Source organism: Stylophora pistillata, chromosome 4 (assembly GCF_964205215.1).
Source record: "Stylophora pistillata chromosome 4, jaStyPist1.2, whole genome shotgun sequence".
Taxonomy (NCBI): Eukaryota; Metazoa; Cnidaria; class Anthozoa; order Scleractinia; family Pocilloporidae; genus Stylophora; species Stylophora pistillata.
In genome coordinates, this window is record NC_142522.1 from 14,035,730 (window position 1) to 14,505,729 (window position 470,000).

General features: G+C 38.9%; 19 protein-coding genes, 2 long non-coding RNA genes, 1 other non-coding gene and 10 pseudogenes across 37 annotated transcripts; 16 read left to right on the top strand and 16 right to left on the bottom strand.

Moving 5' to 3' along the window:
* Nucleotides 1–931: 931 nt before the first annotated feature.
* On the bottom strand, nucleotides 932–8,604 carry LOC148732549 (uncharacterized). 2 transcript variants are annotated; one of them, XM_088756944.1, is made up of 6 exons: nucleotides 8,590–8,604; nucleotides 8,288–8,386; nucleotides 2,886–2,916; nucleotides 2,440–2,569; nucleotides 1,787–2,182; nucleotides 932–1,519 (listed from the first exon to the last, which is right to left on the bottom strand). In XM_088756944.1, the coding sequence occupies exons 2-6, from the start codon at nucleotides 8,313–8,315 to the stop codon at nucleotides 1,160–1,162; spliced, it is 945 nt and encodes a 314-aa protein (XP_088613070.1). In that variant the 5' UTR covers nucleotides 8,316–8,386; nucleotides 8,590–8,604; the 3' UTR covers nucleotides 932–1,159. The 2 variants fall into 2 exon arrangements, with proteins under 2 accessions (XP_088613070.1, XP_088613071.1); XM_088756945.1 differs by lacking the exons at nucleotides 2,886–2,916; nucleotides 8,590–8,604 and having other exon boundaries at nucleotides 8,288–8,365.
* Nucleotides 8,605–8,749: 145 nt separating this feature from the next.
* On the top strand, nucleotides 8,750–23,458 carry LOC111332418 (ATP-binding cassette sub-family C member 5). The gene is made up of 22 exons (XR_015999994.1): nucleotides 8,750–9,469; nucleotides 11,031–11,343; nucleotides 11,647–11,721; nucleotides 12,162–12,327; nucleotides 12,718–12,786; nucleotides 13,666–13,770; nucleotides 14,102–14,164; nucleotides 14,397–14,481; nucleotides 14,760–14,912; nucleotides 16,039–16,137; nucleotides 16,260–16,320; nucleotides 16,713–16,867; nucleotides 17,016–17,094; nucleotides 17,570–17,629; nucleotides 18,662–18,727; nucleotides 18,930–19,002; nucleotides 19,511–19,588; nucleotides 20,296–20,421; nucleotides 20,893–20,982; nucleotides 21,159–21,510; nucleotides 21,853–21,936; nucleotides 23,017–23,458. It is a non-coding gene; the product is annotated as an ATP-binding cassette sub-family C member 5 (transcript).
* A 2,934-nt stretch (nucleotides 23,459–26,392) lies between these two features.
* Nucleotides 26,393–39,910, bottom strand: LOC111338440 (tolloid-like protein 1). Its single transcript, XM_022944940.2, has 9 exons — nucleotides 39,663–39,910; nucleotides 34,870–34,937; nucleotides 32,775–32,948; nucleotides 31,815–32,009; nucleotides 29,807–29,998; nucleotides 29,496–29,693; nucleotides 28,805–29,014; nucleotides 27,904–28,020; nucleotides 26,393–27,251 (listed from the first exon to the last, which is right to left on the bottom strand). The coding sequence occupies exons 2-9, from the start codon at nucleotides 34,925–34,927 to the stop codon at nucleotides 27,028–27,030; spliced, it is 1,368 nt and encodes a 455-aa protein (XP_022800675.2). The 5' UTR covers nucleotides 34,928–34,937; nucleotides 39,663–39,910; the 3' UTR covers nucleotides 26,393–27,027.
* A 2,178-nt stretch (nucleotides 39,911–42,088) lies between these two features.
* LOC148732550 (vitrin-like) lies at nucleotides 42,089–47,946 on the bottom strand. The gene is made up of 6 exons (XM_088758929.1): nucleotides 47,843–47,946; nucleotides 47,414–47,491; nucleotides 44,474–45,040; nucleotides 43,465–43,674; nucleotides 43,170–43,289; nucleotides 42,089–42,510 (listed from the first exon to the last, which is right to left on the bottom strand). The coding sequence occupies exons 2-6, from the start codon at nucleotides 47,481–47,483 to the stop codon at nucleotides 42,293–42,295; spliced, it is 1,185 nt and encodes a 394-aa protein (XP_088615055.1). The 5' UTR covers nucleotides 47,484–47,491; nucleotides 47,843–47,946; the 3' UTR covers nucleotides 42,089–42,292.
* LOC148732551 (uncharacterized) lies at nucleotides 45,149–47,407 on the top strand. Its single transcript, XM_088756156.1, is given in 3 exon segments — nucleotides 45,149–45,213; nucleotides 45,497–46,125; nucleotides 46,128–47,407. Coding segments are annotated over 3 exon segments (1,260 nt in total). The 3' UTR covers nucleotides 46,694–47,407.
* Nucleotides 47,947–52,883: 4,937 nt separating the features above from the next.
* LOC111338447 (vitrin) lies at nucleotides 52,884–57,075 on the bottom strand. The gene is made up of 6 exons (XM_022944949.2): nucleotides 56,959–57,075; nucleotides 56,506–56,583; nucleotides 55,265–55,834; nucleotides 54,256–54,465; nucleotides 53,961–54,080; nucleotides 52,884–53,317 (listed from the first exon to the last, which is right to left on the bottom strand). Exons 2-6 carry the CDS (start codon nucleotides 56,573–56,575, stop codon nucleotides 53,100–53,102), a joined length of 1,188 nt encoding a protein of 395 aa, XP_022800684.2. The 5' UTR covers nucleotides 56,576–56,583; nucleotides 56,959–57,075; the 3' UTR covers nucleotides 52,884–53,099.
* A 6,046-nt stretch (nucleotides 57,076–63,121) lies between these two features.
* On the bottom strand, nucleotides 63,122–84,743 carry LOC111338446 (uncharacterized). Its single transcript, XM_088757782.1, has 11 exons — nucleotides 84,564–84,743; nucleotides 76,723–76,848; nucleotides 76,154–76,195; nucleotides 74,628–74,735; nucleotides 72,818–72,838; nucleotides 71,971–72,231; nucleotides 69,647–69,790; nucleotides 66,834–66,957; nucleotides 65,498–65,627; nucleotides 64,170–64,244; nucleotides 63,122–63,198 (listed from the first exon to the last, which is right to left on the bottom strand). Exons 1-11 carry the CDS (start codon nucleotides 84,565–84,567, stop codon nucleotides 63,196–63,198), a joined length of 1,038 nt encoding a protein of 345 aa, XP_088613908.1. The 5' UTR covers nucleotides 84,568–84,743; the 3' UTR covers nucleotides 63,122–63,195.
* Nucleotides 84,744–85,717: 974 nt separating this feature from the next.
* LOC148732552 (polycystin family receptor for egg jelly-like) lies at nucleotides 85,718–113,905 on the bottom strand. The gene is made up of 24 exons (XM_088757857.1): nucleotides 113,437–113,905; nucleotides 107,656–107,799; nucleotides 106,980–107,234; nucleotides 106,251–106,538; nucleotides 105,418–105,714; nucleotides 104,322–104,618; nucleotides 102,750–103,046; nucleotides 98,258–98,554; nucleotides 97,751–98,047; nucleotides 97,111–97,410; nucleotides 96,711–97,010; nucleotides 96,302–96,436; nucleotides 95,748–96,194; nucleotides 95,013–95,307; nucleotides 93,863–94,457; nucleotides 93,216–93,413; nucleotides 92,854–92,979; nucleotides 92,398–92,688; nucleotides 91,789–92,028; nucleotides 90,681–91,382; nucleotides 90,316–90,552; nucleotides 88,847–90,217; nucleotides 88,039–88,204; nucleotides 85,718–87,466 (listed from the first exon to the last, which is right to left on the bottom strand). The coding sequence occupies exons 1-24, from the start codon at nucleotides 113,903–113,905 to the stop codon at nucleotides 85,893–85,895; spliced, it is 9,618 nt and encodes a 3,205-aa protein (XP_088613983.1). The 3' UTR covers nucleotides 85,718–85,892.
* Nucleotides 113,906–114,044: 139 nt separating this feature from the next.
* On the top strand, nucleotides 114,045–116,160 carry LOC111337655 (uncharacterized; annotated as a pseudogene).
* A 13,569-nt stretch (nucleotides 116,161–129,729) lies between these two features.
* On the top strand, nucleotides 129,730–132,268 carry LOC148732553 (uncharacterized; annotated as a pseudogene).
* A 115-nt stretch (nucleotides 132,269–132,383) lies between these two features.
* On the top strand, nucleotides 132,384–133,070 carry LOC148732554 (uncharacterized). The gene has a single exon (XM_088757858.1). The coding sequence runs from the start codon at nucleotides 132,384–132,386 to the stop codon at nucleotides 133,068–133,070; it is 687 nt and encodes a 228-aa protein (XP_088613984.1).
* A 2,247-nt stretch (nucleotides 133,071–135,317) lies between these two features.
* LOC148732555 (uncharacterized) lies at nucleotides 135,318–137,328 on the top strand (annotated as a pseudogene). The gene has a single exon (XR_016000721.1). The product of XR_016000721.1 is annotated as an uncharacterized LOC148732555 (transcript).
* A 4,577-nt stretch (nucleotides 137,329–141,905) lies between these two features.
* Nucleotides 141,906–167,775, top strand: LOC111338434 (polycystin-1-like protein 2). Its single transcript, XM_088758944.1, has 15 exons — nucleotides 141,906–142,020; nucleotides 142,818–143,114; nucleotides 144,451–144,585; nucleotides 147,868–148,308; nucleotides 148,515–148,761; nucleotides 158,019–158,619; nucleotides 158,766–158,978; nucleotides 159,545–159,670; nucleotides 159,777–160,070; nucleotides 160,490–160,729; nucleotides 161,282–161,965; nucleotides 162,154–162,390; nucleotides 163,427–164,758; nucleotides 165,113–165,278; nucleotides 165,756–167,775. The coding sequence occupies exons 1-15, from the start codon at nucleotides 141,954–141,956 to the stop codon at nucleotides 167,270–167,272; spliced, it is 6,597 nt and encodes a 2,198-aa protein (XP_088615070.1). The 5' UTR covers nucleotides 141,906–141,953; the 3' UTR covers nucleotides 167,273–167,775.
* Nucleotides 167,776–171,509: 3,734 nt separating this feature from the next.
* LOC111338442 (uncharacterized) lies at nucleotides 171,510–177,445 on the bottom strand. 2 transcript variants are annotated; one of them, XM_088757649.1, is made up of 9 exons: nucleotides 177,176–177,445; nucleotides 176,840–176,923; nucleotides 174,957–175,037; nucleotides 174,535–174,618; nucleotides 174,021–174,128; nucleotides 173,001–173,556; nucleotides 172,505–172,542; nucleotides 172,296–172,357; nucleotides 171,510–172,175 (listed from the first exon to the last, which is right to left on the bottom strand). In XM_088757649.1, exons 4-6 carry the CDS (start codon nucleotides 174,596–174,598, stop codon nucleotides 173,405–173,407), a joined length of 324 nt encoding a protein of 107 aa, XP_088613775.1. In that variant the 5' UTR covers nucleotides 174,599–174,618; nucleotides 174,957–175,037; nucleotides 176,840–176,923; nucleotides 177,176–177,445; the 3' UTR covers nucleotides 171,510–172,175; nucleotides 172,296–172,357; nucleotides 172,505–172,542; nucleotides 173,001–173,404. The 2 variants fall into 2 exon arrangements, with proteins under 2 accessions (XP_088613775.1, XP_088613776.1); XM_088757650.1 differs by having other exon boundaries at nucleotides 173,001–173,054; nucleotides 177,176–177,430.
* A 10,342-nt stretch (nucleotides 177,446–187,787) lies between these two features.
* LOC148732556 (uncharacterized) lies at nucleotides 187,788–196,027 on the top strand. 8 transcript variants are annotated; one of them, XM_088758561.1, is made up of 14 exons: nucleotides 187,788–188,070; nucleotides 188,506–188,800; nucleotides 189,424–189,536; nucleotides 191,194–191,350; nucleotides 191,584–191,804; nucleotides 192,095–192,144; nucleotides 192,379–192,460; nucleotides 192,762–192,935; nucleotides 193,271–193,416; nucleotides 194,411–194,519; nucleotides 194,793–194,882; nucleotides 194,977–195,149; nucleotides 195,644–195,735; nucleotides 195,982–196,027. In XM_088758561.1, the coding sequence occupies exons 5-12, from the start codon at nucleotides 191,706–191,708 to the stop codon at nucleotides 195,085–195,087; spliced, it is 861 nt and encodes a 286-aa protein (XP_088614687.1). In that variant the 5' UTR covers nucleotides 187,788–188,070; nucleotides 188,506–188,800; nucleotides 189,424–189,536; nucleotides 191,194–191,350; nucleotides 191,584–191,705; the 3' UTR covers nucleotides 195,088–195,149; nucleotides 195,644–195,735; nucleotides 195,982–196,027. The 8 variants fall into 8 exon arrangements, with proteins under 8 accessions (XP_088614687.1, XP_088614686.1, XP_088614685.1 ...); XM_088758560.1 differs by lacking the exons at nucleotides 187,788–188,070; nucleotides 188,506–188,800; nucleotides 191,194–191,350 and adding an exon at nucleotides 190,993–191,157 and having other exon boundaries at nucleotides 189,346–189,536; XM_088758559.1 differs by lacking the exons at nucleotides 187,788–188,070; nucleotides 188,506–188,800 and having other exon boundaries at nucleotides 189,346–189,536.
* A 1,366-nt stretch (nucleotides 196,028–197,393) lies between these two features.
* On the top strand, nucleotides 197,394–198,782 carry LOC148732557 (uncharacterized). Its single transcript, XM_088758567.1, has 2 exons — nucleotides 197,394–197,581; nucleotides 197,797–198,782. Exons 1-2 carry the CDS (start codon nucleotides 197,563–197,565, stop codon nucleotides 198,426–198,428), a joined length of 651 nt encoding a protein of 216 aa, XP_088614693.1. The 5' UTR covers nucleotides 197,394–197,562; the 3' UTR covers nucleotides 198,429–198,782.
* Nucleotides 198,783–204,434: 5,652 nt separating this feature from the next.
* LOC148732558 (general transcription factor II-I repeat domain-containing protein 1-like) lies at nucleotides 204,435–208,705 on the bottom strand. The gene is made up of 3 exons (XM_088758484.1): nucleotides 208,139–208,705; nucleotides 207,584–207,643; nucleotides 204,435–206,217 (listed from the first exon to the last, which is right to left on the bottom strand). The coding sequence occupies exons 1-3, from the start codon at nucleotides 208,164–208,166 to the stop codon at nucleotides 205,796–205,798; spliced, it is 510 nt and encodes a 169-aa protein (XP_088614610.1). The 5' UTR covers nucleotides 208,167–208,705; the 3' UTR covers nucleotides 204,435–205,795.
* Nucleotides 208,706–212,347: 3,642 nt separating this feature from the next.
* On the top strand, nucleotides 212,348–216,357 carry LOC111334896 (uncharacterized). 2 transcript variants are annotated; one of them, XM_088758978.1, is made up of 6 exons: nucleotides 212,348–212,477; nucleotides 213,072–213,259; nucleotides 213,511–213,562; nucleotides 213,784–213,861; nucleotides 214,298–214,764; nucleotides 215,168–216,357. In XM_088758978.1, exons 1-6 carry the CDS (start codon nucleotides 212,469–212,471, stop codon nucleotides 216,183–216,185), a joined length of 1,812 nt encoding a protein of 603 aa, XP_088615104.1. In that variant the 5' UTR covers nucleotides 212,348–212,468; the 3' UTR covers nucleotides 216,186–216,357. The 2 variants fall into 2 exon arrangements, with proteins under 2 accessions (XP_088615104.1, XP_088615103.1); XM_088758977.1 differs by lacking the exon at nucleotides 212,348–212,477 and having other exon boundaries at nucleotides 212,970–213,259.
* A 1,245-nt stretch (nucleotides 216,358–217,602) lies between these two features.
* On the bottom strand, nucleotides 217,603–218,858 carry LOC148732559 (uncharacterized; annotated as a pseudogene).
* Nucleotides 218,859–225,007: 6,149 nt separating this feature from the next.
* LOC111321952 (polycystin-1-like protein 2) lies at nucleotides 225,008–246,380 on the top strand (annotated as a pseudogene). The gene is made up of 14 exons (XR_016000342.1): nucleotides 225,008–225,071; nucleotides 231,684–232,124; nucleotides 232,320–232,566; nucleotides 232,865–233,339; nucleotides 233,486–233,695; nucleotides 233,993–234,118; nucleotides 234,217–234,537; nucleotides 234,914–235,153; nucleotides 235,910–236,593; nucleotides 236,806–237,042; nucleotides 240,385–240,916; nucleotides 242,195–242,982; nucleotides 243,707–243,872; nucleotides 244,354–246,380. The product of XR_016000342.1 is annotated as a polycystin-1-like protein 2 (transcript).
* Nucleotides 246,381–248,202: 1,822 nt separating this feature from the next.
* LOC148732560 (uncharacterized) lies at nucleotides 248,203–300,800 on the bottom strand (annotated as a pseudogene). Its single transcript, XR_016000343.1, has 27 exons — nucleotides 299,530–300,800; nucleotides 298,664–298,960; nucleotides 296,508–296,657; nucleotides 293,896–294,132; nucleotides 292,985–293,281; nucleotides 291,090–291,386; nucleotides 289,600–289,689; nucleotides 288,690–288,986; nucleotides 286,569–286,865; nucleotides 284,717–285,013; nucleotides 281,312–281,608; nucleotides 280,298–280,356; nucleotides 279,467–279,704; nucleotides 278,690–278,991; nucleotides 278,269–278,566; nucleotides 277,883–278,017; nucleotides 277,332–277,778; nucleotides 276,728–277,022; nucleotides 254,751–255,340; nucleotides 254,149–254,351; nucleotides 253,090–253,215; nucleotides 252,614–252,904; nucleotides 251,260–251,499; nucleotides 250,261–250,959; nucleotides 249,897–250,133; nucleotides 248,382–249,755; nucleotides 248,203–248,274 (listed from the first exon to the last, which is right to left on the bottom strand). The product of XR_016000343.1 is annotated as an uncharacterized LOC148732560 (transcript).
* LOC148732561 (uncharacterized) lies at nucleotides 257,639–264,021 on the top strand. The gene is made up of 5 exons (XM_088758983.1): nucleotides 257,639–257,790; nucleotides 259,567–259,762; nucleotides 260,204–260,348; nucleotides 261,300–261,359; nucleotides 261,813–264,021. The coding sequence occupies exon 5, from the start codon at nucleotides 261,938–261,940 to the stop codon at nucleotides 262,736–262,738; it is 801 nt and encodes a 266-aa protein (XP_088615109.1). The 5' UTR covers nucleotides 257,639–257,790; nucleotides 259,567–259,762; nucleotides 260,204–260,348; nucleotides 261,300–261,359; nucleotides 261,813–261,937; the 3' UTR covers nucleotides 262,739–264,021.
* LOC111344414 (uncharacterized) lies at nucleotides 266,367–276,145 on the bottom strand (annotated as a pseudogene). Its single transcript, XR_016000744.1, has 14 exons — nucleotides 275,879–276,145; nucleotides 275,130–275,350; nucleotides 274,624–274,673; nucleotides 273,960–274,041; nucleotides 272,941–273,114; nucleotides 272,303–272,448; nucleotides 271,115–271,226; nucleotides 270,887–270,970; nucleotides 270,420–270,620; nucleotides 270,188–270,277; nucleotides 269,185–269,256; nucleotides 268,743–268,872; nucleotides 268,318–268,505; nucleotides 266,367–267,553 (listed from the first exon to the last, which is right to left on the bottom strand). The product of XR_016000744.1 is annotated as an uncharacterized LOC111344414 (transcript).
* Nucleotides 300,801–308,155: 7,355 nt separating the features above from the next.
* On the bottom strand, nucleotides 308,156–316,363 carry LOC148732562 (uncharacterized). The gene is made up of 11 exons (XR_016000241.1): nucleotides 315,913–316,363; nucleotides 315,391–315,429; nucleotides 314,557–314,642; nucleotides 311,549–311,629; nucleotides 311,380–311,421; nucleotides 311,076–311,141; nucleotides 310,855–310,902; nucleotides 310,660–310,763; nucleotides 309,480–309,563; nucleotides 308,939–309,046; nucleotides 308,156–308,690 (listed from the first exon to the last, which is right to left on the bottom strand). It is a non-coding gene; the product is annotated as an uncharacterized LOC148732562 (long non-coding RNA).
* Nucleotides 316,364–334,331: 17,968 nt separating this feature from the next.
* On the bottom strand, nucleotides 334,332–375,463 carry LOC148732563 (uncharacterized). The gene is made up of 33 exons (XM_088757860.1): nucleotides 375,198–375,463; nucleotides 374,486–374,560; nucleotides 372,958–373,032; nucleotides 371,328–371,470; nucleotides 369,101–369,709; nucleotides 365,833–365,982; nucleotides 365,211–365,465; nucleotides 364,546–364,833; nucleotides 364,157–364,453; nucleotides 363,091–363,387; nucleotides 356,349–356,645; nucleotides 355,819–356,115; nucleotides 353,986–354,282; nucleotides 352,976–353,088; nucleotides 351,103–351,286; nucleotides 349,750–350,046; nucleotides 348,535–348,831; nucleotides 347,946–348,242; nucleotides 347,175–347,477; nucleotides 346,756–347,055; nucleotides 345,795–345,929; nucleotides 345,244–345,690; nucleotides 344,638–344,932; nucleotides 343,473–344,067; nucleotides 342,878–343,075; nucleotides 341,837–341,962; nucleotides 341,361–341,651; nucleotides 340,233–340,472; nucleotides 339,226–339,927; nucleotides 338,862–339,098; nucleotides 337,348–338,721; nucleotides 336,272–336,437; nucleotides 334,332–335,908 (listed from the first exon to the last, which is right to left on the bottom strand). The coding sequence occupies exons 1-33, from the start codon at nucleotides 375,461–375,463 to the stop codon at nucleotides 334,332–334,334; spliced, it is 11,520 nt and encodes a 3,839-aa protein (XP_088613986.1).
* A 7,238-nt stretch (nucleotides 375,464–382,701) lies between these two features.
* LOC148732564 (uncharacterized) lies at nucleotides 382,702–384,820 on the top strand. Its single transcript, XM_088757861.1, has 2 exons — nucleotides 382,702–382,915; nucleotides 384,514–384,820. Exons 1-2 carry the CDS (start codon nucleotides 382,783–382,785, stop codon nucleotides 384,684–384,686), a joined length of 306 nt encoding a protein of 101 aa, XP_088613987.1. The 5' UTR covers nucleotides 382,702–382,782; the 3' UTR covers nucleotides 384,687–384,820.
* Nucleotides 384,821–386,949: 2,129 nt separating this feature from the next.
* LOC148732565 (uncharacterized) lies at nucleotides 386,950–390,188 on the top strand. The gene is made up of 2 exons (XR_016000851.1): nucleotides 386,950–387,810; nucleotides 389,437–390,188. It is a non-coding gene; the product is annotated as an uncharacterized LOC148732565 (long non-coding RNA).
* An 11,170-nt stretch (nucleotides 390,189–401,358) lies between these two features.
* On the top strand, nucleotides 401,359–428,251 carry LOC111344310 (polycystin-1-like protein 2). Its single transcript, XM_022951535.2, has 12 exons — nucleotides 401,359–401,866; nucleotides 412,812–413,058; nucleotides 413,887–414,487; nucleotides 414,642–414,854; nucleotides 415,483–415,608; nucleotides 415,724–416,041; nucleotides 419,748–419,984; nucleotides 420,594–421,277; nucleotides 422,062–422,298; nucleotides 423,034–424,383; nucleotides 425,131–425,296; nucleotides 425,783–428,251. The coding sequence occupies exons 1-12, from the start codon at nucleotides 401,359–401,361 to the stop codon at nucleotides 427,288–427,290; spliced, it is 6,195 nt and encodes a 2,064-aa protein (XP_022807270.2). The 3' UTR covers nucleotides 427,291–428,251.
* Nucleotides 428,252–448,590: 20,339 nt separating this feature from the next.
* Nucleotides 448,591–450,374, bottom strand: LOC148732566 (uncharacterized; annotated as a pseudogene).
* Nucleotides 450,375–462,900: 12,526 nt separating this feature from the next.
* On the top strand, nucleotides 462,901–464,894 carry LOC148732567 (uncharacterized). The gene is made up of 4 exons (XM_088757862.1): nucleotides 462,901–463,337; nucleotides 463,658–463,904; nucleotides 464,051–464,277; nucleotides 464,880–464,894. Exons 1-4 carry the CDS (start codon nucleotides 462,984–462,986, stop codon nucleotides 464,892–464,894), a joined length of 843 nt encoding a protein of 280 aa, XP_088613988.1. The 5' UTR covers nucleotides 462,901–462,983.
* LOC111344311 (uncharacterized) lies at nucleotides 464,872–467,587 on the bottom strand (annotated as a pseudogene). The gene is made up of 6 exons (XR_016000344.1): nucleotides 467,576–467,587; nucleotides 465,972–466,344; nucleotides 465,915–465,927; nucleotides 465,721–465,827; nucleotides 465,133–465,266; nucleotides 464,872–465,041 (listed from the first exon to the last, which is right to left on the bottom strand). The product of XR_016000344.1 is annotated as an uncharacterized LOC111344311 (transcript).
* Nucleotides 467,588–468,443: 856 nt separating this feature from the next.
* LOC111319755 (TNF receptor-associated factor 6-like) overlaps nucleotides 468,444–470,000 on the bottom strand; it is a 3,768-nt pseudogene continuing 2,211 nt past the window's right edge.

Sequence of the window (470,000 nt, forward strand, 5' to 3'; positions counted from 1 at the left end):
CGATTTTAGCCAAGGCAGAGACATTTTAGTGTCACCATAAAAAATATACTGGCAAGGAATTTCCGTATCCGCCCCCTCTGTTTACTCGCTTTCCCCTTACATCAGTCTTTCCTGAAGCTGTAAATGTTGGATATCTTGATGTTGGTTACAATTATGATTTGTTATTTTTGAAAATCACTGAGGTGCATTCCTAGTACTGCAGTATACAGTACTGTAATACTGTTCAGTTATCGTCTTAGCGTAGGATTGTATAGGGCGCAATTAAAAACAAAAGTTTCATATAATACCGCGGTATTTTTTTGTATACTAATATTTATTGTTAGCTGGGCAAGGCCCCGTAAGCGGCCATCTATCCCCTACACCCCTAGTGGCCGCTTACGAGAACCATTCTCGTAAGCGGCCAGCTCCAGTTACGGACATTTTTATCCCGTCCCGAGGGTGTCCGCTTACGAGAGCTTCGACTGTAGTACGATGCAGCATGTGTTTGTTTCTACAGCCGTTTGCACGTTTAAGGAAAGACGATAGAGTTATCCTTTCGGTCAAACAAGAGGACTATTATTGGATGATGAGCATATGATTTCCAAACAAACGAATCTTTCAAAATCATCCTGATTTTCCTATTCTTTAAAGGTGATGAGAGAGGTCTGATAATTTGTTTTAAAGGAATAATTCGATATCCACGATATTATAACAAGTGTAGAACGAGTAAAGACTACGGTTCCATGTCGGAGAAGCAACAGCTTAACGTACTCTTCCTGAAAGGATCAGCCGTGCGTGCTTCGGATTCGAAGCTTAACGTTGTCGATATACACAGAACCGAAAACTCTTCTGAATATTTCGGAAAAATTCCGTCAGGAAATTAGTTCTTGGCAGGACTCGCTCGAAAAAATGTCTTTTAAAATACGAAACACTCACCAAACACTCCTGGACATTTCATAAAAACCTTCATTTTATTTTCAAGTTGTTATGACAGCATCCCTACATACCTCAGAGGTGCAACCTTAAAATGCCTAGTTTCACACCTTTGCGTTAATTTATCTCGACTGTTGAATCTAAGGTTTCTTATCATTCTATTTCTCCTATTTTGCTGTTAGATATTGAGCGATCAAAAGCGCGTTATCTTAATTTTCCCACAATGCAGCCATGGTTATTTAAGACATTATGCCTGTGGGGGTGGTACTTCTTCCACGTAGATTCGAGACACTGAGTTCCAGCCTGTGTCTGCGTCAGAAGATCCGTAACCTTTACAATTACCGACCCAGAATCCCACGCGCACGACACCTTTGTGGAGTTTCTCGCACACACCTTCAATATGACGGGGACGGTGTAAATTCTTCTTGCCCCCATTTCCATATACCATGTAGACTATGCCATCAATTGCAGCAGGAGCTGAGCACTCTACACCGTTGAAGGTGAAATACCATCGTCTGCAGCAATTATGGCAGTTGTAGAGACGCAGGGTGCCACTCCAGAAAACGCGCAGAGCTGTTTTGGTCGACTTTTTGGCGAAAAGGCATTCCTGGAGAAAGAAATGATTACCAAATGTGAGCGATACGAATTCAAAATACTCCTGATGAAAACAAGTCTTAAATCAAGTGCAGTCAACGGATCCTTTGGTTAGTTTTGGTTTATCTCCACAGTTTCGACCTTCTACAACGAAAAAATTACTTTGGCTTATAGCATGACTCAAATTTCTTTCAGTCAAAATTAACAGGAAACGTTTATTGAAAGCAATAATGTCAAATACGGTTTTGTAGAATTACAATTAATGAAAAGAAAAAAAAACCTTTATCAAACCAGTGTCTTTTCCATCGTTCAGATTTTTGAAAACGCACTGTTTCCAATGACCTCCCGGAGCTCCAGGAGGTCCGCGGAGGCCTGGGGTTCCTTTACTTCCTTTATCCCCTACGTCACCTTTGATTCCTCGTGGACCCTGTCGTCCTGTGAACCCTTGAGGTCCCATTTTCCCTGGGGGTCCCCGTTGCCCTGGGAGGCCTTGGTTTCCCGGCTTTCCTGCGTCGCCCTTGTCTCCTTGTGGTCCCGTAGAACCTCGAGGACCGGGTGCTCCTGCGATGCCCGTGGGTCCCGCGGGTCCTGGACTCCCGGGAATACCTGGTATCCCTGGAGCGCCAAAGGGAGCACCATAAGCACAGGGTCCATAAGGTGGATATGGGTGAGTGCCCTGTACATGCGTAAAGAAAAAAAACACAAGCGATAAGATTTGTTTCATACGCTGTCAGAAATATGACTTCTTTCCTTGTGCACATTCATTACGACAAATTCATTTTTCTAAGAATGAAGTGTTCGCTCATGAAATCATTGTTCTGTATCATTTTTTCCAGTGAGTTTCTCCTTTTCTGTTCTATTTTGGAATGACACTGACTGAGACGAAATGATGATAATGACAATGTTTGGACATATTTGAAAAAATAAACTTACCATGTTACAATTGGATTTGCCACCGCTGCTGTTGTTTTTTGCTGCATAGCAAAAGGCAATCAGGGGTAAAATCTGCCAAAATATCTTAATGTTGGGCGACATGTTCACACCAGCTCGTATGTTGTTTATCCTTTAGCAGCAAAGGACGTGAAATTAAAAGAAAGCACATTAAATGCGGAAGGGCTGCAAGAGTTAGTATTCTCAGTTTGTTTCTGGTGTTATCAGTGTCACAAAAAGTGACAAAATACAACTGTTCTCTCGTTCTGGTATTTTAAAAAGGCTCTTAGGAGTTGTAAGCAGTTGAAAGCGATTCTCTGAAGAACAACGGACTGACTGATAAGCGGAGAGAAAAGGTGGAAAGAAAAATTGTTTGTTTATACACACCACAATTAACAAGAACAGCTCAATTATTCGCTTAGGGAACGCTTTGTGAAGAGAGCTCTTACCTTGTTCTTGCGGCTATCAACAGAAGTAAAACTATGACAAAAGAATCAACAATATCACTTGAAACTGTGCGCTGAATTAGAGAAATAGAGAACTTTCCTCGTTCCTTAAAATATAAGATCAGCGGAGAGAGCTCGAATGGCTTGTAGCAGACGAAAATATATTACACCTATTCTTAGCGATGCATTTTATAAGGCCATTGTCAAGTTGACGGTCGTAAAAACATGTTTACAACACGACTAACTGTCGTATGCATAGAATAAGACATGAAATCTGATTGGTTAGATCAACATCAATTCCACCAACCAGACAACACCTTAAATTTCGAGTTTTAACGCATTATCGTGTAACAGTGTGCCGCGAAGAAAAATTTGCTACGCGCTGGGATTTGAGCGGATTTTTTGAGGAAAATCATATTTAATATTGTACTTTTGGTTAAAAATGATAAGATTTACTGTTGTCGACTCTTTACAAAGATGGGTTGTGGAATACTTTTCTTTTTTAATTTCATTATCAGTATCATGATTTCTTGACTTTGGGCGCTCCCTAGAAAAAACTCAATATATTCAATGGTCTTATTTTGAAGCCAATAAATTCTTCTAAAATTTTGTCGGATATCTCTTCAGATCGTTTTTAGGCCAAAAGGTTTTCCGAAAATGTTTGCAAAACACTTCTTGTAGTTTGCGATATGAATAATTGGTCTTGAAATGCCCTTGAAATGCCCTGCGGCAGGTGTAAAATTAAAGTGGAGTCATTTGGAACATACTTTTATGTAAAGGAATTTTATAGAGATAATCATAACACAATTCCTTTCAGAAATTATGCGATCAAAGATGCGTGTAAGCATTACTACTGGTACAAGAAAAACGTTAAGTTTATTGAGGAATATGATCTTACGTAACGTTTCAGTTACATTCTCTCGTTTGGCGTTATTTTTTTAATTTTTCAATCTACTTTTCCTGACTTTTGAAAGTGATTTACAATCGATTAAAGTCGAGAAAAGGGCTGCTAACCCGATCCTCCATAAGTCATAATTCAGTTGTCAGTGATAACTCGTTTTTTTCTCAGACGGTCAGTGTTTTCCTTCCCTTCAGTTGTTTGAGGGCGTTCTCGTCAAAACAAGATCTCGAAACAGTAAATTAATTATGCAGACGTAACGGACGTTAATCATCGCAAAACAAAAAATACGAAACAAAGTTAACTAAGAGGGTTTTCTCTTAATTCTTGGTTAGCGATAAAGTGTTGGAATTGCTGACCTCTGTCAAAGCTTAAATTATTGAGGCGGATGAAAAAGTCATGAATTCCATAACCTCGACTGATGTAACTCTGAATAGAGAATCTATTATTCTGTCCTTTGTAGAATTTCATACCTTGAAATTAAATTATTATTATGCGCAGTTTGTGATATGATAGTTTGTATTTGTTTTCTTCTGGCTGTTTTCATTGATTAGACAAATTCTGTTCTCGTTTGTGCCTGCCTTTACTGTCTTGATTCTAGAAACTTAGAAACATTCATCACGGTGTAATTCAATTACAATTGAAGTCTCTTTAATTACTAACTAGTTAAAAAAGAGTTTTTGTTCATTTGCGACTATAAAAACTAGCAAATGATAGGAACAGAATTAAAGTTAAAGATTATCGAGGCGAAGTAAAAAATGATATGAATGCAGCAACCTTTAGACTGAAATTATCCTGAGTACATAATCTATTATTCTTTCGGTTGTGGAATTTGTTACCGGATTAAAAGTCATTTTTATGACGTCCATTTAGTAATATATCAGTTTGTATCTGTTTTACGCTGGCTGTTTCATCTTACTGTTAAAACAACTTCTATTCTCACTTGTACCTGCCTTCATGTCTTGATTTTAAAAACTTAGAAACTGACATTCATCAGTGTATTTTGATTATAATTGAAGTTATAGTAAAAAATTTTTCTTTGGAAATAGAAATCTTTCTTAGCATAGATTACTTGTTTATCCTAACTTCATTTGCACAAAAGCGAACTAAATATATCTTATTTGACGCTTTGTTGTGCAGTATCGTTGAGTATTTTTGTTGCGTTCCCAGCACGCCAGACACTGGGTGTCGGTAGCGTAACTGTGTTCGCCAGGTCAACCACAGTGAAGTACAGGACGGACAACAGACTCTTACGCACGTTTATTGGACTAAAATCATTTAAACAGGCTAGCCGACTTGTTACAACACTTGCGGTAAAAACTTTGTACAGCAACGTGACAATTTTTACGAGTTGCGCCGGGTAAAAATACTCAGCGATACTACACAACAAAACGTCTAATGAGAGATTTATTATCCAACACGCCAAATTGTTATTTCATTGCGAGCGAATTTCGCGGATATTTCTGGAGTACAAATATCGCGTGATATTTGTACTCGTCTCGCGCGTTAGTTGTACCCCACGAAGCACATTTGGATAATAATTCCTGTTATCTGACTAAGGGTCACTTCCATATGTTCGTGAAATCAAAGTCACGTTCGTTTTATTAATATGGTTCAATTTACCACACTGCTCTGAAGTTTGAACAAATAGTTAACATTCCACAGTTTTTTTCAGCTACGAAGTAAGGTTTCTGTCTGTCGATCAGGATCAAATTAAGAGTAACAAAAGATAACTAGGAGTATTTCACTATGCTAATTATCATGCATGTTGGCATCGTTTACAATTCCTTTTTTGCCTGAGACCAAATTTTAGGAAGCTTGTGGGACAAAACCGAGAAGCGTGTGTTGTTTTTTGAATTTCCTACCATTAAAATTTAATTGTGTACCCAGGTTTTAATATAACAGTTTCTAATTTATTTTCGCTGGTTGTTTTCATTGTCAAAACACCTTCTGTTCTCACTTGTACCGTCCTTCTTGATTCTAAAAACTTAGAAATATTCATCAGGGTAACTAAAAATTTAGTATGTTTTTTTTTTGTTCTCCACCGTGAAAACTAGGAAGTGATAGGATCAGAATATACGTTAGTTTTAAATCAGTGAAAATGAAAATCTCTCGCAGTATAGTGTACTTGTTTATCCTGACTTTTTTTGAAAAGAGAATTTATTCTTGTTATATGTCAAAAGGTCACTACCACATGTTTATAGAATGGAGTAGACTCGAACATTAAGTTCGTCGTATTGACACAGCGTTCTTTTTTTAACATCATTAGTCTTCAGCTATTTTCATTACCTATGAAATAAAGGTTCAGTTTATCACGCCATAAAGAGATAACTAAATGAGTATTTTACTATGCAAACTGTTTGACTGAAGTGGTTTCGCTCGAACGGAAACAGCTGATTAAGCTGCTGTTAAATTGGGAAAACACTCAAACGGAACTGTGTTAGAAAAGTCTCCACTGATTTATCAAGTCTAGAGTCTTCCATAGGGCTGAAGTATTAGTGACTTAAGAAGTGAGCAGAAAGCCCAGAGGACGCCATTATCTATGACCCCAAGTGTTTGTGCAAACCGTTGCAACGCCAAGAAAACGTAATCGACCTAATATGATCCAAGTTCCCTTTTCAATCTGCTGAATATCAACTGAGGCCCAATAACCTGGCTTGAGAATTAAAAGTCAACTAAACCATTTTACAACCGAGGCACGATCACGAGACTAAGATACTCGCGACTAAAGAAAAAAGTTCATCTCCACCTGTGAAATTCTGTTGACTGATTCCGTAATGTTGGCCATAACGCAGCCTTGTTATTAATCCAGTCCCTCGGGTTGGCGTTTCAAAGATCTCGAACTCGTCATAAGCAGAGGTGGTGAACACAATTCACTAGGTTGTAGCGAACACAAAGTGTTTCTCGTTATATAAAGGCTTTAACTTCAGCCTTACCGCATAAGAAATTATACTTTATTCAGCTTCTGCTGTTCAATAAATATTTCTGTTCAAAATAAAGCTTAAAAACTTGTCCTGACCCAAAATGAGTACTGCTATGGAAGATCTATGCACCTGAGTCGCCTGAGAGCAAATTGGAGAAGAACGAGAGCGAACATCGAATTAAGCATTGATAAAAATGGGAGAAGGGTTGAGAAAAAAGCCATCTAGTTCATAACCCTCCCTGAAATATATATTTTTTAGCTTGCGATAGCTCGTTTGTTTGCTCACTGACTGTGTGTCGCTCCGACATTTCTCATCTTGTCAAAGGAATTCTTCGTCACAATAAGTTTACGGAGTTCACTTGTAATAAATTCCAAAAGCCCAACAATTTTAATGAATCTCGTTGGATTCAACGGTGAGCTGTGTGTGTTTTTTTAACCGATCCGTTGTCCAAAGAAGTTTATCACGTTTATTGATCGCTAGCTGTATAAATCAGTTTGCTCTTTTCACCCCGCTTGCCTATCAACAAGAGTTTTTGGGTGTTAGCAAGGTGTCTCTAAGAACTGATTTAGAAGTCATGAATTCAGTTCGTGTTAACAAGACTTTGTCCGTTTGTTGGTATAGAAAACAATGTTAAATGATTGGATCAGATAAGCTACTGAGAAATTTTCACTGGCTGGTAAACTGATGAAAAAATTGGTTCAGGCGAATCAATTTCGAAAGCGAATTGATTCCTGTTAACAAACTGTCAAACTGAAGCTAATTGACCTAATTTGAATGTGTCGTCGTCAACTGTCCAAGTAAATTACACCAGTAAACAAAAAGAGAATTCTTTCTTCTTGGTATTATGCAAGGCTCATGATCTGACAAACAATTTTTTTCAATCATTTTAGTTCAACGAAAATATAAAAAAAGGATGTTTAAACGAATCCAGTGAAATAAATGCGAAACATGGACTTTGACGAATTCTTTTCTTTTGTTTTAGCCGGATCAGGAAAACAACAAGGGAGAAATTTAGTCATTTTGCTTAGCTATGTAGTCAAATTTGATAAACATTTCAATAATTTTCGTGGTTTTGGTGATGGAAGAAACTGTAATATACGCTTCAACACAGAACCATATACAGATATGAATTAAAGCAGAGAGGCCTTTAACGACAGAATCAAAGCCCTCGATCGAAGTGGTTACCAAGTGGGAAAGAATTGGCAAAGTCGCCCTCGATGAGACAAGAAAGCGATCAAGTAAATGCATAGAAATTACTCAAACGTCTTGAAATATAGTTCTGAAGCGAATAGTTGTTTGGATTTGTACGGATTTCCCCAAACTGACCAAACTACTTGTTTGAAAATATTTTGCTTTCTGGGTGCGCGGATTTCACCATTGCGTCAATGAAGAACATGTAGAGATCGGCCATAAAAAAATCAGTTTGAACTCATAGAAACCGTGAGCAGTTTCCTCAAAGGAATTTTAAAACCAGTTCATCAAAAATCAGGACAAGCAAGATCAGAGATAAGTTTTTTTTCTTAACGACAAAATTGTGCATAATCAAAACATGCATCCGGCATTATGGAGAAAAATTCTCTTACCTGCAAATAACGTGCAGTTGGATTTCATACTTTGATACGTCCCCCGGCACTCATCGTCGTAATGCGCCCGCCAAACCGTAGTCAGTAATGTTTACCATTCTTATAAGTGAAAAGAATCGTCGTTTATATTTCAGTTAGTGTTCAAGCAATACCAGAGTAGTGTTAAAGTTCATTTTATCGAGTAAATTGAACGCTGAACGATTGAGAATACCAAAACCGGTAAAATCCTCCAAAACGATTAACACTTCTGAGACAAATTGTTTTTTCATAATATTTTCATAAGCCCAAGTTCTTGTTCTTACCAGTTCACTTATTGTGTTGTTGTTCATCGCTTTATGTTGGTCGAAACTGACATATCTGCCACAAAGGTAAGAGCGAGATGGGTTTGTGATTAATGAATTTTCCAATTCATGAACCTTTGGTCTATCAAAGGATATTAGCTCGATTTGAGAAAAATTGGAAAAATTTGAATTTCGTCTAGTATGACCATGCCCTCAGAAAGGAAACACAAAATTGTTGTTTTCCAAATTTACAGTTATTCAATGAATTAAATGAACTTCTCAACTGAGTTACGTCTCAAATTACTGATAAGGATCCGCCTTTTGACCCAAAAAGTCACCCCTAGTTCCCTTATTACAATTTTCTCGACAGGAAACCACCCCTTTATTTATGCGCGAAACGGTTTCCGCCCGACCTTTCTATTCCGTCCGCCCGGTTCCATCATGTTCATCACCGTTCCATTCCGTTCCAGAATTTAATCAGCCACATGCCTGGGGCCGGGGACGAGCACGTTACGTCAAAAATGCCCGCGAAGCATAAAGGTTCGATCGATGGACCAGCAAATGTTCAGTTAGTATGAGACATTTGGACGATGATTTATGAGTGATCTCTGGGAACCAGTAGCATGGCTTCTGAGGAAACTAATGACTCATATCTTTGCAAAGATCTAGGACAAAGTCCCTCGAACACACACTTACCTGAAGAACCTATGGTGCCCTCGGTTCAATTTACCAACGACACTGCGAAACAAAACAAACCGGTTGAGTTGATCAGCATTGAACCCGTTGTTTATGGCGGAACTAGCGAAGGAAATCAGAGCGGAAATGACCCCGATGAAGAACGCTGTAGGAAAACAGGGCTTTCCAAGTATAATTGGAAACATTTCTTGCCCTTCGCTCGCAGGTAATAATACGTCCTAACCCTAAACAACTGAAGAACAGTATATCCTTATCACTTCGATGTATTAGGGATCAATTGACGGTTGACTGAATATCTTTTCATTTTCGTTTGTGTATATGTTTGTGTTGATATTGTCGATATCGATGTCCCTCGTATGACTACTGTTACACCATGTATAATGTTTTCTACCTTTAAGGGAGTGAATGGTGTAAATATCTACAGTAGATTTATACTTTTGAACAATACTAAAATTCATCGCAACTGATTCACAAAGAACCCATTTTTTTCGATCAAAAGGCAACCCACGATACAAAAAAAAAACAAAAAAAAACCGTCATTGGAATTATCTACACTTTGTCGTAATGTTCGCGTGACAAGTTCAAAAGATTTACATTTATTGTACTTATTTCATAGTGGGAGGTCTTGTCTAGTTATTAGAAAACTATACTCCTTTAATCGTAAGTTCAAAGTAGAGGCCACATTTGGAAAGCAGAGAGCATAGTTTTTCCCATTTTAAGTCAGTCAGGCTTGCAAATATTTTTATTCTGTTGAAGCATATAGCATGATAATATTACCACTAGTTACCAGCCCCTAAAACTCTTTTCATGTTTAAATTTACTATTATGGCCAAAGTTGTGCTGGTATTTTGTACCTGGTACTGGCTACTAAACCTGGCAAAAATGACATGTACATCAAAAGCAAAACCCTGATGTTATGGATTAACCTTTTAAACCCTGAGTGACCGGCATGTAATTTCTCCTTGCTGTAATACAGCAGAATCATTCATTAAGACCATGAGAATAATGGAAATGATTACAAGCCTAACAAGCTTTGATTGTTGAACAAAATATCCTCGTCAGTACCAAAGGAAGTGTATTGAGAAAAGTATGGTGAATATGCATGCTGATGTAAGGGTGTAATTCGGGTTAACCTTGTGATGTCACATCATGAAAGCTGCTTCCTTAATAAGCTCTTAATGGGGAATAGCTGAATTTGCTGGTTATTATTATGACAACAAAAATTACTGGTTGGAACCAGAATGACTGGAAGAGCTAAGAATAATTGAAAGTTGACCTGATGTTATTGTGTATATACCCTGCATTGGAAAACCACTTCACCTGTTGGGCTGAAATTGAAGAAGAACATTGCTTACGATGAACAAAAGATGTAAGGTGTAGTAACTTCTTAAATGGACATCACAATTTTTTTAACAACATGCATATGTAAAGGGCTCACTGTGTAAGCTGTGTGAATGATTGAAATTAAGTCCAGTTTATTCCCCTGTAGTTTAAATGCTTTTCACCTTAACATCAGTATGCATATTCTCCATACTGCTCTCTATACATTTCCTATGGTGCTGACAAGGAGAATTTGTTTAACAATCAAGAGCTTCTTTAGTTACTGATCATTTGCTTTATTCTCATGACCTTAATGTGTGATTCAGGGGTGATATTGTATGGAGAAATTAGATTCTTAAAAGTCAAAGGGTTAAAAACAAAGTTGGTAGAGAGAAGGCTGAACATTGATGTTAAACAGTATTTGATTGATCTTGTTTTTGTTTCAGGGATCCTTCTAAACCAGCAATTGATGAAGCAGGCCTTTTGTCATAGATGTTCTTGACATGGGCCACTCCAGTTATTCGCAGAGGATTCAAGGGATCTTTACAGTTGGACAATTTTGATAAAATCTCCCCATATGAACATGAATCTGCAGAAGTTAAATTTAAGCAGGGGATGAGGTTGTGGGATGAAGAAGTCAAACAAAGGGGACTTAATAATGCTAGTATGGTCAGAGTTGTTGGAAAAGGAGTGAAAACAAGGATCTTTTTTGGCATTTTCTTTCTAATTTTCTCCCAACTTATCGGCTTCCTTGGCCCAGTAAGTAAAACTGCTTTAATTTATTTTATGAATACTTTGAAGGGTATTAGAAATTAATAGCTTTTCTGGTGTATGTACACTATTTACAGTTTCTAATGTAGTTTAATTAAATGAGGACTCTCACATATCTGCCTCCAGTTGTGTATATAAAGAACCTTGTAACTGAATTTAATTGTAGTTCCCCAAAAATGTTGATATCCTTTTTTTTTTGCTTGCCCTAGATTCAAATAATTCTTATGCTTTTGAAAATGGTTTACATTTTGTTAAAATAGAATTCTAACCCCTTAAAATTATATTCTGTAGGCCATCTTTGTGCGTAAAATTCTGGAATATATAGAAGAAAAATATTCATCATCAAAACTTTAAGGAATTGGTTGGGTAGGTTATAAGACCAGTCTGACTTTTTCTTTTTCTTCTTGTGGATGAAAATGGACATACAAGCCTGAAATTAGACTGTTCTAAAATAGCCATCATGGAGCTGAGCACTCCAAAATAGAATTACTTGAATGCATGGTGTCCAGTGACATATAGTTCTTATAATTATTATTGTTTTGTTGTACTTAGATCATTAAGAATAGTCTGGATTTCAATTTTAATTTTTTTTTGTTTGGAATATTTGCTAACAGTGCAAAAAAGGAAAAAAGGAAAAAGTTTAAAATTAAGACTTAAGTAAACTCTTTAACTTAATTAGAATAGAAAGCTGTCCATAGCGATTGTAAGGTGATCACCCCACACAAATGTTTTAGCAGACTATAAACTAGACAGTTTTAACATTTTTTGTTGTTTTTATATCAATGAGTTGTGTTGTCTACATGCAGGTTATTGGGCTCCTATTGGCAGAGGTAGGAAGGAGTGTATTCTGACTTGTCAATGTCATTTTTCACAAATACTCGCACTGGAACCAGAGCCAGGGCTATGATTCTAACAATGGTTTACAACAAGGTGTCAAAACTGAGGAACGTAGGAGACAGGTCCATTGGAGAGGTATGAGGAAAAATATTGTCTCATTAATTTTACAACCACAGTCCTATTTTTTATCGTTATTTTTCTACAAACAAGTGAAAAGAAACATTCCTACCCTGTGAATCTTAAAATGACTTCTTCAGTCTTTCCATCGTTGTTTCTTTTTACTGGAATAAAAAGATTTTGTTAATGAGAATCAATATCAGAAAAGACTTTTCTTAATTCCACAAATTTGCACAGGAGTAAAGACATGATCTGAGGAATTCTTAAGAAATATTAGTTGGTTTGCTTATTAGCTTAAAATCACTCTACCATCTCTCTGTTGCAAATCACAACAATTGCATTTCAACCATAAGCATGTTTAAAAAAGTGTAGGATTATTTATTCATATAACTCCTTCTTGTTATATAGTTTGTGAACTTGTGTGCGTCTGATGCAGACAGAATCCATCAAGGTGTAACCTTATGCAGCTTTGTTTTTGCATGGTGAGAATGTATATTGTTTAATTTGGATATGACTGCTTTATCATTTAATGCCATCATGATAGGTCATTGTTTTACACAAACTGTAAAAATAATATTTCGAACTTTGAGTTGCTACTTTTTTGTGTGCCATTTATATAAGGGCTGGGTTGAATTTTCACAACAGCATTCTTTATGCTTGGTAACTCCTGGGGGAGAGTTATTCGAAGCTGGGCTAAGATAACCCAGGGTTAGTGTGAAATCTGATTTAAGATATTAAAGCTTAAAATAAAAATCCAGTACAATTAGTTTTGCCTGCAATTTGATGATTGGATAGTCTCAAAAGAATAGGGACAATTATGTTAAAAAGGCTCTTGAATAGAGAAATAAAGAAACCTGGGTTAGTGCTAATCAACCTTTGAACAATTGGGCCTTGGAGTTAAAGTTTGGGTCATGAAAGTCATAAAAATTACTGAAAGCATTATCTATCATAACAAATATTTATAGTTTGACTCTTAACAATTATTTTCATTGATTATGATCCATGTAATCAGTGCTGCTGTTGTTGATATTGTATGAAACATGCTGACTTAGTAGATCCAAGCTTTAAGCTGAGTCACTGTGCCCTGTCCTTGGTAAGGATACCTTACTCTGGCAATATCTCTCCACTCATGAGTACAAATGGGTGTGTGTCAGAGAACGGTCAGGATGAAATGCCAAGGTGGAAGTGGGAAGGGGGGGGAAACCTTTGGAATCCCACCCTTTGAGGAATTGTAATACTTCCAGTTGCTCCTTTGATACTTGAATCAGAATAATATGCCTGACAATGAGCTTTCAAGCTTGTAAGCTGACTAAAATTTACAGCTGTAACAAGACACTTTTGGTTTTAAATTTTTCAGGTTTTCCAGTCCTTATCACTTGTACAATCATCTACACAGTTATTTACATTGGGCCATCAGCTTTGATAGGATGTGGTATATTTCTTCTATTTTTTCCTGTCCAGGTAAAATAAAAAAAATATCAAACAATTAATACACCGAATGCAAATATGGCGTCCAATTTGAATTTGCAATTGTTCTGGACAGACTAGCCTCTCACACATGTAATAATCCTTTTGTGTTTCCACATCAAGACGAGGCTAGTCAGTCCAGAACAATGGCAATTCAAATTGGACGCCATATTTGCATTTGGTGTATGGTGCAGTATGAAATAATATAGGTGTCCCCTATGTCTTTGACTCCCCTCATTAGACTGCAAGTGGTTGCATAAAAAAAAAAAACTTTTTCGGTAAGAAATACAAAATGTCACATGTATATGTTAATTTTACTTTTCAGGCTGTTATGGGTAAACTTCAGGGAAAATTTCGCATCAAAGTAGTGAAAGTATCAGATCAGAGGGTAAGTGCAAAATTCTATATTTCATCAAATGTCAGTCATCTGATTTAAAGTGATAGTGAATATAAAATTACTTTAAGCATGAACCTGTCCTGCATTAATTTTATCCCTGAGGAAGAGAGCAATTTACATAGCCTTTTTGCGCTACTGCCAACTTACTGCACATTTTCTTTGTCTCTAAGTTTGACTATTCAGAAGTGGTTTAACTATGTTTTTTTTTTGTATTCATCTTTAGGTCGGAATGATGAATGAAATGTTGAATTGTATCAAACTTATCAAGATGTATGCTTGGGAGAAGTCATTTGCTAAAGCAATAAGTGGTATACGTATGTGGACATTTTTTAAATAGCTGGTCATCCTCAATAACTTAACCTACAGGTACACCTGTACCTTCATGTCAGATATGTCAGATCAAAAAGCATTTAAACAAACCTTACTCAATTAAACAGTAATGCAACTCAATTAATGATAAAAGTGAAAATTACATTAAAACGGTTGATGCCACTGTACAGACCCTGTACAATACTGTGCAATAATGTACATGTGGTCGAAGAATTTAAAAAATCCTCAATTTTCTTTTTATTCTTTGTGTTTCTAGGTATTCGTAATAAAGAAAGAGAGCACCTCATGAAGGGTGCTTTTCTTCAAGGATTAAACATCGCCATGGCATTGATTGTCCCAACTATTGCCACTGCATGTAGCAACATTCAGTGTACATGTTGCTACTGGCAAGAATCTCACTACTTCACAAGTAATTAATAAGTATTTAATTATTAATCTTCACGATTGACTTATTTAATCTCACTACTTCACAAGTGTTGGTTTTCTTGCTTACATGGGTTTGTTAAGGTTCCAAGCAAGTGCTCTATATTGCATTTGTGTGACACCAATAAGACATCAAGATTAAAAAAAAATTGTATTTGGCCAACAGCCTCCTATTATCACTGAACAGGCTTAGTAACAAAGGATTAGACTTTTTGATAATAGTGAATTACAAAACGCATTCGCACCTTTCATTATTTGCACTATGTAAGATGAAGGAATGACGAGTTTGTTGACGCCCTTGCTGAAGAAACTACCGGAAAAAATTTTTCTTTAAAAAGGGTTACTTAGAAGTGCAATGTAAGAAATATCTATCGGGGAGAAAAATAAGTAGACCCATTTCATCTTCTGGGGCAGCCAATCAGAACACAGGAAGGGTTTTATCTTTCTTGCTTAAGGAGCCCATCGCCTGAGAGACAGTGCTTTCCTTACAGTACCTTCCCAATTGCTGGGCTGTTTTTGCTGCCGTTATTTAAAAGTATAGCTTCCACTATAATATGTCAAAATGAGTGGCGGTTAGTATGAGGGAATTATTTTTCGCTTTTACCACAGCATAGATTTTATTGATACTACGATAACGTGCATTTCTCCAGGCATTCACAGTGACAACACTCTTCAATATTATGGTATTTTCTTTGGCTATTTTACCATTTGGGATAAGATCTCTGGCTGAAGGGAGGATTGCACTGAAAAGACTTCAGATATGCATCATAGTGTTGTAAATGTAATCCAATGTTATCAAAGGGCGCATTGGAAGTAATCTTTTGTAAGCGCACTCAGATAATCTAGTATGATCTATTTTATTTACATCGAACTGGAAGGTTTTTATTGAGTGAACATGAAAATACCAGCATGCTCATTGTTTAATCCCAAAAATGTAACGCTGTCATGGAAATTTAGAGAGCGAAATAAACCCCGATTAAGTTAAACGCACAATCAACAAGGCAAAGTTAACTGTTTTTATGTTCTTGTCCTTCTGATGAGTGTAAGAAATCACATCACCATTCCAGTCATTACGTAACAAATGCTTACTCGTTGTTTGATTAAATTTATAGAGTTTGATGATAATGGAAGAACTTCAGCCTTTTGTTGAAAGACCAACCGACCCTCAAGTATCTCTGTCAATAACCGGAGCTACCTTTGCCTGGGACAAGGTACCGTTTGACTGATGTGAAAAGAAGTGTTTGGGATTTAAGAAAAGACGTCTTAAATAGGGTCTTGTAGAGGACTCCATTACCCAAAGAAATCTTTGTCAAATGCGTGTTTGTGGATATAGGTGCATGCTAATGGGGTTAAGGAACAGAACGGAGAAGGTGCTGAAAAAACCGGTCAGGATGGTAAGTTGACATAACATTTCCGTCTGCACAAAATTTGCTGGTTCTTTAGCCCATATTTCTGAATTTGAAAATTTTCTGAGCCTAAGAGAGGAATTTGGAACCGAAATAAATTGCAGAAAATGGTATTTTCAAGTTCATTCAATAAAAAGAAGCATAGGGATTAGAAACTCAGTCCATTAAAGGAATGCACCTTAGAAGAGACAGTTACATTGATTTTGCTGTCATTTCCTATGTTCCGTTAAGGAAATCAAATATGGTAACGGTTATCACTGATGTCTGCATTGCCTGTTCCAGTTCGAGCAAAGTACTTTGTGTTTTTCGAAACTCTGGTCTTGGAGAACCCTTTTTTAAGTTTGAAAATTGACTTCTTGAAATTGGTGCATAATTTACAGAAAACGCAGGTTTGAAGCTTCTTGAAGAAGGGCGTAGCAATGATGCAAAGAAAGTGACTACACGGGGTGGACCCCGTGGGCGTTGTCCTGGTCCTGTTGAAGTGCAGACCACATTAGAGCCAGCGTTGTTTGACATCGATCTCACTGTCAATAAGGTATCTTTGTGTATCCGACGTTCTATTATTTCAGTATCTTGATAACCTCTTTCACGGGATTCGTTTTACGAAGTTTTAATTACCGACTCGTCGGGCTTATTTTGCGTTTTTTTTTTAGCCATTTTTCGCTTATGTTTATTTTTTGCAGAAAACATTGATTGGTATTTGCGGAAGCGTGGGAAGTGGTAAAAGCTCCCTTTTACCTTTTACAAGCTCTCCTTGGCCAGGTTAGTCTTGCCAGTAGCCGAAAAAGATGACAAGAAAATCTTTCACTGTCTGCTTCATTCGTTGAATTGCTACTTTGACTTAAGCGTTAGTCCACCACTCCTCTCTGTTTAAAATTGACTTTCACGGCAAACGAGATCGAGCCCCGAAAAAGGAAGCACTTCCTTCTCCATGGTTAATCATTCATCTACTTGCAGAAAAATGTAGTCACAGATTGCGAGGGAATACTCAAAGGGTATTTTTTATTTTCCCTTTATGAGCTTCGTAAAACAGATATCGACGTCGAACCAAATTACTTACCCAAACCCGAGGGTGTCTCTTAACACATAAGACCTGATGGGGTTTTTCGATCATTGAATGGAAGGGGTCCTTGTCTTAACTGCTGTAGTGCATGAAATAAAGTTGTACTAATTCATTGCACCGCTTAGTTATCACATAGTCCAAGATGCATGGATCTAATGCATGTTGCTTTTTCAGATGAGGATTCAGAAGGGGAATGTAACCATTGGTGGATCCGTTGCATACGTCGCTTAACAGGTTAGTACCGTCTGACTGTGCCTCCTGTACAGGTTAGTACCATGTGACTGTACCTACTGTACAGAAGAGTACCAAGTGACTGTATGTACTCTACACTGAGAAGAGTACCATGTGACTGTACCTTCTGAACAGGTTAGTACCGTCTGACTGTGCCTCCTGTACAGGTTAGTACCATGTGACTGTACCTACTGTACAGAAGAGTACCAAGTGACTGTATGTACTCTACACTGAGAAGAGTACCATGTGACTGTACCTTCTGAACAGGTTAGTACCGTCTGACTGTACCTCCTGTACAGGTTAGTACCATGTGACTGTACCTACTGTACAGAAGAGTACCAAGTGACTGTATGTACTCTACACTGAGAAGAGTACCATGTGACTGTACCTTCTGAACAGGTTAGTACCGTCTGACTGTACCTCCTGTACAGGTTAGTACCATGTGACTGTACCTACTGTACAGAAGAGTACCAAGTGACTGTATGTACTCTACACTGAGAAGAGTACCATGTGACTGTACCTTCTGAACAGGTTAGTACCGTCTGACTGTACCTCCTGTACAGGTTAGTACCATGTGACTGTACCTACTGTACAGAAGAGTACCAAGTGACTGTATGTACTCTACACTGAGAAGAGTACCATGTGACTGTACCTTCTGAACAGGTTAGTACCGTCTGACTGTACATCCAATACAGAACAGTGCCGTTTGACCTCCAGCCTTTACATTAACGTGAAGGTTGGCGGGTAAAAACAATAAACCTGTCCATCTAATATCTCAATCTACTTCTACGGTACTTTCTAGTCATCTCGTAACTTAATTCGGTCTTATAGCTCCTGCGATGGTCCAGTCCACAATCAGTTTAGTGCATCGTGAGTAACGTGACTAGATTTTTGTATAAAACTTTCATAATTTGTGAAACACTCACAGGGGAATATCGTAAACATGTGTGATCTTTCACGATATGTTATATTCTAGAGTTGACTCGCTTCTTATCCGAGGTATTGCACCTAACATGCTCACTGCTTGCGTTACAGGCGTGGATCATGAATGCCACAGTGAAGGAGAACACTTTGTTGGGGTAAACCTTATAATGATGCAAGGTTAGTGAACCGACTTGATATCGCGTTCTTACAAGCCACAAAGACAAACTTATTAGTGGTATATGATATTTGGTTACTTTTTTTTTCTCTTTTTTTTTCCAGCTTTCAGTAAAAAGTAATTCAAGTGACCGCCAACTGACTTCGTTTTATGAATGTTCTGCGATGATGACGATTTTATTTTTATTTCACGTTTTTCTTTCAGATATAAAACGGCCCGTTTTGCCTGTAGTTTGGAGCAGGACCTTAAAATATTACCCAATGGTGATGAAACGGAGGTAAAAATTACCTTCTTCCCTTTTTTTTTAATGTTTCGGTAATATTTTTTTAACAGGTGATAAAGTTTTACGACCGCTGCCTCAAAGGCTTTTCTGGCTTTTCTGAAAAGCGTAGGCTCCAGTTTGTTGGACGTCGAAAGGAAGAGATTTTTAGTTTGGGATATGGATACTTAACCCAAAGAGATAGATAAAGTGACGAGTAGTAGCTCAATTGACAGCACAATTGCGAAAGTGATCATGATCCGTTGTAAATGATGTTTATTTCGCTTTGTGATTAGTCTTTAAGCCTCTTGTTACCCCTCAACCAACCAGACGCAAGATTTGAACGGTTCCCGGCGTTTTCCCACGCCTTAAACCGCTTCGCTTTTGTTTCCTTTGAGTTGGAATTACCTCGTTTAGACATTTCCCTTTGATTAGTTTTGTTGTTGTGATAACCTTTGGTTTTGATCTTTGACACTCAAACAAATTTCACTCGTCTGTGATGATTTTCCACTGTTTCATGCTGTAGATCGGGGAACGCGGAATTAACCTGAGTGGAGGCCAGAAGTAGAGAATCAGTTTAGCAAGAGCCCTATACTATGACATGGTGAGCTGTTCATTCTGTTTTGAAAAGTGAAACCTTGTATAGTTTTCGTCATCCAATTACACTCCGTAGAGTACAAATAACGCCCAAGACGAGTACAAATATCCCCGGGGGGGAGGGGACTCCCATATGAAACAGACGGGGATGCTCGTCGGAAATTTTGAATTTAACCCCTAAAGGAGACCATCTGGGCGTGGCTCGAGCTTTTTGTGACCCCTAAAGGAGACCCTCTGGGCGTGGCTCAAGCTTTTTGTGACCCCTAAGGGAGACCAATCTGGGCGTGGCTTAAGCAAATTTTGACCCCTAAAAGAGACCTCATTAATCGGATTATAATTCTCTCTACTATTTGTAGATATCTTTGATTTACAATCACAGAGGTAATACGGTAAACAAAACAGGTCAAAAAGAAAATTTGACTTCTGTTTCTCTTCGCATAATTCTGTGTTTCTTCGCGGAACCCTAAACGAGACCTTGGCGGCTTAATATATTGGCGCTTTGCCCGGAACAACCTAATTAGGCCTTTCTGGCCTCGTTCTCCAGTACAAAATTCAAAAGAATACATTATCTCAAGCGAGGCCAGAAAGGCTAATTTAAATTTAAACAAAAGAATATTAATCCGGCAGCCATTTATGAAAGTGGTCAATACTACACAACAAAACGTCCAGTAAGCTATATTTATTTATGGTTGTGACTTATTTGTGTCCATGCAGGATATATATTTGTTGGATGATCCACTGAGTGCAGTTGATGTGCATGTTGGAAAGCACATTTTTAAGCACTGTATCAAAGGAGCCCTTTGGAATAAAACCATTCTTTTTGCAACACATCAGCTACAGGTACTCTAGGCTGTCACTTTGCAGTGTTGTCATATGTGGCAAAGCAGGTCACGGGATTGTCATATGTGGTTTTCCAGAACTGGGGAGGAATGGAAAATTGGTTGGAAATTTTCAACTGCTTTATTTCAGAGTAAAATTCTTATCAGTAAGTCGAATCTCACATAAAATGTGTTAGAGTCAAAATTGAGTTAATCCATAAAATATTCAAGTAAGGTATACATTGCATCGCTCTCTCTATGTGTTCAAAGTGCGTGGGCAGAAAAAGAAACGATTTTCTTGAAATAAGTCTTGAATTTTGCTCGCAAGAACGACTGAGAGCCCTGGACTGAAACACAGAAAGAATGTTTAGATAAAGATTTTGACTTATATGCCTGTGGGGAACTTTCTGTGAAAAGGTTGGCATTTGTTAGCCTCAGTTAGTTCTGTTATCGTGTTACGATATTAACTACATGTTTTATTCTTTGTTTGCAGTACTTGAGCCATTGCGATGTCGTGTTATACATGAAAAATGGCAAGATTGCTGAAAGAGGGTCCTATGAGGAACTTATACGCAACAATGGGGTAACAGCTCTTCTGCTCGCACACAAATACTAAGCAGTTTTCAAATTCAGTAGTGCTTTTTGGTGATTATAGTTTTTAAGTGTGTCCATTAAAGTTACAAATAAGTTACTCGTGGTAACAGTTGACTAAAAACAATAATCTTAACGTAGGTACTGTTTTTCTTCTTCTTTTTAAAGGAATTTGCCACTTTGATTCGCCTGCTCATTAAAGAAGTCGAAGAAGAGCTTGAAGACGAAGAGGACGCATTTCTTCCCATTCCTGATGCGCAACGAAAAGCAGATAGTCCAACCACGCCATTATCACCAGATGACATCTGCAAACTTGTTGAACGAACACTCTCAGTAGGTCAAAGACACACTTCTACTCGGGACAGTTTTACCGATGGCAACTTTGAACCCTTCAAACTGAACAATCGAGTTAGCAAACGTTCCCGTGGCAGTGCCAAACGGCGAAGCTCGAAGAAGAGTGGACTGGAGGCTGAGGCAGTTGTTAGGAGAGAGGAGGAGGAAAAGGCGAGACGTGAGCAAGGTAACCGGTTGCTTGTGGTAGCATTAGATAAAGATAAAATCACGAGTTTCGAAATGAATGATCGCCTTGCATGGCTTTTCACTCAGTGCACGGTTTTATGGTCGTCGAAAATAGACTGTCCAATTTAGTTTTTGTACTGCGATGGGTTCTCTTTAGTGTTTTCGCTGCATTTTTTGCATGATGCCTCTCTCTGTGCAGGTAAGCAAATAGAAGTATGAAACGGCCACGCAGAGAGCATTAGCCCGTGAAATGGGAATTGATTGGGATTCCAACATTTTCATAGTCTCAATTTTTCTGTGCTACGATAGTGACAATTGTTAAACATTTTTCCTTCTTTCACAGCTGGCAAACTTATTCAACAAGAAGATCGAGCTGAAGGAGCAGTGACATTTCAAACTTACAAAACCTACATGAAGTCTGCCGGAGGTTGGTTAATTCAGTGAGGCCCGCTGTGTTACTGCCAAACTATTTACAGAAAAATGTACATCTCCTTTTGTTTCCTCTATTAGTAAAATGTAAAAGGACTACACCTTGTCCAATTTGGAAATAATTGGATGAAAAAAATTCTTAGGACAGCCAAAACTGGATTAGGCCGCAGTCCGAGTCCAGTTTTTGTCATTTGTAATCTGGCATTGCTTATTCAAGCTATTATTCTTTAATGCTTTAAAACTGTCCAATTAAGGGTTAATTTGGATAGTGTGAACTATCCAAATTCATCCTTAATGAAAGAACAATAGTAATGCTGACAATTTCGGATTAACAACCAGCTAAACAATTAACAATGCAAACTTAAATTTCATGTAGAAGCGGATGAGCAAATTGTCATTGTAAACTAAATATCATATTCCCATGCTGATGAGAGGAGTTTTTCCTCACTGAACATTGCAATGCTGTAGTTGCCTGTAGTAACTCTACAACAAACTTAGGCTGTTGATGTGCACGGTAATAATATAAACTAGCTCTAGAGCAAAGGCTGATAGTTTCTGAAGAAACTGTTTGGGGCTGCGTCGGTGGGGGTAACGAAATAATTTCAATATATCAACAAAGTTGAAATGGTAAATTGGCCACCGTTACAATTATAAAAGCTGACGTTTCGAGCGTTAACCCTTCGTCGGAGCGAAGGGCTAACGCTCGAAACGTCAGCTTTTATAATCGTAACGGTGGCCAATTTACCATTAAACTTTATATATTGAAATTAGATCTAGAGCAGATTATTCAAACCAACAGAAGTAACAATGATATCACGACGGATTTCCAGATTTATCTTTATGACAAAGGTTAATCTTACCTCTTCTTCCTCGCATTTTGTTTTGTAACTTGTATTTGTATGTCGCTCTTCGAGTTGTCTTAGGCATCAGCGAAATGAGCTGTTAAGGAATTGGCCGAAATTGTCCCAATTGCAATTGTATCTGTGTTGAGTAATACTCTAATAAGAATTATAGTTTATTCAGGTGATTACGGAAGCTGAAGCTAGGGATAATAGACACTTTTGTGTTCATTTTGTAGTTTATTTTATATTTCTGTTCTTGATGTTATTTGTGACGGCTTGTCTCGGTGGACAGTTGTTTATTGATACGTGGCTTGGAATCTGGCTAAATGCAGCAGCTGAACAGGTTAGTTAGATGCCTCAGGCTGCTTATTACCTCCGAAAGCCTGAAAAGTGGGATTCTTCAATTGATTGTCGAAGGTAATCTGGGATATTATTAGACTCTTTTCCCTGCGGAGACCGATCTTAACCAATGGGAAACAAGCGTTTGTTTTCCCCCTTTTACCTCACTGAAGCTTTCAAAACCCACTAAATATTCTTTAAAAGTGCTCTTCTGGAAAAGCATGTCTCAATCTTACAGTAAGAAAAAAATTCGTCAAGCACTGACAGTGTACGAGGTCTACCTTGACCTACTTCATACTGGTGATTTTCATCTATAATAAAGTATTTTTTTCAAACTGGGCTTGCCCCTCAGATTTGATGCTTAAGACGGAAAAAGGTTCTTGCATAACCCAATTTCTACGGACCCTGACCACTTGCAGATCCTACCCTACAGTGTATTTAACCCAATTTGTAACAATCCCTTAGCAGTCGACGTATTCTTGTAAGGGGAAAAGCACTGAGCTCGCTAGGACAACTGAACTGGTTTGCAAACCTTCTGTGCCACCTAAAATGCATCTGATGGCAGAGTATTTTTCTTTAAAATCAACAGGAATTGTTTCCTCTATCAAGTCCTTGCTCTTCCAAATTGGAAGTTCAAACAACAACTTGTCGATCCAAGAAATAAAATCTTTGAAACTTTCGACTTACATATCTTAAGAATATAAGCTAAGTGCTCTTCTGGAAAAGCATATCTCAATCTTACAGTAAGAAAAAAATTCATCAAGCACTGACAGTGTACGAGGTCTTCCTTGACCTACTTCATACTGGTGATTTTCATCTATAATAATCATTAATAACTTCTGATCTCCAGTACTTCTTGTTCTTACATCTATTAAATGTAAAGGTGAAAAAAAGTGTACAAATACATTCCAGGACGTAATACCAGTATAAAACCGCATAAATCTGTCTTTCTCGCGAAAGTTTTCAACAGAAAAACAAACGTGTCCGATTTATCCTCATTCATATCGCCAGCATTTGCATGCTTTTGCCTTTCGTTTTCGTTCCGTTGCAATCTTTCACGAATTTCTATTAACTGAGCTGTTTCTGCTTGAAGATCAGTTTGTTGTTTCTCGATAACAACTCGTTTCCTCTCGCCTTGATGACAAGTTTTCCTTCGTCGCTTCTTCTTTGGTACTTCCAACGATTGACTTTTACGTTTGAAAAACAGACGGAACGGAATCTCCTATCAAGACGGTCTCCTTTCTTTTTCCATCCTCGCTAATCGTATAATCATCCTAGTGAGCAGACACGAGCGTTATCTATTTTAAAACTGTTTCCCTCGTCTCTGTGAAGTTTGCAAATCCAGCGATCTTTGTGCTCTTATTTCTTAGGAAAACAATGAAATTGCAAGTTCTTATTATTCTTGAAGCTACTAAGACAAAATGCTACACAGCAGTTATGTGGCATGTTCGTTTGCTTCCCGCGAAACAGTAGATATCTTCAGGTAATTCAGCTGCTGTAAGCGGCCTATACGCGCAGTTTCCAGTTCTTTCTCCATCGGACTTAGTTATGATATAACTTCTGGTTGAAATGAATTGATAAGTTTGAATTTGTTTAAGTAAATCATGTTCCATTAAAATCAATCTTAAATTTAAAGATTCGAGTCCATCCAAAACAGGAAATAATATTTTACAAAACCACATGTCATTAGTAGGATTTTACAGCAATTTAATCTTGCAAATTGGATAAATCAGGGTTTGATTCAAGAGGGCCACAGCTCAAGGTAGAGTGTACTTTTACATATAATGACTGATTTCGCATAAACCAAGTGCTTACCTCTTAGAACCTGCATCATATAACTGCTTCCACTCGAAAAACTGATGTGCGCGTTAGTAACAGTATACTCGATAAATAAATGATATGAAAATTGTTGCATAGACCAAGCTTTTGTGCGTCGATCAATTCAAAGCTTAAACATCCACCTCTTTCCCCCCCCCCCTCCCCCCGGGCATTTGACGCAGTCGTGTATATTTACTATTAAATTTAAGACATATTCCTCTTTCAACTTTAACGGTGTGCTAAAAAAAAAAGGTGGTGTTCAAAGAATCCATTTCACACCCTTGTATACTTTTGTATGCCCCAAGCAAAAGGTGTGACCTGACTAGTGCATCAAATTTCGCCTTGCTCATTGGCAACAGGGCGCTCAAAGTAATTTTTGTATACCCTAATCATATGTTTTTTGATGAAATTCTCTGATATTTCGATTAGACTTGATTCAGAGTGACCGAAGTTGGGAAAATATTACTTTCCTTTGGCATTTTATATCCGTACCCAGTAAAGCAAGAACGGGTGACGCCTTGCTTATTCGGTATTTGCCAAATTATTTCTCTTACAGCTGTGGTCGAATATCATTGGCAGTTTTGATCGCTAACCTCTTCCATCTTTCAGTTTTCATTTATTTTTACTGCGGTTTCCAATGTGATCCTCAAATGAAGTGCGTAAAATGGTAGAGACGAACTTAATAGTTGGCAGGTTGGCAAGTTGAAAAGTGACTCGAGGAAGTTTCACTTGTACAAACCTTACATGTACATGAGACTTGAAGCAAACCATGACGGCGGCGGCAACGAGAACTTGGAAAAACAATAGATCTAATTGGCAGAACAATAGCCCAGCACGTGCGTTTTAAAACTTTGTACATTCCTTAGCCGTCCTTTGCAAAACAACAACGTGAAATCACCAAAATTTGCGTCGTCTGCGAAGCGAAACCGCGGCGGCAAATTATTTTAATTATTTTAAAAGCACACATAACCCACAATTCCCCTATTCGCTCCGACGAAGGGCTAACGCTCGAAACGTCAGCTTTTATAATCGTAACGGTGGCCAATTTACCATTTCAACTTTGTTGATATATTCAAATTATTTTAATTTACATTTGGAACTCAACGCTATTTTTATGCGTTATGTTGAGTTTGAGGTCTGGCGCCCTATGAGACGGTAAACACATGCAGCCATTTTCGAAATTCTAACTAAAAGTAGAAACTCATTTTTTAATCAACGTCTTTCGTGGCGTTGCCGTCCTGACTGCTTAAAGTCCCTAGTAATGCAATGCAGACGCACTGGAAGCGAATTCATCTGATGACTAAGGGGCAGTCTGGAAACCCTGTAACGCTCAGGGGAGTCCACTGTTGAGAGGAATTGGGCTTACAGAGACTTGCCTTCTTTGTATGAGGCTATACCCCCTGACCTCCCCCCCCCTCCCCTCCTCAAGAGATTTACATTATCTGAAACTCAATCAATAGTTTGACAAGCTATGGTCTCTCTTTTGAACAGAAGCAATAGTCTTACTACAGCTTTTTTTTGGACAATTCTTAAGTAGTATAAGCATATTAACAGCGCAATATTACATTTAAAAGAGCTAAAGAGTTACACTTCAAGAATTCAATGATTCTCCGGGGGAGACCTGTTCAGGGATCAATCTCTATTATCGCTTGGAGGCGTCTGAGGATTTTGGTGGGATCACATGGTTTTCAGGGGGGGGGGTAGAGGAGGAATCAGTCGTCTCTAACAGAATTTAAAGGGGGGTTATGGGAAATTGACTTCCAATGGGAGGGGAGGGGGTGGGGGTCGATTATAAGAATGCTACAGAGCCTTAGGGGGACATCAGGTAAATTTTATCGTGACAACCAAAATCCTCCACCAGCCTCTCCCCCCAAGCAAAGATAATGACCGGTCCCTGAAGGCGTTTAAACGTTCGTAGTAAAACCATTCCCCGAATAAAATTCAAAGATGGTAAACTTATTTTTTCTGATTATGAGATAGTGCACGCCTTTTAGGCTTTATCAAGATATTTAATAAACGCGTGGTTATATTCGATAAAGAAAATGAAATAAACAAATCCTCATTTGCTCCTTAAGCCAGCATGTTCAGTCTTATTTCTCAGATGAGCATTGTCTCATAGAACTTCTGCCCACTATCGAATAGTCGGGCTTTCCTACCCAGGCGTTTGTGAGAGGCTCGTATCCATCGACTGTGAAATTCCGGATGCAGCCAATGAAGTTAGGTTCTAGGTTCAGACTTGTTGGAGCTCCCAGGAAATATGCTGTTGAGTTTGGTATATCAAGACGACTGTAACCTCCTGGAGTTTGCCCGGAGACTAAATTGACAAAATAGAAAAGGTTTTGTTGTTAAACAACGCGGAATTCCCATTTAAGGAAAATATCCTGAAATTCATTTTCTAAAGTTTCAAAGAGAGGATTAACCTCATTCGTTCCAACTAAGAAGTGAACTGTGCGGCTTTCTTCAGCCGCAAAGGGGCAACAAGCTATTTATAGTTTTATATCTATTTATATGTGCGGCCTCAAGAAAGGAAAACTTATCTGTCCAAGAACATTCCTTTATCTAAACAACAACCTTGGGTTCCACGTTTTTAAATGACTCTGGAAACTTCAAGTTCCTTGAAGGTGTTCCTAATCACTGCATATACTTTTTCCGTTCTTCGATTGAATGACGTAAAATCACTGTGGCCAATCATGAGAAAGGAAAATACCTTTAAGAGCCAATGAAAACCCAGGGTAAAAACAACCAAAAAGCGCGAAAAAATGCAGGTGAGCAAGTTGTGATTAGTTTAAGTTTTGAGTCTAATTGGTTGAGAGGGTGGCACAAGCAACTTTCTGGACCAATGAGCGAAGTAAAGCAAAACCAATCCCATCTTGGATTGCCTTTGACACTCGATTGAAAATTGCTGTAACTTTTATCTCTCAACCTGACCTAACTATTAGAAGCAGTGAGAAAAGAAGTCTACTTACGAGTTGCTCGGCCGTCGTCAATGTTGATGGAAAGAGATTGATCAACGCGGGTCAAATGGACCATGTGCCAGTTGTTGTCGTTTAGTCTCAGGTTCGTTGCCTCCATCTTTCGCGTTCCTGTGAAACAATTTTGCCTAACAAATCAGCTTCGATCACATACGAAACGTTTGCTGTACTAGCAGAGCAAAAGTTGAATTAGGGAGAAAAGGGAATAAGAACTGAAAAGAAAAAAGATTCCTGTCGTGGGTAAACAAGGATATTTTACTTTCTCAGTAAACAAAAAACATAGAGTCATTCTGTTTAGATGAAATGATCATGAACCGTATTTATAATTGATCCCTTTACTCGCTTGCAAAAGGTGTTGAGGGTCAAGTTACATTTATCTGCACAAACTGTGTGTATTAAAAGCCATAATTGGCCTTATGACCTGGGCTGTGATGTAAATTTGCCACCGTAAAAATTCTCTTAAGCTGATGATTCGACTCCACCTTTCACTCTGACAATGTGCTACAGTATCGCTCAAAACGTCGACTTTAGAAACTCCTCATAAAGGCCAATTTACTCAGTTTATAAAAACCAAATTATCTTGTCCAACCCCCCACCGAAGCAGCTTCAAAGTTTCTTTAGAAACTCGATCATAAACCGTTTATTAACAGCCATCGCCAGTTTCAAACTGGTAGCTACGTAGAAAAAATGCAAAAAAAAAAGCATCTACAGGTGAAAGTTATAAAACAAAATTGGCTGTAACCCTTTGAGGCGGACTAGCGATATCACCCCTGGATCACACTGAGGTCACAAGTATAAAGGAAATGATCACCAAAGAGGCTCTGTATTGTTAAATTCTCCTTGTCAGCATCTCAGGAAATGTATAGAAAACAGTACAGAGAATATGCATACTGACCTGTGCCCAGCTCAATGTGGTACATAAAAACATTGCTATCTTTGTAACCAATGTAAATGTAATCCTTGTGGAGGCCTTTGGCGTACATAATCATTCCGCTAGACTGAGAACTTTTAAACTCAAAGCGGATGTCATCATGCTTTCTGTCGTTTCTTGGTTTGAAGTTGGCAATGGTTGTGTAGCCTAATCCAGAGGTACACACACAGCGACCTGTTCAGTGAACACAAATTTAGGGACCAGTCATTTTCATCGCCTTGTAGGGATGGGGTCGGGGGATGAGGGGGGACCACATGGGTTTCAGAGAGGGTTAGCAATGACTGAGAGGGTACTGTAGGTAATTGAGATTTTTTTATTCCATTCATCCCTCTCCCATCTTTTCTTTTCTCCTTTAGGAGCCTGGCTACTCAGGCTGCGGTTTTCTGATAAAGTTAATTGTTAATATTGCATTGGGGTATCAGGTAATTTTATTGCGACACAACCAAAAAATTCTTCTCCTCCTTCCCTCCCCCCTCCTCCCCCCATTCCTGCCGATATATGCTTAACTTGTAGGATACATTTACTTCACCGCAGATAGCGAGAAGCGAGAAGTCACATGCGCAAAAGCCCGCCTGCGAGTGTGCTTGCCAAGGCCATGCTACGCAGGTTAGATTGCAGCTGAACCCTTCCAGTAATACACATTTAGGCATGTAACCTTCTTCAAGACGAGTGATGTTATACTCCAACTGGAATCCTGCAGATGTTCTTGTGCTATCAGTGGTGAAAGCAAACTTGACCTTTCTTCCTTTCTTTTCTATCAAAGGAGGGAGCCGTTCTGCACTCCCCCCGCACTGTGTGTCACTGTCGCTCTCATCACTTACCACGAACTTGTCAAAATCGCACGTCGGAGAATCTACGGAGCAAAGCGATAATATCTGAGAAACTTGCCAAGTTTCATTCGCACGCAAAATATTTTGTGGCAAGGTGTTTTTTACATTATGATAGCGAAGCAAGTATCGGTCTTACATTGCAAAGAAAACTTCTGGAACCAGACAACAGTCTTGTAGTTATCAGGTACGTCCAAAGTTAATGTGCAGCTCTGGTCGTTTGGGTAGAAGTTCGGAGAGTTTGGCGAATAAAGCGCTCCTTTCATTGTTTCTGGCGAGTCAGGAGTGATCTTTATTTCTCTTGTTGGACAAATGTCAAAGCCGTTTGGTGCTGAGAAACACAATGAAGGAAAAATGTTATGCAGTCACAAACTTTGGAATTAATAGAGTAGTATTCAATTGAGTATCGAAAGCGATCCTGGATTGCTTTGGTTTTGCTTTACGCTGTTTGATGATTGGTCGAAAATACTCGTGCCACCATTTCAACCAATCAAATGCCAAAAGACTACTACGAACAGTTAGTCACTCGCGTTTTGCCGCGCTTCAAGCAGGTTTTGCCTGTTTTGACTAATTGCACTAAGGGGTTCTCCAGCTCCATTTTTTTTCGATCCTTTCTATAGTCTCGATATTCTAAGAAAGAACAGTTTTCAGCTGAGCGTCGAAAAAGCAAAACCAAAGGAATCGCAGCCACCAGTCAGCCTTACATCTCACTGGAGAATTCGGCATAAGCGCAGCTCTGTCATAAGCTTAGCGAAAAAGATCTTGGTGAGTGTTATCAAATCTAACAAATTCCAAAGAAATTTCAGAGTACGACTTAAGATAAAAGTAATAATTAGCTCACAAACCGCCTTTTTAGGCTAACGTTTTCTGACAATCGTGGTCCTCATAAAACATACCATACCGTAAGACACCGTAGTGCACCGCAGGGTGCCGTCTCATGCAGTACATATAGTTTACGTCATAGAAAGTGCGGCGCACGAGTTTTATTCACGAGTTGTTTGTGTCAAAAACCCGAACGAGTGAAATACGAGAGAGTGAGGGCTTTAATTTTGACACAAACAACGAGTGAATAAAACCCCTTACAAAGCACTTTCTATGTCGTGAGCTGTTTATTGCTCATAACACGAGAATTTTCATTAAAATAATTTTCTGAATGCAAATTAGAAACAACTCACTGACAATGTAAATTTAATGGCAACGGAAAATATCGCAGTACATGTGTATCAGGGGACTAAGGGCTGAACGGAAAACTGCACTTACAAAATTTTTTTTTTCTAATCTAATTACGATATCAATAAAGCAATTCAAGCAAAGGCCAAACTTAGCGAACGCTTTTAAATTGAGAATACGAGCATGGAGCAGTTGCAATAATTTTGCGATTACGAGTAAGCGAGCGCCCGTGTAGTTCTTTCGAGCAATTCGATTGGTTATACACGTGAAAGAGCTGTACGCCATTCTGATTGGCTGTATAGCAGGGGGCTTTTTTCACATGTGAAAACAAAGCGTAAAAATTTCTACAAATGAGCTTTACGGAATAAAATTCTCGTGTTATTTGTAATAAAGTATGGTATCGTACCATGCCGTAACACATAGTTCCGTAGCGCGCCTTACTAGTCCATTCCTCAGTGTACCTTACTGTTATGAACCGTGCCATAACGTACCGCACCACACCGTAAAGATACATACCCCCATCATACCGAACCGTACCATACCATACATTACTATAACAGCTTCACCATAACCTGTTTGGCAGCTTACGCCCGGAAATTTGGTCAATCAAGAAAATGTTCCTTCATCACCGATCTTCTAAGCTAAAAAATTTAATCTTGAATGCTAAGGAAGTGAAACGTTACCGGCTCTGGCGAATGGCAGATGCTCATTTTGAGCATGTTTCGCAAAGATTACCGGCCACTTCGCCAACAACTGACGGCAAGTTGACCAAAGATGTCGGCGAATTGACTTGTCGGCGAAGTGACCGGTTACTTCTCCACTACAAAGTGGCAGGGGAACCGCAACAGCAGGTAGGCAAGTTACCGCGGGCCCCGTAATACCCACCCATCCAATCCCAGGGGAGAAAATCCACCACGCCACCCTTGCAAAGCAAAAGAAAGGCTGAAAACGGATAGAAAATGATACATTTTACTTACCGAGTTGTATCCCACCTTCGACGGAGGTGAATGAAATGTTGAAACCTCTCATTTCAATGCTACTGTCCGATTCAAAGCCGATGGAAATCTTATTTCCTGTCGATGTATGCTCCGAAGGAGTTCTTCTGCCGCAGTATCTAGTGGTTCTTGGGCCATCGATGATGAGCACAGCGTCATAGTTACACTCGTTTGGATCTGCAAAAAAGCTCGTATATCACTTGCAGTTTAAAGCTGCTCTCACACACACAAAATAAAATGTTTATTCTCAGGAGCTTCTACCAAGAGTTATTAAAGGAGAGCAGCTTGCCTGAAAGCGACGCAAAGGCAAATGGATTGTCCATGCCGTCGGCTACGGTATTAATTGAAGTGAAAAATGTTACATCTAAAGTTTCTTGGGGAAATTGAGCCACGCTTTTAGCTCTACGTTCTTGATTAATGATACCGGGATGATAATAAATGGAAATTACGAAGTTTTCTTTGTTTGTTTGTAAAGATTTGTACGTTTTGTACAGGTGGGAGAACAATAGGACCCTTAATCCCCTACTAGGTTCCCCCACCTAAACCCAACACACCCATCCCACCCCAGGGAAGGACATCCATTGCACAGTAATCTCGTGCGTGGGAAATTAACGTCTCCTACCCCTAACCCTGCAGGAGACGGGACCTCCATTTATTAGCCCCTATCTGAGAAGACTAGAATATCTAACCATTTCTTGATGTTATAGAAAGGTAGCATATTCTTCTCACTTGTTTTAAGACCTTGAGTGTTGGTCCGGCCGGGGCTCCAACCCTCGACCTCCCGCACAACAGTCCAGCGCTCTATCCACTGAGCTAACCGGAAGGCGGTTGTAGCTAACCGGGAGGCGGTTACGAACGTTAGAGAATTTAGCACAACATGATACTTATAAGACTCTTAGCAAATAAAGAAAATGAAAAAAATTCAGTTCATAATGAACTTACCATTTTCGTCTTCTTCAACTTCAAAATATTCAAACTTTAGTTTGATTTTAACATTGTTTCCTCCATCAATGGTCAAAGAACAGTTTGAATCAGAAGGGTAAGCGTTTGGAAAATTCGGTGAAGTGACTTCTCCTTGCCTGGCCTGTATCTCACGAGTAGGACAAACAGAAATACCTAGGAGCAATCATCGTAATTTGTAAACAGTTCCTTCTAACCATGTTAGAGGTTTGTGACTTACACAACGAGGTTAATAAGATTTTTGTTTTATCTCTGGGTTCAAATAGAGGGGAGACAATTTCAATTCTACCATTTTTTTTTTTTTAATTTTACGGGTTGAACAGTGAAATACGGCTCGCCGAATTGACCAATCTAAGCGCGCAACGTACTGACCGATACCTATATCCCTGATCCCACACACGCGCAGGTAGTCTGCTGCACAGCCGTTCTTAGAGTCGTCACGCAAAGTGGGGAGGAGCGTTGCGTGACGACCCTAAGAACGGTTGTGTAGCAGACTAACGCGCGGGTGGTTCAATTTTAAATTCATATACGGTACGTTTTTTGTACATTCGATTCCGCTGAAAAACAACAGAAAAGAGCCTGATATTAAATCCAAACATTTGCAAATACAGGTCGGAAAAAATAGTTCGTTGATGATTTAATAATAATATTATTATTATAACTCGTGGTTCAATTTGAGGTCGTTTTGTTGCTAAATACCCTCCAGTAAGTGGTCGGAAACAGTAAAAGACGTGGAAGCACGATAAACAAAGTACCCCAAGTCATTCTGCACTTCTATTAGCAGACTGAATTTTTCCAGAATAAAAATAATTTTAACAAAAGTAGTTAGCGCTCTTTCCTGCTTCACCAGCACTAGTTAGTTCGTTTTCTTGAAGCTGCCTTGATCAAATTTCATCTTTGACTTATACTGACTTGTATTACTTTTTTGCCACTATTTATGACCCTTGTTTATCTCGTAAAAGGCTAATTAAAAAGTTCAATGACGCTCAGCAGTTTTCTTGTCCTCCGATCTTTCCGCTGAAAAAACTCACATGATGTACGAAGGCATGGAGCTTGATTTCCTCTCGATTTTGCCCAATCGTCCTTAATTACCGTTGTTTTACTCCTCTTTGTACTTTACACTGCATACTATTTTAGAACGTTTCATCATTTTATATCGCTTAATCATTCTAGAACGTTTCACCATTTTAGAACACTACATCATTTAGAACGTTCCTCAAAAAAAAAACCCTTCAGATTTATCACGTGTTCTGAATTTCAAAAATACATTTCAAGCTCAACTTGGCCTGAGACGATAGCAGAGCCATCAACGAGAGACTGCATTCAAGACCGTTACGTGGCAGGGTAATGTTTTTGTCAAAAGCCAACATAGAAACCATGAAGTTCATTAATAAGGATTGAAGAGTTATAGAACTGAAATCCACAATGAAAAACGTTTATCCATAATTCAATCGGACGATTTTCAAGAGTGAAAAGGAGCAAAACCGATTATAACTGCCGACCACTCAAAGGGATTAGTAAGTTACAATACAGAGGTTTGGAATAAAGACACCAATTCGACTCTTTAGTCCATAATTGCGTCAATAACTACCACTCGGGAATTCTAGAATTCACTTATGGTTTACATTTTACAATTAACAGTTCATTTTAACGGTTTCCGGGAATGGTATATGGCGCTCGACTAAAAAATATACCTTGTCTCATTTCAAATTTTCATTAATTCCATATTGTCTTTTTAAATGAAAAACAGATTTGACATTTCTATAAATCCCTTCAGAAAGTTGAGAGGTAAGGGGGAGGGAAGCATATGAACAAAAAAACGAGCTTACAAGTTTAAAGTGAAACTCTTGTTTTGTGGGAGAGTTCTCAAACTGATTTCAGTTCGATGAGTAAACCTGCAGAAGGCGTATAATTGATAGCGTGGAAGAGCTATCAGAGAAATATGAATTCGTAGCAGAAGCAGAACAGGCAGAAGATTTTGTACGCATTGCTTAGAGCGTTCTTTACTGAGCTCATTCCAGTGGCGTTGAGTTTTCCGAGTTCGCTGTTTACGCAGACTAGTTTTCTACTCACTCACCCATAATTTGGTACACCAACGCAACAAGTGAAAGACACAGAAGTATCTTATTCTTCATGGTTTTTTGCCTGAAATCAGAACAAAAGCAGCGTATTTTAACGTTCAAGTGTGTTGGATGCCCACAATTATGCTCTCCTTAAAACTCCCAAACACAAGTGGTTAGAACTCAACTAGATGGTATAATTTAATTTTCAAGGGGCGTTAAGATCAATATCTGCCAAAACTTCAGTCACGAGGCAATATTGGCTTTCACGACAGACGGTGTTAAATTGCTGTAACTGATATTGTCGCTGGTATTTAAAGACGTACGGCGAAACGAAGCAACATTTGATCATCTTAGGAAAATAACATTACCTCTATCAACTATTTTCACCACCAAAAGACAAACGTGTCACGGTCATTGTCAACGGAGCTTTTTTCTCACACTCACATTATCGAGAAGTATTATTTTCTGTAGAGATACTGTACTAGAAATTTTTGCGAGTATATCGTGATACGATGTTTTTACCACGGATATTGACCGTATGACTTTCTGTTTAACTAAGTCAATTAAATTGTCTGAGTTTCGCATTAAGATAATATTTCAATGACAATTGTTATTTCAGCCAGCTCGATCAGATCCAAAAAAATTAATAGCAACAAAATGATCCCAACTAGCCGAGTATAACCATTTCAGCCTTTCGAAACTACTACAATTAACTTTGATGATTTCGCTGCAGTCTTATATCTCACGGGAGAACTTAACATAAGCTTAGCTCAATATCTAGTTCTTCTATCTAATGTTTGCAGGGATGATGAGAATTTTGGGTTAGATAAATCCATGTTTTGATGTTTCTTCTGCCCACCACTCAACCGTGCTAAAGTGTGATGTATCGATCTCGTGAAAGGTACTGACTGTTTACCCATCAACCCAGAGGCATCACACGGGTCCCCTAACCGTAGATATTCATTTACATTGTTAACAGTTTGTTTAACCATGGGTAAAAGCGACAAAAGAAGCACAGATGATAATGATTTGAGTCATGTATGTTTTTCTTTGGGCCTCTCGCAGAGAAATGGTCATGAGTGAAAATAACTCACACGGGGACCGTCAAATTAATTAAAAGCTTTCGTGTTGGGCTGTATTTACTTTGATTCTTGTCGGGATGAAACAAATCACACTCAAACCAGGACAGAACAACTTAAGGGAGGAGGCAAAGTAAGCTATTCTCCTTCATTTTATAGAAGGGCATGACGCCAAATGTTAGTTCTTTGCATCTGTTATTGAATCCAGGTGTCCGTCTATTTCAGTGAGGATGCATTAGACCTCCAATAGCATTCAGGCTTCGAGGAAAATTAAAAATTAGCTAATTAGTTTAAGCTAGCATAAGGAGAAGGTTTACCGATAGTTTCTTAAGCAAAGAAGAGAAGCTAATAGAAACGTGCAATAATTAAAACCAAACACGAAACTGCTAATTTCAGGAAGCAATTTTGCTGATCCATAGCATGGTTGAACGATAAAAATAGCTTTAAGCTATCCATCTTTGACAGAGGAAAAGAATGAAAGAGAGAAAGAAAGAATAACGGGAAAAAAAACACTTCTCAGTCTCGAGACATAACTGAAAATCTGTGAAACTTGATTTGAACGAACGAATTGAACGAATTGTTCAATCAACGGGATTCATCAAAGAGTGTTCCTACTTTTTGGCGCTCAAAGAATGGTGGCACTCCACAACCGAGAAGGCTAAAAATGAAATAATAACAGTGCGGCCTTACCTTAAACTTATTAAATACGGTAAGGACGTTTTGTTTGTTAAACAAAAAGTAACATGTTGTGAAATAATGACAGTCTTTCAGCCTTGATACATTTATTGTTTAATTACTACCCTGCTGTGCTGGTTTCCACCCCGTCCCCCTTCTCCTCCCCACCTCCCCCCCATCCTGAGGAAACACGTTGGAATTTCTCCATCAGTTCTTACGGCTGAATTTCAGCCTTGAAGAAAAATAAAAAACTGTAAATCGCACCTATTTTACCACCCAGAAGATGGCCTGGAACAGGAACTGAGGTCGAGGACCTTCGTCACTGCACTGTACGCCGGTAAGCACATAAACCGAATTTCGGAAAACATTGAGTCTTAAACCAAAGAAAGCCCTGTACAATATACAAAGGGCATCAAATCACCCCCACCTTCCTCTCCCATGGTGCAAGAGTCAACTATGCGACTGGCTCCTCATAGTCTCCTAAACAAGAAAGAATTTCCTGTTCTTCCATTCAGACACAGCAGGCGCGGGAAAAAAAAGGCGTTATTTAAACTTTCGGCGGAAGAGTAAAATAATAAGCTCCATTCTGTAAAGGATACCGAACTATTAATGTTTTCACGGGGTGCAATAGAAATACATGGGATTATGTTTAAGTCGCTTCCAACATAACTGGAGCTTTTTGGGCAAATGTGATGCTGAAACAGTTGAGAGTTACGAGAAGTTTTTTGATTTTGAGACTTCACCAAAGGAAGACGAATTGAAATTAGCTAAGTCCATCTCATGCTACAAAGTGAATTACAAATCGAATAAAGCTTCGTCATTTCTGTTGATATTCCAAACACCATTTGTTTTTAATCTTCGTACAAAAAGCCGAACAGGATATCAACTTACAAGTGCACCTTCACTCATACGATCAAATTTGTTACACAACCACATCATTACAAAATACGAAATGTACCCCCGACTTACTTTCTGTACGTGGATTTCTCACACTAGCTCTCGCTAAACATTATTTTGATTTCCTGACATTCCTTTAATTGCCACTGTAACTAAACTTGGAAGAGCCTTTGTCTCTAGCGTTAAAATGTTTCTCCCATTTTTGATTCTAAAGAGCATTTGTGGCTATAGTCCCCAGTACAACTAGAAGCGCGGGTACAATTTCAATTTATGTCCGAAGAAAGTAATTTTCTTTTGGATTTTCCGCCATTTTTTTTTTTTTTTTCGCGTTAGTTGTGCGACTTTTGGTATAAAATCAAACCAGTTGTAAAATGGACATCATGTTTTTAAGTTTGTTTAAAGGAGATGCTTGATTGAAAGTTTTTCAGTATCATAGTCTCACTCGTTTCTGCACGTAGATGTCGTAAAAAAAAACAACAACCACAACAAAAGCAAAGGAAAAAAAACAATACTCCTGCTGCAACATAGATTCATGATGTCGTTAAGAGTAACACTTAAAATAATAAAGAAACATGAATTCAGAGACTGACCAGTGGAAATGAAGGGCGAAAAATGTGCCGCAAGCCAGGTGAGAGAACAGTTCTTTCCTTCGCCTGGATGGACCTAAAACAAACTCCAGGTTTGACAACAATCGGCTCGATTTAATTGCAGAATGCGTATGAGCTGACAGTAAATTCATACTAAATTTCACAATACGTAAGCCGGAAATGACGCATGTAACTCGGAGAAAGAGATATCGAATCAAGTGTCACGCCATCTAACCTCAGTGTGTTTGTAAAAGTCCGACAACTCAGTACCAACTATATTACTTGTCATTGCCAAGAACTAAAATGGGACCAGTCATTGCTAGGCCCCAAAGGCAATAAAAGAGTGCAATGAAATCTGAAATGAAACCAAACTTTGTACAATGTTCTAATGCAGAAAGCTATGCTCTGAAGCAGCTAACTGTGCGCATGTCCCTAGCTATCAACTAAGATGTTGCGTTCTTGATAACACTAAAACAATATTTTTACACTGACCGGCTCAACTTTAAGTTCTTCACCACGGCGACACAACGACGCGAGAAAGTTATAAAATTTGAAATTCACCCTGAGGCCAAAACAATGCAACTTTAGCGTATTGTTAGGAAACAAGATAAGCAAATGGTCTCTTTGAATGCCATAATACTAACCTTTAAGCATAGTTATTAGGAAATTACAAAGTTATTTAAAATCGAACCCAGCTTGGGGGTTCGCGGGCAACTTGCACAGTACGAGAGCACCGCCGAGATTTATGGACTTACGTAATTAGAAAAACTCCAATGCAATCAAACATCGTTTGTACTAGCTGTAAATAAATCTTTACCTCAGGGTTCATTTAGTGTCATTTATATTCAAATTTGCTGTTATTGGTACTATGATTACACCAGACGCCATGCGGGTAAGTTGAAAACAACGCATTAATGAAAAAGTTGAAACTAGTATTTCGGGTGCCCGTTCGCAAAGCAACAAATCCAGTCATGAAACCTGCTGATTACTAAATATCAAGTTTACGGCAAGAGTACCCGGTATAACCCCATACATTAATTATGCATTCAGACTAGTAGACTTTGTTTTTAAAGTTTTGTCGTGAAAGACAACGAAGTGAAATGCATAATTAATGTATGGGGTTATATGGTACTCTTTCCCAAGTTTACTGTATGGTGAGCACTTCGCGCTGAAACGTTTTGAAACATTTTACGACACAACTGCACTGTGAATAAATTCTACCTGGTTGAAGGATAGCTATGCTATGCTATGCTAACATGCTTCTCTTAAAAATTTATTTGTCCTGAAAAGGCAACGACGAACTAGTTCGGTATCCAGAAACATCTGTGAGACAATACAGGATATTTTTAAACGACACAAGTTTGTTTATTCAGCTCGAAATGAGAGCACAAAAATATTCAACTATATCTTCCATAGTCGGATACCACAAGATACGCAAGAAACGTAGACTTACAACGAATTCGAACATTACAATATTACAACTTACGAGGATTATAACTCAATTGGAGGCAGAGAGTACAAAACAATAGCGATTTTACTAAAACACTGGTGAGAATAGCTACGTACTACCTTCTATCCTGCCTCACCACGGATTTTCCAAGCGTCTGAAGGCTTAATCGTCTTGTTGTATGAGCCACTAATTAAACACTTTCTTTTACAGCCGTGGTCGGGCACTATTAAACAACTGACGGAAACTACAACTTTCAGTCTAAGGTGAAGTTTCTCGAGTGGAAGGGCGTTATGAAACTTACCGGAAAGCGAGGTCAAGACTCGAGCACCGGAAAAGCCTCACTGAGATTAAATGTTTTGTTATGTAAATCACAAATTTTTATGGTCTCGTGTTTTTGTTTTGAATCATTTTAACCTTATCACAGACTTTGAATAACATAGAGATGTACATGTAGTTAGAAAAGCAATTTGTTTGCAGATTTGGCCAGGTTCAGCCAATCTTCATATTGTTTTTTCCTCAGGAAGTAATCAATTCTAATCATATCCTAGATTACGTTGCATTTAATAAAGTATACCTTTCGTAAGGGGAAGAGCAAATGTTGTATAGGAGCAAAACTGAGTTGAACTCCAGGTAATGCGTACGCTGGCTGAGCTGGTTTTGCAGGACTTTAAGATTGCGCTGAACACTGAGGACTGCTAACTAAAGAGAAGTTCGGGAAACTTGATCAGATGACTAAAAGTGGCTTAATGTAAAAAAAACCTTTGATGATCAGAAGTTGTATTTTTTTTGCGCAAGCTGAATAAACGTAATCAGTAGCCTGTGACCCTGAAAGGATCAGTTAAAAGAACTACGCAAACACTGTGCACTCGCTTCGCCACTTTGGTGAAACGTTCTCAACGTTCTTCATACCTTCTTCTTTCATCGACGAGAATTTCGGTCAGAACACAAAACTACAAATTTTTGCTATTTAGAGAAGGAGGGAAGGTAAAAATTTCGAAAACATTCCATTCCTCCCTGCTTTCCTGCTTTATTATGGCAATAGTTTGATTTTTTCGCACATACTCTACATATGCCTTCAACTCTGGCCATTTTCCCACGAGGTAGGACAGCTCTCGATCACCCGGCTCTTGCATTGAATTGCACTAGGTACCAGTCACAATTGAGAAACTAATTCTTTGATCAAGAAAAACAAACAAAACCACTCAGAAAAGGCAATTTTAATCTATCATCCCCCAAAACTTATTTGACATGAGTTCTTAGCTGTCAATGGAGGAATATTAATTTCTGGTTGGAATATCAGTGAAATATAAGCTAAAATACATTCAGTGAAAACGCAAATAACAAATCAAAATAACCGAACAGCCATGACTGGGATCGAAAAACATGCTTTTGATAATTAAGGAATGTAACCAACAATTTTTTTCACTGTAGGATGGATATCAACTTTCAATATCTTTTCTAATTCTGCTCGTCTGAGTTCTTCTCTCCTTTCAATATTTATGTTTTTGTTATATTTTTAATCACCGAACTAAATGCGTTTGACTTAATTAGCTACCACGCCCTCAGTAATGGGATTGCAATTTGATTCCTCAGCAGGAGGTAGTTAGGATCCCATGGGGGACAAAAAATAAACGAACTGTACAAATGATTTATTTAGCGTTCCAAAACTCAATAAAAGCTATCTAGTTTTTTTGAGGATGTTCTTCAAACTTGACTCCCATCTCTTAGTTGCTAAATTCAAGGATCTGGTGAAGAATAAAATAAAAATAAAATACAAAAATAAAACGAAACACAACGGGACAAACTAAAACAAAAAAAAAAAGAGAAATAAAAATAATGAAAAAAGTCCTGAACATGAACAATGAGGGGGCTGACATAAATCGAATGTTTCATATTTGCTGGGTAAATTTGTCTATGCGTCTATTCCTTGAATATTCCTTGACACTTATGGAAAAATCAATTATCTTATTGCAAAGTAAATTTAAATCTTTTACAAAAGACGATCCTCGCTGTTTTACTTTTGATGAGTTTATCAGTCTAAGAATGCTGACTCGAGGCTACTGTTCTCAGACCAGAAAGAAAATCGACATGAGTAATAAATCAAAGACTACAGTCTTCATATATCAGTTCACTTGAAAAAAATAGTTGAGGACGATATGCGAATCACAAACACCTTAATTGAAATATTATCATGAGATGTTCTACGCTGTGCTATACTAGGGAGGCGCGGGGGGTGGGGGTGGGGGTGGGGGGAGGGGAATCTCCGAGGCTTCTTTACCTTGACCCAGTGAGAAAAAAAGATTAAAAAAAAGATTTAAAAATAATTGAGTACCACTCATGCAAACCAGGTACCGCCAACTTCATACCTTGATCACGACTCAAGACTCGAAAGCCTTCTTGTTCTTTGCATTTCATCGTTTTTGTTTCCTTAGGCTTGACTACTCGCAGCAAAAAAAAAAAAAAAAGGCCAATGCTAAGCCTATTTAATCAGCTGATTTAGCTCATTCCTGTAATCTTGCTTACGTTAAATACACCGGTCAACTCATAGCATAGATAGCAGCTTTTATTATTTTTCCCTCTTTGCACAAAATCATGCACAGTTACGAGCAAATTTCCTGCTGAATCAGTTGTCTTTCGGCTGCACTTACACTTACAATTACATATTTTCAGTTTTAAAATTAATTTCTCTTTGGCAGTTCCTACAACCTCGTTCCCAGCGCCCTGGGAACGAACTTAGCAGTTCCCAGTCTTACTCTTCGTCACTTTCGGTGCATTGCTTCATTTCATTCTTGTTTGTAACCGAGTATTCGCTTTCTACTCTGATGGCATTTGCAATTATGGCTTCTTCATCAACCCTGAAATCCCGAATGCAGCCGGTAAAATTGGGCAGATTCGGCGAGCCCAAGAAATAACCCTCTGATTTAGATATGTCGAGACGGTCGAAGTCTCCGGGAACTTCTCCCATCGCTAAAAAAAAAAGAAACAAAAACAAATGAGGTGAAAATTTGTTTTGTATCGACCTATTTACAGTGGGTTTGGTCTTATTACGTGGAAATCGATTGATTAATCATTCAATCAAGCTATCCTCCATCCCTGATACCGAGTCTCGTGTAGAAAACGTATGACAAAATTCGAAAGATCCCAAAATGAAAAACTAATTCAAATAGATGAAATTTAAATTTGAAATATATTATTACATTATTACCATCTGCCCTAAATGCTGCGATACGACGACGACCTAGGGACTCAAATGTATTCATGAACAATTTAAAAATATGACACGAACACAATGATTGACTGCTTTGCAGATCAAAGGTAGAAATACCGTGACAAACATGATTTTTCCCTAACAGTTGTCTAATCTTATTTTCTTCGCTAATGAAGAAGTATATTCAAAGAGTCTGAGTAAATCATAGCAACTGATTTCTGCATGGATAGTAATATTAAAAAAATATTGATTTGTGAAGACTTTTCGAATCTATGCATTAGTAACAAATAAGAGAGAAGTGTCAAACGAAGCTAACGCTCAATATTAACTTTAAGTTTTTGTACCAGCTGACTTGTTCGCTTCTGAGTCTTGAATTGATTATAGACTTAATTTGCAACATGTGCTAAATCTCCTATACCTTGTGGTCTACGTGCATTGCCGATGGTTATGTTAAACAAACGTCCAACTCGCAGTAGTCGAAATGCGTGCCATTTGTTGTCGTCCAGTTTCACGCCTTTTGTCATTATTTGTCTCTCTCCTGGAAACAAATTACAGTGATTGAGTCAACCAGTTTTTGAAATTGAGTGCTGCTATGTCTATTTACAAACCTCTTCAAATCAATAAATTTTGTGATTATTTCCCTTTCCGAGTTCCTGTAAGGAAGATGTGTTGAAAGTGGATCGATTACTTCTTGTCTCAAAAAATCACCTCACCTTTTCCTAAGTCCACTCGGTACACCAACTCGTCGCCATGATCATATCCCACGTAAATATGGTCGCTATAGTTACCCTGAACGAACATAATTGTTCCCAACGGCTTGGAGCTTTTGAATTCAAAGTGAATGTCGTCTTGTGCGCGGACCTTTTTATCCTCGTAGTTTTTGACGGTAATATATGATGAACCGCTAAAGCAACCACAGTTACCTATGGGGAAGGTCAAACAAGAATGCAATATTTCTAGTAAAAGGGGAAAGCATTTTTATTTTTCGCATCAATGATCTCTTCTCTACTCTGGGTTTTCCACAGCCGCTTTTCTTCCCGGATCAGACTTTTGTTTTAGGACTGAAAATTTCGAATGAATTTCGGAGGTACAGCCAGGAAAAATCATTCTGCGTACAGACACATGTACTCACTCGTACAATTTTGTGGTCAATATACCAAAATAACTTAATCCAGAGATCTGACCGTTTATTTGAAATGTTTCCTTAATAGCATAAAAATAAATTAAAAGACAAGAAACATTCGCGACGTTGCTGCATCAGACAAATTTTAACATAAAGTGAATGCACGGAGTGGTCAGGGTTTCACATATCTTGACAGTCATTTTTCCAGCGTAGCATGTTAAACGGATCGATGGTGCATTTAACAATTAAATGATTTAGAATGCTCAGAACGATAAGTTATTGAGGTGTCTCGAATTTCGCCTGCTCCAGGCTACAGGATCATTTAAATTGCAGGAAAATACGAAATATTTAAATTCGTTTTCGTTCAAATATTTGGAGAGTGTTCTGGCTTTGAAAGTTTGTTTGTGACACTATCAAACACTCCATTTTAAAATGCGTACAATTTCCCATCATGCAACAACCGCTGAGAATTATATTTCGCTGTTGAATGTTGTATTTGTGCTTGGTGCATATTTGTCGAACAGTGGTCTGATTTTATGAGAAAAGTCTCACTGATTGATGACTTGTAAATAAAAAGAGTTAAGATATGAAGGACTTACTCTCCTCACAGGCAATGCTGATTGTGTTCAGAAGTTTCTCTTGTAGGTCTTCATAGTCCTTAGTTATTACCAGATTGTCCTTACTCTTAGTTATCTTCTCCAGTTCATTTTTTCCCACGTCGTCGCCAATACCAACGGCAATCGTAATAACATTTTCGGCGTGTAAAGGCTTAGCTGCTTTTTCCAGGTCTGTGGGCGGATTCTGTTTCCCGTCAGTTAAAAGGATTGCAACCTTCTTTCTTCCGCCTTTTTCCAGCTTAGAAAAAAGCTGATTTGCTAATATCAGGGCTTTGTCGATTCGTGTTTGTCTTCCCCGCTGGTGTTTCAGTTCGTCCACTTTTTCCTGGAATTTTTCTAGGGTTGGGGCGTCACCAAACTTTATCGTGGCTTTAGCATCCCAACTGAATAGTATCACTGCTGCGCGACTTTTTTCTGGCGCAACTCCGAATTCAGCCGCTGACTTCTTGACAAATTCCTTTATTGATTTATTGAAATTACGAAAATTAATGCTGCTCGAGGAATCCACTATGAACACGACATCTGCTTCACTGGTGCATATGCGTTGTTCTGAAAGAGGAAGCTAGTTATGATAAGAACTATTGCTTGATCATGCTTGTTATTATTTTGAAGAGTTGTAGAGTCCTGTTAGTTTCGCCCTCAGTCCAATATAATAAAATGTATGAACAGTTCATCGAGAATATCTTGTCAGCTGACTTTGCTGGTAGAATTCCTGAATCTTTGTGATAGTAATATTCATTCCTAAGACATCTTCTAGCTGATAATTTCTACAAAAACATGTTAATGCGATTATCTTGGGCTGAGAAAATACTCCTATATGAACCAATCAGGTCACTTTGACGAGTCATCATAGTAAAGAATGTCCTCCATCTCAAGCTACATGTAACCAGCATTGGAACGATTTAACCGGAAATGGAAAGATTTGAAACTATTCTTCGTTACTAAAGGATTTTAAAATAATAATAATAATAATAATAATAATAATAATAATAACAATAATAAGAGACTGGATAGAGAGTCAAGGAAGATCATGGTGGAGAATGGTGGGAAACACCCACTTGGAACCAGAGACCTACTCTATCTCCCAAGGAGAGCCGGAGGTAAGGGACTTTTAAAGTCGATCGAAGCGGAGTACAAGCTCACTAAGGTCAAGGTGGCAGTGAGGTTATATAACAACTCAGATCCGACAATTGAACTGGTGAGACAGTTTGAGGAGAAGGCACAAAGGACTGGTCGGCACTCCTTGATAGGAGATGCACAGAGATTTGCCAAAGAACTTGCGGTGAAGCCAGAGCTCAGGTGCCCGGATCCTTCAGGTACTACGGAGCAGGGTGAGGTAATAGTGGGCCGAGATATCGGAGTGTGGGCAAAGAAAGCAGTACAGAGTAAGCGCTCTGAGGATACTAAAGAAAAGAAGTGGCAGGGAAAGCCGATGACGGCGCGTTGGGAAGACGAAGATCTTGACAGTGAGTGCTTTTCCTGGATGACAGAATGGCGGGCGGCACCGACGCAAACGATAGCCGGGATAATGGAGCTATACGAGCAGCTACTTCCAACTAAGCTGTATTACTTAAGGAAAACTAAGACAACCGATGACCCCGATATGAGATGCAGGATGTGTTGAAAGGCCCAGGAGCCCATGTGTTGTCAGGGTGTAGTGCTCGGGCAAAAAAAAAGTATTTGGCGAGACACAACGCAGCATGCGCACTCAAAATACTCTTTTTTGAGTTGCTGAAAAACTACCAACTAGTCGAAGTGGTACCCCCTTGGTACTCTCCAACACAGCCAAAGCCCTTTCATGAGAACGAACAAGCGGCAGTGTATTGGGATGTCCCGGTTTATGCGGATTACACAGAAGTGCACGCGAACCGAATAGACGCGAGGATTGTGGACAAGGAAAATCAGATCGTCACCCTCTTAGAGATGAGTTCCCCCTGGTTGGAGAATAGAGAACAGAAAGAGAAGGAGAAAACTCTCAAGTACGCCCCACTGCGTTTGGAGTTGAAGCAGCAATACCCGGAGTACAATATCAACCAAGTGAACGTTATAATCGATGTTTTGGGGGGCTACTCCAATGAGCTGTACAGTAGTGTTAGCGATTTGCTAGGAGCAGAACGAAGTAGAGGATGCCTGAGAAGGATGCAGAAGTCCGTGCTGAGTTGCAGCTTAAACATAGCGAGATCTTTTAAGTTCTTGAGCTGAACAATATACTCGCACCATTAGGAACTTTTAGGGTTTGATTTATCTATATATTTAACGACTTTCTTTTAACTATTTATAGAATTTGAAGTTGACATTTTAAATAGTAAATTTTCTGTAAATTTATGCACAGAACTAGCTACGGTTCGCTGCCTAGCTTTAATGGTTTTTTTTTTTTTTTTTTAATATGGCATCCAGATGTGTATAACTGCCATAATGATAATAATAAAAAAAAAAAGCAAAAGAGAGCTACTGCGGGTTTTCATTCCCACTGCACGTTTTACAGTCTTCGTATAAACCAAGAATTTACAGTTTAGATAAAAAGGCTGAAGTGCACTCCAGAGAGAGGTAGCTGAGATAGTCAGAGCAGTAGTATTACCGGTGATATCTTATGAGGGCTCCCACCTTACAATAAGGCATGCAAAAGTGAACTTTTCCACCATGAACATGATTCCACTACCTACCCCCCACCCCAACTCCCTTAGTTATCGGGATTTACGAGGGCATTGTTATCTTTCCTGATCAAGTGAGCAGGCATATCAAAACCACTTCCACACAGAGCCACAATTGAGGAAACGAAAGTCCAAAAAGTCCAAGGAGTTGCGGTTTTACTCTCCCAATTATAATTTCTAACAGGTTTATCGGGGTTAAGTTTTAATTTTATCTTAAAACAACCATATAATTGATGTAAGCCAGTTCACTATGCAACGTCTTCAGTGTTACCTTCTTCGAAGCTTTTCTGCACCAAAGCTGACAGCGATAGAAATAAAACAATCCAGGTCGTTAAAACCATATTCAGGTCTGGAAAAAAATTTAAAAGAAAAAAATTAATGAAAGAGATATAGATGGATTTGGCAGTCGTTTAAAGAGATTCAGAAGGTTACCCAAAATACTATTACTTTCATGACTTTAGAAAATTACTGGTACTGTAACTTATATCAACTCTTTCGACGGAAACCAATTGTTCCACAGTAAACTCTAACTCTCTCATGTTCTACAAACTTCCTGTGTGCATTAAAAAATCTCCGTATTCTACGAAATTGTCGGCATGAACAAATTCTTAAATGTTTAATATTTTTCACAGGATGAAAGGTAGCCCTCAGCAGATAGCGCTGGTATAAATTTTCAGACGAAGTTTTACTATTTTCTTACCGTTTGTCTTCCTCTCTAGTCTGATTGTTATCTCAACCTTTGAATTAATTTTGTTTGTAGGGTGCCTTTCTTTTAAACACTTTGTACTTAGGGTAATAACACGCTAATGGTTTTACTCAAACTTCCGTACTTTTTGCGCTCAGCAGGTGCCAATGGATGTAGGCCATTGGATAAATTTGCTGATCATAAAGATAAATTGGTCGAAAACACGGGAAAAAAAATAACGTGTTGTCAACAGTTATAACGGTTACCACTAGTCAGTAGTAAAACGAAGTTTTTGAGGCCACCACGCTGGTTCCCAAGACACCTTCATCTCATTTCTACTGTTTTTCGTTAATGAAAAAATATCCATCCGTACCAAGTTCACATGCAGACACCTGTTGCTAAGATACTTCTGATACCAAATTTCTTCCACAGTTAGCTCAAATAATTCATCAAGGCCATTTCGCAAGCTTAGTTTCATATCATGCTTTCAATCGCTGTTTGGCTAATATATGGTCTTTTTGACAGGGTATAGAAACCTTAAAGCGCCTTTTTTTGTGGCTCGGCTATGGCTAGAAAAATGTGTGCCTTTAACACAAAACTAACTTGCAAATATTTTTTGACATTCCTGTCTTTGCTGTTGGAAAGCCGAAATTTTGATCTAAACGGGAGTGAAAATTAGACAACTGCATGTCTTCAGTCCCGTTGTGTGAGTCCACTGATACATATCAGTGATGCGATTAAAAACGACGCCCAGCAATTATGCAAGTGAGCCATAATTTACGACTAATTCACAATGGTGATCAGGTGCAAATTCAAACAAAACAAGCACGACTACTGAAAGGAAAAGAGGTATAAACTTGGATGACCAACTCGTGGAATCTAATAAAAAGTTCATAACATATCATTTGTGGCAAGACTGACGAAAGGGCCAATTCTGAAGAGTTTTAGGAAATAAGAAAGAATCGAACTTTATAACCAAGGAAAAAAGTAACAGTTGGAGCAGATGTTCGGATAAATTGATGTTATATGAAAGTGATGGTACATATTGGGCGGCGAGGCTTGTTGTTTTCTTAAAACTATGGCAATTATGGGAGGCTTAAGTGGTAACTTGTGCTAGTTTGCCTAAGCTAATATTTTCTTTTTTGCAAGGTTGGCACAGAGTGTTGAATTCTTGGCAAGTTTGGAAATGTGCAATCTGGTGTATAAGCTAAGTCCTTAAAAATGGAAGAAGAATAAAGCATTGGAGTGGTTTAATGAGAAAAATTAATGCTTGATTATCGTGTGAGTTTCGCTCAGCAGATATCTGGGCGAGAAAACTGAAATTCCGTCCATCTTTGGAGCTAGACGTTTTATCCTCGAAAATCGCCGATCTGCTTGGGCCAAACTAGTTCAATCAAGACGTGGAGCCTGGAGAAACTTTAAAAAGAGTATTTAACAAAGAATGTGCAAAACTCTCATTCTTGAGATCCAAATGAGTTTCACTGATCATGTCCTTATCAGATTCAAGAGGAAATTATAAAATTTGGTTTTCTTACGCATTCAAATACGAAAAATTTACTACGAGTCCTACGGACAACTTAAAGTGAGAATAAAAATACCTATGACAAACACCTTAGTTGAAATATGACTATGAGATATTCTGTGCTCTGCTACGGAGGTGCAGGGGGGGGGGGGGTCTCCGCGGCTTCTTTACCTTGACCCAGTGAAAAAAAAGAAGACTTTTTTTTAAAAAAAAAGAAAAAAGATTTAAAAATAATTCAGTACCACTCATGCAAACCAGGTTCCGCCAACTTCATACTTTGTTCAAGACTCGAAAACCTTCTTGTTCCAAGCAACCAATTTGCATTTCATCGACTTGTTTCCTTAGGCTTGACTAAAGGGGGATCAGTCGGGTATCCCATTAGCCCTCGCGCGTTATTATCGATGAGAAGGTGTCACATTGCATCGAATTCGAGTGCACACACTAGAAAGTCGACTGAATTTTAAACGGCTGTTTGTCCTTATTCAGGAGCACGGAAGGTAATTTGAATTTTATCAATTATTGATTTTATTTATTCTTGTAACAGTTAAGTTGACTTTAGTAGTTTAGTACTTGAACTTGCTCTTCTCTAAATGGAAAAAAAAAACGCCTTTGTTATGAGTGGTATGGACGACTGAGTGGCTTTGTTTATGCGCTTTACTCTAACGCTTGATCGATATTTGCCTGTTGTGCTATTATTGGTGGGTACTTAAGCATTTTATTCCGCCTGGTGGTGCCTGAATAATGGCACTTTTCAATATTAGCGAAGGTCCCCTTAAGTCCCCAAATTTTGTAGGAATATGTGGCCGTTGAAAATTGTTTAAATTGGCGCCAAAATTTTGACGTCTTTCCTCGACTGGTGCATAGCCCGGCCCGCTTTTGATCGATAAATAGCCTTTGCTACCTGTATTGAATGCCCCTTTTAGTACATCTGTGTAAAGGTTTGCACCCGAATTAAGGTTAGTATCTTGTGATGAAGTGTTTTCTTTATTTCTTTTGGTAACTCGAGTCGCTTGCCACTCGGTCTTCAGAAGACTGGCTTTTCACGGCGATTTTTCCTTTCGTCGGGTAGCAACTGCAATATTACAATTTGAGACTTGTAAGTCTAGCCAGGGCATTTCTGGGATGTTGTTATCTCCTTCATATTCATCATACGGTCGAATATCCGAAGCGGCAAGAGACCGATTTTCGACGCAATCGAAGTCGAAGATTATAATCACTGAACGTCTTCGATCTTCGCTTTCAGCCTCTAGCTGTTTGGGTAAATAGAGAGAATATCACATTGAGAAGCCTGGAAGTCTCGGACAACAAGCAAAATTGAAAAGTTTGATGTAAGTCTGACTATCCAAATCCAAGCAGTTGACATAAATTAGTGGCGAACGCGAGAGCACTTCGCTGTTGATCTCAACTACCTCTATCTCGACTGAGTGATTACGTGACTAGAGCGAATTGATAAAATAGTTCGAAGTGTGGAATTGTGGGATACCTAACTAATCCTTCTTTGGCTTGAATAGTCGCTGGAAAGAAAAAAAACGGCGAGGCTAAGCCAATATCATCAGCTCATTTCGCTTATTCCTGTAGTCTTGCCTATGTTGAATCAATCAATCAATCAATCCTTTATTTAAACACGTGACACCTAGGAGTACAGAAGTTCTCGTTAAAACATGTACGTGTATGTACAATTAGAAATAAAACATAATTTCTGTAAGAATACAAATAATAAGTAGATCTATTAAATAACTAAAAACAGGATCGAAGATCATGGACAAGAGCTATCAATAAAAAGTTACAATATTAACAATATTAACAATAACGATATTTACAATCACTACCACTAAGCCATGTGGGCTTTAAGAGAACGCTTGAATGAAACAATATCTTGAGATTCTCTGAGTCTAGGGGGTAGCGCATTCCAAAGTTTACTAGCTAAAAATGAAAAAGACCGATATAAAAACTCAAGATTAAAAGGAGGTAAATCTAGCCTTGTACTGAGCCCGCGTAAACTATACGGTACATTTCTAAAATGAAAAAAATCACTTATATAAGGAGCCCCCTTATCATACAAGCACTTATATAACATAACTAACGATTGGAATTGCCTACGATTCTCCAAAGACTTAATGTCGGCCAACTTGAGGAGGAAGTCGTATGACACAGACTTCGAGAAGCCTAATATAGTTCTTAATATAAAGTAATTAGTTGTCTCTATTTTAGTAGTCTCCGCGTTACCTACTCCCAGTAAAAGGGGACTGCAGTACTCAAGATGAGGGAGAACATAGGCCTTATATAAACGAACTAACACGTCCTTTGAAATAAACTTACGTATTCTCCGCAAAGCCGAAGCCTTTGCGCATCCCTTATTCAGCTGTTGCTTTATGTGCGCTTTAAATGTTAATTTGCTATCTAGGACCACCCCATGGCCAAGGATTTTGAGTGTGTCCTTTGTATGGACATTAGAATCATTAAGATGGAAATCATACTGGTATGAAGACGGGCCAACAGCGATAGCTTGCGTTTTGGCGGCATTAATCTGTAAAAAATTAATTGAAAACCATCTCGATAGAACGCTCAGATCAGAGTTAATTATATACTGCAATACTGTTGGTGAGACATCAGAGGCGTAATGAGTAGTGTCGTCAGCGTATAGCCTCAAGGACGTATTAGTAATAAAATAATTAAGATCATTAACATACAAATTAAATAAGAGTGGACCCAACAGGGAACCCTGTGGTACACCAGTTTTAACGGTTCTCCACGAAGAATATACACCATCAAGTTTGACTCTCTGTCTCCGTCCAGTAAGGTAAGCGGTCATAGTTTCCAGCGCATCATGCGTAAAACCATATGCCTTTAATTTAACTAGGAGAAGCGGGTGACAAACAGAGTCAAAAGCTTTACTTAAGTCGATAGCCACCGCTGCAACAGCTTCTCTTCTGTCAAGACAGGCTCTCCAATCTTCAGTCGATTTCAATAAGGCAGTGCAACACGAGTGACCCTTGAGAAAGCCAGACAGGTTCGGTGAGAGTCGCCAATGAAAGGCTTCATAGATTTGATCGAACAATACCTTCTCATATAATTTCGATAAGGAAGTCAGAACAGAAACTGGACGATAGCAGGTCTTATCCGTCATACTTTCCTTCTTGAAAACAGGAACAACGTCACTGCTTTTCCAAACTATTGGCCATTGACGATTGGTAATAAAATAATCGATTAAACGGGTAACCGGCTCGGCAATAACAGGTGAGGATAAGCGAAGTAGCCTCTGAGATATCTTATCGCAACCAACAGCCTTGCGAGGGTCAAGAGTATCCAAAATTTTCCTTATGTAGCCAACATCAACTGGGACGAGGTCAAAAACATCATCACAAGTTTTCTCAGCAATGACTTTAACACTAGGATGATCAACAAACTCAACCATTTCCTTACTGTCACCATCACTCCTGTACACCTCGCAAAAGTAGTTGTTGAACATTTCAGCCACCATTAATGAATCGGTAATTACACGCTCATTCTCAATCAGAATACACCAGTCAACTCTTAGCATAGATTAGCAGCTTTTATTATTTTTCCTTCTTTGCACAAAATCATGCACAGTTACGAGCAAATTTCCTGCTGAATCAGTTGTCTTTGGGCTGCACTTACAAATACACTTACAGTTACCTATTCTCAGTTTACTTTAAAATTAATTATTTTTTGGCAGTGCCCACAAACTCGTTCCCAGCGCCCTGGGAATGAGGTTAGCAGTTCCCGGTCTTACTCTTGGTCACTTTCGGTGCATTGCTTCATTTCATTCTTGTTTGTAACCGAGTATTCGCTTTCTCCTCCGATGGCATTGGCAATTATGGCTTCTTCGTCAACCCTGAAATCTCGAATGCAGCCGGTAAAATTGTGCAGATTCAGCGAGCCCAAGAAATAACCCTTTGATTTAGTTATGTCGAGACGTTCGAAGTCTCCGGGAACTTCTCCCATCGCTAAAAAAAAGAAACAGACAAATGAGGTGAAAATTTGTTTTATATCGACCTATTTACAATGGGTTTGGTACGATAAACTGTCTTTTTACGTGGAAATCACTTGCTTAATCATTCAATCAAGTTATCCTCCATCCCTGATACTGAGTCTTATGCTGAATACGCATGACAAAAATCGAAAGATCACAAAATGAAAAACCAATTCAAATAGGTTAAGATTAAATTTGAAATGTATTATTACATTATTACCATCTTCCCTAAATGCTGAGTTACGATGATCAATGTATTCATGAACAATTTAAAAATATGACACGAACACAATGACTGACTGCTTTGCGGATCAAAGATAGAAATATTGACATGATTTTTCCCTAACAGTTTTCTAATCTATTTGCTTCTCTAATGAAGAAATATATTAAAGAGTCTGAGTAAATCGTAGCAATTGATATATGCATGGATAGTAATATAAACAATGTTGATTCGTGAAGACTTCTCGAATCTATGCATTAGTAACAAATAACAAAGAAGTGTCAAACGGAGCTAACACTTAATATCAACTTAAAGCTTTAGTACTAATTGGCTTGTTAGCTTCTGAGTCTTAAATTGATTATAGACTTCGCAACATGAGATAAATCTCCTACTATACCTTGTGGTCGATGTGCATTGTCGATGGTTATGGTAAACGAACGTCCAACTCGCATTAGTCGAAATGTGTGCCATTTGTTGTCGTCCAGTTTCACGCCTTTTGCCATTATTTGTCTCTCTCCTGGAAACAAATTACAGTGATTGAGTCAACCAGTTTTTGAAATTGAGTGCTGCTATATCTATTTACAAACCTCTTCAAATCAATAATTTTTGTGGTTATCTCCCTTTCTGAGTTTTTGTAAGGAAGATGTGTTGATAGTGGATCGATTACTTCTTGTCTCACAAAATCACCTCACCTTTTCCTAAGTCCACTCGGTACACCAACCGGTCGCCATGATCATATCCCACGTAAATATGGTCGCTATAGTTACCCTGAACGAACATAATTGTTCCCGACGGCTTGGAGCTTTTGAATTCAAAGTGAATGTCGTCTTGTGCGCGGGCCTTTTTATCCTCGTAGTTTTTTACGGTAATATATGATGAACCGCTAAAGCAACCACAGTTACCTATGGTGAAGGTCAAACAAGAATGCAATATTTTTAGTAAAAGTGGGAAGCATTTTTATTTTTCACATCAATGATCTCTTCTCTACTCTGAGTTTTCCACAGCCACTTTTCTTTCCCGATCAGACTTTTGTTTAAGGACTGAAAATTTCGAATGAATTTCGGAGGTACAGCAAGGCAAAATCATTCTGCGTACAGACATATGTACTCACTCGTACAATTTTGTGGTCAATATACCAAAATAACTTAATCCAGAGATCTGACCGTTTATTTGAAATGTTTCCTTAATAGCATAAAAATAAATTAAAAGACAAGAAACATTCGCGACGTTGCCGCATCAGACAAATTTTAACATAAAGTGAATGCACGGAGTGGTCAGGGTTTCACAAATCTTGACAGTCATTTTTCCCGCGTAGTATGTTAAACGGATCGATGGTGCATTTAACAATTAAATGATTTAGAATGCTCAGAACGATAAGTTATTGAGGTGTCTCGAATTTCGCCTGCTCCAGGCTACAGGATCGTTTAAATTGCAGGAAAATACGAAATATTTAAATTCGTTTTCGTTCAAATTTTTGGAGAGTGTTCTGGCTTTGAAAGTTTGTTTGTGACACTAACAAACACTCCATTTTAAAATGCGTACAATTTCCCATCATGCAACAACCGCTGAGAATTACATTTCGTTGTTGAATGTTGTATTTGTGCTTGGTGCATATTTGTCGAACAGTGGTCTGATTTTATGAGAAAAGTCTCACTGATTGATGACTTGTAATTAAAAAGAGTTAAGATATGAACGACTTACTCTCCTCACAGGCAATGCTGATTATGTTCAGAAGTTTCTCTTGTAGGTCCTTATAGTCCTTATTTATTACCACATTGTCCTTACTCTTAGTTATCTTCTTCAGCTCATCATATTTTCTCAAGGCGTCGCCAATACCAACGGCAATCGTAATAACATTTTTGGCGTGTAAAGGCTTAGCTGCTTTTTCCAGGTCTGCGAGCGGATTCTGTTTCCCGTCAGTTAAAAGGATTGCAACCTTCTTTCTTCCGTCTTTTTCCAGCTTAGAAAAAAGCTGATTTGCTAATATCAGGGCTTTGTCGATTCGTGTTCGTCTTCCCCGCTGGTGTTTCAGTTTGTCCACTTTTTCCTGGAATTTTTCTAGGGTTGGGGCGTCACCAAACTTTATCGTGGCTTCAGCATCCGCACTGAATAGTATCACTGCTGCGCGACTTTTTTCTGGTGCAACTCCGAATTCAGCCGCTGACTTCTTGACAAATTCCTTTATTGATTTATTGAAATTACGAAAATTAATGCTGCTCGAGGAATCCACCATGAACACGACATCTACTTCACTGGTGCATATGCGTTGTTCTGAAAGAGGAAGCTAGATATAATAAGAACCATTGCTCGGTCATGCTTGTTATTATTTTGAAGAGTTGTACAGTCCTGTCAGTTTCGCCCTCAGTCTAACATAATAAAATGTATGAACTTTCATCAAGAATATCTTGTCATCTGACTTTGCTCATAGAATTCCTGATTGTTTGTGATAGTAATGTTCATTCCTAAGACACCTTCTAGCTGAGAATTTCTACAAAAACCTGTGAATGCGATTATCTTAGGCTGAGAAAATAATCCTATATGAACCAATCAGGTCACACTTTGACGAGTTATCATAGTAAGCAATGTTCTCCATCTCGAGCTACATTTAACCGGAAATGGAAAGATTTGAAGCCATTCTTTGTGACTAAAGGACTTTAAAATAATAATAATAATAATAATAATAAAACAAGCAAGCAACAAACAAAGAGAGGTATTGCGGGTTTTCATCCCCACTGCACGTTTTATAGTCTCGGTATTAACAAGGAACTTACATTTTAGATAAAAATGCTGACGTGCACTCTAGAAAGAGGTCGGGATTACACCACAATTGAGGAAACGAAAAAATCCAAGGAGTTAGGGTTTTACTTTCCTGATTATAATTTCTCACAGGTTTATCGGGGTTAAGTTTTAATTTTATCTTAAAAAAACGTCTTCGGTGTTACCTTCTTCGAAGCTTTTCTGCACCACAGCTGACAGCGATAGAAATAGAACAATCCAGTTCGTCAAAGCCATATTCAAGTCTGCAAAAAAATTTAAAAGACAAAAATTAATGATAGAGACATAGATCGATTTGGCACTCGTAAAAGATATTCGGAAGGTTATCGTTTATTTTCTATGATTTAGAAAATTATAGCCATGAATTCCATCGAGTAGAAATTACTGGCACTGTAACTTTTATCAGCTCTTTCGCCGGAAAGCAATTGTGCCAGGGGAAACTCTGAGTTGAACTCTCTCTTGTTCCCCACCCTTTTGTATGCATTAAAAAATCTCCGTATTCTACGAAACTTTTGGCATGAACAAATTCTTAAATGTTAATATTTTTCACAGGATGAAAGGTAGCCTTCAGCAGATAGCACTGGTATGAATTTTGAGACGAAGTTTTCCTATTTCCTTACCGTAAGTCTTCCTCTATCGTCTGGTTGTTACCTCAACGTTTGAATTTTGTTTGTAGGGTGCCTTTCTTTTAAACACTTTGCACTTCGGGAAATAATACACAAATGGTTCTACTCATTTTCATATCTTTTGCGCTCAGCAGGTCCCAGTGGATGTAGGCCATTGGATAATTATGCTGATCATAAAGATATATTGGTCGAAAACACAGAGAAAAATAACGTGTTGTCAAAAGTTAATAACGGTTACCACTTTTTGGTTGTAAAAGGAAGTTTTTGAGGCCACCAGGCTGGTTCCCAAGACACTTTCATCTCGTTTATATTGCTTTTGTTAATGAAAAAATATCCATCCGTACCAAGTTCACATGCAGACACCTGTTGCTAAGATACCACTGATACTAAATTTCTTCCACAGTCGGCCCAAACCATTCATCAAGGCCATTTCGAAAGCTTAGTGTCACATCATGCTTTTAATCGCTGTTTGGCTAATATATGGTCTTTTTGACAGAGTATGAAAACCTTAAAGCGCCTTTTTTGGGGCTCGGCCATGGCTAGAAAACTGTATGCCTTTATCACGAAACTGACTTGTAAGTGTTTTTTGTTTTTTGCTGTCGGAATGCCGAAATGTTTCTCTAAACAGGAGTGAAAATTAGGCAATTGCGTGTCTTCAGTCCCGTTGTGTGAGTCCACTCAGTGGCACATATCAGTGACACGATTAAAAACGTCGCCCAACAATTATGAAAGTGAGCCATCATTTACGACTAATTCACGATAGTGATCAGATGCAAACTCAAGCAAAAAAATCACGACTACTGAAAGGAGAAGGGGTGTAAAATTGGATAGCCAACTCGTGGAATCTGATCAAAAGTCAATAACATATCATTGGTGACGAGACTGTGACGAAAGGGCCAATTCTGAAGAGTTTTAGGAAATAAGAAAGAATCGAAATTTATAACCAAGAAAAAAAATAACAGTTGGAGCAGATGTTCGGATAAATTGATGTTATATGAATTGATGGTACATATTGGACGGCGAGGCTTGTTGTTTTCATTAAAACTATGTCAACAAGGGAACAACGATAGTGTCGCTTAAGTGGTAACTTGTGTTAGTTTGCCTAGGCTCATATTTATTTTCCGCAAAGTTGGCACAGAGTCGAATTCTTGGAAATTTTGGAAATGTGCAATCTGCCTTGTTGATACTTTTAATCTTGTGCATGTTAAAAATTGTTATCAAAAGTCATCGATTATCGCTTGATTGTCCGTCAAGATAATGCCTAAATTTCTCGAAATTTAGGACGGTGCTTTCTTTTAAGATCTTGTTTTACCCGGCCAATGACCGTGCAAATAAAAAGATCTCATCAAAAGTTATCAAAATAATGAAAAAACAAAGCATTATTCTGTTTTGACCGAATATACCATGCTGAATTTTATTCTTGTCCCTGACTCAAACTTCTTACAAATTCAATAAGCTCATAATTGCCTGCTCCAACGAAAAACGTAGTCTACAGTTGTATTTCATGTGCTGTATGAAACAAGTCTCGCGATGACACCTTTAAACTTTAAACTTTAATGATAAATACTCCCAAAAAAGGTTTTTCAGTACCTATTTGCAAATATGAATGCTAACTATATCTGACAAACTATTGTTAAATTCTAAATTCTAACTGTCATTCGATCATTCATTCATGGCAAGTTATGGAATTTCTGGCGTTTGAGTGCCAACGAATAAGCCGGAAATTAAATATTTTTGCGACACGAGAGCGACAGGACAAGGGCCTGGGCCCTTGAGTATAGATGCATTATGGGTATAGTGATACGAGTATTAAAGCTTGTGATTGCACGTGGGCAATCAGGCTAGGCCGACACCTTCTCAGCCATTGCTAAGTTTATTTATTTATTTTTTTTGTAAGTATGCATATAGCCTGGTAGGAAGGTTACGTGAGCTTGGGCCTGGTTCCTACCCAGATTTCCTGTCTCTTTTTCCCTACGGGGTTTTTTATGGCAGGTTCTTTCTGGCCGCCGTTCTAACCACGATGTTTGCTAGTGGTTGCTAAGCTCTCGGTATGTCTTTTTGTCGTGTGCTTTGGTAACGATTACCGAGAATGCAACGGTTTTCTATATGTGTTTCTTCATTATTGTACGCTGGTGCTCGGCCGAAACATGCAAAATAAACCTAATGGTTCACTATATTAGTGTCTGTTGAGTAGTGTAGCTGAAATTCAGGACTTTCTTTAAGGCCTTTACAGATGTAACGTTTCTTAGGTCTTCGTCTAACATGTTCCACAGAGATACTGCTCTATAGGCAAAGGACCTTTGGCCAGTAGCTGATCTGAATAATGGAATGTCAATCTTCTCATTATTACGAGTTATGCGATTATGTACAGAAGATCGTTTTTTAAACTTAGCACATAGATATACAGGAGCTAAATTGTTGACACACTTATAAGCTATAACAGCGTCTCTGAATTTGAGTATTTTGTCAACTGGAAGCCAGTTGACTTCATCCTGTAATGGCGTTACATGGTCAAATTTCCAAGCGCCGCAGATGATTTTGCAGGCAAAATTCTGGATGAGTTGCAGCTTTTGTATGTTCTTAGATGAGGTATTAGACCACACGGACAAACAGTAGAACATTTTGCTAAGGACAAGAGATGTAATAATTAAAACTAAAGTCTCTATATCGAAACAGTATTTCACGCGGTTGATCTGAACCAGTTCAGTCAAGCATGAAGAGACTAGGTGGGAGATATGAGTGTCATAGGTCAGATGTGAATCTATGTATACTCCTAAATCTCTTGCCGATTCGACGGTCGTGAGAGTCCTTCCAATAAATGAAACAGTAAAATTAACTGAATGTTTACTTATGATTCGCTTAGTGCCGATCAACATGAACTTCGTTTTTCCAGGGTTTATTAACAAATCATTTGCGCAACACCAGCTGGCAACATTACGCAAATCATCTTCGAGCTTGAACTTAGCGTCAATGACATCGGCTACGGGAAAAGATAGCAAAACTTTAGAGTCATCGACGTATGACTCGAGCTGGCAGAATTGAGTAGCGTTTGGCAGATCATTTAAATAAATAGAGAAGAGGAGCGGCGAAAGAATCGCTCCCTGGGGGACTCCGTGTGTGATTGGTAATGGATCTGATAACACAGAATCTATACGCACTGATTGGATCCGTTTGGATCCGATTGGACCTTCTTTTGTTTCTTGGTCTTCTGCAATGAGTGGCTATATTTCGGAATAAAATTGATTGAACTCGCAAAGCTGCCATCCTACTCGTCTTGAAACTCTATGAGTAACCTTAACTTCGGCCCTCCTGCGCTGTGGTCTAAACCAGCGCGGCTGCGACCATTATGTGTATATGTATGTGCAAATAGTATACGCCGTAAAAGATGCAATCTCACCTTTTTCTTTCAGTTCAAACTTTCACAGCTTGTTAGGTCAAAACGTTGTTCACGAATCCAAAGTATTCTGGGCTCCTGCTTAATCCCTGGGGGGATTAAGAGATTATGAGAGCTCTCACATCAAGTCCCTCAGATAAAACCCTAACATTTTCTTGAGAATTTTAATTGCACTAACAACAATTTTTTACTTGTAGAATGCGATGGATTTCAATCTTGCTTGGCACAAAATATGTACCAAGTTGAAGCAACCAGAGCCCCAAGGGAGGGGTGACTTTATTTCATTCCTTGCCATCTTCATTGGTGAAGAATTAAAAGCATCATTTTCATCGAAGCTTGTCGTTGTTGTCATTTCCCGGACATTGTAATTTACAAATATAATTAGAGGCTCCTCCACAAACGTCCTCAAAGTCTTTGGGCGAACCACCAAGCCAAGTCTGCATAGGACATGATCATTAAATTCTGATCATATTTTTTATCCTGGGTCAGTATAAGGCAATTGGACAAATCAACTCAGGCTAGGATGGCTGCCAAGTGACTCATTGTGAGACAAAGAAAGAATAACTAGGTCGTTGTGTTAAAACTACCCTTTCGAGGACAGAGCAATTTTTTAACAACTTTCCTCCCTTGTTTAAACAAATACATGATTTTTGAGAACATTGTATACTACTTTTACGATGTTGTTTCCTGTAGGTTCTTAAAACGTCTTGGTGATCAATACATTTAGTATACCATCGTTTGATATTATTTCAGCGCCACTGATGTTTTTAGCCAGCTGGTCTTCAAAGTTGGCCGAGTATACCACCATGCACTAAACTCAGATGTCTTTTATCCGTTTGATGATTAAATGAGTTGTTTATTTTTTTCTTCCTTTGATCAATAGCGTGGTAAAACAATCACTGAATGTCTCAGAGTAACAAAATTACGCTGGTTCAAGTCGCTGTCTAATAATGCTAAATATCATTGCTTTTTTAACAATTATCGGGAAATTTCTATGTCCTTAGGCTTCTGTGCATTTTACACATGCAGACTTGAAGATCACTTCTTTGATAGCTGTCCCTACTTCTTTTCTTTATGATGTTGGCTGTGCAATATTTATCTTTGAATTCAATATCCTGCACGATCTAAAGGCTTAAATGTAAAAATATAAAAACATAAAGGAGAACATAGAAGGATCATTTGCTCTCGTAAAATCATTATTCTAAAAATTTCTTATCCAAACTATGGAGCCAGAAAAGTCTTTAAAATATCTTCTGAAAATTGATATAATTGGTCCCCGACATCTGAGTATTCCAATAGTGTTAGCGTTTTAATCAAGCAAAACCTGGTGGATAAACCTATCGATTTTTCACGAGTGGTCATTTTATTTATCATGATCCATTAATGCAAATTGTTCTTCCGTAACTGTAAGCAGAAGAGAAATTTTTAGGTCGTCAAATTTGAAAGAATAAATGGAAAAGAAACGTTTTGTCAGATAGATACAGTTCGACACTAAGGTTTCAGAGCCCGCTGTAATGTCCGCAATCGCGATAACAGAAAGCAACGGACACGAGCGAGGTCCCGATGAGTTGAGAACGGAATCTGTTAGAAGAAAAGGCTGAAGGTGTCTCGAAACACGTTTGAATTTAGTTTGAGTGAAATTTAAGGCCTCGCCTAGGTATCCATTCGCATCAAGCCAATCCTTTTACTTATTTTCAGACGCTCCTCTTCTGTTACTTTTCCTTACACACAGAGACGTATCATGCATCCCAGACGATCTGTCTTTCGTAATGCGTCCTGTCAAAACGCATCACGAAGACTTGTTCATCTCGATGCACTATGCGTCTTGTTGCTCGTCAACTGCGAATGTTTGCCGAAGTTCGCGCAGACGGATAATGCGTCTTTCATTTAAAAACTGCCAATGGTGCATCTGGTGTTTCTTTATGCATTTAGGAGCAGAAAAGAACATCGAGAACGTTCCCTTCCCCACACGGATCACCGCAAGTAATTTTGATGGTTGATAGTTATCAGGGAGATAACTTTTACAATAAATTTAACCAATGCTTATTTTATAATTTCTATATGAACTACTGAATTATATTCATTACTTGACTGACAAAGACATTGATCCTTAGTCAATCGTTACTGAAAATCATCATCGAAAAACGGTGACATGCATGGAAAACCACGAGCCGTTCTTTCTTACAGCAACATTCTAAAGTAGCTTGAATAATTCATTGCAGGTGTATTTTCGAATATTTTTGTCATATAAAGTGCATCAAAGTAAATCAAATACTTAGTTTTCTGCACGCGCTCGGGAACATCGATTGAGGCCAGCGTTTGAAAGCGACGTAGCATACTCGCACAGTCAGAAGTTTTTGTTAGAATTGGACATTTGAATGTTAATGGAATTAATTCTAATTTCATTGAAAAAGAAAGATGTTTTGCAGTAAGTAGAAACGTTGCCAATTCAGAGGCGAATTGGTAAAGATACGATAACTGAACAAAAAGGGGGTAAGTTCTTAAAGAAACTGTGGTGCTGCGTCGGGGAGAGGTTTTCACAAGATAATTTTGTTTTATTACTGAGTTGAAAATGAAAATTGGCCACTGTAAAGAGCTTTTAAAGCTGACGTTTCGGGCGTTAGCCCTTTCGCCAGTGTTAATCGAGGAACTGTGGGAATTCGCTCTAATGAAGGGCTAACGCTTGAAACGTCAATTTAGGATATTAAGTACTGGGAATGAAAGCAGTACTCGTGTCCGACTGTATAAGAAACTCACAATTACTCATTTGTACAGTACTTTATTTTTATTCACCAATCTTAAAAGTACTTCTTGCTTGTAGTTTTCTGACGCTATGATTACTGAAAAAAATGGAGAACAAGAAAAGGATTAGTACAGAGTAAGGGGGTGGATCAATGTTAATAATTCCATGAGCAATTTGGTTGTGGTGCACTATAGTTCAGAAAATAAAAACGATAACGACAACAGCGACATCCATTTAAATCCCCATCCAAGTTGTACGATAGAACCCATACGAATCATCAGAGCATAAGCATCGTGGGTTATTTACAAGCCCCTTTGATTCAGCAAATGCCTGGAACTAGTAAAAAGTGTGCACACATCTTTCCTCCTATAGTTCTTCAAATATTTTACGCGCCATTTCTTCCAAGCGACTCTGATTTGACTCGTATTGAAGTTGGTTCAATCATAAAAAAAAGAGTGGTGGTGGGTTCAGTCACCTTTCAAGATATGTGAATTCAGCTGGCTTTAAGTGCGTATGCAAAAAATTAAATGGCGACACCGGGCAGCTTTTGTCTGAGGATATGTATGTGAATGTGCGTATACTTAATTGACCACTCCCCAAATGGGGCTTTTTAGGCCTAATACGAACAAATTGGAAGAAAGGTTGTGAATACACAATATTGTTTAAAAGCCCCTACTGGCTGGAGGCAGATCGCCTGACTTTATAAGAAAGCACAGCCAAGGAATTGAACAGGGGACAACCATGAACAAATCTAGGAAGAAGTAGTGTGGAGGACTTGAACCCAGGATCACCAGATTACAAGTCCAGCGCCCTTACCACTCGGCCTCCAATGAAGATATAGCATTCACTGAGATTCAAACGTTGACATATTAGGGGAGAACTCGATAGTGAAGACCCATCCTTTTGGCAGTTGACCCAAAAGCACTTTACGTTAGATATCGCAAAACAGGGCACAACAAAAGAGTACAGCTATGATTCCAAGCAGGACCCTTCATGTAACCCTTGTCAAGACTTACGAACCAAAATTCCACTTATATATCTCATTAATCTACCGAAGCGAGCTCTTACCGTGCATCCATTTTCAGTAAAACTGATATCATCAATGGCAACAACACCGCCAGAGGTGGTTGCCTCGAACATCAGCTGATAGGTAAAAGAATAAAGAGTAAGTAGGTTGGTTTGTTATAGATGAGCTGGTAAATAGGCGGGAATTAGCGAAGTCAGTAAGTCGCTAGGTGGGTAATGGAAGTTGAAGTAAATAGCGTTATTTGTACGACCCAATATTTCTACAGGTAATAACGTAACTTTGAGTGCAATTTGGTGTAAATAAGCACGAGTAAATTTTTTTAAACCTTCTTAAAGCTTGATTAAACTTTATCCTCTCAATGAAAGATAAGGTGCGTAATTACGTAGAAAGGAATGAAGTAAAAGGGTCGGTAAGTAAGTGCATTTGTAGGTTAGTAGATTGTTGGATTGGTAAGTAGGTACGGCGAGTGGCAAAAGAAGTTGGTACCCCTCCCCCTTAGTAGGTGGTCGACAACCCTCCACTCAACACAATAAACAGAAATCTTGCAATTAATCTCTGAGTTATTTTAAAGTTTCCCCTTTCCCTTCCAAACAAGTTTACACGAAATTAGGCAATTAGTGATGATTTTGAGGCAACACTGGAGAGCTTATGAAACGACCACGGTGACACTGTGAACAACGTCGGTTAAAAAATGAACTTTCATTTTACCGATCGAAGAGTCTCGCGATACTTTAAAGTCATTTGGTTTGTTTTTCACAGTCAAAGGTATCTCGAAACTCAATATGGAGCAAAGCATTTGATTAAAAATAGAAACTTCAAAAATTAGCCGTCGTCGTTCACGCTCTCCAGACGACGCAAAGTTTGGCCATTTCGGCACTTTGCCGTTTTGCAGAGGACGCAAAGAAATTCTCAAAGATTTATAATACACGTGCCATTGTTCTACTCATTAAACCTTTTTTTCGTGATGTTCCCGTTGCCGTCGTGGTTTTCTTAAACTCCCTACTGCATTGGGGGAGAGGAAGAGATAAATGGGAGTTATAAGAAAAAAATCAAAAAGTAGTAGAGCCTGCCAGAACTTTTGTCAGTCATTGTAGGTGGGTTGGAATGAAGGCAGTTGGTTACATAAGGTACGTGATAAAGGATAGGGCAGGTTGCTAAGCTGATGGTAGGTAAGGCGGTGGTAGGTTAGTAAGCTTAGTTAGAATAGTAAAAATGGCAGTTTTTGTTCTCTGTCCCTCAGCAAGTGTATTCTGATACATAGTGACATGGGTCAGAATGACGAGGCTGCCCATAATGTTTGGACTTTGTTCAAGATATTAATGATAGAGAGATGGAAAGTTCAATTGGTACTCGTCGCCATGCGACTTACTTGTCGTTTTACGCTGACTTTCACACTCCATTTCATGCAATTCCACTGGCCTCGATTCCCACTTGCACTGCCTATGGGTTGTCGGTTTGAACCCTTTTTATTCTCGATTTCATATAACTTTAGTGTGCCTCTGTGGTGGAAAATACAAGAAACACTGACTAAAAACCAATATGTAACTACCAAAGTGCCCAAAATGGGGAAAATATCAAAATAAAAAATATTAATAAAAATCTTCTGTTTTCAAGACGCACATAATTAAACCAACCTCCTGTGCTCATTTTCTCTTTTGAGATCAATATAGTGTTATGGTTATTTATATTTCTGCGTGCGTGCGTGTGTGTGTGCGTGTGTGTGTGTGTGTGTGTGTGTGTGTGCGTGCGTGCGTTTGCGTGTGTGTGTGTATGTAATGAGTGTGTATAATGAGTGTGTATGTGTGAAAGTGGTGTAGAATAGCGTATTGTAAAATGCTAATGTGAGATTATTTTTAAAATATAGAGAAAAAGAAAAAAAATAAGAACCACTGAAAAAATAATAATAATAATAATAATAATAATAATAATATATGTAGCTGCCGCAAGTAGGTTAGTAGGTTTGTTAATCAGTAACTAAGAGCGTGGAATGGAAAATAGACTGGAAGCCGAGAGGACACGAACGATGGACTAAAACAGGAGGGGAGTTAGTAAGGTCTGAAGGTTACATGTATGATGGTATGAAAGTCGGTAGATGGATAGGCAGCTACTTGGGTAGACAAGTTTTTTTTTTACCACGATTGGCAATAATTTCACAATCTGATCAGCCTATTTGCCGTTGTCGATATGAGCACAGACAACACTGCTCACGTCAACATGTCACGCATCGTGTCACGCATCGTGTCACGCACTGAAAGAAGCGTTTTATTTTACGTCGATATTGTGGTAATTTTTTGTGGACTCAGGAGGTGTACACAACATTTTCACCACTATGATGACGAATATCATTGTCGATAAGAGTACAGACCACGCTAAACCACTGTCGATTTGTTAAACCAACAGGTAGGTTATAAGAAGATATGTAAGTCAGTAACTCGGTGATAGGCAGTTAGAGGGGAGGCAGGGAGGTAGGGAGGTAGGAGAGGATGATAGCAAGGTTCAGGGGGCGGAAGGATAGAACTCCTACCCTGAGTGTACATTCTAGGGATGGCATTCTTCCGGGGGGGGGGGTCGTAAGGATATAACTTCGGATGGTAGGTGAACCTGTCAGCTACCATCATGAACATTGTCGTAAGCGTTATTTTCAAGCTTTTGAGCATTTCGCTTTGCAAAAATTAAATGAAACTAAGCTCTTAGTCTCGACTTACCCAGTCATGTAATAGTTAAACCTGATACACATCGTGCCGTAATCTGCGTTGTGATCGCCGAGGACCAACTCCAACGGGATCAGAAGTTGTGCCTTACCATTACCCTCAGTCACAAGAAATTTTCCTGAAAGGCCAAAAACATTTACAGTGTTGATACAAGTTGTTAACCTTGATTATAAAAGTTTCTGATCATCTCATTTTAAATCCACTTTCTCATCTTCATTTTAATTGTTTCAAGTCTTATCTTGACGGAGAAGAATTAATGCGACAAACTGTAAAAACTTCCAGTGTAAATTTGAGGTTCTTCGTTGCAAGGGTGTCGTAAACGGTTCAGCTACTGCCAATGTTGTGACCGTTAATGTTACTGCCGTTCTCGTTGCCAGTGTTAATCAGTAATATGAAATATGCGTGGGTTGCACAATAAAATGAAACGACCGAGAGGCGACAATCTAATTTTATAGATGCCTTTTACTGACTGAGTTCGAGGTCGTACTGTGAGTTACAGACCGAGTTTTTCTGCTCGGATTATGGCCCAAGCGCGAAGCCTCTCCGAGCGGAGAAAGTGGGGTTCAGTAACTAACATTGCAGACCAAGAAAACGAGATCACGTATGATTCACGATCCTTCGCAGTAGATAGCAATAGCGAAAATCGGACCCGAAAAAAATCAGGCCTGTACGGGATTCGAACCACTGACCTCTGCGATACTAGTGCAGCGCTCTACCAATTGAGCTAACAAGCCAACTGGGAGCAGGCCGTTAAGTTGATTCGTAATAGCCCCGTGATGATAAATCAGATACAATGAATATGTGAAGTTCATATATTTTGAACTGCTGTATTAAATACGTATGATTCACGATCCGTCGCAGTGGATAGCGCTATTTATGCAATAGCGAAAATCGGACCTGAAAAAAATCAGGCCTGTACGGTAGAGCGCTGCACTAGTATCGCAGAGGTCAGTGGTTCGAATCCCGTACAGCCCTTTTTTCTTTTTCAGGTCCGATTTTCGCTATTGCATAAATAGCGCTATCTACTGCGAAAGATCGTGAATCATACGTATTTAATACCGCAGTTCAAAATATATGAACTTCATATATTCATTGTATCCAAAACGAGATCAGTAAGATATTTATCATATCTCTGGGGAAAAATTTCAGTCCTAACAAATTTTGAATTTAGCGGGTTTAAAGTGAAAGACGGCCCGTTAAACTGGTCAATCGTAGCGTACTTACTAACAGCGGGATATCATGATACGGATGATGTTTGCAGGATTAGATGAATCGGAGGTCCTGTTACCATTTGTGACCCTCCGCGGGAAAACAGGGAATAAGGTGAACGCACGGACACGTTAAAATGACACACCAAACGATAGGCAGTGAATCAAATGACACCCCGGCTTCGGAGCGGCGTGTTGCATGCGCACGCCTAAAATTACAGTCCTAAACGTAAACACGAACGTTGTCGTTTTATCGGCCATGAAGTTGACTTTAGTCCCAGTGTTTACGCGGTCAAACACGAAACTTTCGAAGGAATGCCGCATTTGTCTCTAAATTTATCTGAGTCATACTTTTATATCAACGCTGATCGCAGAAAACGTTTCAATTAATTTATATGCTTCTATCTGACCCAAATGTATTGCATTTGCCAGCTCTCCCTCCGAAAATAAAGCTTGTTTTAATTAGTCAATAGCATGCCATGGTGTCCTTTGCAACGCCTGATACAGGTTGCAAGTTAAGCACTAGCTTGTAATTTGTAAACTTTCTTTTTAGATTTCGCAGGGAATTAAACAATCCGTTTAAATTAGATAAATAAATTAAAAATTTAAGAGTTAAATATGTTCGACTTTATTTTATATTTGATTTTGGTCGCTTTAACTGACTGCAAGTAAGCGTTCTTACAACTTGCAACTCCAGTATGGCAGGTACGGTCTATATACAAATCTAAGAAACCATCTTTTTGTCGTTAAGGCATGATTTTCAGTTAGCTCTGTGCCATGCCTTTATGTGTTTTGCCGTGTTAAAACTTCGTCTAAATCGGTTGTTATCAGTAAGACACGCGTGCCACAGCGCACGCGCGTCTTTTCGCACCTGTGTCCTATATCACGTTGAGTGTGACATCTAGCACACCAGTTGAGACTTAAACATACTGCACAAAAGCTGCTCTGCCAGTCTTTGTTTTGCGTATTAAATATGCACGTATCCATGAGATTGGTGACACGCTTAGCGAGCCGAGTCATCGCACGCACACCCGTGCCATCACCTCATTCCCTGTTTTACTGTGGAAGGTCATATTTATTAAAAAAAAAAAAAAAGCCGGAAACAATATGCTCGTATCCATGAGATTGGTGACACGCTTAGCGAGCCGAGTCATCGCACGCACACCCGTGCCATCCCCTTATTCCCTGTTTTACTGTGGAAGGTCATATTTATTTTAAAAAAAGCCGGAAACAATATGAGAAACACGATAAAGACGTTGCGGGTTTTCTAGGTAAAAGTTTCAATAATACAGCAGCAAAACTAGTGACAAAATGACTGATAAAATGTTCGAGAGAAGTCCTGGTTACATTTTGCGTGTAAATAGCTCGTCCAAAAGGTGATTATATTGAGGTTTGCAGCTTCTTGAGCCAGGTTTTATTGAAAAGTGGAATTCCCTGAAGCGTTCACTGATTCAGCGACCACAAATGGTCGAAAGAAAATAACTCATGAGCTAAAACTTATAAACTAAACCGTTGAAAATGATAGCTCTTTTAGCATTTTGATGAACACGCCTGAAAAAACAAATTTGTCACGAGATCATCTTCCTGTTAACTACTTACCACTCCCCCCGGCTCCAGAGCTAGGTCCACCAGAGCTGCTGCTTTTGATGACAAAGTCAATTTCGTCGTCAAACGGAACATTATGCCAGTCACACATACCGTTATCAAAGGTACAGCTTTTCACTTTATTACTGGCATTGCTCACTGCGAAAGAAGACAGAAGGAGATTGTGTCTCTGATACTGAGATAACTAGCTCAACAGTATCAGCTGGGAGTGCACCAAGTTTACGAGATGATTTTATTACTGGGGAGGGGAGGGTTAGAAAGGGAGTTTACGAAACGATTTTATTACTGGGGATGGGGAGGGTTAGAAAGGGAGGGGAACGGAAGGAACGTAGGCGGTCAAGCAAATACAAAATGTAATAAAGAATGGTTTGAGTTATTTTCTCATCCGATCGTTCAGTTAAGTATTCTGAAAAGAAAAACTTTTATAAGCAAAAGACCTTCATCCAGGCTGTAATTTAAAAATGTTGATAACAAAGCTTGAAAGCACCTGTTTTGTTTTGGCTCGTTTTGTTTAGTTCGTTTGAAAGTTTGTTTTGTTTTTTTTTTTTTGTATTTTCCAAGCAAATTCAGTCAGAGAAAAGTTGTGCCCCCCCTGCACCATCGTGCGAGAAAAGTTCAGCTGAGCTGGTAAAGTTTGGTAATTGTTGAGTGAAGTTTTATTTTTATTAAAGGTTGATTGATTTGCAGCAAGCAGTTGGCAGATGATGAGAATAGGAGTGATCGTATCCTTATCGGATTCAAAAGAAAATTATAGGATTTGGTTTTCTTGCGCATTCATGTCCGAAAACTTTACTACGGGTTCCACGGACAACTTAACATGAGAAAAAAAATCTATGATAAAGCGTATAATTAAGCCGATGGAAACGTAGTAAAAAGTCTTTTTTCTTCACAGGTGATGCAAATAATTTATCTTAAAAACGATAAAAAAAAAATCTGAAAGCAGACAGAAGGGATTAAGTTTTTGCTGTTAGCCCTTTAGCATGCACATCATGTTTTAAGCATTTCCACCTTAACTCCAGAGTCCATATTCCCCTTACTGTTTTCCAAACATTTCCATTGGTACTGACAAGGAGAAATTGTTTAACAATCAAGATCTTCTTCAGTTAGGGATAATTTCACATTGCACCGACGCTTTATGAGCTGCATTGGCTGCGGTTTTCTTTACGTATTGACTATAAGATTTTACTTTTGACTTTCAAATGTATTTTTGGCCTAGCGCCAACTCATCTTAGTGATATTATTAGTATAAAATCGAATTCATTATACAATCTTAGGTCTACTGGTAGGCTCTTATTAGACCATTCCAAGGGAAAGATGCTTACAACATTGGGAGCAAGATCATTCTCAGCAGCAGTTCCGAAACTCTGGAATGGCCTACCTATGGAGCTTCGTCAAGTAACATCACTTAACAGTTTGAAATCTGGACTTAAAACCTATCTTTTTAAGAAGCATTTTTATAGTTTGTAACTTAGTTCATTTTAACAACAAACATATGAAACATATGTGTGAACTGCGGTTATGAGACGTATATGAGAACGATTCTTCGCAGTAAAGCACTATTTGAGCAATAGTGAAAATCAGACCTGAAAAAAATTTCAGGCCTGTACGGGATTCGAACCACTGACCTCTGCGATACTAGTGCAGCGCTCTACCAATTGAGCTAACAAGCCAACTGGGAGCAGGCCATCAAATTAATTCGATATAAACCCGTAGATGATAAATCAAACAACAACAAACATATGAAACATATGTGTGAACTGCGGTTATGAGACGTATATGAGAACGATTCTTCGCAGTAAAGCACTATTTGAGCAATAGTGAAAATCAGACCTGAAAAAAATTTCAGGCCTGTACGGGATTCGAACCACTGACCTCTGCGATACTAGTGCAGCGCTCTACCAATTGAGCTAACAAGCCTTTAATTTGATGGCCTTCTCCCAGTTGGTTAGTTCATTTTATTCTCACAGTAATGTATTTTTGCTTTCTCTTAAACGTATGATTGTAAAGTGCTATTGATCAGCACATGTAAATACGCGCTATATAAATTGGTAAATTATTTATTTAAATCATTTAGGGATCATTTCAGTTATTCTCGTGACCATAATGTTAGATTCAGCAGGGATTCAGTGGATTCAGGATGTTGGTCATGCCTAGAGGTCGAAAGGTCAACCTCTGGGTAACTCCCACCAGCTATACTTTAACAAATCAAGCGTTTTAGCAGCACACATCATAACTTGGAATAAAACAGGAAAAGCGGAAACAAATTCTAATAAAGGAACTGCGTTTGGGAGACCGGTAATGAAGATTTTTATACAAACCACTACAAAAGGAACCGCCTCCTCCTCCGCCACCACCTCCGCCACCACCTCCGCCGCCGCCACCGCCGCCTCCTCCTCCTCCGCCTCCTCCGCCCCCTCCTCCGCCTCCTCCGCCCCCTCCTCCTCCTCCTCCGCCGCCTCCTCCGCAAAAGCCACAGGTCTTTCCACAGTTATTCTTCATGTAAATATGATACTGGCTTGATGGATCACAAAATCCCCTGTTCTTCCAATTTGTACAATGTCTACTTTTGTCCTGACAAGCTTTTGAAAGAAATTCTCAAAATCAGAAACTGCATATCTTAAAGCACGACCTTTGAGCATGCAGGAATAGCCCCAGACAATTACAAGAGTTAACAGCTCCTTAATAACAGTCAAGTACCTCTCTTGTTAAAATCACTTGCCAGGGTGAAAAGGCCGAACAGTTAAGATATCGTACTTCACAGTACGCCTTACTGCACAAATGTAGAAAGAGCAATTCAAAACCTTTAAGCAAAACATTCTAAATTTTGAAATACTATTGGAAAAAAATTTATGTAAACGAAATGTGATGTTGAGTTTAAAAAGTACGTTAAGGGATGAATATGGGTCCATGGGAATCAGCGGACATATAGAAGTTTTCTATTGCGCTGTTTTTTTCTTTGAGATAAAATTTTGTTTGTCCAGGAAAGCTGCACTGTCTAGCTCTCTGACTGATCAACATACTTGAAAAATATAGCACTGTTTCATTTTTACATGGCTTGGTTCTGGAATATTTTTATGAGCACTTTGAATCTAGTTACTGCTAACTAGTCTTTGATTCAAGACGAGTAAGAAACAAAGGTTATGCTAAAAAGTAAGATCCACTTACGTGGGGGGTCAGTCGGGCCACCTGTTCAAGTAAAAGAATGGAAGTATGTTCAAATGAGTATAATAATCCTTTACAACCTAACATCAGTATGCATATTCTCCATACTGTTCTCTGTACATTTCCTGTGGTGCTGACAAGGAGAATTTGTTTAACAATCTGGAGCTTCTTAAATTGGTGATCATTTCCTTTATACTCCCGACTTTCACATTTGACTCAGGGTGATAGTGTGAGGGGGAACTAGGCGCCAGTCTCTCTTGAGACTTTAAAAACACGAAGGCGCGCTATATAAGGAAGTCTTCCCTGGGAAGACCTAGGCTCATTTGTCACTCACCGTTGACGTGTGCGGGTCAAATTTATTTGCTGGTAGACGAACAAAAGGAGCTAATGAGATATCTATTGTTTACTTCCACCAGCATGGTGGCATGAGGTAACGTGCGAACCACCTACTTCGATCTCAAAATTACCGCCACAAATAAAGACAGTTTCCATTGGAGAAAGGAAATACAAATCTCAAAAATTCTTGTATTGTGATGAAGACATAAAACAATTTTGAGGAATGCGCCCGCTGTTCACTGCTTTGGGGTAACTGTAGTTCAAGCTGACTTGACTCTAAGAGTTCTACGTCACACGACGGTTGATTGACAAATGGTCTAGTGGGACCTGAGACTCCTTTTATAGCGCGCCATCGTGTTTAAAGGATTAACAGACCTCAATTAAAAGGGTATAGGGGATTGAAGAAAAAAATCATAATATTTGGTTTGACTACTTGTGGGATCAAAACTTTAACTAGGTAATTTGAAAGCTTGATTCAACGTTGACTGACATTTAAAATTAAAAAGTCTGGGAAGACCTCTCCTATTTATGCTTTTTCGAGATTCTAAAATTTCAGCGTTACAACCACCGCGTAAACATGAGGAAGAAAAACTGAAACAAAATTCTTAGATAGACAGTTCATTTCAGAAATTATTTCAGTAAAACAGCTAAAATGCTAAATGAAAGTGCAAACATTCCTTTTTCACAACAACTAACACTCACGAGAGAAGTTAATAGAAGTTGGTAAAAGATAAACCACTAACTGGCAGTACATATATCTTATTAACCAAGCGCGAGGGCCGTACTGGGAGAATATCGGCCCGAGGTCTTGACAGTACGGACCGAGCGCAGCGAGGTCCGTACAAAAAAGACCGAGGGACAATATTCTTCCAGTACGGCCCCAAGCAAGCTTGGTTAATAAGAGATTTATTATACGACTGAAGTTCAGAGGGACACAAGTGCAGTATCATTCGGGACCATTCGGGACAGTGCCCGGTCCAATACTTAGAGAATATCGGACCGGCAACAGAGCATTTTGATTGGTTGATTTTAGTTATTGGCCCTCTGACTGCCCGAGTCGTGTAATAAACTGTAGAAGTGACTGTTTATAGAGCCTCTCTGAACTCTTTCAGTCGGTATATGCGCTTTAGTAATTGTATTACAAAAATCATAAACCTTCACGTGGTGCTGAGTTGTCGTTTGGCATTTGGTGTCCTAATACAATGTCATGCGATGTACATGACCGCACTCATGGGCGACTTGACTTACCTCGAGAGCGAGGTCACTCGACTTGGGAATGAGGTGACTTCGTGTAACATGACCTACCTTCGGAAAACGATTCGCGCAGCGTCAAGACATTTTTTTCACCAATTAAAAATTGATTCGTCCGACGGATTACTCGAGGAAAGAGGGAGTGCTCGTAGTTTAGAGATACTTTTGAATCATTTATCACGATAACTATGTTTGGAATCATTTATCACGATAACTATGTACTCACTACAATATCCACATTTTCTTGGACAGTTCTTTTTCATGTAATCTTTATAGGTTTGACAGTAATTGTCTGGCCATTGAGAGCAGTAGTTAAGTAGGTCCTTGCATCCACCTAATGGATAGAAAGCAGGTTTTTTCCTTCTTTACAAAAAAAACTAATATCACTTACAAATAAGGCGGAGAGAGCGCAGAAATAATATCTTCTTCTTTATCTTTAAGCAGAAAGTAGAATACGTATGTGAATCGTCTGAGGAGCAGAGGCATATTGTATTTAATCACAAAAGCGATGAAACGCAGTTAGTGACACTGTATGTGCCATCGCAAAATACTGAAAACGTCGAGTAAGACCGTTTTCAAAAGTGCCTTATTCAAACCGAAAAGATGGAGGTGATTGAAAAAGAAAATTTACCACAATCGTATTTCCGTAAGGGAATTACTAAGTGTACACAGCTACTTTCATTTTACATGAGTTTAAGTCTTGTTGAAGGCCAGAAATGTTTTCAGGGTCTTTTCAACCACGATACATATATTATATAAACCGATATAATTTCAGGGAGGGAATTTTTTACTTTTTCTTTTTTAATCGCAATGCGAAGTACATCGCGATAATTAAAATTTTCTATATTCTCGCGTAATCTTTTGTTTATACTCGGAACATAGAAGAAATATGGCTTCGCAGCTTAGTGTAAATAACATTCAACGGTTCGAATTTCGTTAACCCTCGAATATTAACTTCCAGAATCGTGTTAGTGACTCTCCCCTCTATGGTTTTTCTAGTAAATCAAGAAAAATAATTTGGTATTGTATCAAGATAACGACCACTAGCTGACAAGTTTGAAATTTCTGGGAGAAGTTACCAGTCACTTATGGGTATTAAGGCGTTATAGAATATTTTCAGGGCCTCCTCGTTCAATTTCAGATTGAAATGTTCTACAAAAAAAATGGAAAAAGGAAAAAGAAAGCCGGGAACTGAAAGGAAAAATTAACACTAAATGCAAACAAGTTTCACAGAATTAAAATGCGTTTCATAATAACCTTTCAAAGAAACAAAAATATAAGGTGCGACCTTGGAGAATAACACTGGGTGAAAAAAAGTCCATTACTATGAAATGAGGCTGCAGTAAGAAGTTCCAAGGAGGGATTTAAGCCGTTTTTAGCTTTCTACCTAGGGAAGTTATACACTAAGATCGGTGGATACTTTCGTGAAATATGGTTGTACATAGTTAGAATTAGTTCCTTTTAAATATTTCATTGTCGATCAAGATCCCCTCGTTTTTATGTATTCAGCTGCAATGGCTCTGCTGAATGCACCCAAAATTAGACAATTTTTCACATTGAATTTGATAATAAATTGTAATATTTGAGATCTTTTCTTTTCACTTTGTTTAAAGTTAAAAGCAAAATGTGTAGGAGAATACTAACTGGTAAAACCCATATTGTTGTAGTTTGGGTTTAAGAATCTAATTTTCGGGAAAGGATCAAAATAGTGGATAGCTCTATGAAGAGAGGAAAGCCGGATAAAATTCTTACTTTGTCTCTTTTTCCTGGTCTTTACTTCTTCTTCTTCTGGAGCTGTTTCATAAAGGACAAGTATGAGGAAAAATTTGGTGTGTTAGATTAATAAGACAGAGTAACAGCATAACACATTTCTTGCGTTTCGTCAAGTAATTAAATATTTCGAAACCTTCGGTTTCAAGTTTAGTGTCTAATGGTGAGTTGTTTTTGTATCAGATCAAGCTTGGGTTTCAAAGCTTTTCCGGCTCTCAATGGAGATCAAATGAATAAAAAGCTAACATAAAAATAAAAACAGCGTATTTGAGATATCCCAGAAAGGAAAAATCTTTTTCCCTTTCATGAACTGATTGGTTTCATTCTCTCAACTTCTTACCAAATTCAGTTGCGGACTCAGCAACTTTTCTGATACAAAGTTTGAGCTTGCAAGAAAAGTACTCATATTTCAAAACATTAATTGCTCTCTAGTCAGTGTGTGACTGATACAGGTTTACAAGTGTAGAGTTCCCTCGTTCATTCGGTTTATTTGCAAACTGTTTGAAGAGATCCGACGGCGTCATTTTTAGGTACAAAAATCTTCATCTTACCCACAGGTCCGTCGAGGTCCAATTCTTCAGGGTGTTCTCCCTCGGGCAGCGAAAGAGTAAATTCTGCTATAAGTGCCCAAGCACACAGAACAGCAAGCAAGCGAATTGTCATTCTGCCAGCCAAGACTGAAAAAAAAAATTAATGTTTGAAGTCAATGCAGAACAAGCTTGCTTTTCAGAAGACCAAAAACCGCCAGTCGCATGTATGTTTACGCCACCTGCATGACGCAAGAGATCGAGCCATTCACTGCAGTTTCCAAAAGAAAATGAAACGACTCTTAATGGATTTCCATGTTTGTTGAAGAAGAGAAAGTTTTTTCAGCGTTAGTTTTGTTTACAGTTATTCCAACAAGCCTCTAAAAGTCTTTTTGTACAACAGTGACAGTATGTTATAGCGTAATTGTTCACCTGTAAGAAACAATTATGGATTGTGAAGAAAAATTCGCGCAAATCGATTTTGGTGTATTGAAGATGTTTGCTTTACAAGCAGATTTTCTTCTCCAATGATTTCGGGGAAAAGATTCGTCCTCTTTTTGATTGAGCCTTTGGGCCGGGAAAATTATACCCTCTGATCTTAAATACAATTCATATGTTTCAAGAAAATTAAAAAAAGAGACTTACTTCTTAATGTACACCTGCGAAGAACTGGAAGAAAACAAGCAATGTTGTCCGCGAAAACGTTATACGCATGAGGTTGATTTATAATACGTTTAGATTTTTTTAGAAGTTATTTTCTAACAATTGCCTTCACCTTCTAACGACATTTGCATAATTTCACTCTCAAGCAATTCAAGATAGACAATTGCACAACTTTGGTGGTTATTTCTCTGGGGCAACTATACAAATACAGCTTGGCCTTGTATGTATGTCCCCTGGCAGCTAATGATTATGCCAACAAACCCAATCAATAGTCTGTCATAGTAGTCGCGCTCGTGTTTTAAAATTCACTTGAGGCAAGGAAACCCGTATGGAATCTTTTCTATTTTCTGTTTTGGCAAAAATAATGTCTGTTAAAACAACCGCTGAACACAAAGAGTCTTCGATAGAACACCGTAAATTACCCGTTTAAAACTAGGCTTGCATAAAGTCGCATAGGGGTCTTCACGTGGGTCTATTTCTCAAGGGGCCCTGTGTTAGAGAGGTTTCTAATTTTAGAAAAGTGCAAACAAGCTGCTGACTAAACGTTCTCTAATTGATCGCAATACAAAACTACCAAACTATCGCTAATGAAGTATTTTTCTCTCCATGATACTTGATCATGCAATAAAAACCAATCAGTCTGTTCTCTACTTTCTCCGACTCCGGTTCCGGAAATAGGATTTTAAGATGGCAACAATAAGAGAGGAGTTAGGGATGAGGGTGAAAACTTGTAAAATAATAGAGTTTTCATCGCTGGTGTTTATCTACATGGATCTTTAACTGAGAGATACTTTTTTTCTGCCTAGGGCTGATGGACTGGGATTTCACGATCTCTAAACAATTAGTCATTGCCACTTTAAAGCGCTCCTTACAGTGTCCTCCCTTCTAACCCTTCGAAAATAAGAAAATTAATTTTTACTGAGGCATCTTAGCAGGCCGGAATCTTTAATCCTCGGACCAACGGTCCGGAATGTTTACTACGCGCCATTCGCGGTAAAGCGAAAAAAATAAACCCAGAAGAAAGCAATTCATGAACAAGTTATCTAGCGGTCTTGGTCGATCCCATCGGAGACCCAGGGGCTGTGAGTCGATTTCAAGTTAGGGCAGAAGAGCCCCTGGGGACATTGTCTTACAAGACTAGTTCCTAAAGGTCGCAATCGTTCTGGCATCTGATTGGTGCCAGAAAATCTTTGTGTTTTTCTGCCCAATCAGAGTAAAGTATGCTTTCTAGTTCTTTCGAGTGTTTCAACACGGACATCTACAAGAAGCTTAGTTGCACGTTATGTTTGTTTGGGTCGTACGACGAAGTTTTGCTCGAGGTGAAAAGTTTCAGTCTCAGCACACAATGTAAGAGAAATCGATCAGATTGTCCGAAAAAATCTCACCGGAAATTATACTGAATACTTTCGCAGGTATCACAAGAGAACGTGTTTAAAAGTTTGCGAGGTTCGTATAAAACATGATGGTTGCAGGCGTTGATATGTCGCTTTAAATGTTAAACGAGATGTAAGCTTAAATCTTTCCAGATTTTTTGTTTAATTTGCTGTGACTTAAACTTTGTCAATCCCGTGAAGTTATTTCGTCGCACGGGCCACGCAGGTATGTCGAGCAACTGGCGCTTACGCTTACGTAGCTTTCTGTGCGCGCCAAATTCTAATCTTCGCTTTGAAGTAAGGCCTTTCACAATATGGCCAAGGTTGCAGAGAACGTTAAGTTCGTGGACGACCTCCAGCAAGCGCTTAGAAAAAGCTTAGCTGTGTTTCCGGTTAGCTGATGAAAATCTGAACAAAAACCTATTATCGAGAACACCGTGGGAGGGAGAGATGTTTTCGGACAGTTACCGAAGGGGTTTGGCAAGAGCTTAATCTTTCAACTGCTGCCTACAGTGTTCAAATTCTTGATCTCGAAAGGCCACGGATTCTCTTCTAGTGCCTTGGTCATTGTCATTTCACCTATTTTGTCGATTGTTGAAGACCAAGTTAAATACCTTTGATCATTGGGAATCGATGCTGCTGTCATTGGGGAAAACAAAACCAAACCAAAGACCAAGAAATATTGGATGGAAAGGGAGGGTTTGCGTTATTGTAAATGTCAGCTTAGTACAGGGTCATCTACCTACATCTAATAAACAAAAGTTTCCACGCTTAGCTTTTTTTTTTTTTTTTTCAAGCTAAGATTAGATTAGATTTTGGAGCGAACAGAAAGCTGCGTAACCGCCAGTTGCTCGACATACCTGCGTGGCCCGTGCGACGAAATAACTTCACGGGATCGGCGAAGTTTCAGTTACAGCAAATTACACAAAAAATCTAGAAATATTTATGCTTACATCTCCTAACGTTTAAAGCGACATATCAATGACTGCAGCCATAATGTTTTACACGAACCTCGCAAACTTTTAAACACGTTCTCTTGTGATACCTGCGAAAGTATACAGTATAATTTCCGGTAAGATTTTCGCGGACAATCTGATCGATTTCTCTTACATTGTGCCCTGTGTCTGAAACTTTTCACCTCGAGCAAAGCTTCGTCGCACGGCCCAAAGAAACATGGCGAGCAACAGAGCTTCTTGTATATATATGTCCGTGTTAAAACAGACGAAAGGACTCTAAAGCACACTTCACTCTGACTGGGCAGAAAAACACAAAGATTTTCTGACACCAATCAGATGCCATACATACATACACTTTATTTGGTAAAGCAGATTAAATTAAGGCAGCTAAAAATAGCTGATGTGGACCTGCTGTTATCACAACAATTTACAATCACAATATAAAAATTAATAAATAGATAAAACCGCATGAATTCCATAGATAAGATGAGTGATACAAATGAAATTTGAAATTAGGAAGAAATTGAGAAACAAAACATTTATCATAAAATTTTAGTAATATATAAAAGTTTGGAGATCCTTGTTGTTATTTGTGCATGTTCTTTTCACAAAAGAGACTTTCTGTTGTGCTATTTGTTGTTAGATGTTCTCAGAGCCCTTTTAAAAGTCCCAATGTTCTCACATTCACGAGCTGCTTTATCCAAACAGTTCCAAACAACAGGACCTCTAAATAAAGCACTCTCTCTACCTAAATCCAATTTCTTTCTAGTATTACCATCAGCTTTCATCGGCGTCGTGACTCCGTGATTTGAACGTGTGAGGAAAGTCTACTTAACATATTTTTCGCTTTGAACATCTCAACAGCCAATTTACACTTGTATGTATGTCCAAGGTTTTGCCAGCGTACATACTGTGGTACATCACAATCCACAATGTTCTTTGGTACCTTATGAATTGTTTTAGCAGCTTTTATATGCAATCCTTCAATTTGAACAAATGTAGCAGGAGAGCAGCTTTCCAATACTGATATGAAGAAGGTAACTTGCGGGATAATGGTCTTAAAGTATATTTCCCCCAGTACCTTGGATGGGAGCTGTCGCATTCTTTTCAATATACTGATCTGGTGTCCATACAATTTGGATACTTTGTTCACTTGTTGTTTCCACAGCATTTTGTTATCAATAACCACACCCTGGCATTTTGTGGTGCTGATTGTGGTACCACACTTGACAGGAGGCAAGGGCCCAAACAGACTATGCTTCTGCAAAATCATCACTTCCGATTTACCTTTATTTAAGGTCAAGTTATTTGAATCACACCAACCACAGATCTCAGCAAACAGCAAATTCAATTTTCCAACAAAATCGTCAGTACTGTCTCCGATTATAAAGGCTGCTGTATCATCAGCATATAGATGTAATTTACCTTGAGAAATTGATTCCGAAAAGTCATTGACATAAATGGAAAAGAATCTGGGACCAACAAGAGAGCCTTGAGGGACTCCATATTTAACCTCGAGTAAATCAACCTCGTTCCCAGGTTCTCTCATCTTCCCGCCCCCTGGAGCGAGCGAGGAGAGACCCTGGTTTAGGCTGGTCACGTGTTTAGAGAGCAAAAAATTCCTTAGGGACGAGTCGTTTGATTGCTCGATTTTTGCCTCATATCCTTTGTCATCTTCAAATCGACGCTATCGTTATTCAGGTCGCCACGTTTTATAGCAGCCTTCTAAGTCGCTATTTCTCGGAGTTGGTATTGTAACCTTAATTTAAAACCCAAACAAGTCCAGTGTTTAGAAACGATATATTCGGGTAGAGATGTTGTGGCCGTTTTTGATACCGCCGGGATACGGTAATTCTTTGATTTTTCATCTTAACTCTTCACTCTTCTCCGAGAAGTTAAACAGTCAACGACCTGTACCTTCCTTGTGATTTTTTCCAGTTGTTTATGTTGTTTCGCCTTTGAATACCTTTATTAAAGATCAAATAAGAACGAGCACCGGCAGCCGTAGGTTTTTTTGTGACGAAATTGAACACTGGCACGTCAAATTATGTAAATAAAGGAAAGCGAACAGTTACGTGCAATCGCGTGCGCATATTTTTCCTCTTCTGTAGGAAATAGGCACTAGAAAAAGAGAGATCGGTTAGACGAGCAAAAAAAAAAATCTGTACGAATTTTCCTAGTCATGGACAACATCTTCGCAAACATATCTGACAGCGGCTGAGTCAATCGAAGGTAGCTCATTCTGAAAGAAATTTGTCACCTTTCGTAAAAATACTCGCAACTCAGAAGCGGCAAAGAAGTATCTGGGACCGTCGAGACGTAACGAAAAACAAATCTGGCTAAACACTATCGCAGATACAGTTGTTTACCTCTTTTCCAGCCAAAGACTGCATTTGTGTTGGTGCTTTTACGAAATTTAGACCGCGACGGCTTCTCTCAGATTCGCTTGCATCATAGCCAGGGTGCGCGACACAGATTGTGATATTTCTGTACATCGCTTTACCGTTTCGATAAAACTTTGACTTTCACTGATCACCGTTTTGAAAGAAATAACATTTTTCAAGCGTTTTTTCAAGGCCTACATAATAGATGTGGAGAAAATTTTTCTTGTCTCAACGGCCGGCCATAAATGTCCTCGGCGGCGGCGAGCCATGCGCGATTTCCTTTCGCTTAGATGTTCTTCGAGCAAGATAAGTCTCCAACTGATTTACAAAGCCCGCAACAATTGATGTTTACCGTAGTGGAAGATTTACTGATCTGTTTGGGCGTCTGCTGAATATTCTCAGTCGACATTCGGTTCGAAGCGCTTCACGTGTAGTTTGTTTTGATTGCCAATAAGCTACGCTCGCCAGTGGACTAAGTGGAGAGAAAATCCCACTTATCTGCCCCTCCCTCAAACCGCGAATTTGACATCTCCTAAAATCCGGGAGACACGTGACCAACCTAAACCAGGGTCTCTCCTCGCTCGCTCCAGGGCGCAGGAAGATGAGAGACCCTGGGAACGAGGTTGCAAGTAAATTCGATTTGATACCATTTATTTCAACAACTTTGATGGCGATTTGTTAAGTAGCTTAGTAACCACTGCGACCGTTTATAACTAGTCTTGTAAGACAATGTCCTCAGGGGCTCTTCTGCCCTAACTTGAAATCGACTCACAGCCTCTGGGTCTCCGAGGATGGGTCGATCCTTAAAGAAAACACTGTGCCCTAAGTTTTGAGTACGGCGCTCGGCCCACAATCTTTTTTCATAATGAATAAAGGCTGATAGTTTCGAAAGAAACTGTTTGGGGCTGCGTCGGTGGGAGTAACGAAATAATTTGGATATATCAACAAAGTTGAAATGGTAAATTAGCGACCGTAATGATTACAAAAGCTGACGTTTCCAGCGGTAGCCCTTCGCTCCGACGAAGGGCTAACGCTCGAAACGTCAGCTTTTGTAATCATAACGGTGGCTAATTTACCATTTCAACTTTGTTGATATATCCAAACTTTTTCATAATGACTTCCCGCTCAGTAAATCACATACTTATCAAAGTGTATCGAGCCAACATGATCATGTCTCTTTAGAAATTCGTGTTTATCTCTAGATTTCTCTGCATAATAAGATTCCGCAGATTGTTCATCGATGATATCCACAAAGGAACTCATTTATCTTATTTTTCTACTTCGATTCTAAGGAAACATTTTGCTGTAAGTTCCACGCTGCTAAGATGATGGTAATAAACAGTCACTCTCCTCAGTAGTAAATCCACGGTGAGGGTGTACGAGTCCGCGGCTGCCCCTTCCCATCACATTTGTGTGTGTGTGTTTTTTTTTAACCACTTGTTAGACTCCAAAGTTCTTTCAATACCAAGATCGCATTCTACTACTCAACATGAAATATTTAAGATTGAATTGCCTTAAAACATTTATTAGTCTGAATAAAAGTTTCAAATATTCCTGGATCCTAATCTGTTATTGAAGTCTAATGCAGGGGTCGAATGCAACCAACAACTCATTCAATTTTTTTTCTTTTTGACACCTTCAATAATTTTCTCAACCAAATAATCTAGTACTTGTGGTTGTTATAGGTTGTTTATGTAGTTTTTTGTTTTTTGGAGTAGTTTTGACTGTTCTAATAAATTAACGATCAAAATCACAGTAACAACAGCCTCTTCTAAGAGCTCTCGAGTTCAACAATTGATCCTACTTTGCTGTAGTAGAAGGAGCGAAAAAGACGGAAGTGTTCCTAACGAACAGCGCCATAAATTCGAAGGTCGATGTTCTTGGAGTAACCTGATATTTAATGACAACGGTGGCCAAGAGCAGTATGAGAAGACAGACGCGTCCTCCTGAAACTTGTGACTGTAAAGAGAGTTGTGTGACTGTCACACAACAGCATGTCGCGGCTTACTAATGTCACCACAGTTTTTATCTTCAGAGAACACGTGTTTTTAATTTTGAAGAATATATTTAACCTCCTCATCGACTGTTATGCAGATCAAGTCTTAAGTGATTGTATTACGGTTGTTTGGTCCAAATTTAAAAAAATGTGACAGTTACATGTTACAGAAGGAAAACTCCATTATGAGACCTAGAATGCCAGACGCCTGGACCTCAGCAATTGATCCTTCGATCAACGAACGGAAATGCGTATGTATCAAGATTTCTAGATTCTACTCTACATTCTAGGCTGAGATTTACCGATATTCATAATTCATGATCAAATAAAGGTACATTTAGTTGGGAATATGTGAAATTTTATACACAACCAACTTATACAGAGTGTTCTGATTTGCGTGCAGGTATCCCTCAAAAGTATTTACCACTAATTTGGTTATCAGTCAGTCACCGAAAAAAGATGAATAACATGACCACATAATCGGTTAACTTACCCATTGATCCTTTTCCTTGTTAGTAAAGAGCCAAGTTCTGAAGTTAAAAATAAGTGCTGAGGTTTCTCCTGCTCTTGTTTGATTTTTGCTTTATGATTAGCACGCTTTTGATAACGGTTGAAATTACTTGTGAACGTCTCGGCAGAAACTCATAGCCACTCTGAATTTGACACGACTTGGATACGATCCAGTTACATGGGAGTACTGAGGAAAGGCGGATATGAACAAAAGATGTCTCTTGACAGTTCTTTCATCAACTCACTTTTTAATAAACATTGAACTTAAACTTGTATCAATATACCAACAACGAAAACATGAAAATAGATTCTAATTAGAAATCATTCCGAACGTGTAACACTTCAAGGCCCCAGAAATATTAATGATTGTTTTTGGCACAAGTCTTAAAAAAACTTTTAAGACCCCTCACTGGGATAAAGGATTGAATTTAGGTAATGGCAAGAGATTATAAACTAAGAGAACGTATCCCACATACATACCTCTGTTTCAATGATAACTCATTTAATTCTAATTTTAGTGTGCGTTCCTGCGGTGCGACTACCTTGAGAACAACATCTGGGTTGAAATTATGAAGTGTAATGTTTGGCGGCCTACGGTTCAGTTGTGTTCATTGTGCTGGCAAGATGACACTTTTTGGTCCCGATGATGAAAACATAAGCTCAGAAAAAGTTTCCTCTGAGCTCTACCATACCCTAGAAAATTGAATATCTTCAAAGGGGTTTGAATGGTCTAACCGGAAGATCTTGCAATGGTTGATTCAGGTAAGTTACCTCACAGATTATCGATTAAAAGGCAATAACGATTTCAAGTGCCACACAATACAGTCTATAATCTCTTGGTAATGGCTAATGAACAAAATTGGGACCTCAGGGCTGATCAGAGTCACACTAAACCAAAGCGAAAAAAGAAAAAAGGGCTAAATTACTAAATTCGATTGATTGCGAGCAAACAACCTTATCACGCAATTATTTTCGACGAATGTCAGTCACAAAATACATGAACTCCTGGCGTAAAGAAAACCAAATTTGCTTTAAACGATCATGACTCAAGGGAATGATCAATAGGGCGCTGAAAATGTCGGGCTGTCGTAAACGTGCAAACTAATACTACGTCAAGAGATTAAGAACACACAGTCATTTCTCACGCAATCTCATTTACTTGGATCGTGCTTCACAACACTGGTTCCAAATAGCTCGTTGTCCTAAAGTCAATTACAGTTAAACGCATCACATAACTCACTGTTTCACACTTTTCGTGTATCAAACCATATCACATTCTTGTCACATGCTTATTCATTCTTTGGTTCTCCGGTTAAGGAGCTCGACTCTTCATTTTCCTCGCTTGTGCAACTCCTTCTGATTGGGTACCAGCCCTCCTCTCCTCAGGCACATTCCTTCCACGCGCACAAGCATCTACCCAGAGGTTCAGCAATTCAATGTCCTCAATGTCTTCAATAAACTCGTCAGTATAGAGGTCATTGAGCTTTAGACTCATCACGGTGATGCACTTTTCTAACTCTTTTGAAGAAGCATCCTGAGACTTACATTCGGGTCTTTTGCTGCTACCGATGTCATTGTTGTTGTTATCCAGTTCAACCGCATTGTTTTCGTCTTCCCAGTGCACCCTTTTCTTCCTTTTGTTGCCTAGTCTCTTAGGAGATAGTTTCCTGTCTCTTATGCAGTGCAGTGTCTCCTTGATTTTCCTTATCATAAATTTCCCGAGGTTAAATCTTCCCTTGAAGAACTGTATGGCGGTTTTATGCTCATGAATAAGAATGGCGATGAAGATGTTAAGCCATATCACTTGCAGACACATATTGAAAACGATGAAGAAAAGAGGACCAATGACATCATGACAATCTTGGAGATGTGCAGCCCTATTACCTACTACTACCTGACCGAGAAGAGACTGGAAAGCACTTAAGAGTGAGGAATACTCCTCTAGCTCCCTTCCAAATTGAATGAATCCGAAATGAGCGAAGGCGAATGCAAAGACATAAAATCCTACTGAGCAGTTCACGAGTCCCAGGAAAGACGCCTTCATTACTTCAGACAAACGTTTCACATGACTATTAAATCTAAACAAATACAACAACTTCAAAGTGTTGAAAAACATTAATAAAGCCAAGAATGCTGTCTCCATATCATCGAGTAATACTGCCTTGTCAAAGCTTATAAACTGGAAGACATTTTCATGGAGTTTGGACGATATTACAGAAAGCTCTATTCCTTTGAAAATATGAGAGACTGCAAAGGAAATGGCTGTCAAGATTTGAGCTAGTTCAATCCAGTTCAGAAATCGGCGGAAGTAGTGTTTCGGTTGTTGAATCATCTCTTTGGTTTCTTTAAAGACGAAGTAAACAATAAACAAAATAAACAATATCTGACAAACAAGATGAGCAGCACTATAACCAGCTCCAGTGTTGTACACGTGAAGGGGGTGAATCACGTGATCAGAAGCCACATAACCAGATGGTGAGAACTCCACTGTGATCCGGACTGCACTAAACAGACTGACGCGAGAGTTGAAAACTGTAAATTCGATCAATACAGCGCTTGTATACTTGTCAAACCAGTTCAACCTGTTAAGATCAGAGATGACTTTTGTGGCAGAATTTCTGTCGTAGCCCAGTTCGGCTAAGTAACCACCCTGACTATAAAGAGGATAAAGTTTTCCCCAAAAAGGAAGGCTTTTGGTTTGTTCTGCTGTAGAATAACGCCAGGGCTTGGGGCAGACCTTGTTCAATGTCTCAGCTGAGATATTCTGTGACAAAAGTGGACGCCATCTTGGCTGATATAACTGCGTTTTATCTTCAGCCTCTAGTGAGTATGGCCCAATGCATGATTTGAATAGAAATTTCGTTTCCTTGACGACTTGACATGATTCTGAAAGGTGAAAGTTGGAAGAGTGAAACTTAAAACGGTGCACAGAATTTTTAACCTGCAAAATAAAACTTAGGCTGATAAAGCTACTCAGCCATCTGTTGAAAAAAAGTAAAACTCAGTCAGAACTATGTTCGATAGGTAATTTGGTTTATCAACTAAGTTGAGAATGTAAATCGGCAATTGCAAAGAGTTTTTAAAGTCTTACGTTTCGAGCGTTAGCCCTTAGTGAGAATCTTTCGTTCTGGCGAAGGGCTAACGCACGAAACATCAGCTGTAGAAACTCTATACAGTTATACAGTTATCTATACATACAGTCATACAGTTATTTATGCATTATCAACTCAGTAGATAAACCAAATCCTTTTTGTATAACTCCTCCCCCCACCGACACAACACCACACTTTCTTTAGAAAATTACCCCTTTCATTCACTTATGTTTTGCATTTTTTTCACTTTCTCTTTGAATAGAAATAAATTGATCTAAATGGCTTGATCATTGATACTAACGAAATCAAATCTTTGTTCATGTTTCCTGCCTGTCATATCTGTTGAATAGATGTTTGTATTCGCACCTTTTTTCACCCTTAGCTGTCTGAGGCGGGGCATCCCAACAAGAACTGCATCACCGTCTCCAGTGAACATCGTAGAATTTGAAAATGCCAAGTCCTTCACATCTTGATAAATTCCTTGTAATAAAACTTCTTCTAGCCACTGCCACATGGTCTCGTGAGACGAGATCTAAGAGGGCAATGCGGTGTAAAAGAAAATCAAAATTTAGATAACTGAAAATTAAAGGAAAAGTAATCAAGAGTACATATCAGTTATTAGAAACTCGCAACCCTTCCCAGTGGTCAGGAAATAAATACTGCTTAATGGGAGGGATACAATTTTTACTGTAATCACCATGTAATTAATAATGGTAATTGAACTGAGTGGAGTGCAATTTGGGCTGAAATCATATGCGTGATTTGAAATCACAAGTATGATTTCAGACCAAAATTGCACGACACGAGGTTCAATTATCACTTTATTACATCCATTTTGAAATCGCCCAAATACAGGACTTGGCAATTAATGCAGTACTGAGCCGGTTTTTAAATAAAAAGAGGAACCAGAAATGCTGTTACATTTTATTTTGTATGCAAAACAGAAAGACTTTGACGTCATTTGTCAAAATCTCAGTCAAGCGTAAAATGATGTGATTTAGAGCAAAAAATGGTGCGATTCGTGAATAAATCGCACCAATTAGAGCCAATCAGATTACAGGGACCACCAGTAATGGATATAATTTTACTAAATCCATTTCAAAATGGATGTAATAAAAAATTTAAGCATGCTTCGAACAGCACAATATTGGAATGAAAGGAGCATTTCACATACCTTATTCACCTCTCCAAATGTGTGTTCCAGTGATAATTTCAAAGAATGACTGTACTGACTCCGGCCTCCATAACACATGATCATCAGTATCCAAAGGTATAGGGAATAACAGACAATCGTCTGTATAGCCTTGTACATACGCAGCTCTCGCATTCGATAGAGCCTTGCACGGCGCAATTCTTTCCTGCTCAGGGGCTCTGGTAAGGCAATATTTTTCTCGTTTTCATCTTTCTTTTGGCTGTCAGCAGAGGTAACTTCATCAAAATGCGCGATTGTCCTGGGAGTTTGGTCAAGTTCACCAGCATCTGAATGATAAAAGAATGACAAAAATAAAGCCACAACGACAATCCTTACAGGTTCGGAAACAAATATGTCCACGAACAAGGACATGAAGATGGAGATGAGCCATTCTTCGCTTGTTTCTTTGCCCCATTGTAAACTATAAAGGATAATAAAAGTTGCTGATGCAGCTGAAGAGATGAAACACAAGAACCAGGCGAGGTAAACAAAGAAATACGGTAGGGTCATACTAAGACCTTTTCCGTACCGAAATTGCTCAGTAACCTTGTGGATGCTGAACCTTCCCGCGATCTTGTATCTTTGTTGACGCTGCTCTGGTGTTTCGGTGGTTGCCACATGACTGAAGATTCCTACTATTAAGAAGTTTACGGGCAAAACTACAACGATGCTCTCCAATGCAATAATAAATTGTCGCAGATTTAAGACCAAAGGTCCCAAACTAAGCGTGCGCTTTTGCTGAACCTGTCCGGGGAGAAACTGATAAAACATGGCGCTGGCTAACATTGTGGTAAACAGAAGCGACGTGCAACAAGACAAACGCTGCACGCGAGTGAAGTGTCTACTTGGTGGTCTGGTTGCGACCGAAAACCACAGATGCCCTTCACCGAGTTTTTCAGCCAATCTATTCTGCAAGTATTCCCAGAAATTTTTTCGCCTACCAGAAATCGAATCAGCAGCAAACGTGCGATCTATTAATCCATCGGCCTTCTCAACAGCCAACCACTTGTGACAGATAAAAATTTTAAGCTCCTGACTGGACGAATCATAAATCTTGATTGTATTTAGGTACCAAGAGGGGTTTTCACCAGAGTTGTCATGCCACACGCGCACTCTCCGTAAATGGCCAACATTATCCGGAATCGAGAGGGTGAAAGACGTTAAGCTTCCTCTTGCAAATGGAATGAACGAACCACTCTTTAAATGATAAGGCCGACTAGATCCCTGCTGGCCCTCAAGCACTAGATAAACATTAGCACTGGTACCAGAATCAAACCAAATGCCTGTGGATATTTCAATCTCGTATCGACAACACCAGGGCCCTAAAGATCCCAAAAATGGTTTATCGCCGATCTGCAATGAACGACAAAGTAGACGGGAGACAAAATCAACAGAAAACATTCGTAGAAAAACGTCATCATCTTCTCCTTCGGAATCAAACTGATACCTACCTTTAAAGCATCTTTCTGGTCAGCCTTGCGAACCCATAGTATAAATATTAGGTAAATTCCGAACACACAGCTCACTGTTATTATGACAGCAACGTTTCCAGTCTCTGGATTGCGTTGTAATTCAATGAACACTTTGTCAAAATTGAAGGGGTTTGGTGCCACAAACATTTCACCTCCAAATGCAGTCAAATGGTTGCAATGACAGTGAATCATGTCCATGGTTGTTGTTTCAGCCACCTATTAATCATACACGTCATCGTCAATAAAGACAACACTAAATTGCACATATGAAATTACGTCTGCTCTTGATTTACCAAAAGTGAACGGTTAGATTACATTAACGCTGATAAACAATACTCACTAACCTTACATCCATCATTTGTCCATTTAGACATTGCAGTATTCCAGTAGAGACAGGCAGCTGGTAGCACTTGTATGGTGTAATTTTCATTCCCTCCACGGAATTGAGGATCATTGGGGGACTGCCCTGTGCTAGTTACGTCTGCTGCAGGGGACTCTTTATATTGCACACACGTGCGTTTTGAGCGTCCTTGCCCTGAGCACCGCCTCTTCCTAGCAGAACTCTTTGACTTGACTTGTATTCCAATGAAGTAAATTCCCGTCTTTTTAATAACCTTGCTGTTTACGAACACCTTGTATGGATCACTAGAGCAGTTCACGTAACTGGATGACAGCTGAGCGCAAGATGAGAAGTTAGGGACGGTGTCGTTAATGTCACTGTTATTATAAGAGGGTCGCTTCCCAAACTTAAAAGTCACAAAAAATTCTGTTTTGTTATTTTCAGGACGAATCTTCAGTATCAGTGCCATCCCTAAATTGGTGACGTTTATCCTGTGAAACACAGTGTTACGAGCACCAACGGAGTATGATTGGGAAGTGCCAATTAAGTTGTGATCATTACGCAGTTTGATAATCATCGGCGTTGTAAGTTCTGACATATTCAGATGATACCCAGAGCTGTTCTTCAGCTCAAGGCTGGAAATTCCACTCGTCAGTCTTCCTGCCGAAGGGTGCCATGAGTAAGATACAAAACTCGTGCTCATAATCTGAAATGCAAACGCAATTATAAATTTTAGCCACACTAATCTATCTTCTCCGCCTAAAGTAGACTTCCTTCGATCTTCTCTTGGTAGATGAGACCAGATCAGACACTTTCATGCTTAGAATTAATTGGAAATGGTTGTGAATTAGGGAAAATAGGGCCTGAATAGGCATTCATTTTTACTATAATACTCCAATGAAATAAGAACGTACAGGTAATCATTGTGCTTATTATGTTAATCAAGGAATATAATAAAGAACCGGCTTTTCGTTGATTTTTCCTAAACAAAATCGACCATTACTCCAGTTTGTGCTTGACATTAATTCATAGTCCGTTAAATGCGAAGCAGGCCAAGAAACTGACTGACTGCGACATTCAGCAAACCCGCTAAAGGAAAGTCATTTTTATACCTGGCTATCCACAAACCGTGTACCATTGCCAAACAGGTTTGAATCAGAAGGAAGCGTGAAGCTGTTGCCTTGGTTGGACAAAACAGACCCTGAAATCAAGTTAGGTTCCTCACGGAAAAGGAGCAGAGACACGGAATGGGATGAAAGCTCTGTTGGCATCTCTCCGACTAGGGTTCGGGACAAGATCGTTCTTCCGACATTGTCCAGCGACTTTAAAAGGTCGAGAGCTCGTGTTTTTGACTGCAAAGTAAAATAATGAATCTTAGAGGAAGCTAGACGAAGTTTAGCCTATGCCTGAGGCCAGGTTGGCTAACAAGACTAATTTTCATGAATACCCAAAAAGGAATGTAGTTACAATTTAGGGAGTTATTGAACCTACGGGGTAGCTCTCACTTAACGAATGAGCTTGTGTGTGGACAAAGTTCCACTTATGCTTGTTATGAGCTGATTGCAAAGAACGAGCATATTACTTCAAGATAGCCTTAATCGCTTAACCCCTAAACCCTGGAAAAAAGCGATTGATGACTTTTCCACTTTTTTTAACCCCAGCGGGACCTCGTTGCTCCGAAATATAAAGTGCAAACCATGGTAAGCGTCACACTACTGTACCTCATTCTTCGCTTGTAGCAGCTCGGCTGAAGAGTCTCGCTTTGATCTTGGTTGGACAGCAGGGTCTAGAGAACGAAGGTTTCTTCGTTGGCGGTATAAATTTTCCGAATCTAGTTGATGAGTGTGAAGTGCATCGTACTCTCTAGCACCGTAAGAAGACACCTTGAGCATGCTACCTAGACCAGCGGCAAGACTTCTCGCACCATCCAAAAGCGCCTCGTAACTTTTCCCTGCCAAAGACTCTTCCTTCAAAACTTTAGTCATCGACTGAAGGGCATCTACCGCTGTTATCTGAAAGTTTATCATCATATCAGCGTTCGTTCAGTTGTCACAAAGTATCATACAAGAGAAAACATAAATTGGACTTTATAGGGAAAGATTGACTACAAAGCTCATTAGCCTGTTCCCTAAAACTGGGAAGATTTACAACAATTTCAGCGTTATCAGAAAATTTACCTGTGCTTCCACGGTAACTTCGTTAACAACAGAAACGGCCTCGGCTATAACATTTGATGTCTGCTGTATTCTCTCCACAGTCTCCACTTGAACAGCCGACAATTGTTTTACAATGCTGGATTTCACCTGTAAAAATGACTTTCATGAATGACGCTATTATAAAGAACGGCTTTTCATTCAATTCAATTCATTCAATGACAATAAAAAAAGAAAGGCTTGTCATGATCAGCATTTCACAATTCTGCATAATGATTCTAAATTTTCATTTATTTTTTTTTTGCTCATCTAAACAGAAAATCTCCTCCCGAACAGTGAGTGAGTATTTGGTGTGGTTTGTCTCTTCAAAAAGACTGTGTACTCACTGTCTTTCGCTTTTCTTTGAGCTGATCCTGAGGAATTTTTTCATCAACATCAACTGCCACAATGGCCGCTTTGGCCAGTTGAACAGCCTGTGACACGTCCCCTGACTGAATTAAGTTATTTAACTGACTCTGGTTTCCAGTTGTCAATCGAACAGCGCGGTCCACCAGCTTTTCCGCGTCTATCTGAAGCTGTAGCACCTGGTATTCGATAAGAAGCAAAGCAAAAGAGAATCATAGAATCATCAAAAGAAGTGGGTAGAATTGCACGTTTTTGATGAATTGTGTTTGTATTTTGATGGGAATGGCTGGAAATTACTCGATCATGTACTTTAAGGGATCGCGCACGAAGCCCGCACCACCGCTGTTTCAGAGATGGGCAGGGGCAGTGTCCGCCATGGCGTTTTCCCAAAAAGTGCATCTGTCACAATCTCCCCAACGAAGATGGTGGCCACATATTTCGCAAAAAGATACTGAGCATTGGTCAGCATTTACTCGTAAAACTCAACTACTACTGCAAGACATCATGTTCGTAAAATCGATACGCTATTCTCACCGTCCATCGATAAAACTAAGTAAAGCTTCAAGCTTTCCTTTCTTCAGACTAAAGCGGCTCTAAATAGGCTTTTCTAAATGCTCTCGTTTTATACCTGAACAGGAGTCCTCACTTCAGTAAAGGCTCCGAACATGTCAGCCACTCGTACACGAAAGTCGATTGTAAAGTTGTTTATCTTTATTCCAGCGAGAAGCTTTGTCCTCTTACTGCTTTTCATTCCTTTGTATACAACGTTAGTAAAATCATCATCGGTGAAATAAACGAACGAATACTGTAAGAGACCATCTGGATCCTCCCAGCCACTGCACGCAAAAGTAAAGGTGGTCTCCAGTGTTTTTCCAGACGAAGGAGTAACGTCGCATTTTCCCTCAGTAAGGGAGCCGTAAGTGGCGAACTTGTACTCTGAGTAACCAGGATGTCCTTCGCGCCGTTTAGCAGTCAGCACGAATTTGTAAATCTTATTGGGTTTTAGCACTCCCAGTTTTGTGACGATTCTCGGTGAGGTCAATCGTGTACGGATTTTTTCTTGTAAATCGCTGACCTGAATCCATTTAGACTTATTCGCTGCATCTACCTCGAAGAGAGTCCAATGATAAGAAAGGCCCCTTACGCAGTCAGCCTTCTCACAAAGTAGTTCAAGCGCTAAACGACGAGAAGGATTCACTCTAAAGTCACAGTTATCTTCACACCTAAGACACAAAACAACAAAAACGAATAAAAATACCTTGTAATTTTGAAACCTTTTTCTAAAAGCAATCGTCGCCGTCAATCAACTTTGGAATACGTATGTGCTTTTAACACACTGTCCATGATTTCGGGCCACCATGTTTTTCTGTCTTTGCGGTCAATTCAAGTCTTCATTTGAGTGGGATAAAACACACTCTTCTGCGGGCAGGAAAAGGCATCAGTTACACTCGTTAAATCTAACGCGTTACAATTGCTAGCAAACATTTCCTGTCAAAAAAATGCAGAACACTTTTAAAAGGTTGTGATCATTTTTTGACATTTCTTTTTCACAGGAACAATAGATTTCTTCCACGCAACAACAATTCGAGTTTTATGTACCTGCAGCTCAGACAGTGTCAAAAACGAGTTCCGTCCCTCCCGTGTCTAATTTGTAAATTGCTAATATTATATTAATGTTCATTTTTCTGTAAAAGTATACAAAATCTCAAGGCCACCGTAAATAATCGAAAAATAAGATTTTGTTACTCTCCTGTCTTTTTTGTATTCTATCATCGTACCTTATCTCTACCTCTGGAGGATCACTTGGAGAAATAATCACTTCCTGTGTGAAATACGCTCTTTTCGGATGCTTGTCGACCACAACCGTGATGAAATACGAACTGTTCTCTGTCATATAACCACTTTCGATCCTAACAATGGAATCGTTACCGCCTATTTTCCCCGCTCCAGTTCCGTAACATCCTCCACGGTCGGAACTGGCTTCTGAAGGACTAGGCAGGGCCACAGGCATTTCAAGTAAATCATCAGAAAATTTCTGTGAAGTATCTCTGCATACCCATGTAAATCGAAGACCTAAAACAAAACGTAACGGAGAAGGGTCAAGTCAGTTCGCATTAATCTTCAACCAAATCTCTTGTTCGATGAGATGGGATTGGTCGCAGAGTGCGCAGACGTCTATGGGTCTGTTTGTAGAGTCTTGGTTGCCTGAGACAGCTCTCCCCTAGGTTACTCTCTCTTTCACTTTTCGATTAATGCTTTGGAAAATTCCGTTTGATGGCAAAGAATAAACAGCATCAAACTAGCAAATGGAATCGAGAGAGAAGGACTCGACGGAGAAAAAGAAGGAAATTTATGCCCGATCATCGACTACAAATTGCTTATTGACAAAACAATGTTCTGCACTATCATCTGTGGGGGCTGAATTAATTATGAGCGTGAAGTTTAAACCGGATAAGAAGGCTACTGCCTCGGTCGAGCCTTAGTCCTCGGTCAGAGAAAAGTGGTCAACTTACCATGAGGAGGCTGAAAGGCATCGGGGTCACGTGACAAGGAAGCATTGAACACCAAAGTTTTATTAAAACCCCTTTCCACTTTCGTTCCTCCAGCTATGTGCGCAACTAATGGACTTTCAACTACCCGGATGTAGCCCTCACTGAACCCAAACACTTGCGTTCCCGCCATTATAACGGTCAGCCGCACCAGGTAGATACCCACTCGTAGCTTGCTTCGTTTTATGAGAAATTCCGAAGATCCACTGTATCTTGAAAGAGCCGGTTCTTTACGTGATTTCCAATGCAGATCGTACACTTCCCAGTTAAATATTGTCTCGTACGAAAGCTCACAATCAAGACTGACTTCTGAAGAAATAACAAGCTCATTGGCCTGACGCACAGTCAAGAAGGAAGTTACATTTGCTGACAAACTTGGAAGTTTTACAGTCGGACTTCGACATGAACGCCCTGAGGATTAAACATTGAAAAATCTAAGATTCTAGCGCTTTAAAGAAACAATAACCTCGGCGATGCTGAATTCAGAATCGGAAGTTGTTAGTACAGCGTGTCCTTACCAGCAACATACGTATCGCAGAATCTTCCGACAAACTGTTTTTGGCAGATGCAAGGCTTGCTCGCATTAATGTAGGATTCAGACGTCAGTATACATGTCCCTCCATTTGAGCAAAAGACTTCTTTACATGGGTCAACTAAAAAAATTAAAGAATGCTGAAGATTAGGATGGTGGAAGGAAACAAAACTATAGATATATTAAATAAGATAAATATGTCAATCAATGAATTCATAAACAAAGGGGCGCTAACTTCATCTGTCTTATATGAGAAAGCCTCCCAACCCCTCTGGCTTTTATCACTACTCCTCCCCTCAGCATATCAATATGAGTCGACTGGAAACAACCATGCTTTTGAAAGTTTAGACCATTGAGCGAGAGTTGATCTTTGGTCTTAATAAAGCTTTACTTACACATTTTTGTTCTCACTTCGATTGACCAGGAGAAATTTCCAGAACCAACACTTGTGAAAGCAGCCACTCGGATTGAGTACAAAGTGTCAAAGTCCAATCCAGAGAGAACAGCAGTATTCTCGGAATAAATTGATTCATCAGCCACGGACACAGAATTCCCGGAATCTTTTACACCGTATACTAGCCTGTATCCTTTGATCACACCATTCTCATATCCCTCAGGGACTGGTTTCCATTCCACGACGATGAACCAAGAGTCGCTACAAATCAAACTTAAATTCCTCGGCGGTGCACTGGGCACTAGAGAAATTGATGTAATGCAAGTGGATGTTACCAATGATTTTCCTAGATCTGCACAGATATATCTATTTTTTGCTTTGTGATATGAAATTAAACTCACCGCTTTCCAGAGTTCTTGCTATCACAGCTTCACTTTTCGGTCCCTCCCCTGCCTCATTCACCGCCGAAACACGAATGACGTACAGCGTGTAAACATGAAGGTCAGTAATGTTGTACTCGACTGGATTAAACGCAAAATATGAAGCGACGTAGTTATTCGGCTGAGTAGCCAGACTAACATAAATCTTGTGCATGTGGATCTTTCCATGGCGGTATTCTGGAGGAACAGCGGTCCAGGAAACATGCAAACTTTTAGAACTCTCTGCAGTCACCAAGACTTGACTAGGTGTGACAGAGGGAACTGGAAAATAGAAGCAGATACTGCTGCGGACCTTCTTTCAAGTTCACTTTCATACACGACAATAAAAGAGAATAGGCTGAGAAATGTAAAAAAACTTGAGGAAGCAGTAGAAAAATAAAAGATAATTGCTACGAAGCTATATTCAGGAGCAATTTACATACAAGTTTCTTTCCTTTCTCCAACGTGTAATGTCTTATGTGCGAGTGTACAAAATAAGGTAAATTAGGAGCTGACACCAAAAAATATGGTAAGAAAGCACCGACTGAGAGTCTCCCGATTACCAATCGATCACTGATCTCTGCATCATCTTTGGACGATTGTTTAATATAAACCTTCTTACCTTCTGCGCCTGTTCGTCCTTTTGCCGTGTTTGCAGGTCCTATTCCTCCAGAGCTCACCGCTGATACATTAATGATATACATGGTATAAACAGTCTGGTTGGTCAGTGTTGTGATATTTGTCGTGTAGTTCACACTCAGAGAAATAATGTCATTCTCTGAATCAATTGGGTAGTAAGTGATTTTGTAACCAATTGGTTTTCCTTGAAAATCTTCCTTTAGCAAGTGACGCCATTTTACTACCAGACTTGTTGGACTGTAGTTGTAGGCGATGACTGGGTAAGGACCTCTAAAGGGGACTGGGAGAGATTGAAAATTCAAATTCACGGTCTCAAAACTTTAAACAGTCTAAAGTAGATTCTCTCACTCTTATAGACTAGAAACGGAGTTATCTTAAATATTAGTAAACTCGAAACCCTAGATGTTTATAGATATCAGACCTTTCCCTTACTCATTCTTTTTTTCAAATAAAAAAACACCTAATTGAAGTATCATCGACGCTAAAATACCTTCTGCGTCTGTTCGGGCCTTTACCATGTTTGCAGGTCCTATTCCTCCAGAGCTCACTGCTGACACATTAATGACATACATGGTGTAAACAGTCAGGTTGGTCAACGTTTGTGTATTCGTTGTGCAGTTTAAGCTTACTACAGTAAGCTCACTCTCCAGATTAAGCGGGTAAAAACCTATATTGTAACCAATGGGTTGTCCTTGAAATTGCTTTTCCGCCAAGTGACTCCATTTTACAATTAGACTTGTAGAGCTGGAGTTTTGTGCAGTTACTATATCAGGAGCTCTGGATGGGGCTAAACGAAAAAGCAATAAGATTGGAAATTTATTTTAGCCCTTAGAAAATGTTTACAAAAGCCAAATCCTAACTGGCTATCTATGTTCTATACGGATATATCGTTAGGCGATGTACAGCACTCCCGTTCATGGATATATACACATAGGTAAATATCCTCTGATTGACATAAAATGTTGCGTATGTTAGCATGTTTTTAACAAGATATATCGCGTATGATGCACGATCCTCGCAGTAGATAGCGCTATTTATGCAATAGCGAAAATCAGACCTGAAAATAATATCAGGCCTGTACGGGATTCGAACCACTGACCTCTGCGATACTAGTGCAGCGCTCTACCAATTGAGCTAACAAGCCAACTGGGAGCAGGCCGTTAAGTTGATTCGTAATAAACCCGTGAAAGTGGTAAATCAGATACAATGAATATATGAAGTTCATATATTTTGATCTGCGGTAATAGATACGTATGATGCACGATCCTCGCAGTAGATAGCGCTATTTATGCAATAGCGAAAATCAGACCTGAAAATAATATCAGGCCTGTACGGGATTCGAACCACTAACCTCTGCGATACTAGTGCAGCGCTCTACCAATTGAGCTAACAAGGCAACTGGGAGCAGGCCGTTAAGTTGATTCGTAATAAACCCGTGAAAGTGGTAAATCAGATACAATGAATATATGAAGTTCATATATATTGAACTGCGGTATTAGATACGTATGATGGACGATCCTTATTGTTTACGAATCAACTTAACGGCCTGCTCCCAGTTGGCTTGTTAGCTCAGTTGGTAGAGCGCTGCACTAGTATCGCAGAGGTCAGTGGTTCGAATCCCGTACAGGCCTGATATTTTTTTTCAGGTCTGATTTTCGCTATTGCATAAATAGCGCTATCATCTGCGAGGATCGTGCATCATACGTATCTAATACCGCAGTTCAAAATATATGAACTTCATATATTCATTGTATCTGATTTACCACTTTCACGGGTTTATTACGAATAACTTAACGGCCTGCTCCCAGTTGGCTTGTTAGCTCAATTGGTAGAGCGCTGCACTAGTATCGCAGAGGTCAGTGGTTCGAATCCCGTACAGGCCTGATATTTTTTTCAGGTCTGATTTTCGCTATTGCATAAATAGCGCTATCTACTGCGAGGATCGTGCATCATACGTATCTAATACCGCAGTTCAAAGTATATGAACTTCATATATTCATTGTATCTGAAGATATATCACGTTGGCCGAAACAAGGAAATCATTTGAAAAAGGAGGAGATCGCCTTAAGGGTTCCCGAGAGGTATGAAATTGTCAAACAACGCCCGTACGTAGTACATTCGCTGAAAAGAACCTTTTTAAAATCCACTCTAATCTCTACTAATCATAGCTATCCTCTTTCCTTAGAGCGAGAAACTAGCCTTGGTTTCCAGATAGAGTTCATTTTGAGACAGGCGACCCAAAACACTTTGCTTTCTTCTAGAAGAAGAATTTAAGCCACAAACTCTCAAATCTAAAGCCATTTGCAAAAACTCCTTACCTTCTGCGTTTGTTTTGGTCTTCACTGTTTTTGCCGGTCCTGTTCCCCCAGAACTCATCGCGGATACGTTTATAATGTACATGGTATAAACAGTCAGGTTGGTCAGTGTTGTAGTATTTGTCGTATAGTTTACAAACATAGACTTCAGGTCACTCTCCAAATCATTTGAATGATGAGTAATTAGGTAACCGATGGGTTCTCCTTGGAAATCCTCTTCTGGCAGGTGGCTCCATTTTATTACCAAATTTGTGGAACTGGCGTTGCGAGCGATTACCAATGCAGGAGCTCGAAAAGGAGCTAAAAGAGAAAAAAGACCCCAGTTTTCACAAAGTAATCTAAAAATGCAAGTCGATGGTAGATGCCCTCAACCTATATAAGACTAAAAAAGATAAGTTACATACAGACCGTATGACAAAGAAAATAATTTGAAACATGATTATTTGATAATCATACGTTTAAAGCAATTTCGAGACTTGCGTACCACCCGCCTTTGTTTGAGCCTTTGTTATGTTTGCAGGTCCTAGCCCACCAGACCTTACCGCTGACACGTAAATAACGTACATGGTCAAGGGAGTCAGGCTGGTCAGTTTTTCGTTATTCGTTGCATGGTTCACTCTCAGAAAATTTATATCAGTCTCTAAGTTGACTGGGTAATATATAATATCATAGCCGATGGGTTGTCCTCGAAAATATTTGTCTTGAAGGTGACTCCATTTTATTACTAGCGTCGTTGAACTACGGTTCAAGGTTGTTATCAGGTCTCATTGGGCAGAATGCCTATTGTTCTCGCGACATTTACTTGCAGTGGCGAAAATGTTATAGATTCGTAAAATATGCGGCGAAGCGTAAACAGGGAGGCTCTCATTGGTCGAAGATCACGTGCGCTTTCCTCCTAAGGGATTACTGCCTTAGCTAAATGACTTGTCAAGGTGGAGCTAAGAAACAAAGGCCTCGTAACTTATTGTTTCATCCATTGTTTCTGATATCACGCTTAAAGTGCGCGTCTTTCAAGCTGGCTATTTCAAGCGTTGTATTTTTAAAAGTCAATTGCGTTTGATTTTTACCAGAAGCCATAACACTTTCATCTCTTGCTACAACTTAGTCAACAAACATTTCGCTTCATATCAAGCCTACGACAGTTTGATCAACAGCGGGTGTTTCTATTATTTCTCCCTTAGGATTCGACTGTCTCATCGAAAAACTACTTGTATCATAAATTAAGGACGAAATGAAGTCTTTGAATCACTCTAACACAAGTTTTTTTCGAATCGACAGAAGGAAAAGAAACGAACGAAGTAGAGTATAGGAACAAATGCGCTATTTTAAAACACAAGCCGATCATTATTTATCGGTATTTATTCCCGAGTCGGTATCCAAGTTGTGATACTTTTATCTGTGACAGCTCAAACTGTCTTAGGCCTTCCGGATACTTCCCTCAATCTCCAAATACCTTCGCTATTTATTTGTAAATCGAACGTTTGATTAACAACGTCAACGTAGGGCGGCATTAACATCTGATGGATCGGGGTTTCAAAGAGCTCTGAAAAGAGCTCCCGATTGCATACAGTTTGCTCAGCGATCGGAGGTTCAGCGAGCTCTGAAAAGAGCTCCCGATCGTATACAAATTGCTGAGCGATCGGGGATTCAGTGAGCTCTGAAAATAACTCCCGATCGCATACAGATTGCCGGGCTATCGAGGATTGAGTAAGCTCTGAAAACAGCTACCGATCGCACACAGATTGCTAGTCGACTTACGCCATCATGACTAAGTTTAAATGAAGGTTTGACAGCCAATGCACATAGCAGTTTTAAAATTCGCGGCAGCTGTGAATAATTTTGTAAGCGAATGAGTTTCGCTTACAAATTACATTGTTTAGTCTGACAGATGTATTGTTATTCATGGCTGGGCTAAAGACAATGGCTAGCTCGCTAAAAAAGCGCCATTTTTGAACGCAATTTCGACTACAACTTTTCAAACTGAAATGGATAAAGGTTCCCATCGGCCAATTTTCAAACTTAAAACGGATTCTGTGAGAGTAAAGATTAATCTATTATTTTCCGCGCGTTAATTGTTCAAGGCTAGTAAGGGTTTTCAGAAAATCGCTCTGGAAAATGACTTCCATACTAAAAATGCCCGAATTTGGTGTTTTTTCAAGTTCAAAAGGATAACACTTCTACTTCGTAAAAATCGTTCATTTTAGGTGAAAATTGTAGATACATCTTTAATCTTCAAAAACACGTGCGTTGATTTGGAAGCAAAAACTTCCAATACTCAGAAAATTGAGTTTTACGAAGCCCAGTTGGCCAGTTTTGGCCCATTCTTCTCTTATTAAGGGCTCTTCTAAGCGAGGTCGCCTTAAAAATTGGTTATGAATAATTCATTATGTCCACCCATTCTGTCCCATGTGGGGCTCGTGGAGGAGCTAAAAGGGAGATTTAAAAGAATTGTAATTCAACTTGATCGCAAACATCTTCACAAGTGAGTTTCACAGTCGTTGCATTTAAAATTTCCCCCACAGACAAATTTTTAGATTAATCTAAAAAAATAAATTACATGGATAGAAATATTAAAAAAGTTCTTCGCTGCTCAGCCACGCACTTGAATCAAAGCAATCAAAATGGGATCAGTCTACTCCACTTATCCCACAGAGATTTCACACCTACCTTCGGCGCCTGTTCGTCCGTGTTTTATTCTTCCAGGTCCTATTCCTCCAGAGCTCACCGCTGACACATTAATGGTATACGTGGTATAAACAGTCAGGTTAATCAATGTCGTGGTATTTCTTGTGTAGTTTATACTCACAGCTTTACGTTCACCCTTGGCATCAGCTGGATAGTAAACGATTTGGTAACCAATGGGTTCACCCTGAAAATGTTTCTCTTGCAGGTGACTCCATTTTACTACCAGACTTGTGGAACTAGAGTTAGAGACGGTTACTAAGTCAGGAGCACGGAATGGGGCTAGGAAAAAAGAAGTATTTAGATGACAAGTGGGGTCTTTTAGACATTAAGAATATACATGCACAGTTATAATATTTGGCGCTGTAAATTCCGAATTAACAACAATCCAATGTTTCTTAGATCGATGTTATAAGCGCAAGTATACATCCGACCACATTAATGTTTATGAATTGTTAGTTCAACAGGACACACGTATCTTCAAGAATGTTTTTAATAATACAATACACCCTTTAAGAGCTATAATGCCAAAAAAGAAATCAACCAAGTACAATCTGAGGAAAGAGACAAGTCACCTTCCTAAAATAAACACTGATAGGTTCAAAAACACGTTCGTTAATCGCTTAATTTTTAAACATAATCTAGTCTTATAATTTTTATCTTGATTTTCTCTGTAATTTATATATATACCTTCTTTTAATGTTGTAACATAGGATATGTGATTATTTATCTTATGACTTAATAAAGATTCAATTCAATTCAATTCAATTCAATTCAATGATATTTCTCACATGTCACCAGATTCATGGCGTAATTACCCTTTGAAAATAGCATTGTAACTTTTTTCTAGCTGAGCTTTGACTTAAGACTCCATATTCCATGTGGTAAATCAGAGAACTGACCGCAATCATGATAATAATTTAATAGCGACCATCTCTGTCGACATTCCGAATTACGACACAGTGCCTACCAGCCTACCGAATGTAACCTTACTCGATGAAACTCAGCACGAAAAATTCTCGAAAGTGGTACACAGAATCAGAAAAATAAAAACAAGCGATAGAAGCAAAAGGACGTATCCATGTTCGCGACTTCAAATAATCAAGGTAGGCCTGTCTTTCTACCTGAAGGAAAAAGTATATTTTGGTCATTGATACCAAAGTACAACTACACCACCATCGGCATTTGTTCGAGCGTTTTCTGTTATTGGTACGTCCCGTTCCTTCACTGCTCACCGCTGACACATTATTTACTTAACAATTGTATGAATAGTCAGAGTGCTAAGTGTCGTCGTGCTTGTCGTGTGGTTTACTCTCGCAACATTCTTAGCTTATTCTAGATCAACTGCGTGGTAAATAATATTGTAACCAATAGGTTTTCCTTGTAAATGTTCCTTTCGTAGGTAGAGTGTGATAATGACCTACGGGTGAATTCTTAATTTTGTTCTTTCTCTACCTAACGTGCATGGCTCAGGCAAACAAAACTTAAAATGGTCTCAGCCAGCTCCAGGAGTTTTTTTAGAGCTAAGTAATACTGTCAAAAAACACATGCACACACCTGTTGCATCTGTACGTGCCTCTGCTGTGTTTGCAGGTCCTGTTCCTCCAGAGCTCACTGCTGACACATTAATGACATACATGGTATAGACAGTCAGGTTGGTCAGTGTTGTGAAATTGGTCGTGTAGTTCACATTCAAAACACTGCGTTCACTCTCTGCATCAGCTTGGTAGTAAACGATATTGTAACCAGTGCGTTGTCCTTGGAAGTATTTCTCTTGCAAGTTTCTCCACTTTACTACCAGACTCGTAGAACTAGAATTGTGTGCGACTACCAACTCAGGGGCTTCGGATGGAGCTAAACGAAAATGAAATAATAAGATTAGAAAGATAATTGGAATCTTATAAAAATGGTCGCAAACAACAAATATAAACTCTCATATTGATAAAAGTGTTGGAAGACCCAATTTACCGAAAGATTTGTCATAATTCTAAATGGCAAAGTTTGGTAAAGACAAATTATGGATGAAAGAAATATTGTGCCTGTTCGAGCTTCCGCTGTGTTCGCCGGTCCTATTCCTCCAGAGAATAGCGCTTGCACATTTTTGAAGTACGTGGTATAAACAGCCAGGTTGGTCAACGCTGCTGTATTTGTTGAGTAGTTGAAATTCATGATTTTAAAATCACAATTTGCGTCAGCTGGTTAACTTCGCAGACTTGTGCTGGTACGTAATATTGTAGACGATTCCTAAGAGATAGCATGACCAGATTGTAAACAATGTTTGACGATTGCGGATTTCTTAGGGTGTTTTTTGTTCGACCGCTGTTTGTGTACTTTAGAAAGAGTACTGAATTTCCGTTTGGTCCCCAATGTAGTGTTTGTCGCCATCTTTGCACGGAATGGAATAGATTACACTGCGCGCTTGATCTTTTTGGACGGGATATTTTGGCCTAGGAAATAAGCTGCTAATGGTCTGGCATGGCCTGAAGGCGTCTTGATTTCTTACCCAAATTCAGCTGATTTGTACCCAGTTCGAGTAGGGTGGGAAATTTTCCTGCTCTTTACAAGTCATTGGATTGGAAAATATGATTAGAACAACTAGCTGCTTGCAACCAAGGTATTAGAAAGAGTTATTCTTTTTCGACGTATATGTTACCTTCTGCTTTTGTTCGGGCCCTAGCTGTGTTTGCAGGTCCTTTCCCTCCAGGGCTCACTGCTGACACATTAATAACATACATGGTGTAAGCAGTTAGGTTTGAAAGTATGGTATTATTCCACGTGAAATTTACATTCACAAAATTAATATCTTCCTCTGAATAAGCTGGGAAGTAACTGATAACATAACCAATGGGTAGTCCTCGAGAATGTTCCTCCAGAAGGTGACTCCATTTTACTGACAGACTGGTTGAGCTTGCCGGCTGTGCGATTACGATCTCAGGAGCTCGAGATGGAGCTGAAAGAAGCACAGTAGGTTTAGACAAACTTTCTTCTTCAAGAATCCTTTCCAGTATTTTGATTTGTAAGGAGAGATGAAACCTTACTCAATTGATAATTAGAGTTACAAACGAGGTCTGACTCACCCTTGATGACCCCTACTAGGCTCAAAGGTTGTAGACTCAACACGAGGCAAAGGTTATGAATAACTCAAAAAAAAAAATACAGAGCAAAGGAATATAAGTTTTTCAGTGAACGTTTAGTTTGCATTACGCTATGAAGTGCACAATAGCAAGACAACGTAGTCTGGCTTCTTTTGAGTAAAACCATTATGCAAAGTCACAATTCATGGTTTAAGCGAAGAAGTGATATTCTTTTAATTAGTACAAATACAGGATCCTCGGAAATCTCATAAGCAAATCGTTTTTCTCTGCCTCCATATAACTAAAAAATTTATGTAATGTCAATGATATGATGTTTCTTTCGTTCACCTTTTTTTATGAAGAATTTTTTTTTTGACTCAGTGTGAGACTTACTGTAAATGTTATTCGGTACCTGGCTCTCGCTTAGTGGTTATGATGATACTTGCTGAATTTTCTGCAGGATTCTCTCCATCCGATAAGCCATGAACTGGTGCTACACTTATGATGTACCTAGTGTTGCTAGAGAGACCTTCGACAAGAGCAGAGATCCTGTTCCAAGGAAGGGTGTCATTAAGAGGGATATTTTGAACAAGAACTCTGTAACCGACGATAAAGTTTTCTGGGACTGGATTCCAATCCACACGGACACTTCTTTGAGTTACGTTACTTGCTCTGAGTCCAGTTGGTCTGGAAACAAATACTGAAGCAAACAGGAAAACATGTTAAATTTTAGAAAACCGTAAGCTTTTTTTCTTTCCATTCTTATTTTTTTTCGTGCGTAGATCTTTTGGTATCCTGGAAGACATATCTGATAGGAATTGAATTTAATCAAAAAATGTCTTAAGGTGAAAATGACATGCAACTAATGAAGCCAATGATTTCTTTGATCCCGATAATATTTTGTATGTTTTATCACATTAAAACAAACACACAAGAAAACGTGAATGAAAGAGATTAAACAACTAACAGCGATTGAGAGTTGATTGGTGGGCGAGGGAACAGATGAATGAACGTGTGGATGAATGGGTGGACAATTGAGTAAGTGGAGAAGTTGAATATCTGATGAAAATAAATTCTACATATCATAATGAATATGCGCAGAGGTTTATTTGCATAATTTAAGGAACAAGGGCTTTCTTACCGGTGAAACGATAAACATCAGACACGCTCTGTCCTCCACGACCTCCACGACATCCTCTCGTAGAAATAGGTTGAGGTAACAGAGAGTGCAGATACTTTTCAGCAAGGCATGCACTACCATTACGCACAGCAAAATATTTAAGACCATGAGACCATGCTAAAGAGCCACAGCTCCCGACAGTTTCCAACGGAGGTTCCTGGTGTTTCAGTATCCGACTATTCTCCACATAGAAGCAGCCTATTCTTTCATGAAACACTTGTAAGAGGGAAAGGATATGAAAAATTTTGAGACTATCAGTAAATAATCCTCCCAAGGTAAATATAAATGACACTGACTCTGACCACTTCAGAAGTTCTAGACTGCGACTAGCTCTCAAAAAATAATGCAGAAGTGGCACACGACTTAAAAAGGAATGTCCACTGAAATGTTTTATTCTCATAAACAGCAACCGCAGTCCCATGCTTTCAAGCCCGAGTCTGCCAAAGACCCTTAGTTACTAGATAGGGAGGTTTGCAAACCTTCCGTTAACTTCTACCTTGTTTCAAAATGTTGCAATCGAGGGACCGCCTCAAAAGAAAACAGGTGAAATATTTGAGTAAAAGCGTATTTAAAGTATTCAGTCGGACTGAACACGTTTTGAAAGATAATTATCAGGTTGCGCATAATGTGCACTCACCAAGATGAGGCTTGAGAAAGCATTTGATTCTGCTATGAACTGCACTATTATCATAACAACAGTCCCGTGCCAGACACTGCTCTTCTGTGATGTTATGCCATCCACATTCAATTCTGTAAGGCACGCTTTTTGAATCACAGCTACCTAGGATGCATATAATAAAAGTTATTTATCATATAAACCGCGGTGTAGTAAAAGGATTTCCAGCCTTGGGAAAAGCCGTAACAACACATTTAAAAACATACGATAATTTTTCACGTGTGTTTGATACCGCCAATCAGCTTCTGACACGTTGCCCGCCTTTTGCGCCACCCTGTCATGCTTTTGAACGAATGGCAGAGCCTTCACCATTCTCAATTCAAGGTCGTTGGCAGAAATTTTCTGCTAAAACGCTAAAACATTCGTATCGCTTTCAGACAGTGACGTTCAAAATTTCCTAAAAGAGGAAGGGAATCAAAGCACGAAAAAAAAAAACCGCAGTTACGTACTCAGTGGCTTTGGTAATGAAAACTCGAAAGCTTACTCGTTCACTGCGCTCACTCGTGAGCTATCGAATTGAATGCTCGAGGAGAAACTCCATAACTAACCGCACCTATGTACTATTATCTATCACTTACAGGATTGAAGTTAACAGTGTTTGATTTATTTTTTATTTTTTCTTGGTCAGTCGAGAGTGGCTCTGTTATTTTCCTACTGTGGTAGATATAATACAGTCAAATAAAATACGAATAGGCATAATCATTACCAACTGCTCGAAGTAAAGTACAAATAACGCGCGATATTATGCGGTTATATGGACAGTTGGTTATTTTGTACAGTAAAAACACTTGTTTGACAGGTTAGCTTAGTACACCTGCGTGAGTTTTTTTCAGAAGAGGGAAAAAATTGACGACATTTTCGCAACGTATGGAACAGAAATAACTTATTATATGTTTTGACGTGTTCTTTTACTGAGTATATTCACTAGTTGTCTGACAGCAATAATGTCATTGCCAAAAATTTGACAACATGGCGGAGGTGGTTCTCGTGTTACAAGCAAAATGGCGCCGAAACAGTATAAGAAAATGTATGGGAAAAGATTGTTTTTTTCAAAATAGCTTTGTAAGAATGAGATATTCTTTCGCTGCGTACTTGGAAATTCAGCCTGCATCGGTTTAAGTTTCCATCGCTACGAAAAAGAAATCCTCAAGTCAAGCCTACCTTTTCCCAAGGTATAAGAGTAAACTCATAATTCTGACTCCATTTTCCCATACAAACTCTTAAAATCTTCTTCGACTAGGTGTTACAATTCTTTTGTCGTGGGAACAACCTTGTGAAGATTCGCAACAGCTTAGTTCGACATGCATTCTGCAGAAGTTTGCTAACTAAATCGCTCGTAAACGGTCAAATATGTTGGCCCACGAATTTTCCTCGAGCTGGGAAATTCTTCATATTTTCACAGAGCTCAAAAGCCAAATACGCCATTTTTAAATACCCCAAATTTAGGAAGGAAGAACACGAAAGATACAAGTCCCAGTAACTGCAAAATTTGGCCGCCATTTTCCATTTTCCCTGTTTTGACGTTTCCTTTGGCTTTCTGGGATAGAAAGGTACCAGGCCTTTCTCTCGTGGGGTTTTACGAAAATAGAAAGTTACGTGTTCACTTCACTTCCACCGCCGCCATATTGAATTGTCTGTAATACGATATATCGCTGACATTTCGTAACGGGCTCGAAATGTCCCCGATTTCTGGTGACGTTTTCATCAAATGAAAAAGGGGCATCAAATTTCGTGATTCACGCGTTCTCAACTTCATTTCATTTTTCAAAATGTCTTCACTTTTGACGACTGCACAAAAGGTATTCTGAGGAATTGATAAAATTCTAGCCAGGATTCAGATGAAGATGATAGCTTCATTCTCTACTCCATATGCGAAATCACCGCAAATTAACGTCACTTCACAACGGAAGATACAAAATAGAACGTACCAGTAAGACCACCTAAATGTTTTTGTATTTGTCTATACGTATCCTGTATATGTTTTTTTTATTGCTTGTTGATCATTTCAGCATCTGTAATTTGAATTTTCCGCTGTTGGTTTAAATTTTTCGAGTTTAAATTTCGCGAGGATTTTTTTTTTCAGGGGACTATAATTTAGCGACAGATTTTTCGAGTTTTAACGGTTGTGGATGGTGTGAATCATGGGCTGAGCATTAATCAGCATTTACGGGCTCCTGCATAAGCAAGTGGTGAGTACGCACTGGTTCTATGGAAACTAAGGTGTCGAGGCATCGTTTGACTGAAGGTCGCATGACGCTGCTTACGCTATTCAAGTCGCGGGTCTTTCTTGAATTTTGATTTTGAACCCTTTATTAACAAATATTCACTCTCTGCCAATTGCAAACTTCGCGGAACACTGTATAATTGAATTTTTGTTTGTTTTTCTTAAATCAGGATTTTTTTGCATGAAATCTTACTTTTGGGTATGTGTGATCTCAATTTCAATTAGTAAATTTAAAGTGCCCATAATGTCAAAAAACGTTTTTCGCTCATCTAATTCTACATTTCACCAAATGAACTTCGGTGAAAAAAATTTTCGATTTAGATAAAACGCATTTTTTTTTACAAATTTTTACAAAGTTCAAATTTCTATTTTCTTGCGGTCGACCCCTGCCGCTGATCACAAGAGTAACGTGCTCAAAATGACCACGTGACTGATGTCTGTGACTTAGGTTCAGTGACCTTAAGTTTAAAACCAACGTTGTCACAAAGAGCGACAACGCAACTTTCGGGCATTTTAAACTAAATGGAGATCACTCTGAAGCAAATTCCCACTTGTTTTCAAGTTAGATAAGTCACAACCCAAAATCACGTGTTCCTGAACCTGCGTCACGACTCACTTTAAACCGAGGAAGACTGGTACGAATGGTGGACCAAAATGGCGGTAAATTTGAATGTCTTTAAAAAATTATAAAAAATTGTGTTTAATCCAAATCGAAAATTTTTTTAGCAGTTCATTTGGTGAAATTTAGAATTAGATGAGCGAAAAACATTTTTTACATTATGGGCACTTTAAGGTAACAATGATATTATTTAACATTAATTTCACGTAACTATGTGTTAAGGGCTTCTGTTGATTTTAGGTTACTTTATAATTTCAAGTACCTAAAAGGACTACCCTGAGTCTTGATCGAATAAAGATGTTTGCTATGTTCTATTGATCATAGAATGTTCACTGGGGACCATAACAGATTAACCGTTCTTTGGTATTGAGGGCTCTCTTGCCAAGTGGGCAACTGTTTGCGACAATCTCAAATGATTTTATTGAAGATAATGTTTCACGTGCCGGGTCTGCAAAAGTTTGTCACCTGAACACCAAAACAGAAGTTAATTCTGAGCGGCTGTGATCTTCAAGGTCTCGATGGAGTGATGAATTTTATGACTAACGATTAATATTTTGGCTGTTTTACGGCTAACAGTTATCTGCAAGCAGAGGTCCCTTCATCCTCGGAGACCCAGGGGCTGAGTCGATTTCAAGTTAGGGCATGAAGAGCCCCTGGGGACACTGTCTTACAAGACTAGTTCCAAACGGTCGCAGTCGTTCTGCCATCTGATTGGTGCCAGAAAATCTTTGTGTTTTTCTGCCCAATCAGAGTGAAGTGTGCTTTAGAGTCCTTTCGTGTGTTTTAACACGGACATATACTAGTAGCTCAGTGGCTCGCTATGTTTGTTTGGACCTTGCGACGGAGATTTGCTTGAGGTGAAAAGTTTCAGTCTCAGCACACAATGTAAGAGAAATCGATCATGTCCGCGAAAATCTTACCGGAAACTATACTGATTACTTTCGCAGGTATCACTAGAGAACGTGTTTTAAAGTTTGCGAGGTTTGTATACAACACGATGGTTGCAGTCATTGATATGTCGCTTTAAACGTTAAACGAGCTTTAAGCTTAAATCTTTCTAGATTTTTTGCATAATTTGCTGTGACTGAAACTTTGCCAATCCCGGGAAGTTATTTCGTCGCACGGGACACGCAGGTATGTGGAGCAACTGGCACTTGCGCAACTTTCCGAACTGTGCGTGCCAAAATCTAATCCCATCTTCGCTTGAAAAAAAAAGAAAAGCTAAGCGTGGAAACTTTTTCTTATTAGATGTGGGTAGATGACCCTGTACTACTAAGCTGACATTTGCAATAAAGCAAACCCGCCCTTTCCATCCAATATTTCTTGGTCTTTGGTTTTGTTTTTCCCATTTGAAAACAGCATCGGATCGATTCCCAATGATCAAAGGTATTTAACTTGGTCTTCAACAATCGACAGAAGAGGTGAAATGACAATGACCAAGGGACAAGAAGAGAATCCGTGGCCTTCCTAGCTCAAGAATTTCAACACTCTGGGCAGCAGTTGAAAGATTTAACTCTTTCCGAACCCCTTCGGTAACTGCCCGAAAACATCTCTCCTTCCCACGATGTTCTCGTTGATAAGTTTTTGTTCAGATTTTAATTAGCTAACCGGAAACACAGCTAAGCTTTCTCTTAGCACTTGCTGGAGGTCGTCCACGAACTTAACGTTCTCTGCAACCTTGGCCGTATTGTGAACTACTTTACTACTAAGATTAGATTTTGGCGCGCACAGAAAGCAAAAAGCTACGTAGGCGAAAGCGCCAGTTGCTCCACATACCTGCGTGGCCCGTGCGACGAAATAACTTCACGGGATTGGCAAAGTTTCAGTCACAGCAAATTATGCAAAAAATCTAGAAAGATTTAAGCTTAAAGCTCGTTTAACGTTTAAAGTGACATATCAAATTATGACTGCAACCATCGTGTGGTATACAAACCTCGCAAACTTTAAAACACGTTCTCTAGTGATACCTGCGAAAGTATTCATTATAATTTCCGGTAAGATTTTCGCGGACAATCTGATCGATTTCTCTTACATTGTGTGCTGAGACTGAAACTTTTCCCCTCAAGCAAATCTCCGTCGCAAGGTCCAAACAAGCATAGCGAGCAACTGAGCTACTAGTATATGTCCGTGTTAAAACACACGAAAGGACTCTAAAGTACACTTCACTCTGATTGGGCAGAAAAACACAAAGATTTTCTGGCACCAATCAGATGGCAGAACGACTGCGACCGTTTGGAACTAGTCTTGTAAGACAATGTCCCCAGGGGCTCTTCCGCCCTAACTTGAAATCGACCCACAACCCCTGGGTCTCCGAGGATGAGGTCCCTTCGATCTTCCTAGGAATGTCGGGAAGAGTAGGAGGCCTCCGCTAAAGTTTTTCCCCTTCCTGACATTTCTAAGATCGAAGGGACCTCTGCTCGCAGGACATGCTAACAGCTCATTCATTCCGTTACTGTAAAGAAAATTGTTAAAAGTTTCTATTATTAAAACACCTGAGTGACAGGTCGTTAACTTGTAAAGTTAATTCCGGGAATAAAATAAATACATAAACAAATTAAATACGGTGTGATAAGAATATAAATAGACACATATAGCAAAGTACTACACTAGTGAAGTATAATGTATAAGAAACTGTCTATGTTTTGATAGGGAAAACTTTTACCGTCAACGTTTTACGGCTTATGGTTAAAAATAATTGGTATCCCTAACGATTAAATATTTTGCCGTTTTTCCGGTAACGGTTCGGCCCATTGGGTTTTTACTTTGACAAGTGAGTGCGTGCTTCTATCTGAAGATGATTAATTGCAATATCATAACGACACTAGAAGTATTTCCTGTAGCCTTAAACGAGTTTTTGTGGCAGAAGAACTAGAAATAGTCGCTCATTAAAGAATTTTACCTTCCAAAACCTCCTTAGCTTTTAATTTCGTCTTCGCGGAATCCATGGTGTTCAAGTCATCTACATTGCAAGTTTTTCCATACCACCAAGCTCCTCTATTTAACCATGCACACGCCATCAAGATCTTGTCATTATCGCGATCCCACGTGGAGAAAGCGGAGTTGTTAGAGTCGGCGAGGATGTTTCCCAAACCCTTCCGGTATTTTCCAAGTCTAAGAGTATAACCAGTAGAAGGACTCAGCACCCGGAAATTGTCATACTCGGCATACACATCAATATCGCCCGGGAGTGCAATTCTCAGAACATAATTCCCTACCAACGTTACAGCATGGATATTTATGTTTCCAAGCCAATACCCAAGGCCGGGTTTCCCAAAACCAATCTCGTAGGAAACCCAGTTTCTATAAAAGTTAAAGGCAGAATGGTCTCGCTGTTGAATGAGGATCCATCCACCACCAGGTCTGTCCATCTCACACCACACCCGAATGTAGTTCTGGCTCTTAGGCAGTGGGGCGACATCAGGTTTGTGTAAATTGTAAAAACCTGTCGAGTGTCTTCCATGAGAGTAAAGTCTCACGCAGCTTTTAGCTGAGTAAAAAATTACACACATGCATGATGAAATAAGTATGACTGGTTTCATAAGAACAATTGAAAGAGGACTTAGGAAAATTCCTCTCACGAAGGGGATTTAAAAAAGTCTATTCCACTTTCTGGCCCCAGGTGTATAAAGTGCGGATAACGCTATCCAACGGATAAATTGCCATCCAGCGGAGAAACAATAGCAAAAGGTACTCCACTATCCACCGGATAGAGATTTTTACAGTGGATAGCGTTATCCAACCTTCGAAAATCCGGGGCTTGGTCTTTAGTTGTGGTTGCACATCATCATGGTGAATACCTTTGTAATGAACTATTATAATTTAGGCATTCAAAATAGTGAACAGTCGTGTGGATCACACACATTGTCAGCAAATCTTGACCACATGACCTTAAATCGTGAGAAAACAATGATACAAGAAAACTTAAAATCTGTTGCATAGATATGATTTAGACTTCATTCGCCTTTAACGACAAGATTTCGCAAAAAAAGTTAAAAGGATTTCTACAATCATGAAACATCGTTGAGCATTGTTTGTTTTCGACTAGGCATTATATATTTCATTTAGCTCCTAGACAATATTCCTCATAGTAAGGAATCAATTTCTGGGCGATGAAAATCTGACTAACCGCATTCAAAATCCTCAGGATATAGTGTGCTTACTTCAACTCCCCTCAGATGAGGTGGATGTGCACACGTGCCAGTCACCACGGCTGTCCAAAGAGACGGAGTAATTCCACAGTCACACTCCAGAGGGTTATTGTCCAATAAACTGTGGAGATCGTGTTGTTCTCAAGTAAATCGGCAGAACGAAATACTATGCTATGAATGGAACCATTCATAGAGCACATAATATATACAAAAAATCGAAGGCCAAACCCTGTCCACTTCATTTATACTTTTGATTAAAAAAGACCCTCCATATGCCTAGAAAGCCAATGCCCTGGGCGTTTCCTCACTAGCCCTGTCATGGAAAAAAAATTAATATCAAAAGCTGGTGTTCTTTTAAAAAAGGGGAACTGAAGCCTAAAATTGGTATTTTTTTTTTTTTTTTTTGCATTCATCTCTCCTTAGCTTTAGAGGAGCAAGATAAAGTGTCGATATTCATTTTCGTTCTGTTCGTGTCTTTTGCGAGAAAATTCGATTTGAAGTTGCCTTTTTCCCGCTTTTACGGCTGTAAGACCGTCGGCTCAAAATGATTAGCAGTGGTCGTTTATTACGTCAGCGGTGGGGAACCAACTTGAGAAGGCCTCATATCAAAGTACAAAGCTAAGAGAATTTCGCCCTTCATTTCGCAAATATGAGTGGTGTGCAGCCTTGTATGATCCTGGTGAAGAAGCAGTCGGCTCAGACGAGGAAATGGAGGCAGAAGCTCCGACCCATTTTTTTCGAGGATTGGAAACGTAGAATGGTGTCAGTCTTTGGGGCGATCATTGCATAGCTATGCGCACGGCCGACGAATGTTTTTGTTGTCGAGAACTCGAGGAGTTGAATCAGAAGTTTGATGAATCAGGTATGCTTCCGATTGAATATTAATTTTTTCGTATTGAAACGTAAGTAGTGTTCACTGTATGTACTGTGTAGATCGGTTGAGCTTCTCTTGTTTCCTTCATTTTCACGATTTCAGTGAAACAACTCAGTAAGTCATTACCGTATGTACCATGTTACTCGGTATAGCTTCCCTTGTTTACTTCATTTTCATTAGTTCAGTTTAACAACTTTGAAAGTAAGACTTACTCCCGTGGCTTATCACATTTTGTATTTCCTCTGCCAACAGGAACTGAGCACTCCAAACTCAGGATTGTTTGGCTGCATACTGATGTGTTGCGAACGGCACTCATCGGTATTCACAACGCACGCTATAATCCTATCCCGGACCCCATCGAGAACAGGTTAGTTTTAATTATTTTCTTTTACAAAAGTCTTTCATCCCTATATTATTTACCAACGCTTAGTAGTAACCACTTATACCTTCGTTTTTCCGTCGATGTTTTCGTTTCTTTCCTTTTTATCCATGTGTGTTTTCCTTTCTTTTATAGAACGTGGCGCCTGACATGGGTCCACGGTGTCTTGGGGCAGAAAAATAGGAGACTGATTCCAGCGTGCGTTGTGAAAGCCATACGTAACGCATTTCCTGATGCGAGTGGCTAATATTCAGACTTTAAGCTTGCAGAGCTAGATTTAAATTGAGGTAAACAATCCTGAATTTAAAATGATTAAATTGTGAGATCGAAATGCCTTCTCAATCCTAATAAGTTCTTGACAACAAAAACATTCACTAGCCCTCTCGTAAATACACCATTTTGTGTTTCCAATTCTCGAAGAAATTTTTCTTTTTTTTCAGCCGCCGTAGAACAAGGCCAAAATACCACTTAGAACTATTTTTTAGAGGTGAAGTTAAGCCCAAAGACTGAAAAAAACGTTTGAACATTGATATTTGAACCATAAGCTACAATTTAAAAATGTTTCAATTTTAGGCTTCAGTTCCCCTTCAAAAAAATCTTTTCAGAAAAATTAGCTTTGCTTTTAAATAGCCTTCAAAAATCTTATCAGGCAACGAAACCCCAATATAATATTTCGACTCTCGGCGCGCACCATTTGCTACGCACCATTTGTTATAATATTCCCTTTCTCTCGATCCAATGCATTTCGGTTCGAAAAATTGATTTCTTTCAAACTTGGCCGTAAATATTTATAGTTATAGCGGTATCGGCTATATAAGTTTCAAACTAAATTGTGATTTTCGAGTAAAAAAAAAACATTAAAAAAGAATAACTTATGTGCTTGGTTCTCATTTTAGATTGATCTAAATATGTCAAGCAAAAAAGATTCCTCAAGCCAGAATTTTATGAAAAGGCAAGCTTACAAATTTGTGTCATTTTGATGATCGGTGCTGTTCAAAATGGGCCTTTGAGAGTTGTCGGAGTGATTTTTGCTTTGCAGTAATTTAATTTGTGGAAAAAATAAGAGTCATCATCAAGTCAAACTTACACTTTAGATAGCCGCCCGAGGATACGTTCCACCTGAGCACTGCCTGGGGTAGTGATAAGATTGTCTCGAAGATCCCTGGATTGAGAAGAATCCAATTTTCATTAGAAACTATCACTGAAGTCGATATGAAATTATTGAAAACATCTGGTACGTCTCGTGAATAAGCAATTAAACATATCGGTTTAAGATGAGAAATATCGCCAATTCATATTGTTTGAAAATTTCGCAAAGAGAGTCTCCCAGTTTACAGTAGGAGAGCTTGACCATTTACTTTTGAGGACGATGCAAATGCATCACACGCAAATGCATCACACGCAAATGAATTAATTAGGGATAAGTACAACTGTCCAGTTTGGAAGGATATTTCCTTAGGGAGACCACAAAAACTGTGGCGCGAAAAATTGTGTTTTAAAACCAATATTAAGTTACCAAAAGGACGCAAAGACAGCAGAGTGACAATAACTCTCAATAAAGAAACAACAACTTTGAGTTTAAATTTACAAGACATGTTTCGACATTCTCATGTCATCTTTAGTTGCAAATGAGCATTTAACTGTTGTACATTTGAATTTAAAGTAAGGTACGTTACAAACTACTTGTCAGGGCTTACGTTACATTTGAATGTTAAAAACGCGAAAGATGTAAATAGCGCGCGCTTGACTAGATCAAAAAATAAACAGGTAAATAAAAAAAAGGAAATGTAATAATAATAAAAATAAATTAAAAGACCAAGGAACAACATAATTAAAAGGAAAGAGACAATTCTAGATGTTTCAATTGCTGATTAAGGATAGGTTTTTCCCACTTACTATGCAATGCCTCTTTGATCTTAATTTGGTAATTTGAAGCGGCAGAATCCAAGATCGTGAAACATTCAGTATCACAAGAGTCAAGACAGGCCCTTGATGATTGCAGGTGCTTGTAAATATGCGAAGTTTTGTCCGACAAGAGGTGCACACGAACTCGTGTACAAATGTGGCGAGTGGTCTCACCAATATAACTGACATTACAGCCAGCACATGAAAATTTATATATGACACGCGAATGTAGACCTAGCGGTACTGAATCTTTCACACTGAACATGTTTCTGAGTTTAAACGTACTAACATAATATCTAAATCAGCTCTACAATAACGTTTGAGTAGTTGTCTTAACTTAGTCTGAGCGATGTTCGAAAACCGACCAACATAGGAAAATTTATAATAGTGCGCAGAAGGTTTACAGGAGTTAGAAGTGGCGTTCTGCCCAGTAGGAGGATTCTTTTTCTTCGCTAGATACCTGTAAATGATCTTGTCTATGACCCAAGATGGAAAACAATTTTTCCGTAGCAAGAAAATAAGTTTCTTGACATCCAGATGAAAACAAACCCAGGAATTATTGATCTTGTATGCTCTGTCAATCAACGTTCTGACTAAACCTAATTTGTAAATCAAAGGGGCGAGGCTGAAATAATTAGTAAGAAGGCCAGTAAACGTCTTCTTGCGATATACACTAGTGACGATGGATGTATGATTGTTGTCTAACAATGTGTCTAGAAACGATAATTTCTTATCAATTTCCTTTTCCATTGAGAAACGAATACTAGGATGCCTGGCGTTGATATAATCAAAGAACACGAGCGCTTCCTCCTCGCTATTGAACAAACAAAAGGTGTCATCAACATAGCGTCTGTAGAACAGAACTTCAGAGAATGAATAGTTATCTGGCCAGTTTTTTTCATGATGTCCCATAAAGAGGTTTGCAAGTACTGGAGCAAGTGGGGACCCCATGGTAACCCCATCTATTTGATCATAAAACACACCCTTAAACAAGAAACCAGTCTCAGCTGTTGCGAAGGTAAAAAGCGTTTTTAGGTCAGCGGCGTTTATCTTATGTTCCCTATGTTGGTCGGTTTTCGAACATCGCTCAGACTAAGTTAAGACAACTACTCAAACGTTATTGTAGAGCTGATTTAGATATTAAGTTAGTCTTCAGTACGTTTAAACTCAGAAACATGTTCAGTGTGAAAGATTCAGTACCGCTAGGTCTACGTTCGCGTGTCATATATACTTCATGTGCTGGCTGTAATGTCAGTCATATTGGTGAGACCACTCGCCACATTTGTACACGAGTTCGTGTGCACCTCTTGTCGGACCAAACTTCGCATATTTACAAGCACCTGCAATCATCAAGGGCCTGTCTTGACTCTTGTGATACTGAATGTTTCACGATCTTAGATTCTGCCGCCTCAAAATACCAAATTAAGATCAAAGAGGCATTGCATAGTAAGTGGGAAAAACCTATCCTTAATCAGCAATTGAAACATCTAAAATTGTCCCTTTCCTTTTAATTATGTTGTTCCTTGGTCTTTTAATTCATTTTTATTATTATTACATTTCCTTTTTTTTTTTATTTATCTATTTATTTTTTGATCTAGTCAAGCGCGCGCTATTTACATCTTTCGCGTTTTTAACATTCAAATGTAACGTAAGCCCTGACACGTAGTTTGTAACGTACCTTACTTTAAATTCAAATGTACAACAGTTAAATGCTCATTTGCAACTGAAGATGACATGAGAATGTCGAAACATGTCTTGTAAATTTAAAGTCAATATTAAGTTACTGTCAATTTTTAATCTACATCGTTGGATTTCTGATGTACGCAAGATTTAAGACCATATAGTAAGGAAGAAATGTACACGCATTTTAATTATTTGTTTTTGCCTATGATATATTGGAGGACAGACGCATAAATGACATCAACATTAACAGTATTTCATCCTGTGGCGTGTTTTAAACAAATTAGCAATTATACTTACAAAACTCTCAGATCTTTAAAGTTAATGAGGACTATCAGAGATAGCAGGTTGGATATCCCATTGTTCCTTAAAACTCTGTTAAATCAAAGATAGCAAAGACAGATGGGAAAAATCGTAACTCCGAGGAGAAAAGGACGAGAAATATGAAACGGCTCTAGCAATGGGATGATTGAAAATGGGATGATTGAACTGTCAGATGCTTTCACGGAAACTTTTGATGGAACAACTACCGACACAATCGATGTGATCATACAGCCAATCTATCATTACGCTTACATGCATTCGTTTTTCGTTTTCTTTTTTCAACTGGAAACCTTATGCGATGATACAAATTTTGCTTTCTCTTATTTCGTTTTCCTTGCATTTCATCTTCTATTCTTTTGGCCTTAAGTCTTCGAAACTTCGTACGGTCTTATCTGAACATCGTACAGATCACATAAGTAAGGCGTGCGTGAAATAAGAAAACAGCATAAAAGAAACCATTTAAGTGTTCTTGATGAGCAAAAAAAAATTCTGGAGTGGGGGGGTGGGGGGTGCGACGAGGTCTGGCACCGAGAAACGATGATCACACAAATTACAAAGCGGTAAATTTACGGGCTTGTCAGCGGGAATCCTAAACCCTCTGGAAAGCATCCGCCCCGTTGTTGACGAATGCACGTGACCCAAAGTTGGAATTACGATCGTCGCCTGACTACAAAACAAGTAAAAAAAACATCCCATTACTCTGATCACGTGCTTGGTTTTAAAATAGTAACTCGATTATACTCTGCCACTCAGCTGAGTTACCTAAACACGAAATCACGCTAACCTGAAAGTGGAGCTAAACCGCTCCAGAACAACTGAATATGGTACCCACAGTACGTTTTGAGCAGATCTAGTAGATGCGTCTTCATGGAAATGCGATCAGTAAAATTCCAGCCTTTATGGTGTGAATTGTGATTTGACGATTTATATCGTCACCGGACAACTGTATTTATCAGTCAGAAAAGCATTTTACAGTCATTATTTCAAATATAGTTCTTTGTTTCTGCTTGAAGAAGAACAACAAGAAAATCCTTGAAAATCCTTTATTAACTAATTCAGTTTTGCGAGTGTCAAGATGCAAAGGCCAACCTTAATCTCGCGGCAGAAATCAGCCGAGCCGACTACCATAAACTTAAAAACACGAAGGTGCGCTATATAGGGAAGTCTTCCCTGGGAAGACCTAGGCTCATTTGTCACTCACCATTGACGTGTGCGGGTCAATTTTAAATGCCGGTAGACGAACAAAAGGAGCTGATGAGATATCTATTGTTTACTTCCACCAGCGTGGTGGCATGAGGTAACGTGCGAACCACCTACTTCGATCTCAAATTTACCGCCACAAATAAAGACAGTTTCCATTGGAGAAAGGAATAAAATCTCAAAAATTCTTGTATTGTGATGAAGACATAAAACAATTTTGAGGAATGCGCCCGCTGTTCACTGCTTTGAGCTGTAGCTCAAGCTGACTTGACTCTAAGAGTTCTACATCACAGACGGTTGATTGACAAATGGTCCAGTGGGACCTAAGGCTCCTTTTATAGCGCGCTTTCGTGTTTAAAAAACCTTGTCGGCAGGCTTTGAAGAACGAGGCGGAAAACAAAAGGATGCATTGTGATTCAATGAGATGTAAGTAAGTGGCCCCGTATTCTGTAGTTTTGCCTTCGATTTTCCAAAGTTAGGAGCGATGTTTCTCCTTGTAAACACGCAGTGCTTTTTTGCAATGGAGCTATTCGCTGTGAGGACATCGACATCGTTTCGATTTGTTCAAGAGAATTTACATGTATTAAAAGTAGCTCCCCCTCCCCTCTCTCTGCTTGTTTGGCTTCAAAGTTCGTTGCTGAAAATCATGTATCGAAAAGCGAAAAGAAATAAAAGATCGTACGGATCGTTTCTGCGTATTTTCGACTTGTTCTAAAGTGCCGTGGCATATTTAGCGTTCCATTGCCTTAATATATTAAAATAACGAAGTAGTGGAATAAGAGATATAGTTGTTTACGTTTATTCCAACAAATTTACGGAGTCGAAATATGCACATGGAAGGTAAACTACTTACAGGTGCGTTGTTGTTTGTGGAAGTTCTGATGCAATTTCATCAAGTTTGTCGCCTACGGAGGTGCACTTCACTTTCACATGATACTTTTCAAACAGACATGAACAGTTCCCTGCTTCTGAGCACAAAACTTCGGACTCAAAGCGGCTTCCAACTCCTCCTCCTCCATCACTAGCGTCGCGATTAAAACTCTCCTGCAGTCGCAGTTGCACTGCAGCTGACATCAAGGAAATAACAAAAGTCAACAAGGCTAACGTATGAATGTCACAGAACATCATTTGCCGTCATTTACCGTTCGATATTTATTTATGGAGGGGTCGAAAACGCATTACTTTCTTCTGGACTCCACAGAAACTAAATCCAACGTCGGGGACTACCAACTAACTGGTCTTCATCTGTTTATGAATATTCACAACCCTTTTTCAGAGATGAACTGAAGCATTTGCTAATCAGTCAGAAACAGAAAGACAGCTCATTAGATCATTATGTTCAGGGTGATATCTTTAATACCTCAGGTTTCGAGCCCGCATGACGATTCCAGCTCAATGGCAGTATTTTGAAATGCAAATGCAATGCAAAACGACAGGAGTCCAGGCTCTGACAGACTCTGGGGAAAATATACCTCAAACTTCGTCTTGAGAAATCTAAATTGGGTCATTTCCCAACAGCGTGATCTGTGACTTCAATCTCCAGCAAAAAGGCAATTTGCCCCAATCGGTCTAACTGAGATCATGCGCTCTCCTTCGTCTGTGATAGAATGAATTAATTCGTCTAACTCGTTTTCATATGCTGATGAGACACAGATATTTTAATGACATGTTTGGGCATGCAGTAGTGATTCATGTTGGAATGTACGGGACTTCAAAGGCCAAGAATATTCTGTGAAAGCAAAAGATCATGGACGTGCATGAATAATTGTAAATAAATGAATAAATGAAAGATTCAGTGTTATAAATAGCTCTCATCAGCAATTAGTCATAAACTCATTACCATGTAACGAACGGGTTATGCGAATTCACTCTAACGGATCGTAAAATTTTTTGTAAGTATGACAATTCCAGGGTATGAATAATAACTCGTTAGCTCTTTCGTCCTTCTTCTTGTCTTCTAGAAATAAGATTCCTTCTGGGAAGGCCGTAGGCACTATGTTATGGTGTCGTGTAAGTCCGTAAACTCGTAACATCTCTCGTGACTCGTCCTGTTCAGTTCCGACACTAGGGACCTTAAGCAACCACGACGGCAACGGCAACGAGGACGTGCAAGAACAAGAGATCTAATTGGCAGAACAATAGCTCAGCACGTGCGTTTTGAAACTTTGTACATTTCTTAGCCGTCCTATGCAAAACAACAACGTGAAATCGCCAAAATTTGCGTCGTCTGCGAACCGAAACCGCGACGGCAAATTAATTTAATTTCCATTTGGAACTCAACGCTACTTCTATACGTCATGTAGAAGTTGAGCTGTGGCGTCCTATGAGACAGTAAGCTCATGGAGCCATTTTTGAAATTCTGACTAAGAGTAAAAATTCATTTTTTAGTCGAAGTCTTCCTTGGCGTTGCCTTCCTGACTGCTTAAGGTCCCTAATGGCCACCGTTGAACGAATCTGATCGGGTTTCTTGAGATTGATTTTGTTTTTTTCGGGTTCAGTTTTTTTTTTGTTCGGAGCCTCGCTTCCGCATTTCGCCATTGTAATCGATACGAACGTCAGAGCTACGTCATCAAACGTTCGCACAAGTGCGTTTACTCTGAACATGTCTAACATATCCTTTGCAGAAGAGTTTAAATTGAAACAAAAAAGAAAAAAAGGGAAAAGAAAAGAAAAGAAAAAGACCAAAAAGGGGTCCAAACCTTTTACCTTCGGACTCGAGAGGAATGTGAGTATTTTCATAGCACCAAGTACGCAGAACGTACGAAGTGGTGAAGTTTTCTATTAAAATAAATTTGATGAACATCTAGTAATGTACCAATTCTCTTAATTTCCGGCCCTGTCCCCGGCCTGTCAATTGACTAAAATCTGCTCTAACCAATTCCTCCTTTTGTTACAAGTTTAGCACCGACAAGGGCTGTTTACTGACTCGTCTTGCATGTAACACCACATTGCTTTTTACTGCAAAGCTCTACAACTGCCTTTTACTTTTACAGTGGAACCCCTCAAAAGCGGACGCCCTTGGGACCGGAGGAAATGTCCGGTTTAGAGGGGTGTCCGGTGTACTAAGGTTTTACCCCTATGCAACATAATGTACTGTCTGACTGTAAGTACCAGTACATGGTACACAAGCACTAATAAAGCACATCAGTAAAGGAACTAACAGCATGGATCATAAGGAAGCTTTTCAACGTCATTTTATTTCATCTACAGAAAAATTCAGTGTTACACACAGGGCACTATGATCGCTGCTTTTAATTCATTTGTACTTCTTTCTTCTTTAAAATATGACCTACAGTTAATTTACCGATCCCAAATTTACTGCTTAGAGCCTTTAGTGTTGGTTATGGCACTGATTCCATTTTCACTTGTCTCTCAAACATAGTGATGTTTGCTCCTTCGTATGTTTTCGCAAATGATTCCACCCGCAACATGACAGTCTCTTAACCTGACCCCTATTGTTGTCCTTCATTGTCGACTTAAAATTTTTGCTTCAGTACCGATAGAAGAATGAGTAATTAGCCGATGCGTGTTTCTCACTTCTGATTGGGATTTCACAGCTGCATGATTACGATTTTAATTTCAATCACGTTTAAAAACGTGTGATTTGATATTGGCGGCAGGCTTAAAAATTTCACATCCGGTTTAACGAGGTCAATTTCTATGTCAGCATGTGATTACGGACGGAAAAATGCATCCGGTTTCCGGAAGTGAGGGGTTCCGGTTCATTTAAGTTAAAAATAGGGAAATGTATGACAGAGATTTTGGGGCCGAAAAAAAAGGTCCGGTATAGAGAGGATTCCGGTTTAATGAGGGTCCGGTTTAGAGGGGTTCCTCTGCAGTGCATAAGCGGGCGGTATATATTATAAAGATCCTGCAATCAAATTTTCTCCAGGAGCAGGCAGTCCCATCCCGCCCACTTACAGCGCGCGGCCCGTTGCTTGATGATTTGCAGAGTATACCACTTGCTTCGTTGTAATTTTTCATAAATCAGTAATTTAAAGCAAAGACTTCGGTCACATCCTTTAACCGATAAATAACTTAACTCTTTCCTCTCTCACTCATATCACTTTGGTTGCTTTCCGAAAATTGGTTTCGAGATTAATTTTGTGATAGATAATGAATGAGTTATAGCGTCGTCTAAAAATCGTTCGAAATTTAATAAGAGGGTCTCAAAGGGGTTTAACCGTCAGGCGTCAAAGGGTTTAAATTTTAAGCGTCGACTGTCAAAAAAGCAGCTTAGTACTAACCGTGAGACCCTTTACAGGTCTTTTGGATCTCGATGTTTTTCTCATTTCCACAGCTTACCACGAACAGTTAAAGATCTTAGAGGATCTTTAAACTGGTAAACCAATCTCCAGGTTTTCATTTACATATTCACGTTGTGGCAATGTTCACTGTTTTGCGCCTGAACTGACAGTTTGAAAACATTTCGATATATGATTTTAATGGTTAATATTCAGCAGCTTATCATGGGCAATAACTTGTTCTGGCCAGTGGTCATGATCACGCCACTCAGTTATTCGAGTCGTTCGAACAAGTCACTAGGGAAAAATATACATTATTTCGAGCCTCATGAAAACCGTCATGAGCTTCTATCGTAAGGGAGAAGAAGCTTTCGAGCGATGCAAGACAAGAATTTCTGTTAGGGTAAATAATTGGCAGTCTTCAGCAAAACATCCTTGATTTTTTAGGGATCCATGACTTGTTCACCAAATTTGGGCTTAGCTCATAAGAACCCAAGCTCTACCAACTTGTAAAATTAACAAACCTCTATACCGTTTCACATTTTAAGCATGAAACTTTCGGCGTCTTACAATAGGCATAAACTTTGGTAACAACTCGAAGGTGTAGGCGGGCAATTATATTATTCACCCTTGCTCCCACTACCAGGTGCCCCAGTCTATTAAGCATTTCCGACCCAGTCTGTCCATTTTATAACACTTCTGCCTTCTGAGATAACTTCTAAAGAAAGGGAATTGTCATGAAAGCGTGGATAGAGAGCAAGACTAGTAAGACAGAGGACTGTCAGAGCAGTGATCACAAAGGACAAGACAGGTACACTCCCCAAGCTATTTACGCACAGCCCAACCCTCTAGCAGTGTGGGGAAAGTTTTTTTGTCATGAGGACTGTGAGGGAGACGATGAAGCTCTTAATTCTATGGCTGCAAGAGATTTGCTTTGTCCAATTATAACCTTTGTTAGCAACACGGGTATACCACGACTCCCCTACCAGCGTTGGACTTGTAGCAACACAATTTGATGACTACGAAAGCGACTCGGAAAGTGTATTAGTGGAAAATGAAGATGAAGATAGAAGGGAATTCCCCACAATGGACATTCTGTTCCAAGATCTGGACGGCAAGTTAAAGCCTCAGCAAAAATTATCTTTGAATATACCTGGCTGCTCCTTGCCACATTGTTCAAGAAGCACAAATTAAAGCCTCAGCAAAAATTCATCGTTGAATTTACCTCGCTGCTCCTTGCCACATTGTTCAAGAAGCGTTTAAGAGTACTCTTGAACCCTAAAACGTGGAATTGTCTACCCATCTGCCCATCCTTATGAATCAGATCAGATGGAGTCTCTACATCGGCCATAGGGTGGTTTTTGAACTTGCTTGTGTGGAATTAACAGGAAAAAGAAAGTAAATAGAGTTGACTTCGCAGTTTTGGCCATGTCATCAGGATTGGTGACAACAGCTCAGAGAAGGCACTAATATAGAGGAAAACGTCAACGAACTGCCGCGATATAAAGGCGCTCTCTATTATGGTGTTAATGATAGCCCAGTGAGACTCTCTAGCAATCCTCCACAAAAAGTTAGGTGTTGAAACGGTTTCAGTTGGTCGAATACCATGTTGGAAGTAGCTAGTACAGATTAATGCATGAGTTTATGTTGGAGAAATGGCCCACTTTTGTCATTCTTTTACTCTGGGTAAGTTAAGTGCATAAAATTTAGCTTCAGTTTAGTTTAGTTGACCTTTGATAACGTTATTTATACTGCTCAAGGTAGAAGTGAGTGGCAAGAATGCATTTGTGATAATTGTGTCAATTCGTCAAATTGTTCAGGAGTTGCTCCTTCGGCAAATAGCCGCTCCCTGTACTTGTTACAATTATTTTCAACCTCTTCTGTATTTTTTTGCAGCAGTTCTGTTAACGTTTTCACTCCCTCGACTAGTTTTGGAAGCTTTTCCCACTCATCCTCCATGACTGGTGAGGGTCTTTTGAATACTTTACCTTTTATTTTACAACAAAGGAGTACTTTAGGTTTTATGTGATTCAATATCTATTATACCCTGGTGATAATACACAGTATCAACCCTTTTATCAAATTTTTCATCATGAAATACAAGACAGAAATTTTGTTAAAACAGATAGCTGTTTTAGTAAGAAAATGGAAGAGTATACATTGTCATATTCCTACACCAGTATTGTCTACATGTAGGAATTACCCATGCCAGCATAGGGGCTAGACAGGTGCATGACTATTTTCACATGGAGTTTCTATGTATATAGGAGCCATTTCCCACCTCACAATAACAATAATTAAATTCATAGTCCATTGCAGGGTTACCTCCCCCCTGCCAACCAGTACCCATATTTACACCTGGAAAAGGTGAGGCACTTTGAGCTTACAGTATCTTGCCCAAGAACAAAATGCAATGCTCCAACACCAGACACCAAAACTGGACTAATGTCTAGTCCAGTGCACTAACCATTCAGCCACCATGCCCCCTCCTCTGACTCTTATGATTAAAGTGGGATGAATAGGGTCAATTGGGATTAGGGTGGAACCCTTTTAACATTGTGTAACCAATAGTGACTTAAGGCAACTTAAGGCGACTTTAGCCTTAAAAGGCAACTTAAGGTCCCAGAGTAGGCCTAAATCCTTATTCTATTTGAAGCCGTGCGTCTCAGTTACAATTCACTGGAATTTCATATTATTCCTGAATGGTCTATAGCTGTGGAGAGGTATTTTGCCCTCCAATGCGGTCAAAGTCTGCACGAAGTCTCCGAACATAAAGCGTCTCTTGAAGATTCCCCATTATATCTATCAAGGTCTCAGCTAAATCTTTCAAAGAAGTTACTCGATCAGGCCTTGATCCTCAGTTCCAGGGATGATCTTATTTGGTGGAATGACGGGCATCCGTGTAAAATATCTTTGTAGTATTAAAAAACTGAATCTATCATTTAGAGTTAAATCAGTAGTGTGCAACACTTTAATAATATATGTCTTCCACTCCCCCGCAGTGTCTGTGTGTCAAAAAATAGAATAAACACCGCATCACCGCAAGAAATACTATCAACACACCGACACCGCGACAATGGCGTAGCTCCGCTTTCTGCATTTAAAACCACATGCAACCCACAATTCCTCCGTTCGCTCTGACGAAGGGCTAACGCTCGAAAAGTCAGCTTTTTTATTGGTTACGGTGGCCAATTTACTATTTCAACTTAGTTGATATAACCAATGTTTGTTAAAGATTAACTTAAATGTTTTGCTTATTCTTTTCGAAAATTAACCACGGGTTATCAAAATTTAGTTTTCAAAAGGGTTAAAGGATAAACTGCAATACTAGAAATGGTTTATTTTACCGAACACCGTCGATTTAAAATTACAAACATCGTACATCGTAAGGTTTGAGATCATCGTAACATCGCAATGCGAGTTGTTCTTCACTGCAATACTACATTAAAAGAGGGTCAACACCGCAACATCGCAAACCCCTATGTCCTGTTATGTATGGCCTTTTGTTTGGTGACAAATATATCTTATATGGCGGTAAAACTCGATAAGATTTAAATATTGAAGTGCTGCGGCTCGTCGTCTTCTTTGTACACGGCGAGAAATCGAATTTCATAGAAAAACCTCCTGATCGCTATTGGAATAGAAACTCTTTGATATTCTTGAGTGACAAGCATGTTCATGCCTTTATTTACGCGCCAAAATCTATAGTGGGAATAACATTTGAGTCTTGAATATTTTTAACGGAGACACAGGTGACACCGCTTGGTGTGACCTTTTGGCCTAAGTAATTTTAAACCCAAGATTAATTTAGCTCAGGTGTATTCGGGTAAATAATTTTCTGTGAACGGCTAAATTTTTTGTTGCACTTTCTCACGCAAAACATTTAGCATTCATTTGATAGTTTTTCCAAGTTTAAGCACATTCTGTAAATATTAACGAGGACCCCACGAAAGATTTTATTCAAGCTGAGGCAACAAAACTAAATTCGGTTGAATGAAAATTGTGTACCACGCTGGTAAACAAAATAGGTGGACGGTGTTTGACTTTGTGTACACGGCTCGATGTTGTTGTCTTTCGATTTTGCTGCTTTTGTTGTGGTGCGGTATAGTAATGTTAAAAAGAATCAGAAGTTAAGTTCTCATAATCGAAATAAATCTCACTAGTTAATATCCCATAACTGACCTTTATTTCGCTGAAAAACCTCCGGAAAATATTACAACTGTTTTCTAGGCTTGTTTACTCTAAATTTTTCGTACAGGATTATCAGATCATACTCGTAGTCAATCCAATGCTGGCCCCAAAAATCGCGTTTCCTCAGTCCAAATTAAAGTATTCTTCAGTGGTACTTTATAGTTTTTGCTTTTTGTTCCGGTTTCTGCGAGCCACCAGATAAAGAATCCCATGTGATTACAAACACACTGGTCGACAGGAAGAGCATATGGCCGAAGCCGCATTAAAGCAAGCCAAGACAGATCGACGGACGGCCAAATCAGCCTTCACAAGATTAAAAAAGGCGTTGGATCATCTAGTGGAAAATCATATACCTCCAGATGAGGTAAGACAATCTTTAGCTAAGTTTCATGGAGCATATGAAAGTTTAGTGGAAAAACACGACGAGTATACAAAGTTTATAGAAAACAATGAAGAATACCAAATGGAAGAGCAGTGGCTGGACGAATGCCAGGAAATCTTGATGAGAATAGAAGTAGATGCGAAAATGTTTATTAATTGTACAGAGAAATCAAATCCGGAGTATACAGACGGGAATGGGACTTCAACTAGTGGAAAAGAGGTTTCGAGCACCGGGGTGCATGAAAATGATGGAATTTCAAATATGCAATCGATAAACCGAGCCCTTCCTGTGGTCAACGCCGTTGACTCTAAAATAAGTGCTAGCTCCGCAAGTGGTGTTACTGCACTGCGGCTTGAACGATTGATACCTTTTATTCGACTTACTGAACCTTTAACTACTAGTGGAGCCGGCTTACCAACTCAAAGATTGTAAAATACGATAGGAAAATAATAAAAACTGTCTTACAATCTAGGTAGAAAACTCGAGGCCTCGTAGCCACAGTGAAGAGACCAAAGACCACGCATGCGCACAATTAACAAAGGAAACCAGGGGAAGTGACACACGAACCGCAAGGCGGAAACAAGTGGTCTAGCAGATGTAATTAACAGTGCCCCGACTGCTAATGACGTGCAAAATCAGGCATTAAACAATGTTGAATCAGTAGTTCAAACCACCGGAACACCATTTGTTGTCAATACAGTGAAGTCCGATTACGCCGCCTGTACTTTCAAGCTCTAAAAACCAAAGCTGCCTACTTTTTCCGGAAATGTACGAGATTATGCAATCTTCCGTTTCGGCTTCAAACACGTGATTGAGGCCAATTATTCACCTAGAGATGCAGTCACGCTGATAAGCCGTTAGAGCTCATAAAGGGAATTGGAACCAATTACGTTGTCGCTTGGGAGTACTTAGACTCCATTTATGGGGATCCGCGATTCGAGTCAGACACTATCACACAAGATATTATCCAATTTAAAGCACTACATAAGGGGAAGATGTGCGTTTTTGTAACGTGGTACATCTCGTGAAGCGATGTTACAACTCATTATAGGAAGTTGGCCTGCCGAGTGATACGGATAATAGCCATATGTTGTCCAGCAGAAGACATGTGCCGACGATCGAAAAGTCTGGACCAGAGATCTTGAGAAGGAAAAGAAACCCGCCACACTACACGCGTTGATGACCTGAATGACTGTAGAAATGAAGTCGAGAATGCGCGCCACAGCCCCGATCAGAGTTGGTACACACAACAAGCGTATCAGCCACCTAAGAGCTAATGGCGACGACAATGATCAGCTACCCTGGTACAAATGTTGGTTGTGCAAAACCTCAACACACTGGCCCGACCAGTGTCAGAAATTTGTAGCCCTCAGCATCGATGAACACATCAAGACCGCCAAAGCTAACCACGTGTGTTTTGGCTGTCTGAAAAGGGCTGGAAGGGACCACAGAATGGATAATTGCAGCCGAGGCCGACGGTGTACAAAGCAGAGAATGGGACTCAGTGTCCACACAACCATCGTCAGTTACTTCACAGGACCATTGCCATCAAAATTGGCGTCGCTATGGCAACCAATACTAAGAAAGCTATCCTACCAGTCCTCTCTGCGAATACTGTCGGCGCAAATGGTCTCTTCAAACGTGGAAATGTCCTACTAGAATCAGGCGTGCTGAATACGACAGGAAACTGCGGAGACTCTTGGTTTAAACGGGAAGGATGCATCTATAACCATCATTAATTAAAGTTGGCGGAGAGGAAGAAACGATAAAGACGAAAGTGTACAAAGTTAAACTAACTTCAATTGATAATGATAAGAGATTCATGGTAAAGGCAATCAGCATTCCTACTATCAGCGAAGAGATCACCGCAGTCAAGACTTCGCACATACCGGAGCTTCTGGGTCTACAGAATACGAAATTTCGCCGTGGCCAAGGACAGGTTGACCTTCTTATCGGTATTGAACACATACATTTCCATGCTGGTGAGACAAGACACGTTGATCATCTGCTATCCCGTAATTCCCCACTCGGATGGGTAGTGTTTGGAGGAGAGCTAGAAGAAACCTCTGATGTGACACGTAAATTACACGTAAAGTTTGCCTTCCCAGTAGACTTGTCTCACTTCTGGGAGACGGAAGCTATGGGTATGGAGATAAAGCCTTGTATCTGCGATGCGGACAAGTTGATGCAAACTGAACGAGAGGAATCTGAACTGATAGAAAAGTCATGCATGAAGGTCAACAATCAGTGGATGATCCTATAACCGTGGAGAAAGGATCCCAATCTGCTCACGAAAACTGTCGGAGGAAGAAGAGAAGGCGTACCAAGGCCCTGTCCACTACATTCCACACCATGCAGTGCTACGGCCAGACGAAAAGAGCACGCCAGTCCGAGACGTTTTTAATTTGTCCTCTGTGTATCAAGGACACACACTTAATGATTATTGAAAGAAAGGCCCTGATCTCCTAAATGGCATATTTGGAGTTGTTTTGAGATTCTGAGAGAAAAGAGTTACAGTAATGGGAGACATTTCCAAAATGTACCACAGGATACTAATTCCCGAGCGAGATCAGCATGTCCACCGGTTTTTGTGGAGAAACCTGGAAACTAACAGAGCTCCCGTCGTGTATGTCGAAACAGTTCTCACTTTTGGGGACAAGCCTGCACCCGCCATGGCGCAAATAGCATTGCGAAAAACTGCTCAAGACAACAAGACCGATCACCCAGAAGCAGCTGAAGTACTTACAAACGATACGTACATGGATGACAACTGCGATTCAGCGGACACTGCTCAAGAAGCTCGGAAATTAATGGAAGACATAGACGAGGTCTTCAAGACTGGAGGGTTTAACGTCAAGGGTTGGATCTCCAACAAGAAGCTTGCAGAGAAAGATAATAATGAGATAGAGAAAGGAATGAACGTATTTCAAGGAGGAGAGGAGAAGGTCCTAGGAACCTCGTGGAATTTCAAGACAGATAAGTTCTTCTTCAGAGTAAAGGCAGATATCCTGAAGTTAGTAGATAGACCGAGTCATGTACCAGTAAAGATGACGAAGGGGATGATCCTAAGTCAAGTTGCTCGGATCTACGAACCCATTGGTTTCGCTGCCACGTTTATAATCAAAGAGAAAATCGGTATGCAACAGCTGTGGCAACTGGGACTGGATTGGGACGAGGAGCTACCGCCTGCAGTTCAGGACAACTGAATTTCACTGATTTCACTGTTTCAAGAGATGAAAGTGCTGGAAAACGTGTCCTTCGAGAGAACTTTATGCGCCGAAAATTCCGTGGATCCATCAGTGTTGTTTGCCTTCGCCGCAGACGCATTGTAGGACGTATTTGGAGTATGTGCTTACCTGCGTCATAGACAGGATAACGACACCTATACAGTAAATTCATAGCAGCAAAGTCAAGAGTAGTACCTTTGAAGCCGCCCACCATCCCACGCTTAGAGCTACAGGTAGTCGTCCTAGCAGGTCGCCTAGCAAAAGTCATTCAAAAGGTGTCTAGTGTTCAGTTTGGAGATGCAAAGTTCTTCACTGACAGCACAATCATCTTGGCCTGGATCCAAAGCCCGTCTCGCAATTTCAAGCTGTTCGTGTCCTCAAGGGCTGGGAAATTCAGAGTAACTCAGATCCAAGTCAGCGGATGCATATCCCAAGTGAAGACAACGTGGCTGACGACCTGTTACGAGGGATCCATGTGAATGCACTAAATGAAAGGTGGATGAACGGCCCAGCGTTTCTACGTCCACAAGAAAGCTTGTGGCCAAACCGGATGACTTCCCTACCCACTCCGGATAAAGACATGGAGCGTCGCCAGATTGTCGCAACGGTCTCAACTGTGAAAGGCAAAGATATAATTGATCCGTCCACCTTCTCCACTTGCACTCGCTCTATGATTGGTCGTTAGCAAATGAATTATATTTTCAGCCTAAAAAGTGCAGTAATCTACGTATATCGAGAGAGCGCATGAGCCCCATCGTAGCTATATATTAAATGGTATAGATTTGGAGGTTATCTCAACTGAAAAAGATTTGGGGATTATAATTGCAAAGGACACCTCCTAGAAAGAATACTTACTTATGATAGTTGCTAAAGCAAATAGGCTTCTAGGTTTTCTTAAAGGAAATTGCGCAGGGTTGGTTGGTGAGGGCCCACTTTTGCGGCTTTACTGCTCCTTAGTGCGTTCCCATTTTTGTTATTGTTCTTAGCTATGGGCACCTTAGTCTAGTATTAGTGATTTACTCTTAATAGAAAGGGTACAGAGAAGAGCCACAAATTTTATTGTTAGAAATAGTACCCTATCCTATAAGGGTCGTCTTGTTAGGCTCAAACTATTACCACTTAACTATTGGTTTGAGTATTTAGATCTCATATTCTTGTTTAAATGTCTTCATGGACATATAGATCTAACCCGACCGATCGATAATTATTTTTCACCTGTTACCAGTCAGACTCGCCCAGGATGCTCAGCTTTTACCCTTAAACTAAATATGAGCAAAACATCTACTTTTCGAGACTTTTATTTAATTACAATTATCCCCTTGTGGAACGATATTCCAGTTGATGCTAGGCAGTCAGACTCCCTTGGCTCTTTTAAGCGCAAGCTTAAGGAGTTTTAATTTAACAGACTCTTAAATGTCTTTGATGGCGAAAATTATCGCACTTTTAATATTATTAGTCCTAAATGTCGTCGGATAAATATCCACTCGGTCTGTAGCTGTTAGTTTCTAGTTATTGTCTTCTTTTTGTGTACATTTAGGAGATAGAGGGGATGGGATGCTAAGTTTTTGAGAGTTGTGTTGGTATTTAAACCTAGTAGGGGACTCATGTCCTATTGTTTATATACCACTACTTTGTACAAATCCTTAAATAAATAAATAAATAAATAAATAAATTCGCGTAACAGCAAGAATACGCAGGCTAGCAAGCAAGCACAGAAAATCCTGCACAGTCGGCTAGAGAAAGGTGAATTCAAGTCTCTCAGTCCCTCCATAGATAACAATGGAATAATCAAAGTTGGGGGCACAATCGACGAAGCCATAGTGTCCTACGAAGGGAAACATCCCGTACTCCTTCCCAACGAACACAGAACATCCCTGCTGATAACAAGCAGCATGCACATGTATGGGCACACTGGAGTAGCGACCACAACAGCAAAGACAAGGAGGAAATACTTGATTCTCAAGGCGAACAGGCTGAGTAAGTTTGTGAAGTCCAAATGTGTATTTTGTCGAAAAATGGCACACAAGGCAGAGACGCAGCGGATGGCAGATTTCCCTTTAATTCGCCTATTAACACAAACCCCACCCTGCAGAGGGGTATAATCCATGAAGATAAGAACTACGCCTTTATCGAGGCGGAGAATATTTCGTTTAAGGTGGTATGATACCTTAAAAAAGGCAAAAATTTCGAAGTTTTATCTAAAAATTTTTATTGCTGGAAAAGGTCCGTATTTCACTTGGTATTAACGCCACAGTTTAATTTTTTATGAAAATGTTATTTGTTGTCCAGTATTTACTCATTTTTGAGACCAGGTCTTTGGTTGCCAGGGGCAACAGGTTTGTTTTTATCTTGTTTACAGTGAAGAAACAATCCCCCAATAGTTGTTTTCGCCCGGAAAACGATCGTTGCGTGACAAGGGACTCTCTGTTACCCCGTACATAACAACGATTAGCCCATCGTAGTTGATGAGCCTGCGAAACACGAAAAATTGTCGTTGCGAAATTCACAACAATACTAGTGGCGTGGCGTTTTGAGTTTTTTATCCTGTTTCTCGTTCTTTTTTCACGTTAACAACCATGCCTCCGAAGCATCGTGCAATAAGGCGTCCTAAAAGGAAGTTTTCGGGAAATCAATTCACGAAACCTTCGAAAGAAAATGCCAAGAGGACGAAAGAAGCGAAAGAAGAAGCACATGGTTCGAACACCCTCGGTCAACATACTAAGAAGTCTGTGTCTTCGGAAAAGCTTTTGCTTAAGTCCGATGCCATGGAATCAAAACCTGGCAAAGTTGAAGAACCTTACGAAGAGGAGGCAACATTAACGGGCTTCAGGTTTGTCGACATGGAGCTACTCGGCATGGCATTTTCTGCCATGAGGTGTACTGATTGTGGAGAATTCAGCATCGTGCTTTCGGAAAACCACTTAGAAAGTAAGGGATGTGCTTCGAGTCTTCGAGTCTTTTGCGAGAGTTGTGGCTGGAAACATGAGTTTTAGACATCTAAAAAGCAGACTTTAAGTTTTGAGGCGAATAGGCGTTTAGTGTATTCCATGAGATCGATAGGAAGAGGGCACAGTGGAGCGAAGAAATTTTGCTCATTAATGAATATGTCACCGCCTCCAACAGCAAGGGCATATCAAAAAAATGCAAGAACGATTGCTAAACATGTGAAAGTTATTGCTAAGGATGGTATGTCCAGTTTTAAACATTCTCCTGGTTTGCCTGATGCTGTGATTGCAAAAGTCAAACCTGTATACCAAAGATTAAGTGAAGATTCTTTGTTAGAAAAATGCCTCCATGGAAAAACCCAAAACCAGAATGAAGCTGTAAATGGAATGGTGTGGGAGCGCATTCCCAAGGAAGTTTTCGTGGGAGCTGACTTGCTGGAATTTGGCTTGTTTGATGCCATAAGCCACTTCAATATTGGAGCAAGGACTGTTCTACTGCTTCTAAAAGCACTCAAAATTTCCCCAGGAAAATACACAGAAGAGGGGTGTAGGCACCTTGACATGGATCGAATTCGTGGTGCTGAGTACAAACACAGCGAGGAAAGGAAAAAGAGGAGAAAGGTCCTAAGGGGACAAAGAAAGAAGAAAGAAGACAAGAACCAACAAGCAGAGGGTGTTACTTATGCTGCTGGAGCATTTTAAGACACTTCCTTTGCTCAGAGATTGAACAGAGGGTTTTCAAACCCAAATACAACTTTTAAATGCATTTTTCCATCAAACTGCATTTTGATAGAACTCCGAGTAGCTCAACATGTTCAGTTCAAAAACTATTTAAGATAATTTCATGAAATTTTCCACAGAAAATCTTGAATGGTGTTTCTGTGCAGTAAACCTAAAACAAAGTACAAAGGTAAATTGATGATTCAATGGCAGGCAAATTTTTTTCCAGAAGGGGCCCATTATTTGTTTATGTGAAAGTTTTTCATTATTTGACATGGTTATAATCATGTTGTATAAAATGCTTTAGGTTCATTGCACAGATCCATCTATGCATAAGACATCCTGAAAATTTCAGAGCCATGGGATTTTTTGTTATAGAGTTATTGTTGTTGGCGTGATGCCTGTAAAATGAGGGTTTGGTGGGCGTGGTCCTGTTGCTATAGTAACAGATGGTGTCAACAACAGTGCCAAACAATTTCTCTCAGTGAGTGTTATCACTGGAGGGACTAATAAAAATGTTTCAAATAATGTAAAAAATTTCCCTTTTTGAAGGTATCATACCACCTTAAAATGGATAAGAATCATGTGATTTAGAACACTGATTGACATTTAAGCTTTCTGCTTTACATCACATTTCAGTCAGTAAATCAATTTCAAAAGGAAAGGTCTAGTGTAAGTTGCTAACCCGAAACAAACCTTTAAGCTAACCTGTAACCAACGGCCCACCACTCAAGTAAGTAAAATATGATTGTTAAGGATACTCAAACGATTCATTCAGCCTAAGTGGAATTTGATTTATCTGTTACGAATTACTTTAGTTACGGATGTGGTTACGTTGTTGTCTATTTTCTATTGGTTTGTAATCAGATATTTTAGCGTCCCCACGCGCGTTTAAAAGCTTCGTTTAGCGTCGCCTTGTCCATTCTATATGTTCGACTCGCCGTTTTTGGTTCCTAACTTTTGGCACAAGGGGGACCGATATGTGAGTAATTTTGCTTGTTTCCTCTTTTGATTAGCTTTCTTGTTTTGGGTGGAAGCACGCTAACGTACAGAGTCGTACAATAGTACAATTTACTGTTTTTAATCTAAAAGGGTCGAATCAAGGAATGAGACGCTAAGCTAGGAATGCCCACTTTGTTAATCTTATGGTCGATTAAAATCTCGAGGTATTTTTATGTATAAAGGCTGATAGTTTCGAAAGAAACTGTTTGGGGCTGCGTCGGTGGGAGTAACGAAATAATTTGGATATATCAACAAAGTTGAAATGGTAAATTGGCCACCGTAATGATTACAAAAGCTGACGTTTCGAGCGTTAGCTCTTCGTCGGAGCGAATAGAGGAATTGTGGGTTGTGTGTGCTTTTAAAGGCAGAAAATGGAGCTACGTTATTGGTGGGTGCATGGCAACGACAAAAACATGAATAAATTAGTGGAATGAAAAGCGTTCATTGATCCCTGTGGGATTTAGATGAGCTTTTGTTCAAGATTTTTACGGCTTTCCGTGCCACCTAAGTGCAAGGAGAGACCGCAGATTGCCATATGTTGCTTAGAATGATTAGGTAAATTAGGTAAATTTATGTAGATTAGTATGATTTCGTGAATTCCCGTTGATTATTGTTAATTTTGATCGCGTTATCGACGGAGGCAGGTTAATTGCATGCTCAAAACGTTTTTTGATCATGAGTTACGCAACGTTTTAAGTAAATTGCATTGTTATTTCAGTTTACGATCGGGATTGTCTATCGTCTATCGTCTATCGTGGTTCGTTAATCATTTATCACCATTAAAAATCACCGTTAACCGTCAACCTTGGTTTTTCGTGGTTATTGTTACTTGAAGCACACGATCGACCTGTAAGATAGTCCCGTTGCATAAACACGCCATAGCGACACCCCTCGACTTCGATCTCGTTTGTCGCACGCGTCACAATGATTGTCAAATTATATTTTTGAGCTATTTTGGAGTCAAATCATTGTATGAGAATTTAACTATACATAGATACAAACGATCTCGTATTGTCCTTTTCCCAGATCGAATAATTGCAATATCTCCTCAATAAACAACAATCAAATTATACGATTTGTGGTGGATCAGTTCGTCGGCATTACTTTCTACGCGGAACACCTTTATCTTGCGTATTACAATTTTTGCGGATAAATATCCTTGCATGTTTTCGCACCAAATGGAGGCTTGTATTTATATATATTGCAATTTGGACATGAATATTTAATTTAGATATAGATACTGCAACTCGACGTATAAATACCACTTTTCAACATTTTGTTCCCATTTGTTAAAGTGCCCCTGAGATCAAAATTTTCGTACATCATTTTTTTCCATTTTTGTGTTCAGTGTGTCTCCTTCACCTGCTCTGCCAAATTTCAGTTTAGACCGAGCACCAGAAATATCCTTTTTCGGGCCGTTAAATTCACGATTTCGCGTCCGCCATTATTTGATCATGTTCCGGAAGTTGATCGCAGGACTCAGAGGAAGTGACGTCAAAGACTCAACGCGAAAATCTCACATGGCAAAATGTCAAGCAAACATAGCAGAGTTCTTTACTCTATTGTTACAAAAACTAAACAAAAATGACTGGGCATCGATGCGTAATTCAAAGCTGAAGTAATCGTGTAGACCAGGCTGCAGGTATTTCTCAGCATCGGAGCCTTGCAAAAAGATCAGAGCGGGAAAAACGGATGCGATTTGTGCGACCTCGCCGAGTAAACTTCAATCCTACAGAAATAGTTGTGGTCTACTCCGAACACTTCTCGGAGGACTGTTTCGAGAGATCTGTATACTGTGAAGGATCTAGGCGAGGAATTCTGTCGGGTTCAGTGCCTACCGTTCAAGAAGAGAAGGGACAAGAAAAACCGTCCTCAGTGCGATCTCGACGCCGGAAAGCGAAGTCTGCGAACCTCCACGGATTTTGTCACCTTTACATATGAGCTGATCAATATCCACCTTTAACAACTCTCTGGCAGAGTACCTTACACAAAGGAAAGTACTCGGTTAACATTGTAAGTAAGAATGATAAAATAGCCGAATTGAGGATTGAGATTTCTGACCTTAAAGAGCTCACTTTTATACAAAGGGATGAAACATATAATTGTGTGCTCTGATTCTAAAAAAAGTTGGCTTTAATATCAGCGAAAGCAGAACAAACAGCTTAAGACAGAGCGTAAAAACACTTTAAAATGTAGGCTTGCAGCCAAAAAACCGAGAAAATGAAAACTTCTTTAAAAACCTGTCAAACTATCAACCATCTGACAGCCAAGTCAGCGTACTATCAAAGGGTCTCAAATTCATCCCAACGCCCGTGACAAACGAATTTAAAATCAGGCCAACTTTTGCGAGATTTATTCGCAAGACAAATGCGCCTCCGTTACACCTTTCACGGACAAAACAAAGAACCACTTCATATCACACTGAATGTCACCGGTTCAGTCTTCTATTGCCCTTCAGAGCTACTTGGAAAATCGTCATAAGGCTACTTGCAGACTGCATCTATAAGCCAAAAATACTTTGTAACGCAATGAGGTCACAGCTCTAAAAGAGTTGAAACAAACTCTGCTTTAAACCTCACCGAAGCGACTCAACAATAGTCATCATGAATAAGATAGAAAAAACAAAAGAGGCCAAAGTGCAACTCAACAACAGAGTTCACTTCAAACCTTTCAAAGCACCGATAGTAAAAAACACATAGGAAAGAGTTAATGAGATATTGACCAAATGTATCGGGGAAAACGCATTGATGGGTTAGAAATGGCTTTCACAAACTCCCAATATCCGCCTTCGGATACACAATTAGCCATTGCCGAAAACTAATTTTACTAATCACCTGATCATTTCTTACAAGAAAGGCCGGAAAATCCCTTACGACAAGCAAAAATACAGTTCGAAGGCGATAAAGCGACTGCGACCACAAAAGCCACATGGGGAGTCCGTGCCGTTCTGTGTTTATCTTTATTCGCATGGCAAAAATTCATCGTTTGTCGGCGCAAAACTATCCACAGAAGCTTCAGATGATTTCTGGGACAATTCATCGTCTGGAAAAGTCGACATTTCCCGACTGACAACGAAACAGTTCTCAAAAAAGTAATATGTTTGATTCTCTGTGCAGCGAGCAAAGAGAGTTGTGACAAAGCAAAGCATAAGTTTGTTGAGCCTTTGACGTCATGATTACGTTTTTGCGGGCTCCGCTGCCATGTTTTCAGCAATTTTTGGACGACTTTGAAGTGGTAAAAATTGGTCATCGAAGGTTTGTTTTGAGTTTTTAATGGCAAAAAGGGTCTTAACTTGACCCAATTCAACATTCTGCGAACAATTTAGGCCGAAATAAAATGGTCAATTTTCGTCCCAGGGGCATTTTAACGAGAGCAACGAACGCTTGTGACATCCATTACTCGGTCCCAGGTGATGACGGAAAAAGCTTGTATCAGGAGAGATCGGGAGGGCTCTGGGGAAGAGAGATCATTTCGCGCCTTATGCCTTATCCCGCCTTTCCTGTCAAGCGGCTGTCAAGCGGCTGTCAAGTTGATTTAAGACTTGAAAAAGACGGGAAAATGCGTGTCTGTTTTGTTTCAGGATTTTTTGATAGATTGACGTTTTCAGGTATCAATAATTATTTATTCAACTTTTAAGGCAAATGTTATGACGTCCCCTTAATAACGCAAATGTATGCTGTATGCATTTTTAGAACCGGCGCGGATGTTAGAAGCCGAGGTGATCCTTTACTGATGATGTCCTTAGTCGTCAAAAATTTGTAAATTATCCAGTCCCAACAATTTGATCATTGTAAAGAGACAAACTTAACTTAGCGACGTGATAATGTTGAGCGTCTATGATGACTTGTTTATCAATGACTGTACTAACAGCGAAGTAAAACAAGCAAACTGTCATTTCTAATGCATTTTCATTATTCTTACAGATTCTTTAACATGAGTTGCAGCCATTGCAATAAAAAATTTCGCTTAAGTAACTGAGCATAACATCTCGTCCGTCAAGTTTGTGGTTAGAATTTTACAAGTACTTACAGTTGATGTAGTTATAGGACTTGCAAAAGTTCTTTCTCAATCCCCTCCATAATTGAAAGATCTAGCAAACCTCAGCCTTGCGAATCCAGCTAGCTTAGTTCTTTATGTACTTTTCAGGTCGTGATGCATTTTTCTAGACGAGTGTAAACAAATAAAAATTCAGATCATGGAGATGTCACTAAGTAGACTTGTCTTCATTGTGTTCATAAGGCTAGCCACAATGACCAGAGAAGGTAAGAACATCATGATTTGCAACCAAAGATGCCATGATTAGTATGCATTGAGGAATATAATTATATTTGCATAAAAGAATCTTCAGACCTCTCATTATTTGTAAGTTTGATTTTTAAATTTAGATGTTGTAAGGTGTCCAATATTGGTCTCAAAGTCTCACCTCATTCAAAGTTCTCAAAAATCAGTACTTTGTTCATATGTTGCAGTGAATGCATTTTCTCCAAACTGTTCTTTATACATATCCCATGGTACTGATGGGGAGAATAATTGTTTTGCAATCAGAACTTTAGTTGGTTATCTTTTCCTTTATTCTCATAAGTAAACTATTGTCTGATTCAGTGGTGACATCATAAGGAGAAGTAAGATGCAAGTCACTCCAAGGGGTAGAAGGGTTAGAGAATATTAGTAACAACTGGAGCACGGCTTTTGAATTTCGAGCCCTCTGAATGGCTGAATAGAGGCAGGTAATGAGCATGTAACATAGCTCTGAGTGCATAACCTAGCTGTAACAAATGGTCAATGTATTCGTCAGCCAAGTGAAGAATAATGACATTTCTGTGAGCAAACCGAAGAGCAATGATGGAAAAAAAATTGTTGTGCTGAGAGTTTACAAGTAAAGAAGTAACAGAACTATGATGGATTAAGAAAATTTCCAACACAAAAACAGGCAATTTTAAGTGCATTTGAAATTTAAAATTTTAATTTGATTTCATTGAATTGATTTTAGATATATGTAAGTTCATTTATTTTTTTTACTAATTCTGATAATTATTTCTCTCATTATTATATATACCAGCCCCTACAGGCCTGAATGTGGTTAAAAGAAGCTTCACATCAATTGTTGTCCGGTGGAGCCCTATTTCTGATAGTGATAGACCTGACTCTCTATTGGGATACAAGATAAGATATGCAAAGTCAGACAGTGATGATTATGCTTTTATTGAAGTTAAGTCAGATATAACTGAAGGCTTGATTAGCAACCTTGCCGAGAACACTGAATACCAAATTTGTGTGGCTGGTTTGTTTGATGAAGGAGTTAAACTTACAGGATCGTATTCAGACAAAGTAGTTGCCAAGACAAAAGAAAAATCAGGTAAGTTTGTAATAATCAGAAATGATGTTTGTGTTGGAAATTCATAGTTTTCTATTAGCTAAGTGCAATAGCTTAAGCACTTGGGAATAGCTAAAGCACAAGGGGAGATTCGAGAGTTAAAGCTTGGGCTAAGGCTGAAGTCACACAGTCCTACAGGCAAAACCATTTCACAAAGAAAATCTAAAAATAATTGCTCCAGAATTTTGTGACAGAAAGAAATAATGGTAGTAGGTGATTTTTCAAACTACATCTTTTGGGGATACACTAGAGTTATAATAATAACTTCACACTGGTCAAGAAGTCTATAATACCTGATGGCTGGTGTAGCTGGTCTCCTTTGAACAAGGTAAAAGAGTTGCTGGAAAAGTGTGGCCTTGGAACAAACTGCCAAACATGACAGCTAAGACTACAGCTTAAGTTGTGGCCAGTGGTTCCCAAGGAAGTATGGTCATGCTGGGTTTGTCAGGCTTTCACATTATAAGCTTGATTTTCATGGCACTTCTGGCCAAAATCCCAGATAGCCACCTTGGTGGTCACACTCTGCAAGCCTGGCCAAGTTCTTTTAATTAATTATGCTCCTAATGAGTAGGTTTTTGGTGGCCATAAAGTTAAATTAATCCCCATAAAATTTGATAAATCCAAAAATTTGCTAGCCAGCATATTATGTAAGTCGTTGAAACTTACTTGCTCTGATGGAGTCCTAATTTTTCTATTTATGGTGTCATTTACCTATGATAAAGTGCCAAAGCCTATGAATGATATTGGGCAGAGCCTAATGAAACTGACCTGCTATCAACTTTGGTTGCCACAGGTCAGAAAAAAAAATAAAATTCTTTAAGATCAGTGAATTTCAATTTGAGTCAAGGAAAAGTCACATCTTTGAAAGAAGTCAGGGAAAATTGAAATTGTAAGTCAATACAAAGCCCATCATTTTGTCTTGATGAGGGATGGTGAGACTTTCCCTTTTTGTGTTGATGCTCTAAGTCTCTTTGTGTTTGTTACAATGAAAGTGAAATTTAAAGTTGGTTTATAAATGAAATCATACATTTTTTTCTTCCATTTCATTGTTTTTTAGCATTTTAAATTCTTTGGTATATTTCATAGACATGAAATGTGTTGAATTGTAAGATTTTAGTTTGATGAAATTAAAGAAGAAGCTGCAGATTTTGGGTTTCCGTGGGAAGGGGAGTAATTGGAGTTACATACTTAGCCTCACTTCTATTCAAAGGCGCTTAGTACATAAACATAAGTGAGCTATTATAGTGTGTTATTAATTATATTGGTATATGAAAGAGATTGGTTCGTTGATAGGTTCTCTCATGCTGTTGTCTTACAGGGAATCCTTGTGAATTTAATCCATGTCTAAATGGGGGATCATGTGCAATCAAGGCACACAACCAGTCTTTCAGTTCATTTCTCTGTCAATGTGCTGTTAATTTCACTGGCAAAACTTGTGCTGTCTACATGAGTGGTATGTTAAGTACAAAATAAAATTTCCATGTTATTTCTATATGAAGGAAACACTCCAATCAGACATTCTTAATCCAGCCAACCTATAGTCAGTTTCGCATACAATACCGGTCAGTGTAAAACGCAGACTGCGGAATGCAGACTGCAGACTGGGGGTAAAATGAAGACTGAAGGTAAAATGCAGACTGTGGACTGCAGACCAGGGGTAAAATGCAGACTGCAGACCAGGCTTAAAATGCAGACTGAGGGTAAAATAAAATATTAATAATAAAAACAAGACTTGGAAGTGTTTCTATACCCGTACCCGTAATTTTTTTTTAAAAATCCTGAAGACTCAAACCAAAAGGCATTTATTTGCCTTAGTCAAACATATTATCAACCTCAAGTTCTTGAACTCCCCATTTTGTTGAACCAAGTTTCCCAAAAGCGCCTAAATGCTTTCGCGAATAGGTCTGGGACCGAGTAACTCTTTCAGCGTTCAAATTCTTCATATGGCCTTGGAATTGTTTGGAAGACAAGGCAAGAAAACACGACAGCACAACAACAAGACAAGGTAAACTTGTAGGTATCGAGCATAGTTTGTGAAAGACATTAACACAAATTATCGAAAATTACCATGAGATCGTCGTCCTCGTTTACCGACATTTTATGGTGCCATGCCATGTGACTTGGGGATGACGTGACTTTTATACTGCGTGAAGCGGCCTTTGTGTGTTTCGTGAGTCCTGACGTGACAATATTTCACTGGTACGAACACTCTTTATTATTTTCATCCTTAAGACTCGTTTTTTTTATTATTAATATTTTACCCTCAGTCTGCGTTTTACCCTGGTATGCAGTCTACAGTCTGCATTTTACCCTCAGTCTGCATTTTACCCTCAGTCTGCATTTTACCCCCGGTCTGCAGTCCGCAGTCTGCGTTTTACACTGACCACATACAATATAGGGGTCAAATGACTTGATTTTTACACTTTTATATTATTTAAAACAGTGTGGTTCTTCTATGCTTTCTAAGAGCTATTTCAACTGGTTGGGGCCCTGTTTAGGTCATTTGTTTTGTTTAGTTTGTGTGTGTGTGTGTGTGTGTGTGTGTGTGTGTGTGTGTGTGTGTGTGTGTGTGTGTGTGTGTGTGTGTGTGTGTGTGTGTGTGTGAAACATATGAATAAAGGGTTAAGTTTCTAAAGAAACTGTGGTGCTGCATTGGTGGGGTAGCAACTAGGTAATTTGGCTATCATATGATCAACTAAGTTGAAATTGTAAATTGGCCACTGTAAAGAGTTAGAAAGCTGACATTTCAAGCATTAGCCCTTCGTTAGAGCAAGTGAAGGAATTGTGGGTTGTGTGTGGGTTTATATGCATATAAGGAATTGTGGGTTGTATGTGGGTTTATATGCATATAAACCCACACACAACCCACAATTCTGTCCTTTTGCTCTGATGAGGTGCAAATGCTCAAAACGTCAGCTTTTTTATAACTCTTTACATTGACCAATTTACAATTTCAGCTTTGTGTGTAAAACACTTTACTCTGGAATTGCTTGATCCTTCCATCCAATTGTGTGTTATTTTAAAAGTATGGATACAAGCAAATTGCCAGGAAACCTGACAAATTAAAATACAGGAGACTGCTTATAAATTGGCACTGGCCTATCCAGAAGGCCAATACTAGCAGTATACTTTAGGTGGATTGATGTCAAGGAATGATAACTCCAGGAAATCATTTTTAAAGTATAATATTACTTGTTCCACTCTTTGTAAACAAACACTCTTATGTAATCTTCTTTACCATCAGTTGAATCACTTATGATTTCCCAATAGTTTTCATAAGTTTTATTCATTAATTCTTAATAAGTTCCTGATTTACTTTAATAAACATATGTACTTTATAGCCATCAGGGCACTCAATCCCCATGAAGTATTCATGAGCTAAATGAGAAATTGAGCCAGACCATAAATATGAATTAATGGCTACTATACAATTACTTTAATTAGTACTTGTGTGGATATTTTTGTTGAATGCTTAATGAGCACTGCTTTTGTCTCAGTAAATTGGCAAAATTAGCAAAATTGGCAAAGGAAGATCCTGCTGCAAAAAAGGTAAAGCTGGAGAAACAGCTGAAAAGCAAAACTGCGAATCAACAGACTGCTTAATAAGTAATTCCTTTATCGCTGAAATGAGTTCCCTCGGGTAGCCATGATTTCATTCAGACGATTCGCAGTAATAAAGACGATTCGCATCAAGGCCACCGGGTATGCTTACTGAAACGAAACTTCGTTTTTAATTTTATGTACGACAAATGTAGATTTGATTGCAAATTATTTGTTTGTAATTTGGATGCCAACGTGGAGAGGAGTGCCAGGACTGTTTTTTTTTCCTGATGAAATGGTTACCATATCTCTCTTCTTGTTCTCTTGCTGCAAACATTCCCCCAGCGGGATCACCCATTTAAGAGATTATAACACCCTCCTGATTTTTTAACTTTTATTTGAAAATACTTTTTCCAAAATGAGTCCGACGCTTTTTGAGATTTTAAAATTTTTCCTTTTGTAAACTTAGGTAAAATATGTCTAACTTCCATCTAGTCCAATAACAGAAAAAACGATTTTTTCGGCCTTTGAAAGTGAGAAGTAACCTTAAATTAGCACCTAGTTTCAAAGGGGCAAATTCTGACTAAAGGAATGCAATTCTTATCAAAATGGTGTACTACAAAGAATGCTGCTTTCTCTCTTAAGAGGAATGAAAATAAGTTTCGCTAAGCTCTCTCGTTATTTCAGTTTTTGGAGATTTTGACATTTGGTTAAATATGTATTAATTGCTTGGTTAATGAAGTATAATCCTATTTGGTGTGAGGTATTCTAGTAAAGAACGCAATTGTTAAGTGTACGCTCTTTAACAGACATGTGCAAGAGTGCCAAACCAGAAGATTCATATTACATGTAATGATTAACTAGATTATAAGTAATTTATACGATTACATGACAACAATGAAGGCAAGATTAAAGTAAATTGCTGAGATGGACTAATGCCTGTGATGAGACTACAAAAAAAAAAAAAAAAACAGCTTTCAGCTGCCATACATTATTTTTATTTCTTGTTCATGAGAATATGATGTTATAAAAAAAAAAGTCTATATCCTTCATAGTGAAAAGCTTTTCTTTTTAAATTACCTTTTAAGTAGATAATGTTACAACATATTTGTAATGGGAAGTTTTATTCCACTAACCTAGATATTCCTCCCCCACCCACAACATTTCCACTGTCTTTTTCCTTTTTTTTAATCAGATGTTCCATGTTACAGCCCACAAGTAAGCTTGCTTAATGTCTCACCAAATGCACCACCAGACCTGAGCATTAATAGATCAAGACTCTTTGTAACCCAGTCTGAGGTAAAGTTGAATTGTGAGTTGTCCCACAGAACAATATTCCTCTGGCACGTTTATCAGCTGGGTGAAGAAGATACACCATTACTTTCAAGGAATAGCTCCTCAGAATTGCTGATCACACCACACTTGTTGCCAATTGGCGTTTATTTGGTTCAACTCACAGTCAGCATGATAGGAACACCAGTGTTTGGGGTCAGTCAGGGTTATTTCAAGGTGGTGAGTAGCCCTTTAGTTGCATCTATTGCTGGAGGAAGCAAGGTGGCCAGAGGACTAAACAAAACGTTGGTTTTTGATGCATCCCTGTCATTTGATCCTGATGAGGAGAATCGAAAATTTTCAGGTTGGTATAAGCCAGCTAGTACATGTCTTCATACAAATTTTGTGAGTGATGAAAACGAAAATTAAGTTGGGGCTCAGCGTAATTCCTGTGAGCCCTTTTTAGAAGTTGCACTTTTAAGGACGGTTAGAAGTAACAGAAATACTGACCATTACTTTTGGCATGATTTAACCGATACCTTATACCACATGTATGTTGTGCTATTCTAGGCCTCAATTTTACATGGCTGTGTGGAGTAGAGTCACCGTTGAATCTTAATCACTCAGATGAAGCAGGATGTTACTATAGGGCTATTGGTAATGAATATTTTCAACAAGAACTCAGAGTGAACAACAGTCTTATGGCAGAAAATACTTCATACTTTATAACAGTAAAGGTTACAAAGGATGATAGGCAAGCTGAGTTCACTCAGGAAGTGTTTATCGTTCCTGGTGATCCACCAGAAGTGCAAATCAGGTATGTGAATTTAAGAGACTAGGCGCTTGAACTTTACCTCTACTCTACCCTCTTTACAATTTTTGACAGACTTGTACTTCATTTGTACAACTTTTAATACATTAGGGATTATTTCCATAAGCAGGTTATGAATTACCGTTAAAGGTGCAGGAATTAGGCCTTAACTGTTTTAATTGTGACATGCATCACCTTGCGAACAGAATTGTGGCCTGGAATCTCCTTAGGAACGGCCGAAAATGGTTGAGCTCATCTTTTCTTGGAACCGTTCAGCAAATACCTGGAATTGGAAGGATACTTTATGTTATTCCGTTTTATGTTTACGAAAGAGTAAAGTGAGTCCCCTTGAAAAATAGCAAAGAAAAAAAAAACAACAAGAATTGGGTGCCTATGGTATTACATTAAAAACAAACAGAATGTCAGAAGATTGTCGTTCGATAGCGAGAGGAGTATAGGTTTTCGGACTTCCTTTTTGAAAAGCGACCATGACAAAAAGCCTGTGGCTCTTCGCATACTTTGAATGGTTCGGTAAGGTTGTCTGACTGCAAAAATGGAGTAAGACTTAAAATGATGAGCTGACACCATTCTTAAGAGGCCTCTTGGGAGAACGAGTTCATCTTAGAAAGGGATGGCCCATTTAAATTAAATCAGGAGGATAAACAAAAAGTATGATTTTCTTTTGATTTCCATGGGGAAGGCTTTTGCTGTTTCGATGCGAGGAGAAATCTGCGGTTTCTCTGAGCTTCCATTAAAATCAAGAGATTCCGAAGCTTTCTGCTGTTGTCTGACTGGGGAGATCACAAGTTATCACCAAGTTTCCTTTGTTTTAATAATAATAATGGTCTTTATTAAAAGCAATAATGCATCAACCGTGTCATTATTTAGAAAGAATGAAATATAAAACAGATTAAGATAGAAAATACAACTAACTATTAATGGCAGACAATGCTAAAAAGACATCTATTTACAAAAGTGGATTTAAAACCTTTTGTTTGCGTTTTGGTTTGTCATGAAAAACTGATACTCGCCTTGGCCTGTTGCATGTATTCAGACAAAGAAAATCATTTTGCTTAAAAATTTTTGGTCGTTTTATATCAAAACAGGGAGCTCCAGGTAGCTTAGACTCGCGCAGAGGTTGCAACTTGTGCAAAGTAGGAACGCAATATGTACATAGTCGCAAATGTAGTTTGAAAACCATCCTACAACTGGAAATAAGACAGAAGAAAAGGTTATCCGAAAAGTGCATCATAAATCCACGATATAGATAATGAAGATGCAGGAGAGACGATAACTGTTGTAAACGTCATATGTCGTCATCATTACAAAGATATCTTCAGTAGAATAAGCCATCGAGCAAAGATGAAAAATAATTGAGGGAGAATTAACAAAGGATCAAAATTAATGCAAGTCTGTATGTCTGGTTGGCCTAACTTTTCTTGCCTCTTTCTGCTATTCCTTGAGGTTGCCATTTCTTTCCTTTTTGCTTCTGGTTCCATGTCATACTTTTGTTTTCTTTTATCAAAAATTTTACTTTTTTCTTCATGGTCCATTGTTTTGTACTTTTGTTGACGTTTTGAGAGAATTTGCTCTTTGTCATGTACATCCATTGATCAATACTTTTCAGCATTATTTGTAAGAATTTCTCTTTTTCTGGATGGGTCTATGGACCTGTGTTTTTCTGAATAACTTGAGAGAAGGTTTTCTTTCATGTACTCTATTTGAGACCGTGCCCGGCAGTACGTTCAAGAGTCTACAAATTGAGCGATTTTGTGGGCCTATTTATTTAATAGCTTCGCCGACCGGCAGGGACACCGCAACAGCTTGCGCCAATTACTGCGGGCCCAATAAGCCCACCCATCCCACCCCGGGGGAGGACATCCATCACCCAGTAATCTCGTGCGTGGGAAATTAACGTCTCCTGCCCCTAACAAAAAGGTAGCAAATTCTTCTGAATTATTTTAAGACCCCGAGTGTTGGTCCGGCCGGGGCTCGAACCCTCGACCTCCCGCACAACAGTCCAGCGCTCTATCCATTAGGCTTACCGGGTCCATCAGCTCGGAAAATTTGTCCACTAAATTATTTTAGAACTACAAGGGAAATCTAAACTGACATTAAAAGAATTATTCTCAATGGGTTTATTTGAGGTGTTCGGTACTCTTTCCTGCCAATTTGTAAGAGAGCTGCTCTAACGTACTGACCCTTACTGTCACGCCACAGTTCATTAACGGCAGTAACTAACATATTAAATCGAATTTTAAGCGTAGGTGTGGGCCGTTAAAAAAAGGAAATATTATGAAAAAAATTTAAAAGAAATTTAAAAGGATAATAAATGCAAGGAATAAAACGTGTGAAGTCTCCTTACCTTTTTTTCCGTAGCCGCTTTGTTGCCAACAGTCGTTTCAACACTGTTTTTGTCACTTTCTTTGTAACGCGTGCGGTGGCACCAGTCAACCGTATAATAGGAAAAATTATGAAAAAATTAAGAAAAACTTGAAAAGGATAATAAAAGCAAGGTATGTATCGTAAGAAGTCTCCTTACCTTTTTTCCGTAGCTGCTTTGTCGTTTACGGTCCATTTAACGTTGTTTTGGCGACTTTCTTTGTAACGCGTGTGTTGCTACTGGTCAACATAAGTATAAAAAAACTCAAGGCTGGAAACTTGTTCGGGACCGAACACCAACCGTCGTCACTCGAAGGGCGATAAATTCCACAAAAGTCGACCGATCTCCCTAAAATTTCCACCCGCGAGAGCGCTTAGCTATTACCTACCCGTTCCAGCGGCAAAATTTTCCAAATTCCGCTGCATCGATCCTAGAGCCGCTCCGTTTTACCACCCATTCTGGCTAAGTCGCTTGTAGGTACGCGTAATCCTTTTGCCCTTACGGGATTCAAATATCGAAGTGCATCGGGTCGAATTACACCCACGACTCCCCAGATGGTGTTGTTTGACAATAGGGTAAACAAAACAACCTTCCTAGCGATTCCCTGGAGAGTCTTTTATTTGGTCAGATGCGCTGTGATATTTGAATCACGCTCTCGCGGGTGGAAATTTGAGGGAGATCCGTCGACTTTAGTGGAATTTATCGCCCTTCGAGTGACGACGGTTGGTGTTTGGAACCGGTTGAAGTTTCCAGCCCTGAGTTTTCTTAATACTCAGTTGACAGGTAGCATCACACGCTTTACAAAGAAAGTCGCCAAAACTACGTTAAAAGGACCCTAAACGACAAAACAGCTACGGAAAAAAGGTAAGGAGACTTCTAACGATATATTCCTCGCTTTTATCATCCTTTTCAATTTATTCTTAATTTTTTTTTAAATTTTTTTTATTATACGGTTGACTGGTGACACCGCACGCGTTACAAAGAAAGTCGCCAAAACAGCGTTAAAACGACCGTTGGAAACAAAGCGGCTACGGAAAAAAGGTAAGGAGATTTTACACGTTTTATTCCTCGTTTTTATTATTCTTTAAGTTTTTTCTTAATTTTTTTTATAATATTTCCTTTTTTTAACGGCCCACACCAGGCTGTGTGCGCACTCGGATTGCATTGCATTGTGGTAGCGTTATTTTTAATATGGCGGTAAAAACGGTAGAAATGGGTAGAGTTTGAATGAATATTCCTTAAAAGTTAGGCCGTTTCGTTTTCCTTTCACTATAGGTAAATATAATTTGATATATTCCAACGTGTAAAAGTATTGTTCGTGCGCATTTGTCACGTATTATATCGTTCTCAAGGACAAACGCAAGCACTGTATTTTAGCGTATAATTTGAGACCGGTTTTCGAGAAGGTCAAATTCGTTGTATGACGTAGTTTGAAGCCTTTCAAAGATTTGCATGGCCACTTTGATCCTTCTTCAACAGCTCTGACCAAACGTACTCAAACGCGCTCCAACGGTACAAATTGTTTATGCATTTTAAGTGATAGTGTTTAAGACCCTTTTGCGGAGCGAAAAGGCCCATTGTTGTGTTTAGTGTGTTGCGTTACATAGCGCAAGGACATTTATCATTCGTATCGTAAATCTACTTTCCTAAGTGAAGGAAAGTTAAATAATTGCGAGTGTTGTGTGGTAAATCTTCTATCTTGATCATTGAATGAAGGACAGGTTAATTAGAGCAATGAAAAGAGTCACTTGATCCATGAACACCTCTACCTTGTGTGAGACGACACGCCGGAAAGCCGGAAAGCAAAAGGCAGTCGACTGTTGAAAGGTGTTGAGAGGCCTATGCGTCTCCTACCAATCGCTAGCACTTTTAAATCTTCTACCCTCAAAGTTAAGCTCTTATCAGGATATCTATTGATGACTTTCCTTTGCGATGTGATAATAAGAGTCAGTTTTGAGGTGTCATGATTCTCAATGTCCGTTTTCACACTAGAGGACGGACAAATCGTCTGGACGGACAAATCGTCTTAGACGAACAAATCGTCTGATGTGAAAATGGGACGAACAAATTTTTCGACGAACAAATCGTCTGATATTTGGCCGTCTGGAAAGACGATATTTTGAAGACGATTTGTCCGTCGAGACGAACAAGTCGACGACATTACGACTTAAATTCATATCAGACGGTGAAATTTTCGATTTTCTCGCTGCGAGGAAATGGGACTAGCAACAGAGCGAGGTTTTATGGGAAATTTCAACATGGCGGCAGCCATTTTGCTTTACAACACGACCTAGTGTAAGTTCTCTTTGCGCTCACAAGACGGACAACTTTTCGGCACATGGCCTTCTCGAATCAAATTCGACGAACAAGTGCGAGACGATTTGTCCGTCCAGACGATTTGTCCGTCCTCTAGTGTGAAAACGGCCAAATGTTACAAAAGGCAATAATTTCTTCTGTGCGCGCGCTGTTTTCTTCGTTTCAGAGTATACTTCTCTCCTAAAGTAATAACTCCAGAGATACGTTCAAGGTCTGTCTCTCTAATATGCGTTTGCATGTCAAGGGTTAATTCACTGCTGAATATCTCGCGTCTAGGAATATAATTGCTGACTTTGAAATTATTCATCCCGCCATCTGTTGTTGCCATTTGTGTCGAGATTCTTAGGCAGATTGCAGTTTCGAATCTTACTTTTAAAATAACGTCAGTTGCCTCCTAAGAACGAATTCGTCACGGAGGAATGACAGGAGTCGCGCAGGTCCGTCAAACGTTTAACTTTCGAAGGAATGGCAACAATCCACGTATATTCACGCCGTATCTCGCTGCCACCAGAGATGTTCACTCCAACGCGTCAAGATGCAAATAACTCAATTTTTGTTTTACAACCATGATGCAGCGCAATCAGATTGCGTACACCGCCTGGGCCCACACATACGCTTAAAATTCGATCTTAATATGTTAGTTATTGCCGTTGATGAACTTTAGACCCCAAAATCACACACAGTACGCTTGGGCCGCCTGTGGTGTCGACGACCGAGCGATATTGTAGTATGGAAATGCTCGGAGAATTTTTCCACCAAATTTTGTGAAAATTTATGACTGCCGGGCATTTAGTCTAATTTGAAACAATGCCCGGCTGCTGTGCATTTAGTCACAGCGTATGATTTTTCTAAGGTTTTGTTTGCAACGACTAAAAATAGCATTTAAGGTTGTGAACATCCTCGGAGACCCAGGCGCTGTGGGTCGATTTCCAGTTATGGTACGAAGAGCCCCTGGGGACATTGTCTTACAAGACTAGTTCCAAACGGTCGCAGTCGTTCTGCCATCTGATTGGTGCCAGAAAATCTTTGTGTTTTTCTGCCCAATCAGAGTGAAGTGTACTTTAGAGTCCTTTCGTGTGTTTTAACACGGACATAGACTAATAGCTCAATTGCTCGCTATGTTTGTTTGGGCCGTGCGACGGACATTTGCTTGAGGTGAAAAGTTTCAGTCTCAGCACACAATGTAAGAGAAATCGATCAGATTGTCCGCGAAAATCTTACCGGAAATTATACTGAATACTTTCCCAGGTACCACTAGAGAACGTGTTTTAAAGTTTGTGAGGTTTGTATACAACACGATGGTTGCAGTCATTGATATGTCGCTTTAAACGTTAAACGAGATTTAAGCTTAAATCTTTCTAGATTTTTTGCATAATTTGTTGTGACTGAAACTTTGCCAATCCCGTGAAGTTACTTCGTCGCACAGGCCACGCAGGTATGTCGAGCAACTGGCGCTTTCGCCTACGCAGCTTTCTGCTTTCTATGCGCGCCAAAATCTAATCTTCGCTTTGTAGTAAAGTCGTTCACAATACGGCTTAAGTTCGTGGACGACCTCCAGCAAGCGCTTAGAGAAAGCTTAGCTGTGTTTCCGGTTAGCTAATTAAAATCTGAACAAAAACTTATTCACGAGAACATCGTTGGAGGGAGAGGTTTTTTCGGGCAGTTACCGAAGGGGTTTGGAAAGAGTTTAATCTTTCAACTGCTGCCTAGAGTGTTGAAATTCTTGAGCTAGGAAGGCCACGGATTCTCTTCTAGTCTCTTGGTCATTGTCACTTCACCTCTTCTGTCGATTGTTGAAGACCAAGTTAAATACGTTTGATCATTGGGAATCGATCCGATGCTGCTTTCAATGGGAAAAACAAAACCAAAGACCAAGAAATCATGGATGGAAAGGGCGGGTTTGCTTTATTGCAAATGTCAGCTTAATAGTACAGGGTCATCTAGATAGATAGATAGTTTATTATCAAAAACCTTGCAGCCACAGGCTGAATTACGTTTGATTTACAATAAAATATATACTACAAAAAATACATGGCTAAGAAGAACTAATTAAAAAGACAAAAATATATAATTAAGAGAAAAACAATATTACATCATTGCTTTATGGACATAGTGATGGATAAAACTATTTCGAGTACGAATGGTGTGGAGGCGCCGTGTAGTAAAAGAGTGCTGACTCCTTAAATTGACTTCGCACTCATTCTTGGGAGGTAGTAAGCTATAGAGCTTGTGCGAGGGATTAGACAGGATGGAATTAAAAAGCTTATCACATAAGAACTCGCGGCGGTTGTGTAAGGGAACTAGACCAGTCAAAAGAAGCGCCTCATTGTACGAACAATCTGGATAGATAATACGTAAAGCTCGCCTTTGACATCTCTCAAGATCTACTGAAAGGTATTGCGGGAGGCTATGATGATAAACAGGGCATGCATATTCAGTGACAGGCCTAATACAAGTCAAATAGAAGAGCAAAAGTTCCTCCGACTTGACCTGTGCACGCTTAAGCTGACGCAAAAAATACAGGCGCTTGTTTACTTTCTTTACAACTTCGGATACGTGATTATTCCACGTGAGATCGCAAGATATCTGCAAACCTAAGATCTTTGCTTGCTCTACACACTCTAAGTCCTGATCATTAACCTTAATTGGATCAAAGTTCTTTCTAGAGTGACTGAATGTTATGCGCAGTTCCTTGCACTTGGTTTCATTTAATTGGAACTTGTCAGCAGAAGCTTGCGTCGCGAGTTCGTCAACCGCTTGTTGGACTTTGCTGACCTCAGACTTCATGACTGTTTCAGAAATAGTGGAGTCATCGACATATTTCCACATGTCTGTACCCGGGATGATGAGGTCGTTTATCATAATAGTAAATAACCAGGGGCCAAGTTTTGTGCCCTGTGGGACCCCTGATGGGATGGCCCCCCACTCCGAGTAACAGTCCTGACTAAGTTTAACACGCTGTCGGCGACAGGACAGAAATCTACCCAAATCTAATAAGCAAAAGTTTCCACGCTTTGCTTTTCTTTTTTTTCAAGCGAAGATGAGATTAGATTTTGGCACGCACAGAAAGTTGCGCAAGTATCAGTTGCTCGACATGCTTGCCTGGCCCGTGCGACGAAATAACTTCACGGGATTGGCAAAGTTTCAGTCACAGCAAATTATGCAAAAAATCTAGAAAAGATTTAAGCTTAAATCTCGTTTAACGTTTAAAGCGACATATCAATGACTGCAACCATCGTGTTGTTTACAAACCTCGCAAACTTTAAAACACGTTCTCTAGTGATACCTGGGAAAGTATTCAGTATAATTTCCGGTAAGATTTTCGCGGACAATCTGATCGATTTCTCTTACATTGTGTGCTGAGACTGAAACTTTTCACCTCAAGCGAATGTCCGTCGCACGGCCCAAACAAACATAGCGAGCAACTGAGCTACTAGTATTTGTCCGTGTTACAACACACGAAAGGACTCCAAAGCACACTTCACTTTGATTGGGCAGAAAAACACAAAGATTTTCTGGCACCAATCAGATGGCAGAATGACTACGACCGTTTGGGACTAGTCTTGTAAGAGAATGTCCTCAGGGGCTCTTCATGCCCTAACTTGAAATCGACCCACAGCCCCTAGGTCTCCGAGGATAGGTTGTGAATAGAGTACGCAAACTGTTTTACTGGCATCAATATCATAAAAACTAGCGAGACCTTGGTTTGTCTTACGTCATTTGCGAATCGAATCAAAAGCGATACAAATAATATATCTGTGTAAGCCACGGGGATTCCTCAGCGACATTCCATAGATGTGAACCAACCTTTTCAATACTAGCAAATATACCACCTCTGAACAAAACAAAAGTACGATGGAGCACCAGAATTTCCCTTTGAAGCATCCTCGAAATTTGTTGACATGATGCATGCCAACGACTTGCCTGTATTGTTGTAAACTATTCCCTATTTTCACTTTGTAGTTATTAGAAATGCTAGGATTTGCTTATTAGTGAGGGTTCAGTTTTGGTTAGGGTAATTTCAGTTTCGCTCAAGATAAATCTTGAGCCGAAGTAGAAAATCAACATCGTGCAAGATATATCCTTGCATAAATTAGCATAACAAATGTGACACCAAAACGAAAAAACCAGGGAGAATTTACGACTCATGCGCTTAGTGCGCATGAGTAATGAAATTGTAGGGAAAATTATAAATGAGAAAAATTGTAGATGGCGGAGCAGTCTTCTGTTTCTTTGGTGCCAGAAAGGAGAAGGCAATGTTGCATGAAGAGAAACTCAGCTTTGAAAAAAAGGAGGAGGAACACATCGCTAAATACATTGATATGATATGTAATGTTACACTCTGTTGTAGCAGTTGTGATATTTTAGAGTCACCTGTGTATAATTTGTGATATATTTTCACCTTTGCAAAAGAAACATTGAAAAAGGAAAAAGTTGTCAAAGTAGGGGGGCGGTCATTACTATGGGTTCAACTGTGAATCTCATTGTAGTCAAAGTGCAGAATTTGGTTTTGATAAGAGAAGAAGTTAATCTGTTTTAACTACGTTACCTAAATGACCTACAGGTGTGTTGAAAACTGCGCTTCCAAGCTGAACCCATCTGGTAGAATGGCTTTACAAGGCATGTGTACAGGTGCCTCATGTCATGGTAACCTCATCTTCAAGTGGACAGTTTTAAAAGACTTAATTAACTCTTCAAACAGTTCTCAATGGGCTGAGGTTTCACAAATAAAAGAGTTGATTAGTACTCGAGTTTCATCAAAATCTCTTGTTACTAGGCCTGGAGTGCTGACACCCGATGCCAGGTATAAGTTCATATTGACTGCACAACGACCAGGTGGATACCGTGTGTATTCCGAGTACCACGTCACCTCAAACAGCCTGCCTGTTGGAGGAGTATGCAACGTGAGCCAAACATTAGGAGTCACTCTAATAACAGAGTTTACATTTGCTTGTAGTAATTGGCAGGATCCAGACCTTCAGTTGCAGTATGAATTTATTTACCTTACAAGTAACAATCTTCTTAACGTGGCGTACAAAGGAGTAAAAACTAGTTTAACAACCAAACTTCCTGCTGGAGAAAGAAAAAATAACTTTACTATAGACTTTCGAGTGCGAGTGGCTGATATTATGGGGGCATACACTGAAGTAAGAATTCCTGTGCAGGTATGAAATGGTAACAGCAAAGAAACAGCGTTTCTCATTAATCGCCTGCTTTTTCCATGATTTTCATTTCAATCTACATTGTTTATCTTCGCAAGATGTAGCCCATGTAGAGTGTTTATAGACTGCTTTCTTCCTTTTAATTGTAGGTTTTAGAACCCAACATTGAACAAACAAACCTCCTAGACATTGTCAAACACCTCACAACTGGAGATGAGAGTGAACTGAATAATCTGATTCAGTCGGGTGACGTGTCACGTGCTCTGCTATTAACAGCGGCGGCCATTTCAGCCATTCATGTCATTGCAGATGAGAAATTGACGGAAAGTGAAGCTCGTGGTTTGGCAGAGAGACGGAGCACGGTAAGGATTTTTTGTGATGAAACTCTTCCAGTCCAGTCCAGAGATATCGCCTGAAAACACCCTTGAATTGTCTCTGACAAGAAGCCCAACCATTAAAGTTTTAGTTGTTTTTGGAGTCTCGCCAGCTGGGTTGGGTTTGCTGCGAACAATCCTACACTCACACATTAGCTCTCTCCACAGATATCATTGGTTTTTGAGCCTAGTGTAATGCAATTGACCATGCTTAAATGCATCTTATGAGGTATTATAGTGTGCTCACAGTAACGATGGATGCAAAGCGATGGCTAAAAGGGGGTCAAACCTATACCAAATTTCAAGGTTATCCGTCTTAGCTCGATGTTTCAAACTTGCAATTTGACAAATGAAATAAATGCTTCTGCGAATCTCGCACCGCTTTCTGGGAAGAGGCAGTTGTCTTTTAAGTTCTCTCATTTTATTTCATTTAACCAATTTTGACACTTCCGTTAGAACGTATTACACATACTAAAAACTGTAGATTCGATTTGATTCTTTTCAGTATGTTTTGAGCACTTCAGTTCACCTCTTCTCCTTTTTAATTGTTATAGATGAAATCTAACATCATAGCACAGTTATCAGCTATCCCGGTAGAAACTATCGTCAGAGTTCAGCAGGTTTCAAATGTGATCGCCTCCGCCAGTTCGGTCATTGACGAAGTTACCGTGGAAGCACAGGTAGCTAAGTAACCAAGGAATGCTTTTTTTATTACACAAGGACCACTTTTGTAGCTAAAATCAGAGACAAATCGTTTAGTGCTCTGGTCCTTTGAACTTCTTTCAGGAAGATGCAACGAATGCGCTTGAAAAGATGACCTCAGTGTTGAAGGCGGAGAGTGCAGCTGGGGAAAGTTACGACTCGCTTTATGATGGCGCAAAAAGTCTAGTGAATGGTCTCGGTGGCGTGCTAAGGGTAGCAGCATGTGGAGCAAGAGTATATAATTTACAATCACAGGGGAGTCTCAGAATCAAAGCCAGCTTTGTAGATGAGTATGAATCACTCTCACGTAAGAGAACTTCTTTGCGATATTTGTGGACCAGAAGGACCGAAAGAGACGCTAATGGTGCGCAGTTACAGGTGAAGAACTGTTTTGAAATACAAGTTCAAAACTTAACTAACAATAGATCAGAAAAATGAATATAATTAAAAGTGATATTAGGGATTGAGAGGGATATTTGACGGGTTATAAATCCGAAGCCCAACTTCATTGTTTTCCACAACAGACGGGACTTCCTTAAACCGGACCATTTTTCTTCTTTTCCAAACATAGTGCTAATCATTAGCATTATTTTGCCTTGTATGTCTTTGCTTAACTGTCCGCATTTTTTTTCAATTTTTCTTTTTCGGCTAAGGGAGTCTTATAAAATAAAATTGAATTACCTCTAAAGGTAGTGCTCCAATCTTGATCGCTCTAATTTCTTGCTAACTCTCTAGCAATTAGACCGGCATTTTAAGTTACCAAAGAAATTTAGAAAGCCGTTAAAATTTTGTTTCAGGCTCGAATCCATGTTGAAAGTATACTCCATTCTTTGAAGGATGTCGGAAGCACGATCTTGTCCCGCACTCTCGTTGGCGAAGAGCCGAAACAACTTCCAGCCCAGGCCATGTCTCTGTTAGTGTTCCGAGAAGAGCCCAATTTGCTCACTGGGACTGTTCTGTCAAACAAAGGAAACAGTTTTCAGCTTACCTCATTACCCTTCCAGTTAGACAATGATACCCATTTTTTAGATAGCCAGGTAGGTATAAGAACTATCAGAGTGCACAGAACACAACCTTATTTTGAATATTTCACCGTTATTTATGTTGTAGAACGCGCTGTTATACCTCCTAACAAAAGTGTGGCAGTTTGACTTGCGAGGAGATTGTCCATATAGTCGTGTCTTGTTGTACGAATCTACCTCGATGTCACCGCTGAGTGATCATGGTGATAATGGCGAAAGGGCAGTAAACTCAGTATTGGACAGATTCATCAAAACATGCAATTTCTTTCTGCGCTCCAAGCTCCACTCTTTTCAGAGTCGCCATTCGGTGACGTATAAAATCATAATCCGGCCGCCAGAAAGTGACGTCACTTTGCGCAAGATTGCACGACTTTGTTAACCGCTTAACAAACCACTTGTCATTTGAGAAAGCAGAAATTCCATTTGCGAACTCTAAAAACGTAATACTCGGGCAACTACGGCGAAAGAGGTCATGAATGAGCACAACATTTTTTGTGACTTGCTTCGAACCAACTGTTTGATTCTCGTGGAAAATGTACCTTTATATTCTTTTCTCTATGTCTACAGATGGTAACAGCAGACTTTACACTTTTTTCTTGGGACCCCACAGGAGCAAGAGTGACGACTGCTGTTTCCAGCCTTGAACTAAGGAACAGTTCTGGGCATCCTTTGAATGCGACAAAACTGAATGCACTTGTTACCATTAAACTTCAGAACCTCCAGGTCTTCATAAACACATCTCAGTCTCATTACATTGGAGCCAACAGAACCATTTTCTATAAGATAAATGTTTCCCAATTAGGAATGGCTTTGATGCTCAAGATTCGTCCGGAAAGCAACAAGACAGAGTTTGTGGTAACTTTTAAGTATGGAAGGCAGCCGTCTCTGAGTAGTAGCGACTTTAATGTTACAATACCTGACCTTTCATCTTGCGATGAGATGCCAGATGGGTACCTCAACTGCTCACGTGATCCGTATATGTTGTTTGTGAACCAGGAATTTTTCCAGAACAATGGTCTTGGATACTACTTTGTTGGACTAAAAGCCGTGTCACGAGTTTCTGCGATCTCTCGAGTTCGGCGTTGCTCAAAGCAGTCATGTGTGCGATACAAGGAACCGCCCACTGATGGTGCAAGTTACAGCGTACCCCACTACCGTGAAAGTGATGAAAATTACACAATTCAGGTAATGCCGGCTGCCTGCCTGTTCTGGAACGCAGAAATATCCCAGTGGACATCAGAGGGATGCAGGGTGAGATGAGACAAGTTATGGTGACCATAGTTGTAAACTGTGTAAAACGCGTTTTTGAATTGTTTATACTGTCTTTATGTAGTTTTGTATTTTTTTAGTCTCATCTTAACTACAGAGCTTGAAACCTACAATTACGCTCTATTACTTGCCCATTTATCTTGTGGTTGGTGTAAACCATTTACTCCCAGGTAACCGAGATGACGACTCAAGATTATGTTCATTGCTCTTGTAACCACTTGAGCGCTTTTGGAGGTCAGTTACTAGTGGCACCCACTCCCATTGATTTTGATATAGTTTTCACGGAATTGGCTCGTCTACCTGATAGTGGAAACACGGCTGTTATAGTAACTATTAGCTGTGCGTTTGGACTTTATCTGTTGCTGTTGATGTGGGCTCGAAAGAATGACAAACGCGATCTTATGAAGGTGAGAACTTAGAGCCCAATCGTTATCAATGTACGCCAGGACAAACAGAAAAACTGATTGCTCGTAAACTCATGCTCGGCGGGCTACAAGTGACTGACAGAAGGCTGCTAATTGATCTCATTAAGTTTAAGTTATGAAAATAAGCCAAGTGTTGTCGCAAGGAAATCATCCACGAGGAAAGTCTGTTTTTTCTTTTTCAAGGTTTGAACTATATAATTTTTACATTTTCCGAATGGACTTCGAAGGAAAAGAGAAGAAAGAAAAATATAGAAAAACAGTTTTAATTCAAATTCAGAAGCAAAAGATCTAGCCCCAGTTGTTCAAAGGGTGGATAACACTATCTACTGGATAAATCACTATCCAGTGGATAGTACAGTATGTTTCAGTTGTTAACAGTTATCCGCTTGATAAATTACTACCGAGTGGATAGTGCAGTACGTTTCAGTTGTTAACAGTTATCCGCTTGATAAATCACCATCCAGTGGATAGTATAGTACGTTTCAGTTGTTAACAGTTATCCGCTTGATAAATTACTATGCAGTGGATAGTGCAGTACGTTTCAGTTGTTAACAGTTATCCGCTGGATAAATTACTATGCAGTGGATAGTGCAGTACGTTTCAGTTGTTAACAGTTATCCGCTGGATAGTGATTTATCCGTTGGGTAGCGTTATCCGCTCTCTGAAAAACTGAGCCCAGGCGGAGAATGGGAAGAGACCAATAAAATTGTGCGACAGACGAAAGCTGAAGATGACTTCGCTCGTGGAACACAGTTCGAATTAAATGGAACGCTGCAGAAATTCTACACCAGGCTGTGATTCATTTATAGTTGACTTCAGCTGTGTAAAAAGAAGGCTAAGAGAGAAAAAAAATTGTGAAGTCAAGTGGAAGCTTATGATGGAGGTGTATATGGCGTGCTTTTCCCTCTTTGTGTCTGTAGCAAATAAGCAGCATTCTCTCTTATTTCCCTTCTCTCACAGTTATGGTTGTGTACAGTTTGAGCATAATTTAACTAGTTTTCCTTTTTTATCCCTCCAGGTAGGTAAGAGTGCAGTCGTAGGAGTTCCTTCACCTTTGTCTTATTTCGTCGAGATTCAAGTATCTACGGGCATTTGGCGTAATTCGGGCACAACTGCTAACGTTTTTATCACACTAGAGGGAGAGTTAGGTGGCAGCCGACCATTCCATTTAAAGCACGACTCTTGCATCTCTTTCTCAAGAGGGAGTATTATCTCCTTTATTCTTTCGATTCCTGACGACATTGGCCCCATAAAAACTGTCCGCGTATGGCATGACAACTCAGGCACCAGTCCATCGTGGTTTTTGAACCACATCAAGGTCTTCGATCTCTTTACTAAGAAGCAGTGGAACTTTATGTGTTTTGCGTGGCTGGCTGTTGACAAAGGTGAAGGATTGATAGACCGCACCCTTCACTCTACTTCCACGACCGCTAAAGGAATTGACTTTGCGGTTTATGTTCTGAATAGAATTGCGGAAGAATTCAGTGACTCACATGTTTGGTTTTCTGTAGCAGCCAGACCACCAAGGTATCGCTTTACTCGCGTCCAACGTTTATCTTGCTGTCTGGCACTCTTGCTAACCTCAATGTTAGCAAGTGCTATGTTTTACCAGCATGGAACAGTGGTGGGCGACACTCAAGGATCTCTCAGGATGGGTCGTTTTGATGTGAACCTCAAAGAATTCATCGTTGGAGTACAGAGCCTTATAGTAATTTTTCCTACCTATGTTTTGACCGTAGGACTTTTCGTCCATACTCGATCGGTGGATGAGAATAAACAAATGGCTCTCAAAGCTAACGCAGAAAGGAAATCTTTTTCTTTTCCACACCGGTTTGTTTTCGTTCCTTGGCTCCTATGTTTTCTCCTCTCGGCCTGTGCGGCAGCTTTTGTCGTCTTCTATAGTCTACAGTGGGGTGCAGATACAAGTGAGCAGTGGCTGGCTTCGGTTTCAACGTCAATTTTTATAGACATATTTTTAATCGAACCTGTTCAAATCATCGTTGTTGCCTTCATATTGCCCCCTATATTCAAAGAAGGAACTGACAAATTTACGTGGATGACTCGCCCAGCCGACCCAAAGGTTGAACTCGACGATATTAAAGTTGGTGGGCTAAGCAATGATGAGGCTGACAACGAAGAAGTTGAAATACCAAAGCCTTTAAGTAAGAAACAGTTACGTCGTGCAAGGAAGACTCGGCTAAGAGAGATATATATATACTCAGCCTTTCGGAATTTAGGGTCTTACATGCTTTACTTATTGATTCTTATGATTGTTTGCTACGGTGGCCGTAGTAAGCATGGGTACCTGATGACATCATCCATGAAGAATACGTTTGGAGAGCTAAACATGGTATGTGAATTGCTCAGTGGTCATTCTTGGATAATCTTATGGTCTTACAGCCGCCTGCTCTGAAACGAGAGTATAAATATGACGCCTTAATGAAAGCAGTCATGTGGGGGTTACAGTTTTTTTTTTTTTTCATGTAGGAAAGTAGAGAAGAAGGAGAATTGCTTTTGTATCGCCTTTAATTTGCCGTGTTACTGTAATCTGATACATCACAGTCAACGACTGTATTACTATTAAGTGCATTTCATTTTTAATGGTATTTTTATTTATATATTCATAATATCTATGTATTTTGGTCTGTATGTTTTTTATTTACATTTTTATACATTCTTTTATTTGCCCCCCCGAATCATGTAGATATCGAATCACTTCAACACATGGGACTGGGCACGTGACGTTTTGGTACCAGGGCTTTTTGAGGATGGGAAAAAAGTCATTCTGAATAGTTCCAGTCCTTACATTGGAGATGGCGACGCTGTCCTCGTTGGGATGCCTCGTCTGAGGCAGCTACGAGTTAAAGAAGGTATTTTCAAGAAAGTTTTTCAATGTAGATCAAACCAAAATGCTGCTTGTGTTAATTGCGTCCACTTCACCGATTTAAAGGTCAGCTGCAAATGTTGCGTTAATAGTTCAGGAAGGAAATCTCAATTTTAAGTTTGTGAAGACACTTGTCTAAACCAACCTGTAAAAGCAGTTCACATGAAAGGATGGACTATTGGCACAATCGTGGTTGCAGGGACTAGTCGAAGACTTATCCCCTCGAGTTAGCCTATTCTAAGGTTTATGAGTTTGATTTTATTAGTTACAAAATAAAGAAAAAGACAAAAAATGCTCTTCATAGAAGTTGCGCAAAACCCATTCAACAATATTCACTCACTTTCTTTGTGGCGAAAAAGATAATTTCCTTTATAACGATAATCACATTTATTTATGACGCGGTTCAAGCACGCTATGTCAATTCTCACAGTGATTAAACAACTGAATGCTCTTTTGCACTTAGGTCCTTGTGATGTCGGCATAGAGGAATTGGCCACCTATTTCAATTCATGTGTGGTTTCATATACATTCAGTAGCGAGGAAAAAACAAGCTTCCATGAAACAAGATGGCGTCTATTTTCCTCGTCCAAGAATGAGTCCTTCATTAGTCTTCATCAGGTCTGTCCAAGTGCTTGGCATTATTCGTCAGCCCAAGAAACATCAAGCCTTCCATTGTGGGGTAGACTTCATCTGTCTAACTTTTATGGAGAAGGAGGCTACCTGGCTGAGTTGGGCTACGACAAAACAACTGCATTGAATGTCATCTCCGAACTAAACCTGTTTAATTGGACTGACAGGTTTACCAGTGCATTAATTTTGGAGTTCGCAGTTTTTAACTCTCAAGTGAACTTGTTCAGCGTGATTTGGATCCTTACTGAGTTTTCACCAAGTGGTCTCGTGGTCTCTAATCACGTTATTCATACCTTGCACATATATGACATTGGAGGGGGCTACAGTGCTGTTACCGTTACTTGTCAATTGTTACTGGTGGCATATATTATATACTTTGTTGTCAAGGAAACGAGAAAGGTCATAGCAGGTTTTCGAATGTATTTCTCTCAGTTTCTAAACTGGGTTGAAGTTACACAAACTTTTGCAGTCATTGGCTTTGTTATTTCTCACATTATGAAAGAAACACAGCTCTTTGCTACCACAGCAAAACTCAGAGAAAATACTTTTCAGTTTATCAGTTTCGATAGAGTTGTTCTTCTGCAAGACCTGGAAACGGTATTAATATCGTTACTGATATTCTTGAACACTTTGAAGTTGCTCTATTTGCTCAAATTGAATTCCCACGTGAGGCATTTATTTCATGTGATGAAAGGATCTGCTCGGGAACTCGCTCACTGCTCGGTTGCATTCGCTGCCTTCACGTTTGGATGTATCCATGTAGGATACCTTCTGTTTGGAAGCGAACTTTACTCCTTCTCTTCGCCTTTCAACATTCTGCAGTCTCTTCTAGTCGAAGGAGTCGTTGGTGGCAGAGTCGACTATTTTAACGATTGTTGCACAATCATTGGCCCCGTATACGTTACGGCGATAAAAATGGCAGTGAATCTCATATGCATCAATCTTTTCATTTCTATTCTTGTTTATAACTATGGCCGCATCAGGGAACTCTCCAAAGGGAAATTTGATGTTGGACATTTCATGGTGGTGAAAGTGAAAGAACTATTGGGTTGCGTGGGCAATCGTCCGAGAGCGAGCGAAGGCGTTTCTGGGCATGATACACCGAGCACGGAGATCGAGGAGGATATTCTTCCTGAGGCAGCTGAGATATTGGCGAGTTTGGATCGGATTAATCATCTTTTAAATGTTCAATACGCCGAAGAATTTTGTGAAGATCTTGAACTATTTTCTTTGTGGTTTGATCTTCATATGCAAGCCAAGAAATCCAAGGATTTGCGAGAAAATCGGGTCGATGCAAAAGACAATTTTGAGGCTGCTGTAGAAGAAGATTCGGTAGATGCACTAGAATGAAATATGATCTCCTTGTGCAAGATGGGCGATTGATGAATAACTTGCCTTAAAAACTTATCATCGGAAACTACTGATTCGATTTAATTTGATTTTGATCGCTTTCAGAGGTAAAAAGAAAAACTGTACACATGAAGGAGGCATCATTGTCACGTTAACTTTGGAGCAATTTTAGTCATTGTCCTCCCAAGACATTCATTTAGGACTGCTTTTTAAATTGTACGCAGTTATTAGATTTTACTTCGCCATTTCGTTAATGGCTTCTTTAGCAGCTTTAGGGTTTTACTATGTTTTAATATTTGCTATTGCGAGAACTTCAATTATAACTTCTTTGGACCTTCATCAACTACACCTACCAGGCCTTAAAACTTACACGGCTTCGGTGATTAACATTGAGTCAGTTGATTCTTTAAGTTACAGCATTCTCAAGTCATTTTGATGTGGTTCTTCTTTTTAACATTCTTCCGAAGTAGATTATTCCATTCACCAAATAAACTGCAATTGGTGCATAATGTAGTAGGTTTTGTACATTTATCCACTGGACAGTGATTAATCCAGTAGTTCCTTATATTCCGACTCGTTTCTTAGGGCAGACCGAATTCCGTCTCTGTCGAAATTGTAACCCATGAAACCTGGGTTTGCTGGCTGACTGCTTTCATGGAAGCTCATTATTTCACGTTAATAATTTGAAGAGAAGTAGGCGAATCGAATGCCTATCACGAGTCACTATTATGAAGGTTCGGTTGGGCCACGTTAGGTTCCCACATCATTTCAGGGCATGAAATCAAATTTTCATAGACCTTACACAATTCATCATACTGCACTTGCGCACGCCATGGCATGGTGGTCGTGTTTTCTCGTAGCGCTTCCCGCAATCCCCGGTTCAAATGTTAAGCTTTTCAAAAGTTGAACCGATAACTTGCATTTCACTTCAAGATACATGAGAAGTATGGCGCGTGTATCAGCTAGATACGGCCATTTCAACTCGTATAGCACGTACTTGGTTTAGGGCGTTCAGTCTCGCTCCATTGCAAATTATTTTAGAGTGTGACAGGTTGACTCAAGCAGTATTATTTGTACTTTAATCGACAACGGAAAAATGGCTAATCAGACTGCGATATTACCGCCAATTGTGGTAAAATAGTTATCATATGACCCGTCCGGCCCGGCTGGTGCAATCGCATAGAAAACCATAGTGAAAGCTGACGTGGTAGGGTGGGATGGGTTGACGTGAGCCTCTACGGAATAGGTCGTCCGGCCCTAGTGCACTTTTAAAGCTTTGTTGGAAAAAAAATCCTATTTCTATCGCCAACATAGAGTCGCGGGGAAACAAACCTCGAGTGCTTTTAAATTTTGTGAACGGCAGCCGTTCAAAGAGACCAGACAAAGAGCAACATGAATTCCATAAATCATATTTATTTGTGTAATAAGTAACTAACAGTTTCTCTCTGTTCCGTGCCCCTTCCTCTTCCTTTTGTCCTTCCTCGACCATCTGCGTGAATAAAGAAATGTTCGCGCTTTACGCAACCTACAAAACGCGTTAAAGCGCAAGAGGCAAAGATACATTACGGCATCGAGGTACACAAAGTCGCTTTGACCTGTTGGAGACGTTTTTCTCCGATCCTATTGAATGCAGAGAACTGCAATGGTTTGCCTGATCACAAACCGTATTTGTCCCACGGCATACCGAGTTTCTTTGCTGTGAATCAATGCACGAAGTGATAATGGGTTTGATGAAACTATGGTCATGTGATTGTACTAATCATATGACACGTCCAGCCCCGCTCGCGCAATCCCATAGAAAATCATAGTGAAAGCTGACGTGTGTGGGACCGGACGGATTGATGTGAGCCGGTTCGGAGAAAGCCCTGGTACCCCAACGTAACTTTGCAGCAAAAACTCAAAAGGAAAATAAATAGAAAACAGAATTGAGAAATAGTCGCGTTTTTCAAGCAAGTGCGAGTTTCTTGTTCTTACTTGAATAAATAAAGGAAAAGATTTTAATTGAAGATTTTTTTTGTTCTCTTGTAGCTGCATGTGCCTGTCTATCGCGTCCTATTGAGGTTAAAATTTTCAACACTTAGTGGTCATATGATAAAATGTTTGACTGAGTGGGAGGGATGGAAGGTAGATATTTTGCCCTCGTTCATGAAAGAACATCATGACCTCGAGCCAAATATCTTCGCGTTCGGCCCTCTCATTCAGTCAAGAAGTTCGTTTTATAATTCATCTGGCAGCGCCCGTGGGTAAGATAAAGCGACTACTGTGTTCTAATTGGCTACCCTGTGCAATCGAACAGATTGTTCTCCATGTACGAAACTTTTTGGATTTCTGACCTCATAACCGCAAAATCTGTAATTGTGAATTTGAAATTTCTTATTTGCGAAACGGAAATCTGTAATTTACATAAAACTCTATGGCCATTGGCCGAAAGGAAGAATCAGTCAGTTCACTACAAGTGTGGATTGCATATGCAACCTAGCAAATAATAGCAACTAGTGAAAGTGAAAATGAAAATCTCCGTGGTGTACTTTGCAAAACAATAATTTGCCTTTTACTCGTTGTTTGTGATTCTATCGAAAATGAGATGGATTCTCTTAGGAACTTGTGAACAGAACCAAGACAACCTAATGTGTGTGCGGGTGGAGTATCATCTCCCTTCAAACTTATGGAACCCCTAATTTTAGACTATAACGAGCGGTAGGGTACTCACTATAAGAATTAGTCTCTACAGCAGCTGCGCAATCAATCTGATTTGACATATATTACCTACGAATAACTATCTTAGACTGTATCAGACTCTCCATTTCGGCGAAGTCTGTCCCTCAAACAATTTAGCAAGAACAAAAAATGTTATGTTAGCGCGCAACGCCCCCGCGCAGAACTCTGAGAGTGAAATGCACGAGGGCTGACATCAATGATATCTTTTCTTTTTTTTTTTTTTGACTTGTACGAAAACGATGACCAGTTTGTAAAAAGTCTATCTCAACGAAATGGTAAATCACGATTCCCAGTTTCATCAGCCGGCATTCCACAGTATTTAGGACTCTTCAAGGGGTGGATTTAAAAAAGGCTGACTTAACGTACGAAGGGGACCTTGGGGAACATCAGAGACACATATGAGTTAAAGCTTAGAATGAAAATTATCTGAATTCATGGTGAAACATCCTTTGTTGAAATTATTTTCAACGACTGTCAACCAGGAAAGACCCCTGAATGTAACACCCCTGAATGTAAGACCCCTGAATGTAAGACCCCTGACTGTAAGAACCCCGGAATATATAACCCCTGAATGTAAGACCCCCAAGTGTTAGAACTCCTGAATGTAAGACCCCCAAGTGTTAGAACCCCTGAATGTAAGACCCCTGAATGTAAGACCCCTGACTGTAAGAACCCCTGAACGTAAGACCCCTGACTGTAAGAACCCCGGAATGTAAGACCCCCAAGTGTTAGAACCCCTGAATGTAAGACCCCCGAATGTAAGAACCCCTAAGTGTAAGACCCCGAGTGTAAGAACCCCTGAATATAAGAACCCCTGAATGTAAGAACCCCTGAGTGTAAGATCCCCAAGTGTAAGAACCCCTGAATGTAAGAACCCCTGAGTGTAAGATCCCTGAATGTAAGACCCCCTGAATGTAAGAACCCCTGAGTGTAAGACCCCTGAATGTAAGACCCCTGAGTGTTAGACCCCCGAGTGTAAGAACCTCTGAATGAAAGACCTCCGAGTGTAAGAACCCCTGAGTGTAGGAACCCCTGAGTGTAAGACCCCTGAATGTAAGACCCCTGAATGTAAGACCCCTAATTGTAAGACCCCTGATCAATTGTAAGAACTCCAAAGTGTAAGACCCCTGGATGTAAGAACCCCCAATTGTGAGACCCCTTAGTGTAAGAACCTTGTAGGACCCCTGAATGTAGGACCCTTAAATGTAAGAATATCCCTGTAAGATCCCTTGAGTGTAAGGTACATATTTACAACCCCTAAATGTAAGTCACAAATTTACAACCCCTGAATGGAAGGCACAAATTACTGATAATAATCCTAAATTTAAAACCCATAACTTTAAGGTATTGATTTAAACCCCCTGGATGTAAGGTATGGGTTAAAACCCCCCAACGTAAACCACAAATTTACAACTCTTTTTAAGGTACAGATCAAAACCCCAAGATTTAAAGCAAGGATTGAAGACCCCTTAAAATATGATACACATTTAGGACCAGTAGTTCAACACAATCCTTTGAGTGGTTTCAAACTTTCCATGCGTTTGTTGAGAGGTTAACATTATGATTTACAACAGTTTAAAATGCATATGAAAATGATGTATCTTCAAATTCATTGTTTGTAACATATTGAAAAGCACAAAAACCCTTTTGGGATCATAATTATTGTCAGTAGCAAACTTGCTAATTCTCACAGTCTATCAAGCAAAAGGCAAAGAGATTGGAAAAAACCTAGTAAGTAATTATGATAACTTAAAAAGGTCAGTGTAAATAAGTTTCCAAAGTTTCTTCAAAATTTATTAACAAATTATTGTTCAATGAGAGATACTGAATACACTTATATTTGCCTAAATCTGGACCTTATTCACTTTGATTCTATTTGTATTGACAGCATTAAAATACATGCAAATAGACAAACTACTGACAATAGATTTAAGAACTTTTTTTGAAGAAAAAACAACATCAAGGAGGGAAAATGAAGTTTAACTTGAATAAAACCTATCTAAAACTTGTATAACAACTTAAATTGTTGTATTGCTTAAAAAATATGAATTACAATATGGGTATTGAAATCAATCCATAATAACTTATTAAGAACAAATCATTAAAAATGAAATAGAAATGAAAATGTATTAAGATGAACAATTGAGATGTTACTAAAACAATACAAATAATTTTTCTTGAAAGTCTGCAGAAAAAAGAAAATATGTTTTAATCAAAAAAAATTCTTCAAAAGATGTTCAATCATTTTTCCTTCATGTTTTAAAATTGGAACTACGCTTCATTTCAAACCACTGATTATACTTACAATTCTATTGTCTTTATCACAGTCACTCTCATTATTATGGGGATATTTATAGAATTAGATTCCTACAAAATATAAAAAAATCACATTTTACTCATTCGTGTTTTCATCACCTATGTCTTCTAAGTTGTTTTCCAAATGAAAGGTTTACTATTCACTGACAAAAGACTTGCAGTGGATCATTTTTCAAATACATTATAAAAAGTAATTACCTCTTCACAAAACCTTCCATAAGCCTTCTCTTGCTGACCTAAACAAGAATGATTAATGGCAGTGTTACTCACATTAAAGAACATTCACATAATTATTTCCCAAGACTTCTTAAGGGAATAATTTCTCCAGTGTTCAAAGAGCTGCAAAGGAACCATCATAATTATCATTTCAACCCTAAAAATGTCACCTTGCTTTGCTGATATTACCCTGCAGTGCTGCACATGCAGTTCAAATGCACAGTACAATGAGGAAATTGGCATTTGATCAACACTTAGAAACTCATGGAAGGACAAATTCACTGTACAGGTGAATTTGCTGGATTTTGTCCACATATTAGAATTGTTAAGGAACATCAATTGTTGAGCATGTCAATTGCAGGCAAAGATATTTCAAGGATTCTAAAAGCCACAACCGGATCAATCAAAGCCCAATTTCACACTTTGGCCAGTTAAGCCATAGTTTTGGCAGTTTCAAGGAAGTACAGACAATCCTTACCTCATCAGAGTCCACCACAGTTTCATCCAAACTTTCCCCTTCACCAAGATCAGCCTGCCATATGAGTAAAATACATTGAATTAGTTTAATTTAGTAGACAATTAACATGGGGCATAAAAGTGATAATTTCCCAATTTCCTGTTTTACTGTAATAGCAGTATATACAGCCACATATCACTCTAGTGCAAAAACAGATGCCTTTAGTGACACTAATAATTTTATACATATAATATACTGGTGTATGTATTTCTGTTGATGTGGATTTTTGGAAGGACTTCTTTTCAGATACTATCTGGTTTATTTATTGTTAATAAATTCAATTGCCAGAGCATTATTTTGCAGTCTTGAGGTCTGTAGGCCTCAGGGAATGAATTGAGAATACATGGAAATAGACATGCCAAGATTTAGAAAATCATTTGGAAGTAATATATGTTAATGTACCATGTTGATGTTCTGCTCATGTAAGGGTAAAAAATCTTTAAAAATATACAACAAAGTAGCTTAAACTTCCTCTTTCCTCTGTTTGTGATTTGCTTTTGGCCCTGTCTAAAGCCTCCTGAAATATTTAATGGCATTCATAAAATGTAATTCAAAGCACCACTTTATAAAAATACATTTCAAATAAAGCCAATGATTGTATTTCCAGTTTCTTCAATCTTGTTTGTATATTAATTTTTATTTTCTACAAAAAGAAAAAAATTACATCATGATTTCTTTTCAGTAGCTGTTTACATCAATAAAGTTACATTTGTTTCCTATAGTTCATATTGCTTATCTTTGCGGTGTATGAGTGCTTTATCCAGAAAGCCAATGATGGTATTTTTAGTTTCCTCATTATTGTTTGTCTGTTTTAATTTTTCCCACAGTGTAAGACCCCTGGATGTAAGAACCTTCTAAGAATCCTGAATGTAGGACCCCTCAATGTAAGAATACCCCTGTAAGATCCCTTGGGTGTAAGGTACAGATACCTTTGACAGGATACAATGTGAGCGACAAATTGGATGCTCAGATGCCACTGACCTGCTATCATATTTCCAACTATCATCCTGTTGGAAGTTAACGTGGGGTGCATCACCATGATCTCCACATCATCACTTGATTGTTGAGATTGTTGATGTTTCCCACAAGCTATGCAAATAAGACAGTCAATTCATTACATTACTGAGGAAATGATAGTGTCTCTGTTGGATGGTTCTATTCCAAACATATTACTTTTGCATGCATTTTTGTTGAACAGTTAATTTGTGTTTGTTTCCTAACTTTTATTTTCCAAGACAATCTTGCGTTTGACAATGAGCTATGGGAAAATCTGTTTGAGGTTACATGCCTTAATCACTTATTGAGAGCTGACTTTTGTTGTCCAATAAACTGCTGTTTCATGGTAAAAGTGGGAAAAAATGGAAAATGATTTCCTTGGGATACAGCTTGATAATCATGTGGGTCACCAGGAGAACCACCAGTGTCTCAACAGCTAATAATAATAATAATAATAATGTTCGGTAACAGAGGTTGGTAATCAAGCCTACATACTTACCACTGTTATCAAAATTGCTGCCTTGAAGGGAGGCACACTGGTTGATAGCAGGTTCCCAACACATCTGATATATCCCACAAAGCTCTGAAATGAACCAGTAGTGTGTACTATATTCATTGAAGTGATGGATACAATACTATAAGACTTGTAAATCTCAGCTATTATTGAAACATGTTTAACTAAAATCACTTATCCCTAATGAAATGAAATGCAAAACATGACTACTGTATCTTTCTTTGCTCTGATTGTTATGAATTTCACCTCAGTATTTGTTTAATCTATGTCAATCCTGCATGTAATTTATTGCAAAAATTTATAGGAGGTGTACCTTAAGGTACATAATGTACCTTAAGGTACAGTAATGCTAACCTACACTTCAGTTCTCCAGAAAGAAAAAGTGTGGAAAATATACCTACATGTACCTGCTACAATGGCTACTTGATGTACTATTGGTGATGAAGCAAAGATAGGTCCACCCAGTTCATCATTGCTTGTGTTTTCATCTGGAGTAAAAAAAATAGGCAGTTTTAAGACTGGATATGGCTACTACTACTGTATCCCACATCTTTTTGAGTACCCAATAATTAAATGGTAACAAATAGTCATAATAATAATAATGATTAAAATAATGATAATAAAAGTAAGAGGAATAACAACTTATAGTGGCTAGCTCAAGAACCTCACCATTCCTCTATCCATCTATCCTCTCGGCTCCAATAATGTTGAAACTAGGCTTCTTTTCAGTTCAATTTTAACACTGCCTGTTCATTTGCATATATGTGACCAGGCTCACAATTGTGCATGACATTGCAATAATTTTATTTTTTGTTATAATTTTAGAATTACATCTTCAGAAACTACAATTGTGCATGACATTGCAATAATTTTATTTTTTGTTATAATTTTAGAATTACATCTTCAGAAACTATTTCCTATGATAATCAAATTATCATACACACAGGATTTGCATCATAAATAATTTCCTTTAGAGTGATCACACCTAACTTCCAAAATTTTAGAGAATTTTCTGCTATTGTTCGATTCCTTATAAAAGAAGTACAGTTACTTAGTTTAACTCAGTAGTTCAGAGTGTCAAGACCAGCACTTACAAGCTCAGAACCTCTTGGTCACAAATAAAGTAACTCCAGTACATGTAACCTCAAGTTAGTAACCTATTTTACTGAGGATTTGATATGTCACATTTGACCTATTATTGTATGTCTTACAGTTTGAGTTCAAGAATAATATGGTTCATGTGTACTTATCTCAATCCAATTGTTTAGTCTTTGCTTGAATCCTCTGAAATTATTTGTGATGTTTATCATCTTGGGTGGTGTCACCCCAAGAATTGAAAAAAACATATATCTTCAGATCTACTGGACACAATTTGTTGATTGAAACAGTACAAAACTTTCTCTTCAAAGAAAGAAAAATTTTCATCTAAGTTTTCATAATATACCAATTACACCTTTTAAGACATTTCTGGAAAGTAAAGCTTTGTTTTTTCACAATGACTGTAAGATGTTTATAGTCTTCTGCAATATTCTGGGAAAGAATTCCATAGAACCCCATGCATTAATTATGCATTCTATTTCATAAAGACTAAATATAAAGGTTTCCTTGCAACACTCTATGCATAATTAATGTATGGGGTTCTATGGAACTCTCGCCATACCAGTAATATTTGGAAAGAGCCATAATTTATTCTGAAACAAACAATAAGTAGCTCTAAGAAACATTGTGATCATGCACTGATTCCAAGTAACATTCAAAGTGTTCCAAAGAAATCACCACCAAGCCTTAAATAACCACAAATGAACCAAACCAAACAAAAGCCAAAAGCAGGGATTATATCGGGTTAAAACTCAGTAGACTTTGTTGTGAGCTAAGAGGTCCTTCGAATTCTATTGTCACTCTCACTCACTCACCATTTCTTGATGTTATAGAAAGGTAGCATATTATTCTCAATTATTTTAAGACCTTGAGTGTTGGTCCAGTTGGGGCTCGAACCCTCGACCTCTCGCACAACAGTCCAGCATTCTATCCATTGAGCTAACTGGGAGGCAGTTGAACTAACCGGGAGGTGGTTAGTTCAACTGTAAAAATTATTTGAAATCAAATAATATATGGATGGGTATTTTAGGGTCCACCTTAAATTAAATATTAACAAGTTTTTCCGAGTTTACGTACTCTCATCTAAACACCAGTTGACATGTTCGCGTTGCAGCCCCATTTATTGGTACCAAATAAGTTTCATTTCTAACTATCCTATAAGCTATGAACCATAAAGCACAATCCAATGTACCTTCTATTGGAGGGTCGACCCCCACGTCATTGGTGCCTCTCACTACCCCAGTTCCAACAGTTCCAGTTCGTGATGTTGATTGCCCTGTTGTATCAAGCATTAAACAAAAGTACGATTGGGTTAAAACAAATTGATTCTCTTGGAATGTATTCTAGGTTACTTAAGATCATCTTTTCACAGAAACTGCAATTACTAATGATAACATCACAGTCAATTAAGCTAAGAACGTGTGTCAATCACATCATAACCAAGGAGGCAAGGAATGTTCTCCCATTACGGGAAAATGGCGGGTGCTCGATCATCTAAGAAAAACCTTTAATATGCTTAAATACAGACCTTCCAACCCTCATGGTTTGACCATGAGACTCATGGTTTGGGATGCCAACTCACGATGTCACAGTTTTGCCTCTTAATCTCATGGTGAAACAGAAAGCCTTACAAATGTCAAACAATACTGGAAGGTATAATGTAATATCCAGAAATCTGTGCTCATAACAGCTGAATTAATTTAACAAAACTAATCTGTGAGGGAAATGCTGGTTAGGGTTGGCCTCAGTCTCCAGCCGTGGGTGTCTCAGTGCGCCCGTGATCCTCCCCACCACCAGAGGATCGTGGGCGCACCGAAACACCCACGGCTGGAGACTGAGCCTAAGTGCCAGTCCCAACAGCCAATCTCCACTGAGCCTAAGTGCCAGTCCCAAGTGCCAGTCTCCAGGTTTGAGGTCCTCATCTCCAGGTTTTTCTGGGCTTTATTTTTCAAAACCTCCAGATTTAGATGTAATGCAGGTTGGAAGGTCTGTAAATAATTATGATATTGAACTTTTCGTTAATAAACGCCTGCGGCACCATCTTGATCTTGATCTTGATTCGTGTTATCTAAAAAAGAGAGATAACGACGTATATGTGCACGATCCTTCGCAGTAAAGCACTATTTGAGCAATAGTGAAAATCAGACCTGAAAAAAATTTTCAGGCCTGTACGGGATTCAGGCCTGAAAAAAATTTTTTCAGGTCGGATTTTCACTATTGCTCAAATAGTGCTTTACTGCGAAGGATCGTGCACATATACGTTTCATAACCGCAGTTCATACATATGTTTCATAGAGATAACGACGTTAGTAAGTTAAATTAAAAGACACTGAATGATGTACTTGAGCCGAGCGCAGATTCAACACAACATGAATCACTTAAGATCATCTTTTCATAGAACTGCAATTACTAATGATAACATCACAGTCAATTGAGCTAGGAATGAATTTCAATCACGTCCTTGGCAAGGAGCTGGCAAGGAAAGTTCTGCAATTATCGGTAAATGGCGAGTGCTCGATCCAGGGCTCGAAACTAACTTTTCAACGTACTAGCCAAGTGGCTGGTGACATCTTAAATGCTACGACAATGTCAGTTCGTTTACTAGCCAAACTGACTGGTGGAAACCGAAAACCACTTGCCAAAACTGAATCTCTATTAGTCTGTGGCTTAAGTGGGCTACCGTTGTCGAGCCCTGTCGATCGTCTACGAAAACCCCTTAATGCTTAAATATGATATTGATCTTTTCATTAATAATTACCTTCTTCGCAATCTTGATTTTGATTCGTGCTATCTGAAAAAGAGAGAACGACGACGTTATTCAGTTAATTTAAAAGACACTTACTGATGTAGTTGAGCTGTGTGCAGATTCAGCCCAACACGAGTCATAATTTAAACAAAATACTCATTGAATGAGACAGATATTTGTAACCATAATTCTACTAGACTTTGTTGTTCTTCAGTTCTGTGAACAAATGAATCTTTCCGAATACGCTGTAAAAATGCATTTTCTACGTCGGTTGTAAGTGAAAGATCTCTTCAGCACTTGTACCGTGCACCAGTGCGGTGAGTCAAGACTCGATTTCAACTCGGGCCAATACCCCCGCCACGTGCGCATCGTCGCTCCCGTGGAGCTCGCGTGTCATCCTCTCACGGGTTGAAGGACAGCAACGTGTTCTTCATCCAAATTTCAGCATACTTTTCAAAATCATGTCTGAACACTTGGTTCGAATTTTCCAGTAATAATCATTGTAGGGTTATCGAGGCTGCTGTTGCGGCTTGGACATGTCTTGTACGATTATGCAAATTTTTTTTCCCATATTCCTACCCATGCCATAACGTGCAAAGTGAAACTTTAAATTACCATAATTTGGTTTCGTTGGCATATAACTACCTTCTAAATCTCTTAGAAGGAACTTTATGACACGTGGGAAAGGGAAGATCTAACACCTACAGAGTTAAGCACAAGTCCTTCCTCAAATTATCAGGAAAATGTATTGAAAATAAGTTTGTTGGCACCACAAAACCGCTTCAATATTTTGATCCGCCATCTGTCCTAGTGGAAATTGTTGAATCTTCTCAGAGCGCTCTTAAGACTTCGATGCCACATGCAGGTACTGTCAAATGAAAGCATTACGGTTTTTGGACCTCCTCGACACGGTTAAAAAGTTTTGGAAACAGTTCTTACAATTGCATGCCGACGTACTCCAGGCAGCGTCGATCTCACTGTATCATGTGAGAATTCGAGGTTTCTCTTCTAAAGACGTCCTTAAGTCTGGCGAGGGGCCGGGCTTTCTGTTATCACTCTGGCCGCACTCGTTAGTTTTTACACACAGGAAAATAAGTGGAGCGGTTCAGAAAAGGTCCCAGACACATGATTTCGCTTGGTGCGATCCTAATAAAGCGTTTAATAAAGAGATAAGAACACTGAGAATTGTGCTGGACTAATTGTGTGGTGCGCTTCCGATATTTCGGCACCAGAGCTCGGAGAACTCCTTGAGTCTCCGTTTGCCCACCCCCAGTCCTCCCTCATTTTCCCCCGATCGATAAGATTCCATTGCTGATTTCTTATTAAGAATCAAATACCGCTCCAGCAGCAAATATCTTTCCGAAGTTGACGTTTCTTTCTCTTCTAGCTCCACGGCAAGGTCCTGAGAATGTCATTTGGCTACATTGAAGTTCCACGAGTCTGACAGTGGGATGGAGTCATCTGCCAGAGAAGCTTTTTCGTGGACAACCCATTGGTTACAGTATCTTTTATCATCCTCTTGACTCGGAGAGAGATATTAATGTTGTGAGTGTAAACAATACAGAAAAAAATACCACAATACTCACAAGCCTGACTGTTTCTACCATTTATGTTATTAATGTATCAGCAGTAAGCTCTGGAGGAATAGGACCTGCAAACACAGTAAAGGCTCAAACAGACGCAGAAGGTAGGATGTCCCTAAAATAGCCAAAGCTGTATAAATGCAGCATGAAAAACTAAAACAAAATGGGAGTGGAGACTGAACATTTTCTTTATAAGAATATAAGCCCGCGAATGTGCACGGAAGCAGATACTTATAAGTAACCACGGTTCTCAGAATGATCTACGTATATTCTGTTTTATTACTATGGAATGCTCGAGTGCTGAAATCCTTTGGATATATCAACAAAGTTGAAATGGTAAATTGGGGTAACGAAATAATTTGGATATAACAACAAAGTTGTTATATATATACGAAATAATTTGGATATAACAGCAAAGTTGATATATCAACTTTGTTGATATATCCAAATTATTTCGTTACCCCCACCGACGCAGCCCCAAACAGTTTCTTTAGAAGCTATCAGCCTTTATGCTTAAATCATTGCTTTACAAATCATGGTGAAAATAAAAACGTTTCAATAAGGCAACTTTACATCGTCCGTTCATTGAGTAAAATTCGTCACTTAGCTAACTCTATCGTGAACGGTATTTGGCGTTACGAGAAGATAACGCGGGCACAAAATTTCCGGGTAATTAGGTATTCCACCAGTCCCCTTAAGTGAGGGTACTAAGGTATAATCGTCTTAAGACATTTCATGACGGCAGTTATAATCTTTCCAATCTTTCGCCTTCTATTCTAGCTCCATCAAGAGGTCCTGATCTGCCCACAAATCCAGTTCTAGGACTATTCCAGTAGAATGGAGTCACTTGTCAGAGGAACATTTTCAAGGACAACCCATTGGTTATAATATCAGTTATTACACAGTTTATTTAGAGAATGATGTTAATGTTCTGAGTGTAATCTACGCCGCGAACACCACAACATTAACAGACTTGTCAGTTTATACCATGTATATCATAAACGTGTCAGCGGTAAGCACTGGTAGAATAGGACCTGCAATTACAGCAAAGGCCCGAACAGGCGCAGAAGGTACATGAGACTTTTTTTCTTTTCTTCACAGCGGCTACCTTAACTACAAATTCCTCTCCCCTAATGAAAAAAGCAAGACCAAGCTTGTCTTTATGTGCCCCAAACTTTTCTTCATCATGCCTTTGTCCCAAACAGACAACAAATGAAGAACACCTTTATTTGTTGGGAATAAAAGGGCACCGCAATTAGCGAGGGTAGTACTTAAATATACTTATGGAGCTTCAGAGTCAGCGATTACCTCTCTAATCTCCTATTTTCAGCTCCTCTACGAGCTCCAGCCCTGTTAATGGCCTACAAAGCAAGTTCCACGAGTCTAGTGGTGATATGGAGTCATCTGCCAAAGGAAGATTTTAAAGTAGAGCCCACCGGTTACAATATCATTAACTACTCAGCTAATGTAGAGTGTTATATCAATGCTTTGACAGTGAATTACACGACAAATACCGCAGCACTGACCAACCTGACTGCCTATACCATTTATATCACCAATGTGTCGGCGATAAGCTCTGGAGGAATAGGACCTGCAAACAAAGCAAAGGCCCAAACAGACGCAAAAGGTAAGAAGTTTAACAATATCTCCTGTTGAAGAAAAACTGAGTTGAACCTCAGTTTGAAAAAGAAAGCATTAAATAAAACCAGAGTATGATGCTGGGGCTTTCTGACCGTCTTTTTTGTTTTTTTTTTTCAACACTAGATTTACCATTTATATTCATGTCGCATATGCATTACTTTATACTCCACCAGCTCCATCTTTTGGTCCTAAGTTGATAGCGACGTACAACACCAGCTCCACAAGTCCAACAGTAAAATGGAGGTATCTACCAAAGAGAATTTTCAAGGAGAACCCACTGGTTACCTAATCGTTTACTATCCAGCTGATGCAGAGGGTAACCTTATCGCTCTTCATATAAACTACACAACAAATACACCAACACTGATCACCCTGACTGTTTATACAGTGTATGTCATTAATGTGTCAGCGGTGGGCTCTGGAGGAATAGGACCTGCTAACACAGTGAAGGCCCGCACAGAAGCAGAAGGTAGCGTAGAATCGATGATATTTTTCAGGAAACAAAACTTGTCGTCTCATTTAAAAATTGACTCAGAATAGTGACAATGCAAAACGTTGTGGAAGGAAATTAGCCTCTTGAGGCTCTTGTTTAGTGATGATTTAAATTCAAATCTTTTGGAGTGCGATCATACAATACATCTAACATTTCCAGGTATTTCAAGACAAATTTCACGTTCGTCTTCGAGCTTTTAATTTAACTATTTTTTATCATTCATCTCAGCTCCTCTTGGGGTTTCTAACTTGTTCGTCGCCTTCAACTGCAGTTCCAGGAGTCTTGCAGTAAAATGGAATTACCTGCCAGCGAACTATTTTCAAGGGAAACCCATTGGCTACAAAATCACATACCTCCCAGTTGAATCAAAGAATGGTATTCATTCTTTTATTAAATGACACTGACCAAACTGATTGTTTATACCATGTAGGTCGTTAATGTATCAGCGGTGAGCTCTGGAGGAATAGGACCAGCAAACACAGTCAAAGCCCGAACAGACGCAGAAGGTTGGTTGTTTGAAAGGGGATATCCATTTAATACACGAGAAACAAAAAGAGGAACAATAACATGTGTGTCATACTGGAGATATTATGTATGTTGGGCTTTTGGATTGCTCCTCATTTGTATAAGTGAGCCTTTGTTGGTAATCCTTTCTATCCAAACCTTGTACAAAAGATCAGTAATCGACTGATTATCTGAAGATACTCAGTCGGTGCTTTCCTAACATTTTTTTGTGTGTGTGTCAGCTCCTGATTGGTAGAACACTCGCTCATTGACTTAGGAAAGGCAAAAATAGTACGCAACAGGTTCCTACTGAAACACCAAACTAAGATTTCTTTTCCTTTCTGCTGCATCCTCAATTTTGCGCAAAGCGTTTTCGATTGAAATCACTGCTGTTATGTCTGCAACTGAACTTGGAAAAATAGTAGTAGCAGTAGGTTATTCTATTTTCTAGTTCCCTCTGCTGCACCTGGTCAAGTCTTGGTGACTGCGAAGAGTTCCACAAGTTTGCATGTTTCTTGGCTTGCTTTACCTCAAGAACATTGCCATGGAAAGATCCAAATGTACAAGATTTATATCACCCTGGCTACTCAGTCGAGCAACTACATCAATACATATTTTGCGTTTAATCCGGTCGCACACAACTTAAGTGACCTTCGTGTTTACTCACTGTACGTTATTCGCGTTTCGGCGATGAATGAAGCAGGAGAGGGACCGAAAAGTAAATCTGTTACAGCAAGAACGTTCGAAGGCGGTGAGCTTATTTCATATGACTGGGAAATACATTTTTTTTAGATCTGTTGGTTCATTATTAACTGTCAGATGTATTGTGACTATTTTTCTAGTGCCCAGTGCACCTCCGATGAAGCTAAGTTTGGTTCATACCGACTATTGGTCCATCGTCGTGAAATGGAAACCAGTCCCCAAGGGCTATGAGAATGGTGTGATCAAAGGATATAGGCTGGCTTATAGCGTAAAGGATTCCGGGCATTCTGTGTCCGTGGCTTATGAATCAATCTACTCCGAGAATACCGCTGTTCTTTCTGGATTGGAATTTGACACGTTATACTCAATCCGGATGGCTGCATTCACAAGTGTTGGTTCTGGAAATTTCTCGGAGCCTATCGAAGTGAGAACAAAAATGTGTAAGTTGAGCTTCATCGCTTCCTTTAACAAGACCGAAATTTAAGTTCGGATCACATGGTCCTTAAATTTAAAAAAGCGGGATTGTTTTCGTGTGGACATGTGTAGGTATGCTGAAGGGAGGACTGGTGATAAAAGCCAGAAGGGTTAAGTGGCTTGCCTATAGGTGATATGAAGCTAACTCACTTCTGTTTACACATTCATTGATTGGCCTATATATATTTCATCACGTATATCTATCGTTTTTTCTTATCATCCATTTTTCTATCAAACGTTATCTTGTTTGTAGTTGACCCATATGAAGATCTTTTCTGCTTAAATGGAGGGACATGTATACTGACGCCTGAATCCTACATTCATGCGAGTAGGCCTTGCGTCTGCCAAACACTGTTTTTCGGAAGATTGTGTGATACTTATCTTGCTGGTAAGAACGAGAAAACAACTTTCAAACTCTGGATTCAGTATGACAGTGAAACGAACTCAACCGGGGCCACCCAGCATTTTTTAGCCAAACACAAGACAAGTTTAGAACAAAAAAAATGGAAGTTCGTTCATCAGCGGACCAATCACAATAAGGGTCAAATTTAACTGTTCGTTTGACTGGATCAGATGTGAAGGTATGCGAAAGCTTATAGTTTTTTTAGAGCAAAAAAAATTAAATATTTTTCATTTCTATTACGGTAAGGGTGAATAAATATTTACCACATGGCGGCCGGTAATTTCGAAGACTAAACTGACGAAAGGTAAATTTACCAAATTGCGGCCGACTCACTTTACATAACATATTTTCCGAAACACGGCCTGGAATGCGAATTTTGAACACGAAATGGGCTCGATCAACGTAAATAAATTCATCAAATTACGGCCGGCTAAACCTATAAAATACATTTTCCTATTGACTGCCTGGAATGGAATGACGAAGGCGAAACGGACTCAATTTAAGTATATTTACTCAATTATGGCCGGGAATTTTCAAAATGAAACCGGCTCAACATAAGTATATTTTAGATACAATGAAATATATAAAGTTCATATATTTTGGACTGCGTTAGTAGATACGTATGATGCACGATCCTCGCAGTAGATAGCGCTATTTAAGCAATAGCGAAAATCAGACCTGAAAAAAATCAGGCCTGTACGGGATTGGCTTGTTGGCTTGTTAGCTCAATTGGTAGAGCGCTTCACTTATCGCAGAGGTCAGTGGTTCGAATCCCGTACAGGCCTGATTTTTTTCAGGTCTGATTTTCGCTATTGCTTAAATAGCGCTATCTACTGCGAGGATCGTGCATCATACGTATAAGTATATTTTCAAAATATTATTAAAAAAAACGGCCGTATCTACTATTTTACAGGGAATTTTAGTGACCAATCACAAGGACAAAGAAAATTTCAAATTTATTTTTTGCATGTATTATCGGCGGTTTATTCCGTGAGTGCGTTGTAGTTTGAAAGTCGGGAAGTGTTTCAAACATCTACTGATTTGAGGTAAAACCGTTTCGTCTTCAAAATTTCACGCCGCGTCAATTCGGCAAATACATTTGTATTGTGTCCGTTTGGTCTTCAAAATTCCGAGCCGCATTATTTGGTAAATTTTATAACAAGAGTTCTCAGAACAGCTCTAATACTCTTAACCACAACCAAGAAGGATCCTCGCCGACCACCGTCACTCTTGGCGATTCTATTATCAGAAGCATACAAGGGTGGCAATTAGGGAAAGAAGTCGGACATAGGGTTGTTGTAAAGTCCTTCGCGGGAGCTACAACAAGTGATATGTCACACTATGTGAAACCAACACTGGACAAGAAGCCGGACCAGATGATTCTACATGTTTGTACTAACGACCTTGGAAAACTATCCCCAAGCGAAATCACCGATGACATCGTTGACTTAGCGAGGGAAATTGAAAGCTCCACGGACGCCCAAGTAATAATATCGCAGCTAGTCACAAGATCGGACTTCTCAGATAGCGACGATGTTGATGCAGTCAACAAAAGGCTTCGAAAATTCTGCAATCAGCGACAGTGGCACTTCATACACCACGATAACATTCCCTCAACGGACTTAAATAGAGGAGGACTTCATCTTGGTGAGACAGGTATTGCCAAAATGTATAACAACTTCGCGAATAAATTAGATGAATGTAGTTGACCTCAGTACTCGCCGTCCGTTTAATTCAGAGCGTAATCGCGACCTTGGAAATCTAATCGTTTCTCACGAATTTCTCCCGTCTAAACGAGGCTTTAAATTGGCCGCGCTAAATATCAATAGTCTTTCTGCGCACATTGACGAACTAAGAATTTTGCTTTCCGACAGACCTATCGATATCCTAGCCATAAATGAAACTAAATTGGATGACACAATAAGCGATAATGAAATTCATATTTCTGGCTATGAATCTATTCGCAGCGATCGCTCTACCGACAAGGGGGTGTTTGTTTTTTTTTTTATTCGTTCTGAAATCAATTATTCTGTTCGCTATGATCTAAGATGTGAACACATAGAAAGTCTGACTGTCGAAATCAAGAAGCCCAGATCAAGGTCTTTTGCCGTTATGACCTCGTATAGACCCCCCGATTCTTCAGTTGACTTAAACAATTATCACCCAACACCCAATTTCTATCGCCCCTATAGTAGCTAAGGTGTTTGAGCGTATCATTTACGACCAGATTTACGGTTATCTCACTGAAAACAATTTGATTTCCAGCCAGCAATCTGGTTTTCGTTCGCTCCATTCGACGGTTACTGCCTTGTTGGAGGCCACAAACAATTGGGCCTTCAACATTGATAAAGGCAGTATAAATGCAGTTTCTCTCGACCTAAAAAAGGCTTTCGATACCGTTGACCATACAATTCTTATGTCCAAATTATTCGAATATGGTAACCGCGGTATCGCTTATGAATGGTTTAGGTCATACCTAGATAATCGCAATCAACAATGTTTCGTAAATGGCTCGCTCTCAACTAGTCAAGTTCTCACTTGTGGAATTCCACAAGGAACAATTCTAGGACATTTGCTTTTTGTTTTATACATAAATGATCTTCCTAACTGCCTGTCTAATTCAGTTGCACGTATGTGTGCCGACGATACTAACCTGACCTTTGCCAGTAACAACATAAGAAAATGATAAATGATGTTATGAATCATAACCCATCCAATGTTAATACATGGCTTACTGCAACCAAATTGACTCTAAATTCATCTAAAACTGAATTCATGTTAATTGGATCGCGGCAAAGGATAGGTACTTACGATACTTCCCCTAAACTAATCATAGGTGGTGACATAATTAAACAAGTTAGCTCGGTTAAATCTCTGGGTGTGCATATAGACGACAACCTTTCATGGAATATGCACATTGAAAAAATAGCCAAGAAAATTGCATCGGGCATTGGAGAAATTAAACGTTGTAGGCCTTTTGTTAACCGATCTACGCTGGAGTCCGTTTTCAATGCCTTAGTTCAACCGTACTTTAATTACTGCAGCGAGGTCTGGGGGCATTGTAACAAAGGTCTTTCGAATAATTAGTTTATCCAGCATTATTCGTTACTTACGTACGGTGAGGCTGTTCAGTCCTCAAAATTACCGGCCGCTATTATGTAAATAATTATTCGCTTTTACCGTAAACGAAATGAACAACATATTTATTTCACCGAAAAAAAACTAGAAGCTTTCGCGTGTCTTCACATCGACTCCAGTCAAACGAGCAGTTTAATTTGACCGCTGGTGAACGAACTCCCATTCTTTTGTTCCGTACTTGTCTTGTAATTGGCTAAAAAACGTTGGGTGGTCTCGGTTGAGTTCGTTTCACTGTAAGAGTACTGTTTCCTCGAGTGCTAAAATACTCAGCTTTTCGATCTTTGTTCCTTAGAGGGTTCATGTCCAAGTCCGACCGTAGAGCTGCCTACCTTGTCACCAAATATAACGTCCTCCCTAACTGTGCGTCGGGACAATGAGCTTGTTATTTCTTCAGAAGTCAATCTTGATTGTGAGCTTTAGTACGAAACAATATTCAACTGAGAAGTGTGCGAACTACATTCGCAATCGCGGAAAAATCCAGTTCTTCCAAGATATGGCGGATTTTCAGAATTTCTCATTAAACGTGGAAAGTTACCAGTAGGGATCTACCTGGTGCGACTGACTGTTAAAATGGCGGGAACGCATGTATTCGGTTTCAGTGAGGGCTACATCCGCATCATTGAAAGTCCATTAGTTGCAAACATGTCCGGAGGAACAAAGATGGAAAGAGGATTTAATAAAACCTTGGTGCTCAATGCTTCCTTGTCACGTGACCCTGATTCCCTCCTTCCTCCTCATAGTAAGTTTACTACCTTCCTCTTGCTCTTCTTACGAACCAAAGCTGAACGCACCTTCTTTTCTTTTTATTTTTAACTAATTTCAAATTCAGATGATAACGAAAATATTTTACCAAAAGACGATTCATAGTCCACGATCATACACATCTTTCCTTCTTTCTTTTTCGACTCTTCTTTCTCTCATTTCATAATTTTTTACATTCTCTGGTGGGAACTTTTCTTGCCTGATACAGGTCATTTTTGGCCATCAAAGGGAACTTTTGGTTAGTTCAGCTTCGATAACTTGAGTGGAGGGTTGTCTCGGGTGGCCGAAGCCATTTAAATAGGTCTCTAGACGTCTTCTCGCACTACGACCTTTCCCATCTTAACGTACTCAAAATTTATTTGATGATCAATGCTAAATGGTTTGACCCTTCTACGCTGTATTATATGTTTAGGTCTTCGATTTACATGGATATGCAGAGATTTTTCACAGAGATTCTCCGACGATCTACTTGAAATACCCGTGGCCCTGCCAAAACCTTCAGCAGCCAGTCTCAAGCTTGGAGGTTGTTAAGGGCCTGGAGTGGGTAACATAGGCGGCAACGATTCCATGATTAGGATTGACATTGGTTATATGAAAGAGAACAGTTCGTATTTCATAACAGTTGTAGCCGAGAAGCATCCGAGAACAGCGTATTTCACACAAGAAGTCGTTATTGTTCCAGTTGATCCCCCAGAAGTCGAGATAAGGTACGAAGATAGAATATGTAAAAAAGAGGAAGTAACAAAGTATCATTTTTCAATAATTTAAAGAGCTCTGCGTCAAAAGAATATAAATTTTGTTAAATATGGGCTAAAAAATGAACATAACTGCGGTTATTAAAATTTGTGAATAATTAAGTAACAGGAATCACCGAGATCATTTTTTGAGCTACAGGTACATAAAGTTCAAAGGATGGTGCGTCGAAGATTATCGATTATTCCCTTAGTACACTTGTCTGCCAAAAAACGAGTACACTTTTTGGAGAAATGATGTGACAGCACATGCGGAATTGGCATGTGTAAAATGAACATGGATAACCAAGGGCTTCCCTCTTGTGCCGCAAAGAATGTTTTTCTCCGGCTCAAATGAAGACTTAAATTCACGGTAAAGACAGATATAACATGCCGACCCGAAATTATGGACAGTATATGAAAACCTCTATGTGTTTTAAAGTGGATTTACGGCAACGAAAATATTTGGAAAATATTCAAAATTATCAGGTAAATGATACAAGATATAATTTTGTACAACATAAGAAGACAGTTGTTTGATTCTTGTGTGGAGGAATGCTGTTTTCCGACCGACACAACATGTGTTTACTGCCTCCAAGAACCAGCAACACTGCGATGTCAATATTGTGGCCCCAAGCAGTACTTCTGCCTTGAATGTGCTAATATTTTACACAGTGTGAGGAACCATTTTCATGTTTTGGAAAAATGGAAGGTGAGTTTCGAAATGTAATAAGTGGATTGAGTTTGTTGGTTCTCTACTCTGCTCCGAGAGGTTTTCTCCGGGTACTCCAGTTTTCCCCTCTCCTCAAAAGCCATCATCATTTGAATTAATTTAATTTAGAGTTTATTTGCATTTACACACGACCCCACAAGCTGTTCAGCTTTAAACATTATCGTGTCTAAATAAAGGTGTTATTATAGTAAACGAACTGGATGATCTTTTTTCCGGGTTGTTTCCTGAGGGAGCGAGTCATAGCCCGTGACCAGGGGTCCTTTAGGATTTTCTCTTCACTCTAGGTATCCAACACCTTCCCAAAATCCTTGCTGTTCCCAGTAACGTAGTCTTCTGAAGTAACGGAATACTAATTTTGACGTTCAATTTTCCCAACCACTTGTCCAAGTTTTTTGTTACACTTCCCAATGATCCTACAACAATTGGTACCACCTGCACAGTTCTCATGTTCTACATTCTTGCAATTTCCCTTTTAATTATTATTATTATTATTATTATTACTATTATTATTTGTATGTTCTCAAATATTCAAAATGGGGGACAATCGAACTGCTGTGTGACCAACTTTTGTTTGACATTATTATTCTAGCCCCTTTTTTGTAAGCTGATCTATTGCATAAAGTAGTTACGAAAGAACAAAAGTTTTAATTTTCATCCAAATAAAAATTATACGAATATAAACCTGGTGTAATTATCAAGCAAGATCTGCTGCAAAGAAAAACTTATATCTTCCAAAAGCAAAAATTCATTATCAAATTCATAGGTACAAAAATATGGAACTCAGTAGAGAAACTATTACAAACTGTTTCTTCGCTTAAAATGTTTAAAGCTTGTATCAAGGAAAAAATCCTGGATTTTAATTATGTTTTTTTCAACTATCAGAGATTAGCTATAATTGTGTCGTTTTTGTGTCTGTGTTGTTTCTGTGTTGTGCGAGTATGCTAATGTCATGTTAGCGAAATACTCCTTTCATATTCTTTTTGTACCTTTAATTAATAAATAGATAAGGGTCCTAACACCTCATTAGCTCTTTTAGTTATTAGTTAGGGCCTCTACCTGAATGTAATTATTTAATTGTAATCAATTCTTTGTAAATATGTACTTATGACTCATTCAAGGTAGAAATAAAAATGTTGTTGTTGTTGTGTAACATAGAGTATATTGTCAATTCAGCTGTCATGCTGTCTGTAGTGCAATGAATCAAAATATTCATTGTACCCCTTTTCATGAAGTTCTTATCAACCGAGCGGGAGGTCTGTGTAGGAGAATCTTGACAGAGATCACCAGTACAGACCGAATACAGTGAGGTCTGTACCAGTGACCAAGGTCAAGATTCTCCCATACAGACTGACCTAGCTCGGTTAATAAGATGTTTATTACATGGCTGTGTCTTATATGCCATTTTTTTTATATACTTTTTACCTCTTTTTCCTAGACTGGTCTAGATGCTGGTGTAGATGGGAAAATCTAGACCGCTTTCAACATTGATGTCAGCCAATTGATCAAATTTGTGAATTATTTTGGTAGTTCCCAGTCTTCGTGAGACACAGCCATATAATAATTACTATTTATTAATATATTGCTGGTGTCTCTACTAAAAGTAAGTAATGTTATTGTATATTTTAATTAATTTCAGGAGGGGATGTCCACCCCTTATATGGTCAACGGATTACCATTAGCTTTCCAATGCAACTGTGTATCTGCTGAAGCAAGAGACATTGTGTGTATTGATGAGCACGCTATGAGAATGTTTAGCTTTGCACATAATAATCTGTAATTGAAGAAACGAAAAGGTACTTTATTAACTAAAGATAATGTAGTCATGTACTCTTGTCCTGGTCTGCTGATTAGTATAGATATATGCAACACTGTTGACGACCATGTCATCTTCTTATATGTTGCATTCCATAGATTAAGCAGCACATTATTTTTTTTGATTATAAAAGAATCTTTTTGGAATTCATTTTGAAATAAATAACATCCCTTTCAAGTTTTCATTCAGTTATCATTTTATTTTTAATTGTAGGCAATCCGTATTAAAAAAAAGTTTGGTTTTGTAACTGCTATCACCCAACCACAACACTAATAAAGAACAACTTGTGGCCAGCATCTCCTGATAAACCTGCCACAGCCTTCACATTTTATTTAATGGATCTGATGGAAACAGTGTTCTTGCTCTGCAAAGTTTCCCTCAGAGAATTTTGTGAAGCCGTTGAACTGTTAAGGCCCTCGTTACAACCAAGAATGGTAAGAGCAGTAAATGCACTGCCTAATTATCCAGTAGTTTTTCATGTTGATGAAACCTTTCATCATGTGCATTATGATCCCACGAATACATGCACATTGCATGTTGTACATTATTTTAATCACTCCCTAGCTAGAAGATGAGGAAATTCCTGCCAAAGAAAAGATATTTCTTAAAGAAACAACATAATGGCTTTTTATCAAGTGTAATTTATTTTCTCAAATTATAGCTAATATACATGGATGAATAAATTTTGAACTCATTGAAATTTTAAACTTTTTTGTTATCACAGGTTTTTTCAATATATCAACTCCTAAATCAAGCATCTTTTGAAGAGTACAGGTAATTAATTGCATACTAATTTTTATTATGAAATATGGTACCATGTAGTCATGACTGCCAATATTTTTTTATCATATACCCATATAGCCATAGTCATGGCTACCCATTACTACATGGGTAGTCATAGCTAGCCCTATTATACACGACTAGCATGATACCCCAACGTAGTATACATGGCTATCAATATTATTTTCCTATCGTTATGAACATATAATCTTGTACATGTACATGTAGGTACTTCAAGTATCAAATTAAGAAAATGACTCAGTGCTTCCCAGACCTCTGGAATGGTACAGTTTGTCCGCTTTGTCCAAAGGTATTTAATAAATAATCTTCCTTTATTCACAATATTTTACATGTACATTTGATTGCAGAGACCTTGAATTGTACGCTCTATACATATACCTAATTTATTCAGTATATTTAATGATATTCAAAACAGAAAACTCCCTTTACAGATTAGGAAGCAGTGTTTAAAGTGCTTTTGATTTAATTATTTAAATGTATAAAAGGTATATGTTGCAGGTAATTTTTTTTCTAAGGTAAATTTAATTTTTCCCAAGGTACAATTTTTTAACCTGGGTAATTTTGCACCACAATATTTTTTTGACTTGCAGGAAAGTGGAATTTTGATAGAGAGCATGGATGCATGCTTTGGTCTTTCCAGGAAGAAATGCCAGGGACTGAAATCAATAGGAGTTCCAAAGGATGGACAGCTGATGTTTGTAGACCAAGATGATGATGACAATTTTGTAAATGGCTACTGTGAACGTGCTTCTGAGGTTTCAAAGGTTTGTTAATGAAGAAAAATCAAGCCACATCACATTGGAAACAGTAGCCTAAAAATGTCCTGTGCAAATGTCTTAATTTTACTGGTAGCTATTCCTTCCTTTCCAATAACAAGGAGCTATCTGATTACCTCATTGTGATGGTCAGTGATAATTATTTGGGAGCCTTCTCTCACCACACCAGTCGCACATACAAATTTACAAACTTATGTAGACACAAATGCCAAGCCATGCCAAATATTAATTATTGATTTTTTTTTTTGGTTGGTTGTTGGCAATATATTTCTATACTCCAGTATACGTGTAGAAGCACTTTAAAACCCAATTAATTTTTTTAGGACTGCAGCTCATTTCATGCTGGTGAACTTGCAAGCTCCATTAGATCAAAAGGAAAGAATAAACTTTTTGATGAGAAAGGAGTCTTCGGTCGTGTCTGCAGACATGACTTCCCCAAAGGATTTCATAGCATCAAACATGGTGAAAGGTGCATTTCAGTAATTAATAATTATTATGTAATAGCAATGGACAAATGCATTGGCTATCTAGCTGTTATCCTTGAAGCTGTTGTCATTACTCTTATTATCTCAATCTCTTTTTAAAAATCAATAATTATTTATTGATGAAAGTACTTGCGAAGAGTTAGATGTTCCTTTTGAAGTTGTAATAAATTTATATTTATGGCAGAGTTTAGTTTATTGTGCTTGTGTTCTCACTTATTTCTTTTTAGAGTATTTATAACATAGCGCACGTGCTTGCTCTGTGTAAGTCTTATTGAGCTGCTATGAACAAATGTCCCACTGATGCATGGCTGGTGACATCAAATGCCTTGCAACAATTTGTTTTTCTTGCAGGGGACTTCAGCATTTTTCATTAAAAACCGGAAAAACTTTGGTAAAAAACTAGACATGGCAACAAGTGAACAAGCCGATGAAGATCTACCTACCTTTTTTTTGAGAAAGAAGCCAGAGAAAGGGGAAGACAATCAATGCTGATTTCATCTCGTTCCTCAACTCTAGCTTCATTTCCACGTATGAATGCACCTGTCAGTTTTTGACCAATCCAAGACGAGATCATTGAAGCATAGCGAAGTACTTTCCCAAAACAAAATAAATCACACATTGAGGCATAGGAGAGGGAATTTCTTCCCTTTATTCATAAACTACAGCATGGAAAATGTTATAAAACAATTGGTTCATGTGTCAGCTGTGTATTCATGGAGAAGTTGAGCACTTGGGAAGTTTGGAGAGCACTCAAAAAGTTAGAGTTGCTCGAGGCTGTGCCTCAAGCAACTCTTATACATCTTTCGTACTCTCCAAACTTCCCACACAGTCAAATCTCCATGAATGCATGCTGACACATGAACCAATTGTTAAATGTAAACCACAACATATAAACACCAGTATTGAAAAGGTGTGGCCACCTTCATTTTTTCCACTTTTTCTTCTTTTTTGATCTTTGGATCTTTTGTTTAATTTCAGGATTGGTTATCCACTTTATGAGGTTAAGCGCTTTCTTGATGAGAACAATAAAAGTCTAAAGTTTGTCATGCTCTATGACATTGCATGCATATTGTCTTCACATATGAAGGTAAACTTATTTTTTGTTGTTCTTATTGTTGTTTTCTACTACTAAATTTAATAGTTATAGCTATTGGAGTGTTTCTTAAGTTCTTTATATCACTTCATTCAGTTTATATTGAAATTATATGTAAAGGCTTTTTGGGTGAAGTGTCCAAAGGCAGCTATAACTTCTGTGTTTGTAATTACAATATACTAGATAATATAATGTGCGGTTAGATCACAAACTTTTAAATTTTATGCTTGTGAATATCAACAATAATAACAATAATCTCTGTTTTAGAAAAATGCACAAGAATTACTGTTCAACCCAACCCAGTTGACCTTGGGTATACCAATTTTTCACTGTTACGGTCACAGAGCTTCATGTCAGGTAACAAAGCATTCTTAATTTTAATTAATGGTAATAATAATAACTTAATTGTTATTGCTATGTATCAAATTAAAATTAACTCTTAATTCTTCAGATCAAGTGTTCACCAAGATGTGTTGATGGAATTGGTCTCACAGATGGTGAGGGTACTGAGAGGCTTTGGGCTTTCCTATTCGAGGATAACAAAGGAAATGGCAGCAGATAAAAGAATTGATGTCCTTACTGATGGTTTTTTGCACTGCGGAGATCAACTCTGTGAAAAGTTAGGTAAAGCTTGTTTAATCTATAAATGGTCCTTTTTGAGGGTATTTAGTGCTACTTCAATATAACAAATAAAAAGAAGTCAACCTGTAAATGTTATGTGTTCACTTCTTCCTACAGTTTAGTTCAAAACAGCATTAAATGCCCATATGTAACAATGTTTCATTGATTTTTTTTTTTAACAAGAGGTTTCATGCACAACAACCTCGTATCTTTCTTCATACTTTTTAAAAGATGTGTATTTTGTTAAAATGAATGATGTATTTTTAGATAGTGTCCATCCCTTGATTTATAATTTTAATGGACACTATCCAAAAATAAATCATTTGTGGTAACAAAATACACATCTTTTTTCGGAGAGTATGTTTTTGTTATAACTTTATTTTTAGTGTTTAAGTTCCCCTTTGTGAAATAGTATTGTTTCATAATTCATTTGATAGTTAAGATTTATCTTTCAATATGTTTATTACAATTTTTGGAATGTTTTCAATTTTCCACAGGACCTTCATTGAAAAGAAAGTTTTAAGACGAAGTAAAGAAATTCTCCAAAACTCAACTGTAAAAATTGATTCCCTGTGCAAGTCTTTGTCAGGCATCTATAATATAGCAAAGTGATATTTATTAATTACACACTTTTTGTTATAAAATACAACCTAGTGTTGCTATAATTGCACCATAGTCATGTACCCCATCTGCAGGTATAGCTAAAATTCAAGTGTGCACAATATTTTTTAAATTAAGTGGTTATACATATGAAAAATCTCTTAGTATATTAAATATTCAGACTTTTTCTTGCTGCACAGGATGAAATTAATCCATTGACCTTCTTACACAACAGAACCTGTGACAGAGCAAGATATTGAGATGTGGATTGAGGCAGAAGTGTCAACTGAAAGCAGTGATGAAGGTATTGGAGTTAATCTGTTTTTTCCAGTATGGTGAAATGTTCACTTTGGAGCTCTCACTCAAATCTGTAGATTTGAGTAGATAGCAAAAAGTAGGGAGCAGCATCTCAACAGAAGAACCCAGCTTCTCACGACTGATATGGACATTTCATTCTTTTAACAATCTTTTAAATGTTTTATCATGTGATGTAACTGTGGCCATTAATTGTAACCATTTGATCTCAAATTGGCATGTGTTTTGAAATGGGTTTTTTACTAACATTTAGATTGCTTGTGTTAAATAGGTACAGTCATTACTACATAGATCTGAATAGTAGTAACTAAATATACTGTATGTTAGTGCATCAAATCATCGTGGAATTATTGCATATATAATAATTTACTAATTTAAAAGTTATTTTATTTTCTATAGAGCTGGAATGGGATGAGAAGTAAGTTGAAAGCGTTAGCACTGCAAACGATCTTAAGTAAGTTACAAGGAATTTTGATGATGATAATGATTGTTATTATTTTTATGATTATTATTATATTTTCCAATATTATATTTCAATTATTAACTTTAATAAATATAAAGTTAGTCATTCTCCCCAACTGCCCTTATTTAATACATCACATACATTTTGGCAGTCAAATATGGCACATTTATACCAGAGCCCACAAATGAAATTCAAATCATTCAAGTTACGCATTGGATGATCAAGGATAATATATACAGTACTAAACTCAAACAAATGACTGAAGTTGATTGGTGCATGGCATGTTTGAGTTTCCATGGAAGGCCTAACAATCAGTAATAATTATCTACTATTCAGGGAAGTGATCACTGCAATAAAATTATGTTGTAGCTGATTAGTGCTGTGTTACAAGTACTTATGATACAGTATAAACAATGATAAAACTTGACATAATTATTTCTAGGTTTAAATTGCAGTCCAATTCTGAGATTACTGCTCAGGAAGTTGAATCAATAAAGAAACAGTTACAGAGGTTTGTACTGTAAATCTCACAAATAAATCTCTAAAATTCATTCATCCACTACACCTTTGTGTAACAAAAAATGTTTATAGGTAAGAAATAAGTGTGAATCAAAATCAAAACAGTAAAATGCAAAAACATTTGACACTGATGTATAAACAAATTATTATTTAATATTAGATTCATTAAATTCTTCAACTGCATACTCATGTGTATAGTATTTAATCCCTTTATGGTTCTTCTAAGGAATCAAATTTTGTGTCAAGGAAAAGTATCTTAAAAAGTAATTGCATGCTTGCTTCAGTATTTTTAACTCAGTGCCAGTTGTGATATTTCTTTCTGATATCCTTGTTTGAAATATATTATTTAGGCTTGAGAAGTTGCAAACATCTATTGAGAGGCAACAAGGAATTCAAAGGAAGTGGACTGTGGCAAGTTCTTTGTACAAAGAAGTTCTTGCTCGCCTCAAGCTTAAACAAGGGTGTCAGTTACTCAAAAAACTACACCACCTAGCAGCGGAACGGATTTTTGTTCGGTAAATGAAGAAAAAGTATGCAGGTAAATGATAGGTTCTTGATATGACATGATAATGGTGATAAACACTCTGAAGACCAGCTTTATGTGTCTGTCTTAGAGAGGTGCACAGAATGATTAAAACAGAGGCTCAGGAAGTGTCTGGCTTATGTGGGTGTGGGCTTGGATAGGTTCCAGTGTAATCAGAATATTTATTTAATTGATATTTATTTACCTTATTTTGTAATCTGTCTTTGCAGATGGACAAGCTATTGCTAAAAAGCTGAACAAAGAACTTACCAAGATAACAGCCAGTGTCAAACTTCTCATACCCCAACTGAAAGCTTTGAGAACAGCCCAATTTGGTGATCTGTCAGATGATGAAGTTTTTGTTATAGTGAAAGATCCGCAATCAACCATTTACAGTTCAGTCAACGTGGATCCTCAACGTAACACCCTAGCCCATTCTACAAAAATACAAATCATAAATGTGTTTTTGTTGAAAAAAAGGGCCAACGAAGAAATCATTCTTCTTAAAGCAGAGGTTGAAAGGTTTCAGACCTTTCTTTCTGAGGAAGTACAGACAGTTGATTCTTGGATCGATAAGGCTTCCACTCAAAATAATCCAAGTCACAAGAACCTTCTTCTAGTGAAGAGAGCATCCTTAATCCAAGAACTGGCAAGCCTGCAAAGACTTTGGAAGGAAGAAGTCTTGTTTGAAACAGATTATGAAGAATTGCTGAAAAGAATTTTGGATGGAAGTGGAGAATCAACTCCGTCTTTACTTGAAGATGAAGCTGCAAATGATAATGATAATGTTGATGATGTCAGTAGTGTTAGGGATGAAACTGAAGCTGATGAGAACGAACAAACAGACAATCTAGATCAATGATGGTGCATTTTCATTGTAAAAATTGTTGTTATGATAATAATAAGAAGCCATTTGGTGACGATGCATAGTCGATACCTCATAAAAGAGAATATTTTATAACTGTAATTACTAACTCACATGAATATTATAACATGACTTAAGTGAAACATTTGGGCCAATACAATTGCAGCAGGTTCTATTGCATTACAATTCGATTGTAATGCAATAGAACCTCTTGTTCAGAGAACCTAGATTTTTTTCAAGTCAGCTTGAACAGGTTCCTATATAAATAGTGCTTGACTGAAAATCAGGCTCGCTTGGTTCTTAAATAGGTTTCTTAATTCTCGCTAATAAAAAGTGTACTTGTATAAATGATTTGTTTTTCTGCTTTTTCTGAACCTTTTTCTATCTCTTTCCTAATGTTCGCAAGGGTGGATACAGGAAGGGGGAACGGGGTGACTTGTCCCTCCCTCTTCCACATGAATTACAAAAGGAATCACTCACAAACCCATCACCACACTACGTCAGTTACTAACCAACGTTAAAGACAAAGACGAACCGAGGAACAGACAGGGAATGATTCATAAGATCAATTGTTCCGACTGCCAAGCCTCCTACATCGGTGAGACTGGCAGAAACTGCACAACAAGACTGACTGAACACAGACGGGCGACGAGGAAAGGTGATGTCAGCAATCACATTGCTGAACACCATCGACTTACCAACCACAACATTGACTGGGACTCTGCGCAATGCCTAACCTACAGCACTGACTAGTTTCAACGACTGACTCTGGAAAGCTGGTTTACTAACTTAGAACAGACTCCCCTAAACAGATGTCAACAACTACCCGCTCCATACAAACGACTCATTCACGACATAAACATCACAAACGACCGAAAAAGAATGACCTAACTTTACCGACAGGTCGAAACAGACCAATCACGACCGACTTACGTCACTTGAGTCTTACAGCCAATAACATCAAGGGAAAACCAACCGATCATTTCACACGAACTGGAATAAGAACATTCTACTGACAACAATCATTCACTTGACTCTGATGATGACTTCCGCACAGGTTGTCGAAACGTCAGTCACTACCACCGACAACAGCCCTTCTCAGGACTACACTCAATCAATCAATCAAAGTTTATTGTCTAACGTGAGGCATGGTTGCCCAATTGCCCGAGCCAGAGGCTCATGTATAAAACGGTAGACTATAAATTAACTATAATTAAAGGTATATTATTAGAAGTACTTAAAACTTTATAGGTAAAAATATATAAGTTTAGAGTAAGAGTGATAATTGTAAAATTGTAGGTGAGTAATATTGATAGTTAAAAGAGTCTAAACGTCATGTTTGATAAAAGATATTGCAGTAGATGAGTATGAATAAGAATGACAGTGTATGTGTATGTACAATAAAAGTCAACTACATGTATTACATTTACAGATTGGTCCTAGAGTGCTAAAATCGAAATTCTTAAGTTAACTAAAGACATCGCTAAGTTCAGATGCTGTTTTAATTTCTCTAGGTAAACTGTTCCAAAGGTGACTAGCTTTATATGTAAAGGAATTATGATACGATCTATTATTATACCCTGGTTGCACTAGATTTACACCTTTATTCCTTAAACTATATCTAGATTCCCGCAATTGAAAAAAGTTTTTAATATATTCCGGACCGTTCCATTTCATACATTTAAAAAGTAAAACCAAGGAAATATAAAATCGCCTATGTTCTAGAGTTTTCATGTTGCATTTAGCTAAGATTGTATTGTAATCAACATTATTGCCGAGATTAAGCAAAGTTTTGACTCAAGTTTAGAGCTCAGTGTTTTATTTATTCCAAGCAATAGCGGACTACAGTACTCCAGATGAGGAAGTATGTAAACCTTATAGAGTGATAGGGAGACATCTACAGGCATAAGTTTTTTGAGTCTCCTAAGGGCGCCAATCTTGGCATAGACCTTTTTTATGACACTCTGAATGTGATCAGCAAATGTTAACTTGTCGTCAATTGATTGTAACCCCAAGGATTTTGAGTGAGTTAGATAACTCGACTCTAGAGTCACCAATGATAAATTGAGGGTCGTAAGCAATATCTCCAATCATCATAGCTTGGGACTTTATGTTGTTGACCATAAGATAATTACGAGAAAGCCAAGACAGGAGGATGTCAATATCATGGTTAAGGGAAATTTCCAAGAAAGTGATATCGTGATGAGATCGATAAGTTGTCGTATCATTGGCATATAGACGCAAGGAAGCGATCTGGCCAGCAAAGTTTAAGTCATTCATATATATATTAAAAAATAAGGGACCGAGAAGACTACCTTGAGGCACACCACATTGAACGGGAAGCCAATCAGAGAATTTGCAATTAAATTTAACTCTTTGCTGTCGCTCGGTTAAGTATGACTGGACGAATCTGAGAGCATCATCATTCAGACCATAAGCACGCAACTTGGCTAGGAGTAGACTGTGACACACAGAATCAAAAGCGTTGGAAAGGTCAATGGCAATGGTTCCAGTGACTTTCTTAGAATCCAGGGCTAGTCTCCAGTCGTCAACCATTTTTAGAAGAGCAGTGCAACATGAGTGCCCACTTAAGAATCCAGACATATTGAGAGAGAAGTGGGTCTTGAAAGCATCATAGAGCTGATCATAAATAACTTTCTCAAGAATCTTGGGAAGGGACGACAAGATACTGATTGGTCTGTAGTTTTCCACAAGAGAGGTATCATCCTTTTTATAGACTGGAGTAACATTACTTAATTTCCATTCCTGTGGCCACGTTGAGTTAGCAAGGCTGTATTTAAGGAGCTTAGTCAAAGGCCCTTTGATTGTTGACGCAGATAGCTTAAGAATCATGGGAGTGATATTGTCAGGTCCACAAGACTTGTTTGTTTTCAGGCCAATAAGCAATTTACCAATGTATTCCGTACTGACAGGTTGAAATGAAAAACCAAGATTGAAATTGCGCGACGAGATTGAAGTCAGACTTGGATGATGTTCGAAATCTTCAATAGACTTAGTCAAAACAGTTCGATCAAGAACAGGTGAAGAGAAGTGTTTATTGAAAAGATTTGATGGATCACTAACAACTGCACCTCTAACCATTAAGCATGTGCCATCGCTGTTATCTTGTCCAGAAGACGGTCGAAGAGGCTTTACCCGCTTCCAAAAATCTCTTGGAGTTGTTGCGTTAGCTGAAGAGTCCAAGAAGAACCGTTTAATAGATGTTCGCTTAAGTTTGGTAACTAAGTTCCTTTGTACTCTATAACTTTCCCAAGTTTCATCATTCCGACTAAGGCGGTATTTGCGGTATAGTTTGTTTCTCAGTTGAATTGTTCTTTTTATTTGGACATTGATCCACGGAAGTTGGTTTGCGTGAACCCTTTTTTTCACAATAGGCGCATGTTTGTCTATTATGTCTTTGTAGAGCTTTGACCAGGGATTCCAGACATCGTTAATATCGTTATAAACAGGGGCACTGTCCCATGGAGCAGTAGATAAATCACAACAGAAAGAGGCTTCATTAAATTTCTTCATACTTCTGGATTCAATCGTTTGCACTTTCGATTTCGGTAGGCGTGGTTTTCTCACAATGTATACAAGATCGTGATCACTTATTCCAAGTTTCAACGTGCCACTCTTTGTCCATCGCTCAGGTCGATTAACTAGGATCACATTAATTAGGGTTTCACTTGTGTTAGTAGCCCTTGTTGGTTCAGTTATTGTATTTGAGAGACAATAGCGATCGCAGAAATCAGCCAAAGGATTATTCGTATTATGCAAATTCCCATCAACATAGGCCATCATATCGATATTGAAATCTCCAACAAATACAATTTCATTCCTGATTTTTAGCATGTTTTCTGCAGCACTAGAACAGCCAGAGATAAAGTCAGTTACTTTACACTTACTTGGAGAGCGATAACAGGCACATACGAAAAACCATGTATTTGTATTCCCCTTTACATTGAGGCAAATAGATTCTACACCAATTGGTTCAAGCTTGAGTTGTCTTCTCGCAGTAAAAGAATTGTGAATGTAAACTAATAGACCACCGGCACCCCTTTTTCTATCATTCCTGATGACACGGTAATGTGAGTTGGATAATAACTTTGTAGAACCAGACTTGTAAATCTTCGTTTCAGAGATAAAGAGAATGTCAAAACGGCATTCGTTTAGTAGATCCAAAATCTCATCTATTTTGCCGGACGATCAGACTACACCTTCACATGTTACCCCCGGGTTCGAGCCATCTACTGCAATAGGAATAACAATGCATATCCCAAAAGAATGAGTGCTTTTGGTCTCAATTAAAGAAAAGTCCCCCTATTTTGATTTTTTTCTGCACCGCTACAGGTTCTACTCCTAAGAACCTTTCCGGATGAGCACACAGCTTTATATCCCTGTAGGATCGATGTTGGATAGCGTTAATGATTTAGTATATGTATAGCCTGAGTATGAATGGAAACTGAGACCCTGAGTATGAATGAAAACTGAGACCCTGAGTATGAATGAAAACTGAGACCCTGAGTATGAATGGAAACTGAGACCCTGAGTATGAATGGAAACTGAGACCCTGAGTATGAATGGAAACTGAGACCCTGAGTATGAATGGAAACTGAGACCCTGAGTATGAATGGAAACTGAGACCCTGAGTATGAATGGAAACTGAGACCCTGAGTATGAATGGAAACTGAGACCCTGAGTATGAATGGAAACTGAGACCCTGAGTATGAATGGAAACTGAGACAAAGTCGGAAATAAAGTTGAATAGGATACCCTTCGCGAACCTTGAAAAAGCATACCGTGTTCAGTGGATCATCCCATACAGTCATATATGTCTTGAAAGTTACTTCTGCTGATAAGAAAGGTTGCTTCTGATTTGAAATAGCTAGATCAGAGGTGCATCCATCGCCACTTGGAAAATGAAAATACGCAACTATTTGTAAAATGCGGTACTCGCGTGCGATGTCTAATACTAGGGACTTTAAACAAACCACGACGGCTACGGCAACGAGAACGTGGAAAAACAATAGATCTAATTGGCAGAACAATAGCCCAGTACGTGCGTTTTAAAACTTTGTACATTTCTTAGACGTCCTTTTGGAAAACAACAACGTGAAATCACCAAAATTTGCGTCGTCTGCGAAGCGAAATCGCGGCGGAAAATTATTTTGATTTACATTTGGAACTCAACGCTACTTGTATGCGTTATGTTGAGTTTGAGGTTTGGCGCCCTATGAGACGGTAAACACATGCAGCCATTTTCGAAATTTTAACTAAAAGTAGAGACTCAGTTTTTAATCGACGTCTTCCTGGGTGTTGCCGTCCTGACTGCTTAAAGTCCCTACTGGGAGCTTTTCTACGGGTAATGTGTGTTAATATTAACATTGATTTTACTGTATACGTTTTAACATGATCAGCATGGGAAAATCACCTGTTCACGTTCTGGTGATATACGGTCCTGATCGATATGACTATGTTAGCATGTTTTGACAAAGTTATTACACGAAGATCGATAACAAAATTAGCACACCGAAAACAAAATTAGCACACATACAAAATCAGCACGTTAACACGAGAAAATAATTTGGAGCGAATTTCATCAACATATTTAAACCAAAAACAGTCTTTCAATATTTTTTGCTCTGTTAGCTATATTTTTTTGCCAACAAATTAAGAGCTTTCGGAGGAATTGTGCAACGCTCGTACTTATGTCACGGGACTTGCGTTCAGTCAACACTGTTACATGAGCTTTACTGACCAAATAGCGCAAATGATACGATATGTCCTTAAAACAATCTTTTTATTAGGGCATCATTTTTATTCTGTCTACACCATTTAATATTAAAGAATAAGCAATGAAAGACATATTTTTGACTTTTAAAATATCACTAACAAAATTGACACACACATACAAAGAAAATTAGCCCAACTCAGTGATCTCAGGGTTGTTTCAGGTTGTGTCATATTAATCAAGACATACCAAATTGATAATATACGTAATGCGATATTGCACTTTTTAATGTCGATAGCCGAAAGGTTATAAATGTTTGAAATCAGCCTGCATCAAGCGTACAATCTGTCGCGTAATATCTAGTCCGGGCGCAAGTATTATGCACGGGACTCATGATATCTATTACGTACATTTAGAGCTTTAGGGTGCGAATGAAAATTGCACAGTCACCTTAGATGTGTCAGGATTTGTTAAAGAAATTATAACAATAATAATAATACAAGACTTTGATAGCGCTCATGTTAGAGTTCATAGCGCTGTACAGCTATATGGATAAAAAATAAGATAAAGACAACTCAGTAAAACAACTTACTAAAAGTATTAAGCAATAACCTAATGGATAGAGCGCTGGTCGGTTGTGCAGAAGGTCGAGGGTTCGAGCCCCAGCCGGACCAACACTCAGGGTCTTAAAATAATTGAGAAGAATATGCTACCTTTCTATAACATCAAGAAATGGTTAGATATTCTAGTCTTCTCGCATAGGGACGAATAAATGGAGGTCCCGTCTCCTGCAGGGTTAGGGGCAGGAGACGTTAATTTCCCACGCACGAGGTTACTATGTGATGGATGTCCTCCCCTGGGGTGGGATGGGTGGTTAACAGGACCCCCGTTCATACCAGTGTTTACTACACTGAAGGGGCTATCCTGTATAAATATAGATGTCTAATCTATATAACTGAAGGATCTGCCTCCATAAGTCTTAAGCTTGAAACAAGGAACTTGTAACAGTTTCTCATCGGACGAACGCAGAGCTCTAGGTGGTTTATATTGTACTAAAAAATCAGATATGTGATGAGGTGCTAAAGCTTTCAGTGCCTTATAGGTAAAAACTTATATTTCAAAGATTATACGTTGCTTTACAGGTAGCCAGTGAAGCTCTTTAAGGACTGGCGCAATTCGGTCATATTTTCGAGTGTCCGGACCAACACTCAAGGCCGGACCAACACTCAAGGTCTTAAAATAATTGAGAAGAATATGCTGCCTTTCTATAACATCAAGAAATGGTTTAAATATTCTAGTCTTCTCGGATAGGGACGAATAAATGGAGGTCCCGTCTCCTGCAGGGTTAGGGGTAGGAGACGTTAATTTCCCACGCACGAGATTACTGTGTGATGGATGTGCTCCCCTGGGGTGGGATGGGTGGGTGTTGTCTTGCGATTATATGAGCCTCTGGCTCGGGCAATATGGGCAACCATGCCCCACGCAAAGACATTAAACTTGATTACAGGAAGTGCAGGAGACGAGACGCACTGCAGCATTTTGTACCCGCGGAACCTTATCTAATAAGTATTGTAGCAATTCACCCAACAAAGAATTGCGATCGTCCAGCTTAGATGTAATAAAAGCATGGCTAACGTTTCAGCATCTTTCTGTGAGTAAGACATTTCTTGATTTTAGATAAATTGCGTATGTGAAAGAGAGCTACTTTAGAGATATTTTGAACTTGATGCTCGTGATTCATAACATCGTTAAACATTACTCCTATGTTTCTAGCTGACTCAGTTAAAACTACCCTGACACCAGCAATTTTGATGTCACATATTGGTGGTCGTGGGATGGGCTCTTGTTCAATTGGAGTCTCAACAGCATCATCACTATTTCCTTGCAATGGGGCTGGTTTGAAGATGATGCTTTCTTTAGCCTCAAGAATTCTTCTCATTTGCATCCCGCCATACATGAAAGGCTTCGGAAAAGGCAAATCTTCAGGAAGTCCCTCAACCTCAAAACCACCCTTGAGGTATGGCACTCTTGAAGGTTTTCCAACCATTTGACCTAAATGTAATGAGAAAACTAAGTCAGCATATAATAATTATGTGTGCATATGGATTTCATCATACAGGTGTTATTTTTGATGATTAAAATACATTCTTCATGATCTTTTAATGGTAGCTAACATACATCATATTCATGATTCATACATGCACTTACAAACTCTCAAGATAATTTTAACCTAAAAACAAGCTTCTGTATATAATAATTCTGTTTCTATTGTCAATAGTCTATCAAAGAAAATATATCGGTAAGCAAATAAAAGTTGAAGTTTAAATTCGAATTGATTACTACCAGTATTTGTGAACCTGTTCTTTTTTGCAATTTTAGCACTAAGATTTCGGAGAATGTAATAGTTTTCTAGGGCTGTTGAGACTTCCCAAAACTCGCCTATTTTAATGAAAATATTGTCTGGTGTATCCTTTATTTTAGATTTTTTTGTGATATATTTAGCATAGCTCCATAAATACCCCTAATAACAATAATCTAAAGGCTTTCAATTGGCTGTACCAGTAAAAGCAACTATAGAATGATTAAGAAACCTTTATCACTGAGAAGAGAAAGTTTTATATAACGTTGGAGGACCTCCAATAATTATTCATTATGGCTTGCCCTTATAGGAAAATAGCAATATGACATCACTGACATTTTTGAGTAATTATGATATTAATGATAATGTAAAAGCTAATATAAACATTCTCAAACCATGACAAGATTGAGTATATTGGTGGTATTTAATGATGTTGGTCCCAAGACCCAAACAACAATATCTTTTATAACATCTATGAATAATAATATAGCCTTTATGATAATTAACTCGTGGGGTATACTCCATGTGGACTTGGGTTCGGGTATTCAGCCAGAACCCCGAAATGGTCAACCTGAAAATCTTAAATTCATATATCGTATTTATGACAAATAAAAAGGGTGATTGCTAAATAACTGCCAGAATACAAATATTTTTACAATTTAACAATTGTAGGGTGGACGCCACATATAATTCTTTTGGTAAAGGTTGAGATTTAAAAGTGCTTAATTAGTATATAAAGCTATACTCTGAATGTGACAGAAAAAAATTGGAAATGGATTTGAATAGTCAATACCCTGTTATTTGACACAGAGCTTGAAACCATTGCAACTTTTTGGATTCCAGCACAAACCATTTCATTAATAATTATTAGTTAATTACCTGGGAGTGTGTACTCTCATATATTTGCTATGATAGCCAATATATGGGATTACACACTCCCAGAGAATTAACTAATAATTATTAATGAAAAATTGTGTGCTAGAATCCAAAAAGTTGTAATCACAAAAACGTGCATGGAATCACACAAATGCATGCATACGATAATCATTGCAATCTTACTGTATTTTTGGTTGAATAATGCTGTTATGTCTTTATATGTAACATCTTTATTGTCTGCACCTGCAAATAAATAAACATAATTTAGATGTTACTAACTACTCCGAGGGGGTATTCCAACTTGTTTAGGGAATATGGGTGTTCCACAGGATCCTGATACTATTACCCTTGTGACAAATAAAAATATTTTTTGATAATAACCTATCAGATTCGAAAGAGTTTAATTCTTGGGTGGTGGTCAATATCATTGAGGATAGTTGGTTATTTAGCATTGTAATGGTATACGAATACCCTGAATTACTTGACAGGAACTGTAGACAAAGTTGGAAATGGAGTTCAAAAGGATATCCTATTTATGACACAAAGCTTAAGCTTGAAAAACTCTACCCTGTTCAGCAGATCATTCCCTTATTCCGGAAGTCAGTATATGGGACAACCCCCGACATCTTACACTTTACTCATGAAACTTTATTACATGTGACCTACATGGAGGTGTTAGATTTTGCAGAACTCAAACAATAGTGCAGAAATACTGCAAAAAATTAGTGAAAAGCTTACCACCAAAATGGCTTTTGAATTTAAACATCAACTCGGGATTCCTTGACAAAAAGTCTTGACCTGCAGGGGATCCAAAACCAAACAACTGTCCATCAGGATCTTTTTGTAGTACCGCAGTGCAACAGCCATATCCATCATGAATGTTTACCTATAGGAGAAAGTTCAACAGTTTCAAATGAACAGGCCAATATTTTTTCAGCATTATGAAATAATGATGGAGTTAACAAGAAGCTTATTTAAGCTGACAGGAGAGAATTTAACAACTCAATGATTAAGGATTTAATTCTGCGACTATTTTATTCTTTTTTCCTTCTTTCTTCCTCTTCTCCAACTTTCTATACTTCAATCTTTGTTTTTAACCGTATTCATATGGATTTTTTTCTCTTTGTTCGTTTTTTTAAGCAAAATTTATATGCTCAATTACTTACAGGATCTATTGATGTGGGAATTTGAAGATTTAACTTTTCACATTTGCCCCGACCCGTGTTGTTGAAGGATTTTGAGAACTGATTGAAATAAGTCAATGGAATCAATGTGGAATATAATATTATGATTCTCGTCAAACGCCGAGGAATTGAATATAATATAATATGTCTCACCAGCTTAATTCTTTGATCTCTTATCTTTTTGACGGTCTTTTCAATATCTTCGGGATTCAACTCGCCCGCTATATTCTGCGAACTCTTATATAAATTTCTTTCTTCAGCAGTGAGTTTCGCCCACTCTTTGGCAGCAAACGAATGTCTTTCTACCATAGAAAGGTTTCGAAACTGATCTAAAATTTAAATACAAAGTGTGCATGAGCGTTTAGTTTAATTACTCTCTTGTTTAGCTCTAAACTATTATCCAATTTCTAAAGAACGACAAAAACCCTACTCGATCAGGCATAGCTTGGATTAATTTCACTTTGAAAAGAAACATTAAGTTCAAAACGGGTGTTTAACTTCTGTGTTGTTTGTTCGTAATATTATATATGGCGTAGAAGAATATTTCATAAACTTTTAGCTTTGTTGAACAGCTCCTTACAAAAGTTATTGTATGACGTGGGAGCTCGTATGTAGGGGATGCTTTTTACGCTCTTTTGCTGACAGTACGGTATCTTGATCACTCGAAGTCGAACTTGCCGCTGCTTTTCTCCTCTTTCGTTCGCTTCCAATCCAATTCTAAATATTCAATAACAAATAAAGAACTAATAGTAAATCGAATCGGTTTTTATCGAATTCAAAAGTGTATAACTAATTTATTTAATAGTAAAAGCGCTTAGAAGATTTCACTACGGTGCGTGACATTCGCGGCAACCACCAGTAAAAGGGTCCGAAACACACGCCTTACCAGCGAGATGACAGAAAAGGATCCAAGCAACATTCCATATTTACGCTACTATCTAACATAAATATATGGAATCTATAAAAGCATTTTAACCAATGCAAGTCTTACCTTTTTAGTTTCCTTAGCCACTTTAGCTTCTGCACTGGCCTGTTCAATGAGATCGATGTGGGCTTGACCCTTTCCAGTCATGCCTTGGTCAAAATACCGAGACAAAATGGATCTTTGAACATCAGTTAACAGATTATTTTTCCTTGATGAAGCCATGATGAAACGATTGGCACAATACTTAAGTCATGATTGACTATGATCTTACGGAGCCCTATAAGGGACACATCTTTTTTATTTTAGTGCCACTTTTAGTGCCACTTTTACTGCCAATTTTAGTGCCACTTTTACTGCCACTTTTAGTGCCACTTTTACTGCCACTTTTAGTGCCACTTTTAGTGCCACGTTTAGTGCCACGTTTAGTGCCACGTTTAGTGCCACGTTTAGTGCCACTTTTAGTGCCACTTTTAGTGCCACTTTTAGTGCCACTTTTACTGCCACTTTTACTGCCACTTTTACTGCCACTTTTAGTGCCACTTTTACTGCCACTTTTACTGCCACTTTTACTGCCACTTTTAGTGCCACTTTTACTGCCACTTTTACTGCCACTTTTACTGCCACTTTTACTGCCACTTTTACTGCCACTTTTACTGCCACTTTTACTGCCACTTTTACTGCCACTTTTACTGCCACTTTAACTGCCACTTTTAGTGCCACTTTTAGTGCCACTTTTTGTGCCTGGGAACGAGGTTGAATTAGCGAAGGCTCGTTTTGTTTTTGGAACAACATGGCGGAGAGAGCGGAAGCGTGGGAAACATGTAGCGATCTTTTGAAGGTAAGCTCGTGAATATTCTTAATATCGTATGGTATCTTCATAAATATTCAAGTTCTAAGAGTCGGCTGAGCGGAGTGGAATGAGTTAATTGTTCTGCATTTCTGAATCACGTAGCTGTTTGTTTCTGTCAACACTCGTGGTCATTGTGCGAACTGTACTTGTTGCGTTGCAGTAAGGATCAAATAAGCTGACCAAACCATGCGAATGAAAATAAAATCAGCCCGTCTTGAAATGTATCAGGCGTCCCGCTTTCATTGTTGTATAAATTAATGTTGTCCTCACTTCCTTAACAAACATTTTGTGTATAATATAAGCAACTGCTGGTTTTGTGCCGTGCCATATCAGTCAAATCTTGGGGCGTCCATCCCCCACAGGCAAACCACTTGGCATTTGAATAAAAAAAAAAATAGAAGAAAATGGTCAATAATATTATTAAGCCCGACTTTGTTGCCAGTTTACAAGTTACCCTTATTTTTTAACAATGGCTTGATTTTTTTCCGGCAGGTATGATTACTGTAATTTTTGGGGGCTTCCATTCCATTATGTATAATCCAAACATAGTTTACAGATTTCTTCATTTTTCTACAGGTTTGTAATTTCTTACAAACACGAGGAGTGACGCAGGAGATTATTGAAAGTTTTAGATATGAAAAGGGGAATTATGCTTTGTCTGTGGGTACAAGAAGGATAGTTGTAACCGCAATAACAAATTGGCCACAATTTTCATGCTTCTAGGTTGTAGAGCAACCAGAATTCCGTTGGCAGGGTATGGGAACAACAGCAAAACTAGTTGGAGCTGCTAGATAATTGTTTCAGGTGGGAATATATCCCTTGCCTTTTCTGCATTGGGCTATAAGATATTCTTACTAGGTATTTAATGCTATTAATGCCCACAAAGAGAAATAGAATGGGCTATATATCACTGGAATGACTCTCTTCCTATATCATATATTAATAGCTTTTTAAGTCATGAATGCGTGCTTGATAGTGCCTGCTCACCAGCACAATTATTACCTTGTTTGCTTGCTTTCCTGCTGATGTTAAAATAAATTATGCTTTCAGAAATACAAAAATATTGTAGTAGAATTGACCATTTAAGTTCAGTAATTCCTGTTCACTGTTGTAATCAATGGTAAACAATTGAGTAATGTCTCCCTAATGAAATGGTAATAAAAATATTTTAAAGGTGGAAAGAAGACATTTAAAGGATACCATAGGTGTGTATACATAAATTTAGAATAGTAAATAACTATTTTCAATTAAAATGTCATTAGTATTGAAGGTAAGTAACAAATAGTAAACCTCGGTCAATAATAATTTATTTAACCATCAAGTCACATTTTCAGATGGATGTGGAAGCCATAATGCAAGCAAAGGACAATGAGTTGGTGTTTCTTGGACTTGACAAGAAAGGAGACATTCTGAGCTTGAAAAATTTTGTACAGAAATTGTCCAAAGAGTCCTCAAATGACAAGAAAAGATCTAAAAAATGTCACTGTTACATGAAGTTCTGGAAAATGGTAAACAGAAAAAAAGCCTTAAACAGCAAAAAGATGGGAAAGTTCTACCAAAGATGCGAAAGGTGCAACTAGGATGGCTGCATTTTGATGCCGAGAAGCAGAGTTTTGTTTCTGTGAGAATGGCCAAGGGAGGTGGTACACGAGAGGTTGAAATTAAGCTAAATGCAGACAAAGACGACATCATTGGCATTGCCAAATCCATATTTTTCACCGATGGTAACAGTAACTTTGGGCCTGAACAGCTGATGACATTTGGACTGGCCAGTTTCCAGCACAAAGACATTTCAACAATAAAACTTTCTGGTGTTCATTTGGCATTTACACTGCAGCGTTATGTCGAGAAATGCAAGATGTGTAGAGTCAGGCTGTACTTGAATTCAAAGATCAACATTTTAGATGATGTGTCCCTTCTAAAACCAGCAGATCACATTAAACCAGCATCTACCAGTAAACTTAAGAGAGAAAGGAATCTGGCTTGAATGATGATGAGACCAAGTCACGGACACTGACAAAATTAGAGGAACGGCGGAAAATCATTTCTGAGTAAGATGCTGCCTATGAAGAGTCATTGGCTACTGACAAGGCTAAAAGGGAAAAGTTGATGAAAGAGGTAAAATTATGGTCTGTTAAACAATAGTATTCAGAGTGGCCTTCTGCTCATATCCAGAGACAACCTAGTATGTAATAATCATGGTATAGCTCTCCAGGAGCTACAATAACAACATTGACTCTCCATCCAATTTGTGTGACATTTCTTCAATGTTTTAACTGAATTTTCAACCAGGTGGTTTATTAAAACAAAGAAATGGGTTTGTTGTAAAAAATAACTCATTGTATCTAAACCTGGAAAAAGGCTTGTTCATCATATCATTCTGTATTTCATTACTTTTTGTTCTTAAACTATGGTTTTCCACAAGGAGGATTGCTTAACTGTTGTACTGTGTTGATTTAGGTACAAGATGTACAGTGACAAAACAAGTTGCAGCAAGCCAGGCTCTTGAGGATACCTCAGGAGCCAAAGGAGAGTGAAGAAAGTATATCAGTTGCAATTAAAGTTCGCCATGTATCTCTGGGTATTGTGAAGTGCAATTTTCGTGAATCCGATTGCATGGCTTGTGTTTATGACTGGGTGGGCTCCTTGAGTATTATTCCTGAACACTTCCAGCTATTAGACTACGCAGGAAGAATGTTGTTACCTTCACAGGCAGTAAAGCAAGCAAAAAACACTACACTGTACATGAGTGAGGCTATGTCAACACCACGTCTTGAAGATGAAGAAGTAACCTTCTTTGGGTTTGGAATCAATGAATGGGAGCCTCTTGATGATTCTATTTACTTTATGCATCCCATAAGTGAAACTATCCCTGAGCAACTTCTGGATGGCGATGAGAGGTAATATGTTATGTCATTTTCAGTGTCTTATGTAAACTTAATTGACAAGAAATTTGACAATCTTATGTTTGCCTCACTGAGTAAAGGTTAAACACAATCCAGCACTCTAACCAATTGAGCTAACCGGGGGGGGGGGGGGAGGGGGAGGGCAGTCACTTAAGTATGTTATTTATAACCCTTCTTGTGACTCAGATCTGAATCTTTTCTCAAACTTGTTTGTTTTGCTAAGTACATGCATGTTTATCTTTCAGTGTCATTGGTGGACATGAACAAGAATCCCACGTTCAGCAACAGCTAACCAAGGTTTGTTACTTTTGCTGTGTTTTGACAATATATTAGACTTAGTTACAATACAGATATAAACCTTAACAAAAAACTGACAAATGCATAGCACACAAGTTTTCTTTGTTTACACGACTGCCTGTTGTTTTGCCACATTTATGCAGATCTGAACTGCAGCAATCATTAGACAAGTGCTGAGGGTAATTGCCTTGAAGGTAACTAAAGAACATTTGTTTTTGCAGACTAAAGGAAGAAAGAGGACAGCTGATGGAGGATGCCTTTTTCGCCAACATTACCTGCCATTATTGGCAAGGCAACAGGTTAAATAAAGCCCAAAAATTAAGCTGTTAGTGATGCGTATGCATTCTAATCTATATATCTAGATATCTATATAGTTAGTTATAAAATTTGCGTTTCCTTGGAAATTCATTTCCCATTCAAAAAATTGACGAAAAATTTGTGACAGAACATTGCTTAAAAGCATTCAATGACGTAAAAACCTAATTTTCAATAGGTGATGAAAATAATTACAAAAATTACAATTTAAACAAAACGTTTCACAAGTATGGAGTCTGTTTAGACATTCAAATTAGGAATGTCAATCACAGTCAAGATTAGAGGGACTAAGAACATATCATATGCCAATGTGTCTGGTTGTCTGTCACCATAAAATGGGCAAAATTTTTGTGGTTCATTATCCCATCACAGGACAACAATTTTCTTTTTAAACAAAGCAGTTTATTTCTTTCTGTCCAGAGCCCAGTGTTCTTTGGAAATATTGGCAGGGAAAATGAACAAGAAATGTCTGACAACAGAGAAAGCAGGGGAAGTGGAAGCAGAGACAGTAGTGGAAGCGGCAGCGGAAGCCATGGCGGAAGCAGTGGTGGAAGCAGTGGCAACGGTGGGAGCAGTGGTGGAAATAGTGGCAGGGGGAGCAACGGCGAAAGCAGTGGCGGAAGTGGTGGTAACGAAAGCAACGGCAGAAGCAGTGGCGGAGGCAGTGGCAGAAGTAGTGGCAGCGGAAGCAACGGTGGGAGCAGTGGTGGAAGTAGTGGCAGTGGAAGTAACGGCGGGAGCAGTGGTGGAAGTAGTGGCAGCGGAAGCAACGGTGAAATCAGTGGCGGAAGTGCTGGTAACGAAAACAACAGCGGAAGCAGTGGTGATAGCAGCAGTGGTGATAGTAGCAGTGGAAGTAGAGTAGCTGATGTCACTAAAAGGCTGAGGTACAAATTCAATTTTTAAAATCTCATGCCTTTACTTAGTATACCATAAAGCACTACCACAATCATAGGGAAATTAGGTTATTCAGCAGAAAGGTGTATCATACTTTACTACCAGTGAATATTCTTACAGGTTTAACCTATTCTGTTTTGGGAAGGGGGGATAGTCCTTGGGTAGTGCTTGCTAAATCAAATGCACCTGACTCGTCCAATTCCCAATAAACAGAATATGCAATTTTTCATTTTATTTTTTTTTCTAGAATAACCTGTTATTAATGGGTTTTCTCATTTCTTAATTTTTCTTTGTAAACTTATTTCGTGTACCATGTCTTGTTCCTTGTTATAGAAGATAAACGATGAACCTCTCAGATTTAGTGATACCTAAGGTCTTTAACTTTATCACCAGAACTTTAAGGGTGAAGCGATCGCTTGTCCTTCAAGACCTTCTCACAGAATTCCTTGATGGCGATATTATGACTTGCAAACTGAGGGTCATTATGGTAGACGGACACGGGAAAGACGAAAGAGGGGAAGACTTGAAAGGAATTTACCGAGACGCCCTATCAAGTTTTTGGCAAGAATTCTATGTTTCCTGTACGCTCGGAGAAAGGGGGAGGGTTCCTTCCATAAGGCACGATTTTCAGAGCGACACCTGGACTGCCATTGCACGCATTATTGTCAAGGGTTACGAAGATCTGGGGTATTTTCCAGTGATGCTAAGCAAAGCATTTGTGATCAGTACTATGCTTGGTGAAAAGGCAGTTTCTGATCACATTCTCCTTCACTCATTCAAACAGTACCTTTCCAAAAGTGAAGAACAAGTTGTGTGCGAGGCATTGGGTAGACCCGTGGAGGAATGGGATAGTGACGACAAAGATGATGAAGACCTTCTTCAACTGCTGGATCGCTTTGGATGCAGAAGTCTTCCAACCAAAGAGAACATTAAGAGTCTGATCCTAGAAGTAGCTCATAAGGAAATCATTCAAAAGGCACAATATGTGGCTGATTGCTGGCATTACATTTTTAGAGGGTCCCTGGCAGAGGGTAAATTATCAACTCTAGAGGGAGTATGTAGTGTTTACCAGTCGTTAGAGCCAACTACAAAGAAAGTGCTTGGCATGCTTTGTGCTTTACCGGGCACTAATGCAGAGCGCTCGGCGTTAGATTACTTGAAACGCATCATAAGAGGATTAGAGATCTCACAACTTAAGTCCTTCTTAATGTTTACAACTGGAGCAGATGCCATTTGTGTTTCATGTATTAATGTTGATTTTACAAAACTAGAGGGATTGGGAAGGCGCCCAATCGCTCACACATGTGGTTGCGTTCTTGAATTGCCTTCCACTTATGGTACTTACGAAGAATTCCGCGCAGAGTTTACAAATGTTTTGGCCAAAGAAAAGTGGCAAAATGATATTATGTAATGATTTTGGTGTTACACGTAGCTTGCTTTGTACTGCGTCTTCTTAACTTGCACATGTTTAATGTTTTGTTATTTTCCTTAGCGAACCTTGACATTAGAAAACCGAGACAGTCATCTGTCAGGTTGCATTGTTAACTGACGAAAGTACAATAAAATTTATCGTGTTCAAATTGGATATATTTATCTGCCATGGAAAGAAGATATACAAACATTTACCTCCATGGGGTTGGATGTGCCACGGCCCGCTCTTGAAAGCGTCATCTGTAGATCTCAGTGAGACTCCACAGGTAACATAGCCCTGAATTTTAATTATCCAGGCCCCGATTGTTCAAAGAGCGGATAACTCTATCCAGTAGATGATTCGCCAACCAGCGGATGATGTGTAGAAGTTGTAATGCATTTTGTCAGCTGGACGGCGACTTACCCGTTCTTTGAACAACTAGGACCTGACCGCTCTAAAAACGACAATGATCTTAGCAATTGGTTCGAATTCTAAGGAAACATTGCTCAGACGAGCTATGCGAGCAGACCCACAACGCCGAATGCTTTGCCAACTTGTTCTAATATAATAAGTCATTCCCCCCAACGCCCAAATTCTTTACAAGAGAGGTGAGAGGAGAGCGCAAAATAGGCACGCATGGAGGGTATCGCCGCGGGGAGGTGGGATAGTCGTCAATCCTTCAGCAATTCGCGAGAAGACAGATTACGCGCGAACTGAGAAACTCGGTTAATGTTATGCTTGTGGTCAGCGGCATTACTTGTAATCGCCCTAATTGTCACTGGGTCGGTAGCGTTTAAAGTCAGGGAGTTTCTTAAATTGTCATGAGATAAAGTCGAATTTCCCATCAATAATTTAATGGGAAATTCGACTTTATCTCATAACAATGTATCCTTTAATCTAAGAGCCATTTCTTCTTTCTAAAATTATTTGTAGTCTTGGATTCTTTTCTTTTATTCAACACATTGTAGGTAGTCAAAAACAGACTGAATTCTTTTTCTTAGGTTTTTTTATGTCTGACATGGTTAACCCAACGTAAGGTATGTGGTTGACCACGAATATCATCTAACGGCTTGAATCCATACGTTTAGACCAAAAATAAGAAAAATTAAGAGGAACTCGTCAGCTTGATTCAGTCGACTTCTGTAATTGAAAGTAAAAGTAATTTTAACCAACCAAAGTGCAGCGTCTAAGAATGTTCCGCAAGTGGAACACTCAAGTAACTTATTACGTAACTCCCCTAAGTTTCGAGTTATCTTAAGAACATTGCGCAATATGCCAATGCCTAAGCGCTTTCGATAACGTTCTGTGCCATTCTGTCAGACGCGGAGTCAATAACAACACTGAGAAAAGATGGATAGTTTGACTTCTTTCCATTACTTGACAGCTCATTACGTTTTCGCGCTAAAGTGTGTTATCACTATAAGTCATCAATAAGGTCCAAGAGAGCAAAGTATAATTGGCAAGCCTCGTCGATGGTAGTAGGCGTGTCTAGTCGCTCGTCTTCCATTATCATTTCTTCCAGATCCTTGAAGGCAGGACAACATCCTTTTGCTTGTGGTCGCGTTGCGCAAATATCCTCTGCAATTTCAATTTCGTCTACATCGATCGGGGTAGAATAACCTTGCGCACCTTTCAGCTCCGGAAGAAAGTAAAGAATATCTGGCTTTCCAGAAGGAGATTCCAGATTGGTAGATGGTCTAATTCTATGAACATTCCACTCCAGGACAACTCTGTGTAGCTCTTCTTGCATCAAATCCATAAAACAGAATTTCAAGCATTCTCGATGTATAACGTTGTCATCATTGTAAAAACCAGAATCTCTTAAATTCTTAAAATACTCTATCCACCAGTCTGCGCATCCCTGTCTCAAACGTCCCCACCATACTTCTATTCTTTGATTTCAGGTCGATTTTCCGTAAATAAAACTCTTTTCTCCGGAAAAATCATCCTCAGAGGACCTACGAAAGAATCGTTGAATAGCTGCCACGTTCACATTCTCAGTTCCCCTGTCTCCCCGAATAATGCGTGCAGTAGCTCCTAACTGCCTAACACAGTCAAGATAAAACTGAGCTACTATTTTGGGGTCGTTATTTGAAGATGCTACCTCAAGCCATAAGATTCTTCTACTGAAACCATCTATGGCATCGTGGACACAGAAACCAAAAGGTTTCAATTTGTCATAACCGTCAATATGCCATAAATAGTTTGGCCTTTAGATCAGCAGACCCTTCTTCGAAGTCTATGCCTTGATCGGTGTTCCACTCCATCAGGGTCAAAGACCTTCAATACCTGCCGAACAACTTCTCTCGTAGTAACCAGTCCGTGATGATTTACGAGTCTCTGGTGCATTGCTCTGTACCCAAGAAGACTACCGCTTCCCCTTAATTCCCCTTGTACTACCTCTACTATTTCATCTAGGTCGCTTTTAAAGCGACGTCTTCTACAACCCAGCCTCCTTAGAATCCTTTTCAAATGTCTCAGACTAATACATAAACCATGCACAATTGCAAGGAACAAAACAATTTCTTGAGCAGCAAATCCAAGGTTAAAGTATGTTTCAATTAGTTCGTCTCGAGCGAGAGCGTTACCTCTGGTTGCAGGCAAATAATTCGGTAGCACGGCCCTTGACGTGGTGCAAATAATTGCTATAAGGAATATTGAACAAACCTTCATAGCGACAGTGACTGTCGAACATGTAGGGGAGGATAAAACCAGGACTGCTCGAGGAAGACGTTGGCGTAAAAGACATGAGTGTGGCGCCTGCAATTTGTACCACGCTGACAGTGAAAATCGCACTTAAAACAAAACCGTACTAAATGTAGCACCAAAAGTGGCAAAAAAAGTGGCACTAAAAGTGGCAGTAAAAGTGGCACTAAAAGTGGCAGTAAAAAAGGCAGTAAAAGTGGCACTAAAAGTGGCACAAAAAGTGGCACTAAAAGTGGCACTAAAAGTGGCACTAAAATAAAAAAGATGTGTGTCCCTTATAGGGCTCCGTATGATCTAGATTAGCTATGGTCACGATCAAACGCTGGATAAAGGATATGCGATTTCTTGAGGACGATCAGCTCTTGTTGACATGGTAACAGAACGACCGAAATGAAATCTGGGAATGTTTGACAACGAGAATGCTAAGAATGTATTTTGAAGTGGGCTGAGCCCAGCAAGGGAAATTTCTTTCTCTGGGTTGGGGTGAGCCCATTTCCTCCGAGTGAACCGTACTCAGAGTACAAGTTCGCCACTCACGGCTCCCCTACTGAGGGAAAATGCGACGTTACTCCTTTGTCTGGAAAAACACTAGATTAGAGCACTAACCAATTTCATAAAAATCAAATGGAAAGTTATTTTAAGAAGACATTTACAAAGAGCTGAAAAACCATTTTATTTAAAATTGGGTTTCAAGATCAATTTCGCAGATATTATCCGCAAGTTAGCAAACTTGCACCCGATAAGGAGTGCGCAAGAATGGACACCGAAAATCATCTGATTCTTGATCATAGTATTTGTACACTCATCAATTTTTTTTTAAAGAAAAACTTGATAACTCACAGATAAAATTGTCTTTGGGGTGAAATGCTGATCATAACAATCATCATAACTTAATCTTTACGTCATCACGTCAGGTGAAATCCAGCATTGTAGAACAATTGTCGGCTGTACAAGTGGAGACTGTGGAGAGAATACAGCAGACATCAAATGTTATAGCCGAGGCCGTCTCGGTTGTTAATGAAGTTATCATGGAGGCACAGGTAAATTTTCCAATGTACCTATTTTTCTTATAAGTCTCCTTCGTTTTAGGCGAAAGGCCAATAAGCTTTGTGGTCAAACATTTCTGATCAACTCGCCATTCGACGTAAGGAGAGTATAGTCCAATTTGTGTTTTCTCCTTGAATGATATTTTGTGACGCCTAAATGAACGTTACAATGGTGAAGATTTTTCAGATAGCAGACGCAGATGCCTACCCTGGTCCCAGAGGATCTCTTCTCTCCACCGGATACGAATACGATTGCCTACGAATACAGCTTCTTCGTCCCTTTCAGCACTATCATTAGTCGTGGAAATAATCTTTCTTTTCAGTTTTGGGGTTGCGAACTCGTTCAAATGTTTTCGTCGCACATCTCTTGCGTCACGTCAATTCTCCGACATCTATGTTTACTTCTTGGTATTTATTCCTGAACTCTTGTAATTCTTCGGATTGACTGAGTGCCTTTTCATGCTTTAGGACAGCCCGGTAGCACATTTTACGGAGCACTTGTGAGATCTTGGAATTGTTTTCAACTTTGGCGTTCACAACAAGCCTAAAGCGGCGCAGAAAATCTCGATTCTTCTGGGTGAAAATATTCAATTGAGAATAGCCATTTATCTTGACGTTTTCGTTGCAAAATCGGCAATAGCCGTTTGCCCGAGGGAAGTAGATTTTAATCGGGGTTTTTGTTGGAGTTCGTACTACATGCGAGCTTGTCATTTGGCACGTGTAGCAATTATTTTGACAGATATTGTAAATACGGCCACGAAACAAAACATATTCCCCACCCCCACTCCAGATACAAGTAAAAACACTACACCTACCCCCAGAGGTATTTTAATACTTTATTCTGATTGGTTGTCGGAAAGGGGCGTGATTGATGGCTGTCACCCGAAGTTTGATGGCATGAAATTGAGATTCTCAACGGTCCTGACCAGAGGTTCTCTCCGCTCGCTGCTTTACAGCTCTTCGGTCGGCACTTCGCGCCGAGTTCTCGTACTCCGGTAGAGAGAAGAGAACCTTTGGGACCAGGGTAGCAGATGCCCTTCAGTCGATGATTAAAGTATTGAAAGAGGAATCGTCCTATTGAGGTTGAAATTTTCAACACTTAGTGGTCATGTGATAAAATGTTTGACTGAGTGGGAGGGATGGAAGGTAGATATTTTGCCCTCGTTCACGAAAGAACATCATGACCTCGAGCCAAATATCTTCCCGTTCGGCCCTCCCATTCAGTCAAGAAGTTCGTTTTATAATTCAGCTGGCAGCGCACGTGGGTAAGTTAAAGCAAATACTATGTTCTAATTGGCTACACTGTGTAATCGAACAGATTGTTCTTCATGTAACGTGGTGAGATAAGTGGTCGCTCGAGCAGAAGCTCCCAACTTCTGCATATACCCTTATATAAAACTAGATCTGGACAAAGGACTTTATTTTATCGTACAGTAAGTCTATGGAACAGTTTAGATAATACCCTCAAACTCTGTAATTCTTCTCGTGACTTTAAAGTGGCTCGTACTAGTTTCCTCGCGCGGGGAACAGATAACTCTTGCGTCACGCGCAAGAGAAACGTGCGACCGGAAGCGCGAGATTAAAAGGCGAAAATTTATAACAAAGATGGCGGCACGAGGACCATTTTCTACTCGTTTTGTGAGAAGTTCACCAGCGTGTGTATTTGATGTGATCAGCAGCCGCTGTGAATGCAGGAGATAGAAACTAAGATGCAGAAGACGATTTTCGGAGAAGTAAAGGTTGCTTCACTTCACATCTGAAAGAAATATTCAACCGATATGAAATCTTGCGATGGCGAAAAAAGAAGACCTCAAGTGAAGGATAATCTACCTGAAGTGGAAGAAGACTTTGAAACTTCAAGGAAAATAATATGATATAGCCAGAAGTCGTGTGTAGGATTTTTAAGATGAGCCCGGGAGGCTGTCTTTGACAGCTGTTTAATGATTTTCTTAGCAGTAACGTCTGTAAACATCATAGGCGCGCGCGCGAGCACACGCAATTATCAGCGGTAGCTGTAACAGATCATGATCAAATGTCGATCTTACAGAATCCAGATTTTTAAATGCGCGAGAACGCGCGTGGAAATTGCTAAACTCACGAAAGCTATTGCATGAAAACAAGTCCGGTGACCCCTTCTTTTTATTGTTCCAATAACGTCGAAAGGAATCAGAAAAAAAACTAGAAATTCTACGGAAGGAAATTTGCGGTGTCTGAAAATTGCCTTTTTTCTAGATTTTCTGAAATTCCGCTCAGTAGAATTTTTTAAAAATCTCTGTGCTTTTTCCTTTTCAAGTGCAAAAAGCAATCACTGAAAAAAATCATGGGGTCACCTGGTTGGTTTTCGAATTATTTAAGCCACAAGCTAAAAAATGCGTCTGAATAGGCCTATGAAAGCGTTGCCATGGAAACTGCTAGTGACGAAATGACACCTATTTTTGGATAACCAATAATTATATAATTCAACCCCGTAAAAGTGTTCAACTGGCCTTGGTCAGTCTTTCTTTTGTATTCTTTCAAAGTTACAAATCATCAAAAAGATGAAAACCAGTACGAGCCACCTTAAGCGTAAACTTAGAGCCAAATTACTTGCTGCTTTCCTTTCTCATCGTTCTTAGTTGTAACTTTGGCGAAAACTTATTAACATTTTAGCTTCCTTAATTTTTCTATTATACTTTTCAGTAATGTAATTTTGTAATTTTTAGATCATTGTCACCGAAAAATCCTCTTTAAGGAATGTCAATAAAGTTTTTATTGTATTGTATCATGTACGAAACTTTTTGGGTTCCTGACCTCATAACCGCAAAATTTGTAATTGCGAATTGGAAATTTCTTATTCGCGAAACGGAAATCTGTAATTTACATAAAACTCCATGGCCACTAGCCGAAAGGACGAATCGGTCAGTTCACTACAAGTGTGGATTGCATATGCAACTTAGTAAATAATAGCAACTAGTGAAAGTGAAAATGAAATCTCCGTGGTGTACTTTGGAAAACTATAATTTGCCTTTTACTCGTTGTTTGTGATCCTATCGAAAATGAGATGGATTCTCTTTAGAAACTTGTGAACAGAACCAAGACAACCTAATGTGTGTGCGGGTGGAGTATCATCTCCCTTCAAACTTATGGAACCCCTAATTTTAGACGATAACGAACGGCAGGGTACTCACTATAAGAATTAGTCTCTAAAGCAGCTGCGCAATCAATCTGTTTTGACATATATTATCAACGAATCACTATCTTAGACTGTATCAGACTCTCCATTTCGGCGAAGTCTCTCCCTCAAACAATTTAGCGAGAACAAAAAAAATTATGAAGTTCATATATTTTGAACTGCGGTTATATTCATCGTAGCTGATTTATCATCACGGGTTTATTACGAATCAACTTAACGGCCTGCTCCCAGTTGGCTTGTTAACTCAATAGGTAGAGCGCTGCACTAGTATCGCAGAGGTCAGTGGTTCGAATCCCGTACAGGCCTGATTTTTTTCGGGTCTGATTTTCGCTATTGCATAAATAGCGCTCTCTACTGCGAGGATCGTGCATCATACGTAAAAAAAATTATGTTAGCGCGCAGCGCCGCAGGCAGAACTCTGAGAATGAAATGCACGAAGGCTGACATCAATGATTTCTTTTCTTTTTTTTTTTTTGACTCGTACGAAAAAGATGACCAGTTTGTAAACTAAAAGTATATCTCAACGAAGTGGTAAATCACGATTTCCAGTTTCATCCGCCAGCATTCCACAGTAAGTAAGTAAGTAAAGTAAGGGTAATGTCAGTAAGTAAGTAAGGGTTTTTGGTTGCAAGAGTAGTTAAATGGCAAGGTTGGCAAGTAACACTTTTTTTACATAATTATGACAACATTTTGTCTTCATAACAATTTAAAACAGGAGTTGTGTATAATTGTGCTCATGTAATCTCTTGACATGCAATCTGGCATCAATAACAATAAAATATTTCTGATCATTATCTATAACTACACTCAATAGAGTACAAATAATGCCCAAGAAATGCACAAATAATTCTCTAGCGAACTGAATTCCCAGTTTTCTGGGAATTCCTAGGAATTTTCAAAAATTCCCAACTATGCAAATCAGCTCAGATATGAAAAGCTTGGAATTACTGGGAATTTCTGGGAAAGGAAGGTTCCAGTTTTGTGAGGACTTGGAATTCCTAGAAATTCTCAAACATTTTCAACTCTTCAAACAAGCTCTGATTTGAAAAGCTTGGAATTAATTACTGGGAATTTCTGGGAAAGGAAGGTTCCAGTTTTGCAAGGACTTGGAATTCCTAGGAATTCTCAAACATTTTCAACTCTGCAAACTTAGCTCTGATTTGAAAAGCTTGGAGTCACTGGGAATTTCTGGGAAAGGAAGGTTCCAGTTTTGTGAGGACTTGGAATTCTTAGGAATTCCTAGGAATTCTCAGCTATACAAATCACCTTTAAGTTAAGAAGGGTGGAATTCTTGGGAATTTCTGGGAATTGAATTTGAGGCAAAATAAATAACCCTGAGATCCAAATAATTCAGAGAAATTCTCAATACCTTGAATGTGAAGGTTTTAAGACATTAGGAGTAATTTTAGAGGCTTAAAACTGGTTCAATAAAAGATATGCTAAACAAAATATACCAGGACTGAGATGTATATACACCTGTACCTGACTTGTTTATCGTGAAATTTATTATTTAAACTAAGTTTTAGTAAATCTCAATACAAATATGCATTTTTCCATAAAGCAGCAGTCAGTTACATTAACTACAAATTGTCAATTTAAATCCAATGTACTCATATCACAGATTTGCTTTCTAACCTCAAAGGCCTCGTGGATTCCAGTCATAAAAGGTTTTCTTGTCATGCAAAATGTCTTATGTCCAGAGATGCGCCAAAATCATAATACATAAACATAATCATAAGCATGGGTCAACACTTCGGAATGAGCACATTCATTTGTAGGCAAGAATTCTAACGTACTATAATCGCTCCCTTCTCTTGTGCAAATGTTTCTTCATTATGAGACGCACTTGAATCTGTTGGCACCGCTGCTAGCTCAGTAGAAGTGAAACAGGAATCGAGATGGCTGTGTTGGAACGTGTCGCTGAACGCTTGTTACGGTCCAACTTCGTTGATTTGGGTACTGGTACACAGGGATCATCTAGGTAGCTCTTATACTTCTTAAGGTGGTATCCATCTGTCATAATAATGAGGGTAAAACACGTTTGTAATCACATTTAAAACTGTGATTGCCTTCTGGTTGTTTCTCAACTTTGCCGTGAACACAACTCAAGTCAGGGTTTCGAGTCTTTGTTTCCTCGACAGCTTCCGGCCACAAATCTTGCATTTGTAGTACATTCAATTCTTCTCGATTATATGTTTACGTAGAGTGAATTCACATCATTATTTAGAACATCTTCTGAACATGGATCCAAGGTAAAACCATCGTCAACATCGTCGATCAGCTCAGTCAATTCTCTTAAGACTGCAATCAGGTACGCCAGCGGATTCTATTTACAAGCCAATGGCAATTCCCAAAATATCCACGTGATCATACCGGTGATCGGAAACAAAGAAAATTCTCTTTGGCGTTCATCTTTGAGGCTAGGTTTTCTCTAGAGGAGAGTTTTCCGGATTCGTAAATGTTTCCGGATTCATCAATTTTGGAGTATTGGGATTCGTGGGCGTTTACACTGAAAGGATGTTCGGATTCCTGACCGTTTACACACGACGACAACTCCGGTTTTTTTTTTTTCAGATTTTCTCTCAACTAGGGACTTAAGATCTTCACAAAGTTTCATAAAGGTAGGGTGGGACATTCTAAAATTTTCTCTCCACTCGCTAGCTACCGTGACATTTCCCATCATATTGTCCCACCAGGCACTTGTTCGACCTGGCCTAACCCAAAACCGTCTCGGTCTTCGATCCTGCCATCTACGTCGTCGGCGATTAAGTGTGGCAGACGTTAAACTTCCTTGCAATAATAATTTCCTTGTCATCAGAAATACTGTGGTACACATGATAAAATTTATCGCCTGAACCTGCAACAAGATGAGGCAACCGCTCAGACCGCCAGCAATATTAGCACCAGATTCTCCGTTTTGGTTTCACCGCAAACTCAAAAGATTGCAGGCGGAAATAATATCCGGATTCGAGAAAAAAAGCGGTTACACGACAAAACTTTCCGGATTCAAAAGTTATCGGATTCAAAGTTCCCACTTTAATTCCGGATTCAAAATCTCCGGAGAAACGACCAAACCGGGGAGTTTTTATTTCGGATTCGTCCACTTTCGTGTAAACGGCAACATTAATCCGGTACTAAAACGTTTCGGATTCATCATGAATCCGGAACAATTTCCTCTAGTGTAAACCTTGTCTGAATGTACTTTTCATCCATAGATCGCTCATGCGTTAAGTTATTTCTTTTCTCGACTGTTTTGCTTAATATGACATCTCTAAAGATGGGTTTTACCGTTGTTTAATGGGAAAATGAGAATAGCATGAGTGCTGTAAAGGAAAAGCAAGTCGTTGGCGCTGTGAAGTTAAAAGAAGGGACAACGTACAACCATCGATTGGCCGGCACAAGGGTCGAGTGGCCATTTAATTATCAAGCTACAGGTTCTGAAAGTTTGCGGTGAGTAAATTCTACAGATTCTGAAAGTTTTGCGATATTTGGTACATGATCAAACCTGAGAATCAAATCGGTCACTTGCATGCCACAGTTTTTTAAGCTTACGCTTTACAATGAAATAAATCTATCAGTAGGCTAAAGGTTTCAGGATTAGTTTAGTCACGTTTGGAATTTGGCAACTGAAGCCGCAAGCCCAGCAGAAAAAGACAAACAGCTGCTTAGTCTGCAGTTTGGAATAACTTAATTCGTTGCAATTAATTATTACAGTTACAACAAGAATTTAATTTTATAAATCAATTATTTGACTGTAATAAGGCCCTAATTCACTCCCAAGAGTGTTCAGTCAAAATTTAGAAGAAATCTCTCAATTTCAACTTGCATAATCAACAAAAACAAACAACATAGCATGAAGATGCTACTTGACAGCTTACATTTGAATTTTAACACATGAATTCTATCCAAAGAAGTTTAACAAGCACATTAAATTAAGTCAAAGCTTGACTCAGGGAGGAAAGGATAAAATGTTATTTGTATCGATCATCATCACAATTAAATTAAATGATTCCTTTCAAGACTTTTTTGACTGATACTATTTTTTTGCAATAAACATAACCCAAGTTATTGCATTTCATGAAAAAGAATCAACAGATTTTATTCACAATTTGTGTCAAACCAAATTTACTGATTCACTAGGACTATTTTAAATGAATAGCTGTAATTGAGGATAATAATACAAGGTTTTCAAGAAAAGAAGAAGAAATTTCATCCTAATATTACTGCATGTTGATGTTAATATACAACAGCAAATATTTAACATGTAAACCTGAGTTAGCATGTAAATAAATTTCATTGACTACTTGAATTTATAATTGGGAGTTAATGCATATATTTACCAGTATTTGATATTAGTTGCCTTGAAGTATTCCTAAAATTCCCAGTAATTCTTAAACATTCCTAGAAATTCCTAAAAGTTCCTTGGAATTTCCAGCAAGTTTTTAGATTCACAGTATTTCAGGGAAGTCATTGTGGTGCTCTGAGTTGGAATTCCTAAGAATTCCCAGAAATTCCCAGGAATTCCTAGGAATGTTACTTTTTATGAAATCTAGTTGGATTAATTATGAAATTACATGTACCTTATATGGTGAACTGCAGTCGCTTTGTCATTTAACACATTTTGTCAAAAAAGTATATTTTTTAAAAAGATGTGGTACCAGATCAATTTAATTTACACTCTTCAAAAGAGCTTTCAACCAATTGCAGAAGATTGTGAGTGTCAACATGAAACATCCAATGCACACATTTGGTAGCCAGTCCAGCATAGCAGCTGGTACCTACAGAGGAGCTAATTGGACCTGTAGATTTGAACTTAATACCAAAAAGCTTTGGCACTCTGGCAAGCAGAATGACATTTCTTAATTCAATTTGTTTTAAGAATTTCCTTGGCAACATTAATAATTACCAGAAATGCAATTATGTGTTGCATTTCATTTGTCTCCAAAAGAGTGCGTTAGTTAAATCTGAAAGATGCAGGAAGTACATGAAAAGGAATTGCCTCATTTTAAAACAAGCTTTCAATCTGATTCAATTCAAGAAACATCAAGTATGTGAATGCAACAAAGTAGCCATTGAATACCAGGGTACCAATTAGGAGACCTTCTTAAGCTCTCAAGAAATTGTGGAAATAAAATGGAATTGTTTGGCAATGCTGCAGAAATGTTAAATGTGTCTAACTGTGTTATAATGTTTCAATAAAACATAAGCACATATCTTTATTACATACATCTAGGTTATTATGCTCCTGATCAAAGTTATGTGTAGATTTTTTTAATATCTTAATCAGACAGGACAGCTCATGCATGAGTGTATAGTACATACACATTAAGATATCATTTAACATGAAATTATTGCCATGGTGGCAATCATGTTACCCATGATCTAGATTATTACATCTGTGATGTAATAAGTCAATAAACTTATTACATCACTGATAAACTTATTACTGACTGAAGAGCCGCAACAGCAGTGAAACGCATAGCGTAAAAGCAAAGAAAAAGAGGACTGTGTACATCTAAAAGACTGTAATGTTTGTGTTTGTGTTTTCCTAACTTAGCCCACTCTACTTTGGGCACTGCACCATTATATATATATATATTTGGGCACTGTACTACTATATATATAGTAGTACAGTGCCCAAAGTAGAGTGGGATATCAATTTATGGTGAATAATAGGAAAACACAAACGGTACACTTTGGTCTCTACAAGCCTGTTTTGTGATTATACTCACTCTTCAGGGGATTTTAACGACAAAAATATTCATAACATCTTTTATATACAGTTACTATAAAATTTGCATAATAGGCATGGTAGTAAATTGAAATTTAAACGCTTTGTTCAGTTGTTACACAGTAACACTTTGTTTCTGAGCTGGCATGAGGACACTTGAAGTTCGTTGCATTAATGTTAGGTGATAAAAATTCAGGTTGGCAGATAAGTAATTTTTCTTTGAGACAGAGGTTGCACCACTTTATTTCATGGCATCTGCTTTCAACAGGCTTATCCTCTAATAGTGCAATTTAAAGAACAGAACTACTTCCTTGAATTTTATTTTTGCCATTCTAATAATTACAGGTTCAGCTATTTTACTCATGCATCAGTACTGTGATTGAGAAATATCAATCTGTTAATGATCTGAGATAATGGTTACAAAAACAAAATTCTAATTTCCCACTGTTGTTTTTAAAATCAAAATTCTGATCACGGAGGGTCGTGGGTTCAAGTCCCATCTGGGGCTCGGGTTTTTCTATTAAATTTTGATTAAACCATGCAAAAGCTGTAATTAACTTAGTTAACAACATGACTAACAATCTAATGAGAAACTGCCCCCTTCAACCTGCTGTAAAGCTTCTGTTTATTGTTACTAAGAATTTGGTGTGTAAATCAGGAAGACAAATACATCCTTTCCGAGAATTAGGTTGATCATCATGATACCATAGTTTTTCAGCCATGGTTGACTTTGATGGTCACCATGGTGCCTGGTCATTGTTCACTCACAGTCAACCATACTTTACCCAAAAACATTCATTATCAAAAGCATTTACATCTGATAACATGTATACCGTATATATATAAAGGGTAATGTGTTTGAGAAAAGTAAGATTGGTTCATGTTTTATGTAATTTGACCACTGGTAATTAAGTTTCATCAAAATAATTAACCACTATTCGCCATAACAGAGCTGGCTTTAAAAAGTGGTGGTGAATATAATTACACTGTACCATCATTAGCCACAAAGTAGGGGAATATCCACTGCTAGCCATCAAAAATGAGATTATAATAATTATAGTAATGATATTGCATAAAAAGTTGATTTTAACTCATTTATTCCTTCAACAAATACAATATTTTCAGGCACAGACCTCTCCCCAGTTGCTTAGAGGCGAGTAGCAAAATGTTATTTGGAGTGTAAGTAGTCAATTAGGGCATCCCTTCAACGCTATTCACTGCTTTTGTATATACTATTAAACTGCTCACGGTGGAATACCGTGCAAATTAGCCATGTCCAGTATGTATACACTTATGGCACTTATAAATTCTGAGTCAGAAAAAAGATCAAATTCTGAGTGACTGAATTGCAAAAAAAAGATCATAATTTTCATTGATTTGACGATGCATTGGGAACCTTTATTTTGTCGAAAAGAATGCATCAACAATCACATTTTCCCAACCATGCCAGACCATGATGTAACAATTTAACCTGTCACGCAGGTGCGACAGGTTATTGAAATGCTCTATACTAAGTTCTTCTCACTCTTTAATGTCTGCGCACATGAGCTTGTAGCAATTTACTGCCCATTTCATATTGCTTGATGAACGCAACAATGACACTACTATAAGTTTGAGATAAACTGTGCACTCATAATTATTACGAGACGTTTCAGTTCCTCGTTAATCTTACATTTACCAGTTGCGTCGCGTTTCGTTATGCATTGGCATAGTTTGCACAAGGCAGCAGTATATGTTGCACGCGGGAGCATGTTATGAACTAACCATTTGTTGCCAGTAACTGATTTATGCACATAACTATCTAATGCAGCCCAGATCTAGAGTATGTATTCTTATATAGACGATACCCATGCAGATAATGAAAACCGTGTCATCTACCCCAGCCGCGATAATTTACCTTAATATTTCGTGTGAGCGAAATACTTATCTGGAAATTTGAGCTGTTCTCATATCGTCCTTTTATTTCTCTTTAACGAGTATACTCGCAAATTCTTTAGAGAGTGGTGACCAGAACACATCTGATTCAGAAGTATAGTAATTAGATACATGAACATTACCGTAGACGTAAGGCGCTTGGTAACCACGCTATACCAAACTATGGTTGCGCGGGCTTTGAACAAGATGATGACGCTGTTATACTACTGTTGACTGGATTTAGAACTTAGAGTGTTGTATCCTTACACTACAAACATAGCTTTACATAGAGACAAACATGCATGCATACATACATACATACCTGCATACATGCATGCATACATTTCACTGGGTCTCCCTTAACAGGGCTTTTCAGACACAACTAACTATACAGTATTTATACTCATTATTTCCAGTCGTAATGAAAACAAACGGCCTTGACATCCATTGATTAAATATACTTTTATGCTAATACTGTAAGAGATATAGCTGGGAATTGATTGGAAAATTGGGGTAAGCAGACAACTAATAGCTTTGTCTCGTCGGGGTTGATTAGAAAGGAATTCCTGGAGCGCCAATTACCAATATGCATTAAGTCATTAGTCAGAGTTGAGATAGCATAAGGTGAATCGGTCACTTCAAACTTAAACTTGCAGATAGTAGTGATTAACATACATTTTGGCCCTGCTACTACTTAAGTCTGGAACAACTCCTGCCAATTTCCATGCAGCCGGAAATATACTTTGCTGGAAACAACTTAAGTTCACAGCCTACCCTAAAAGCATCAATTGCAAATTTCCTTTATGGCAGAAGCCGTTTATTAGTTGTCTTGAAAAGTCGCCGCCGAGTTTTGTGGGTGGTAAGCCTTTAAAACCCGTAAAATCATAGGGATCTGAGAAACTTGACAATCATTCTTTTTTCTTTATCAGATATCCCATGTCAGAGTCCAGATGTGAGCTTACCAAATGTATCACCAAATGCTCCTGCAGACTTAAGTATTCACAGATCAAGACAGTTTACGATTCAATCTCAAGTCAAACTGAATTGTGAACTAACTGACAAAACATTGTTTCTTTGGCATGTTTATCAACTGGTTGAAGAATATATACCATTTCTTTCAAGAACTAGCCCCTCAGAATTTCAGATTAAACCACACTTGTTGCCAGTTGGTGAGTTTATGGTTCGACTCAATGTCAGCCTGACAGGAACAGCAGTGTTTGGGGTCAGTCAGGGTTATTTCAAGGTGGTGAGTAGCCCTCTAGTTGCATCTATTGCTGGAGGAAGCAAGGTAGCCAGTGGACCAAACAGAACATTGATTTTTGATGCATCTTTGTCATACGATCCCGATGTGGAGAATCGACAATATTCAGGTTGGTAGGAAAAAAAAAAAAAACAAGTTTCATATCTGTATACAAAAATTTGAAGAGTGATAAAAAAAAAAAAAAAATCAGAGATATGGCCCAGCAAAATTTACGCGAGGCTGGCTGACTGATGACTGACTAAGCAGTCAAACTGATTGCTATGGACAAAAATTTCTCATGCCTTGCTCTTTTGTGCGATTTTAGGCCTCAACTTTACGTGGCTCTGCAGAGGGGAGTCACCACGGAATCTTAATAATTCAGATGAAGCAGGATGTTGCTATAGGGCTGGTGATAAAGAATCCGTTGGACATGAACTTAGAGTGAACAACAGTCTTATGGCAGAAAACACTTCATACTTCATAACAGTACAGGTTACGAAGGATCATAGGCAAGCTGAGTATACTCAGGAAGTGTTTATTGTTCCCGGTGATCCACCGGAAGTGCAAATCAGGTAGTTGAAACTTAAGAAACCAGGTGCTTGAACTTCACCTTCAATTAATCATCTTCACTGAACTGACTTAAATCAGACATTCATAAAATGATATAGGGTTGGTGAGTGTTGTGTACATCTGTGTGAGAGAACGTCTGCTGTTATTGTAGGCGATGTTATCAGAATTTCTCCCGCTTACTGAAATAAACTTGCGACACAGGAAAAACTGGTCAGGAAGGAGGGTGTTCATTCGTAGATCGAATTATTGTCAAAGTGTTAAATAAATCTGTTCCAACTGCATTACTTAACTGACCCACAGGTGTGCTGAAAACTGCGACGCCAAACTGAACCCATTTCTGGAAGAATGGCCTTTACTAGGCGTCTGTACATGTTCCTCGTGCCATGGTCACCTAATCTTTACGTGGTCAGTTTTAAACGACTTGAATAACTCTTCGAACATTTCTCATTGGGCTGAGATTTCACAACTACAAGAGTTGATACGTACTCGATTTTCATCAAAATCTCTCGTCATTAGGCCTGGAGTGCTGACACCCGATACCAGGTATAAGTTTATATTGACTGCACAACGACCAGGTGGATACCGCGGGTATTCAGAGTATGAATTTATTTACCTCAGTGATAACGATCTTCTCAATGTGGCATACAAAGGAGCAAAAACTAGTTTGACAACTGAACTTCCTGCTGGAGAAAGGAAAAATAACTTTACCATCGATTTTCGAGTGCGAGTGGCTGACAATTTGGGGGCATACACTGAAGTGCGAACTCCAGTGCAGGTAATGGAGTAGTAACGGCGAAGAACAATGTTGCATATGAACCGCATACTTTTTCCATGATTTTCATTTGAGTCAGCACTGTTTATCATAGTAAGATGTAGCCCATGCAGGGTGTCTATACACTGTTCTCGTCATTTTAATTGTAGGTTTTAGAGCCCAGCATTGAACAAGCAAACCTTGACATTGTCAAAAACCTAACAACTGGAGGTGAGAGTGAACTGAGTTATCTGATACAGTCAGGTGACGTGTCACGCGCCGTACAGCTAACGGCGGCAGCCATTTCAGTCATTCGTGTCATTGCGTCTGAGAAATCGACGGGAATACAGGCCCAGGATTTGGCAGAGAGACGGATTACGGTAAAGATTTGTAGTGATGAAACACTTCGAGTGAAAAACCTCTTGAAATGTTACCAGAGTCGTGATTAAGTCGGGTTGGATTTATTGTGACCAACACCACATGCAGTTTTTCTCACCACTAGTACAACTTGGAAGTATCCCATAGTCTGATGGGATTCAGATTTTAAGGCTAGTTTGATTCAACTGACTTGTGCGTAGCTTTTACCTTACCGAGGCAAAGTGTCTCTTCATGGCCATGCTGATTCTTTTCAGTACGTTTTGAGCAGCTCAGTTCACCTTTTTTTTAAATTGTTATAGATGATATCGAACATCATAGAAAAGTTATCAGCTATTCCGACGGAGACTGTCATCAGCGTTCAGCAAGTGTCAAATGTGATTGCCTCCGCCAGTTCAGTTATTGACGAAGTTACCGTCGAAGCACAGGTGATTCAGTAACCAGACTTTGTTAGACTAGGACCACTTTATTAGGTAAAGTCATAGAGAAATATTGTTTTATTCTTGTCCTTAAACCTTTTTTTCAGAAAGATGCAACGAATGCGCTTAGAAAGATGACTTCAGTGTTAAAGGCGGAGAGTGCAGCCGGGGAAGGATACGACTCGCTTTATGATGGCGCAAAAAGTCTTGTGAATTGTCTCGGTAGCATGCTTAAGGTAGCAGCACGTGGAGCTAGAGTATATGAGTCGCAACCACAGGGAAAGTTCCAAATCAAAGCCGGCTTCGTAGATGAATATAAACGACTCTCGGGCAAGAGGCGTGGGGTAACATTCAGGTCGAGAACTTCTTCTTTGCGGAGTTCATTGGCCAGAAGGACGAAAAGAGACGCTAATAAAGCGCAGCTACAAGTGAGAACCGTTCAGAAATACGCGGTTAAAAACCTAACTGAACAGTAGATTAGAAAAATGAATACGGTTAAGAGTGAGAGAATTGTGACTCGTTCTAAATGCGTGGCCCCAACTCCACTGGTTTACACAATGAAAGGAGTTCTTTAAGCCAGAAACCTTTTTGCTTCTATTCCTAATAGAGTAATAGTCTTAAGAAATCAAAACGAATTATCTTTTAAAGAAAAACTCAAACCTTGATTGCCATCGAGTGATTTCTTAGTAGCTTTGCAGCAATCAGGTCGGCACCTCACACTGTCACATTACAAAATTAAACAGTCATCGAAATTCCTAACTACTGGTGACAGTGACTACTGTTTAATGGATATTTTTCTTTTAGGCTCGAATCCATGTTGAAAGTTTACTCCATTCTTTAAAGTATGTCGGAAGCACGATGTTATCCCGAACTCTCGTTGGCGAGGAGCCGAAAGAACTTCCAGCCCAGGCCATGTCTCTGTTAGTGTTTCGAGAGGAGCCTATGTTGCTCACTGGGATTGTTCTGTCAAACAAAGGAAACAGTTTTCAGCTTACTTCATTACCCATCCAGTTAGACAATGATGCCCACTTTGTAGATAGCCAGGTAGGTATAAGAACTATTAAATTTCAGAGAGCAAAAATTCGGTGTAAATATTTGTCCGCTATTTATGACGTAGAAAGTGCTATTACACCTCTTAGAAAGAGTCTAAGCTAGCGAGGGGATTGTTCATATGGTAGTGTTCTGTTGTATGAAGTTATCTCGTCGCGTCTAATCAGTTGCAGTATTTGGTAGATTCATCAAAGCATGTATTTTCTTTCAGCGCTTCAAACTCCACTTTTTTTCAGAGTCGCCATTCGGCGACCTAAAATCATAATTTGGTCGTCATAAAAATTACGACACTGCGCAAGATTTCATGACTCAGTTAACCACTAAACTCACCCCTTGTTTATTGAGAAAGCAGTATGACTGGTATTTTCTCGGCAAACTCTTAGATTCAGTTTTTTAAACAAAGTTCAGCCGTTGTTTCAAGTTAAGAAAACCGCGTCCTAAACAATCCTCAATTTAGCTGGATTTTTTATCTGAACATTTATTTTTGTGAGCAGTGTCAAGAAGGCCGAAAGCTAACAGTGGAAGGACATTTGTTCGTAAAATCGACTCTCTTATAGAGAATGCTTGAGGCCAACTGAAACCGTGGTTTGGGTTAGACCTCGTGTAAATAACTGGCCATCAAAGCTTAATACTTGGGAAACTACGAAAAAGGAGGTCATCATTAAAAGAACACGACATTTTTTGCTCTGAACCAACTGTGACGATGACCGTTTAAAATGCACCCTTGTATTCTTTTATCTATGTTTACAGGTGATAACTGCAGACTTTACACCGTTCTCTTGGGACCCGACAGGGGCAAGAGTGACAACTACTGTTTCAAGCCTTGAACTTTGGAATAGCTCTGGGCATCTCTTCAATACGACAGAACTGATCGCACCGATTACTATAAGACTTCAGAGCCATCAGGACCTCACAAACGCTACTCAATCTCATTACGTTGGAGCCTACAGAACTGTTTTCTGCAAGATAAATGTCACTCAGTTAGGGATGGTTTTGATGCTAAAGATTCGTCCGGAAAGCAACAAGACAGAGTTTCTGGTGACTGTTAAGTATGGAGAGCGGCCGTCTCTGAGTAAAAGTGACTTTAATATAACAACACCTGACTTTTCCTCTTGCGATAGCATGCCATATGGGTATCCCAATTGCTCACGCGATCCGTATATAGTGTTTATGAACCAGGAATTTTTCCAGAAGAAAGGTCTTGGATACTACTTCGTCGGACTAACAGCTGTGTCACGAGTTTCTGCGCTCTCTCGTAGTAGGCGCTGCTCAAAGTGATCCTGTGTACAGTACAAGGAACCGCCGACTAAAGGTGCAAGTTACAACGTACCTGACTACCATGAAGTTGATGAAAACTACACCATTCAGGTGATCCCGGCTTCCTGCCTGTTCTGGAACGCAGAAATATTCCAGTGGACATCAGAGGGATGCAGGGTGAGATAAAACATGTTAGGATAACCCAATTGTAAACTGACAAAAATAAACGGCGTTACAACGAGTATAACAGTTTTTTTGTATGGCATATCACGTCTTTATGTAATTTTGTATTTTTTTAGTCTAACCTTAACTACAGAACTTAAAACATACTATCGTGCTCTGTTACTTGCCCACTGGTCTTGTGGTTGATGTAAACTATTTACTTACAGGTAACTGAGAAGACAACTCAAGATTCTGTTATTTGTTCTTGTAACCACTTGAGTGCTTTTGGAGGTCAGTTACTTGTGGCGCCTACTCCCATCGATTTTGATAAAGCTTTCACAGAATTGGCTCGTCAACCAGATAGTGGAAACACGGCTGTTATGATAGCCATTAGCTGTGTGTTTGGACTTTATCTGGTGCTGTTGGTATGAGCTCGAAAGAATGACAAACGTGATCTAATGAAGGTTAGCACACAACGTCTAATCAGTATTAATGTGAGGAACAAGAACCGGCCTTTCGTAAATTCGCACTCAGCGGGCTACAAACGAGTGACAGAAGGCTACTAAAACCTTATTAGCTATACTGTTAGTTGATTCTTGCTTATTCATCTTATTAACTTTAAAGGCCCATTTTCATCCGAGATCCTTTGCAGTCGTTTGTTTTTTGTTTTGAAATCGCGCTATTGTTAAATGGCGAACTCTGATAGTCATTCACAAACACTGTTAAAAAGAAAAACAAAGATTTGGTGAAGAACACAGTAAACAAATTTGCAGCTAAATATTTGAGACTGAAAAATCATAATCGAACTTCTGTGTATAAAACTTGTACAAAGCTTACTTGATGTTGAAGGAAATTGTTCGGCTTCAACACTAAATAAAATATAAACAAATAACCAGTACTGGCGAAAACTGATTTACTTTACGCATTTAAATTATAGAATAATGACTTGTACAAATGAGATCGCTTACATACATATCTCAGGATCTCAAGTAAAAATCAGTCAAATAATTATTCTCACCTCGAAGAAATCTCCCCGGAGTCTCTAGTTCCATCGTAAGAACAATGCAATAACATTTCTGCAAAAGCACTGTCTGTAGTGTTACCGAAACCCATGGTTGTTTTCCTTGCCCTCCTTAAATCATACAAAGACTCTCGAAGTCGAATAACCTTTGCCGAGCCGGGCGGACTCGGCCTTCCTCTAGACTGCTTCTTCAGCGGCATTAATTTTTCAAATGACGTTTTTCACTGTCATACATGTACATGTAAGAATTAAAACTATTTACTGATATGGATACTACGATAGTTTGTTGTTCGCACATGATTCAAGATGGAACTTTGAAAGCCTTAATTAGTAAGATGGAAGAAGATATCAAAGCGATTCCGCAACTACGAGGAAAATAGCGTATTTTTCATATATGAAAAATGATCCGGGCGCGCAAGGCATCTCGGATGGAAATGGGCCTTTAAGTAATGAGAGTAAGCTTAGTGTTATCAAGGGAAAATCATTCACCAGCTTAAGTTATTTCTTTTTTTTTTCATCACGCAGATTACCTATTTTTCTCGAGAAATTTAATTACTTGCAGTAGCAAAAAGTTATATATCTGAATATTGGCAGCGAAGCATACACTAGTTGGTTTTTATATCAAAGTTCACACAGCAACCAGGTGGACAATCAGACATGGTTTGATGCTACTCTGGTTCAAAGATTTAATTAATGTAACCAGGGAAGTTTCGACACTCCTGTCTAGTGCCTTCATCAGTGGTGATCTGATAGTTGCAACAGGAGGCCCTTATGCACACTAATTAGCTGCCCTTTTTCCTGACGAGGTGTAAATAGGCGTCAGGTAGTAAGCCGCCATCACGATTTAAAGGAGCGTGGGCGGAGTTGATATTGCTAAGCTTCCAAACAAAGGCGCAGGTGGTAGCGGCAATTAGTGGTGATAATTTTAGAATTATCCCACCCAATTACATGGTTAGTTAGGCATGTGTGCTTCGACAAAGCTGAATTTTCTTTTTTGCAAAAGAAGATCGCTTTCTGATACTCTTTCAAACGTGTACCAAAGCGTGTCCGATATACTCGTGATCGTTGCATGGAATAGAGTAAATAGCGTCGGTTCGTTCTTTCGAAAGAGGATCCTTAGGTTTGGCAAAAATATGCCCCAAAGTCTGAAAAGGTTTTTTAGAGTAACTTTAATTGTGGCTATTCAAAATTCTCTTGATGGGCTCCGTAACGCCCTGGATGTGAAGAAGAGTAGCAAAACCAGTTGCTGGTTCCTTCTCGTCAGGGATGTTATTAGTTGTAACTGATTTCTGGCAGTCACTGAGAAATGTTTTGGTATAGCCAGTTACTTTTAGGACATCGGAAACATATTTTCTCCCCTCAAGCTTCGGATAAGTGAAGACGGAAGGCAGTCAGCCTCCTGAGTAAAGTTTTAGCTATTAGATTTTGTACCCCCTTTTTGTTCCCCACAGGGAATATTGCCCTTGCTCATTAACTAGTCAGGGTGGAATTAAAATAAAAAGACCCCGTACGAGTTATTGTTTGTCCTATTGTTTCGTTTTACCACACATCCATCCGCGAGTTTTAAAAGCTTGTTCTTCAAAATGCTTACGCTTACGAAACGGCGCCGTTTGCGCCTGGATTTCTGCCAAAGATAATTGGATGCCAATATCTTGTTGAAAATCGTAAACTCAATACATTGCAACATCCTACATTATTGCAAACCTACTACATGTTCCCAACGGCGATTTTTCCTCGCTAAAGATCTGATTGTCCAAAGGGTTCAGTCGCTCGATTTCTTAGAGCGTTTAGCCCTTATAAACCTACCGTCTACAAAAGGTTTATTGATATTATTTCTGTTTATGGAACATGTGGGTGAAAGCGAGATCTAAAGTTTTGTTTTCGCTAACAACTTTTACACAACTATTAACCCATACTCTTACTGTTACATGAGTCATTATCTTTTTCATTAAAGTTAAGGCGAGTGAAACATCAGTAAAATGTACGCTCTTTGGTTCCCGTTCTGGTTCTCATTGTTTACGTAAAAAATCCTTGGGTTTTCCAAAGTTCGGTTGATGCGTGAGAAATAGCAATTGCTCTGTTTAGCCAAACGAGACACCATTTTGAATTCTGGATCGCGCCCCTTTAGTTCCTCTGAAACTTATTAGCCGTTGTTCTTAGATCGCGCTCTTTCGATTTTTCTTGGGAATAAAGCCAGCTTCATTCGTGGAATACCACTAATACAGATTGCTTGTCTAAGATTGTGTTTCGCGTGGACAAGAGTCGTTTGAACCAGCTGATGCACCAAGGTCAGTTTCAAGACTCACAACAAATTGGAGAGGTTTTCTTGAATAGACCATTGTTGAGCTTTGACAGCCAATGTTATTCAAGCTTGGGCTGAAAACACTGACTTTTCATTCGCCAAATTGACGTCGAACAAAAAGAGAAGTTGTGAAAGATTAGAGCAGTCTCAACTCAAATTCAGAAGCAAAAGATCAGGTGGAAAAGGATGAGAGACCGAGAAAAAAATTGCGCGACGAACAAACGCTGACAGATTACTTCGGTTGTGGGACACTGATTGAATAAAATAAGTGGAATACTGAGGAAATTCCATGCCATGCGGTGATTCATTGAAAGTTATGATAAGTTTACCTTGAGAAACTTCAAATTTCTCTCTGAAGTCAAGTGGATATTGATGATGGAGTTGCATTTTGCGTATTTGTACCCTCTTTCCCCTCTATAAAAGTTACCGTTTGTATTCACTTTGAGCATAGTTTAACAAGTTTTCCCTTTTTTCTTCCTTCAGGTGGGCGAGAGTGCACTCGTAGGAGTTCCTTCACCTTTGTCTTACTTTGTCGAGATTCAAGTATCTACGGGCATTTGGCGCAACTCGGGAACTACTGCTAACGTTTTTATTGTACTAGAGGGAGAGTTAGGTGCCAGTCGACCGTTCCATTTAAAGCACGACACTTGCATCTCTTTCGCAAGAGGGAGTACTATTTCCTTTATTCTTTCAATTCCTGACGGCACTGGCCCCATAAAAACTATCCGCGTATGGCATGACAACTCAGGCGCCAATTCATCGTGGTTTTTGAATGACATCAAGGTCTTCGATCTACTTACTAAGAAGCAATGGAACTTTATGTGTTTTGCGTGGCTGGCTGTCGACAAAGGTGAAGGATTGATAGACCGCACCCTTCATTGTACTTTCGCGACCGATAAAGGAATTGACTTTGCAGTTTATGTTCAGAATAGAATTGCTGAAGAATTCAGTGACTCACATGTTTGGTTTTCTGTAGCAGCCAGACCACCAAGGTACCGCTTTACTCGCGTCCAACCACAGACAGCCCAAGCTCACTACTAGAAAAGCGGACGTGACTCTTACCGTGTTGGGCAACGTTATATATTCATAAAGGTTTGTATGGGATGGTATCGGTTTGCCTTAAAAGAGAGAAAAAAATGTCTTGTTTTGAAATAAAATGGGCTTACCTTATTGCCTTGTTGTTTTCTTTGTTGATTCCTAGCGTCTCAGGCCATTTTGAAGCGTTTTCGGCGAGTTAGCGCTATGTTGGTGTTCAACTGCTAAAAGAAAGACAAGGCCGGAAACCTATTTTAGAAGTGTCCGTCGCCCGAAGCGAATAATTCCGCCAAAAAATATTACCACCAGTCCCGATTCCTCCAGAAAATCAAAGCAGAGGTGCTGCAGTTCCATTTCCATTCACTCGATTCCGAATTTCTCCCACAGATCTTTCACAAGCGATGCTTTTATCTCCAGATCGATCGGCTTTCCAATTTCGAATTTGGCTAGTTGAAACATTTGTGGGCCCGTTCGCCGATCGCACAGTATGTTGGGTAACAAAAATAAGCCCGGCGAGGGTAGCCAGCGGCCTGCAGTCGACAAAAAAAACCAGTTAGCTCCCCTGGTCCCCTCGAGAGGTTTCGTCAAGACCGCATTGTTCTGATCACACATTTCCATTCGATGTTGATTGGTCGATCAAAACAATGCGGTCTTGACAAAGCCTCTCGAGGGTTTTTAACTGGTTTTTTTGTCGACTGCCGGCCGCTGGCTACCCTCGCCGGGCTTATTTTTGTTACCCAACATACTGTGCGATCGGCGAACGGGCCCGCAAATGTTTCAACTAGCCAAATTCGAAATTGGAAAGCCGATCGATCTGGAGATAAAAGCATCGCTTGTGAAAAGATCTGTGGGAGGAATTGGGAATCGAGTGAATGGAAATGGAACTGCAACATCTCTGCTTTGATTTTATGGAGGAATCGAGACTGGTGGTAATATTTTTTGGCGGAATTATTTGTTTCGGGCGACGGACACTTCTAAAATAGGTTTCCGGCCTTGTCTTTCTTTTAGCAGTTGAACACCAACATAGCGCTAACTCGCCGAAAACGCTTCAAAATGGCCTGAGACGCTAGGAATCAACAAAGAAAACAACAAGGCAATAAGGTAAGCCCATTTTATTTCAAAACAAGACATTTTTTCTCTCTTTTAAGGCAAACCGATAACATCCAATACAAACCTTTATAAATATAAAACGTTGCGCAACATGGTAAGAGTCACGTCCGCTTTTCTAGCAGTGAGCTTGGGCTGCCTGTGGTCCAAGGTTTATCTTGCTGTCTGGCGCTCTTGCTAACCTCGATGTTGGCAAGTGCTATGTTTTACCAGCACGGAGCAGTGGTGGGCGACACTCAAGGATCTCTCAGGATGGGTCGTTTTGATGAATTCATCATTGGAGTACAAAGCCTTGTAGTTATTTTTCCTACCTATGTTTTGACCGTAGAACTTTTTGCCCATACTCGATCGGCGAACGAGAATAAACAAATGGCTCTCAAAGCTAGCGCAGAAAGGAAATCTTTTTCTTTTCCACATTAGTTTGTTGTCGTTCCTTGGCTCCTATGTTTTCTCCTCTCGACCTGTGCAGCAGCTTTTGTTATCTTCTATAGTCTACAGTGGGGTGCAGATACAAGTGAGCAGTGGCTGGCTTCGGTTGCAACGTCAATTTTTATAGACATATCTTTAATAGAACCTGTTCAAATCATCGTTGTTGCCTTCATGCTACCTCATATATTCAAAGAAGGAACTGACAAATTTACGTGGATGACTCGCCCTGCCGACCCAGAGGTTGTTCTCGAAGATATTAAAGTTGGCGGGCTAAGCAATGATGAGGCTGGCAACGAAGAAGTTGAAATACCAAAGCCTTTAAGCAAGAAACAGTTACGTCGTGCAAGGAAAACTCGACTAAGAGAGATATGTGTATATTCAGCTTTTCGGAATTTAGGGTCTTACATGCTTTACTTATTGATTCTTATGATTGTTTGCTACGGTGGCCGTAGCAAGCACGGGTACTTGATGACATCATCCACGAAGAATATGTTTGGAGAGCTAAACATGGTAGGGGAATTGTTCATTGGTCGTTCTTGAATAATCTTATGGTCTTACAGCCGCCTGCTCTGAAACGAGAGTGCCTTAACTGAAAGCAGTCATGTTGGGGTTACAGTTTCGTTTTTTTTTTTTTTTGTCATGTAGAAAGTACGGAAAAAGGAGAATTGCTTTTATACAGCCTTTAATTTGCCTTGTTACTGTAACTTGATACATCAAAGTCAATGACTGTATTATTATTATTAAGTGCATTTCATATTTAATGTTATTTTTATTCATAAGTAATTGGTATTACAACATAACCAAAGCAAAGCGCGCGCTCTGATTGGTCAATTTAGCGTCCCCCATTTTCCCATGGGTGTACGCTGCTGACGTGAGCAAATGCAAAGACTATTTTTCCGCGCGCGCTTGTTTTTTCTGGTCACGTAAGATTTGTTAAATAAAAGGGAGCTCTTTAGCTACAATGTATCAATGTTATGTTATAAAACAAATGGTAAACACCACAGCGTACACTATTGGGTTATGGATGCACTTGGGAGGTTTGCTAAGCACTCAAGAAGCTAGAGTCGCTCTCGGCTATCGCCTCGAGCGATTCTTACGCTTCTTTCGTGCTTAGCAACCTCCCGCGTGCATCCATAACCCAATAGTGTACGCTGTGGTGTTTACCATTTGTTAATTTATGTTTTTTATTTACATTTTTTATATATTCTTTTTTTTGCCCCGCCGAATCATGTAGATATCGAATCACTTTAACACGTGGGACTGGGCACGTGACGTTTTGGTACCAGGGCTTTTTGAGGATAGGAAAAAAGTCATTCTGAATAGTTCCAGTCCTTACATTGGAGATGGCGACGCTGTCCTCGTTGGGATGCCTCGTCTGAGGCAGCTACGAGTTAAAGAAGGTATTTTTAAGAAAGTTTTTCAATGTAGATCAAACCAAAATGCTGCTTGTGTTAATTGCGTCCACTTGACCGATTTAAAATATTGCAAATATTGCGTTAATAGTTCAGGAAGCAAATCCCAATTTTAAGTTTTGTGAAAACACTTGTCTAAACCAACCTGTAAAAGCAGTTCACATGAAAGGATGGACTATTGGTACAATCGGGGTTGCAGGGACTAGTCGAAGACTTATCCCTTCGAGTTAGCCTATTCTAAGGTTTATGAGTTTGATTTGATTAATTACAAAATGAAGAAAAAGACAAAAAAATGCTATTCATAGAAGTTGCGCCAAACCCATTCGACAATATTCACTCACTTTCTTTGTGGCGAAAAAGATCATTTCCTTTATAACAATAATCACATTTATTTATCATGCGGTTCAAGCACGCTATGTCCATTCTCACAGTGACTAAGCAACTGAATGCTCTTTGTTTTTGCACTTAGGTCCTTGTGATGTCGGCATAGAGGAATTGGCCACCCATTTCAATTCATGTGTGGTTTCATATACATTCAGTAACGAGGAAAAAACAAGCTTCCATGAAACAAGATGGCGTCTATTTTCCTCGTCCAAGAATGAGTCCTTCATTAGTCTTCATCAGGTCTGTCCAAGTGCTTGGCATTGTTCGTCAGCCGAAGAAACATCAAGTCTTCCATTATGGGGTAGACTTCATCTGTCTAACTTTTATGGAGAAGGAGGCTACCTGGCTGAGTTGGGCTACGACAAAACAACTGCACTGAACGTCATCTCCGAACGAAACCTGTTTCATTGGACTGACAGGTTTACCAGTGCATTAATTTTGGAGTTCGCGGTTTTTAACTCTCAAGTGAACTTGTTCAGCGTGATTTGGCTCCTTACTGAGTTTTCACCAAGTGGTCTCGTGGTCTCTAATCACGTTATTCATACCTTGCACATATTTGACATTGGAGGGGGCTACAGTGCTGTTACCGTTACTTGTCAATTGTTACTGGTAGCATATATTATATACTTTGTTGTCAAGGAAACGAGAAATGTCATAGCAGGTTTTCGAATGTATTTCTCTCAGTTTCTAAACTGGGTTGAAGTTACACAAACTTTTGCAGTCATTGGCTTTCTTATTTCTCACATTATGAAAGAAACACAGCTCTTTGCTACCACAGCAAAACTCAGAGAAAATACTTTTCAGTTTATCAGTTTCGATAGAGGTGTTCTTCTGCAAGACCTGGAAACGGTATTAATATCGTTACTGATATTCTTGAACACTTTGAAGTTGCTCTATTTGCTCAAATTGAATTCCCACGTGAGGCATTTATTTTATGTGATGAAAGGATCTGCTCAGGAACTCGCTCATTGCTCGGTTGCATTCGCTGTCTTCACGTTTGGATGTATCCATGTAGGATATCTTCTGTTTGGAAGCGAACTTTACTCATTCTCTTCGCCTTTCAACATTCTGCAGTCTCTTCTAGTCGAAGGAGTCGTCGGTGGCAGAGTCGACTATTTTAACGATTGTTGCGCAATCATTGGCCCCGTGTACGTTACGGCGATAAAAATGGCAGTGAATCTCATATGCATTAATCTTTTAATCTCTATTCTTGTTTATAACCATGGCCGCATCAGGGAACTCTCCAAAGGGAAATTTGATGTTGGACATTTCATGGTGGTGAAAGTGAAGGAACTACTGGGTTGCGTGGGCAATCGTCCGAGAGCGAGCGAAGGCATTTCTGGGCATGATACACCGAGCACGGAGATCGAGGAGGATATTCTTCCTGAGGCAGCTGAGATATTGGCGAGTTTGGATCGGATTAATCATCTTTGAAATGTTCAATACGCCGAAGAATTTTGTGAAGATCTTGAGCTATTTTCTTTGTGGTTTGATCTTCATATGCAAGCCAAGAAATCCAAAGATTTGCAAGAAAATCGGGTCGATGCACAAGACAATTTTGAGGCTGCTGTAGAAGAAGATTTGTTGGATGTACAAGAATAAAATATGATCTCCTTGTGCAAGATGGGCGGTTGATAAATGACTTGCCTAAAAATACTGATCATCGAAAACTACTGACTCGATTTAGTTTGACTTTGATCGCTTTCAGAGGTAAAAAGAAAAACTGTACGTATAAAGGGGGCATCATTGTCACGTCAACTTTGGAGCAATTTTAGTTATTGTCCTCCCAAGACTTTCATTAAGGACTGCTTTAAATTGTACGCAGTTGTTAGATTTTACTTTGCCATTTCGTTAATGGCTTCTTTAGCAGCTTTAGGCTTTTACTGTGGTTTAATATTTGCTATTGCAAGAACTTCAATTACAACTTCTTTGGACCTTCATCAATTAGACCTACCAGGCCTTAGAAACTTACACGGCTTAGGTGATTAACATTGAGTCAGTTGATTCTTTAATTTACTTATAGCATTTTCAAGTCATTTTGATGTGGTTATTCTTTTTAACATTCTTCCGAGGTGGACTATTCCATTCAAATAAACTGCAACTGGTGCACAATGTAGTAGGTTTTGTACACTTGTCCACTGTACAGTGATTAATCCAGTAGTTCCTTATGTTCCGACTCGTTCCTTAGGGAAGACCGAATTCCTTTTCTGTCTAAATCGTAACCCATCTAATCTGGGTTTGTTGGCTGATTGCTTTCATGGGGACCCATTATTTCCCGTTAATAATTAGAAGAGAAGTAGACGAATCGAATGCTTATCATAACTCCAAAAGGTAATCACTATTATGAATGTTCGGTTGAGCCATGTTAGGTCCTGGGCATAAAGTAAAATTTTCATAGACTGTACACAGTTCATCCTACTGCATGCGCACTCCATGGCATGGTGGTCGTGTTTGCTCGCAGCGCTTACCGCAGTCCCCGGTTCAAACGTTAAGCTTTTCATAAGTTGAACCAATAGCTTGCATTTCACTTCAAGGTACATGAAAAGTATGGTGACTGTATCAGCTAAAAACGGCCATTTTAATTCATATAGCACGTACTTGGTTGAAGGCGTTAACTCTCGCTCCATTGCAAATTCTTTTAGTGCGTGACACGACGTGAGCACCGTTATTTGTACTCTAATGGACAACGGAAAAATGGCTAATCAAGGGCGCTTTCCATTCGACCAAAAATTCCGGAAATTCTGGGTGGGGGAGTGAATGGAACAGACAATTCCCGGAACTTTGGGTGTACCTTGCGAGGTTGGCCTAAAATTCCGGAAAATCGGAATGACCGGAAAATTCCTTTCCATTCGAACATTCCTGCTTGGGCCCAGTTTCTCCGAGCCCGCAATCGAATTAAACATGGCGGAAGCTTGCCATGCCTCAGTGCTCGTCGTGTTTTTATGGGGCAGATGACTTAAATACATTATTGCACCATTGTTGCACCAGAGTGGCCACAGCAAACTTTGGTAAGAAGTGCGACAGTACATATAAGCTACGTGTGACTCGATTTAAATTCCTACGCATGTAACAGCTAGCTACACTGAACAACGTTATATCGTCGTCCTCGCCTAATACATCGCTTGACTCAACTTCAGAGTCGTCAAGCAACTCCAAAGCAAGTAAAAGAGACAAAGAATAAAGGCTGATAGTTTCTAAAGAAACTGTTTGGGGCTGCGTCGGTGGGGGTGACGAAATAATTTGAATATATCAACAAAGTTGAAATGGTAAATTGGCCACCGTTACGATTATAAAAGCTGATATTTCGAGCGTTAGCCCTTCGTCGGAGCGAATAGGGGAATTGTGGGTTGTATGTGCTTTTAAAGGCAGAAAAAGGAGCTACGTGATTGGTGGGAACATGGCAAGGTGTTTTGCGTGTTTTTCTCGTTGCCATGTTCCCACCAATCACGAAGCTCCTTTTTCTGCCTTTAAAAGCACACACAACCCACAATTCCCCTATTCGCTCTGACGAAGGGCTAACGCTCGAAACGAAACGTCAGCTTTTATAATCGTAACGGTGGCCAATTTACCATTTCAACTTTGTTGATATATTAAAGGAGACAAAGAGTCCGCCATACTTTTCCCCGTTGTTTATTTCGTATTTTCGCGCGAAACTTGAAACATGTTGGCCTGGGACGACTTGGTCCAACCAACCGGAAAATACTGTTCCATTCGTCACATGATATACCCGAATTTCAAACCGGAGGTTTTGGTCGAATGGAAAACGCCCCAAATTTCGACATTGATAATAATAATAATTATAATAACTTTCATTTATATAGCGCCCATATCTTAAATTCATGGCGCTTTACAACACCGTACAGGGGACTTTACCAGGCTGCTAAACAGTGTACAATCAAATCGAGTTTTGAACATATAAAATACCCGGATATAATTAAAATATACCCGCATGTGTCACGGCAATCTGCGCGATACTCACTTCCTTCCTTATTGTCGCCCAAGGATACTATAAGTTTTAAGAGATTCAATAATCAACACATTTCACGTTTAATTAAAGATGTGAGCATGCTTGCTTGTAGTACAATATATGGATGAAAGGAGCCGTAAACATACCTCATTCACCTCTCCGAATGTTTGCTCCAGCGATAATTTCAAAGAATAACTGTACTGACTCCGGCCTCCATAACACGTGATCATCAGTATACAGAGGTATAGAAAATAACAGAATATATTCTGTATAGCCTTGTACATACGCATTTCTCGTATCCGAAAGATCCTTGCACGGCGTAATTCTTTTTTGCTCAGGGGCTTCGGTAAGGTAATAAATTCTTCGTTATTATATTCCTTTTGGCCGTCAGCGAAGGTAACTTCATCAACATGTGCGACTGTCCTTGGTGTTTGAGCAAGTTCATCAACATCCGACTGACGAAAGTACGACAAAAATAAAGCGACGACAACGACCTTTACCGGCTCAGAAACAAATATTTCCACAAACAAAGAAATAAAAATGGAGATGAGCCATTCCTCGCTTGTTTCTTTACCCCATTGTAAACTATAAAGGATAATAAATATTGCTGATGCAGCTGAAGAGATGAAACACAGGAACCAGGCCAGGTAAACAAAGCAATACGGTAGGGTCATGCGAAGACCTTTACGGTATCGAGATTTCTCAGTGACCTTGTGGATGCTTAACCTTTCTGTGACGTTGTATCTTCGTTGGCGTTTCCCAGATATGTCGACATTGGTTGTGACGTGGCTGAAGATTCCTACTATTAACAAATTTATGGGGAGAACTATGAAAATGCTCTCCAATGCAATAATCAGTTGTCGCAGATTTAGGATCAAAGGTCCCAACCTTAGCGTGCTCTGTTGCTTAACCTGCCCAGGAACAAACTGATAAAACATGGCACAGGCTAACATTGTGGTCAACAGAAGCGACAGGCAGCAAGACAAACGCTGCACGCGAGTGAAGCGTCTACTTGGTGGTCTGGTTGCGACTGAAAACCACAAATGCCCTTCGCTGAGTTTTTCGGCCAATTTATTCTGCAAGGATTCCCAGAAATTTTTTCGCCTCCCAGAAATTGAATCAGCAGTAAACGTGCGATCTATTAATCCATCGGCCTTCTCAACAGCCAACCACTTGTTACAGAAAAATGTCTTAAGCTCCTGACTGAGTGAATCATAAATCTTGATTGTGTTTAGGTACCAAGAAGGGCTTTCACCAGAGTTGTCATGCCACACGCGCACTCTCCGTAAATGGCCAACATTATCCGGAATTGAGAGGGTGAAATACGTCAAGCTTCCTCTTGCAAATGGAATGAACGAACCACCCTTTAAATGATAAGGACGACTGGATCCCAGCTCACCCTCCAGCACTAGATACACGTTAGCACTGGGACCAGAATCAAACCAAATGCCTGTCGATATTTCAATTTCGTATCGACAACAACAGGGCGACAAAGATCCCAAAAATGGTTTATCGCCAATCTCCAGTGAACAACAACGTGAACGTATATTTGATGTTCGGAGACACGCTCTTGTTTAAAGGAAGACAAAATCAGAACAAAAACATTTTAAGATGTAGAATAGGGTTTTTATCTACTCATTGAGAAATAAACTGAAACCTACCTTCAAAGTATCTCTCTGATCAGCTCTCCGAACCCACAGTATAAGCATTAAGTAAAGTCCGAACACAAAGCTCACTGTTATTATGACAGCTACGTTTCCAGTCTCTGGAATGCGATGTAATTCCGTATATACTCTGTCAAAATCGATGGGGTTTGGTGCCACAAACACTTCACCTCCAAATGCAGTCAAATGGTTGCAGTGGCAGTGAATCATGTCCAGAGTTGTTGTTTCAGCCACCTATTAATGATGCAGCCATTGTCAATTACTAAAAACACCAATTTTTTTACATTAACTTACGTCTGCACTAAATTTACTAAAGTGAGCACTTAAATTAAATTGACGCTGATAAACAATGCTCACTAACCTTACATCCATCATTTGTCCATTTAGACATTGCAGTATTCCAGTAGAGACAGGCAGCTGGTAGCACTTGTATGGTGTAATTTTCATTCCCTTCACGGAATCGAGGATCATTGGGGGACTGCCCTGTGCTAGTTTCGTCTGCTGCAGGGGACTCTTTATATTGCACACACCTGCGTTTTGAGCGTCCTTGCACTGAGCACCGTCTCTTCCTAGCAGAACTCTTTGACTTTACTTGTAATCCAATGAAATAAATGCCTGTCTTATGAATGACTATACTGTCTACGAGTACCCGGTATGGATCACATGAGCAGTTGACATAACCAGACGATTTCTGAGTGCAAGATGAGAAGTTAGGGACCGTGACATTTATGTCGCTGTTATTAGCGGAGGGTCGCTCCCCAAACTTAAGACTCAAAAAAATCTGTTTTGTTGTTATCTGGACGAACCTTCAGCATCATAGCCATCCCTAAATGGGCGACATTTATCTTGTGAAACACAGTGTTACGAACACCAACGGAGTATGATTGAGAAATGTTATTCAAATTGTAACCATTGCGCAGTTTGATGGTGATCGGCGTTGTCAGATCTGTCACATTTAAGTGATGCCCTGAGCTGTTCTTCAGTTCAAGGCTGGAAACTCCACTTGTCAATCTTGCCGCTGAAGGTGCCAAGAGTAGGATACAAAACTCGTTGTGATCACCTGAAATTCAATGAAATTGTGTAATGTGGCGCTCCTAATTTATCTTTTCCGCCTAGTGTAAACTGCCAACCCAGACACCTTTGATCCTCTAAAGGCCGGGTTTTTTTAATTCATAGTTAACACTATAGTTCGCATATTGTTAAAAAAATATGTGCACTATAATGTTAACAATAAACTTAAAAAAATCGGCTTTTTTGATTGATTGTCAGTACAAAATGCAGTTAACCCATTAACCCGTCGAGAATAAGGCAGGCGAAGAAGCTGACTGACGTGAAAAGACAGAAGGCGTCTTTTTCATACCTGACTGTCCACAAACAGTGTACCATTGTCAAATAGCTTTGAGTCTGAAGGGAGAGCAAATCCGTAGCCTTGATTGGACAATACAGAGCCTGGGAACAAGTAGGGTTCCTCTCGGAAAACAAGCAGAGACACAGACTGAGATGAAAGCTCCTTTGGCTTCTCTCCGACCAGGGTTCGAGACAAAATTGTTTTTCCAACATTGTCCAGTGACTGCGAAAGGCTTAGAGCTCACCCTCTTGACTGTAAAGTAAAGTAAAAGCCGCTGACTGAAGTTAAGTTTGCCACTAATTTTAAATTTTATATACATATTTAAAATGCTGATACAATTCAGGGAAGTGATTGAAGATACTTTAATATGTTTACTTCAGTTTTCGTAATACTACTTATAATTTACGCGGTAACTACATTCTGAAACTCCCTGTTGCTAAGACTACTTCTTATGGCCTTCGCTCTTTTTCTTATCATGCCGTTAAGCTATGGAATTCACTACCGGACAATGTTCGAACTTTGAACCTTAATGACCTTAAAAAAGCATTAGCTAGCCTTAAATTAATGCCATTTTAGAACATATTATAATTGAATTCATATTAGATACAATGGATATATGAAGTTCATATATTTTGAACTACGGTATTAAATACGTATGATGCACGATCCTTCCCAGTAGATAGCGCTAAAAATGCAATAGCGAAAATCAGACCTGAAAAAAATTAGGCCTGTACGGGATTCGAACCACTGACGAATCAACTTAACGGCCTGCTCCCAGATGGCTTGTTACCTCAATTGGTAGAGCGCTGCACTAGTATCGCAGAGGTCAATGGTTCGAATCCCGTACAGGCTTGATTTTTTTCAGGTCTGATTTTCCCTATTGCATAAATAGCACTATCTACTTCGAAGGATCGTGCATCATATGAATTCATATTGTATTTTTAAATATTCAGTAAGTCTTTTTATTTCATTTCAGCCGTTATTTATAAATACTGCACAGGATTGTATTTTATAATGTCCTTGTATATTATATTATGTCGATTTCTTTTGTTGTTATTTTGTTATTTTTCTCTCAGAAAAATTAGTTTTACAAGCTACTCTTAAATTCTAGAAAAAATAAAGTTTATGTATGTATGTATGTATGTATGTATGTATGTATGTATGTATGTACGGGGTAACTCTCAAAAAATTACAACTTCACTTTATGAATAGACCGGTCAGGAGATAAAGTTCCACTAAAGCTAGTTACAAGCTGATTACAGGGAGCGAGCGACCATTTCTTTTTTTGTGGCCCAGCAGAAGCTCCCTGCTCCTAAAGATGTAGAGCAAACCAATCCCGCCCATGGTAAACGTTACACCACAATACTTCATTCTTTGCTTGTAGCAGCTCTGCTGCAGCGTCTCGCCTTGATCTTGGTTTTACAGCAGGGTCTAGAGAACGAACACTTTTTTGTTGGCGGTCTATAGTGGCCGAATCCACCTGGTGGGTGTTCCTTATCTCGTATTCTCTGGCCCCGTGAGAAGACACCTTGAGCATGCCACCAAGACCAGCAGCAAGACTTCTTGCACCGTACAAAAGCGCCTCGTAACAATTCCCTGCTGAGGACTCTTCTTTCAAAACTTTTGTCATCGACTGAAGGGCGTCTGCTGCTGCTCTCTGAAAGTTCGCCACAATATTGCTGTTCATATGCGTATCACAAACTATCATTGAAGGGGGACTCTGCCTTCTCCAAATCAAAATTGAGCTCTGAGAGTTGATCGGAAAAGTTTTATTCCAAGGTTTATAGCCTTTTCCTCAAATTAGTCATGTTTCTGGAAAAATAAGTGCATATGAAAAATTACCTGTGCTTCCACGGTAACTTCGTCAACAACCGTGACAGCCTCGGCTATAACACTAGATGTCTGCTGTATTCTCTCCACTGTCTCCACTTGTACAGCCGACAATTATTTTACAATGCTGGATTTTACCTGTAAAAAGTGACATTCATGAATGATGTTATCGTGGAAGGCTACTCACGATTGTCATGATGCATTTCACTCCAGAGAAAATTTTTCTACAGGTCATTGAGGTTATTTTAGAAAGAGGAATAATAATTATACACTTAATGTGATCCAAAATCAGACCCTTTATATATGTTCATTGTTGTGCTTTCTTTATCGCGTGAATTTTGCCAACTAAATAAGTAAATAATAAATAATTTAGTGATGGACATTCCACTGGGTGGCTCTTCTTGTCCACTGTTTTGAGATCGAGTTGAAATTTAGAATGTTGGTTTTTGCGGAGGGAGGAAAACCGGAGCAACCCGCGGAGCAAGAGGGGTTTTCAAGAAAATTGATTAAAAACTGCAAATTGGTAAGTTTTAGTATAGTGTTAAAGAAAAATTTAGAAATAAAACATGTAAAAATATATGATGTTGTCATCTAGAAAGGTTAATCTTCATCAGCATTTGACCCCAGACACAATTTTTCCAGGGATATGATCGAGAAATTTTTAATCCAGAATCAGACCCTCTCTAGTGTTTATTATTAAGCAGTCCTAATCTGGTGCAAGTTTTCCAACTTGTGGATAATCGATATTTGTGATTTTTATCTTGACGTCCACTTTTGATTAAAATTGTGTCACAATTGTTTGTAAATATTTAACCAGATTTCCGTTTCAGTTTAATAAACTGCTCGCGAATACCCATTTGCTCTCCTAATTAATTCAAAACTGCTAAGAACTAAGTAACTTTTTCCTCTGTGTTTAAGACAATTTGAGATTTAAATTACGTAAAAACATAGCACCTTTAATCAACGTATTAATGCCACCCCTGCTCATCTAAAACGGAAAACCTCTCCCGAGCAGTGGGGAGAGTGTGGGCTTTGGTTTTGTTTGTCTCTTTAAAAGAACTGTGCACTCACCGCTTTTCTCTTTTCTATGAGCTGATCCTGAGGAATTCTCTCATCAAAATCAACCGCCACAATGGCTGCTTTGGCCAGCTGAACAGCCTGTGACACATCACCTGACTGAAGTAATTTATTCAACTGACTCTGGTTTCCAATTGTCGACCGAACTAAACAGCGCGGTCCACCAGCTTTTCCGCGCTTAACTGAAGCGGTAGCACCTGGTATTACATGAGATAGTACAAAGTAATGAAGAGAGTCATTTCAATAAAAGAATCCTTCAAAAGGAATGGGCAGAAGCTGCACGTTTTTAAGCGAATTTTGTTTGTTTTTGAGAGAACAGGCTGGAAATTATTGCATCGCGTCACGTACGAAGCCGGCATTACAACCGTTTCAGAACAGGAGCCAGTCCGTAGGGACAACCATGTCTGTTTACATCAAAAGTGCGTTTGTCTTCCCAGCCGTGAAAAAAAATATACCACTACTGTTAGACATCATTTTCGTAAAATAGACGTACGATTTTCGCCGTTCATGAATAAAGCAATAAAAATCTTCAAACTTTTCTTCTGTCAAACTAGAGGGACTCTGGATGAAATTGTGTAAATGCTTTCGTTTCATACCTGAACAGGAGTTATCACTTCAGTAAAGGCTACGAACATGAGAGCCACTCGTACACGAAAGTCGATGGTAAAGTTTTTTATTTTATGTCCAACGGGAAGCTTCGTCTTCTTACTGCTTTCCATCCCTTTGTATAGAACGGTGGGAAAACCATCTCCGGTAAAATAAATGAACGAATACGGCAAGGGAAGATCTGGATCCTCCCAGCCATTGCATGCAAAAGTAAAGGTGGTCTCAAGTGTTCTTCCAGACAAAGGGGTCACGTCTCATCTTCCCTCTGAAGGGGTGCCACGAGTAGCGAACTTATACTCTGAGTAACCAGGATGTCCTCCGCGCCGTTTAGCAGTCAGGACGAATCTGTACATCTTATTGGGTTGCAGTACTCCAGGGTTTGTGACGATTCTCGGCAAAATCAGTCGTGTTCGAATTTTGTAAATCACTGACCTGAATCCATTCGGGATCCTTCGCAGCACCGGCCTCAAAGAGAGTCCATCGATAAGAAAAGCCCCATACACAATCGGCATTCACGCAGAGTTGTTCAAGTGCTAAACGACGTGAAGGATTTACTCGTAAGTCACAGTTATCTTCACATCTAGGATGCAAAACACAAAAATTTGATAAAATACAACAAAAAGGACACAAAAATGTTTCCCCTATAATTACTTTATCTTTCTTCTTGAGAGCCTTCGTTAGCGTCGATCTACCTTAGAAAAATAATATGGACATTTCCAGCGCGTGGTCTATAATTTGGGCTTATATTTCTATCTTTGCAGTCGGTTCAAGTCCTGAGCGCCCCCAAAAAAAAACACTCTTCACCAGGAAAGGAAAGCCCTCTGTTACCCGAGCTAATAGCTTATCAATATTACTTAAGCCGGCTCACCACCCGCGTCACATTTTCTCATAGGGTAACACCCGGTATTTCTCAATTGAGAATGTGGGTAGTACCCAAGTGATATGATCTTCTTGACCGTCTGAGCCGTCTGATGCCGCTTATTTGAAGCATTGTCTGGAGCAGCCAATGAAATCGCTTTATGGAATAATCCCCGTTCGCCTGCGAGTAACAAATTCCACAACGTGCCGTCTGGTAAGCCTTCAGCGAGATAGTGGTTGTTCTTCGTGAGGAAATACAATGGCGAAACTTACTCGTATCTCAGATGAACAGAGAGGTATTTTAGAGCGGTTTTTTGAAGGAGGGATGGTTGGAACGGGAACCATGTACAAGGAGATGGTTTTAAAAGCGTCAACGGACACTGGTTTGGCGAAGGCACAAGTCGAGGTAAGCTTATTAAATCATTTGGTTAACCTCAGCTGTAGCTTTATACCAGGTTGTGCCTCATTTTATCTCAATAATTCCACAAATCAAACAAAAGTAGCAATTCGTATAGATCGTAGATGCATTTATATGTCAATAATAGCCTAACGCTTAAAGTTAATTGGATGTTATTTAGATCGTGATGAGGCACAGTTTCTATACTATCAGACAGTTAACTCTGCTTTAATTACTCAAGCTCAAGATCATTCACGTTCATCATACACGTGTATTTACATTTCAAGGTAATCCATCGATTTCCGAAATTTAAGGTTTTTATTTGAAAACATTATAAACATAAGAAGACCATATGCAAAGACAACATCCAATAAATTAACGCGGAAGTTTTATTGAAATCTGATGACTACGTTGACCGTCACCGAAATTATGCACCAATTAATTAAAATTTAGATAGCTCTGAAACACGATTTGACTTTTACTTTCTGCGTTATCCGCGTTGCCATTCTTGTATCATAATAATATTTTTAACTGATACCATAATTAAATTTGGCAACAGCTGGTATTGTTTGTAAAATATTTTTCGTCTTTTCCAATAAACTTGCGCGTCACTTCCCCTGCCTCGATTAGGCTCTTCTATATGCGGGTGGAAGCCAACATGAAATTATAATTTGTAATTAATGAATAGAGTTTTTTTTATTTGTTTTGTTTTGTTTGTTTGACTACAGCTGTACGAATTTAAGATAGTTGTATTATTATTTTTAGTGTTTTTATTATGCAAACCCACAAGCTCATTTTGTCAAAGCAAGGTTTGGTTAATCCTAGGTTAGGATGAAGTAGAGGGTGTCAGTTGTAGGTCTAATAATAATAATAATAATAATAATAATAATAATAATAATAATAATAATAATAATAATAATGATAAAGGAGTTTCAATAAAAGGCGGTTACTGGCGGTCTACCGCTGCCTGTAGGACCTCTTACTGCCGTCTGTTTGGATTTCATTGGTGAAAATAAAGAGTGATTTTAGTGGTCACTGCCATCTATTAAACCTTCAGACTGGCCGCTTATAAGTATTGTTATTGAAACCCCTGATAATAACACCTTTATTTAGACACAATAGTGTTTAGAGCTGAACAGCCTGTGGGGTCGTGTATAAATCCAAATAAACTGTAAATGAGGTAAATTCAAATCATTATGGTTTTTGAGGAGAGGGGAAAACCGGAGTACCCAGAGAAAAACCTCTCAGAACAGAGTAGAGAACCAACTAACTCAATCCACTTATAATGCAGGGTCCGGGAATCATACCCGGAACACATTGGTGGAAGGCGAGCGCTCTCACCACTATGCCAACCCTGCTCCCTCTGTCTGTTGTCTAAAGGATATTAAATACTATATTCAAGCATGTACGAATACTGTAACTAGTGGCACGGCATTATTGCAGTATTTCTCAATAGTTCTGATGCATACCTCCTCTTTCTTCTCTCCTCTTCCTTTTTCCTCATGATAACACTTTTATGGTCTTTGATCAAAATTAAATTAAAAATAGTTTATGCATGTTTATTCAGCTGTCATCAGTGGATAATTATTACTAATTTTAGCAGAATGAGTAATATAACAATTACACTGAATGATTTTTGCAGAAGTAGATCGGGAATCAGAAAAGAAAAAGGCCACAAGTATCATCTTCTTCTGCAGATGTCACATTAAAAAGAATCAAAGGTGTCAAAGGACCAAATTCTTACAATTTATTTTGTGCTGAATTCTTTAAAACAGGTACTTGTATTAGATGGAAAATATATTTGATTTACACATACTCAGTCATTTTCTTACAACGCTGATATTAGGGACTTTAAGCAAACCACGACAGTTAGGGCAACAAGAACGTGGAAAAACAATAGATCTAATTGGCAGAACAATAGTCCAGCACGTGCGTTTTAAAACTTTGTACCTTTCTTAGCCATCCTTTGCAAAACAACAACGTGAAATCACCAAAATCTACGTCGTCTGCGAAGCGAAACCGCGGCGGCAAATTAATTTACATTTGGAACTCAATGCTACTTTTATGCGTTATGTCGAGTTTGAGGTCTGGCGCCCTATGAGACGGTAAACACATGCAGCCATTTTCGAAATTCTAACTAAAAGTAGAGACTAATTTTTTAATTGATGTCTTCCGTGGCGTTGCCGTCCTGACTGCTTAAAGTCCCTGTTGTAATTTTTCATTTCACTCCTCTTTTATCCATACTTACTACATTGTATAGGTGCAGTCAGTTGTGGCTTAATGTAAGTTATAAGTAGGAATTAGCATTAAATACAGCTGTAGGTATGGCCCTGGGTTCAAATACTTTTTAAAGCAGGGATATAGACGATATTGTTAAAAGACTGAAATTGACAGTTCACAGACACGTTTATAATAATCCATTACTACAGATTTTTAAGACCCTAGAAAGTTTTCCAGCCTGGAAAATCAAGTGCACAGCTGCCTATTTCCCCCTGGCTTCCAGCTATTATCTACATTCCTTGTCAAACCTGAGTTTTTGGTTTCACATTTGTTTTTATGTACACTATACTCACATGTAAATCGATAGCAACACTGCAAGGATCACAAATTTCTCAAATTTATTCAAAGTTTACTGTTTCATGTAATGGTTATGAGTTCTTGTAAATGCACAATGTTTGTGCGGGAGGTCAAGGGTTCGAGCCCCAGCTGGACCAACACTCAGGGGCTTAAAATAGTTGAGAAAAATATGCTACCTTTCTATAACATAAAGAAATGTTTAGATATTCTAGTTTTCTCGGATAGGGACAATGAAATGGAGGTCCTGTCTCCTGCAGGGTTAGGGGCAGGATACGTTAATTTCCCATGCACGAGAATACTGTGTGATGGATGTCCTCCCTTGGGGTGGGATGGGTGGTAAACAGGACCCCCATTGATACCAGTGTTTACAACACTGAAGGGGCTATCCTGTATGTCTACTCTACTCTCTTCCAGATAGGAGGGGGTCTTAGGACAAATACATGTATACATACATACCAATACAAGTTGATCCAACACTGCCTGACAAATGACTAAAACCTGTATAATGGGTTGTAAGTAATGTCAGTTGCATACAACCCATTATGTTGTATAATGCTTAATGTCATGATTAAGTATTGTTACTGCTTGACATCATAGCTATTAATATTAGGGACAATGATTTTGATTTGTGTTATTGTAGCCTGTAAAAATAATTTTTTTCTCACTCAGACATTCTTTTCAGAACTGCTCTAGCTTACATGAAGTTTTGGAAAGGAATCAGGCCTTTCATTGATACCTTGACATTTTTCAAGTGGACAAACGTAGGCTTTGTTGCAGATTACAATACAATATAGTTATTTTGAATCATCAATGTGTTGATAGCTCATTGTTGGGAAATGACTGATATCTTTAATTTAGTAATCAGTAAGTGTTATGTGGCTGTAAGGTGGTCTTGACTGACATCACTGCATGTGATTAGTGCACTTGGTTATATATTTTTCATGAATCATATATGTTCTTTTACTGAATTGCAGATGAATGTAAAGGTCTTACCTACCAACAGAAGAATAAGAAAGCATCTGAAAAGTGGAGAGAAAGAAGTGACATTGGAAAAAAAAGTTTGTGGATTCTGCAAAAGTTTATAAAGAATTAAATGTCAAAGTATCAGAACTCACGGAGGAGCAGAAAAGAAAACTAATTGATAGACACAGAAAGAAACTCTTGGAAGAGGTACTATTAATACAGCTGTGTATGTTCACCCTGATAGCGTTAAGTTGCCAACATTCAAAAAACATTAATAATACTAACAGTAATTATGAATTATTCATATCGAGCATTTCCTTAGGGGATTTAAAAGAAGTGTTTTCGGGTTAGACCTATAACTTAATAATCAAGAATGAAGATAATATAACCTTTTTACGTATGATGCACGATCCTCGTAGTAGATAGCGCTATTTATGCAATAGCGAAAATCAGACCTGAAAAAAAATTTTTTTTAATTTTTTTTTTTTATTTTTTTCAGGTCTGATTTTTGCTATTGCATAAATAGTGCTATCTACTGCAAGGATCGTGCATCATACGTATCTAATACCGCAGTTCAAAATATATGAACTTCATATATTCATTGTATCTCATAACCTTTTTAATTGCCTTATTTTATTGCATATATAGATCCTGGTTCTTGAAGATTTGGGTTGTCAGACATCCACATTATATCTGGATATCAGTGGTGAGGTGTACAACCTTGGATCTAGGGCTGGAACAGCATTTCTTGCAACTAATCAAGAGATAAGCATAAAATTTGGAGAATATTTTGGTAAGAAAGACAATATTTGCTTTCAAACAATGAAGTTTTATGTGACAAGTTCATCATAATTATTTACTTTGAGTGAGGTTAAGAATATGGAATCGAGTGTACTGTTTTGCATTTTAAACCAAAAATGGCATCTGCAGCCAATATCCTATTTGTGGATTGTGGCCAGATAATAGATGATAGATTCTTAATCAACCCTTGATCAACCCTTTTCCTCCCCAGTCCTGCCTCTCTCTTGTTTTATGGTGTACATTGTGTATATTTTCTAGTGTTTGATTGCCCTCGCCTTAGCAGGCAATACATTAAGATTTTAATAAAGCAATTACCCTAAATGAGTTACCCTTGCAAACAGAGCACTGCAGATATTTCATTCACTGATTAAGGTTTTCTATTTAGTGGGAAAACTGGAACATCAAAAAAACATTCTTTTTGTGGGTGTTGGTGGACCTCGTGAAGTGCCTATTAATGGAAGCTAAGAGCTATGAAAAATGAACGGCACAATTTGGCACTTTGTTTCAAGGAAGGGAGCATGTCTTCAAGAGCTGCATCAAAGATGATGTTAATAAGTAAGATCAAGATGCAGACACTGCTGTGATCTTAGCAAACAGGATAATGTCTTGATTGAGTCACCTATATAACAATTTTGCTATCTACCTTAGAGTCTGAGACAAGGAATTTCAGTGAGGGGTTGCATCTCATGGGACTACAGTACAAAATCCTATTTGACAGGGACTCGTTTTGATACCAAGAATAATTTATTTTCAAGTACTCCAGAGTTTTTAAACATTAATGTTGTAGGTGTTGTAACTTTTTCAACATTAAGGTACATGTATGTAAGTTGAACCACATACAGGTGTATGGGCCATTAATAGAATCCTCATGTGAAACTTACATGTAGCTGCCATTCATATCTTGTTTACATATTAAGTCTTTTGTTTACTTTCTGTTTTATAGGTGCAAATAATCAGCAATTTACTATTGCTCATGTGCAAGACCTTTTCAACAAGAAATACAGTAAGCATTTAAAAAACTGCAGAAGTTGTCATTAAACAACTACGTTTTGTATGTAACTAATGTTTTGAGTTACAATCTTATGGAATGTACTAAAGGAATGTAAATTTTAGTTTAATGCATGTATGAGTTATTTCAGAAATAGAATTTTTCGGGTTTAGTTAAGAAACAGAATTAATTACAGTGTGATGCTGCTTTCCATGGCCACCCAACAAACATTTTTGCAAGTTAGCCACTGATCAAGGTACGCAAATTTCATTGACAGATATGCCTCCGTAGAAAGTTTCAACATGGAACAACCAAATGGAGGCATGCCTGTGAATCAAATTCACACACCCTGATTGGCTAGCTTGTAAAAATGTTTGTTGGTGGCCACAGCAAGGCACGTTGCACTTTAAAACTACAACTCAACTCTTAGACATTTTATGACCTACACCAAGTTATGATTATTTTTAGGTGATGCTTGTGGTAAACCTAGCAAAGTTCCATATTTGAAAGGTGGATTCGAGGTCCATGGTCTCTCAGAAGGTATTCCCTTCAAGAAGCGATACAACTATGGGCGGATTCAGCTCAAAGAGATAATGCTGCGTGCAGACAACATTCATTTTACCATTACATCCACTTTAGCATGTACATCTACTTCAGGGTCTACATCTACTTTAGCATCTACATCTACTCCAACACCTACATCCATTTCAGCATCTACATCCACTTCAGCACCTACAGTTACTTCAGCATCCATGTCTACATGTACATCTACCAGTACTTCAACATCTACATCTACTCCATCAATAATCACCAGCAGTGCACCTGCAACATGCTCTGTTGATATCGACTATTCCAGTGCAGCTGGCATTCAACATGTTTTGACAAAAATATGTGGCATAGAAGCTGCAAAACATGCACTGGGAGGGGGAAAGATTGAAGAAGAGGAAGTGTTGGTAGTAGATTTGTGCCTTTCAGCTACAGAAAGGCTGACCCTGTATGCTTTCTGTACCAACCTCTTTACACTAGATGCCTGGTTATCTGTTGGTGTGAACATGAAGCATTCTGATGAGGCAACAAGCTTGGTCTTACCCATCTACAAAACAGCTGATGAGCAATTCTGGCTTTTTCACACCATCTCAAAGCCAACAAGAACTGTGAAATCAGTCAGCACCACTAAGATCAGAGGTCACTGGCTTGATCTTAGGTGTGATGGCTCTTATGATGCTTTAAATAATGATCAAGTACTGGGAAAGAACATTATCCACACTGCCCATGGCCCTCTTTACTTTGAGTGTTGTGCAAATTTGGATTCTGGGGAGCCATTTTGTTTACCAGGGGCCATTCGCTCTGTTATTTTAGTTACACTTAGTCAACAAGGATTGTGTACTGTGTAAAAAGGGCTCAATTAAGGACCAAAACAGTCACAGTAATTACTTCCTTGAAGACATAGCTTTTGCTGGAATGTTATGAATAATTTGTTGTTTTTCTACTGAGGCCAACTCAAAACCAAAATTCAATACTAATTTTTTACTTAGATATGCAAACATTTGTAAGTAGCGAGCAGAATTGTCATGAGTGAAAGTTGTCTAAAGTTCCATCATCTGCCTTAGTTGAGCTCTGAAGGAAGTCTTAGGGTAATAATTTACTGTAAGTAAATTTAAGGTATTTTTTGCAGTCACAAATTTGATAAATTAAAATTAATTAAATTAATTTGCTGAACATTTCACTGATAAATTAAATTTAAAAACCCTCCATCTGGTTCGAAATCAGGCCAGATTGCTGTATCGAAGTTAGGTCAATTTCATTCCATAGATGTATAACCAAAATGCGTCTATTCATTCGGATCATACCGCATTAGACCAATGAATGGAAATGAAATCATCAATCAATTTAGCTACATTACAATAAAATGTTAAATAGTATAATCTAAGTGAAGAGAATGACCCAATATTAACTCTAGAACCAAAGTGATAATAATTAGCCTAAGAGAATACACTCTTGATTGAAATGCCAAGACCAAGAGTATTATGCTCGAGCCAGAAAGTATTTTTGTTAATGAAAGTCATCTAACCCTTTAAGCATACTTTTGAATGTTAACTTTATAGTTCATTTCAAGGAATTGCTTTTTCTTTTGCTTTTATTTGCTTTTTCTTTAAATGCCTTAAAGGTTATATTGATTTTAATGTTTTGTCATGTGTAATATTTAAGACGTCTAAATATAACATCAGAAATAGTGAAGCTACGCTGTGGGAAAGGCCTTTTTGGAACTGATGTTTTTAAGTTTTCTTTTTTTAATCGTATTGTAGACCTGTGGAATTGTCTTCCACTACACATTAGAATGATTGAATCTTTCTCATCATATAAGAACAGTATTAATGAATTTTATCAAAACATATTTCATGGAAATAAGGATAGATTTTTATAATTAATTAATAATTATTGTCATGTTAATTATACTATTTGAGCTACTATATTATACGTAAAATTTTTTTTCTTTTCATTGAGGCAGTTTATTTTTATGAGGAATCTGCGAATTCTGTATAAACTGACCTAATTATTCAGATCTTGTGAATTTTTTATTTTTTTCAATAATCATTAATTTATCTTTAATTTGTATATTATGTTAAGACCTGTATAATTAAAATTGAGTATATTAAAAAATGAAATTAAATTGTTACTGCGGACGTGTCACATATAGGATTAAACCAACACAACATTTATCGAAATAACGAAAAACAGGGTCGAGTTCAGAAGTTTCCAGTCATTATCCATACATTCTGCACTAACACACCGGTTAAGGACCCCAACTTCAGATATCTAGAAACTAACAACAAAAACTGGGGTCGATTTCGGGAGTTGCCAGTGATTACCCTTACACCCCGCACCAACACTCTGGTTTAGTGACCCTAATTTTCAGATATGTAGAAAATAGCAACAAAAAACGGGGTCGGTTTCGCGAGTTTCCTGAGAGATAACCTATACACTCCGATTTAATGCTCCGGACCGAATTTTCAGATATTTCAGTTGAAAATAACAACAGAAAACAGGGTCGATTTCGGGAGTTTCCAGTGATTACTCATACACCTCGCACTAAAACACCGGTTAATGACCTCCATTTTCAGATATCAAGAAAATAGCAACAAAAAGGGGGTCGATTTAAGGAGTTTCCAGTCATTATCCATACACTCCGCACCAACACACCGGCTAAGTACCCCAACTTCAGATATCTAGAAACTAACAACAAAAAACGGGGTCGATTTCGGGAGTTGCCAGTGATTAACCATACACCCCGCACTAACACACTGGTTTAGTGACCCCAATTTTCAGATATCTAGAAAATAGCGACAAAAGACGGAGTCGATTTCGCGAGTTTCCTGAGTGATAACCTATACACTCCGCTTTAATGCTCCGGACCCAATTTTCAGATATTTCAGTAGAAAATAACAACAGAAAACAGGGTCGACTTCGGGAGTTTCCAGTGATTACCCATGCACCTCGCACTAAAACACCGGTTAATGACCTCAATTTTCAGATATCTAGAAAATAACAAAAAACGGGGTCGATCCCGGGAGTTACTAGTGATTACACATACACCCTGCACTAATACACTGTTTAATAACCCCAATTTTCAGATATTTACAAAATAACAATATAAAACGGGGTCGATTTCGCCGCGCCTCGCCCTATCACACCGGTTCATGAGCTTGCAATGCTTAATTTTAACATGGAGACTTCTGTTACTTACAGTTTGTATAGATTTGAAATAACAACAAAAAACGGGGTTCATCTCTCACGTTTCTGGTGACTAGCGATACACCCCACACAACTGACATCGCTTAATAACTCCGCTTAATAACCCCGAATTACCCCGCTTAATAACCCCGCTTAATAATCGCTTAATAACATCGCTTGATAACCCCGAATTTTCAGATAGGACTAAAAATTATGACTTCGCTAGTTTTCAGCGCTTATCTCAACAGAGGGTCTGAATGGGGGGGGGGGGTCCACTTGTCGGTTAATATTCAGTCACGTATATGTGCACGATCCTTCGCAGTAAAGCACTATTTTAAGCAATAGTGAAAATCAGACCTGAAAAAAATTCAGGCCTGTACGGGATTCGAACCACTGACCTCTGCGATACTAGTGCAGCGCTCTACCAATTGAGCTAACAAGCCAACTGGGAGCAGGCCATCAAATTAATTCGACATAAACCCGTAGATGATAAATCAAACAACAAACATATGAAATACATATATATGAACTGCGGTTATGAAACGTATATGTGCACGATCCTTCGCAGTAAAGCACTATTTTAAGCAATAGTGAAAATCAGACCTGAAAAAAATTCAGGCCTCCCAGTTGGCTTGTTAGCTCAATTGGTAGAGCGCTGCACTAGTATCGCAGAGGTCAGTGGTTCGCATCCCGTACAGGCCTGAATTTTTTTCAGGTCTGATTTTCACTATTGCTTAAAATAGTGCTTTACTGCGAAGGATCGTGCACATATACGTTTCATAACCGCAGTTCATATATATGTATTTCATATGTTTGTTGTTTAATATTCAGTCACTTAGTCGGTAGTATTTTTCGCCCTTTGTCGCTAGTCGGTTAAGCAGCACGACGGGTTGACCGGTCCAGTTTGTAACTTCTTGGATAATGTGGACTAAAATGTGCAAAAAGGGCCTGTTTTAAGTACTCGATTTTCAAACACTTGGAAAATGATTGAAAGTGATAACCTATATACCCTGCATTAGGAGATGGTTTAACACCGATTTTTAAATCTTTGGAAAACTATCGTCAGGGACTCGATTTTGTTTGTTCAACTACAGAAACTGGGTCATTAGGCCACTTGGGTAGAAAGGGACTACCCGCAGGTCAAAAAGAACGTTGTCCTAGCTTCTTGAACCATTATAGGCAGAAGGGTCACTTATCGGTATCTAATCTACTTGGGCTATCCAGGCAAGTTCGATATCTTAAAAAGTTTGAGGGTTCTCAGTGTTGATTCTGTAGAGTCCAGGCAGATAGTTTGATGTTTGGAATTACAGCTTTATTGTAATTACAGCTAGTAATACTCTAGGGCTGTGAATTTATAAATTAGTATCAAACCGCAAATGGACAAAAGAATGTTACACGCATATTCGCAAATGTATATGAACTACTGATAGTAACTGTTTTTCTTGAATGTATAACATTTTTTGAATTACACTGATTTATTGAAATAGTACAAGGTTGTGATGTACTTTGCAAAACTATTCTCACTAAAAAGTAACTGAAAAATATGCATAACTTTGGAAGCGCGGTGGCCTCATGGTTAGTGCGCTCGCCGCTCCGGATTGAGTGGTCCGGGTTCGATCCCTGGCCGGGGACATTGTGTTGTTTTCTTGGCGAGACACTACTCTCACAGTGCCTCTCTTCACCCAGGTTAATAAATGGGTACCAGCGAATTTAATACTGGGGCAACCCTGCGATGGACTTGCATCCCCATCCAAGGAGGAGTAGAAATGCTCTTAGACATTTCTTGCTACAGAAACCGGAGTTGAGCGCCTGCCTCAATGAGCCACTTGGCTTGAATCAGGCTTTACTTAATGCATAACTTTGAAACGGTCATTATTACTTTAATTATTGGTCAAAGTCCTCATCATTCCACCCCCTTATAGGTGTGCTGACTCTCTAAGTCCTCAAAGAGACTAAAGTCATAAAGATTTTCAACGTCGATTGGTGTTTCTATTTCAACTTCACTGAAATGTAAGTAGGTTTCCTCAGGCTCTTCAAAAGTAGGAAAAGTAACCGAGTCTCCACACATACATCTCAGTAACTTTAGGTTCTTTTTTTAGACATCAACTTTCTGTTGAAGGAGTGACCGCAAACCTCCATTCACATTTTTCCCATCCGAGTAAGAAGTGATGACATTTATTTGCTCAGCAATAAACGTGAAAAATCGAAGAATTTCTTCTTTCACCAGGGTCTGTTCCTCCTTACATCTGTCTTCCAAAGACATCAAGTGTACCAACTTTTTCTTTATATCAGCTTGCACATTGTTGGTATCATTTGAAAATGAAGTTCACAGTATAGGTCACCGCCTGGATCTTTAATGTCCTCAAACGTAACTACCTCATCTCCCATCAGTCTATTCAACGTGGCAAGGCCTTGATTCATTGAATTGACCACTTTGTCAATCTGATTGGCCAATTTTATCGCAATGGCTTGGCCATCTGAAATGAAAGACGTAATTAATAACCTGAAAGTTCTTGTATTTCAAAACGCAATCTTGGAAGCCACCACATTTAGAATAATCTAATACATTTTGTATATCCCCTGATCTCTTAAGTCGTGCTTTGCAATGAAGTTGAAAGACGACAATCAATACTTGGCACTCTACTAAGTCTTTAGTTCATGCAAAGGAATCTACTGTTAACCTACACAACTTGACAACTCTGTCTGTTCATGCAAATCAATGAAAATGGAAAGCGTTGTGGAGGTCGTAATTACAGTTGGGTTGGAGGAATTCTTCGTTTTCTGTGTTATAAATATCTAAGTCAGATACAATGAAATATATGAAGTTCATATATTTTGAACTGCGGTATTAGATACGTATGATGCACGATCCTCGCAGTAGATAGCGCTATTTAAGCAATAGCGAAAATCAGACCTGAAAAAAATCAGGCCTGTACGGGACTCGAACCACTGACCTCTGCGATACTAGTGCAGCGCTCTACTACCACTGACCTCTGCGATACTAGAGGGCTGCACTAGTATCGCAGAGGTCAGTGGTTCGAGTCCCGTACAGGCCTGATTTTTTTCAGGTCTGATTTTCGCTATTGCTTAAATAGCGCTATCTACTGCGAGGATCGTGCATCATACGTAAATATCTAAGTACTCAAACACTCAACTCTCTTGTCAGAGAATGATATCCTGACCTGGTGAAACTAGCTCAATGAAGTTTGAGACTGCATCTTACATAAAAAAAAGTAAAGACCTGCATATTTTGCTTTTAACTCCAAGAGAAAAATTCTTTCTGATGCCATCTTGTTTAATCTCATTACTTCAATGTCCCGCTTCTTTTTACTCAATCGCTGCTGTGTAGTTCGAAAGGTAGCATCATTTTCTTGCCAGCGTAGTCTGATGCCATGCTTTTTCCCCAACCCCAAAAGGGTCTTCTCATTCCTAAAAAAAAAAACGGTGCACAGACTCAGTGCAATATTAGAAAGTTCAGCATGCAAACAACTTAACATAGGTTGTTAAATAAAACAACCAGCTGTTGAGGTAGGCCAGTTCTTGGAACCTTCCAGTCTACTCTGATGTGTTAACATATTTGTTTTTACTCCATAAACAGCTGTGGGCAGTTTTATGAACCACTTTCTAGTCTTTCCTTTGTTAAAGCTACACAAAAACTGAAAATACCTTGACATTTTTCTCTCCAGCATGTCTACTTGGGAAGGTTTCTTGTTCTTTAGCATATGCAATCTGGGAATTAGTTTAGAAGCAGTCACCAATAGCTCAACATAGGTTTCATCCCACTAAAGAGACAAATCTAGAACAAATATTTACAATGTACTAGTAAATACTAACATCCTAGAGACGGATGCTATTCTACAGCAACAATTTACTATTAATGGCACCAACATTTAATACTAGTACTTACAGCGTACACGTAAATGAAGTCAAATCCTGTTCAGTTCACAAGCTTAAGGGCCTTAGAATCACAAGATTATGCTGTTCGAGGATGACACTTCACGTTCTCGTTTCACTGATAAGGTCACTGGGAGTTCAGTGCCTGATCCTAACAACCCTTACATTCATTTGTACTTTTGCAATTGACAACCTTATTTACAGTATAACATACCTTTTTCTCTTGGGACTATCTCTGACATTTCATTGTCCATCCACTGCCTTACTGTGTCCAAGTCACACCCATCTGAAAAATAAATACCAAAACACTGCTCACAAAATGCGGTTACTTTATTGCATTCAGATGCATTCAAGTTGGCACTCTAATAGATTCAACGAGAGTAATGTGGCCCCTATTGTCTATATGTACATGCAGTAATCCACTATAATGTGGACACAATTATTTTTTCTTGTGGAGAATATCTCCCTATGTTTGATTCCAATTGCTTATGCACTTTAACTTTTTGAAGTAATATGAAACTGATAGATCTGTAAAGTAATTGTGGATTTAATTTTCACTTTCAATCTCCTGAAGACAGAAAACTTAATTTTGTCAAAATTAACATTAACAATCAGAAAATCATATTATATTCTAATCACACTGAAACGATTATAAAATATTTTGTAACTAATCTAAATAATCACAAAACACAGAATAGGAGCGGGCATCTCGTTTATTGATGCAGCAAGCGTAAAGCGTTACAAAAACAGCATTATAGTTTTACAAAATCAGAGAAAATTACAACAGTAAATAAGATAAAAAAACTAGGGTTGAAAGAGATGCCTCGAATGGCTCTTGCATAACTTAACAAACCTTAAATAGTGTACTAGCCCCTTGAGACACATTACAAGCACACTTAAAACACTTCAGCAGTATTAAATTTATGCAACCTAATATATCTACTCTTGTGAATCTAACAAAACGTTACAAAATATGTTTTCAAATTGTAATGTGTACTCCAAGAAAGTCAGCAGCTTAATAGTCAATTTCTAACTTCATCAGTTGACTCTCTTTTGACAGCATGTTACTAGCATTTAAAGTGCTCTGTTATCGTTTAATAATAGTTTAGTTTCTTTTTGGTTTCAATTGAAGAAAATGTTATTTTCATGGGCCACACTGGCAAAGCAATCACCATTAGCATACATTGAGCCTGGGCAAAAAAAAATGTACCATATACCTGGTAATGCAATAATAAGTTTTCTAATTTCCTCACCAACTGTAGACAGCAAAGTTGATGCCTTCTTTAGTCTTGCTATCATAGTTGGAACTGCAAGAAAAATTATTTTACAATTTGGGACAGTGGAAATGGGTATTATTAAAATAAAAACTAAGTAGGAGAAGAAAATTTACACACAGTCACGTTATCGACAAGAGAGAAATAATCTTGAGAAGGAATTTGTTATTCATACCAAATCTGTAAAACAAGTGTTCACCATAATGCAATGAAGTATCTAAGTGAGAACATCAACTCTTTTATCGACAGACATTTCTTTAGTGATGATAGAGAACTGACACAGGTAAGACCAAAATCTTTCAACACCTTCACCATCTGTCAATCCAATATTGGGTGTTCGCCTTGGACTAAACTGGACCCAGAGTTAACCATAAATCTATCAATAATAAGCAAATGTGGGGTTGCTTAACTGACAATGACTACTGAACTAAAATAATTATGTACATGTACAGTGTATTATCATTATTATCATTATTATGCATTACTGTAGTTGTTTTGACTCTTAAAAATACTCTGGTAGTTTTTAAATACAAGGACGAAGTATGGCAAAAGTTAGAGAGAATTTCTTAATCACGCAATTCACAAAATAACATCAAGGAAACCATATCACCCACTTCCCGAACCATCTTAATTTGGAGTTACCTGACAAGAGGCTTTGTGTCCGTAACAATGAAATATTGGTATGGCAAGGCTTACACCAGATAACAACTCCTCTTGGGCACTATTCTAAAAAGATAGAAATAGTACAAGAATAGCTTGGGGCGTATTTGTCATGCATTCAGACTGGCATGAACAAGAAGTGGATAGGGGTAAGGGGGTGTAACATTGTTAAATGAAAAAAAAACAAAAACATCTCCACATGGTACTGACCTTCAAGTGACTTGACAATATGCATGCAATGTCATACAAAAGAACAAACTTCAGGGAATCTGTTGTGATATTTTCCCTCAGCTTCTTAAGCTCATAAACAGAGTATGATATCCTAGGAAAAAAGAAAAAATTGATTGCCATATAGTAAATTCAAGAGCCTATTTAAAGTGTGATACACCTGGAGGAATTAATAGTCTTGTGTTATGTAAGGTTATTTAGGTAAAAAAATTGATAAAAAGCCAAAAGTAACATAATGGTGCAAAAGTGTTGAACATCGCCACAATACACTTCAAATCAGTAATAACATATACATATATGTTTTAATAGGGGAAGGAGAAATTGAGAATTCCACCCAGATGAAGTTCTACCAATACTGCTTTTTCCAGTTATTCCCTTTCAGAATTTACTCATCAGATGACATGAAGGAAGCATTATACGAAAAATAATAGGAAATTAATCACTGCCTGCCATGTATACAGTCAAGCACATTGTAATTTCAGCATATTACTTAAATCTTCAATTATAACATTTGCATAAGTTCTTTTACATCTAAACCTATGAAATAAATTGTATAAATGTGAGCCTGTTCCACATGGTTTTATTATTATATATGAAGTTCATTTTTTTTTTTTGAAGTTCATTTATTTGTTTAAGCAAGTTGATTAATTGGCAGCTGTAATAGCTGATGTGGACCTGCTGTCCTAACCCACCCATCCCACCCCAGGGGAGGACATCCATCACACAGTAATCTCGTGTGTGGGAAATTAACGTCTCCTGCCCCAACCCTGCAGGAGACGGGACCTCCATTTATTCGTCCCTATCCGAGAAGACAAGAATATCTAACCATTTCTTGATGTTATAGAAAGGTAGCAAATTCTTCTCAATTATTTTAAGACCTTGAGTGTTGGTCCGGCCGGGGCTTGAACCCTCGACCTCCCGCACTACAGTCCAGCGCTCTATCCATTGAGCTAACCGGGAGGCGGCAGTATACATTTCACATTCTAAATTATTTTCAAACTCTGGAAAAATTCTATTTTTTGCTGAATAATCCTAGCATGAAAAAATCAACAAGCATAAATTCATGTTCATTTCATATGGATTTTGTGACCCAAATGCTGAAAGTTTGGAAAAATATCAGCACATTTTAAATGCACCAAAACCTTACAAAAATATGAATTCACCTCTCACCTTTCACCATGTTTAATGTTTAACAAGCTCTTTGGGAAATCATGCCTGCAGACTCTACCAAATACACCTTTCTCTTCAAAAAGTCGATTCCTCTCTTTACTTCTAAGGGCAGGGAGGACTTCACCTGCATGGAATCTATTACAATCCTTGGATATATCACATAAATTATGTATCAATGTTATTATACCCAATATCTGTTTTAATAACATGTGCAGATCACTACCACCTACATTTGACACAATTGGCATAATGATACCTATAAATGGGAGTTCTTACCAAAGATAAAAATCTAAAATAATAACAGTTATCTGATTATTAACAATAATTTATGCTCTGAGCCACTTTAACAATCATACTATTAAGGCATTGATCTCAACTGAAAGTTTTTAGATACTATTTCATTAAAGCAGTAATCTTTCTATACATGTATGGTTTGGTTGAAATGAGGCCTTGTGCAAATTCTCGACTAGAGGCACTCTCCTCTCTGTACTCTAGCAGATGTTTTTCACTTTGAATTATTTTATTTAACTGTAGAAGCCTTTCCAGTCAATCCAGACTAGTAGGATTATGTCAAAGAATTCCCATACTGACTCCCTAAGACATGAAGAGCACTCTAGAGGACAAATTCCAAAATATACCTGATCCAAATATTTTTGTCCACAGTGTGGGTAATAGTCAACAAAATAATCTACATCATCCTGGTCACTAAACAGTAGATCCCCATGTCTTGATGAAATTGTATTTCCACCTTTTGCTTTCTTTCTTGCCAGACCAAAGCAGGCATCAATACTTTCAATGAGCACACCATTTTTCTGGGGTAAGATGAAAAAAGGTAACAATTAGATTTTTTTAATCACATTCTCTGAATATCTTCTGAATAAAATTGTCCTCTACTGGATGTGCTTCAGGGATACAACAACTCCTCACTCTCACTCATGTCCCAGTGTGCCACATGGCACATGGGGCTTCAGTATTTAAGGGCTCTCCACTGCTGGCAAACCTGTGCCTTAATTCGTCTAGCTCACAGAAACACCAAGAAATATAGAATATAGTTTTATATCTGACCACTTGCAGCCCAGAGGCTGAATTACGGGTGCATTGTAAGGTTGAGAACAGACGTCAGCATATCAGGCGCCTCTGGCAGCCACTTCAGTCTATCGATCTCACCTTCACACCCATCCCATCCCAGGGGAGGACATTCATCAACAGTATTCTTGTGTGTGGGAAATTAATGTCTCCTACCCCAACCCTGCAGGAGACGGGACCTCCATTTATTCGTCCCTATCCGAGAAGACTAGAATATCTAACCATTTCTTGATGTTATAGAAAGGTGGCAAATTCTTCTCAATTATTTTAAGACCTTGAATTACCTTTTCCTAACTGCAGGGTTAATAGTAAAGTCAATTTTATAATTAGCTGAAACACAAAATATTACTATGAAATCATCTCAAAACACTCAATAATGACAACTACCCCCACTAAATTTCAAAGAGATTGCATAAAGTGAATTACCATCAGCCCCGTTATCATGACAGTCACTGTACAATGCTTTTACAGTCAAATGGAACTTGGCATTAACTGTTGCCTAATGAGAAACAGCATGAAGGAGGCTGGCAGACCACTAATAATAACAAAATAATTATGTAGAACAACTTACTTTGGGACACAAGGGGCAGTCAGCACCATTGAAGAGTTCTGGCACAAAGGAGTCCAAGTACCTTAGCTTGTACTTGAAATGTCTATATCACATGTCACAAGATAACATTAATTTAGGTTGCTACGATGTATAATATAAATTATAAGTATATTTTAAAAGAAATATACCTAATATATTGCTACCATTAAATTAATAACTGTATGAGAAAATTGAATTACTCCACATGAAAACTGACAAAACTGACCAAAACGAGAACTAGCCAAGCAAATCATATATTTATACTGATGCTTATTGGTTTCTTTAACATGAAGTAAGTAGGAGCTTCACTACCACCTACAGTACCCTGGATAAGATGCTAGTACCTCACACTGGGTACTGATTTTCAGATGTTACCAAACGGCTGCCAGTACCCGTTTATACAGCTAAGTGAGGAATTACACAATGTGGATTAAGGCTTCTTGTCTATAGAAAGGAAACAAAGCAATGACAGAGTACAGGCTCAAACCAACAGTCTTTGACTCAAGAGCCCACTAGTAGCTCTCTAACCACTAGGATACTCTGCCTTTGCATCTCATCATCAATTCCTTTCCCCCATATAGGGCATGGCCAAGTTAGTCACCCACTGATATAATTAAATATCAGTTTAAAAATGCATTCCACTAACCTGTACTCTTCAAAGCAACCAGAGTTTAATATGGCATACAATGAACGAATCTGCAAAACAATAAATTATTTTAATTGAGCACGTAGCCATTATTGAAATAGCCACTGCAGCTAGTAAACCTTGTCTGCTTGCCAGGTCACCTTTTTAGGCAAGCTAGAACAGATCTACCAAGATCATCACCACAACTTGATGGCCTTGGCATTTGCAGGGTTTTAAATAGCTTAAATGGGAAAACTAACAGTCCAGAAGATTTCTAAAATGGACAGTGTAACTGGAAATTAAAATATTAGGGTTCATAGCTTTTAAATTCAACACTCGCTAAGATTTGAAGGCCAGCACTCCAAACATTTCGATGCACTGAACCACTGCCCCCTTCTCCAGAATGTAACTGAACAATTCTCAATATTATGTTAAAAAAAATAATGCATTTATACTAGAAAATCTATAAGTATATTAAAAAACACTGATCTCATAAAGAACACCACTGCAATGATAAAACTACTTACAGAATTAGGCTGCAAAGGTGGTGTCATTTCCAAAATCAATTCTGAAAACTCCTTTATAGACACCTGACTGTGCAAGAATAACTTTTCAGCAAGGTCCATTCATTTAAAATGGAAGCCCACAGACGGTCTCTCAGGTGAACCTGGCCAGAACTGACTACGCACCAAAGTAACCGCATGGCTTTCGCAGTCACAGAAGGCGACTTCCTTCAGGTGCTGGTTACCTATATGTAGAAACAAAATAGCAAAGGATGTACATGTATACAATAACACATTGAAGTTAAAATTGTAAATCATTGAAGATAGTACAGAACCAACACTGTGCAAAAATATTTTGTCTTCAAAACCTCTGACAATTGCAAACATTTTGAAACCTTGCTTAACTTTGCTTTCGAAAGCCAACATTGTGCAAGCTTTGACTGTGTCCAACTTACCGAAGGCATCTACTAGTTTGAACCATTTGAGGATTCTTGAAGAACAAGAATGACCGGATTCAATTACACATGATTAGGAAACAATGGAATGAATCTGTTATCCTTTAAAGAAACTGAAACAGGACAGTCAGTTGATAGATTTGTCCTTGTTTTCTAAATACATGTAATACTGCGAACGTGTCATCAATGCAAAACTTTGCTAATAGAGATTACAAAACAGCGCGTTAATCCAACAGCTTATTGAAGTTTGACTGCTGTATTTCCATATATTAATTATACATACAATTGTAATATATGCAAGCAGTGGTTGATAAATACCTTCCATTGCTCCAGAACGTGGAATTGATTTCTTTCCGCGTGCAGATTGTGGGCACAGGTTAAACAAAAAAATTGCCTCGGGCCGCAGTACGGACATCGCACAGTCGCCTCTCGTTCACATACGGCACAAATGTATTTCTCCGGGAGAGTTTCTTCCCCCACTGCTGTTGTGAACAGTTTATCTCGTATTTTCTCCCAGTTAGCTACGGAGCTGTAGTTTCTTCAATGAGCTTCAGAATATTGAGCCCTATCAGGTGAAAATACGGGAATTCAAACACAAACTCAAACACAACTGGGAACCAGTTGTGTTTGAGCTGACCGTCAACGGAGTATGAATAACAGTCTTCCCAGTTCTCCCGAAGAAAATCGCTTTCACAGAAACAGGTTTGAACTTCTTCATAACTCACGAAATTAAACAACGGTGTGAACTTTAAAATGACCGTCAACGCAAATGGCGAAACTCTGTGCAGCGGTTAACCACATCAGACGGCCCAGACGATCATTTCACTTGGGTACTACCCACATTCTCAATTGAGAAATACCGGGTGTTATCCTATGAGAGAATGTGACACGGGTGGGCTCACACATGCTGTGGAAAATATGCTAACTTATTCCCCAAAGAGTTGGGATAATGTTTTGACAAATACGGCTACTATTAATTTAAACTTATGCACCTACCGAGTTAGGAGACTTCCTTTTCATATTTGAATAGAATAGAAACTCCTACATGTTAAAAGTTCATGTTACTGCAAAGTAAGGGAAAAATATATTCGGTAGCTGCAGGGCTCACTTAAATATATAAGAATCAAATTTATCTTATTATCGTTTTTAAGTAATGCATCACCATACCTTATTTCGACTACCGGAGGATCATCCGCAGTAATAACCACTTCCTGTGTGAAATACGCTCTTCTCGGATGCTTCTCGACTACAACTGTTATGAAATACGAACTCTGCTCTGTCATATAGCCACTTTCGATCTCAACAATGGAATCACTGCCACCTTTATTACCCGCTCCGGTCCCATAACATCCTCCACGATCTGGATTGGCTGCTGAAGGTCTTGGCAGGACCAAGGGAATTTAAAGTAGATCATCAGATAATTTCTGTGAAGAATCTCTGCATATCCAGGTGAAACGAAGACCTAAAAGTAAAGGGAGGCGCAAAATATGACAGGCATCAGACTAGAAACGTTACCTCAGAAAAAGAAAAAATTCGGAAATGAGACTGAGAGAAAGGGGAAGATTCAACAACGACAGGGGAGAACAATTGCGTCAAATCGTGGACTACGATTCTTCTATCAGTGAATATTCGCTATCAAGTAAGCAAGCTCAGTAAGTGGTCAGCGTGAAGTTTAGAATGGATAAGATGGCCGACACAGTAGATTAATAAGATCAAATATATTCAGCCTTACTTCGTAGTCAGAGCAAACTAGTGATCTTGAACAACTTACTGCGAGAAGCATTGAAGGAATCAAGGTCACGTGACAAGGATGCATTGAACACCAAGGTTTTATTGAATCCTCTTTGCACTTTCGTTCCGCCGGCTATGTGCGCAACTAATGGACTTTCAATGACCCGGATGTAGCCTCCACGAAAACCAAACACTTGCGTTCCCACCATTTTAACTTTCAGCCGCACCAGGTAGATACCCACTCGTAGCTTGCCTCGTTTTATCAGAAATTCCGAAGTTCCGCCATATTTTAAAAGAACTGGATGCTCACGAGATTGCGAACGCAGATCGTACACTTTCCAGTTGAATACTGTCTCGTACGAAAGTTCACAATCAAGACTAACTTCTGAAGAAATTACAAGCTGATTGGTTCGATGCACAGTTAGGGCGGAGGTCACATTTGGTGACAAACTTGGTAGCTTTACGATAGGGCTTCGACATAAACGTTCTAAGGAAAAAATGTTGAGAATTCTAATGATTCTCTCGCTATGGAGAAACAATACTTTCGAAAATGCTGAAATCAGAATGTGAAAGTTGTTACTCTGTCCTTACCGGCAAGATAAGTATCGCAGAATCTTCCGACAAACAGTTCTTTGCATATGCAAGGCTTGGTTGCATTGGTGTAGGATTTGGGCGTCAGTATACATGTCCCTCCATTTGAACACAATATGTTTTCACATGGGTCAACTACAAAATTAAAGAACGTTGATCGTTGGAAATGAGGATGGTGGCTGAGACCAAATATATACAGGATGAATCAATCAAGGAATATATAAACAAAGGTGAGCGAGCTAGCTTCATCTGTCGTATGAGAAAGCCACCCAAACCCTTGGCGTTTATTACCCCTTCTTCAATATATCAAGGCCTTTGAAATTTTAGACCATGTGGTCGAACTGGAGTTTTAGGGTTGCTAAAGGAAGTGATGGAGCTCCACTTACACATTTTTGTTCTCAATTCGATTGATCTCGAGAAATATCCAGAACCAACTCTCGTGAAAGCAGCCACTCGTACAAAGTGTCAAGGTCCAATCCGGAGAGTACGGCAATATTATCGGAATAAATTGATTCATCAGCCACGGACATGGAATTCCCGGAATCCTTTGGACTATAAACCAGCCTGTATATCCTTTGATCACACCATTCTCATATCCCTCAGGGACTGGTTTCCATTCCACGACCGTGATGGACCAAGAGTCGCTAGGAACCAAACTTAAATTCATTGGGGGAGCACAGGGCACTAGAGAAATGGATACAATAATAATAATGATATAATAATAATAATAACGCAAGATGCGAGTTACTGATGAACCAACAGATTTATTAAAATGAATCTCTTTGCTACTGATAGGAATAAACTCACCGCCTTCTAGGGTTCTTGTTGTAACAGCTTTACTTTCGGTCCCTCGCCTGCCTCATTCACCGCCGAAACACGAACGACATACAGCGTGTAAACACAAAGGTTACTAATGTTGTATTCGACTGGATTAAACGCGAAATATAAATTGATGTAACTGCTCGGCTGAGTGGCCAGACTGATATAAATCTTGTGCATGCACATCTTTCCGTGGCGATATTCTTGAGCGGGTACAGCAGTCCAGGAAACATACAAGCTTGTGGAACTCTTCGCAGTATCCAAAACTTGACCAGGTGCAACAGAGGGAACTGGAAAATAGAGAAAAATACTACTAGTAATTTTGTTCCCAATTTACCGACGGACACAGCGACGGTGAAATCGGCAAAAAAACGTCTTATGATACTTATAAGCAACCTGTTAAATAAATGTTTCTCTTGCTGAGATCTTTTAGAAACTGCAGAACCAGGTGATTTGCTAAGAAGAAATTAATAGCTGAGACAACCTGAAGCATCAGCCGAGAACCTTAGGATTACCCTTCCGTTATTGATCTTTGTGTCTATTTTCGAAACTATCTATCTCTACGAGGATTTGGGTAAGGTTTCAAAAAAGTTCGCTTAGGTTTCTTCAAAGTGCCCGTAAGTGCGTTTCAAAGCATAAAGGGATGTACAATCAGATACATATCAGATATATATCATCTTCTGTATGACACGGATGTAATCAACGCGTTCAATTTCTTTTGTTATTGCTCACTTTTCTGGGGTCCTTACCAATCAACCATCTCACCTTCTGCGGCTGTTCGGGCCTTTACTGTGTTTCCAATTCCTATTCCTCCAGAGCTCACCGCTGACACATTGATGACATACATGGTGTAAACAGTCAGGTTGGTCAGTGTTGTGGTATTTGTCGTGAATTTCACAGTCACAAAATTAATATCACTCTCCACTTCAGCGGGATAGTAAATGATAGCGTAACCAATTGGCATTCCTTGAAAATAGTGCTCTGGCAGATGACGCCATTTTACCTCAAGACTCGTTGTACTGCGGTTTTAGGCGACTACAGAGTAAGGAGCCCTTAAAGCAGCTGAGATAAGGAGTGAAGAAAGTGAGGTTACGACCAAACCAAAAAAACAAAGATGAATTTCAAATTTGCCTGAATACACCTGGAACCTTTAATATGCTATATGCTCATAGCTCAAAAGTATTTAAAAGGTACCTTAACACTTACAGTTCACAAAAACGGAAATAGTCTTAATCGTCACTAAACAAAGACCCAAGAGGTTCTTGATATGCGGGAATTTACGCGCAAAATTCTCTTTAGTATTGTATATAGTATATTTATTCTACAAGAGAACATAAGTTTTATCGCTTCTTAAGTACCTTCTGCGTCTGTTCGAGCCCTCGCTGAATTTTCTGATCCTATTCCTCGAGAGGTCACTGCTGACACGTAAATGATATACATGGAATAAATTGTCAAGTTGTTCAATGTTGTTGTATTTGTTCTGTAGTTAACTCTCACATAATTAAGATCCTTCTCTAATTCAACTGTATGAAACGTGATCTTGTAACCAATAGGTTTTCCTTGAAACAGCTTTTCCGGCAGGTGACTCCAATTGACTATAAGACTTGTGGACCTGGAGTTATATGCAGTTACCAGGTCAGAAGCTCTGGATGGAGCTTAAAAAAAAAGAAACATTAATGAAGAAACATATGTATTTCATATGTTTGTTGATTAATAAGTTTCGTGGGGATATGTATTGAATGACAACTTATGTTACTGAGGATCTGGGACGATGTCTTCTTAATTATTGATGCAAAATTTGGCATATTTTTCATAGGCACATTGAAAACGCACTGACTGGAAATTACAGAAAGCATTCGAAAATTTCCTCTGCAAAACAAAAAGAACGCATCTAAGTTTTCATCGGAGTTCTCCACAAGTCTATGTAAACATTGTACAATACAACGTCTACTTGTAATTCAGAAACGAAATTCATAGCACGCGAAAAAGCCCCAGAAGATTGAATTCCACCGTTTTTAATTGATGAAAGAAGTTTAACCATAGGTGCAAGTTTACGAACTTCTATTTTCATCTTTCCAGAAAGTTTTTCCTTTTTTAGGGGTTAAATGGAACTAAGAAAATGCTGTTCTTTAATTTTCCTACCGCCTGCATCTGTTTGGACATTTGTTGTGTTTGCAGGTCCTACTCCTCCAGAGCTCACCGCTGACACATTAGTGGCATACATGGTGTAAACATACAGGTTGGTCAATGTTGTGGTATTCGTCTCGTAACTTGCTCTCGCACAATTGATGTTTGACATTGGACTAACAGAATGATAGCTAATTTTGTAACCAATTGGTTTCCTTGAAATTCTTTCCTTAGCAGATGACTCCACTTTACTATAAGACTTATGGAACTTGATTTGTGAGCAGTAACCAAGCCAGGAGCTCGAATAGGGGTTGAAAGAGGAAAACATTGACGTCAGATAGATTAATCGTTGCTGAACTTCAATTTTCGAGCATCAAAAACACATTTCCTTTTTACAATACTTATAAGGGAAAAGTTTCCCTCTATCCATTTCATTTGCCTTTTGTTAGTAATAAATAAATCAAGAAAGGGAGGATTCGGTACCTTTTACATCTGTTCGAGCCTTTACTGTGTTAGCAGGTCCTACTCCTCCTGAGCTCACCGCTGACACATTAATGACATACATGGTGTAAACAGTCAGGTCGGTCAGTGTTGTGGTATTTGTTGTGTGATTCACACTCACAAAATTGATATCACTGTCCACTTCAGCAGGGTAGTAAACAATATTGTAGCCAATGAGTTGACCACGAAAGTCTTCCCCTGGTAGGCGGGTCCACTTAACCAACAAACTTGTAGAACTGGAGTTGTGTGCGGTTATGTAGACAGGAGCCCGGAGAGGAGCTAAACCAAATATTTTTTCTCTTAGATTTAAACCACGTTAAGAGTAAGTAAATATATAAACACCCGTTTTTAAAAACATTGCTTTTAAAAAATATATAGTATAAATGAAGTATAAATACCTTTTTCTTTCCCATTAAAAGGTGTTAACAGAATAAATGATAGGATAAAAGGAAGTACAATAGCTGCTGTCAAAATTTCCAAATATTATGGTTCACCTTCGCACAATAGTAAAAAAATTACTTTTCCTTTGATATAAAATATACATGCATAGCCTATCACCTTTTTGATGAGAAAAGAATAGTTATATATATATATTTATTAAAAACTGGATCATTGGATAATGCAATTCAAGACTTTTTATTGGCTTAGCCATTATGGTATATCAGCCAATATACCATAATCTACAAATATGGTAAGCGTACGCATCAGCTTAAAATCAAAAGGGAGCTAAAAAATCCGGTTTCTTCTCACAAAATAATAATTTCTTGGGGGCGTTTTTAATAAAACAATTATTCCACTCGCGCTTGTTGGATATGAGATGATTATAGCCAACGAGGCGCTACGCGCCTCGTTGGCTATCTATCATCTCATATCCAATGCGCGCGAGTGGAATAATTGTTAAATATATTTAATGTACACACCTTTTTGAAAACGGGTGTATGTATTAATTTTTCCTATAACTTAGAGTTATCAAGACTACCTCGATCTATTTTTAAGGAGAAGGATTTATTTGTGTTACTTGAAAGATATTTGAGGAAAATCTCTTATTAGGAAGTTACCATACCTCCTGCTTCTGTTCGAGCTTTTCTTGTGCTCGCAGGTCCTATCCCTCCAGAGCTCACCGCTGACACAACAATGACGTACCTTGTATAAACAGCCAAGTTGGTCAGTATTGTGGTATTCGTTGTATAGTTTACACGCACCAAATTGAAAATGAACACTGCACTCAGAGTTGAGTGGTAGTTAATTTCGTAACCAACTGGTTCTCCTTGAAAGTTTTTCCTTTGCAGATGAGTCCACTTTACTAAGAGACTCGTGGGACTAGTACTGTGGGCGGCTACCAAGCCAGGGGCACGAAGACGGGCTGAAAAAAAAAAAAAACAGACCCAAGATCATTGTTGACGAAATTCACGCCATGTAAATTCACAACATGCCGACTGACGGGTGGCTCCTGATATTTTCATTCTAGAAGATTTTAAACTAAATCTTAGCAATTATCGAAGGCAGAGGAATACGTCCATTTTAATTCATGCTTAGTAGCAAAAATTACTCCTTCCATTAATGACAAAAAGGCCTTACAGTTGTCACTTGACAAATCCTGATAGAAATTGTTTGGTCAGGAAATTTAGGTACCTCTTGCATCTGTTCGAACCCTTGCTATCTTCGCAGGTCCCATTCCTCCAGAGCTTATCGCTGACACTTGAATGACATACATGGTATAGACAGTCAGGTTCGTCAGTCTTGTGGTATTTTTTTGTGTAGTTTACACGCATAACTTTTATGTCATTCTCTGACTCCTCTGAGTAATAAGTGATTCTGTAACCAATGGGCTGTCCTTGAAAATCCCTCTCCAGCAAGCGACTCCATTTAACAACAAGAATAGTGGAGCCGGAGATGTATCCGGTTACCAAGTGGGGAGCTTTGAATGGAGCTGAGAAAATAACAAAGAGATTGGAAAGATTATCAGCGACTTAACACACTTTTCCCAGACAAGTGAAAGGAAACACCATGACTAAAGCAATTTAGTGGAAGATAGGTGGTTAGACGGAGAAAAAACAAGTCAGCAAGAATATAACGGGATGTGGCTTCCTTTTTCATATAAGCCTTCATGTACCTATTTCAAAATAAAATGTTTTTTTTTTCCTTCTGGAAAAGGTTGTCTTCGGTTGCTGTAGCGCGATAATATAGCTAAAACTTTTTGGAAGGCATCCTTACCTTTTCCATCTGCTGGGAAAACCGAGAAAATTATATAATCGATTGATATACGTCGACACATCTAAAACATTAACATCAGCAGTAAACCAAAGTGAAACCTAGGTATACGTTATCAAAATAAATTGTCACAAAGAAAAAATTTCCATTAAGTGACAGAAGTAATTCTGTGTTTATCTAAGAGTTTTTTTTAAGAACAATGACATCATGTTTCATCCGTTTTGGTAACAAAGTTTTCACAGTCGAAAGTAAGTAAGCCCTTTTTTTTTCTTCTTAAGATGGAGGCATGTGTTTTCCAATATATACGCTTTTTACGACCAAGATGTGATAAAAAAAGAAGAGCAAACGAAGCGTAAATTGAAATTAACGTCGGACCTCCCCCCTCCCCCAAACATATGAAAAATTTTTCTTTCAAACGGCTATCGTCAGCAAAGAAACCAAGTTCTCGTCGGGTCGAAATGAGAACTCAATAGCAATGTCATCCCTTTTGTCGTTGAAAGAAGGGATTTAGTGCGCGTTAAGGTAATTAGCGGCTTAATCTTCCCCGCAGCTTTTCAATTCTTTAGAGATATCAAAAAGCTATTAACGATGTTATAAACTTTCGTACCCGCAGCTTTTCAATTCTTTAGAGATATCAAAAAGCTATTAACGATGTTATAAACTTTCGTACCCCTTGCATCTGTTCGGGCCTTCACAGTGTATGCAGGTCCTATTCCTCCGGAACTCAATGCTGACACATTAACGACATACACAGTATAAACTGTCAAGTTGGCCAGTACTGTCGTATTGTTGGTGTAGCTTACGCTCACGTAACTTGTTTTTAACTTTAAATCAAGTGGATAATATTTAATCTTGTAGCCAATAACTTCTCCTTGAAAATCTCCTTTCGAAATGTCACTCCATTTGACTGTCAGACCCATGGAACCCAAGCTGTGGGCGTTTACAAAGCCAGGAGCACGAACAGGTGCTGAAGACGATTAAAAATTGACATTAAATTGTATTTTTCAAAGTCACAAATCATAACAAGTAGACTTATTAACTAGGAACAAAAAAGACATTTTTTCGTTCATGGCTCGGAATAATCTTTGTTCCTTTGGTCTACTGCTGAGATGCAGTGTTTATTTTTCTTATTAAGAAAAGTATAATTTAGAGTTTATTGATGAGGAACTAAAATACCTTCTGCGTTTGTTCGAGCCGTTGCTGTCTTCGCAGGTCCTATTCCTCCAGAGCTCACCGCTGACACATTCATGACGTACATGGTATAAGCAGTCAGGTTGGTCAGTGTTGTGGCATTCCTCGTGACGTTTTCCCAAACAGCATTTTTATCATAATTCAAATCAACTGTGTGGTAACTTATAATGTAACCAATGGGTTCTCCTTGAAAATGTTTCTCTGGCAGGTGACTCCATCGTACTTCTAAACTTGAAGAGCTTACATTCTGTGCATCTACCGAGTCAGGGGCTCTAGACGGAGCTATAAATAAGAATAAGATTAAGAGGAACTTCATAGTTTTAAAATTTTTTTCAACAGAAACACTCTAAACTGAGGGAAGCCTCGTGGTCAGTGCGCTCGACTCCGAGTGGTCCGGGGTCCGGAGCCCCGGCCAGGGACAATGTGTTACCATGATCTGACGGAATCAGTCGAATGTCTATTAATCTTCCTGAAAACGTTGTCATTTCCACCACATTTTCATAACTAAAAGGTGCCAAAGTAAAGCCGTAACGGTATTTGAACCATTTAAAAAGCTTACCTGAGACCTTAATCCGAAAAAAAGGTAAAAAAAAAATCAAAGGGGAGCAAACCACTCAGATGTTTTCTCAGACCCCTACAAAAATGGGGTTAGCTCAAAAAATTTTAATGAGTCTTCCCTATGGAAAAGTGTTGTGTTGCTTAATGTTGCATTATCAAACGCCTGACCCAAGTTTGAAGACACCCATACCTTCCGCATCTGTTCGAGCGTTTGCTGTTTTTACAGGTCCAACTCCTCCTGAACTCAACGCTGACACATCGATGATCTACATGCTGTTGGTCAGCAGAGTGGTATTTGTAGTGTTGTTAACGCGAAGATTAATATTACTCTCTTCTTCAGCAGAGTAGTAAATAATATTGCAACCAATTGGATAACCTCAAAAATCCACTGCAGTAACAAACTCGTAGAACTGGAATTGTGAGCGATCAACAAGGCGGGAGCCCGGACAGGAACTAAACGAGATATTATCACCACTAGATTTTTAGCACATATTGTAAAAGACCGTTAATTTTTTTTCTATTTTTTCCATGGCTCGGTGCAATTAAAGTGCACCTAAACCCAAAATTTTTTTTTCGCTTAACGAATCAAGCTTATTTTTTGGAGTATTTCTGTGCAAAAATTTTTTAATTTGCTCAAATCTTTAATTTTCTATGCCCAGTCAAAATACGGAAAATCGGCCGCCATCTTGCCCCACGACCGAGTTTAAAGAAGAATGGCTCTAGCGGGTAATGTGACGTCAAATCGAGAACACCAAAGTCTGCATCTCACACATTTTCACTTGTTTGGGAAGATTTTCGTCGATATTGTCCGAAATATGCCGACTAGGTGTGTTGTATGAAGAATGTATGAAGCGCGATACCCTCTTGCAAATTTCGCACGTTGCTACATCCTTCTACAACACACTTAGTCGACATATTTTCGGACAATTATCGACTACAACCTTCCCAAACAAGTGAAAATGTGTGAAATGCAGACTTTCGTGTTCTCGATTTGACGTCACATTGTCCACTAGAGCCATTCCTCTTTAAACTCGGTCGTGGGGCAAGATGGCGGCCGATTTTCCGTATTTTGACTGGGCATAGAAAATTGAAGATTTGAGCAAATAAAAAAATTTTTGCGCAGAAATACTCAAAAAAATAAGCTTACTTCGTTAAGCGAAAAAAATTTTTTGGGTGTAGGTGCACTTTAAGACTCCCTCGACCTTACCTCATGGAGAAAGAGTTATATGCATTTATTAAGAAATCGCAGTGAAATTCAATGATAGGGAAACTGCGTTACCTGCTGCTCCTGTTCGAGCCTTCGCTGTGTTTGCAGGTCCTATTCCTCCGGAGCTCACCGCTGAAACATTAACGACATACATAGCATAGATAGTCCCATTGGTCAGCATGGTGGTGTTTGTCGTGTAGTTTACACTCATAGAATTACGTCCACCCTCTGCATCAGCCGGGTAGTAAACGACTTGGTATCCAATGGGTTGTCGTAGAAAATGTTTTTTTGGCAGGTGACTCCATTTTACTAACAGACTTGTGGAGCTAGAACTGTAGGCGGTTATCAATTCAGGAGCATAGGATGGAGCTTGAAAAAAAAAAAATAGTGACATTGAAAAGACAATCGGAGACTTTAGATTGTAAAGATTTACACCGGCAGTAATTGGGCGGCAGGATGCCCTTTCCTTTCGGATTTCCGCCAAAATTTAAAGAGGATAAGTCATTGCCACTGTAAATGTTTATCAGGTGTATGATGCAATTCCTCTTTATACAAATAGGAATTACTTCAACCATAATGGTGGCCATCTCTGTCAACACTCGGAATGACGACATAGTGTCTCTCAGTCTACCAGACTTAATCTTATTTTCGAATAATTAGCTGAAGTGATAAACAAAATGAAGAATGGAAACAAGCGAAACCTCAAGAGCTTTTATAATAATAATAATAATAATATAAAAGATTTATACCGCGCCAGTATCCTACTGTTCAAAGGCGCCTACAAAAACTTTAACATTAACACTTAAGACAGCTAATATTAATTATAAAAGGCTTTTCTAAAAAGAAAATTTTTTAATCTACTTTTAAAAACAGACACAGACTGAGCATTTCTAATTTCACATGGCAAAGCATTGCATAACGATGGTGCTGCTACAGAGAAGGATCTTGCGCCATATGTTTTCAAGTTATAGGATGGAGAAACCAGAAGGTGCTTGGATGATGAGCGTAGTTGACGCGATGGGGTGTAAGATGTAAGCAAATCACAAATGTACGATGGTGCCAAGTTGTTAAGTGCCTTGTAGGTTATAAGTAAAATCTTAAAAATAATACGTTGATTAACGGGAAGCCAATGAAGATTAAAAAGAACAGGCGTAATGTGATCATGCTTTTTTGTAAGTGTGACGAGGCGCGCCGCGGCATTCTGGACGTGTTGTAGCTTTTTATAGTGCAGGCTGGTAGGCCATACAAAAGGGAATTACAGTAATCCAGCTTGGAAGGTACAAACATATGAACCAGCAATTCAGTAGTGGTCGCTGAAAGATATTTCCTTATATAGCTAATATTTCGCAAATGATAAAATGAAGATTTGCAAATGTCAGTAATATGATCATTAAAGCAAAAATGGCTATCAAACATAGTGCCGATATTCCTCGCCTTTTGCACGGAATGAATAGTCTCACCAGCAACTGAAATTTCGTGAAGGAGTGGTCTTGGAAGATGTTTAGCGGAGATCACCAATAATTCAGTTTTGTCTTTATTTAATTTAAGGCGATTAACCATCGTCCAATGATAAATTCCATCCACACAGCTCTCGATGCTAGAAACTGCTAGATCTCTATCACCCAGTACGGTTGGTTGGAAAGACAAGTAAAGCTGTGAGTCGTCAGCATAAAAGTGATAGCTCAGGTTGAATTTCTTTACGATATCTGAAAGCGGCGAAGTATAGAGCAAATACAAAATGGGTCCCAAGACAGATCCTTGTGGCACTCCACACTTAAGGTCATGTTTCGTAGAAGTACCACCATCGACGGAGACATATTGCGTGCGATTCGATAAATAAGATTGCAACCATAATAGAGGCTTTCCAGCTATCCCAAACCGTACACATAAACGAGATAGGAGGATGGTATGATCGACTGTATCGAAGGCAGCGGAAAGGTCTAAAAACAGTAAAATTACGATTCGACGACTATCAATAGCAGAAAGAAAATCATTGTGAACACGAATAAGTGCAGTTTCAGTACTGTGATATTGCTTGTACGCCGACTGGAATGTCTCATTTAACTCATATTTGAGAGAAGTGTCAGTATAATGTCATGTTTGCGACTTTATATAATCGACAAGGCCTCATTTTTCTATTTGGTGGAAAAAATATTTTTTCGGTTCTTGACATAAAGTGTAAAACTACAACACCTTCGGCATCTGTTCGAGCTTTTGCCATGTTTGCAGGTCCCCTTCCTCTACTGCTCACCGCTGACACATTAATTACGTACATGGTGTAAATAGCCAGGCTGCTAAGTGTCGTGGTATTTGTCGTGTGGTTCACTTGCACAAAATGAATTCCTCCTTCTACATCCATTGATTGATGCGTGATATTGTAACCAATCGGTTCCCCTTGAAAATGTTCAAATGATAGGTGACTCCATTTAATTAAGAGGCTCGTGGAACTGGAATTGTGGGCTGTTACCAAGTCAGGAGCTTGTAAGGGAGCTAAAATAAAGAACATTACAGCCACTGAGTCACCGATATTAACTTTAGGGTTGAAAGGAAATGCTGGATGCCAATACCCCATGAAAAGTTTAACGCAAAAACAAATTAAAGCCGATCCAAGAAAAAGACTCAAAATGTTGAAACACTTCTCAGGCCGTCTCAGGCTGTAATGTAAAGTAAAGTAAAGTAAAGCTTTTATTAAATCCATATGGCAGCCATCTAAGGCTGAATTGTATGAATTCACAAATTCCATTACTACAAAGCTTATAATATGAAAAAGTGATGAAACCTACAAAATTAAGCTTAGAATACTAATTTATAAAAATTCGTAAAAATTCATACTACGAAAACTGCTAACGCCTGCACATAGATGGCAGAAATGTGCTAGAAAAACGCTTGGTGCGCATGACAGGATTGGCAAAGTGGCGTTGTCTTCTAAAATTATAATGACAATATAAAATTATGATGACAATATAATTTTACTGTACGCGTTTTCTCTCTGTCTCCGCACGTTCACAGGTTAGTGTTACCAAAATCTTTCTTATTTAAAGGAAGAAAGTTACACAAGGTATCCATATTTACTGGGGCATCCATGAACAAATTCAATTTTTACCTTCTGCACCTGTTCGGGTCATTGCTGTATCTGCAGGTCCTTTTCCTCCAGAGCTTACCGCTGACACACTGATGACATACATTGTAAAGACTGTCAGGTTGGAGAGTTTTGTGCTATTTACAGTGTAGTGCACAGTAGCAAACTTTAAACTACACTTTGAATCAACAGAGTAATAACTTATAATATAACCGATCGGTTTTCATGGGAAATGTTCTCCTGGTAGTTGACTCCATTTTACTATCAGACTTGTGGAGCTTCTGTTGAACGCAGATATGAATTCAGGATGTAAATAGGGAGCTGGATGAGTAAAGATAATGTGACATAAGAGGTAATTAAAGTTAGCACGTTTCTAAACCTCTGACGAAGGATCAACACGCGAAGAGTCACTATACAAACTCTTTACGCGGGCTAATTTACATTATCAACTCAGTTGATAAAGCCAGATCTGACGTTAAAAATATTTAACTAGAAAACAAGCCATAATAATTAAAGTCATGTAAAATCCTTATATGTGTTTGTACACATGCTAAACTTGTAATTCGAATACTATTATGATTTTAGGGAAATGACGATCATCTTGGAAGAAAATAGAACAAATTGTTAAGTTTTTTCAGTCACTAGGATCCGTGTACAAGGTGATGTTCGTGCCTTTCGTAAAAAGAAATTGTTGCAACTCATTTCCCTTCTTCAGGGGAAGTTTCATACAAAACATTTCAATGGCTTTTCCCGGATTAAAACATGTTTTAACTAATGTTCAAAAATCAGCGAAGCCTTGGCAAATTTGGGATGACGTGTTATTACATCAACAAATTCTAAACAATTAGTGGATGAGGTTTTTGTGATATCCGGAATAATCAAGGTCGAGGTAAGTGTTATCAGCCGAAGCCGAAGGCTGAGGCTGATAACATTAACCGAGACCTTGATTATACGGATATCACAAAAACCTCATCCAATAATTGTTTTATTATACATTGTTTTAAAGAAAATAACGCCAAACGCATTATCGCAGCGAACACAGTTTAATTTGGAACACTTAAAATTGTACAACTGTGTGGTAAACAAATTTTCACTTGGGCTAATTCCTTTTTGTCGTGTGGTTCCGGGAAATTTTTTTCTTTAAGGTATTCGTTGGGTCGATGAAGCGAATCGAGAAGCCATTCTTACTTCGCTGTTCGTGAACTTGACATTGCTCCACCAGAAATCATGCATTGCGCGCGCAACCTACAGACTATTCACTAATCTGTAGGCACAGATTAGTGAATAATCTGTAGGTTGCGCTGTTTCCCAGAATTAACTGTAGGCGTTTAGCCAATGAGAAGACAGATGGTGACTACAATGTATAATAATATCATTTAATGGATTCTGATTAAAAACATATGAAGCCACGTTTCCCTTCATCTTAGTAGGAGTTTATTCCTGTGCACACTTCTACGTTATGCTGTGCTTTGTTGTCCTAATTTTCCTCTTCGGCACAGAAGATCCATCCCTACCTGCTGCGTCTGTTCGAGCCTGAACTATGTTTGCAGGTCCAATTCCACCGGAGCTCACCGCTGATACATTAATAACATACAGGGTGTAAAAAACAAGGTTGGTCAATGTTGTGCAATTTGTAGTGAAGTTTACTCTCACAAAATTAACATCGCCTTCTAAATCGACTAAGTAATAAGTAATGTTATAACCAATGGGTTGTCCTTGAAAATCCTCCTCTGACAGGTGACTCCATACTACTATCACAGCTGTGGAGCTGGAACTGTAGGCAAATACTTTGCCAGGAGCGCGGAAAGGGGCTAAAAGAGAAAATGTTGACATTCAGAAGTTTATCACTTCCTAACCTCTTCGCCATCGCAAACAAAAACAGCGGAGCTGACCAGGAGTCATGACAGGATGGAAAATGCGTGCACTGTAAGTACCCTCTCGTTGTCCCATAGAAAGTCTTAGAAAACTTTTATAAGGCTTTGTATGGGACAACGGGAGAATACTTACAGTGCACGCATTTTCCATCCTGTCATGGTTTATGCCCCAACTTCATTGCAATTTTTAATACAAGCGTATAACTCACAGGTGACAAAGGTAAAACAAATATGCAATTCTTTAGAAATAAAAGGACTCCTATGCTCCTTTTTATGGAGACTAGCTTATCTTTCTATTATTAGAGAAATCATTTCGGAAATGCCTTGTACCTTCTGCGTTTTTTCGGGCCTTTACTGTGTTTTCAGGTCCTATTCCTCCCGAGTTAACCGCTGACACATTGATGACATACAAGGTATAAACAGTCAAGTTAGTCAGTGTTGTGGTATTCAAAGACACGTCCACTCTTACAGAGTCGGTATAATTCCTCTCTTCATTAGCAACAAATTCAAAATCTAAACTTTTAAGCCAATTAAACCTGGGTTAGGGTTAGGGTTAGGTCAGAAAAAACTGCATTTTAAATCTAAAAGAGGAAAATAGTGTATTTTTTGACGATTTAAGGCAACTGAATATAAACCCTCTTACGCACTTAATTAAAAGCGGGCTGTCCTTTCCACGAGTAATTGTTGAACAGCGCACTTCTCTCTCTCTCTCTTAGGCAAAGTCCAGAAGAAGAATCCGCGATAACTTGAACTACGTCTTCATGACACTGGCTATTTTACATGCTATTCCACATGGTAATGAAAGATGTCGTGACACCCACTATGAGCTTACACCCATGAATAAAATAGAAATTACAGATTTTGACTAAACCAAAATTGGAAAGAAGCCCCAAGTGTAGTTCATTCAATTCATTTTTAACCAATCGTTTTCCTTCTTTCCCAGCCTTCCACGGCTCGGGCGTTCGTTGTCACGACTTCGTTACTTAACTCTTAACAAAGCACACGGGCTTTACATGCTTTATGTAGCATGAAGCACCTTTACTAATAAGGGCGCTGAAATACCATCTCTGCTGAATTGTTTGCGAAACTATATCTGATAAAGTTGGTTAAGGTTATGTCGTGGGCGACAGAGATAAGCCTGATAAGGTGTGTGGTGTATGCCTCTTTTTTAAAAGAAATGTTATGGCAACATTTTTTTTTCTTAGCTTTTGGGTAAAGAATGTCTTATTCTCCGTACAAATTAATGGTAGCAGAAGCTTAACTATTTTAGGGCTTCCCTTCGTCGACACAGTGTCACCAAACTAACAATAAACGTATACCCGTTATCTAAGTCTTAGTCGCTCAGTTTACTAAAAATAAAAGCAATGATCAAAATTTAAACTGATATTGGTAGAATGATAAAATCAATCCAAACCCCAAAAGTGTTCAAGCCAGGTAGAGCTTCAATGACATGTAAGTGACATGATCAGACAAGGTCCTTTCCGGTAACTGACGCAGCATAGTAAAAGCTTACTTAATTCTAAGGACAACTCTACCTGCTGCGTCTGTTCGAGCCTTTGCTGTGTTTTCTGGTCCTATTCCACCGGAACTTACTGCTGACACATTAATGACATACATGGTATAAACAGTCAGGTTCGTCAGCGTTGTGTTATTTGCGGTGAAGTTCACATTCTCAGATTTACGTCCACACTCTGCATTGACAGGATGATAAACGATCTTGTAACCAATGGGCTCTCCTCGAAAATGTTCCTTTGGTAGGTAATTCCATTTAACTATCAGGCTCGAGGAACTAGAGCTGTGTGCAGCTAACAAATCAGGGGTTTTGGATGGAACTAAACAAAAACAAAAAGACATATGCTGAAAGATAATGAGTCGCAGGTCCTTTAGCACTTGTACTGAGCGACTGAATTTTGCGATTTCAAAATGAATGTAATTGAATGGTAATTAAATTTCGTGTCGTGAAATTTTGGTCTGAAATCATTTGTGGTTTCAAATCGTACTCGTGCTAAGCGCTCGTTCATTTAGAAAACACGCTATGATTTCAGGCACTCCACTCAGTTCCGTTACCATACTAAATGTAAAAGGTATAGGTTTATCATAACGTAAAAACAAGGCAATAGACCACTTTCATAAATGGCTACCGGATTAATATTCTTTTGTTTAAATTTAAATTAGCCCTCCTGGTCTCGCTTGAGATAATGTATTCTTTTGAATTTTGTACTGGAGAACGAGGCCAGAAGGGCTAATTTAAATTTAAACAAAAGAATATTAATCCGGCAGCTATTTATGAAAGTGGTCTATGTCCTGTAAATTTGCGGTGTTTGGGCTGTATGGTGTCTGCCCCTTCAATAAGAAACCACTACGATCATAAATTTTTCTTGTCGGGCCAACATTCTATCGTTAACAGGCATGTCGATCTGGGAGTCATGAAGGATATGCCTTGTACCTGCTGCTTTCGTTCGGGATTTTACTGTATTTGCGGGTCCCATTCCTCTAGAGCTAACCGCTGACACATTAATGATATACATGGTATAAACAGTCAGTTTGGTCAGTGTCGTGGTATTTATCGTGATGTTCACACTTGCAAAGTTATTATCGCCATCCAAGTCAGCTTTGTAATAGGTGATAATGTACTCAATAGGTTTTCCTTCAAAATGCCTTCCTTCCACATGACTCCATTCTGCTATCAAACGAGTAGAGCTTGTATCATGTGCAGTTATAAACTTTGGAGCAAAGGCTTGGGCTGAAGGGGGGGGGGGGGGGAAATAATGTTGCAAGCAAAAAATACAAATTGAAAACATTTTAAATCCAAAAAGCTTAGATGAAAATGACCTCTGACTCAGTTTAGGTAACTGAATATAATCCTCCTTGTGTGTTTAGGAGTGTACCCTCCTTCCCACACGCACTTAGTTCTGATTGTTTTCGTTTTTTCCAGCCACAGCCTATTGAGAATATGTCGATATCTTCATGTGTTGATGAAAATTCGTTCTTTTTTACAAAAAATCAGCCAATTGTTCTTTTACAAATGCAGAAAATCAGCTTTATTTTTGAGGCACCGTTCCTCTTTCAGTGGTTTCTCGATTAATTTCCAGTGTACTCAGCCAGTTGCGCATGGCTTATCATGTCATGCTTATTAAAGCTAAGAAAATTTTGCCTCAAAACTTCCATACCTTCTGCGCCTGTTCGAGCCTCCGCTGTGTTTGCAGGTCCTACTCCTCCAGAGCTAACCGCTGACACGTTAATGATATACATGGCGTAAACAGTCAGGTTGGTCAGTGTTGCGGTATTTGTTGAGAAGTTTACATTCACATATTTCCGTTCTCCCTCTGAATCAGCCAGGTAGTAAACAATGTTGTAACCAACGGGTTCAGAGGTTCATGGTTCGGAGACTAAAACCTGCCAAAATTGTTCCCGTGTTCAAAGATGGAGATGAAACTGATCCCTGTAACTATCGTACTATATCGCTCCTCTCGATATTTAACAGAATTTTTGAAAAGATTATGAGCAATCGACTGAGAGTATTTTTGAACAAGCATGACATATTTTACAAGTCACAATACGGTTTTTGTAAGCGATGTTCCACTGAGCATGCGATCCTCGATATAGTCAGCAAAATCCAGGCTAACATGGATCTGGGTATGTTCTCATGTGGAATTTTTATTGATTTGCAAAAAGCATTCGACACGGTTGACCACTCGATCCTGTTACATAAACTCAATCACTATGGAATTCGCGGAGTTGTAAATGACTGGTTTTCATCGTACTTGTCTGGAAGGGTCCAAACCACACAAATAGGACCCTACATATCCCAAAAAGAAAAAACCATGTTTGGGGTCCCACAGGGCTCTGTGTTAGGGCCATTGCTGTTTCATTATTTATATCAATGACATTTACAAAGTTTGAGATAAATTAGCATTTTATTTATTCGCTGACGATACAAATCTGCTATTTGCCGACAGAAACCTTAAATTTCTTGCAACAGTGGTGAATGTGGAACTAATGAATGTTTATGATTGGCTAGCCTCAAATAAACTCTCTTTAAATATTAAGAAAACCAATTTTGTCATCTTCCATCCCAGCCAGAAGCGACTTAAGTACAAAGTAAATCTAAAAATATATGATAATAAAAGAAAATATTTCATTGACCTGGAGCGTAAAGACTATGTGAAATGTTTAGGTGTACTTATTGACAGTAACCTTACCTGGAAACACCATATCAGTCATATTGCATCAAAAAGAAGTAAGGGCATTGGTATAATTTGTAGACTGAGGCACCTTATACCATATTCGACATTACTAAATATATATAGATCACTCATTTATCCTTATTTATCTTATGGACTTGTAGCTTGGGGCCAAGCAGCTAAGTCTCTTACGGAAAAAATATTGATACTCCAGAAAAGGGTTGTGCGATTAATGAACTTTGCCAACTATAATTCACACGCCATTCCTTATTTTATATCGGCTAATATTATGCCAATTAATATGCTTTACGTTAAACTCTCTTCTCTCTTAATGCATGATGTCCATAACAATTTAACCCCTCCTAATCTTTCTGGTTTGTTCACTCTTTCCCACCAAATACACAATCATAATACCCAATCTTCATCTACCGGTAACTATTACATAAACTTTTCTAGGCTAAATCAACATAAAAACTCATTCTCAAGGATTGGTTGTTTCCCAGGAAACTTAAGGAATCTTCCAAAACATTTCCAAGAAAAAGATAACAGCAATATTATTTCAAAATCTTCAAGTTCAGTATAGTTATGTTGACGTAGAACGAATAATCAATGATGTGTCGAAAGTTAAATCCAGTTAATAGTAGTGTATAACTTATGTATTCTTATATTTATTGTCATGTGCTTCTGTTTCTGTATTTTTATCTCATACTGTCATTTCTGCTTTACTGATTTAATATTTAATTTCTGTTTCTTGTATATTTATTGAATATTCTGTTGAGCCGAAATTTATTTAAGATGTTTCAGCGTCCACACACTGCCCGCCGAGACCAGCTCTGCTATTTGTGGGTAGTACGTCATTAGGTTGTGTCATGTCATGTCTGATTACAATAAAGTTGAAGTTGAAGTTGAAGTTGAAGTTCACCCCGAAAATGTTCCTCTGGCAGGTTTCTCCATTTTACTCTCAGACTTGTGGCCATGGAACTATAATTGTATGCGGTTACCAAGTCAGGAGCTCGAGATAGAGCTAAAATGAGCAATAAGATTTAAAAACATTGTCACAATCGTTCAAAAATGTTTGGAGAACGTCAAATCCTAATTCTTATTTCTGTTTTAGGAAGTTATATGATTCTCGTACTTCCGAATCATCTGTCAGCAGGGACCTAAGAAATATATACTTTTTCAGTCACCTTTTCAGTAACACGGAGACCAAAGAATGTATTAATTTGGAATTCGAACATTGGCCCCATTATGTGGCCCTACAGGGGCCCTAAAGCGAATTAGGCACCTGATCCCAGCATCAACCTTACATCTCATCTACCAAGCTTTAGTAAAACCTCACTTTGATTACTGTGACATTGTTTGGGGTAGCTGTGGGAAAACGCTACGAGACAAACTGCAGAAATTGCAGAATAGAGCAGCCCGTGTGTTGACATTCTCTAACTATGATGCTGATGCAACTGAGCTACTCGAGTTTTTAGGGTGGAAAAATCTTGCACGCCAGCAGGAAATCCATAAAGCCACCATGATGTTTAGATGTCTGCACGGGCTAGCTCCAAGGTATCTATATTCAAAGTTTACGTGGCGTGACTCTGCTTATGACCTCAGGGACTCTGAAAATAAGCTTAATGTTCCACTACCGCGCACTAATTATTACAGAAAAAGCTTTAGCTACAATGGCGCCTCATTATGGAACAGTTTACCACGCGATATAAGGAACACAGAGTCTCTGGGGTTATTTAAACGTAAGATCAATGACATTTTTAAAGTCTAACGCACGGCATTCACGGAAAACAGCTTTAGTGTTATAGTATGTAGTTTTAATTTTAAATATCTTAGCGTATGTGATATGTATTTTTATAGGCTGATGAATTGTTCGTGTCTAAATAAAGATTACAATACAATACAATACAAACTTGATTTTTTTTCCCTTGGGTATTGATTTCGGTAACCTCGAACGCGTATCAGATTAGTTCGGTTTTAGTAGGTCCCGAAAAGGCGAGGCCTTCTAAATGAAAGCCCAGACGCGTCTCCAGAGGAATGGACCAATGATGCACTTAATAAGAATGAGCGGTGGAGCTCTTGAGCGTACTATTTTTTCCTATGTGTGAATGCCTGAGGCACGCATTTGAAGTCATTAAGTTTTCGGGTTTTTTTCTTATTATTTTTTTTCGAAAAATTTTCAAGTTTGATTTGTAATTACTACAATAGAGCACTTTGAGAGCTAACAGAAGTGGGCCAAAGGCTAAATATTAATCATCAATCAGAGATTTAGAACGTCGTCAAAGTTCAAAGTCGTAAGTTGGCAAATCATCAATCGTTTATTGCAGCGGGTAAAGCGTGATTACAAGTATTGCATTCCAAATCATTCTGAGAAGCATGTGGACAATTTATCACCGAAATGTATATACAAAATCACAAAATTCCGAATTAAGATGAGTATCCGTCCTGCAAATATTTTTAATGATCAAAACTAAAAAAGTCAAATTCGGAATGCACTTTTTAAACCATGTAAAAAAATAAAAATAAGAATAAAAGAGAGAAAACTTGTGGAACTACCAGGTGACCTGAAATCGACAGAGGCACGCGTCGTAACAAATGCACTAATCCTTTAACCTCCCAAATTCGGCGCTGGTTGTTTTGTGGTTGAGGAATGCAACAGTAAATTTGAGATTTAAAGCTGTGGCTTTTTGTGAAAATTTCCATCAAAGGGCCATGCAATGTTTATCCTAGTTTGGATACAGACCCAAACGGATCACGAGAGGCTTCCCTATGCAAAGAAAATTCCGCATGGTTTACGAGCCCATGATCTTGACCACAATGATCTTACAAGTCTCGTCATCCGCCAATGAAAAATGTCAAAAAATCAAAACATTCAAATAGACTGAATTATCAGGAGAGTGACCTGATTCGTTCATGCTTCTTGCATGGAACGCTCAGGCTAACCAGGAAACTTTTATACTTCATTCTTCCCTTACAGAAAACTATTTTGGTGAGTGGAAATGTTTAGGCAGTTAACACGGTGTTCCTTACCTGCAGCCTCTGTTCGGGCCTTTACTGTTGTTGCAGGTCCAATTCCTCCAGAGCTTACTGCTGACACATTAATAACAAATATGGTGAATGCGGTTAGGTTTGCAAGCGTAGTACAATTGAACGCAAAGTTCACACTCACAAAACTGACATCACTCTCTCAATCGACTGGAAAATAAGTGACATTGTAACCAATGGGTTTTCCTCGCAAAAATTCCTCCGACAGGTGACTCCACTTTATCATTAGACTCGTAGAACTTGATTGCTGCGCGTATACAAAGTCAGGAGCTCGAGACGGAGCTGAAAGATAAACAATTGCTTAAGATGAACTGTTTTATCTTTTTTTCAGAAGTCTGACTTCTATCAAAAAGTATAACAAATAGATATACAATTAGATAGTCTACGATAAAGTAATGACAATTATGTTATTACATTATGCAATAACTCTACTTCCCATGTCATTCTTTGGAGCAGAAACCTTTCACGAGTATATTGGAGGGTTGTAAAAGACGTCTGTATCGCTTAGGTGACCCTGTGATAAGCCCAAAGAAAAAAGGGACAACACTAAGCAAAGGTTACAAACAGCCAAAATACATCACAGACCAGTTAAAATTTTTTCAATATGCCGTCACTAAACTACGCAATAGATTTAACTAAATTATAAAATGACACTCTTAAACACTCTGCTACCAGAAGGGGAGTGGCTCACTAGATAGGACTAATAAATAAAGGTAGCAAAAGCTTCGGAGACGGAAAAACTTAGCCAGGCAAAAACGAAAACCTACGACGAAGAAAGACAATTATTGCCTGTATCGTATGCAGGAATTTTGATTCTGTGGAAGAATTATAAACCCATCAAATTTGTATACCTTGCACCCGCTCGGTGGTTACGATGATGGTGGCTGTACTTCTTGTATGAAGCACTTTACTTGTTAAGCGATGAACTGGAAAAACACCTCTGATGTACTCAGTACTGCTACGGAGACCTGAGACATGAACATGGCTATTGTTCCAGAGAAGGGTCTTATTGCGAAGAACATTTTGCACAAGTACTCTGTAACCGAGAATAAAAAGCTCTGGAACTGGATTCCAATCCACCCGGACACTTAAATGCTTTAGGTGACTAGCTCTTAGTCCTGTTGGCTTGGAAAAAAACATGCACTGGAGCAGAAAAAAAAATTTCATTAATTTCTTGTCATCTGTATCTATGGTCTACAATGTTACACTAAAATAACAAAAAAATTACAGACGGGAAAGAAAGAGATCGACAAGCTAGTAGATGAAGCAGCGTGGCGTATGATACATACATACGTTCATACATACATACGTTAGTTGACCACTCCCCATGGGGGCTTTTCAGGGCCAATTCCCACCCATCCCACCCCAAGGGAGGACATCCACAACCCAGTATTCTCGTGCGTGGGAAATTAACGTCTCTTACCCCTAACCCTGCAGGAGACGGGGCCTACGGTTTATTCGTCCTTATCCGAGAAGACTAGAATATCTATCCATTTCTTGATTATAGAAATGATGAACGTGTCGATGCACAGAATAGGTGAGACATTCGTGAAATGATAATTGATGGATAGATATAAAGACTGATCAATATATTCATATTGCAAAAGTAGAAGGCTTTTAAAATTTCTTACTTGTAAGGCGATAAACGTCAGACATCGGTGGCGGATCCAGGGGGAGGGTCCGGGGGGTTCGGACCCCCCCTATCTGACCTGACGCTTACAACTTTGAGACTGAAATTCTTACATCCGCAGGATCGTATATCACTTTTTAACTGGCTGATTTATTGAATTAATGAATCCAAGTAAACGGTAAGCGGCCAAGGAATTATAACGTGCAACCGCGATTGGTGGGAGGGGGTGTGGGGGGTGTGGGGGAGAAGTAATTTTCCTAAAAAGAGTCCAACAGTCCTTTCTGAATCAAAGTTTGGACTCCCACTATCAAAAATTCCTGGATCCGCCCCTGGACACGTTTTGTCCTCCTCGACCTCCACGGCATCCTTTGGCAACTGCTGGTTGAGCTAACATGGAGGGTAAAAGCTCGCCACCAGGGCACTCACTGTCATTACGCACAGCAAAAAAAGTAATACCATGTGACCACGCTACAGAGCTGCAGGCCAGAAAAAGTTCTGATGGGGGGTCTTGGTGTCCCGCTATCTGCTTACTCTGAAGATGGAAGCAGCCAATACGCTCAAAAAACACTTACAGGAGATGAAGGATAATAAAGGTATTTAAGATATACTCTACATAATCCTCACAGGTTAAAAGTAAATAATACACAATCTACATTCGTCCACCATTATTCAAAGCTTCCTTGCTATAATGATTGCCAATCAAGTTATAATACCGAAGAACTTCTCAACTTTGACGAATGTCTTTACCAATATTTTCATTTTTCTAAAATAAGCATCGAAAATCCCTTATTCCTTAAGCCTGGGGCATTACACTTTTTGAATAAGTCTTAACTTGAGTTTCAGTTATCAAATATTGAGATATGTAGACTTCCCGTCGATTTTCAGGCAGCATCTAAATCATGATATATGACTATTCTATGCAAGATTGTAAATTCGAGTCAACAGAATGCAGAAATTTTATAGTATTTCGCGTGAATACGTTTGAAAATAATCTGCATGCGAGAACCTTGAGAGAGAAAAAACTTCGCCAAATAGTGGTTTTCATTACCGTGCAAAATAAAATGACTTACATCATTGACTTACGTGGCGCGCCTGTTCTCCAGAAGCTTCTGAGAAGTCTTCCAATTTTTGTGTGTTTCTGGAGCTCGGTTTATAGAACCAATGGAGATCTTTCGCAACAGAGAAAGTGTCTTTTATAGTTTCCTGGATGACTTCCGTAAGAAAAGGGTTGACTCGTACACTTCGTGGGGACGAATTAATCCAGTTCATAAACACTGAGGGGACGTTTGTTCACTATTTTACAGATAAGATCTCATGAATCGTTTAAAGCCTTAATATATTGAGTGCCAGCTGGTTTTTCGGACTTAGACGAACTGAAGTCAGTGTTACCTCCGACCGCCAAAATGGTAAAAACTTGAATCACGTGACATTGCCACGCTTTATGATCCTAACTTAATCAAAATTGAACGCTAAGAAATTTACAAGAAACGTTCAAGGGTTCGAGATACAATACCTCCGAGATAAACGTCTAAGTGTGTTCGAGGTCGTGAAGTTGAGCACATTTTTTTCAAGAGTTTTGTTTTAATGGAACCTAGCAAAGCAAGAGATTGAAGACAGCTTTTTTTTCAACGTCCTGAACTCAATTTCTCGCTCTAAGTGAAGGTAGTACTTTCTGTTTCATCAGCATTATACTTTTTCTAGGCCATTAACTGGTTACTTCAAAGGCAAAATTTGGTGACACTTTAGGGGCCCTGAGTGTAAGAACCCCTGATGATGTAAGACCCCTGAATGTAAGACCCCTGAGTGTAAGAACCCCTGAATGTAAGACCCCTAAGTGTAAGAACCCCTGAATGTAAGACCCCTGATTTTAATACCCCTGAATATAAGAACCCCTGATGATGTAAGACCCCTGAATGTAAGAACCTCTGATGATGTAAGACCCCTGAATGTAAGACCCCTGAGTGTAAGAACCCCTGAGTGTAAGACCCCTGAGTGTAAGACCCCTGAGTGTAAGACCCCTGAATGTAAGACCCCTGAGTGTAAGAACCCTGAGTGTAAGACTCCTGAGTGCAAGAACACTGAATGTAAGGCCCCTGAGTGTAAGACCCCTGAATGTAAGACCCCTGAGTGTAAGACCCCTGAGTGCAAGAACCCTGAATGTAAGACCCCTGATTGTTAGACCCGAGTGTAAGACCCGTGAGTGTAAGACCCGTGAGTGTAAGACCCGTGAGTGTAAGACCCCTGAGTGTAAGACCCGTGAGTGTAAGACCCCTGAGTGTAAGACCCCTGAGTGTAAGAACCCCTGAATGTAAGACCCCTGATTTTAATGCCCCTGAATATAAGAACCCCTAATGATGTAAGACCCCTGAATGTAAGAACCCCTGATGATGTAAGACCCCTGAGTGTAAGACCCCTGCGTGTAAGACCACTGAATGTAAGACCCCTGAGTGTAAGACTCCTGAGTGCAAGAACACTGAATGTAAGGCCCCTGAGTGCAAGAACCCTGAATGTAAGACCCCCGAGTGTAAGACCCCTGAGTGTAAGGCCCCTGAGTGCAAGAACCCTGAATGTAAGACCCCTGAGTGCAAGAACCCTGAATGTAAGACCCCTGAGTGTAAGACCCCCAAGTGTAAGAACCCCTGAATGTAAGACCCCTGAGTGCAAGAACCCCTGAATGTAAGACCCCTGAGTGCAAGAACCCCTGAATGTAAGACCCCTGAGTGCAAGAACCCCTGAATGTAAGACCCCTGAGTGCAGGAACCCCTGAATGTAAGACCCCTGAGTGCAAGAACCCTGAATTTAAGACCCCTGAGTGTAAGACCCCCAAGTGTAAGAACCCCTGAATGTAAGACCCCTGAGTGCAAGAACCCCTAAATGTAAGACCCCTGAGTGCAAGAACCCCTGAATGTAAGACCCGGCCTGAGTGTAAGAACCCCTGAATGTAAGACCCCTAAGTGTAAGAACCCCTGAATGTAAGACCCCTGATTTTAATACCCCTGAATATAAGAACCCCTGATGATGTAAGACCCCTGAATGTAAGAACCTCTGATGATGTAAGACCCCTGAATGTAAGACCCCTGAGTGTAAGAACCCCTGAGTGTAAGACCCCTGAGTGTAAGACCCCTGAGTGTAAGACCCCTGAATGTAAGACCCCTGAGTGTAAGAACCCTGAGTGTAAGACTCCTGAGTGCAAGAACACTGAATGTAAGGCCCCTGAGTGTAAGACCCCTGAATGTAAGACCCCTGAGTGTAAGACCCCTGAGTGCAAGAACCCTGAATGTAAGACCCCTGATTGTTAGACCCGAGTGTAAGACCCGTGAGTGTAAGACCCCTGAGTGTAAGACCCGTGAAAGACCCCTGAGTGTAAGAACCCCTGAATGTAAGACCCCTGATTTTAATGCCCCTGAATATAAGAACCCCTAATGATGTAAGACCCCTGAATGTAAGAACCCCTGATGATGTAAGACCCCTGAGTGTAAGACCCCTGAGTGTAAGACCCCTGAATGTAAGACCCCTGAGTGTAAGACTCCTGAGTGCAAGAACACTGAATGTAAGGCCCCTGAGTGCAAGAACCCTGAATGTAAGACCCCTGAGTGTAAGACCCGTGAGTGTAAGACCCCTGAGTGTAAGACCCCTGAGTGTAAGGCCCCTGAGTGCAAGAACCCTGAATGTAAGACCCCTGAGTGTAAGACCCCTGAGTGCAAGAACCCTGAATGTAAGACCCCTGAGTGTAAGACCCCCAAGTGTAAGAACCCCTGAATGTAAGACCCCTGAGTGCAAGAACCCCTGAATGTAAGACCCCTGAGTGCAAGAACCCCTGAATGTAAGACCCCTGAGTGCAAGAACCCCTGAATGTAAGACCCCTGAGTGCAGGAACCCCTGAATGTAAGACCCCTGAGTGCAAGAACCCTGAATTTAAGACCCCTGAGTGTAAGACCCCCAAGTGTAAGAACCCCTGAATGTAAGACCCCTGAGTGCAAGAACCCCTAAATGTAAGACCCCTGAGTGCAAGAACCCCTGAATGTAAGACCCGGCCTGAGTGTAAGACACCTGAATGTAAGACCCCCAAGTGTAAGAACCCCTGAATGTAAGACCCCTGAATATAAGACCCCCAAATATAAGAACCCCTGAATGTAAGACCCCCAAATGTACGTAAGACCCCTGAATGTAAGACCCCTGAATGTAAGAACCCCTGAATGTGAGACCCTGATTGTAAGAACCCTGAATGTAAGACCCCTAGTTGTAAGACCCCTGATTGTAAGAACCCTGAGTGTAAGAACCCCAAAGTGTAAGACCCCTGATTGTAAGAACCCCAAAGTGTAAGACCCCTGGATGTAAGAACCCCCAACTGTGAGACCCCTTAGTGTAAGAACCTTGTAAGACCCCTGAATGTAGGACCCCTAAATGTAAGAATATCCCTGTAAGATCCTTTGAGTGTAAGGTACAGATTTACAACCCCTAAATGTAAGGCACAGATTTACAACCCTGAATGGAAGGCACAAATTTCTGATAATAATCCTAAATTTAAAACCCGACTTTAAGGTATTGATTTAAACCCCCTAGATGTAAGGTATGGGTTAAAACCCCCCAACATAAACCACAAATTTACAACTCTTTTATGCTACAGATTAAAACCCCAAGATTTAGGTAAGGATTGAAGACCCCTTAAAGTATGGCACACATTTAGGACCAACAGTTGAACTTGAACAAAATCCTTTGAGTGGTTTCAAACTTTCCGTGCACTTGTTCAGAGGTTAACATTAACTATCAAGCAAAAGGCAAACTGAGATTGGAATAAACCTAGTAAGTAATTATAACTTAAAAAGGTCAGTGCATATAAGTTTCCAAAGTTTCTTCAAAATTTATTAACAAATCATTATACAATGAGATATTGAATACACTTATATTTGCCTAGTGCTAAACCTGGACCTTATTCACTTCATTCACCTTATTCACTTTAATCTGGATTCTGCTAAAAACTCAATTGATTTAAAACTCAAAGAAGCTTTTAATATAAAAAAGATCAAACCAGAACTTAACAGACAATTACAGCATTATAACACTTTTCTAGCATTTTAGTTCACGCCTTTGATGTTTGGTGTCACATTGTAATTAGTACCCGCTTTTGTATTACATCATACTGTAAAATATTTTATTCATCTACTTGTATGCTATATAATTACTCACGTTCTGTTACTCATTGATTGAAGATGGCATAAGCATGCCAAATCATGTCTCTCAAAAAAGTTGTCTATTTCTTACAATATTGATCATACTTACTATAACTACTACGACCTTACGAGATTATATTTGTATTGACAGTATTAAAATGCATGCAAACAGACAAACTATTGATAAGAGATTTCAGAACTTTTTTTGAAGAAAAAACAACATCAAGGAAGGGAAATGAAGTTTAACTTGAATAAAACCCATCTACAACTTGTATAACAACTTTAATAATATACATGAAAAAAATTCTCAGTTCTGATTGGTTAAGATGAATGCAGTTTTCAGTTAATTCAGTGCAGAAGAGGGTTAACTCAGTGCAAAGAAAGAAACAAACCAGACATTCTGATTGGTCAGAATGATTGGTCAATCTCAATGTCAATGTCAAGGTCAATGTCACTTGCAGGGTTTGAATAAATTATTTTTGCACGTGATGCACGCGCTTTTCTTCTGCGTAGTTATGAGAAGCTACCTCAAATTTTGTCATGTCTATTAATTATCAATAGATAATCATATGATTTTCTTGTGCAATTTGGAATAAATAAGCACTTGTAAATTTTTTCAGAGACCACAAATTGCACTCGCCCTACAGGTTCATGCAATTTTGTTAGTCTTTGAAAAAATTTACTCATGCTTATTTATTCCAAATTGCACTCAAAATCATGTGATTACCTATACAAATTGTTGTATTGCTTAAAAATATGAATTACAATAATTTTTTTTATGGGTATTAAAATTAATCCATAATAACTTATTAAGAACAAATCATTAAAAATTAAATAGAAATAAAAATTTACTAATTAAGTTGAACAATTGAGATGTTACTAAATTATGTTACAAATTATTTATTATTTATTCTTGAAAGTCTACAGAAAAAAGAAAATATGTTTCAATCAAAAAAATCCTTCAAAAAATGTGCAATTTTTCCTTCAAGTTTTTAAATTGGTACTAGGCTTCATTCAAACCACTGACCATACTTACAATTCTACTGTCTTCATCACAGTCACTCTAATTATTACAGAGATATTTACAAGATTCCTACAAAATATATAAAAAATCACATTTTACTCATTCATGTTTTGATCACCTATGTCTTCTAAGTTGTTTTCCAAATGAAAGGTTTACTATTCACTGACAAAAGACTTGCAGTGGATCATTAAAATACGTTATAAAAAGTAATTACCTCTTCACTAAACCTTTCGAGCCTTCTCTCGCAGACCTAAACAAGAATGATTAATTGCAGTCTTACTCACATTGAAGAACATTCACCAATTTATTTCCCAAGACTTATTAAGGGAATAATTTCTCCAGTGTTCAAAGAGTTACAGACAGACAGACAGACAGACATCTATATTTATACAGGATAGCCCCTTCAGTGTAGTAAACACTGGTATCAACGGGGGTCCTGTTACCCACCCAACCCACCCCAGGGGAGGACATCCATCACACAGTAATCTCGTGCGTGGGAAATTAACGTCTCCTGCCCCTAACCCTGCAGGAGACGGGACCTCCATTTATTCGTCCCTATCCGAGAAGACTAGAATATCTAACCAATTCTTGATGTTAAAGAAAGGAAGCATATTCTTCTCAGTTAATTTTAAGACCCTGAGTGTTGGTCCGGCCGGTATTGAACTCTCGACCTCCCGCACAGCAGTCCGGCGCTCTCCCAATTGAGCTAACCAGGCGGCGGTGCAAAGAAACCATCATAATTATCATTTCAACCCTAAAAATGTCACCTTGCTTTGCTGATATTACCATGCAGTGCTGCACGTGTAGGTCAAATACACAGTACAATGAGGAAATTGGCATTTGATCAACACTTAGAAACTCATGGAAGGACAAATTCACTGTACAGGTGAATTTGCTGGATTTTGTCCTCATATTAGAATTGTTAGGGAACATCAATTGTTGAGCATGTCAATTGCAGGCAAAAATATATCAAGGATTCTAAAAGCCATAACCAGGAATATCCAGTAAATCAATCAAAGCCCATACAATTTCACACTTCAGCCAGTTAAACCATAGTTTTAGCAGTTTCAAGGAAGTACAGACATTACCTCTGCAGAGTCCACCACAGTTTTATCCAAATTTTCCCTTCACCAAGATCAGCCTGCCATATAAGTAAAATACATTGAATTATTTTAATTTAATAGACAATTAACATGGGGCATAAAAGTGATAATTTCTCAATTTCCTGTTTTACTGTAATAGCAGTATATACAGCCACATTTCACTCTAGTGCAAAAACAGATGCCTTCACTGACACTAATAGACATAAAATATACTGGTATACGCATTTCTGTTGATGTGGATTTTTGGAAGGACTACTATTCAGATACTATCTGGTTTATTTGTTGTTAATAAATTCAATTGCCAGAACATTAATTTATTTACCTCATTTTCTAAGTCTTGAGGTCTGTGGGCCTGTGAATGAATTGAGAATACATGATATGCCAAGATTTAGAAATTACTTTGGAAGTAATATATCTGTTAATGTACCATGTTAATATTCTGCTCGTGTAAGGGTGAAAAGTCTTTAAAAATATACAACAAAGTAGCTTAAACTTTACTCTTTCCTCTGTTTATAATTTGCTTTTGGCCCTGTCTAAAGCCTCCTGAAATATTTAGTGGAATTCATAAAATGTAATTCAAAGCACCACTCTATAAAATACATTTCAAATAAAGCCAATGATTGTATTTCCAGTTTCTTCATTCTTGTTATTAATTTTTATTTTCTACAAAAGGAAAAAAATTACATCATGATTCCTTTCCATTAGCTGTTTACATCAATAAAGTTACATTTGTTTCCTAGTTCATATATCTTATCTTTGTGGTGTATGAGTGGTTTATCCAGAAAGCCAATGATGGTATTTTTAGTTTCCTCATTATTGTTTGTCTTCTACCATAAAAATATACACCATAATTTCTTTCTATAAGCAATTTACATCAACGAAGTTTATATTTCTTTTTCTAATGCACATTGGCATTTTTGTGATGTATGTGTGGTGTATAATGCAGATTTAACTGTCTTTGGTACACAATTTTGAATCAATTCAATGCTTGCTAATTTATCTGTGATCTACAAAACTTACAGAAGCCTGCAATTCAAGGTCCTGCTGTAATCTTATAGCTCAGTCCCTCTCCACGAGCAGGTCCCTGTAAATTCAAATTAAATGTAGTTTGAGTTAGAAAACTTCAACCATTATGAGTTAATGAAATCAACCTGAACAAGTAAAATTTAATAGGATGTAAGAACCCCAAAGTGTGAGACCCCTTAGTGTAAAAACCTTGTAAGACCCCTGAATGTAAGAATACCCCTGTAAGATCCCTCGAGTGTAAGGTACAGATACCTTTGACAGGATACAATGTGAGTCACAAATTGGATGCTGACAGATGCCACTGACCTGCTATCCTACTTCTAACTATCATCCTGTTTGAAGTTAACGTGGGGTGCATCACCATGATCTCCACATCATCACTTGATTGTTGAGATTGTTGATGTTTCCCACAAGCTATGCAAATAAGACAGTCAATTCATTACATTACTGACGACATGATAGTGTCTCTGTTGGATGGTTCTGTTCTAAACATATTACTTTTGCATGCATTTTTGTTGAACAGTTAATTTGTGTTTGTTTCCTAACTTTTATTTTCCAAGACAATCTTGCGTTTGACAATGAGCTATGGAAAAATCTGTTTGAGCTGGTTACATGCCTTAATCACTTATTGAGAGCCGACTTTTGTTGTCTAATAAACTGCTGTTTCATGGTAAAAGTGGGAAAAAATGGAAAATGATCATTTCCTTGGGATACAGCTTGATAATCATGTGGGTCACCAGGAGAACCACCAGTGTCTCAACAGCTAATAATAATAATAATAATAATAATAATAATAATAATAATAATGTTCGGTAACAGAGGTTGGTAATCAAGCCTACATACTTACCACTGTTATCAAAATTGCTGCCTTGAAGGGATGCACACCGGTCGATAGCAGGTTCCCAACAAATCTGATATATCCAACAAAGCTCTGAAATGAACCAGTAGTGTGTACTATATTCATTGAAGTGATGGATACAATACTATAAGACTTGCACATCTCAGCTATTATTGAAACATGTTTAACTAGAATCACTTATCCCTAATGAAATGAAATGCAAAACATGACTACTGTATCTTTCTTTGCTCTGATTGTTATGAATTTCATCTCAGTATTTGTTTAATCAATGTCAATCCTGCATGTAAAATATTGCAGAAATTTATAGGAGGTGTACCTTAAGGTACATATCCATGGCCTTTTGCGAAGCTTTGTAGCAGATGAGCACCAAAGGAATACAGTCCTGGTAGCAATGCTTTCTCATCCGAGTTAAAATTTTAGATCACAATAAGATTAATAAGATTGTTTAAAATGTTCTAATAATAATTGCTTTTAATTATATATTTACATTATCGTGCAGAACCTCTAAGTTCATAAGACGTATTTCAAAGTCAGTGAGGATGACTCATCTGTATAATTTGGGGAATGGGAAGAATTGATTAGAAATGTCATAACTTTAAGTGTGTTTTATGTCACAATTCTAAGACTACAATCGGATGCCAAGTGTTAAAAAAACTAAAAATGAAACTCAAAGTTACATGTACATTTCATATAATTATGTAAAAACACTATGAACCAAGATAGACCTCAGTCAGTTGTATTTACTAAACTTGATTCCAAGTTGCAACATTAGACCTTAGAAGTCATGAAATGTGAGTGAAGTAAACAGTTGTTAAGTCAATATTTTCCTTTCTCAGTCCCACGAAGAAACAAGGTCATGTATAGCTGGCGGCTCCTTTAAGTCTACGGAGCCAGTTAGAGGTTAATCCCCGGCGTTTGATCAGGTTTCCCTGCAAGTTTTCTGGTTCTCATTAATGGTGCAGGCTGGAAATAGGTACTTTGAGAAAGAATGTATTTCATCCAAACACAAAACCCAGTGACATATCGCAAGATCTTGAAGCCAACTCATGCAACACAATCTGGAGTTTCACATGCTAATGACTAGGCCACCATGTGTTCATCATAACCTGAAGAGACTTCATATGCAATTCATATCTAAAATCATCCCTAAAAACCCTCATGCACTTACTTCTCATGCATTTATGCACAGGAATGGTAGCACCAGAGGCACGTCATGGGCCACCATTAGTTTTCTTAGAAGCTGTAAGTCATAGACTGGTCCACATCTTGGGTCTAACAGTAAGATATTGTTGAATCAATTAAGTAGATAAGTTCTTTGCAGGACCAGATTAAGATGATTCATTTCTAGTCTTTACTTACTCACCTCTGCACCAACCAGGTGATCCACCTCAGTCCTCTTCCACTGTTCCCACTGAAAAACAGTACATGTCTTGTTTAACTTAGTCTCCAATTTTGATATTACATTAATTTTACAATATTCATGGGCAAAATTTTTCAAAATATAATTTGAACTAGGATTGACAAGCCAATACATTATGTGACCTTGAAAATTTGTATATAATTATTGGATTACATTTTTATTACCTTCTACTGCCTATGCAGCCAAAATGTGGCCATCCATGGCCATAGGATAGCATGTGACTACTGACTCTAGGAAATTGAGAACACCTTAGGGTAAATGATTACTCAGAATATAATTTATACAGCATGAATTGACTAGTTTCAGCTATAATTAAGTTTTGTCTTTCAAGTTATTACAACTCTCATAGTCTTCACAAGTACATGTAGGTATTCCATTCTTTATATGTCTTTGTGCAATATATGCCCATCCTGTTTGTAAATCAATTCCAGAAATAATTATAAATTATTGAGCTTCCTTCAACTTTACCATATAGGCTTTCAACAAACATCTCTGCTCTTTTCTGGTCACCTAATTGAAAGGAAAAAATTTAAAAAAAAAAAACAGGCAAACAAGTTCATTACCACTGCAAGAGTAATGCTAACCTACACATCAGTTCTCCAGAAAGAAAAAGTGTGGAAAATATACCTACATGTACCTGCTACAATGGCTACTTGATGTACTATTGGTCATGAAGCAAAGATAAATCCACCCAGTTCATCATTGCTTGTGTTTTCATCTAGAGTTAAAAAAATAGGCAGTTTTAAGACTGGATATGGCTACTACTACTGCATCCCACATCTTTTTGAGTACCCAACAATTAAATGGTAACAAATCGTTATAATAATAATAATGATGATTAAAATAATGATAATAATAGTAAGAGGAATAACAACTTATAGTGGCTATAGCTCAAGAACTTCACCATTCCTCTATCCATCTATTCTCTAGGCTCCAATAATGTTAAAACTAGGCTTCTTTTCAGTTCAATTTTAACACTGCCTCTTCATTTGTATATAAGTGACCAGGCTCACAATTGTGCATGACATTGCAATAATTTTATTTTTTGTTATAATTTTAGAATTACATCTTCAGAAACTTTCCTATGATAACCAAATTATCATACACAAAGGATTTGCATCATAAATAATTTCCTTTAGAATGATCACACCTAACTTCCAAAATTTTAGAGAATTTTCTGCTATTGTTCACTTCCTTATAAAAGAAGTACAGTTAGTTAGTTTAACTCAGTAGTTCAGAGTGTCAAGACCAGCACTTACAAGCTCAGAACCTCTTGGTCACAAATAAAGTAACTCCAGTACATGTAACCTCAAGTTAGTGACCTATTTTACTGAGGAATTGATATGTCACATTTGACCTATTATTGTATGTCTTACAGTTTGAGTTCAAGAATAATATGGTTCATGTGTACTTATCTCAATCCAATTGTTTAGTCTTTGCTTGAATCCTTATATTAGTTGATTCATGTTCAAAACGTGTCAAGATTGCATTCAGCTTTCAGAACATTGCATTTATCTGTATACTTGACTTAAAGTTCATTGGTGAAATCAGATATTTCACTACAGTCTTCATTGTTTAGTTCAGCAGTAATGACAGATGTTGAGATTTTGCCAGTCTTCCTAGTTTTAAGTCGAAGGAAAATATCAAGTTGTGATTGAAATTAGTCTTATCTAATGTTATGTTGTTTTCAGCTATTGTTTTATCAGTATTGACTTGTTTTCAGTCATTTCATGTACAATTCTACAAATAGCCCACCATTCAATAGTTCAGTCTATGTTTGGTTAATAGGATTAAGTCTTTTAAGTGTCACACAATGATTACTGTTCTGTCATGCAATGCTTTAAAATTGTCTTAATTGTTAGTGCCTTGCTATTGTATGACAATCGATTGTATTTTTTACTAATTGTTTCATTTCATTATTTTAAATTATTGATTTGTTATTTGTAATGTATTATTTCTTTTAGCTTGCAATCACCCTTTCTTTTTATCAGTATTATTTCTTTTGTACTTTCCTGCATAAATAAATTTTATTGTGGCTATAAATCTGTCTCGTTGTTCAAATAACAACATCAGAACCTGCTTCGGTCACATATACAACCTTGCTAGGACTTCACTTAGCTTGAAAGCCCCCAAATCAGAACCCAGGGCCAAGACATAAATGGTAGTATTGTCTGTATACATGTACAGAAGTGGGTCACCATCTATTCCTTTATTTTCATTGCAATTTCATTTTTGTAAGACTTTTGTAACTAGTATATTCTGCTATTCCACCATAATCCATCAAATGGGGTCCCCCTATTAAACTCAAGGTATCAAATTTTGGAGCTTGCTTGCTTCGCAAGTTTAGCAGCTCTTCTGAGCATGTTGCTGATTGAAATGGTAAAATGCTCTCTTTTCAAAAAATAAAACATTTCTTTAAAGTTTCCACTATGTGTAGATCAAACCTCTATAGATATTTCTGCAAGGACAAGTCTCACTTCAGTTACATGCTGGAGATGCTACTCTGAAATTATTTGTGATGTTTATCATCTTGGGTGGTGTTACAGCAAGAATTGAAAAAAACATATTATCTTCAGATCTACTGGACACAATTTTTTGATTGAAACAGTACAAAACTTTCTCTTCAAAGAAACAAAAATTTTCATCTAAGTTTTCATAATATACCAATTACACCTTTTAAGACATTTCTGGAAGGTAAAGATTTGTTTTTTCACAATGACTGTAAGATGTTTATAGTCTTCTGCAATATTCTTGGAAAGAGTTCCATAGAACCTCATGCATTAATTATGCATTCCATTTCATAAAGACTAAAATTAATATAAAGGTTTCCTTGCAACACTCGATGCATAATTAATGTATGGGGTTCTATGGAACTCTCGCCATACCAGTAATATTTGGAAAGAGCCATAATTTATTCTGAAACAAACAATAAGTAGCTCTAAGAAACATTGTGATCACGCACTGATTCCAAGTAACATTCAAAGCGTTCCAAAGAAATCACCACCAAGCCTTAAATAACCACAAATGAACCAAACCAAACAAAAGCCAAAAGCAGGGATTATATCGGGTTAAAACTCAGTAGACTTTGTTGTGAGCTAAGAGGTCCTTCGAATTCTATTGTCACTCTCACTCACTCACCATTTCTTGATGTTATAGAAAGGTAGCATAATATTCTTCTCAATTATTTTAAGACCTTGAGTGTTGGTCCAGTCGGGGCTCGAACCCTCGACCTCTCACACAACAGTCCAGCATTCTATCCATTGAGCTAACCGGGAGGCAGTTGAACTAACCGGGAGGTGGTTAGTTCAACTGTAAAAATTATTTGAAATCAAATAATATATGGATGGGTATTTTAGGGTCCACCTTAAATTAAATATTAACAAGTTTTTCCGAGTTTACGTACTCTCGTCTAAACACCAGTTGACATGTTACCTATCTGTAAAAATGATTTGAAATCAAATAATATATGGATGGGTATTTTAGGGTCCACCTTAAATTAAATATTAACAAGTTTTTCCGAGTTTACATACTCTCGTCTAAACACCAGATGACATGTTCGCGTTGCAGCCCCATTTATTGGTACCAAATAAGTTTCATTTCTAACTATCCTATAAGTTATGAACCATAAAACACAATCCAATGTACCTTCTAATGGAGGGTCGACCCCCACATCATTGGTGCCTCTCGCTTAACCCCAGTTCCAACAGTTCCAGTTCCTGATGTTGATTGCCCTGTTGTATCAAGCATTAAACAAAAGTACGATTGTGTTAAAAACAAAGTGATTCTCTTGGAATGTATTCTAGGTTACTTAAGATCATCTTTTCACAGAAACTGCAATTACAGTCAATTAAGCTAAGAACGAGTGTCAATCACATCATAACCAAGGAGGCATGGAATGTTCTCCCATTACCAGAAAATGGCAGGTGCTCGATCATCTAAGAAAAACCTTTAATAATTATGCTTAAATACAGACAGACTTTCCAACCCTCACGGTTTGACCATGAGACTCATGGTTTGGGATGCCAACTCACAGTCTCACAGTTTTGCCTCTTAATCTCATGGTGAATCAGAAAGCCTTACAAATGTCAAACAATACCGGAAGGTATAATGTAATATCCAGAAATCTGTGCTCATAACAGCTGAATCAATTTAACAAAACTAATCTGTGAGGGAAATGGTGGTTAGGGTTGGCCTCAGTCTCCAGCCGTGGGTGTGTCAGTGCGCCCGCGATCCTCCCCCACCACCAGAGGATCGCAGGCACACCGAGACACCCACGGCTGGAGACTGAGCCTAAGTGCCAATCCCAACAGCCAGTCTCCACTGAGCCTCAGTGCCAGTCCCAAGTGCCAGTCTCCAGGTTTGAGGTCCTAATCTCCAGGTTTTTCTGGGCTTTATTTTTCAAAACCTCCAGATTTAGATGTAATGCAGGTTGGAAGGTCTCTAAACAATTATGATATTGAACTTTTCGTTAATAAACACCTGCTGCACCATCTTGATCTTGATCTTGATTCGTGTTATCTAAAAAAGAGAGAACGACGTTAGTAAGTTAATTTAAAAGACACTGAATGATGTACTTGAGCCGAGTGCAGGTTCAACACAACATGAATCACTTAAGATCATCTTTTCATAGAAACTGCAATTACTAATGATAACATCACAGTCAATTGAGCTAGGAATGAATTTCAATCACGTCCTTGGCAAGGAGCTGGCAAGGAGCTGGCAAGGAAAGTTCTGCAATTGTCGGTAAGTGGCGGGTGCTCGATCCAGGGCTCCACACTAACTTTTCAACGCACTAGCCAAGTGGCTGGTGACATCTTAGATGCTACGACAATGTCAGTTCGTTTACTAGCCAAACTGACAAGTGGAAACCGAAAACCACAAGCCAAAACTAAATTTCTATTAGTCTGTGGCTTAAGTGGCTACTGTTGTCGAGCCCTGTCGATCGTCTACGAAAAACCCTTAATGCTTAAATATGATATTGATCTTTTCATTAATAATTACCTGCTTCGCCATCTTGAATTTGATTCGTGCTATCTGAAAAAGAGAGAACGACGACGTTATTCAGTTAATTTAAGACACTTACTTTTGTAGTTGAGCTGTGTGCAGATTCAGCCCAACACGAGTCATAATTTAGACAGATTACTCATTGAATGAGACAGATATTTGCAACCATAATTCTACTAGACTTTGTTGTTCTTCAGTCCTTTGAACAAACGAATCTTTCCGACTACACTGTAAAAATGCATTTTCTACGTCGGTTGTAAGTGAAAGACCTCTGCCGCACTTGTATCGGGCACCAGTGCAGTGAGTCAAGACTCGATTTCAACTCGGGCCAATGCCCCCGCCACGTGCGCATCGTCCCTCGCGTGGAGCTCGCGTGTCATCCTCTTACGGGTTGAAGGACAGCAACGTGTTCTTCATCCAAACTTCAGTATACTTTTCAAAATCATGTCTGAAAACTTGGTTCGAATTTTCCAGTAATAATCATTGTAGGGTTATCGGGGCTGCTGTTGCGGCTTGGACATGTCTTCTACGGTTATGGAAATGTTTTTTTCCCATATTCCTACCCATGTCATAACGTGCAAAGTGAAACTTTAAATTACCATAATTTGGTTTCGTTGGTATATAACTACCTTCTAAATCTCTTAGAAGGAACTTTATGACACGTGGGAAAGGGAAGATCTAACACCTACTGAGCTAAGCACACGTCCTTCCTCAAATTATTATTAGAACATAGCTAGCAGAGTCGCGCAATTAAATTCATTATACGTGAGCGTGCTCAAAATCCCGATAGTGCACGCTAATAGCGTCAGCAAATCCGACTTCGCCAGAACTTTTTTTTTCGCGCGAGCGGCCATTGTTAGCGCGGGGAAAAATAATATATTTCGCGACAATAATGGTTACAAACAGAAACTCGGCCTACTAGTCCGAAAACGAAGACAATGTTTCGACCTTTTCCCTTGGGCTAGAGCTCTTAAATGAGGCAGAAAGAGAGAAAAACAAAGGAAAAGGAGACTCAGAAACAGCGCCGTCACGATTCGCTTCAACTGACATTGTTGTCCGTTTTTCGCGTCGGATTTGATGCACAATTCCACCGGCTATGTTCTAAAACAATTGGTTCGTGCTTTCAGCTGTGCACTATCGAGTTATGGAGCACGTGGGAAGTTTGGAGAGCACTCATGAAGCTAGAGTTTCCCTCGGCTATCGCCTCGGGCAACTCTTACGCTTCTTTCGTGCTCTCCAAACTTCCCGCGTGCTCCATAACTCGATAGTGCACGCTAAAGCATGAACCAATTGTTAAGGAAAATGTATTGAAAATAAGTTTGTTGTTAGTGGAAATTTTTGAATCTTCTCAGAGCGCTCTTAAGACTTCGATGCCACATGCAGGTACTGTCAAATGAAAGCATTACGGTTTTTGGACCTCCTCAACACGGTTAAAAAGTTTTGGAAACAGTTCTTACATTTGCATACCGACCTACTCCAGGCAGCGTCGATCTCACTGTATCATGTGAGAATTCGAGGTTTCTCTTCTAAAGACGTCCTTAAGCCTGGCGAGGGGTCGGGCTTTCTGTTATTACTCTGGCCGCACTCGTTAGTTTTTACACACAGGAAAATAAGTGGAGCGGTTCAGAAAAGGTCTCAGACACATGATTTCGCTTGGTACGATCCTAATAAAGCGTTTATAATAAAGAGATAAGAACACTGAGAGTTGTGCTGGACTAATTGTGTGGTGCGCTTCCGATGTTTCGGCACCGGAGCTCGGAGAACTCCTTGAGTCTCCGTTTGCCCACCCCCAGTCCTCTTTCATTTTCCCCCGATCGATAAGATTCCATTGCTGATTTCTTATTAAGAATCAAATACCGCTCCAGCAGCAACTATCTTTCCGAAGTTGACGTTTCTTTCTCTTGTAGCTCCACGGCAAGGTCCTGAGAATGTCATTTGGCTACATTCAAGTTCCACGAGTCTGACAGTGGGATGGAGTCATCTGCCAGAGAAGCGTTTTCGTGGACAACCCATTGGTTACAGTATCTTTTATCATCCTCTTGATTCGGAGAGAGATATTAATGTTGTGAGTGTAAACAATACAGAAAAAAATACCACAATACTCACAAGCCTGACTGTTTCTACCATTTTATGTTCATTAATGTATCAGCAGTAAGCTCTGGAGGAATAGGACCTGCTAACACAGTAAAGGCTCGAACACGCACAGAAGGTAGGATGTCTTGAAAATAGCCAAAGCTGTATAAATGCAGCATGAAAAACTAAAACAAAAAGAGAGTGGAGACTGAAGATTTTCTTTATCAGAATATAAGCCCACGAATGTGCACGGAAGCAGATACTTATAAGTAACCACGGTTCTCAGAATGATCTACGTATATTCTGTTTTATTATGGAATGCTCAAGTGCTGAAATCCTTTGGATATATCAACAAAGTTGAAATGGTAAATTGGGGTTACGAAATAATTTGTTGATATATCCAAATTATTTCGTTACCACCACCGACGAAGCCCCAAACAGTTTCTTTAGAAACTATCAGCCTTTATGCTGAAATCATTGCTTTACAAATTATGGTAAAAATAAAAACGTTTCAATAAGGCAACTTTACATCGTCCGTTGATTAAGTAAAATTCGTCACTTAGCCAACTCTATCGTGAACGGTATTTGGCGTTACGAGAAGATAACGCGGGTACAAAATTTCCGGGTAATTAGGTATTCCACCAGTCCCCTTAAGTAAGGGTACTAAGGTATAATCGTCTTAAGACATATGCATTACTTTATACTCCACCAGCTCCATCTTTTGGTGCTAAGTTGATAGCAGCGTACAACACCAGCTCCACAAGTCTAACGGTAAAATGGAGGAATCTACCAAAAGAGAATTTTCAAGGAGAACCCAGTGGTTACCTAATCGTTTACTATCCAGCTGATGCAGAGGGTAACCTTATCGCTCTTCATATAAACTACACAACAAATACACCAACACTGATCACCCTGACTGTTTATACCGTGTATGTCATTAATGTGTCAGCGGTGAGCTCTGGAGGAATAGGACCTGCAAACTCAGTAAAGGCGCGAACTGAGGCAACAGGTATGGATGTTTTCAATCAGCATTTACTTAGCTCTAAAAAAAACTCTACTCGTGGCTAGGAGCATTGCTGGGGTTTGTTTGGTGAGGGTGTGAACACGAATGCCTAAGCGGCAAAAGGATAAAAAAAAAAAATGGAGAAATTACCCGTGGCTCACATTCTACATTTACGTACAAAAAAAAAATACCTCACAAATAATGAAACAGTGAGGGTTCAAATAATTTTATGTGGAACCATTCTTGGGGCTTCTTTCCAGTTTTAAGGGGCGAGGAAGGAACGTACTTCGTTCCAACTTTTAGTTTAGAATTTGCAAGAGTAAATTAAATTTGATCGGCTAAATTGTTATATATAAGGGCTATATGTGACGTTGAATATTAAGCATCACCTTCTGTTTTAACACTACTATATATTTCTAAACTCGGGGTTTTTTTTTTGTTCCACGGCTCCCTCTTTACCTCCTCACTTTATATCTGCGTACAACGAAAGCCCCATAAGTCTAACAATAACATCGAGTCATCCTCTTTAAACCCTGGCGAAAAGGGATAAAATAAACATTCAGAGGAAAGGGTTTCCTGCCCCCTCTATGACTGTGGGTGTATATCTTTAATGTGTCAATAACATTGACATTTATATTTCATATGTTATCAAATATCCTTGCAATGAATATTGAGCTCGCACAAAATGTAGTTTCAGGCAAGACCTACAAGTGTTCGGTAACCTCTGTTTTTGTGACCATTAAATAACGTATTTTATTTTTACATCAGATTAATAAATCAAGCATTTGATTTCTTTTTATCTGCCAGCTCCATCTCTAGCTCCTGACTCGATGATCGCATACGACACAGGTTCCAGAAGTTCGATAGTGCAATGGAGTCAGTTGGCAGAGAAACAATTTCAAGGGCAACCCATTGGCTACGATGTCAGATATTATCCACGGTTACTCGGTCCAGAAAGTGAAAGTTTTGTGAAAGTAAACTACCAGAAAAATACAACAACACTGACTAACCCGACTGTCCATACCGGTATGTCATTTTTGTTTCAGCGGTGAGCTCAGATGGAAGAGGACCCGAAAACATGGCAGAGGCTCGAACAGGCGCGGGGGTATATGAGAACTTTCATTAGGATACCTCTAGTAGCTAACAAAAATAAAACAAACAAAACAAAACAATAGGACTGAAAAAGAGGTTTCTCGGTCTGAATCACACTTAGTCCGCGATTACAAGTGTTACTTGTGTGGAAATCCCACAGATATAGCTCCTGAATTCAATCTTGTTGCCAAAGCCATATTTCAAAACTTTACCCCTTCTTGTTTGGTTTGTATTCAGCATGTATTAGTTAGCATCTAACAGGTTTCAGTTATAAGACGGGTTTAAATTCGAGACAATTTGGATATATCAACAAAGTTGAAAGGGTAAATTGGCCACCGTAACGATTACAAAAGCTGACGCTTCGAGCGTTAGCCTTTCGTTGGAGCGAATAGAGGAATTGTGGGTTGTGTGTGCTTTTAAAGGCAGAAAATGGAGCTACGTTATTGGTGGGAACATGGCAACGAGAAAAACACGAATAAATTAGTGGAATGAAAAGCGTTCGTTGATCCCTGTGGGATTTAGACCGCCGGTTTGAAAGATGAGCTTTTGTTCAAGAGTTTTACGGCTTTCCGTACTACCTAAGTGTAAGGAAAGACCGCAGATTGCCATATGTTGCTTAGAATGATTAGGTAAATTAAAATGTCTAGCGACTGGTTTCGATGTGTCCTTGTCATTCTTTTCCACGTCTCGAAGGTGTTCTCGGAATCGGTCACCTGGTCTTCTGCCTGTTTCGCCGATGTATATCTTTTTGCAATAAGTGCAAGTTATGCAATCATAGATTACATTGGCGGAGGTGCACGTGAAGTGATCGGTGATCTTAATGGATCGTTTAGGTCCCGATATTTTATCAGTGTTGCGAATGAAAGGACACGTTTTGCATCGTACACGAGCGCATTTAAAAGTGCCTGGTTGGTCATTAGTCTTCTGACCAAAAAATTGCCTATGTTTTTGTTGCGTTTGAATGAAACGAGCGGAGGCTGCGAAAAGATAGTGCTTGTCTCTGGATCGTTTTGAAGTAATTTAAAGTTTTTAAGAATGATGGATTTAACTGAGTGGTTGTGAGGGTGAAACGTGAGAGTGAATGGAATGCGGTCGGAATCTTCCTTATGCGACGTTTGTAGTGCTGAATGTCGATCAATAACTTGGGCGCGGTGGTAACCCGCTTGAACGACAGAAACAGGGTAACCACGTTTATCGAAAAACTGGCACACTGACTCTGATTTGTGATGGAAATCAGAGTCAACACTACATAAACGACAAAGTCTTAGAAACTGAGAAAAAGGAATGGAATTCTTAACGTGAGATGGATGCGAAGACTAATGTATGACTATGTACAAACTAGTCTAAAAAAAATTTAGGTACACATACTTGGAATAAAAGTGTTCTTAAAACGATTTGTATGTGTACGGGGCATGGCATAAGCCCTGAACTGTCTTAGATTATATCTGTGTTCTCTCTTAGGAGGTAAGACAGGCACGAGTTTGTGATCCGGGCATGACGTGATAGACTCGAAAAGCTTGCTACACAGAGCCACGCGTCTCGCGTGCAAGGTTACTAAGTCGAACCTGGCTAAACATTCGAAATATGACGCATAAGGACAAATGATGGAGAGCGCTCTCTTTTGCACTCGTTCAATGTCGTCGCTAAGATACTGTGGGAGCGCGTGATGGAAAACTGGCGCACAGTGCTCTAAAACAGATCTTATCACGGTGCAATAAAAATTTATAATGTCGCTCATTGGTACAATGGCGCGCTTTAGAAGAATAATAAAATAAAGGCGCTTGTTCGCTTTCTTAATGCACTCTGAGATACGTTCGTTCCATTTTAAATCTGAGCTAATAGTGACTCCTAGGATTTTAACACTGTTTGATACTGATAGTTCCTTGCCATTAATCACAATTCGTGGAAAATTGTGAGTGTTCCTCTTAAAGTCAATGCGCATCTCCTTGCATTTATCCGCGTTCAGTTCCATCCTATTTTCGATCGACCACGCTTCAACAGCGGAAACCGCGCTTTGTACATCTCTGGTCAAACCTCGCGTATCGTTTGGGCGATAGTCGTATCGTCTACATACTTCCAAGTGAGCGCGTCGACCTCAAGATCGTTGATCATTAATAAGAACAACCAGGGACCAAGCTTGGTCCCCTGTGGTACCCCTACGGGGACTGAGCCCCACTCTGACCTGCAGTCTGATGACAACCTGACACGTTGTTTCCTGTCTGACAGAAAATCCAGCACCCAGACGCGAACCCACCGTGGCATGTCCAAGGCTTCGATGTTTCTGGCCACCAAATTGTGATCAATAAGATCAAAAGCCTTACGATAGTCGAAAAATACCACTCTAACAGCTGCGCCTGTGGCGTCAGTGGTTTGTGACCAGTTATGTACCATGGAAATCAGAGCGTACAAGGTGGAGGATCTTGGAATACCGCCATATTGGTTCGGGTCTATGATCTGCAACACCGCTGGACTGACGTATCTTAGTACCACAAAATCTTCCGCAACCTTAGAGATAGCGGGCGTCAAGGAGATAGGACGCAGGGGCTTAGTGGCATCTACCACGGGTTTTTGCTTAGGGAGAGGCACCACGTCCGCAAGCTTCCAAGAGGCGGGAAGCCTTTGTTCTCTAAAGCTCGCGGTCAGTATAGATGTAATAGGCTGTGCGAGAATCACTGCATATTCCCTCAAAAGCCAGTTACCGATGTCGTCAGGTCCGGCTGCCTTTCTCGGGTTTAGATTGGTTAGAGCGTGTAGGACATTCATTTCCGTAATTAAAGGCATATCGGAGTCCTCCACTACAGTAGGGACAGCGTATAGAGGTTGGTAATGCTTCATGGGTTCTAAGAACACAGCGTTGATAGCGTTAGCTAGTTCAACGTCACTTAGGCGATCGAAACTGTCCCCGAGCTGAAGGTTGGAAAGGAGACTTTCAGAAGATGACGCAGGATTCATACCGGCGATTCGTTTAACTGCGCTCTACCACTACGAGGGCTTGATGTTCTTTAAATTATTAACTTTGCTTGCATAGTATTTACTGCGAAGTGACTTACGCGTGCGGTTGACATCATTTCGATATCGCCGGTATTGATCCATGTCTCCATTGTGGAAGGCGTGTTGACGGAGCTTAATGAGGCTCTTGAACCGCTCAGTAACCCACGGGGAATCATTCAGGTGAAGTCTGACATGTATAACCGGCATTAAGTGGTCGAGACCAATTTTGATGAAATCCGTAAACAGCGCCAATTTAGCCTCGCAGTTAGATGCTTCGCTAACCACTGACCAGTCAATAGACGCGAGGAAACGCCCAAGCTCGGACGTGCGACTGGCCGAGTGTCCCGCTTGGAAAGGATTCTTCTACTTGGGCCTTCCCTTGGAGCACGAGTTGTTGGGTGCACGAAGACAACATTGTGATCCGATAAACCAAACGGCGGTAAAATCTGAACGGAATTTATATCGTACAAATCTGGTTGGTTGGTGAAGACCAAGTCCAGGATCTGATCACCCCTAGTGGGCTTGTTGACCAATTGCCGCAGTCCGAATTGTGCCGCTAAACGATTTAACTTTAGCCGATTGAAATTACCGCAGAGTAGAATCCCGCAACCTGGGAATTCTCCCTCAATAGTAGTCAAGGATGCTGATAGATAGTCCAACAAAGCAGTGTCTCTGGCGCTGTCGTTGAAGAACGGATGGTATATCGTGGCCGTGATAACGTAGGGTGTCCCGCGCGGGAGTCTTTTTGGTCTTAACCACGCCCAAAGAACTTCGTACTCAGGGTCTTGTAAGTGATCAAGAGATCTATACCTGATCGAGTCCACTATGTAGAGCCCAATCCCTCCGTGAATGTCCGTGGTGCAGTTTCTAGAAATAAACTAGTAACCGGGAATGTGCATGGAGGTGGTTTCCGCTGATGGTGTCCCTCAGCCACGTTTCGGTAATGAACCCTAAATTTGGTTTGTAGTCCAAAATGGTAGAACGAACTTCGTCGATATTGGGCGCCAGAGACATTGTGTTTGCAAGCATCAAGCTCATACCAAACACGCTACGCGATTCAATGGGACGATCCGTGATGACTGGAAACGTATTGTCGTCAGTCCGAGAGTTTGAAGTGTTCGTTCCGTTCTCGGGCAACACCGGCGGAACGGAAGGGTTGTTTGTTTTGTTGGTTTGAAAGGTGTTACCTTGAATAATTAATAAGCTCGACGAACGGTTATGCAAATTACTAGATTCGTGGTCCAGTGCAGCAATTTGGTCAGAACCCATCGAATCATCTTCATTTTGAGTTGGAGAGACGTTGGCACGGAATTGTCTTGCAGTTCCTAGGCACGATACACTGTTACCTCGCTTTCTGCGACCGCCACGGCAGCCCCGACGTGTGGATTTTATGCGAGTGATACCGTGCTCAGTGAAGCGACGCCACAGGAATGGACTCAATAAAGCCGGGGAAAACGACGAAACTGTTGAAGTACTGATCTTGAAAGTTTAAAGGATGGTGCGTCGAAGATTATCGATTGTTCCCTTGGTTCATTTGTCTCCCAAAAAACGAGTACACTTTTTGGAGAAATGATTTGACAGCACATGCGGAATTGGCATGTGTAATACTTTAAAATGAACGTGGATAACCGAGGGTTTCCCTCTTGTGCCGCAAGGAGTGTTTTTCTCCGGCTCAAATGAAGACTTCAATTCACGGTAAAGACAGATATAACATGCCGACCCGAAATTACGGACAGTGTATGAAAACCTCTATATGTTTTAAAGTGGATTTACGGCAACGAAAATATTTGGAAAATATTCAAAATTACCATGTAAAGGATACAAGATATCATTTTGTTCTGCATCCTTTCAAATTCATTAATTTCTATGTTTTTTATCCTAGATGTGAGGATAACTGTGACTCAAGAGTGAATCCCTCTCGTCGTTTAGCGCTTGAACGACTTTGCGAGAAGTTTTACTGCGAAAGGGGCCTTTCTATCAATGGACTCTCTTTGAGGCAGTTGTAGCGAATGAGTCTAAATGGATTAAGGTTAGTGGTTTACAAGAAAAAATCCGTACACAATTGACCTCGCCGAGAATTGTCACAAAATTGGGAGTGCTGGTACCCAATAAGATTTACAAATTCGTGCTGACTGCTAAACGGCGCGGAGGACATCCTGATTACTCAGAGTACAAGTTCGCTACTCACGGCTCCCCTACTGAGGGAAAATGCGACGTTACTTCTTTGTCTGGAAAAACACTGGAGACCACCTTTACTTTTGCGTGCAGCGGCTGGGAGGATCCAGATGGTCTCTTGCACTATTCATTCGTTTATTTTACTGATGATGATTTTCCCGGCGTTGTATACAAAAGAACGGAGAGCCGCAAGAGGACAAAGCTTCCCGCTGGAAAAAAGATAAACAACTTTACAATCGACTTCGCATACGAGTGGCTGACATGTTCGGAGCCTTTACTGAAGTAAGGACTCCGGTTCAGGTATGAAACGGAACCATTGCGTAGTGTTTGGTGTAGACCCTCTTTAGCTGGACAGAAGGAACGTCTGAAGCTTTAGGTTACTTGATCAAAAAATGGTAAGAATTATGCATCGATTTTATGCGCATGATGTCGTACAGTAGTGGTGGATTTTTAACGAACGAATGCAACCAAAAATCCGTACGTCTTTGCGAAACACGTGGCACCCATTTTAGTTAGGAGGGGCTGCGAGAAAGGCGGTCTTAAGGAAAAAACTCGGAGTGGCCCCTGAATACTGACTCCAGTTCTGAATGGCTGCGATGTAATTTCGTATGTTACTCTGTAAATATGCGACTGCGCCCATCTTCTCAAAACAAACAAAACTTATCAAAAATGGGCCGCCATTTCTTTTGAAGGATTATTATTTTAAATGAATCTATTGCTCTCTTTGCTTCCTATTGAATACCAGGTGCTACAGCTTCAGATAAATGTTGAAAAGCTGTTTAACCGCGCTGTTCGTCTGGCAATTGGAAACCGGAGTCAATTGACTAACTTACTTCAGTCAGGCGATTTGTCACAGGTTGTTCAGCTGGCCAAAGCGGCCATTGTGGCTGTTGATGAGAAGATTCCTCAAAATAAGCTCAAAGAAAATAGAAAAGCAGTGAGTGTATGATGTCTTTGAAGGGACAAACCAAGCCAAAACGCCCTCTCTCAACATTCTCCACTGCTCGGAAGGGTGGAGGAGGTTCTCTGTTTTACAATGAGCAGTGGTAGTCCTTCGTAGGTTGATTAGGGTGTTATTTATTAGTTATTATATATTAAGTTTTCCTTAAACCCTGAGAAAAAACTTACCAATTTAAACTTTTGAATGAAACTGAAAGAGTACGCCGTTTTTCACCAGCAGTTTCATAAAAATCAAATGGAAAGTTATTTTAAGAAGACATTTACAAAGAGCTGAAAAACGATTTTATTTAAAATTGGGTTTCAAGATCAATTTCGCAGATATTATCCACAAGTTAGCAACCTTGCACCCGATAAGGAGTGCGCAAGAATGAACACCGAAAATCATCTGATTCTGGATCATAGTATTTGTACACTCATCAATTATTTTAAAGAAAACCTTGATAACTAACAGATAAAATTGTCTTTGGGGTGAAATGCTGATCATAACAATCATCATAACTTAATCTTTACGTCATCACGTCAGGTGAAATCCAGCATTGTAAAACAATTGTCGGCTGTACAAGTGGAGACTGTGGAGAGAATACAGCAGACATCAAATGTTATAGCCGAGGCCGTCTCGGTTGTTAATGAAGTTACTATGGAGGCACAGGTAAATTTTCCAATGTACCTATTTTTCTTATAAATCTCCTTCGTTTTAGGCGAAAGGCCAATAAGCTTTGTGGTCAAACATTTCTGATTAACTCGCCCTTCGACGTAAGGAGAGTATAGTCCATTTTTTTTTTCCTCCTTGAATGATATTTTGTGACGCCTAAATGAAAGTTGCAATGGTGAAAATTTTTCAGATAGCAGCCGCAGATGCCCTTCAGTCGATGATTAAAGTATTGAAAGAGGAATCTTCAGCAGGAAGAAATTACGAAGCACTTCTGGACGGTGCGAGAAGTCTTACCGAAGGCCTTGGTGGCATGCTCAAGGTTTCCTCTTACGGTGCTAGAGAGTACGAGACACGTGACACTCAACAGCTAGATTCCAAAAATTCAAGATCAAAGCGAGATGCTGCAGCTGAACTGCTACAAGCGAAGAATGAGGTACAGCAGTGTGACATTTACCATGGTTTTCTTTGCATCCTTAGGAGTAACTAGGTCCCACCGGGTTGAAAAAGCGGACATGCTGTTAATCATTTTTCCAGGTGTTGAGGGGGTGAAGCTATCCCGCATCAATGCATCGGTTCCTTGCAATCAGCTAATGACCAGAGTTAGTGGAACTGAATCCACAAACTGGTCTATTCGTTAAGTAAACAGATAATTTTTTGAGAGCTATCCGTCGGTTCAATCACTTCCTAAATTGGATCAGCATTTCTTTTTTATTACTCGTAGGAATTAGTCACCCGTAGCCTTAGGCTCAGTCATAGGCTAATCCTCGTTTGACTGCCACAAAGCCTCGTCACTTTGCTTTGCAGGACGAGCTCTGGGCCTTTTACAGACGCTGGATAATGTCGGAAGAACGATCTTGTCCCGAACCCTGGTCGAAGAGAAACCAATAGAGCTTTCAACCCAGTCTGTGTCTCACATGAAAGGCTGGACTATTGGTATAATCGTGGTGAGTCTATTCTAAGCTTTATGAGTTTGATTTTATTAATTACAAAGTGAAAAAAAGAAAAAAAATTTCCCGTTGCGCAAAACCCATTCGACAATATTCACTCAGAATCCTTTAAGGCGAAAAAGATAATTTCCTTATAACGATAGTTACATAAATTTATGACACAGTTCATGCAGGCTATGTCCATTCTCAATGATTAAACAACTGAATGCTCTTTGTTTTTGCTCTTAGGTTCTTGGGATGTTAGCATAGAGGAATTGACCACCCAATTCAATTTATGCGTGGTTTCATATACATCCCTAACGAGGACAAAACAAGCTTCCGTGAAACAAAATGGCGTCTATTTTCCTCATCCATGAATGAGTCCTTCATTAGTCTTCATCAGGTCTGTCCAAGTGCTTGGCATTATTCGTCAGCCCAAGAAACATTAAGTCTTACATTATGGGGTAGATTTCATCTGTCTAACTTTTATGGTGAAGGAGGCTACCTGGCGGAGTTGGGCTACGACAAAACTACTGCACTGAACGTCATCTCCGAACTAAACCTGTTTAACTGGACTTACAGGTTTACTAGTGCATTAATTTTGGAGTTCACGGTATTTAACTCTCAAGTGAACTTGTTCAGCGTGATTTGGATCCTTACTGAGTTTTCACCAAGTGGTCTCGTGGTCTCTAATCACGTGATTCATACCATACGCATATATGACATTGGAGGGGGCTACAGTGCTGTTACCGTTAATTGTCAATTGTTACTGGTGACATATGTTAAAATACTTTGTTGTCAAAGAAACGAAAAAGGTTATAACAGGTTTTCGAATGTATTTCTCTCATTTTCTAAACTGGGTTGAAGTTACACAAACTTTTGCAGTGATTGGCTTTCTTATTTGTCATATTCCGAAAGAAACACAGCTCCTTGCTACCAATGCAAAACTCAGAGAAAATATTTTTCTGTTTATCAGTTTTGATAAAGGTGTTATTCTGCAAGACCTGGAAACGGTATTAATATCGTTACTGATATTCTTGAACACTTTGAAGTTGCTCTATTTGCTCGAATTGAATTCTCACGTGATGCATTTATTTTATGTGATGAAAGGATCTGCTCGGGAACTCGCTCACTGCTCGGTTGCATTCGCTGTCTTCACGTTTGGATGTATCCATGTAGGATATCTTCTGTTTGGAAGCGAACTTTACTCCTTTTCTTCGCCTTTCAACATTCTGTGGTCTCTTCTAGTCGAAGGAGTAGTCGGTTTGCAGAGTCAACTATTTTAACGATTGTTGAACAATCATTGGCCCTGTCTACATTACGGCGATAAAAATGGCAGTGAATCTCATATGCAGCAATATCTTCATTTCGGTTCTTGTTTATAACTATGGCCACATCAGGGAACTCTCCAAAGAGAAGTTTGACCTTGGACATTTCATGGTGGTGAAAGTAAAGGAACCACTGGGTTGCGTGGGCGATCGTCCGAGAGCGAGCGAAGGCATTTCTGGGCATGATACACCGAGCACGGAGATCGAGGGGGATATTCTTCCTGAGACAGCTGAGATATTGGCGAGTTTGGATCGGATTAATCATCTTTTAAATGTTCAATACGCCGAAGAATTTTGTGAAGATCTTGAACTATTTTCTTTGTGGTTTGATCTTCATGTGCAAGCCAAGAAATCCAAGGATTTGCAAGAAAATCAGGTCGATGCACAAGACAATTTTAAGGCTGCTGTAGAAGAAGATTGGTTGGATGCACAAGAATAAAATATGATCTCCTTGTACAACATGGGCAATTGATAAATGACTTGCCTAAAAAAAACTGATCATCGAAAACTAATGACTCGATTTAGTTTGACTTTGATCGCTTTCAGAGGTAAAAAAAAACTGTACGTATGAAGGAGGCATCATTGTTACGTTAACTTTGGAGCAATTTTAGTCATTGTCCTCCCAAGACATACATATAGGACTGCTTTAAATTGTACGCAGTTATTAGATTTTACTTCGCCATTTCGTTAATGGCTTCTTTAGCAGTTTTAGGCTTTTACTGAGGTTTAATATTTGCTATTGCGAGAACTTCAATTATAACTGACTTCTTTAGACCTTCATCAATTACACCTACCAGGCCTTAGAAACTTACACAGCTTAGGTGATCAGCATTGAGTCAGTTGATTCTTTAATTTACTTATAGCATTCTCAAGTCATTTTGGTGTGGTTATCTTTTTAAAATTCTTCTGAGGGTGGATTATTCCAGTCACCAAATAAACTGCAACTTGTGCATAATGTAGTAGGTTTTGTACATTTATCCACTGGAAAGTGATTTATCCAGTAGTTCCTTATGTTCCGACTAGTTTCTTAGGGAAGACCGAATTCCTTTTCTTTCAAAATTGTAACCCATGACACCTGGGTTTGTTGGCTGACTGCTTTTACGGGAGCTCATTATTTCACGTTAGTAATTTCAGGGCATGAAGTCAAATTTTCATAGACCTTACACAATTCATCCTACTGCACTTACGCACGCCATGGCATGGTGGTCGTATTTTCTCGCAGCGCTGGCCGCAATTCCCGCTTCAAACGTTAAGCTTTTCACAAGTTGAGCCGATAACTTGCATTTCATTTCAAGATACAAAAAAAGTATGGCGCCTGTATCAGTTAGAAACGGCCATTTCAACTCGTATAGCACGTACTTGGTTTGAGGTGTTCAGTCTCGCCCCATTGCAAATTCTTTTAGTGCGTGATACGTTGACGCGAGCAGCATTATTTGTACTCTAATCGACAACGGAAAAATGGCTAATCAGATTGCGATAATACTACCAATTGTGGTAAAATAGTTATAATATGACCCGTCCGGCCCGGCTGGTGCAATCCCATAGAAAACCATAGTGAAGGCTGACGTGGTAGGGTCGTACGGGTTGACGTGAGCCTCTCCAGAATAGGTTGTCCAGCCCTAGTGCACTTGTACAGCTGAACAAGCCGAACAGGCCTGAAATTTTTTTCAGGTCTGATTTTCACTATTGCTCAAATAGTGCTTTACTGCGAAGGATCGTTCACATATACGTCTCATAACCGCAGTTCATACATATGTTTCATATGTTTGTTGTTGTTTGATTTATCATCTACGGGTTTATGTCGAATTAATTTGATGGCCTGCTCCCAGTTGGCTTGTTAGCTCAATTGGTAGAGCGCTGCACTAGTATCGCAGAGGTCAGTGGTTCGAATTCCGTACAGGCCTGAAATTTTTTTCAGGTCTGATTTTCACTATTGCTCAAATAGTGCTTTACTGCGAAGGATCGTTCACATATACGTCTCATAACCGCAGTTCATACATATGTTTCATATGTTTGTTGTTGTTTGTACAGCTTTGTTGAAAAAGAAAAATCCTATTTCTATCGCCTGGACAGCGTCGCGGGGAAAAGAAACCTCGAGTGCTTTTAAATTTTGTGAACGGCAGCCATTCAAAGAGACCAGACAAACAGCAACACGAATTCCATAAAACATATTTATTTGTGTAATAAGTAACTAACAGTTTCTCTCTGTTCCGTGCCCCTTCCTCTTCCTTTTGTCCTTCCTCGAGCATCTGCGTGAATAAAGAAATGTTCCCGTTTTACGCAACCTACAAAATGCGTTAAAGCGCAAGAGGCAAAGACACATTACGGCATCGAGGTACACAAAGTCACTTTGACCTGTCCAAGACGTTTATCTCCAATCCTATTGAATGCAGAGAACTGCAATGATTTGGCTGATCATGAACCGTATTTGTCCCGCGGCATACCGAGTTTGTTTGCTGTGAATCAATGCACGAAGTGATAATGCGTTTGATGAAACTATGATCATGTGATTGTACTTATCATATGACACGCCCAGTCCCGCTCGCGCAATCCCATAGAAAATCATAGTGAAAGCTGGCGTGTGTAAGGCCGGACGGATTGATGTGAGCCGGTCCGGAGAAAGCCCTGCTGCCCCAACGTAACTTTGCAGCAAAAACTCAAAAGGAAAATAAAAGGAAAACAGAATTGATAAATAGTCGCGTTTTCCAAGCAATTGGGAGTTTCTTATTCTGACTTGAATAAATAAAGGAAAAATTTTTACGTGAAGATTCTTTTGTTCTCTTGTGGCTGCATGTGCCTATCCATCGCATCCTGTTGAGGTTGAAATTTTCAACACTTAGCAGTCATATGATAAAATATTTGACTGAGTGGGAGGGATGGAAGGTAGATATTTTGCCCTCGTTCACGAAAGAACATCATGACCTCGAGCCAAATATCTTCCCGTTCGGCCCTCCCATTCAGTCAAGAAGTTTGTTTTATAATTCAGCTGGCAGCGCCCGTGGGTAAGATAAAGCGAATACTGTGTTCTAATTGGCTACCCTGTGCAATCGAACAGATTGTTCTCTATGTAACGTGGTTAGATAAGTGGTCGCACGACCAGAAGCTCCCAACTTCTGCATATACCCTTATATTAAAGTAGATCTGGACAAAGGACTTTATTTTATCGTACAGTAAGTCTATGGAACAGTTTAGATAACACCCTCAAACTCTGTAATTCTTCTCGTGATTTTAAGCGTAAACTTAAAGTCAAATTACTTGCTGCTTTCCTTTTTCATCGCTCTTAGTTGTAACTTTGGCGAACGTTTATTAACATTTTAGCTTCCCTAATTTTCCTATTATACTTTTTAGTATTGTAATTTTGTAATTTTTAGATCATTGTCACCGAAAAACCCTCTTTAGGGAATGTCAATAAAGTTTTTATTGTATTGTATCATGTACGAAACTATTTGGGTTCCTTACCTCATAACCGCAAAATCTGTATCTGCGAATTGGAAATTTCTTAGTTGCGAAACGGAAATCTGTAATTTACATAAAACTCCATGGCCACTAGCCGAAAGGACGAATCAGTCAGTTCACTACGAGTGTGGATTGCATATGCAACCTAGCAAATAATAGCAACTAGTGAAAGTGAAGATGAAAATCTTCGTGGTGTACTTTGCGAAACTATAATTTGCCTTTTACTCGTTGTTTGTGATTCTATCGTAAATGAGATGGATTCTCTTTGGAAACTCGTGAACAGAACCAAGACAACCTAATGTGTGTGCAGGTAGAGTATCATCTCCCTTCAAACTTACGGAACCCCTGATTTTAGACAATAACAAGCGGTATGGTACTCACTATAATAATTAGTCTCTACAGCAGCTTCGCAATCAATCTGTTTTGACATATATGATCTACGAATCACTATCTTAGACTGTATCAGACTTTCCATTTCGGCGAAGTCTGTCCCTCAAGAAATTTAGCGAGAACAAAAAAAATTATTTTAGCGCGCTGCGCCGGCGCGCAGAACTCCGAGAGTGGAATGCACGAGGGCTGACATCAATGATTTCTTTTCTTTTTTTTTTCAACTCGTACGAAAAAGATGACCAGTTTGTAAAATAAAAGTCTATCTCAACGAAATGGTAAATCACGATCCCCAGTTTCATCCGCCAGCATTCCACAATATTTACGACCCTTCAAGGGGTAGAATTAAAAAAGGGCTGACCTAACGTACGAATGGGACCTCAGGGAAGATCAGAGACACATATGAGCTAAAGCTTAGAATGAAAATTGTCTGAATTCATGGTGAAACATCCTTTGTTGAAATTATTTTCAACGACTGTCAACTAGGCAAATGTAGTTTAGAGGTAAAGAACTAAAACGATCATGGCTCAAAAGAATGCCCTATAGGGAGCTGAAAATGTCAGCGAGAACGTACAGGAAATAAAGCATGCACCGATATTTTGTGGTAATAATTGTTAAGATCAAAAACGGACTTTTTGCTAAATATACGAAATTATTACTTGTGTGCGTTATATCAAGAGCTTGAAGCCGTTTCCATGCACTGATAATAAGTGTTCAGGCTCTTTTCAAGCTATCTGAAGAAGGGAGGTTGAAAAAATTCAGCCTGAACATAGTATATTTCTAATGGTGGTTTAGTGAGCACTTGATAAAACTCCAGGCGGCGGGGCATAAAAAAATTTCTAGCCTTGCCACACATACAAAACTTGAACCGTTCCTTCATGAGCTTAAAACAGAATTCGAATATCGGGAATTTTTTTTTCGTGCGGTCCAGACCTTGTTGATCTGCTCAGCGTCTAGCCTAGGACCTGACCGAAATTATTGAATCTACATTTATCAACCAAAAAGATAACCCCCACCAGTTTAGTTTTCAAGGTTACAAAAACATTAGAGCTAACCCTCCTCCCCCCACTCTCTCACCCCGGTACTAAAGTCTGATGATTTCTGGTTTTTTTTAAGGAGACATAAAAATCCCAGGAATTCTTTTTCAGCTGTGGAATTTCTGGAGACTCATTCTTCACTTGAACGAATGCTGCGTCAAGAGACTAAATGCGCAGTCATGTTTCCCACAATATCTTTATTTGGTTGAGGCTTCACAACGCGGATTCCAAATGATTCATCATTTTAAAAGTCAAGTAAATTCAAATGCATCAGATAACTTGCTGCTTCACACTGTTAGGTTATCAAACCATATCACATTCTTGTCACGTGTTTATTCAAGGGGCTCGACTCTTAATTTTCCTCGCTTTTGCAACTTCATATGATTGGGTACCAGTCCTCCTCTCCTCAGACACATTCCTTCGACGCGCAGAAGCATCTACCCAGAGGTTCAGCAGTTCGATGTCCTCAATGTCCTCAATAAACTCGTCAGTGTAGAAGTCATTGAACCTTAGACTCATCATGGTGATGCATCTGTTTAACTCCTTCCAAGAAGCATTCTGGGCCTTGCTTTTGGTTTTTTTGCGACCACCGATGTCGTCGTTGTTGTTATCCAGTTTTATGAAATCGTTTTCGCTCTCCCAGTGCACACATTTCTTCCTGTTGTTTCCAAGTTCGCTGCGAGGTGGTTTCTCGTCCCCTATGCAATGCAGTGTCTCCTGGATTTTCCTTATCATCAATTTCCCGAGGCTAAATCTTCCTTTGGAGAACTGTATGGTGGTTTTATAATCGTGAATAAGAATGGCGATAAAAATGTTAAGCCACATCACTTGCAGACACATATTGAAAACTATGAAGAAAAGAGGACCAACGAAGTCATGACAATCTTGGAGATATTCAGCCCCGCCGCTCAAGACTCCCCGGGCGAGAAGAGATTGGAAACCACTTGTGGGTGAGGAATACTCTTCCAGCTCTCTTCCGAATTGGATGAATCCGAAATGAGTGAAAGCGAACATAAAGACGTAAAATCCTATTGAACAGTTCACGAGTCCCAGAAAAGATGCCTTCATTACATCAGACAAACGTTTGACGTGACTATTAAATCTGAAGAAATACAGCAACTTTAAAGTGTTGAAAAACATTAATAAAGCCAAGAATGCTGTCTCCATAGCATCGAGTAGTACTGCCTTGTCAAAGCTTATAAATTGGAAGACATTTTCACGAAGTTTGGACGAGTTTACAGAGAGTAGTACCTCTTTGAAAATATGAGTGACTGCAAAGGAAATGGCTGTCAAGATCTGAGCAAGTTCAATCCAGTTCAAAAATCGGCGGAAATAGTGTTTTGGTTGTTGAATCATCTCTTTGGTTTCCTTAACAACAAAGTAAACAATAAAGAAAATAAACAAGATCTGACAAACAAGATGAGCGACACCATAGCCAGCTCCAATGTTGTACACGTGAAGTGGTTGAATCAGGTGACCAGTAGCCACATAACCAGATGGTGAGAACTCCACTGTGATCCAAATTGCACTAAAAAGACTGACACGAGAGTTGAAAACTGCAAATTCGATTAAAACAGCACTAGTGTACTTGTCAAACCAGTTGAACCTGTTCAGATCGGAGATGACTTTCGTGGCAGAGTTCCTGTCGTACCCCAGCTCTGCTAGGTAACCACCCTGACTGTAAATAGGATAAAGTTTTCCCCAAAAGGGAAGGCTTCCGGTTTGCTCAGCTGTAGAATAACGCCACGGCTTGGGGCAAACCTTGTTCAACGTTTCAGCAGAAGTATTATATGACGGAAAAAGTGGGAGCCATCCTGGCTGATGTAACTCTGTTTTATCTTCAGCATCTAGTGAATATGACCCAATGCAAGAGTTGAATATAGTTTTCGCTTCCTTCGCGACTTGACATGAGTCTAAAAAGGAGTAAAAGTCAAAAATTAAACCTTAGACAGTGTACAACTTTTTTAACTTAAAAAACTAAGGTTGATATAGTTTAATAGCAAACTGTTAAACAAAGGAAACACTCAAGCAATACTTCGTTTTGACAGACTAAGTTTTTAGCAGAAGCATTTTTATCTACACCAGAAAAAGTGGTTTGATCGTACAAATTTTTCAACTTAGCATTTCATACTTAACTTCATAAAAACTTTCTCCTTGCCATTAGAAGAAATTGAAGTGATCAGTCTGACTGATCACTGATACTAACAAAATTAAATCTTTGTTCATATTTACTGCCGGTCATACCTATTGAAAAAAATATAAATATATGTTCACACCTTTCTTCACCCTAAGCTGTCTGAGGCGGGGCATTCCAACAAGGACTGCATCACCGTCTCCAGTGAACATAGTAGAATTTGAAAATGCCAAGTCCTTTCCATCCTCAAAAATTCCTGGTAGTAGAACGTTCTGTAACCACTGCCACATGTCCTCGTAAGTCGAGATCTAACAGAGCAATGCGGTGTAAAAAAAAATCAATGTAGAACACTCGAGATTCGAGGGAAATAAATCAATTCAATGAAAAGTTATTATAAACCGCATCGCTCAGAATGCTTTTGTCTTTCGTGACATGTACTTACAACGCCTAGTTTATCATCTAGCAGAACAACAATTTGAACGTCTAACTAGTCAGCTGCGATTGGTCATTAGATTTAGCTTTGGAAATACTTCAGTAAATAGACGACTGACAAACGACCGTTGGTCAAAACGTTATCTGAAGTATCGAAATAGTTGCAGCGGCAGGGGACTGTTCGGATTACCGCCCATATAATTAAAAATACCCGGATATGATTAAAAAATACTCGCATGTGTCACGACAATCTGCGCGATACTCACTTCCTTCCTTATGGTCGCCCAAGGATACTATAAGTTTTAAGAGAATCAATAATCAACACATTTCACGTTCTAATTTACAAATGATAAACACCACAGCGTACACTATTGAGTTCTGGATGCATGCGGGAGGTTGCTAAGCACGAAAGAAGCGTAAGAGTCGCTCGAGGCGATAGCCGAGAGCGATTCTAGCTTCTTGAGTGCTCAGCAAACCTCCCAAGTGCATCCATAACTCAATAGTATACGCTGTGGCTTTGACCATTTGTTTTATAACATAACATTGATACACTGTAGCTAAAGAGTTCTCTTTTATTTAACAAATCTTACGTGACCAGAAAAAACAAACGCGCGCGGAAAAAAAGTCTTTGCATTTGCTCACGTCAGCAGCGTACACCCATGGGCAAATGAGGAACGCTAAATTGACCAATCAGAGCGCGCGCTTTACTTTGGTTGTGTTATAATTAAAGATGTAAGCATGCTTGCTAGTAGTACAATAGATGGATGAAAGGAGCCGTAAACATACCTCATTCACCTTTCCGAATGTTTGCTCCAGCGATAATTTCAAAGAATAACTGTACTGACTCCGGCCTCCATAACACATGATCATCAGTATCCAAAGGTATAGAAAATAACAGACTATATTCTGTATAGCCTTGTACATACGCATTTCTCGCATCCGAAAGATCCTTGCACGGCGTAATTCGTTTTTGCTCAGGGGCTTCGGTAAGGTAATAATTTCTTCGTTATTATCTTCCTTTTGGCCGTCAGCGAAGGTAACTTCATCAACATGTGCGACTGTCCTTGGTGTTTGAACAAGTTCACCAACATCCGACTGACAAAAGTACGACAAAAATAAAGCGACGACGACGACCTTTACCGGCTCAAAAACAAATATTTCCACAAACAAAGACATAAAAATGGAGATGAGCCATTCCTCGCTTGTTTCTTTACCCCATTGTAAACTATAAAAGATAATAAATATCGCTGATGCAGCTGAAGAGATAAAACACAGGAACCAGGCCAGGTAAACAAAGCAATACGGTAGGGTCATGCGAACACCTTTACGGTATCGAGATTTCTCAGTGACCTTGTGGATGCTCAACCTTTCTGTGACGTTGTATCTTCGTTGGCGTTTCCCAGATGTGTCGACATTGTTTGCGACGTGGCTGAAGATTCCTACTATTAACAAATTTATGGGGACAACTACGACAATGCTCTCCAATGCAATAATCAGTTGTCGCAGATTTAGGACCAAAGGTCCCAACCTTAGCGTGCTCTGTTGCTTAACCTGCCCAGGAACAAACTGATAAAACATGGCACAGGCTAACATTGTGGTCAACAGAAGCGACAGGCAGCAAGACAAACGCTGCACGCGAGTGAAGCGTCTACTCGGTGGTCTGGTTGCGACTGAAAACCACAAATGCCCTTCGTTGAGTTTTTCGGCCAATTTATTCTGCAACGATTCCCAGAAATTTTTTCGCCTCCCAGAAATTGAATCAGCAACAAATGTGCGATCTATTAATCCATCGGCCTTCTCAACAGCCAACCACTTGTTACAGATAAATGTCTTAAGCTCCTGACTGAGTGAATCATAAATCTTGATTGTGTTTAGGTACCAAGAAGGGCTTTCACCAGAGTTGTCATGCCACACGCGCACTCTCCGTAAATGGCCAACATTATCCGGAATTGAGAGGGTGAAATACGTCAAGCTACCTCTTGCAAATGGAATGAACGAACCACCCTCTAAATGATAAGGCCGACTGGATCCCAGCTCACCCTCCAGCACTAGATACACGTTAGCACTGGTACCAGAATCAAACCAAATGCCTGTCGATATTTCAATTTCGTATCGACAACAACAAGGCGACAAAGATCCCAAAAATGGTTTATCGCCAATCTGCAATGAACAACAACGTGAACGTATATTTGATGTTCGGAGACATGCTCTGGCTTAAAGGGAGACAAATCATAACAAAAACATTTTAAGATATAGAATAAGGTTATCATCTACTCCTTGAGAAATAAACTGAGACCTACCTTCAAAGTATCTTTCTGATCAGCTCTCCGAACCCACAGTATAAGCATTAAGTAAAGTCCGAACACAAAGGTCACTGTTATTATGGCAGCTACGTTTCCAGTCTCTGGAATGCGATGTAATTCAGTATATACTCTGTCAAAATCGATGGGGTTTGGTCCCACAAACATTTCACCTCCAAATGCAGTCAAATGGTTGCAGTGGCAGTGAATCATGTCCAGAGTTGTTGTTTCAGCCACCTATTAATGATGCAGCCATTGTCAATTACTAAAAACACCAATTTTTTTACATTAACTTACGTCTGCACTAAATTTACTAAAGTGAGCACTTAAATTAAATTGACGCTGATAAACAATGCTCACTAACCTTACATCCATCATTTGTCCATTTAGACATTGCAGTATTCCAGTAGAGACAGGCAGCTGGTAGCACTTGTATGGTGTAATTTTCATTCCCTTCACGGAATCGAGGATCATTGGGGGACTGCCCTGTGCTAGTTTCGTCTGCTGCAGGGGACTCTTTATATTGCACACACCTGCGTTTTGAGCGTCCTTGCACTGAGCACCGTCTCTTCCTAGCAGAACTCTTTGACTTTACTTGTAATCCAATGAAATAAATGCCTGTCTTATGAATGACTATACTGTCTACGAGTACCCGGTATGGATCACATGAGCAGTTGACATAACCAGACGATTTCTGAGTGCAAGATGAGAAGTTAGGGACCGTGACATTTATGTCGCTGTTATTAGCGGAGGGTCGCTCCCCAAACTTAAGACTCACAAAAAATTCTGTTTTGTTGTTATCTGGACGAACCTTCAGCATCAGAGCCATCCCTGAATGGGTGACATTTATCTTGTGAAACACAGTGTTACCAACACCAACGGAGTATGATTGGGAGATGTTATTCAAGTTGTGACCATTGCGCAGTTTGATGGTTATCGGCGTTGTCAGATCTGTCACATTTAAGTGATGCCCTGAGCTGTTCTTCAGTTCAAGGCTGGAAACTCCACTTGTCAATCTTGCTGCTGAAGGATGCCAAGAGTAGGTTACAAAACTCGTTGTGATCACCTGAAATACAAATGAAATTGTGAAATGTGACGCCGCTAATTTATCTTTTCCGCCTAATGTAAACTGCCAAACCAGAGACGGTTAATCCTCCAAAGGCAGGGTGTTTTGAAATCATACTTTACTTTATAGTTCACATATTGTTAAATGTGCACTGTAATGTTAACAATGTAGTTAAAAAAACCTGGCTTTTTTAGTTGATTGTCAGTACAAAATGCAGTTTGTGCTTAGTATCATCAACCCGTCGAGAATAACGCAGGCGAAGAAGCTGACTGACCGTTAAAAGACAGAAGGCGTCTTTTTCATACCTGACTGTCCACAAATAGTGTACCGTTGTCAAACAGCTTTGAATCTGAAGGGAGAGCAAATCCGTAGCCTTGATTGGACAATACAGAGCCTGAGAACAAGTAGGGTTCCTCTCGGAAAAGAAGCAGAGACACAGACTGAGATGAAAGCTCCTTTGGCTTCTCTCCGACCAGGGTTCGAGACAAAATTGTTTTTCCAACATTGTCCAGTGACTGCAAAAGGCTCAGAGCTCGCCCTCTTGACTGTAAAGTAAAGTAAAAGCAGTTCACTGAACTTAAGTTTGCCACTAATTTTAAATTTTATATACGTATTTAAAATGCTGATACAATTCAGGGAAGTGATTGAAGATACTTTACTTTATTGGACAAAGTCAACTGTGTTTCTTTATTTAACAGACGTTTACACAATATGTTAATTTTACTTTACAAAAGTTTAGTTCTAACTAAGTATCCTATCTACATGAAGAATATGTTTACTTTTTTCGTAATACTACTTATAATTTACGCGGTAACTACATGCTGAAACTTCCTGTTGCTAAGACTACTTCTTATGGCCTTCGCTCTTTTTCTTATCATGCCGTTAAGCTATGGAATTCACTACCGGACAATGTTCGAACTTTGAACCTTAATGACTTTAAAAAAGCATTAGCTAGCCTTAAATTAATGTCATTTTAGAACATATTATAATTGAATTCATACTGTATTTTTAAATATTCAGTAAATCTTTTTATTTCATTTTAGCCGTTATTTATAAATATTGCACAGGATTGTATTTTATAATGTCCTTGTATATTATATTATGTCGATTTCTTTTGTTATTATTTTGTTATTTTTCTCTCAGAAAAATTAGTTTTACAAGCTACTCTTAAATTCGAGAAAAAGTAAAGTTTATGTATGTATGTATGTATGTATGTATGTATGTATGTATGTATGTACGGGGTAACTCCCAAAAAATTACAACTTCACTTTATGAATAGACCGGTCAGGAGATAAAGTTCCGCTAAAGCTAGTTACAAGCTGATTACAGGGAGCGAGCAACCATTTCTTTTTTTATGACCCAGCAGAAGTTCCCTGCTCCTAAAGATGTAGAGCAAACCAATCCCGCCCATGGTAAACGTTACACCACAGTACCTCATTCTTTGCTTGTAGCAGCTCTGCTGTAGCGTCTCGCCTTGATCTTGGTTTTACAGCAGGGTCTAGAGAACGAACACTTTTTTGTTGGCGGTCTATAGTGGCCGAATCCACCTGGTGGGTGTTCCTTATCTCGTATTCTCTGGCCCCGTGAGAAGACGCCTCGAGCATGCAACCTAGACCAGCAGCAAGACTTCTCGCTCCGTCCAAAAGCGCCTCGTAACTTTTCCCTGCTGAGGACTCTTCTTTCAAAACTTTTGTCATCGACTGAAGGGCGTCTGCTGCTGCTCTCTGAAAGTTCGCCACAATATTGCTGTTCATATAGGTATCACAAACTATCATTCAAGGGGGACTCTGCCTCCTCCAAATCAAAATTGAGCTCTGAGAGTTGATCGGAAAAGTTTTATTCCAAGGTTTATAGCCTTTTCCTCAAACTAGTCGTGTTTGTGGAAAAATATGTGCATATGAAAAATTACCTGTGCTTCCACGGTAACTTCGTCAACAACCGTGACAGCCTCGGCTATAACACCAGATGTCTGCTGTATTCTCTCCACTGTCTCCACTTGTACAGCCGACAATTGTTTTACAATGCTGGATTTTACCTGTAAAAAGTGACGTTCATGAATGATGTTATCGTGGAAGGCTAGTCATGATTGTCATGATGCATTTCAGAGAAAATTTTTCATATCTTTTTAGAAAGAGGAATAATAATTATACACTTAATGTGATCCAAAATCAGACCCTTTATATATATGTTCATTGTTGTGCTTTCTTTATCGAATGAATTTTGCCAACTAAGTAAGTAAATAAAAAACAATTTAGCGATGGACATTCCACTGGGTGGCTCTTCTTGTCCACTGTTTTGAGATCGAGTTGAAATTTAGAATGTTGGTTTTTGCGGAGGAAGGAAAACCGGAGCAACCCGCGCAGCAAGAGGGGTTTTCAAGAAAATTGATTAAAAACTGCAAATTGGTAAGTTTTAGTATAGTGTTAAAGAAAAATTTAGAAATAAAACATGTAAAAATATATGATGTTGTCATCTAGAAAGGTTAATCTTGATCAGCATTTGACCCTAGACACAATTTTTCAAAGGATATGATCGAGAAATTTTTAATCCAGAATCAGACCCTCTCTAGTGTTTATTATTAAGCAGTCCTAATCTGGTGCAAGTTTTCCAACTTGTGGATAATCGATATTTGTGATTTTTATCTTGACGTCCACTTTTGATTAAAATTGTCACAATTGTTTATAAATATTTAACCAGATTTCCGTCTGAGTTTAATAAACTGCTCACGAATACCCATCTGCTCTCCTAATCAATTCAAAACTGCTAAGAACTAAGTAACTTTTTCTCCTGAGTTTAAGACAATTTGAGATTTAAATTACGTAAAACACAGCACCTTTAATCAACGTATTAATGCCACCCCTGCTCATCTAAAACGGAGAACCTCTCCCGAGCAGTGGGGAGAGTGTGCGCTTTGGTTTTGTTTGTCTCTTTAAAAGAACTGTGCACTCACCGCTTTTCGCTTTTCTATGAGACGATCCTGAGAAATTCTCTCATCAAAATCAACCGCCACAATGGCTGCTTTGGCCAGCTGAACAGCCTGTGACACATCACCTGACTGAAGTAATTTATTCAAATGACTCTGGTTTCCAATTGTCGACCGAACAGCGCGGTCCACCAGCTTTTCCGCGCTTAACTGAAGCGGTAGCACCTAGTATTACATGAGATAGTACAAAGCAATGAAGAGAATCATTTCAATAAAAGAATCCTTCAAAAGGAATGGGCAGAAGCTGTACGTTTTTGGTGAATTTTCTTTGTTTTTGAGAGAACAGGCTGGCAACTATTGCATCGCGTCATGCCCGAAGCCGGCATTACAACCGTTTCAGAACAGGAGCCAGTCCGCAGGGGCAACCATGTCTGTTTACATTAAAAGTGTGTTTCTCTTCCCAGCCGTGAAAAAAATATACCACTACTGTTAGACATCATTTTCGTAAAATAGACGTACGATTTTCGCCGTTCATGAATAAAGCAATAAAAATCTTCAAACTTTCCTTCTGTCAAACTAGTGGGACTCTGGATGAAATCGTGTAAATGCTTTCGTTTCATACCTGAACAGGAGTTCTCACTTCAATAAAGGCTCCGAACATGTCAGCCACTCGTACACGAAAGTCGATGGTAAAGTTTCTTATTTTTTGTCCAGCGGGAAGCTTCGTCTTCTTACTGCTTTCCATCCCTTTGTATAGAACGGTGGGAAAACCATGTCCGGTAAAATAAATGAACGAATACTGCAAGGGAAGATCTGGATCCTCCCAGCCATTGCATGCAAAAGTAAAGGTGGTCTCAAGTGTTCTTCCAGACAAAGGGGTGACGTCACATCTTCCCTCTGAAGGGGTGCCATGAGTAGCGAACTTATACTCTGAGTAACCAGGATGTCCTCCGCGCCGTTTAGCAGTCAGGACGAATTTGTACATCTTATTGGGTTGCAGTACTCCAGGGTTTGTGACGATTCTCGGCGAAATCAGTTGTGTTCGAATTTTTTCTTGTAAATCACTGACCTGAATCCATTCGGGATCCTTCGCATGACCGGCCTCAAAGAGAGTCCATCGATAAGAAAAGCCCCTTACACAATCGGCATTCGCGCAGAGTTGTTCAAGTGCTAAACGACGTGAAGGATTTACTCGTAAGTCACAGTTATCTTCACATCTAGGATGCAAAACACAAAAATTATTGATAAAATACAACAAAAAGGACACAAAAATGTTTTCCCTATAATTACTTTATCTTTTTTCTTGAGAGCCTTCGTTAGCGTCGATCTACCTTAGAAAAATAATATGGATATTTCCGGCGCGTAGTGTATAATTTGGGCTTATATTTCTATCTTTGCAGTCAGTTTAAGTCCTGAGTGCCCCAAAAAAATACACTCTTCACCAGGAAATGAAAGCCCTCTGTTACCCGAGCTAATAGATTATCAATATTACTTAAGCTGGCTCACACATGCTATGGAAAATATGCTAACTTATTCCCCAAAGATTTGTGATAATGTTTTGACAAATACGGCTACTATTAATTTAAACCTATGCACCTACCGAGTTAGGAGACTTCCTTTTCATATTTGAATAGAATAGAATAGAAATAGAACAGAAACTCCTACATGTAAAAAGTTCATGTTAATGCAAAGTAATGGAAAAATATATTCGGTAGGTGCAGGGCTCACTTTAATATCTAAGAATCAAATTTATCTTACTATCGTTTTTAAGTAATGCATCACCATACCTTATTTCCACTACCGGAGGATCATCCGCAGTAATAACCACTTCCTGTGTGAAATACGCTCTTCTCGGATGCTTCTCGACTACAACTGTTATGAAATACGAACTGTTCTCTGTCATATATCCACTTTCGATCTTAACAATGGAATCACTGCCACCTATATTACCCGCTCCGGTCCCATAACATCCTCCACGATCTGGATTGGCTGCTGAAGGTCTTGGCAGGACCACGGGAATTTCAAGTAGATCATCAGATAATTTCTGTGAAGAATCTCTGCATATCCAGGTGAAACGAAGACCTAAAAGTAAAGGGAGGCGCAAAAAATGACAGGCATCAGACTAGAAACGTTACCTCAGGGAAAGAAAAAATTCGGAAATGAGACTGAGAGAAAGGGGAAGATTCAACAACGACAGGGGAGGACAAGTGCGTCAAATCGTCGACTACGATTCTTCTATCAGTGCATATTTTCGATATCAATTAAGCAGGTTCAGTAAGTGGTCAGGGTGAGGTTTAGAATGGATAAGATGGCCGACACAGTAGATTAATAAAATCAAATAGGTTCAGCCTTACTTCGTAGTCAGAGCAAACTAGTGATCTTGAACAACTTACCGCGAGAAGCATTGAAGGAATCAGGGTCACGTGACAAGGATGCATTGAACACCAAGGTTTTATTGAATCCTCTTTGCACTTTCGTTCCGCCGACTATGTGCGCAACTAATGGACTTTCAATGACCCGGATGTAGCCTTCACGAAAACCAAACACTTGCGTTCCCACCATTTTAACTTTCAGCCGCACCAGGTAGATACCCACTCGTAGCTTGCCTCGTTTTATGAGAAATTCCGAAGTTCCGCCATATCTTAAAAGAACTGGATGCTCACGAGATTGCGAACGCAGATCGTACACTTTCCAGTTGAATACTGTCTCGTACGAAAGTTCACAGTCAAGACTAACTTCTGAAGAAATTACAAGCTGACTGGTTCGATGCACAGTTAGGGCGGAGGTCACATTTGGTGACAAACTTGGTAGCTTTACGATGGGGCTTCGACATAAACGCTCTAAGGAAAAAATTTTGAGAATTCTAATGATTCTCGCGCTATGGAGAAACAATACTTTCGAAAATGCTGAAATCTGAATGTGAAGGTTGTTACTCTGTCCTTACCGGCAAGATAAGTATCGCAGAATCTTCCGACAAACCGTTCTTTGCATATGCAAGGCTTGCTTGCATTGGTGTAGGATTTGGGCGTCAGGATACATGTCCCTCCATTTGAACATAATATGTTCTCACATGGGTCAACTACAAAATTAAAGAACGTTGATCGTTGGAAAGGAGGATGGTGGCTAAGACCAAATATATACTGGATGAATCAAGCAACGAATATATAAACAAAGGTGAGCTAGCTAGCTTCATCTGTCGTATGGGAAAGCCACCCAAACCCTCTGGCGTTTATCACCCCTTCTTCAGTTTATCCAGGCCTTTGAAATTTTAATGAATAAAGGCTGATAGTTTCGAAAGAAACTGTTTGGGGCTGCGTCGGTGGGAGTAACGAAATAATTTGGATATATCAACAAAGTTGAAATGGTAAATTGGCCACCGTAATGATTACAAAAGCTGACGTTTCGAGCGTTAGCCCTTCGTCAGAGCGAATAGAGGAATTGTGGACACATCTAAACAAGGACACATCTAAACCAGTCGCTAGACATTTTAATTTACCTAATCATTCTAAGCAACATATGGCAATCTGCGGTCTTTCCTTGCACTTAGGTGGCACGGAAAGCCGTAAAAATCTTGAACAAAAGCTCATCTTTCAAACCGGCAGTCTCAATCCCACAGGGATCAATGAACGCTTTTCATTCCAGTAATTTATTCATGTTTTTCTCGTTGCCATGCACCCACCAATAACGTAGCTCCATTTTCTGCCTTTAAAAGCACACACAACCCACAATTCCTCTATTCGCTCCGACGAAGGGCTAACGCTCGAACCGTCAGCTTTTGTAATCATTACGGTGGCCAATTTACCATTTCAACTTTGTTGATATATCCAAATTACTTTGAAATTTTAGACCATGTGGTCGAACTGGAGTTTTAGGGTTGCTAAAGGAAGTAATGGAGCTCCACTTACACATTTTTGTTCTCACTTCGATTGATCCCGAGAAATATCCAGAACCAACTCTTGTGAAAGCAGCCACTCGTATTAAGTACAAAGTGTCAAAGTCCAATCCGGAGAGTACAGCAATATTCTCGGAATAAATTGATTCATCAGCCACGGACATAGAATTCCCGGAATCCTTTGGACAATAAACCAGCCTGTATCCTTTGATCACACCATTCTCATGTCCCTCAGGGACTGGTTTCCATTCCACGACGATGGACCAAGAGTTGCTACGAACCAAACTTAAATTCATTGGGGGAGCACTGGGCACTAGAGAAATGGATACAATAATAATAATGATATAATAATAATAACGCAGATGCGAGTTACTGATGAACCAACAGATTTATTAAAATGCATCTCTTTGCTACTGATAGGAATAAACTCACCGCCTTCTAGGGTTCTTGTTGTAACAGCTTTACTTTTCGGTCCCTCGCCTGCCTCATTCACCGCCGAAACACGAACGACATACAGCGTGTAAACACAAAGGTTACTAATGTTGTATTCGACTGGATTAAACGCGAAATATATATTGATGTAACTGCTCGGCTGAGTGGCCAGACTGATATAAATCTTGTGCATGTACATCTTTCCGTGGCGATATTCTTGAGCGGGTACAGCAGTCCAGGAAACATACAAGCTTGTGGAACTCTTCGCAGTCACCAAAACTTGACCAGGTGCAACAGAGGGAACTGAAAAATAGAGAAAAATACTACTACTAATTTTGTTCCCAATTTACCGACGGACCCAGGGACGGTGAAATCGGCAAAAAAACGTCTTATGATACTTATAAGCAACCTGTTAAATAAATGTTTCTCTTGGTGAGATCTTTTAGAAACTGCAGAACTAGGTGATTTGCTAAGAAATTAATAGCTGAGACAACCTGAAGCATCAGCCGAGAACCTTAGGATTACCCCTCCGTTATTAATCTTTGTGTCTATTTTCCAAACTATCTATCTCTACGAGGATTTGGGTAAGGTTCCAAAAAGTTGGCTTAGGTTCCTTCCAAGTGCCCGTAAGTGCGTTTCAAAGCACAAAGGGATGTGCAATCAGATGCATATCAGATGCATATGTCCTCTTCTGTATGACAAGGATGTAATCAAAGTGTTTCTTTTGTTGTTGCTCACTTTTCTGGGGTCCTTACCAATCAACCATCTCACCTTCAGCGCCTGTTCGGGCCTTTACTGTGTTTGCAGGTCCTATTCCTCCAGAGCTCACCGCTGACACATTGATGACATACATGGTGTAAACAGTCAGGTTGGTCAGTGTTGTGGTATTTGTCGTAAAGTTCACAGTCACAAAATTGATATCACTCTCCACTTTAGCGGGATAGTAAATGATAGTGTAAGAAATTGGTATTCCTTGAAAGTAGTGCTCTGGCAGATGACGCCATTTTACCTCAAGACTCGTTGTACTGCGGTTGTAGGCGACCATAGAGTCAGGAGCCCTTAAAGGAGCTGAGAAAGTGAAGAAAGTGAGGTTACGACCAAACCAAAAATAAAAAAATTAACTTCAAATTTGCCTAAATACACCTGGAACTTTTAATATGCTATATGCTCATAGCTCAAAAGTATTGAAAGGGTACCTTAACACTTACAGTTCACAGAAAAGGAAATAGTCTTAATCGTCACTAAACAAAGACCCAAGAGGATCTTGATATGCGGGAATTTCCGCGCAAAATTCTCTTTAGTATTGCACATAGTATATTTTTTATATAAGAGAACATAAGTTTTATTGATTCTTAAGTACCTTCTGCGTCTGTTCGAGCCCTCGCTGAATTTGCTGGTCCTATTCCTCCAGAGCTCACTGCTGACACGTAAATGATATACATGGTATAAACTGTCAAGTTGTTTAATGTTGTCGTATTTGTTGTGTAGTTAACTCTCACATAATTAACATCCTTCTCTAATTCAACTGTATGAAAGGTGATCTTGTAACCAATAGGTTTTCCTTGAAACAGTTTTTCCGGCAGGTGACGCCAGTTCACCACAAGACTTGTGGAGCTGGAGTTACATGCAGTTACCAGGTCAGAAGCTCTGGATGGAGCTTAAAAAAAAAAAAAACATCAATAAGTTTCGTGGGGATATGTATCGAATGACAACTTATGTTAGTGAGCATAGAAGACGATGTCTTCTTAATTACTGATGCAAAATTTGGCATATTTTTCTTAGGCATATAGAAAACGCACTGACTGCAAATTACAGAAAGCATTCGAAAATTTTCACTGCAAAACAAAAGGAACGCATTTAAGTTTTCATCGGATTTCTCCATAAATATAGATAAACATTGTACTATACAACGTCTACTTGTAATTCAGAAACGAAATTCATAGCACGCGAAAAAGCCCCAGAAGATTGAATTCCACCGATTTTAATTGATGAAAGAAGTTTAACCATAGGTGCAAGTTCACGAACTGCTATGTTCATCTTTCCAGAAAGTTTTTCCTTTTTTAGGGGTTAAATGGAACTAAGAAAATGCTGTTCTTTAATTTTCCTACCGCCTGCATCTGTTTGGACATTTGTTGCGTTTGCAGGTCCTACTCCTCCAGAGCTCACCGCTGACACATTAATGGCATACATGGTGTAAACAGACAGGTTGGTCAGTATTGTGGTATTCGTCTCGTAACTTACTCTCACACAATTGATGTTTGACATTGGACTAACAGAATGATAGCTAATTTTGTAACCAATTGGTTTTCCTTGAAATTCTTTCCTGAGCAGATGACTCCACTTTACTATAAGACTAATGGAACTTGATTTGTGAGCAGTAACCAAGCCAGGAGCTCGAACCGGGGCTGAAAGAGGAAAACATTGACGTCAGAAAGATTGATCGTTGCTGAACTTCAATTTTCGAGGATCAAAAACATTTTCTTTTTACAATACTTATTAAGGAAAAGTCTCCCTCTATCCATTTCATTTGCCTATTGTTAGTAATAAATAAATCAAGAAAGGGAGGATTCGGTACCTTTTACATCTGTTGGAGCCTTTACTGTGTTAGCAGGTCCTACTCCTCCAGAGCTCACCGCTGACACATTAATGACATACATGGTGTAAACAGTCAGGTTAGTCAGTGTTGTGGTATTTGTTGTGTGGTTCACACTCACAAAATTGATATCACTGTCCCCTTCAGCAGGGTAGTAAACAATATCGTAGCCAATGGGTCGACCACGAAAATCTTCCCCTGGTAGGCGGGTCCACTTGACCAACAAACTTGTAGAACTGGAGTTGTGTGCGGTTATGTAGACAGGAGCCCGGAGAGGAGCTAAACGAAATATTTTTTCTCTTAGATTTAAACCACGTTAAGAGTAAGTAAATATATAAACACCCGTTTTTAAAAACATAGCTTTTAAAAAATATATACTATAAATGAAGTATAAATACCTTTTTCTTTCCCATTAAAAGTTGTTAACAGAATAAATGATAGGATAAAAGGAAGTACAATAGCTGCTGTCAAAATTTTCCAAATATTATGGTTCACCTTCGCACAATAGTAAAAAGATTACTTTTCCTTTGATATAAAATATACATGCATAGCCTATCACCTTTTTTATGAGAAAAGAATAGTTATATATATGTAATGTACATACGTTTTTGAAAACGGGTGTATGTATTAATTTTTTCCTATGACTTAGAGTTATCAAGAGTACCTCGATCTATTTTTAAGGCGAAAGATTTATTTGTGTTACTTGAAAGATACTTGAGGAAAAACTATTGTTAGGAAGCTACTATACCTCCTGCTTCTGTTCGTGCCTTTATTGTGCTCGCAGGTCCTATCCCTCCAGAGCTCACCGCTGACACAGCAATGACGTACCTTGTATAAACAGCCAAGTTGGTCAGTATTGTGGTATTCGTTGTATAGTTTACACTCACAGAATTGATAATGGACACTGGACTCAGTGTTGAGTGGTAGTTAATTTCGTAACCAACTGGTTCTCCTTGGAAGTTTTTCCTTTGCAGATGAGTCCACTTTACTATGAGACTCGTAGAACTAAAACTGAGGGCAACTACCAAGCCAGGGGCACGAAGAGGGGCTGAAAAAAAAAAAAAAAAAAAAAAAAAAGAACAGACCCAAGATTATTGTTGAAGAAATTCACGCCGTGTAAATTTACAACATGCCGACTGACGGGCGGCTCCTGATATTCTCATTCTATAAGATTTTAAACTAAATCGTAGCAATTATCGAAGGCAGAGGAATACGTCCATTTTAATTCATACTTGGTAGCGAAAATAATTCCTCCTTCCATCGATGACGAAAAGGCCTTACAGTTGTCACTTGACAAATCCTGACAGAAATTGTTTGGTCAGGAAATTTAGGTACCTCTTGCATCTGTTCGAACCCTTGCTATCCTCGCAGGTCCCATTCCTCCAGAGCTTATCGCTGACACTTGAATGACATACATGGTATAGACAGTCAGGTTCGTCAGTGTTGTGGTATTTGTTGTGTAGTTTACACGCATAAATTTTGTGTCATTCTCTGACTCTTCTGCGTAATAAGTGATTCGGTAACCAATGGGCTGTCCTTGAAAATCCTTCTCCAGCAGGAGACGCCATTTAACAACAAGAATTGCGGGGCCGAAGTTGTATGCGGTTACCAAGTGGGGAGCTTTGAGTGGAGCTGGGAAAATAACAATGAGATTAAAAAGATTATCAGCGACTTAACACCATTTTCCCAGACAAGTGAAAGGAAACATCCTGACTAAAGCAATTTAGGGGAAGATTGGTGGTTAGGCGGAGAAAATACAAGTCAGCAAGAATATAACGGGATGTGGCTTCCTAATTCATATAAGCTTTCATGTACCTATTTCAAACTAAAATGTTTTTTTTTCTTCTGGAAAAGGTTGTCTTCGGTTTCTGTAGCACGATCATATAGCTAAAACTTCTTAAAAGGCATCCTTACCTTTTCCATCTGTTGGGAAAACCGAGAAAATTATATAATCGATTGATATACGTTGACACATTAAAAATATTAAACATCAGCAGTAAACCAAAGTGAAACCTAGGTATACGTTACCAAAATAAATTGTCACAAAGAAAAAAGTTTCCGATAAGTGACAGAAGTAATTCAATGTTTATCTAAAATAATTTTTTCAAAGAACAATGACATCCTGTTTCATCAGTTCAGGTAACAAAAAAGTTTTTACAGTCGAAAGTAAGTAAGCGCTTTTTTCTTTTGAATGTGGAGTATGTGTTTTGCATTATATACGCTTTTGACGACCAAGGTGTGATAAAAAAAATAAGAGCAAACGAAGCGTAAATTGAAATTAACGTCGGACCCCTTCCCGAACATATGAAACATTTTTCTTTCAAACGGCTACCGTCAGCAAAGAAACCAAGTTCTCGTCGGGTCGAAATGAGAACTCAATAGTAATATCATCCCTTTCGTCGATGAAAGAAGTGATTTAGTGCACGTTAAGGTAATTAGCGGCTTAATCTTCCCCGCAGCTTTTCAATTCTTTAGAGATATCAAAAGCTATTAACGATGTTATAAACTTTCGTACCCCTTGCATCTGTTCGGGCCTTCACAGTTCTTGCAGGTCCTATTCCTCCGGAACTCAATGCTGACACATTAACGACATACACAGTATAAACTGTCAAGTTGGCCAGTACTGTGGTATTGTTGGTGTAGCTTACGCTCACATAACTTGTTTTTAACTTTAAATTAAGTGGATAATATTTAATCTTGTAGCCAATAACTTCTCCTTGAAAATCTCCTTCCGCAACGTGACTCCATTTGACTATCAGACCCATGGAACCCAAGCTGTGGGCGGTTACAAAGCCAGGAGCACGAACAGGTGCTGAAGACGATTAAAAATTGACATTAAATTGTATTTTTCAAAGTCACAAATCGTAACAAGTAGACTTATTAACTAGGAACAAAAAATACATTTTTTCGTTCATGGCTCAGGATAATCTTTATTCGTTTGGTCTACTGCTGAGATGCAGCGTTTATTTTTTGTCATTAAGAAAAAGGTATAATTCAGATTTTATTGATGAGGAACTAAAGTACCTTCTGCGTTTGTGCGAGCCATCGCTGTCTTCGCAGGTCCTATTCCTCTAGAGCTTACTGCTGACACATTCATGACGTACATGGTATAAGCAGTCAGGTTGGTCAGTGTTGTGGCATTCCTCGTGACGTTTTCCCAAACAGCTTTTTTATCATAATTCAAATTAACTGTGTGGTAACTTATAATGTAACCAATGGGTTCTCCTTGAAAATGTTTCTCTGGCAGGTGACTCCATCGTACCACTAGACTTGAAGAGCTTAGATTTTGTGCGGCTACCGAGTCAGGGGCTCTAAATGGAGCTATAAATAAGAATAAGATTAAGAAGAACATCATAGTCTTAAAACTTTTTTCAACAAAGGCACTGTAAATTGAGGGAGGCGCGGTGGCGTCATGGTGAGTGCGCTCGACCCCGCGTGGTCTGGGTTCGAGCCCCGGCCGGAGACAATATGTTATTATGATATGACGGAAACTTATCGATAATAAATTGGCGAATCAGTTGAATGTCTATTAACCTTCCTGAAAACGGTGCCATTTCCACGAAATTTGCATGACGAAAAGGTGCCAAAGTAAAACCGTAACAGTATTTGAAACATTTAAAAAGCTTACCCGAGACCTTAATCCGAAAAAAAGGTGGAAAAATAAATCAAAAGGGAGCAACCCATTCAAATGTTTGCTTAGACACTACTCAAATTGGGTTAGCTTTAAGAATCTAAAGGAGCCTTCTCTCTAGAAAAACGTTGTGTTGCTTAATGTTGCATCATCAAACGCCTAACCTAAGTTTGAAGACACCCATACCTTCTGCATCTGTTTGAGCGTTTGCTGTTTTTACGGGTCCAATTCCTTCTGAACTCATCGCTGACAGATTGATAATATATTGCCACTGTAAGTGGTAATCAGGTGTATGATGCAATTCCTCTTTATGACAATAGGAATTACTTCAACTATAACGGTGGCCATCTCTGTCGACATTTGGAATAACGACACCGTGTTTCTCAGCCTACCAAACTTAATCTGATTTTCAAATAATTCGCTGAAGTGACAAACAAAATGAAGAATGGAAACAAGCCAAACTTCAAAGACTTTTGAGAGAAATGTAAATATATGTCTGCGACTTTATAGAATTGACGAAGCCTAGTTTTTCTATTGGTGGAAAAAATTTTTTTGGTTCTTGATACTCAAGTGTAAGGCTACAACACCTTCGGCATCTGTTCGAGCTTTTGCTATGTTTGCAGGTCCCCTTCCTCCACTGCTCACCGCTGATACGTTAATTACGTACATGGTATAAATAGTCAGGTTGTTAAGTGTCGTGGTATTTGTTGTGTGGTTCACTTGCACAAAATGAATTCCTCCTTCTACATCCATTGATTGATACGTGATATTGTAACCAATCGGTTCCCCTTGGAAATGTTCCAGTGATAGGTGACTCCATTTTATTAAGAGACTCGTGGAACTGGAATTGTAGGCGGTTACCAAGTCAGGAGCTTGTAAGGGGGCTAAAAGAAAGAACATTACAGACACCGAGTCACTGATGTTAACTGTAGGGTTGAAAGGAAATGCTGGATGCTAATACCCCATGAACAGTTTAACACAAAAACAAATTAAAACTGATCAAAGAAAAAGACTCAAAATGTTAAAACACATGTCAGGCCAGGAATTTTCCAGAGAGTAAGCGTTTTCTCACTCTTAGCACGTTCATAGGTTAGTGTTATCAAGATCTTTCTTATTTAAAGGAAGAAAGTTATATAAGGTATTTATATGCACTGGGGCATCGATACCTTCTGCACCTGTTCGGGCCATTGCTGTATCTGCAGGTCCTTTTCCTCCAGAACTTACCGCCGACACATTAATGACATACATTGTAAAGACCGTCAGGTTGGAGAGTTTTGTGCTATTTACAGTGTAGTGCACAGTTACAAACGTTACACTACTCTTTGAATCAATTGGATAATAAGTTATATTATAACCAATTGGTTTTCCTTGGAAATATTCTCCTGGTAGTCGACTCCATCGTACAGTTTTACGAATTTTTACAAAGTTCAAAATTCTATTTTCTTGCGGTCGACCCCTGCCGCTGATCACAAGAATAACGTGCTCAAAATGACCACGTGACTGATGTCTGTGACGTAGATTCAGGAACCTCACTTGACCTTAAAGTGCATATAAATGCACTGGTCGAGTGCGGGTTGTTTACGATATTGTGAGCTTACGATATTGTGACCACTCTGAAGCAAATTCCCACTTTTTTTCAACTCAGATAAGTCACGACCCAAAATCACGTGTTCCTGAACCTACGTCACGACTCCCTTTAAACCGAGGAAGACTGGTGCGAATGGTGGACCAAAATGGCGGCAAATTTGAATGTCTTTAAAAAAATTATAAAAAAATTGCGTTTTATCCAAATCGAAAATTTTTTTCGCAGAAGTTCATTTGGTGAAATGTAGAATTAGATGAGCGAAAAACATTTTTTGACATTATGGGCACTTTAAAACAAATCTGACATTAAAAATATCTAAATATCAGGGGAAGGCAGAATATTCAAAGTCATACACAATCCTCTTGTTTATCATTGTGTACATTCTAAACTTCTAATTCGAGTACTATTGTTACAATAATTTAGAGAAATGTCATCTGCGAAGAAAATGTAGCAAATTGGTCATAAATTCTTTATAGCTATGAGGGTCCGTGTGCAAGGGGGTTTTTGCGCCTTTCCTAAATTTAAAATGGTACAACTTCTTTCCCTTCTTCAAGTTCGATAAGTATATGTCAATGGCTTTACCATGAGTAAAACATGTTTTAATTGATGTTCAAAAAATCAGCGAACACTTGACAAATTTGGGATGACCTATTATTACGTCGACAAATTCTATCGTTTAGTGGTTTCAGATGTAAAAACATATGAAGCCACTAAGGTGACTTTATTTGATGTCTTCCTTCATCTTAGTATATGTTTTTTTCTATGCACACTTTTACGTTATGCTGTGCTTTGTTCTCCTAACTTTTCCTCTATGGCACTTGACATCCATCCCTACCTGCTGCGCCTGTTCGAGCCCTTGCTGTGTTTACAGGTCCCGTTCCTCCGGAGCTCACCGCTGATACATTAATAACATACAGGGTGTAAACAGCCAGGTTGGTCAATGTTGTGCTATTTGTAGTGAAGTTTACTCTCACAAAATTCACATCGCTCTCCAAATCGACTGAGTAATATGTAATGTTATAACCAATGGGTTGTCCTTGAAATTCCTCCTCTGACAGGTGACGCCATAATACTATCACAGCCGTGCAACTAGAACTGTGGGCAAATACTTTTCCAGGAGCGCGAAAAGGGGCTAAAAGAGAAAATGTTGACATTGAGAAGATTAACTTCTTGCCCATTGCAAATAAAAACAGAGGAACTGATCAAGAGTAGTTGATGCCCCCACCCCCTTTTGAATTTTTTTTTTTTAAATAGCGTAGAATCTATAGGTGACAAAGGTTAAAAAAAGAAATATAAGGAAAACCTCCTCTTTTCTAAGGAGAATAGCTTATCTTTTTTCTATTAGAGAAAGCAAATTTATTGTACCTTCGGCGTTTGTTAGGGCCTTTATTGTGTTTGCAGGTCCTATTCCTCCAGAGCTCACCGCTGATACATTTATGACATACATGGTATAAACAGTTAGGTTGGTCAGTGTTGTTGTATTCAACGGGATGGCCACACTCACACAGTTTATTTCCCTTTCCACACCAGATGGATGATAAGAGATACGATAACCAACTGGTTGTCCTTGAAAATATTTCTCTGTCACGTGTCTCCATTGCAATACTAAACCTGTGGGGTTCATACCGTGAGCGGTGAACACATCAGGAGCGAGAGATGGAGCTGGTGAATGAAGCATCGTGTGGCGTAAGAAGCAGGGAATTCAAAAAGAAATTGAAAAAGAGTGAATAAACAACCACGAAAAATCTAAACTTCTTGCAAACCAAAGACTTTAATTTAGATAAAGAAATTTAACATCTGAAGGCATAATAAAAGACGACATTTTTGAAGCTGTTAAGCTGATATAATTACAATTACAATTTATCACTTATAGAGCGCTATTTACAATGACAGATCAACAGCGCTTTACAATCAATCCTAACCCGCCCATCCCACCCCAGGGGAGGACATCCATCACACAGTAATCTCGTGCGTGGGAAATTAACGTCTCCTACCCCTAACCCTGTAGGAGACGGGACCTCCATTTATTCGTCCCTATCCGAGAAGACTAGAATATCTAACCATTTCTTGATGTTATAGAAAGGAAGCATATTCTTCTCAATTATTTTAAGACCATGAGTGTTGGTCCGGCCGGGGCTCGAACCCTCGACCTCCCGCACAACAGTCCAGCGCTTTATCCATTTAGCTAACCAGGAGGCGGTTATAATGTAAGTCTTCTTGAGCACTGAAGAGTGTTTCCACTTCCCATGAGTAATTGCTTCACAATAGCTTCATTTTTTTTCATATGGAGTTCACCGACAATTCCTTCAAGAAAACAGACTTGTGGAGCTTGAGTTGTAAGAAGTTACTAGGTCAAGACCAAAAGATGGAACTAGTGGAGTATAAATAATTAATCATGCATAGAAATGTTAAATCTAAAGTTGCAAGAGAAATAGGGCAACAAACCACAGGTAATATTCTTTAGTTGAAATTAACCAATTACATTTAAATTCACACTATTGTGCAGGGATTGGGTTTTTTCTTTTTAGGATTTTAGGACAATCGAGATCTAAAAGATAAAAGTTCATTTCTCGATAAACTCAGGCAATAAGTTTATATTATAACAGTTTTAAGGCAATGTGGTGTACGTCCCTTTCATGATAAGCTATTACATCTCATTCAATTTCCCTTTTTAAGAACTCTGTAAGAATAACACATCTTGGGGAAATGAAAAATTTCAACCCCCTTCAAATCTTCGCTGCAGTTAGGCACTCAGGGGGGATGCACAACAATGCCCTTTTTAAAGGTTGCAGCACTCTTGTTGCCATGGTAACAACGGCCGCTTGTTCGAGGCGTGGGGCCTCATATTGATACAAAAAACATCGCAAAATAGTGTAAAATGTTTATTTCCCTATCTCAAGCAAAATACATTACAAATTGGTACTTTTACCATAGATAGTGACATCACTCGTCTTCACTTCGATACATTTAATTTTCCCTGGGAGTGAATGTGAACACACTAATAGAATATTTAACCCGATACAGTTTCGGTTATTTTTGTTGTGGGGTAAAACAGGAAAAACGTTTATCTGAATTTCTCTCAAAGTACACCGATTCTGGAACTGAAACTACCCACCTAGTTGGTTATAATAAAAATCTCTGCGGGCCGATCTCTACTTTTCACAGGGGCAATTCGCGAACGAAGCTCAAAAATCAAATATTGTATCATTTGGCGATGTTTACATCTAATGTTCTCAGCAACAGGTAAGTAAGATCTTTTGACAGGGAGCCCACGTCACAAAGTGTGGTTTTCAGTGAGGCCCTGCATAAATCTAACGTAAGGATAACAGAAAATATAAATATGGTTATCAAGAAAAGGATAAAAGGGCATAATCAATAGAAGAGACTACATATTTTTAACAAGACGTCTAAAAACTGAAAAATCGGAAATGTCCCTAATGCCGTCTGGGAGAGCGTTCCAGTCATCTACTGCATGACAAACAAACCGATGCTGACCCCATGTACGCTTTGATTGTGGTTTACAAATGTTGTTATTAAAACGAGTGTTATAATCATGCATGTCTTTAAAATGATTAAAATTAAAATTCCAATCAATTAGTCCATTCAAGGACTTAAAAACCAAAAATAGACGATGAGATCTTCGTCTTTTTTCCAATGTATCCCAACCAAGTAGATCAAGAGCTTCTGTTGCTGATGAATGCTTTGGCATATCTAAAATTAATTTAGCTGCTTTATTCTGGAGTAATTGGATCTTGTTCATCAGAGTGGTGTTGGATTTATCCCCCCAAGTCACATCAGCATAATCAAGGATTGGCAGCACCATGGCTTTTACAAAGAGTTCCCTTGTATTTCTTGGCATAAGATGTTTTATTCTCTGTAAAACGCCAAGCCTCTGAGACACTTTGGTCTTAATGTAATCCACGTGATCAGTCCAAGTCAGATTCTCATTGATAATTACGCCCAGATACTTGAACGAATTGACTCTGTCTAACTCCTTCTCCTTGATTATTAATGTGAATTCTTCTAAGGTGTTAAGTTTCCTTGGACCGCCAATGAGCATGAATTTAGACTTCGAGATATTTAGTGTAAGTTTATGCTCGTAGAGCCACTGAGCTAGCCTGTCCAGATCCTGATTCAACATGGTCTGTAGGTCACGGGCTGATTGAGAAGAGCAGTAGATAGCAGTGTCATCAGCGAATAAGGTGACCGTAGTGTTCCGAAGGACCTTGGGTAGATCGTTGATGTAAATGGCAAATAGTAATGGACCGAGAATAGACCCCTGAGGAACACCAACGGAAACCTTCCGCGCAGGAGAAGAGGCTTGACCAATCACAGTCTTCTGGTAACGAGAGGATAAGTAGGAATGGAACCACTCAAGATTCTTGCTGCGTAATCCTAGAGATTTGAGCTTCCCGAGTAAAATGACATGGTCAACGGTGTCGAAGGCTTTCTTCAGATCAATAAAAACTACACCATTTACTAAACCTTTATCCATATTACTTAGCACTTCATCGGTAAACTGCGTTAGACAAACGTTTCATACAAATGAAACGTGCGAGGCTTTCAAGGAATATTATCTTATGAGCAATATCCCGAAGAGAAATCTCGCCTCTGGCTGTCATCAAAATTGGTCAGCCTTCATGGAGGACTACTCGGCGTAACTACAAACATACCTCAAATCGTGTGCGTGTCATCCAGATTCCAAATACTACACTTTCTGTCATGGGAATTTGAGCAATCCGAATTCCTCTGAAGATGCACTGTTATACTTGTATGTCATTTCAAACATGTTAAAGTCGGCTGATCCGCACGAAACTATCCTATCACCGGTCATATGTCATAAACGTGTACGTTATCACGATGGCGTGACGCTGTATTTCTCCAAGAATTTTCCAACTGTCGCTCCAAAGAAGACGAGAAATGGAAATTTTTCGATATTTCAGCAGATTTCTACGCATTCTGAAGTAAGATGAATAAAAAAAACGGGAAAACCTGGATTGAATGCTCGTAAAAACTGAGAATCTGAAGGCGTTTTCTGAGAGCATAAATCGCAACTTGTCAGCGGTAGTAAAACCAAGTTGCAACAATAGCAATTTGAACAACTCAGTATCTCCGCAGTACAGCAAATGGAACGGGGATCTCACCACAGTCAATTTCCAAGAGTTTAGCTCTTTTTTTCAAGGAATCTTTTACATGCTCAAACATTATATTGGCTTTGAGCCTTGAGATTTATTCCTCTTGATAATAAAATGCTATGGCAAGTGTCTACAAAATTATAAAGGTTCTTTTTTCGGTGTCACTTGGACCTAGGAGTACAGATTTAAAATAATTTATGCTGTCACTGATGAACCAACGGGCCCAATCTTCTCAGTTATTAGCTTTATAACCTCCACAGACTAACGTTATTGGACCGAACGATCTCCTTTTTCAATGTGATTGCTGACATCACCTTTCCTCGTCGCCCGTCTGTGTTCAGTCAGTCTTGTTGTGAGGTTTCTGCCAGTCTCACCGATGTAGGAGGCTTGGCAGTCGGAACAATTGATCTTATAAATCGTTCACAGGGAAAGATTTATAAGATCAATTGTTCCGACTGCCAAGCCTCCTACATCGGTGAGACTGGCAGAAACCTCACAACAAGACTGACTGAACACAGACGGGCGACGAGGAAAGGTGATGTCAGCAATCACATTGCTGAACACCATCGACTTACCAACCACAACATTGACTGGGACTCTGCGCAATGCCTAACCTACAGCACTGACTATTTTCAACGACTGACTCTGGAAAGCTGGTTTACTAACTTAGAACAGACTCCCCTAAACAGATGTCAACAACTACCCGCTCCATACAAACGACTCATTCACGACATAAATATCACAAACGACCGAAAAAGAACGACCTAACTTTACCGACAGATCGAAACAGACCAATCACGACCGACTTACGTCACTTGAGTCTTACAGCCAATGACATCACGGCAAAACCAACCGATCATTTCACACGAACTGGAATAAGAACATTCTACTGACAACAATCATTCACTTGACTCTGATGATGACTTCCGCACAGGTTGTCGAAACGTCAGTCCCTACCACCGACAACAGTCCTTCTCAGGACTACACTCACCCGGACGATCAGACTACACCTTCACACGTTATTACTATGGCAACATGAGTGCTGCAACCTTTAAAAAGGGCATCTTTGTGCATCCCCCCTGAGAGCCTAACTGCATGGAAAATTTAAGGGGGTTGAAAATTTTTATTTCCCAAGATGTTTGATTCTTACAGAGGCTCGTTCTTAACCAAGTTCGGTAAGAGCATACACCTTTGCCGTAATGGCGGCGGCCGAGTGAAGACTAAAACTAGTGCATAGGGACGAGGCCACCCGGGCATGGATTTGCGCACTTATGTGCCCTTGTCAAAAAGTTTCTGGCACAATTTATTAATTCATTAATCCAAAAAGCTTTATTTCTCAAAGAATCGACTACTAATATAGCTAAGGCTCAAGTTAATATGTACAATGCCATGCCACTGCTGTGTTCCTTCATGGACTACTAGGGGATATCGCGACGTAAACGGTTAATAAATATCCTACTTCAAGTTTCCCAAAGAAAAACTCACGAGAAAGCAATGGCTTCATGCAATCCGTCGAGAGGAAGGAAAAAGCTTCAAAGTCTTGGACTCAACCATGGTCTCCTCACACCATTTTAAAATGGAAGACTTGAAGAAAAGTATTGCGGGCAAAATATGCCTTCAAACCAATGCTGTACTTCGCCGCGCAAAAGGAAGCCTCCACCTCAAAGATTCACTAGTAAAGCAACTACTCATCAATCATCCAGGGCTTCATTCATGGTGTGCACACTCGGAAAGCAGCGTAAATGATAAATCGAATGAACAGCTAGAGAGTCAGATTACAACTGTAGAATCTAATGAAAAGAATGTCGGAAATGAGGCAAAGAGAAAAGATATCGAAACTCTGACCGATTTGATCGAGTCGAAGGATGCATGCATTCAGAGTGCTGTCGCGCTTGTGAAACAGTATGAAATGAGAATAGAAGAGCTCTAAAGAGAAATAGAAAGCATTTCAAAGAGGAATGAATGTTTAAAAAGTATACTTTTTTCTATTGAAAGATTTCGCGCCGACAATTCTGCTGTGTCTTGCTACACTTCGTTTCCTAACAACGCTATTTTAATGGAAATCTACAATTATCTAGACCCCAGAACGTGTTATATGGTTGTTTAATTCCGCTCTGGTAAACAGAAGCATCTTCTGAAGTGAGTAGCTCCACATACTAGATTCAGGGAACTTGACGGGAACATGTCGTTTAGCGGTGGAGTGTGAACTTGTGTTGTTTGCCGAGCGTAGTTGTTTTCGTTTAGAATAAAGATTATTGGGATCAGGATCAATGATGTTTTTATCCTTTCCGCTCGTGATGTATTAAAGGACCCTAAAGTATAAGAAATGAGGTCAATTTAAGTGTAAGTAATCACAATTGACAATATTCTCAAGCAATCAAAACACCTCGAAGTACGCATCTTGTGCTCGAAACTAGCCTTTTCACAAGCTCTGCTTTTCTCTTTAAACCTTTCGCTGGGTCGCCTCTGCCCTTCAACCATAGTCTCAAGTCCTCACTCTTGAATTGTGAGAGATTTCTATCTCCTAAGGAAGCTCCAGGAATGTCATTTTCGGTTAAAAAGCTCGAGGAATTGTGAGAGTTTGTATTCGCGTCGCCCTGTGTTGCCCGGATGGCCTCGCTTTCGTGAAATTATTCATAACCAGTCTCAGACCTCCATCGGATTTTCCGCCATTATGGCAAAGGTGTATGTTGATTTCTTAATGATGGTTAATACATGGTTTGATTAATTTTCTATGAGAAAGGTCGAATTCTTCGCTTATCTATAGTGACATAGCGGCTACCCAAGAAATTGTGCCGTTCGGCTACTATTTGAAATAAAAACAATCGTAGCATGGTGTTACCATAACATCCCCCTTCATGTGCGTACAACTTTTTTTGTGTCTTCTTTTTTTTGTTTACGTTATTAAACGCTTTCTTTTTCAAACAGAGATTCAGTTTTCCTTTCACTGGGGATATCGTAAATCTTCCTACCTCCAGCGCCTGTTTGAGCCTTTGCTGCACTTGCAGGTCCTTTTCCTCCAGAGCTCACCGCTGATACATCAACGACATACGCGGTAAAAACAGTCAGTTTGGTCAATGTTGTGGTGTTTGTCGTATGGTTTACATTCACAAAATTAACGCTACTTTCTAAATCAACTGGGTTGTAAACGATGTTGTAACCAATCGGTTGTCCTCGAAAATACTCCTCTGACAGATGACTCCATCTCACTACCAGACTTGTGGAACTCAAATTGTGTGCAATTACCACCTCAGGACCTTGCTGAGGAGCTAAAAGACAGAAACGTAAACTTCAGTAAAATTCTCGCAGCCAAAATTTACAACCGGGGTGGTGCATGTCTCTCTGTAAGTGAATTTTTCAAACAATCTTATCGACTGTTGAACAGGGTCGAAACCATTTAAAGGCAATGGAGCGGGGGGATGGTAAGCGAAGTGGGGAAGGGGGTACAAACAAATTTTTTAATCAGGATCGTGTTAGGCAAAATCATATGTTGCACGACCCTTTTTGAACAGCTTCAGCCTGTGTTTCCGTTTGCACAAACTAACCAGTACTGCCAGAATCGTTGATTAAGTTGTCCTGATGATTACTGTGAAGTTAAATAGTGGGAGGCCTCAAGTTATCACACGATGCAGTTAGAGTTACGCCGCCTGAAGTACGTCGGCTTACAAATATTAGAACTATGTGCGAAGCTTTCAACAAAAATCCTGTTAGTAAAACGCTAAAAGAAGAGGTAAAGGGCAGTTTCACAATTTTCAGTTGACAATTTCAGATGAGGCAATGCCCTCATGTGGTATCGACGTCTCAATAGCGTGAATTTGTGCTCTACGACGCCCGATCAGCTGTCAAAAATCGAATAGGGGTAGACGGAGCTAGATGATGAAAAGGTGTTCTGGTGTCAACGAACAACGCAATGAACTTTGAAAACTTTGAGTAGGGTCCTTATGGACGATAAAGCCCCCCCCCCCTTTACTTTTCAAAACGGTAACAGTTACAGAGGAGGCGCTGGATAAAGTTCTTCTGTTTCAACCTGAATGTTACCTGCTGCTTCTGTTCTGGCCCTTGTCGTGTTTGCAGGTCCTACTCCTCCAGGGCTCACCGCTGACACATTAATAACATAAGTAGTGTAGGCAGTCAGGTTAGCAAGTACGGTGCTATTAGACGGGAAATTTACATTCAAAAAATTAGTATAACTCTTTAAATCAGCTGAGACGTAAGAAATGTAGTAACCGATGGGTTGTCCTTGAAAATATTCCTCTGGCAAGGGATTCCATCTTACTACCAGACTCGTGGAGTTTGACGCCAGTGCGATTACAAAATCGGGAGCTCTTGATGGAGCTGAAAGATAAATAAATGTTTTAGGAAACCTTTCCTCTTCACTCTCATTTCTGTTTAAAAAACAGAACTGCATAGTCTTAAATTCCTTTTACCTGGCTCTCGCATGGTGGTTACGATGATTCTTGCTGCATTTCCTGCGGGGTACTCCTCATCTGTAAAGCCATGAACTGGTAGTACACTTATAACGTACTTAGTGTTGCTACGCAGACCTGTGACATCGGCATAGGACCTGTTCCAAGGGACGGTCTCATTGAGAGGAATATTTTGCACAAGAATTTTATAGCCAAGGATAAAGCGTTCTTGCACTGGATTCCAATTCACGCGGACACTTGTAAGTGTTACGTTACTGGGTCGAAGTGCAGTTGGCTTGGAAACAAATACTGAAGCAGACAGAGAATAAGTTTCATTAATACAGTAAGATTTTTCTCCTTGTCTTCCTTTGCTTTTTGTAATCGAACTCTTTTAATTATTGTTTATGGCAAGTGTTTAATTTTGTAAAGATAACGCTTGAGATCAACGCCAGATTCCTGTATTTTAATTAATGTCACTCGGAAAAAAAAAAAAACAAAGAAAAAACGAGAGAAAAGAGATCAAAGAACGATGAAGAGGCGGATGGTACGGGCGAATGAGTGGATGCATGGGTGGGTGATTAAACGAGTGAGTTACTTAATTTACTTAGCCAGGAGCCTCGTTGAAAAGTTAACAAATAGAAATAGTCCACAACTCCTCATCCTCCAGAGAACAGAGGCTTTCTTACCTGTGAGGCGATAAACATCAGACAATTCTTTCCCTCCTCGGCCTGCAAAACATCCTTTCGAAGAATTCAGTCCAGGTAATAAAGTGGGGAAATGCATGTCGCCAAGGCATTCGCTGCCATTACGTACAGCAAAATACTTTAGACCACGTGACCATGCTTCAAAGCTACATGCTTTAGCAATTTTTAACGGAGGGTATTGTTGGTTCAACAACCGTATAATTCCAACATTGAAGCAGCCAATTCGTTCATAAAACACTTGCAGGAGAGAAAGGATAGTAAAAGTATTGTGTTATCCCTAAACATAATCTACCCCGCTTAAGAGTGAGTGGCACCACTCTAATTCTATCCATCTACCACTCTTTAAGGCTTTTTTTTTACCTTGAATGGCTCTAAAATAATAATTCCAAAAACCACATAACTGACATAGAAGGTCACAAAATTGGGTAGTCGCATCAGCAGAAAAAATACAAAATCTTTTATGTAAAGTACGTTAACTGAACATGTTCGAACAAACTGGTGCCTGAGAATAGTCGAAAAAGAACATCGGAAAATAGTGATTTTCGTTACTGTATATATAAATTTATTGCAGTTTTGCCAAAAACTATTTATAAAGTATACTCACCGAGATGAGGCTTAAGAAAACAATTTACACTGCTATTAAATGCATACATAGTGCTGTCATAGCAACAATCCCGTGCCAAGCATTGTTGTTTTGTGATGTTTGGCCATCCACATTCAATTCTGATGGGGATTTTTTCAGAATCACAGCTATCTAAAACATATGGAAAAAAAATGATATTTATTTTTCGTTGAGGTAAGGGGTATCTAGATGAGGTGTTTTTACTTTCTGCCAGTAGTGAGCGATTGTATTGTTTCCCAACTGGGCTAAGGAGTACAAATGATAAATCAATAAACCGCATTTTCTATCGTTTTACCGGCTAATCAACCTCACAGGAACACGAGCAAAGTTTGCAAACCACTCGGCCGCGCCTCATGGTTTAAAATCTTTTCTCGTGTTCTCCCAACATCTCATTGGGTTTATTAGCCGGCAAACCGATAGAAAGTGTGGTTTATTGCTTTTCGTGATGACATAAATACGAGTGATGTTTGTCAGACAGAATGGTGAATTTAATTAAAATCTTAATTTGTGATCAAGTTGGTGACTCTCATGAAATCCATGAGCGAGAAACCAATAAAAGCGCAGGAAGCTGATTGAACTGCCGGCTAGAAGGACGAAGACTGTAAAGAATTTATTGCTGAATGAAAGAAACGGCACGGAGAAACTCAGCAGAAATTGTTTGGAAAAGTAACTAGGAACAGCGATATACAGAGATGAAAGCACAAACTATAAAGTGTTACTGAAGAATATTGGTTGCTGGTTTGTAACCACACATTTATTTTTTCCTTTTGAGTGATGGGTCCTTGACCGTTGTAATAGGGCTAATTTCTCACAAATCGTCATCGCTAGTTGTGATTGGGTTTATCCTTGATCTTGCATAGTATCCTAATTGGGGAGAATTCCCATTGTTCTCGTGATATTTACTTGCAGTCGCAAAAATATATTATAGATCTGTAATATTTGCGGTGAAGCATACACTGGTTGATTTTGATTAGACGAGATCTTGCACCCTTTCTTCCACAGGGAATACTGCTGTAGCTCATTAACTTGTCAGAACGGAGTTACTAAACAAAGGTCTCGCAAGTTATCGATTGTGCTATGGTTTCGTTTTATCACACTCTACCCGCGCGTTTTAAACCAAGCCATTGAAAATGCTAGAGCCTGCAGCGGCCGTTTGCTCCCGACTATCTGCCAAACCATCTAGGTAACAAATTTCTATCCGAACTAAACTTCTCATCGAGGCGAATCGTTTAACAACATAAATACCTTACAGCTATGTAGGCTGTTCTTTTGTTCACTACCTACAACTCAGCCACACCGAAACTCGAAAAGTCCTTTCGAAACTTTGGTATCTTATCTTATACAACGTGAACCTCGGTACCCTCGGTAAGGGTAAGGGTTACGGTAAGTTTTGTTTAGCTGTCAGTTCTCTAAGATTGGCTGTTGTTAAGTACTTTGTTTTTCATTTCGAATGTCTTATTAAATTGTTAGGGTTAAATTCCTGAAAAAAATATGTTTATTCTGCCAAAGGCAGTTGTTCCGTAAGCCCAAAAATTCCAACTAATAGGATATTTAACTGTTATTCCACGAGCGCGTTTTGGATATGAGATGATAGATAGCCAACGAGGCGCGTAGCGCCGAGTAGGCTATAATCATCTCATATCCAACAAGTGCGAGTGGAATAATTGTTTTATTAAAAACGCCCCCAAGAAATAATTATTTTGTAAGAAGAAACCGGATTTTTTCGCTCCCTTTTGATTTTAAGCTGACGCGTACGCTTACCATATTTGTAGATTATGGTATATTGGTTCATATACCATAATGGCTAAGCCAATAAAAAGTCTTGAATTGCATTATCCAATGATCCAGTTTTTAATAATTAAGAATATGTACCTAGAGCTGCAATAGAGGCACAGAGAGTTTGTCACTAAGATGAAGACCCATTAAGAATAATTAAGCAGAGAATTAAAACAAGTTCTTTACCAAACTCCTGGTGCCTCCGTTTACGCGAATTGCTCAAGCAGTCCAACAAACTGTACGAAGTGTTTTAAAGTTTTCAAGCCTAGAAAGCAGTTTTGATATGTTCCGGAACTTTTTCAGCGAAATAAAGGTCGGTTGTAGACTTTTGATCGGAGAGCTATTTCCATTGTGAGGACTTAACTTTACATTTTTTAATAGCAATCGGCAAAATCTAAATACAAGAACATCGAGCCATGTGCAGTTTTCTTTTGGCAAAAACATGCCAACAGTTCCTTTTCCGCGAGAAGTTTGGGGAATTCTTGTTGAGAATTTCTGACCTTCCACCTAGACCGCGCGGTGAAAAATAAAGCTCCAAACAGAACCAGTTAGTTAAACTGCATTTTAAATAGAAAACCTGATAATGTTAGGGGAAAAATCCTCCTCGTTGTTTTTAGCGTTCAAAGCATCCTCTTCGTTTCCTCCGAACCATATGCCTTTAACAAATTCACCCTGTGTGGCTCTATTTCTCAGGAAGGGAAGATGCTTCAGTTTTATATGGGTTTACAGGCAAATGTACATTAGATTTTTGACCAATCGGAGCGCAAGTTGTTTCTTTGTAATGTTGAAACACCGCATGACTTGGAGAAGTACGTGTAGCCTTTATTTGACGCGAAAATATGCATGGAAATTTATCCGCGAACACTATCTGTTCTAAGATGAGAACAGTTTTCTGAGAGCGAGGCTAGCGGAAAACTGTGGGCTTCGAGGAACAGATAATGTCCAAGTACTTTGTAACAACCATAAAAGCTCTCTGCGGTTACTTGAAGCGTTCATACTACTATTTCACGGTTTTTTTTTTTTTTTGACAAAGTTGTTGATAAACAAAACATTTACTTGATTGACAACGCTACATTATATATTATATTTTCTGATTGCAAGGAAAACAAGTTGCACTAAAAACCATTTTATATTATTTTGGCCTGTATATTCTTATTTCGCCCTACCGCTACTTATACTTGTAACTTGATCTTTTCAGGATGCTACTCGCATCCTTCAGTTAAGTTCTCACGGTTTTCCTTGGAGTTTGCTGGCTTTCATTTCGTATTCATTTGAAATTTACCCGCCCTTTTTCGTTATGTGACGTTTTTGGACCAAATAGACATTAGCTCATACTTTTATGTCACTAGAACGATTGGTATGCTCAAGGAATTAGAAACTGTTTATAATCTCTTGGTATGCTTCATAAAATCTCTCGCTTCTATATGCAGCAGACTTTCTTGAAAAAAAAACAACGTATTTCAAAGAACATTACCTTCAAAAACTTCCTTGGCTTTTATCTTCATCCTAAGGAATCCCACCATGCTGTTCAAGTCATAAACATAGCACGTTTTTCCATACCACCAAGCTCCTTTTCCTGTTTCCGCACAACCCTCGTCTCGTACCTCGTCATTATCGCGATCCCAAGTGGAAAACGCAGAGTTGTTGACGAGGGAGAGGATGTCACCCAAACCACCTCGATACCTTCCTAATTTAAGGACATAGCCAGAGGAGGGACTCAAAACCTGAAAATTGTCATACTCGGCGAACAGTGTCGGGGTTAGCTCATCAGCATAGCCCGGAAGTTCAATTCTTAATACATACTTTCTTGTAAAAGTTATGGAATGCATGTATATATTTCCAATCCAATACCCAACGCCAGGTTTGCCAAAACCGTTTTCGTAGGAAACCCAATCTCTAAATAAGTTAAAGGTAGCATTGGCACGCTCTTGAAGCAGGATCCACCCGCCGTCAGGTCCGTCCATGTCACACCACACTTGAATGGAGCTCTGGTTTTTGGGCAGTGGGGCGATCTCAGGTTTATGTAAATTGTAAAAACCTGTGGAGCGTCTTCCATGCGTAAAAAGACTATTACAACTTTTAGCTAGGATCAAATAACTTGAAATTAATAAACTAGATAATTAGCAAACAACTGAAGAAGAATTCGCTCAAGATGGCTTTTCCAAAATCTATTTCCACTAACTGATCTGCCTTATCTCCTTCCTTATTTGCCCAATCGACGTTCGAGGGGACGTCACAAATAATCGTCATTTATTGAGTGATCCGTACGGTCACAATCTCATAGAAACAACAGTGAAAATTCAGGAAAAAGCCGTCCGACCTTACACTCACACGGCTCTTTGCACGTTCCGAGAACGTAAATTGAAACTGAAGATTTCAATTTGATTAAGACAAATAAGAAAATGAGTCGTGCTTCTCGATAAATTGCGAGTTTCTTATTCTGACTCGAAAAAGGAAATTTTTTTATTGTAGAATCTTTTGAAGGATATGTCCAGCACGCGCCTTCGTTTTTACACAAGCACATTCTATATAGGTATATAACATAATGAATATTGAATATTGTAGCATCAACTGATGTTCAATTCATTTTCAAGTGAATGCTTTATAAGGTTGTAAGACACTCCAGATGTTGGGAGGACACTCGGAAAAGCTTATGAATTTATAACTGAGCTTCTCCTAACATCCTGCGTGGCATTATCACCAACACGTTAATGGTTACGTGATGTGCGCTCGGTCCATACGTCATGACCGAGAGCCAGATCCTTTCCTCGTCCGGCCCTCCCACCCAGTCAATCAGTGCATACTATTGCGAAACATTACCTGAACAAACATTATAAGTCCCCGGTTAGAAACTGGAGCCTTTTGATTAGAATAAATTAAATTAAAACATTAAAACATTGATTGTATATTAACGCAGTGCTGTATATTAGACAAGCAGGCTCGATAAGAGGGAGAGTACTCTTTTTGGATACAATGTATATATGAAGTTCATATATTTTGAACTGCGGTATTAGATACGTATGATGCACGATCCTCGCAGTAGATAGCGCTATTTATGCAATAGCGAAAATCAGACCTGAAAAAAATCAGGCCTGTACGGGATTCGAACCACTGACCTCTGCGATACTAGTGCAGCGCTCTACCAATTCAGCTAACAAGCCAACTGGGAACAGGCCGTTAAGTTGATTCGTGATGATAAATCAGATACAATGTATATATGAAGTTCATATATTTTGAACTGCGGTATTAGATACGCATGATGCACAATCCTCACAGTAGAGAGCGCTCTTTATGCAATAGCGAAAATCATATATACATTGTATCATATATACATTGTATCTGATTTATCATTACGGGTTTATTACGAATCAACTTAACGGCCTGTTCCCAGTTGGCTTGTTAGCTCAATTGGTAGAGCGCTGCACTAGTATCGCAGAGGTCAGAGGTTCGAATCCTGTACAGGCCTGATTTTTTTCAGGTCTGATTTTCGCTATTGCATAAATAGCGCTCTCTACTGCGAGGATCGTGCATCATAAGTACTCTTTTTACTCACACATTCTTGGAGCACGACCAGCATTATAATATTAACTTTTTTCAACAATGTAATTACCCTCAATTTTTTCTTTTTCCCTGTCTACGTATTTTGAAACCGTTAAAAATACAAATTATAAGAATTTGCAAGTAATAAAAATCCGACTAACCGCATTTGAAATCCTCATTGTGAAGCGTGCTTACTTCAACTCCTCTTAAATGGGGGGGATGTGCACACGTGCCAGTCGCCTTAGCTGTCCAAACGGAAGGAGTTATTCCGCAGTCACACTCCAGAGGGTTATTATCTAATAAACTAAATGGAAAAAGTAACGTTTTCAAAACTAAATCAAAGGCACGAAAAACGGACTCCCATTGCACGCGGCACGTGCCACGCCACAAACATTTTATAAGGCTATTCTCCACCCCGCGTGCAATACCCTTACTATTTTATAGATTACTTTTGTTTAAGGTCACCCTCTTCAGATATATCAAAAAAAACTAAATCCTTGCACCACTTTTACCCTAGCGCACACTGAAATAAAAAAGACAACAAACAAGTGTTCTGCATAGAAGAAAAAAAAAAGAGGCTAGTTTTGAGGAGCAAAACTTGAACCGAACAGAATCAAGCAGACTTGTGAGTGGAATAGCATGGTGTAATGGCGGGGAAAGAGAAGCTATTGCGACGCAAAATCAACACCCATACTGTCTATAATACGCTTAAAACGCTTTCAAAATATGCACACATCGTTCGCGGTAGACCAACACCAAACACTGTCGAGCGTTTTTGGAACGGGTTGGTCCACGTACCTTATGAGAGATCTCTTTGTGAGAGAACATTAATGAGTGAACCTTACATCGAGAACATGCTATATCAACTGAGCTATCTTATGTTAATCGAGAGAAATATAAACGCAGATCTCATCGTGCGTGCAGACGCGATCGTGAACCAAGCCGAATAAAGAAATGTAGGCGCAAAAAAGAAATATTCCTTCCAACAGAAAGCCGGAGTGAACGCAAATATGCGTCCAGTTTAATAGAGGTCCAACTGTCACGAGCATTTGAACATGAACAATTACGCACTATGACCAACTATCACGCAGTTAAGACGTGGTGAAATGAGACGTCTCAGTTGAATATGTCTTTTTTATGCGTGTATTTCATCTCGTGAATGATAGAGGAAGATATTTTTGCTGCTAGAGGTTGCCAAAGAGGGATCTCAATCTTCCTGGGGACAAGGTATCGGCTATTAATGTAGTTAGATAGATCAATTCGCTTCCCTCTGGAGACAGAACAACATAAATTTTAAAGAAAACTGGACGGACACCCCATCACCGGCGTATACAGGAAGCTCATGCACACTGATCAATAGTTGAGAAAGAAAACCCTCTGTCGTTTTCAAGAATAAGATACATCTTCCATCTGTTCATGCAACTGATAGTTATCCTTCTGCTTTCTTTCAGAGAGTTACCAAGATCAGGAAACCTACCATTTGTGCTGAGACCGCAAACGAGTTCCGCTGTGGTTTGACAATTATGTACACGGTCTGTCAGAGTAACTTCGCCGCTGCTTACAACGAGGTGTGCTGCTATTTTCATCTCGACTACGCTACGACCACGCTAAATAAGGCCCAAAAACAAGTTTGGTCTTCATGTTTTTTTTTTTTCCCAGTGTCCTACTCATGAATATCATTAACACCAAGGCAAAAATAGATGTGGTGGAAAATGCTTCCTTTTCAAAGAGAGTACCCTGATTACTTTTTCCTTTGTCTTCATAGGAAAAATGTGGTTAGGTCAAACTTACACTTTCGATAGCCGCCCAAGGACACGTTCCACTTGAATGCTGCCCGGTTTAGTGATAAGATTGTCTCGGAGATCCCTGCTTTGAAAAATGGTAGAAAGAAGTATTAGTTGAGAAAATAATAATAATAAAACTTTATTCAATCAAATCACAAAAAAATAAATAATTTGAAAGAAAGGGAGACACCAGAGGTTAGCCCTATCCACCGTGTTTCCAAAATAATCATCTAGTTAAACATCTATTTGAACATACAAAATATAAGAACATTAAGTTGCGATTTAACTATATACAATACTTACTATAAAAGTTATATACAATATTATTTAAAAAGGTAATTCTTGATTTTGTTTTTAAATATTCGCAGAGATTCTGCTTCAGCTATGTCTTTAGGTAATTTATTCCACAGGTTTACGATTCTTACCAAGAGTGAGTACTTGTATTGAGTGCTTGTATTATTCTTACAAAGAATGAGTACCTCCCGATAGTTTAGATAGGGATATAACCACCCGTAAAGAATTCCTCCATAGCTCTCACAATATTTCTCACAAAAATTATTCAACAAAGAAAGAAAATTTAGTCATTTACTTTTTATTAGAGATGATTTTCTCAATACATGCTCTGGAAAATCACGTTTCCTACCAGCCAATCAAACGCGCTTCTGACGAACTGGTGCTCATCCATTCGTATGAATATGAGATTAATTTGAAAGTGAATGAAAACGTTTAATCATACGAAAGAATAAGCACTACGATTCGCTTTGAAAAGGAGGCTAAAGGTAAATCTTCTGCTCAGAAGGGGAAAACGTGCGAATTACTCGTATGTAGGAGACCCGAGGATATTCTTGAATCATTTTTTACTAGATAAAAATGCTGTCGTCCGATCTCAACCTTACGATACTGTTAAGCGCGACTGAATATATCCACATAGAAGTCTGCGCTATGTTAATGTAAAAATGTAAATGTATGTATGTAGAATTCACAGTCAGGAAACTGCGTAGCGGAACGCACAAAATATGCTACGGTATTAAAGTGTGAAAAGGCCGAAAATACGGACGGAAAGAAGAGTACCAAAATCGCCTCAGTGAAAGATTCAAACTTTTTTCCCGATTCTTAGGCTTGTATTCTTGAGAAAGGGACTTTCAAGCGCACTTAATGGTTTTGTTTGTATTGTTTCCATCGTTTACCCACACATTAAGTGATCAATATGATGCTCATTTATGGCTGGAGGAAGTATTTCGAAAACTAGAAGCCAAAATACTAGAAAATGAAATAATAGTGGAACAGTACATCTCTTATTCAATGGTTTAACAGATAATACAAGAAGAACTTTTCTTATCGCCTCTATCGTTTTTTTTTTTTTCACCCCCCTGAAGGGGTGAGGAAAATCATAAAGACTGCGAAATATCCGCGCGCATTATATGTTATTTAAACCATCGAATAGAGTACATTCACACCATGAATGTATTAGTGGCTCCCTTAGGCATTGGGCAAGACTTGCGCATGTGCTTTGTTATAATAGCTATTTAACTTACAGCAGTTGAAGATCTCTTAAGTCGCTGAGAACTATCAGTGAAAGCAGGTCGTAAATTCCACTGTTCCTCAGAATTCTGTTAAAAATGAATGGATAGACGGAATAAAAAAAAGGATGAGATACCAGGAAGAAAGGCTGTACATACATAGAAAGGTAGCATATTCTTCTCAATTATTTTAAGACCTCGAGTGTTGGTCCGGCCGGGGCTCGAACCCTCGACCTCCCGCACAACAGTTCAGTGCTCTATCCATTGAGCTAACCGGGAGGCGGTTAGCGGATGTAACCTCTCCTTCTGAAAAGATCGTGAAAGGTGACTATTACTCTTTTCTCTCTTTATGGCGCTTGTAGAGACAAAAGTCACGTCTAAATTAAAAATACTGAACATTCACTGGGTGCTAAGAGCAGGATATGAAAAAATATTTAACATTTTATTTAAGAAAGTAGAAGTTTTTGTTATTTGTTTCACAGATTAAATAAACAGGAAATAATAGCTTTCACTTACAACGGACAATCAACCTCTCAGTCGCTTCGACGATAACTTTTTGGAGGTAAAATCACATAGGTAATCTGTGTGATCTTACGAACAACTTCTATATTTGTTTAAACGTATTTGTCTTTTTATTAGTATAAACTTATTTCCAGAAAATTTGCGGGAATTAATAAATGCTCGTGGCAAATAAATAGAAGCTAAAGACTAGAGGTTCACTACTTACAGGTGCGTTGTCGTTTGTGGGAGTTTGCTTACAATTTCATCAAGTTTATCACCCACAGAAGTGCATTTCACAGTCACGCGAGATTTTTCAAACAAACAAGCACAGTTCGTTGCTTTTGAGCACAAAACTGCGGATTCATGGCGGCTTCGAGCGCTACCTTCATCGCTAGCTTCGTAATTGCCACTCTTTTGCAGACGGAGTCGCGCCGACGTCGAGGATATCACGAAAGTCAATACAGTGAAGACACGAATGCCGCAGAACTTCATTTGTCGTTTTTCACTGCCGGAAGTTTTCAATCTTTGTACGAGTGATTAAAAGCGCACCATCTTGTTCAAAGCTACAAAAAAACTACGCAGAACGTTGCTGGCTCTTCGTGAACATGTCTACACCTACATCTGAATATTCAGTACCTTCATAGATTACTATTCAAAAGAGGAAAATTAAACTAACTGCAGAATTTGTTAGACGGCTAGGAACAAACAAACTCTAATTAGGTCATTATTTTTATGGTGATACTTTTAATAAATTAGTCTTTTCAACTTGCAAAAGAATCCGTCCGGATGGTCCAATTTTGTTGTTGTTGTGAAACCAGAGGAATACAAAAAGGGCAAGCACAAGGCTCAGGGGAATAAACTCGACAGCTTTACAGTGAGCATAAAGCCTAAAGACGTTTGTCGCGAATAAATCGAATTTTTGAGGTATCCTGGTGTCGGAATTTTTCATTGTTTTAGGCAGTCGCGTAAGAGGCCCCTTTCTGACCGTAGTTCTGTAATCATGTATATTGCTCGTAGACAGCTTAAAGATCATCGCTAAGAAGATAACTTCTATCGAGTTCCAAAATCCACAGCGCACGGACTACCTATCTTTAATCTTTAATCTTTAATCGAGATACTCCTAAAACAGTAATAACTATATTAGGAAGACTACATATGACGTACGATCCTCGCAGTAGATAGCGCTATTTAAGCAATAGCGAAAATCAGACCTGAAAAAAATCAGGCCTGTACGGGATTCGAACCACTGACCTCTGCGATACTAGTGCAGCGCTCTACCAGTTCGGCGAACAAGCCAACTGGGAGCAGGCCGTTAAGTTGATTCGTAATAAACCCGTGAAAGTGATAAATCAGATACAATGAAATATATGAAGTTCATATATTTTGAACTGCGGTATTAGATAGCGCTATTTAAGCAATAGCGAAAATCTTAAATAGTGCTATCTACTGCGAGGATCGTACATCATATGTATCTAATACCGCAGTTCAAAATATATGAACTTCATATATTTCATTGTATCTGATTTATCCCTTTCACGGGTTTATTACGAATCAACTTAACGGCCTGCTCCCAGTTGGCTTGTTAGCTGAATTGGTAGAGCGCTGCACTAGTATCGCAGAGGTCAGTGGTTCGAATCCCGTACAGGCCTGATTTTTTTCAGGTCTAATTTTCGCCTGATTTTTTTCAGGTCTAATTTTCGCTATTGCTTAAATAGCGCTATCTACTGCGAGGATCGTACATCATATGTATCTAATACCGCAGTTCAAAATATATGAACTTCATATATTTCATTGTATCTGATTAGGAAGACTAATTACAAAGAATAAAATTTAAATAATTTATATACAGTTTAAGGTTTAACAATATAAGAAAAACAAAACTTGGATAAAACAAAATAATATAAATAGCGTAAAGATAAAATTAGTACTGGCTAAACCGACCTAATGAATGAAAGAGCATTTGATCTAAATATATCTAAATTAACAATGTTAAAAGAGCTTAGAGATATATTGTTCCACAAAGCTACTGTCCTTGGATAAGAAGAATATTTATAGATATCATTATTCACTTTCAATTGTTTGAAAGGACGAAAGTTTGGAGCTCTTGATGGTCTTTCATTCGGTGTGACATCAGATGGGAGTGATATGCCAACGCGGCCCATATAGATATTATAGAACATAGTGCCTTATGAAAGAAGTCTTCGGTTATGGAGTGAATCCCAGTTAAGACTTTGTAACATAGGTGTAACATGGCTATAACGCAAGTAGTCGTTAAAGACAAATCGAGCAGCTCTTCCTTGGACAGATTCAATTTTGCTTATGTTCTGCTGCCTATATGGGTTCCATACAGAGGACGTATATTTGAGTTTAGGCCTTACAAGAGTACGGTATGTCGTGTCTTTAACTTAATGGCTACATCCACCCAGCACTCGACGCAAAAGACCCAGAGTTGAGTTAGCATTTTTGCAAATATTATCTACATGATAATTCCAGCTTAAATTGCTTGATATCGTGACACCAAGGTACCTTGTAGAGTTAACTTTGGAGATATGTAGACCATTTAAAGTGTATTGAAACAGGGTTGGGACTTTTTTACATGTTATTCCAAGATGATAACATTTTTAACGTTAAAGTTAAGTTGCCAACTTTTCGACCATGAAGATAACTGGTCCAGGTCGTTCTGTAAAGACAAGCAGTCCTGCGAACTTTGAGTTTCGCTGTATAAAATACAGTCATCGGCAAAAAGACGCAAATTAGCATTTATACAGTTCGTAATATCACTTATATACGGTAGAAACAACACTGGCCCCAAAATTGAACCTTACGGGACCCCAGACAAAACAGGCTTGGGAGAAGATTGAGTGCCATTTATGAAGACAAATTGAGAACGGTTGGACAGGAGGGCCTTTATCCATAACAGCAAATTTCCTCTAATACCGTAATAGTCCAATTTCAGCAGTAACCTTTGATGGGGTACTGAGTCAAAAGCTTTCGAGAAGTCAAGCAGGATAGCATCAGTCTGGCGGCATACATTAATAGATTTGGCCCAGTCGTGTATGGTTGTTATCAATTGGGTTTCGCAGGAAAAACGCTGTCTAAAGCCATGTTGCTCGTCGATAATGATGTTATTTTTAGACGGGTGTTTGGCCATATGACTGAGCGCAACGTGCTCCATTGCTTTACAGCATATAGAGGTTAAAGAGATTGGCCGGTAATTTGAGGGAAGAGATTTATTGTCTTTCTTATAAACAGCAGTGATAAGGGCCTTGGACCAATCTGAAGGGACCGTGTTGAGATTAAGTGATTGCTGAAAAAATAGAAGCAAGCCATACAGAGGCAGATTGAGATATCTCTTTCAATACACGTGCAGGCAATTCGTCAGGACCGCATGCCTTGTTAGGGTTAAGCTGGGATAGTTGTTTAGCAACTCCTTCGGGTGATATTTGTAAGTCAGCAATCGAAGAGTAAGGAGATATAGGAATTTTAGGAAAAGGTAATTGTTCGTTTGTGAAACAGAAAAGAAGTAGGAATTCAAGGCTTCAGCTTTATCTTTGTCTGTAACAAACACGCCTTGTTCAGTCTTGAGAGGTGGAATACCAAGATTCTCTGATCTGCTGTATTTTACATAAGACCAGAACTTTCTTGGGTTTTCTGTAAGGCTATCATCAATAACGTCGTTTAAGTATGAATTGTGGGAGTCTTTAATGAGATTGGACACGGAATTATGTTGGTGTTTGAGAGCTTTCCAGTGATGTTGGTCTTTTGTTCGAACAGCTCTTCTGTGGAGGCGATCTTTTTTGCGCATTTCACGCTTTGTCTTACGAGTGAACCACGGTAAACTAAACTTAGGTTTAGAAGACTTTTGAGGGATAAATTGAGAGATTCCAGTAGTTACGGCATGTTTAATGGGGTTCCAGTTTTGTTCCACCGAGTTACCACATAGATTCGAAGCAAAAAATTCTGATGATGACTTAGATATAAATTCATTTAAACCATCAAAATTAGCTTTTTTATAAGTATAAGCTTGATGTGGAGGTTTAGTGGAGCGAAGAGGTTTCAAGTTGATCTCGAAAATTACAGCAAGATGATCGCTCAAGCCGGAAGACGTAAATACATTAGAGACACTGTTTGGATAAGTATATAGAAGTAGGTCGAGCGTTTTCCCAGATGCAGGTCTAGTTGGAACTTTAACGTGCTGGGATAATGAGTAGTCATCAAGTATATGCATGAATTTATTAGGCTGAGATGCAATCGCAGGATTGGTTGTAGAAGGAATCTCCTGGTTCCAATCAATATCACCTAAATTGAAGTCACCGCCCATGATAATATTGGGGTGGTTTGGAACTCTCAAGAAGACATTTTTAAAAGAGTCGTCTAAATGGTCAAGTACCTCAGTGGAAGATTTTGGTGGTCTATAAAAAGACGAGATGTATAATGTCTTCCTATTTGCAATTTTGAGAGAGGATGAAAGAGCTTCACAGCCATCCACATTAAAATTCGACTCTTCGATACTTGCAAGGTCTGATTTAATTGCTTGCAGGACGCCTCCACCGAACGCGTTTCTATCTTTTCTGAGGACTGAATATGAAGGCGGGAAGATTGAATATGATGGAATATCTGGACTGAGTTTTGATTCAGTTCCCAGAACAATATCAGGATCATGTAGATCAAGTAGAACTTGAAATTCAGTGGAGTGTTAAGAGCTTTTAAGACCATTACAATTAATTATCATTCCTTTCAATTTTGTTGTCGTGTTGCGCTTCGATGAACTCGTCGCTGGATTAGATCTTGGAAAATTATTTCCATTATCGACCACAGAACCAGACAGAATATCAAAAGAATTTGATAAGTTCAACGTATCTGAAGACAAGTCCAGAAGCGTAGGTGAAAAAAAAGCTTGGAAGGTCACAATCAGGGCAAATCCACGAGCATGAAGAATTTGCAAGTAGTTGGTATTCATCATTATTCATCCCCAAACATCGGGTGTGAATCCAAGAATCACATGAATCACATTGTATTCCACGTTGAATTGACTTTACTGGCTTTTTACATGAACCGCAAGGACATTTCCAATCTGGGCCAAGATTAGTATCGATGTCCCCACAAAGTAGGAGTAGGTTTAGCAACAAATACGACTTGGATCTGACAAACATGGTAGGACGTCGCTGGTGGCGATAAGATGAAGCGAAAGCCTCGAAACCAGTAGATTCAGACTTGATGGTAAGTTCCCTCTTGTTATTTGAGTTGGAGGTAGCTGCAGGCGGTCTCGGGATCAAATAAAAGCGGGTAAATAGGCCAATAAACAGAAGAACCAACGGAGCTCGAAAATATACGTCCATCTTCCTCCGCTAGCCCCAATCTTCTATTAAGAACTCTGACTGATCAATCTCCAACTGAAAACGCAAAACATTTTTGGGTGCTGGAAGACAGGCTGTACTAGCGCTGCACTAATTAGACATCAAGTTCCTCAATTTTTCTCTTCTTATCAGGGTTTGCTCGCCGTTCTGAGACTGAGCGTGTCTTTGAACAATTTTAGACCATGTCTTCTTTACACAAAACCTAGATTAATTGTTGAATAACTTTGCACATATTGACTAAGACATTCAACATTCTCATAAGGTTTACATGAGGTTTTCTGTAAAAATTTGATGAACATTTATTAACTGGGGCGGTGCCAAAACGTTTTTTTAATGTTTACCGTATGACTACGCGCAGGTTTGGATATTTAGTCAACCAGCAAACCAGCGAAATTTTGAAATTGTTTAGCACAACTAAACAAAGATCTGATATTCTTAAAAAGCTTGAAAAACTGGACCTTTCAGTGGAAATTCTGTAAAATATGTTTTTAACTACCGGGCATTGAGTTATTGAGGACCGTGCCCAGTTACCGCGCACGAGGCCAAAGCGTTCAGTATAACCTTGAAACTAACAAAGGGTACACATACATCCAATTGAGTCGTAAATCGGTTACGGAGAAATAAATTTTAATAGACGTCATTCTGATATGGGCTGTTACTCTCGGTTCAGGCCGGCCTGGGGTTTTGGGAATGCAGGTATCCGATGTCTTGTATCTCTTATTCGAGTACACGATACTTTTGTATCGCAATGCCAAAAGAAATTGTCTCGTTCTTAATGAAGTTTGACATTTGGTATATAGACACAAGCCAGATACTCTAGGCAACGTTAGGTATAAAGTTTGCATTTCTTGAAAGTATATTTCTCTATTACTGGGGAAAACAAATCGGGTGCATTACTTACATTCCCCCTTCTCCTCCCCGACCAGGCCCACGGTATGTGGCTGCTCCCTTCAATTTGATCAAAATTCGCCTGAAATGGCTTTAGATTATTGCTGATTTGTCTAGAGTCTCCTAAAAATGGATCCTAGTCAACCGGAAGACCAATCAACCGGTCTGCCGTTTTCTATGCTATCAAAATTCGCCGTGAAATTTCATTTGTAGTCAAAATCCAAGTGCATTCGATCGAGCGATTTAAATTTATTGAGGTTTTAAATTGTTGTAGTAGTATTCTGAAACTACCACTGGCTTATTCTGGGTAGTTATTTTAGTGGTTTCTCGCAATTTTCTCAAGAAATGTCTGTTTGTAAATGGGACCGTCGACGACATCTCGCGTTCCTTCCCGTGGAAGGCCTAAGGCCACGGAGCGGACGAAAAACTGCAACCTGTGGAATGATAGAAAGGATAGTCCTAACATCAAAGGTCTAAAGAATAGGCAATTTGCAGAGATTTTGCGCCATCAAAGCGTCGTCAAACTTGACGCGAGATGTCACAAGAAGAAAATGACCAGTTAATTAAACCTTGAAGTATCGACTAGCCTGCATGACCCCTGCCATCCGCAAGCGTTTTTAAACTTCTCCCTTCAGAGATTACTTCTGACCAGGAAGTATTTTAATGATTTACCTTTGCGATGTGATTAAGGGCGTTGGTTTTAAATGAGGTGCCATTTCCCCGTCGGTAAGTTCGTGAGGTTAGGTAAAGCCGGATGATATTGCGTTACAAAAGACAATGGCTTGCTTTTTTCTGTGCTAATTTCTCTCTTTTTTAAGTGGCCCTGCCCTACTAAAGCAAGTATCTCTAGACTCATTTTTCTCCAGAACTTCATCGGGTATCCTTCATTTCCTTCTTTAAGCGTATTTTGAAACTCAGTAAATTTTTATTAAAGGTAAAGCGCATTGGATTTATACGAAGGATAACACCTCTCCTTTTTTACGAATCCTTTCTCAACGCTCATTAAAAAGTGTTAACAGGCCAGAACGACTCTTGCTGGGCGTTTAGTGTAATTTGAACGATTTTTACGCAGTTGCCCATATATAAACAAAAACAGAGGGGTGGTTGACGATGAACTTTTAAAGAAGGAAGAGTTGGAAGAGTCAGCAGCTCGACAGGTTCTCGTTGATAAGTTCGTCATTCACCTTTCGAATTACGCACCGTCTCCAATAAGACCACATCAGTCATTCTACATTAGACTTACTACGAAACATCTTATTAAAGGCTATATTAAATCTCTTTATTGCACTGAGCAAAATGCCGCAAAAATCTTTGTGTTTGGTTAAAACCGCGATTTTTTATAATTTTTCAAAGTCGGGTATATTTTTCTAACGACCGAGTGAACCAAAGACTGGGGCTAGTGACGTCATTCCAGGCCATGGGTAGTCGTGGCGCTTTTCTGAGGCATTGTATGGGGCAAGGGGAGGTACTTACAGTGCACACATTTCCGTCCTGTCATGTTATCGCGTTATATTTGGTGGAAAAAACAGAGCTTTATTTAGCTTTTAAATAACCTGTTCTTGGAAAATGGCATCAAGCGATGTTGCTTCTGACTTAAGCTCGGATTCTGAAAATTCTGAAGCCTGGGAGGCAGAATCAGAGAAACAATACAATTTGGAAGTGGAAGGCTCGCCAAACTCGAGCGATCAACGCCTCCATGGCTAACGGAGAATTTCCTGATCAGTTAAAACAATCCCTGGTACGTCCATCTTTAAAGAAGCCTTCATTGGACCCGAACTGTCTCTCAAATTACAGACCGATTGCAAATCTATCTTTTCTCTCGAAAACAATCGAAAGGGTGATCGCAAATCAAATATACAAATATATGGCCGAGAACCAGTTATTTCCAGCGATGCAGTCAGCATACCGCAAATATTACTCCACTGAAACTGCTTTACTAAAAGTCTCAAATGACATCCTAAGAGCTGTAGATCAAAAAGAAGTAGGACTTGTTTTGCTAGACCTTTCCGCTGCGTTCGACACGATCGACCACAACATATTACTTGAAAGAATGGAGAAACGTTTCGGATTTGGAGGTATCGCACTAAAATGGTTCAAATCATACCTAGAACATCGTGTTCAGTCAGTGAAGATCAAACACTCCATCTCTAAGCCTCGACATATCTCCTACGGTGTACCCCAGGGATCAGTACTTGGTCCACTGCTCTTTCTAATGTATACCTCGCCTACAGAAGACATTGTTGCTGAACATGGCCTAAACCGTATGATATATGCTGATGATTCCCAACTTTACATAAAGATAAACTCCTCTGACAGAATGCTGGGCATGGAAAGATTGAAATCATGTGTTAATGCAATCATGGAGTGGGCCTAGAAAAACAGATTGCAGTGCAAACCTTCAAAAACAGAAATCATTCATTTCCTCTCACGCTTCTCAAAAAATCCTCCTTTCTGTAATATCAATATTGGAGATGATATCGTTAATTTATCTAATACTGTCCGAGACCTGGGCGTCATGCTTGATTCTGTGATGAACTTACGCTCGCATATAAATTCCTTCTGTAAATCGTCGTCTCTAGCAATCAGAAATATTGGTCGCGTTCGTAAATACCTCTCGACGCAGCAAAATGAAAGATTGATACACGCCTTCATCTCATCGAGACTTGATTACTGTAATAGCCTATTGTACGGTCTACCGATTTGTGACATCGAAAAATTCCAACGGATCCAAAACACAGCTGCCCGCTTGTTAGTCTGTGCTAAATCGAGAGACAGTATAACACCCATACTTATGAAACTTCATTGGCTCCCGGTCACAAAACGAATTCAATTCAAGATACTGTTGATAACATACAAAGCACTAAATGACATGGCTCCAACCTGTCTTGTTGAACTTCTTAGTCGATATATTCCAGCACGAAACCTCCGTTCATCAAACATGAATCTACTTGAGGTCCCAACAATTCGAACTAAAACGTATGGGCAAAGAGCATTCTCCTACGCTGCACCGTATTTGTGGAATCAACTACCTGAATGCATAAAAAACGCCGAATCTGTTGACTCCTTTAAACGCTTATTGAAAACTTATCTTTTCAAAAATTAAGCCACCAGATTTTTTTTGATATCGTACGTTGTCAAATATATGTATAACACGTAATAGTTTATTAGTTTAGATAGAGTAGCGAAAATTACATGTATAGGATTTTTATTGAAATTTTGTTAATTGTAATTGTAAAGCGCATAGAGTTCAATTTTAATGCGCTATATAAGAACTTATTATTAAATTAAAATTAAATTAAATCAAGAAGACCCCGATCAAATTGAACCCGGCAGAGGAGGCCTACTCAGGTGAGCCACTAGCAGAGGAAGAGTGGCTAGCACTTTATGAAAAAGAAATGAAGATGGAACAACAACTTGAGAAAAAGTTAAAAGAACGACTAAGTGGAAGCGCAGAAATTCGGGAATGGTAAGTTGCTGAGTGTTGCCATAAACAAAGAGACGCATGATTTGCACGTCTCCCATGCTTCTTTATTTTTTATTTCGTAGTTTCATTTACATGCAGTATTTCTTTGCTTAGGTGTCAATGTGGTAAATGCGAACTTGAGTTTTTGGGGTTATAGGCACTATAAGCTTACGATCTGATGTAACACCAAGAATCTTAAGTTTCTCCGTTGTGTCAACAGTGTTATTATCAACAAGAAAGTCACAACGATAGGGCGTCGGACCTATGTCTTACCACTGTTTACCTCCAAGTAACCCTTTTACCGGAGATGGATCACGTGACTTTTAGTTTTCCCGCCATTCGTCTCGCGGCTGCTCCCGCGTTAAACTCAATTTCTTGAGTACAGCATTTCAACGAGTCTTTGGACGGATTACCACTCTTCAGGTACGCGGAAATTTTCCTTGTGTGGTTTTTAAGCCGTGTACATTGACCTTCATTCAACTAACTTCAACCCGTGACGATTCTTCGTAATTTTGTGGAAAGCTTGCACCGGAGGATAGGGAACAAGGTTTGTTGAATCTTTTTGTTTCGTGGTGTTTCGTTTTGCATTCAAGGTCATCATGTATCAGCAAGTTTTCAGCTCTGATCAAAAACGGCGAATGAGAACTTGACGTGGATTTTCTTATTTCTCTCGAATGTTTAAATAAAAAGCAAGTGATCGAGAAATGAGACCGAAAAATACTATACAACTTCATTCACATAATTGAAATATCAACCTATTAGAGCTGAATTCTACACTTATCTTCGTTTCTCCGTTCTCGCATAAAGAGACATAATTTTCACACTTAAACCGCAAGCTTTACGTAGTTTGGCGAAAAGATGTGACCGTTTAATTTATTTTTTACGGATACGATCATTCCTATCTACTCATCCTCGACAATTTCAATCCAATCTTTCAGAAGTCGAATGCGTACTGAATTCAACGTTTATTCGGATCTCTCAAGGATGTTGATTCCTTGTAGGAATGTTGTATCCCATGTTTTTTTGCAAACTTCATTTTAAGACCATAAGTCGTTTAATTGTATAGTTGATAGTTAATCCGAAATTGTCTGCATAGCTATTATTCTTTACTTTTCTTAAAAATGTCCAATTAGGGATAATTTGGATAGTTTCAAACTTAATCCAAATTAGTCCTTAATACTTGGGCAGTTTTAAAAATTTAAAGAATAATAGCTTGACTGAGAAATGCCAAGTTACTACTGACTTAAGCTTGACTGTCCTTAGAATTTTTCATCCAATTCATGATTTCCAAATTAGACAGCTTGTAGTTCTATTACACATGCTAATCAAAACTATGACAAAAAATCTTGAATGTGATTGGTCATCAACAGCCAGATTTGAGCACTTATAGGGCAGTATGCACATCATGCTAATAAATGGACAGTGTTATAGGACAGTCAACAAGGGGACATTTCAAGATGTCATCACGGCCCATGTAAGTGAACAGAAGCATCATGTGTACGTGCTGTTATTGTACATTTCACTGAGTTAACATATAACTTATGTCTGGTTTCTTTCTCAAATTGTCATAGTTTTCATTAAATGGTAATCATACTCATGATTAACAAATCAGACTCCCACTTCACCGTCATCCAATTTTGTGAATTGCTCATACCATAGTTAATAGAGGGGACTGGTTAGGAGACCTGGCGAACATCAAAGGAGTATCTCTTTGTTTTTGTTTTGGCCCTTTGACGTCACCACGAGAGTGCACAGTCAACCAGCTGAATACAGAGCGCCTGGGGAAGACATTGACAAGAAGTAATACTTTGTGCAGATTTTTGATTACATGGAGATAATTATTGGAGTTTTAACTATATAGTTTTAAAATATACCATGCCAGGCCGAAGCTGTGCGGTCTTTGGCTGTGGATTGTGAAGGCGGACCAAAGGAATTGGAATTTGGAAACTGCCAAAAGCAGACGACGTGAAACATCGCGAATTGTGCAAATCTTGGCTCGGAAAACTCAATAAAACTCTGGTAGTTGACTCCGATTTTAGGGAGAAAATCAAGAATGAACGAGTCTACACTTGCGAGAAGCATTTTTCACCCGAAGATTTCGAGATATGTAAGTATTATCGTCCATATTTTATGTCTCTGTGGTCTGTTTACATCAGACTTCACTGTCAGTACGTCTTGCATGATCTTGTCCCTCTTGACCTTTTGCAATCTCTTCTCTGAAATATCTTTTAATCTTCGACCTTTTATGTGTTAATTTCAGTTTCTTCTGACAACACAACTCGAAGGAAGCCAAGATTCGATGCATTATCTAAGCTAAATATGCCTATGAAAAGCATTGAATCTCACAAGCCAACGCCGAGACCAGAGCGTCGCCATCATCTAGCAGATTCAGTTTGCACTGATGTCAACTCAGATGTGTGCTGATGACATTGCATCCCATGTCCTGGTATTTATGGTACGTGGCATTTGTACTGAACTTAAGTTTGCCTTAGCTAATTTTGTTACCACAGGAATTACATCATATCAGCTCATGCCCTTGTTCTGGGAAGCAGTATGCCTATTAGAAATCACATGCAATCTTTAGGTGGTTGCTACCACAGCAGATGGTGCAAGTCCAAATAGAAAGTTCTTTCATCTTCACAATGCACTTGGAGATGTGCAATGTGATGTGTGCTATGCACAAAGAATCTCTATGCCCCACACAGATATATATACTTTTTTAGTGATGCACCACATCTCATCAAGACAATAAGGAATTGTCTTATGCATTCAGGGACAAGAAAGGGAACCAGATACAGGTGGAATGATGGACAGTATGTCTTGTGGCAGCATATCACAAGCATGGTGTATGAGGACTTCAACAATGGTCTGAAACTGCTGCCCAAGCTTACATATGAGCATATTAACCTGAATGCTTATTCAGTTATGAGGGTTAATCTTGCTGCACAAGTCTTGAGCTCAACAATGGCAGCAGTCCTTAAAGCATTTGGCCCCCTGAAGTAGCTGGCACTGCCAAACTCTGTGAAATGGTTGATCGTTTTTTCGACTGCTTAAATGTGAGAAGCAGGACTTGAACATATCCGTAAGCGCAAGCCCTTCCTGGCTCCATGTACATCACTTCAGGATGAAAGGCAAGCATTTTTTCTTTGACTGGTGAAAGGATCTCACAAGTAAGCTTTAGTTAGTAAATAAGTGAGGTGAAATAGGTATCTCTTGTAATACCCAATTTGTCATATAATTAGCTATAGATCGTTTTCACTCACGTTACCAAAACCCTGACAACTGTTGCTACGCCACCATATTTGTGTACAGATATCGCATGCAAATCTACAGTGTCCTTTGAAAGAAGATGGTTTTGTGCTTGATTGTCGGCTGTGGAAATAGAAGTAGAAGGAATAAAGGATTAGATTTTGCCAAAGTACCTTCGATAATTGAAAATCAAGGAAATGAAGCCAGAGAATTGTCAGCAGAAAGAAGATCGCGCTGGATTTCTGCTATTTGCAGAGACGATCTCACCGATACCATTTTGGAAAACGATCGTGTGTGTGAGAAACACTTTGTTTCTGGAAGGCGGCAAAACCCTGGGATAAATTTAACATTGATTGGGTCCCAACTCTAAATTTAGGACATAACTAGGAGACTAGCCATACGGATCGAGAACAAGTGGCAAAAAGAAGTAAGAGGGCGAGGGAACGCGAATTGGTGAAGAAGCCGGCGTTTGCCAAAAGGGTGAAAGTACTAGAGTCTGAGAGGGAGGAGAAGTTTTTCAAATTTAGCAAATCGGGGCAGCAAAGTTTAGATTTAAACTTTGAAGGTAGTGAAGCAGAAAGTCTAGATAAGCCCACAGAGAAAGGCACACAAACTGACTCAAGAATGTTTGTTTACGTTGGCACGCAATCAGAAGAGTTTGGGTGCAAGCAAGTTTTCCATTTATCTTCGTCCACGCTACTACATAAAATGAAACGTTTGCAATATGCGAGCATGATTCAGCTAGCCTGGCCTTACAACCTAGGCAATGAGCCGATAAAATTGTCCCCTCCTTTTCTGCTATAATCCAGATAGGGATCAAAGAGTCATTCATTCTCTGCGAATGTCTCACCTTGGCTAACATAACAAATTTGTTTGCGATTATGTGGCCTTTTACACTGGTTATAAATCCCGAAACCATCTGATTGTTGGCTTCCAGGCTTCGAAAAGCCTTAAACTGTTGTTGCGTGTAGAAGCTCGTCCCCAAAACCAGATAGAAAAGGAGATCTGTAGATTCAACTGGAGGCAAGCAGTCTGGTTGAAAATTCTTACTCTAAATAAGGACGGGATAGATCCCAATTGCCGAAATTTTTTCCAAATAACACTGCCCTACTTGTGGTTCTAGCTTCTTGGTGTACTCAGAAAGAGGAGGATGGATAATGATATCAGTATTGGCACTTAATTTTGCTTCCGTTGCTGTAGTATTCATTTTTACAGGCAGAAATTGTTGATATGCTTATTATTTGCATATATAATATTACCCTGGGTTGTACACAGATATGGCGACCGGAAATGATGTGACGTCACGTGAAAACGATCTATATGTCCAATTTTACTTTCCTATAGATAAACAGCTTTTATTGTGGATTAGTTAAAATGACAATTTTTTTTAATTCAAAGGAGTAAATATGGATAATTATATGATAAGTAAATTATTTCTATGGAAAATATAGGAAATAAATCAAAATTATAATTAATCAGAACTATAATCCTTCTTTTATTTTTCCTAGATTTGAATTCCTGATGAAATTTCTGGAGTACCTGAACTCGTGGAAAACCAGCACAGAGAACAAACCTGGTAACTACACCTAGAATGCCAGAGCCAAAATGTTCTTAACCTGGCAGACACATGAGGGATTTGAAATCATTGTCCGTTCTGCAATTGAGTGTACAAAGTTCCTTCTCCAGGAAGGAATGGAATTTATTTTGATAGAACGCTTCTGTCAAGACCCAGTTGAACAATAGTTTGGAGACCAGCGCAAACTTGGCAGGGATATTGATAATCCAGATATTCACCAATTTGGATATAATGCCAACACCATCCACATCCAGCGGTCTGTTTCATGAAAAAATGATAACACGAGGGGGAGGAAGGATAAGCATCGACAATGGGAACAAGTGACAAATGTTACATTGCCATGCAGAAAGAGAAGAAAAACTGAATGATAGTTATTCATTGTTAAAATCAATTCAAGTATCATTTAGCCTCAAGTGATAATGATGATAATTAGATCTTACATTTTGAAAGATATGCTTTAATTTAGTAGTGGATTATTAAATTGATGTCTTTTGGATTTTTGAGACATGTGAACAATATGTAAACAAATTTTGATCTAAAAGTCAATAATATCTTGAAACACCAAGACTGCTGTTGACATCATTATATAGTTACTGATAATTTTATTGCATATCTGGCAGGTGTATATATGTAACTAGAGTAATAATTATAGCTTGCGACAATAAATGATAACACGAAACTACAGTATTTCCCTGTTGTGACCTAAAATTATTTACAAATGAAGCATAAGGTATCTATAGCACTGTTCAGTACTTGAGTGTCCCATTTTATGAATTATCCAAAGAAGCTAAAGAAATTAAAACCTTTAGACATAAGCACAGTAAAGTCGGAGGTGTTTTCTCTAAGCTCTTCCAATGAATTAACTACCTTTTCATTTTATATTGACTCTTTGTACTGCTGAACTGAGAGTATGACTCAATTTTTCGAAGATAGTGATGATGTCTTCTATATCACTTTGTCCGTTAAAAATGGGTTTAATATACAAAATAAATGCAAAAAAAAGGTACAAAAGAAGTTCAAATGAAAAAATTGAAAATTCAAGTTTCTGACAGCAAATTAGACAAAGAAAATATATAAATACTTGGATTACCATTGATAGGCCATAGAGTAGTGCTAGGAATACCGAGTAAAAATCTTTTTAATTACACTAACTTTTCTTATCAGATGCAAAATATGTGCTCACTAGTTTATTGAAGCTTTAAACTACTCTTCGATATCTTTATCTGGCCCAAAAATTCTGGAATTCCGTCCAAATATTCCCTAAACAAGAGAAAATGTTCCACAATGTCCACCATCTTTGTTTTTGATGTGCACTCTCGCTGTGATGTCACAGTGCAGTTCAACTTCAAATACGAAACAATAGGCCGCACCTTTGATGTTCGCCGGGTCTCCTAACCAGTCCCCTCTATTGACTATGCTCATACGATTGCAGACAGATTTGGACTCCTCTCAGTCTAAAAGCAGCCAAGTCCACAAAGAAAAATCCATCAATGGCAGAAGTGATAACAAAACTAACCATAACAACCTCACTTACCCTACAAAACTAGGGAATTTCCAAAATGGAGGAATAATTTACTGAAGACAATGTTTCCACCAGAGGTATTTTCTCAAATAAATGGGCTTTTTTTTTTTTTTAGAAATTGTTTTGATTATGATCAATTGGTGAAAGGACTTTGTGTTGTCCAGTTCAGCTGTAATCATACTTATGACTGACAAATCAGACTCCCACTTTGCAGTTGTCCAATTTAGTAATCACTCAGTTTAGGACTTCAGTTGATCCTATCACCATTATTGATCAAACCTATAATAAAATTCTTGAATGTTATTGGTTATCACAAGCCTGATTTGAGCATTAATAGGACAGTGTATGCATCATGTTTGTAATTGGACAGTTGACACATCATGATGCCTGTGTAAGTGGACAGTAGGCATCATGTGTGTGCCGTGTTGTGCTTCTCTCCAAGTTCACTGTTGCCTTTTTTTATGAAAACACACAACTAATGTCTTACTTTACTAGTTTTGATTAATTGCAGGTAACAAGACATAATGTCACCCAATTCTGTCTGTAACAAATCGGACTCTGCTGCACAGTCATCCAATTTTGTTTATCACACTCAGTTGGACTCTAGTCAGTCCCTTAACCATTATTAATCTGGTGACTACACAAGTCTTTGATTGACTGTGATTGTGTGTTATGATCAAAAGATGCACTTAAGTTTTGTAACTGCATAGCTGAAAGGATTCCAACCATCATATATCCCATCCAAAATTTCCATGCTCAGCAGTGGTTATTGAAGGGTACATAACTATGCAGCTGGGTGCTAATGTTTTGTTACTGTTATAATATACTCCATATTTCCAGGATATGTAAATACTAAAACATATTTTAAATTTTTAGCGAAGAGAACTCTATCCTGGTTTCACATTCTCTGCTTACTTTTCAGTGGGTGTCAAATATTACTGACCAAGTGCCAAGTAGAGTTGACGAATTGGAATGACGAAGATTTTGTTCTGCCGAGCTTTTTTTGCTGTATTCATAGTGCAAGTAATGATGTATGTGAAGACACTTGGTGGAGGTAATGAAAGATATGAGATGTATGTCACTTTATATAGTTTTTAGTCCAGTTACCAATAGGACAAAAGCAGAAAAATGGGAAAAAATACCAAAATATTGAACAATTTGTTCACAATACAATCTATAGGATTGGTTTTGTCCTAGCTGCAAGGGAACCCTTGGGCTGTCCTTACAGAGTTATTTAACCCACTGACACATGGAAATTCTTGAAAAATACACATTCTTTGGTCACACTTGATGGATACTCCACACGTGACTGATATTCGACCCAAAGTTGACCAATATACATGAACCACAGACAGTTGACTGATGTACCACCCAGATGTATGACTGGTACTCGATTGAGATGCATCTGCAAATTAACTGATACTCTGCTGATAGGTGGTCACTTTATTTACCAACTATTGCCTGGTTCTTGATTGGCTATCAACTAACTATCCACTGACTGTCAACCAATATATTGCTTGAGTATCCACCAATATATCAACCAGCATATCGGTTGAGACTACCTAAAGTGAACATGATCTACATGTAACATGTCTTTAAAAAGTTTACAGTAAGTTTGAAATTTAATTTGATTCTTTTACTTATTTCACAAATTTATGGATTAAGCATCATAAAATCAAAATTATGGGTAAGATAGTCAAAGCAGTCTGGGACTCGCATTGCAAAGAATATGTAGCAGCCTTGTGGTTTGCCCACAGAAGTCATAAGCCCTTTTTATTGTGTGCCATAATTTACTTACGTGAAACAGGGCCTCTCTCCATTATGAGTTTAATTCAGCATTGAAAAGAATATCTTCAAAATACCAGGGAATAATACTGTAAGTGCACCACCATCCTAAGGGTTCATCAGGCAAAATTGCATGGAGATTGTAGAATTCTGACCATAAGCCACTACATATGCAGGAGGGTGCCAAAGGGTTTATGAATGTATGTTATGTGTAATTAATAGTAATAGGACCAAGTGAAGTCCAATTCAGTATGTAATCATACAAGAGATTAGCATGAAACAGGAGTCCAATTTGTCAATAAAGAGTATGATTACAGACAGAATTTGGACAACAGAAAGTTCTGTCACCAATTAATCATAACCATTACAATTTCGAAAAAAAAAAAATACATGTAGAGAAAATGTCTCCAGTACAGACAATGTCTGAGGTAAGAAATTCCTCCATTCTGGAGGTTCCCCAGTTTTCTAGGAAAAGTTGTTGTCGCAATGGTTATTGTGATCAATTATGTGACTAGTGGATTTAGCGGAGTTACAATAAGATAATCCTCTTAATCTTATTATAACTTGATGCCTTTCTATTGCTTCTAGTACATTTCCAAATATAACAGTCATGTATTCCATTTATATATCCCATTTATATACCCCTACTTTGTAATTAATGGGTCAGTCCTACAAAAACCAGTTATAAAACTGGTACTTCAGCTTTTAAAGACTTGGCCTTTGTGGTATAACTGTAATTCAGAAATAAAAACTGATTATTTTCAATTCAATAAGGTGTAAAATAATTCAGTTTCAGTGTGTATTTACTACTATAAGATGTTTAAATTTGTTTGCAACCTATTCATATTCATAATATTTTATATTGCTTTTGAAAGTGCCCACTGTTGCACCAACCCACTTACGAGCTTTGGAAAAGGGCTCAGATTCGATCACTGTGGTTTGGCGACCTATTATTGGACAAGTGTCTGGATACACAATAAAATATAAAAAGGCTGGCAATGGGCAGTATGCTTATGTAAACATTGAAGTAAGTCTTGGGAATTCTCAATGGCAAGGAAAAATAACTGACCTTAAGGAAAACACTGTTTATGAAGTTCAAGTAGCAGGATATTCTGACGATGGTATAGGACCATACTCGGAGCAAATCATAGAAACGACAAAAAGTGGTAAGTTCATTTTATAATTATACTTATTAAAAGCTAGATCATTGGATTATGCAATTCAAGACTTTTTATTGGCTTAGCCATTATGGTATATCAGCCAATATACCATAATCAACAAATATGGTAAGCGTTCGTGTCAGCTTAAAATTAAAAGGGAGCTAAGAATTTAATAAAATTTAATAATTTAATTTAACATTTTTAATAAAACAATTATTCCACTCGCGCTTGTTGGATATGAGATGATTATAGCCAACTTGGCGCTACGCGCCTCGTTGGCTATCTATCATCTCATATCCAACGCACGCCCGGGGAATAATTGTTAAATATACTTAAGTATAAACCATTTGTAAATTAATGTAATGTGGTACACCCTACATTAGAAAGCAGCCATGAATGAAATGCCCTTATATTGACAATGCACTCATCTATGGTATTACTCTCTATTATTTAAAATGCAAGTCTCAGAGGTTCTGTTATTGTGCTTCTGGATGATAATTGTCTTTCCTGGCAGTCTCATATTTCCTTACCCTTACGCAAACAAACCTATTTTATTTCTATTTAATGTCTATTTTAATGCTATCACCTCTATTTTTGTACTATTTTATTTTCTCAGACTTGTATTTTATTCCTATTTTACCCGAAAGGGATGATAGAGCCACTATTTTAACCATATTTTAAGGCAAGGTTGAACAAGGAGGTGCATTTTATTTCTATTTTCTCAAAATGAGCGGAAAAATAACCAGCTAAACAGACTATTTTAATCAAAAGGACGTAAAGGCAGCAGAGTGACAATAACTCTCAAAAAAGAAACAACAACTTTGAGTTTAAATTTACAAGACATGTTTCGACATTCTCATGTCATCTTCATGCAGTTGCAAATGAACATTTAACTGTTGTACATTTGAATTTAAATTAAGGTACGTTACAAACTACGTGTCAGGGCTTACGTTACATTTGAATGTTAAAAACACGAAACATGTAAATAGCACGAGCTTGACTAGATCAAAAAATAAATAGATATATATAAAAAAAATAGATGTAATAATAATAAAAATAAATTAAAAGACCAAGGAACAACATAATTAAAAGGAAAGAGACAATTCTAGATGTTTCAATTGCTGATTAAGGATAGGTTTTTCCCACTTAATATGCAATGCCTCTTTGATCTTAATTTGGTATTTTGAAGCGGCAGAATCTAAGATCGTGAAACATTCAGTATCACAAGAGTCAAGACAGGCCCTTGATGATTGCAGGCGTTTGTAAATATGCGAACTTTTGTCCGACAAGAGGTGCTCACGAACTCGTGTACAAAATTTTATGTGGCAAGTGGTCTCACCAATATAACTGACATTACAGCCAGCACATGAAAATTTATATATGACACGCGAACGTAGACCTAGCGGTACTGAATCTTTCACACTGAACATGTTTCTGAGTTTAAACGTACTGAAGACTAACTTAATATCTAAATCAGCTCTACAATAACTTTTGAGTAGTTGTGTTAACTTAGTCTGAGCGATGTTTGAAAATCGACCAACATAGGGAAGTTTATAATAGTGCGCAGAAGGTTTACCGGAGTTAGAAGAGGCGTTCTGCCCAGTAGGAGGATTCTTTTTCTTCGCTAGATACCTGTAAATGATCTTGTCTATGACCCAAGATGGAAAACAATTTTTCCGTAGCAAGAAAATAAGTTTCTTGACATCCAGATGAAAACCAACCCAGGAATTATTGATCTTGTATGCTCTCTCAATCAGCGTTCTGACTAAACCTAATTTGTAAATCAAATGGGCAAAGCTGAAGTAATTAGTAAGAAGGCCAGTAAACGTCTTCTTGCGATATACACTAGTGACGATGGGTGTATGATTGTGTTCTAACAATATGTCTAGAAACGATAATTTCTTATCAATTTCCTTTTCCATTGTGAATCGAATACTAAGGATGCCTGGCATTGATAGAATCAAAGAACACGAGCGGGTCCTCCTCGCTATTGAACAAACAAAAGAATCCTCCTACTGGGCAGAACGCCTCTTCTAACTCTGGTAAACCTTCTGCGCACTATTATAAACTTCCCTATGTTGGTCGATTTTCAAACATCGCTCAGATTAAGTTAACACAACTACTCAAATGTTATTGTAGAGCTGATTTAGATATTAAGTTAGTCTTCAGTACGTTTAGACTCAGAAACATGTTCAGTGTGAAAGATTCAGTACCGCTAGGTCTACGTTCGCGTGTCATATATAAATTTTCATGTGCTGGCTGTAATGTCAGTTATATTGGTGAGACCACTCGCCACATTTGTACACGAGTTCGTGAGCACCTCTTGTCGGACAAAAGTTCGCATATTTACAAACACCTGCAATCATCAAGGGCCTGTCTTGACTCTTGTGATACTGAATGTTTCATGATCTTAGATTCTGCCGCTTCAAAATACCAAATTAAGATCAAAGAGGCATTGCATATTAAGTGGGAAAAACCTATCCTTAATCAGCAATTGAAACATCTAGAATTCTCTTTCCTTTTAATTATGTTGTTCCTTGGTCTTTTAATTTATTTTTATTATTATTACATCTATTTTTTTTTATATATCTATTTATTTTTTGATCTAGTCAAGCGCGCGCTATTTACATCTTTCACATTTTTAACATTCAAATGTAACGTAAGCCCTGACACGTAGTTTGTAACATACCTTAATTTAAATTCAAATGTACAACAGTTAAATGCTCATTTGCAACTGAAGATGACATGAGAATGTCGAAACATGTCTTGTAAATTTAAACCCAAAGTTGTTGTTTCTTTTTTGAGAACTATTTTAATCATATTTTATTTTCTACATCTGTAAAATAGTGATCAAATAGTCTGTTTTATTTCTGTTTTCTGCTGATAGGACATGCTAAAGCCATTTCCTTTGAAAAATATGAAAAAAACAGGCTATCACAACCCTATTTTATCAAAGAAATTGTTGACTAATTGCAAAATAGATATAGAATAGACTGTTTTATTTCTATTTTTTGAGGCAGATTCTAATCCATTGCAAAATAGGTATTAAATAGTCTATTTTCATTCTATTTTCTTCAAAGTATCCCAGACCCACAATATTTGAAACAGCAACTAGGTGTGAAGTGTAATAACCTGTCCTATTTTATACCTAATTTATTCATGAATTCAAGCTTGACTAACATACAGTACTCTAAAGTCACAGTTTCTGTGTTGACAAGATAAAGATGGGTTCAAATTTGAAAACATTGAGTGGAAGTTTTCAAGTTTTGCAGGCATAAAAATCTCTTCACAGATTCTTTAAAACTGAAACCACTAAATTAAAATATGTTCTGAAGGCTTAAGAGGTCTATCCAAGGGTCACATTTGTTGCCCTGCTCATGATCATAATCTTTGTATTGACTGAAATAAAGTCTTACAGTAATCCTTTTTTGAAAGGAACAGCGGTATGGCTAAACAAACTGAGTGATGGTTCACCGGTTTCCATATGTGTAAAGTCGTTCAGTTGTGAAGCGTCATATTAGTAAGTTATTGACTCTGTGCTGAGGTCGTCCGAGGCAAAGCAGTGGACGTCGGAAAGTTCTGAGGCCAACGTTGCAAGGTTGTTCGAGGTATCTTTAGTCCCGTTTGAGAAAGATACTGGTTGTAAGGTCCACGCAAGTTTCTTCTCCTCTAGCTTTTTTGACGAAGAACGATCCTCACTCTTATCTGCCATTTTTTTTTGTCACGCTCTGCTGACATCTAGTAAGGTCGGCGTATATACGGGATCTTGTGATTTTCCTTATCTGGTGACATATGGGACACGGAATTTAGTTTTGGCGGGCGAAACGAACCTTGTCTCTCAATGGGAGAAGCGTGGAGTTCCGTTGGTATATTGCCTTTTCTATTCAGATCTTGCCTCTCTTAGACACAAAGAACAACGATAGAAGGCAAACAACACCATCATTCAAGATGGTGAAAGAGGTAAGTGAAACTGTTTTTTATTTATACAAAGTTCCAAGTTTATTTCAAACGTGAAGGTGCTTTCGATTCAATTCGTGGTCAGAATAAGCCCCAAAGTTTGTTGCATTTCAATGGCTATAAATATAAGCTTCTGGAGTGATCTGTTTCCATAAATTATGTAAACATTTACTTAATTTGGGTTTGCAGACTCCCTTGTACTAATGCACTAGAAGAGAAACCTAAACACCTCTCAAAGAGAAAGAGGAGGCAACAGAATTATACCTTCGATCGTTAATTTGAAAACACGGCATACCTGCATCGTGCTCTCTTTCTTAATTGTTCTAAAATTCGAGATCACTGTAATTGGATTTTTAATCCTGGCATACAAGAATTGTTTGTTTTTCTATTAATTGAAGTAAGAATCAAAGATGAGGGAGCATGCTTAGTGATGTTGATCCCAAGCTCTCTCCATCTCTCTACTTTGCCACGTTGGTGATGATGTCCCAAGATGCATTCACTCATACATTTACTCAGTCAGGGTTGTCCCATAAAATCTCAATTTTAATCCACATTAGAAGTGCATCTTTTTGTGTCTGATACAACAAGACTGAGTGCTTGTGATAAAAATTGTTCTTATGTGTATATGTAACTTTGTTCCTAAAACAGATTTTGCTATGGTTGCAAAACTTGAACAAGTAAAAACCACACAGAATTCAAAGCTAAGACAACCGTGAGAACTGAAGTCAATTCAATGATCCATTCCAGGATTTTTTGTAGGTAAGATTAATTTTATGCAGCTGCCTTTGCATGACTGGGATTGTGGTAAGATAGCACAATTTTGTATGGTAGAGCTTCCCGAAAGCAGACTCTCTTTGGATGAGAAAGGATCTCTGCTGTGGAGGTTAAGGTGCAATGTTTGTAACTGGCTGGCTTTATAAGCCAAATAATATAACTATATCAACTTGACTAATTTTTGCCCTAGAAGTATGAATTTAAGCCATAAGTTTTACTGAAGCAGTACAGAAAAGTTATCAAAACCTGTTCAATTCAGTGAATTACATCATTTTGCATCAAGGAAACCCTAATCACAAGGGAATTATTTAGCAAATTAATCTTTCTAACAAGTAAATTACCTACTGGTGGATGAAATATCAGTTATTGATCATTTCTGTTGTTTTTTTATTTCAGAGTACAGGAAAACATTGAAACAGAGGGAAACCACAAAGAGGAAGCCACTCCAGCTATCTAAATGCAAGGACAAACTTTGCTTTTTAAATTTAATTCTACTTTAATTCTGTTTTCTATTTTTATGAAAAATTTGTATCCTATCATTTCTATGTAAACTAAAAGTACTTGTTGTCACTTCCTTTGGATACAGATTGAAGACTGAAGTAAATTAATGGCATTGTTTAAAACTTGGTCTTTTCTGAGTGACAATTTTTTTTAATTTCATGTAATGCACGCAATCTAGTCTAGATAGAGGTTGTTGCATAAACATATGAAGTATTGATCATTAAATCATTTGCAATGGGAAAATTGCTACAACTTAACACACAAAAGTGATAATCCTAGGCTGAGGATTGGGATATGCTTTTTTGATCTTCACCTACTTTCAACCTATTTTATAGCCACCTTATTCTGGATCCATATACTCGAAGTGCTATTTTAAACCCTTTTACCCTGCATGACATATACATTAGGACCTATTTTAAATGTATTTATATCCTATTTTTCTAGATTTTTTCCCTATTTTATCCCTGTTGTATGTCTATTTTATCCTTATTTTTGTCTATTTTATCCCTGTTTTATCTCTATTTTATCCTTGTTTTTTGTCTATTTTATTCCTGTTTTATGTATATTTTATAGGTATTTGATTCCTATTTTTTCAAGTTTTTTCCTCTTTTATTCCTATTTTATTTTATTTTATTTATTTTATTTATTTTTTATTTTATTTTATTTTTCGTATTTTTGTTTTTTTTTCTATTTTATCCCTGTTTTATGTCTATTTTATCTTATAACTAATATTTCATTAATGCTATTTTAATACTATTTTATCAATGAATTGCATGTGCAATTTTTCTATTTTAAAGCTATATTTACAGCAGTTATGACTTGCCAACCAGACTATTTTTTTACTATTTTTTGTTTCAAAATAATAACTTTCAAATAGTTTAAAAAACAGCTTTCAAATAGTCTGGAAAATGGAGAAAAAATACACAAAAAATAGGTAGAAAATAGTTTAAAAAATAGATATAAAATAGATATAAAATAGGCACTTTTTTCATAAGGGTAGTCTCTTATAAAATATTAAAATATATTGCCCATAACTCCACAGTCTGCTGAGAGTCAGTAGAATGTTTAAATTTTGACCAATTCTCAGCTATCTGAGTTAAGCCACAGGCAGGAACTCACAGGCAGAAGCCCTATGCTCTAGTCAGAAAACTTACCAGAAAGCTATCCGATAACATGTTTTAATTAACAGACTGCTGAGATCTGAAATTGTCAAATTATACTGATGGATGGAAAATGGGGTGGATTTAAGACTGTATCATACATACATGTAAGGGTTGCACATATTAATCGGACAATTATATCATTCTATTTTGCAAAACAAAGCTCATTTATAGTGACATGGTAACCTACTGTATTATTTATACACAATTTTTTCAACTTTATTCCTGCACCACAGATATTAAATACTCCAATGTGTAAATTCTTTGTTCATTATTCAGTCGTGTACCTTTATTGACTTTATTTTTTTTTTTTAATTAAAGAAATAAAGGCTTTTGTAGCCTGCAGTTAGCAAAACTATTCTAGGCGGGCTACCTAAACAGACACTGTATAGGCTCTCACACATACACACACACACACACACACACACACGCACACGCACACGCACACACATGCACACACACGCATGCACACACACACACACATACAACAATGAAATAAATAAATAAATGAGCAAATAAATAATAGTAGTGATAATCATGTTAAAGGTTTTAACCAAGGTTTGTACCTTGCTTTAATATGCTGTGATGAACAAATCACTCTATTTTTATAAGTAGTTATTTCATGATAAGAAGGTATTCAGGAAAGGGGCTGCCTATAAAGGTTCAAGGGAGGGTGTAATTAATAAAGTTGGCAATAAATGTTAAGTTACCAAGATGTACTTGTAAATATCCAGCTTGAACTAAGATTCTGTTCATTATGAGACTATGTTGAAGTCAACATTTCCAAGGGGGAGGGGTACTGATTCAATTTAAACTAAAAATTTCGTCAACTTCCCCTATCCTCACCATGATCAGCCTGAAAAATTACAAGAGCTTCACTTTTTTTTTTAACACATCTTACTTTAATTGTCTTAGTTATAAATGAATTCACAGAGCTCCCTGTCAGCTGGCTCTCTTACACCCTTGCTTTTTGCATTAGTAGGTAGTAGAAATAAATGCTGCAATTAACTAAATGGAAATTTGGGCTACTTAAAGAAGACCTGTTTTCCTCACCAGATTTCCAATGCTCCAGCTCAGATGTGAGGTTACCAAATGTCTCACCAAATGCTCCCCCAGACCTGAGCATTCACCAATCAAGTCAGTTTATAATCCGCTCTGACTTTAACTTGAGTTGTCAGGTGTCCCACCGAACAATGCTCCTCTGGAGTGTTTATCAATTGGGTGACAAAAATATACCGGTACTCTTTCTTACAAGGAATGGCTCCTCAGAAATGCAAATTTCTCCACGCTTGTTACCAGTTGGTGAATTTTTGGTTCAACTTAACGTTAGCATAAAAGGAACAGCAGTGTTTGGAGTCAGTCAGGGTTACTTCAAGGTGGTGAGTAGTCCTTTAGTTGCATCTATTGCTGGAGGAAGCAAGGTGGCCAGAGGACTGGGCAGAACATTGATTTTTGATGCATCCCTTTCGTATGATCCTGATGAGGAGAATAAACATTTCTCAGGTTAGTGAATAAAAACAAATACCCAAGACAGTTTCTTTAGGCAACAGACCCTTCCACGGTTTTTACGGCCATATTGTTTGGGGGTCAAACAGAACCTCGTTGCGTAGCAACAAGCAATATATTCTTTTGTAATTATTCGACGCGCGTCGGTACCTTCGCTCAATATCGTAACTTTATAAAGGGAAAATCGCTTATTTTCGTCTCCAAATCTAGTGGGAACATAGATAAGGCGTTACTAAAAGTAAGTGCCGAATTTTTGGCGAAGTACCTTTATATCACTGTGTTTTATGGGCAGATTGATATGTTGTTTGAAGGTGACCTCGTGGCCGCCATGGTGCGAGAATGGCATTTTGAAAAGCACTTCTTTCGGTTGAGAAATTAGAGTATGTTTTTTAGCCATCGATATTGTGTAGTTTTAAATTTTAGGATTTATGGTGGGAGTAAGTACTCAAATAAGGTTCTGAAAGCATCTGTATTTTGCATGCCAGTATAGAGGCGAACATCAGCATCTCTGGTTATTTGTGAAGAGGCTGTACACAGTTTTAACCCAGGGGAATCGTCTCCACTTTTCATCAATTCGTCACTTGCAGTGATGATATCACTATTATCAACCGATGTTGATAATCGCCGCCTTTTGGGTGACTTAGTATTTGAATGCTCAAAAGGAGTCAAAAAAAAAAGTAGGTATTGGATTGCTTACTGAAGGCTTCCCGTCTCGAAAATGATTGGAGCAGATGACAACACTCTCCCTTGACTTTCCTATTGAGAAATATTTTCTTCCCTTCTGAACCTGTCGAGACCATGCTTCAATTAATGATTGCTTGGGCTTGTGGAACGATAACTTCTGTATTTGTGAGTGGATGACCCATTTTTTCGGATCTCTATCGTTGTTACAACTGCCGACAGAACACCTAGCTATCTCCAAAACCCATTAAACCAAGGGTTTCTCTTTGCCGAGTTATTGGTTTTTCAAGAGTAGCCTGTCTGGACGAAAAGGTTTAAAGAGCACGTAAACGCATTTATTTCAATTTTTCCTCTGCACAATTAAGTTACTTAAATACAAAAAGTCATTCGGAAAAGCTGTACTCTGACCTTCTGGCATTATGTCGGCCGCGAGGTCACGTCCAAAGAAAAACGATCTCAATGTTCCCATAAAACGCAGAGAAGAAAAGGTTTTTCGTCGAGAGGAGAAAAAGTCACTCGCCTTTATTGATGTCATCTCTTTTTCAGCGATGAATATTAATTTTTGTTCCTGAACAAAGCGAAAATTTAAACGAGGGAGCGATGCGCGTCTTCTTATCATAAGAGATTCAATGGCTCGTTGCTACGCAACGAGGTTTTGTTTGACCCCCAACCAATATGGCCGATAAAACCGTGGAAGGGTCTATTCGAGCAATCGACAGTTTCAAACTGCAAAACATTAACCATAGAGCCTCAGTCTGCTTCAAGAACGCTCTCGGTCGTAACAAAATGGCGGTCGATAAAGTAGAACGCTACCCACTGGATAAATCTCTGTGTGGTGGATAGCGCAGACGCGAGCCCATATTGATGTCATGTTTAATGAGTGTAACAATAGAATACGAACGACCTCTTAGCCCACAGCGAAGTCTGCCGAGTGTTACCCGACATTCCTCGCTCTTGGCTTTTGTCTGTTTTTGAACATCTTTGGTCGTTCAACGCTCGGTGACGATTTTTTTAGATCGCTTCGAATGTCACTCGGAATTAGCACATGATCACACATTTCCGATGCTAATTGTTGTTTGTTTCGTAGTACAACAAAAGAAGATAAAAATCTCACAATCATTTCAGAATGGTACGTGAAAAAAACAAAGCTTTACTTGCAGGGCCGGGTGTGATCGGCGCATCATAAAAACTCAGAGGATTTGTTTTTTCTTCAAGAGAGTACTTTACCGTTTAAATCAGCAAATTGTGGCCGGTAGATCCAAAGAAATAATTTTTTTATGGCTGATGTCAAAACGAGTGAGTGACTGTAACAATAGCATTCCAATCTTGCCAATTGTTTTTTTCGGGGTATCTTAGTAGTTTGACATTCGCACTCGATGCACGGTTGAGTTCTCTCCTTTTGTGATCTCTTGATTATCGCCAAAAACACTTTATGTTTTCAAGTCGTGCCGTGACACTACGGAAGGGCATAGTGTAAAATATAGACTGGACTGGACTATTTTTTGGACGAGTTTTTGCACACCTTTAGTACTCAGGGAGGGGTGGGTGCAGTTGACAAGTACTGAGGGAGGGGTAGGGGAAGAGTGTTATTACTCAGGGAGGGGTGGTAGGTGATTGTAATTGCAAACACTACTGGTTAATGGAGCTTTTACTCGATCGTAATAATTATTGATTGTTTTTAAACAGGCGCGCGGAAGAAAATTTAGTGGTGAACAATAAAGACAGTACTTATGTCTCGGAACTATCGGTCTGATAGTTGCTCCTTGGAAATTAAAACTAGCATATTTGTTTTAAGAATATCAAATTTCCGCGGAACAACTATCAGCCGATAGTTCCTCGACAGAAACACTCTATTGTTTAACTAGGTATTTCGGTGTAGTGCGAAATTCTGTGATCTCGTCTGATAAGATGACTGACAAAAGGAAGATAGATAAATTCAGTAATAACATACTATATACACAAAGGAAAACGTGAAGCAGCTGATAGTACACACACAAGTCGACTCAAAAGGCAAACGGATAACTCAACAGTGGAGGATCGTAAACGCCGTATTTTAAATATAAATTAAAGTCCAGTGTTTACGTGGCAGTTTAGCTTTCGCATAACGGAAATTCCGAGATCTCGTCTGATAGCGAGTTTGACTAATGGTCGTGGGTCGTGGGTACAAGTCGTGGGTCGTGGGTGTGGGTGTGGGTAAAAGTCGTGGGTGTGGTTAATACCTAATAATAAAAATAACCATTTAAAATATTAAATATAATAATACATAAATTTTATACAACCCTGTCATTCATTAATTTAACTGTTCTTTCTTCTAGTTATTTTACTTTGTTTATTCAATTTACCCTCTTTACGTTTATTTTTATCTGTTATCTCACTTTTAATGGCAGGGGTCGCACTTTGGCCTTAATTTTTTTATGTCGCGTCATAAGTTGTCCTACAAATATGTCGCGACATTTACACCACGGGAGTCATGGAGGTCGCACTTGTGCGACATAAATGATATTTGAAACCAGACTGTCAACTCTTAATATTTCACGCGTGAAAAGAGCGCCAAATAAAACTTTGTCGACATGAAGCTGGTGCTAGTTTTATTAGCGACATTTCTTCATTCTCTGTTTAATTTGTTCAATGTACAAAACCTTCTTGATTTGTACGCATTGTACAGCACTCGCCGACGGCAAATATTGGCTCTTGCCGCTTTAAACCGACGTCGACGGATGCGAAAAAATGGGAAAATATCTGCGAGCCAAAGGGTGAAAACAAGCCATTCCCATACTGAAAATAATCAGGTGAATAGTACAAATTTGTAAATTGGTATGGGTTGAAATTCGCAATAGGGACCACATAAAACGTTTGTCAAGAAAACCTGTGACTAAAATATTGAACCGATAGCTAGCTGCGCACACGTGTTGTCTTTGCAGAATTGCGAAAATCCAAATTTTTACTAGTTTTTCAGATTTGATGGACGTTGCGACAGAAGGAAAACAAAAATTGTTATTTTAAAGCGATAAGACGAGATATGGCCTGCCTCGAGGTAGGACATCGGCTTTTTGATATTTAGGTCCTTCGGACATAGTTATGTCTGGTTGCGACAAAAGGGTCGCACTTGTCGCAAGCACGCGATGACAGATTTTATGTCCAATGTAAACACCAAAAGCGTAAGTGCGACCCCTGCCTTAGTTTCAGCTTCGCGACGCATTCCGAGATCTCGTTTGATAACAAAGGGAAGAGAGAAATCTTGTAATTACACAGTGTACAAGTTTTTCGAGCTGTGCGTTCTGCGTTTTCGAGGTCTGTGTTAACGAGACACCTGAGTTGCTTTGTACGATTTGTACCAAAAATGATTTCATATTTTGGCGCAAAAATGGAAGACATGCTCGAGAACCAAACGGATCAAAGAGAGGTTTTTATTCTTATTTCATCGCTGTTCATTTCTTTATATCAAAGAGCAAGACGAGCAGGAGCAATTTTACTGCAGCGCCTGATTTCTCGAAGGATTCAAAGACGACGAAGAGCCGCATTTAGTCAATTCTTGACTATTTTTGCGTGAATATTTATAAGAACAAACTAAACCTGGAGTGAATCAGAAAAAAAATAAGGAATTCAGAAGCGATTTATACTCACATGATTTCTCTAAATCGCGACATCGTGGATTTTCGCGCGCACGCGGCAAAATCTTCAACAGCAGTCACGTCCTCAAGCGCTTCCAAAATTAGTTTCTCAACACGATAATTCCGGATCTGTCACCAGCGCGATCGCCGACGAGCGTCCATTGGTCAGCTACTCCGGGATTTGATTTTTCCCTTTTTCTGCTTTGGTAGTCTGGAAAGGCCGGAATTCCGCCGGAATATTTCAACGTCTCTTTTTTTAATTCAAAACAACTCCGATGATTTTCCGAAGAGCGTCGAGCTCCGAATATACCTCGATGATTAACCGAAAAATATCCGAGGGTCTCCGAAGTTACCCGGAGATCCTCGAGGAACAATCGAACCCCCGGCTTCATTTGTTTTTTATCGACTTTTTTATCTCATCTTTTGTTTATTTTTATTTATTAACTTATCTATTTTTTAACGGCCGTGAAATTAAATAATAAACAGCAAATCATTGGTCAAATTATAGGTTAACACGGTCAGCGTCCCTTTAATCGAGATCTCGATTATTCATTAAAAGGGTAGAAAGAAAATATGGCAATGCCTTAGTCAGTCTGCCATTTACACAATTTCAATTCTGGGAAAGCACTGCTTAACGAAAGCGACAAGCTCTTCCGTTAAAGACAAGCCTCCCCCATTCCTCCTCAACAAACCTTGCAGGTTTTCTATTGCGAATGCCAAAAAACACCAGGCTGTTCTTCGCAAACTCCACGGCTTTATTCTTCACTTAGTTACTATACTCACAGATCACGTCTCTATCCTTCTCGATAGAAAAAAGCAACCAAAAAATCTTGGCAAGTTTTATCTTATCAGTACGTGCGGCACACCCTAGCATCAAGATAACGATATCAGCTAACAAATGGACCGGTTAATTGATCCCATTACCGACACTGAAACCACAAGCGAAAAGTTGTCACCACGCAATCACTTATCTTACTAACTTGTCACACAATCTAACTTAAATTGTCTCAACATTTCCAGCTTACCTCTCCGAAGAGCGTACGAGCTCCGAATATACTCGAAGATTAGCCAAAGATTATCTGAAGGTTTTCGAAGTTACCCGAAGATCCCTGATTTTTTCAAGGCCTGTTTTTAATTTAAAACAACTCCGAAGATTTTCCGAGTGGTGTACGAGCTGTGCATATACTCCGAAGTTACTCGAGGATCCGGCCTGAGGAACAATCGAACCCCCATGAATATGGTCGAACACCTATGAGGAATTAAGAAAACGCTGAAGAATCTATTTTTATGTTCGTTAAACGGAATTTTTGATGGTGAATTTTGTCTTAGCCAAGTGATAAGTTCATGGATATTGGGTAAATTCAAATCAGTTTGTTTCCGGTTGGACAGTTAACCACCCCGATACCCCACTCCTTTCTCCTCGTCCGAAGAACAAAGAACGATCGAAAACGCAGGCCTTGTGAGTACTTGGCATGCAGTAAAATGCGTAATGACGCCATTGTCTAAAAAGTGATCGCGAAATAATTTTTTGAGTAAATAACTTAAATTTTGAATAAAAATAGGACGACAAAAAGAAATTCTTGTATACGCGACACGTTAGGTATCACAATACTGTATGGCCACGTGTATAATCATACCATCTACATGATGCACAACTACTGCGTCGTAATAGCGACGCACGGTCGAGCAAGAAAGAGTAAAGCATTTGCGCTAAGTCGATTAATCGTTCTGCAAAATGGAGTGGAGAAGAACGTACGCGGATGTTGTATCAGGTATGTTCTATTGGAAGTTTGCTGTTTTTACATTCCTTGTTCTAGATCTCTGGAGATTTACTGTAATTTCCTTTCATTCGGAGCTCGACGCTCTTCGGAAAATCATCGGAGTTGTTTTGAATAAAAAAAACAGACGTTGAAATATTCCGGCGGAATTCCGGATTCCGGCTTTTCCAGAGTACCTTTTGCTTTAGGGTAGTTGTCAAGGGAAATCCGCAGGACATTCTTTTGTTCTCTTGCGGTTTTCAAGCCCCAGACGATAAAACTTTCCCGAGGTAATTTACATAGGGAAAAATCGGTCGCACTTGCAAATTTGAGTTTCCCTAGGGAAACTGTCAACAAGTCAAGTTTCCCTAGGAAAAAACCCTGTAGTGTGACCACAGCTAATATCGCGTTTACGATCCTCCGCTGTCGAGTTACCAGTCTGGCAGAGGTTATGTGTGTGCCTTTTGAGTCAGTCGACTTGTGCACAATCAGTTTTCCTTTGTGTATACAGTGTGTAATTACCAGATTTATCTATCTTTCTTTTGTCATTGATGTTATCGGACGAGATCTCGGAATTTCTGTTCCTTGGCCTCTGACTTTAGCCGCAAATATAGAGTTCACGAGCGCTGTCGCAATTTTAACATTATAGTACTTCTACTCTTTGAAATCATTTACACAGTGTGTAATTACAAGATTTATCTCTTCCCTTTGTTATCAAACGAGATCTTGGAATGCGTCGCGAAACTGAAACTAATTTCATTGACAGTGAGATAACAGATAAAAATAGACGTAAAGTAGGGTAAATTGAATAAACAAAATAAAATAACTAGAAGAAAGAACAGTTAAATTAATGAATGACAGGGTTGTATAAAATTTATGTATTATTATATTTAATATTTTAAATGGTTATTTTTATTATTAAGTATTAACCACACCCACGACTTTTACCCACACCCACGACCCACGACCCACGACCCACGACTTGTACCCACGACCCACGACCATTAGTCAAACCCTCTGATAGCATCAATGACAAAAGGAAGAGAGATAAATCTGGTAATTACGCACTGTATACACGTTTTCGAGGTCTGCGGTCTGCGTTTTCGAGGTCTGTGTTAACGAGACACCTAAGAGAATATTGTTTTGTACGATTGTATCAAATATTATTTCATATAGTAAACGTAAAAACGTTAAAATTGCGATAGCGCTTGTAAATTCTATATTTGCGGCTAAAGTCAAGGGACAAGAAACGGAAATTCTGTGATCTCGTCTGATAACGTCAATGACAAAATAAAGATAGATAAATCTGGTAATTACACAAAGGAAAACTGATGGGGCACAAGTCGACTCAAAAGGCACACGCATAACCTATGCCGGACTGGTAACTCAACAGCGGAGGATCGTAAACGCGATAGTTTCAATAAGAATTAAAGTCCAGTGTTTACGTGGCAGTTTCGCTTTCGCATGGCTAAAAGCTTAAAGAAACGCCGCGGCCTTGCGCAAAATGTTGATGTAGGAGAAGTCAGTCGAAAAACCGATTAAAATAATTATTACGATCGAGTAAAAGCTCCATTAACCAGTACTGTTTACAATTACAACCATCTACACCCCTCCCTGAGTAATAACACTCTTCCCCCACCCCTCCATCAGTACTTGTCGATTGCACCTACCCCTCCCTGAGTACTAAAGGTGTGCCTCCCCCCTATTAAAATGGTCCAAAAAAATCGTCCAAAACATAGTCCAAAAAAATCGTCCAAAAAAATCGTCCAAAAAATAGTCCAAAAAATAGTCCAATCCAGTCCAGTCTATATTTTACCCTATGCCCTACGGAAGACAACCGAAAACGTTAAACATCTCACAATTTTAGGATTGTGTGTCAAAAGTTTCCTAGTAGAAATATCTTGGTAGGTTTGATCGGTGCATCTTCAAACTTAGGAAATTTTTTTTTCTTTGAAGAGACAGCATTTTACCACTGAAATCAGCAAATTATGGAGATCCGAAGAAATAACCTTTTCACTTGGCGTACGTGAAAAAACTACAAAAGAAGATATACATCTCAAAATAATTACCGACGCTTAATTGAAATGAAAACTTTTCCGCGCAGAAATATCTCAATAAACGTGATCTGCATATCGTGTGATCTTAGGGAAACTTTTTTCCCCTGAAAAGAGAGCATTTTACAGTTTGAATCAGCGACTTCTGTCGAAAAGGACCGCTGAGGGCTCGGGCGCACTAGGCAAATTTTTGTTCATTTTGCGAAAAAATCTCTCATCAGTTCAGTGAGACAAGGTCGCTCGGGGATTAGTTTGTCAAGCCCAATCTTTAAATGCGCAGCCGTTCTGCCTCGGAATGGCGGAATATCTTGAGACGCGGAATGACGGAAATATCCTAAAACAAAAGTCTCAAAAAGTGGCATGAAATAAAAAAAATATGCACGATTAACATGCAAAGTTAAAAGGGACATTTGTAATTATTGTTGGAGACCAGAGAATAGGGGAATCGTGAGGCTTTCGAGTTAGTCCCTTTAAGTTATTATTATATTCTTATTGTTATCATTATTATCATCATAATTATTTTTTGTTACCATTTAACTATGGTTGAATGTCAGTCAATATTTTCTTGAATCATCTTTCTCTCGTAGAACAGAGTACTCGTAAATATGTGGGATGCGGCAGGTTTTCTGTTTTACCTGTCAGAACAGTATTCTACTACACTGACTTTTAGCATCATTTTACAACCTCTAGTTCTTTTCAGTGCTACAAAGATGCTATACCAGTAGCCACATGCAGTCTCTGACTGTTTTTTTTTTTCAGTTCTTGCCGCGACACCACAACAGACAATAAACATCTCAAAATAATTTCACATTGGCTGATAGTTTCTAAAGAAACTGTTTGGCACTGCGTCGGTGGGGGTAACGACGAAGGGCTAACGCTCGAAACGTCAGCTTTTATAACCGTAACGGTGGCCAATTTACCATTTCAACTTTGTTGATATATTCAAATTAAAAGGAACAGAGTTTAATCTTTAGTGGAGCAAGGATAATTGACGGATAGAGTAACAGTGAGGTTCCTTAGGCAAGCCCCATAAATTATCACAGTGTGTTAATAAATTATCAGTGTGTTAGACTATTGTTATTTAGTATGATTTCATAGCTGAGCAAAGAGTTCAAGTTCCAGCAATTGATTGGTCGAGCGGTTCCTTATATGACGCTATATAAACCGCTCCAAGCGGTTTATATAAAATGTTAAAATAAAATGTCAATAAATGTTATTAAAATGTTATGATTTTAGAAATTGCTCTGTTGTTCAGCTCTGAAATCATACTAAAACAATTATTCGCCTCACGTTCGGTGAATATTGTCGAATAATCGGTGATATTCACCAAACCTGCGCGAATAATTGTTAAATATACATACATACGTTAATTGACCACTCCCTCATAGAGCTTTTCAGGGCCATTCTTACAACACTGTGCCCCACTCATCCCACCCCAGAGGAGGACGTCCACCACACAGTAATCTCTTGCGTGGGAAATTAACGTCTCCTACCCCTAACCCTGCAGGAGACGTTAGAATCTCTATCCATTTCTTGATAAGGTAGCAAATTCTCCTCAGTTATTTTAAGACCATGAGTATTGGTCCGGCCGGGGCTTGAACCCTCGAACTCCCGCACAACACAATCCGGCGCTCTAACCAATTGAGCTAACCGGGGCGGTTATAACTATTGTTCTTATTATTGCTATTGTTAATATGATTATTTTTTACCATTTAATTAATATGACTGAATCATCTTTATGAGTACAAGGTACTCATAAATATGTGGGATGTGGTAGCAGTAGCCATATGCAGTCTAACCGCTTTTTTTTTCCTAACATAACCACATCTTGGCTTGAGGATAATCTTCTGATAATGTTCAGAGTCATTTATTTATTTTCTGCGATCCCACCTCTTGGTTGTTTTACACCGGTCAACCAGCAATTTTGGATTTACACTGCTAATTTATTTTATTTCATATTGGAAATTACAACCAAACTTGGAACACAAAGACGAACGTTGATAAAACCTTGCCGTTCTGACTGCTAAAGGTTCCTGGTAACCTTGATATCTGATTCCTAACTTCCAAAAAATGAGTACGTTGCTAAGAAGAAATCCTCAGCACTTCAAATATTTCTCGATGGGCTATTTCGTGCTCCAGGCCAAACCTTTAGTAAAATCCATGCTCTTTCCAGACTCCTAAGGCCGTGCTAGCACAACGAAATTCTTATATAGAGTCCGCTCATTACTTGTAGATGCAAGATATCCACGACCAAAAAACAATCCAGTGAACTAGCGCAAGGCATCTTGGTTAGGTTCTCTCGACCGTTGCTCGAATTATCGGCTGAGACCGTCTTCATACGTCTGTTTTGTTTTGTAGTACCCCCAAGATATTCCCAAAGTAATATTCCCAATTTTCAAACCTTATTTCCAATACGGAAAACTCTGCGCTTAAAATTTAATTCAAGATGAGAAACACTGTGTGGTTGTAATATAAGGAGGAACAGGCATCTTTTATTCGTTCATCAAACCGTATCAGATAGCACTGAAAAGTGAACATCCCACGCCTTGAACGGTAAGCAGTTAACAAAACATTTTTTTTTCCGCGCATTGAAAAATATTTGAAGGATAATAAACACAGTAGCCTCTATTTGGCGCGAAAATATGCTCGTATATCTGTCCTTGGACAATATCTGTTCCTCGATGCTCACAGTTTTCCTCGAGCTTCGCTCTCGGAAGACTGTTCGCATCTCGCAACAGATAATGTCCGCAGACATATATCCGTGCATATTTTTGCGCCAAATAGAGGCTATTGTTCATGTACAAGATATCCCATGCCAGACTACGTTACACAATTTTAGGCCTCAATTTTATATGGCTGTGCAGAAAAGGTTCGCCACAAGATCTTAATAATTCTGATGACGTTGGATGTTATTATGGGGCTGACGATAAAGAATCTGTTGCGCATGAATTTAGAATGAATAACAGTCTTCTGGCAGAAAACGCCTCATACTTCATAACAGTACAGGTAACAAAGGATGAAAGGCACGCTGAGTACACTCAGGAAGTGTTTATCGTTCCTGGCGATCCACCAGAAGTGCAAATCAGGTATGGAAAGCTGATAAATCAGGCGTTAGAACTTTCCCTGTGAACTTAAGGTACCGTGTTTGCAAAACTAAACAAATTCCAGTAAATCAAAGACAATATTTTCCTTCAGTAGATCATTATTTTCCGAAAATAGCTGAATTAGGCCCTTATTAGTTCGAATATGAAATGCTTGTATTGCATGTACTTGAAGATACTTACCTACTTGAAAGTATTATAAGTAGGTAAATATATAGTGAATAATATATCAACAAGAATGAGGCCACAAAGAAATTTTCAGAAGAGCAAAGTCAGAAACAAAGCAGACAAAGCAAGAAAGAAAGTAGAGCCTGCGGTTGTTCAGTATTCCTTTTCAAAGTGTGGAACTGAGTCTTTGAGTAAAAAGTGGATTCTGTTTTGACTATAATAATATACATGAAAAAATTTCTCAGTTCTGATTGGTTAAGGTGAATGTAGTTTTCAGTTAATTCAGTGCAAAGAAAGAAAAAAACCAGACATTCTGATTGGTCAGAATGATTGGTCAATGTCAATGTCACTTGCAGGGTTTGAATAAATTATAATTGCACCTGATGCGCGCGCTTTTCTTCTGCGTAGTTATGAGAAGCTACCTCGTATTTTTTCATGTATATTATTAATAGATAATCACATGATTTTCTCGTACAATTTGGAATAAATGAACACTTGTAAATGTTTTGAAAGACCACAAATTGCACTCGCCCTACGGGCTCATGCAATTTTGTTAGTCTGTGAAAAAATTTACTCGTGCTTATTTATTCCAAATTGCACTCGAAATCATGTGATTACCTATACAAATTCTTAAATTACCTACAGGTGTATAGAAAACTGCGATACCAAACTGAGCCCATCTGGTAGAATGGCTTTACAGGGCATGTGTACAGGTGCTTCATGTCATGGTGACCTTATTTTCAAGTGGACAGTTTTAAAAGACTTGAATAACTCTTCAAACAGTTCTCAGTGGACTGAGGTTTTAGAGATACAGGAATTGATAGTTACTCGAGTTTCATCAAAATCTCTCGTCACTAGGCCTGGAGGGCTGACACCCGATACCAGGTATAAGTTCATATTGACTGCCCAACGACCAGGTGGATACCGCGGGTGTTCCGAGTATCATGTGACCTCAAACAGCCTGCCTGTTGGTGGAGTATGCAGTGTAAGCCCGACATCAGGAGTCACTCTTACAACAGAGTTTACTTTTGCCTGTAATAACTGGCAGGATCCAGACCTTCAGTTACAGTATGAATTTATTTACCTCACAAATGAAAATCTTCTCAATGTGGCATACAAAGGCGTAAAAAAAAGCTTAACGACCAAACTTCCAGCTGGAGAGAGGGAAAATAACTTTACCATCGACTTTCGAGTGCGAGTGACTAACATGGTGGGAGTATTCGTTGAAATGAGGACCCCTGTTCAGGTAAGAAACAGAAATTCCGAAGAAATAGCCTGTCTCCTCGTCGCTTTCTTTACTGTGCCACCGTAATTTTTCATTTCAGTCAACATTGTCTATCATATTGAGATGAATCGCATGTGAGCTATCAGTAGATTATTGCATTTACTTTTGATACCAGGTCTTAGAACCCAGCATTGAACAAGCAAACCTCTCAGACATTGTCCAAAACCTCACAACTGGAGATGAAAGTGAGCTGAAGTATTTGATCCAGTCAGGTGACGTGTCACGTGCTCTACAATTGACGGCGGCAGCCATTTCGGTCGTCGATGTCATTGCGCTTAGGAAAACGACCGAAAGTCAGGCCCATGAATTGACAGAGAAACGGATTATGGTAAATATCAATTATTATGAGCCATTCATAGTAAGAATCCATGTAAAACATCTCAAAATGCCTTTATCAGAAAATTCGACTGTGCAAAGTTTCATTAATTTACATATTAGACGGGCTTAACTAGGGCGCTTTCTGCCTTGAGCTGGGCCGGGTTCGCCTGAACAACACTTGTTTTGCACATTGTTACTTTGAGACCTGATAAGCTGATGGCCTTCAGCCTTGAGTTATAGTTTAGCACAACTGGCTTTAGCGCAGATGCGACCTAACTCAAAATCTCCCTTCATAACCATGTCGTAATTCACCTTGTTGAGCATTTTATCGTGCTCACATGAACGATCACCAATCAGAGATAGAACCGATGTTAAGTTAAAAGTTTTCAATTCTTGATTGATGTGTAGAAATGACGTTTTTACCGTACATACTTCTGAGCATCTTGTATTGCATCTCTGAAAGAGGCAGTTGTTTCAGTTTTTATAGCTCAAAGTTTTTTCACCCTATGGACATACCTTAGTGAGAAATTACGTTCAATTAAATAATTGAGAGATTTCACGCTTATTTTAAACAATACTTCCTGTTTTACTCTTTTACGTTTCAACCAATGTCACCTTTTCTCTTGTAATTGTTATAGATGAAATCAAACTTAATACAGCTGTTGTCCACCATCCCAGTAGATACAGTCGTTAGAGTCCAGCAGGTGTCAAATGTGATTGCCTCCGCCAGCTCGGTCATTGACGAGGTTACCGTTGAAGCACAGGTAATGTCATATTTAGCAGGTGCTGCCTTGTCATCAAACGCAGATCACTCTTTAGCCAAAATCAAAGGTAAACCCTTTCTCATTTGGGTCCCTTTAATTTATTGTTTTTGTACAGAAGGATGCAATAGATGCACTTGGAAAGATGACTGCAGTTTTGAAGATGGAGAGTACAGCTGATGGAAAATACGACACGCTCTTTAATTGCGCACAGAGTCTTGTGAATGGTTTTGGTAGCATTCTTAGGGTAGCATCAGATGAAGCTAGCATATACGATTCGCATTCGCAGGAAAAGTCGTACATCAAAGCTAGCTTCATAAGAACAGATGAACGACTCCCACGAAAGAGGCGGAGGTTGGCCTTCAGGTCAAGAACTTCTTTGTCATATTCATTGGCCAGAAGGAGCGAGAGAGACGCTTCTTACGCCCAGCTACAGGTAAAGTTCGCCTGTAACATGTGTTCAAAAGCTACCCTGTGGATGTTAAAAGAAAATTAAGTGCCTCTGTCTGAGAAAGTGTTCCAGGGGCCAGAAGTGGTAGTCAACTGATTTGGCTGAAATTTGGCACAAAAGTTGAGTGTGGTAAGATATTTCAAAAGCCACGTAGCTCACTTCTCTGACTGTTTTTTTCTGGAGTTTCAAGGGGAGTTCCATTTGTGGCCTGTCGAGCACCAAAAATTCATCCTTCTAGTTGGTATTTTGAAAGTGCTACAAAACTCCATTGGTAAACTGTGCTGCCAAACGAATTTGACCATGGACTCTACTATAGTGGAGCTTTTACTTCATAAATATAACTTTTTTCTCAAGTGATTAGACAGAGAGAGGCCTGGGGCGAAAGTTTGGTCAAATTTGAGGTCAAAACCATTACTCAAAATTGCCATTTTTCAAAAAACCATAACACTCACCTGCCTTATTGCATAACTTTCATACCAAATCCATTATGTACTTTGGTGACCCACTTATCAAAATGAGTTGAGAAAAATTTGGCTTATTCAGGTTTGTTAGGTTTCTGGCACAAACTCTCCATGCCCCTCTAAGGCCAAGCAAAATGGAGTTTTGAGCATAATTCATGCTATAAACAGACCAAATTCTTGACATAAGGCCTTAATTTTGTATTAGGTGAGTGAAAATGAAACATCAAACCAAATCAGTGTCATTATCTAGAAATATTTCGACTCATTCCTTACAAATGCACTAAGAAGGCATCTGATTAGCACTACAAACGCCTAGCGGGTTAGAAAAATAAAGTAAAGTAATAAGTGAAAACTTTGTACCCATCATAGGGCACAAATGATGATGTACTGACCTAGATATGACTATTTTTTAAAGGTGCTTGAATATTCTCTGATCTATGTTTGTTAGGCCACATTTCCCTACGTATCATACTCCAAGCATGCAAAGTCTCTATATTTTGTCAGGCCGTTTTTTATTTGAAAATAAAGTGACCTTAACCCGGCCTGAACCGTTAAGCTAAGAATAAAACGATCGTTAAAAGATGATTCACGTCTGACCTTTGAATAGGCGGAATAGCTCTCGCAAATACCCATCACTACGCGAGCATGACCATGCATAAATAAGCTTATGTGCCGCAGTGAGCACCGTCCAGGTGACCTGTGATCCACCAGAGGTCTTAAGTACTTTACAACTGAATAAATGAAACTATCAAACAAAGAGGGAATCAACAGTCAGAAGAGCTGGATGATAAAAAATTATTGTTGCTGTTTTAATGAAATATTCCACACGAGACATGAGAAGTCGCCGATAGGGCCCGCCATTTTGGACGTGAGAGTATTAGGACTGGACCGTGTTTCCATCCCTCCCCCTATTCAAGCGTAAATGTTTGTGTCCTTATCAGTTATTAAAAGAGTAGCGATAAGTTTCAGGAGAATTTTACGATGGCGCTTTGTTCCTTTGGAGGGGTAGATGATCAGTGCGGTGCCTTGTCATGGGCTGTGTACAAAAAGAATGACGCCTTTGTTGTCTCGCGATAATGACCTGACTGCTTGGTTAAAACACAAGTACAAGGGGTCAGGTGCGTCCGGGCAAGACGAAGACCAGGTGATACCAAAGCTACAAGTACAGATAATTCAAAATATAAGAAAGCGCTCACACACGCGCATAAATGTAGTTGATGGCTTTTCAAGTGCCACTCGATAAGAGCGGTCCTTTCAACTTCCCGTCCAAAAAAAATTTTCCTTAATTTTTTCCCTATGAAGAAGGTTTAGGACACATGTTTCAGAAATAGTTTGGTTGTTTTCCAGTTCTCTTTTGTATGAAGATTTCAACTTTCGCGAACTCTCTGCCAAGGGAAGATTAGCGAAGGTGTTGCAAAAGCAAAAACTCAGTCAACTACTGTCATTGTGCGAGTTTTTCGACATTGAAACTATAGGTAATGCTAAGTCTAAGCCTTCGTATTATGAACCTCTTCTACAGTTAGCTAACTCCTGTGATTACCGCAAGTGATGGTCAACAAACCCGCGTTACTCAAAACTCAGTGAAGGTTGCGTGACTCCTCGACTTGGTCCAGTACTTTCACTCTCACGTCCAATATGGTGGTCTAGTCGATATGATAACAATCGCATCTCGAGGTGCTGCGTGGCATGTTTCACATAAACTGCAACACAAAATATTTGTTATCCAGCTTTTCGAACTGTGGATTTCTTATTTACTGTCGGATGATTTGATTTTTTAAGCTCTAACGTACCAGGGAAATCGGATGGATCACAAGTCACCAGGACGCTACTCACTACAACTTGTATGTATCATCCTGCTCTTTTACTGATGCCATCGTGCGTATTTACAAGAGCTAGCAAAGCTAGCAAAAGTTTAACCACAGATCTGTTAACGGTCGTTTTCATTAAGTTCACTTCACATTGCATCAATAAATGGATCCGACAAAATATAGAGACCTTGCATGCTTGTGAGTATAGTATGTATGGAAATGTGACCTGAAAAATATATATCAGAGGAAATTCAAGCATTTCTAAACAAAGAGGTTGTCATATCTAGGTGAGGACAACATTATTTGTGCTCTATGATGGGTACTAAGTTTTCAAAGAAAAAAAAACCTTTATTTGCTAGACCCGGGTGTATGTTGTGCTAACCAGAGGCCTTCTTAAAGCATTTTTAAGCTACAAGTCAAGGTATTTCAAGATATTGACACTGGATTGGCATAAGTGTTTCATTTTCACTCACCGAATACAAAATAAAGGCCTTATGTCAAGAATTTGGTCTGTTTAGAGCATGAATTATGCGCAAAACCCCATTTTGCTTGGCCTTAGAGGGGCATGGAGAGTTTGTGCCAAAAACCTAACAGACCTCAATAAGCCAAATTTTTCTCAACTCATTTAGATAAATAGGTCACTAAAGTACATACTGGCTTTGGTATGAAAGTTATGTAAGAAGGCAGGTAAGTGTTATGGTTTTTTGAAAAATGGCAATTTTGGGTAGTGGTTTGACCTCAAATTTGACCTAACTTTAGCCTCAGGCCCCTCTCTGTCTAATCACTTGAGAACAAGGTTATATGTATGAAGTAAAAGCTCCACTATAGTAGAGTTCATGGTCAAATTTGTTTGACAGCACAATTTACCAATGGAGTTTTATAACACTTTCAAAATGCCAAGTAGAAAGATGAATTTTTGGTGCTCCACAGGCCACACAGGGAACCCCCCCTGAAACTCCAGAACGAACAGTCAGAGAAGTGAGCCAAACTGACTTTTGAAACATCTTATCACACTCAACTTTTGTGCCAAGTTTCAGCCGAATCGGTTGACCACCACTTCTGACCCCTGGAACACTTTCTCAGACAAGGACACTTAAGTACAATAATAGGGGGTATAAGACCCGTGATCAAATCCGTGCCTCATTTATGATGGTTGCTGGACCCATTTCTGCCTGTAGCCTTAGTGTAGTGCATTTCACCCTGAACTTCTTTTTTTCTAGAAATGTTCGGGTAAAAGGGGTATTTAAAGATAAACTTATCTATACCTGGAAAGTAGCTCTCAAATCTTTATTGTTAGTTTGATGGTAGAATTATAGCCATTGGACCGGCACCCCACGCTACCAAATATTATAATTAAATGGCTGATATAAGCTACAAATAATAATGACAGCGACTCTTGTTTCATGGATGTTTTTGTTTTAGTCTCGAATCCACGTTGAGCTTATACTCAAGTCTTTAAGAGAGATCGGAAGTATCATCTTGTCCCGAACTCTCGTTGGTGAGGAGCCGAAGAAGTTTTCAGCCCCTGCCATGTCTCTTTTAGTGTTGCGAGAGGAGCCGGATTTCCTCGTTAGGACTGTTTTGACGAACAAAGGAAATAGTTTTCAGCTTACTTCATTACCTATCCAGTTGGCTGTTACCCAGTATGTAGATAGCCAGGTAGGTGAAATATTTAATTGCATAGCAGTGAAAATATTGCACCTCAGCTAATGTTGAAGAACGCGCCGTCAATGCACCTTTGAGTAAACTTGTAGACGTTCTTGTTCGTGAGAAGATTGTCTGCATGGTCTTGTCTAATAATAAGGGGCTTCCTCTGTGACACCTCAAACTTGTCATTTTGATGGTAGCGAAAGAACAATACACTCTATATAACTTAATTGTACAAAGCCGGCGAATTTGATACAGCACGTTTTCTTTTTGCTTGTTTTAACCAGGCCAAACAATGTCAGATCCCCTCGCCATCTATTGTTCGTTAATTAAGTTAGAGATAAATTCAGTTTCTTTATGGTAAAGCTTTCCGGCACAAAGCGGGGAAACTAATACCTTACTCGGAACCTAGGGGACTATTTGTTCACTTTCGATCCGCCTACCGCAGAATCGACCGTGAGAAATTGAATGACTGAAGATCTGCTGCGCCTTTCAAAACGTCAATCTATAAGTGAAACCTACAGAGAGACTGGGGATACGAGAGATATTTTTGGTAGTTGGTTCTCAACAAACTATTTGAGAGCCATTTAGAGTTACGAATGTTATTTTCTCTGTCTGCAGATGATAACAACAGACTTTACACCTTTTTCTTGGGACACCTCAGGCTCAAGAGTGACGACTGCAGTTTCAAGCCTTGAACTTGAGAACAGTTCTAGTTATTTTCTGAATACAACACGACTGACAGCCCCGATTACAATAAGACTCCAGAACCTCCAAGACCTCACAAATTCTTCTCAGTCTCATTACGTTGGAGCCAACAGAACTGTTTTCTACAAGTTAAATGTCAACCAAACTGGGATGGCCTTGATGCTTAAGATTCGTCCGGAAAGCAATAAGACAATATTTTTGGTGACTGTTAAGTATGGAAAGCGGTCTTCTGAAAGTGAGAGCGACTTAAATTTAACAATACCTGACGTTTCGTCTTGCGATAAGATACCAGATGGTTATGTTAACTGTTCACGTAATCCTTATCTAGTATTCTTGAACCAGGAATTTGTAGAGGGCAAAGGTCTTGGTTACTACTTCATCGGTCTTACATTCGTGTCAAGAATTTCTGAGATCTCTCGTATTAGACGCTGCACAAAGCAATCATGTGTGCAATACAAAGAACCGCCAACTAAGGGTGCAAGTTTCAGCGTACCTCATTACCGGAAAGGTGATGGAAATTACACGATACAAGTGATGCCGGCTGCTTGTCTGTATTGGAATGCGGAAATATCGCGGTGGACGTCTGACGGATGCAAGGTAAAAATTAAGAAGTTATATTAACAGTTTTTGTAAACTGTAACCTATACAACGTTGTATATAGTAAATCCACCCGTTCATGCGGATGGATTGTCGGCTGATAATGTGTGCAGCTGAGAGACGAAGAAGCGAGGGCAAATTTGAAATTTTGAGGACAATCTCTCAGCCAAGGACATCATCAGCTGACATACAGCAAACCCGAAGGGGGCTTATTTATGTAATAATCCTCCCATTAGTTTTCATTCTGCGCGCTGACAGCAGACTTTGTTGACTTTTTTTTGTACTTTCCGGGGCATCATTTGAGATTACCTTTTTGATGTCAGTGGACTACATCATGTAAATTAGCAACGGTGAAATGATGAAACTCTTACAGAAATAGTTATTTTCCTTTGGCTTTGTTTCTTTTCGACAGAAATAACTAAAGGACGAACATCGACGTAACAGGGGGTTATTGCATAATTTTGCACCACGTGACGACAAATAGCCAATAGAATCGCGGGGAAATTAGTGGGTGGTTGTAGTGATGTTTAAACACGTAGTTAAGACAATATACTTAAGTCATTGAAGATTTTATTTCGCTCTCAAATTTCCTACAGAGCTTGGAACAGATAATGATACGTTCGGTCGGAGTTATAACCCTTGGATCATTACCTTCTCTATTATTGGCCTCCTAATTCCATATTATTTAGTTTTCTCCCCACTTTTTTCCCTCCTATTAACATGTTCACTTTGACTTGAAATGAACACCAAAATGTAACTGTTGATGTAAACTGTTTGATTGCAGGTAAGCGAAATGACAACTCAAGATTACGTTCATTGCTCTTGTAACCACCTGAGTGCTTTCGGAGGTCAGTTACTTTTGGCGCCCACTCCCATCGATTTTGATAAAGTTTTCACGGAACTGGTTCGCCTACCAGACAGTGGAAACTTACCTGTAATAATAGCGGTTAGCTGTGTGTTTGGTCTTTATCTTGGACTTCTGCTATGGGCTAGAAAGAATGACAAACTTGATCTCGTGAAGGTAAACATCTTATTTCTATCAATTACCAATATCTGCGGCCAAAGACATCCGGCCTCTAACAAACTCGCGCTCAGTGAGCCATGGATGACTGACAGCAAGCTCCCAATACCCTTATTAGTCGAACAGCTAGTTGGTTTTTTCCTTGCTTTCCAACGAATTTTACTTAACAAGGGTAAACCTGGTGTTCTCTTGAAAAAATCAAACCATCCAATCGCCAACACTTCCAAGTTTTGAATCGTAATTTTTCATCCGCCGAGTCGTCTCCGATCGAAAGGCAAAGTATTGGAGATAATTAGCAGTCAAAGCTCAAAATCAGAGGCAACATTCAGGCTGTAAACGTGAATTTTGCCGTTTCTTGGGGAATTAAGAGAAATGGTGCGACAATCGAAAGCTGAAAATGACTTTGATTGTGTGACACTAGTCATGCTATATGAAACGCAGTGGAAATTTTTAGGGCCGTCGCTTCGGTGAGGAGAAGTATAAACACTTTCCAGAGAGCTTAATTAGTCATATTAAAGCTATATATGGTAAAGGTGACCTTTAACCCGCGTACAAGGTTTGTTAATAATGGTGGTAATAAAATGACTTCTGTCATGCATATTGCTTATTTGCGCCCATGAAGTGACGGTCGTAGATAATAGTTATGCCGTCTAAAAAGTCACTTTATATCATTATTGTTACAGTTTGTGTCCATTCTGAATATATTTTGACCAGTTCCCCTTTATCCCTTGGCAGGTGGGCGAGAGGGCACTTATAGGAGTACCTATGCCTTGGTCTCATATCGTCGAGGTTCAAGTATCAACAGGCGTCTGGCGAAACTCGGGCACCACCGCTAACGTTTTTATTGTACTGGAGGGAAAATTAGGTACCAGTCGACCGTACCATTTGAAGCACGATTCGTGCATTCCTTTTGCAAGAGGGAGTATTATATCCTTCGTTATTTCCATTCCGGTCAACATTGGCACCATAAAAACCGTTCGCGTATGGCATGACAACTCGGGCACCAGTCCATCATGGTTTTTGAATCAGATCAAAGTTAGCGATCCGTTCACTAAGATGCAAAGGAACTTTGTGTGTTTTGCGTGGCTGGCAGTTGATAAAGGTGATGGATTAATTGATCGCACCCTTGGTTTCACATCAGCAGATGACAAAGGAGTTGATTTTTCCGTATATGTTCGGAATAGAATTGCCGAAGAAGTTACTGATTTGCATTTATGGTTTTCTGTCGCTACAAGACCACCAAGATATCGATTTACTCGTGTACAACGTTTATCTTGCTGTCAAGCACTATTGCTGACAACCATGCTAACCAGTGCTATGTTTTACGAACATCAAACCGCGGTGGACAACACACAGGGATCGCTTAGGTTGGGCCGTTTTGTTGTAAACTTCAGAGAGTTCATCATTGCAGTGCAGAGCCTCATGGTTATATTTCCTGCCTATATTTTGACCGTGCAACTTTTTGCTCGAACTCGATCCTCGAAAGAGAATAAGAGAATGGCTCTCAAAACCAACGCAAGGACGAAATTTAGCAAGAGGAAACGCGAGTTTTCTTTCCCACACCGCTTTATTTTCGTTCCTTGGCTCTTCTGTTTCCTCCTGTCGACCTGTGGGGCCGCTTTTGTTATCTTTTATAGTCTACAGTGGGGTGCAGATATAAGTGAGCAGTGGCTGGTTTCGGTTGCAATGTCAGTTTTGTTGGACTTCTTTGTAACGCAACCTTTCCGAATCATCGTCGTTGCTTTTATACTGCCTCATATTTTTAAAAGGGTACCTGATAGGTCTGCCTGGAAATCTAGCCCGGAAGACGCAAAGGTTGATCTCGAAGATATTAAAGTTGGCGGGCTAGGCTATGATGAGGCCGACGAGAGAGAACTTAAAACACCAAAGCCCTTAACAACGAGAAAATTACGTCGTGCAAGGGCCGCTCGAATGAGGGAGGCGTATATGTATACAGCCCTTCGGAATATAGTATCATACATACTGTACTTGTTAATTCTGCTTGTTGTTTGTTACGGTGGGCGTAGCGAACATGGCTACCTGATGACATCGTCCATGAAGAATACATTTGGAGAACTTAATAAGGTATGTGGATTGCTTCTCACTATGAGCTAATCATCTTTTTTCACGCCTGCCCACTTTCATAAGAATGGAGACTGTTGCCTCAATGTTAACGGAAATTTGCAAGGCTTCGTTTCTCGAAGGTACCGTTAACTTACGGGCCTTTGGCTATGTTTTTTATTTAATTCTAGGAAGCTTGACTTAAAAAACTTAAACATATGGTTTAATTTTCTGACTGACTGAATCTCGAACCTGTCTATACGGACCTCGATCTTGAATGTGAAACACCGACAAAAATTCTTTTTGGAGACAAATAGTCACCAGGACCTTCGAGAAACGGATCCGTTAGGGGAACCTATCGAAGGAGTAAAAAAGCTATCAAAGCTACAGTCAAATAGATGAGATTCAGTAAGGACATTTTCATGATTGCAAGGAACTAGTTTTCTACGGCAAAGGTATGGCTGCATGGATGTGTGTCAGCTCAGCTTCAAGGTACCACTTTTGATCTTGAACGGTGCACTGAATACATGGGCGGATGGTAGAATCCTTGAGAAGAGTTTAAATTCAATCACGTTTTTCCATTCCCTGGAAAAAGAGCGAAAAAAAAATTAAATGCGAAGGAGAAATCTCAGAAGAACTCAGAAGGAAGGGAAATTGCTTTTTTTTGACGTCGGCAGATCTCAGGTAACAACCAATCACTGTGACAGATAGTCAGTGACCTGTATGAAAATTTCTCAGTTTATTTATTTATTCATCCCACCGAATATATAGATTTCAGATCGCTTTAACACATGGAACTGGTTACGTGACGTTTTGGTACCCGGGCTTTTTGAGGACGGAAAAGATGTTACCTTAAATAGTTCTAGTCCTTACATTGGAGATGGCGACGCTGTTCTCGTTGGGATGCCTCGTCTTAGGCAGCTACGAGTCAAAGAAGGTATTTCCAAGAAAGTGTTTCCACGTAGACTAAACAAATATGCTCCCTGGATTTATCTCGTCAACAAACTGATTTTAAGTTCAGCTTACATAAGCTTCAACAAGTTCGTCAAAAGTTCACACTTCAAATCGTAAGTGGAGTAAAAAACTCGCAGAAACCAAATGCGACTTGAAATGAAGCAGATCGCATTGAAGGACTTTCAGCGTAAAAATAATAGCTGGGTGCTCTTACCCCAAGGACTATGAGTTTGATTTGAGTAACCTATAAAATAATTCCGAAGAAGCCAGTAACCTGCACAGAAAAATTGTCCATCATAAAGGGTACGCAAATGTCATTTCACAATATTCACTCAGCTTTTACTGAGGAGCGTTAATGAATGCAGGCTTTAATCATTAGCCATCAATTTAAAAATGTATTGGCATCTCATACAAACTATATCTCTAACACTAGGATAAAACAAATATATCGTTTTTTTCCCAATCTAAGGTTCTTGTGATGTCAGCATAGAGGAATTGACAACCCCATTCAACTCCTGCGTGGCTGCGTACACATTCAGTAACGAGGACAAAACCAGCTTCCACGGGAGAAAATGGCGTTTGTCTTCTTCATTTAGGAACGAGTCACGCATTCGTCTTCCTCAGGTCTGTCCAAGTGCTTGGTATTATTCTCCACCCCAGCAAACACTAAATCTTCCCCTATGGGGAAGACTGCATCTGTTTAACTTTTATGGTGAAGGAGGTTACATGGCCGAGCTAGGTTACGACAAAACTGATGCGCTGAAAGTCGTCTCTGAACTAAACCTGTTTGACTGGATTAGCAGGTTTACTAGTGCAATAATTTTTGAGTGCGCGGTTTTTAACTCTCAAGTAAATTTGTTCAGTGTGATTTGGATCCCTATTGAGTTTTCGCCAAGTGGTCTCGTGCTATCTAATCACATGATTCAAACGATGCACGTATATGACATTGGTGGAGGCTACAGTACTGTTACCATAACCTGTCAATTGTTACTAGTGGTTTATATTATATACTTTGTTATTAAGGAAACGAGGAATATGGTCGCGGGAATTCGAATGTATTTCTCACGTTTTCTCAATTGGGTTGAACTCCTCCAGACTATAGCGGTCATTTTCTTTGTGATTGCTCACATCATGAAAGAAACAGAGCTCTTTGCTACCTCAGCTAAACTTAGGAAAAACACTTTTCAATTTATCAGCTTCAATTGGGGAGTTCTTCTACAAGACATGGAAACGATATTGATATCGATACTGATGTTTTTGAACACTTTGAAGTTGTTGTATTTGCTCAAATACAATCCCCGTGTGAGGCATTTATTTTATGCAATGAAAGGATCTGCGCGGGAACTCGCTCAGTGCTCGATTGTATTCGCTGTTTTCATGTTTGGATGTATCCATGTAGGATATCTTCTGTTTGGGAGAGAACTTTACTCTTTTTCTTCACCTTTCATCATACTGCAGTCTCTTCTGGTCGAAGGAGTCGTTGGTGGCGGAGTCGACTATTTTAACGATTGCTGCACAGTCGTTGGCCCTGTTTACTTTACGGCGATAAAAATGGCAGTGAATCTTATTTGCATCAATATTTTCATTTCTGTTCTTGTTTATAATTATGGTCGCATTAGGGAACTCTCCAGAGGAAAATTTGCTCTTGGACGCTTCGTGATAATGAAAACGAAAGAACTTCTAGGTTGCGTGGGCGACCGCCAGGGAGCGAATGGAGACATTTCTGCGCATGATTTACCGATAGAGGAGGACATTCTTCCTGAGGCAGCTGAGATATTGGCAAAGTTGGATCAGATTAATCATCTTTTAAATGTTCACTACGCCGAAGAATTTTGTGAAGACCTTGAACTGTTTTCTTTGTGGTTTGATCTCCACATGCAAGCCAAGAAATCCAAAGATTTACAAGAAAAATGGGTCGATGCACAAGACAATTTTGAGGCTGCTGTAGAAGAAGATTGGGTTGATGCACAAGAATAAAACGTTGTCGCTTTGTGTACCACAGGAAATTGATAAACGACTCGCCTTCTAGACTGATGGATGGGAACTACCAAATCATCTCGAATCGACCTTGATCGCTTTCAGAATTAGAATAAGCTGCAGCTGTAAAGGATATCATTGTTACGTTACCTATGGTACAACTTCAGTCATGTTTCTCCTATAGCATAATTTTATCAAGGCCCCTTTTAAGTTCACGACCTTATATTTCACATGGCCATTTTCGCAAAGGTTTGTTTAGCAACGTTGGGTTTTTATTATAGTTAAACATTCACGATTACGAAAACTTCAGTTATAACTTCTTAGAGCCTTCGTCGACTAGACTTCACCGACCTTCTTAACTTACAACGCAAAATAACTTAACTTAATCACAGTTTTAGTTGCTGTGTTAATTAACGGAAAGCATTCTTAAGTCATTTTGATGTAGTTATTCTTTTAACATTCTTCCAGCAGATTTACCGCAACCCGGCGGTGTATAACGTAGGTTTTGCACATTTATCCGCTGGATTGCAATAAATACGATTACATAAAAGTGGTATCCATGCAACTTGTGATTGCTGGTCGATTGCGTTAATGGGGACTTATTCAGAGTTAGAGACCAGATCAAGGAAAAAATGAACGAATTCCACTGCCTTAGTGTAATAGTCGCCTTGCTACTTGACCAGGACCAAGCTCAAAGTGTGTAAAATAGGAAACAGACTAAGTTCAAAACGAAAAAAGGAGGAAGGTGTTCTCGATTTTTTGTTAGAGACCATTTAGTTGTGGCCTTGGCCGCTGGACAAATCATGTCTTATTCACAAATTCTAAGAAGATTGTAAAATCTAATGGACCTAATGATGAACTATCAAAGTTTGGGCACCCATCAATAGTATTTCTAAAGATTGATATACTCACCTCCTAATTCATTGCGTCGTTGCTTTTTACTTGGAAGAAGTAAAGTATAATGAGGAAGAAATGCTCTGTTTTATTTGCTCTAAACCAGCACTGACATGTCCGTCCCTCTTGTTTTGGTGACTAGTATGGGCGTCCTGATGTATTGCGAACAATCTATAGTTCCCTTTTATGACCGTGAAAATGTAACCGAACTCACAAAAGGGAAAGGAATGTATATCTAAAGGAGCTACATATTCAATTTCTTTTAATCAACAATTCGATTTCAATCAGAGTACTTAATCGCATGGAAAGTTAAAGACGTTCGCACCCATTGCAAAAAACCATCTCTGCTGCGCACGTTCAAATCAAAAAATTTTCGGTGTTCGTCGCACTGAAAGCTCTTGATTGCAACTCAGATGATTTTAGAGTAGTCTTTTTATTTTTTGTTGCGATTCTAAATAGTGTCAATCCAGTTACCGAAGGAGCGGCTTTTCATCACTCTTGCAGTTGCGTGATAATAAGCGTAGCTAATAATATAGATATTGGTTTAGAAGTCAATATGCATTTGATAAAAGAAATGAAAATCTGTTCATAAACGAAACGAGATGAAACAGTTGGCTAATTGGTAAAGATTTGGGGCGAAGCCCCGCGGTACCCTTGCATGCCGTGAAAGGAAGGTCTTCTCAAATTAAGTGCTCAACAATAACGATCTGAAGTCCATATCTTTTCCAAGTCAGGAAAACTATCTGCCAATACCTCGAGAATTATGAACGGGTTTTACAGTCATGAAATACTCCGCTGGCATCTAAACCTAATGGCCTGTGATACGTGAAAGGCCCTGGTGGCGAGACAAAGAGCACTTTCCCGTCACATTCTTACGTGTGGCGTCTGTCTTTCAGTGGACGTTGTCCTTTGACTACAAAACTGTTTGAAGATTTCCGACCAATCATCGAGCTTCAAGTAAGAAATTTGTTGTATTCTTAGCCATTTATCGTAAGAAATGCAAGCTTGTCAGAGGTTAGTAAAAAGTCTGAACGTTTTACTGCCCCTCTGCCTGATATGACTCCATCGCTCTATATTTGGGGTCGCTTGGGGTAAGTTTGAGAGCACAAACTGCTCTTTTCCTCAATACTCTTTTCTGCTTTTTTTTTCGTTATTTTATGAAGTAGGAATAATATGTTCCGGTATCATTTAAGTAATACATCAAAAACGAGTGCGAGTGTTTTATCAGGGATTTCAAACACCGAGAAACAGATGGAAGCACGGGGCCGCGGGCTGCGTGCTTTTATTGTTTTGAGGTGTACAATACCCCTGATGAAACACGAAGCGCGAGCATTTGAGATGACTTCTTAACGAAACTATAAAAAAATATGCAGTGATACATTTTATTCATTGTCCTCCCCAAATGAAAGAACGATTATTTATGCAGCCACGCAATTTTGCTCTTTCCGTGACTTTACGTCAACATGCATGATTAATTGTTTTGGTGTAGTTAGTGTGTGACCATGAATGAAGGCGGAGCGTCAAGATTTAGGGAACCGAGAACGGTTTACGAGGAACGCGAGTTAGTCGAAAAAGCTATTCCCTTGTATACCAAATGTAACAACAAATGGTCGATAACAACTTTTGGAGAATGGCAAGTTTCTCGGTCGGTTATAGCTCCCGTTTTTGATCCAGAAACACGCTTTAAAGACTATGGTTTACTCAAGGTCGTCCATCTTTCTACCAGCATTGAAGAAATGGATGCAGAAACCTTGAGTTACTTGTTTAGCAAGTTTGTGATGGAGGTGGCCAAGAAGTTAGGGGAGATATATCCACCGAAGACCTTTTGTGAAATAATGTTCAGATCATGTTTGAAATTGATATTCACAACGTATTAGTTTTTGAAAATGCTTATTTAAGAGCTGGTGTTTGATCTTAGATCAAAACCCGTAAGGTTTTCGTCTGAGGGTTCATTGGGTATCAAGGTTCATGCATGGGACCCAAATAAACCTCATTTATTGGCTGTTGTCCTCATGGAGTTCAAGTACCACTTTATCACATCTACAATTCAGTGGCTCAATACGATTTTATTAGTTTGTACAAATATTTATCAATCTAGTTTGCTGGTTTCTAATAAAGTGCAAGGTTGTCTCTCATTTCTTGCAGTTTGATTGATTTCTCTACAAGCCATAGAAATTGATTGGTTGTTGTATTTTGGTAAAGCTGTCTCAATGGCTATTCCCCTTGTGAGACTTGAAAAGCAAAATGTGCGCAAAGAAAGAAAGAAGAAGAAAAAGAAATCTCTAGGCCCAAAGCGAACGTAAGTTCCAAGCTTGTAAAAGATTAATTGAAATGAGCAAATTGTGGAAAATGATTGTGATAAAATCCCTTTTCTATTGTGCTATAGAATGTGCAAACTGAGTTGTCCAAACTCCTGACTCTGGTAGTTTTAACACCATTTTGACTTCCTCCATGTCTTTTTGCACAAGGAAGGAAACATTTAAATGAATATATGAAGTTCATATATTTTGACCTGCCGTATTAAATACGTATGATGTACGATCCTTCGCAGAAGATAGCGCTATTTATGCAATAGCGAAAATCAGACCTGAAAAACATCAGGCCTGTACGGGATTCAAACCACTGACCTCTGCGATACTAGTGCAGCGCTCTACCAATTGAGCTAAAAAGCCAACTGGGAGCAGGCCGTTAAGTTGATTCGTAATAAACCCATGATGATAGGTTGATTGACTCAACTGCTCTACAGCATAGTGGTGTAACGAGTAATCGAAACCTCAATTAATTGCGATTACGATCGTTTAGTTTGATTCATGATTCTTTGATCCCATGTTTCGATTTTGGGTTGATTTTTTTGCATACCTTTCCCAGGATGCCCTCAGTGACTTATTATGTTGTAAAATCAGAAAAAAAAAAAAAGGAAAAAGAAAAAAAAGAATCCAGAACCTTTAAAATGTACGTATTCTAATGACGAGCAGAGACGTTTGCAGTTCGTGCGCCATTTTGTGTTGCTGGTTAAAAAAGTTGCCTTTCTAATTTCGAAAAAAAAGGCAAACAAAGTGACAAGTGACCAAGGGATTGTGAATCCACCTCCATCTTTAGATCCGCTGCTTTGACAGTACAACAGACAAGTCTCAAACTATCCGCAAAATTTGCTCAGCAGCTTTCAAGTACTGTGCTGGTTCAACTTCAAGCTTGTGTCTGCTTAGTGGCCATGAATCAACAACGGCCTGCTCCCAGTTGGCTTGTTAGCTCAATTGGTAGAGCGCTGCACTAGTATCGCAGAGGTCAGTGGTTCAAGTCCCGTACAGGCCTGATTTTTTTCAGGTCTGATTTTCGCTATTGCATAAATAGCGAGGATCGCACATCATACGTATCTAATACCGCAGTTCAAAATATATGAACTTCATATATTCATTGCATCTCATTTATCACTTTCACGGGTTTATTACGAATCAACAACGGCCTGCTCCCAGTTGGCTTGTTAGCTCAATTGGTAGAGCGCTGCACTAGTATCGCAGAGGTCAGTGGTTCGAGTCCCGTACAGGCCTGATTTTTTTCAGGTCTGATTTTCGCTATTGCATAAATAGCGCTATCTTCTGCGAAGGATCGCACATCATACGTATCTAATACCGCAATTTAAAATATATGAACTTCATATATTCATTGCATCTCATTGTGTATCATGTTATAAGAATTCAAATGACTAATGTTTTAGCATAATTCGAATTGATATAGTCAAAATCGAAAGTCAAATTAATCGAAATTGAATCGAATGACAAGGAATGTATATCGTTACGCACTCTTACAGCAGTAATACGTCAACCTCGTCAACATCATCTCCAAAAACCAAGGGTTGAACAAGATAACTGACAGAATTCCTCTCGTTTTCAAATAAGGCCCGGGCTGTATTTGATGTCACGGTGAAAGTCAAAATATGGATTTTCAAGGATAATTCAGCTTACAAGTTTTATGAGTAATATTTATGCTTGTAGATTCTTGTTTCATATGCTTTTTAACTTTTTGTATTGTCAGCAGGCACTTGGGATGGAAAATTTTGAAATACCCATTGAACAGGTGCAAGCATCTTCAGAAACAAATCGCCAAACATGCCGCCAGTAATGGAAGACTCCATCACAAACCATCTCCAGGGAAAAAGGAGCATGAACAGCCAAAACTTAGGATGCAAATCAGTGGCTTCAAATTGATCAGAGAAGCGAGTTCACCAGGTTGACAGGTGTTCCAGCTCAAGGAAGATAAATCAGTTATTTACTGTTGGGTCACCAACTACAAGATGCAGCACAGTAACGAAGGTTCTACCTTCACCCACTACAATAATTAATAGCAATTATCGTGGCATTCATGTATACGAAATCGATGGAGACTAAGTGCTGTTACTGTAGCCTGTCAGTTGTCACTAGTTGTTTATATTATATACTTTGTTGTCAAGGAAACGTCGAAGATGAATGCGGGTGTTCGAATGTATTTTGCACGGTTTCTAAACTGGGTTGAACTCACGCAGACTTTAATAGTCCTTGTCTTTGTCATCACCCACATTTTCAATTAAGCAGAGCTTTTCTACAACTAAGAAACAATACATTTCAGTTTATCAGTTTTGATAAAGGGGTTCTCTTAGAGGTCTTGGAAACGGTATTAATATCGTTACTGATGCTCTTGAACACTTTGAAGCTACTGTATTTGCTCAAATTCAATCCTCGTGTGAGGCATTTATTTTATGCAATGAAGGGATCAGCTCGGGAACTCGTTCAGTACTCAATTGGATTCACTTTATTCATGAATAAAGGCTGATAGTTTCTAAAGAAACTGTTTGGGGCTGCGTCGGTGGGGGTAACGAAATAATTTGGATATATCATTAAAGTTGAAATGGTAAATTGGCCACCGTGACGATTAAAAAAGCTGACGTTTCGAGCGTTAGCCCTTCGTCGGAACGAATAGAGGAACTGTGGGTTGTGTGTGCTTTTAAAGGCAGAAAATGGAGCTACGTTATTGGTGGGAACATGGCAACGAGAAAAACACGAATAAATTAGTGGAATGCGGGTGAGGAATTAGTCTAAATCCCACAGGGATCAACGAACGCGTTTCATTCCACTAATTTATTCGAGTTGGCCACTGTCACGTGTGATTAACTGGTGTATCTTAACATTTACACAAGACTTACTTTACTTTAATTCTATATTTACACTATTAATCTTGTAAACAAAGAGAAATAAGTAAATAAATAAAAATTAAATTAAGTTAAAGTGCACCTAAACCCAAAAATGTTTTTTCGCTTAACGAAATAAGCGTATTTTTTGGAGTATTTCTGTGTAAACATTTTTTTATTTGCTCAAATCTTCAATTTTCTGTGCTCAGTCAAAATACGGAAAATCGGCCGCCATCTTGTCCCACGACCGAGTTTAAAGAGGAATGGCTCTAGCGGGTAATGTGACGTCAAATCGAGAACACGAAAGTCTGCATTTCACACATTTTTACTTGTTTGGGAAGGTTGTAGTCGATATTGTCCGAAAATATTCTGCCTAAGTGTGTTGTAGGAGAATGTACCAACGTGCGAAATTTGCAAGAGGGTATCGCGCTTCATATAACCCACCTAGTCGGCATATTTCAGACAATATCGACGACAACCTTCCCAAACAAGTGAAAATGTGTGAAATGCAGACTTCCGTGTTTTCGATTTGACGTCACATTACCTGCTAGAGCCATTCCTCTTTAAACTCGGCCGTGGGGCAAGATGGCAGCAGATTTTCCGTATTTTGACTGAACACAAAATTAAAGATTTGAGCAAATTAACCAAATTTTGGACAGAATTACTCCAAAAAATAAGCTTTTTTCGTTAAGCGAAAAAAAAATTTGGGGGTTTAGGTGCACTTTAAAAGAAAGAAAAAGATAAAAAAAAATGAGAAATAAAAAGAAAGAATGAGGCGATTAATGCTAATTATGTAGGGTAAATAAAGTGTGGTAAGATTTGTTATTTCCTACAGTTTAGGAGCAAGAGAACAAAGTTATTTTATCTAGCATCAAACCAGTAGGGATTTCACCTTTGACCAACCAAAAGATGACGCTTCCATTCTTTTTTAAAGGAAGTAAAAGAGAGATACTTAATTTCAAGCGGCACAGATTCCCATTTCTTGGATCCAGCATACTTGAAAAAAATTTTGCCAGAATTAGTTGATATTTGCATTCTAGAAAAATTGAATTCATTTGTGAATCTCGTATTGTATCTATGTATATACATCTGGAATGCTATCAGCTTTATTCACAATTTTATGTATAAGGCAGCACATTTTGAGTTTATATATGTTTTCTAGTTTAAGAATTTCTAAGAGTTTATAGAATGGATCAGGACAGTCCCTAAAATTGCATCATTGAATACAATCTCGCATTCTGATTGGTTAGTGACGCGAGGTATTTAGCGTGGAATTGCGAGTTGAAAACGAGGCTAAGTAAAATTGTTTCGCATCTTCGTAAGCATAACAACTATCGTCAAATCGTCACAAAGTTTTGTTTCTGAGTCAATTTAAAATGTTTTCAAAACCATTGCCACCTTTCGAAGAACGAGAAACAAAAAAGCGTTTCTCAAAGTGAGCCTGAGGTTCTTCCTTGAATATAAATTCTTGGAGAGGCATGAAAAACCTCTTTCGCTCGCGACAACGCGAAAGCGAGAAAATCCTGTGAATACGGCCCAGAAGAAACAATCTCCGAGCTAACAGGTCACGCCAACCCGGGTTCAATATCTACCTACAGCCATAATATTTTAGAAAAACATCGAAGGACGTCAAGCAAGTTGGCTGGGTTTCAGTCGTACTATTACGACTGTCACAGCTGTCAACGCCAGCGGCGGTCCACGCACTGAAGCTTTGCGAGAAATTAATGTCAACAGCCTTGCACTTCCATCAGTAGTCGACAAGAACACAACCATGAATAACGGTAGTGATAGTCTAAGAGCAAGAGTTCTAGGTGGACTGTTCACCAATGTATCGTTCAACAACTCTCCAGTGAACATTTCCATCAACTTTCAGTTGAATGCTCATCCCAAAGACCCAGCTAATGGCAGTTGCCTGTAGTGAATTTCTACAAATAAAAAGATCAGAATTTTTGGACTTTTCATGAAACACGTCTTTTTTTTTAAAGGAACAAAATATCAATACACGTATTTACACTCCAAGGTACATACCTTTTATTAATCACAATGTTAAACTTTCAGTCCTTTCGCTTGCACACTTCATTTCTTTCTGTTTTGCCACCAAAGAGAGAAAAGCTGTAAATTATTTTCCTTCTCGAGCAAATTCAGTGCAAATTTGAAAAAGAGATGTTAAAAATAAACGGCTTGTAAATTCAGTGAAATACCACCATTATTCTTAAATAGTGTGAAGCTTGTTTAAAAGGTTTGAAACTGAGTGTAAAAACGAGGTTCAAATAAAGATGTCGAAGGTTCTAACGTGCAGGACTGACCTTGCTTCCTATTCGCTAACGCAATGACAGTTCTGACAAGTTGACGCGCGCTCAGGATGAAAACAAACAATATTATTGCTGTTTTCTTGTTTTCCTATTTTTATTCAATGATGCGATTCAAGGAAAATTCATTACCTGACTCGTGAATTCCGCGTTAAATTGCACGCGAAAACCGATATCGCACGAATCGCGAAGCGATGAGTGCGTTATCAGTTTTCAAGTGCAATTTAACGCGGAATTCACGAGTCAGGTAATGAGTTCAGTTCCTATAGTATGTGCAAAGAAGATTCTTCGGAGGCATTTGTTCTGATTAACTTGGAGGTAATTCAATTTACTTTTATAAGCACAGCCCCATACTATTATACCATAACTTAGATATGGATAGCTTAAAGCATAGTATATTTGTCTGATTATTGAGATTCAAGTGATATCTTAATTTTGTAAGTATTCCAATATTTTTTATTATCTTATTGTTTATATGTTGTATTTGAGGCTGCCAGTTAAGATACTTGTCAATGTAGACCCCTAGGTATATAATATTATCTTTTTGCTCTATATTATCAATAGTTACTTTTGTTTGGCATCTAGAAGACAAAATTAACATGTAGTTTGTCTTTGAAAAGTTAATTGACAGCTTAATTAAGGCACAGTATTTATAAACTTGTTTCATTTCATTGTTCATAACAGATTCAAGATGCTGTAAGCAGTAATCAGTAAAGAATAAGTTAGTATCATCTGCAAAGCTCCGCACTGAGAGTTTGTTAGTACAGTTTGGCAGTTCATTTACATAGATTAGAAACAGCAGTGGGCCTAGATTTGAGCCCTGGGGTATGCCACATGTAATATTTTCATATCCAGACTTAACAGATTCAAACTTCACATATTGTGTACGGTGTTCCAAATAACTTTTAAACCATTTACCTGGAATTCCACGAATGCCATATAAAAAGAGTTTAGATAGTAGGATGTCATGATTAACTATATCAAAAGCCTTTGTCAAGGAACAGTCCACAAGTTATTTGTTTCCTATCTATAGCTAGCTTCAAGTTATCTGTTATTTCAAGAACCTGTTCAGTAGAGTGCCCTTTTCTAAATCCAAATTGGTATCTATATAAGATTTGGTGCTTTTCTATAAAGGAGTATCGTTGGTTATAGACTAGACGTTCAAGTACTTTACTGAATGGGGAGAGAGTTGCTATTGGGCGATAATTACTCAGGTGTGTAGGATCTCCCCATTTATGAATAGGAATAACTTGTGAAACTTTTAATACATCGGGCACAACCCCAGTTTTGATAGACAGGTTATAGATATATGTTTAGGGCACTGACAAAGGCTCAGCAGCAATTTTAATCATTTTATTAGGAACATCTAGGGATGATTTACTATCATTTAAGATTTTAAAAAGTGAACAGACCTCAGGTTCTGTAACATAGGACATAACAAAAGTATCAATAGGAGTTGATTTTATATATTGTGTGGGCCTTCCTTCACAATTCTTGATTTCTTTGGCCAGGTTTGGTCCAACATTTACAAAATGTTTATTAAACTGGTCTGCGATTCCAGCTCTATTGGTACGTTTAATCAATACACCAATTAATTTCGAAGCTTCTTTCATGTTATTTTTACAAAGGTCAGAATGTTGAGAAAAGTAATTTTTTTTGCTTATATTTTTAAGCCAGTTTAACTTGTTTGCATACTCTTTATATCTTATTATCTTAATTGGATTTCCAGAGAGAAAGTGGGTTTTATACATATTGTGCTTAGTTTTGATTGATTTAAATATAGCATTAGTTATCCAGGGCTTGTTGAATAATTTTTGCTTCTTTCGGGTCATTTGTCTTATTGGAGCGCGTTTATTAGCAATTGCTTTAAGCAGATCAGTTGTTTTAGCTGTTATTTCATGCAAATCATCATTACATTCACTAAAGATAGCATTCCGGTTAACTGTATTGATATCCTGTTTTCTTCGCTCGTCATCATTCTACAGTCTCTTCTAGTCGCAGGAGTCGTCGGTGGCGGAGTTGGCTATTTTAAAGATTGCTGTACAGTCACTCGCCCTGTTTACGTTACGGCGTTAAATTGGGACTGAATCTCATATGCATCAATATTTTCATTTTGGTTCTTGTCTACAACTATGGCAATATCAGAAACCTCGCTAGAGGGAAATTCAATCTTGAAAACTTCATTATCGTAAAAATATAGGAACTAATGGGTTTCGTGGTTCATCGTTCAGCGAAGGATGCAGTAGATGAGATATTAATTATGTTGGATTGGATTAATCACCATTTAAACGTCTTGTATGCTGACGAATTTGGTGAAGACCTTGACATGTTTTCTTTGTGGTTTGATCGTCGCATGCAACGCTTAAAAGCGAAGGATATACAAGAAAGATATGGGAATGATGCAGAAGAATACCGTAGCCTCGCTTAATAAATGGAGTCTTATGATCGCCCACTTATATGACTGATTGTGGACTGAGAACTATCAGGCGAGCTTGACGAAGTCTTAAGAGAGATTTAGTTTCGCGTTTGTGTGAAACGTGAGCGGCAAGAATGACCACGTGACCTTCTTCTTCCCGCCATTTTTTCGCATTCGCCGGTTGCGCGTTGCCGTTTCTACGTAAAAGTAACCTGTTTCGCGTTTGCCGTGTGCGTAAGATTTTCTTCACTTTTTCTCTCAAAGAGTAGAAGTTAATTGCCAGAAAAAGGGCACCAAAATTATTCCTTCTAGGTCATACCAGGGCGCCTTCAAATTCGCCATGACGTGAGCTCACGCGAAGGCAAAGCAGCGAGTTTCACGCTGTTATATGTGAAATGTGAAATGGCAAGCTGACGTTTGCCGTTTTACGTAAACGCGGTGCTAAATCTCTCTCTACTAACTAGAGCAAAACGCTTCGACGAGGGGCCAGGGTGATATGACTTTACTTTCCGAGAGTGTGGGAGCAGAAATAATGATGTTTCGTTGCAAGCATTTGTTAGATCACGTAACCACAAAGCCGAAAAAATACCCTTTCTTAAATTTTCCACAGCCTTTTGCAGGGAAAGCTTGTATACCGCACGATTATGGAAGGTGCCAGGTATAGTCACAGCACACACGGGCTGCGCACAACGTTAGGGTTGTGTGCGCGCGTGGGAAAATATATTTTCGCTCGGCCTACCTAGATGCAAAGGTTTTGATTTATTAAACGGTTTGCTCGGTAGAGATTCACTCCGTACAGAAAATTTACAACGAGCTCATAAATTATCCTCGGTTGAATCTGCGAGATGCGAAATCTCGCTATGAATGAGTGTGTTGTCAAAAGTCCCGATGCTTCAACTCCAAGAAAACTTGATGACATAACGTGTAACTTTTAGTGATGTCAACGAAATTTTAGCATATAATTGCCTTTTGCAGAAATTCGGGCGCAAACGGCCATTGCAGGCTTAAGCGTTTTAAATCACGTTGGTGAACAAAACAATAGAAATTTAGCACCGTACACGGCAAACGCGAAACAGCTTTTCTCATTCCTGTAAAAGCCGCTACCTGTCGGATAACTCCGTACTCCCGTGTCTGCTATTCTATTGGGCCTTTGCATTCAAATGTCTCCCATCTCGCAAGTCTCCTGACTCCGCAGTCCCTGGAAACAAGTGCAGGCAGCGCCGCTGAAACTTTTGTTATTGGCCCACGTCCCTGTGGAACTTGAAACCAGCCGTGGGGCCGCGATCGCCTCGGCAGATCCTAAACTATGGCCAGCACCGCCTGTTCACGCGACTGTGAAACGTAAAAGGAGAATGGCGACTTAAGCTTTATAGACTATCTTTTTGTGTCTTTGAAATTAGAGCGCAGCAGAGTATCTACGTTGGCTAGACATATGTCCGTGAAACGTACGAGAGATAGTACCTCTGCAAAGTTAAATTACTTTGACGCTGTGTGGCGTTTGTGTAAGGTGATTAGAAGAGAAAACTACGTGGGCGCCCCATGGCTTTTGTGTAACATATTCAAAAGACGAAATTACAGTAAATGGTTTGAACCCGGGGGTAACATGTGAAGGTGTAGTCTGATCGTCCGGGTGAGTGTAGTCCTGAGAAGGACTGTTGTCGGTGGTAGTGACTGACGTTTCGACAACCTGTGCGGAAGTCATCATTAGAGTCAAGTGAATGATTGTTGTCAGTAGAATGTTCTTATTCCAGTTCGTGTGGAATGATCGGTTGGTTTTGCCGAGATGTTATTGGCTGTAAGACTCAAGTGACGTAAGTCGGTCGTGATTGGTCTGTTTCGATCTGTCGGTAAAGTTAGGTCGTTCGTTTTCGGTCGTTTGTGATGTTTATGTCGTGAATGAGTCGTTTGTATGGGGCGGGTAGTTGTTGACATCTGTTTAGGGGAGTCTGTTCTAAGTTAGTAAACCAGCTTTCCAGAGTCAGTCGTTGAAAATAGTCAGTGCTGTAGGTTAGGCATTGCGCAGAGTCCCAGTCAATGTTTAGGCATTGCGCAGAGTCCCAGTCAATCGTTCCACACGAACTGGAATAAGAACATTCTACTGACAACAATCATTCACTTGACTCTGATGATGACTTCCGCACAGGTTGTCGAAACGTCAGTCACTACCACCGACAACAGTCCTTCTCAGGACTACACTCACCCGGACGATCAGACTACACCTTCAGACGAAATTACGTTGGCCCCAGGTGGTGTTTGTGTAGTCTATCCAGGAAAGGAAGTAACGTTGGCGTCAAATGGTGTCTCTATAATGTACCTGACGTAACGGAGAGTGATGTTATTTTGGCGCTACCATTAAAGTGGAGACAGGGTATTGGCGCCGTTGCTCTGGTTTTCCCTGACTAGTGTTAGTTTAATTGGTAAAATGCTCTGATATTAGTTCTATATTTCTCCTTACTACAAAGCAAAGTTCCCTCATTTTTGGGTTCGACCCATTTATTTAAAGATGGCAGTTATTTATTTTATCCATGGAGTTCTACTGGAAACCCGAAGAATGACTTTCCGTGGTTCTTCATTTCAAGCCAGCCTACATTGGTTCGACGCTCATCGAGTTCAACGGGTTTCTGCCAAATGAGAGTCCTGCTATCTAAATGGACTAAGCATGGGTATTTATCACTGTTGATTCCTGGTCATGATCCACCGCTTGATTTAACGGTGTACAAAGATGTTCTTAGAAATCCTGGTCCTGGAAGTTTTCAGAATGAATTTCATCGAAGTTTTCAGAATGAATTTCATCGAAGGAGCTGCGATTTGCATACGGACTGTTTCTCTATAACTACAACTACATATTCCCGTGCGGAATTACTTGGTATTCGGCATCGCTTCAATTGGTCCCTTGATTGTTCCATTGTTCCTGTATTGAAGTTAATTGGTATTTTTAAATATCGAGGACGCAGAGGTGGTCAACGAAGAAGACAGCGAAAGATCCCCGTGCTTATTTCTTGTCGTCCAGATATTGCTCGTTCTAACTATATGATCTCTCGTACTCTGGTTAATGTTAACATTGATCAGCAAGAGTCAGGAAAGCAATTAAGATTATGCTGCCTAAATGCTAGATCACTGAAGAATAAATCTGCTGACTTTGTTTGTTACGTGGAGTCGTGTGCAGCAGATATTATTACCATCACTGAGACCTGGCTTACAGCTGACGATACTGCACATCGTGTTGAGATCACTCCTCCTGGATTCAAGTTTCTGGACCAACCACGACCAGGTCGTATCGGGGGAGGAACTGTTATATTGCTCAGAGATAACATCAATGTAAATAAAGTTGGTGCCGGTGATCGTAATTCTTTCGAGTTTTCAGAATGGATTATAAAGCATGGGTCCTTTACACTACGGAATATTATTATATACCGTCCACCATACTCGACAAACCATCCAGTTACTATCAGAACATTCATCGCGGAGTTCTCTACATATTTAGAATCCATTGTTATGTCGTCTGAACCGTTGCTGATAACCGGGGATTTCAACATACATGTTGATCAGCTGAGTGATCCAGATAGGGATATTTTTCTTGAGTTACTTGAATCTATGGGTTTCCTCCAACATGTGGTTAAACCGACGCGTCGGTCGGGTCACACCCTTGATCTGATTATCCCTTATCCCTTATTATTTATCCCTTATTCCAGTCTGCATATAGAAAATACCACAGTACTGAGACTGCATTAGTGAGAGTAATGAATGATATTCTTTTAAAGATGAACTCCCAACATGTAACGTTATTGGTTCTATTGGATCTTAGCGCAGCATTTGACACAGTGTCCCACGATATGTTGCTCGATCGTGTGCATAATGATGTTGGTTTACGTGGGAATGCTCTCAAATGGTTCCACTCCTGTCTTTCTTAAAGAAGCCAGCGGGCCTCTATACATGGTACTCTGTCCAATTATTTTGAATTGGACTGTGGTGTTCCACAGCGCTCTTGCCTTGGACCTTTATTATTCATAGTTTATGCATCAAAGCTATTCGCTATCGTAAAGAATCTTCCTAGTGTGCATTGCTTTGCTGGTGATACGCAATTGTATCTTAGCTTCAAGTCTGATGATAAGTCTAGTCTTGATGAAGCTGTCAGTGCTACGAATAGATGTATTTGTGATTTATGAAATTGGATGATTAGGGATAGGCTAATGATTAATGACGATAAAACTGAGTGGATCTTAATAGTAACTAGACAACAATTAGGTAAGATCAACGATGAATAGAATATTTCCGTAGGTGATTATGATATTTATCCTAGTTCCTGTGTTAGAAATCTCGGTGCATGGTTTGATAATAAGTTGTCTATGTCAACGCAGGTTAATAAAATTTGTAATTCCGCGTTTTATCACCTACATAATATTAGTAGGATTAAGAATTATTTATCTCGCGATTCGTTATTAACGCTTAATTATGCTTTTATCACTAGTCGTTTAGACTATTGTAATGGACTTTTGAATGGCCTTCCTAAGTCGCAAATAGCCAAATTGCAACGTGTACAGAATGCTACGGCTAGACTTGTACTGAGTTTAAGTAAGTATTCGCATATTTCTCCTGAGCTTTGTCAACTTCACTGGTTACCAGTACAACATCGTGTTCATTTTATGATCATAATTTTAATAATAATAATAATAATAATAATAATAATAATAATAATTCAATATTTATATTGCGCAAATTAACATGTGGATATGATCAAATGCGCATCACAACACTTTTCGGGGGACTTTGGCCGGACTGCATCAGCAGTTTACAAACAATCGAAGGAAACGTATATGAAGATGCCCCCTCCCCCCAATTCCCAGTAAACAGGCCAGATCACATCACAGTAATTTCGTGAGTGTGTTCTTTAACGTCCCCTGCCTAACAAAATTAACTAATTAATAGATGCAGGAGACGGGACCTACGGTTTATTCGTCCTTATCCGAGAAGACTAGAATGTCTATGCATTTCATGATATTATAGCAAGGTAGCGCATTCTCCTCAGTTATTTTAAGACCTTGAGTGTTGGTCCGGCCGGGCCTCGAACCATCGACCTCGACCACCCGCACAACAATCCAGCGCTCTAACCAATTGAGCTAACCGGTAGGCGGTTAACATTTAAAGCTATTCATGGATGGGCGCCAAGGTATATCATTGAACTAATTAACATTAAGCCTAGGTCTGTATATAATCTTAGATCAAATCAAAGTTTATTACTTGACCCTCCTTAGGGGAAAATGCTTGCCACGTTGGGGGACAGATCATTCTCTGCTGCTGCCCCGTACTTATGGAATGCTCTGCCAGCTGAATTACGTGATATGCAATCATTTTCCATTTTTAAATGTAAGCTAAAAACTTATTTATTTCGTGCAGCTTTCTCAAAGTACCCTGTCTGACAATTACTTTTATTAGTATTACTAATTAAGTTCCTTATTAAGATCCTTATTCCTAATTAAGATCCTTATTATGGATATTCCATATCATTCTTATTTTTAACATACATTGTTAATATTAATGTACATGTAATTAGTTTTATAAATTTGAATTTACTGTAGTATTCTAAGTTGCTAAGCGCTGTTGATCATTGAATGAAAATAGCGCTCTAAAGGCAATTATTAAACTAAAATTAAAATTAAAGTATGGCGATTACCGATACTTGAGCTCAAACCTTTTAACAATGTATTTTAGGGATGGTTATTCCCAAGAAACTTTAGCTTTCTTTAACCCTGCGATGGACTAGCATACCATCCAGGGGGGAGACGATATATTCTTAGTCACTTCATGCAACAGAAACCGGAGTAAGGCGCGGCCTGATGGGCCACTTGGCTCGTAACAAGACTACCTCGTTTTTTACCAATTCGGCCAGGCGAATAACAGTTGTATTCTCGTGCATATTTTACCTCCATGGTTTGCTTCGTCAAACTTGTTAAGCAATTGACATATTCCCTTTCACATATTTTCCCAGGCACCCCCAGACGCGGTAGATGAGGACCTGCGACAACTTTTGTCCCGTCCTCCTGGTGTGTTTGATTTCCATCCTGCAATGGCAGCTCTGGAGCACTTGTCCGCATCGCCAGGAAAAATGGTAGCGAACCTGCTCCCAGATACAATGCTATCCTAAAACCAACCAGGGGCCTTTCTGGTAACCCAGCTATTCTTAAAGCTCCTTCCTGGGATTAAAGATCTAGAGGAAGTCGCCATAGCCCAAGAAATAGGGAGGGCTTTCAAGAATAATTCTTCTAGCTTATCTCAGAGTTATTAAATTCTGTAATATTATGAAAGTCGCGATTACTACTCAACCACGATTCAAGAAAAACGTGTTGCACATAGATGCTGTTTCCCTGTGTGCTTACACCCCGTTTTTCACATTCAAATGCTCTCACCCCATTAGTTTTTACTTCTTCATCCTTTCTCCACAATCGAGTTGTCTAGCGGGGGTCCTAGGCACACTCCTCTTCAAGTCTTCGGACGGTTTCCTGGCACGAGTTGGCCATGGAGTTCCCTCTAAGCCCCCCACTTAGACAAATTATGCCTTTTCTCAAGATCTCCCCTCAAAGGGAATTTTCAGACTAGATCAAAGATACTACAAGCCACTCTACGGCTTTGGTCTGGTGTAAATGGGAGGGAGAGCCCAGCAGCTGAGCTGGAACACTCCCCTCTATCGAATCTGTCTCGTCAGGACAGTATTACGCCGACTCAACCTAGATCCTATTTAGAGACCCGAACCACTTCATCGCAGGAAATCTCATCAATAAATGCTATTCACCAGGTGGGAGGTCCGTACTGGGAAAAACTGTGCCCGAGGTCTTGTATACCGCCCGAGGTCGTAGGCCGAAGGCGATACTCAGGACAGAGGGCACACTTTTTTCAGATACCTAGGCTGGTGAAAAACATTTTTATTTAAATAACACTCATCGAAATTCTTGTCAATAGAACCCGAATGATTTTGGACCGCAATTACGATGAGAAAGAAAACAGACGTTATTCAAATTAAAGACAGGGGCTTCGCCGGAACCTTCAAGAAAGGTAACTTAAAAAGACTTCCAAGTTAACTTTGAAACATTTTGTTAATAAGTATATAATGGGAAATAATAATGGGAAATGATGGGAAATTTGGCAATGGACATTCTGCTGGGTGGCTCTTCTTGTCCACTGTTTCCAGGTCTAATCGAAATTTGGAATGTTGGTTTTTGCAGACGGAGGAAACTGGAGGACCCAGAGAAAAATGCTTTTTATAAAGATGCTTCTTAAATAAGCGCCGCCCTCAAATAAGCGCCACGCGAAAAATTTAATAAATGCCACCGCGCTTGATCAAAGAAGTACGGCACTTACAGATTCAAGATCTATCCCATTGTTTTCTGATGTGACCAATGGAAATATACCGCGAAAAAAAAGTTAGAAAAGTTTGGTGTGACGTAGAACAAACCATTCAGTTGACTCATTCCATGAAAATGGTCTACAAGATTATGCAGCACGCCACCGAGCAGAGAAATTTTCTTGCGTAAAATTGCTGTCTAACGGAAAGAAATAACTATTCGCCTTTATTTGATTGTAAACTGCTTAGCAGTATGGTAAAGTCCCCGCACAGTGTTGTAAAGCGCCATGAGCTCAGGATATGAGCGCTATATAAATAAAAGTTATTATTATTATTATTATTATCATTATTATTATTATTATTATTATTATTATTATTATACCCAAAGCAAACTTTGAACCTGCGGGTAATTTGGTAATACGTTTCAAAAACGTCTTCTTTAACCAAATTAATCAAATTTCAGACAAAAAATTATAGAAAAGCCAAAGGTTCAAATTAATATCAATAATATGTATTTCATATTCATTTGACGCAGATTGAGAATAGGCTGAAGTGTGAAAGAAAGCAGTAAAGAGAGTAGCAGAAAGCCACATGAAATACAAAATAGTTATAGCCATAAAACAACCAAACATTCATAATTTCACAAGCTTCTTGATTCCAAAAATTACAAGTGCAGCTCATGAAACGGACATTTTAAGGCTAATGTAAAGTAGCACTAACTGTTTGGTTTTGAAATTGTGAGAGCTGTAGTCGAATTTGAACATGCACGGCGACAAACACGCTTTCGTAGTGGTTTTAGATTGAAAGGGGACAGAATATCTGACAAAAGACTTATTTGCTGGTCATCTTCTTTCACTTGAAAAATTCTGTTGACACAGCTGTTTCCCCTTCCCCTGGTGGATTTGCCGTTTCTTTCCAAGGTCATTAGGAGTGTTATTGGAACGCCATTCAGCCCGGACCCTGTCATACGCGCGTTTGATCAAGTAACATGGGGAAATATTACAATATCGTGGTACAGGTTATTTTTTTACATGTGTTAGGTGGTAGAAAGGGGACGTCATGGGAGGGGAGCATTTGTTAGACAGTGACTTAACTGGTTCAACAACAAAATGAATGTCCCATTCCTTACCACATCTCCCCAAAATTTTTTATTATTCCTATGTCAAAGAGGTTGGGGGGACATGAAGCTCGTAATTTTCGCTAGTTTAACTACCCCGAAACAAGAAAGAATAGAGAACCCCGTTACGAGGGATATACTAATGTACGAACGTTTTCCTTGCTAGTTCCTGCATTTACGGTAAGCTCGATAACTGCGTCATTAGAAAATTAAACTGATACCGATTAGCTAACCTTTCATTTTTGACATCAGTTCGTCTACTTCCCAAGAACTTTTTTTCACTAGCAGTGAACTCATATTTTGAGTGAATTCCGTTAATCCCAAACGCCATTAAACCCTTAACTCCCACGAATGACCGAGACAGAATTTCTCCTTTCAGAATCAATAACATATCAAGCAGATAAGTAATAAGTCGAACAAAGAAATATATGAATCAGGGGATGCTTTTTATTATTATTATTCATTTTTGCCACTTACACACACACATACAAAAATAAATTACAGTTGTTACAACAATGTCAAAAATAATAACTATAATGATATCATTATACAACAAACTATACTTAATCTATATAAAATTACTATTCATGATCACATATAAAAAAGTGTGGCGAGGAAACCCAGCAGAAGCTAATAGCTTATCAAACCTGGGTTCCTCATACGATAGATTTGCTAAGTACGGGCGGGCGAGTTTAAGTTGATCCAATACCAAATTCTCCGAAGTAACGTCATAAGAACTTTATGGTAAACACTAAGGAGAATTACAAATGGGATCTTAGGAGTGAAAGGGTTAACAACAATCGCGTCGCTGAGTCTCTACAATGAAGCGAAAATGCGCTCCTTCTAGGGTACCAGCCTTCCAGTCACTCTTTCTTGGAAACGAAACTCGACCCACTCTAGCGTGTAAAATACGATTGAACTCCTTAAAAACTTCGTGAAAATCCCTTTTTTTCGTTCCAACTTATAAGATACTATTAACTTTTTAAAAGGGTTTTAAAGCTTCAAACTTACAACTCCCGTACCGATAGGAATAAGCGTTCTATTCATCTCCTTTAGGGTTTAGTTTGCCTTGTTATATTTTAGGGTTGCGAGAAGGATGTTGCGTTAATCGTGTTTCTCTGGTGGTATTCTTAAAAGGGGGCGGGGGGGAGGTGTTAGGGTTAGTCTCCTCCTCCTCTAAGTCTAAAAAAAAATGATTCTCTCTCGCCCAGCAAACTTGACGTTTGCGCCCCCGACAGTTCCTTTTTGTAGCGAATTACGGTTACCCGTCGAATAAGAGTAGTTAGTACTTGCAGGTTATTGAAACCTTTAACGAAAATCATAACACACTTGAAGTTAATAAGATAATTGTTCTCGAACAACGAGGTTGACTACAACCGAACAGGTAGAGGTAACTATACGTGGGCATAGATGCCTAATGCTATTTTCAATCGCACCATCCGTGATCTACCCAAAGTCTACATCCATACTGACCACACCCCCTTCGTCTATGGTCATTGGAGGGGGTGTTTCAACTACTTTCTTCACCTTTCCATCACCAAGTAATGCATCCTAAAAACAAAAACAAAACAGAACAAAAAGGGTAAGGAAGTGTCAGGTCAGGTCAGCTCTGATTAATTTTTGAAATATTCTTTAACTTATAAAGCTTAACACAGCTAGAGTGCAACTTGTTCAAAGTGCTATTTAGTTTGTAGTGGCGGATCTGGGGGACGGGCCCGGGTTGCCCGCTCCTCTCCCCTTATATTTTGGATAAAAAAATAAACACAGAAGGAAGAATAGCTGACAGATGTACACACAAAAACCTCCCATCTCCCCCCCCCCCCCTCCCCTTTAGCTCAAGGTCTGGATCCGCCCCACTTGTGTGATATCAATTAAGAAAAAGCCGATATCGATTGCCAATCATAAGAGAGTAAAGTGCCCTCAACAGACAACATCGAAGTCTAGATCGGGAAACGGAGTTCTTCTTTCAGTTGAAATTTTTATTCAAAACAAACGCGGCCTAAGCAAAAAATTAAAATTTTTCTGTCCTTACCTTCAACTGCTTGTAAGCAGCATCAAGGAGACCAGCTATTCTAGCATGAACTTCTGAGGTGTAGATGCCCGCGCCCAAATGGACCTCTGCGTGTTCCTCTCGAGAGTGAGGAAGGGACTCGTGGCATCCTTCCCATCTATTAGGTCGGCCTTTTTCACAGTCCAGCGAAAACTCTTCCTTCGTTATAAAACTTGTTGTACCGTTTCATCAGCCTAAAAATCGGCAAGGTATAAGTCAGTATTTACTAAAATAACTCTTCAAATCATTCCGCATACTTTTTACTGAAGTGAAGGGCAGCCATGATACAGAATTAATAAACTGAAACTACGACTGTTACACTATATCAAGTATATTTATTTATTTATTTAAAGATTTGCACACTAATCACAATGTACGGGTAGTACGAATAATGACACATTATGTCCCTTACAAGATTCGACTATCAGCCCAGCCCCGAGGTAATAGTAATCCAAAACAAAAATAAAACAAAAACAAAACAAAAAACAAAAAACAAAAAAAACACGTCTACAGCAGCTTGTTTCAATGAAATTTATCGCAGAGAATTCATCTCCTATTTACAAGCTGAGGAATGTTACCCATCTGATCGAACAAAGTTGCTCTAAGCCTCTCCACCTCTTGCTTCAGCAGCACCAAGTAACTTTCCAGGTATTTCTTGTGATGTATGTAAATCCGAAACACGAGATCAGTCACAAACCTCTAGTTCTTTGTCGTTCTTTATTGTCCTCGATCGGCCCATTCAGCGCTCCACAAGCGGAATACTCAGCCTATACTTACTCGACTCAAAACAACCGTGCCACCCCAACAGTTAAGCTCGAAAATACTTCAAATAAACTCCACAAAAGGACGAGAAACGAGAGGTAAAGCAAAGCTTAAAATTTCGTGACTGAACTGCAAAAACTAAAAATCACGTGACCAAAGAAAACAATGAAATACATTAAAATAATTACTATTGGCGGGAAAAGACATGACTTCTTATCATGTTCATCCTCCACTGCTAGCGCAAAAGAAATTGTGGCACCCATTTACTTCACATTTCACGACACGTCCCGGACACTCGCCAAGTGGCAGGTGGATATGCAATATGTAGGCAGGACAATCAAATCTCAAACCCTTCCACTTAAACCTCCTGGTGTGGATACATTGTATAGCAGACTAGTAATTAATGCGCGAAATCATTATCGCGCGGATTTCCAATTGATAACACATCATACTCCATAAGTAGTAAACGAAGAAATGAGTAAAGAGAAAAGCCTTTCAAATCGTGAAAATGATCTGGTTAATTTGGCCTTCTAGTCCAAGAAAAATATTTTTTAAAAGCAATTCATGCTTACTTTTACTGGTAACGTTAAAAGCAATCTAAATAACAAGCTGTGAACGTATGATATTTTAGATTTTGTTTCCTTTTCCCTTGTCACAATTTCATGTGCGCATTTTTTCAACATTCACCTAATTGTTTCTGCAAAACTTTTCATAGTTTACATCGCTTGTATAGGTTCCTTACCGTGGATTGTGTATTTATTCAGATCTATCTCTTCATCTTTTAGACCGTCTCTATCAATGACTTTCTACCGCTTTATATATCACCATCAATTTGTTGTTTGTTTCAGATCTCGAATAGCGTTTGAAAGTCTGTTTTGCTGTCTAGTTTGCGGCGACCTGAACTACACATGTATCGAACTGTTTTGGCTATCATACAAACTTACCATGGTAACTGTTTTCCAAACTGAAGTGGGCAGGACCGTGAAATTTCTGGGCAGTGTTCCACGTGAGTATCAAATGTTAATCTCTCCACCTTCATGTGGCAATAAATGCAGGAGATTTTTTCGCAGAGGCAGGATCGTAAGCGGTGGTCCATCGCAAACCTCTACGGTTTCGCCAAGCAGCCATCGGGTCCATGGCAGCAGTCCAAGATCAAAAAGGGGCAAGTGGCCTTATGTTTTTCTTTCTCGCCATGCCTCCCTATACAGGAGCAGCCGACATTAATGCAATACACCCGGATCCGTCCAATCAAAGCGCTTACCGTGAAGTTCACGTTGCACCCGTCTCCTTCGATCCTGGCTCGACAGTGGTGGCAGGTGCAGGGTCTCAAGCCAGCGCTTTGTTAGGAGATCATCTCCTGCAGGTAGGCCACACATGCGCTGTGCCCGTAAGACATGGACACGAACTGACTCATCAACACTTAACTGGAATGAAACGGAGCCGACAAAAGAATAGTTATTAGTGCTTGGTTGAAATGATCAGAAATGTACCAAACATAAACTGCAATACGTGACAAGTCAAAAAGATGAAATCGTATGGAATAACCGAGAATTTTTCGAGTAGTCTTTTTTTTTTGTTGGTTCAAATTAAACGCTAAATATGTCAGTCCAGTCCAAGTTTCTCTGGGTTATGTCCAAATAAAACTACAATAATTTGTGTCACCATATAGCGTTTCTCATTAAATCCTTCGTTACAAAGTTCCACTGAACGCTAATTTGATTGAAACAGAAAACCCGAAAATGTTCATCTTCTCTTCTCACTATTTTCTAAACGGCCGGAGCTTTATAAGCAAAAAGGAAAATTGTTGTCTCGCCATATCAGACATAGTAAGCTTTGGTCCAAGACATCACCTGGCGCGATTTCAAAGTTAAAGGAAATTAGGCCAGACATTTTCGGACTAAACTTAAAAGCAAGAAGTAATTTAAGTAAGTACGTAAATTAGGAAATTACTTACTTACCTACTAATTAAATTAAGTAAGTAATTAAAGTAAGTACGTAAATTAGTAAAGAAAGTAGGCTTTTCTTACTTACTTTACTAACTTAGTTACTAACTACCTTTCTTATCTACTTTATTTACTTACCTACTTTTGTTACTTACTTAACAGACTTATTTACTTACCTACTTTACTTCGTTACTTAAGGTTACTTTCCAACTTCAGAGGCGGAAAAAAATCGTTTTTTCTTGTATTGGACTAGATTGAAGTTCAATATTTTACCTAACGTTTACAAAAAGAAAAAAATTAAAATCTCAAAAAGCGTCCGACTTATTTAGGAAAAGGTATTTTTAGATAAAAGTTTATAAATCAGGACGGTGTCATAATCTCGTAAACGGGCGAATCCTCTGGGGGAATACTCGCGGCAATTCTATGTTATTTGCATGTTTTGTTTACATCGCGCACTCGATAAAATTCACACGTGAAAGTTCTCTGCTGGTGGAAAGTCTTTTCTCATGGATAAAAAATTGAAATCAAAACTGGAGGAGTCCCTGGGCAAAGAAAAAGAAAAAAACAAGCCCAAAGAACAGAGAAATGGCACCATTTTGTCAGGCAATAAAACAGTCCTAGCGCCTCTCTCCACGCTGGCATCCAAATGACGAACAAAGAAGTCGCCATCAAATCTACGTTTGTCGTACATTAGGTTAAAACCGACGTTTCCTTTCAACAAGCAAGTACCGCCCTTAATACAAAACATAGGCAATCGCCTCGGATCGTATGAAATCACGAATAAACCTACCCGAGGGAACTCACTTCAGCGATAAGGGTATTACTTAAGCTGTCTGTCGATTCGCTACCTTGCTTTTCAGCAGTTTCTCCAGCTTCACTTTTTTGCCCCGGGTTTTTTCTTTGCCGATTTTGCCCATTACTCAACGTTCAACAGAGTGAGAGAAAAAAAACTTGACTGTTATGGGATACTTTTCCCAGGAAAATCTTGATTGTCATTGACGCCAGGAAGTCCCGTCTTTCCATTGGTTCGCCGTTTCGGGAGGCGAGATAATCTCTTGGTGTGGCGCTAGTTCTTTACAAACCTTTAGTAGCGAAAATTTCGCATTTGATTTTCAGAGGAATACATCCACTTTGAGCGAATTTATAGGGTATGTAGATTTGACCGATTTTCGTGAAATTTCGCCAAAACATTCTAGGGATAATGACGAACGAAAGTGTGTCAGGAAATTGTGATATTTGAAATATTCCTTACTTTGTGTCCATTTACGCAATACGTTTCGCATATATTTTACGCTACTCTAACTTTAGATGCGGATATCTAGACAACCAATCAGAATATCGGAAAAGCCTGACACGCTTTTGTTGATTGATGCCTTGTAAATAAGACTTTGCAGCCATTTTGCTCGTGCTGCGGGATCCGATACCCGATAAATTGAATAAAAGGACCCTCGATTGTTTTACGCCTTACCTGCTCCTGATACTCCCTAAATAAAATGTAGCCTAATTTATAATTTTATCGTAAAATGCATTTATTAAGCTTTTTTTTGACGTATTGTTTGTTTGGGTTTTCTTGAAACTAGCGCGCGTACGAATTTTTTCCCAGAGGACACCCGCGAGGGTGGGAAGTAACCTAAATTTACTTACTTACTTATTTACTTTACCCACTTACTAACTTTACTTACTTAACTTACTTGCTCTATTCTCTTCACTTTTAGTTACTTACTTTACTTTCTTACCTACTTATTTACTTTACTCCTCTGCCTCACTAACTTACTTCACTTACTTTGCTGACTAAATTTAAGTAAGTAAGCAAGTAAAGTAAAGTAAGTAAATAACCTTTACTTCCTTTACGTACTGTTTAATAAACGACCGGGAGTGTTTTATAACCCGATAAAACACGACTTTTGTTACTTACTTACTTACTTACTTGTTTTGTCTACTTTACTTTCTTACTTTATAGTCTATTAGTTAGTTAATTACTTTACCTACTTACTTTACCTACTTCCTTACAATACTTATCTACTCTACTTACTTTACTTACTTACTAACTTTACTTACACACATACGTTTCATAACCCCAGTTCATAGATATGTTTCATATGTTTGTTGTTGTTTGATTTATCATCTACGGGTTTATGTCGAATTAATTTGATGGCCTGCTCCCAGTTGGCTTGTTAGCTCAATTGGTAGAGCGCTGCACTAGTATCGCAGAGGTCAGTGGTTCAAATCCCGTACAGGCCTGAAATTTTTTTTTTTTTTTCAGGTCTGATTTTCACTATTGCTCAAATAGTGCTTTACTGCGAAGGATCGTGCACATATACGTTTCATAACCGCAGTTCATACATATGTTTCATATGTTTGTTGTTGTTTGATTTATCATCTACGGGTTTATGTCGAATTAATTTGATGGCCTGCTCCCAGTTGGCTTGTTAGCTCAATTGGTAGAGCGCTGCACTAGTATCGCAGAGGTCAGTGGTTCGAATCCCGTACAGGCCTGAAATTTTTTTCAGGTCTGATTTTCACTATTGCTCAAATAGTGCGTTACTGCGAAGGATCGTGCACATATACGTTTCATAACCGCAGTTCATACATATGTTTCATATGTTTGTTGTTGTTTGATTTATCATCTACGGGTTTATGTCGAATTAATTTGATGGCCTGCTCCCAGTTGGCTTGTTAGCTCGATTGGTAGAGCGCTGCACTAGTATCGCAGAGGTCAGTGGTTCAAATCCCGTACAGGCCTGAAATTTTTTTTTTTTTTTTCAGGTCTGATTTTCACTATTGCTCAAATAGTGCTTTACTGCGAAGGATCGTGCATATATACGTTTCATAACCGCAGTTCATACATATGTTTCATATGTTTGTTGTTGTTTGATTTATCATCTACGGGTTTATGTCGAATTAATTTGATGGCCTGCTCCCAGTTGGCTTGTTAGCTCAATTGGTAGAGCGCTGCACTAGTATCGCAGAGGTCAGTGGTTCGAATCCCGTACAGGCCTGAAATTTTTTTCAGGTCTGATTTTCACTATTGCTCAAATAGTGCTTTACTGCGAAGGATCGTGCATATATACGTTTCATAACCGCAGTTCATACATATGTTTTATATGTTTGTTGTTGTTTGATTTATCATCTATGGGTTTATGTCGAATTAATTTGATGGCCTGCTCCCAGTTGGCTTGTTAGCTCAATTGGTAGAGCGCTGCACTAGTATCGCAGAGGTCAGTGGTTCGAATGCCGTACAGGCCTGAAATTTTTTTCAGGTCTGATTTTCACTATTGCTTAAATAGTGCTTTACTGCGAAGGATCGTGCACATATACGTTTACTTACTTAATTACTTGCTTTCCTTTCTTCACTTACGTACTTTACTTCCTTTACTTCCTTAATTCCATCGCCCAGACATGTACTTCGCGACATGTACTTGCAGTGCCCATTTAATCAGCGGGCAGCATAATAACTTGCATATCCTGAACTAGTCGGTCGTGACTGGTCAGCAGGTAAAGCTTTGGGAATACACGAGTCTCTTTGCAGTTTTCAGTTACTGTCAATCAAACGGTTGCATATGTAAAGTAAATCCCAAGGTGACATAAAGTGAACAATAGCAATAATTAACAATAACCACGCTCTTTAAAAAACGTTTAGCAAATTCGTTAGCAGCGAATTCTTAGATAGACTGACAGACTCCCGTTGGTCAAAATGTCATCGGAATTATAAATATTAGTATCATGAAAATAGAAAATAGGAAATAAAAAAATTTAGAAAATAGTATCATGAAGAATAGGCGGTTTAAAAGGCGAAAGTTGCGATCAGGCAGTTTTCGAGTGCGAAAGGCTTGCGGTTACGGACTGACAACAAAAAAAACGCCTGGTTGAAGGATATAAAAAGTGGTGCTAGGAAAGCCAGCTAATCTGTGGTCAAGTGAAATTTTAGTTTCATTCAATCTTTGTCTTAAATGTGGTTTTGGCGCGCCCCCGTATTAAAGAGAATAAGGAGCGCGAAAAAATGGCCTATCCACACTTTTATAGCGAGCGCGATACGCGGGTCACTCGCTTTTACTTGACACTTGCGTTGTCATACCCCACTCAAAAATTTTGATGGCTAAACAGGGCTTTTCCTCCTTGTTTACCCATGAAGAAGAGTTAATCGATGACAAAAAAAGAAAACAACAACAATTGCAAAAGATATAAACAAATTAATCGAATGAAGCCTTACACTGCAGTAAAAGGTAAAATGTTTTAAAAATCCGAGCTTTCGCCGATCCACGGTATCATCAGGGATACGAAAGTATTTTTCAATTTCAAATTTAAAATTAGGGTGTACATTGTTTATTACATGGTGGAAATGGTCTGCTGTTTCTTCATTGGTTGTCTGGAGGTAAATTTCGTCAACATTTCCCTGGTAAGGGCTTATCATTAGGTTTGAGGTGAGGGCGATGCTTTCTAGTTTGTCCATGAACAGGATGGCCAGTAAACCTGAGATGTTAGAACCCATGGGTAGGCCTTCACTTTGGCGAAAAACTCGATCTCTGAAGGAGAAGTACATGTTGTTTAGCGTGACTTGGAGTAGATCTGAGATGTCTTGTTTGGAGAGGTGGAGTTTTGTGTTCCGGATTCCATCTGTAGCGTTGGTGATGGCTTCTTGTATTGGTATTGTGGTGTATAGGGATACCACATCGAGGCTGCATGGATATGATAGCGCTTTGTTTGTGGCGAGATCGCTGGCTTGGATACATCTAATGACTTCGAGACTGCTTTCTAAACGGGCTGGGACATTTTTTAACGTCGGTTTGAGGGCGTTGGCAAGAAGCCATGAAATGCGTTGGGTGGGTCCATTGATGTTGGATACGATAGGTCGTATTTTGATATCGGAGCCTGCTTTGTGGGTCTTGACTAGATGGTAGAATCTGAGCAGGTCCGTGTTTGAGGCAAGGAAGCTTTTTTGGACAAAGGGAGAAATTATTTTGTCGGCAGATCTTCTTGTAAGCTATGTTAACATTATTTTCGACTGTCTTGGCTCACATGCGGGGTCTTTTTCGGTAGGTGTTGGCATCACTGAGGTGATCAAGGGCGACTTGGGTGTATATATGTGTCTTGTTGTATTACGCAGAACTCGGTGCCTTTATCGCTGGGGAGGCGCACGTAGTTCTTCTCTTTGAGTTCTTTAATAGTTTTCCTGTCTGTGCCATCGATGCTCGACCATTTCTTTTGGGGTTGTAGTGCTTTGAGAGTGAGCTGGAGTTTATGATGAATTCTCTGTAGCTTTTTTTCAAGTTCGTCGTTTTGGACTGAGGTTTGTAGGTGTGTCGGGTTTGTGGATAGGTGAGAAAATCTGACTTTTAGGGGTTTGACTCACGGTAGTGTTTCCATCGTATTTGGTTTGCTAGTCGATAGAATGCAATATTGATGCCCGTGACTGTGTGTTAATTTACTCCAGGACAGAGGCTGAACTTGGGGCCTTTGGATAGGAGGTTGATTTCTTGAGTGTCAAGGTTACAAGTGAGGTCGTTGACGAGCTTTGTTTCGTTTGGGGAATTTGTTTGTGTCAACGTTGTTCTCGCAGTTAGAAGCTGTGTTTATTTGGTCAGATGGGTTATCTTCTGAGGTGGAGTTACTAGTGTTATCGTTTCTGAAGTTGTCCAATAGTTTAAGAACCTTTTGCTGTGTAGATTGCTGGCGGTGTTATATGCCAGATATCTTTGAGAGCGGACTTGGGATGCTGCCTCGGGTGAGAACTGCGATGTTATCTTTTCATTGAGTTGTTGTTGTTTGTGTTGTTTAATGGCGATAATTATAACTTTCCGAAGTGCTCTCTTGCTTTCGTTCAGAACGAAGCGTTTGGTTCTCAGCTTAGATTTCGCAGTGATGGATATAATCCCGTAATCATACGGTAGTTTAAAGTTCGTGATGGTCTTTGGGTAGACGTTGAGTTTGGAGCGTTGGCGGAGGAATGAGAGTCGTTGTGCTGGCGGTCAAGGACTCCCTGTTGCGGAATATTTTCTTCACGAGGACGAATTCGTGTGTAAAAGAGGTGACTATGTATGAAAGCTGTAGAAATAAACTAAGAGTGGGACATTATTAAGGCTCTCATGATGGACCTTCTAACTGAAACAAAGGACCTATAAAAGCGTTATTTCTACAGCTTTCATACATAGTCACATCTTTTACACATTTCGCCACACACTCTTTTTACATATACATATAGCGCTACCGGAATATTTTGTTATCCCTGATGATGCCGTTGATCGGCGAAAGCTCGGATTTTTAAAACATTTTACTTCTTACAGCAGTGGGAGACTTCATTCGATTAATTTGTATATATTTTAACAATGCTGCTGAAAGACAGCATGAACAGATAATTGCAAAAGAGACTACGGTGGAACCCCTATAATACGACCACCAACGGGTCATAGAAATCTATCCGTATTGACGGGAGTAAAGCATATCACCCACTAACATATCTCTAACTTGCACTTCACACTCGCGCTCTTTTACTTCACCGATTAACGCAGTCCGACCAAACAGAAGAAAAAACAAACAAACTGACTAACAAACGGCCGCCACGAACAGGTTGACGGCCAAGAGAACAGTTACATAATTATTCACAGGTTGATCCGTTTTGAATAATCAAACATATATATAAATAGCACAGTTTCATTCAATCCAATCAGTAGCTAAAACTTATTTGCAACAACATGTCGAAGCGTGCGAGACATCAGCCGGGCTTTTACGCAACATTATTGAATGATGTCCGCCATTGTGGCTTCAATTCTAAATACCGACCGAAGGTAAAGCCTACTGTTATGGGCGTTTACAAAGTTAAACTCATTGTAGCAAAACAAGTCCAAGGAGGCAGATCAGAGTACTTCATAATATAGATCGATTTCTATAGCGCATTTCCATATAAATGCTCTAATGCGCTTTACAACACTGTGCGGGGGACTTCTCCAGACTGCCGGCGGCAGTTTACAATTAATAAAGGAGAAATTTTACAGATGCCCCCTTCCCCCATTCCCAGTAAACAGGCCAGACCACCTCACAGTAATCTCGTCATGTGGGTTCTTTAACGTCCCCTGCCTAAATTATCTAGATAGGTGCAGGAGACGGGACCTCCGGCTTTACCTCCTATCCGAGAAGACGAAGCAATGTGAGTGAAGCGTCTTGCTTAAGGACACAACGTCAAGCCCCAGCCAGGACTTGAACTTGGGCCATCTGACCTAGAGTCCAGCGCACTGACCACTGGACTACTCACGCCTCACAATAGCAAAGCTACTCACTTCATTCAATAGCAAAGCTACTCCCCGAGTGACAATACGTGGGAACCAGCCGAGCACTTATCCGAAGAACTCATCACTACCTTCGAGAACAGATCTGTCGATCCATTTCGCGCCGATGAACGCGGAGAGAGACTAGCTCTTTTGTTTGAGAAGGGTTTAAAATCGCCCCTTGTATGCAACGAAACAATCACGATACGGCACGATGTACAAGCGCTCTTTCCTGGTTTGCCATCAGACCTCCGTGGGTCTCCGTATCTCGCTAGTGAAGGGGAACTGATAGCAGCAGGACTTGAGTGGTCCTTATCTGAAGAGGTGTTTAATAGTAACAGGCGGCGGATGCCGCGTCGACGCTCCAGTCACCTTGAAGCTGTTTCTTGGCAGGTCACTTTCCTTCGTAAAAAACAAGGCCGCAAAACAGCTCCCCGCCCGGTTGAGAAAGTTCAGACCAAGTTTACGAAGAGTTATTTTGCCGGACGCATCCAGTGATCCAAATGCTGCTTTTTCGAAAAAGGCTTCTTTAGAGGCCACCAAATGGAATAAAAGGTTATCAGCAACAGTGGTATTCATTCATAGCTACACATTTATTTATTGATAAGTCGAGACAGCTTTTCCAGATAACAAATTTATGTCATCATGGGAGCCGCGAAAAAAATTGTAAAAATTAAATATGTCTGTGAACCTACGGAAAAAAGACCACAGTCCAATTGTTTTCTCCGAATAAATTATTCTGATGTTGCGGGCAGATACGTCAGAAATTCATCATGCCGCAACTTTGCAATTGGGCTCAATTGCAGACTCGAGAGAGCGGCCGAGATCGACGGAATCGCACCTACGATAGCAGCAACTATTATTATTGCTCATTTTGCATGAAATACGTTTTTTGCGAATGCTAAACACAAAATAGTAATTTACCGGTATTCTGGTTCTCCAGAATTTCCTGGACAGCTGTCTGAAAGGCCACAAACTAAAGTGCCGGCAACATCATAAAGTCCCTGTTTAAAGTTGACAGTTCCGGAAATGACCACTAGAACAATAAACTTCAATTTTTTCTCTTTTAAGAGCATAAAATGAAATGAAAAATGAAAAATCCACAAGATACTTATCATCTCTCAAGGGGATACATTTGTTGGGCGACCTAAAATCAGGGGAGATTAATAAGATTTTTTCTAAATTCACGCCGTTTGCGAGTTTTAAAACGCGACATGTGAGAATTCTGTTTGAGAAATTGCTATGAAATAATGACTTGTTCTTCATGTTCATTAAAATAGATATGAATAAATTATACTGTCCCTCTTTTCGTATGGCCGTTTAACTCTTTCTTTCTCTCTTAGCTCCACTTGCCTTTTCTCCACCAACATCAGGTTTGTTGCAGCATCTCATCTGTTGATTTTACGGTGGAAATAGCGCTGCAAATCATCATTCTTCTTCTCAACACCTGTTATTAAATGTCATGTTACTTTTCTTAATTGCAGGTTTGGCTTCGTACAACTTCCACAAACAATGCCAAATAATAAATTTATCTTGAGTATTGTTACAATAGATCTATAGAATAAAGTAAAGATACCTACCTTGGCCACTAAACATTTTAAGGCTTCCATAGTTCCGCAGCATTACTGGCACATGGTACACCAAGCTGTGTATGGTATGATGAAATATTGGTTTAAGTTTAATATTAAGTGGCGCAAGGTGAAACAAGCTAGTTCGTATTCCAATGTAGCTAAAAGATGCAATTTGTGTTTGTGGGAAAAATATTTCATCATTTGTAAACCGCAAATGGTAAGTTTAAACAAAAGAAATGAGCTGACATCAGGTTGCAGACATGTCAGGAAATTCCTGTTAAAGAACGTAACGTTGCGATAGCGCGTGCAGTATGTTGGGCGCGCATGTACACATTGTTCTGTCTTTTAAATTTCGATGGATTGTAACCGTTATTTCTGGCAGTTGCCTGACGATTGCTTCGCAAGAGGCATGAAACTCAGAGTTGCAGTAAAAGTTCAAGTAACCTAAATCTTGAAGTATAATTATCCATAGCTCTAGCCCTGCTATTGAGCACTTTTTAGTAGATGATGATCTCATTCCGCTATTTTGGTTACATTATATATATATATATATATATATATATATACATTATAGATATATACATTATATATATATATACATTATATATATATACACATTATATATACACATTATATATACTCATTACAAATATACACATTATATATATATATACATTATATATATACATTATATATATATAGACAATTTTTTAAACCGACTCACTTGTCGTTTGATCAACCCATCAAAACAAGAAATTGGAAAAATAAGCAAGAAAATTCTCGATAATATTAACCAGAAACTTGTAAATGCAACAGGCGTTAATCAATGGAAGAACACATCCTCTGTTCTGCAGTGGTTCAAGAACTTACCAAATAAATGCGAATCTGCTTTCATCAGCCTCGATGTTGTAGAATTCTACCCCTCAATAACGAAAGACCTACTCGGACGTGCCCTCGACTTCGCGTTTAACTACACGAACATCTCCCCAGATGATCGCCAAATCGTCCTACTTGCTAAAGAATCACTACTATTTAGCAATGAGATCCCATGGCAGAGGAAAAATTCCAACGGCCTTTTCGACGTCACCATGGGAAGTTATGATAGAGCGGAGACATGTGAACTAGTCGGATGCTACCTCCTATCACAGTTTGCGACTATACCAGAAATTAACATCGGACTTTACCGTGACGACGGCCTTGCAGTTATAAACCGGACGCCCCAAAAAGTGGAGAGAATTAAAAAACGGATTTGCACGATATTTGCCCAAAACAACCTTAGAATTATCATCGAGGCAAACAAGAAAATCATCAACTTTCTCGATGTAACGCTTGACCTGACTACTGGCAGATTCGGACCCTATTCAAAACCAGCAACTACCCCTCTATACGTACACAGCAAGTCTAACCACCCACCTTGCATACTACGAAACATCCCCGAAGCAGTTAATAAAAGACTTTCTGAAATCTCTTCTGACGAAGACACGTTTAACAAAGCCGCACCTCCCTACCAAAACGCGTTACATTAGAGTGGCTACACATACAAGCTGCACTTCACTGAACCGGAACCGCACCGACCGCAATACCAAACCAAAAGGCGAAGAAACATAGTTTGGTTTAACCCACCATTTAACAGAAACGTCAAGACCAACATTGGCAGAGCGTTTATTAACCTTATTGACAAGTGCTTTCCAGTCACCCACAAACTGAGTAAAATTTTGAATAGAAACACCATTAAACTGAGCTACTCATGCACACCCAATATGAAACAGATCATAGACGGGCATAACAAAGCCACAATCAGGAACGCAAAAATGTCCGAAGAAAGCCGCCCCCAAAGACTGTGCAACTGCAGGAACGAAAACGAATGCCCTTTAGGAGGGGAATGTTTGCAAAGCGAGGTTGTCTACCAAGCCATAGTCGCTACCAGGTAGGAAACTGAAACGTACGTTGGCCTCACAGCGACAGATTTTAAGACTAGATGGTGCAACCACCGAATGTCGTTCAACCACGAGAGACGGCGAAATGACATAGAGCTGAGCAAGTACCTGTGGAAACTCATGGAGAAGAGGGAAGACTATTCGATTTCGTGGAAAATTATTGCTAGGGTTAGAGCATATTCCAATGCAACAAAACGTTGCAATTTATGCCTCACTGAGAAATTTTTTTATCTTGTCTTATCCACATAAAGCCTCTTTAAACAATTCTCCTGCTGTTTTCTTTACTTAAACGGAGAATCGCTGCCAGATCAAAGAAGAAACGTCGCTTCTTAGTGCAGAAAGTCTTGCTAAAGCAATTGAACAAACAATCGTATTTTCTAATTTCTTCCGTAAACTGTTCCGTGTCAATTTCACCTTAACAGTAATAGTAATCAAAGTTTAATTTCTTTACGTGGGGCATTACCCATACTGCTCGAGCCAGAGGCTCATGTATGAAACGCAAGACAACAACCCACCCATCCCACCCCAGGGGAGGACATCCATCACACACTAATCTCGTGCGTGGGAAATTAACGTCTCCTACCCCTAACCTTGCAGGAGACAAGACCTCGAATTATTCGTCCCTATCCGAGAAGACTTGAATATCTAAACCATTTCTTGATGTTATAGAAAGGCAGCATATCACAGTAATCGCCTGTTCTCATATGATCGCAGCAATCTGTAACAATTGAGTTCATGGTTTACCATTCAGCGGCAATACAATGTATCATGCCGCTTGCATAGCATTATTGGACACATTCCAATCGCATGATCGCAGAACTTTGTTCACATACAGCTGTTTCGACAAAGGTTGTCCAAAGAAAGCGTGAAAGCGTATGCGACGATGCCGAAAGGTAGTCTGGGAAACATCCAATAAATCTCACTAAAAGCTCAGAACAATGCCTCGACCGTACAGCGAAGACTTGAGATGGCGGGCAATATGGATGAAAGAGTGTTTAGGATACATCGTTGACGAGATAGCGGCTGCTTTGTACATGTCGCCGAAAACCATTCTTCGCTACGTATCAAAATGCTTAAATTCTGGTGAAGTGAAAGCAGAGACTTTGGGACGACCGTTAAATAGTTTTCTTATGCATCCGCACATGGAGTATGTAATAATGGAAGCGGTACTTGACCACCCGGAAAAAACCCTCTCAGAAATTGCACAGAATATCTACAAACAGACAGGGTTAGAACGTGCTCTTTCGGGCATATTGCTGTATTTGAAACGGAACCGTTTTAGCCGAAAAAGGGTTTGTCAAATATTTCTTATCAATGTTGCTTTTGATTTTTCCTTGCTTATGTAAATTTAAGAAAAAAACATGTTTGATTATTATCACAATCACTCATTTTAAAGCTGACAACAATTGCCCTTCAAAGATCTGAAGCAGACAGAGTACTTTTTAGGTCTGATGTTTGTCTCCTGGATTCCGAGATGTTGATGTTCTTGGATGAAAGCGGATTTGTATGTGTTTGTTTGTTGTCTAACACAACGTTTCGTTCTCTGTTTTGCTATTATTTAGCCCTGATCGTTTAGTGGTCTCACTTTGTTTTTGTTTTTTTATTTTATCAGGACAAAAGACTTAAACGTATAAATGGTTATAGCCCGATAGGTAAAAGAGCTGAGGTGAAACGTATGGCGCAGAACTGGGGACCGCGCATAACCGCCAGTCCTATTATTTGTTCAAAAGGAATGATTGATGTTGGCCTTTATCAGGGGAACGTCAATGGAGCAACATTTGAAGGCTTTGTAGATGAAAAGCTATGCCCCAACTTGCTTCCATTTGATGGAATCAACCCGCGATCAGTGGTCATAATGGGTACATGAGAATCTTTGGCAACATTAAGATTTTGATTGAACTGTAAAATAACTGTTTCCACCCTTATCCAAATTCTCTGTTAAAAACATCACTATAAATAGCCCACCCCCATAAATTAATTTCTTCCCTTCTTATTTGTCTTTTAGATAATGCGGCTATCCATCACACGCAAGCAGCGATTGACGCAATTAATGCAACGGGAGCGATTGTTCTTTTTCTTCCGCCCTACAGTCCTGATTTCATGCCGTGTGAGGAACTTTTTGCACAAGTAAAGAGCTGGATCAGGGAAAACGAAGTAGCCTGGCAATTTTGCATGGATCCAGAACTTATGGTTGAAGAAGCGTTTCAGGACATAGCAACACTAATGTATAAAGTAAAGAACGATCTAGTACCCAGCTACATATCTGAGATATTTACTCGAAAGGGTACTCGTTATAACCTTAGGAATAGTGACTTTGAAATACCACGATTTAACACTATACGCTATGGTAAACACACACTAAGGTATCAAGGACCATATATTTGGTCCAAATTAGAAAATGGTATGCGTGAACTACCAAGCCTTAATATCTTTAAAACTAGAATCCGTAGAGTTGACCTGGTCAGCCTAGTGGAAGACAGTGGCAACTGCTGCAATCTTTGCAGCACGTGATTTTTTTTTTTTTTTTTTTTTTTTTTTTTTATTTAATTATCTGCATGGTACAAGTATTTTTATGTTATCTGAACACTGTTGATATTTCTAAATATTTTAAAATTTTAATGCATAGTTTATCGTATTGCTACTTATTATGATACTGTACATAGTTTTTTTTATTAATTTAGTAAAAGTAGGTGTCCCCAATTAGCTCTATGAGCTAAATACATTGACACGGTAATAAAGATTTTATTATTATTATTATTATTCAAGTCACAGATGAAGAAATCAAAAACTACATTCGACATGCAGAGTATTTTTGATGACTTTTTTTACAACAGTTACTATTCACGTAAATTATGAATTTGTCTTCAATTACAAAGAGCTTAGTTCTGTCAACAGCTTGTCCTTCTGTGAGGCAAACTCATTTTCGTCAAGAACACCATCGTCTTTCAAACTCTTGAGGTCTTCAACTGCTGAAGGATGGCACTACGGATACGTGTCTAAACCAAAAATAAATTAGCTGATTAATTAAAACTGAATACATGCAGGCACAAAAAAACCCATCTGTTGGATAAATGTTAAGATGCCTACCTTTTTTCAATGTCCGTAGAATTCCCGGTGACTTCATTGCTGGGTGGTTGGGTGTGTTTGACCGAACCTCTCACCTTCCCAGTAAAAAATGGGACGTCCGGAGGGTTGTCTTCGTCGTCGTGGGTTCCGTTTATCTGAAACAAAAAACAACACTAATAGCTGCATTTTAATTGCCACGCTAATGAGCTCCAAGTGTTATGAGCAGCAGTCAATAAATTGAGGTTTGCTTCAAAAGTCGTAAAATAGTAATTACAGTGAGTATCAAGCAATGTTTTCAGGAAAATCAGAGATAAGTGATACGGAGGGAAAGATGTGTAATTACTTTTTATCATATCATATTTGCTTCCCGATTGTCAAACGCTTTGTTTCAGTGCACGATAATCCGTGCGTTAGTCCACTTGCAGCTCGTGCTATTTTTATGCGTTCGTCCAAAATTTGTATGAATAACTGTCACATTTCTTCAACTCCTACTTTTAAAGTTAATATTTCAAAAACGTTACAAAATTAAAATGGTGTATTCTAATAATGGGGATTAAATTTGCCTCAGCTGAGTGGAAGTGATCCGCGGGAAATTTGAATTTTCCTTACCATTATTCGTGCCCAGCATCGTAACTTGAATTCTGGAAGCTTGTGTTTTTTTCGCAGTCTCAATAAGCAAGCGTCATAGCTACTCTCTCTTTATTCGTCACCATCTTCTTCACTTTCACTCAGCGCAGTATTGCAGTTGGGTTTAGCTAACATTAGAAAAAGAAAATAACAGTAAAAAAAAAAAAAAAGAAAACCCTGAATGTTGAGCTTCAAGTGTTGCAGACGTGGCTTGTTTTATATAGTTTGTAAACAATACCTTTCCTCTTTTTTCCTGGAGGAACTCTTGAAGGGTCTTTATGTGGATCCACCCACAAAGGTTACAATTCCGTTCTTTGTCAAGGATAACGCCTCAGCAAGCTGGATCTCTGATAATATGGAGTACTTTTTCTTTCCGTCGGCGTAGTACCCAATTTGGAATGTTGTGTCGGACGCGGGAGCGATTTCCGTCGTGCAGTTCTCGAGGAGGTATTGCTTTAAATTGAACACATTTTCACATAAAGGCACGCCTGACCCTGTACACCCCAAGTAATCATATTTAAATAGAATAAATATTTGAAAAGAAAATTTGCCCTGAGCGGGATTTGAACCCACGTCCCTCCTGTTACTAGTCAGGTGTGACGACCACTACACTATCAGGACAACCATGCTTTCCCTCGTATACAGAATTTGTTTAATTGAAATTAGCCTGTATCCGTAATTGGATTCTCCTTTGTGATCCGCTAAGTTGACTTCGGTCGTGTATCTTTAATAGATCCTTAGTTGGGTTTCATATGGGGTTATAGGCTTCCCCTACCCTGTCACCTTGAAAAGTTAAATTTCCCGGGAGACCACGTCTCCGATCACGTAAATCACAACTTTGATTGCCGTGTTGCCAGCATGATTGTCTTGATGCCAGCATGATTGTCTTGATGCCAGCATGATTGTCTTGATGCCAGCATGATTGTCTTGATGCCAGCATGATTGTCTTGATAGTGTAGGGGTCATCACACCTGACTAGTAACAGGAGGGACGTGGGTTCAAATCCCGCTCAGGGCAAATTTTCCTTTCAAACATTTATTCTATTTATATATATTTTTAATTTTTATTTTCCTAAATAATCGTTTACAAAGCTCCATATGATTGTAGAGCACTCTGCGATTCAAAGATAAGGTTTTTTACATTTTTACATTTATATATATATATATATCTTATATGCAAGGCCACAAAATTTACAAGGTTTAGTAATATCGTAAATTACAAAAATTATGTCTAGACTTTTAAAAGACCTAAAAATTGGCACTTTTTAGACACTTTTAAGACGCTTTAAAATTGCCACTTTTAAGACGCTTTAAAATTGCCACTTTTAAGACGCCTTAAAACTGCCACTTTTAACAGACGTTAGAGTTGCCACTTTTAAGACACGTTAAATTTGCCACTTTTAAGACACGTTAAATTTGCCACTTTTAAGATGCCTTATAGTTGTCACTTTTAAGACGCCTTAATTGCTACCTTTAAGACACGTTAAAGTTGCAAATTTTAACAGACCTTAATATTGCCACATTTTAACAGACCTTAACATTGTCATTTTTAAGACGCCTTAAAGTTGCCACTTTAAACAGACGTTAAACTGCCACTTTTAAGAGACCTTAAAATTGTCATTCTTAAGAGACCTTAAAATTGTCACTTTTTAACACATCATTTTGTTACCCAGATGTCTATGACCCCAAAAATGGACACAAAAACATTTTTTTCAGAATGTTTTTCGCTATACGGTGTCTAAGCTAGTTTGGCACAAGCTTGCTTTATTTGCGCATTACTACGCCTGCTAAATGATTGATGTAGTTACTAAAACAAGGAATGATCTACAATGACTTACAAAGAGGTCCATGATACGCTAAAATGAGCTGAAATATAAGATAGTTTGCAACTCGGAGGGCACTGCGGTGCAAAGGTTAAAAACATTCCTTTCTGCGCTTTGAACCAATCAAAAACCTCGTTGCTGAGCGAGTTGAGATTTTTTTATTGTGTTCTCTGGACCAAACAAAACATTGTGGGAAGAATACCCTTTTTTAATCATCTCTTATATTTTTTCGAGGGGAATAAAGACGTTATCGATGCCAAGCAAAGTCTTGATATTTGTTCGTTTTCAATTTTGCTTTAATACGAAAACAACCATCCAAGGGTCTTAGTGAGATCTGCCTCGAAAGAGAGGCAAGTTTAGCCTCGCTTTCATTCAATGACCAGGTCACTATTGAACAAGTCGAAAACCCACAATACATGCACTTTGCACCCTTATGACAGTTACACAATGTTAATTAAACTAAACAGGGAAAAAGATTCCTTTTTTTTCCTTGTCTTCTTTCCCTCTTTACTTTTCGTAACAAGATCTACAGGCGTTTCGAAAGGAAACGTTTAAAAAAGCTAGAATGAGAAATTTGCCAGCAAATGCTGTAACTAGTGCTATTAATGATTTATGTTCATCAGGTGATGGGTAACGGTTAACGAAAAAGGGGTGTAATAATCTGAATATGTTTAGTTTTTATTTTATTTTTCGGAGCAAATCAAAAAAACAAACTTAGTGTCAAAAATACCAAATTTCATATTAGCAAGCTGAGACAGCTGATGATACAAAAATCCCTTTTGCGTTGTCACAGCGATACTTGCGCAATATACTGTACTGATTTGTTCTAATAAGGATAACCTGAGTCCCTTGCAAGTTTCGAAACTGACGAAACGAAACTGGGTTAAACAGCTGGATCCACCAATTCCAACTTTACGGTGACAGAATTGGGTAGTCCCGTCTTCATCAATTGTATTGCTTCTCCCTCTTTTATGTTAACAACATTGATGTTGTGCACATGACGGCTTTCATCTTGGTTCTCCTGTAGGAAGCTTTGGAAAATTAAAAATAAAATGGCTTAAACTGTTTTACTGTTTTTTTTCTTTATGGTTTGTTATTACTATTAACATGACTTTCATTAGAGCGGTTTTCAATTGAATTTCGAAAGTACTTAGCAAATTGCTTTGGTTCAAATATCTCGCGCCACTTTTTCAACCAAGCAGAAGTGAAACCATAACCAATGTGTACTTTTTCCCGCGCTTTGTATCGGCTACGAGTAATTACTTCGAGTTTTGATTGGTTCACTGGATTGTCTACGTCCGTTTTGACTGGCCGAAGTAATTACTTTGGTTTTGGTTCTACGACACTCGATCGAAACTCGCTCTATTATTATTATTATTATTATTATTATTATTATTGTTATTATTATTGTTGTTATTATTATTGTTGTTATTATTTTTATTGTTATTACTATTATTATTATTATTTTTATTATTCCCGTAACTTCAGCACGAACCGAAAACACACGGTTGGTAGGATATTTATGATATATACTGGTAAATGAATATTGTGCGAAAGTTAGAATACTGTCCGCTAAATTGGCCAATGATAGCCCGCGTACTATCTGAGAGATAAAATAATTGAGCGTATTGTATAAAATTACTCAAAGGACTATAGATCTATGATCGACTTAAACAATTATTCCAATCCCACGAATGCATGGTAGGGTCATTTATGTTCCTTATTAGCACCACAACATATTACTTAAAATTGCTTCACTTTGGACGGAAAAACCGTGCTGCATGCCTGAAGAGGAAACGGTCACCCTTTGATTGAGCAATATTTGCACACTTACCTCAGTGCTAAATGAATGTCATGTGCCCCCTGACAGCACTCTAAGGCGACCTCTGATCTTTCCTCTCTCTTGGTGCAGAGCAAGCGCCATTTTCTGTCCCATTTGTGAAAAACGAGGGAGCAGGTGGTCTTGTTTTTAAGTGGGCTAGACTCCAGACTCCACTTAAAGACGCTGACATGGCCGGTTCTTTTGGTTTTGACTCTTAACCTGAACAATGGCCTAATTAAAAGAAAAGTAATGTCATCATTTAAATTTCTGTCTGTTATTAGAAAAAAAAAGAGATTAGTTTAAGGGTTTAAAGTTTTGAAAACAATTCCATTCTTCTCGAGAAGAATGCTTTGATTGGAGGCTAATTATTTACCAGCGTTGGATGGTAAAGACGAGCTCGCTTTGAAGGGCGAGATAAATAGAGGAGAAAGCCGAAATGTTGTCTTTTCAAACTCAGATTTCAGATATCCAATCATGATCAATGCGGTAGCTATATATTGTAGAGTTAAATTTTTCTTCAAGTGAGGCAAGCCGCAATTTGATGCGGAGGCTTACCATTTCCTTTACCCTCCAAAGAATGTTTTTCTACTCTCCTTGAGGAGACGATAGTGCCGGGGT

Excerpts from the sequence above, each read along its gene's own strand:
- LOC148732550 (XM_088758929.1), bottom strand. The coding sequence starts at position 47,483 with ATGGTTTTAACGACCTGGATTGTTTTATTTCTATCGCTGTCAGCTTTG. Across the intron at positions 43,290-43,464 it reads CCGAGTGGACTTAGGAAAAG|GAGAGAGACAAATAATGACA; the intron begins GTGAGGTGATTT and ends ATTTGTTTCCAG. Across the intron at positions 42,511-43,169 it reads CAATGCACGTAGACCACAAG|CGATGGGAGAAGTTCCCGGA; the intron begins GTATAGGAGATT and ends TTTTTTTTTTAG.
- LOC148732558 (XM_088758484.1), bottom strand. The coding sequence starts at position 208,166 with ATGTTTAAATTCAAAAGCCATTTTGGTG. Across the intron at positions 207,644-208,138 it reads ATTCAAAAGCCATTTTGGTG|GTGCAGACAATAAAGATGTT; the intron begins GTAAGCTTTTCA and ends ATTTATTTGCAG. Across the intron at positions 206,218-207,583 it reads ATTATTCAACCAAAAATACA|GTCAAATGGTTGGAAAACCT; the intron begins GTAAGATTGCAA and ends CATTACATTTAG.
- LOC148732563 (XM_088757860.1), bottom strand. The coding sequence starts at position 375,463 with ATGAAGTTCTGCGGCATTCGTGTCTTCACTGTATTGACTTTCGTGATA. Across the intron at positions 364,834-365,210 it reads TGATGTTTATCGCCTCACAG|TATTTGTTTCCAAGCCAACT; the intron begins GTAAGAAAGCCT and ends TGTCTGCTTCAG. Across the intron at positions 348,243-348,534 it reads GGCTCGAACAGACGCAGAAG|CTCCTTTAAGGGCTCCTGAC; the intron begins GTACTTAAGAAT and ends TCACTTTCTCAG.
- LOC148732556 (XM_088758561.1), top strand. The coding sequence starts at position 191,706 with ATGGATCTGATGGAAACAGTGTTCTTGCTCTGCAAAGTTTCCCTCAGA. Across the intron at positions 191,805-192,094 it reads CCTCGTTACAACCAAGAATG|GTTTTTTCAATATATCAACT; the intron begins GTAAGAGCAGTA and ends TTGTTATCACAG. Across the intron at positions 194,883-194,976 it reads GTCACAGAGCTTCATGTCAG|ATCAAGTGTTCACCAAGATG; the intron begins GTAACAAAGCAT and ends TTAATTCTTCAG.
- LOC148732549 (XM_088756944.1), bottom strand. The coding sequence starts at position 8,315 with ATGAAATCCAACTGCACGTTATTTGCAG. Across the intron at positions 2,917-8,287 it reads CAACTGCACGTTATTTGCAG|TTTTACTTCTGTTGATAGCC; the intron begins GTAAGAGAATTT and ends CTTTTGTCATAG. Across the intron at positions 2,183-2,439 it reads GCAAATCCAATTGTAACATG|GGCACTCACCCATATCCACC; the intron begins GTAAGTTTATTT and ends ACGCATGTACAG.
- LOC111338434 (XM_088758944.1), top strand. The coding sequence starts at position 141,954 with ATGGAGATGTCACTAAGTAGACTTGTCTTCATTGTGTTCATAAGGCTA. Across the intron at positions 143,115-144,450 it reads CAAGACAAAAGAAAAATCAG|GGAATCCTTGTGAATTTAAT; the intron begins GTAAGTTTGTAA and ends GTTGTCTTACAG. Across the intron at positions 164,759-165,112 it reads CGTTTGGAGAGCTAAACATG|ATATCGAATCACTTCAACAC; the intron begins GTATGTGAATTG and ends CGAATCATGTAG.
- LOC148732567 (XM_088757862.1), top strand. The coding sequence starts at position 462,984 with ATGCCTCGACCGTACAGCGAAGACTTGAGATGGCGGGCAATATGGATG. Across the intron at positions 463,338-463,657 it reads ACCGTTTTAGCCGAAAAAGG|GACAAAAGACTTAAACGTAT; the intron begins GTTTGTCAAATA and ends TTATTTTATCAG. Across the intron at positions 463,905-464,050 it reads GCGATCAGTGGTCATAATGG|ATAATGCGGCTATCCATCAC; the intron begins GTACATGAGAAT and ends TTTGTCTTTTAG.
- LOC111338442 (XM_088757649.1), bottom strand. The coding sequence starts at position 174,598 with ATGTGTTGGGAACCTGCTATCAACCAGTGTGCCTCCCTTCAAGGCAGC. Across the intron at positions 174,129-174,534 it reads CAGCAATTTTGATAACAGTG|CTTGTGGGAAACATCAACAA; the intron begins GTAAGTATGTAG and ends TTATTTGCATAG. Across the intron at positions 173,557-174,020 it reads AGTTGGAAATATGATAGCAG|GAGGCTTTAGACAGGGCCAA; the intron begins GTCAGTGGCATC and ends TAAATATTTCAG.
- LOC111338440 (XM_022944940.2), bottom strand. The coding sequence starts at position 34,927 with ATGAAGAATAAGATACTTCTGTGTCTTTCACTTGTTGCGTTGGTGTAC. Across the intron at positions 29,694-29,806 it reads CCAGAAGTTTTCTTTGCAAT|ATTCTCCGACGTGCGATTTT; the intron begins GTAAGACCGATA and ends TTTGCTCCGTAG. Across the intron at positions 28,021-28,804 it reads CCACATTGAGCTGGGCACAG|GAACGCGAAAGATGGAGGCA; the intron begins GTCAGTATGCAT and ends ATTGTTTCACAG.
- LOC111334896 (XM_088758977.1), top strand. The coding sequence starts at position 212,976 with ATGGCTTGTGTTTATGACTGGGTGGGCTCCTTGAGTATTATTCCTGAA. Across the intron at positions 213,563-213,783 it reads TTCAGCAACAGCTAACCAAG|ACTAAAGGAAGAAAGAGGAC; the intron begins GTTTGTTACTTT and ends TTGTTTTTGCAG. Across the intron at positions 213,862-214,297 it reads CATTATTGGCAAGGCAACAG|AGCCCAGTGTTCTTTGGAAA; the intron begins GTTAAATAAAGC and ends CTTTCTGTCCAG.
- LOC111338447 (XM_022944949.2), bottom strand. The coding sequence starts at position 56,575 with ATGGCTTTGACGAACTGGATTGTTCTATTTCTATCGCTGTCAGCTGTG. Across the intron at positions 54,466-55,264 it reads CAGCATTGCCTGTGAGGAGA|GTAACTGTGGTTGCTTTAGC; the intron begins GTAAGTCGTTCA and ends CCTTCACCATAG. Across the intron at positions 54,081-54,255 it reads CCGAGTGGACTTAGGAAAAG|GAGAGAGACAAATAATGGCA; the intron begins GTGAGGTGATTT and ends ATTTGTTTCCAG.
- LOC111344310 (XM_022951535.2), top strand. The coding sequence starts at position 401,359 with ATGCTGCAATTAACTAAATGGAAATTTGGGCTACTTAAAGAAGACCTG. Across the intron at positions 415,609-415,723 it reads AGGTTACCGTTGAAGCACAG|AAGGATGCAATAGATGCACT; the intron begins GTAATGTCATAT and ends GTTTTTGTACAG. Across the intron at positions 425,297-425,782 it reads GCAGCTACGAGTCAAAGAAG|GTTCTTGTGATGTCAGCATA; the intron begins GTATTTCCAAGA and ends TCCCAATCTAAG.
- LOC148732561 (XM_088758983.1), top strand. The coding sequence starts at position 261,938 with ATGCTGCGTGCAGACAACATTCATTTTACCATTACATCCACTTTAGCA.
- LOC148732554 (XM_088757858.1), top strand. The coding sequence starts at position 132,384 with ATGGGAGACATTTCCAAAATGTACCACAGGATACTAATTCCCGAGCGA.
- LOC111338446 (XM_088757782.1), bottom strand. Across the intron at positions 72,839-74,627 it reads AAGAAAATGTGGATATTGTA|GTGGCCCGACTGACCCCCCA; the intron begins GTGAGTACATAG and ends TTACTTGAACAG. Across the intron at positions 69,791-71,970 it reads AGGCGGTTCCTTTTGTAGTG|TGAGCAATGCCAGTAATAAA; the intron begins GTTTGTATAAAA and ends CTTCTTTCGCAG.
- LOC148732564 (XM_088757861.1), top strand. The coding sequence starts at position 382,783 with ATGGCATCAAGCGATGTTGCTTCTGACTTAAGCTCGGATTCTGAAAAT. Across the intron at positions 382,916-384,513 it reads GAGCGATCAACGCCTCCATG|AAATCAAGAAGACCCCGATC; the intron begins GCTAACGGAGAA and ends TAAAATTAAATT.
- LOC148732552 (XM_088757857.1), bottom strand. The coding sequence starts at position 113,905 with ATGGACAGACCTGGTGGTGGATGGATCCTCATTCAACAGCGAGACCAT. Across the intron at positions 96,195-96,301 it reads CTGCGATACGTATGTTGCTG|GGCGTTCATGTCGAAGTCCG; the intron begins GTAAGGACACGC and ends TTTAATCCTCAG. Across the intron at positions 93,414-93,862 it reads AAGTGAGGACTCCTGTTCAG|GTGCTACAGCTTCAGATAGA; the intron begins GTATAAAACGAG and ends ATCGAATACCAG.